General features: G+C 44.8%; 1 protein-coding gene, 1 long non-coding RNA gene and 1 other non-coding gene across 3 annotated transcripts; 2 read left to right on the top strand and 1 right to left on the bottom strand.

Moving 5' to 3' along the window:
* Window positions 1-111,519: 111,519 nt before the first annotated feature.
* LOC124794639 lies at window positions 111,520-112,856 on the bottom strand. Its single transcript, XR_007016592.1, has 3 exons — window positions 112,741-112,856; window positions 111,967-112,125; window positions 111,520-111,668 (listed from the first exon to the last, which is right to left on the bottom strand). It is a non-coding gene; the product is annotated as an uncharacterized LOC124794639 (long non-coding RNA).
* An 11,487-nt stretch (window positions 112,857-124,343) lies between these two features.
* LOC124794755 (fibroblast growth factor receptor 3-like) lies at window positions 124,344-561,618 on the top strand. The gene is made up of 24 exons (XM_047258371.1): window positions 124,344-124,594; window positions 387,761-387,877; window positions 505,016-505,199; window positions 511,393-511,682; window positions 512,872-513,059; window positions 513,620-513,743; window positions 513,969-514,172; window positions 515,199-515,384; window positions 515,559-515,740; window positions 520,160-520,286; window positions 522,659-522,846; window positions 527,518-527,641; window positions 528,599-528,802; window positions 530,065-530,253; window positions 534,477-534,649; window positions 541,638-541,764; window positions 543,214-543,352; window positions 543,460-543,586; window positions 544,649-544,892; window positions 545,252-545,556; window positions 546,255-546,448; window positions 552,757-552,897; window positions 552,981-553,086; window positions 557,909-561,618. The coding sequence occupies exons 1-24, from the start codon at window positions 124,588-124,590 to the stop codon at window positions 558,011-558,013; spliced, it is 3,975 nt and encodes a 1,324-aa protein (XP_047114327.1). The 5' UTR covers window positions 124,344-124,587; the 3' UTR covers window positions 558,014-561,618.
* Trnaa-cgc lies at window positions 395,388-395,460 on the top strand. The gene has a single exon. It is a non-coding gene; the product is annotated as a tRNA-Ala (tRNA).
* Window positions 561,619-576,716: the final 15,098 nt, after the last annotated feature.

Here is a 576,716-nt window from a genome sequence, read left to right as displayed (position 1 = left end):
TAGCGACCACCTCCATGAAGGAGCGTACTGAACATTACTGACACCTCGGTATTCGATCTGAACAAACTTTTTCGAAAATCACTAGTGTAGCAGAGTTAGGTTCGTCTGTAGGAGGCTCTTGTTTCCAAGGACGATGTCGCTAGACATCGTGTAGCGCCGTCAGTTGTCCTAGAGGTATCCGTTATAATCCTAAAGCTGAAAGCAATTATTGACGCCGGCTGACGATGGCATCAGAGCTGGTATCGTGTGCAGCTCTGTCACCAAATTGTGCGCCATCCACAGGTATTGCATGTACTTAAAGAAGTCTGTATCTTTTTATTGTGTACAAAAATTATTACTCTGTACTTTCTGGTAACTATTGTCAAAGAAATACCAGTTTCCAACTAATTCATTAACTGCGGAGATAACACTACTTACTAAACGAATTTTTCAGTATGCTAGCTATACTCATGCTCATAAATTACGGATAATGCTGATACATGGTGAAACAACGCTCTGGTGGGCGGTTTGCGGATTTCAATCACCTCGGGGTATGACCATACGGTGCATTTGACCTGCGGTCGTCTCACTGTGGCGTTGCCAGCAGTCCAGATACACAGATGTGTGTTGGTGTCAGAGTACGGTGCAGCGAGTAAGTGTGCAGACGTTTCCAAACGTGCTAATGGTGATTGTGTGTTGAAAATGGCTCAAAGAACACATATTGATGACGTTATGAGGGGTAGAATACTAGGGCGACTGGAGGTTGGTCAGACACAGCAGGTCGTAGCACGGGCCTTCGGGTGCCACAAAGTGTGATCTCAAGATTATGGCAACGATTCCAGCAGACAGGAAACGTGTCCAGGCGCTACAGTACGGCAGTACGGGACGTCCACAGTGTAGAACACCGCAAGAAGACCGATATCTCACCATCAGAGCCCGCAGACGGCCACAGAGTACTGCAGGTAGCCTTGCTCGGGACTTACCGCAGCCACTGGAACAGTTTTCTCTAAACATACAGTCTACAGACGACTAGACAGACATGGTTTATTCGCCCGGAGACCTGCAAGGTGCATTCCACTGATCACTGGTCACAGGAGAGCCTGTAAAGCCTGGTGTCAAGAACACAGTACATGGTCATTGGAACAGTGGTCCCAGGTTACGTTCACAGACGAGTCCAGATGTAGTGTAAACAGTGATTCTCACCGGGTTTTCATCTGGCGTGAACCAGGAGCCAGACACCAACCCCTTAATGTCCTTGAAAGGGACCAGTATGGAGGTCGTGGATTGATGGTGTGGGGTAGGATTATGATTTGTGCACATACACCCCTGGATGTCTTTGACAGAGGAACTGTAACAGGTCAGGTGTATCGGGACATCATTTTGCACCAGTATGTCCGCCTTTTCAGGGGTGCAGTGGGTTCCACCTTCCTCCTGATGGATGATAACGCACGGCCCCACCGAGCTGCCATCGTGGAGGAGTACCTTGAAACAGAAGATATCACGTGAATGGAGTGGCCTGCCTGTTCTCCAGGCCTAAACCCCATCGAGCATGTCTGCGATGCTCTCGGTCGACGTATCGCTGCACGTCTTCAAACCCCTACGACACTTAAGGAGATCCGTCAGGCACTGGTGCAAGAATGGGAGGCTACACCTCAGCAGCTGCCCGACCACTTGATCCAGAGTATGCCAACCCGTTGTGCGGCCTGTGTACGTGTTCATGGTGATCGTATCCCGTATTGATGTCAGGGTACACGCGCAGGAAACGGTGGCGTTTTGTAGCACATGTGTTTCTGGACGGTTTTCTCAACTTATCACCAATACCGCGGACTTTTAGATCTGTGTCGTGTGTTTTCCCTATGTGCCTATGCTATTAACGCTAGGTTTGTGTAGTGCCACGTTGTGTGGCACCACATTCTGCAATTATCCTTAATTTATGAGCATGAGTATAGGTGCTAATTACTAATTACGATGTTAGCCTGAAAAGTGACCTAAGTGACCTTGAGACAGGCGCCAAGTGGAACATGGAAGGTGACTTCGTCCTCTACACGCACCTGCAGACTGAATGCGTTGTGTTCATCCAGTGTGCTACGACCAGCAGAAAGATGGAGAAGTGTTGTAGTGCTAACGGGAGTTAAGCTACGTGCTCTTATCGAACGTTAACTGCTGAAAAACTGCCTCCCAACGTGATTCATTGTCGTTTAAAGGCTGTTTAGTGTGGCGATTCTGTTGCTAAGTCTACTGTAAATCGATGTGTAGGAAATTTACGTTGTTGCGAACCTCGAGAAACCATAATTGTTGGTGATACACGCACCGGTCGTACGATCGCTGCCACAGACGATAGTCATCGCAAAGTCGTCGACGAATGACCAGCGAATCACTCAAGAGCGTTTCGCAAACCATACTGGAACATCCAAGAAACGTGTCGGCTTTATTATTGAACAATTAGGATACCGCTACACCTGCCTACAACGTGTACCACGCCGCCTCACAGACGAGAAGAAACAGCATCGATTGGAATGCTGCGAGCAACTTTTGCAGCGCAACCATGACGGAGGGGTCGACTTCCTTTCGAATACTGTGACGAGGGACCAAACATTGGTCCTATCATTGCGACCTAGAAGAGAAAAGACAGAGCATTGAAAGTCGACATTTGTCTTCTCAAACGAAAAAGTTGAAAACACAAACACTCGCAAAAAATTATTGTGACAGTGTTTTGGGATGCTCGCCGATTTTCTGGTACAAGGGGCAACGACTAAGTCCTCTCAGTACATGGAGAGTACCGAGGCTGTCGTCCTGGATTCAGTGAGAAGTTGTAATAAGTTTTCAGTAACGGAATGAAGAAACTTGTTGCATGTTGGAAGAAATATGCTAGCCTTAACGATGAGTACGTTGAAAAATACATACATGATTTTGATGTTTAAAAATTGTATTTCAATGTAATTTTCGCCCCATCTTCCTAATTGTTTCTGTTCGCGTTCTACAAGCATGCATGCCTTATTTTTCGGACTACTGTCGTAAGATCTTAGTCCAAAGATGCTCCCAGTGTTACGGCCTCCGACTCTAGCATGTGGACGATTCAACACATTAATTTTCAAAAGTAAATTTATGTTGACTATTTAAGGGGCTCCGGAAAGGCTCAAAATCATGAAAAGTTCAATTTTTACTTTTTTGCGTTTTCTGAATCTGCAGACTATTACCTTTTAATAGATATATAATTTATTCCATTCCGAAGACTACAACTATTTTTAAATTTTTTTTGAAATGTGTTCTACATGGGCGTGACCCACTGTGGCGCTGTTAAACTGGTGTCAAATGGTGTTATTACTAACGTCCGTGTTCATCAGGTACATTTTAGTGATGTGAGATAAAGTATGTGTTGTGGCTAACCTGTGATGGTTCAATATACACTCCTGGAAATTGAAATAAGAACACCGTGAATTCATTGTCCCAGGAAGGGGAAACTTTATTGACACATTCCTGGGGTCAGATACATCACATGATCACGCTGACAGAACCACAGGCACATAGACACAGGCAACAGAGCATGCACAATGTCGGCACTAGTACAGTGTATATCCACCTTTCGCAGCAATGCAGGCTGCTATTCTCTCATGGAGACGATCGTAGAGATGCTGGATGTAGTCCTGTGGAACGGCTTGCCATGCCATTTCCACCTGGCGCCTCAGTTGGACCAGCGTTCGTGCTGGACGTGCAGACCGCGTGAGACGACGCTTCATCCAGTCCCAAACATGCTCAATGGGGGACAGATCCGGAGATCTTGCTGGCCAGGGTAGTTGACTTACACCTTCTAGAGCACGTTGGGTGGCACGGAATACATGCGGACGTGCATTGTCCTGTTGGAACAGCAAGTTCCCTTGCCGGTCTAGGAATGGTAGAACGATGGGTTCGATGACGGTTTGGATGTACCGTGCACTATTCAGTGTCCCTTCGACGATCACCAGTGGTGTACGGCCAGTGTAGGAGATCGCTCCCCACACCATGATGCCGGGTGTTGGCGCTGTGTGCCTCGGTCGTATGCAGTCCTGATTGTGGCGCTCACCTGCACGGCGCCAAACACGCTTACGACCATCATTGGCACCAAGGCAGAAGCGACTCTCATTGCTGAAGACGACACGTCTCCATTCGTCCCTCCATTCACGCCTGTCGCGACACCACTGGAGGCGGGCTGCACGATGTTGGGGCGTGAGCGGAAGACGGCCTAACGGTGTGCGGGACCGTAGCCCAGCTTCATGGAGACGGTTGCGAATGGTCCTCGCCTATACCCCAGGAGCAACAGTGTCCCTAATTTGCTGGGAAGTGGCGGTGCGGTCCCCTACGGCACTGCGTAGGATCCTACGGTCTTGGCGTGCATCCGTGCGTCGCTGCGGTCCGGTCCCAGGTCGAAGGGCACGTGCACCTTCCGCCGACCACTGGCGACAACATCGATGTACTGTGGAGACCTCACGCCCCACGTGTTGAGCAATTCGGCGGTACGTCCACCCGGCCTCCCGCATGCCCACTATACGCCCTCGCTCAAAGTCCGTCAACTGCACATACTGTTCACGTCCACGTTGTCGCGGCATGCTACCAGTGTTAAAGACTGCGATGGAGCTCCGTATGCCACGGCAAACTGGCTGACACTGACGGCGGCGGTGCACAAATGCTGCGCAGCTAGCGCCATTCGACGGCCAACACCGCGGTTCCTGGTGTGTCCGCTGTGCCGTGCGTGTGATCATTGCTTGTACAGCCCTCTCGCAGTGTCCGGAGCAAGTATGGTGGGTCTGACACACCGGTGTCAATGTGTTCTTTTTTCCATTTCCAGGAGTGTATATCGCTGGTGTGATTGTCGATTGTTTCATGTTTATTTACTCTGTCGTTATCTCGAAAATATTCGTAATTAATTCTGTTTCTTGAGTCTCTGTTTTGTTGAAGTATAATAATGAGTAAAAGTAAAGTTATTAGAAATCCTCTGAAGGCTTTTAAGAAAAGGAGAAATGTTGGAAAGCCAAAGGTATGTGTTATTACTGTAAACAATAAAGACGATAACCAAGTGAGTGAACCTAACCTCTCAAGTACACCTGCCCATAGCAGTCGAAGTGGGAAAGAAAATACTTCACAGAAGAAGCTTGGTTCAATGAGTGAAAACTATGAATGTTTTATGGGCGAATCGGATGTGAATGAAATGTTTGATATGTCGGTTCTCAAAGGAATTTTTTCAAACTGTGTAAGATGTATTCATTGTAGTGAAGTTGGTCTGGAACTCTCCATAATAAAGCACGTAGGACTTGCTAGTGAAATACAATTGAAATGTGGTAAGTATTCATACATGATCACCTTTTGGAACAGTGTTGCAGTAACTGCAACTGAAGAAAATGGTAGCAAAATCTACGAACACAACAACGAGCGATGCTTGCTTTAGACAAGGAACGCCTTCGGGCTGCAGACAGGGCTGTAAAGAGTCTAGAAATACAAGCAAGAGTAAACAGGAGGAGGAACAAGAGGAAGCTGGAGGAGGAGTTTGCAGAGGATGAAGATAATCCATCCTATGGACCTGGAATGCACTAAAATGTTAATCCAATCTTTGTCGCTCGATTCCCAAAACTTTTATTTTCTCATACTAATTACATGTTTTCTAAGGATCTTCCAAACATATTTGTTTCAAACTTTCAGTAAATGTTACACAGTACCTTCTGCATAATTTAACACAGCCTTTTTCCAAAAAACTGTATATTTTTGAATATATAAATAAATTGCAAAAAAATGTTGTGAATTTTCATTACAATTGGAAAAAAAATCATCTTTAATAACTGAACTAAAATTTTGTAAAATCCCTGTGTTAAGTTGTAGCCCATATTCCAATAAATAATCTGTAAAAAGTTCAACTTCCTACCTCAAATACTTTGTGAGGAAAGATGTAATTTATAAGCGTTATTTTAACATTGCAGGTATAGGGCGTTCCGGAGCCCCTTAATCAGATTATATACTGTACTTTATAATGTATAACTAGTTTTCCTCTATATCTTCCGAAAGATAGTCTTGCAGTGTGAAGAAATTGCTGCCTAAGAGTTTCCACGTATCTAGTCCTGATAATACGTTCAGGCCTCATCCCACCCCAACAAAAGAGGAAATCGAGAAGAAAATATACATGCAATAATTGCTAATAATTCGAGGAAAGGAGCTACAGACCTCAATCTAACCTCTCAGAAGGTAACAGGTTCTTTGAAACACTGTATGAGCAGTTCTGAAAATAATCGGCGCTCGTGTACCTGGTCTACTTGGTAAATAAGCTTTCCAACACTATAATATTAAACGATCCCACGGATCTTTTTTAAGTAAGCTCATAAACAATTATAGGTATCACCAACACACCACAAACGACTGTACCGTATAATATTCCTGTTGATGAAAGTTATACTTGACACTCGTACTCTAGCACGTTAATATTGACACCTCTTAACTCGTTACTCAAATAATAACAACGTTGCACTTGCATTAAATTATTTCAGTTAATTAACCCAAATTCTTAATTACAGCACTTAGGCATTCCAAAATATTTAAAAGGTTCTGCATTTAATCGTTTTTATGAATCAGTTGACGTCTCCGACCAAAGATGTGTTTGCTGCTAGTGAAATTAACAACAGTTGTTTACATCCTCTGATTTGCGTTACCTCTGGTAATAGAGTTTAAATGTAGTCTTTCGTACTAAATCAGAATTCTTTCGTAAGTAAATCTCTGCGCATTGATTCATAATTGGCAACTAAAATGTTTTTTAACTGGAACTCCAATGTTACCTTTCAAGAAATTAAGTAAATAGTAACCTTTGATAAAGTATTTCTCTGCTTTCTTTTTTAAAGGCTCGTCATTCATTTATTTATATTATATCACTGACTTGTGCGTGCTTGCTCTACTTCTCATAAGATAGATCACTAAACTTTCAAGCTTTGTTTATTTTTATTTTTTGTAGTTTCCTTTCCAAAGTTCAAATTTGGACTGTTCTCTTTCACTTTACTTAGAATAGTATGTAAAATGATAATACGGGGACTGGGTTTTAATTTTAACGAATCAGAGTTTATTTTAGCTCTTTAAAATGATCAGATCTTTACATACGCAGACGTTGACGTGAGCATGTGACCACAAATCTAAACCCCACACTGAACGAGATAGAAATTAAAAAAAAAGAAAGGAATAAAAAGAAAAGACCAGCATACTACGTGCAACATCTAAAGCCCTAGAATACATCGTCCATGAACAGCTGACGGATTACCTCAAAACTCAAAACACCCATAATAAATACCAGTCAGGCTTCTGAAAGCACCATAGTACAGCAACTGCACTAATCAAAGTAACTGATGACATTGAACATGCTATGGACAGACATGAAGCTACCATCCTAACACTGCTTGACTTTAGCAAGGTCTTTGATACAGTTGACTTTGATATATTACTAATTAAAATCAAACAGCTGAATTTCTCAAACAGGGCAATAAACTGGTTCGACAACTATCTCAAAAACAGAAATCAACAAGTCCTTTGTGGGTCTGAGAAGTCATCATGGAAAGATGTGCTCTCTGGAGTTCCCCAAGGCTCCATCCTTGGTCCATTACTCCTCTCACTGTACATTAACGATATTTCTTCAGTGATTCACTCCTGCAACTACCATCTATATGCCGACGACATCCAACTGTACATAAGTGCAAGCCCCAATAACATTGCTGGCACAGCGAGTATGAACGCAGATCTTTGCTCTGTTTCTCTATGGGCACAGAACCTAGGTCTGAAATTAAACCCCAAGAAATCCCAGGTCATTCTTATATTTCATCCAAAGTTAATCAGCCGGTACTTTCGCGAAACAGTCCCTCAAATACTCCTCAATAGTACCCAACTACCATACCAAAAAACAGTTAAAGACCGTGGAATAATCTTGAATGAACACCTAAACTGGGAAGAACAAACAGTCACAGCTTACCGGAAATCGCTCTCCTCCCTACATGCAATCCAAAAATTTAGAAAAATATTTCCAATCCATGTTAAACCAAAATTAGTCCAAACACTAGTCTTGCCTAATCTTTATTACTGTGATGTAGTTCAACACGATACAAATAGTGAAAATTCGAGATGCCTCGAGCTAGTGATGAATGCTTGCGTTAGATACGTGTGCAATATACGGTTGTATGGTCATATCAGTCCTTCATACTCCCAGCTAGGTTGTATACGCCCACATAGGGCACGCGATCTCCACACGATGTGCTTACTTCATCGATTTCTTAGTCACTGGTGCCCCCAATGCCTATCTTCTCACATTTAACACCTATCATCAATCCACAACCGCGATACCAGATCGGATACGTCTAGCATCTTGGCTGTACCTTTACATAACACATAATCTTTCTCCGTGTCATTCTCCATCTCAGCCATACGACTATGGAACGCGCTCCCCTGTGATTAGCGTCTTATCATAACCACTCAACATTCAAGGGGGAACTCAAAACTTACATATTAGGGACGGTATAGCCACCATTGTTGTGCCCCTCTCATCTCTTTCTTTCTCCTCTCCATCATAGCTTCGAATTTTACCATTCTATTTCTCTTCCTCTAACCTAGCTACCTCTTCTATATCTCTTTCACCCCATTATATCGTCTTATGTCTCTGCTCGATGTGAATAACTTACAATCTGCAAGAACCTAACGAGAAAATTCCCAACTAGCAATAGGACTGACATTCATAAAAGAAAAATATGTTTACTTTCATATACATAGTCATTACTATTATTATTATTCTTGATTGTTATAATTATTGTTTTGATTGTTATAATTATCCTTGTACTACTGTTATAATCTCTATCTTTTTTCTTTAACATTAGTACTGTGTAACACGTGGTATGTCGATAATGTTCTGTACAAACTGAAATTCGTTCAATCTGAGTATGCCTGGTTAGATGTAAGAGGGGGCCTGAAGGCCCTAATCTCGCCAGGTAAAATAAATGCATAAATAAATAAATAAATAAATAAATAAAATAAAAGACACAACATAAAACATACGCCCCACAACCACTTTGAAGCTCAGCTTAAAATCAGATTTTCAGAAAGTCAGCCACTTCGGGTGTCGGCTTCTTGCCTACTCATTACAAATCTATTTGATCTAATTGAATGTCACTCGTCCCGTACTAATAGAATAATGGTGACAGTTGGATTTTCCGTCTTCAAATGGTTCCGATAGGATAAGGGAATCTCTATAATTGTGTCACTAACAATGAGTACGGGATAATACACTGGTAATCACAGTTCAATCTCGGCTCCTACGATCAAGAAATACTCGAGAACTACGCTCGATTATTATATACTTCACTGTAGGCAACAAGTTACTACATCGTAGTGACACTATCCTCCACAAATAGCTAATACTCAACTACCTTAGAGTCTGCGTATCCCAAAATCTCCAAACTATGCGCAACACCCAAATCCTCTGGCGGGTGCAACAAACTATCACAGACAACGAGCCCAGACCTCCCCAGACACAACTGCTGACATTAGAACCTCTACTTACAGTCCCAACTACGACAAACAAACACCAGTCTTAAAACTAACACAGCGTACCGGCAACGCTACACTAAGCTCGGCACACAAAAGTCGCTTGACCGCAGGTCAAGTACAAAACAAAATTACGAGGAGCTAATTTCAAATAAAGTTCATCAAACAGTTCCACTTATTGTGCCCTAATATCGTTACTGCATTATCTAATCGTCATTTAAAAATCTAAATCCACTTGTTACCCAAGCTTCCGAGCCCTTTCCAACAAAATTCATGGAAAATCAAATGCCTTGATAGTAGATACCGAATTCTCCCAGCAAAGTATCGTTAGCGACACATGTAAGCTTGCCTTGGCCCACATGCAGTTAACACAACACTCGTCATACCGACTCAACCTCACGTAATCTTCGGCTCTTCGATAGTGACTAACTGCTGCTCTCCACAAAACCATAGCTGAACCATCAATCTATATAAACGTAGGGTGCTAACATTATTCTTTAACAATCAATGTATATTTTACTGTGGCTGTCGTTTCGTTGTATAGCAGCCAGGTCTCTTAGGATGTTCTCTGGCGCGCTTTGCCGCTGTCAGCCACCGCAGACGAACACTTGTACAGCTGGTTACAATATTGGTTTTTCCAGAACATATAAACACAAGGACTTAAGTTACAAGAAATAAAACATTTCTACATCCTTCATCTGCTTTAAAACATTTTCCTGATACGTTGAAACGACCGTGTTATTTACGTAACGACACGAAACCGTTCAAATTTTGATACTTTACAATCTCTCTCTGTAATGTGCATACGTATCAGAATATATGGCTATCCAAGTTGGCTAAATCCACACAAAGGATACTACGGTTTCACTTTTGCCCATGATCTTCCCTTATAGAAACGTCTAAGTCTCTAGCGTCATCTTCGTAAATGAGCCTAAAACTCAGCTCATTTATAGGTCTCTAGTACCTTTTCGTAAAACAGTAGGTCTATTATCCGAAAGAGAGGTTCTCTGCTAGCAGACGCCAGCAAGTAATTTGGGCGTCTTTTTCTGATTAGACATCTATATTGAAGCTGTGTTTTCTGTTGTCGGTTTCCTGGAATAACTAAATGGGCGTCTACTAAAGCTAATGTGAGCAGAACGGAGCAGCATAATTAGGACGTTACGTTTTCTAAATGCGAACGTCGACTTGTTAAAATTAGTTTCGGAGCGAAGGTCACAAAATCCCATTCAGCAGCTCGCTTTTAATGAGGAAACGCCGTCGTTAGAACTGTAGGAGAGAGCTAGGGCCTTCCAGAAGACGAGATACTGCCTTCCCCCGAGAGGCGTTCCGTGAATGACACGGCGGGACGCTTGGGTGAGACGGCGCAGGTAGCAGTCACAACAGAACGCCTTCACCCGTCCGTCCGGCCACGGAAATAGCCGTCATAATTGAGGACTCGGGGGAAATCAGACTCTAGGCTCTAGTTATAAGGGTGCGGAAGACAGCAGACAGTCCGACTCTTCCATTTTAAGGAGTCCATCGTCTTACGTGGCGGGAGGAGAATGACGATGAACCGTAAATTTACTTTCAAAATCTTTTCTTACAGAATTTACTTTATTTACTAGCGATTCATCAAGAACATTAATACATTTAATCACACTAGGTGAGCGTGGAAGTAGTTGCCAGGAAGTAACTCATGGAATATGAAATTACTTTTAACAAATGTGAATGTTATTCCTGAAAGCTTTTTCAAAAACACATTTAAAATTATAAGCAGAAAAGCACCCTCGAAATACCAAGTTACAATTTTATTTAGAGGCAGACAGATCAATATTAACAGAAGTAGCCTTCGGGCTGAGAAGCTTGCCTGCTCCCTTTCGACACGGCCGTAGTCATGACCGCTGACAACAACCTCTGAAGGAGTACACTGGTGCAAATCTGCAACACACCAGATTACTTTAAACTGAAAATTTTAACAACTCACACAAACACATGAACTCTGAACCCCGTAGGAGGGATGGAAATGGTACAAAACACTCACATTAAAACCATTACTTGCCAACGAAAGTGCAAATTGTTTTTAAAAGAAATGAAGATTTAAATAAAAACCCATGAAAAGCAGTCTTACATAAAATGTACAAACATGCTCTACATTACACATATACCGCCTCTCAAGATGATAGACAAGATAAAAACATATTTCAGGAATTTGGCCTTTACACCTTAAGCAATAAATTCGTTAACACCGAGTCCGACAAACATGGCAGAGGCAGCTATTAACGTATGGCAGTTTGACAGGGGGATTGCTGAACAACCCGAACCGCAGATTGCTCCAATCCACCCCTACTCCACAAGGGAAAAACGGACCACCCAATTCATAAATAACCACCTTCCCGCGGGTGGAAAAACGGAGAAGAATGGTCGGACGACCCCAAAACAAAGCGGCTGGTGACCTCACCAAGAAAACAAGTAGAATTCAACAAGTAAATGAAACAACATATCTCCAATCACTTAACTTCTAATAAACTGCGATTTCTGGCGAAGACCTGGCGCAGCACCCACAACGCTCTCCCGAACCGTCCGCTGCCAGCCGCTTCAGCGGACGCAGGAAGGCGCGCCGATCTCCCGTCTCACGGCATCACAGCTCGCACCAGGCAGGCCGATGTCGTGGGTTGACTCCTGCTGCTCTCGTGTCGGCCGCGAAGCCACTACCCCTCGCTATACGCCGCGGCCCACTGGACTCACGTGGCGACCTCACATGCGCCGACGCTCAAGAGGGACAAGTCATCTCGTGTCTCAGTGCGCGTCCGACCAACCGATCGATCCAACTGCCAATGACCGCTGTCCGAGCAACTCGAGCAGACTGGCGGCCTAACGCGCAGACTCAGATGCAGGAACTAAGCCCCGACCGGGCGACCACTCGTTGCGTTCTGTTGCTGACGGAACGGCAAGACTCATTTTCTGGCTTTAACCTGGAGCCGACCGCCCGAGAGTTTTCATCAATCTCTTGAGGTTTTCCGTTTTTAAAAGTCATATTTCCATAAAATATCGACATAGGATATCTCACACAATATTTCAAACACATTTGTAATCAAAATTATTCATTTATCAATAAAATATACAATGGAATACAAAAAGGAAGCCAAATACCCAAATGAAATATAAGAACATGTTTTCAGTTGCAATGTTTTGGTACTATATAATGTAATACTTAAGACTAGGATTATTCACTGTCTTAACTCGTCACAAGAAAAGCCAATTTTGCTTCGAAAAAAAAATTTTTGATTGGAAACGTCACAAACATTTCTGTCATATGAAAAATGCTGATCAGGCTGTATGCATTTCATTTTCGTTTTTGAGGCTGACAACAATTATTGCACGTAACTGTCATAGACAGACGTTTCTTCCACATTCACCGCATTCTCGCTTTGTTTTTATATTCTTTTTTGAGCCACACAAATAACATATTCCTCTCCTCGTAGGGGTTGATACAGCTGGATAAACTACGTTACTCTCTCTGTAATTTTCCAAAAATACTAACAAATCTTTTGATAAATGCTTCAATTTGGCTCTTTCTTTCAGGATTTCGCTCATCAGTTCCAAAGATAACGCATGTAAGAATTGTCTTCTCGTTTTTTCTTTCATATTACCTGTGTTGAATTGAAAAATGCGTAACGAATTTATTCCTGACAAGTTAAGTAAGCGGAAAAATATACATGCAGGCCACCTTTGTATTCTTCTTGATGTTGAAATTCTGGAGCACATGCACATTCACTAGAGAATTGGAAGAGTCTATAAAATCGAGGAATTATAGGGGAATTACAAAAAGAAATACTTACATTCCGAAGTAGAGTCTCGTAAGCACTCGCAAGGCGGTAACTGAGTTTTTGAAAGTGTCGTAAGCGCTTGCAAGGCGGTAAACTGACCGTGTTTTGTAAGTGCTGTAAGCGCTCGTAAGGCGGTAAACTGACCGCCGAACGTGTTCGGACCTATTTGAACTTGTCCTGAGAGGCAGAGAGGCGCGACTTGGGCGAACTTTGAGCAGCATCTGTCGGAAAAAGGTGCCACTAGAGAATACATGTCCCTCCCGCCGTCTCGTTACCTTTGTGGAGTAAGTATGGCGCGAAATTGCAAAAAGGCGGTCACCTCACCCCCCACGCGAGCGCGTGAAGGTTAAAGTTTGATCCAAACGACAGACATACTAGCACTCCGACGACAGACAGACACTAACTGCAGCACGAATGCAAACGAGAGACAGACCAGCAACTGGTGACACGAGACTGACATAGCCTCACTCCGACTGACCCCCTGTCGAGTATTTTTTTTCTTTATTGTTATTTTCAACACCTTGTACAAAGGTGGGCTGTTAGCGGGATAATACGCTGCTCTTCAGCCGAGAGTGATACAATATAAAACATAATGGAGCTACAGATGATACAAGACAAATTGCGGGTAAAAAACTGTAGACACTGAAAAACAATATACACGAAGCCGTTCACGCTGGACAAGAAAAAACACGGCGCACATAACACGGATGACTGCGACGGCACAGGTGAACAGTGGTGGCGTGACGGCGAAAGAACACTAAACACAAAACGAAGGCACACACATGAGACACTGATGGTACTGATCTCCGGCGCGCGAATGTCCACTGAGCATGTACGAGTCCGGGGGCATGCCAAGAGAGGAGAGGGGTGGAAAAAAAGAGGGGAGAGCAGAGATGCCAAGGGCAGGGGAGATAGGGGGGAGAAAGGGAGGAAGGGGGAGGGGAAGCCCGGGGGAAGAGGGGTGGAGGAAGGGGGCATGGGGGAGGGAAGGAGGGTGCCCAAAGGAAAAGACACAGGAAGTGGGAGGGGAGGATCAAAGTTGATAGGAGGGGTAGATGGAGGGGAGGAGGAAATCATCAGAGAGGGGGAGCTGGCGGAAGCCAGCTTGAGAGAGAGTAAGGAGGGTGGAGAGATGGAGAGCAGGTGGGATGTGGGAATACAGGCACGGCAGTGGGTGGGGGTGGGAGAGAATTGGGGACACAAGCGGGTGAGGAGGATCGAGTTTACGGGAGGTGTAGAGGATCCGTATCCTTTCAAGGAAAAGGAGGAGGTGGGGGAACGGAATGAGGTCGTACAGGATCCGCATAGGGGAGGGGAGACGGATGCGATAGGCGAGGTGGAGAGCATGGCGTTCAAGGATCTGAAGGGATTTGTAAAACGTAGGGGGGGCGGAGATCCAGGCAGGATGGGTGTAACAGAGGATAGGGGGGATGAGGGATTTATATGTGTGGAGGATGGTGGAGGGGTCCAGACCCCATGTACGGCCAGAAAGGAGCTTGAGGAGACGGAGTCGGGAGCATGCCTTGGCTTGGATTGTCCGGGGATGGGGGGTCCAGGAGAGGCGATGGTCGAGGGTGACGCCAAGGTACTTGAGGGCGGGGGTGAGGGCGATAGGACGGCCATTGATGGTTCGATAGAAATCGAGGAGTTGGAAGGAAGGAAGGGGTGGTTTTGCCTACAATGATCGCCAGGGTTTTGGAGGGATTGACCTTTGGCAACCACTGGTTGCACCAAGCGGTGAACCGGTCAAGATGGGATTGGAGAAGGTGTTGGGAATGCTGCAGGGTGGGGGCAAGGGCAAGGAAGGTGGTGTCATCGTCAAACTGGAGAAGGTGGATGGGGGGTGACGGCGGCGGCATGTCCGCCGTATACAAAAGGTACAGAAGGGGGGAGAGGACGGAGGCTTGGGACACACCGGAGGAGGGAAAAAAGGTGTAGGAATCCGTTCTATGGATGGTGACGTAGGAAGGACGGCGGGAGAGAAAGGAGCCGATCAGATGGACGTAGTTAATGGGAAGGGCGAGGGTTTGGAGCTTGAAGAGGAGACCGGAATGCCATATGTGGTCATATGCACTTTCGAGGTCCAGGGAGAGGAAGATTGCGGAGCGACGGGAATTAAGCTGTTCGGAAAGGAGATGAGTGAGGTGAAGATGAAGGTCGTCGGAAGAGAAGGACGGCCGAAAGCCACACTGGGTAACGGGAAGAAGGCGGTGCTGGTGGAAATGCTGGTGGATGCGTCGGGTGAGGATGGATTCCAGGACCTTGCTGAAGACCAAGGTAAGGCTGATGGGACGGTTGGAGGAGATGGTGTACGGTGGTTTGCTGGGTTTAAGGAACATCAGGATATGGGAGGTTTTCCACAGGTCAGGGTAGTAGCCGGTGGACAGGACTACATTGTAGAGCCTGGCCAGGGTGGAGAGGAAAGAGACAGGAGCTTCACAAAGGTGGTGGTAGGTGACACGGTCGTGACCAGGAGTGGTGTTGCGTTTTGTGCAGAATGTAGCAATGAGATCCTGTGTAGTGATAGGGGCATTGAGTTCCGTATGTGCCATGTTGTCCAAGTACTGGAAACCGGGTGCGAGGGGAGGGACAGAGGTGTCAGTTCGATCGCGGACACGAACATCCGGGAAGAGGGAGTAATCGAACTGGGGATCATCGGGGATGGAAAAGACATCAGAGAGGTAGGAAGCAAAGTGATTGGCCTTACTAAAGGTGTCAGGGAAGGGGTGATCATCATGGAGAAGAGGATAGTAGGGGGAGGGTTTAGTTGTTTACAGGTAGGGTAGCATTTAAGCGGGTGCATGTCTGTCGCCAGTCCCGGCGTTTCTTAGCCACGAGCAAGTTTTGGATGCGTCGCTGGAGTAGGCAGTGGCGTCGTAGTGTGTCCGGGTCACGCTTGTGGAGGAAGGCATGGTAGAGATGGCGGGATTCACGGAGGAGGAGGATGGCCTGTGGGCGTAAGGTAGGATGGTGGGGGTGGATGGCGACAGAAGGGACATGGGCCTCCACAGCCTCAGACAAGGTGTGCTGGAGAAAGGAGGCGGCATGGGTGACATCATCAGGGTGGTGGTAGGTGAAAGGGTGGCCTTCGACCTGGGTGGAGATGGTATACCGGTAGGCAGTCCAGTCGGCACAGGAATAGTCATGGACGTACTTCAGGGGAGGGTCATTACGAGGGTCGGGGCGGGGGCGACGACCGTCTGAAACGGTGAGGAGGACAGGGAGATGTTCACTACCAATGGGATCCAGGACATTCACCGCTATGCGGCCAAGGAGGTTGGCGGAGGAGAGGATGACATCAGGAGTGGAGTTGGATTCGGGGCGGGTGTGCTGGGGAATGGGGATGAGGTCGCCTTGGAGGGTGGAGAGGAACTGATGCCACCGCCGTAGCTGGGTGGCGGAACGACTATGGATGTTGAGGTCGGCGGCAATCACGTAGGAGGAGAAGGTACAATCGATGTGGGAGAGGAAGTCGAAAGGAATAGGGACGTTAGGGCGGACATAGATGGTGGCACAGGTGACAGTAAGGCCGGGGAAGAAGAGACTAAGGATCAGGTGTTCGGTGGGGTCGGGAAGGAGAGGTTGGAGCCGAACTGGGATCTGGTGGTGGTGACCAATGGCAACTCCGCCACGCACAATCGGGAGGGGATTATCGGAGCGATGGAGAAGGTAGGGCGAAGTGTGGATGGTGTGGTGGGGTTGGAGGAGGGTTTCATTGAGGAGGAAGGCATCCACGCAGTGGGTTGCAAGGGTGTGCATAAAGAGGTTCTTGTTGGTGGGAAGGGAACGGATGTTGTTGAACAGGATATGGTGCCGTCGTGCCATGACAGGGATATAGATGAGGATGTCGCGATGGGAGAAGGTGAAATGGGCCTGGTTGTGGGAGTAGGTGGCATACATTTTTAGATGGAAGACGGAATGGGCGGTGAGGGAGACCTGTTGGAGGATGTGAGGGCGCTGGAAAGGGTGGACGTTTTGCAGGACAATGGTAGGGGACCTGATGATGTCCTCAGCGGTGGGGGGCGGACGAAGGGAACTGCCAGGAGGGGTGGGGGCGTCCAGAGGGCGGACAGGGATGGTGAGTTCAGGAGTGGTCGGAGGGGGTCGGGCTTTACAATTTTGGGAGTAGGTGGGATGGGGGAGATTGCAGGTATTGCAGGAGGAAGGGGACTGAAGGTTAGGGCACTGCCGGAGGAAGTGCGCTTGCTTCCAATGTGGGCAGGTAGGGGCCTCGCAGCACTCAGCTATTGGGTGTGCATTGTAGTGCAGGCACCTCTGGCAGCGAAGGGATTGAGGAGGGGAATGGGAGGGGTCGACCTTATATCGCTAGTTGAAGAGGTGGGCACCCTCCTCGAGGAGACGGTCAATGGAGGGGGTGTCCTCGGAGAAAATCCACATAAGGCGGGTGGGGCCGGTGGAGTTAAAAATGCGGCGGACCGCCAGCACCTCAAGCGAGGGATGCGCCTCGAGCTCCGCCAACACCTCCTCCTCTGTGATCGTCGGACTAAGCCGAGTGATCACGGCGGTGAGGGTCGGAGGGTGACGCAGGGGTTTTGGTTGGCGGGTAGGAGATGGGGAAGGAGCAGGGGTGAGGCAGGCATTGGGGTGAAACTGGGTTATGGGGAGGTGGGAGAGGACGTCAGTATGGAGGGTGGGGCTGGGGGAGGAGATGAGAAATGAATCCTGTCTGGGAGTAAGGAGTGAGATGGGAGCACTTGGGAAGTGTTGGTGGAGGAGGAGGGAGAGGTTCCGGGCCTCAAGAAGGGAAGGATCGGGATGGGAGAGGAGGTATTTGTATAAAGAGGAGGGGAGGAGGAGGAGGAGGAGGCAGAGGGAGCAGGGCCAAGCGGGGACACATCCATAGCATCTTGGGGGGGGGGGGAAGGAGGATGGGGTGGGGCCTTGTTGGGAGTGGAGGAGGTGGGGGTGCCACTAGGGCATTTAAGGGCAGCGGAAGGGTGGGTGGTGATATGAGGGACGGGAGCTATAGGTAGGTGGTGGGAAGTGGCAGATCCCGGCGTGGACGCAGTAGTCGGCGCCGGAGATTGTGTCAGTGAAGGCGACGGCGACGGCGATGGCGGTGGAGGTGGCGGTGATGGAGAAGGCGATGGCGAGAGCTGAGCATGGGCAGTGGCCTGTCGGGCCACTACCCTAGCTGGAGCTGCAGTGACAGGCTGGGGGAGTGCGGCGAAGGGATCAGAGGTAGAGGAGTGGGAGGAAGAAGCTGGGGAGGGGGCGACAAAGATCGAGGGGAAAGGAGAGTTAGAAGGGGTGGAATGGAAAGAGGGGGACGCGACTGGGAGCACCATGTAATGGTGGTGGTGGCGGCGGAGGGTGAAGTATACACTATGGCAATGGTGGTAGTAGTGGCAGTGGTGGTGGGGGCTGACATGACGACAGGGAAGAACTAAAACAGTACAGGACGAAAAAGAGAGGGAAAAACCGGGGACGGACGAAGACGGACGAAGACGAGGACCAGAGTCCCACGCTGCTGGCGACGGCGACGGCTGGCAGGAATGCCGCAGCTGCTCCTGCCGCGGACGAGGCCGGGGCCGCTGCTGCTGCTGCTGCTGCTGCTGCCGCTGCTGCTGCTGCTGGCTGGACCGCTGCTGGCTGGTTGGCTGGACTGCTGCTGTCACTGCTGCTGCTCGGCTGGACCGCTGCTGCTCGGCTCGACCGCTGCTGCTAGCCTGGCTGGACGGCTGGACAGCTGGCACCTGCAACCCTAACGCTTCGATTAGTGCTGGAATGGCACAATCGAAGGGCGGTACTCGTAGCGAGGTACCACCGGAGATGCCCCTGCCGAGCTCATAGCGCCCCTTAAATACACGTGAACAGACAACCTTTCCGCTTTCCCACCAGAGGGAGACCCCAAAGCTGCGATTGCCACAGCGGCGCCACCGCCAGAAACGGAGGGCGACTGCTTCACACAACGCGCTGCGGCGCGCTCTTCAAAACAGCATTCTTTTTTACCACGTAAAGATGCTGTGATAGTTTATTACAAGGGGTTTCAAGCTACAAACCAAATTATTACGACTTCACTTGGGTATCCGTTTGTCTCCATTTTCGCAAAGGCCAGAAGATGAAAGCATACCACTCGTCGCAAACCTCACCTGCATCACTGACGACCCCCGAAGCAAGAGAAGAATTTTTTCTGTTGATAGCAGTCACCAGTTCTTCTGTTGATAGCAGTCACCAGTTTCAAAAGGACACACATCTCTCCCGCACTTGTGGCCGAAACTCTCGCCGTGTGCTCGCTGAAAGCCCAGAATGGCTTACTATGAAGGGCAACAAAACAGAGCGTAGAATATCGTCAACGAATCCCCGAGTTGTACGTGTGCCGTGGATGACAAACGAAGGGGTTCTGCACCAGACCATTGCTCCTGGTTGTCGGGCAATACGGCGGGCGACAATAAGGTTGGTACGCCAGCACTGTCCGACCCGCCTCCACACTCGCCTTCGCTGGCCATCGTTTGCTCAGTTGGAAGCAGGACTCAGCACTGAGGAGAGGACAGCACTACTGCAGTCAGCGAAATTCCAGGCCGAAGCCGTGCCTGCAGGCGCCCCGGAGAGCTGTGGGATATTGGCCTGACTGTCACCCGCCATACGGCCCGACAACCAGAAGTAGTTGTTGTGTAACGACGTAAGTTTTTTATAAATGATTTTCTTTTGACGTATGACCATGTGCAGACTTCGTCACCTACGTCAGTTACAACACACTTCAAAATTATTTATATTCTTTTATAAATTTTCTCAGAATGGCTCTTGAACGAAACTGTAAAACATCATTTGAGTCGTATGCACAGAATTACGTCACTCAGTCCAATTGGTTTGCGTAAACTTTTTCAATTTAGATGTCGTTTGTTTCTCCTCAGAAATTATATTAATGCACGTTATCTGATTTAATAAATATTAGGACCACATTGAATAAAATTTCGAGATTCAAACTCGCGATGAACGTTTTCAAAAATTAATAATCTTGTCAAATATATTATTAATTCATTCACATAATTCTTCATAAATAAATTCTCGGAATACGTATTTAAACTTTTGTAGCATCCACTAGTTTATTATCTTCCTACATATAGACGTGAACCTGAGCCTTGACAAGACAGAACTAACCATTTACAACATGATTAAACTTTCTATGACACCATTGTTGTACAAAATTACAAAATTTTCAGTTTTTAGAAGCACGACGCAACAACTCGGTTTCAGGATCTTCTGTTGCTCTTTGGCTGTCGACCCGCGACGTATAGTGGCTAGCAATTTTCTCTCTGGTCCCGGTAGTGAAGATGCTGTCTCCGTTCGTTGTGCCGCCCTCTCCGTACATGAAACATAAAAAATAAATACTAAAACTTTACACAATTCACAACCATTACAAACATTACAAAAATACATAAACAAAAACTAAATTAAACTTATATTCACCTGCAAACTGGGCTGACACTGGTGGATGGGGGACGCTTCAATTTCACGCCCCACTACATAGTGCTCAGGGTGCCATTTTTTCTTAGCAGCACCCCTTTGGTTGTCACCCACGACACCGTTACAGCACAGCGGAACGTCGACGATATTCTACGACCGTCGTGGCAAGCCACCCTGTGCTTACATTTCTGCAAGAATGTAAGAAAGTGCCCTCCCTCCCTCCCCCCCTCACAGAGAGAGTCTCTACTGCTCGTCTTCGTGCTTGCCAAACACTACTTTGGTCAAGAAGGTCGCCCGAAATCTCCGCACATGAGAACGTCTGCAGCATTATAGGGAGGACTCTCCAACCGTCTCGCGGAGTTTGAGGATATGAGGCGACAACTGGACACGATTTGGCACAAGAGGACATCCAACAACTCCATCAGTCAATGCCATGCCGGAAAAAAATGGAAAATGCCTGTAGTAGTTGGTGTCAGAGCTGCAGCTTTTTTAGACCGAAGTCAGCTGATAGGTATAACTGCTTAAAGGTAGTCCCTCTAACTAAGGGCTCACCTTCAGACGATTTCATGTTTCCAAGTAGCGAAGGAATTGCCATATTTCATCAAAATATAAGAGGTATTAGAGATAAAGTTATTGAACTGCTTGTAGATATTGACTTTGAAACTGTTGTAATAATTATTGGTAAAATAATTAAATAATTTGACAATTCAGAGCCTTCCCTCACCAGGACACAGATTAGCTCGCCGTTTTTCAAGGAGTTTCTTGCGGGATAGTGGGGTGGCCAAGAACGTAAAAAAACAATATTCCACTTGAGTCCATAGACCTATCACGGCACTGCACTAAACAGATATTTCAATCCAGAATGAGATTTTCACTCTGCAGCGGAGTGTGCGCTGACATGAAACTTCCTGGCAGACTAAAACTGTGTGCCGGACCGAGAGGAGGCGAGGTACTGGCGGAAGTACAGCTGTGAGGACGGAGCGTGAGTCGTGCTTGGGTAGCTCGGTTGGTAGAGGACTTGCCCGCGGAAGGCAAAGGTCCCGAGTTCGAGTTTCGGTCCGGCACACAGTTTTAATCTGCCAGGAAGTTTCAAATATTTCAATGTTGTGCACGGGCAGTTGAATTTAATGAAACTAAACTTCTAATTTTTGTTGTTTGTAAGTCCCCTGACTCTGACCTCAGAGCTTTCCTGCTCAAGCTACAGAGGATTCTTGGTTCACGTTATAGGAAGTACCAGAAATTACTTATATGTGGTGACTTCAATATTAATTTTGTATATGGTGGTGTAAGAAAAAGGATGATAGTTGTTGTTGTTGTTGTGGTCTTCAGTCCTGAGACTGGTTTGATGCAGCTCTCCATGCTACTCTATCCTGTGCAAGTTTCTTCATCTCCCAGTACCTACTGCAACCTACATCCTTCTGAATCTGCTCAGTGTATTCATCTCTTGGTCTCCCTCTACGATTTTTACCCTCCACGGATCCCTCCAATGCTAAATTTGTGATCCCTTGATGCCTCAAAACATGTCCTACCAACCGATCCCTTCTTCTAGTCAAGTTGAGCCACAAACTTCTCTTCTCCCCAATCCTATTCAATACCTCCTCATTAGTTACGTGATCTACCCACCTTATCTTCAGCATTCTTCTGTAGCACCACATTTCAAAAGCTTCTATTCTCTTCTTGTCCAAACTAGTTATCGTCCATGATGATAGTAGATCTCCTAAATTCAGATCATCTCATGAAGAATGTGTTTTTTCCAACTAGGGTGCAGGGAAACAGTAGCACAGCCATACACAATATTTTTATTCATTCTTTATTACTAGATGTGCATTCTGTTAATTAAAAGGGTGGATCACCTTTCAGACCATGATGCACAAATTTTAACACTAAAACGCTTTTGTACTCAAACAAATGTCACATATAATTGCAAACTACGTAGGAAAGTTAATCCAACGGCAATAGTGACTTTTTTAAAACTCGTCAAGGAACAAGAGTGGCAGGATGTTTACAGTGCTGGTAACACAGATGATAAATATAATGCTCTCCTTAACACATTTCTCATGCTCTTTGAGAGTTGTTTTGTCTAAGGCGCTGCAGTCATGAACTGTGCGGCTGGTGCCGGCGGAGGCTCGAGTCCTCCCTCTGTGTCAGCTTAGGGACTGATGACCTTAGCAGTTAAGTCCCATAAGATTTCACACACATTTGAACTTTTTTTTTTGAGAGTTGTTTTCCGTTATAACGCTCTAAACGGGATACTACCAGTTAAAGGCAGCCCGGGTGGCTGACTAGTGGGATAAGGATATCATGTAGAACAAAGTGGAAATTACATCACACTGTCAGAAGTAATCACAACCAAACTACAGTCGCCCATTACTAACAGTATTGCAAGGTGCTTAAAAACGTTATTAGGAAGGCAAACAGTATGTGGTGCGCAAATACAATATTTAATTCACAGGATAAAATTAAAACCATATGGTCAGTTGTGAAGGAAGCGTCTGGTCAGCAGTACAAGGTCGACGATATAAAGTCAATTCGTAGTAAAAATATGTCTGTTACTGATAAGTCATATATGTGTATAGTATTTAACATTCATTTTCTGAGCATTGCTGGTGAATTAAATAACAATTCAGTTGCTGCAGTGAATCATATAACTATATTGGAAAATGTCTTTCCGAGATTGATGTCTGGAATACTCCTCTGTGAAGAGGGAGATTGAGTCAATAATTAAATCGCTGAAGACTAAGAACTCTCATGGATATGATGAAGTGCCTAACAGAATATTAAAGTACTGTGCTGCACATGTTAGCCCTGTACTTAGCCATTTTTGTAATTTTTTCTTTAGGAATGGTCAGTTTCCTGAACGTTTAAAGTGCTCAGTAGTAAAGCCGCTTTATAAAAGGGGAGAAAGCGATAATGTAGACAATTTTAGACCTGTTACTATGCCACCAGCGCTTGGTAAAGTTGTTGAAAAGGCTGTGTATGTAAGGACAATTGATCATTTTATATCACATAATTTGCTATCAAATGTACAGTTTGTTTTAGAAGTCGTTAAACACCTGGAATGCTATATCCTCTTTTCTCTGTGAGGTAGTGGATGGGCTAAACAGAAGGTTTCGAAGCTGGTCATTTTTTGATTAAACTAAGGCGTTTGATTGTGTTGATCACATAACATTGCTTCAGAACTTGGACCATTACAGAATACAGGGGTAGCTCACAATTGGCTCACCTCTTACTTTAACAACAGACAGCGTTAAGAATGGCTGTGGTGTGGGCTCTGAGTAGGGTACTGTCAGATGGGGGGGGGGGGGGGGGTGCCCCAGGGATGTGTCGTTGCCACTGCTGTTCCTTATTTATATAAATGATATGCCCTCTCGCATTATCGCTAACTGTAAAATATTTCTGTTTGCTGATGACACTAGCTTGGTAGTGAAGGATGTTGTGTGCAACATTGGCTCGGTTTCAAACAGTGCAATCCATGATATAACTTAATGGCTTGTAGAAATAAACTAACGCTAAATCCCAGTGAGACTCAGTTTTTACAGTTTCTAACACACAATTCAACAAAACCTGACGTTTTAATTTCACAGAATGGGCTTAGACTAGTGAAATTGAACAGTTCAGATTGCTAGGTGTTCAGATAGATAGCAAACTATCTTGGAAAGCCCACGTTCAGGACCTTGTTGAAAGACTTAATGCTGCCATTTTTACAATTCGAACGGTATCTGAAGTAAGTCATCGTTCGACACGAAAATTAGTCTACTTTGCTTATTTTCATTCCCTTGTGTCGTATGGTGTTATATTTTGAGGTGACTCTTTCCATTCTAAAAGGATATTTTTGGCTCAGAAACGGGCGGTTCGGGAAATAAGTGGTGTGAGTTCCCGAACCTCTTGTCGACCCCTGTTCACCTGTCTCGGTATTTTGACATTGGCCTCTCAATATATATATTCTTTACTGATGTTTCTCTTTAACAATATCAGTTTATTCCCAAGAACAAGCAGATTTCACTCAATTAATACTCGACAGATACCCAACCTGCATTTGGATCGGACTTCCTTAACTCTTGCGCAGAAAGGTGTACAGTATACTGCTACATCCATTTTCAGTAAGCTACCACTCGAATTCAAAAATCTTAGCAGTAACCCACGCGCCTTCAAAAAGGCTCTGAGCACTATTGGACTTAACTGCTGTGGTCATCAGTCCCCTAGAACGTAGAACTACTTAAACCTAACTAACCTAATGACATCACACACATCCATGCCCGAGGCAGGATTCGAACCTGCGACCAGAATCTTCAGTCCTCTATTATTTATAGCAAGGAAAAATACGAAGACCAACTATGCAATGAACTTACAGCAATAGCTGGTTGTAGAAAGGACATATAGACACAAAAAAGAATGCAAAAAAATTCCTATACCGTACGGAATTCGGCGAATTACATTGAAACGTCTGTTTCCCTCCACAAACAAATAAAATCAAGGCACCATTTATCGTACAGGAAGGTGTACAGAAAAGAACCCAGACATGGAAATACTTATAGCAAAAAAGAAAGAAAGAAAGGAAGGAAGGAAGGAAGGCAGAAGCAATAAAAGTCAGTAATCGCGGTTCTTAGTCCACTAAACTCGTGAACAATAATAACTTCATTCCATTTCTCTAATTGCTGCCACGACGAAAATGGGTACGGAAACTATAATCATGGCAAATAAAAAAGACAGAGCAGTCGAAGAACCCATAAACGTCGCTAACCACAGTTCAGGGTCTCAAATAATAACAACTTCATTTCGTCGCTCTGATTGGTTCTGTAGCTACTTCTCGTTTCCACCAGTTTTCATAACGATGATGAAATTTAATTAAACTTAATGAAGTTTTAAAGTTTTGATAAAGCACGGGATTACTGAGCTAACGCAATTTATTTCACCTATCAATCAATCGATACCCACTGAATAATGTTCACCGTCTCGATTTAGCTTATTTTTCTCATTATGGGTCTGGTGACTTCTTACCTCATTTTTTCCTGTTATTGGACGATAGGTGAGCATGATGTCGGAACTTTTTTATGCTATTGTCAACTGACGTCCGGATGTGATCAACTGACTGGAAGCGACATGTAACTGATCATAAAACATAAAAGGCCATACGACGAATAAATGAGATCTACTTCTCAGCGCACAAAATGTTTTTCCTCAAATCACACTCTGAGGTGTCAGAGAGCTATGAGTGAAAGAAAGAAGCTAAAGATCACGAACAAACAAACTAAACACGAAATACTGTCAAAAACTAACAGAAATTAAATAGGGTAATTTGTTTAGCTGGATCACCAAATCTTCTTACGACAGTTTGTTCTGGCATTAGGTTATCTTGACATTACATAACTTATAAATAAAAATAGTCGCCTTTCGGTTTAACATTTAGAGACAAATGTGCTCTTGCCTTTCGCGTAATCAATTGGAGATAGCTTTTGACGATCGAACCTAAACACAAAACTGATTTACAAGATCTTTTAACAAAATTACCAAATGAGCGAAAATTAAAATGTACGGTTGGCTTAATTCATGAATGTCCCTAGATAACAACGGAATGTTATTGCACTAGGTCCTACTCGATAATTACGAAATGAAGGATTTGGAAAGAATAGGTTGGAGCCATCTTCTGTCGCCAGTTCTTGGGCAAAAACAGCACTTAAACACAGCCTGACTTAATTTTCCTGCACGAATTTTTGTGTAAGATATCATCGTTAGGTAGTCTTAGCAACGAGTGGAATGCCGTGCAAAGGTAATAATCACTTACTTGTTTGATTAAATCGAAGCTTTATATACACTTGTGTACAAAATTAAAGTGACAAACGGAAATTTTGCAAGGTACCGGTACGTTTAATCTGCCACAAAACAGTATAAACAGGAGATACTAAGACAGAAACAATGTAAAGAATTCAGAACGCAAGCAAATGCAACATGCATAAGTTAGACAAAAGTGTTCGTTTTTTCCAACTTAACGGATTTGCACACACGTTCCAACAATTGGTTAATGTGCTCATTATAGGATTTTACCACCTCTGGCTGCAATATAGACCTGACAACGACGGGGCATGCTGTGAATGATGTCATCTTGTTGAATCAATAACGCCCATTCCCTTTCAGAGCTCCTTGCAAGTCTTAGAGAGTGGCTGGTGGACGCTGAAGTGATGCAACCCGTCTCCCAAATGAATCCCTATGGGATTCAAATCCAGAGAGCGAGCAGGCCACGCCATGCGTACAATATCTTCCATTTCCAAGAAAACATCTATGAGGTGGAGGATTATCGTCCATCAATGCCACGTCTGGGACCACAGCTCCTCTCGATACCTGACAGCAGTCAAACCTTGCCGATTCATCAGCACTATTTCATGAAGAGGGGTTCGTGTGGTAAACATAATCCCTGCCCACATCATTAGCGATCCCCCTCGATCTCGGCCTCTTTCCACAATGTTTGGCTCCAGAGATCGTGTTCTGCGTTCCCCCCTGATGCGAGTCCGTCGATAATCACTCTCCAGACCAAATCTGGACCCATTTGTGAAAAAAAATTGGCCTAATATTCGACCGCCCAGGTAGCGCATGTTGACGGCTCCACTCTAGACGTTCCCTTCTGTGAAGACGCGTCAGAGGTACACACATATGCAGGTCTCCGACAATAGAGGCCACTCTGCCTATGCCTTCTGTGCACCGTTTGCCTCGGTACAACACGTCTCTGGGATGCTGTGAGGTCTGATGCCAGCTGCCGTGCAGGAATAGAGCGGCACCGTCGTGCTTTAACAGCCAAATAACGGTCCTTTGTTTCTGATGTCACATGTGGTCGGCCCTGCCCTCGGCTTTGGACGGTCTCCATGAACTGTCGCCTCATCCGAGAAACAACAGAACGATCCACATTAAGCCATCGGGCCAGATCAGTTTGCGACTATCCTGCTTCCATCCTTCCTTTGGCCCTCCACCGGAGAGATTCTGATAGGCATCTTTTCAGTGCCATACTGCACCGTCTGTGACTGTGTACACAGAGATTGTGGATGTGGGAGTACCTGGCAATCACTACCCCGTTTCAAATGGTTCAAATGGCTCTGAGCACTATAGGACTTAACATCTGAGGCCATCAGTGCCCTACACTTAGAACTACTTAAATCTAACTAACCTAAGGACATCACACACATCCATGCCCGAGGCAGGGTTCGAACCTGCGACCGTAGCAGCAGCGCGGTTCCGGACTGAAGCGCCTAGAACCGATCGGCCACCGCGGCCGACACTACCCCATTTGATGTGTGCCCTGACTTTATCGATGGGGTGGTTGTCCATTGACCGGAGTGCAGTCTTCCCTGCAGTACACGATCTACGGACATCTGTTGAGAATTTCTGTGGTTGTATCGTTAATTAGCCACAGGATGGAGAAAACAGTGGTTTGTTGCTTTTATTTAGGACACCAGTGTGTCTGTGCCAACAGAAAAGCCGCTAAGAGCATCTTGATGCAAACAGTTTCGTTCTTCTCATTAAAGTGCACTGCAGACTTGTAAATTACAACACCATGAAGGCAGAATGCAACGAATGTCAAATTCCCAAGAAGCGTTCCTAATGCTTGGATATGAAGATGATCAGCATTTCAGCGAAACCAAACACAATATGTAACAGTAAGGCCATCTACATTCTGTATACGAGGGTAAGTCAATTATTATCCTTAAAGTACTTATAAAATTTTATTTCAATCAAATAGGGAACTTACAAGAACATCATTTTTTGACATAGTCTCCTTGCGTTTCATTTCATTGCACTTGGTCCATCGTTGTACAAGCTTCCTGATGCTCTCATAAAAGAAGGTTCTCTGTTGAGCTGCGATCCAGGAATGCACTGCTTCTTTCACTGCTTCGTCCGAAGCACATCGACGGCCCCTTAATGCCTGTTTGAGTGGACCAAACAAGTGATAGTCAGAAGGGACAAGATCAGGACTATATGGAGGATGATCCAGTACTTCATATTTGAGTTTCTGAAGCGTTTTAGCAGTGTGGGCAGCAGTATGCGGACGGGCATTGTCGTGCAACAACACATCATCTTTTGACAGCAATCCTCGGCGTTTGCTTCGAATTGCAGGCTTCAGCCTGGCAGTAAGCGTCTCATTGTAACGTACACTGTTTATTCTTGTGCCCCTTTCCCCTTAATGTTCCGGTACTGGACCTTGTGCGTCCCAAAAAATCGTAAGCATCAGTTTTCCTGAAGACGGCTGGATCTTGAACTTTTTCTTGCACGACGAATTTGGATGTTTCCATTTCATACTCTGCCGTTTACTCTCCGGCTCGTAATGATGCATCCATGTTTCGTCACCAGTAATGATCCTGTCTAAGTTGTCCCCTTCGTTACCATAGCTATCCAAGCGCGTTTGTTTATGCAACTGTGTCAGTTGTTTTGGGACACATCTATGCACAAACTTTATGAAACCCAAGTCTGTTGTGGATGATTTCGTAGGCAGAACCGTGACTAATTTACAGACGATGTGCCACTTCGTCAATATTTAATCGTCTGTCTAAGACAATCATTTCACGTGAACGCTCAATGGTTTCTTCATTTGTGGCGATAAACGGTCGTCCAGCTCCTTCATTGAGCGTAAGGCCGGTATTACACTATCAAATTTCTTTGTCCAATATCTTTGTCAAAGATATTTGATAGTGTAATAGGGACTTTGTCAAATGTCGTCCAATATTTGATCAAATCTAGGGCCTCGCTGTATATTTGATCAAAGAAACCGCTTGTCTTCTGTTCACTGCAATGTGACATGTTACCACATGGAGCGCTAGCATCGCTGCAGCGTTCTGTCGTCTGTAGTGTTTTTATAACCATTGCCGGTAAATACAATTGGTGTGTGCCGACAACTACAAAACTAATAGAGATGTCTGAAGCTGATGAGGCGCTTTACAACGTGAGGCACCCTGAATACAAAAATAGATTAAGAAGATTGGAGACCTAACCTGACCTAACCTGACCTAACCTAACATAACCCTCTCCTGTAGCAAGGAATCGGAGTGTTATAGTGAGCCTGTCTTCTGAAGATGTAGCAGTTCTTAAGTGAATATTGTGCTTTGTGATAGGAGGATACACTTCATTGAGCACATACTCAAATGTATGCTCATCCATTCTTAAGTAATTGATGTACGACTTGACGTCTTCCACTGTAAGCTCACGTAACAAGTTTTGTTGAATGCTTTTATCGTGTCGTAAAACCCACGACTTCACCCAGATTAGATTAGTTTTTCGTTCCATAGATCCGTGCTGAGGAGATCCTCGTGGATGTGGAACATGTCGATTTTTTTTAAGCTGAAATAACAATACTAATAGTATGAATAAATACAATACATCATTTGTTTCTATTAAAAATTTCGCCAATGGAGTAGAAGGAGTTGGCCAGTAGTAAGTTTTTCAGGCTCCTTTTAAACTGATCTTTATTTCTAACTAAATTTTTTATGTTTCCTGGCAAATTATTGAAGATGAGTGTTCCTGAGTAGTGGACCCCTTTTTGAACTAAAGTAAGTGCTTTTAAGTCCTTGTGCAGATCATTTTTGTTCCTGGTATTGTATGTATGAACTGAGTTGTTTGTTGCAAAAACAGATATATTATATACGACAAATTTCATTAAGAAGTAAATATACTGAGAGGCAGTAGTTAGTATACCCAGTTCTTTGAAGAGGTTTCTGCAGGAGGTCCGTGAATTTACTCCACAAATAATACGTATTACACGCTTTTGGACCTTGAAAACTTTTGTTTGACTTCAAGATTTACCCCAAAATATGATCCCATATGACATTATGGAATGAAAGTATGCAAGCTTTTTCATTTTTATGTTGCCTATGTCTGCTAACACTCGAATTGCAAATACAGATTTGTTAAGGCCTTTCTGCAGTTCTGTGGTGTGCTCCTCCCAACTGAATTTATTATCAAGTTGTAATCCCAGGACTTTTAAGACTGTCAACCTCGTATGTATGGTTCCATTTTTTCCCAACACTTCTTTTCCGCATGTGCACACAATGCAACTGGAGTACGTAGAACTGCTGTGGTTAATAACAAGTTGTTGTCAGCCATCTTGAACTTTGACGAAAAATTTGATGACAGTGTAATACCCCTTGTAGCGCTACGTCAAAGATCTTTGTCAAATATATCGGACGGAATATTGGATCACATCTTTCATCAAATCTTTGACAAAGAAATTTGATAGTGTAATGTCGGCCTAACACTTGTGTGACCGATTTTTCAGTCCATTCGTAGATACTCCGTTGTGGCAAAACACTGTTCCCGTACTGTAACGAAAGTCTTTGATGAATTACGGCCGCTGATACGCCTTCCGACCACAAAAAACGAATCACCGAATGTTGCCGTTCTTTGGTGCAAATAGACAGCGAAGCAGCCATGATTGACAGCACGTCAGCGATAACTAAACCAACCTAGCAGCTTGAAAATTGCAAAGATATAACAACAAATAAACAAAGCATGCCTCGTCTATGTAAAACGACAGTACTACCAAAATAAACAGAAATATAACTAAATTGCGGATAATAATTGACTTACCCTCGTATGGAGAAAGATCATTCGACGAGTCTCTCACTCAGAAATGGTGTCTGAGTGCAACAGGCCCACGCGACTAACGCCAGAGAGGACAGACCCACTGTTCGATCGGACGTGCAGGATGTCACAGCCACGTCAAGTATCGGAAATCAGAAAACTGGGTTGTGTGCACCGAGACGGGACATTGTGTGACCACGCCCGCAGCACGACCGAGCGTCGGCACGGCCAACACCGTGGTGGCTTTCTTGAGCGGCAGCAGCACAGACTGCAGCGCCGGCGGCGATCGCCGCAACGACAACTCTGGATGCAGGAGGCGCACCACGTCCTATATTCATATGAGTCCCGATTCCGCGTACACGATAAGGACGGGCGCATCCTCGTCTGGACCCTCCGAGTAGAGCAAACGTTGCCACACTGCATTCGTCATCGTCAGACAGGCCGAGTACGGAGTGCCACTGGGTACACAGCATGCCACCTCTGGTTTGTGTAGTTGGTAAATGGGCAGCAGGCGTTACATTTATGACGTGTTTAGGCCTATGGGTGCTCCACTGTCTAAGAAATGTCCTTGAAGTTATCTTTCAAGAAGGCGCAAAAAAGCAAATTGCCTGCACTGTCCTACCTCGACACAGAGAGTGTTTCACTGTTGCCCCGGCTACCACGTTCTCCGACTGAATACAGGTGCTTGTGGTGTGGGGCGGCAGGTGGAAAATTTACTGTTGCATTTTATATAATGTTTTGTTTGTAGAAAAGATGCAATTCCCTGCCGTTTAACCATATGTGGGGCGGCAGGTGGAATTAAATGTTATTATTTAAATGTTCCTATAATTTATGCTGCTGTTTTTCCATTCTCAACATTGGCTCTCTAACTACAATATTGGCAACCAGAAAGTGATTAGCAAAACGTAAAGCCTGTAATTAGAATTCCTAGTGCCCACTTCATCTGAGAAATACACTTATAGCTACAACTTATAGCTCTGAGAAATTAGGAGATTGTCTGGGATTCATAATCAAAAACGATTTTGATTATAAATAGTTCAGTATATTCTGAAAGTCACAGATAAAAAAAAGAAGAATCCACACAATCTGACTAACAGAGCAGTTCAAATGCGCTGATGCGACTATAGCTGTCCAAATTAAATGTTTAAGTGAATGCTCGCCATAATTTGATGATAATGTTCATCAAACGCCACGCTAAATAATGGTAGAATGTCTGTCCCGCGACGGCACGTGAAAATACGACATACGCAAACTGAAGATCGATCATTAAAGTCAACCCAGAATTAACACTTCACTCGAAAATGATTTCATGGTTATGCGTATCCCGAGTAACTTAATACGGCATCCGAGGCTGTTTATAGCAATGATACCGACGCGACGCGACTCCCGACACAGATGGCGTGCTATTCACCGTCTGGAGAGAACTGGGACCTTGCTTCCTCGCGCAGCGTTCTTATATATAAAGCCGCTGTGCGGACGGCTAAGGGAACGCCTGATCAAATCGGCTCTCCCGACTAGCCGCTGGGCTAGTAATGCACCACATTAAGTTATTGAATAAATCATCGCTTCCTTTTCTGATGGCAGATGAATCTCTCAATTTAAATGCGCAATCAGCACACAGGTAAGTAATCATAATAAAAGTCTGACGTGGCTAAGTTAAATATTTTGGGCGAGAGAATTAATTTAATTACACTACACGCAGTAGACGAGCTCTGAACTTGCCCTTTGGAGATACGCTATCGCTATAGTTTTATAGTTATTCAAATGAAACTTGTCACATCTTTATGGTTATAGCGGATCTCCATTCTACTTAAATATAAACATCCTAGCCTTATTTATTAACCTACTTAATCTATCTTGATTCCTTAATTTTTAAGACAAAAACCAGAAAATAATGAATTTCCACTAAAATTTTAATTTGTGAAATCCAAAGTACTGTTTCTATCAAATTATTATGAAAAAGGAATCTAAATATAAATTTTTAAGTCTCTAGCTCTTTTCTGTTGCGCCAATGATTTTTACAGAAAAACGTCCAAATTTCGAAAATGGTTAAAGTTATCGAACTGATATTCAACACATATTAATTTAGTATTACTCCTGACATGCTAGAACCGTTTCAGGTTATTCGCTTGATTTTTAAAGTATTGCGCAACATTTATGACGTCAGAGCTAGTTACAGCGGACTGGCTGGCACACAATGGAAAGACTGATGTGAATTTTATAAGGCGTGAGTAGGCTGCTTCCCTACAGTGGGTTGCTGAGATACTGGCACGCCAGCACTCTCCAGCCACTACGGCCGACGATCTCTGGCGTAGCGTTAATACGAGATGGAATGACGTACTTCTGTCATCCAACCTTGGTTCGACTCGATGGCCAACTGGGTTAGAGAAGCGCTGATGCCAGACATGGCAAGTCTGTATTCTACATTTCGCACCCTCAGCACCTCCAAAACCCATACAAATTTAATCACGTATCCTTCCTGCTGTAATGTACAGGGTGACAATGATTGAACTACACGAAAGGAACGTAAATTAGTTACAAACTACGCCGTGCACACACTTTATTCAACATATAAATGCCACTACAGACATTCGGATTTAGGTTATGACATGTTCGATATGCCTGCCATCATTGGCGAAGATGTAGCGCAGAAGAATAGCGAAATTCTGCATGAACCGCTGAAGTCGATGAACTTCTGAATGGCTGTTTTCAGCTCAGCAATAGTTTTGGAGTTATTGCTGCCCACTTTGTCTTTAATATAGCCCCACAAGAAGGAGTGGCATGTGTTCAGATCTGATGAATATGGCGGCCAATCGAGGCCCATGCCAATGGCCTCTGGGTACACCAAAGCCAGAATACGGTCCCCAAAGTACTCCTCCAGGACATTAGACACTCTCCTGCTTCGATGAGGTCGAGGTCCGTCTTGCGTGAACCACATCCTGTCTCACTCAGGGTCAGTTTGGGTAATGGGGATGAAATCATCTTCCAAAACTTTCACGCACCGTTTGGTAGTCTCCGTGCCATCAAGGAAAATCGCAGTGATTATTCCGTGACTGGACATTGCTCACCACACAGTCACCCTTTGAGGGTGAAGAGACTTCTCGATCGCGAAATGCGGACCCTCGGTCCCCCAAATGCACCAACTGCTTATTGACGAACCCATCCAAACGGAAGTGGGCTTCGTCGCTAAAGCAAACCGTGCATGCGTATACTAATTCCCGTAATGCCACGTGGTCAACCGTTCAGCTTGAAAGTCCTATCGCAAACCGTTCAGAAGTTATGAATATTTTACTTCATATAGTTCAATAATTGTCACCCTGTATACGCACCATATGAGAAAGCTCCTTGTTTGCCATCCTTCATGGTTTTGCAATTGTAGTGGTCATCGACGAAGATGGAAGATTTGTTTTGCAATGTAAAAGTCTATCTACACATCTAAGTATCGGGTATACAATAGTAACCGAAAATGAAAGCAGTTAATCAGTTACATATCTGATGTTCCGCAGAATATTTAAATTATTGTAAATAGTGTCCACTAGATCTGATTCACGTTATGATGCAACTGCACTGTTTTTACTAGTGAAACGATTTGATTGATTTGGCAAATAGACTCAATACGAACTTGTTAGAGTAATTATCGGTTATTTGGCGGGCATGTAAATTAGAACCGCTGTTGGGAAGATGAACCAGGTAACATAGGCGTCCACAAGGGTCGGGGCCGTGGGCGCGGGGGTGGGGAGGGGGGGGGCATTTGCCTCCTGCTGCTCAAATCTGGGGACAGGCTATTTTTTCACTGAAGAATCCCCACTCAGTGTCTGCGACTCCACTAAACTGTATACTGAATATTGCCGAACGCGACGTAACGCACTACGGTTTTGGGAGTCATTACATTTCTTGCTTGTCTTTTTTGTGAGGCCGTTCACTGGACTTTGTACCGATTCCCTTACAAGGAGGCTGTTTTGTCGCTGTCCTGAAGTCAACGTGGATGCGAACCTTCTTAGAACGGGGCCGAAATGTCGTCCTCAGTCTCTTCTGTGGCACTCCCTCGTAACACCCGTATAGAGCAGTAGAAATTGACAGATCGAACACCCTGAGGCGGATTTACAGCGCAGCTTAAATACAGAATTAGTATTCGTGCCAGTCATCCATCCCATTACCATTAAAGAAAAAAACAGAAGGCGGGAAAACAATGCAGTAACGTTATCATATGAGAAGTTCTATAAACAAACGAAGTTGTATTTTTTTGTTTTTATGTTTTCTTTTAAGTTTATTTCCCACTTCTCCACTTCAGGAGTATCCTCTGTTGCTTATTTTTATTGATATTCAACAGTAAATAAACGAAAAATTTGGAGTTGGAATTAAAGTTCAGGGAGAAGAAATAGCCGGCCGCGGTGGCTGAGCGGTTCTAGGCGCTTCAGTCCGGAACCGCGCGACTGCTACGGTAGCAGGTTCGAATTCTGCCTCGGGCATGGATGTGTGTGCTGTCCTTAGGTTAGTTAGGTTTAAGTAGTTCTAAATTCTAGGGGACTGATGACCTCAACTGTTAAGTCCCATAGTGCTCAGAGCCATTTGAACCATTTTTTGAGAAGAAATAAAAACTTTGAGGTTTGCTGATGACAATGTAATTCTGTCAGAGACAGAAAAGGACTCGGAAGCGCAACTGAACCGAATAGACAGTGTTTTGAAAGGAGCATATAAGATGAAAATCAACAAAAGCAAAAAAATGGCTCTGAGCACTATGGGACTTAACTGCTGTGGTCATCAGTCCCCTAGAACTTAGAACTACTTAAACCTAACTAACCTAAGGACATCACACACATCCATGCCCGAGGCAGGATTCGAACCTGCGACCGTAGCAGTCCCGCGGTTCCGGACTGAGCGCCTAGAACCGCTACACCACCGCGGCCGGCCAACAAAAGCAAGACAAGGGTAATTCAATGCAGTCGAATTAAATCAGGTGATGCTGAGGGAATTAAATTAGAAAACTAGACACTTAAAGCTTTGCTGTTTTGGTAGCAAAATAACTGATGATGGCCAATGTAGAGAACATATAAAATGTAGACTGGCAATGGCAACAAAAGTGCTTTGTTAACATTAAATGTAGATTCAAGTGTTACGAAGTCTTTTCTGCAGGTATTTGTACGGAGTGTAGCCGTTTATGAAAGTGTAACGTGGACGATAAACAGCTGCAAAACCTGATGGTGATGAATTTCCCTTCACCTTCCAAAATTAATTATGGGCAGACCACCTTTTTAAGAACTTCTTGACGCAATAATTTACCAACAACCGTATGTGTTGTAGAAATTTATTTTATTTTATGAACTTCTGTGTGCCATCAGTTTCGGCATAACATTGATGACATCTTCAGGCCCCACTAGTCATAGTCGTGAAATCGCTAAAATTGTGAGCCATATGTTTGTGACTATTACAGCGCTATCTATTACAAAGCGAAAAAAGTCGTCCAACTAAAACATTCATATTTCTTTACGTACTACACGAACATGTTATAAAAAATGGGGGTTTCTATTTACAAATACGCAGTTGATATCCGTTTGACCTATGGCAGCGCCATGTAGCGGGCCAACCATAGCGCCATCTGGTTCCCCCTTCAAGCTAGACGAGTTTCGGTTTCGTTCTTTGTAGTTTTTTCGTTTGACGCTTATTTGGCCCGGTCACTATCAACGGACGACCCAGTATATAAAATCATTAAATGGAAACCAGCGTCACTTCCTTCTCAGTTATCACTCCTTGGCCTCCTAAGAGCGAACTCTCTCCTAGTGTTCAGTGATAACTGACTATTATTAAATCCCGTAATACGTGATCGGAACAGTGACTGCAAGTTGTTGACTTAACACCCAGAAAACCACACATTCATCGCCAGTGCAAAGAAGATGAGACAGGTGATCGTCCTGTATTCCACGAGTGTGAAATCAGCTTAATTACTCTGCCGGTGATATCGTTTATGGTCTCCTTGCGGGGGTTTCCTGGCCTACAAATTTCAAAAGATATAGTACGGAGAAAATGTGGGCGAAACCGTTTTGCCCATAAATTATTGCATACAGTCGAAATACTCGATCATCGGACCGGCAGACCCGCGTCGTCGAGGGCCTATGAACAGCGCACGGAGGCAATCAGAACTGTATACGAAGCCTATCGGATAACAGTTTACTGGAGAGAGGTGTTGGCGCGAACACTCAAAACTCTAACGAGGCGAAAAATTTGCTAATTTGAACGCTTTTCCCAAAGCACATATGTTCCGGTAAAGAAGTAGTCAAAAAATGGTTCAAATGGCTCTGAGCACTATGGGACTTAACATCTATGGTCATCAGTCCCCTAGAACTTAGAACTACTTAAACCTAACTAACCTAGGGACATCACACAACACCCAGTCATCACGAGGCAGAGAAAATCCCTGACCCCGCCGGGAATCGAACCCGGGAACCCGGGCGTGGGAAGCGAGAACGCTACCGCACGACCACGAGATGCGGGCAAAAAGAAGTAGTCGAAATTGCTAACGATGTGGTTACAGTTATATTTAACGACGGCTTCGTGGGACTCGCAAAGACAATAAATGTCATGCGCATTCAACTTGGCAGCGCGGCGTTCGAATTTAGCAGAAGGCCCAACGCGAATCGCCTTGTACGCTCGTTAACGGCCAGTAAAGATGTCAAATCTGCGGCCCGGGAGGAGGCGGTGCATGCGAACGACATTTACGAGATCGAGGAATGCGTATTAGATGCAACAGCTGTCGTAGACTGATGGTAAGTTCCAAAAAACCAACCGAAGCCCTTTCCAAAACGTTAAAGGCGATTTCCTAAAAGTCACTTTTTTGCTGGGTGTTTGGATTGCCGAAAAACGACTCGAGTAGCTATTTTTGTAGAGAATTGAACTGGCTGTGGTCGGAACCTCTGAAAGTTAAACAATTTTCAAATATAGATTTTTTATTTGCGTTTTAATGTTCAAACAAAGTCTATTTTTCTTACGTTTTTCAAATAGCCCCATTTCAAAGGTTCTGGCCATAGCTACACTCAAATATTTTAGTAATTTTTGGTCTGGTCTGTTTCAGACCACCCAGTTAACTGAAGCAGGTCAAGCCGCCTTCTGTTGCAGGGCGTGCATTACGGTCTTCGGCCCCATTTTGTTTAATAACCCCTTAATATGTTTGGCAAAAGAAAATTTAATATAGGTAAAAGATACACGAAAAAAGGCTGTAAGCATTTTGATTTCACCTCAAAAACTGTTGCAAATGAGGTAAAAATTGAACTTCTGCGAAAGAAAATCCCTGAGATGCTGCAACCTGTGCGGTGCAGACGCGCATGCCCTTACGCGTGGGTTGAATCGTCAGCACGAGAGCAGGGCTCCAAGATGTGGCGGCCTCTACACCGCTGCTACGCCGAGTAGATGTAGACTCTTTCACGTCCTGCCCGCATGGACTTCTCCGATGCAGACACTTTCGCGTCCTACCGGCCAGCGCTTCTCATGAGGCGCTCACTTATGCACTGCGAAAACGGTGCCAGTCGTCAATCGCAAAATTACGAACCACTGTGATTGGTCCAACTACGATGGTAGCCTCCACCAGACAATCCCTAAAAAAAAAAAAGTTTTTTCCGGTCTCCAATGAATACATGAAACCCTCCCCTGCTACAAGACTTTTTCATTTAACACCGCACTTCTCTACGCCAACTACACGTTCTCCCGCCGATGTCCACGGCCTCGCAATCGAGTTCGAGATATTCAGAGAGGACCATTACGACGCTAGAGTTTGTCTCCAGTCATGAGTTTCAGCTCGCAGATAAAACTCGAGTATACCACGGGCTTGCCAACAGTATACTACGAAGCTGACTACGTAGAATAAGAACGCCCAACCACTGAGAAACAATTATGCTAATTGTTTTTGAGAGACTAATCTGGTGATGTCATTGCTCCGAATTGATACATCAGGAAACTCCGACTCGACGAGTTACCTGTTAATACTACAAAAGGCAGCAGGATTATGCATGGCGAATTAAAGGAAGTGCATTTCTCACTGTGGCAAAATAAGAAAAAGGTGACTGGATAGTATATTGAAACACAATACTGGTACAAGCACATAAAACCACGTCGTTGAAAGGTAACGCAAAGGAAACCATTTACTGTAATGGAAAGACGAAAGCCGAATTGTGCTACAAAGTATTTTAGTGCTAACAAATGCAGTACGCGAAAGGTAACCCTCATTTGATTGTTTACAAAGGATTTAAAATACTAAGCATATTACAATAAGATCGTTCCTCATTTCGTTAGTTGATGTGGTGGTGGTGGTTAGCGTTTAACGTCCCGTCGACAACGAGGTCATTAGAGACGGAGCGCAAGCTCGGGTTCGGGAAGGATTGGGAAGGAAATCGGCCGTGCCCTTTCAAAGGAACCATCCCGGCATTTGCCTGAAACGATTTAGGGAAATCACGGAAAACCTAAATCAGGATGGCCGGAGACGGGATTGAACCGTCGTCCTCCCGAATGCGAGTCCAGTGTGCTAACCACTGCGCCACCTCGCTCGGTGTTCGTTAGTTGAGACAGTGACCATCGATGTTCACTCATGTTATTATACCAAATGCAAGTCGCTACCGAGTTTCGCACGTGATACCGATCTCATCACAAAGAAAAGTAGGTTTTCGTCGTAATTTCAAAAACCAGGCATAGCGGAAATTTATTCTGAATAAAGATGATCCAGAAGTAGTAAGATCTGCAAGAAGTGAAAGAGATACGGTGAATAAGCCGAAAGCGAGGAGCAAACCTACCCCAAGTACGTGAAACAGCTTATTGAAACCGCAGGTCAGCACCGTCTATCCGCAACTATAACCAGAACGCACACACCACATGAAAGGTGGTTCTCGGGGCGCCTTGCTTTTCAAACACGCTGCCTCAACTGGCATTTGGGTCTCGTGGCCTCTGAATGGCTCCCGCACGCCGAGCACTTTTGAGTCTCGCCAACACAGCGAGAGCCGGCCAGAGGAATGCAGCCCGACGCACTACGTTTCTCTGGCACGAAAACAAAAGACGAGCACGTGCGTGCTCTATCGAAAGAAGTAGTCTCGAGCAGACGACGTCTTCCATAGTTTACTGCATCCCACAGTTACAGAGGATTGAGTAGCTGCGATTTTACACTCAGCGTTGACGTTTTCAAGGTCTTTTCTTTTTTTTTTTTTTTTTTTTTTTTTTTTTAAGAATCAAACCGGTTACATCCAGATGTATCCAGAAATTCCACAACGAATTTGCTGTCAATAAAACACTATATGTCTGTATTGGTATATATTTCTACATTATTATTATTTTTTCATAAAAATTACCAACTTAAATCAGGTTGAGACATTTTACTATAAGCCCATAACGTTGCACAGCAAACCTATTACACTTTGAATGCCAACAATAATTTCTTCAAAAGTTTGCAAGTTTCTAGATTTTCATGCTCTGCCAACCATATAAAACCCCCATCACTTATTCTAACTACTACTTGCTTTACAAAAGCTGTAACATTTGTTTCGCGTGTTGCCTACACACTCTTTATTCTCTCCACCGTCACGATAATGTATTTACTGGGGTCTCCGCTGCTACCTAACCATATGCTGCGCCATATACACTATCAGTTTCTACCAGCGTCCGCAAGTAACTTCAGCACATTTTCCTAAACCTCGTAACAAAATATCTGTTTCATAGCGCGCACTAATATTCGAAATCTCTTCCTTCTGAGCAGCTCCGGATGCCTGCGACGGCACGCTCGGTGGTCATGTAAATAAATTCTGCGTATAGTGAGGGAATCGTGTCATAGTCTGAGCGTAGGATGGAGCGAACAGTTTCCCTTTCCCTGTCCGTCGAACTATATTCTTCTTTACTTATGGCTTTCTAATACTCACGCAAAAATAATAACTCCACTACCAGCTACATAGGACTATGCGGTGGTTGGTATCTGCCGTCACAACCTTTGCCGAACGGCAACGTTTAGACGCAGTGTGAAATATGGGTTCGACACAACGATTTACCGACCGTTGTCAGATTTTCCGACCTTCAACGATTTCTACACACCCACCACCGAATCCAAAAACTGACTGAAATTCACTTTGCTCAGTCGAACGAAAAAAAAACAACAAATCTGGGTGACGCCGCAACTGCAGAAGAGGAGGTGTCAGTTCGTCCGAGTAGCGTGTCCTTTCGTGCCACACGATTTTTGTTTCAGGTTAACAATATATGAATTATATTTTATTTTCTCTGGAGCGTAGAATTATTTTGTGTTAAGCGATTTTTGGTGTGAAGCCTTTTCGTGTTGAAGGTTTGTCACTGTATTCTACTCTGTTCTTGTATCAGCTTCCAGACATAATACTTTTTCACCTCGTTCTCCAATACACTTATCTTGGATTTATTTTGTTTTATTCAATTGAAATTGTCTATTTAATTTAAATTGGTGTGTAAGCTACACGGTTGTTTTACCAGATATTCATCTTCCCCTGTAATGCAGGTAATTCTTTGCCCATATTGTCCTCCTCTCCCACTTCATTCCGCCCCCCCCCCCTCCACCCTCTCACCTCCCCCCCCTCTCTGTCTCTGTCTCTCTCTCTCTCTCTCTTTCACACACACACAAACACATAAACATTCACACTGTTTTATTACACGTTTTGCATTTGTGTTTTCTTGTACGTTCCTTTGATATTTGTGTACCGTTTACCTTTAATAATTTCAAAATTTTGTACATGGCTGGAGCAGCAACCGAAGGATGAAATCTTCTTGAAGAAATAATAAACAGATAATCAGTTACAAAACTGTTATTCCTTCGAGAAGATTTCATCCTATGGTTCTGCTCCAGCCAGGTATAAAATTTTGAAATTTGTGCTTACACATGTTTCAAAGGCTGCTCCTATTTATATGGATATTTCTTTGCAAATTCTCGAAACATATTGTCCTTCTGAAGAAGACCTTTTTATAAACGTTGAAACAATGGTCAATGTGTTCAAATAACTTCCCATTTTGCAGTTGACTGGCTATTTACTATTTTTTAAAGAAGATTAAATAACGTCAACTATGTTTCAGTTGTACAGTAAACAGGACATGTGCTCCGTTTTGCTGCCTTACTCCTCATATGTGACATCTTTTTAAAGGTTGTTCGCCGATGCTCAATCCTCTTTCATGGTAATAGGCAGCTATACAGCTTGATGATGGCTTTGTGAGCTGTAAACCGATTAATTAAATAAATTACTACTGAATAACATTTTTGTGCTTTTTATGTGCAACAACGACAAATAGTCACTAGTAAAGTGAAAGTATAATCGTTTGTGTTTTAGATTGCAAATGTTTGTGAATGTGTCAATAGTTTTAATTTAGTATTGATTCGTTCCTTATTAGTACGTGGTTGAAGTATTATTAATGCATATTTCCATATTTCCAGAATGTTTCTAAAATGTTTGTTCATAAATGCATGCATATGTTGGTTATTTTTACCGCATAGCAATCAGCTCTTTGCTTATTACGTTCGACTCGTTCTCTGCTGAACTACTTTCGAAGCTTTCACTAATGCTACACACCACTGCCACAAAGATTGTCTATAATGCCTCATTCTTTACTAAGTTTACTGTACTACATTTCTTTTGCGTTTTTTTATTCTTTTGGATTTAAGTCATTTGTTGATTCAGCTATTGCAATTGTTATGTTGTTGTCTCCCCATCTTTCCGAGCATGCATTATAACGTAATAGATGTGATATCGGTAAATTCAGTAAGACTTTCTAGTTTATCTTTTCAATCTGCCCAAACTGTTCACACAATTTTTCGACACATCTGTAAGTACCCTATAAGCTCTATAGAAAAGAAATACAATACAGATTTTACAGCTCATCTTCATTGTAGGCCTACAACCAAATTAAATCAAGAAAACATAAATTCTAAAACAGACAAAATGCGTATTACATGTAAACAAACCTGTGAGCACTAACATCATAGAAATAGCCATATTAATTTCACTAACAAACGAAAAGACGAGTGAAGAACACGGCCTAATCAAATAAAGTATACGATTGTCAAAGCAACATAAACAACATATTCCCATAAATAATTACCAATAGTTACTGTAAGTGTTATTCTTAACCTATATGTTTCACATTTTTCTAGTTTTTAAAGTGACATTAACCTGCCTCAAAAGTGTATAAACTAAAACCAGAATAACAACTCCGGCCTGAACCTGGAAGTTTTACGAGGTTTTCGACATGTCAATGCAGACAACGCACTCGGTTGTCGGGGATGCACGAAAGCGGATGTGTGTTTAAGTATAGCTTGACAAACTGCTGTCGTCACGAATAATGTAAATGTTGTAATCAGTTGTGAAAGTGTATCAGAATCTACTGTTAAACCATCTGAGAATAATAACATCATGGCCAAGACTATTTATTTAAAGACAAACGTCAACTTAATCCCACCAGCAGAACCATTTTTACAACCTTGCACAAGAAGAAGAAGCAGCAGGGTTTGGAGACTACACTCAAAGTTCATCATAAAAAAGCTAAGTAGTATTTATTCAGTTACACCTTCTTCAATTTGTCAATAATTAGATACTGTAGGGTAGAAGACGAGTACTAGAATGGTACACAAAAGGTATTAGGACATGTGGATAAAGTGAACATTGTTCCCTTGTATTGCTGGAAGGGGATGTTCATTACAACGAACTGAAATATGTTGCAGAATTCTCAAAAGCTTCTATCGATTGTTCCCCCACCCTTAATTCTCCACGGATTTTATCTTTTCCTCTGCCCCGTGCTACTGCCTTGGCGTCACAAAAAGCTCTGTTCCCCCATGTACATATTCCTTTATAGTTCTATAATTTTTCTGTGTATGTTGTGAATTAAGTAATTAAAAGGACTATTTTGGTGTAGAGAGAGCCCAAAATAAATTTGGATATGTTTGAAGAAGTAAAATCAAGCGGTCATAGTACATGTAAGAAAAAGAGAATGCAAGTGGTTAAACCTAAATTCTAGGCCATGGGGCTAAAAAAAAAAAAAAAAACTCGTTAACGATGTGGATTTCATTAAAATTAGGGCTGTGGTGACTTGCTAGTACCGCTGGTCGCAAATGCCGCTCCACAAGGGTAGCAAATTCGTAAACAATGATGATGATGAAGTCACATACTCCTTGACAGAGCGTAGGGGAATGATGCGGGAGGCCCACACCGCCGTACTAGGCAAGGTCCTAGCGGAGGTGGTTTGCCGTTGCCTTCCTCCGACCGTAATGGGTATGGATGATGATAATGATGAAGACTACACAACAACAGCCAACCATCTCGAGGCAGGTGAAAATCCCTGACGCCGCCGGGAATCGAACCCGAGACTCCATGCTCGGGAAGCGTGAACGCTGCCGCGAGACAGCGAGCTGCGGACCGTAAACAACGAGACAGCTTATTATTCCGAATTGGCCCCAATGCCACCCACACTGGTCACAGAGGAACTGAGTTCTGGATTGGCCCGCTCTCTCCTTTTCGGTAGGAAATGAAAGATGAGTAGAAAAAGATTACAAGAAGGAGCGGTGAGAGGCGGGCCGCCATCGGATCAGAGGCGGGCCGCCATCGGATCAGAGGCAGGCCGCTCCGGCCGCGGGCTACGCTCCCCTAGTCAAAACGGAGGAGCTACTTGATTGAGAAGTAGTGGTTCCGTTCTCGTAAAGTGTCATATGGCCGGGAGAGCAAAGTGTTGACCACATGCTCCTCCACATCCGCATCCAGTGACGCCTGTGGGCTGAGGATGATACGGCGGCCGGTCGGTATAGTTGGGCCTGCAAGGCCTGTTCGGGCGGAGTTTAGTTTAATCCGACACTTAGGAATTCGCGCTAGTGTCGAGTGAACCTCAGATCATCGGCATAAGGCCGTGTTTCAGCGAACTGATCGACCTGTTAAATATCGATCGATGTTCGTCAGCGTTTAACAACTTTTACTAAAACTTATAGCCTGTTCAGTATGGCTATTGGGTGCCCGAGAAATAATTAAAACGGTACGTAACTGTTTGGAAGATACTACAAGTGGATTGTGTTTAGCTATGAATAAAAACTTGCGAATTTTAAGGACTTAACACACGCATTCGATTCGTCATTTGACTTCAGCCTCCTAGACTGTACCCTGGCTAACATATGTACTTGTCGGTCACCAGCATCAAGAGTATTTTATTTATGCATTTTAATAGGTGCAAGTGCACGTGTGTGTCGGTAGAAAGAATAGGAGATCAACCCCGAGCTACACGACAAGAGCCAGCGAGAACAAGCATCTGCAGCCCCATTTCCCATTCCGCCGACCGTCGCTATTGGGGACTCGTCCGGGATGTTTTTACCATTATGCAAATAGAAATGAATTAAACTGAAATGACCTAAACTGAGGTGGGGAGGTGAACTGTTCTGTTGAAAGAATCGCTAACATTACCAGTACGCAGCTGCAATAATTATTACCTAAAAAACGTATCTGAGCCCTGCTAACAACCAACTATGCAGTTTCGTGAACTTCGCTGTCTATCTGTGTTTGGTTTCCCGCCCTTGTTGCTGCTACGTCGTGGTTCTTCTTCCTTCTACGTGTGGCAGCAGTGATGTGTATCAATATTTGCGCCGTGTACCATCTTTGGTTTGGTGCATATAGTTTCCGGCTAGGGGGTCTGGAGGCAGTCGGTCGGTTGTTGCAGACAACTGAAGTTATCTCCGCGCGATGCAGTCAGCTGGATTCGTTGGCAGCCCCTGCGCAGTGTCGGAGCGTGTGTGGAGCTGTCCGATCGCTACGAGCTTCGTGGTTCACCAACCCAGGACATCAAAGTTGAGCAGTGGTTTCACGTATCCAAGCCACGTCCATTCATATTCTGGTGGTTCGTTTCGGTGGTTTGCCGTTGGAGAGGTTTTCCTGTGAGCAACACTGAGTATTTCAACTGTTGAAATTTAGCCGGCATGCGGTGCAATGAACTATTTTGGTTGAGTACAACTCGAGTGCACTAGTGGAATTTTCTGCCTTGTGGCCGTTAGTGTTCTGGTTACCTTCCCAGGCCACTGACGTAAATTCAGGCAGCGTCCTTTTGGGTGAAGTTAACTATATTACCGTGTTTCAAATTCAAGTGTAACAGAGGAATTTTTCTGCCTAGTGGCCGTTACTGTTCCGGTTACCTGCCCTGGCCACTAGCGTAATTGCAGGCAGCGACCTTTCCTCACCTCTTGTCGCTGTCCAACATGGTGTGTAATTTTGACAGCTAATACATACTCCATTGTGGATTATCACGTTGTTAACCTTTCTGTTTGAGTTCTCACGTACTGATTGATGGGAAGCAAGTCGTTGTGTCGGTCGGTCCGTGGCTGCCCCCTGGTTGTGTTCCGACGGATCAAGTGTAGTCAGGCTCACCACCTGTTTCGCCTAAGTGAACGAGGGCAGACCGACCTCCCTGGAGGCTTCTGACTGCCACCGGTGTTTAGTTATCTGTTTTTAGCTGCTTAAAATTTAAGACTTACGGTTACTTTTTTCTTAAAAGTTTTGCAAAATTAATTGTTTAATTTATCTTTCAAGTTTAAACATTGTGGCCTTCTGTCTTTAAAAGATTATGGTAATATATTTTAATATTTTGAAACTTAATTGTGGCCTCCAGCCATCGGTATTGCACCTTGGATATGTATGTTCTATCTGCTTTGCCTTAAGGCTTTCCACTTAGCCGTGATATGTTTTATTTATTTATTTTATGTGCCTTTTAATTGCATTTTTATCTTATTTGGTTTTGTAAGATTTCTTGTTTTTAAATATTCTGGCCTTCTGCCTTTAAAAGTGTGCTGTTGTTGTTGTGGTCTTCAGTCCTGAGACTGGTTTGATGCAGCTCTCCATGCTACTCTATCCTGTGCAAGCTTCTTCATCTCCCAGTACCTACTGCAACCTACATCCTTCTGAATCTGCTCAGTGTATTCATCTCTTGGTCTCCCTCTACGATTTTTACCCTCCACGCTGCCCTCAAATGCTAAATTTGTGATCCCTTGATGCCTCAAAATGTTCGCTACCACCCGGTCCCTTCTTCTTGTCAAGTTGTGCCACAAGCTCCTCTTCTCCCCAATTCCATTCAATACTTCCTCATTAATTATGTGGTCTACCCATCTAATCTTCAGCATTCTTCTGTAGCACCACATGTCGAAAGCTTCTATTCTCTTCTTGTCCATACTATTTATCGTCCATGTTTCACTTTCATACATGGCTACACTCCATACAAATACTTTCAGAAATGACTTCCTGACACTTAAATCTATACTCGATGTTAACCAATTCCTCTTCTTCAGAAACACTTTCCTTGCCATTGCCAGTCTACATTTTATATCCTCTCTACTTCGACCATCATCAGTTATTTTGCTCCCCAAACAGCAAAACTCCTTTACTACTTTAAGTGTCTCATTTCCTAATCTAATTCCCTCAGCATCACCCGACTTAATTAGACTACATTCCGTTACCCTCGTTTTGCTTTTGTTGATGTTGATCTTATATCCTCGTTTCAAGACACTGTCCATTCCGTTCAACTGCTCTTCCAAGTCCTTTGCTGTCTCTGACAGAATTACGATGTCATCGGCAAAACCTCAAAGTTTTTATTTCTTCTCCATGGATTTTAATACCTACTCCGAATTTTTCTTTTGTTTCCTTTACTGCTTGCTCAATATACAGATTGAATAACATCCGGGAGAGGCTACAACCCTGTCTCACTCCCTTCCCAACCACTGCTTCCCTTTCATGCCCCTCAACTCTTATAACTGCTATCTGGAGGTCGGTAATATGTGTATGGTAATACATTCTAAATTTCTGAAACTTAATTGTGGCCTTCAGCCTTTGGTATTGCACCTTGCATATGTTTGTTCTATCTACTTTGCTGTGATAATTTTTAAATTATTTTATTGCTGTATTAATGGGATTTTTATCTTGTTGATTTGTTAAGATTTCTTCTTTGGGGGCCTTCAGCCGTGAAAGATTTGCACTCGGTAAAGGTTCGGCTACGTGCCGCTTTGGTTGTAAAAGTGTTATTAAATTCATAGTATGAAAGCTTTCACGACCGGATGACATATCTTCTGGTAAACCTTCCGGGATGTAAGGTCGTGGTCCATGAAACTCTTCAGCTCCTAACGTTTCGTCCAGAGCTGCGCTGGACATCTTCAGAGGGGTGCTTCTCCTCCAGTGAGTCTTGCCGACTGACGGGTCGGACGTCTGAGAGCGATTTATATATCGTAGAAACTCTGGTCACGCCCACTTTCTACGATATATAAGTCGGCAAGACTCACCGGAGGAGAAATACCCTTCTGAAGATGTCCAGCGCAGCTCTGGACGAAACGTTAGGAGCTGAAGAGTTTCATGGACCACGACCTTACATCCCGGAAGGTTTATCAGAAGATATGTTATTAAATTACAATAAATTACAATTTGAAGGTGAAACTGACCCCAACCTTATTTGGCCCTTTCCACAATCCTAATTACCTGTTCTGCCCAGCGGGTTTAGCGGGTGTTTCAGTATCCATAATACAAATCCATTCTGTCTGTTCCATAAATACTGTGCCTGAAAGTCCTTCCATCAGATTAACAATTCCTAACAATTTTGTTCAGCAAAATGCTGCTCCAACATGCAATACACTAAAAGTTCTGCTAGCTTACACCAACACCCAGCTACCCTCGGGTGTACAAGTGAGGGAAAGATATACAAGTCCAGAGATACTACTGCACTCCCGTAAGTCGACTATTCCACAGATGGCACACGCAACTGCTTCGCTTTCCTAACACGAAATTTCCACTCATTCTGAAACTATCCTCAAATAAATTTCCAATCCACCTACAGGGCTATTACAAATGATTGAAGCGATTTCATAAATTCACTGTAGCTCCATTCATTGACATATGGTCACGACACACTACAGATTCGTAGAAAAACTCATAAAGTTTTGCTCGGCTGAAGCCGCACTTCAGGTTTCTGCCGCCAGAGCGCTCGAGAGCGCAGTGAGATTGGTTCAATTGGCTCTGAGCACTATGGGACTTAACATCTTAGGTGATCAGTCCCCTAGAACTTAGAACTACTTAAACCTAACTAACCTAAAGACATCACATACATCCATGCCCGAGGCAGGATTCGAACCTGCGACCGTAGCAGTCCCGCCGTTCCGGACTGCAGCGCCTAGAACCGCAAGACCACCGCGGCCGGCAGCAGTGAGATTAAATGGTGACAGGAGCCGAGAAAGCGTATGTCGTGCTTGAAATGCACTCACATCAGTCAGTCATAACAGTGCAACGACACTTCAGGACGAAGTTCAACAAAGATCCACCAACTGCTAACTCCATTCGGCGATGGTATGCGCAGTTTAAAGCTTCTGGATGCCTCTGTAAGGGGAAATCAATGGGTCGGCCTGCAGTGAGCGAGGAAACGGTTGAACGCGTGCGGGCAAGTTTCACGCGTGTATCTGGACATGCTGGAAAATTGGCTCATGCCACAACTGGAGACCGACAGCGCCGACTTCATCTTTCAACAGGATGGTGCTCCACCACACTTCCATCATGATGTTCGGCATTTCTTAAGGAAAACCGATGGATCGGTCGTGGTGGAGATCATGATCAGCAATTCATGTCATGGCCTCCACGCTCTCCCGACTTAACCCCATGCGATTTCTTTCTGTGGGGTTATGTGAAAGATTCAGTGTTTAAACCTCCTCTACCAAGCAACGTGCCAGAACTGCGAGTTCGCATCAACGATGCTTTCGAACTCATTGATGGGGACATGCTGCGCCGAGTGTGGGAGGAACTTGATTATCGGCTTGATGTCTGCCGAATCATTAAAGTGGCACATATCGAACATTTGTGAATGCCTAAAAAAACTTTTTGAGTTTTCGTATGTGTGTGCAAAGCATTGTGAAAATATCTCAAATAATAAAGTTATTGTAGAGCTGTGAAATCGCTTCAATCATTTGTAATAACCCTGTATATCTGGCCACCTTTCAGTATATCCACCTTTGGCGCGAATAACAGCGACGACGCATCGTGGCATGGAAGCAGTGAGGCCATAGTAGGTCGCTGGGGGCGACTGACACCACACCTGCACACACCAGTCACCTCATTCCGGAGAGGGGGCGATGAGCTCTGACGACACGCTCAGTCACATCCCACGTGTGTTCGACTGGGTTGAGATCTGGCGAGTTGGGCAGACAGCACACCAACAGGAACTCGTCTCTGTGTTCCTCGAACCATCCCATCGCACTCCTCGCCTTGCGTCACGGTGCGTTATCCTGCTGAAAAATGCCACTGCCGTTGGGAAACACGGACGTTATGAAAGAGTGAATGTGGTCTGCAACCAGTGTATGACACTCCTTCACCGTTATGGTGTCTTGTACAATCTTCAGTGGACCCACGGAGGCCCACATGAATGTTCCATAGGGCACAATGGAGCCGCCGCCAACTTGTCTCCGTCGTGCAGTGTAGGAGTCAAGGAGCTGTTCCCCTGGAAGACGACGGATTTGCGCCGTCCCGTTGGCATGATGAAGACGGTATCAGGGTTAATCAGACCATGTAACGCTCTGCCACTGAGGCGATGTCGATGGTCACGTGCCCATTTCAGCCGTAGTTGCTGATGTCGTTGTGTTGATATTGGCACATGCTTGGGTCGTCGGCTGTGGAGCCCCATCGTTAGCAGTGTCCGGTGCATTGTATTGTGAGACACTCTTGTACTTTGCCCAGCAATGAAGGCTGATGTTAGTTGCGCTACAGTTCGCCGCCTGTCCCTTTTTACCAATCTGCCCAGCCTACGACATTCGACGTCTATAATGAGGGGCGGCCTCCCAACCCCACGACGCCTGTACGTGGTTTCACTTTTGTTTCGCCACATGTTGAAGTTACTGACCGCTGCAATCGTAGAACTCCCGACAAATCGTGTTGTTTCCGAAATGCTCGTGCCGAACCTCCGGGCCATCACAGTCTGCTCTCGGTCAAACTCAGACCGATCGCCCGCCTTCCCCATTCTGCACACGGGCAGCGCATTTGCTGGTACTACATGCACAGTGGCAAGCAGTCATTCCTCGCCAGGTGACGATGCTATCGCCTGGCAGAGTTTGTATCGATAGTAGGTCGATGGACCCGTGGTCTAAGGGTAGCGTCTTTGATTCATAATCAAAACGTCTTCGGTCCCGGGTTCGATCCTCGCCAGTGCGTAAATTTTGATAAATAATCAGCATTGGCGGCCGAAGACTTCCGGCATAAGAAGTCAGCCTCATTCTGCCAACGGCCTTGTCAAAGAGGCCGGAGGAGCGGTTAGAGGTTCAGGGCACTCTCTTGTCCTAGGGGTGGGAAATTGCCCCTAAAGGCGGAAGAATCAGCAATGATCAAGGACATGAGGATGCAGAAGGCAATCGAAACCACTGCATTAAAGACACGTAACGTGTATCCACAGGACATGTGGCCTGTAATTGAAGAAGTGTCATGATGATCTCTCCATTGGCAAAAGATTCCGGAATAGTCCCCCTTTCGGATCTCCGGGAGGGGCCTGCCAAGGGGGAGGTTACCATGAGAAAAAGATTGAATAATCAACGAAAGGATAACGTTCTACGAGTCGGGGCGTGGAATGTCAGAAGCTTGAACGTGGTAGGGAAACTAGAAAATCTTAAAAGGGAAATGCAAAGGCTCAATCTAGATATAGTAGGGAACAGTGAAGTGAAGTGGAAGGAAGACAAGGATTTCTGGTCAGATGAGTATCGGGTAATATCAACAGCAGCAGAAAATGGTATAACAGGTGTAGGATTCGTTATGAATAGGAAGGTAGGGCAGAGGGTGTGTTACTGTGAACAGTTCAGTGACCGGGTTGTTCTAATCAGAATCGACAGCAGACCAACACCGACAACGATAGTTCAGGTATACATGCCGACGTCACAAGCTGAAGATGAACAGATACTGAAAGTGTATGAGGATATTGAAAGGGTAACGCAGTATGTAAAGGGGGACGAAAATCTAATAGTCATGGGCGACTGGAATGCAGTTGTAGGGGAAGGAGTACAAGAGAAGATTACAGGAGAATATGGGCTTGGGACAAGGAATGAAAGAGGAGAAAGACTAATTGAGTTCTGTAACAAGTTTCAGCTAGTAATAGCGAATACCCTGTTCAAGAATCACAAGAGGAGGAGGTATACTTGGAAAAGGCTGGGAGATACGGGAAGGTTTCAATTAGATTACATCACGGTCAGACAGAGATTCCGAAATCAGATACTGGACTGTAAGGCGTACCCAGATATAGACTCAGATCACAATATAGTAGTGATGAAGAGTAGGCTGAAGTTCAAGACATTAGTCAGGAAGAATCAATACGCAAAGAAGTGGGATACGGAAGTACTAAGTAATGACGAGATACGTTTGAAGTTCTCTAACGCTATAGATACAGCAATAAGGAATAGCGCAGTAGGCAGTACAGTTGAAGAGGAATGGACATCTCTTGAAAGCCTCTATGAGGGTGAAGATTTGTCTGATGTGATAGAAGAAGAAACAGGAGTCGATTTAGAAAAGATGTAGGTGATCCAGTATTAGAATCGGAATTTAAAAGAGCTTTGGAGGACTTACGGTCAAATAAGGCAGAAGGGATAGATAACATTCCATCAGAATTTCTAAAATCATTGGGGGAAGTGGCAACAAAACGACTATTCACGTTGGTGTGTAGAATATATGAGTCTGGCGACATACCATCTGTCTTTCGGAAAAGCACATCATCCACACAATTCCGAAGACGGCAAGAGCTGACAAGTGCGAGAATTATCGCACAATCAGCTTAACAGCTCATGCATCGAAGCTGCTTACAAGAATAATATACAGAAGAATGGAAAAGAAAATTGAGAATGCGCTAGGTGACGATCAGTTTGGCTTTAAGAAAAGTAAAGGGACGAGAGAGGCAATTCTGACGTTACGGCTAATAATGGAAGCAAGGCTAAAGAAAAGTCAAGACACTTTCATAGGATTTGTCGACCTGGAAAAAGCGTTTGACAATATAAAATGGTGCAAGCTGTTCGAGATTCTGAAAAAAGTAGGGGTAAGCCATAGGGAGAGACGGGTCATATACAATTTGTACAACAACCAAGATGGAATAATAAGAATGGACGATCAAGAACGAAGTGCTCGTATTAAGAAGGGTGTAAGACAAGGCTGTAGCTTTCGCCCCTACTCTTCAATCTGTACATCGAGGAAGCAATGATGGAAATAAAAGAAAGGTTCAGGAGTGGAATTAAAATACAAGGTGAAAGGATATCAATGATACGATTCACTGATGACATTGCTATCCTGAGTGAAAGTGAAGAAGAATTAAATGATCTGCTGAACGGAATGAACAGTCTAATGAGTACACAGTATGGTTTGAGAGTAAATCGGAGAAAGACGAAGGTAATGAGAAGTAGTAGAAATGAGAACAGCGAGAAACTTAACATCAGGATTGATGGTCACGAAGTCAATGAAGTTAAGGAATTCTGCTACCTAGGCAGTAGAATAACCAATGACGGACGGAGCAAGGAGGATATCAAAAGCAGAGTCGCTATGGCAAAAAAGGCATTTCTGGCCAAGAGAAGTCTACTAATATCAAATACCGGTCTTAGTTTGAGGAAGAAATTTCTGAGGATGTACGTCTGGATTACAGCATTGTATGGTAGCGAAACATGGACGGTGGGAAAACCGGAACAGAAGAGAATCGAAGCATTTGAGATGTGGTGCTATAGACGAATGTTGAATATTAGGTGGACTGATAATGTAAGGAATGAGGAGGTTCTATGCAGAATCGGAAAGGAAATGAATATGTGGAAAACACTAATAAGGCGAAGGGACAGGATGATAGGACATCTGCTAAGACATGAGGGTATGACTTCCATGGTACTGGAGGGAGCTGTAGAGGGCAAAAACTGTAGAGGAAGACAGAGATTGGAATACGTCAAGCAAATAATTGAGGACGTAGGTTGCAAGTGCTACTCTGAGATAAAGAGGTTAGCACAGGAAAGGAATTCGTGGCGGGCCGCATCAAACCAGTCAGTAGACTGATGACCAAAAGAAAAGGTCGGTGGGCAAACTTTTTCTGGCTGATCGGTGCACAAGTGTACCATCCAACACGGTAATAGGTACTTTATTATCACAGCAATGCTGTACAAACTCTTTTAGGATGTGTTTATAATAATCGTACTGATCGCTTTTCCTACTTTCTACAATAACGCAATATTTCAAAGCACCGGAAATCTTACGAATAAAAATTAATCGTTCTTTAAAAAAGGTTTATAGAAAAAATTTTAGTACTGCCGATATGGCTGATTGATATTTCGCTTGTTTGGTCGATTATTAGTAAAAAAATGAACACTGAAATACCGATATCCCTTTTAAAGGAAGTCGAAACGATCCATCTCCTCCACGTTAATTTTAGCAAATAGAAGGAACATTTTTTCTAAAACCAATAAACATATTGCTCTGAAATTTGGACTACATGTTCAGTGAGTATTTCTCTGCAAAGTTATATTGCCATGTTAAGAAATATTTATTGGTTTTTGTTTTACAATTTTTTTAAGCAGATACTTATTTTTTTCTCTAAAATTTTGCACTTTTTCTTCTATAACTCTTGAATCATATAATTTTTTTACAATTTGTTATAAAAATTAAGGGAAAGAAGTAAACAATATTGTGTATAAATTTCATTGATATACTGTTAGCAGTTTTTGAGAAAATGTTCCTCAAAGATGAAAATTTTAAAGTTACGGGAAATGGCTTCCGAAGTTTTTTAATACATTCCTGCCCCATATGATGGATTATCAGCTTCCTCTTCTTTTTCCAGTGTTAGTTTCCTTCTCACTGGTCTTTTCTTCCGTTTTGCCACATGTTGTAGACTTTTGTCTCTTCTTCCTGAACCTCTTAGTCTTTCTTCATCAATTAGACGGATTGTGGAAATGGTGTTGTGTCCTGGTTGGAAACCTAAACATTTGATAATTTTTCCTTCTGTATGTTGCCACTGCATCATACACTCCATAATGCAATGTTTTTATCTGTACAAACATTCTTTTGGGAATCCTAATCCAAATTAAATTATTAACACTTTCATTTGGATTTTGTGTTTTCCCATGTAAAAACTTTTCCAATAAACTTGGCTGTGATAAATCTCTCAATATGGGCTTAATTACATCATTTGGGAAACTGTTTTTATGGGCATATTCCTTTTCTGATTGGTACTTACACCATGAGTCATCCCCTGTGCATGTTGTGGGTGCTCGTTTGTTGATGCAGTATGAAAAAATAATGACCATATTGCTCTCCTCATATGTTCATTGCTACAAGTACGAGCAAAATTCGTCAAATACGCAAAATTGAACAGCTAAACAACACAAAGCAAACTCCACAAGTCAACACACACGGTATAGCGTTTATCTCTGTGACAAGAGACTGTTGATATCGGTAAACGCTCCTCCATTTAATCCTCAAATTAGTAGGTGAGTAAACCCGACTGATACCACTAGCCGTACAACGTTGGAAAACGAAACACTGTCTAATTCCGCAAAGATACCCTGCTGGCAGCCAGCGAGCGGCGCGTTCAGAGGTGACACACCAGGTCGCTACAACCGTTTACGCGGGGCGTCAACTTTGCAGCGATGAAAAACACACTTAGAATTCACTTAGAAGGGTGAAACTTGATTTGTTTTATTCAGAAAACTCCAAATAATTTTGTAATGAAAAAAACAAAAACGTTAATTTTGTCATTTTCATCGTTTCGGCTCGTCTTTAAGTGGTCGGCTTTTCCCTCCCCTAGGCTAGACCCGGTGGCTGCGTATGTGCGCGCTCCCTACAGCAGCCGGTAGCCGGGGCAGGTAGCACCTGCGCCGCGGCCCTCTCGCCGCCGCCGCAGTAATTTTAGACTTCTCGGATCTCTCTGGCGACTCGTCTTTTTTCTGACAGGGCGAGCCTCACAGAAACGTAGAAGCAGGGAGACTCGCCAGCAGAGTGGGCCGGGAAGGGGCGCCGTCGTAGCGAGGGTGGCGGACTTTCCGCCGCCTCCTCCTCCTCCTGCCGCTGCTGCTCCAGCAGCCGGGGAGATGCCGCACACTGCTTGCTAGACACAGCCAGTTGCTCGCGACACTGCTAAGCTCGCGCGCTCCACTACTGATGGCTACAATCGAACGAAAGAATCGACTCAGCGGACTGTTTGGCAACGATCGTCTCGTGATTTATATATCGACTGGACTACCCATTCATCCTTTTGAGTGAACCCCCTCTGAGAGCGCCACGAAATGAAAGCTATCGATTCAATCCACTACATTCGATTTATGCCTTTTCGTTTCGTATGATAGTACTTCAGTAGACGTAGATGTCGTAAATTGAAGTTCTGCGTGTATTATTTCAGCTGTGTTTTTTCTTTTTTTTTGGGGGGGGGGGCCTCCTTCCTCCCCTATAGCCCTACCTTTTCCTCTCCAAAAATGCCGCCATCCTCTAGTGTCGACGCAGCACGTAAAGCATGGTGATGTTAGTAGCAAGACTCATTGCCATAAACCGAAAATAAAAGCGCAGGCATACTCTGCTATGCCTCACGGGGCGACGACACACGGCTCAGAAATACACCTCTCTCTGCAGGTGTGAAGCAAGTGATGAGTTTAGAAACTAAAAAGGGAGAAATAAATAAAGACAGAAATGAAGGCAAATTAAAAACAGGGACGGCAGCACACACAAATGAAAACGAAACTGGCGAGATAATCCCATCGCCCATACTAATTAACGAAGTAATAATCCTCTAAGATAGATTACGTGTTTCCTAATTTTCCAATAATTTTTTCATACAAGGTTCACACAATTCCCATGTTACCAATTGCCATACTATCAGTATCATAGAACAGTCTACTCTAGTGATGCCCAGAAGGCCAATGTCAAATCTTGGGTATAGGCAAGTCAAGGGTAGTTTGAGAGTCCGAGTGACAAAGATCCAGGGGTAAACTCAGGCAATTCCTGGATGAGGTGCCTTAGTCAACCCGGAACACCTTTTGATAACCATGAACCTTGCAACTTTCAGAAATCTTGCAAAAGTAGTGGTATATTTCCGGTCAGATTCCGCCAGGCGATGCTGGCTCCATAGGTAGTCCATGAAAGAGACAGCATCGGTGAGGGGAGGGTGATAGATCGTGAAAATCGTGTGGCCCAAGAGCCACACCATTGCGTTACGTCGTGTTCGGGGGTTGGTCTGAATATCAGGTGTAAGCAACCAGTCGATTGACACATTGTCTGGTGTCGTCCCACCGATCAGCACTAATAGCACACGTGCAAGGTCCCACATTTCTGTGACGTGAGGGCATAAGAGACGATGCTCTCTGGTGTCTACGTCACCACATCGGCCGCAAGCAGCCGAGGGCCGTAGGCGGATGGCCGCCAGGCGATGATTAGTGGGTATTAAATTGTTTACGACACGATACCATAGCGCTGAAGCTTCCGAGGGAAGGGCTGGGTTGTTGATATTAGCCCAAGCTTGGTGCCAGATGACCGACGGTCGTCTGTCCTCCAATTTGTGTGGTGTGGGCTGCCATCGAGGTGCCTGGTAGGGGCGCTTCGACGTGCGTGCCTTGTCAGTGGCCACTGTTAGTACGTAACTTTGATTGAGGTAATAGTTCTTGACTGTCGTCATCGGTAACGGAATATGTGTCAAGCATGCTGGCGCACGCGCCGATTGTGTCGAAAAGAACAGCTGTTACCCCACCTGAATCAGTTTCACGCAAAGTGGCGATACGATGGACAGCACATTTGCGGGGAAAGTCATTGAATCCATATTTTGTCTTGCTGCCGGTACATTATTACTCACAATAATGTGCCAAGCGCGGTGTTATATGCTCCACTGCGGCAGTATACGCCTGCGAGTTACGGACCCTGGTCGGCAGCAAAGAGATACGCTTCACAAGCGCCGCCTGTGGCCAAGGCGTACAGACATTCGATTCGCTTATCGATGTATGTTCGGCGTAGGTCACAGCATGACTTCTCTGCAGTTTAATTATCCCAAGAGCCAGATTCCATGCTTTGTCCAAATTAAAATCATTATCATAGAGATAATGATTATAAGTTACTACCTACTCTAATTTCCGTAGCTTCCTTGAAGACTGAATTCTGAAAGGAAGATGTGGGGGTTAGAATCTTCACATCACTATAGTTCATGGAGTGCCCTGTATCAATACAATGTTCAGCCACATCTTACTTGTCTCGCTGTGATAGGCGTGTGTATCTTCGACGTTCCACACATCTCTCAATGAACGGTGCGTGTTGTTTGACCTGTGTATGACATATCTCATAACTACATGCCAGTAGCTGCCATCACCCTTCACAGACCACGGGTGTCCTTAAGATTTTAGTGCATACGGTGCACTGTATATCCGACAACGATAATTTGCAAGAAGAGCTCACATACCTCAAGGGCATTTTTAAAGCGAATGGATTGTCGCCGCAACAAATTAGTAGAGTATTCGATGTAAAACCAGAATGCAAGTATGTGATGAGGAAGAAGATAGTAATTCCTTCAGATCAAGTGCGTTTTTGCCCTGTGTGGGTGCTGTTTCCTCGAAGATAGGCCGCATTCTCGAGAAACACTGTGTTAACGTGATCTTCCAGCCTCCCACGAAGATTTCAGCCTTACTCGGCTCTGTAAAGGACGATTTATTGCTTTGTAAGGCGGGTGTGTATCAGATTCCTTGCGGAAATTGTGGGAAGTCACATACAGGTCAAAGAACACGCACCGCTCGTGAGAGATGTGTGGAACATCGAAGATACACACGCTTACCACAGCCAGACAAGTCAGCTGTGCAGCAACATTGTATTGATACAGGGCATTCCATGATCTACAGTGACGTGAAGATTCTAACATTCCCCTCTTCCTTTTGGGATTCTGTCCTCAAGGAAGCTACAGAGATTAGATTAGCTAATAATTTACTATATAGAGATAATGGTTTTAATTTGGGCAAAGCATGGCTCCGGCTCTCGGGATAACTAAATGCAGAGAAGTCTTCATGGTGTCATCGTCGCCGAGCTTTCATCGATAAGTAATCGAATGTCTGTAAGCCTTCGCCGCTGGCGGCGCGTGTGTAAGCTTCTCTCTTCGCTATCGACCAGCGACTCGCAGTCGAGTACCGCCACGGTGGCGCATATAATGCCGCGCATCGAGTTCTGTTTGCAGTGGTGCTGTTATTAGTCAGGGGGCGCACATAATGCGTGCGTAGAACAGAGAACTTTCGCCGTACTGCGCATGACGTCAGCGTCGAGAAACTCCGCTCAGTTCGCGCGCGCATTCTTATGTGTAGAAGCAAGTAAGTTTTGTGTTGTTGCTGTTTGTTATCGTGTTGAATCGAGTTTATTCTTTCTGCGGCACTAGTTTATTCCTTCTGCGGCACTAACATTAAAAATGCTACTATCTGTAGCGTACATTTTAAAGAAGACGATTATTTTCGGGATGTCCAAGCTGAATTAATGAAACTTCCGCCAAAGAAGATCTTAAAGCCGATTGCAGTTGCTTCATTGCACCTCATTAAAGCCACATCTGCAGCTGCTGTTGCTGCTTCGTCTTCTGTCCAAGAAAGAAATGACAGAAGGAAAGATCGTGAAACACGTAAACGTGCACTGTCACCGAAGAAAAAAAAGTGGATCAAAGCACAGAAACCGAAAAAGGCCGCATCGAGGACGAAATGAAGAGGCTTCATAAGGAATTATTGCTACAGACAGAAAAAATAAGCGTTTGATAACTGAAAACAACACGCTAGGAACGAGAAACAAATTACTGGCTCATGCATTAAGCAGACAGAAAAGCTATGCCAAAGCCATTCAGTATCAACGAAGTACTAAAGTGACAACTAAGGTACACTAAGCAAGCGGAAGCGTTGTCAATGATAGAAGGTGATCAACAAATGAGGGACATAGCTGGCCGAAACGGCCGTGCGGTTAAAGGCGCTGCAGTCTGGAACCGCAAGACCGCTACGGTCGCAGGTTCGAATCCTGCGTCGGGCATGGATGTTTGTGATGTCCTTAGGTTAGTTAGGTTTAACTAGTCCTAAGTTCTAGGGGACTAATGACCTCAGCAGTTGAGTCCCATAGTGCTCAGAGCCATTTGAACCAAATGAGTGACATTACACTACATGACTTAATTGTTCCACCTTTGATAGAAGATTCAGAGTGTTCTCTAGAAGGTCTCCGCTACGTCGCTGGATATATCGCCTCGAGGTGCGTCTCCATTGACAAATCACTTGGTCATCCTAGTGGTAAGACACTCGGGAAGTGTCGAATGACCATGCAAGTTCTGGGTGGATTGAGAAACTGTCTCGTGGTCGCTTAATCATCCCTTCAGATGAGTGGTTTGATGTTGTTAAGCAGTTAGAGGTGCTTTTTTTAAATTTTCATGGCAGCAGTCTGTGTAAAGACGGCAATGTGATCAGAAACCTGACGAGACTTTTAATTGGGAAGTTTCCAACTATTCCTCAAGACGTCATCACAGTGTACGCTAAAATCAGAACCTTCATCCGGGTAAGGCACTTCAACACATCTGCAAAGGCACAGAGGGCCAAACAGCAGCAGCAGAAAGCAGCACACAGGGGGAGAGCTTCTGCAGTCCCCTCCAGATCTGATTAAGGTATATAAATTCTTCTTAAAATCTTTGAATGTGAGTTCATTAAACCGCGCTTCTGTATCATTATGTGTAGTAATGACTCAATTAACTAGACGTACGGTTGCTGCTTAATACCTGCATGAAAAAGATGGTACACACATTGCCGACTGTGATGCACAAAATGTGTTTAGTAAACTGAAAGCTCTTATAATTGTTGCGTTTCCAGTACTATTAAAAATTGTAAAATATATAAAAAGGGACTGAAGCATACCAGATTGTTGTTATCTAACAAAAAATATGGTGTAATAGAATATCAATCGAGGGCTGCCACAAATCTGTAGTTTTTATTTTGTCATTACCAGAGAGACAATATAAGAGTTTCACAGTCCTAGCAGGAATTATCATTCAGTCTCTGTATTGGTAAGCTTCGATCGAATCCATAATTCATTATATTGTCCTTCACTTTTCGTAAAGTAATGTTAGTTTAAGCGCAATAGTGCCGTATGCGAACGTCTAGCGCTGCTGACGCTTCTCCACAGTGACGTCACACGGAAGTGCCCGATCGCTGCCGAACACATTGGCCCAAACTTCTATGTAGCAACCTTGGTTAACAGCAATGATGCATGAGTAATAAATTGCCTGAATATTGGTAGAACAAATGACTGGTGGCCATGCCCGTAAGTTGAAGAAGTATGCATTATGCCGCGAAAGGTTTAAAGCTCTATGGTTTCCCTTATTTGTGGTTGTGTTATCAATTGCCTAAGCGTTAGTAAAAGAAGTGATTGTGGAAGCCATGCCCGAATGTTGAGGAAGTATGCATTACGCCGCGAAAAGTTGAAAGTTCTATGGGTTCCCTTATTTGCCGGCCTGTGTGGCCGAGCGGTTCTAGGCGCTTCAGTCTGGACACGCGCGAACCCTACGGTCTCAGGTTCGAATCCTGCCTCGGGCATGTATGTGTGTGATGTCCTTAGGTTAGTTAGGTTTAAGTAGTTCTAAGTTCTAGGGGACTGATGACCTCAGATGTTGAGTCCGATAGTGCTCAGAGCCATTTGAACCCTTATTTGCACAGTATATTAATGCCACTGGACAGAGCACGGCGAGAAAATTGTTTTCTCGATTTGAGGAGGGGCGTTTTGAAGTTAGTGACTGCACAATTAGGGAGACCCTTCGGGGTTCGATTAAGATCGTTTAGACGCATTATTCCACAATGTTTCACGTCACTGTATTCGATAACTGACAAATGTGGAGAACTGTGATCATTCACCATCGTGGACATTTGCATGCAGTTTTGAAGGTTCAAATATCGGCTGCATGGATACCGCATGACCTAAGCCAAAATCACAAAAATTTGCGGGTAGCCATATGCGCATCTCTGCTTGCTCGTCATTAATTGGCTCGTGAACAACACCGATCATTCCTATTCTGTAACGCCACTGGTGACGAGAAACGGTGTCTTTGTGCTAACATAAGGAAAAGAAAGGAACGGTTGAGCCCAAACAAAGCAGCAACTACCCCTACAAAGACCTGCACACACCAAGAAAAGATAATTTTATGCTTCTGGTGACGCAGCGACGGTGTGGCGTACTACGAATTGCTTCCCCGAGGTGTAACCATCACCGCTGCCGTTTATTGTCAACAACTGAGACGTCTTACAGACGCAGTCCAAGAACAACGACCAGGAAGACCGTGTGAGGTGATGCTACGCCACGATAACGGCCGCCTGCATTCTCCTAGGAGTTGCTGAGAAGTCATTTCGCACCCACTTTATTCGCCGTATCTTGCACCCTCAGATTTTCACTTTTTCCGCTCTCTATCGAACAACCTCGAAGGAACTTCCTTTCCCCGAACGTGACTCGACGAGTTCTTTGCCTCAAAACCACGTTATTTCTACAGTCCCGGAATCGAAAAGTTACCCCAGCGTTGACAGACTGTTGAGAACATATTACTGTTAACTAAATTCTGTGATATGTGTGTCTGTTATGTTTGTTAAACTTATGGAAAATGTTACGAACTTAAGCACCAACGTAATAGTTTTGCAGTCTAACCGAATTACTCTATTTCTTTTGAACTGAAACCACTGTGTAGTTTTTCTGTCGGCTGAATCAGGTACTCGTTCTGTCAGCTGAAACCACTCTTTAACGTCGCAGTTAACTGAGCTACCGACTCATTCTTCTGAGTGATACCAGTCCTTTCACCATATAAAACTGATTCAGATGTCGCTGTGGATTGAGTTCTTCCAGACGCAATTAACACGAAACTAATTAATCCGATGTATCGATGGGAGGCACAATATCGAACATGAAAGTCGCCTTTCAAGTCTGCGAAGAAGAACATAACATTGGCAAATTTTAGCGATGGATTGCATTCCGTTTTAATGAAGAGGTTGCTGATGTCCATCAATTAAAAATCATTTCAGTCTAGCATTTGAACACTTATCCAACAATTTATTCGTGTGGAAGATTAATAAATTGTTGATAAAATTACGTTACTGTCTACGTACGTATAAATCATACCTATCCACACAAATCTGTTTAGACTTTGCAGCCTTTGAAAGCTTTCAGGTACAGTATTCCACTGGCATGAAGCAGTACTATTCATATTCACACAGTGGTACCTCAGTTTCACAGTTCAACCTTTCTCTGGGCATTAGTCTAAACACTCTGCAACCACGTTCGCCCTCTCCCACCAACCACCCACGGAGCGCTGGGGGAGATCACTGGATCTCGTAATCCTCGGGCCATTTAGTTCCGAGCGGAAGCATTCCATCGTTTCGGCATTGTTACAACATTATTGTTCGTTGGGCGCTCTTATTTCCTGTCAGCGCCATTATTGTCGTCCCAATATTTTCCTTTTGTTGGGGAACAATAAGTAGCTTTTAATTCAGTTTCCGTCCATGCGTGTGAATAGGCGTTTCCTTAGTACTGAAGCTCGTGATGGGATCAAAATGCCGAAACTAAAAGTGGCGTGCCAACCGAAGAAATGTTACTCTATAAAACCGATCCTCAAGATAAATTCAATGCGATATATTGTATCTCCAAATATGATTTATAGTCTTAAAGAACATTAATTAACGAAATTCAAATAAAAACGATGCGAAAAAATTTCACACAAAAACAATTTCAAACAGTAGGGCTGTATGCTTAAAAAGCAAGTGATAAAGTTCGTAGGCTTCCACGACCAGTGCCATTCTGGATAAAATAGTGTTGGGTACTAGGCCGCGTCATTGTAAAACACTGACGCAACTAAACCTGCCAACTTTTCGACCGAGCTGCTGCGGTCCTCTTTACTTGCGTTAGTGTTCCACAACGACGCTGCTTAATACCGAAAATTATTTCATTCAAAGTGATTAAGCCACAGAATAATCAAAAAGTCTTTTATGTATGATTTCTGTTCCAGTCACCTCACCATTAATCGAAAGGTAATTAGCGGTAATGGTTGCAAACCAGTGGAAAGAGATTGACAGACCTTCAAAAAATATAAGTAAAAAAGTAATTTTTCACATATTTAAACATAAATTTATGATCCAGCACCAGTTAATAACCTTTTAAAACCAACCAAAACCCCATGTTTAATTCCAGAAATACGAAAAAAATCACATTGAAATATGTACAAACAAAGATTTTGAAAATACATAATTTTTTGAAATATACATTTTTTATTCACCCCTTCTTGAAATAAGATACATTACTTGTCTCTAAAAACATTGGCAACTCTTGTCATGTTTCATATGTAACCGAAAAGGCTGAAAAAGTGTGTCCGTGAAATCATGTGAAGAGTGAATGGAGACATTCATATAACTGACGTAATTCTTAGAGGCTTCTGTCAGTCGAATATCTCACACTGACTGAAACCACTCAAACGCTGAGGATGGGTGATAAACATTCAAGTAGCTGACATGGCCACAGAGATTAGGGTCATTCGGTTATTTCGTTCAACTAGAAAAACCGAATGAACGAAAAAACAATCTTCTGACCAATCGATTGTTGAAACTGGATGCCCGTCCTATCACTACGCTTCAAATGAGGCTGCAGCTCACTGAACTATCAGCCGCTACTGCCGATGGGGGTCTGCATTTCCACTGACTAGCGTATGGTAATGCACATCTTTTTATGCTTCTTAGAAATGTTTAAACAAATATATACATAAAGAGCACAATAAAATATGCTACATAAGAAGCATAAAACATGCAGGCTATGGACAATACAATTAAATACAAACATCAAGATTATACACTCCTGGAAATGGAAAAAAGAACACATTGACACCCGTGTGTCAGACCCACCATACTTGCTCCGGACACTGCGAGAGGGCTGTACAAGCAATGATCACACGCACGGCACAGCGGACACACCAGGAACCGCGGTGTTGGCCGTCGAATGGCGCTAGCTGCGCAGCATTTGTGCACCGCCGCCGTCAGTGTCAGCCAGTGTGCCGTGGCATACGGAGCTCCATCGCAGTCTTTAACACTGGTAGCATGCCGCGACAGCGTGGACGTGAACCGCATGTGCAGTTGACGGACTTTGAGCGAGGGCGTATAGTGGGCATGCGGGAGGCCGGGTGGACGTACCGCCGAATTGCTCAACACGTGGGGCGTGAGGTCTCCACAGTACATCGATGTTGTCGCCAGTGGTCGGCGGAAGGTGCACGTGCCCGTCGACCTGGGACCGGACCGCAGCGACGCACGGATGCACGCCAAGACCGTAAGATCCTACGCAGTGCCGTAGGGGACCGCACCGCCACTTCCCAGCAAATTAGGGACACTGTTGATCCTGGGGTATCGGCGAGGACCATTCGCAACCGTCTCCATGAAGCTGGGCTACGGTCCCGCACACCGTTAGGCCGTCTTCCGCTCACGCCCCAACATCGTGCAGCCCGCCTCCAGTGGTGTCGCGACAGGCGTGAATGGAGGGACGAATGGAGACGTGTCGTCTTCAGCGATGAGAGTCGCTTCTGCCTTGGTGCCAATGATGGTCGTATGCGTGTTTGGCGCCGTGCAGGTGAGCGCCACAATCAGGACTGCATACGACCGAGGCACACAGGGCCAACACCCGGCATCATGATGTGGGGAGCGATCTCCTACACTGGCCGTACACCACTGGTGATCGTCGAGGGGACACTGAATAGTGCACGGTACATCCAAACCGTCATCGAACCCATCGTTCTACCATTCCTAGACCGGCAAGGGAACTTGCTGTTCCAACAGGACAATGCACGTCCGCATGTATCCCGTGCCACCCAACGTGCTCTAGAAGGTGTAAGTCAACTACCCTGGCCAGCAAGATCTCCGGATCTGTCCCCCATTGAGCATGTTTGGGACTGGATGAAGCGTCGTCTCACGCGGTCTGCACGTCCAGCACGAACGCTGGTCCAACTGAGGCGCCAGGTGGAAATGGCATGGCAAGCCGTTCCACAGGACTACATCCAGCATCTCTACGATCGTCTCCATGGGAGAATAGCAGCCTGCATTGCTGCGAAAGGTGGATATACACTGTACTAGTGCTGACATTGTGCATGCTCTGTTGCCTGTGACTATGTGCCTGTGGTTCTGTCAGTGTGATCATGTGATGTATCTGACCCCAGGAATGTGTCAATAAAGTTTCCCCTTCCTGGGACAATGAATTCACGGTGTTCTTATTTCAATTTCCAGGAGTGTATATGGTTAATACAGTTAAATACAAATATCAAGGTTATGTATAATGTCTTTTGCGACGTCTGTTGCCATCAGAAAATCACTGAACTTGCCCCTGTATGTTCTTCTGTCGCACTCTTGGACGATGTGGCGTATGGTCTTTCTGTTGGCTCCGCAGTCACAGTTGGAAGTTGGTGTTTTTCCCCACTTGTAAAGATTACCTGCACATCTCCCGTGATTTGTGCGTGTTCTATTAAGGGATGGTGTAATTCATATCCGGGCGGTCTCCCAGTGACGCAGGGGAGGGCTTGACAATGCTCAGGCCACACCTCTCACCATTGTTCCCTTCAGGTCTTTATTGCATTGAAGTTTGTACTTTGCAATTCCTTGGCTGTTATCATTGTTGGATGTCTAAACCGAAGTCTCTTCCTCTCCAGGTCAGGCATGTCGCAGTGTATAGGGAGCTGGGCGTTGTCGATTATCTTCCTATATTCCCAGAGAAGAGCATTCTTCCGACGTATGTCCGCAGGTGGTATGTGGCTCAGGATTGGTAGCCAATGTGTTGGGGTTGATATCGTGGTTCCGCTGACGACTTGCATTGTGCTATTCAGCTGCACGCCGACTTTTTTTGTGTGAACACTGTTCATCCAGACCGGAGCGGAGTACTCCGTCGCCGAGTAGACCAGTCCGAGTGCCGACGTGTGTAGCGCGTCATCCGAGGAGCCCCAAGCAGTGACGCAAAGCTTCTGAAGAATATTATTCCTCCTCTTTAGTTTGGCTACAATATTTTCCAGGTGTCGTTTATAAGTGAGCGCTCTATCCAAAGTGTCTCCAAGGTACTCTGGATGCTCATTAGATCGGAGCCGATTTCCCTCGAGACGAACGTCAAGTTGCTCGCTTGCTAATTTATTATTGACACAGATACATGTAGTTTCGGCTTTTGTAGGATTTGGCTCCAATCTCCATTTACGAAGGTATGTACGTAATGTCTCCAAGTCAGATGACAGGGTTGTTCCCATGACCTCAAAGTTCTTGTGTTGCCAACACCCAATCGTCTCCGTACCCAAACTTCCTGGAAGATTTGGAGGGCACATCGGCAATGTACAAGCCGAACAGCAGCGGAGCTAACACGGAGCCCTGTGGTAGGACGTTGTTCAGGGTTCTTTGGACGCTTATCTGTTCTCCTGTTACTACTTCGAATGTTCTGGCAGCAAGCACGGCATCTATAAGGCCGGTATTTTTCAGGCAAGGGATTGTTTGCATGAATTTGTACAATAATCCATGTCTCCAGACAGTGTCGTAGCTAGCAGTCATATCTATGAAAACAGCTGATGTTTTTCATTTTCTTTCGTAGCCAGCCTCTATGTAGGTAGTTAGTGACATCACCTGGTCTGTACAGCTGCGCGCAGGGCGGAACCCGGCTTGCTCCACGGGAACTGACTGCAGAATTTTGGTGGCAATGCGGTTATGGAGAAGTCTTTCGAGGAGTTTATAGACAGAGCTCAATAATGCGACTGGGCGGTAGCTCTTTAGTTCGTTTCTCGGCTTCTCTCATTTGCTGAGGAACTAAGCCGTGTGTTATAATACCTGTAAAGAATTCTGCTAACCATCTTTTCGCGTATTTTCCGCGTTTCAGAAGAAACTCCGGAAGGACTCCATCAAATTCAGGTGCTTTTCCCGATTTTATGTCTTTGAGAGCGCTCGTTATGTGTTCTGCCGAGATTGGACCAGAAAATTCCGTTTAGTCATCGCAGAGAGATTTTAATGTTGTGAACTCATGCTTAATCTGAGTGGTGCGAGCTCTACTGCGCGAAGTTTTAGAGGCGATACTATATGGGAGGCAATCTTCTTTGGATGTATCGGTGTTTCTTTGTGTACGCTCTTATTGCCGTCATTTAGTTTTCTTAAGAGGGACCATGCTTTTCTACTAGACGTTTTGTGGTCTAGTTCTCGAACGGTTTCCATCCCACGTTCTCGTCGAGCCACATCAAGATTGTGTAGTAGGTCGTCAGCAATTTCCTGGTCGTTGTTGTTGAGGAATGCCTAGTACTGATTTTCAGATTCTTTGTTCCATCCTGGGATATGTTGTTTACGGTACCCTCCAGGTATTGCCTTTTTTGTTGAGCTTATGACCGTTCCAACAAACCTCTTGTAGTTCTTCAGTTTAGAAGGTATCCATCCCAGGCACTTATCTAAGTTGTTAGAAAAAAATTCCCAGTTCGCTTTCTGGAAATTCCACCGCGAGCGAGGAAAGGAAGTGACCAGCGGAATAGTCATTCCAATTTCTATTAGAGCGGGTCGATGTTGGCTTTCTCAGCGGTATGTTTTCCTTGTCTGTGGTCACGAAGGATAGATTCGGGTTATATCCTCGTCTCCATGATGCCGAATAGAAGGAATCTCTATCCTCTGCGTCAAATACGAGGTGCATATTGTTGTCATCCGCCCAGTTTCCAAGTGCCTCACCACTGTCATTGTCCTGTTTGTATTTCTATTGGGTGTGATGACTGTTGTAGTCGCCTACACAGAGAGACGGGTGTTGCAGTAGTGGTGGGACTTGTGGTGGCCGTGAGACTGCAGAAGGTTTGTGCCTGTTGCTTAAGGTGTACCCTCCGATTTGGGTAACCACTTCGCGTATGCTGTTGTTGGTAGATGTTGCATACAACTGAGCGTTTTCGATATTGGATCTCACGTAAGTTGTCACACCATAAGCGTGGTGGTATGGTGCACCAACTAAGTCTAGCCGCATATCTTCCATCTTTTTCTTAGTTGTTCCTCGTTCTCAGTGAGTGACAGCGACGTCAGTGTAATCATCGTTTAGAACCGTTCACAGGTCATCAATTTTTGCCCTGCTTATTCCTTCTATATTTAGCTGGCAAATCCTGACGCAAGGTCCAAGTTTTCTCGTCAGGTGGCCAGCTGCCTTCCACCAGACAATCATATTAATTACATCGACCAAGTAAATTCACCAGAGTCACATCTCAATACTACTATTTCCGAAGTGTAGCGATGGCGGGGTGCGTTGTTGAATCATTCGGGTCAGCAGATAGATCAATCAAAGACGTTGTATTAATAATTGTGAGGCTAGATCGCTGTGCTCCTCAATAAATGCAGGTTACGTTTTGCTGTGCGCGTTTCATTTTCAGTAGAACAGTTACATATGGTTTTATATCCCCAGGTAGATTACTTATCTAAATGGATAGGGGAAGATAAATAATGTTACGCGGCTGCTGAGTGATGGGACAAGGGCAACAAGTTGGAAAAAATTCTTTTGTTACTCTGTCTGTTAAAAATCTGTTGCATTTTACAACTAGCAAAGAGTTTCCGAGATACTACCCAGTAGCACAGTATTGGGGGAATGGGGTTCACGGCGGAGCCACGTGGGTGCGGCGGAGACGGGCAGTGACGGTCTCAGAACAAGCTGCGTGACACGCACTACCAGCAGTCGTTTTCCCAAAACTTACGATAAATTCCTAATTGTAATATAGTCGAACTATATCCATTATAAACTGACGTGTTCATAGTTGTGCTTGGACAGGGCTAGCCGACAGGGGTGGCCGAGCGGTTCTAGGCGCTACAGTCTGGAACCGCGCGACCGCTACGGCCGCAGGTTCGAATCCTGTCTCGGGCATGGATGTGTGTGATGTCTTTAGGTTAATTAGGTTTAAGTAGTTCTAAGTTCTAGGGGACTGATGACCTCAGAAGTTAAGTCCCATAGTGCTCAGAGCCATTTTTTGGACACGGCTATTATTTTTCGTCATCAGTTACTCAAGCTGATACGAAAGATAGTTGGCTGGTTCATTCGGACGAGGGGACCAAACAGTGAGATCATCGAGAATGAGATTTTCACTCTGCAGCGGAGTGTGCGCTGATATGAAACTTCCTGGCAGATTAAAACTGTGTGCCGGACCGAGACTCGAACTAGGGACCTTCGCCTTTCGCGGGCAAGTGCTCTACCATCTGAGCTACCGAAGCACAACTCACCCCCGGTCTCACAGCTTTACTTCTGCCAGTACCTCGTCTCCTACCTTCCAAGCTTTACAGAAGCTCTCCTGCGATCCTTGCAGAACTAGCACTCCTGGTAGAGCACTTGCCCGCGAAAGGCAAAGGTCCCGAGTTCGAGTCTCGGTCCGGCACACAGTTTTGTTCTGCCAGGAAGTTTCATATCAGCCCACAATCCGCTGCAGAGTGAAAATCTCATTCTGGAAACATCCCCCGGCTGTGGCTAAGCCATGTCTCCGCAGTATCCTTTCTTTGAGGAGTGCTAGTTCTGCAAAGTTCGCAGGAGAGTTTCTGTAAAGTTTGGAAGGTAGGAGACGAGGTACTGGCAGAAGTAAAGCTGTGAGGACGGGGCGTAAGTCGTGCTTGGGTAGCTCAGATGGTAGAGCACTTGCCCGCGAAAGGCAAAGCTCCCGAGTTCGAGTCTCGGTCCGGCACACAGTTTTAATCTGCCAGGAAGTTTCAGTGAGATCATTGGTCCCATCGGATGAGGGAAGGATAGGAAAGGAAATCGGTAGTGCCCTTCCAAAGGAACTATCCCGACATTTACCTGAAGCGATTTAGTAGGAACGAGAAACGGTTATACTTATTTCTGTAACCGAATTATCACAGGTACTTTCCAAAATGTAATATGAGTCTGACTTTACAGGCATCACTTTCAACACTTTAATTTACGTGATACTCTATTTCAAGCGTAAAAAAACATATAAAAGTCACTTCAGCAGATTTCAATAAACGCAACAGCACTATCATAGAAACACTTACACGTGAAATGTAATGCCATTTCCCCGACAAAACGCTGAGTGCAGCCATAAGCGCAACACGAAGCAACCATGTTTTGCCAACATTCACATGACTTCAGCCCAGAGATGTTGGAGCCACGAAAACGACGTCAGGGCCAGTCTATTATATTTATGGTCGAAGCTACTGGCACACATACCATTGCGTCGGCTTCCATTCACCGGAGCCCACCTACGCCGAGGACTGCAACGGGCAAATGGACGCCGACACTGGCGCGCAGAGTGGCGAAATGTGAAGTTTTCAGACGAGTTCCATTTTAACTTGTTCTACAGTGATGGATGCATACACGTTCGAAGCTGCCATGGCGAACCCAGTCAGGCAGATTGTATTATTGAGCAGTACAGCAGAGAAGCGGCAAGTGTGATGCTTTGGGGAGCCATTGCCCATAACACATGATCTCGCCTCGTATGTTTGTGGGCAATATGAACAGCTATCACTACATCCATATTCAGAAAACTTCAAATACATAGGATTTTTTCCCTCAGTGGCGACTGATTACACTGGACAGTCATCTGTTAGCGTCTTACAGTAGACCACACGCCACATTATAAAGGACAAGTAATTAATTTTTTTCCATATCTTAAAATTAAGTGGAATGTACATTTCGTATATGAAACTAGAAGGGGAGAATAAATTAATGTAAGACGAGACTTTGCTGTGCACTGACTATAATAAAAACCTGTGAAATTGTATTTTAATGCTTTCTACAGGGCGAGGCAAATAAAAGTGGTCCAGAGAACAGAGTTCGTGGGTACAAGGAAACACAGCTCAGGAAAGGGAAATATAGTACTAACCTGACTATAGCAGATGTAAAATGACCAACATTCGTATCTTGGCACGTTAGCGCCTTGGTCAACAAGTTGCTGAAGGTAGATCGATGCTGGACTGCTAGAATTGCAACAGTCTCATACGAAATGTTCTGCTGCAGTTCTAGAAGACTATGGGGGTTGTTTCGGTACACCTTAGACTCGAGGGCTCCCCGTAAAAAGTAATCGCACACTGTCAGATCAGGTGACCTGGGTAGCCAGCTAGGACCACGAACAAATTGACCTCTGCTAACAACTGCGTCAGGCGTGAAGATTGTGTAAATGTGCTCCAAGGTTCGGCCGACTGTATGCGCAGTTGCTCCATCCTGTTGGAAGTAACTGAAAATCTTCTGCTTCTTCTTTAAAGCTGCCACAAGTGGTATCGAATCGTCCGGCCCACTTTTATTTGCCTCGCCTTGTAGATGCGAAAATAAAAATACATTTATGGCTGTTTCTACGTCTAAAGTCATTAACGCGCAGAATGTTCATGTTTGACATTTTAGCTTTCGTGATTCTGGGAGACTGCAGTACCACAAGCTATAAATAATTACACTGTCCCCACTTTCAGATAACTGAGCAAGCTCTTAGCGATAATATTTCTTTTAGAAAATTCAAATGATGAAACCAAGACCAAGTCGAACTTCATTTTAAGAGACTTTGCCTTAAATCATCTCATCTTAGCATGCCAAATTTTTTAAAAAAATTATCTCTGTCACGAATGTTTCTCCATTTCGATTTTTCTGTTTTAACAGAGAGAGTTACATCCAGGTAAATGAATTACTGTCGGTTCAGACCAGATTAAAATACGAGGAGTGCGTGCCTTTATTTTCGATCCGTGTTATTTTTCTTTCTTAGTGACTGATCCGCAGTGGCAAACGAATTGCAACTCTTCGACAGCTGAAATACAACGACGTAGATACGCGGATGCAGCCATCAGTTGTTCACTGCTAACCAGTCAAAGCCATCTTACAGAGAAATGACTTGAACGTTTTATTGGCATTGTTTTGACAGTACAGTGACTCATGAAGTTTCGAAGCACAAAAGAAATAGGACTTTGTAGACTCATTCTATGAATGCTGTCCAACATTTAGGAACTTTTGCCTTACATGAAGAACTAAAAAACTTTTCTGTAAAATGTTATTCGTATTACAAAAAAATGGTTCAAATGGCTCTGAGCACTATGGGACTTAACTTCTGAGGTCATCAGTCCCCTAGAACTTAAAACTACTTAAACCAAACTAACCTAAGGACATCACACACATCCATGCCCGAGGCGGGATTCGAACCTGCGACCGTAGCAATCGCGCTGTTCCAGACTGTAGCGCCTAGAACCGCCCGGCCACAGCGGCCGGCTATTCGTATTACATACGAACCATAGTATACACTAGTGTCTGCTGCAGAACATTCAAGAAAAATTTCAAAACATAGTAATCTTTTGTAGGAGAATAATAGCAGAAGATAAACTGTGTATGACGATAAAGAAAAACGAATCTTGTGGCACAAACAGATCGAAAAGCAAACATTCTTGAAATAATCTCATTCGGCTCACTGGCTGTTTTTCCATTAACAAGGAACTATGCATAGGTTTTGATATTAAAACATCTTTTAAGAAATACATATGGTGAAACCAAAGCCAATGGGATCTGCGTTGTAATGGACTGTTTCCTAGATCACGTAATCTTACTTTGCCCATTCCTTTTTTTCTTTTTTTCTTCTTCTCTTTAACATTCACTGAGGTGTTCCCATTTCGGTTTCACCATTTTAACTGAAATAATAATTAAAAGATTTAAGAAAAGGTAGCTCTTCGGTTCTCTATTACAAAATAGCTATCGAAATAAGTGGACTAAGTAAATGTGTATTTTACTAACAAATCTAAGAGGAAACTTTACCGGTATCTTTACAGTACTCGTAATTTTTCGCCACCGATTATGAAATGTGATGGAACTTATTTCTTTAGAAAATAATTAAACCCTGCAGTGAAATTTTTGATAAAATCAGACGGGAGACCTCTAACACAGAAAGTGAAGCGTGACTCCACCGGCTCGCGCCGGAAATATTAGCCATCCTGAATGTCGCCGGCCAGGCATGGCCCTGCTCTCGCCGTCCCATCGCGGCCCGGCCGCCCCTGCGAACACTGCCTAGGCCAGTGTTACACTATCAATTTTTCTTTGAGATAGTTTCTTTGTCAAATAAAATTTCATAGTATAATATAGAACTCTGTCAGAGCTAGGCCTTGTTCAAATTTTCTTTGATCAAATCTAGCGCCTCTCAGATTTGATCAAAGACAGTGTTCGTCCTCTGTTTACTGCATGGAGAAGTGTAACCGCTTGGAGCTCTAGCATCGCTGCAACTGTCTAATGTCCATCAACGCGTCTTCGATATTTGCTTGGTCCATCGCATCTACAACGAATTTGATAGATCCCCCTGCGGGTCCGGGGTAAGAATAGGCCCGAGGTATTCCTGCCTGTCGTAAGAGGCGACTAAAAGGAGTTTCAACCGTTTCGGCCTTCCATGTGATGGTCCCCCTTTGGGTTTGACCTCCATTTTTCAAAATTCTACAGAAGTACGAGCCTTTTGGGGACAGACGCCTTGCATGGTGTCTCACTGGTCCTCAGTGCACTACGGCCTTGGCACTCAGCATTGTAACGGCGTTGTAACCACACCCACTATTCCTCAAATTGGGCCTAAACGCCTGATGGGTTGCACAAGTTACGCCCATAGTGCGTCCCCATCCGCACCTACGATCATGATGGACTTTCCATGGCACCCGAAATCCAGCATGGTAGCCAGCCCGTTGTGGTGGGGTCGTCATGTACCCTCTAGGTTGTAGCCCCCTGACAACACAGGGATCGTACTGCCGATACCTGAGCTGCACCCTCCCCACGTCGGCCAAGGAGTAGATGCCCGTCTCCTTGGGGCATCAGGACTCCCGGCAACGGTCATCCTGCCAGGTGGCCATTGCTGAGGCTGGGTGGCGCCCGTGGGGAGAGCCCCTGGTCGGAGTGGGTGGTATCGGGGCGGACGTTTCGCAGATGAAACGTCAACATGTATCGGGTCGCTCTGCGGCCGAGTCTTTTAAAAAGAAAGGTACTGTCTCTGGTTCTGGTTCTCCTGCCCTTTCCCCCTTGGCCACTCCCTGGGAGGAAGGACAGGCCCGCCGTCTTGGGGCGAAGTACTTCCCCCGCTATTTAGTCTGTTCTCGGACCGATGGGGGGACGTTCGCCACCTCCAAGCCCATGTTCTTTGTCCAGCACATCGAGATCTTCGGAGAAATCGAGGCTCTTAGTAAAATGCGTTCAGGGTCCGTTCTTATAAAGACCACCTCCGCCACTCAGTCGGCGGCGCTCCAGGCGTGCGACCGACTAGGGGACATCCCAGTGTCCATTGTCCCACATCTGGCACTAAATAGGACACAGGGGGTTATTTTTCACCAGGACCTCCTGCTGCAATCTGATGAGGAGCTCAGGGCCAACCTGGAGCGCCAGGGCGTGCATTTCGTCTGGTGAGTCCAGCGCAGCCCCAAAGACCGTCGCATCGACACCGGGGCCTTTATCCTCACCTTCGAGGGGGACGTTATCCCGGAGAAGGTAAAGGTGATGTGCTACCGGTGCGACGTGCGACCTTACATCCTGCCTCCTATGCGCTTCTTTCGGTGTTTGCGCTTTGGGCACATGTCGTCACGGTGTGAGGCTGAGCCCCTTTGTGGCGATTGTGGACGTCCTCTTCGTGAGGAACGTACACGCACCCCACCACCTCGGTGTGTCAATTGTCCTGGCATCCACTCGCCTAGATCTTTAGACTGCCCGCATATCAGATGGAGAAGAAGAATTAAAAACTTTGGATCACCTCTCTTATTCTGAGGCCAGGAAGAAGTATGACCGCCTCCATCCCATGACGATGACAACATCGTTTGCCTCAGTCGTGTCCACTCCTTCCACAGTATCCTCACCCCTATCCTGTTCCCCCTCCACCTCCTCACCTCATCCAGGGTCTATGGCTCCGCCTCCCAAATCCCTCCCTTCCAAATCCTCCTCCCTCGCGGCCCCTGCCCCCTCTGCCCCAGGGGCCACCCTTCCTCCTCCTCCTCCCCTTCCGCCGCCTGAGAAGCGATCCTCTTCTCAGGCGTCCATCGGGGAAACATTCTGGACCTCGGCTTCCGAGGTCCAGCGTTCCAAAATGGACGCCGCGCGTGAGGACCTTCTTCGGGTCCAGCCCACCATCCCCGTGCCTCATCGGACTTCCCAGAAGGCCTCCAAGAAGAAGTCTTTACCCCCTCTCCACCCCGGCGCGTTTCGTCTGATGCTCCATCCGTGAGTCGCTGATCCCGGCCGTCCTCAGTTTCGCCAGGATGCTCTGCTGCCAGGCACTCAGCTGGTCTCTCGTCGGCGACTGATGCTGCCGCTCCTACGCAACCCGGGAAAGCGGCCGCAGCTGGCGACGACTCGATGGAACAGGATCCGCCTCCCGCCGGTTGTAGCGTTGTTACCTCGAAACCTGGCCCTCCGCGGCCGTCGAGGTGACCAGCTCTCCACCCGTTTCATTCCCCCTTTTTTCTGACTAGCGATGGCTTCGTTACATTGGAACATAAGAGGTATTTGATCTAATTGGGAGGAATTACAGCTGCTCCTCGGCCTGCACTGTCCGCTCGTCCTTGGTCTCCAGGAAACCAAGTTGCGCCCAACTGACCGTATTGCTTTTACCCACTATACCTCGGAGCGGTATGACCTCACCCCTGTGGACGGTATTCCAGCTCATGGTGGGGTCATGTTACTCGTTCGGGACGATGTCTATTACCATCCCATCCCATTGACCACCCCACTCCAAGCAATAGCTGTCCGTATTACTCTTTCTGCCTTTACTTTTTCCGATTGTACCATCTACACTCCATCGTCATCCACAGTTGGTCGGGCTGACATGATGTACCTGATTGTTCAGCTTCCTCCGCCGTTTTTATTGTTTGGCGACTTCAATGCCCATCATCCCCTTTGGGGCTCTCCTGCATCCTGTCAGAGAGGCTCCCTCTTGGCGGATGTCTTCAACCATCTCAATCTTGTCTGCCTCAATACTGGCGCCCCGACTTTCCTCTCACACTCTACTCATACCTACTCCCACTTGGACCTCTCGATCTGTTCTACCACTCTTGCCCGTCAGTTCGAGTGGTGTGTCCTTTCTGACACCTATTCGATCGACCACTTCCCCTGTGTCATTCGTCTCTGCACCACACCCCATCCTCATGTCCTTCGTGCTGGAACATACTGAAAGCTGACTGGGGACTTTACTCCTCCCTGGCGACCTTTCCGGACCACGATTTTCTCAGTTGTGACAGTCAGGTCGACTACCTCACGGCTGTTATCATCCATGCTGCCAAACGTTCCATTCCTCATACTACCTCTTCTTCACGTCGCGTTTCCATCCCCTGGTGGAATGAGGCTTGTAGAGACGCTATCCGCGCTCGACGACGTGCTTTACGCACCTTTCGCCGCCATCCTACGTTGGCGAATTGTATTGGATGCAAACGACTCCGAGCGCAATGCCATAGAGTCATCAAAGACAGCAAAAGAGCTTGTTGGGCCTCTTTCACCAGCTCCTTTAACAGTTTTACTCCCTCTTCTGTCGTCTGGGGTGGCCTGCGCCGGCTGTCGGGCATTAAGGCCCACTCCTCGGTACCTGGCCTGACTTCAGGTAATGAGGTCCTTGTTGATCCTGTGGATGTCTCCAGCGCCTTCGGCCGCTTTTTCGCGGAGGTTTCAAGCTCCGCCCATTACCACCCTGCCTTCCTTCCCAGGAAAGAGGCAGAAGAGGCTCGGCGACCTTCCTTCCACTCGCTGAATCTGGATCATTATAATGCCCCCTTTACTATGCGGGCACTCGAACGTGCACTTGCACTGTCCCGGTCCTCTGCTCTGGGGCCAGATGCCATTCACGTTCAGATGCTGGCACACCTTTCTCCGGCAGGCAAAAGCTTCCTTCTTCGTACCTACAATCGCGTCTGGACTGAAGGTCAAGTCCCCATGCGTTGGCGTGACGCCGTCGTTGTTCCTATACCCAAACCTGGGAAGGATAGACACCTTCCTTCTAGTTACCGCCCCATTTCTCTTACAAGCTGTGTCTGTAAGGTGATGGAGCGCATGGTTAACGCTCGGTTAGTTTGGATTCTTGAATCTCGACGGCTACTTACCAATGTTCACTGCGGCTTTCGTCGCCGCCGCTCCGCTGTCGACCACCTTGTGACCTTGTCGTCATTCATCATGAACAACTTTTTGCGAAAGCGCCAAACGGTAGCCGTGTTCTTCGATTTGGAGAAGGCATATGATACCTGTTGGAGAGGAGGTATCCTCCGCACTATGCACAGGTGGGGTCTACGCGGTCGCCTGCCCCTTTTTACTGATTCCTTTTTAACAGATCGAAAGTTTAGGGTACCTGTGGGTTCCGTATTGTCCGACGTCTTCCTCCAGGAGAACGGAGTGCCTCAGGGCTCCGTCTTGAGCGTAGCCCTTTTTGCCATAGCGATCAATCCAATTATGGATTGCATTCCACCTAATGTCTCAGGCTCTCTTTTTGTCGATGACTTCGCGATCTACTGCAGTGCCCAGAGAACATGCCTCCTGGAGAGCTGCCTTCAGCGTTGTCTCGACAGCCTATACTCATGGAGTGTGGCAAATGGCTTCCGGTTCTCTGAAGAGAAGACGGTTTGCATCAACTTTTGGCGATATAAAGCGTTCCTTCCGCCATCCTTACATCTCGGTCCCGTTGTTCTCCCATTCGTGGAAACAACTAAGTTTCTAGGGCTCACACTGGACAGGAAACTTTGTTGGTCTCCGCACGTCTCTTATTTGGCTGCTCGTTGTACACGTTCCCTTAATGTCCTCAGAGTTCTTAGTGGTTCATCTTGGGGAGCGGACCGAACTGTCCTGCTTCGCTTGTATCGGTCCATAGTCCGATCAAAGCTGGATTATGGGAGCCTCGTCTGCTCGGCCATCCCTCTTACGCCGTCTCAACTCCATCCACCATTGGGGGTTACGTCTTGCCTTGCGACCGGAGCATTCTACACTAGTGCCGTCGAGAGTCTTTATGCTGAAGCTGCCGAATTACCATTGACCTACCGGTGCGACTTACTGATTTGTCGGGATGCCTGCTGGCTGTTGTCAATGCTCGACCACCCCTCTTATCAGTCCTTCTTCGCCGATTCTCTCGACCGTCAGTATGGGTTGTATGTGTCTGCCCTGCTGCCCCCTGGAGTCCGCTTTCGTCGCCTGCTTCGACAATTGGATTTTGCCCTCCCTACCACCTTCAGAGAGGGTGAGAGCCCGACACCACCTTGGCTCCAGGCTCCGGTTCATATCTATCTCGACCTCAGCTCGCTCCCGAAGGAGGGTACTCCGGATGCAGTGTACTGCTCACGGTTTGTCGAACTTCGTGCTCGACTTGCCAGTCACTCCTTTATTTACACTGATGGCTCCAAAACTGACGATGGTGTCGGCTGTGCCTTTGTCGTCGGGGCCGGCACCTTTAAATACCGGCTCCTCGACCAGTGTTCCAGCTTTATGGCCGAGCTTTTTGCTCTCCATCTGGCCGTTCAGTATGCCCGCCGCCACCGCCATTCATCGTATGTACTCTGCTCTGATTCACTCAGTGCTCTTCAGAGCCTTGGAGCTCCATATCTGGTCCATCCCTTGCTGCAACGGATCCAGCAGTCCCTCCATTCTTCTGCTGCTGATGGCTCTCCTGTCAGCTTTCTGTGGGTTCCCGGCCATGTAGGAGTGCCTGGGAATGAGGCTGCTGATGCTCCAGCCAAAGCTGCAGTCCTCCGGCCTCGGCCAGCCTCCCATTGTGTCCCGTCCTCTGACATTAGTGGGGTTGTTTGTAAGAGGCTTGTGTCTTTGTGGTGAGATACTTGGTCATCACTTCAAGGAAACAGTGTGCTCCCTGCCGTCGTTGGATAAGCAGCTGCAGCAGCAAGTCGTATACTCCTAGCTCACTCATTTGTTACATAGTTTAATTCTTAATTTCTTTGCGTGTTTTTGGTACTTGCATTGTTTAATTCGTAAATTTCGGGCGTATTATAGTATTTGAGAGTTGTAGCATCGCGTTTTAGTACCTGAATAGTGTAAATTCGCGTAGTCGTTTGTCTTCTGTTTTTGTTTTGAACGGCCAGTGTCGGCTGGTCACAGTCAGTGTGCTCCCTGCCGCCGTTGGATAAGCAGCTGAGCAGCAAGTCGTATACTCTTAGCTCACTCATTTGTTACATGGTTTAATTCTTAATTTCTTTGCGTGTTTTTGGTACTTGCATTGTTTAATTCATAAATTTCGGGCGTATTATAGTATTTGAGAGTGTAGCATCGCGTTTTAGTACCTGAATAGTGTAAATTCGCGTAGTCTTCTTCCGCCGCCGAGCAGTGTCAGCAGCGCGCAAGTAGCAGCATTACTGCATTTACTAGGCAATCTTGTATTTTAATAACCGTTTAAATTTTGTCGATTTGTTTGCGCTCTCTGTAGATTAGTTCAGACGTTCTTTGCAAAACAGTTTTTAGCATGGATAGGGACTGCTACTGCTGTGTTCGGATGCAGGCTGAGTTGGCATCCCTTCGCTCCCAGCTTCAGGCAGTGTTGGCTTCGGTCACACAGCTTGAGGCTGTTGCCAGTGGGCATCACTGTGGGGGTCCGGATAAGGGTTTGTTGGGGACTGCCAGCTCGTCCCACGCTACCCCTGATCGGACTACGACTGTGGTTCCCCGGGATACTGCCCGCATTGAGGCTGATCCCTCTCCTGTGGTAGAGTGGGAGGTCGTCTCAAGGTGTGGCAGGGGGCGAAAGACATTCCGGAGGGCTGAACGGAAGGCCTCTCCAGTTTGTCTGACAAACCGGTTTCAGGCTCTGTCTCAGGCTGATACTGATCTTCGGCCTGACATGGCTGCTTGTCCTGTTCCAGAGGTTGCCCCTCAGTCTGCAAGATCCGGGCAGTCGCAGAGGGTGGGCTTACTGGTAGTTGGGAGCTCCAACGTCAGGCGCGTAATGGGGCCCCTTAGGGAAATGGCAGCAAGAGAGGGGAAGAAAACCAATGTGCACTCCGTGTGCATACCGGGGGGAGTCATTCCAGATGTGGAAAGGGTCCTTCCGGATGCCATGAAGGTACAGGGTGCACCCATCTGCAGGTGGTCGCTCATGTCGGCACCACTGATGTGTGTCGCTATGGATCGGAGGAAATCCTCTCTGGCTTCCGGCGGCTATCTGATTTGGTGAAGACTGCCAGTCTCGCTAGCGGGATGAAAGCAGAGCTCACCATCTGCAGCATCGTCGACAGGACTGACTGCGGACCTGTGGTACAGAGCCGAGTGGAGGGTCTGAATCAGAGGCTGAGACGGTTCTGCGACCGTGTGGGCTGCAGATTCCTCGACTTGCGCCATAGGGTGGTGGGGTTTCGGGTTCCGCTGGATAGGTCAGGAGTCCACTACACGCAACAAGCGGCTACACGGGTAGCAGGGCTTGTGTGGCGTGGGCTGGGCGGTTTTTTAGGTTAGATGGCCTTGGGCAAGTACAGAAAGGGCAACAGCCTCAACGGGTGCGGGGCAAAGTCAGGACATGCGGGGAGCAAGCAGCAATCGGTATTGTAATTGTCAACTGTCGAAGCTGCGTTGATAAAGTACCAGAACTTCAAGCGCTGATAGAAAGCACCGAAGCTGAAATCGTTATAGGTGCAGAAAGCTGGCTTAAGTCAGAGATAAATTCTGCCGAAATTTTTACAAAGGTACAGACGGTGTTTAGAAAGGATAGATTGCATGCAACCGGTGGTGGAGTGTTCGTCGCTGTTAGTAGTAGTTTATCCTGTAGTGAAGTAGAAGTGGATAGTTCCTGTGAATTATTATGGGTGGAGGTTACACTCAACAACCGAACTAGGTTAATAATTGGCTCCTTTTACCGACCTCCCGACTCAGCAGCATTAGTGGCAGAACAACTGAGAGAAAATTTGGAATACATTTCACATAAATTTTCTCAGCATGTTATAGTCTTAGGTGGAGATTTCAATTTACCAGATATAGACTAAGACACTCAGATGTTTAGGACGGTTGGTAGGGACAGAGCATCGAGTGACATTATACTGAGTGCACTATCCGAAAATTACCTCGAGCAATTAAACAGAGAACCGACTCGTGGAGATAACATCTTGGACCTACTGATAACAAACAGACCCGAACTTTTCGACTCTGTATGTACAGAACAGGGAATCAGTGATCATAAGTCCGTTGCAGCATCCCTGAATATGGAAGTTAATAGGAATATAAAAAAAGGGAGGAAGGTTTATCTGTTTAGCAAGAGTAATAGAAGGCAGATTTCAGACTACCTAACAGATGAAAACGAAAATTTCTATTCCGACACTGACAATGTTGAGTGTTTATGGAAAAAGTTCAAGGCAATCGTAAAATGCGTTTTAGACAGGTACGTGCCGAGTAAAACTGTGAGGGACGGGAAAAACCCACCGTGGTACAACAACAAAGTTAGGAAACTACTGCGTAAGCAAAGAGAGCTCCACACCAAGTTTAAACGCAGCCAAAACCTCTCAGACAAACAGAAGCTAAACGATGTCAAAGTTAGCGTAAGGAGGGCTATGCGTGAAGCGTTCAGTGAATTTGAAAGTAAAATTCTATGTACCGACTTGACAGAAAATCCTAGGAAGTTCTGGTCTTACGTTAAATCAGTAAGTGGCTCGAAACAGCATATCCAGACACTACGGGATGATGATGGCATTGAAACAGAGGATGACACGAGTAAAGCTGTAATACTAAACACCTTTTTCCAAAGCTGTTTCACAGAGGAAGACCGCACTGCAGTTCCTTCTCTAAATCCTCGCACAAACGAAAAAATGTCTGACATCGAAATAAGTGTCCAAGGAATAGAAAAGCAACTGGAATCACTCAATAGAGGAAAGTCCACTGGACCTGACGGGATACCAATTCGATTCTACACAGAGTACGCGAAAGAACTTGCCCCCTTCTAACAGCCGTGTACCGCAAGTCTCTAGAGGAACGGAGGGTTCCAAAAGATTGGAAAAGAGCACAGATAGTCCCAGTCTTCAAGAAGGGTCGTCGAGCAGATGCGCAAAACTATAGACCTATATCTCTTACGTCGATCTCTTGTAGAATTTTAGAACATGTTTTTTTGCTCGAGTATCATGTTGTTTTTGGAAACCCAGAATCTACTATGTAGGAATCAACATGGATTCCGGAAACAGCGATCGTGTGAGACCCAACTCGCTTTATTTGTTCATGAGACCCAGAAAATATTAGATACAGGCTCCCAGGTAGATGCTATTTTTCTTGACTTCCGGAAGGCGTTCGATACAGTTCCGCACTGTCGCCTGATAAACAAAGTAGGAGCCTACGGAATATCTGACCAGCTGTGTGGCTGGATTGAAGAGTTTTTAGCAAACAGAACACAGCATGTTGTTATCAATGGAGAGACGTCTACAGACGTTAAAGTAACCTCTGGCGTGCCACAGGGGAGTGTTATGGGACCATTGCTTTTCACAATATATATAAATGACCTAGTAGATAGTGTCGGAAGTTCCATGCGGCTTTTCGCGGATGATGCTGTAGTATACAGAGAAGTTGCAGCATTAGAAAATTGTAGCGAAATGCAGGAAGATCTGCAGCGGATAGGCACTTGGTGCAGGGAGTGGCAACTGACCCTTAACATAGACAAATGCAATGTATTGCGAATACATAGAAAGAAGGATCCTTTATTGTATGATTATATGATAGCGGAACAAACACTGGTAGCAGTTACTTCTGTAAAATATCTGGGAGTATGCATGCGGAACGATTTGAAGTGGAATGATCATACAAAATTAATTGTTGGTAAGGCGGGTACCAGGTTGAGATTCATTGGGAGAGTGCTTAGAAAATGTAGTCCATCAACAAAGGAGGTGGCTTACAAAACACTCGTTCGACCTATACTTGAGTATTGCTCATCAGTGTGGGATCCGTACCAGATCGGTTTGACGGAGGAGATAGAGAAGATCCAAAGAAGAGCGGCGCGTTTCGTCACAGGGTTATTTGGTAACCGTGATAGCGTTATGGAGATGTTTAATAAACTCAAGTGGCAGACTCTGCAAGAGAGGCGCTCTGCATCGCGGTGTAGCTTGCTCGCCAGGTTTCGAGAGGGTGCGTTTCTGGATGAGGTATCGAATATATTGCTTCCCCCTACTTATACCTCCCGAGGAGATCACAAAAGTAAAATTAGAGAGATTAGAGATTCAGACAGTCGTTCTTCCCGCGAACCATACGCGACTGGAACAGGAAAGGGAGGTAATGACAGTGGCACGTAAAGTGCCCTCCGCCACACACCGTTGGGTGACTTGCGGAGTATAAATGTAAATGTAGATGATACAAGCTCCGGGCAGTAAAACCGTTCCCAACTGCTTGGACAACCTCCTCCCGACCATCTCGGCGAGAAGAGGTTCTTCTGACCAGGTTGCGGATTGGGCATTGCTGGTTTAGCCACCGCTACCTGCTCTCCGGTGACCCAGCCCCGCAGTGCCCTTGTGGTCATGCATTAACAGTGCGCCATGTTTTATTGTCGTGTCCCCGTTTTAGTCAATCTCGTGTTGTCCTGTCTCTGCCATCTACTTTACAGGATATCTTAGCTGATGACGCTCGAGCAGCTGCTCGTGTTCTTCGTTTCATTACTTTGACTGGCATGTCCAAAGACATCTAACTCCTTCACTTATTTTATCTGCATCTTTGTAAGAACATTCTGGTGTCCCCCCCCCCCTTGAGTTTTACTAGATTCTATGTGCTCCAACAATTGTGACTGGGCGCTAATGACCTCAGTAGTTGAGCGCCCTTAAACCCCAAACAAAACAAAAAAAAACAAAAAAAAATTTGATAGAAATGTATGGACCAGATTAAGCACTGTATAACATGCGGCATCTCCAATACAAAAATAGAATAAGAAGAAGCGAGAGCTATAAAAATGTTGCGGAGGCCATTAACTGTGAAGTATGGCCCGGATAAACAGCCGAGGACATAAAGGGGGAAATCTACAGCTTTTGTAGAAATAAAAATATTTCTTCGAGGGTGTAGTATGTACTGAGTAATTATTTGCCTTCAGATATTTCCCCTTGAGTGTTTCATAAATAGGCTCTCACGTCCTTGATATTATTTTCGTCAATGTGCACTGCGGTATTCGAGTGCTTTACTGTAAACTAGCGCAGTTTTCTACTGCTGCAAGAAATCGCAGTGGTACGGAAAGCCTGCCTTTCGCGAGTATAGCATTTCTGAGGTGAGAGTTCTGCTTTGTAAAAATGAGGAGACACTTTCTTGAGCACGTATGGAACTATAGTCTTGTCTATTCGCAAGCAATTTTCACACAAATTTACGTCCTCGACTTGCTGGACCCTTTACAAATTTTGTTGTAAGCCTTTCTCGTTTCACCGTGAAACCCACGGCTTCACGGAAGTACGTTTCCTTTTCCTTTTCTTCTACTACTTTTCCAAATATAATGACAATGCAACTGCACTGCGCGCCACTGCAGAGCATAGTAATAAGTCTTCGTCGGCCATTATGAAGGAACATTTGATGACAGTGTAATACCACCTGTTTTGCAACACCAAAGATCTTTGTCGAAGAATATTTGATCAAATTTCTTCGTCAAAGAAAAATATCAGGCTAAGGGCAGACTGAGGACCACTTGACGTAAAGCTTACTATGAAGAACAGAACACTTGCTAGATTCTTAACGCTTACAGTGAGTATGTCAAGAATATTCCAGTATGTATATTTTATTTATCTCGCAGAACGAGTACGTATAATCATGACTTCTAAAAGAGATAAAATATTATATCAAGAGAATGTAACAACCATCAAATCAGCATGCTTGTAACGTCCTTCAGTTATATCATGGGCGCACGTGTTTGCTTCACTCGGAGAGTACTTGGACTAAAGCGTTAGAAAGAGTCTGAAACTTCTTAGCATTTTTTTGTTACTGTGATGAATTCTATTCGCTGACTGAGCCAGATATGATGGAAGTTGAAATTTGTGGAGTAGGCAGGGGGAGCAGTTTCAGCAATACATGGATCTGCAACGTCCAAGGACTGGCTGGTGGCTGATGTTGACTACATGGTGGGTTTCCGATTCCATTTACAAATCAAAAATGATTTTATCGACGCACGTTTCTGGTAGACTTCAATGTTCTTCTATTTGCATTCGACGACGCAAACCTTCTATGAATGACAGTAGCTCGCAAAATAACCAGAATGGCTTCAGCACATCAAAGGCCTCAGAATCATTCTTCTTCTTCCACACATTTTCATGGGAAGAACCATTTATGGCTTTTTCCTTTTTTCTGGTTTACCTTTATTGCGTCCAAGTTGTGCTTATTTGTCAGCAGCTGTAGTTACTAATTAGCTTCACTCTGTCTTTATAATCCACGGAATCAACAAGCCATAAAAACGAAAGTACCATATAACACAATTCAGATTCCATGCGTTCCTCGTTAGAAACTCGGCCAAAATGCTGAGGCAAAGGCAAGCTTGAATGCGTGCTAAAAACTGAATCTTTTACCTGCGGGACGCAATAAAACAAATCACCCAGCTAGATCTTTGGTGTGTCGTCATAAGCGGGTGACTGCGTGTGAGATCGCTCTCTAAGTTTTTATATATTTTTAGGTTTCAGATACATATTTTAACGGGTTTTGTGATAATATTTACTATATAAGTGACGTATTAGTGGTTTCTTCATTCACCTCCGCCTTTCTTGTGTTGTGACCTGATATTTGTGAGTGTTTCGTATCGAGCAACTTAACCTCTTGCCTGTGTTTACATTCCGCGCTGACCAATTGCAGCTGTAGCGGCGCATCGAAAGCTAAGTACTAATTAATTGTGGTGTCACCGCCAGACACCACACTTGCTAAGTGGTAGCTTTCAATCGGCCGCGGTCCATTAGTACATGTCGGACCCGCGTGTCGCTACTGTGTGATCGCAGACCGAGCGCCACGACAAGGCAGGTCTCGAGATACGGACTAGCACTCGCCCCAGTTGTACGGACGACGTAGCTAGCGACTATACTGACGAAGCCTCGCTCATTTGCAGAGCAGATAGTTAGAATAGCCTTCAGCTAAGTCAATGGCTACGACCTAGCAAGGCGCCATTAGTAACATTGCATGTATCTAAAGAGTCTCACTTGTATCGCCACAATCTCCAGATGTACCAAAAGGATGGATTAAAGTTAAGTAGTCCAGAAGCTACGTACTTTTCTTTATAGCATTCATTACGTATCCTGTTTCAGACCTCACGCCTTCCTGCTCTAGCTTAGCGCGTGCCTTTCAGCTTCCTCTCATTGTGTCTAGGCTGTCTTGTCTAGACACAACATTAATTGTTTGTGTATAGTGGTTTATTTAGGAACTTTAGTAGTCTTCAACCGGTGTTCTTGGTGTTTTCTGGTGAAATAATTTCAGAAGAACCTTTTGGGAACTGTTTTCAGCTTCGTTACTGTGTCATTAGACGTTTGATTTTCTTTCTGTATTAGTCTTTTGTTATATTCACATTTGTTGTTTATTAATACTGTTAATAATAGTCGTTACTTCCCTTGTAGAGTAAGTTTGTGATTATTGTAGTCAGGTTTTTAACATCTTCTTATTGTAGTAGCGAAACTTAGAAAAAGTAAAATTTTACCATGAGTGAGAAGTGTGGGCTTTGCCGTAGGTTCTTGAGTAGTGGATTGCGGTGTGAGACTTGTTCGAAGTATTTTCACTGGGGGGAATGCAGTGGGGAAGCCAGTGGGCATTCTGGTGAGATCCTCTCCTGGAACTGCAGGTTATGTAGCAAGAGTAAGTTGCTAGAGGAGCAGGAGCGTAAGATCTGTGCCCTTCAGGTGCAGTTGAAAAACGCACAGGAGGAGCTAAATAGGATGAGGAGGGAGAAGGGGGTTGGGGAATGGGAGCTGGCTGTTGGCAAGAGATCTGCTAGGAGAAGAAGATTTTCAGATAGTTTTACTATTGGTGTTTACGATAGATATGACCAACTGTCAGAGTCTAGTGGAGAGGAATCTCTAGTAGCTGTAGATGTAGGAAGTATGCCGCAGACCTCAGTAGTTACTGTGCCTAGAACAGTTGCAAAGTCGAAGAGGAAGAAGAAGGTTCTGCTGTTAGGTAGTTCTCATGGCAGAGGTGTAGGCCAGCAGTTGCAGGAAGTGCTGGGGAGTGAGTACCAGGTCACCAGCATTGTGAAGCCTAATGCAGGGTTGGCTCAGGTGACTGTTAACACAGGGGGGTTATGTAGGGATTTTACTAAAGAGGATCAGGTAGTGATTGTGGGTGGGGCTGGTAATAGAGTTGGTAGGGATGGGAACATAGATGTTGACCTGGAAAAGATAGCCACTCAGACTGGCAACACGAATGTGCATTTCGTGGAACTGTTTCAGCGTCACGATCGGCCTCATCTTAATACAGCCGTCAGGCTTAATAACATGAGACTTGGGGGTGCGCTGATGACAGAAAGCATGGGTCACATTTCAGTGGTGTCGGTGTAGTCTATCAGCAGTACGGGTTTCACTAGACATGGCCTGCACCTCAACAGGTATGGGAAGGGGAGGTTGGCAAAGCTTATAGGTGACAGCATAGGTGGGGTTGGTGGGATCACTCATGGGAAAATTCCTGCAGTAGTGGGTGTTAGAGCTGCACCTTTTTTAGATTGAAGTCAGCTGATAGGTATTCCTGCTTAAGGGAAGCCTCTCTAATAAGGAAATCACTTTTGACAAAGCTTAGGTATCCGAGTAATGAGGGAATTAGTATATTTCATCTAAATATACAAGGTATTAGAGATAAAGTTAGTGAACTGCTTATAGATGTTGACTCTGAAATTATTGTTATAACTGAACACTTCTTAAATAAGGAGCTAATTCAGAGGCTTCCTTTATCAGGATACAGGTTGGCTAGCAGCTTTTCGAGGAGCTCTTTGCGGTGTGGGGGAGTAGCCATGTATGTGAAAAACGGTATCCCATTTGAGTCAATTGATGTTTCAAAGTACTGCACTGAAAAGGTGTTTGAATGTTGTGCAGGTGTGGTTAAATTTAACGGAGCTAAACTTCTAACTGTTGTTATTGATAGATTCCCAGACTCCGATTTCACAACATTTTTGTTAAAGCTAGAGGAGGTTCTTGGTTCACTTTATAGGAAATACAAAAAGATAGTTATATGTGGTGACTTCAATATTAATTGTATAAGTGATTGTGCAAGGAAGAGGATGGTGGTAGACCTCTTTAATTCATATAATCTTATGCAAACCGTATTCTTTCCAACGAGAGTGCAAGGGCACAGTATAACAACCATAGACAACATTTTTGTTCATTCCTCATTACTAGAAGGGCATTCTGTTAGCAAAAAGGTGAATGGCCTTTCAGATCATGATGCACAAATTTTAACTTTAAAAGATTTTTGTGCTGCAACACGTGTTAAATATAGTCATCAGCTGTTCAGGAAAGCTGATCCAGTTGCTGTAGAGACCTTCGTAAACCGTATAAAGGAACAAGAGTGGCAAGATGTTTATAGCGCTGATACAGTAGACGATAAATATAATGCTTTTCTCAAGACTTTTCTCCTGCTCTTTGAAAGTTGCTTTCCGTTAGAACGTTTAAAACAGGGTACTAGCACAAGCAGGCAGCCTGGGTGGCTGACTAGAGGGATAAGAATATCTTGTAGAACAAAGTGGCAATTATATCAAAACGTTAGAAACAGTCAAAATCTAAATGCAGCAGCTCATTACAAACAGTATTGTAAGGTGCTTAAAAATGTTATTAGGAAGGCAAAAAGTAGGTGGTATGCAGATAGAATAGCTAAGTCTCAGGATAAAATTAAAACCATATGGTCAGTCGTAAAGGAAGTTGCTGGTCTGCAGAGACAGGTCGAGGATATAGAATCAGTGCGTAGTGGGAATGTCCGTGTTACTGATAAGTCGCATATATGTACAGTACTTAATAATCACTTTCTGAAAATAGCAGGTGAACTAAATAGAAACCTAGTCCCAACAGGGAATCATATAGTGCTCTTAGAAAAAAGTGTTCCGAGACTGTTACCTGAAATGCTCCTCCATGATACTGACAAGAGGGAGATTGAGTTAATAATTAAATCACTAAAGACCAAGAACTCTCATGGATATGACGGGGTATCTAGCAGAATACTGAAGTATTGTTCTATATATGTTAGCCCAGTTCTCAGCCATATCTGTAACTTTTCCTTTAGGAGTGGTCGGTTTCCTGACCGATTAAAGTACTCGATAGTGAAGCCACTTTATAAAAAGGGAGACATTGATAATGTTGACAATTTTAGACCTATTTCTATGCCATCGGTGTTTGCTAAAGTTATCGAGAAGGTTGTATATACAAGGTTACTGGAGCATTTAAATTCACATAATTTGCTGTCAAATGTTCAGTTGGTTTTAGAAATGGCTTAACAACAGAAAATGCTATATTCTCTTTTCTCTGTGAGGTTTTGGACGGATTAAATAAAAGGTTGCGAACGCTAGGTGTTTTCTTTGATTTAACGAAGGCTTTTGACTGTGTTGACCACAAAATATTACTGCAGAAGTTGGACCATTATGTAGTAAGGGGAGTAGCTTACAATTGGTGCGCCTCTTACTTTAAGAACAGAACGCAGAGGGTAATTCTCCGCAATATTGAGAGTGGTAGAGGTGTTCAGTCCCAATGGGGCACTGTTAAGTGGGGTGTTCCCCAAGGGTCGGTGCTGGGGCCACTGCTGTTTCTTATTTATATAAATGATATGCCTTCTAGTATTACAGGTGATTCAAAAATATTTCTGTTTGCTGATGACACCAGCTTGATAGTGAAGGATCTTGTGTGTAATATTGAAACAGTAACAAATAATGTAGTTCATGAAATAAGTTCGTGGCTTGTGGAAAATAATGTGATGCTAATCACAGTAAGACTCAGTTTTTACAGTTTCTAACTCCCAATTCAACAAGAACCGATATTTTGATCAGACAGAATAGGCATATTATAAGCGAGGCGGAACAGTTCAAGTTCCTAGGCGTTCGGATAGATAGTAAGCTGTTGTGGAAAGCCCACGTCCAGGATCTTGTTCAGAAGCTAAATGCTGCTTTATTTACCATTAGAACAGTATCTGAAATAAGTGACACTTCAACACGAAAAGTAGTCTACTTCGCATATTTTCATACGCTTATGTCGTATGGTATTATTTTTTGGGGTAATTTTTCTGATTCCAAAAGGGTATTTTTGGCTCAAAAACGGGCTGTTCGAGCTATATGTGGTGTAAGTTCGAGAACGTCTTGTCGACCCCTATTCAAAAATCTGGGAATTCTGACATTGCCCTCACAGTATATATTTTCTTTAATGTCGTTTGTTGTTAGCAATATTAGCCTATTCCCAAGAGTTAGCAGCTTTCACTCAGTTAATACTAGGCAGAAATCAAATCTGCATGTAGAATGCACTTCCTTGACTCTTGTGCAGAAAGGAGTGCAGTATTCCGCTGCATCCATTTTCAATAAGCTACCACAAGAACTCAAAAATCTTAGCAGTAGCCCAAACTCTTTTAAGTCTAAACTGAAGAGTTTCCTCATGGCTCACTCCTTCTATTCTGTCGAGGAGCTCCTGGAAGAGCTAAAAAATTAAGCGAATTCCAGTGTTACATTGTTGATTTTCTTCATTTAAACTTACGACTTGTCACCTGAATATGTTTTTTTTATATTTCATTTTATCTGTGTCTAATATCGTGTTATAATTTCATGTATTGACTCGTTCCATGACCATGGAGACTTCTCCTTAATTTGGTCCCACGGAACAATAAATAAATAAATCGTACAGAACTGCGAACGGGCGCACGACTGTTGCGACGTGTCTCCCCTGTGATACGGAGACACTGCGCCTGCGCACGAAGCAGAAGCATGCACGACTTTGCACTTGCGCGTGCGTCTGCTTGCGTCCTCGAGCAATTGCCGCATGCGCTTTGTGCGCACGAAAAGTCGTACAGATGTAAACGCACCGCCAGAGTCGTCGCACCAACATACAGCCGGACTCTATATGCGGCGATATTTCGCCGTATATGTTTAGTGAAAAACTGTTTTACTACAATTTATCTCATTATATCGTGAGTTTCCACATCCATGGCAACTGCGGTCAAGTACGAAAACAAAATACCGCTGATAGGTATCAAAATGATGGAGGTATAGCACCTTTCCCAGCCAAATATTACGTATGAAAAGGTTATGAGTAAAATAAATATTTTACGCATACAGTCACACACAAGGGGAAGTAGAATGAAATAGAAGAAATCGAAGTACTCGGGTCCTTCCATGGACGATGTAGGCTATATGTTCCTACGTTGTGATATTTTAGTGAACTGTCTTCGAGGAATAAGAAGAAGAGAATAAATTTTCCCATGCTTGTGTCTTCTTTTTCAATGTGAGCGCGAAGTAACGCTAAACAAATTATTGAACGTTTGACAGTCCATCATCAGGGTCTGAATGTAACATTTCCATTAACAGGTTTTCAACTGTATATTTCTCTCTCATTTTAAACCAATCCCTGGACCAGCGTCTTGATTTCCTCTTCTTCTTCAAAAACAGCGCCAGAGCTGGTATTGTTGTTCTTCTGGTCTTTAGCCCGAACAGTGGTTTCATGCAGCTCTCCATGTTACTTCAAATGCTTCATCTGCATTTGTAGCCATTCCCACTAGTGTCAAAATACAGCATACACGAAAAGCTTCTGCTTCAAAAGCAAGCTTTCTTGGTACGTGAACGAGTCTGTGTGACACATCCGTGGCTAGATAAGAGTGAACTCGACAGACAAATTAGCTCCTTTAGGAGGGCCTCAACAAGTTTTACAGAATTTTATTATCCATTATAAGAAAGTTAATATAATCGTCGGTTTCCAAGAGTAATACTTCCTTTACAAGATATTCAGGGGCAAATCGCTCATTTTAAGCCGTTCCCTGGACCGGAGTCTTCTTTTCTTCTTCTTCTTCTTCAAACACAGTGCCAAAGTCAATGCCAAAACTGCTTTGTCTGTCATTGTGGTCTATCTCACTACTATCAAAATATTTACGAAGAGCCGGCCGCGGTGGCTGAGCGATTCTAGGCGCTTCAGTCCGAAACCGCGCGACTGCTACGGTCGCAGGTTCGATTGTCCTTAGGTTAGTTAGGTTTAAGTAGTTCTAAGTTCTAGGGGACTGATGATATTAGATTTCATGTCCCATAGTGATCAGAGCCATTTATTTAGGAAGGCGGGAAACGACTGCTTCAAGGTAAGGTTTATCTGCAAACATTGCTGTAGCGCGTACGGGCTTGCTCGGCTAATCCGTGGGTAGATGAGAGCAATTTTGTCACACACGTTTGTTCGTTTACGGCGGTCTTAAGGGGTTGCGCTGACAGCTTTGGTATATCAGCACTTCAGCTCATCATCCGAATACGGGCGCTCTTTATAACTCCGAAATATCATACCGGTTTGATTTTAGAATCCGGCTGCAGCGCCGACTAGCGTACCACGAGTTACTACTCCGGGAACGACTGTGCAGTCGAGTATTTGTTAAGTTCTCAGGCCAATGTTCTGCAGAATATTACTGATGAGAAACGTTACACAAGTTCATAACTGATTCTTTAGTTGATTTCTAATTGTAATTCAGTCGCTGATCATACAGTCGTCTCCTGTCTACGTAACTGCATAACTGCATAAAATGTACACTGGGCATAACAAGTTACAAATTAGCTATTTGCGACACAAATGAATTACCTAGACAGCCATACAGACATCTTCTGTGTCAGTTTTTATACACAATGAGCAATGAACACTCCACGTTCTTTGTGTTATACTGCATGAGACAAAATATAAGTAGTGCGATGTGAAATGCTCTTCTGGATGTTAAAAAAGTAAGTATTTAGGTGCTGGACAAGACAAAAATGTCAGTGAGTACTTAAACAGATACAGCCAACGCATGTTCAACAAAAACTCTGAAATTATATTTTTATGTGATCTTGTATATATTTATAACAATTGCTATATGCAGTATTGTGTACCACATCTATATAGATACTCCGCAAGCCGCCGTAAGGTGCATGGCGGAGGGTACCCTGTATCACTACCAGTCATTTTCCCTCCTGTTCCACTCGCAAATAGAGCGAGGGAGAAACGACTGTCTATGTGCCTCCTACTGAGCCCTAATTTTTTGTATCTTATCTGCGTGGTCCTTACGCGCCATGTATTTTGGCGGTAATAGAATCGTTGGGCAGTCAGCTTCAAATGATGGTCCTCTAAATTTTTTCAATAGTGTTTCTCGAGAAGAACGTCGCCTTCCCTCCAGGGATTGTCATCTGAGTTTCTGAAGGATCTCCGTAACACTTACGTGTTTTTCGACCTGCCGGTAACAAATCTAGCAGCAACCCGCCTCTGAATTGCTTCTATGTCTTCCTTCAGTCCGACCTGGCGCGGATCCCAAGGACTCGAACAGCACTCAAGAATAGGTCGCACCAGGGTTCTACATGCGGTCTCCTTTGCAGGTGAACCACTCTTCCCTAAAATTCTCCCAATAAAGCGAAGTCGATCATTCGCTGGTTCCATCTCATATCACTTTGCAACTTAACGCCCAGATATTTAAATGACTTGACTGCGACAAGTAGGATACTAGTAATACCGTATCCGAACGTTAAAGGTTTGATCTTCCTACTCATCCGCGTTAACTTACATTTTTCTACATTTACAGCTAGCTGCCATTCATCACAGCAACCAGAAATTTTGTCTAAGCCCTCTTGTGCTTTCCTACAGCCACTCAAATTCGACACCTTACCGTACACCACGGCAGCAGATTGCTGCCCACCCTGTCCGCCAAATCATTTCTGTATACAGAGATCAACAGCGGTCCCATCCCACTTCCCTGGGGCTCTCCTGACGATACCCTTGTCCCTAATTAACACTCGACGTCGAGAACAACATACTGGGTTCTGTTACTTAAGAAGTCTTCGAGCCACTCACATATCTGTGAACTTATTCCATATGCTCGTACTTTCGCTGGCAGCCTGCAATGGGGCACGGTGTCAAATGCTTTCCGGAAATCTATGAATAATGGATCTGCGTGTTACCTTTCACCCATAGTTAGCAGTATATGATGTGAGAAAAGGGCAGTCTGAGTTTTGAACGAGCGATGCTTTCTGATTCGTGGGCATAAGTTTCTCAGTCTCAAGAAAGTTTATTCTATTCGGACTTACTTTTTTGCTTTTTCGTGTCCGGAAACCAGCTCACAATCTTTCAGCCCAGAGTAGGGCCACGTCCAAGGCTTCCTTCTTGTCCAGCCACGAATCGTCTGGGTTGCGCCTATAAGGGCAGTTTGGGTAGGCGAGCAGATGTTCCATACCCTGCACAGCGTCACAGTCACACTTACCATCAGTAGCTCCAAGAGCCCACCTGATCATATTTGTATTTACTGGGGCCACCACTGTCCTTATTCGGTTCAGTGTCCTCCGTGTCTTCCAGTCTGTGCTGAATCCGCTGGGCACTTCCTGCGCACGTGGCTGGTGGTTCTTCTGTTATCATGGCTAAGAATCTTTTACGGGACTTCGATTGCCCGGGTTTAGACTCACTGCCAAAAAGGGGATGCCGATGGTCAAGAGTTTGTCTGGGCCTCTCTGTGACTTCATGTGTTGTTCTCCTTGAGTTGGGGTTCGCAAACCCGGCAGCTCTATATAGTTCTGGTAGGAAAATGGGTTTCATGCATTCCGTTGTTAATCTACATGTTTCATTAAGACTTATGTCGACCTTCTTTGCGTGGGTTGATCTAGACCTGGGCAGGCATATTCGACTGTAAGCCTAAGGCTTGTGCGGTGGTTTTTAATGTGGAAGGTTTAGCACCCCATTTGCTGTTAGATAGCTTCCCTTTTTTGGCGCGTCTTTTCGCAATGGTACCTGTATGTCAGTTTTCTGTCGAGCACCACGCCCAGTTAAGTTGATCTGTCGGTATTGTCCAGTGTGGTATTCTTCCAAGAGACGTTAAGTTTACCGTTAGCTTGCCAGAATCGAAGGTGGAAGGCGCTGACTTGTGTTTTGGACTGGTTTGGCTTAATAAAGTTGTTTTTATAATACTCTGACATTTCTCTAAGAGCTTTCTCCAGCTTCTGGTCTGCATGCTGTAATTGCCAAGTCATCCACATACAGAAAATGAATATTTTGTACGCTTAGGCGTCGGTTGGTCGTTGGTGTACAGATTAAACAGGCAGGGCGCCAAAATGCTTCCTTGGGCCAGACCATTTTTCTGGTTTCTCCATCTGTTCTTTTTCCCATAGAGTACAACATAAGATTGTCTATTTTGTAATAGGGACTCGATAATCTTAACAAATTGATAGTCTGTTAGTTCATTATAGAGCAACAGCCTGCGCTTAATTGTATCATATGCAGAGCTAAGGTCGACCAGGGCTATCCCTGTTTTCTTTTTATTTTCGTATCCTTCGTCTATGTCTCCTGTTAAGCATGCAATTTGGCTAGTGAATGAGTTTCCAGGTCTAAAACCAGCTTGTTAAGGAATAATTTCATCTCAATAGAGTCTGTCACACGATTTAAAATTAGTCTCTCATACAGTTTGTAAAGACGACACAGGAGAGATACTGGGCTAATTTGGTGAATCAGGTGCCTTCCCGAGATTTAAGAGAGCCACTATCCTTGCCTTCCTCCACATCTTGGGAATCTTGCACGTTCTGCGACACTGGTTGAAAAGTCTCAGGATCCAGTTCTTTGTGCCTGGTCCAAAGCGTTTGATCTGCTCCGTGCACATGTCATCCACCCCAGCTGCTTTGCCGCGTTTGATACTGCTGAGACCCTCGTTGAATTCCCTCATTGTAAAGGGTGTTAAAGTCTATTAGTTTCTGATTCTAAAGTCCTGTTAATTTTTACTCTCTGTTGTTTTGTATCACTCTTTCCAATCAGGTGCAGTTGATGAGCCACTTGGTTAGGTGTTACGGCGGGAGACTGTTTGGGCCCATTTGGGTTTTCGTCAAGTTTTTTAATAAGATTTCGGGCTATTTTGGAGCTGTGTGTCATATCCATCCTCTCCAGGGTATCCATCCATTTTTTTTTTGCCGAGCTTCACTTAGCATTTGCATCAAAGCCGTACCACATGCTATTGTTTCTTGATTAAAGGTGTCCTTTCGGTATAATTCCTCGTAGTTTGCTAGGAGATGTCTGGAGTCATGTGTGAGACCTGGGATGTACTGCTGTCGACAGCCTCGTCGTATATGTTGTCTGGAGATTCTCTGTAGCATTCGCACAAATGCCTGGTAGTGCTCTGGGGTTGGGGCGAGGTTTCCTAAGGCTTCGTCCAGTTTCTCTGCGAAAGTTTCCCAACTGGCCTTTTTAAAATTAAATCTTCTGTGAAACGGTACTGTAGTGGTTTCGACTGCTGTAAACACCTGCATCCCTATTGGTCTATGCTGTGTTCGAGGTATAGGTTGATATACTACTTTAGTACAACAATCTACACCCATAGTACAGCAATCTTTTATGTTTGAACTGGTAATGCAGTTGTTCACGTTTCCATATTTTACTTGTGAAGGAGGGGGGAAGTTTTGGATCATGGAGGATACTGAGGTTTCTTGTTTCTATCCATTCCTCCAACAGGTGTCTCGTCTGTTTCACTATATCTCCAAGTGGTGCTGTGGCAGTTAAAATCTCCTACTATGAATTTGGTGTTCTGGTTTGTGGAGTTTTTTTGGCTAGGTGAAAGTAAATTTTTTCCTGGAGGTTTATACTCGGATGTTACTGTAAAGTTTCCAATTTCAGCTGTTAATATTTCGATATCATTGGCTGTAGATTTTCCAACAAAAGTCACTGTCATCTCAGGTCTAACGAATATGGAGGTGCCGTGTTTAGGATGTGGTGCTTCCACAGCTAGTCGCATTCCTTGTATTTCAGGTGCGTTTGCTTCTGCGGCTCTGTGGGTTTCTTGGATGCAAAACACATCCCATTTATGAGTCTGGCAAAGTTCCTATAAGATGTCTTGTTTGTTGTTTGTAAAATGGTTTAAATGGCTTTAAGCACTATGGGACTTAACTGCTGAGGTCATCAGTCCCCTATAACTTAGAACTACTTAAACCTAACTAACCTAAGGACATCACACACATCCATGCCCGTAGCGGTCGCGCGGTTCCAGACTGTAGCACTGATGACGTTGCTGTAGAATGTTCTCGCGGAAGCTTCTTCCTTGTCCCACATTCGAACTGAGAAGGATTCTGCAGCAAATAGAAGTTAGGGACATTGGTCTGTAATTTTGCGGGTCCGCACTTTTATCCTTCTTATATACTGGAGTCACCTGTGCCTTTTTCCAGTAACTTGAAACTTTGTGCTGGGAGAGAGCTTCACGAAAAATGCTATCTAGGTAGGAAGCCAATGCCGTTTTCGGGCACTTATTAACAAATACGAGGGTTAACTCCTGTGTAGATATTTCACCGCTAAATACAAGACGACAACAACTCCCGCTTCAAAATGAACACTGGTGAACATAAACTGAGAGCGATTTTTCTCCACTAAGTGTCCTGAACTAGCCTCACATTGAATTTTGTTAATAGGGGGACGCAGACACCGGTGTGTGCCTCACGAAGCACAGGACAATAAAGACGACTTGAGAAATCCCCGTAGTTTAGCATAATCCTTATTACATTTAAAACATTTTTTCTTATGTTAGTTCTGTTGAGGCAAAGATTTGGTGATACCATATCTTGAAATATTGTGTAATGACTTACCTTTTAACTATTTTCATATTTCGTCCGCAAGCCTCATCCAGATAACTGAACTGCAATAAGCAGATGACAAAGCTTCACCACCTCAGACAGCCGCAAAGTTGCAGTTGTTTATAAATTGTATCAGCAGTATATGCAAATAGTTTAGCCTGACCATCGTTATATCGGAAGCAAAGGTACTCGCACAACCAACTCCTGCAACTGCCTTTCCGGATTTGGTTGCTCTGTTTGGGGAAGGGTGCCAAACGGCGAGGTCTTCGGTTCCATTGGATTGGAGAAGGATGGGAAGGAAATCGGCCGTGCTTTTCCAAAAGAACCATCCCGGCATTTGCCTGAAGCGATTTAGGGAAATCATGGGAAACCTAAATCATGGTGGCGGACGCGAGTTTGACCTCTCGTCCTCCTGAATGCGAGTCCAGTGTGCTAACCACTATGCCACAAGCTCGGTCCTATTCCGGATTTCAGTACCTGTGTTTGCAGTACACCTTTGGAGCAAGTAGATCACTTTCTCTGTCTAGGAAATATATTATCAGCTAACTGTTCATCGGAAAAGAACGTGGAAAACACAATACTTTCTGATCACGTCGCTTCTACACGTCTCGGAAATCATCTTTTTGAAAGAAGACTTGACATTAAACAACAGATTGATAATTTTTCGAACAGTTGTTGTTTCTGCCCTACTCTATGGTTGCGAAACCTGCACGCTATAACCCCGTGATCTGAAGAAACTCAATTGCTTTCGCCAACAGAAGCTTCGATATATTAAGAGCATCAAATGGTATGACTTCACATTAAACAAAACTCTTCTAGCGAAGGCGTAGATGTGCCGTAGAGAAACCATCGATATTGGTCACCAACGCAAATGAATTGGGCGTCTCCAGAGGATGAAAAATTAGCCAAGCGCAAGTAGGTCTCGAGTACTAAAGGTTTCGTACAAACGTAGTCATTTATATGCACTGAAGAGGCAAAGAAACTGGTACACCATCCTAATATCGTGGAGGACTCCCTCGAACACGCAGAAGTGTCGCAACACGACGTGGCATTGACTCGACTAATGTCTGAAGTAGTGCTGGAGGGAACTGACACCATGAATCCTGCAGGGTTGTCCATAAGTCCGTAAGAGTACGATTGGGTGGCGATCTCTTCTAAACAGCACACTGCAAGGCATCCCAGATATGCTCAATAATTTTCATGTCTGGGGAGTCTGGTGGCCAGTTGAAGCGCTTAAACTCAGACGAGCGTTCCTAGAGCCACTCTGTAGCAATTCTGTACGTGTGGGGTGTCGCGTTGTCCTACTGGAATTGCCCAAGTCCCTAGGTATGCACAATGGACACGAATGGATGCAGATGATCGGACATGATGCTTACGTACGTGTCATCTGTCAGAGTCGTATCTATACGTATCAAGGGTCTCATATTACTCCAACTGCACACGCTCCACACCATTACAGAGCCTCCACCAGCTTTAAAGTCCCCTGCTGACATACAGTGTTCATGGATTCATGAGGTTGTCTCCATACCCGTACAAGACAATCCGCACGATACAATATGAAACGAGACTCGTTCGACCGGGCAGTGTGTTTCCAGTTATCAACAGTCCAATGTCGGTGTTGACGGGCCGAGGCGAGACGTAAAGCTTTGTGTCGTGCTGTCATCAAGGGTAAACGAGTGGGCCTTCGGCTCCGAAAGCCCATATCGACGAGGTTTCGTTGAATGGTTCGCACGGTGGCATTGCTGATGGCCCAGTGTTGAAATGTGCAGCAACTTGCGGAGGGCTGCACTTCTGTCACGCTGAACGATTCTCTTCAGTTGTCGTTGGTCCCGTTCTTGCAGGATCTCTTTCCAGCCACAGCGATGTCGGAGATTTGATCTTTTACCGGATTCCTGATATTCACGGTACACTCGTGAAATGGTCGTACTGGAAAATCCCCACTTCATCGCTACCTGTGTCTCATCGCTCGTGCGCCGACCATAACACCACATTCAAACTCACTTAAATCTTGATAACCTACCATTGTAGCAGCAGTAACCGATCTAACGACTGCGTCAGACACTTCTTGTCGTATATAGGCATTGCCGACCGCATCGCAGTATTCCGCCTGTTTACCTACCTCTGTATTTGAATACCCATGCATATACCTGTTTCTTTGCCGCTTGTGTGTATGTATGTAGTTCATCCATCCTGGGAACCGATAATATCAACAATTTTGCCTGTCATTGTTGTTGATACTGGTAAGATTTTGGTCCCGGCAATTCCGAGATCGTATCAAAATCTTTACAGTAGCTGCTCAGACTAGCCCGGATACACAAAAACGAACAGGCAAGGGACTTCATTTTATATACGAAGAGAGAGAAAATTTAATAAAACATTTTTATTTAGTTACTAAAACAAGACTAAAATTTAATGAGTGTTCAAATGACAAAAGATATTTTTATATGATATAATTACAGTTTAACAAGTTTCAGATTTTTTACTCTACTTGTACTGTGAAACCTTACTTCTTGTGAAGATTCATGATCCTAGGTCAACTGGAAGCACCCTAAAAGTCTTGATGAGTGAGTTTTCGAGTATCAAAATGTGTGACATAAATAGGCGTAGCTTTTGACCGCATTGACTTAGAGGCTTACACTTTTTACGTCGCCAAAAGACCACGGTAAATGACATAAATATGAACTTGATGTGCGGCATTGTTCCAGAGAAAAAGGGTGTTGACAGACTAACCGACAGACGGATAAAAAGTGACAGAAAATATTTTTTCGTCTTATACAATTACAATTTTCGTATTTTTTTCCTTTACTTATACTGTCAAACCTTGCTTCTGACCAAATTCCATTATTCTAGCTCAACGATAAGTACCTTATGATCAGTGAGTTTTCATCAAACTATCAGACATAAGTGACCGCATCTTTGAATGAAGTGACTTGGAAGATTAAAAATTTTACACTGGCAAGGGACCGTAGACCTTAATATGTGATATAAATTTGAACTTGATACGTCAACGCGCGAATGAGAGAAAGGATTCTTAACGGTCGGACAGACAGGAAAACAGACGGACGAACATCAAAGGGATTCCACAGGCTGTTTCCGGAAGAGCGTGCAAAAATGTAACAGGACAGGACTTTGAGAATGCTCCACTGAACAAGAACTTGAGGTAGGTCGTCGAGCAGATGAGCAAAACTATAGACCTATATCTCTGATGTCAATCTGTTGTAGAAATTTAGAACATGTTTTTTGCTCGAGTATCATGTCGTTTTTGGAAATCCAGAATCTACTATGTAGGAATCAACATGGATTCCGGAAACAGCGATCGTGTGAGACCCAACTCGCTTTATTTGTTCATGAGACCCAGAAAATATTAGATATAGGCTCCCAGGTAGATGCCATTTTCCTTGACTTCCGGAAGGCGTTCGATACAGTTCCGCACTGTCGCCTGATAAACGGAATATCAAACCAGCTGTGTGGCTGGATTGAAGAGTTTTTAGCAAACAGAACACAGCATGTTGTTCTCAATGGAGAGACGTCTGCAGACGTTAAGGTAACCTCTGGCGTGCCACAGGGGAGCGTTATGGGACCATTGCTTTTCACAATATATATAAATGACCTAGTAGATAGTGTCGGAAGTTCCATGCGGCTTTTCGCGGATGATGCTGTGGTGTACAGAGAAGTTGCTGCATTAGAAAATTGCAGCGAAATGCTTGGTGCATGGAGTGGCAACTGACCCTTAGCATAGACAAATGCAATGTACTGCGAATACATAGAAAGAAGGATCCTTTATTGTATGATTATACGATAGCGGAACAAACACTGGTAGCAGTTACTTCTGTAAAATATCTGGGAGTATGCGTGCGGAACGATTTGAAGTGGAATTATCGTATAAAATTAATTGCTGGTAAAGCGGGTGCCAGGTTGAGATTCATTGGGAGAGTCCTTAGAAAATGTAGTCCATCAACAAAGGAGGTGGCTTACAAAACACTCGTTCGACCTATACTTGAGTATTGCTCATCAGTGTGGGATCCGTACCAGATCGGGTTGACGGAGGAGATAGAGAAGATCCAAAGAAGAGCGGCGCGTTTCGTCACAGGGTTATTTCGTACCGTGATAGCGTTACGGAGATGTTTAGCAAACTCAAGTGGCAGACTCTGCAAGAGAGGCGCTCTGCTTCGCGGTGTAGATTGCTTGTCAGGTTTCGAGAGGGCGCGTTTTTGGATGAGGTATCGAATAAATTGCTTCCCCCTACTTATACCTCCCGAGGAGATCACGAATGTAAAATTAGAGAGATCCGAGCGCGCACGGAGGCTTTCAGACAGTCGTTCTTCCCGCGAACCATACGCGACTGGAACAGGAAAGGGAGGTAATGACAGTGGCACGTAAAGTGCCCTCCGCCACACACCGTTGGGTGGCTTGCGGAGTATAAATGTAGATGTAGATGTAGATGTAGGTACCTGGGGTCGGAGAAGCCAGCTTAAGGAGATATGGAAGCAAACTTGTCTACCGCTTTGTCTATCATTACTGTTTTCCAGCTTATTTACAACTAACATGGGTACAAGTTCACACGTACTGTGCTGTTTATTTACATGTACATTCCTTATTTCCCCGGCCATCCTGATTTAAGTTTTCCATGATTTCCCTAAATCGCTCCAGGCAAATGCCGGGATGGTTCCCTTGAAAGGGCACGGCCGACTTCCTTCCCCGTCCTTTCCTAATCCGATGAGAGCGATGACCTCGCTGTCTGGTCTCCACTCCCAAACATCCCAACCCCTTATTTCCCGCTAGGAAACAAGGAGGACAAGCCCGATTACTAGGAATTCATGATGCAGGTTTTGTTTACTTTACTTGTCCATAAGTTGGCTCTGTTGTATCTTATTTTCACTGTCCCATGACAGAATAGTGCTATGAATCAAGGTCGGACCCATTCATAACTCAGTGCTACTCAGAGACGTACGGTACTATACGACGGAGTAGTACCGGTACATTATTCCCTGGTCGCTGGATTGGAAGCGGAGGTCTTATTCCATGGCCTGCGATGTCACCTAACCTGAATCCTCTTGATTATTTCCTACGGGGGTATGTAAAGTCACTTGTGTAGGAGACCCCAGTGGATACAGAGATGGAGTTAGTTGCCAGAATTGTGGCTGTCTGTGATGCCATTCGAAACACACCAGGGATATTTGCCAGGGTGCGTCAGAAACTTTTTCTCCGATGTCATTCTTGCATTAAGGTTGATGACAGTCAGTTTCAGCACATTTTGTAAAGCACAGTACAAACCGTACGTTCGTCGTGTCAATGATGGTATTTGCAGTTATCTAATGTAAATAAAAAAGAACACAGTAATGTGATTTTATTCCTATTATCTCCTTAAGCTGGCTTTTCCGACCCAGGTTCGCTACCTCAAACTGTTCAGTGGTGCATTCTCTATGTCCTGTTATATTTTTGCACGCTCTTACGGAAACACCCAGTATAAGTGTTCCGTTTTTACACACTGAGCACGAAACCGTCAAAACGAGACTTTCTCGGTAATTTCTGAGTAGTGAAGTGAGCACAGGTAGGGGATCCCGTGGTGCTCCTCTGAAGGTATGTAAGAATCAATACAAGAAGATCCCGGAGAATCTAAACATTGACCCGAGTAATTGGTGCGCCATAGTAGAAGATCGTACCCATCCCCCCCCCCCCCTACTTCAGCTGCCGCTTTGCATTTGAAGAAGGACCGTGAAAAACTGGAAGGAAGGTCAGAGATGCAAGCTCCACCAGGCACGCCTTCTTCCGTCCGTTATGTGTAATCTATGTGGCCTCATGTTTCATGCCAGGTCTGCTGAGCCACCAGAGGGGTCTCGACACCCGACCTGCGAGGCAGTAAAGGAAAGACAGCACACAATGAAAACTCGGATACGAGTATGAACCGACGAAGGCGATGTTTCAGTCTTCTTTCCATCGCTGTTTACTGTACAGTGTAATGAAGTTATGAAAATCTGTAAGATGCGACGCCTTTTGCAGATATGCCTGTGTTAATATCGCATCTTTTTCAAGTACGACTGCTGTTTCATTGTATCTGGGTACATAGCCTGCACTGATCTGGGTCGTAACCTTCCCCATTTGCAAATGCACTGCCCTGTGGCGTCGGTGGTGAAATTGGTCACAAATATTCCCTGGTTTTTAGTTTCCTTTTCCTGCAACGCAGACATGGAATGGGTAACAACAGAAATTTGTTCACAACTGTGTCGTATATCCCATCCAGGAAAATCTCTCCTTGGCCACTTCTAGTTCCATTCCACAATTATGCAGCTAGTTAGTTATATGTAGCACAGATCATTAACGAGAAATATCGTAATTTGTGGACCGAGGTTCTGCACAGTCTGTTAAAATAATACATTTTTATACTTATTTACACATAGCTCTTTAGAGATCAGTATACTTAACTTTGCTCATGTACGCGTTTTATTCTCTTTGGCTAACAAATGAATAACACTTTTTATATAAGGTATTCAGAAGAAATTTGCTCAGTCCATTTTTTAATAGAGATTTGTTTTTCATTGGACATTTTGTAATGGAATTTGGTAAAATGTGTAAAAATTAACATTTGTTGATTTTTATTTCCTTATTTATTTATTGTCAATTTTGTTCAGAGCAATTGAAAGCGGATGCACAGGCAGCAATTAATTGAATCTCCGATATAAATAACTATAGAGGTTGTCTGTGATGCTGAATTATCGCTGCTACGGGAGAAAACAAAAGGAGGGAAGGTTAGTTGTTATTGGTAAGTACCACAAACGTCTGATCGTAGTAAGGAGCGCTCTATGTGTTGATAGTAACAGGACACAGTGTAATCAAGACATTAATCGTAGGGTTAATTTTTGTGACTAGGTCCATAAATTTAATAGACCGGTGCTAGATAAATTCGGTATGCAGACTGGGCCAATGTTACTAGGCATCGTAACCAATTGAAAATATTAAGCTAATCATGTTTGTTTGTAATAAATATAGAGACAAATACCAGAGTCCGTTGGTGCATTTTTTCAGATAATTATTGATACAGATACCAGAGTGCACTGCTATTAGATCAGACCTCTCTGACAGTGTTGATCTTAATTTGTTTTGAATACTTTTTTCTACTGAAAAAAGGGTTTTTGCTTTAAAAGCATGGTACAAAGGGCGATTATAATTTAATAATAAACTAATGCAACAGTGTAGGGAAACCTTTTGAGAAAAGTGGATTTACAGAGGATCGTCACAGGTGGTGACGTAGTGTGATGAAACAAAGCTTAGAAGTTATACAGAGCCCAAAAATCTCCTAGTAGCTTATCTCTCAAACAGTATATTTTCAGAAACTCTGTGCAAAGAATTTTACGTAAGCCCAAACTGAAACGCATTCGAAGACACTGGTTCTAATAAACGACTGAGTAAACAAGTGTGCTTAAGCGTTCCAGGTCGTCTGATGAAATGTATCAGCAAATATGGAAAACGATTAGTGAAAGAGTATTATAAATAATACTGTAGCTTCAGTAAAGTGTCCAGTTACATCGGAATTACAACTGTTCTGTATTCAATTAGGTTACGGTGTGATAGCTCCATTTTCGATATTTTTCGGGACACTTTGATTTTGATGTACTAGGAAACCATTTGCAACGACACAGCAGAATACTTTACTAAAACAGCGATTCCTTAAAATGTACAAATGTAGTATAAAATTAGGAAACAGCGTCGGCTCTACCTTCTTCTCGTCTAACAATTGCGACATACAGGGTGTTTCAAAAATGACCGGTATATTTGAAACGGCAATAAAAACTAAACGAGCAGCGATAGAAATACACCGTTTGTTGCAATATGCTTGGGACAACAGTACATTTTCAGGCAGACAAACTTTCGAAATTACAGTAGTTACAATTGTAAACAACAGATGGCGCTGCGGTCTGGGAAACTCTATAGTACGATATTTTCCACATATCCACCATGCGTAGCAATAATATGGCGTAGTCTCTGAATGAAATTACCCGAAACCTTTGACAACGTGTCTGGCGGAATGGCTTCACATGCAGATGAGATGTACTGCTTCAGATGTTCAATTGTTTCTGGATTCTGGCGGTACACCTGGTCTTTCAAGTGTCCCCACAGAAAGAAGTCACAGGGGTTCATGTCTGGCGAATAGGGAGGCCAATCCACGCCGCCTCCTGTATGTTTCGGATAGCCCAAAGCAATCACACGATCATCGAAATATTCATTCAGGAAATTAAAGACGTCGGCCGTGCGATGTGGCCGGGCACCATCTTGCATAAACCACGAGGTGTTCGCAGTGTCGTCTAAGGCAGTTTGTACCACCACAAATTCACGAAGAATGACCAGATAGCGTGATGCAGTAATCGTTTCGGATCTGAAAAATGGGCCAATGATTCCTTTGGAAGAAATGGCGGCCCAGACCAGTACTTTTTGAGGATGCAGGGACGATGGGAGTGCAACATGGGGCTTTTCGGTTCCCCATATGCGCCAGTTCTGTTTATTGACGAAGCCATCCAGGTAAAAATAAGCTTCGTCAGCAAACCAAATGCTGCCCACATGCATATCGCCGTCATCCATCCTGTGCACTATATCGTTAGCGAATGTCTCTCGTGCAGCAATGGTAGCGGCGCTGAGGGGTTGCCGCGTTTGAATTTTGTATGGATAGAGGTGTAAACTCTGGCGCATGTGACGATACGTGGACGTTGGCGTCATTTGGACCGCAGCTGCAACACGGCGGACGGAAACCCGAGGCCGCTGTTGGATCACCTGCTGCACTAGCTACGCGTTGCCCTCTGTGGTTGCCGTACGCGGTCGCCCTACCTTTCCAGCACGTTCATCCGTCACGTTCCCAGTCCGTTGAAATTTTTCAAACAGATCCTTTATTGTATCGCTTTTCGGTCCTTTGGTTACATTAAACCTCCGTTGAAAACTTCGTCTTGTTGCAACAACACTGTGTTCTAGGCGGTGGAATTCCAACACCAGAAAAATCCTCTGTTCTAAGGAATAAACCATGTTGTCTACAGCACACTTGCACGTTGTGAACAGCACACGCTTACAGCAGAAAGACGACGTACAGAATGGCGCACCCACATACTGCGTTGTCTTCTATATCTTTCACATCACTTGCAGCGCCATCTGTTGTTGAAAATTGTAACTACTGTAATTTCGAAAGTTTGTCCGCCTGAAAATGTACTGTTGTCCCAAGCATATTGCAACAAACGGTGTATTTCTATCGCTGCTCGTTTAGTTTTTATTGCCGTTTCAAATATACCGGTCATTTTTGAAACACCCTGTATGACCTGTGACTACCGTCGCAAACGAGTGAACGCGTCTACGATCCTCTCTTCAAATTTTTAAGCGGAGTTCACCCTACATAGCTATTTAACATTATTAACATGCCAGTGCAATACGTGTACAAAATCCACGGTACTTTTCAACAGAATCTGTTAAACCTGGCGACGCCACTACATTTAAAAACTTCAAAATGCTTACGGACAAAGCTTACGCTACAGCATAGCTACGTATCTTTTGGAAGTCTGCGTATGTTGGCGACGAAAATGCTGTCCTCCGCATTGAATACTCATTCCAGAAATGTTAATGCTCTATGCGATGAAACATTTACGCTGTATGAGCACACAGCTATTAAAGTAAAACACGGAAGTTAATTAGTGTTATATGGAATTAAATTGTACCACGAATAGAACATCAAACATCGTATGTTACTTACGCAGATTAATAAATGATACAAATTATTAGACGCTGTCTAGAAATACCACAACGTCAGAGCATCTACCAAACTTCACAGATACGTAACAAAATACGTAATAAAGTGCACCTACATCAAAAAACTTTTTGTTGCTAGTAAATGAAACCAATGAATCAACTAACAGTTTTCATATTATATTTCCTAGAACTTACGCGGTTCACGAAGACAACTGAAAGTTTTTCACATCAAGATGGCATCACTGAGAATTGACAACTGCAGTTAACAAGCTTGTTTCATTACCCATAAGAAATGCTGATGGATTTTATTTCTTGCCGTCGGACCGTAAGTGTTAATTCACGCCCATAATGAAAGTAATTAGTAGCGTATCTAGCATTAAACGTTGTCGCTGAATGTCAAGGCAGAGACGGTTGCTGTTTTTGTTAATAGTTTCAAAAGTAGTTATTATTTTTAACTGTTTCTAAGATACTCCTTGCACATTCCAAAGAATTTTTCGTAATTGTGTGCTCATAGAGTAGCAAATATTTATTCCGTACAGACTCATTCAAGATCTAAAAATCAAGCCTCAGAATTGTGCATCATTGACCAGTCGTAAGTTTCATTCTCTAACGCTGGAGTCGTAAACAGTTAAAGCAGTTAGTGTCATTTCAGTTGGGGACTTACAACCTCGACAAGCATTTTCTTCTGCTTTATGTAATTGCATGAGTGTAAATAAGACATATCTACGGATCGATATGATAACGTACTCGGCTTCCTAAACTCAGGTTGATTACCTGACCGCCCGCATCTCGTGGTCGTGCGGTAGCGTTCTCGCTTCCCACGCCCGGGTTCCCGGGTTCGATTCCCGGCGGGGTCAGGGATTTTCTCTGCCTCGTGATGGCTGGTTGTTGTGTGCTGTCCTTAGGTTAGTTAGGTTTAAGTAGTTCTAAGTTCTAGGGGACTGATGACCATCGATGTTAAGTCCCATAGTGCTCAGAGCCATTTGAACCATTTTTTTTGATCACCTGACATTTGTGTTGGCCTCGCATAACCTGCTGATGACTCTTAAATTTTTTAATAGTAATATCCGACCCAATAATAACAAAATGAAACAAAAGAAAGAGTTCCCCGTCCTGCAATCTCAGTTCATTATTATTTTACATCATTGACCAATTATTCGAAGAAAACAAGTACTTATTTACGCATACCTTTTTGGGGCGAAGTTACATTTTAACACTATTAGCGAAGGTATATTTTCTGCCTCCTAGTGTTGTAACTAGGAATATCATTACTCACTTTAATTATGGATAAATTAATTCTAAGATTTCAGAACGCACTAAATGTACCATGAAGTTTCAGTTAAAATTCCGTACTTTTATAACCACAAAGTATTATTTTTGTAACAAGTTTTGGACAGTGAAAAGTTACGTTCAAAGATAAAGTCATCCAATAATGTTATTCAGTAGTATATTAGTGACTAAAGACGAATAAACCGCATTAATTTAACGATATCTGAAAAAGATTTTATCCCTGGCACAATACATTAATATTCACACAGCTTGACATTTTCCAGTTTCATCAAACAGTCATTTTCAGAGTAGTATAAAACATGAAGGTGACAACTGATGGTTCACAACGAAAATAAGACCTGAATGTATTCATCTGAAAATGACCATTCAATATTGATGATACTGATCAACATGCATACATACCACTCTGACTGCATCCTACAATTAAAACAGTAAATAACTTTCTCATCCCCCGTACTTCTCCAATTTTTTATGTTTTTTGTCTTTTTTTGTAAATATATCAATCACAGGTGTCTGCAGCACGATTATATCAGCATATTTCATAAAACATAATGATTTACTTGACACCAGAACTTGCAGTGACACAATGTTTGTAAGCTGCAGTAGCTAACTGTTTAACACTCTCCGTAATAAGTTCCTTCCATTTCAAATGGCTAACTGTATGAAAACTTAGAAATGTACAACATTCTGCTTTATCTGTTAACTAGTGAACATTTAAATTCATTATTAGTATCTTACCCAGTGGTCTGTATAATCGAATATACTATGCCTCTCCTTAGTTGGGGCAGAAATAATTTGCTCATATCTATTCTAACAACCTACGAAAACTATTAACCACGTATTCTGTTGCTGAATGTATGTCGTGATTGACTGGAATAGTCGCGTTATCTGCAAAAAGTGCCGATAGTTCTAGTTTTCTGTTACCGCATATATTGTGTTTACGAATTTTCATAAGCTTTTCTTGGGAATTTTTTTGAGTGCCAACATATAAGGAGGAGGATTCAGCTGAAATTCCGTAGTAATCTGGCAGTTAAAACCTTGGACTCACACACGCACGTACACACTCAAGTTACACAAAAGAAAAATTATTGTATCGTGGTTTGTGGTTTGTAAGTCTAAGCCAAACTGTCGTCACATGCAATAACAAAAGTAACAATAATCACGTTGGATTGTAGGAAATCCTAAGACAAATTTATAGCTGCAGCCAGTAACTTGTCGGATGTAACTGTTTTTATTTTTCCCGCAACCATCGTCTCTCAAAATATATTTAGTATAATATCTTTTTATTTATTTGTGTACTTAATTTCAATTAAAAAACAGCGCTAGTGCACGTCAAAAGGTCCCACAGTCCAATAAACATTAATCATTCTCAACTTATAGCAACGGTACTTTTTCTCAGACTAAAAATTATTTTCGCATCCTTTTTACTAAATTAGTACTATCTATTTCATTCTGTAAGTTTTATGAGTTAAAAAATATGATAAAAAGATTCATCAAGTTTGAACAGGGAGCAACTTTCTCTGTTCAAACCATTTTCTTTATCAAAGTTTGCTGGTTAATATTTTTGATTGTAATGAAAAAGGAAAACGATAGAAAAACCTAATTTCAACATGCTTTAATTTTAACATATACTGAAATGACAAAATGTATCTGTGGAGCTCACCAAGCAGGGACTGCATAGACTGACATTTAAAGTCACGACGTCCATAGATGATTTCGAAAAAAGTCTCATTCTTGCTATCGTTACACTATTGTTATGACCAGACGAAACTACAATCGTCCAGCCATAAATGTGGGTTCTTTGATTGCTCTTGGAGATAGCTCCTTGGACTGCAACATACGAAATATTAGTTCGCTTTATTATACGAATGATAAAAAGATTTACTTAATTTAGTACAATGCTTTGCCACAGGAGTGGTTGATAGTTTGTAACTGTCATTAATTAATATAGCATCACTTGATACACTAATTAACAAACTGTTCTCTTGAACTACGATGTTCGACATTTAGAAAAGTACATTTCCATCTGAGACTTAAACAAATCCTTACTCCTACTCGATGATGTTGCGTGCACCAGCCGGGATCACAAAGTGAGACAGAGTGCTTCCATGCTGGGCTCTATACTGACCTCCGTGTGAGGTCGCTGCTGTGCTGAGAGAGGGGATGTGTCTTCAGGAGCATCTCCCATTTGTCGATGTAGAGTGCAGTAATACATCGCTAATATCTGTCATATCAATGCGCCATGCCGACTTTGGTGTGGTACCGCGATCTCTGGATGATACCACAACTATAACACAGAAAAATGATAGTGATATCAATTTAACAGCTGTTTACAACAGAATACTCAATAGACGGTCTTATTGACATTACCATTAAATTACCTCTAGCCGATCACACAGCAATAATCAGAAAGTGAGCTACATTTTACTGCAAAAATTTAAGAAAATCTCATGATATATATGCTTTTCTTAATAGGTACAATACATGCCCTTCTTCCAACTTTAAATATTTGACATTTACTTTTTCTTAATTTAAATACATTAGTTATACAGTTGCTTTTGTTTAACGAGCATTGCTCCATCAAAATTTTGATTTGAGAAGCAATATTGGAGCTTTCTGATGTCGAAACGTAGAATTAACGTGGCTTTGCTGCGCGAAGCTTTGAGGTGCTCATCTCTCTCGTGTGTGACTCCGTGTCACGCAGATGGAAGAAAAGAAAACAGGACTTCAGTATAATGCCATCTTACATATTAATCTATATTTTATAGAGAATCTAAAGAAATGAAAAATGCTTAGAATGCCTAGTACTACAGTTACATTTTCACAAGTTTTCAAACACTTCTCCTCATAGCTGTCTAAGGTGACACTCACTTAAGGAAATGGAGTCTTCCAAAACAGATACCTTGGGAATCAATGATGACGTGTTCACTGCCGTTAGTTACCGCTCTCAGAGTCCAGCCACGGGGACGAAGTCTGCAGCACGCGTCGACTCCAGCGGCGCTATTTCGAACGCATCCCACCGCAGCTGCAGCAGCATCTGCAGCTGCAGCGCCCCGGCCTGCCCTGTGCCACCGTCCACATTTATATCCCGCTGGCGGGCAGGTCACGTGGTCGGCGACAGCGCCGATCGCCTTCTGTTACAGCCAATCAGCCCAATTGAGTTGATCAAGCCGCTGCCAGGCTCGCCTATTCCCCGCCCAGCAGCAGGAGGACGTGGGAAGAAGAGATTTCACTGTCCAATACAGCGCCACGATTACGCTCGGAAGCTAGGGAACGACAACGTGGCACACCCTGTCTTGGACACAATCTAAATCACAGCAGCCATACTATTGAAACAAAGCATGTGTGGTATTTTGGCCCCACGCGTTTTGATGGTTGACACCACCAGCTTCAGATAAGGAATTACGTATTCATATTACTGGAGTTGGTGCAAACCACATACACTATTTCACAGTAGCAAGTGCAGAACTGGTTACAATTCGCATTTTGAGGTAAAGTAAACCCAGAGAAGATGCTGCATACTGCTGTTTGTTGTATGTGCTCTCCACTGTACGGCCGGCCGGGGTGGCCGAGCGGTTCTAGGCGCTACAGTCTGGAACCGCGCGACCGCTATGGTCGCAGGTTCGAATGCCTCGGGCATGGATGTGTGTGATGTCCTTAGGTTAGTTAGGTTTAAGTAGTTCTCAGTTCTAGGGGACTGATGACCTCAGAAGTTAAGTCCCATAGTGCTCAGAGCCATTTGAACCATTTTCCACTGTACGAGAGGTGTTACGCTCTAACAGTGTAGCACTTCAACCTTCACTGAAGACCATATACAACAGATATCCATATGCAGCTTCAAAATACGCTTTGAACTTGGCCTGCTGCTGTGGAAAGGTGTATGTGCTCTACACCAACACCAAGAATACGTATGGATAATTCTACTCCTGAAGATGATGGTCTGAGCCACTGAAACGAGTAGTGGTACGAAATAAACATGTGACAGATGCGGAAAAACTATTTTATTTATATTCAATTATCAGTCCCTCCTCATTACGATACCGTCCTTTATGAACAAAATAATTGATTCAGATGTCTGTCCGATGCTCTCGAACAAGAAATTCAGATTTTTCCATACACTTTTGAACCCTAGCATCTTCAGAGACCTGATATATATTTAAGACAGGATATTTTTTATATAGAGACATTGATAATGTACTTGTAGAAAGGCGCGCGACAGGTTGCTATCTCACCGCTGTGCGGGGCGTCTCCAGACACGTGTTCGGCTTGGAATCTCATTGAATGGAGTAGAATGTCCTTCGGTGATGAGTCCCGCTTCGAACTGAGCCCCGATGACCAACGAAGACGAGTGTGGAGACGCCCAGACGGCGGAGGCGTACCAACCTTATTTTCGTCCGTCACATGGCCTGACAACCGAGAACGATGGTCTAGGGCGTCATTTCTATTCATAACAGGACCCCCTTCAGTTGTCGTCCGGGGCACCCTTGGAGCACAGCGACACACAGACGGTATTATAGTCTCGTTTTGTTGCCCTTCGTGGCAAGCCCTCCTGGGCGTACATTTCAGCAAGATAATGCCCGTCCGAACACGGCAAGAGTTTCTACTCCTCGTCTTCCCGTTTGCCAACCCTATCTTGGCCTTCAAGGTCGCCGTTTGGAGCGTTGTGGGCAGGGCCCTCCAACAAACTTGGGATTTTGACGACCTAACGCTCTAGTTGGACAGAATTTAGCACGATATCCTTCCGGCGGACATTCAAGAACTTTATCAATCAATGCCAAGCCCAATAACTGTTTGCCCAAGGCGCAGAGGTGGGCCAACGTGTTATTGACTTGCTCAATTTATGAAGCTGTCTCTCTCTCTTGAATAAATCATCCATTTTTTTCTGAAATTGTAACCATTTGCTAGTCTGTATGACTAGCTATATGACTATATATATATAACTGTATAACTATAACTATAGCTATATAACTGTATGACTATAGAAGCTTTCGAAATGTGGTGCTACAGAAGAATGCTGAAGATTAGATGGGTAGATCACATAACTAATGAGGAAGTATTGAATAGGATTGGGGAGAAGAGAAGTTTGTGGCACAACTTGACCAGAAGAAGGGATCGGTTGGTAGGACATGTTCTGAGGCATCAAGGGATCACCAATTTAGTATTGGAGGGCAGCGTGGAGGGTAAAAATCGTAGGGGGAGACCAAGAGATGAATACACTAAGCAGATTCAGAAGGATGTAGGTTGCAGTAGGTACTGGGAGATGAAAAAGCTTGCACAGGATAGAGTAGCATGGAGAGCTGCATCAAACCAGTCTCAGGACTGAAGACCACAACAACAACAACATGTTATGCACACCTACTGATTTCCACTCCAACCGGATAATTCCTTCGTGATGCGTAGTTTTTTTTCGTAGAGTTCATGTAGATACGAAGAACATATATGTAAAATGTTAATAACGTTTGTTTTATTTAAAAATCATTAACAATATTCAGATAAAAAATTCTGAGGCATTATTTCTCAGCACGCACTCGTGTATAGAAATGTATGACTTATATCTCCATGGTGTCTGATTAACATCTCCATGGTCAAAACAGTAGTTACCTAGTGGCATGTGAAACACCACCCGCTGTTTGGCGAGCAGCAGTCGAGTTGGTACTTCACCACTGTCTGGGGGGTCTCTAGACACGTCTTCAGTCTAGAATCTAACTGAGTGGAGTAGAATCGTCTTCAGTGATGAGTTCCACTTCAAACAGAGCTCCGCTGACCAGCGACTTGTTCCATTTGTGAAGCTCTTTCTCTTGAATAAGTCATCCAATTATTTTGTAATTGTAAGCACTTGTATATCTGTACATTTACACCACATCTACCGAGTTCCGTCCCATTCGGATAATTACTTCGTGGTGTGTCGTTTTTTATGGCTTAGAGTGTATATATGGCCACTCGACCTGTGCCGTGTTGTCCATCTTTCCGAAAAGTGTCATATTTGAGGAGGCCGAACTTGTTCCTGGCCGTTAGCTACGTTTCGGCGATTCCTGCAGCATGAGTGTTATCTTGTAATGTGATCATCAGCACTGCACGCTTTGTCCTCAGTCCTCGTCCTTTTACGAAGAGGATGATGATGATGATGGTTGGTTTGTGGGGCGCTCAAGTGCGCGGTCATCAGCTCCCGTACAAAGTTCGAATTTTTTACTCAGGCCAGCCTCGCCACTGCCATGAATAATGATGAAATTACAAAGAGGAGGTGTAGACGTTGTGCATCAGCCATCGTGACAGTGCTTGGGGAGGGGGGGGGGGCTGTTTAGGGTGGGTTGGGGGGTTGGTTTGTTCTGTGTTGTGGTGTGTGATGCGTTTTGTTATGGTGTGTGTGGTTATGGATTCGTGTTTCAGAGTCAAGTGTACCCTTGTCGTTGTGTGTATTTTATTTCGTGTTTGCCTAACCTCAAAGTTTGTTTCCTGTATACCTTGTGGCTTTTGACTGCCTCTCTGCAGACTTGAAATAGGTCGAGCAGTACTGCGGCGACGACCCGTATGCGGTCTTCTTTGAGCACTACTTGGTGGCCGAGGTCGCGGTCTGGTGGAGACGTTGGCTGGTCTACGACCTTGATGGGGACGCTTGGCTCGACGGTTGTGGCCTCCTTAGGTTGTTCGGGGCATTTGTAGGAGAGGGCACTTGCCGCACTGTCCTTTTTTCTTTGTGTTTGGACAGCGAGATAGGTCGTGAGGCTCGCTGTACTTTGGACACTTGGTTTGTTGTGTACAGGTGAAAGTACCTAAAGCATTGTGCTGCTTGGTGGCGGAGGGGGTTCCTGCGGCTCCCGCGTTACCTGTTTCCCGGCAGTGTGTTATCACTCTGAACTTCTGTGTGTAGCCGCCAGGTTTTATTTGCTTCTAGGCCCTGTTCACGCAGTTGTTGGAGAGCTGAGACGTCCGTCGTGCCTTGGGGTATAGCTTTAAGTAGGAATCGCACTGAGGGATTATTAAGCATCTCCCCCTGATTTGGCACTCGTAAATGTCTCTAGGGACCCACATTTCCTGAGCGTTCCCATTATTTCTCTTTCCTCTCCCCTAATGTGTGCTGTTGTTCTCCTTAAGATTACTTTCAAGTGTTTTATGCTTGCTACGATTTCACTCTTGAGGTACTTTCATAGGTCCCCAGTTGGGATGGTTGGTGCTCTTCGGGACATTTTTTTAACTCGTATGCTATACGATGTATTTCCTGTTTGTTCATCTTCGGTGGGTGTACTTATGGATCTCCTTCTGTTTGACTGGAGTTAGGGGCTATCAGGTGCACTGTCCCTAGTGACGGCGGCGTAGCTCGAAGACAGTGAGGGAGCCTGTGTCCCCGTGACCGGTCATTTTGTTCGTAGTGTTGCCTACTGTGAGTAAAGTTGTACTGGAGGCTCTCGACACATGCTCGGTTGGCATCTTGCGTCGGCAGCTGCCTCGGCCTGAGCCCAGCCCTATCAGATACGTGCGAGGCTATCGCGGCGGTGCCACAGGCCCTGGCACGGAGATTTCCCTGCAGCGGAAGAAGTCAGAAGAGTTGTGTCGCACACACGACCTGCGACAATTTTGCTTTGCTTTTTTCCCCCCTCTGTAAGACTATCTTTTTTTTTTTTTTTACCCGGCGCTGGTAATTGTGCCTGTCTGAGCTGGTAACTGCGGGCTGTATTGAGGCTCGGCGCCGCCGCGATCTTCTTCCTCCTCTGGCCCGCCTTCCCGGCTGCTTTGACGAATCCCAGTGATCTCGCCGTTAACGGTCTCGCTGCTCACGCACGTCTGCTCTGCTGGACTGCTCCGCTCGGTACGCCCGTACAGATTTCTGCGGGCGTCGCATACATAGAACTGAGAGGTGGCTGTCTCGCCCCACCCTTCCTACAAGTGTTGGGTTTGCGACCTGTGGTGGGGTCGCGGACCGGCGTTGGGCTGTCTGTGTGTGCAGCCTCTCCCACACTCGCTAAGAGTCAACTGCTGGGTGCGTTCTTGGTGTATAGCTACTAGTGCAAGGTTCCGTGCCGAACTTACCAGGTAGCTCTCGTCCCTGCTGATGAGATTGCCGTGGAATCCTATCGCAATTGATACTTTAATGAAGCTATCCCCAAAACCCCTAGTTTGGCAGAACAATTTTGTTTTCTCAAATTCGAACGTGTGTCCCTCATTGGGGTTGTGTTCTGCCATTGCTGATTTATATTTGCGCCCTAGACGTACGTATCTAACGTATTCGATGCAGCGTTGTGAGTTGCTGCGTTGCATTTGCCCAACGCACTGGCGCCCACTCTCACACTGGATGATGTATGTACCGGGTAATTGCAACTGTAGTTGGTCCTTTATCAAGGAAATCAAGGTGGCCTTGATATGGTGCTCTTTCTGAGGATTCTCGCAATTTTTGCTGAGGGGAGGGGGCAATATAGGGGCCAAAGACGAGTTTCTCTTCCTCTTTCTGTGTCTCTTCCTGGAGGTTAGCTGTATCATTCGTCTAATCTGCGCTTCTCTGTACACATTATGGCGAAACACCTCTCTACGGTGTTGTAGTTCAGCTAGACGGCTGTCTTTGGCACAAATGGCTTTTGCCTTGTTTATTAGAGCCGTTAGAACAAAGTACCATTGCGCCGAGTGATGTCAGGTTGTTGCACGAAGGTACAGATCGGCATGGATATTCTTTCTGTAGCCTTCATATCCTAGGGTACCGTCTGTCCTTTTTTCTTGTTAGAATCTCCTAGAATGGAAGACATCCAGTCTGTTCTGCCGCCATCGTGAAAGAGCCTCTCTGCTATGTTCCCACACTATGACAGTATCATCCACATAATAAAAGATGTGTTTAGGTTTGAGCCGCGTACTTTTTAGTGGCATACAGTGGCGGCTTCCGGTGTAGGAGCACAAGAGCAGGCGAACACCCTAACTTTTGACATCTTGCGAATTTATTGGGTATTTTCTTTGAATGCTGTTAAAAGTAGTGTAGATGCAGTAATCTGAAAAACACAGCAGTAAATCTACCGTGCTGTGCTACATATAGCCTCTAGACTAGGTAAAACTTGGTATCAGGATCGCGAGCACACCTTCATTTGTGCACGTTTTACAGAGCTTTTGCGTACGCGCAAATGGTTTCATGTAATTGCCTTACAGGCCAAATACGTACGGATTTAATACACACCGTTGTACGGTGCATGCGTGCACTGCTAGCTAGCCCTTAACATTCAACTACAAGTTTACGTCAGTCGCACCAGGTGGTAGCACACTCGGGGGCAAGCGAGAGCCCATGGCTACTTCATCAACTTGTTCTAAGACCTCCCCACCACATTTACAGCAGGCTGTGCTGAGTACACGTTCAAACAGCTTGACTGTTTGTTGCTCAGAATCATCTGCTAAGAGTATTAAGGTGTCTTGAAGTGAGATGTCTGTTAAAAGAGATGTTATGTCGAAGCTCACCAGCAAATCACCGTTCTGCGGCAACATCTCCTTCAGCAAGGCCACAAATTCAGCCTAGTTCTCCACGTGATAACTGCAGTGACCAACTATGAGTTGGACGCTCCAGATGTGAGCGCATTAATTGTGTTCTCTACAGGGCGCAGTAGTACACCCGCCTTTCGAATTTTAGTTAGTCCATAAAAGCATGGAGCTGCTGGAGCCTTTGGACGGAGCTGCTTCGTTTTTTCTTTCGTCAGAGCTGACTCAGGAAAGGTACTGTTTTTGTGATCTTAAGTGTTTGGTCCTCCTTCACCTTCCTGTAGGCCGGATTCTGTAGCACAGTGCTTCTTTTCTGGCAGTAACCATCAATTCGCAGTAGAACTATCGCATTTACTTTCTTATCAGGTTAGATTACTGTCTTTCCATCTTCTCTTAGCACCCTAGTGCTCTACGTTCTGCTCTTGTCACATTCGGTATGGGAAGTCGGGATCTGTCGATGATGCTGCATGTTTCCCGCCTAATTTCCTCCACCTTTTCCACTGGTAGGTCACGGATTGCTTCTTCAACACCGCTGATAATGTGTTTCAGTATCGTGTTTGGAACAGGAGCGAAGTTCAGCCCTTTGGAGAGGGCTGAGGTTGTAGCGGCATCAGCGCCTTTCTGCGTCAGGCTTACTATAGTTATGGTATCATTGACACCAAGTGTCTTCATCTCAGGTCCCACCAGCCGCTCGACTTCCCCGCGCTGTCTGGCGCCGTCTTGGAATTTCGCTGTCGGCAACTGAGCTTCATTCTGCCCATCCCCAAGAATATGTTCATATGGCGCCAGCAATATATACAGGGCTATTACAAATGATTGAAGCGATTTCATAAATTCACTGTAGCTCCATTCATTGACATATGGTCACGACACACTACAGATACGTAGAAAAACTCATAAAGTTTTGTTCGGCTGAAGCCGCACTTCAGGTTTCTGCCGCCAGAGCGCTCGAGAGCGCAGTGAGACAAAATGGCGACAGGAGCCGAGAAAGCGTATGTCGTGCTTGAAATGCACTCACATCAGTCAATCATAACAGTGCAACGACACTTCAGGACGAAGTTCAACAAAGGTCCACCAACTGCTAACTCCATTCGGCGATGGTATGCGCAGTTTAAAGCTTCTGGATGCCTCTGTATGGGGAAATCAACGGGTCGGCCTGCAGTGAGCGAAGAAACGGTTGAACGCGTGCGGACAAGTTTCACGCGTAGCCGCGGAAGTCGACGAATAAAGCAAGCATGGAGCTAAACGTACCACAGCCGACGGTTTGGAAAATCTTACGGAAAAGGCTAAAGCAGAAGCATTTCTTAAACAGGAGACTGGAAAACCGATGGATCGGTCGTGGTGGAGGTCATGATCAGCAATTCATGTCATGGCCTCCACGCTCTCCCGACTTAACCCCATGCGATTTCTTTCTGTGGGGTTATGTGAAAGATTCAGTGTTTAAACCTCCTCTACCAAGAAACGTGCCAGAACTGCGAGCTCGCATCAACGATGCTTTCGAACTCATTGATGGGGACATGTTGCGCCGAGTGTGGGAGGAACTTGATTATCGGCTTGATGTCTGCCGAATCACTAAAGGGGGACATATCGAACATTTGTGAATGCCTAAAAAAACTTTTTGAGTTTTTGTATGTGTGTGCAAAGCATTGTGAAAATATCTCAAATAATAAAGTAATTGTAGAGCTGTGAAATCGCTTCAATCATTTGTAATAACCCTGTAGGTGGCATGCGAGTAGAGTCTGCATTGACATATGCCTCACCGACATCTGGCCCCAAAACACACAAGGACACCCCTTCCCCAGATGCACAACTTCAACGCAATAGTATTTTACCATTTGTCCGTACAATAGCTGAACCCATTTACATTTTGGCGCCGCAAGCGGAAGTGGGAAAATTTTCATTAAATTTTTTCCATATCGTTTCCCCCTTCTCCGACAATATTCCATTAAAATTTGACGTGATTCTGTGCAGCAGTTCTTCTTAATTGCAACTTTAATTATAATCACCCCGTATAGGCTGTGAGTGAGAACATTATGACCACCTGCTTAATAATTTGTCTGTTCGTCATTGAGTGAGATACATCACTCATTCAGCGTGGCAGGGATCCCACAGTTTGTTGGTAAGTTTGTGGAGGTATGTGGCAGTAGACCCGATAGCGACCCACATGGGACCAATAGGATTTACGTCAGGCGAATTTGGTCGCGGAGACATCAGCGTAAGTTCAGTAAAATGCTTCTCAAACCTCTATAGCATGGTTCAGGCTCCGAGACACAGACAATTATACTGCTGAAAGATGACATCGCCGACGGGGAAAACATTAAGCATGAAGGGATGCAAGTGGTTTGCAAATGCCATCATGTCTTCGGATACCACCACAGGTCCCATGCAAGCGGAGGAGAATGTCTCTCATAGCATAATACTGTTCCCGTCTGCATGCGTCCGTGGCGCGCTGCACATTTCGAGCCAGCGTTCACCTCCGTAAGGCGGAGTGGAGACAACCATCGACCAAGTGTAGCAAAAATGCGACCCACCCTCAGAGAGCCGACAAGTTTCCATCGATCCGTAGTCGAATCCCGCTGGTCTCGTGCCGGCTGCCATCGTAATTGATGAAGCCGTTGGATCAGCATCTGAACACGTAGGGGTGGTCTGCTGCGGAGCTAATGTTCAACAACGTACGATGAACGGTGTGCTCCGAAACACTTGTGCCTGCAACAGCATTGCGCTCTTTCGGTAGAGATGCCACAGATTACCACCTAACCTGCTTTACAGAACACACAAGTCTTCGAACCACACGTTCTCTGAGGAGTCGTGGATGTCCAAGCATTTAGAGTCCAGTGGTAGTTCCATTGTCCTTCTTCCTCTTTCCGCAGATACTCACGACAGTAGCACGTGAACATTCGACCGTATTCGCCGTTTTCGAGATACTCGTTCACAGTTCTGCGTGATAATAATCTGCGCTTTGTCAAAGTCGCTTATCTTATTTCCCCACTTGCAGCCTGTATCTTCGCTAAGGTGACCCCCGTCTGTGTCTGCTCCGCTTCATACTTTCGTTACCTCACCACGTGCCCCCAACGCCACCAGGCCGCATATGACATCGCGGTAGGCAGTGGTCATAATGTTTTGGCTTCTCACTGAATATGTCCCTGTACGTCTTGTAAAAATAAAATAAACACAAAATTGTTAAGGCTTTCGTGGCCACTTGTTGACAAACTGCCTATTGGCTTCTGTCTCGGGTTCTTCGGCCGACGTTCATCTAATGATTTTTCTGACGTTTCGCCGGCTCGAGTGGCTGGCATTGTCAAAGCTTCACCCTCCATTGCCGATGGTGAACTGGAGCCGAGCTCGCGGCCGCAGACTATATGTACCTGGCGCGCCAACGTCCGAGGGCTTCTCCGCGGTCATTTCCGGTGCGGTTCTCCTCTTGCTACTTGCGACGGTCGTTCGCTGCAGTACGGGAAGTCAGGATCCGTTGACCTTAAGGCTTTCCTCTTTCTTGTTCAAACTGTTCGCGTGTTTTTGTTTTTCTACAGCTTCTCTGAACAAGCGCGTGTGATAGTGCTTCTCTACAGCCAGAACTTCCGTGTCGGCGAATTTTATTACGTGGTCGGTCTCATTCAGTGCGTGCTCTGCCACGGCCGATTTCTCCACCTGCCCCAACCTGCAATGTCGCTTATGCTCTTTGATCCTGGTGTTAATTGATCGTCCAGTCATTCCGACATAAACTTTTCCGCATGTGCATGGTATACGATATATTCCCGACATTGCAAGTGGGTCTCTTTTCTCCTTCGCCGATCTAAGACACTCTTTGATCCTCCTTGTCGGTTTGAAAATCGTCTTTACGCCATGTTTGCGCAATATACGGCCGATTCTGTCCTTCACTCTGGGAATGTATGGCAGAAAGGCCGTACCCGACATTTCTTTTCCTGGTCGTATAGCGTAGGAGTAGGAGTAGGGCGCACGACAGCAAGGTCTTCTGCGCCCGCTCAGTAACAGATGGAGGACGGGTGTCAAGAAAATACTCAGAACGGGAAGATAAAACAGAACCGAACAGGTAACAAGCTCGGAAAAATATGTGCCTACCCACACCGAAACGTGGGACGAAGCATGTCGTCAGCAGTAAAACATGGACAACACAGGAAGAAAGTGGTAGAGGGAGCTAAAACAATGTAGCAGATGGAAGTGGCTGGCTGACCGCAAGGAAAGAAGGGAGAAGCCAGCCACTGTGCAATACACTCAAACCTCCAGCCTAAAAGTTTTGGCCAGAGTCCACACACATCACAAAACTTTAAAACCCTAGACACACGCGTCTCATCGTTAGCTAAAACACGGGGCAGATCCCCATCAACTTGTGCTTCTGCCCTTGCATCATGGTATAAAATGCAGTCTGTTAAAATGTGCTGGACAGAGGTGTGCACACCACAAGCATCACAAAACGGGGAATCCTCTCGCCGCAGATGTTATTAGATATTAGGAGGCTATCAGAATCTGCAGTGTGCAGTCGTAATATTTAATTTCAATAATTTCGTGGAGCCGTTTACACATATAGTTTCAGCCCATGGCTCTCTCAGTATTGTCTATCAGCCGCTGCATATTGCCTTCAGTCGCATCACTCAAGAGGGAGGTGTCAGTAACTAACCAGTAACGTCCGCTAACTGAATAGAAACTTTATGGCATAAGAACATCATTTTTTCATTCACGTGATGTTCGGTTGCACGTTTACCGCGATCCGCGCTATCGACCATACTGTACGATTCTCGGCACTGCCTGCCCTGCGCTGGATTTTGGTGCCGGTCGGCAGCAGTGATAGGAAGCGGCCGCGCGATTCGCAGCAGCGCCGTTTATCTGCAAGAAGCGAGCGGTCTCTGGAGTCCCTACCCCCGTCCCCGTCCAGAAATACGCACCCCGGCGCGCCCCCACCAGCGTCGCCCTTCGCGCCCAATCGGCGCGCGCGCTCGGCTGCCGCACCGCCGGCCGCTTCCCCCGCCGGCCGGCAGGAGCGCTGGCGTCGCGCCCCGCGGCCGGGACCCGCGGCCCCGCCGCGGCCGCAGTGTGTGCATTGTTGCGGAGCGGAGTGGTCGTGGCTGAGCTCGCGTACGCCGCTGGGACTGCTCGCTGACGGACCGGCGCGCGTCTGTGCGGGAGGGGGCGGACTGGCGTCTGCCGCTGCCGCTGCCGGCTAGCTTTGTGCGCGCGACGGACCTGTGACTGACTGCCGTGCGCTTGTAAACACTTGTGAACTGACGAAGAGACACAGAGTGCTGCTCGTGTGTGTATACTCTCGGTCGGCGGTGTCTGCGACCGTTTGATGTCTGGTGAGTGTTGACTCGTCTCCTCTTGCTACTCTACTTCTGCAGCTACACACGTGTTTGACTATTTTTACAGGCACCCTTTTTGTGCCCTGTCTTTATTCGTCTTCCTCTCATCCCTTTTCTATGTCTCCTTCGTGTTGGTAAACAAAACAATTGTTCATTTGGCGTTGCGTTGACAAGTGTGTCTACGCTTTATGCCGAGTATATAAAGAATACTAATTTTCTGAAAGAAGACGCATATCTCTTCTTTTCGTGTGGAAATTCAAGAATGTACCACTACATCAAAATTCTAGCTCGTACATAAACTTTTCAGAGCATTTTTAGGAAGTTGCAGTAAGCTCTGTCTGTTCCCACTACAACAATTATGAGTTTAAATTACGATGTTTTAAAAGAATACATTAATGCATCAATATAGAGCGTCATTAAAGACGTTGCATATAAAATGATGCAAGCGTTTTGAACTCAGCCGTGTTGCGAAAGAAGAAAAATACGTTTCGGTAGTGTCAATATAAACGAAAACTGCGCTAATATTAAAAGACAGACATATAAATATTCGTTATTTTACGTGCATCAGGTACTTCCCAATACCGCTATTTTCTGTGTATTATCCATTATCCTTTGGAAACTCCAGCACAGAGTCACAACTAAGAGATCGGAGCTCTTTTGTTTTTTAGATTTATTTTAGATCCAGACTTGTGAGTTGACTTCAAAGTAGGATATTTATGGAATGAGATATCGGCTGTTTCTCACTTCTGCTGTTCTAACAGTGCCATTGTTACTCGTTATCTCGATAAGAGTTTATACCTGACGTTTCCCTATGTTACATGGAGCCTTACTCGTATTTGGAACAGGGAGATTAAAGGCGTGCGCAACTGAAGTAGTTCTCTATTTCTAATTATCTAGATGTCAATGAAATTTCGAATGCCTACCCAGGTTGCTTAAATGGCATCTTTGTGTGAAATAATCGAGAGAGAGTGCGAGATCAGTAAGGAAATAAAATCAAAATATTCTTGGGGCAAGAATCGCCGCAGATTTAACTACTACTTCGCATACCGACAAGATGGGGTGCATCCACTACCGCTGCGTTAAATAAATGTTTTATATCAGGCTCGTCCTTAAAAAAATGAGATTTTCCACGTATAGGATACTCTTAGTCACCTTTTACAATTCATTTCCTAAGTTTTACACTGCGATAGCATAGACAGGGATTCGACAATAGTACACCTCGGTTTTGTAAAGTAATCTCTTCCATGCACCATTTCTACGTTACGTGCATCGTTCTAAAGAGAGCCTGTATACGAATCGAACTCGAGCCGCTTCTGAGGTACGGGTTGCGCGCTGGAATTTCATTCGGTAAACCACTTCCTCTGCAAAACGGTGCTGTCTCAAGGGACTCCCGTTTTAATAGTCTTACACTATAACTACTAGATCCTACAGAGGGAAACTCCTGCAGTTTAAAGGCACCGGACATATGTACTTGTACTTCAGACTTTACGTGCCTCCGGAATAACATGCTATGGAACGGGTACTAAAACACAAGATCTAACTACCGCGACTTGAAGAAGTGGGAACCCAGAAGTTTGTATCGATTTGAAAGGTCTGAGTTTAATTCACTGAGTACAGTGAGTATGAGCTTCGACCACATGTTGTAGGAAATCTCGTGAGTTTCAGTTTCCTTGCTTGGCCAATGCAAATAAAGCGCTGTGTATACCCAAGCATGATAATTTGTGTTAATGTTTGGACTGAACACTTTAAACACAGTTGACGCCAAGTATCCGTCCTTGAGAACATCATTACCGATCGTATTAAGGACCTCGCTAGGAACGTAACTTGTCAACTCGTTGTCGTTAATTATAGACGTATCGGTATCAAGTTTATTTTCTTCATACTAAAGACGAAGGTATGCTGTCACTAGGAAAGTAATTAAGTACGGAACAAAGTCTGGTTTCAATTTACGATATCCAGCAGTTAAATATAGTGAACAACTATGCTTCGAACTTCGTTCTGTGTAAATTTCCACTCTCTGCTTCTATAGGTCTGGTGCATTCACAGTGGAGAGCTGTTAAATTTTAGACAGTTTTATAAGTATATTTTTCTTTTCTAGCCTCCATCTGACAATGAAGATCTACTTCTGTCATCCTGGATTTAACATTTATTTGCATACGTAGCTGGATTTTCTTCCTGTCTCCAGGGTGGTTAGTTGAGATGGGAGGGGAAGTCTTGTACACCAAAGGCCTGCGAATCGTCTACGTAAAATTTATTATGTCTGTTTTCCTGTTCTGTGTGTTTGTGCGCTTCTTTTGTGAGGCGGAGCCGGAGTTTCCTCGGCATTTGTTTAGACGGTCACAGGTGAGCACTGTGTTTGGCTGGAGCGCTTCTTGTTCACTGTGCTCACTCAACTCCATAGCAATCGGAAGACGAGCGGTGTACATAGAAAATTACAACGTGTTGATTACTGACATTTAGCGATGCTATGGTAATTAAAAAATGGTTCAAATGGCTTCGAGCACTATGGGACTCAACTGCTGAGGTCATTAGTCCCCTAGAACTTAGAACTAGTTAAACCTAACTAACCTAAGGACATCACAAACATCCATGCCCGAGGCAGGATTCGAACCTGCGACCGTAGCGGTCTTGCGGTTCCAGACTGCAGCGCCTTTAACCGCACGGCCACTTCGGCCGGCTATGGTAATTAAGGGCAGGCATTTAGTGAGGAGTTTATCGTTGTTCTTTTGCAGTAAACAAGACTTTTGCTCTTTCGCACTAAACAAGAATTTTGCTTCCTTCAACTGGTCGAAAGATAGTGGCATATTTTGTCCACCAGTTGTTCTGAAGACACAGTGCTTCGCTTTGAAAGGGCGTACTGATGAGAAAAATAGTATCCACATACAGAAAAAGTGAACAATAGGAATACTAGTGGCTTCAGATAAGTACTGCACAAAAATAATCACTAACACATACACACACTTTTTGTGGATATGAAACCGATATGATCGTTGCACGAATGAGACAAGTCATTCTTTACAGTTGTATGTAAGACAGATTTTATTATAAAATGAATGGCTTTTTGGGTCGTCTCTTAGTTGAATACTCTGTATAACCCGACTTGCGACGGCATTAATGAAACTGTGCAAGCATCACGTATACGAATGGACTTGAAAAAGGAATTTGCACATTGTTATGCCAGGCCAAGTAACCTTTATTGAGTGCTGCGCTACCCTTCAAAGTGATGCAGATACGTGACATTATTCCTCAACATTGTCACCAAGTCTCTAGAAACGACAGTCGGAACAATATAACAGTCGTGAAATTCCTCGACGGCAGAAATTCTCTCCCTGGTCGCATTGTGTGAACGTCCTCTTCGCTGGAAAATCTGCGACTACTGCGAATCAGTTCGTCGACTGGCTGGACTGTGTCGCCTGTGATCGATGTCTTTGGCCTCCCTTCCCCCATCGGCATCGGCCACGTCTGTGTGGCCTTGCTATTTCACTACGGCGGAATGCAACATCGCATTTTTTCCAAATACGGCCAGAATTTCCCGGTGAATTTGTGTGCGATTTAGACCTTTTGCCCATAAGAGTCGTACTGTCCCGTGTATCTCAAATTTCGAGATCGTTTTCCAGCTGCCGCGCCAATTCGGTCCTACACTGTGATGTCTTCTGTGTACAGCAGCAGAAGTGTAACTGCAGGAAATCGAGAACATGTACTCGCTTTCCGATAATGTGCCACGCGACGACGTGTGTAACTTGCTACTTGAAGTCCTCTCGTACTTTTTAATGTGCAGCTTCAGATGTGTAGTGATCACGGAGTCGTCCGTGACTGATAGTCTCGAGAATCACTGGCCTTTAATTTAACTGTATTTTATAGCATAACGCGTTATCATACCCAAAAACAATTTACGTGTGTTGAAGTATTACGTTTATATCGGTAGTGATTCGATACTGTTTAACCTCTTCCCGTAAAGCATTGCATAGTCATAGACTACAACTGAATGTGATGAGGGGCGGTTGCCGAATGTAAGTGGCCCTTACAGAATTACTATTGTACGGAGTATCATACTGCATGCACGATTAACTCAAATAATTTCTGACTGATGGAATCCAGCGAGTAAGACTGGACGGTAACATTTAATAGAAACTAATCATCGTCAGCTGTGTCAAAGAAAAGCAGAATAGGAAGGCAAATGTTGACATTATACACAAATCAATAGCTTGAGAAAACACTCAGATGGTTCGATGGGGATGATTTTGTCTACAGGTAAGTACCATCACTGGGAGGTTGTTGGGAAATGCAGAGAGACGTAGACAGTATTCCTGTTTAGTGTGTAGACGAATACAGAATAACGCTCATATCCAGAAGGAAGCACCCGACATTATCCGATTATTAAGTGACTTATGCAAAATCAATACTGCGTAGGTTAACGAAAAAATTTAATTGTTTTGATATTTTCTGGAAAGGCTTCCCAGAAAGCACATACGAGACGCTATTGCTATCTAGGTACATACCTAGGAATAGTCCTCAGGAAATGCAATCCGAAAACAAAGGAAGTAGGTTACACTACACTTGTTCGCCCACTGCTTGAATACTGCTCACCGGTGTGGGATCCGTACCAGATAGGTTTGATAGAAGAGATAGAGAACATCCAACGGAGAGCAGCGCGCTTCGTTACAGGATCATTTAGTAATCGCGAAAGCGTTACGGAGATGATAGATAAACTCCAGTGGAAGACTCTGCAAGAGAGACGCTCAGTAGCTCGGTAAGGGCTTTTGTTGAAGTTTCGAGAACATATCTTCACCGAGGAGTCAAGCAGTATATTGCTGCCTCCGACGTATATCTCGCGAAGAGACCGTGAGGATAAAATCAGAGATTAGAGCCCACACAGAGGCGTACCGACAATTTTCCTTTCCACGGACAATAAGTGACGGAATAGAAGGGAGAACCGATAGAGGTACTCAAAGTACACTCCGCCATACACCGTCAGGTGGCTTGCGGAGTATGGATGTAGATGTACAGTATTGTTCCAGTGTTTGGAGTTCTATCCAACAGGCTAGAAGAACGCAGAGCTAGGAGCACAATAGGCCAGTTTGATCCATATGAAAACGCAGTAAAAATGCTCAATGAACTTAAATGAAGATCTTGGACAGAAAGGTGTCGTGCTCTTGCAGAATCGGTAGGACTTGCCACAATTTTGTTACCTCAAGACAGTACAGCGCATGCGGTTGTACAGAGACGACCACGAGGTTTCTTCATATAAGACAACCACTTACACCCGAGCTCCTGAATTATTTATTGCATATATTCAAACATGTCTTCCGCTACAGTTGCTGCCCTTTACGTCTAGTTCTAGTGTCACGGAAGTTATTCCATGGTTTTTTTAACATGTGCCCTATCATCCTAACTCCTTCTCTAACTAGTGTTTTCTACACACTACCTTCCTCGCCGATTGTGAAGAGAAATTTCTCATTTCTTATCGTTTCATTGTGCATAATTTTTAGCGTTCTTCCGTATCATCACATTGGAAACTCGTCAATTCCTCTTCCTTTCCTGCAGCCTCACAGTCCATTATCCACTTATACTCTGGAAAGCTCTGGGAAGTGGATGACACAGGGCACTTAGCGTGTTAGGTTTCTTCCTATTCCACCTGTGTATGGAACGCGGGGAGGAAGTAAGCCTAAGTGTCTCTGTGCTCTGTAATTAGCGTCATCTGGTCTTGTTGGTCCGTACGGAACAAGTGAGTGCGAATAGCTGTGTGTCAGTGTCTATGTAGAACGTGAAAATTCGCGTCGGACTGCTAAAGTTGGAGCTGCTTTCGTGTGAAACTTTGTAGTACTAACAGTGACTAACTTGCACCAGTAATAGTTTTGGCGGTAAATACGGACTTAATAGCCGTCTTAGAGTGAAATAAGCGTAAATATTTGAACTTTAAACCTTTTTACGCAACTTATTTAGGGTCTCTCAAGCCCGATATTTTTACGTAAGGATCCTGCCTCCGAGCTTGACTTAAGCGATCTTCGTTTGGTAGGTATTCAGTCGCTGTTTCGTCAGTGCTGCTTTTCATCGAATGAGTTAGCATCTACCAGCACAGAGTGAAGGGGATGGACAGTAAAGAAGCCTATCGACGTATGGGGACTGTAATGTCGGAGGTACGGAGAACGAAACCGCCCCGGCGCAATGTCCAAAATTCACTGTATGTTTCTTTGTTAAATCTCCAGCCACATTCATTCCACACTCGTTATGTAAATCACATTCTTACTGAAAAGCCTGAATTTCGATGAAGAAAATTACACATATCTGATGACTGTGATGAATCGTAGAAAAAAATTTCAAGTTCCCATGTTCGTTGGAAGTGGTCTAAGACAAAGAAGGATCTCGTCAGTTATTGAAAAGTAAACGGATGACGGAAAATTTGCTGCTTACTGTATTCACCTTTACCTGTGCTCTGACATCGATCTCAAGGCGTCCGCCAGTTTAGGCTTCTCAGAATTTTCGTGCCGTTCCCTCGAGAGCAAAATTGAGCTTCCATGGGATGCTGTGCTCCTGTGGTGCATTCCGAAAAGATTGCCTCCTCAAATTAAGACCTCTGTCTTATCTTACTCGACTTCTTTCGGCGAAGATGCTCTCCTCGCCTGTGTTACTCTGCTCTTTCCGTCATTCTCGCTTCGTCCATCACACACACTGCCAGCGTAACGAAGAGAACAGTGCGTTGCGAGTACAGGAGCAAAGTTCATTCCGCTATAAATGGCACAGCGGCTCGTGAAGAACAAACGTCGTGGTAGATTTTTCACTGCCCTGCGGCGACGCTGGCGGCGTGGCGTGGCCCGCGGCAGAGGCGGGGAAGAAGTATTCCATTAAGCGGGCTAAACCCACGCCGCACTGAGGAATATTTGAGCTACTTAGCGGGCCCTGGGGCCTGCGGCAGGAGGACGAATTCGCCGGACCGCGCTCTGGCCGCCGGTAGCCTGGTAGTCTGGTAGCCCCGAGCGCTCCCCTGGTAATCACAATGCGCGCCGCACGTGGGCTCCGCTCCTCCGCTTAATGGAGTTAAGTAGCTCAAACGGCCTGATGGAGGCGGCCGGCATCTGCTCCAGATACGCCCGCGGCCGCGTCTTCGGCCACCGCATACGCTCGAGCCCACATCGCTCTGCGCCCGTGTTGGGGGGCACAGTATAGCGCGCCTCCACACGTGTGACAAAACCGAAACGGCGGTCTCGCAGCGGATGTCAGAGCACGGGTGAAGGTGAAAACCTTAAGCAGCAAATTTTCCCTCACTCGTTTACTTTTTAATAACTGACGAGGCCCTTCTCTGTGCTAGACCATTGCCAACGAAAGCTAATATTTTCTTTTACGCTTCATCCCAGTCCTGAGCTATATGTAATTTTTTTCGTCGCAATTCTGGCTTTTCTGCCAAAATTTCGGTTACATAACGAGGGTGGAATAAATATGGCTGGAGGTCTAAGGAAGAAACGTACAGTGAATTTTGGATACTGCGGCGGAGCGGGTTCGTTCTCCGCAACTCCGACATCACAGCCCACATAACTCGATGCGCTTCTTGCTGTCCATCTCCTTGGCTCTGTGTTGGTAGTTGCTCAGTCGATGGATAGCAGCAATGACGAAACAGCGACGGCGTACCTACCAAACGAAGGTCGCATAAGTCAAGCTCCCAGGAAGCACACGTACGGAAAAATATCAGGCGTGCCGGACTCTTAAACAGCTTGCGTGAAAGGTTTAAAGTACAATTAATTAGGCTTTATTGCCTCTGAATGGCTATTGAGTCCGCACATACCGCGAAAACTATTATTGGTGCAAGTTAGTTCCTGTTATTACTACAAAGTTTTGCATGGAAGCCATCGGAACTTTACCAGTCCGACGCGAGTAATTTTCGCGTTTTACATTCACTGACTCACAGCTGTTCGCGAGTTACTGCATCAAGTCGTTCTGTTGTTTTATTAAAAAGAAATGTTCGCCACACTGTGTCAAGATTGTTCACAATAGACGTCTCGTAAAGTTTAAGTACAACAAAAAATTAACACGCAAATAACTGCCAAATTAAGTTACTCGGAATTCTCAAATCTTAAATAAAATGTTCTAAACTGTAATCGCTTCACAGTTCCAATACAAGAAGTGACAGAGCGTAAGATTATCGTCATCTTAGCCAAAATTTGTGCGGCTCGGTTTAACATGTTCTGCACTGTAAGACAGTTCCCGATTGCCTCCAACAGACACGGGACTGTAGCGCAAAGTCCAACACGAAGCGCGAGAACTGCTTAGTTCCTATTGGTTGACAATTTAGGCTTCCAATCTGAACAGCTCCGGCCTACAAATACTCCAGGTAATTCCGAAGTCATCGAGCAGAATTGCAGAACGTAATGAATAAAAGAAATTCTGATTTTTCGAAACCAAATTTAATTTCAGTAGATCAAATTACGAATTATTCCCAGAAATGAAGTACTAATTGATTTAAGACCGAACTTTTCTTTTGGCCGTTTTCATACAAAAGCATGCACGCTGGACATACGTCATATGACGCACGATTGCACAGGAACTTCCCACGCATACATTTTACATAGTTTTTAATAAAATAAAACATCACACGCTACACATTTCCTCCATACACTCTATCACTCTCTTCACAACACTCATACAACAAAACATAATTACTTAATAATTTTGGAATGATTACTTGTACGTCATCAAGCTGTTGTAACGAAAGCAAAGAAACTTCTAGAGAAACAACTCATATTGAGCGATGTGTTTGGTTATAATTTCAGATTATATTGTAAATAAACACGTTACGATCCCTAGCTCAGTTTTGTGATGCCAGAAAAGTTATTAAGGTTTTTTTGGGAAAATTGTGTATCTGCTACAGTATTGAAGATAATGCACTGAGATCCTTAAAGTACTGTTGTGGTGTCAGTACAAGACGATTAGTAGGGAGCGTGCGTAACGAAGTCGATCGCACGGCAGGCCAGCTACTGAGGGTAGCCAGCGCTCAGAGCTCCCTCAGCGCGTGCACGAGAAGGGGGTGGCTCTCCCTCGCTGCTGGGCTGCGTGGCGAGATCGCACACTCTGGCATCGTTTACTTCATAGGAGGGAATAAAGAAGCGGAATAATCTGGCCGTTCACCAGCAACAGTGAATATTTCAGGCGGTGGCAACTACAGGCTGATTCGGATAAAGTATTCCACATAGAATGTGCCGAATTTTTATTGGCTAAGGGATGCAGCTGTTGGAATACGACCCTAACGAACACTGTCCCAACGTGTTAAACAAAACAAACTGCTAAGCTCAAAGTTGACTTTACTAAACTTCACCTCCGACTTTGGAATTCCTCTGAAAAAACCACACGTAGCTCTTCTGACGCCGTCTTGGTGTTCTTTCATGAGTGCAGCACTGTTCGTAACGCAAACGATCGAGTCATCTTTTTCTTTGTAGGCTTCGCATTTCAACCATCCCCATAGCCAAAATCTTAACCAATTAAGGCCCTGGCGTTTTGGTGGCACAGAAACGTGACACATCACCTAAACGCAACATTTCCAGGAAGTTGCGTCGGCAGAAATCGTCACGTTTCTTGGTCATCAAAGGCCTCGAGCCTTGCCTTTACACATTTTTGCCTGTGTGTACGGCCAAAATGAGAAGTCTATAAGCAAACAGTAAACGCAAGAGACGAACTGGCCGTCCGGGTGAGGAACTGTACCGCCTCGATGAAAGGACGCCGAGAGGCTCCCGGAAGAGCTACATGTCGACTGTCTTAAATTGGAAAGCGCGTTCAAGTCACAAGTGGAATTTGAAAATCAGCTTTGCGTAACACCGTTTGCGAGTATTTATTTGGTTTGCCTTCTGTTGTCTCTCTGTAGCTAATAAAAACTGGAGTAATGCTTTATGGAATTTTTTTTCGAATTAGTCTCCTAAACTATTTGCGATTCCATCGCAAACGCCCTCCATAGGCTCAAGCGAGAGCATAGAACCAGTATCAAATGCTTTTGGGACACATAATATGTTGATGCATCACAACTTGTCACCGCAACAAAGATATATAACATGCGTAATGGCAAATACGTGGAAGAGATATATCAGAGGGGATGGACAAGGAATCGATTACTCTCCTTACATGAAGGAAGGAAGATTAGAGTTAAACATCGGAGCAGAAACACGAAGAAAGGACGGGGATGGAAATATCGGACGTATCCTTTCCAAAGTTCTACCACGGCACTTGTCTTAAGCGGTTTAGGAATATCACGAAAAGCTGAATCTGAATCGTGCGACAGGGATTCGAAACTTCGCCCCCCCCCCCCCCCCCCCCAGTTGCGTTACAGGGAGGAATGGTGTCTGACCTCGGGTTCAAGATGCACATTAACGGGACAAAGAGAACCAGGAGCACTGAGAAGAAGGTAGAACTTTCGGAACGCATGATGATAGGTTCAGTACGACAGTAACCTTCCGAAAGGATCCAAAAAAACGAAATAACATAGTAATAATCAAATGTTTCTCGATGGTAATAATAGCGGCGTAGGCTAGCCTTCCCAAAATGGTAAAAATGCAAAAAATGGCTCTGAGCACTATGGGACTTAACATCTGAGGTCATCAGTCCCCTGGAAGCTAGAATTACTTAAACCTAACTAACCCAAGCACATCACACACATCCATGCCCAAGGCAGGTTTCGAACCTGCGAACGTAGCGGTCGCGCGGTTCAGGACTGAAGCGCCTAGAACCGCTCGGCCACCGCGGCCGGCGGTACAAATTCACCAAACCGTAATAAATACCCTTAGTATCATTCTGTTTGTTATGTACAACGAGATTCAAAATTTCTGTCACAAACTTCCTCAGCTTGGAGTTGTAGTTGGATACGTAATATTCAAATAATAGGGCCATTCTGTCAGCCAAAATCGAACTAGCATTTGATGCAACTTTCTCCAGTTATGGTATTGTGCAGTTGCACTGGCTGACTCTTAGGTATACATTTCAGTTGCCTTGGATACTTGTGTTCAAATAATTATTATCATAATGAACAAGAGGAGACCAGTATTATCAAAGATCGTATCAAACGTAATATTTCACTTAATATCCGTAAACACGGTTATGCTTCCTTTCGATAATGGTCTTACGTAAATCACCTTAAATATAATTATAATCACTATATTTTCACTGTCTCTAGAAGTTCGAGTAAGTTGTTCGCCAAGCAATATTGGCGCCAGTTCCAAATTAGTTTCAGTTTATAGCAGACCATAAGGGTTACTCAGACGTATATTACACGATTTGTGTACATTACTGACTGTACTGCAACTTGTCATGTAGCCACATTAGGTTAACGATACAGAAAGTGTAACCGTAATATCCATGACTTTATGACTCGAAACGTATAACTACAAAAACTATCAGTGATCGGCATACTTTAATAAGTATAACATAAGAACGATTCGGAGCTATAGAAAACTCCTCGCAACTTCCAATGTCGCCCTATGCTGATCACTGCGTTTCTGTCCTGTTCGCAGGTTTCGCTCGATATTTTCACAGGTGCGCAACGAAAACTGCGCCGTTTGAAAACGGCCGCAGCGAAATATCGTGAGACGTAGCACTCTCCTTTGATCTTATAAATAACATCCAGTGAACAAGAATATTTGCTTTTGCAAAATATGTGTGATTATTTGAGGTAGCGGGCTATAAGTGTAACAGCGAAAACATTCTTACTTAGTCAGATGTTATTGAGCGGAATAAATGTCTTCCGCAGTCCATTCCGCCGTCTGTATCACAGAACCCATAATTTTATTCATACGGTTTCATAACATGTAGAAGTGCGACGTGTAGCAACCGCTCTCCCGAAATCAACAGCGAGTCATCACAAACTTTTTTGAATCAAGCTAGAGAAGCGTTGTTTACTGTGCGGTAAATGTTCAATTAATCTTGGTAGCATCTGTAAGAAAAACCAAAAATGCCTGGAATAAGTTCATTGTCCATCTACATCCGAATTTTTGTATTTATCACTGGTCTGCATCTAGAGATCTGTTTCCCGCCGGTTATGCTAGTAATACGTCATTTTCAGTATTGTCCAATCACGTGCTTCATGTCTAAATAAGTAGACGCGTTATTTTCGTAATGAGCGTAGCGCACACCCGAAAACTACAGTTCTGAAACAAATCTGTTCTAGGCGCTCAGTCCGGAACCGCGCGACTGCTACGGTTGCAGGTTCGAATCCTACCTCGGGCACGGATGTGTGTGATGTCCTTAGGTTAGTTAGGTTTAAGTAATTCTAGCTTCTAGGGGACTGATGACCACAGATGTTAAGTCACATAGTGCCATTTTTTTGAAACAAATCTTCCACTTTGACGCCAGAAGGTATTGCTGATTTGTATTAACTCAAATATATACATTTGTAAACAATAGATCACAGAAGATTGTAAACAATATTATTATTAGATGCACTACAGTGGAGTTCACTATTCATCGCTCACTGAAAATAATGCCGATAGAACAACAACGATTCACAGAAAACAATGAAATGACGCAGTGGTTAAGACACTGAATTCATACTTGGATGAGCAGCACCGGGGTGTAGTGGTTATGATGCTTAACTGTTGCATGGAGGGTGGTAAGTTGAAAACTCACCTGGACTATAAAATTTGCCTGCAGTTCGTGGTCTCGCGGTCGGGTTCTCGCTTCCCGAGCACGGGGTACCGGGTTCGATTCCCGACGGTGTTGGGGATTTTCACCTGCCTCGAGATGATTGGGTGTTTGTGTTGTCCTCATCGTTTCATCATCATCATGAAAGTGGCGGGATTGGACTGAGCGAGGGTTGGGAATTTGTACGGGCTCTGATTACCGCGCAGTTGAGCGCCCCACAAACCAAAGATCATCATCATCATATTTGGAAGGAGAGTTATTCAAATTCACCTCCGATCTTCCAAACATAGATTCCTCGTGGTTTCTCAAAAACGTTTAATCCGAATGCTGGAATATTTTGTTCGGATAGAGCACGGCCGTTGTCCTCCATCTGCAATCCTTATCGAGCTTCCGCTCCTTTCGTTTCGTCGTCGACGGCCAGTAATATCCTAACGCTACTTTCGTAATCGTAAGAACGTACGTTGCAATCCATAGTCGTTTCCCTAGAATTGCACTTACTACTTGTTTAAAAAATATTACCCTGAAAGAATTCACATTCAGTTAATTCAAAACGTCTGCAGAGTGTCTCGCAAAATGCGAGCACTGAGAGTGTTGACGGTGGACCACGCTAAGTTAGAAGGCCCTCTCTCTGCTAAGTGTGATGGGCGGGCTATGTGCCGGTATTAGGATTCGCCCTATTGCTCCTCTCTCACCATCTTCAACAATCAGCAACACAAACACAAAAAGACAACACTACGTCTTGCGCACACACACACACACACACACACACACACACACACACACACACACACGCACATTCCCGTACATAACACATGAAAAGGCGCCTAGAGCGTGAAAAATAGTAAAAAACCTTCCGAATTAAGCAGCTGAACCTTCAGGGGATATTCTAGCCAATATTACCGTACGACATTACACTTGCTGGTTTCATTTTCACACGACAACTGTCAGGTGGTCAATAGGCGTCACTGTGCAGACTTCGACGTAACGACATAATTCGGAAAATTTGGACTCAGCTTTCGGAGAAATTAGGGAGCTGTAGAAGATTGCTACGATGAAGGTAAACTGCCGACCTTTATTTTGTGACCGCGTCGAATAGTAAACTAATGTTCAACAACACTTGTTAACGGTACACTCTCCGATGTTTCACAAGCTGCGACATCGTGGCGAAAAAACACAGTGACCCGTATATCTAATAAGTTTCCTTTAATTTACGTCTATGCTCACAATCTTTTCTGTTTAACAGATTACCTAGTGGCTGCAGTGCATTAGGACTTTGTTTTTATGAGACAGATCTGATGATGGTCATTAAAGACCGAAACCGGTAATCTGTTAAACAGAAAAGATTGTGACCATAGACGCTGTGTGGCGTAGATGTTTAGGGCTTGGAGTCTTACCCCAGAGGTCTCGGGTTCCATTCCTCCTCCGGCACTTTTTTTCTTCTGTTTCATTTTCTTTTGTTATTCTACCAATCATTCAGAAAGTTTCCCAAACCTACATTATCTTTAACAAATTAGTTACATTATTGAATAAAAATTATTTTCTTTTTGTCCAACAAAACAATTCATGGCAATGGGTTTTCCATTTTTCACTGTCAACTATATACGGAGAATCATTGGATTTTTAATCAGAATAGCAAATTCGATTGGGAAACATTCAATTTTTATACATATAATAATTATAAACAAGAACCGCAGTGGTAATTATCGTAAAAACAAACAAAGCAATAATTTTTGCGACATCTTGCACAACATATAAAAGCGATTTTCTACAATCACAGGACGTTTGCAATAAATCTGTACAAAAATATGCCCCATTAACATTTACGAAAATATTTTGGGTTTCTGATAATTTTGAGGGAAACCAGGCATATTGAATCATGTCTCGGAATATTGGTGACGATAACTGATGGTGAATAAGAGAACGAATTTTTATACGATCTTCCCGGGAATTAATTTGACGATTCTCCTGTAACAATGCGCTGCAATTTTGCAAGCATCAGAAGGAAAAAAAAAGTGCCGGAGAAGGAATCGAACCCGAGACCTCTGGCGTAAGGGTCCGACCGCTAACCATTCTTTTTTCCAATTTTGTTCGTTGTTGATCGTTGCGTTTGGTCGTTGCGGACGTCACGATGACATCAGTTCAAGTTCGTTTAATGATCCTTCCACTCAGTTCTTTTATTACAGAGGCCAACCGGCTCTCTGACCGAACACGCTGAGCTACCGTGCCGGCTACCATATAGGCCAGACGGCGGCTCGGCAATGGACTAACATTTTATACTCATAAGGCACCTAAGAAACGTTGGATCGATTTTTCCCGGGATTTTCCGAGTAGTGCGTCCTAATAGTTTAACCACGTGAGGTGTTAGGGGTCCTCTTTTACCACACAAAATTTCGGACAAATCCCGGACCCCACGGTCGTGCCGTCTCCTTGTTAGTGACTCCGATGTACTTACATTCTTCTGCGTGTCTGAAAGTAATCCCACGTCAGGAATCACAAGTGAGGCACGTGCTCTGATGTACTGCCTGTGTGCCTTTATTTGAAGTAAGAAAGCAGGATTCTTGCTCTCCTGTGCTACTGAGGTCCTCAGACAGCCCCTGCTACAGCCTACAGCCTCCTGTACTGGGCGGCTCCTCCTCTCCCAGCGGCGGCTCCCCACGGCGGCGGCCGACGCCTGCGCCGGACGCTGGCCGGCATTGACATTCGTGGAGAGGCCCCACGCCCGCGCCTCGGCCGGAAACGGCTCCTCTGCTGGATGCGCCTTTGTGCGTGACCGCCATTGTGCCCGAGGCTCCTCTCTTGTTTCAAACTGCACATTATCCAAAGTCTCTCTTCCACCGTACGAAATGCGAAAGTAAACCCCTCGAATTTTCCGATTCCACTTTGTACCGCGATGAGACGCACATGAAATCACAGTTTAGTTGGAAATTTCTTACACGCCATCACACAGGAAGTTTCATCGAACATCGAGCAGATTTTAACGACCGGGATGGCTCAGCGGCCAGCACACTGGACTCGCATTTGGGAGGACGACGCTTCAAATCTAGATTTACGTCTTCCGTGGTTTCCCTAAAACGCTTAAGGCAAATGCTGGGATGGAGCCTTTGACACGGACAAGCCCGATTTCCTTGGCCAGCCTTCCCTAATCTGAGCTCGTTCTGTGTCTCTAATGAGTCGTTATTGACTGGACGTTAAACTCTAATCCTCCTTTCTTCCTTCTTTCATTCAGACCCTGATCTGACGTCCGTTGAAGCGTGGCGACTCAGCCCCTACCCATGGTTTCTGTTTCACGAAAATTTGTTTGAATTGACCTTCCTAATTAAAAAAACACGTAAAAGTTGAATAAGAATAGTGGAAAGGAAATTTCTTTATTAAGTGCATTTCAGTGGCTTATTCCCAAGAATAAGCAGGTTTCACTCAGTTAATACTCGGCAGAAAGCAAACCTGAATTTTGATCGGACTTCCTTAACTCTTGTGTAGAAAGGTGTGCAGTGTACTGCTGCATCCATTTTCAATAAGCTACCACAAGAATTCAAAAATTTTAGCTGTAATCCACGCTCTTTCAGATCGAAATCTGTTGAGGAGTTCCTAGAAAAATTAAGCTTATTCTTGTTGTATTGTTGACTGCGTTTACTTAAACTTATGGACTGACTTTTTTCGGGTTCATAAACAGTTTGTTTTTCTCTTTTATTACTTTTACGTCATAATTTCATGTACTGAGACGTTCCTTGACCATGGAGATTTGCTCCTCAATTTGGTACTACGGAACTTCGTGTGTAAGTAAAAATAAACTACTAAGGTCAATAGGCTTTTTCCTCGTGACGCAATGTAACTTATACGATGGTGATGAAAAAAGTATTAAGCATATACTTGTGCTAGGGACACTCAAACGAAAACCAGACAGATGGGAAAAAGTAAATAAACTGTTTATTATTTCAAAAGTATTCGTATCAGGGGAAAATGGATGCGTTTCGCTACTAAACGATGATGGTACCCAGGCGTACACCTCTTCGTCCGAAATAAATCAACAGCCACGAATGTCTTTCTTCAGGGCTCCAAAAACACGGAAATCTCATGGGGAGAGATCGGGACGGTATGGGGGATGTGTGAGGCCGTCCCAGCGAAACTTGTGCAGCGTACCTGAAACAGCTTCGGTAACATGTGGATTTCCCCACGCACATCCTCCATACAAATGGTCTCCCTGAAGAGCCCTGATGAATGACGTTCGCCGGCCGGGGTGGCCGAGCGGTTCCAGGCGCTACAGTCTGACACCGCGCGACCGCTACGGTCGCAGGTTCGAATCCTGCCTCGGGCATGGATGTGTGTGATGTCCTTAGGTTAGTTAGGTTTACGTAGTTCTAGGGGACTGATGACCTCAGAAGTTAAGTCCCATAGTTCTCAGAGCCATTTGAACCATTTTTGAAACACGTTTGTGGTCGTCGATTTGTTTCGGATGCTGAGGCATACGCCTGGATACCATCATGGTTCCGTAGGCAGCCACAGACATTTTTCCTTCTCGACAGTGTCTCACAGTGGGATAAATGTATTAATAGGTATGGCCATTGTTTTTGAAATAATGAACAGTTAACTTCCTTTTTTCCATCTGTTTCGTTTTCATTTGGCCTCCCCCTATATTATTTGTTGGTCTGTTGTGTTATCATGTAAGAACGGTAGTTCATCTAATGACGGAAGTTTATACGCCACAGACTGATCATACAGATAACCAAGTACCACATAAAGCTGACGGTAAATTTATTTGCCCTCATTTTTTTTCATTTTTGCAGATATTAGATACAAATGTAAAATATTTGCCGCGGTTTACTCATGTTGCGAAACGTTTCAGCTCGGTTACAGACAGCAACAGCGTGCCGCACAACATAAATGTGTAATTCAATTTTTCTCCAGCTGCTGGCTTGGAGCTTATCGGCCGCACGCAGAACTGCGACCCTGAATCTGCGCGATACGTCTGCGACAGAGGAGAGCGAAGCGACGGCTTACCCGCCAAAGTCTTGCCGCTGTCGCGTTTCTAGCGTTTTAGCTTTTTACGCGAGCCCCGCATCCGCTTCTTCGCGGCTCCGATCGCTGAGCGGCGCTCGTGGCTGGTTTTTGCACGTAGCGGCAACTCGACGCGTGTGGCCACCCGATAGCCGGCAAGACGGCGGAACGGAGATGGCCCATCGTTACGTGTGATCGACAGCCGCACTTCTTGCCAGAGGCGAGCTGCTGACGGCCGTAGGACTCTGCTGCTGCGCTCCCCCTAGGCCGTTATGGCGGGGCGAGGAGAGGACCAGAGCACACTTTATTGCAACGGAGCCGCCCGTAGACAAGGTCGTTTTGATTTCAGCAGCCTCAGCTTCGTGTGAATCAATGCCGTGTTTTCACATTTGGCGCCTGACGTCATCCGCCGTCTTCGCTCCGCCCGCTGCCGTGACAGACCATGAGTCTGCTGCTCGTCTCCAGAGTTACGAGACTTCGTGGCAGGTCGTAGGGCGAACTACGGCTGGAAGTCAGCAGCGCGAATTTTTCTGGTCCTCAGGTGCTAGAAAGGCGTCATTCATGAATTTTCAAACATAAACTTGTTTAGGTAAACACAGCTTCCGAACTGTTTGAAGCCTGTGAAAGGTTTCTTCACTGATATTCTAAATGTTACGTCCTTGGCCGAAGACAACCATCATGTGTCAGTCGTTCCTGCGTCGTCTGTTATAGGAGCGAAACATTTTAGCTCATCGAGGTAACACTTACGACGTACACGTACATAAATAATTTTCTGATAAAGTCAACGAAATTAAGTGAGAGAAATTGAGGGTTTCAGCAGTTCCATTCAAGTCAAAGAATACTGCTGTTTTAAAAAATGGTTCTGAGCACTATGGGACTTAACATCTGAGGTCATCAGTCGCCTAGAACTTAGAACTACTTAAACCTAACTAACCTAAGGACATCACACACATCCATGCCGGAGGCAGGGTTCGAACCTGCAACCGTAGCAGTTTCGCGGTTCCGGACTGAAGCGCCTAGAACCACTCGGACACTGAGCCGGCCCTGCTGTTTTCATCGGAGTAGAAAATGGTACATTATTTGCCTTTCTAAAGTCTTGGTTTGTAGCACCGCCTTTAGAAGAGGTGTAGGTATTTAGAAACAGGTACTTCAAAGAACATAAAACTAACCGCGCCTGTAAAGTAGTGCTGACGTAGCAATTAAAGTCAGTCGCAAGTAAAGAGAACGATGGTACAGGCCCATGTAGATTATATCGTTTATCTTTTTCCATTTGTTTTTCATTTTCTTCGACGTTTATATAAAATAAATATTTACTACCTCGTGCTACAATAAACATAAAATGCAGAAAAACTCAGCAAGACCTTATGTCCCAATATAAGACAGTTTCTTGTATCATGGTATTAAAATAAATATCAGGAGTACGGACATATTTAACAAATGATTCAAATGGCTCTGAGCACCATGGGACTTAACTTTTGAGCTCATCAGTCCCCTAGACTTTGGACTACTTAAACCTAACTAACCTAAGGACATCACACACATCCATGCCCGAGGCAGGATTCGAACCTGCGACCGTAGCAGTCGCGCATATTTAACAGCTTGAGACATATCGAACAGAGCACTAAATATTCTCAGTGGTCAGATATCCTTTGCCAAGTTCTTATTTGTTTTTTCTTGTAACTTCTGTCTCTGAAATTGATGCATATTGAACAGAATATTGAACACTCTCCGTGATTACACATCATTTTCTGAATTTGTATCTGTTTCTTCTTGTTACTTCTGTCTCTGAATTTTTCATTTGTGTCTCGTCTCTCATATCTTATTTGTCACCTTTTTTATACCACTGCTATAAGCGCGGCGCTCTGTCACGCCAAGGGGAGTGGGTTCGATTCCCGGCTGGGTCGGAGATTTTTTCCACTCAGGGACTGGATGTTGTGTTGTCCTCACTATCTTTCATCATCATCGGTGGAAGGCAACGGGAAACCACCACTGGAATCGCTTCCCTAGACGCTCATGCAAATGGATCAAATGGCTCTGAGCACTATGGGACTTAACTTCTGAGGTCACCAGTCCCCAAGAACTTAGAACTACTTAAACCTAACTAACCTAAGGACATCACACACATCCATGCCCAGGCAGGATTCGAACCTGCGACCGTAGCGGTCGCGCGGTTCCAGACTGTAGCGCCTAGAATCCCTAGGCCACTCCGGCCGGCACGCTCATGCAGAGGACCTCTCTGACGATGCTTCCCCCATGACAAGACGTGCCGTAAGGCAGAACACAAAGTTCAGTTTCACTCCTGTCTCTCTTCCTCTTTCTATTTTCCCGGTACCACCTAGCTTCTCTCTCTCTCTCTCTCTCTCTCTCTCTCTCTCTCTCTCTCTCTCTCTCTCTCTCTCTCTCTGTCTCTCATATAAACACACACACACGCACACTCTGTCTATCTCTCTCTGTCTCTCTGTTTCTCGTCTCTAGAGGTTTACTTTTAAAGGGAGGTCGTTGATATGGAGGATGCTACAAATAGTTTTGGTTAAATTGATGTCTCAACAATCGGAGTATCGTCGACACAAGACGGTCAACCAAAACCGTGAAATTTCTATTAACTAACTAACTCCGTACGAACAGGCCTTGAAGACCCAAAGATACCGCCTGTATTTATTTTATTGCCTAAATGTTGCCAAGATCTGAGTCTATCGAACCAATTGAGTTTGACATGTAGCTTTGTTAATGGATTGTGCTTATCGTTATAATGCTATTCATCAGAATATTGGTATATTTATTAGCAAAACGCAGGAATCACTAGAACAGAGTAACTCGCAGTACGCTAGCTTGCGAAACAGGAAGATGGGTCAGGCCCATATCGAATCCACGCTTCTCATTACCGATGTTGGACTGGTATACCGGCCAGCCTGAACGTGGTTTCTACACGGTTTCACACGATCTTTTAGGGAAATTCTAGGCTGGTCCCTAAATTTCGCCTCACAGAATACGATACTCGGGCAGTTTAAATGCGATAACACGGAGAATAAAGTCTACACGACTCAGAGACAGAGGTGCACAAGACTTCCCCCCCTTAAGTTATGTTGACGACTGTGGGGTCGGAACGGGGACCTGGCGACAAAGCTACAATAAACTCTGCTGACTTCTCAGACAGGGTGTACTGTACTAGGCGGCATAAACGCTAGGCAACAGAATAAGTTGATTAGCAAACTGAGAAACAGGCGGTAAGGTTCAATATTGTACTTTTTAAGAAACGATTGATGATTTGTTTGATGACAATAATCCTTCACTACGGCTAGTGCTATTGTAGAATGTTTGTCATTGGTTTCTTCCTTCCTGAGAAGGGTCCCTTCCAGCGATTTATAGGAGGAGAACTACTGTGCAGCATATAGTCCGAACGACTATAGGCCAGAAGTGAAAGTGATGGTAAGAGTCATAAAATATTTCTCGGACTAACAGCTGCTCAAACCTTGTACGGTTTGTTTATTAGTCCGACGTATATCCAACTTCCCTAATGAACTTAAATAGATGTGAGAAAGGTTTCGGGTTTCTGGCCGGCGTTTCAATGAACGTCACATGCTTCAGGTTTATCTAGCTGGGATGGTGTTGAACGTGTACAATGTCAACAGTGGCTGCGAGGAGCGGCGCTTTCACTCCGCTAGCCCTGGGGAATGGGAATCCGAGCTGCCGGTCTGCGTCGCGCCGTCCTCGCGTATGTCGGGATATGTGTCACGCGCCGCGCTTTGTAGCAGACGCCGCTACCAGACTACCAGACTACCAGAGTACCAGGCGGCGGCGAGTAGAAGGCCGCGCGGCAGCTAACGAGCGAGCAGCCGGCGCTGCTTTTTTATTCTGGCTCCATTCCACTTATTTATGTCGCGCCTCCTTCCGGCCTAACATACTGCAGCCGCTCATTAAGGCTGGAGCCGTCCCAGGTATCGGCAAGCGCGGAAACTCTGGTCTAGTGCGTGAGCGTGGGGCAGGCTCGTCTTGCGCCGCAGTGGCTGCGGCAGCATCCGAAACCTCTCCGGCACGGTAGATGCGGGCCTGACTCTTGAAAATCTATCTCGCCACCAAGTACTGCTGCATCTGCTCCATAGTTGCTGCACAGGAAGAAGGCAGTATAGACACACACACACACACACACACACACAAAGACATCTCAACATTTTGTAAAAAAAAAAAAAAAAAAAAAAAAAAAAAAAAAGATTGGTTATGCTCTATCGGCCTACATATAAAGTCTTATTTTCCTAGGCGTACGAAAAATAAAATGACGTATAGATAATGTTGAAAGGTACCGGAAAGTGATGAGACATCTACTTACAAATTATGTGTGATCTATTTACAAAGCTTACGCTAAGCATGTGTGGCTGACAAACGACAACTCCAAAGATCATGATACTTACTAATTAATATATAAAATGGTCACATCACGGCGATTTCGTGGTACTGATTCATCTGCACGAAAGACATTGATCACGAAATGCACGAAAAGTGTGAAAGCTTTTGGAACACTGTACTTAGTGCCGGCTTCCTGAAAGCTCTGTTTGGCGAGTGCCAACGACGAAATACTTTTCCTTCGACGTCGCAGGCGAACACGAACTACGAAGTCGCCCGTGTAGCTGCCTGTTCTGGTCAAAGCAAATTGCTGAAGGCCGTTCCTATAAACAAAAAACCTCAAGTTTAACTGTTGCGTAAACTGTCGACCTGGCAAAAAAATGGACGTGGAATTTTTGTCTGCAAATTATCTTTTTCTTCTGCAGACGACGTCTCCATAAGCGTCGAAAACTCACTCTGTGCACCTACATAAGTGTGGAAATTGAATGTAGTCGATAACATGCACTGTATCTTCGCTGCCTAAGTTCCTGTGTGTGGGATGGAGCCAAACTAGACCAACAAACTTCGGAAGTCTTAACGCTAAATAAAATTTTTAACTGCAGTTGGTACCAATTCACTGTGTGCTCCAGTCTGGAATTGTCACTACAGGGTGTAAAACAGGACTTTTGAACTTATTTTGTATGTGACATACCATTGGAGACCTTGTAACTGTAATTAACTAGCGCATAAACTATAAATAATATGTAGAGTAGTAAAATTTACGATTGTTTACTAACAATGTAACATCCCCCCCCTCCCATTTAGTGTTCTAGTGTTACCTTTGCCTATTTTCTATTTCGATGTAGCGGACACTTGATCTCTGGTGGCTGTTTACAGGATGATAATGTAATTATGATTTATTCGGCTTGTTATCCGAGTTATCTTTGTTTCTGTGAAAATACCATAACGACAATGAACACGTCCTTAATATGCAAGCACCAAAGAGTACAGTACAAACCACGCACGTACAAATACAGAAATACAATGATATTGTTGCTGTCTCTGCATTCCACCATTCCGCCGCTCTTCCCTTGCATTCAGTGACCCCATACACGCGAGGCAAAAGGCCAGTTACTTATGGACAAGCCTATCCATACTGCTTTTTTTGACTGCTTACGTAGAATTAGCGCTGCCGGAACAACAAGTCCTAGAAGGAAAAACGCAGAGCCGAACGCAAGTTTGAGGACGAACACTAAGGCCAGCATTTCTGTTGTCAACAGCAAGTTCGGCGAGTGACTCGAACAAGTTTGTTTCCAAACAAGACACATAGCACGTAGCGTGTGCATTTGCACTGTTTTCAGATATTTTCAGTGCAGATCGAATGCAATATGAATAGACTAACAAATCTCACGAAACGTAACGATCCTGTAACGGAAGCAACAGGTTCTTTGTATTGAAATAATCAGCACAAATTCCTGGAAAACCTCGGGTATTTTGCCGGTGGAGTCCAGATTGACCCTGCATGAGATGAAACAATGATTAGGCTTCGTTTACAGTCTCAGTGGGGCGCCCAGACGTGCTCGTAAGACCGCGTGTTGCCAGATACTGAAAGTGGTTAGCAGAAACTGATTAACGCCGCATCGGCCGACCGGCTGACAGCTGCCCGCGGCGCAGGAGTCGGCCGATGCGCGCCGATGCTATCGCGGCTATTTCGGCCGCAGGAACGGCGCAGCAGCAATCGCGGGCGCGGCGCATCTCGCGCTGACGTCACGGCACTACGGCCTCCTCTGGCACACACGTGCTGCACATTACGCTCTGGTAAACGCTCGCCGGTAGCAGACGCCGGCCGGAACGAAAATAACTGCAGACGAGATCGGTCGGCTCAACGTCACAGGTACAACTAGTCTGAATCATTAGCGGTGGCTGCGATAGGGACTGAGACCGCGCCACCTGCGAACTGGCGTGAGCTCTGAGGCACAGCGGAGAGCTGGGTGGGGATTGGGGTACCGCACCAGCACTCGTTGTTCATTTCAGCTGCAAGGCTCGGGTTGTAGCAACGAAACAGCTACTTAATGCACCATTAACATTTGCTGCAGGGTACACATGCAAGTGATTCAGCTGCCCCAACAAATAGGTTTTATGCAACCTGCAACGGCATCAAGAAACCACGTGCGCAGAATTTTATAGTGTCTCGATCGCTAAGAGCAAACTATTAGTTCTATAGAAAAAATGAACAGAACCTTTGTGTAGGAAATTTTAATGTAGTTAAATTTTGTTCAAGTATACCTTTTCCTTAGATGCTGTAGTTTTCGAAATATTCGAGAAACTCCCTTATTTTCTTGAATTACTCGAAAATTATGTCCTCTGTCGGAAACGTCTCCCAGTACAAAATTTGATTACATTAAATTTCCTACATAAAGGTCCTGTTCGTTTTTTTCTGTAGGACTAATAGTTTGCGCGTAGCGAGCGAGACAATATGAAAACTCGCTCTTGGTTTTTAAAGGCATTGCGGGTTGCATAAAAGCCATAGGTAAGGGCAGCTTAATCATCCCATATACAGGGTTATTACAAATGATTGAAGCGATTTCACAGCTCTACAATAACTTTACTATTTGAGATATTTTCACAATCCTTTGCACACACATACAAAAACTTAAAAAGTTTTTTTAGGCATTCACAAATGTTCGATATGTGCCCCTTTAGTGATTCGGCAGACATCAAGCCGATAATCAAGTTCCTCCCACTCTCGACGCAGCATGTCCCCATCAATGAGTTCGAAAGCATCGTTGATGCGAGCTCGCAGTTCTGGCACGTTTCTTGGTAGAGGAGGTTTAAACACTGAATCTTTCACATAACCTCACAGAAAGAAATCGCATGGGGTTAAGTCGGGAGAGCGTGGAGGCCATGACATGAATTGCTGATCATGATCTCCACCACGACCGATCCATCTGTTTTCCAATCTCCTGTTTAAGAAATGCCGAACATCATCATGGAAGTGCGCTGGAGCACCATCCTCTTGAAAGATGAAGTCGGTGCTGTCGGTCTCCAGTTGTGGCATGAGCCAATTTCCCAGCATTTCCAGATACACGTGTCCTGTAACGTTTTTTTCGCAGAAGAAAAAGGGGCCGTAATTAAACCGTGAGATTGCACAAAACACGTTAACTTTTGGTGAATTGCGAATTTGCTGCACGAATGCGTGAGGATTTTCTACCGCCCAGATTCGCACATTGTGTCTGCTCACTTCACCATTAAGAAAAAAATATTGCTTCATCACTGAAAACAAGTCTCGCACTGAACGCATCCTCTTCCATGAGCTGTTGCAACCGCGCCGAAAATTCAAACCGTCGGCTGTGGTACGTTTAGCCCCTGCTTGCTCTATTCGTCGACTTCCGCGGGCTACGCGTGAAACTTGCCCGCACGCGTTCAACCGTTTCCTCGCTCACTGCAGGCCGACCCGTTGATTTCCCCTTACAGAGGCATCCAGAAGCCTTAAACTGCGCATACCATCGCCGAATGGAGTTAGCAATTGGTGGATCTTTGTTGAACTTCGTCCTGAAGTGTCGTTGCACTGTTATGACTGACTGATGTGAGTGCATTTCAAGCACGACATACGCTTTCTCGGCTCCTGTCGTCATTTTGTCTCACTGCGCTCTCGAGCGCTCTGGCGGCAGAAACCTGAAGTGCGGCTTCAGCCGAACAAAACTTTATGAGTTTTTCTACGTATCTGTAGTGTGTCGTGACCATATGTCAATGAATGGAGCTACAGTGAATTTATGAAATCGCTTCAATCATTTGTAATAGCCTTGTAGTGTTGAATCACTGGTAAACAACAGATCGCTGTTAGTGGATTGCAAGCATGTGTTCACTGATACCACAAACAGTCTGGAAGAGGACTTTAGTGTTTAGCGTCCCGTCAGCAACAAGGTCATCAGAGACGGAGCACAAGGGTGGAGAAAGAAAGTGACTGTGCCCTTTCGAAGGAACCATCCTGGCATTTGCCTTAATAGACTTAGGGAAACCACGGAAAAAGTCACAATGACAGGATGCGGGTCTGAACAGACGTCCTCCAGAATGCGAGTCCAATGTGCTAACCGCCGCGCTACCCTGCTTGGTACAAATAGTCTGTTCAATTTTAGAAATGACAAAATTTTTCGCAGGTTCGAATCCTGCCTCGGGCATGGATATGTGTGATGTCCTTAGGTTGGTTAGGTTTAAGTAGTTCTAAGTCTAGGGAACTGATGACCTCAGATGTTAAGTCCCATAGTACTCGGAGCCATTTGAACCAAGCTCCAGAATCCTGACCGTTCATTGGTGAACACCCGTCAGAGACAATAGGAAAGTATGTGGACTATGTGACATGAGTGGCTCATTTAATGTAATGACGTCTTCACTGGCCAGTTACGTCATTACGACCTCAAGTCACCTTTTACACCAAACGTCATGTGTAATTACATATGGAGATACGGAGTATCAGTGGTACGGTAAAGTGTTGTTTCGTGATCAGATGGACCTCAGACAAACCATGCATGCCCTACCCGCCCCCCCTTCCCCCCCCCCCCCCCCCCCCCAACTCCCAAATTACTCCAGAAATTTGTAAGATTGTCTAGCTTCCTGACTGGATTGACCGCGTCTTCTTGTAACGTCATCCTTTAAGTGCCTTTTCAAGTGATGCTTCTCTAGTATGCCAGGAGAAGACAGTATCCTTTTGATTCCAAGGCACGTACTTTGCATGAGTCATGGAAACGTCTTTTAGACACACATCCAATGATCACGTTGATCATTTTGAAGCCGACATTCTCCAAAGAGGAATGTCACTAGTTTCTCACGTAGTTCTTAGCGTACGTCCAACTCTCAATCTATCCGCAAGTGCTACTTCATATGTTCGACGTCTGTGCGGCGTTGCCGGCCGGTGTGGCCGTGCGGTTCTAGGCGCTTCAGTCTGGAACCGCGTGACCGCTACGGTCGCAGGTTCGAATCCTGCCTCGGGCATGGATGTGTGTGATGTCCTCAGGTTAGTTAGGTTTAATTAGTTCTAAGTTCTAGGCGACTGATGACCTCAGCAGTTAAGTCGCATAGTGCTCAGAGCCATTTTTTTGTGCGGCGTTAAGAATATACAAGCAGAACAGACATCAGAATATTTCCATCGCAGACACGGTTATAGGTTGTACATCTTACTTGGGGCAGAAGGAACGTTAACTGGATGGTCTTGTCTGTACGAAAGTACGTGTAACAACTTAGTTTCGGTCAACTGACGGAGCTCAAAGCAGTCTATCTTCCTTGTGCTAATTCCTAGTCAGAATTTTTCCGCAGTACCCACTCATCAACACACACACACTCACACACGTACACGCACACACACACACACACACACACACACACACACACACAGGCGCGCGCGCGGAAACTCACATGTAGCGTGTTGCGTTCCTCTCCGCTGCACTCTTCCAAGAAAGCTATCTGGGAAGAGGCGCCACAGCCGCCAGCATAAAAAAAAATCACAGAGTTCTTGCGTAGACTTCTTTGGGGCTGCAAAGCGCCACGCTGAAGCCTTCTTCACTTACGAGTATATTACAGCACATACGAATGATGTTTGGAGTACTTCTTTTGACAACTACCGAGGTCTCTATTGTAGGCTTTCAATTATAAAAAGCTTACTAAACTCGATTCTGAAGTTACCTTTACCGTAATGAAATAAGAATGTGACACTCGCTATTTACTGAGATCTTATCTGACGATTATTGGTTCGGATACTGATATGACAACAAGCCTCCTATAATAAACTGTTTATCCGATTACAGAATGAGATTTTCACTCTGCAGCGGAGTGTGCGCTGATATGAAACTTCCTGGCAGATTAAAACTGTGTGCCCGACCGAGAGTCGAACTCGGGACCTTTGCCTTTCGCGGGCTCTACTGTTTATCCGATGCCTGAAGGCGCCGATGTTTCGGCTCCAGTACAACAACGGAAAATATAAGCGATATTTTCAGTGCGATCTCGGATCAGCCCCGAGGCGAAGAATGTACTAGATGTACTGTGAAAATTTTCCACACAAAGTAAGCAAACATTTATAACGAAACTGAAGAGCAGCTCCAGTCCCTGCGCAAATTTTGTCGTTGCAACAAACCACATCAACGTTGAGGGCGTCCGCTACAGTTGGGGATGCACCCAGCTTCCTCCAGTCGGCGCCTGAAGGTGACACCAGACGTATGTTCCCGAAACGTCACGGACACATTGCTAACTGACGCAGTTTGTGACGCGAGAGTATTTTGTTTGGCGTTTCAAGCCATTTAAGCGTCTGAGGCGGAATAATCTCGAAATTATATTCTGAAAAGACGGGAAAAAGCCTCAGATAACCACTGTTTCGCCCGAGTGTGTACTACGTACAGAAGTACTTGTACTTTTTATGTAATACCTGTTCGTCACGCAAATTGTCAACGCTGTTCTTACCAAATCGATAACGGAAATTAGCGAACTAGGTAAAACTTCTAAGTCGTGATAAAGCAACCTGTCGTCATCAGTGAAGATGTCAAATTTGACTCTGAAGATCTGTAATCTTCCATTACCGAAACATCGAGTTGTTTGGAGACGTCTTGTGCAGTTCGTAAATGTCATCGGTTCACAGCAACTTTGCACGTGAACGTATGGTGGAACGACCAAGTTCAGTAGACAATGATGGCGAGTGTTCATCCTTCCTAAGTGAATAATTTAGCAATGATTACGTTACACAGATTGTGTTCCCACATTGTCAAGATCGTCGAATATTTGCAAATGCAAACTAAGCAAAAGTAAAGACTCCGCTTCGTACTGCACAGACTAGAATCCTCAGAAATAACTTTATTTTAGCACAAAAGCTTAAAAGATCATTAGCTGAGAGATGCCCAAACAGAGCAGCGTTACGGGAAGGGAAGCGCCTCTCTGAACGGGGGGCATCGCGAGCAAGGGAAAAGTCCCAGCTGGCGCGCGATCTGGCAAGCTGCGGGCGGCTTCCCAGAAGGCGCTGCGCTGCGAACAGCAGCCGGGTCCATTTCAGAAGTTCCTGTTACTAACGCAGTCTCAGGAATAGCTCAACACGTATGACTGTTCCGGCGAAAGGGAATCTTTTCGAGGGAACGATAGGCTACATGTCGTTTGTAGGGAATGCTGCTATTCAGCTTTCTGTACTAAGTTCACTACAAAATATAATTTTCTACACGTCAGTTTCCTTTCATCTGTTCTCAAATCGTGCCGTTCATAATCATATTCCTACTAGTAAGCGAAAATTATGTGCGGTTTATTTGGCAAGTCTTTTCATTTCCGCGTAACTTCGTGCTTTCTGCAGTCCCGCCTCGACCTCCCTCTATATTTCTTACCTCCACACATCTCTAAGTTACCAAAATGATGATTCATCGGCAACTGTGAATGTTACCTGTTACACCGATGCCTTTAATCAATTTGCGCCATAAATTTCTTTCTCCCAAAATCGATTCAATACCTCTTCATAGTTATCCAGCCGGCACAGCTAATGTTTAGTATTGATTTACTTACATATACATTCTCCGAAAGGCACTATACGGTGCATTGCGGATGTTACTTTGTGCCTCTGCTGTTCTGCCTTTGCTTTTCCACTCGCAAGTGGGGCGAGGAGATCCAGTTGTTTACGTGCTTCCGTACGAACCTTGATTCATCGTATCTTGCCTTCGCAGTCCTTACACGAGATGTATGTTAGTGCCATTAGGATCATTCTGCTGTCTGTTGCAAATGTCGGTTTATAAACTTTAATAATAATGTTTCGCATACGAGTAGCTAATTCACTTGGAGGTGATAACCAGGTAAGTAGAATTATTAATTTCATACAATGATCGGCGCTAAGCAGTCACATGTTGTATTTGTTGGCCATTGCCAGTTAGAGACTCTTCCGATGTCCACTGACATGTTCAAGTGAATGAAATAGTACATAGTTGAGACGTAATAGGAAGTGATAGCATAGCGTTCTTTGTACGATAAGCCTTAAAACGTCTTACTTGTAGGATTTGTGCTGTACGAAAACTACGCAAGAGGCCAATATCGCCTGACAGTTATGCTACCGAGCACCTGTTTCGCCTTTGCGTTTGGCGGGTTGCGCGTCTCAGCATTACTAGGGGTAGCGATCGCGCCGATACTGTTCAGATCGCGACCCTGGTATATGAATGCCTGTAATGGCTGATGCAACTGGTTTCGGTTATACCGGTTTTGTTCATCTCCATTTCAGACTGATTGTTCGAACCGCTCAAAATAACCAGTTTCTGAAATACCCGATTTTCTGTTTTTTATTGCTGTTGTTTCCAGTAATAAATGTAGACATCGGTTCCTCAGACTTTGAGCATGTACGTTTCAGGACACGTAGAAACAAATTATCAACTAAAAGAGGTAAATAAAATGGAAGTTAGTCCGTCCCCCGCTTTTTTTGAAAAGTTATCGGGGTTGGGTACCACAAAAAATGAACAGTTTAGATAGCACAAAAAAATGTTTACAGGAATGAATGAAATGACTAATTCAAATTTTAATTACGAATTAATTCATTGCTGAATACTTAGTGTCCAATCTGTTCATAAATATTCGTTCTATAGTGTGTTGATCGGCAAATGGACTCCTTTCATCAGAAATAGTATCACTCAAAGACGATACTAATCCTTCAGAAGCTACAGAAGTTCCCACCAAAGATAAATATTTTAGGACTACAAATGACAAACGTGGCGTATGTCTTTTACTCTGCTTCGAAAGAAGGAAAGGATCACTGCTTCTGGGTAGTGAAGTATGCTGAAAGTTACGCTCTATTCCGTTCGGAAACGAAATTTCAGGCCCCACTAGCCCGCTCTTGGCTACTTCCTGATCATAAGATATGAAAAACGGTTTGCAGTTGTTGTGAACTCCTGCCTTTGAAATAAAGGTGAAAATACGCCGGTATCATCCAGGCAGTTATTTGTGACAGCTTTTCGTGGTTCATGTACATTTTTGGTTCAAATGGTTCAAATGGTTCAAATGGCTCTGAGCACTATGGGACTCAACATCTTGGGTCATAAGTCCCCTAGAACTTAGAACTACTTAAACCTAACTAACCTAAGGACATCACACACACCCATGCCCGAGGCAGGATTCGAACCTGCGACCGTAGCAGTCCCGCGGTTCCGGACTGCAGCGCCAGAACCGCTAGACCACCGCGGCCGGCATATACATTTTTCTAGACCATGGATCTGTGTAGAACTGCGCGGCAGGAGGTTCTGTAATAATTTCGCCCTTATGTCTTTAGAGCTACTTAGGAACCTTTCAGATAGAAATTTGGCTCCACTATGTTTTAGAATAGAGTTTTCTGAATGCATTTTCGAACATGGTCACTAGGGAAATAACAAGAGTTCGTGTAATGTACTCACCTCCATTAGACTTTGTGGCCTCATTGAAAAGCATTAAAATATCCAATAGTTCCGACAGCAGTTCAGTGCAGTTAAATACCTCCAGACTAGGGACGCCGCCAATCTGCAGTACAACCGACCCTTGGCGGCGGCAGCGAGAAACTGTCGTGTGGACAGGGTGCGGGCGAGTCTCGCACCGCACGGCAACAGCTGCGTTACTGTCCCACCAGTGCTGTGCCGATCCTTGTGTAATGCATTTATTGCTAGTTTATTTCCTACAGTAACTTAATGTTGCAAAGTAACGGAAATTTTACGAATAAACATTACTCGTTTTTTTTAAAAAAAAGTTTTATTTAAAATCCAAAAATTTTAGCACCACAGTTATGGCAAATTTAATAACATAGTTATTATTTTAAAAAAATTTAAGAACCTGTCATAAAAGTCAGCAAATACCAGAAAATACGTGTCATTCAGAAATAAGACAACGGTGTCGGTTTTAACTGGTCGGTTTTTCCCATCCATATTTTAGTTCTGCATTTTTTCTAATTTTTATATATTTTTGTGCTTTCTCAGTAAATGATTTTTGTTATAATACCATTCTACACTGAAGAGTCAAAGAAACTGGTACACCTGCCTAACAACGTGTAGGGCCCCCGTGAGCATGCAGAACTGCCACAGCACGACGTGGCAGGAAGTCGACAAATATCTGAAGCAGTGCTGGAGGGAATTGACACAATGAATCCTGTAGGGCTATCCATAAATCTGTAAGAGTGCGAGGGGGTGGAGATCTCTTCTGAACATCATGTTGCATGGCATCCCAGATGTGTTGTAATGTTCTTGTCTGGGGAGTTCGGTGGCCACCGGAAGTGTTTAAACTCAGAAGCCGCGCGGAGTAGCCGAGCGGTCTTAGGCACCTTTTCACGGTCCGCGCAGCTCCCCCCGTCGGAGGTTCGAGTCCTCCCTCGGGCATGGTTGTGTGTTGTCCATAGTGTAAGTTAGTTTAAGTTAGATTAAGTAGTTTGTAAGTTTAGGGACTGAAGACCTCAGCAGTTTGGTCCCATAAGACCTTACCACAGATTTCCAAACTTTAAACTCAGAGGAGTGTTCTTGGAGCCACTCTGTAGCAATTCAGGATGTGTGGGGTGTCGCATTGTCCTCCGGGAATTGCCCAAGACCGTTGGAGTTCACAACGGACATGAATGGATACAGATGCTCGGACAGGATGCTTGCGTACGTGTCACCTGTCAGAGTCGTGTCTAGACGTATCACTCCAACTCCACACGCCCCACACCATTACACAGCCTCCACCAGCTTGAATAATCCACTGCTGACATGCAGGGTCCATGGATTCATGAGGTTGTCTCCATTTCCGGAAATGTCCATCCGTTCGATACAATTTGAGACGAGACTTGTCCGACTAGGCAATATGTTTCCAGTCATCAACAGTGCAATGTCGGTATTGACGGGCCCAGGAGAGGCGAAAAGGTTTGTGCCGTGCAGTTATCAAGGGTACTCGAGTGGGCCTTCGGCTCCGGAAGCCCATGTCGATGACGTTTCGTTGAATGGTTCGCACGCTGACACTTGTTGATGGCCCAGCACTGAAATCTGCAGCAATTCGCGGAAGGGTTGCACTTCCGTGATGTTGAACGATTCTCTTCAGTCGTCGTTGGTCCCGTTCTTGCAGGATATTCTTGTGGCCGCAGCGATGTCGGAGGTTGGATGTGTTACCTGATTCCTGACATTCACGGTACACTCATGAAATGGTCGTACAGGGAGATCCCCACTTCATCGCTACCTCGCTTAAGCTGTGCCCCATCGCTCGTGCCCCAACTGTAACACCAAGTTCAAACTCACTTAAATCTTGATAACCTACCATCGTAGCAGCAGTAACCGATCTAACAACTGCGCCGGACACTTGTTCTCTTATATAGGCGTTACCGACCGCAGCGCCGTATTCTGCCTGTTTACATATATCTGTATTTGAATTCACATGCATATACCAGTTTCTTTGGCCCTTCAGTAATAAAATCAACTTTCTTGAAGACAGCAGGAGATACTTGAATTTTACTAGTTTTCACAACGGAGTATTTCTTTAATCGCAATTAACTAGAAAGTGTTAACGGTGTGCGCCAATTCGAGGTACGAGGGCAGTTCAATAAGTAATGCAACACATTTTTTTTCTCTGCCAATTTTGGTTGAAAAAACCGGAAATTTGTTGTGGAATATTTTCAAACATTCCCGCTTCGTCTCGTATAGTTTCATTGACTTCCGACAGGTGGCAGCGCTGTACGGAGCTGTTAAAATGGCGTCTGTAACGGATGTGCGTTACAAACAACGGGCAGTGATCGAGTTTCTTTTGGCGGAAAACCAGGGCATCTCAGATATTCATAGGCGCTTGCAGAATGTCTACGGTGATCTGGCAGTGGACAAAAGCACGGTGAGTCGTTGGACAAAGCGTGTGTCATCATCGCCGCAAGGTCAAGCAAGACTGACTGATCTCCCGCGTGCGGGCCGGCCGTGCACAGCTGTGACTCCTGCAATGGCGGAGCGTGCGAACACACTCGTTCGAGATGATCGACGGATCACCATCAAACAACTCAGTGCTCAACTTGACATCTCTGTTGGTAGTGCTGTCACAATTGTTCACCAGCTGGGATATTCAAAGGTTTGTTCCCGCTGGGTCCCTCGTTGTCTAACCGAACACCATAAAGAGCAAAGGAGAACCATCTGTGCGGAATTGCTTGCTCGTCATGTGGCTGAGGGTGACAATTTCTTGTCAAAGATTGTTACAGGCGATGAAACATGGGTTCATCACTTCGAACCTGAAACAAAACGGCAATCAATGGAGTGGCGCCACACCCACTCTCCTACCAAGGAAAAGTTTAAAGCCATACCCTCAGCCGGTAAAGTCATGGTTACAGTCTTCTGGGACGCTGAAGGGATTATTCTGTTCGATGTCCTTCCCCATGGTCAAACGGTCAACTCTGAAGTGTATTGTGCTACTCTTCATAAATTGAAGAAACGACTTCAGCGTGTTCGTAGGCACAAAAATCTGAACGAACTTCTCCTTCTTCATGACAACGCAAGACCTCACACAAGTCTTCGCACCCGAGAGGAGCTCACAAAACTTCAGTGGACTGTTCTTCCTCATGCACCCTACAGCCCCGATCTCGCACCGTCGGATTTCCATATGTTTGGCCTAATGAAGGACGCAATCCGTGGGAGGCACTACGCGGATGATGAAGAAGTTATTGATGCAGTGCGACGTTGGCTCCGACATCGACCAGTGGAATGGTACCGTGCAGGCATACAGGCCCTCATTTCAAGGTGGCGTAAGGCCCTAGCATTGAATGGAGATTACGTTGAAAAATAGTGTTGTGTAGCTAAAAGATTGGGGAATAACCTGGTGTATTTCAATGCTGAATAAAACAACCCCTGTTTCAGAAAAAAAATGAGTTGCATTACTTATTGAACTGCCCTCGTATGTTCAGAAAGGTAATGGTGGAAGACCGATGTGGTGCAGATATCGATCAACCATAACAGATGCCGAGATTGTGCCGGTAGTCCTGAAGCATAGGCTCTTTCCGGACGCCTGTATAACTCCTAATAATATTCGCTTCCTAGTTCCGTCATCTGGTGTAAAACCCGTTCGTAATTGTTAGCTACTCGTACAACTTCACGAAGACTATTTTTGCGTCACGAATGGCCTTTCTTCATCGAAAGCAAATATTCTTTAATTTGTCTTACTGCCTCAGTAAGACAGAATTTAAAAGAGGGCGGCCTTTTGTTGGCAGTAGTGGAAGAAAGTTGGATGTTTCCGTATGACAGCTAAGGCTGAAACGACATCGTTTCGGTTTTGCCACTTCCCGATTTGGCCGCACGAAGAGAATCGAGGCCACTGCGTCTGTGCCGCAGCCGTCGTAGCACTCGCGTGTGGAAACCCGCAGGATAACGGAGTCTGCAGATGAAAATACCCCGCTTTCCGGGCGAGTAAACAGCGGCGTTATTGCGGGCGGCGAGCGACGCTTCCCGCACCGGCCTGACTCACCCCCGCGGTTGTGACTGGCCGCAGCAGCAGCAGCCGCCGTATCCGCGAGGCCGGCCGTAACTCGCGCCGTGGCGGGCCGTTTGTTTTGGCCGGCGGCGAAATCCTGCGTGCGGCTGACACAGGCCAGCGGCCGGCCTCGGCCAAACCGAAATACCCGCACCCTCCATTCCCTTCCTCTCCCCGTCCCTTACCTTACCACACCTTCCTCCCGTTTGTTTGTCCAGGGGATCTGGACCTGGGGGCTTCCAGCATTCTGGTACCGCCGGTGACCGGTCCACCCGTGGGGGCGAACGCTGCAATACGGCAGCCCGACAGTTAATTCCGATACTTAGATACGCTACTTACAGAGCGATCACTGCTCCTATGAAACTACCTACTGCGCCAATAACTGTAAGTCTAGAATGAGATTTTCACTCTGCAGCGGAGTGTGCGCTCATATGAAACTGTGTGCCGGATCGAGACTCGAACTGAGGACCTTTACCTTTCGCGGGCAAGTGCTCTACCAATTGAGCTACCCAAGCACTTGCCCGCGAAAGGCATAGGTCCCGAGTTCGAGTCTCGGTCCGGCACACAGTTTTAATCTGCCCGGAAGTTTCAACTGTACGTCTACTTGCCCCTGTCAGAAGCTACCGCCCACGACTCTTCTGCCATGCACACAGCCTCAGCATTCCATCCAGCCGCAGCCGCTCCAATCAGAATCCCCTTAGTGGTCGCATAGTAATGCGCGTCTCGTGAATTGCAATGCCAAAGTCCAGTTTCCTGGTTTAAAAGCTAGATGTTCTGCCCACAGTAAACCTTTATTCTACGAGGGCAGTTCAATAAGTAACGCAACTCATTTTTTTTCTGAAACAGGGGTTGTTTTATTCGGCATTGAAATACACCAGGTTATTCCCCAATCTTTTAGCTACACAACACTATTTTTCAACGTAATCTCCATTCAATGCTAGGGCCTTACGCCACCTTGAAATGAGGGCCTGTATGCCTGCACGGTACCATTCCACTGGTCGATGTCGGAGCCAACGTCGCACTGCATCAATAACTTCTTCATCATCCGCGTAGTGCCTCCCACGGATTGCGTCCTTCATTGGGCCAAACATATGGAAATCCGACGGTGCGAGATCGGGGCTGTAGGGTGCATGAGGAAGAACAGTCCACTGAAGTTTTGTGAGCTCCTCTCGGGTGCGAAGACTTGTGTGAGGTCTTGTGTTGTCATGAAGAAGGAGAAGTTCGTTCAGATTTTTGTGCCTACGAACACGCTGAAGTCGTTTATTCAATTTCTGAAGAGTAGCACAATACACTTCAGAGTTGACCGTTTGACCATGGGGAAGGACATCGAACAGAATAACCCCTTCAGCGTCCCAGAAGACTGTAACCATGACTTTACCGGCTGAGGGTATGGCTTTAAACCTTTTCTTGGTAGGAGAGTGGGTGTGGCGCCACTCCATTGATTGCCGTTTTGTTTCAGGTTCGAAGTGATGAACCCATGTTTCATCGCCTGTAACAATCTTTGACTAGAAAATGTCACCCTCAGCCACATGACGAGCAAGCAATTCCGCACAGTTGGTTCTCCTTTGCTCTTTATGGTGTTTGGTTAGACAACGAGGGACCCAGCGGGAACAAACCTTTGAATATCCCAGCTGGTGAACAATTGTGACAGCACTACCAACAGAGATGTCAAGTTGAGCACTGAGTTGTTTGATGGTGATCCGTCGATCATCTCGAACGAGTGTGTTCGCACGCTCCGCCATTGCAGGAGCCACAGCTGTGCACGGCCGGCCCGCACGCGGGAGATCAGTCAGTCTTGCTTGACCTTGCGGCGATGATGACACACGCTTTGTCCAACGACTCACCGTGCTTTTGTCCACTGCCAGATCACCGTAGACATTCTGCAAGCGCCTATGAATATCTGAGATGCCCTGGTTTTCCGCCAAAAGAAACTCGATCACTGCCCGTTGTTTGTAACGCACATCCGTTACAGACGCCATTTTAACAGCTCCGTACAGCGCTGCCACCTGTCGGAAGTCAATGAAACTATACGAGACGAAGCGGGAATGTTTGAAAATATTCCGCAACAAATTTCCGGTTTTTTCAACCAAAATTGGCCGAGAAAAAAAATGTGTTGCATTACTTATTGAACTGCCCTCGTACATAGTCCTTTTTTTCTTTTTTTTAATAAATGGTTCAAATGGCTCTGAACACTATGGGACTTAACATCTGAGGTCATCAGTCCCCTAGAACTTAGAACTACTTAAATCCTACCTAACCTAAGGACGTCACACACATCCATGCCTGAGGCAGGATTCGAACCTGCGACCGTAGCGGTCGCGCGGTTCCAGACCGAAGCGCCTAGAACCGCTCGTCCACCCCGGCCGGCAATCTTTCTTCAACAACACTCCGAATTATTCAGTTTTGCTTTGGCCGCACCACGAAGAAATCGTGAGACGCGAAAGTATTACAGGTACGGTCATCGAACTTAAATGGAGACACCCGAAAGTAATCTAACGTTCTCGCGGAAGGAGAGTCGGCAGATTTAGAATATAGTTACTACTAATATGTCAGTCGCATGTCAGGTGCAAGGCTCTTAAGAACAACCTAGCAGATAATAGGATGGGTACAGAACGAGGGAGACCAACAGTTTGATCTCACTCGATGTGCGAAATGACTACTGAACGAAAGCTGTTGGTAGAATCCATTGAAAGCGTTTTTTGGCATATGCAAAACGGAACTACCGAAAAGATACGTATGTTAAACGGGATAGTATGTTAGTGGAGTTGACGCTGCGTGACGTCTGGCTCTCCCTTTTTCTGTCTGTCTCTCTCTCTCTCTTAGCTACAGTCTCGTGAGTGGAGAGTCAGTTGGAAGGGTTGCCGCTGTGTCGGATCGCTGGAGTGGTGGGAAACTCGAGCAAGCCGGCAGCGCCGACCACCGCCGTGACGGGCGCCACCTGCTGCGTCGCTCCCGGGTTTGCTTTGCTTTCGCGCCCGGCCAACACGATACTCCTTGTAGGCCGGGCCGGCCGCTGAGCCAGCTGGCTGCGCAGGCGGTGACAGCGGAAGCCGCTTCCTGACTGTCGCAGCGAACGACGCTGGCTGTCAGCGTCGCTCTGTCACCGAAACAGCTCCATTTACGTAGAACTGACTAATTTTCCCCTGACGTTCCATTATAATTATACTCAAAAGTGCAGTAACCTAGGAAGTAAAGCTGTAAACTCATACTCGCCAATAGCTAACATCAGAATCCGCATCTACAGCATTGATTTTGTTATAGATTTTCACTAAATTACTTATGGCAAACGGTGGAAAGCGTCCCGCAGTAAGGAAGCTATCACCTCCTGTTGTTACTCTTGTACATGTGTGTAAGCTGTTCTGCATCTGAACCGACCGAAGTGGCCGTGCGGTTCTAGGTGCTGCAGTCTGGAACCGCGAGACCACTAAGGTCGCAGGTTCGAATCCTCCCTCGGGCATGGATGTGTGTGATGTCCTTAGGTTAGTTAGGTTAAACTAGTTCTAAGTTCTAGGGGACTGATGACCACAGCAGTTAAGTCCCATAGTGCTCAGAGCCATTTGAACCATGGTTTTCTGCATCCGATAGTTAACAGCAACGTCGATAATACGTTAATGTCTCCCCACACATCGCGCTGGGTTCACCGGACGCCTCGCGTAGTACCATGACGTAAGCTTCCTTCTTCGGCTCCAAGCTCTCCAGAATACATCCTGGTATTCTCTGCAGGACACACACCTCTGTAACAATTGATAAGCTGGCGAACGTCTCAAGAGTCACCAAAATACAAGAAATTCTCGTAGGTAGTTTTTATCCTCCACCGTTCCCACATTATTAAAGTTTCTATCATTGCCTTATCCCATGTTCCACCACTTTCCTTTCTTCTAATAAACAATAAGCATTTACTTCTATCTCCAATCTGCGATTTTTTTGTCTTATTTCAGTTGCTATCTCTTCGTTTCCTACCTTACCTGTACGCTTATTTTCTTACTGGTTTGTATATCATCACATGTCTAGCGCCTCAAATTCATTGTTCTGTCCTCTCCCTACGTGTCACACATAAACGCATGCTGAGTTCCCGTAACCCACTTTGTCACTTCTATCGCCACCTTGCAAACTGGCCAGGTCAGCTTGTCCAGTATACGCTACTCGCTGTCAGGAACTTTGCAACAGCATCTCTGAGCGCCTACCTGCCCCATGGTTCACGGCAGGATGGTACTGCTCAGCAGCCGCTCAGAGCGGATGCTCCCAGACAGCTCGGAGGCGCCGTAGCGAACGGAATATTATCTCGGCCAGCCAAACAATGCAGCGAGTACACTTGTGCAGTTTGTAAAGTATTACAGAATGGAGCATTTTTATCTGACAAGTGTGGTGTCACCGCCAGACACCACACTTGCTAGGTGGTAGCCTTTAAATCGGCCGCGGTCCGTTAGTATACATCGGACCCGCGTGTCGCCACTATCAGTGATCCAGCACCGCCACACGGCAGGTCTAGTCTAGAGACTCCCTGGCACTCGCCCCAGTTGTACAGCCGACTTTGTTAGCGATGGTTCACTGACTACAGACGCTCTCATTTGCAGAGACGACAGTTTAGCATAGCCTTCAGCTACGTCATTTGCTACGACGTAGCAAGGCGCCATATTTAGTTACTGTGAATGTATTCTGAACAGATAATATTGTGAATCATGTACCGTCAAGAGCGACGCTCATCATTAATGGATTATAGTTAAGTATCAAACTAATTACGTCCGCTTTCTGAATTCTAATTCCTTCTCATGTTCCAGACCTCACGTCAGTATAGTCCTTCCCTCTTCACGCCAGCCTGCGTGAGCTAAAACGCGTGCATTTCGGCCTCCACTAGTAACACGGGGTTGGCTCTTCTGCCAACACAACAAGAAGTTGTGTGCCGTATGATCATTGAGTGGAAATAAGGGAAGAGCAGTGAGTCCTTCACACTATACTCAAAACTTAAGTGTACCAATGCAGGGTCAAAGGCCCGCAAGTGAACGTCGTACAGCGACCTACTAGACGGAAGTGATGAAACTGTGCAGAATTTCGGATGCGGCTGCACATCATTCGGGCGACGAAATTTGAAATTCTTTACATGCTCAAGTGCGCCGTTAGTATAACAGCTTTGACCATGGAAGGAACGAAGGTTAGGGTTTAGTGCTTCGTCGACGATTGGGCATTACCTACGGAGCGCAGACTCGGGTTTGGGAAGGAAATCGGTCCTCCCCATTTCCAGGCTACTGCCTCGAGCGATTTGAGGAAACCACGTGTAAGTAGGCTGTTTAGGTTTTTATATTGGTAACGCCACGTAGCGCTCTGTATGAAAATCACTGGCTGTGCTGTGTGCAGTCTGTGGCTGGTTCGCATTGTTGATGGAACTTGACTGACTCTGCTGTGGGTTTGCTCTGTTGTGGCCCATTACCTGACTGCACGTCAAGAGTCAGCACTGTCTTTCCGTTGGAAGGACAACACTACTTCTTCAAGACTGCATGGAAATCCAGTACTTCCGTGTGCATTTTCTTTTACTGCCCAGACTTTGAGAAAAAAAAAAACACTGCAATTTTACTGTGATGACTGATCAGGACTGTCTTTGTGGACTGTGAGAAAATTTTAGCTTTTGACCAACATTGTATCAATAAGTGTGTGCATTTGATTTCTTTGTTATTGTAATTATGAAAAACATTTTCAAATCTGCATTGGTCACTGCCCAAAACAATTTGTAAAATTTTTTGTGGGGAGCATGGGGGCTATGTAAGTAGGCTGTCTAGGTTTTTATATTGGTAACGCCATGTGGCGCTCTGTATGAAAATCACTGACTGTGCTGTGTGCAGTCTGTGGCTGGTTGGCGTTGTTGTTGGAATATTCGCCGTTGTAGTGGGCAGTTGGCTGTTAACAGCGCGTAGCGTTGCTCAGTTGGAGGTGAGCCGCCAGCAGTGGTGGATGTGGGGAAGTGAGATGGCGGATTTTTGAGAGCGGATGATCTGGACGTGTGTCCATCAGAAACAGTACATTTGTAAGAATGGATGTCATGAACTGCTGTATATCTTATGACTTTTGAACACTATTAAGGTAAATACATTGTTTGTTGTCTATCAAAATCTTTCATTTGCTAACTATGCCTATCAGTAGTTAGTGCCTTCAGTAGTTTGAATCTTTTATTTAGCTGGCAGTAGTGGCGCTCGCTGTATTGCAGTAGTTCGAGTAACGAAGATTTTTGTGAGGTAAGTGATTTGTGAAAGGTATAAGTGAATGTTAGTCAGGGCCATTCTTTTGTAGGGATTATTGAAAGTCAGATTGCGTTGCACTAAAATAATACTGTGTGTCAGTTTAGTGTTGATCAGAATAGGTAAAGAGCGAAATGTCTGAGTACGTTCAGTTTTGCTCAGCTGTTTGAAAATCAAATAATGTAAGAGATTTATCAGCACAGTAGTAATTCAATAATTTTTCTAAGGGGACGTTTCACACGGAGAACCTAGACCTGCGTGGCCGGACCGAACAGCCGTTCTCCCGACTGAGAATCCAGTGGCCCGCTACAGTGGCAGCTCGCTCGCGCAGCAGTAAGCAGGCATCAGAGAACAAAACCAATGTCCGTAGCGGAGGACGAGGCAGCGAGAGCGTCGCAACATCTGCCGCTGGCCGGGGCCTTGGCGGGGGCCGGCCTTAAAAGGTTAACAAATCGCCTTGCACAACGCGGCGCCGCGCCGCGCGACGCAACGCGACGCAACGCCCATTGTTTGCCCAACAGCCGGGCTGCACAGCTGCGACCGACCCAGCCGCCGCGCCGCGACGACTCCACACCAGCCACCTGACAGCAGACTGCGCACGGACAAACTTTAACCTCCTCCTTTGACGTTTCTGGAAAATATCACAGCACTGATCAAGTATCAGTTCTGGTCTTAAACTTTTTTTCCAAGAACACATTTTACCTAAAAGTAATCGTATGCCCCCATATAGCCGGCCGGTGTGGCCGAGCGGTTCTAGGCACTTCAGTCTGGAACCGCACGATCGCTACGGTCGCAGGTTCGAATCCTGCTTCGGGCATGGATGTGTGTCATGTTCTTAGGTTAGTTAGGTTTAAGTAGTTCTAAGTTCTAGGGGACTGATGACCTCAGATATTAAGTCGCATAGTGCTCAGAGTCATTTGAACCATTTTTGCCCCTATATAGACAAAAGACATCAACAGCAAGAGTATCATCGCAGACACACGCAAACCATACTACTTGCAAACGATGGTGGAGTCTTGGTTTCTGCATTATGCTGCGTAACATACACGCCATACCCAAGAAGACCAGAGAGGGCTATTTTACATCTCGGCCTATTCTACTGTTCTCTTCTTTTCAGCCATATTCCAGCAAGTTAGGACTGGTAGGTAGCAATATTTGGGACGCGAATATCGATTTAAATATTGCTTTACAACGAAAGGGAGCCACCCAAAACCTTTCGGTGATGTAGGTAAGTTTCGAACTGATTTTCATCTGTAGCCAGATCGAAATTGAAACTATTAGTCACTTACCTCAACTTCCTCATTTTGAGAAGACCGAAGTAACGATCTCTTTTACTTGCTAAAAAAATTCAACAGCGTATATCACACAAATATTTCTTTATTTAAGACAACCGGTTCGAAGGACTTTGCTTCCTTCCTTACTTACTTACTACGTTGCCCACACCGCAGACGGCCATTGGCCTCGCCAATCAACTTCCACCTTCAGCTGGTCCATTCGTACTCAGATCGTCTCTGATCCCGTCAGTCCATCACAGCCGCGGTCTTCCCGTAAGTCTGTTACCACTGATGCCTTCTTCTAGCAGTTGCCTGATCACCCGGCCTTCTACACACATTACATACCCGTAACACTTCACCCCCGTCTCTTTAATCACTACCATAATGTCTAGCAATTCGTACAATTCCTACAGTCCGCGGTTTTTCCTTTTTCTACAGTCGTCTCCAACCTTCAATGGTCCAAAAATCAGAAAAGCATTCTCAAATGTCATAAGTTTCCTTTCTGTCTTTTGGACCAGAGTCCAAGTCTATGCTCCGTGTAGGACTGCAAGTTGTATTACAGTCCTGGAGACACTACTCTTCGTGAATCTCAATATGAGTCGGGACTTGAGCAGCTTTGCAGATGCAAACCATGACCCGTTTCCTGCCTATATTCTTGCCGTTATTTCCTGGTCTGATTTGTCACTTCCACTGAGTATTGCCGCAAGCTGTTTCTACTCTTCCACACTTTCAAACGTTTTACCATCCACATCGAATGGTCTACCACCGTTCTCCCTGCTCATTACGAAGTATTTGGACTAATCCATATTCATCTTCATACTTGCTCTCATTGTGTCGTACATTTAGCACTCCTGCCATCTGATCCTGATTTTGTTCTTACTTTCCTATTAAAACTATATCATCCGCATAGGCCAGTATTTTCATCCTTCTATCCAGTTTAATTCCTATCTCTAGGCTTGTTATTTTCTTATTGCTCTTTCTCCTGCCAACTGGAGGTGGGTGGGGGCAGGGGCGGGGGAGAGGATTCAGTCTCCCTGCCAGACTCCAGTTCTCACCTCGAACTTCTCCGATATCCTTCCAGTCACTTTCGCCATCTACGTTGTTTCTTCTGTTCGTTTTATTAATTTTCTGGGAACTTGCGTCCTTGCCAGTTTTTGCCATATTGCTTACATGTTCAAACGATCGTATGCTTTTTGGAAGTCGCGTAAAAGTTCTTCGTATCGCCTGTTGTTTGATACTCTTCTGTTGTTGTTACCTTGCTGTTTATATGCACCCTTTATTACTCGAAGGGCTTGCCTTGGCTCTCCAGCTGCTTCCACTCACCCAACTTCGTAATTTCACATTGTTTGTTTGTCAGGTATAATGCTGGTCGCGTTTTCTTGTTAACCATGTATCTACACCTGTCTGAAAATGGAATAATCTCAGCCAGAATATGTGGCAATGATTAATATCAGTGATTTGTTCCGAAACGGTAGGAAAGAAACATTAGGTTCCGCCTCTTGTCGTCAGCAAAGTCATTACAGAGTACTAGGTCAGGTGGAGCAGGCATAGGATACGATAGCGGTTGCGTCCTTTTTCAAGGAAGCTTCCCGCCACTTGCCTGGTTGACTTGGTCTAAACTGGAGCTACTCTACGAATTAATGCGCTCACAAACCACTTATACCTCCCATACTGGAGCACTGCTCGTGGATATGGGATCCATATGACGTCCAGTGAGCAAGGGGCGTGGAAGGTATACAAAGGTGGAAGGTAGGCAAAAGTGGAAGATAACTTGAGGTATACCAAGTCGGTGCAAAGAATACTCGTAGTCTTTTTTCACAGATGTAATAGATACGCCGCAAAGTCTTAATTGGAGCCCACTAGAAGTATGGAACTGTTTTCCTCGTGAAAAATCCTTCAGACCCCCTTTAAATGTCAATGTACGGCACGGAACGGATATCCCACGGAATGGATTCAGCCGTCTGTCGGGAAGAGGGTTCTTCCTCCGCGCAGATTGGCCCCTTTCATTGCGGATACGTGCGAGTTGTATCTTATGTAACACCTCTCCTTCCTCTTTCCGGCCAAAAACTGGGTGTAAAAATTCCATCCACCACTGGGATTCGAACACCTCCGACTCGACCGTCATCGGACAGGCCTGCGCAAGCGACCTGGGCTATGGATATAGACGTAGATGAGGGGACAAAGAGATGCCGACTACAGATACACATAAATTAGCACTGCATAGGATACCTCGCGAACGAAGAGGCTGTATGAAGAAGGCAATCATTGTATAGAACGAGTATCACAAAACAAGCGAAAGCTGTTTGTTACAGAAAAAAAACTGCAAGATAATAACGGTGTAGAGTAATGAATCTCGTAACGAGGAAGTGCCGAAAGAATAAGAGGCGGTAGCAGAACTACCGCGGCAAGTAACCAGACGACATGCAACAACAAACAAATCTTAAGGTGAGATTAATTCAAGTCGATGACAAGGTCATTGTTGTGATTAGACGCGAGACGCGCCGGTTCCACATATTTGGGTTACGGTGAGTGCCGAGGTAAGCCGTGGCGATTCGCCGCGGCTGTTGATACGGGAACGACTCGCCGCAACCTGCCTCCTGGAGGCAGAGCTGGCGGCGGGGCCCGGGCGGCGCTGGCGAACAACGGCGCGGTCACCGCCTCATAATGGGGGCCGGCAATTAGCGTGTCGGCCGGGTGATAAATAAGGAGCGGGCGCGCGCGGCGCCGTAAATCAGGGCGAGCGCCGACTGATTAAAACCCTGACACCCACAGACACCCTGCCCCGGCGCGCGGGGTCGATGAACCGCGTGCGTGGAGCTTGCACCGAGTGACACTTGTACGGGGAGAGGAAATGTGTTGACATTTGCACCGAGCCCAGGACAACGCACGTAGTGGACAGGGGGTTCCAGAAGCAGAATACGCCGTCCTGTCCGCCGCTACTTGCGACGCATTCTATGCAAAGAAATGTGGAAATGTGGTAAGTTCCTATGGGACCAAACTGCTGAGGTTATCGGTCCCTAGGCTTACACACTACAGGGTTATTACAAATGATTGAAGCGATTTCACACCTCTACAATAACTTTATTATTTGAGATATTTTCACAATGCGTTGCACACACATACAAAAACTCAAAACGTTTTTTTAGGCATTCACAAATGTTCGATATGTGCCCCTTTAGTGATTCGGCAGACATCAAGCCGATAATCAAGTTCCTCCCACACTCGGCGCAGCATGTCCCCATCAATGAGTTCGAAAGCATCGTTGATGCGAGCTCGCAGTTCTGGCACGTTTCTTGGTAGAGGAGGTTTAGGCACTGCATCTTTCACATAACCCCACAGAAAGAAATCGCATGGGGTTAAGTCGGGAGAGCGTGGAGGCCATGACATGAATTGCTGATCATGATCTCCACCACGACCGATCCATCGGTTTTCCAATCTCCTGTTTAAGAAATGCCGAACATCATGATGGAAGTGCGGCGGAGCACCATCCTCTTGAAAGATGAAGTCGGCGCTGTCGGTCTCCAGTTGTGGCATGAGCCAATTTTCCAGCATGTCCAGATACACGTGTCGTTTTTTTTTCGCAGAAGAAAAAGGGGCCGTAAACTTTAAACCGTGAGATTGCACAAAACACGTTAACTTTTGGTGAATTGCGAAATTGCTGCACGAATGCGTGAGGATTCTCTACCGCCCAGATTCGCACATTGCGTCTGTTCACTTCACCATTAAGAAAAAATGTTGCTTCTTCACTGAAAACAAGTTTCGCACTGAACGCATGCTCTTCCATGAGCTGTTGCAACCGCGCCGAAAATTCAAAGCGCTTGACTTTGGCATCGGGTGTCAGGGCTTGTAGCAATTGTAAACGGTAAGGCTTCTGCTTTAGCCTTTTCCGTAAGATTTTCCAAACCGTCGGCTGTGGTACGTTTAGCTCCCTGCTTGCTTTATTCGTCGACTTCCGCGGGCTACGCGCGAAACATGCCCGCACGCGTTCAACCGTTTCTTCGCTCACTGCAGGCCGACCCGTTGATTTCCCCTTACAGAGGCATCCAGAAGCTTTAAGGGGCTCCGGAACGCCCTATACTTGCAATGTTAAAATAACGCCTATAAATTACATCTTTCCTCACAAAGTATTAGAGATAGGAAGTTGAACTTTTTACAGATTATTTATTGTAATATGGGCTACAACTTAACACAGGGATTTTACAAAATTTTAGTTCAGTTATTAAAGATGATTTTTTTCAATTGTAATGAAAATTCACAACATTTTTTTGCAATTTTTTATTTATATATTCAAAAATATACAGTTTTTTGGAAAAAGGCTGTGTTAAATTATGCAGAAGGTACTGTGTAACATTTACTGAAAGTATGAAACAAATATGTTTGGAAGATCCTTAGAAAACATGTAATTAGTATGAGAAAATAAAAGTTTTGGGAATCGAGCGACAAAGATTGGATTAACTTTTTAGTGCATTCCAGGTCCATAGGATGGATTATCTTCATCCTCTGCAAACTCCTCCTCCAGCTTCCTCTTGTTCCTCCTCCTGTTTACTCTTGTTTGTATTTCTAGACTCTTTACAGCCCTGTCTGCAGCCCAAAGGCGTTCCTTGTCTAAAGCAAGCATCGCTCGTTGTTGTGTTCGTAGATTTTGCTACCATTTTCTTCAGTTGCAGTTACTGCAACACTGTTCCAAAAGGTGGTCATGTATGAACACTTATCACATTTCAGTTGTATTTCACTAGCAAGTCCTACGTGCTTTATTATGGAGAGTTCCAGACCAACTTCACTACAATGAATACATCTTACACAGTTTGAAAAAATTCCTTTGAGAACCGACATATCAAATATTTCATTCGCATCCGATTCGCCCATAAAACATTCATAGTTTTCACTCATTGAACCAAGCTTCTTCTGTGTAGTATTTTCTTTCCCACTTTGACTGCTATGGGCAGGTGTACTTGAGAGGTTAGGTTCACTCACTTGGTTATCGTCTTTATTGTTTACAGTAATAACACATACCTTTGGCTTTCCAACATTTCTCCTTTTCTTAAAAGCCTTCAGAGGATTTCTAATAACTTTACTTTTACTCATTATTATACTTCAACAAAACAGAGACTCAAGAAACAGAATTAATTACGAATATTTTCGAGATAACGACAGAGTAAATAAACATGAAACAATCGACAATCACACCAGCGATATATAGTGAACCATCACAGGTTAGCCACAACACATACTTTATCTCACATCACTAAAATGTACCTGATGAACACGGACGTTAATAATAACACCATTTGACAGCAGTTTAACAGCGCCACAGTGGGTCACGCCCATGTAGAACACATTTCAAAAAAAATTTAAAAATAGTTGCAGTCTTCGGAATTGAATAAATTATACATCTATTAAAAGGTAATAGTCTGCAGATTCAGAAAACGCAAAAAAGTAAAAATTGAACTTTTCATGATTTTGAGCCTTTCCGGAGCCCCTTAAACTGCGCATACCATCGCCGAATGGAGTTAGCAGTTGGTGGATCTTTGTTGAACTTCGTCCTGAAGTGTCGTTGCACTGTTATGACTGACTGATGTGAGTGCATTTCAAGCACGACATACGCTTTCTCGGCTCCTGTCGCCATTTTGTCTCACTGCGCTCTCGAGCGCTCTGGCGGCAGAAACCTGAAGTGCGGCTTCAGCCGAACAAAACTTTGAGATTTTCTACGTATCTGTAGTGTGTCGTGACCATATGTCAATGAATGGAGCTACAGTGAATTTATGAAATAGCTTCAATCATTTGTAATAGCCCTGTACTTAACCTAACTTAAACTAGCCTTTGTTAAGGCCAACACACCATACCCAAGGGAGGACTCGAACCTCCGACGGGGGGAGCCGCGCGAGCCGTGGCAAGGCGCCGCAGACCGCACGGCTACCCCGCGCCTATGGAAGGCCAAAGCCCATTTCGTGCACAAAGTTCCCTGTCCTCGCACCAGTTCGTAGTGTGCGTGGCTTTCTCCCAGAGTTCAGTACGGCAGTTGACCTCTGACTGGCAAATAGTATCCCGTTTTTTAGTGCTGAGATAATGCAGTTCACCGAGACCACCAAAGGGAAGCCTTTACTGATTTACAACGGGCATCAGTATATAGTGAACTACACAGACGAACAAGAAGTGTCTTACCGGCGCTGTGTAAACTTTAAAAAGAATAAATGCAAAGAAAGAATATCCACAAAAAATAACACAGTTTTAGGGAAGGTAGCCACGTTTGTGTTCCAGATGAGGCAGCCAATGAAGAACGAAAATATTTTGTGAGCGCAAAGAATCGGGCAAAAGAAACAGACTCCACAGTTTGATGAGTTTAAGTTGAAGAAGAAGGGCAACTCTTCAATCGAGGCTACGACTTGGTAACATCGTTGCCATCACACAGAAGTGCGAAAGAATCGTTTCATCGAATTTGGGGAAAATATATGGGACCACACACGATTCCACGGATTCTGGTACAACACTCTTCCAAGAAAATGATTTATTAATGAATGATAGTAGGAATTTTTTACTTGCAGATGATAACTGGGAACCGAATGACAGAATACTGGTGTGTGTCAACGAAAAGGGAAAAGCTTGTTATCAAACTGCGAATCATTCTTTGTGAATGGAAGCGGTTCTAGGCGCTTCAGTCTGGAACAGCGGTGCTGCTACGGTCGCAGGTTCGAATCCTGCCTCGGGCATCGATGTGTGTGATGTCCTTAGGTTAGTTAGGTTTAAGTAGCTCTAAGTTCTAGGGGACTGATGACCTCAGATGTTAAGTCCCATAGTGCTCAGAGCCATTTGAAACATTTTGTGCATGGAAAGTTCAAGTCTTCGAGCAAGTAGTTATTTATACTCCACACCGGCCTTAAGAGTTCTTGGGAGGATACAAACACCATTCCAGTTGTTTAGGCTTCACTTCCAAATAAAAATCGAGAAACATATGAATATTTTTACAGCTATTAAAAGTAACGTGCCTGGATGAAACCCTACGTCTCTAATGATGAACTTCGAGACTGCCATCGCCCAAGCGCCTAACAGTTTGTTTCCTGGAACAGAGATTACTGATTGCAATTATCATTTTAAACAACGTTTGTGGAAACAAGTTCATTGTTGCGGTGTCGTTCCAGCCTATAAGGGAAATGAGGAAATACGCTGTCACATACGTTTGTGTTCTGCTCTAGCACATCTTCCCCCGGGAACGTTAGGTGATGGTTGGCTGTGTATTCAGGAGTTCACGCCTGAAAACCGAGATCTTCAGGACCATTATGACTATATGGAGGACCAGTGACTGGATAACGAACGTGTGCCAAGAGAGATGTGCGACTGCGGTGCAAGGTGTCGTCGCACTAACAACGCCTCAGAAAGAGCGAACAGAAGAATAAATACATCAATATCAAAAGTTCATTCGAACCTTTATTCAGTAGCGAAAAATCTTCGAGAAGATGCGGAGTACCACGGCCACCAGTTTTACCGACTAATTTTGAACTTTTATGGGAAAAGAAGATAAAAGTCAGCGATGAAGGCTGGCAAAACGATTGCACAGGCTCTGAAGAAACATCAAAATGACCATCACTGAAAATTTTGGAAATACTGGAAAGTAGTTTGAAACTTCCAAGATATGTGTAAAAATTAGTTTTGATAAAGAAATTTGTAAGTCTCACAATCAGTGCAGGGCGTAAAAACAGTGAACATTTGAAATGACGCGGTTCGTAAACCGACTCTGAGGACAACTATCGTCTGCCGGTCTCAGGTTCGAATCCTGCCTCGGGCATGGATGTCTGTGATGTCCTTAGGTTAGTTAGGTTTAAGTAGCTCTAAGTCTAGGGGACTGATGACCTCAGATGTTAAGTCCCATAGTGCTCAGAGCCATTTGAACCATTTGAACTATCGTCTAATACGGAGTAACTTCAGAAGCTGCCTTCTAACCCACCAATTCATATGGTTCTATGGTTCTTAATATGCAGCTCGGTAAATTCCGCTTTGCTACATTAGTACTGTCTGAAAGTCGCAAGTACGGCTAAAGCAATAGGCACATCTTAGGGCAATTATTTTCGAACTCCTTGAAGTCGTAGCTAAATGTAACGTCAACTGCTGAAACCGGATGCCATTTGATTATAGTTCAAGCGAGTTTCTGAATTAATATGTTATTTTCGTTGTGAGATTCACAATTGGTCTGAAAACCAAAAGACATTAAAAAGAAGAAGCAGCAGGAATGACGTACTGGTTTGCTCTCTCGCAGACAGTTTGATGTACCAGTTTTTCGCATCTTGAAGCGTTAGCAATTGACGTTACATTTAGCTACGACTTTAAGGGAGCTGGAAAAGAATTGCCCTAGGATATGCGTATTGCTTTACCGAACTGCATATTAAGAACCATACAAATTTATTGGTTAGAAGACAGCTTCTGAAGTTACTCCATACTAGGCGATAGTTGCCCTCAGAGTCTTTCGCGGATGCATGTTTCAACAAAATCTTCTCGGTTTACGAACCGCGTCATTTCAAATGAGACCCTCGAGCTTCAGAAAGCTGTCTCCGCCATCGTCATCAGGAGTTGGAATCAATGACTGCCAGGCCTGGCCCGGTTATCTACATACACATATGTAATGGCAGCGTGTGGAACCTTGCAGAGAGGGCCGGAGTGAAGCCGGCCGGGGTGGCCGAGCGGTTGTGGGCGCTACAGCCTGGGACCGTGCGACCGCTACGGTCGCAGGTTCGAATTCTGCCTCGTGCATGGATGTGGTTGATGTCCTTAGGTTACACTTAAAACTTCCGGGCTGATAGGCCGTGGTCGAAGTATAAAAAATGGTTCAAATGGCTCTGAGCACTATGGGACTTAACTTCTGTGGTCATCAGTCCCCTAGAACTACTTAAACCTAACCAACCGAAGGACATCACACACATCCATGCCCGAGGCATGATTCGAACCTGCGACCGTAGAAGTCGCGCGGTTCCGGACTGAGCGCCTTAACCGCGAGACCACCGCGGCCGGCGGTCGAAGTATAAAACTCTCTCCTGCAGCCTTATGTTGGTAGGACGGACAGTCATATTAAAAATTCAGCTCATTTCATTGACAAGTTAAAGGAAATGAGCGTGGGCCCGGATGATATCCTCGTTTTGACGTTGTGTCGTTATTTACCATGATTCCGGTAAATGAAGCTATCTTATGCATAGCGGATATTTTTCCTACCGACATTGTGGCATTATTCCTACACTGCCTCACCACAACCTACTTTCAATACAATAATAACTTTTATGAACAGATTGACGGGGTGGCTATGGGCAGTCCTCTCAGCCCTGCTGTGGCTAACTTATTTATGGAGACTTTTGAACAACGGGCGTTGCAGACTGCCAGTAAGAGACCAGCCAGATCGTATCGCTATGTCGATGACACGTACGTAGTATGGACACACGGAGCAGAGGAGTTGGATGCCTTCCTGGCACATTTAAACAGCATTAATCCGAAAATCCAATTCACTATGGAGACGGAAAGGAATGGGCAACTGAACTTCCTGGATGTGTCTGTGATTAAACGACGGGATGGAACGTTGGGCCGTAAGGTGTATAGAAAGCCCACACATACTAATCGTTATCTACACAAAGAATCAAACCACCATCCTAGAGAAAAAAGAGGTGTAATGAAAAGTTTGGTAGACACGGCGTACAAACTTTGTGAACCTGTTTATTTCAAAGATGAGATTGAGCATCTGCGGTCAACTTTCGTGAAGAATGGCTATTCTAGCAAGGATATAGATCGAGCACTTCGCTCTAGGCAGAGAATCAGGAGTAACGACGAACAACAGTCGACCAAGGGCAAAGTTTTTCTTCCTTTCATTAGTAAGGTCACAGACCGCATTGGGAAAGTTTTAGGCAGGTATGGGGTGGAAACGGTTTTCAGACCCACCAGGAAAATAAAAGAATTTTTAAGGTCGGCAAAAAATGCACGACACCCTTTGGCTACACCGGGGGTATATAAAATTCCTTGTAGTTGTGGACAGGTTTACATCGGTACCACAAAGAGACGTGTGAACACCCGTCTTGTTGAACATAAGAGGAATTGCCGCCTGGGTCACACGGATAAATCGGCCGTAGCGGAACATGTTTACCAGGAAGGTGATCATGAAATAAAATTCAGCGAGACGAGCGCCATATCAAAAACCTCGCATTATTATGCACGCTTGTATAGAGAGGCTATCGAGATTGATAAACACCGTAATAATTTTAACAGAAAAGACGAAGGTGTTAAACTGGATAAAATTTGGATGTCAGCGTTGCACCGCGAGCGTGACTATCCATTACTTTCAATCGAGAATGTTGGCATTACCAGAGACAATCTCATAGCTGACGCCACGTGATCGACTGTGGCGCCCTCTGTACTGTCTATATAATCAGCGCTTCGTCGAGTTCTCTTCGCAGTTCGCCGCTTTACCTCCGAGGATGTCTCCCGCAGTCGGAGACGAAATGTCAGGAGAGAGTTTTATACTTCGACCACGGCCTATCAGCCCGGAAGTTTTAAGTGAAGACAATACTGGCCGTGAAACCTTACATTGTATGTCCTTAGGTTAGTTAGGTTTAAGTAGTTCTAAGTTCTAGGGGAATGATTACCTCAGAAGTTAAGTCCCATAGTGCTCAGAGCCATTTGAACCAGGGCCGGAGTGGCGTATGTGGGGAAGGCATGTTGGCCAGCTTGCAACGGCTCCGTCTCGCCACGGGGCCGGGTGAGATCACACGGCGAGAGCGAAAGCAAAGAGGTAGGCGTGACGTTTGTAGGGACGCGGGAGCGGCAGGCAGTTTCTAGTGTGGCGCCGGTTGCTCGCGCCGTGTGACGTCACTCGGCCCCGCGGCTGGCCGGAACCGCTAGCCTAACTTGCTTTCCGCGCTTGCGCCATTGCGACCCGTTCTGGGAAGTTCCACACTCTGCCATTACATCTATGTAAGCAGAACACCGTGCCGGCTGCGTCCTGATGGCGATGGCGGAGACAGCTGTCGAAAGCTCGAGTGTTTTATTCGAAACGACGCGACTTATAAATCGAGAAGATTTTACTTTAGGCAACAGTTCTTCACTATAGTAAGCCTTTGGGTGACCAATGCCTGCTATTACGTGAAGGTACAAGTACCTCTTGCATGTTGGGATGAAGTATTTCCTACGTTGCAATCCAAGGACCTCTTGGTAGAATAAACTCCATTTTTCTGTCAACATACGTGTCAGAAACTCTTGCTAAAGTTGGTTATGTATAGAATGCGGCCACGCGGGATTAGCCGAGCGGTGTAAGGCGCTGCAGTCATGGACTGTGTGGCTGGTCCCGGCGGAGGTTCGAGTCCTCCCTCGGGCATGGGTGTGCGTGTTTGTCCTTAGGATAATTTAGGTCAAGTAGTGTGTGAGCTTAGGGAGTGATGACCTTAGCAGTCAAGTCCCATAAGATTTCACACACATTTGAACATTTTGTAGAATGCGTTTCAGTTCCGTCACGCTCCAAACCATCACTTCCAGTCGCCTCCAGGTAGGGATTTCGAACTTCAAAGGGGTCTGCAATGGATATAGGAAAGTTATGGACCAAGATATGGGAGGGGAATGAAGTAGAGTAGAACATCATGCGTCTATCCGTCGTCAATCCACATCTGTTGAAATGAACGTCCTCATTTTGAGAACTAAAATTTACGGAGAATCTTACAAATTGAATTTAAGAGGTAAAAGACTGCATAGATTCACTTAATAACAGCATAAAATTCTTCTGCTTTGTATAAACATAGGTTAATCAGTAGGTTCATCGAATACAAAAGTATGACAGCTCTCTCTATGTCAGCAAGAGCATCAAGTGGGTACCAAAAATGGTTGCGAGATGCAAATATTGGCATTTCGACATGCTTTTCGCCCGATATCTAGGAACGAGAAGCGCTTTTGGCTTGATGAGAAGTGATGGAACGCAGGCAGAGAGCGTGAAGGGCGAGGCGGCGGGACGGCGCCGGCGGCCTCGCCGGAGTCTGGCGACCGCGGGTCCGCCGCCGCCGCCACTGCCGCTGCCAGAGCCCCGCGGGCCGCTGCGTTGCGCAAGGGCGGGCGCCGCGGCGGGACGTGCGCGGGGTGCGCGCCGCGCCGCGCCGCGCCTGATTAGCGCCGCTTTAATTACAGATCGGGTGCCGGCTGCGCGCGCGCCGAATACCGCCGCTCTCTCCGGAATCAGCATACGCGGCCTCCCGGACTGGCGCCGTCGCTGGCTGCTGGGCGCGCGCGTCTGGCAGCCCTGGCGCACGCTGGCTGCACTCCGCTCTCTAGCACTCAGTTATTTCTCGTCAGTGGAAATTCTTCATTTAACCACCAGGGTAGCCGAGAGCGCTAATCCGCTGCTTCCTGGACTCGGCTAGGCGCGCCGGTCTCGGATCGAATCCTCCCGGCGGATTAACGAGGGTCGGTATGCCGGCCAGCCTGGGTGTGGTTTTTAGGCGGTTTTCCACATCCCTATAGGTGAATACCGGGCTGGTCCCCACGTTCCGCCTCAGTTACACTACTCAGACATTTGCAGACGTTCGCACTGATTCATTGCTTACACTCAACGCAGACAGTTAGGGATCACTACTCATACCCTGGGGGGTTTGGGGTGGCGGCAGGAAGGACATCCGGCAACCCTCTGGCACTAACACAGCCAAATCCGTAGTAACACAGCCGTTCCCGCGTTGAAGCGGGACAAAGGCCCCACGAAAGAGAGAGAGAGAGAGAGAGAGAGAGAGAGAGAGTGGAAATTCCTCATTTGTGTTTACGGAGTACGGTACGGCTCTCTCCATTAACGTTTAGTGCCTGCTGAGTACTTACCATGTCCTACTGCAGGATACAGCGCGCAACTGTATTGTAAAAATGTGCGTCTGTCACCAACACCAACTGCAGTTAGTGGAATCAGCTGTCTTTTGTATTGCTGTGAATCCAGAAACGACGTGAACATCGAAAGAAACAACAGGTTGATAACGAAACCAAGTATGTATAATCCATTGAAAAATATTAGCTAAACGTATCTGCTACGTGTGACAGTATTGGAGAAAGGTTTAAAATTGTGAAACTGGTATAGTAAGAGAAATTAAACTCTAATTTATCACATCGTTTGTAGACGTAACCTAATTTCTCACACCATTTGTAGACCTAACAATAATTCATATATATCTCATAAAAAATAGTACCTGTTGTCGAAAAATATAGTCTTCGGCACAGAACTTACGAAAACTGTCTAAAGCTACAACCTCGGAAAGATACAAAAGCGGCCGGCATCAGAGTTCACTGATAGATGTGGTAAAATCCTTACCGCCAGATAGCGGCCTTTCAATAACAAAATCCATCGGAACGAAAAAATTAAGATCTTAGCAAAGTGTTTCTGCTAACACACTATTCCTGTTTAGCATACTGCAGCAATGAGCTTCTTTCCACAGTAACAGGAATTCCTACTTTGAAGTAAGACACTTATCGATAATAATGAAGATAAGAACTCCTTGAAAGTCGATAGATACCTATTAAGAACATTATAAGAGCTATATGTGCCTGATAGCCGTCACACACACACACACACACACACACACACACACACATATATATATATATATATATATATATATATACTATACACGCATTTCAAATAGTTACAAACCTCCGGTACGGAGCTGAGCTAAAAGGTTTCCCTTGGTCACCGGACGACTGCCGGACGCGGATTCCTCGTTCCAGACACTCCCAGTTGGGATCGCCTCTTCGCCACTCGCATCTTGCCGGGTCATCTGCCTGACAAGAACAAAGTTCTGCAACCCCACTTCTCACGACTGGAGAACGAATGACGAAACTTAGCGCGATACATTGGAGCTTTCCTAAACCAGGTAAGGCGAATCCTTGGGCGTACTTTCAAAACGTTTGTGGCCAAATTCCTGCCGTATTTTTTGGGCAAATGATGTTGCGTTTCGTGTCTAGAGACCTCGACATCCGCGTTTTCTTAAACACTCTCCTCCCTTATTATCTTTCTGAGCGTAGGGCTATCTCGTTTTATTGCATCACAACATGCCTTCTGACGCTAAGACTCATGTCCATTCCACAACTTCGTCTGAAACGTTCCTGGTATCACCTATAACGAGGAACGTCAACACTTATTCCTAGTCCTGGTATTTGCTCTTTGTCACTTCAAAACTCACGTTCAGAGTATCTACGATGGGGCTAGTGTATTTATGATGGATATCCAGATAAGCGTCCAGCTTGTTCGTAAGTTATTTTATCTTGGAAAATATTCAAGGTCAGCAGGTAACATGTCTATTCTCTGCACAACACGATTCCTCCGGGTATTAGGCCCTAACTGTTGGGAAGACGCCGCAATAGAGCACTCTTTTTCTTAAATGTCTACGAACTTTTCTCGCTCGCACAGCACTTACTTCCAACCGACGGATGGTGCGCCCCACCCTTGGAACGTGAAGAGCTGTCCAGTTTCCGGAATGAAACGGCGTCCTTGTAACATAAGATGCGATGCCAGCGGTCGAGCATTAACATGCATTGCTCGGCGCAGCCGAAGTTGTGATTGCTTAATTAACGACCCGACGGGGAGACGCCGTATATAATTAGGAGCGTCTGCCGGGCGCGCAGCTGCGTCCACCTACTGAATAACAAATGCAATTAGAACGCGCCGGGCTATCTCAATCACATCGTGCTCTCCGTGTCGGTCTCTCTGCTGCCGTGTCTCCCTCCCCGTGGAATCCCGCCTCCCATACCCGCGTCTCCGGTCGGCTGTGGCGCTGTCCCGTTCCAGCTTTTGTGTGTTCAGCGTTTGTGACGAAGTGATTACGTGGAGGGAGCAGTAATAAACTGAGGCTCTCTATCTAGAGGGAAGCCTTTTCTGACCCCTGTCCACATCTTGGACGCAGCTCGTTCCGCACAGCTATCAACAACTCCAGCGAAATGTTGACCTGTAGTAGGTCAGCAGGAGTATCCGTGGTTAGGAGGGTCGTGACTCGCCGGTGGCGCGATCCCACAATAAAAGCGTTCTGTGGAGACATCATTCGGCTACTAACAGAACGATACAACTAGATGGCCACGACTAACAACATGTCGGTTTAAAGATTTACCCATTCGATTTGTTTGTCGAAGAGGACTCGACGGTTCCGATGCAGGGAAATGGGACAAAGAAGCGAATGAAGAGTGGGAGTTGACAAAAATACGAGAATGCGGTGCGCATAATGGCCGCTGTCGAAGACAGTGATGAGTATTCGTCATTTCTACAATACTGTACACCGCCACAGATCCATTTCTTTCTGTGATCCAGTCTTTCAGAACGATAACTGACATCTTTTGGTGGCTACAGCAAGACGATAATTAGACTAGAGGAATGGTCGCTTTGAGTCGTCCGTGCACAGCAGAAGAATGCATAATGGCTCGTTCTGCCCGCCGTTACCTTTTACAGTGTATCATCGCTATTGTGTACGAATTGCAGCACAAGCGATTCTGACTAATTTAAAATATGCTAACAGTTTCTCTAATGTGCTACACAGGAAAATAACGATTCTCAGAAACGTATATGAAGGTTACATCCTTCTGCGAAACACTTTAATTATCCATCTCAAGTCTTAGACCCTTAGGACTTATGCACAATGAACATACCGTTTCTTCGAACTTCATCACTTGTTTCGTGGATGCAGTAAGTGCGGACGGGATAACAAATCAGTGCTACTGGGAAAGGACAGATAGATACCTCTACAAACCTCTGGATCAAGAAACAGTCGTCTGTTGCTCCTCCGCTGCAATGAGAATAGGAGCGTGTGAAAGTGTAGGGAACGCTGGATGTGAAACTCAGGATTTGTACAATGACCACGGATTAGTGAGGACCGCGGTTCGCCGTCCAACCCTCCATATTTAGTGGTTTCCGCTAGTCATCGCAAATGGCGAATTCGGGTATGATTCTTTAGAAAAGCAAATCGGTGATTTCCTCCTGCATCTTTCATAATCTGAGGTTGCACCCCAATAACAATGTCGTCGACGGAACTTCAGATAGGATCTCCCTTCTGTTCAAAAATGGTTCAAGTGGCTCTGAGCACTATGGGACTCAACTGCTGAGGTCATTAGTCCCCTAGAACTTAGAACTAGTTAAACCTAACTAACCTAAGAACATCACAAACATCCATGCCCGAGGCAGGATTCGAACCTGCGACCGTAGCGGTCTTGCGGTTCCAGACTGCAGCCCCTTTAACCGCACGGCCACTTCGGCCGGCTCTCCCTTCTGTCCTACGCATGAAGTAGCTAAAATGTTTGGAGAGAGTATAACCTCTTTAGCGTCTTACAGAGACGTTCGAGGAACTTGAAAAACGTAAACGACTAGATTAGCGCCGGCTGTGGTGGCCGAGCGGTTCTAGGCGCTACAGTCTGGAACCGCGCGACTGCTACGGTCGCAGGTTCGAATCATGCCTCGGGCATGGATTTGTATGATGTCCTTAGGTTAGTTAGGCTTAAGTAGTTCTAAGTTCTAGAGGACTGGTGACCTGAGATGGTAAGTCCCATAGTGCTCAGAGCCATTTGAACCATTTGACTAGATTAGCTGAAATAGGATTTACAAGACAAATGAAAGACTCGTGTCAAAGACGAGGTGTTGCACAAGGTTAATTTGCGATAGAGAGTGATTCCAAGGCATTTAAACGCGTCATTGTGCTAAACATTGGGGTTTTGAGAGGTAATGTGAGAATATGGAAGGCGGTATGAATAGATGGGGTCTCTTCTAGGTATCAGCTGATCAACTTCGTTTTATTTTTAGTGTTTGTTTAGGTGTGTCTACAGCAGCCTCCAGTTTCGATATCCAAAATTTAGTCAGAAACTTGATCCATATTGAACAGATCTTTCCGCAGTGGGAAGAGCAGTGAGCGCTTTGCTGCCAGAACACCAGAAGATTTGCAGCTATTCGTTGATGTGATTCTACCAGCTGTTCCAGCTCTACCTTTGGAGGAGACCGCCTATTAAATATCGTGTATAGGGATAGTTTAGCGAGGTGGCGCAGCGGGCGGGCTGCGTTTACAGGGAATTAATAGGGAGTTTGTCATGTGGCGTGCGTAGCTGGCCGGAGAAAGCGCCCGCTGGTGGGTAGCCAGGACACGACCCGGCGCGCCGCGTCCCCTACACAGGCTGCGGCCTACCGTTCTACCATTTCCGTCTCTCTCTCTCTCTCTCTCTCTCTCTCTCTCTTTCTCTCTCTGTAACACACACACGGGGAATAACAGAACGTCGGAACGAGCACAGGAGTCGGCCGGAACAAATTCAAGCAGTCGACTAGCATTTCGTGACCGGCCAGGATGTAAGCGGCGTGTATCGCTTACAACAGGACGAGTTCCTGCCGCCAGCTCTGTCCGTACTCGTTTCTCCGGACAGATAATCGATTATACCGATAATTTAACGATAGGCGTCGTCCGAGTCTACATATTGCGATCGGTATCTGTTACCGTCGGAAGCACCCTGCTCCCTGATCGACTTTCTCGCTCGCATACCACCCCACCTGCCCAGCGAAGAAGGCCGTTGATTAAGATGCCTTCGGCCTTTGAAAGGGAAATCTCGTTTCATAACGCCGTGTGCTGGAAGTGCGTGCTCGGAAATTTATCGTAGCGTGCAAATCGTGTGAACACACAGGCGCGCTGGCGGCAGGTGCCGGCCCGAACGCAACACGGCTGCTTTGTGTCTCGTTTCCAGCAACATGCCCATCTGTTGCTCGCTACTGGTGTAAGCAGCGGCCAGAAAAACAAGAATAAGGACAACTCGATTGAATCATCAGTTATCACGAATAGCTGTGATTCTAAATAAACTCATTCGGACAAGAAAATGAACAGCCCAAGGTGATTTTCTTAGGAGGGAACAGCCGTTCCATTAATTAGATACACCTTTCCTCTACAAACAGCCACATCGTAGATTCTGGGCGTACGATCGCGTCTGCATACACACGCACTGACACGCGCTACCGCTGCGAATGGGTGACCACTTGTACGTTTCTGATTGTAGGCGCACGCTGAATGCGAAGAGAACTGTGTACAAATAAGAGGTATCTTCCTAGTGAATGTTGCACATACCATAGAAACAAAACATGTACTGATCAATATAATTTATTTGTTCGGCAGCCATAGCTGGACTTCTAGGGAGTTAAAACCGTGTGCTCGGCTGGTACCTCTTGTCTTTCTTTATTATATACCTTCGAAGGACTACCTCAGCAGCGACCTTTCGTCTAAGCAACAGTTAATATTTCGGGCAGCGTGAGCCAGTTTTGTAAAATATCCCGTGAAAAAGAAATCGACGCATTTTCTGCAAAATTAAACCAGATTATACGAAAATGATTTTGTTAATAAATGACGCAAAATCATGGCATCAGTCCCCGATCTTAGTAGTACTAATAAATAGAATGCTCCGTCTTGATAGCTTTTTCACTTCCGTAAATTGCTCAGCTTAACTCTCAGCATCGTCACTCAGCTAGAGATCCGAGAGCTTTCCATCAGTAGTAAGCGCCGGTATAAAGCCTATATTCAGACACACGAGAAGTGGTTTTACACAACGCATACTATTTTATCTTTATATATAAAAAGGAAACAGACCATTTTAAACGACTATCGATATAGTATCTCGTCAGATTATTACGAATGCAAACGTACGAAACATGCGAAAGCGTCCCTTGTAAGTCAGAAACGCAGCCTTAGCTACCAGATGGCGGCTGCGTGTTTTGATGGAACGCGTGTTGTTACCGGTAAGGTAAACGGTGATACATTTGCTAGCTGTGTTCTCGTTTATTTTGCAGGTAGCAGAAAACAGGACGTTGTAAATTTTACTGCATGTCACGCAATATCGTAATAAAACAACAGCGAGTTATAAATGCGATTTACATATGAGTGAGAGAAGTTAATAAGAACGAGAGAATTACTTTCTGGGAAGAAGTGCATTGGGTCTGTAGCATATTGGAACAGTGAGGTAGACAAGGACAAAAAATTAACATAGACATTTAAACAATAGAAATGCATACGACAACTGATAAAGCAATAAATAAGGTAGTGGCATTTACAGTACCTGTCTCAGCGATTTTCGGTAAACATTCTGAAACTTCCAGGCAGATTAAAACTGCGTGCCGGACCGAGACTCGAACTCGGGACCTTTGCCTTTCGCGGGCAAGTGCCCTACCATCTGAGCTACCCAAGCACGTCTCACGCCCCGACCTCACAGCTTTACTTCTGCCAGCCATGTCTCCGCAATATTCTTTCGGGAGTGCTAGTTCTGCAAGTTTCGCAGGAGAGCTTCTGTAAAATTTGGAAGGTAGGAGGCGAGGTACTGGCAGAAGTAAAGCTGTGAGGTCGGGGCGTGAGACGTGCGTGGGTAGCTCAGTTGGTAGAGCACTTGCCCGCGAAAGACAAAGGTCCCGAGTTGGAGTCTGGGTCCGGCACACAGTTTTAATCTGCCAGGAAGTTTCACATCAGCGCGAACTCCGCTGCAGAGCGAAAATCTCATTCAGGAAACATTCTGTTGTCTTGCAACAACCGCAGAATAAAACTGCTATTGAGTCACAGACCTGTTAAAATGTGGAACAGCTCTTACAGTGCATTTGGGCATTAGCGCAGATAAAAATTGATTTTAAGTAAATGTTCGACGAAGTTAACACAAGTTAAGCAACATATCCAATATCTTCGTAAAAGACTACATAGATGTTGTCCGTTGTTTCTTTATACACCGAGAAAATAGGCACACCGGACAAAAAATTAGTCAACACGAGGAGACATCAGACCACTTCTGGGTTTGATAATGGCCTCAGTGCGGAGGGGAATGGAGTTCACGAGTTTCTAAAAAGTATTCCACGTGCATCTGCAGCCGCTCGTTGATGATTAGATGTCACAGAGCCACCAAATTATTGATCAGTATGTTTTACCCGCTGTTCGAAATAGTTCTAGATATATTGTAAGGAATTTCAATCAGATGATTCAGCACGCCAGTCGAAATGGGACCATATGCCTGAATGTCCGTCGAACAAGGAACGTATGCGCGCGTACAACTCTTCTCATCTGTGTCCACAGTACACTCGTCGTGAAGAACATTTAATCACCGACAATGTTCGTGTTGGTTGTGACGTTATGATACGAGAAAGAGCCCCGAAATGTCGCACAACTTTCTGCGGCCTCAGCTACAATTTTCGCACACTGCGGGCTAAACTCATCATTCGCCCGTCGACGCACTCGATGACTTGGATCACGTGAATGAAGACGACCACACTACGCGCCTCCAGTCAGTTACTGTCCGGGACCTGTGTTGTTATGGACATGGCAGGCGTGAAGCTTCATGCGCTGGTCCATTGCTCATTTCGCTCGGAAACTGGTTGAGTTGGACCTTCATTCACTGACAGCAGCAGTTTTTATCGGATTTGAAACTGACTGCCATTGACAAACCGTGACATTCGTCTCCAGCCCCTACCGGTTACGATCTTTTTACGATCACTGTTCATATGGTGTGTTACAACGTTGTGGTTGGTGTACCATTCTCTGTAGACACCGTGGACGATCCGCGTTGGTACACCAACAAATCAGGCAACTCCATTCACCGTTTGATCACGGGCACATCCAAACTCCACATCTCCTTTGTGCCACTTAGTCACGTGTGCATGTCAAGCCGTCTCATCGCACCGATTCCGTACACCCGACCGTCACATGCACAGCATTTCACAGTCATTACTTACGTCAGTGGTGGATGGTTACATGACCACTTGCGGCGCGGCACGTTACTTTTCACCGCCCTGCCAGTGTCCAGCAATGTTCATTTGTCTAGCCAAAAGCTGTAGTAGAAAATACTAGACCACTACTGTCTACTGCAGGTCGCAACATATATAGAATTGTCCGGTAAACGGGATGTGGCCAGCTGCTGAAATAAAAGTTTTAACTTGGCAATGTAAATTTTCAGGTGTATTTTTACGATAAAGATCACAGTTAATACTGCCAAGTCCGTACTAAGTGTCTACGCAATGTAAAGCTCCCACGCACACCACAATCACACACGTAGCCAGTTAATGGTATTTACACCCGTTATCGAAGTTAATAGACTTCACCGGATCGTTTGGTTATGAAAATGCTCGCTCAAATGTTGTGCACTCTTCTCTACACGTAATACCTGTTCCAGTCTTAGATCGCACAACACGCCACGCGGTTTTAACTGTCAAAAGCAATAATTTTGATATTCCGTCCGAAATTCCACATGACTTCCACTATACCGTTCACTTAAATACACTTTGTACTACTTCGCGAACTTGTAATTAGCATTTTTCCGCGATTTTACAGTACTTTCGTCGGAGCTGCTTTCCATGAGATGTTATTAGTTCGAACCCTCAGCCCCCGACTTACTTAGATCACACCAAAGGCTTTGTTCCCAGCATAGATTGGCTCGAGACTGCATTTTTCTGATTGGCTGATATCACAAACAGCAAATCAGGTTGCAGTATTATCCCGCGCTAACCCGTGCTTTACTTCAATGGCCAATCATGGTAAAACATTTCTTTCTATGGCAATTGCTAAATAAATAAATTTAGAAAAGTATCAAATATAAAATTACTCCATCCGAAATTACCGATTAATTTGTGTTCTACTCACGATTTATTAGTACCATAAACTGACTGCACATTTAATTATAGTAAATCTCCTATATAGTTTAACTGGTACTTCGTGAATAAACAAAAGAATTTTCATTTACTTCTGTTCTTCTTCACTCATACAACACTCACGCTGCTAATTGCTACACATATAAAACAATTATAATGATGCAAATACATTAAATATTAGTCAAACATACCTTTACAACATTGTTTTGACTACGACTGCTAGCACTGTCCGTCAACTGCTGACCTCTGCCGCCTACTAGAACAACTACGTGCAGCTCTGTAACTCAGGTCCATGTCAGCTGGTGACATCTGTCGATGACTCACCCATCTAACTTTATCGTCCTAACAAGTGACAGGAGCGATGCGAATGCGCTACGCCTCACACTGAACACCAGTTTTGCACCATCTAGGCGACCGCTGAACTCTTTTCTAAGGCAGTAACTACTATTTTGTCTGTTGATCTTTCTAGTAAATAATGTGGAATGACGGTAGAGATGTTTGCTAGAGAGACTCCCCGCTGTTTCCCTCTGATGCCGTCCGGACGGCGTCGGTGTAGGCGCGCAGTGGGCAGGTGACGTCCGGGAGGTGAGCTGCGCTGGCAGGTAGCCGTCCGCCTCATTACGGATGCGCGCTGGCGGTGCGGTCTTGTTCCCGGAGCCCGCCTGCCGCTCGCCGGCGCTGTTACTCATCTACAACGCAGGCCATTACTAAATACACGTCACTGCGCCGCGGCCGACGCGTCCTTCTCGACGAGTCCTAAACGCGAGCCCGTCCACTGCAGTATAAACACGACACCGGCCGATCCCCGGCGGCGAAGCCGGGATCAGCGCTATCATTTTACGCTGCGAGGTGACAGGTGTCGCAGGAGAACGTTGTAAGGCGATTGAATTGAATGTCAGTCGTACGTTCCGAGGACACAGAATGTTGTCCGGTGGAAAGGATGACCAGTCAGGCACATAACGCAAAGCCTACACCGCGCGCACAGGAAACTGGATGTGATAACTCGTTATTATCTTGGCAGTGTCTCAAGAAGTAAATGTACAATGGAAATGAAGAAAACATGACAACTTTCGAAACTTGTTCTACGAAACACGCAGTTAACAATCGAGTCCTTCGTCTTCTGCGGCATTACTGATCATCGTGACGTAAAAATAAAACTGATTCTTATTTAAGGGGAAAAAGCACCAGAATTTAACTCTCTTAGGTTACAATATCTTATTGCAAGTCTTAAAAGATGCTGTTTACGGGATATATTGAACAGCTGTGTATAGTGGCTACATGTTTCTCTGTTTTAGACGGCCGGCTGGTGTGGCCGTGCGGTTCTAGGCGCTTCAGTCTGGAACCGCGTGACCGCCACGGTCGCAGGTCCGAATCCTGCCTCGGGCATGGATGTGTGTAATGTCCTTAGGTTAGTTAGGTTTAAGTAGTTCTAAGTTGTAGGGGATTGATAACCACAGATGTTAAGTCCCGTAGTGCTCAGAGCCATTTGAACCATTTGTTTTAGATCTTAACTGCAATTTTCTAAGTATGTGAAGTTAGTGTAACGTTATTAAGTACTGACGATTCTCAGACTATTGACACACAATTAATCATAATGCTAAGAGGTAACGTTACATTAAATTCGTCAGTGACAGCAGAGTTTACTATCTTTCTGTTATGTTTGCGAGCTAAACCTTGCGTACTAGCCCTAAACCCTGACTAGAAAATGATCGGGGAATCAGGAAGTGGTTAAGAATCGCTGTCAGCGCACTGCCATCAACTTTCAGAACAGAAGACCCAGTGTGGTAATACAGGGATCGTGTAGTACTTACACAGCTGTGGGGACTTGCCTTATCTAGTTCCCCTCACAAAGGATGTCTGCAGCAGTAGCCGAAAGGTCAGTTTTCGTCTGGCGCATTACATGACCCACACCGCCAGGACTACTTATTGAATAACCTGAGGTAAATAAAATCATGAGATAATGCTACGCACGTATACAGACGGCTGTAGTACCGTCTACACGAGCTATAAGAGGGGAGCGAAATTTGCAGAGCTGTCGTCTGTACTCAAGTGATACGTGTGTAAAGGTCTCCGGCGTCATTATGGTCACACGACGAAAATTAACAAACTTTGAACGTGGGATGGTAGTTGGAGCTAGACGCATGGAACACTCCATTTCGGAAACAGTTGAGAAATTCGATATTCCGAAACCCAGCATCAACACAGTGCCGAGAATACCAAATTTGAAGCGTTACCTCTCACCACGGGCTACGCAGTGAGCGACGGCCTTCACTTAACGACCGAGAGCAGCGGCGTTTGCGCAGAATTGTCAGTACTGACAGATAAGTAACACTGCGTGGAATAACCGCAGAAATGAATGTGGGAGGTACGACAGACGTACCCATCAAGAGAACGCGAAATTTGGCCTCGATGGGCCAAGGCAGGAGACGAAGGACGGGAATGCCTTTGATAACTGCATGACGTCGCCTACAGCTCCTCTCCTGGACTCGTGACCACATCCGTTGGACTCCAGACGACTTGACGGGCGCTGATGACCGCGCAGTTGGGCGCCCCACAAAGCAATCATCATCATCTAAACGACTGGAAAACCGTGACCTGGTCAGACGAATCGGTAAGAGTCGATGGTAAGGTTCGAGTGTGGTGCAGACCCCACGAAAGCATGGACCCAGGCTGTCAATAAGGCACTGTGCAAGTTGGCGATGGCTCCATATGGATGTGGGCTGTGTTTGCGTAGAATGGACTGGGTCCCCTGGTCAAACTGAACCGATCGTTGACTGGAAATGGCTGTGTTCGGCTGCTTGGACACCATTTGCAGCTGTTCGTGGACTTCTTGTTCTTAAATAACCATGTCATGTCACTGGGACACAGCTTTTCGTGATTGGTTTGAAGAACATTCCGGATAATTCGAGCGAGTGATTTGACCACCCAGATCGTCCGACATGAATCCCTTCGAACATTTATGGGACATGATCGAGACTTTATTTCGTGTACAACGTCCTGCACCGACAACACTTTCGCGAGTGTGAACGGCTGTAGAAGTAGCATGGCTCAATATTTCTGCAGGGGTCTTCCAACGTCTTCTTGAGTCCATTCCACGCCGAGTTGCTGCACTGTGCCAGGCATAAGAAGCTCTGACGCGATATTAGAAGGTATGTCATGACTTTTATCACCTCAGTGTATAGGAGATACCTAGCCAGTAAGAATACCCACGCAGGGCTAGAGCTACACTTTGACTAAAGTAACAGCCGGCAGAGGCTTGCCAGGAGAAGCATGGCGCAAGGGACAGTGAGGTGAGAGGAAGGACACACACACACTACCACACACACACACACACACACACACACACACACACACACACACACACACACATTTCGCCGACCCTACACTATAGCTGCCGTGGTCATCTCCACAGCCCTTCCCGCTGCCGACGAAGGCGGTGATCAAAGTCGATAAATACTAATGTTAGATGCGCGTGCAACTATGTAAACGAGCCAGCAGCAGCGCTCTCCACATCTTACATATGTGAATTATTCAATTTACATTCATCCTGTTACAAAGTTTAATGGTATAAAATCCGGATTTAAATAAAGGAAAACCTAGACATTTACATACAAAGCGTAACATACAATTTCTTGAGTGCGCCCGTTTGTTCTTTTGGATAGCTGTCTTGAACGCCAGGAAAAGAGGATTCTCCAGTCCGAATGTAACGGGTTGGATCTTTCCGTAATCTCTCAAATGGATACGGGTCGGGCACACGGCACCGGCTGCAGTTCGACTGATTTTCCCGTGACAACCGCTACTGTCCAACGGTGCAGAAAAGTTCTTGAAGTGCTGTGGAGGCAGCGCCTTAGACAAACAGTGTCAGCACGAGCAGGGAATGGCCAGTGAGAATGCCTACTTTCTGCTCCAAATTCTGACTGGGCTGTATGTTGAATAATATCGTGCTGCTGTCTGGAGGTCGCGAAGTAAAGTCGGCAGGCGCCTCTCGTGAGACCGAAGCGGCAAGGCGTGGGCCCTCTGGAACGGATTTGCGTTTTAAATTGGTGGTCGTTTCGAGGTTGTTAAGTTAGTGATCCTCCTTGGTCACATTACATTTTCATACGGACAGCTCACTCAGCTTTCGAAATAGGCTTCCCGTGCGCGGGCATCGACTTCTGCTTGAGTGCTTTCCTCTTTTCCTCGGCGAGCTTTGTGGATTAGCGAGCGTAGTCTTGTTCGGTCAAAGAGGCCTCAGAGCAGGGCGAGAAGACATTAGCCAGCTGGAGGCGGAGTTGTGTAACAGTGACGGACTCGGCTAAGGCTGATTCGTGCCAATAAATTTTTCGTTTGTTGTGCTAATTTGAGTGCGGTGCTTTTGCGAGACTTTTTCCTTTATTGGCACTAAAATAAATAAATTAAATGGCTCTGAGCACTATGGACTTAACTTCTGAGGTCACCAGTCCCCTGGAACTTAGAACTACTTAAACCTAACTAACCTAAGGACATCAGACACATCCATGCCCGAGACAGGATTCGAACCTGCGACCGTAGCGGTCGCGCGGTTCCAGACTGTAGCGCCTAGAACCCCTCGGCCACTCCGGCCGGCGGCATTGAAATGGTTTGCTGTTTTGTTGTGTTGGGGATGCTCAACGGCAGTTTCGAGTAGCGAGTTGAAGGTGGAGAAGCTGTCGCAGTCCAGCGGTCGCATCTCGGAATATTTCCTGAAAGTAGTCAAGTAGCTGAAAGACTTTTAATTATTGATTTTAGGATTGTGAGGTTTAACTCTGTCTCTCGGGTCGAAGCGAGTGTGACGATGCTTATTTATATTGATTTGGTAATTACCAGTGTCGACAATGAATCCGGGTCCGCCAGTAAAGGTTTCCGATTAAATCCGCGGATCAGCGCGTCGCGCCATTTCCCCAGCGCACCGCTCACCACCAAGAGTGCGTCCCTTCAGACTGCGACCGCGTTTCTCACTTCGCGCCACGCCACGGAAACTCATAGGTACGGAAATAATTAGCGTTTCGATAGAAGCACGAAGACGACCTGCTGTACCGTCACAGGAATCTGACAACGAGGTTCTGCGGAGCCGGTTCCATCTGCAACAATAAGTTGGCTGCTTTGGAACTTGCCTCTCCGATGACCCTGACATTGTAAACCGTGTATTACAAAGAAGCAGTACACCAGTTCCTTTCTACTGTCGTGTAATGTCACTGCGTAACCCCGTACACTTTTGCCGTTCACCATTGCGATAATGACGAAGAAGGAGAAGCGAGTTTTTTTTAGAGAGATCTCGCAGTCTGAGGTAAACAGAAGGGGCTAAAATAAGCCGCCTTCCGCTCTTTAACGGCGACGCGAGCGTAGCAGTGGCGTCCGAATAAATTTCGGCGAGGGACAGGTGCGCCGCGCGTCGGCTCGCGGCCAATGCGCGCGGCACCTGCCTGCCGGTCGCGGCGGCGTCCACACCCGGGCTCCGGGCCCTCTCTGCCTTCCGCGTCCGCCCGCGCCTCGGCGGCGGGGGCGGCGGGGGTGGCGGCGCGCTTCTGCAGCCGCGCGTGCTGGCGCTCCAGGGCACCGCACACAGCCTCTCGCGTTCGTAAGGGCCATTCATTCACAGGTAAATATGTTTTGGAAAATGATTCTGCCTCGGGCAAACATAGTTTTTCTCTCTCACCCATTCACGTTTCGATGAAATTTCACCATCGTCAGCAAGTAAAATTCAATCTGTTAATAGCATTTACTGTTTTTTCATGAAGCTGTCTGTCGTCTGCAGTACAGCTTGTACTTTGATACAGTTTGTCGTCCGCTGTTTATGTGGTTTCCACGTTATAATGACTTAATGAGAACTGTACTAGCAAATAAACACTGTGAGACTACTGCGATTGAATATTTCGTAAATAGTGACACAGTGAGTGTGAGTATGGTCTGGTGTTATTTTAAGTCAGAAACTTAAGTTTGCATGTGACTGTGGGAAAATTTCTGTTGTTACGGAGCACGCTATTCCGTATCTAAAGCCGGCCGCGGTGGCCGAGCGGTTCTAGGCGTTCAGTCCGGAACCGCGCGACTGCTACGGTCGCAAGTTCGAATCCTGCCTCGGGCATGGATGTGTGTGATGTCCTTAGGTTAGTTAGGTTTAAGTAGTTCTAAGTTCTAGGCGACCGACGGCATCAGATGGTAAGTCCCATAGTGCTCAGAGCCATTGGAACCATTTGAACCAATCCGTATCTAAATATCTGCTACATAAAAGGGCTTGCAATAAACGCTTGTGATAGTGGAACTGACTTCGTAAAACTATAAAAATACGAATTGAGTGCCTCGTAGAGAGCGGATTTGGCTAATCTTGGAAAGACTGAAGCGCTTCGCTAGGTATCACTGGAAGAAAAATATTGAGTAATAGTTGCTTCACGTAGCTAAAGGTAACTGTATGTAACTGTGACAGCGCTAGACAGTAAGGACTAATTTGGCTGTATAGTGGTGCTGGGGTATTGTGCAGTGGTCGCAAATGAGCGAATATGAGCCCCTCGACCATTTCTTCAGCCGACCGGGGTGGCCGAGCGGTTCTAGGCGCTACAGTCTGGAACCGCGCGACCGCTACGGTCGCAAGTTCGAATCCTGCCTTGGGCATCGATGTGTGTGATGTCCTTAGGTTAGTTAGATTTAAGTAGTTCTAAGTTCTAGGGGACTGATCACCTTAGAAGCTAAGTCCCAAAGTGCTCAGAGCCATTTGCACCATTTCTTTAAGATACCGAGAGATACACATACCTTCCGCCGCAGTGAAACTGCGTTTTAGGTCCAGTATTATATGAAGATCTGCAACTGAGGGATTTAAATACCTTTTTCGCTTATTTTCTAAGAACGAGAAGGGGATTTTCGGAATTGCGAACTGACAACCCTTCGATTAGCTGTGAGGATCGCATCCCATCAGCTGGCGTTCAGTGTAACTTCTAGTCTTTTGCCCCAGTCCGCCTTGTTAGTTGAGTGGAAGCCGGCACGGTAGCTCAGCGCCTTCGGTTTAGAGCGTTAGCTAAAAAAAAAAAAAAAAAAAAAAAAAAAAAAAAAAAAAAAAGTTAATAGATCATCGACGACGCCGCGCGGGATTAGCCGAGCGGTCCGGGGCGCTGCAGTCATGGACTGTGCGGGTGGTCGCGGCGGAGGTTAGAGTCCTCCCTCGGGCATGGGTGTGTGTTTTTGTCCTTAGGATAATTTAGGTTAAGTAGTGTGTAAGCTTAGGGACTGATGACCTTAGCAGTTAAGTCCCATAAGATTTCACACACATTTGAACATTTGAGCAGATCAACGACGAACTTCAATAAGCGTCATGGGACGTCCGCCCCGAACAAATACAACGAACAATAACGAACAGAATGAGATAAAAAAATAGTGGTAAGCTCGTCTGACTGCCATGCAGCAGGCACGGTTTCGATTCCCGCCTGAGGTAGAAATTTTCTCCGCACAGTGACTGCTTGTTGCCTTGTCCTTACCATCATTTCATGACGATCGACACGCAAGCTGAACACTGTAGTGTCAAGTGAAAAGACTTCCAATTCGGCGCCCTAACTTCCCCAGGTGGGAACTCCCAGCCATCAATGACAAACGATCATTTAATTTCGTGCCTGTTGGCCCAGTTATGAAAAGGCTTATCCTCCTTGGTATTTACAAGTGCTTTGGGTTAAAAAAAAAGAATAGAAAAAAGCCGGCAGCGTCGATTGGTCCTAGTAGTGATCCTTGAGGAACACCTGATGTTGTTTCTCTGCATCGCGTATTTGCCGTTCCATTCATTTACGTGCCGCCTAAGAGCACACACTGTATTTTCCCAATTCTGACATTAGAAAGTGCGAGTACTGTGGCATGCCAGACGTGACTAAAATCATTTAAAGCGTCGGCCGCGTGGCGACCACGTCGCTGCGTCGGAGAGAGCGGCGGCGGCGGCGGCGGCGGCCCGCTATAAAAACGGGCGACTTGGCAGGCGGGCAAGGCCGCAGCGCAGCCGCGAGTTAATTACGGGGAGTCGGCCGGTGACGGCCCTAATCTGCTTACTCAGCCGCCCGTAATGGACACGCGACTCCCAGATCGCTATCGGCGCGCCGCGGTCGCAGCTGCCCATTAAAGGCCGGCCGCGCGCCGCTCCACAGAGAATAACGCCTCATCACGGCGACAATCACTGCAACTGGGAAGACGCGTTCTCGTTCTTTACGAGAAATACTTCCCTACTGTGCAGTAGGAAGCTTCGTAAGACCGGCAACCCTCACCGGTTGTTACTTTATCCGCACACAGCTTCCTGAGGAATTTTAACGCAGCTGGTTGGGGGTCGCTCCACTGTACATAGGGGATCGTGGACGACACACTGAGCCTTTTGCCCGGCACGAGACATTGTCTCACTCTAACAGACACTCCAAAAGTCACACTGCGAGAGTAAGATCGTTTGGCTACTCGTTATGGTAGTCGGATGCGCAGAAACAGTTTCTCTCTCTCGGTACTAACAACTCCTTACCGTAATCGTTGTTTTCCTCATGCAACACTCAGCCGCGTCTCCGATAAGGCATACTGACCTGGAGGCCCTACACTCAGATGTCCCAGTTCCAATCTCGATAGCTTCAGTACTATTCATATCCCACGTTAAAACCACGAGAATAGAACAGATGAACTTTTTCTAGTCAGTAAGAAGTGCACCACACTCTTATGCAGTAAAGGCATACGACAGTGTTGATGATGCTTTCTTCCTCGAAGGGTATTTTACCTTCGGCGACCCTCTTGATTGCATAACAGTGGACTCTGTCACCGCCGGCCGAAGTGGCCGTGCGGTTAAAGGCGCTGTTGTCTGGAACCGCAAGACCGCTACGGTCGCAGGTTCGAATCCTGCCTCGGGCGTGGATGTTTGTGATGTCCTTAGGTTAGTTAGGTTTAACTAGTTCTAAGTTCTGGGGACTAATGACCTCAGCAGTTGAGTCCCATAGTGCTCAGAGCCATTTTTGGACTCTGTCACCGACATCAGCAACACAAACACAAATGAATAACGTACACGTGCTCATCAGTCACGAAACACATTAACACAAGCCCCAACACTCACAGTTTGCGATGAAAATGTAGATGTGAAAATGTGAAACTGTGCGTGACTTCCTGTCAGACGGTTGAGTTTTCTTCGGTGCACAGTGAATGTCCACACCCTGCTTGTTCATCATTTAAATCGCCGCACTGATGTTGAAGTGCTTCGTTCTCTTTGTAATTTAAAACTTCAGTGGATGTTCATTGCAAAATGAGCATATCTAACATTCCAGTTTTTCGTTTTCCTCGATATGTATGATTAAGCTAAATAATGTCCCTGAGTTTTACTTTCTTAGTGCATCACACTTGTGTCTATGTAATATTGTTAGCGGATGTCACCATGACACAAACATGAACATTACAGCCGTGTCAGCATTTTTCACAACAGACCTAGTCCACAGCGCGTGATCCAGTGGCTAGCGTTTCTGCCTCTGGATCACGGAGTCCTGGGTTCGATTCCCGGCCGGGTTGGGGATTTTATCTGCCCGGGGACTGGCCGTTTGTGTTGTCCTCATCATTTCATCATCTTTATTATCATTCGTGACAGTGGCTATATTGGACTGTGTAAACATTGGGACTTTCTACAGGCGCTGATGACCGTGCAGTTGAGCCTCACAAACAAAACATCATCATAACAATGGAATAGGTTTTCGCATGGATTCACTGAAATTTCTCATTTGTGAAATCGAGAGAAACGATAACCAGCCAGAGATGACAAGGAAAAGCAACTGGTGAATGTATTACTGTGAAATGTCACTAAAAGTAACGTATTGTCTCACAATGTCAGACCATCCATTTTATCGACTTTTCCGTCCTAAGAAATCCGTGACATGGCAAATCAATGTCACGAATTTTGTTTTGTAGGACCACTCATCCGGTTCAAAGTGGCAGACGAATGCAAGTTGGTAGGTGCATCGTCCCGCGTTCCCCATATTTCAAATGGAAGGCGAAAGATTTCAAAGTCAGCATTATCAGTCCTAGAGAAGATTTAAACATAGCCTAATTGCGAAATTAAATTTCATTTTAATGAGGGTCTTATTCTGTTAACTAAAAGTTAGTGTCTTTTCTGACGAAACAAACAGTAATGTGCAGACAACCTCGTATGTGGGCAATCACAGCTATGAGTATTCATCTTGGATATTAATAACCGCTGCAGCTTATTTTGGTCCTCTATTACTGGACCACTACCGGTTTCGTGGCGTTAAAGCCCCATCTTCAGGTGACATATGATTAAAACATTAGAGCGGAAAATCTCGGAATCTTTTTTCCCAGAATTCGTTGTCCGTCAACACAAAACACCGCTAAAAAACTGTATAGCAGGTTTTAATTTCAGACACACCGTCTTTTAGCGTCGTTTTGTGTTGACGGATAACGAATGCTGGGAAAAAATATTCCGAGCTTTCTCGCTCTAATGTTTTAATCATATGTCACCTGAATATATGGTTTAACTCCACGAAACCGGTAATTGTACATTGATAAAGGACCAAAACACGCAAGATGAAACAGTAACGTATCTCTGTTACATTAGAAAGGTTAGCTCTCAATATCGGGTTTCTCAAAACCAGGTAGCTGGTACTGCAGCAGTTTCCCACATTTGCTTAGTACAGTACCGCGTTAATAACCCGCCTGCGCTTCATAAACACAAGATACAATGTCAGAATAAGAGTAAAAGTGGAGCAGAATTCCTATGATTCATGGCAGACGGGAAACACGACTTCCCGTTTTATAAAAAATTGGAAATTTGTGGTAAGTTGCTATAGGACCAAACTGCTGAGGTCATCGGTCCCTAGGCTTACACACTGCGTAATCTGACTTAAACTAACTTGCGCTAAAGACAACACACACACACCCATGACCGAGGTAGGACCCGAATCTCCGGCGGGGGGAGCCGCGCGAACCGTGTCAGGGCTCGATTCAGAAAAATGATGCTTTTAGCGTTAGGAACGACATCCGGCAACAAAATAAAGACAAACGCCAGATCACGGATGGGTGATTGTCTACCATTAGCGGACTCCTACAAGGGAGACAAACGCTGGACGGACACGAGATAAGAATCAGAAGGGGAATGCTTCGCAGCGGTGTCCTCGCATCTGCACGCGGGATGAGCACCTTGTTTATCTCTTCGACACCAATGCAGGAGCGAGGCACGCGCGGCCTTGCGCGCTGCCACTGGGGAGGTCTGCCAACACCCGGGATTCCCGCGCCGGCCGCTCGTTAGAGATGCAGGCAGGCCAGTCTGCGCGGCGGCCTCCCCAGAATAATGCCACTCACTGGAATGGCCTGGCGTGGGCCGTGGGAACGCCAGAGGACCCTCCGGCTCAGCCGAGCGCAGCAGCTGAGGCTGGCGGAGGCGTGCCGACACCACCGTGTCTCGGCTGCGTCACGAAGCTTCTGACACAAATTTCCCACCGAGGCTACCGAAACCTCGAAGAATGCCAAACATTCCTTAGGTCTAATCCCTTCTTAAAAAGGTCACCTTGGTATCGTACTTACTAACAAAACCGAAGCCTAGTCAGGGCTCTCTTTACAGGCGACCAAACGGAAATAAACTGGGCAGCATTAAATGAGCTCGCTGCCCCCGATGACCACGCTGGTGACATCTTAACAGAACAGCAGGGATAGGTGGCAGTACGATGTAGCAGCCTGCCCTCGCGGCTAACCCGAGAGGGTCAGCCGGTGGAGCAGCGAATAAGAGAACACCCTGGCCGGCACAGACGTGCGACGTCTGGTATTTAGCTGCGACGGTCTTCTCCCTGCCACGACACTGGCCAGAAACCGTTTGAAATGCTTGTAACCGCGTTCCAGCGTGGATCGTGATCAGAAATAATTGTTCAGAAAAAAATTCGACACGTTGCGCCATTTCTGAGATATTTGGCACTGAAGTTCGCCAATCATGTCGTTGCGGGCCCAGATTCGAGCACTTGCAAGTGCTAAATTGCCGTAATACATAAACATCTCTCGGTCGTTTAATTACCACTTACTGAAATGCTCATTTCCAGTTAAAATGTGCCTCTTTCGGAAGTGATAAATTTAAGCTAGGTGAGCAAAAACTACATTTGTTCTCTTTGAGGAAACCAAGCGAAGAACGCGTTTGGCGACTCCGCCTCCGGCAGGCTGCCTGAATTTGCCGGCGCGGCGACGTGATTGGCCAACTTCAGTTCTAATAAATTTCTGAACTCTCTCTGTAGCGCAAATATTCGCCACATCTAGACGTGAGTTTTTAGGATTCTCTCTTGCTGGGAAACTCAGTTTGGTGACTCCCGTTGATAGCGGTATGTAGATGTTCCGGTAAATTCATGACTACTGCCTGTGTACCGCTTGTGACAACTTCCGTGGCATGGATTTTGTTGAGATACTATCGTCCTATAATTACTTTTTGCTGAAATATACTGTGTATGGAAATTCTTCGTTTTTCCAACTTTAAAAAGGTATTTCACACGTGGGAAGCTCAAAAGATAAATAGTTTCCTTACAACAGAGTCGTGTCTGTGACCTCACCGACCTAGACGGACCCAATTGTAAAATAATATTCGTTCTGAATGTCAAAAATTACTCTCAGTGAAGTTCTTGTGTTCAATGTCCAATTTAGAAACTTACAGTACACATTATTTACTTAAATTCTTCAGGTTTGTTTCCATCAGGAAATGCGTGCTCCACGGCCGTATTAATGACATCCAAGTTAGGAGAAAGAGCAGCACCGCTCGTAAATTTTTAATCTGTTTGATGCAGATCGATTTCATCTAATGTGTAACTATGTTCAGTGTACTTATGTCCAAGTCATGAAGTCTGATCGTAAATAAAATCATACCCTTGTTACACGTTGTCCTTACAGATAACAAAAAGTTTAACTGTGTGTTGCCGGCCGGAGTGGCCGTGTGGTTCTAGGCGCTACAGTCTGGAGCCGAGCGACCGCTACGGTCGCAGGTTCGAATCCTGCCTCGGGCATAGATGTGTGTGATGTTCTTAGGTTAGTTAGGTTTCATTAGTTCTAAGTTCTAGGCGACTGGTGACCTCTGAAGTTAAGTCGCATAGAGCCATTTGAACCATTTTGAACTGTTTGTTATCTGCAGTGGCAACGTGGTGCCATGTGCTATATTATTTAGAATAAGTCTCATGGCTTGGATATAATTGTTCTAAAGATAGCTATACAGAAGCTGAAATCGATCTGCATCAAATAGATTAAAAGTTTCCGACCGATGCTGCCCTTCCTCCTGCCTAGGATTAAATTACATTAATGTTAGTCTATTATAGAGACTTGCCACACTGCAATATTTTTTTTTATGTTTTTCACTCTTTTCGCAGTATGGCGGGATTTCTCAGCATTTTCTGGCTGGCTGGTACCTTTCTTTTAGTATGGAACCAATGACATGAAGTTTACACCGGCAGAGACTTCTGCTTCGCTCTACTGAGAACAATAGTTACTTTGCTGCAATATTACTCAGAACGAAAATGTATTGGGGCAAGCCATTTTCGCTTGCATGAAAATATCAGTCTGAAATCTAATGGTGGATATCACCAATATGAACGTAATGACGTAATGCAGTTCCAACGCGCCATTCTTGCGTGACTTCTACACAGAAGTGCACCTCTTTTTTAGAGTATTATGCGCGCATGTGCTCTGGCCTGTTACGTCACTGACCATGGTAGAAATTCCAAGCGGGTCCCTTCTTTCTAATTCAAATACTTCTCCGAAAGTCAAAACGTTCCGTTAAGCTACATCAGATATGTGTGTCTGTCTGAGCACAGTGGGAGAGGAAATTGTGCACATTTAAGTAGGAATGAAATGATTTTGTAAAACAAAGACATTAATTTTTTTTATTTTGAGATTATTTTCCGCCATGCCTATAAATATGCTCCCTGTATCTCTTGTCCTGATAATGAATCAAAATTTTCGAATTAGTACTGAGACAAACTTATATACACTAATGGAAATTGAAATAAGAACACCGTGAATTCATTGTCCCAGGAAGGGGAAACTTTATTGACACATTCCTGGGGTCAGATACATCACATGATCACACTGACAGAACCACAGGCACATAGACACAGGCAACAGAGCATGCACAATGTCGGCACTAGTACAGTGTATATCCACCTTTCGCAGCAATGCAGGCTGCTATTCTCCCATGGAGACGATTGTAGAGATGCTGGATGTAGTCCTGTGGAACGGCTTGCCATGCCATTTCCACCTGGCGCCTCAGTTGGACCAGCGTTCGTGCTGGACGTGCAGACCGCGTGAGACGACGCTTCATCCAGTCCCAATCATGCTCAATGGGGGACAGATCCGGAGATCTTGCTGGCCAGGGTAGTTGACTTACACCTTCTAGAGCACGTTGCGTGGCACGGGATACATGCGGACGTGCAATGTCCTGTTGGAACAGCAAGTTCCCTTGCCGGTCTAGGAATGGTAGAACGATGGGTTCGATGACGGTTTGGATGTACCGTGCACTATTCAGTGTCCCCTCGACGATCACCAGTGGTGTACGGCCAGTCTAGGAGATCGCTCCCCACACCATGATGCCGGGTGTTGGCCCTGTGTGCCTCGGTCGTATGCAGACCTGATTGTGGCGCTCACCTGCACGGCGCCAAACACGCATACGACCATCATTGGCACCAAGGCAGAAGCGACTCTCATCGCTGAAGACGACACGTCTCCATTCGTCCCTCCATTCACGCCTGTCGCGACACCACTGGAGGCGGGCTGCACGATGTTGGGGCGTGAGCGGAAGACGGCCTAACGGTGTGCGGGACCGTAGCCCAGCTTCATGGAGACGGTTGCGAATGGTCCTCGCCGATACCCCAGGAGCAACAGTGTCCCTAATTTGCTGGGAAGTGGCGGTGCGGTCCCCTACGGCACTGCGTAGGATCCTACGGTCTTGGCGTGCATCCGTGCGTCGCTGCGGTCCGGTCCCAGGTCGACGGGCACGTGCACCTTCCGCCGACCACTGACGACAACATCGATGTACTGTGGAGACCTCACGCCCCACGTGTTGAGCAATTCGGCGGTACGTCCACCCGGCCTCCCGCATGCCCACTATACGCCCTCGCTCAAAGTCCGTCAACTGCACATACGGTTCACGTCCACGCTGTCGCGGCATGCTACCAGTGTTAAAGACTGCGATGGAGCTCCGTATGCCACGGCAAACTGGCTGACACTGACGGCGGCGGTGCACAAATGCTGCGCAGCTAGCGCCATTCGACGGCCAACACCGCGGTTCCTGGTGTGTCCGCTGTGCCGTGCGTGTGATCATTGCTTGTACAGCCCTCTCGCAGTGTCCGGAGCAAGTATGGTGGGTCTGACACACCGGTGTCAATGTGTTCTTTTTTCCATTTCCAGGAGTGTAGATGTAATTTTTTTTTATTAAACATGTACAATGTGTTAAGCGCGAGCTCCTAGGCTCATTCACTCGAGTGAATGATTCCTCTATGTAGGACATTCAGACAGCGCCGGTGCCTCCGTTCTGTGGCGACGCCATCAGCCGTTGTCACACACACTCGTCAGCGGCCTTACCTGTGCCAACTGCGCAGCGCGCGACGCGAGCGGAGGATCTGCTCGGACTTGACGAAAGACTGAGCGATGACGGAATTTCCGTCGAAGCCAAACAAAACAGCGAGCCACATCCCAGGAGACCGGTGGCTGCTGGCGAAAGATAGCAGCCCCCACGTCGTTAACCAGTGGAAGAAAAAACATCGACGAATGTGATCACAGCCGTCTGAGAAGCCTTCTCTAGACATATCGTTTTCAAACATGATGTTCGGCTGTGCCAGCAGGAGAGTGTTTAGTAAAATATGGTAGCTCCGTTTTTAAACTATTTTCCTAGACGCAGCAATTTTTTTTCATTATTTATCTGTCACTAACGAAGCATACAAAATCTGTGTAACATTTGATTGGTTTTATTTGACGTACTAACTGCCTATATTTTTTGATTTAATGTACGAAAATAAATTGGAATTTGACATTCGAGGAGGAACGCTGTTTTATCTGTCGTCGTGGCAGCTGCGGTTTACAGCCGAGATTTATTTCGAACGCGCTAGTACCGTAAGAGTATGCATAACGTACGCCGGCCGGGGTGGCCAAGCGGTTAAAGGCGCTACAGTCTGGAACCGCGCGACCGCTACGGTCGCAGGTTCGAATCCTGCCTCGGGCATGGATGTGTGTGATGTCCTTAGGTTAGTTAGGTTTAAGTAGTTCTAAGTTCTAGGGGACTGATGACCTTAGAAGTTAAGTCTCGTAGTGCTCAGAGCCCTTTGAACCTTTTTTTTTTTTTTTTTTTTTTTGCATAACGTACACAGCCTAGCAGCTAGTTCCGTAGTCCCGTTTCAGCTGGAATTAAAGTAGTAAACATAGTAACCACACTGACTCGACTACAAAACTACATTTGAAGCTACCTAGAAAAAATTCAAGGTACGTGACGCAATTAGTAAGTCTGCAGCTGTTTTGCATAAGAAACAGAAACGGTGCGGCTACCGCCACTGCAGTAAAATACGTTTTTGTTCGTGTATTTCACAAGTAATAACTTATTAACAATTTTTAATGACAATAGTTTGTTAACATATTATACTATGAGCCTACCAGTGGAACTTTGATCGCACTAGGAACCTTGCGCGCAAACTTTTCCACATCCACAACGTGCGTTTTCAGGCCAAAGTCCTGAGAGACGGGGAGCGCCTATAACAGGTTGGTGCTGTAGCCAGCCATGCGAAAGCGCCTGACACTTTTGCACACGAACTCACCTCGCTCGTTAATACTGAAAGTTGCAACATTAATGCCAGAAAAAGTAGCCAACTGACACGAAAGAATCACATAAATTGAAAACAATATTAAACTTTGTTAGGACTCGTCACTAACTTTTACATGTTGTCCTTTTAGGAATGGACGACGTGATACTTACTACGCAATGAATAAATGACTTTCAGTGCTCGACGTATGCAAGTTGTGACTTATTACTCAACGATTCGAGAATTACCCCCCCACTTCTCCGCCAGGAGAAGAATTGTCTCACTTTTATAGCAGACGAAGAGAACATTTTCCGTAAAGAGTGCTGTACAGTACCAATGTATGTAAAAAACGGCGGCATGTAGCCACCAGAAGTTGTTGCAGTCTGTATTTATGCACAGGAAACCAGTTTTGCTCAAGGAACGATCTTTAAGTGACGAGTCAACTCCACGTCAAGTTCAAGGAACCGTCCTTGTCGTCAAATGCGCAATTGCTTTAAGTTGTGACATTATGCGTGTAGACGTTAAAGATGCTGCAACTAAAACATTTACGAATTTTATCTTTGTTTAAGTTGTTCGAATGTTAATCCGTAACTTGTAAATAGTAGTCTGTGAATAAATACGCATTACAGCAGCTTCTGTTGGTTTCGTGACGCTGCTCTTTTCGTAGGCTGGACCTAATCCTGGAAATGTTGAGTGAAAGTTCATGATTTATGCTAGAACGCCGCAGGTCTCTTTTACAAGTATACTGGTGCAAAATCTTTCGGAGGGGGGGGGGGGGGGGGTGCGGGATTAGCCGTGGGATCTTAGGCGCTGCAGTCATGGACTGTGCGGCTGGTCCCGGCGGAGGTTAGAGTCCTCCCTCGGGAGCCGGCCGGTGTGGCCGAGCGGTTCTAGGCGCTTCAGTCTGAAACCGCGCGACCGCTACGGTCGCAGGTTCGAATCCTACCTCGGACATGGATGTGTGTGGATGTCCTTAAGTTCTAGGGGACTGATGACCTCAGAAGTTAATTCCCATAGTGCTCAGAGCCATTTGAACCTCCCTCGGGCATGGGTGTGTGTGTTTGTCCTTAGGATAATTTAGGTTAAGTAGTGTGCAAGCTTAGGGACTGATGACCTTGGCAGTTATGTCCCACAAGATCTTACATACATATGGACATTTTGAGAGGCGGGGGGAAGACGAGGTATATAAAGGGCGTAAACGATATAAGCTGCCAAAATTATACAGACGGGACATCTCGGAGTGCTTTATAAAAATGTCTAATAAATGTCGTTGTATTACGTTCTTTATTTCTGTATTTCTAAAAGGCAGATATTTCGACGTGTGACAGTAGCCGCATTTCTGCTTACGTTGTCAGATAACGGGACACGATCTTGCTAGTGTATAACTGACATCGACCCGGCGGTCAGGGGAAGGTAACAGACGAACGACAGCAATGTAAACAATGGACGTGAACAACGACGCGGCGCAGCGGCTAGGTACTACCGAAACAAGCTCAGTAAACAGTCACAGGGTTGTTAACATCGTGTAATTAGTTCAATGTTCAAATGTGTGTGAAATCTTATGGGACTTAACTGCCAAGGTCATCAGTCCGTAAGCTTACACACTACTCTACCTAAACTACCCTGTGGACAAACACACACACCCACGCCCGAGGGAGGACTCGAACCTCCGCCGGGACCAGCCGCACAGTCCATGACTGCAGCGCCTTACACCGCTCGGCTATTCCCGCGCGGCTGTAATTAGTTATACGCAAACAGTGAATAACTACGACCAGATTTTTTCTCTTTTACAACATTATCTTATCGGTGGTCGTGGTAGTAAAGAAAAGCTAACATAAAATAAAATGTATTTCCCCTAGAATAAAAATAACCAATTAGCACGTAATTTGTTGTGCGTTCATTACAATCAACTGTTTCCTCTTTTTACAACAATAGCATAACGAAAATTAAATTCAGATTACTTTCCTTTCCTACAACAGTACCGTAATTATCAATTCCTTGCAGTATTGTGCAGATGATTGCAAAGCGTGCGTGCTTTCCGTACGCGACCACGAGAGGACACTTCCGAAGTGTGTGTACGGGCGAGGAGTGGAGGGAGGCGGGCTGCCGGGCAGTCAGTGGCCGCCGCTTTGAAGGTTTGACGTGTAGCAGGCGCGTCCATTTGGGACGGCGCTGGCGCCAGCGGTCCTCTGCAGGCTGAGTGCCCTGGCGCCAGTCACAGCCGCACGCGCCACTGGGTACCCTGCCCGCACCTTTTGTGCTCTCCTCGCCAGCACACGCACTCAGCGGTGGCCGGCGACTTCGCGTATTCCCTTTACAGTATGTTGGCGGTACATTTTCATGTCCTGGCCAACCGACTTACTCGAACGACTGTTTAGGGACTTGCTACGAGTAATTAACTTGAACACCGAGTCACGATCTAACTTTGTATTATTCTCGTTCAGAAACACAAGCATTGCCGCAGATGAAAGTTACGATGTGAGCCAGAAGGGCATGGACGAGATGTCTAGACATTAATATGTGTCGCGTCCACTCTCCGCCTTTATGGCGGTTTGAAGTCTGCTGGGGAATCTTTCAAAAAAATGGTTCAAATGGCTCTGAGCACTATGGGACTTAACTGCTGAGGTCATTAGTCCCCTAGAACTTAGAACTAGTTAAACCTAACTAACCTAAGGACATCACAAACATCCATGCCCGAGGCAGGATTCGAACCTGCGACCGTAGCGGTCTTGCGGTTCCAGACTGCAGCGCCTTTAACCGCACGGCCACTTCGGCCGGCGGGAATCTTTCAGTGAGGTGTCTGGATGTCTGCGGAGGAACAGGGCTCCATTCTCCCCGAAAAGGCGAAACCGGAGGAGGTAGTGATGATGTTAAAAGCTGCGATCTGATGCGAAGTCGTTGTTAAACTCATCCCAGAGGTGTTCCACTGGGTCCGTGTCGGGACTCTTGACAAGATAGTCCATTTCAGGAATGTTATTGTGCACAAAGAATTGCTTTGCAGAAGCTGCTTCATGATAGTATGCGTTGTCATGCTGATAAAAAGAATCATAATATCCGAACTGTTGCTCTACTGTACGCAGTATACAAAATACATTCAAGTCCTTCAGCATTTCATCAGCAAATACATTCTACAGGCAGTCGCCAAACCCGAACCCCTACATCGTGTTGCCATAGGTTATAGCCCGATTCGTCATTCCAGATAAGTCGTTTCCTGTCGTCCACTGCGCAGCAGCATCTTCGTTTACACCAACTGAAACGTCTCTCAGCTTTGACTACACAAATGTGTCGCTTACAGGAGATGCTCGAGCATCGCGCCCCGTTGTTTTTAACTCCTAGTCAATGTGCTAGTTGGAGAGCTACAACCACTTTGGGAGTTACAAGTGATCCGTTTCGCTGATTTCATGCGATTTCTATACAACCACCTTGGGCAATCATAGACGGCCCTGGTATGGGGACTGCCGGTCTTGGTTTTGCTATGGTTGTTCCTTCGCCTTTTCACTTCACAGTCACGTCACCAGCAGTCGAACTGGGTAACTTTAGAAGGAGAGCTCTCCTGCCGGCTTTACGACCGAGCGGTTCTAGGCGCTTCAGTCCGGAACCGCGCTGCTGCTACTGCTGTCGCAGGTTCGAATCCTGCCTCGGGCATCGATGTGTGTGATGTCTTTAGGTTAGTTAGGTTTAAGTAGTTCTAAGTCTAGGGGACTGATGACCTCAGATGTTAAGTCCCACAGTGGTTAGAGCCATTTGAACCATTTTTTGATTGATAAGGGGTGTTAAAAAGTCCAGAACTTGTCACATTAATCGCTTTGCCCGCCATACACGCGGATCCGTGCAGGGAAATCATTACGTAGTTAAAAAGATACCCACTACAGGTCTTAACTTTGTAGTGTGTTATCGAGAGCTTGCATGCATTTGAAAGCACAGTCAAGAGTTATTAAACTCGTCTGAAGTAGGTACTGGCTCCTCGCTGGGGACCGGCTGTCGTGTCACGTGCTGTGACGCACTCGCCGCGGCCTGTCTTTCTCGCGGATCTCGGTGTGTGTAGACTTCTGTATGGAATCTTCCTAAGAACTAGAGGGCAGCAGTGGGTGCCAGGTACAAGCGACGACCTTTCGCGTCACTGGGAGTGACGCAAGTGCCGGCTGCGGAAGGTAAGTGTCGACGGAGGCCGGCGGCCCGCCCGCGCTGGCCGGAAGGGCGTGTGGCGGCTGGCGGCGGCGGCGACTTCCGCCGGCCGCGCCGCGCCGTATCGCTGGCCGATGCCCGGCCGGCCGGCGCGGCGGTGTGCCCAGCCGCTGCGCAAACACACCGGCCTGCCGCCTTATCACGCCGCTGCCGCCCCTCGTCACTGGGGCCGGTCGCAGCCTCTTCGTCCACCACTCGACGCACGAATTTCTTACGCACTTTTCCTTCTGCATTTGACACGTTGAATACGTGAGCCTTAAGGGTAAGCCAATTTACAACTAACTGTCATTGAAGCCCATTTCACTAGCGTAGATTTGCAGTACCGTTTTGGAACATATACTGCATTCGAACATTATGAACCACCTCGAAGAAAGCGATTTATTGACACATAGTCAGCACGGATCCAGAAAATATCGTTCTTCTGAAACACAACTAGCTCTTTATACTCATGAAGTAATCAGTGCTATCGGCAGGGGATGCCAAATTGATTCCATATTTGTAGATTTTCAGAAGGCTTTCGACTACGTTCCTCAAAAGCGTCTGCTAACCAAACTGCGTGCCTATGGAGTATCGCCTGTGCGACTGGATTCGTGATTTCCTGTCAGAAAGGTCACAGTTCGTAGTAGTAGACGTAAAGTCATCGAGTAAAACAGAAGTAATATCCGGCGTTCGCCAAGGAAGATTTATAGGCCCTCTTTTGTTCCTGATCTACATTAACGACATAGGAGACAATCTGAGTAGCTGAGTAGCCCTCTTAGACTGTTTCCAGACGATGCTGTCATTTACCGTCTTGTAAAGTCATCAGATTACCAAAACCAATTTCAAAATGATTTAGATATCTGTATGGTGCAAAAAGCGGCGATTGATTCTCAGTAAAGAAAAGTGTGAAATTTTTCACATGAGTACCAAAAGAAATCCTCTAAATTTCGATTAAGCGGTAAGTCGCACAAATCTGAGGGCTGTAAATTCAAATAAATACTTAGGGACTACAATTACAAATAACCTAAATTGGAAGGATCATGTAGATAATCTTATGGGTAGAGCAAACCAAAGACTGTGATTCATTGGCATAACACTTAGAAGGTGCAACAGGTCTATTAAAGAGACTGCTTACACCACGCTTGTTCGCCCTATTCTGGAGTATTGCTGTGCGGTGTGGGATCCGCATCACGCGGGACTGACAGATAACATCGAAAGAATTCAAATAAGGGCAGCTCGTTTTGTATTATCGCAAAATAGGGAAATAGGGGAGATAGTGCCACAGACATGACACGTGAATGGGAGTGGCAGTCATTAAGACAAAGGCGTTTTTCATTGCGACGTGATCTTCTCATGAAATTTCAGTCACCAGTTTTCTCCTCCGATTGCGAAAACATTCTGTTGGCACCCACTTATATAGGGTGAAATGACCATCACGATAAAATAACATAAATCAGGCTTTGCACAGAAAAATTTAAGTGCTCGTTTTTCCCGCGGGCCGTTCGGGAGTGGAACAGTACAGAGACAGCTTGAAGGTGGTTCACTGTACACTCTGCCAGGCGCTTTACTGTGAATAGCAGAGTAAACAAATAGATGTCGTTTTGGATGGGAACTGTTGGCACGGAGCTTTTCTAAAGCGGTATCGCTTTTCTACAAAATAAATCTCTCTGTGCCGGCCGGAGTGGCCGTGCGGTTCTAGGCGCTACAGTCTGGAACCGAGCGACCCCTACGGTCGCAGGTTCGAATCCTGCCTCGGGCATGGATGTGTGTGATGTCCTTAGGTTAGTTAGGATTAATTAGTTCTAAGTTCTAGGCGACTGATGACCTCAGAAGTTAAGTCGCATAGTGCTCAGAGCCATTTGAACCACTTGAAATCTCTCTGTTTGTTGAAAGAATTAGGTATTTATTCGTGGAATGTGTTGCATATACCATCGAGTGAGGTGGTGCACTGGTAGGACAACACTGGACTCATATTTTGGAGGGCCGTGATTCGAATCCGCATCCTGCACTCCAGAATTAGGTTTTAGTGTGTGTTTTATTTCTTCATATTTTGCTGAACCGTGTAAGGCAAACACCAGAATACTGCTTATCAGAGGGCACGGACGATATCCTGTGCCAATCTTCTACATCTACATCTACACTCCGCGAGACAGCTGTCGGTGTATGGCGGAGGGTGTTTCTGGTACCATTAACTATGGAGCGTGGCAAGAATGATTATCGGTAAGCCTCTGTAATAGCTCTAATTTCTCGGATTTTATCGTCGTGGTCTTTTCGCGAGATGTATGTGGGAGGAATTAATATCTTGCCCCACTCTTCCAGTAAAGTCTCTTTCTAAATTTCAATAATAACCCTCTCCGCGATGGACAAGTCTCTCTTATAACGACTGCCACCGGAGAGTTTTGACCGTCTCGGCAACGCTCTCGCGCCGACTGAACGGTCCCGTGACCAAACGTGCCACTCTTAGTTGGATGTCCTAGCTCGTAAGGATCCCAGACTGATAAACAGCATTCACGAATCGGTCGAACAAGCGGCTTGTAAGCAATTTCTTTCCTGGATGAGCTACATCTTATAAGATTCTTCCCATGAATCTCCTTCTGGCACCTGGTTTTTCTACTATTATTATTAATGTCGCTCTGATTAGTGATATTTTACGGTAGATACTGTTTGCAGCAATTTGTGACTAATAGTGCAGTAGTTGGTTTCTTTCCCTGCGTATGCACAATATATTACATTTATTTACGTTCCGGGTCCAATGTCAGTGCCTGCACTGTTCATCAATCCTTTGTAGGTCCTTCTGCAAATCGATACTCTCTTCCGGTGTTGCTACTTCGTTATAGACAACCGCATCATCTGCGAACAGCTTTAAACACCTTCTGAGCCTTCCTACTAAATTATTCACACACACACACACACACACTGTAAACAGTAACGTTCCTATCAAACTTCCTTAGCGTAATTTGGAAATTAGCTTTGCATCGACCGATTTTGTTCCACTAAGAGCGATGTGCTGAGGTCTATTTGCAAGGAAATCTTGAATTCATTCGCAAATCTGGTCCGATACTTGGTAAGGTCGTATTGTCTTTACTAATCGTTAGTGCCGGGCGGTGCCAAATGCCTTCCTTCTCCAATGCAGGCTCTTGATGAATCTCTGACACCTCGTAGCAGAGGGACGTTAAATCCTAACACCTTCTCCTTTCCCGTTTTACATTACATCTCCTGCGTGGAATGTAAAAATTAATAACCAATTGCTAAGTGATTTAATAAGGCTATATTCTATATTTTAACCGGCAGTGTATATTATTCTTGTGCTCGCTACCATCTCGAAGAGTGACTACTTAAATTTTCACAGTGGTCTTATACACACTCGCTGTGAGCCCCTGTGCAACAGTACTCATTTCCAGGCAGCAGTCTCATTTACGCGTAGAATGACTGACGCGAGGTACTAAATTGCTGTCCTGTTCCCAGTTCTGGCTAGGTCACTGGAGATGGGGGAATGTAGGTCACGCTGCAAGAAGTCTCGTACAGAAAGATTCCTCGACTAGGGTAACAATGCGCACAGGTGTTACGTGTCATCACTTCTCGTCAAATCCATCGATTAGACAGGTCCCAACTGAGGTTTTCCCAGACTTTCGCATGTTAATGCGGGGAGCGTCTTTTTTCTTTTTAAATGAATCTTTGTTGTTTCTGATCTCTAACCGTCAGCTAAGGTGTTAACAGGCGTTTCCTGATGTGCATGTACATATACATGTGCCTTGCGCATCCTGATGTAGTTACTTCGGCGAACCTAACGAGTGGGAAGCGAGTCGTTTAGAGGCGTTAGATTGCAATGACAGCTGTGGGAAAACGACAGAGGAGGGGCGAATTTCAGTACCCGCAACTGGGCGTTGTGCCTACTGACTTTACAGTTAAACGAAATTATGGCACGTCAGACACCGATTTGTTCACACAATCCATCAGCCGGATCGCTAAATGGTATAGATCCCAGACATCGGCTTTGAGTCGCGGAATAATATTGGTGTGGCGTGTATCATCGTATGTGCACAAACAGAGACACACAACAGAACAATGACAGTATTTATTTTACTTCTGCACTATTCTTTGCAATGTAGATTGTGGTGACAGACTGCTCTGTAGCGTAGTCTGAGCTCTTCTTTGGGCTGAAACGCGACAGTTGTAAGATGGCTATTTTTGGATGATGTTATTGGATGTGTTAATATTTGTAAAGGAAAATGATATATTTGAAGAGTTGTGGTCAGGGAAACAGGTGTTAGGCAACAGTATCTCTGTCTGCGATGGAAGCACTGTGGAGTCGCAGAGTCTTTGACAGTCAACAGTGGAAAGCTGTGGTGCGCCGCAGCACACAGTGTACATTATACAGCGTAATGCGTGGATGCACTTTTGGTGCTATGTGAGTTGCAGATTTATTACGAGGAGGAATGCTGACTCAGAACAATGGTTGGATACCATACGGACATAAAAAAGTTTTGAAAAAAAGAACAAGATATTATTTGATGAGCCAAAAGTTTATTTTTATTTTTTTAGACTTGTATTGTTGGTCGATTTCACCCTCGTGACAGTCGTGTTTTTGATAATTATTCTGTTGATTGATCTTCTGAGTAATTTACTGTACCACGGAAGTTATTAGATTAAGTGAATTTTTATATCAGAGCCTGTAATTGTTTGCTTTGAAAAGTTCCTTCCTAGCTGAAATTTCAGTACTTAAAGGTTGAGTCATGTGTTTCATTGGCATTCTGTCTCAAGATTATGAACCCAGTTTCCCTGGAACAACTGTAGTTAGATTTTAGCAGTATTTGTTTAACTGGTGCGGAGTCTTGCTGTGTTGCTGTTTCTGCCAGTACTTCATTTTGCAGGTAAGATTCATAACACGTGATTGCTTCGTTTTCTTTGCGCAATGTAGGTTCTGTCAGTTTCTTTATTTTACCAGGGCCATATGTCAGTACACTGAAATTTTCGTGTGTTTCCCGTTACATTCTTATACAGGTCGATATTACAGTTTGGTTTCTTTTTTTTTTTCAGTTACGTTTCTTTGAAACAGTTCGCACTGACCAAGTCTACTGAGAATGAAATTATTGGTTTGCTTATTTCAAATGGTTCAAATGGCTCTGAGCACTATGGGACTTAACATCTGAGCTTAGAACTACTTAAACCTAACTAACCTTAGGACGTCACACACATCCATGCCCGAGGCAGGATTCGAACCTGCGACCGTAACGGTCGCGCGGTTGCAGACTGTAGCGCCTCGAACCGCTCGGCCACTCCGGCCGGCGTTTGCTTATTTATTTGCTTGTGAATGAGATCGGTTTTCACATACACACACACACACACACACACACACACACACACACACACACACACACACACACGCGCGCGCGCGCGTCCGCAGCTCGTGGTCTAGTCGCTAGCGTTGCTGCCTCTGGATCCCGGGGTCGTGGGTTCGATTCCTGGCCTGGTCGGGGATTTCTCTGCTCGGGGACTGGGTGTCTGACTCATCATCATCATCATCATCGTTCGTGACTGTGGAAAATATTAGACTGTGTAAAAATAGGTACTTAGCACCGGCGCTGATGATCGCGCAGTTGAGTCCCCACAAATCAAACATCATCATCACACACATACACACAGGATTATTTTCAGTTCCATAAAACTGATGTGGCTTTGAGCTCAGCAGCACACTTGGGTTGTCAGTTCACATTTCCAGGTTTGTATTTACGATAACACGCGCAAGTAAAGGTTACTCGCACAGTTTTGTCTATAAATAGCAGCGCGGCATCAGCAATTGTTGACAGTCTGGTTGGAGTGAAGCCAGCGAGTACAGATACGAACACAGCTCGCAGAACGTAAACAACAGCCGAAGCCACGCCACTAATCAGTCACGCCGAAGAAACTAGATTAAATTGAAAATGTACGTAAGTTAATGGCAAGTGGCCGTCGAAAGCGGCCGCACCACGAGCTCAGCAGCGTGCTGTTCTGCACCGACTCTCTGGTCTGAGGACGGCGCACACAGATGGCAGAGGCGAGCCGAGCCAGCTGCCGGGAAACGGCGCGCCGTCGCCAGCTCTGCGGAAGAATGCGCCGCCGGAAGCACGTGTGTGTGTGAGGGAGGCGGTGGCGCCCAGCAGCTCACAAGAGGAGCAGCGCGCCGCCGTCGTCGCGTTTCGAGCTGTCTAGAGTACCTCCTAGTGTAGTCTGTGCCATTTTCAGTCCCCACTCCCCTTTTTATACCTATTTTCATATTGTAGTTTCCGGGCAAAGTGGTAGCATTATCGTGTCTTCCACACACCCTAGTCGTTGTAATGAAATGCTGATATTCCGCCACAGTACCCGATTCTGTAGTGTTTCAAAGTTTTAAGGTGAGAGAAACATTAAATACTCCTCGCTTTTCATTCTCGGCACGTCTGAACCGGTAGCTCGGTGTCGGTGCGGCCGCCTCCCGCCGACGCCTCCGCCTCCGCCGGTGCTGCGCGCCTCGGGCAGCAGAGCGCGCGGGCGTCGCGTCACGCGACGGCGCGGCCAGACCTCGGCCAATCAAGCAATCAGCGCCGCCTTCCGCCGCCTCGCCACACACACACAACACAGTCTAGCGCTGACGAAGGCCAGCTGCCGTCTAGAACAAGAGCACAGTCCACTCCTGTACCCGATGTGGCAGAGTTCTGTGAGGCAAAGTATTTGATATACAAAGGGCAGTTCAGCATCAGATGTAAAAAGTGACAACGTGAATGAAAATTCATTAGTACCAGGGTACTCATACAGTTTTAAGTATCATCTGTAAAATCCATGACTTTCAGAAATACCCATTACAAACTTCCACGGCTTGTAGAGAGGGGTGAGTACATAAAATTCTGTACTAGAAAAAAATGGTTCAAATGGCTCTGAGCACTATGCGACTTAACTTCTGAGGTCATCAGTCACCTAGAACTTAGAACTAATTAAACCTAACTAACCTAATGACATCACACACACATCCATGCCCGAGGCAGGATTCGAACCTGCGACCGTAGCGGTCGCTCGGCTCCAGACTGTAGCGCCTAGAACCGCACGGCCACTTCGGCCGCCCCTGTACTGGAACCCACGTCTGAAAACGTACCGTTTTCGTGCTACAACCATTTGAAGCCATGTTGGTAACGCGACCACTTCTACGAGTAATTGATCAGGCGGGACCCAGTACATCACTCGTTTTTCAGTGATTAATAGCTAAATAGATTGCTTGTGTACTCCTTGATAGGTTCTCTTCAACGTAATGCAGTACGCCCTCTTCCAATTCCGGTATGCTGCGTCTCCTTGGAGCAACATAGTCACGCTTGCTGACAGTGAAAGTACCCTCTCTCGTAGCCTTTGCGTAACTGTGCGGAAAGGGTATGTGGTGGAGTCGGACGTCGTGGAGAACGATCTTCATAAAGGCGACGAACAGCTCTCACATTATCGTGAGCTTCGCCATTCAGAGCCACGTCGGTGTATTCTGCAAATGTGTGGTCAGCCATGTTGTTCTAACACTGGCAGACACGTGAATGAGCCTCAAGCAGGTCGGATAGGTAGGAAGGACGTCAAATAACATCAGCTGGTGACGTAACCGTCCACCACTATGAATACCCTGTTACATACCTGCCTAACAAACTTGTTTCCAAAGGGCTGTAGCACGGAAATGGCATGTTTCGGGACATACGTTCCTGTTCAAAGTATTTTGTACTCACTCTTATCGAAGCCGCGCGGTCTGGGGTGTCTTGTTACGGTTCGCGCGGGTGCCCCCCCTCCACCCCCCCCCCCCCCCCGCCTTCCCCGTCGGAGGAGGTTTGAGTCCTCCCTCGGCCATGGGAATTTCTGTTGTCCTTAGCGTATGTTAGTTTAAGTAGTGTGTAAGCTCAAATGGCTCTAAGCACTACGGGACTTAACATCTGAGGTCATCAGTCCCCTAGACTTAAAACTACTTAACCTAACTAACCTAAGGACATCACACACATCCATGCCTGAGGCAGGATTCGAACCTGCGACCGTAGCAGCAGCGTGGTTCCGGACTGAAGCGCCTAGAACCGCTCGTCCACAGCGGCCGGCTAGTGTGTAAGCTTAGGGACCCATGACCTCAGCAGTTTGGCCCTATAGAAAAAAAAGTAACAAGGAACTCTCCAATCTAACCGTCCCAGAAGTTTTTTTCAGAGCAATTAATATTTTGTTTATTTGCAGGTACATGTCTGCAGGCTCGGTACACATTCAAATCTCTGCTCCATAATATCGTATCACGCCGTTACGGAAGCCACAATAAAATGGCGAAAGGTATCAACCACTTTATAAATGGCTTCTCTGTCGGCATGCTACAATATTGTGACGTGGGGCTTCAATGTATTCCATGCCTCTGATAATGAGAACTTTATCAATGCACCTCATGGAAAGTATATCCAGAGCCACGTTTCGTGAAATCTCAAAATCATTTCAACACCGATGTCTTAGAAACTGAAAATGCTAGACGGATCTGAGTCCCAAAAGCTTCCAAACCGTTTTCCATTCAATACATGATGTTCTTTTTGTGTTACCAGCCAATGCATGATATTACAGAAAATTTGATAAGAAGTACTCTCATTTCTCTGAACGTTATCTTCCTGACAGCAGAAATCTTCAAAAAAATGATTCAAATGGCTCTGAGTACTATGGGACTTAACATCTTAGGTCTTCAGTCCCCTAGAACTTAGAACTACTTAAACCTAACTAACCTAAGGACATCACACCCATCCATGCCCGAGGCAGGATTCGAACCTGCGACCGTAGCAGTCCCGCGGTTCCGGACTGTAGCGCCTAGAACCGCACGGCCACCACGGCCGGCTCACAGAAATCTTCATGCGAGCTATCTCTCAGCTGAGCACATGGAAGGTAGCAAGAACTTATTACAAAATAGCAGCATTAACAAACTCTGTTTCTCTGTAGCTTTGAGATTTATTTTCTAAGGAACTGCGTTTCTTTACTTGCACCCTCCCCCATTTTAAGAAACTAATAAGTGGCCACAGCTCTCTGTTCCCCTCTCCTGCCTCCGATGCCGTCCCACGCCCCCACGTTTTTGTGATGCACAGTACTTGTAGATCGTTTAAATTCGCGACATGCTGCAGTACCTAGGCTTTCCGCTTTCATTGCACTACATAACCCACACGATTGCCTGAAGATGATCATATTTTCAGCGCAGCGGAACATGTCGTTCCTGGAACACTTTACGACTGTGGACCAAACTAGTAAAAAATAAGCAATGTTCAGTTCGCTTAACAGCTTCTTCGTCCTCAAACAAATCGTATGCAATAGCATGCACATTTTCACTTCACCGTCCCAACAAAACACACTGAGTATATATATAAAGGAGATATTAAATCGATACCACTAAAATTCGAAAGATTCCGTTCTTGTTCTTATTGTTAACGCGCCGAGATCGTTCACTGCAGCATGCATTTCCCTGGGGAAAAAATTACAGGGGCTAAATCCACTTACGGTGTATCGCGACTCTTGACGTTGCGTTCTGTTGCCGGCAATTCGTTATCGTTGTTCCTAGTCCATAAGATGATAGTATACGATAAGCAGTGAGACTCACTGAATGTAATGACTTGTTTCGGCGGAAGACACTAACTTATTACTTTTGTTATCTGCACGGAGAGCGCGAGATTTACGACTAGGTATTATGGATCACAAAACTAGTTACTAATTATCGTATTTATTCCTTGTATTGTATGTTTCTCGGAATATGACAGGATTTCCTGGGACATTGTTCTGCATTCCATTGCTATAAGTTGGTTGTGGGTTGGCGAAGTCAACCATTGTGAGTATAAGGAAATTGGTTGTAATAATGGACTGCTCTAAAGCGTAGCCTGATGATGATTTCAAAAATTTCACGGGGTATTTTCAGAATGTCCCAATTTCCGAGATGGTGGTGAGGCAGGAACTTGAGAGTACGGTTTAAATTTTACGGAATATTCAGTTTTATGTGACAGCATTCTGTACAATATATTCCAATATGCTGCCACGTAGTTTCATACGCTCGACATCATGATGAGGTTTATCGAACGCTGTTTTCTCACTGGTTTGGCCATCTTGTCTAATGGTCCATTCACGATTCGCCGTGTTCGCTTCCCATAATTCACCACACATACAGTTGCCAGCTGCAATGCAAAACGGGAAAGCCACAGTACACAAAGATTCGGCTACTTCACGAGAATCAGATTTACTCCCTCCAGTTGCTCCCCCTTTTTGAGCACCTTCATATTTCCATGCTTACTGTGGCCTGTCCGCCAGAAGCGATACCCAATGTTTCAGCTACTTTGCGATAATCATAGTTACTCGTGTCAGTTGCTCCCCCTTTTTGGCCACCTTCGCCTGTGTCAAATTTGGAGAAATTATGTACACCAAGGGGACACAATGAAACTAGGCAGCACTGTACGTGCGTGCAGCTGGAAAAACAATGTCTGAAAACACAGAGGTAGATGGGTTCATCTCCCCGCGTGGAATTCAGTTAGTATCTTTCACGTACGACCGTAATAATGTGCGAGTTCCAAGGAACGGAGTAAAAGAGTACTTGTGCTAAGCCTCAGTGGACACCTCTTAGTAGTATGATTTGTATTCGTGATTCCATTTTTCAGCCTCCAGAAAGTATCATCTGTGGCTGCTCAGCCTCACATTTAAGTTTAAACGGCTCTCATAATTATGATATTTTAGAACGCTGCCTTTTGCAGAATGTCAACATACCGGTTAACAGAGTACTAATTTGGCTTATAGTGGCAGGAAAAACAGTTACATCTGACGTAATGCAGACGGTACATGAGTTTAACACTTCCGTTACAAGTTGTAATTATTGCACATCTTGCTCCTAAAACAATAAGTCTGGCGAGCTGGAGGGAGAGTACTGGTATTCGCGAAAAGCTCGACACATATCTCCACCCGTCTGTCTGGTTTAGCTTCCTGGTGGTGTTCCTAGATCATTTTACACGAACACTGCAGTGGTTACTCGCTTCCTTTCCTCAATCCAATTTCTTATCCAACCAAGCTAGTGTATCCTCTCAAGTGGCGACGTCGCGTTTTGGAACTGTAACTCCCCTTCCCTACATTTCTAGATAATAAAGTAATATTATGAATCCCTGTGTGAGTACAACTTGTTTTATCTCTTACCAAAAAATACCAAAACTAAAATAAACACCGCCAATTAACGAGTATTATTTTGCACGCTATGTAGGACGTTCAGTGGCAGCTGGGCTATTTGCGCACTCGTGCGGCGGACCTTTCCGCACGTCCCAAGACTAGTATTTGTTTCCCGATATCAGCCGCCGTTACCCAGGCGAGCAGAAAGAGAAACGACGGGCATAACTCTTTCGGAAAATGCGCTGTTTGTTGAAATACACGTCAGAGCACTTTGTTTGACGGCGGGCACAATTTTAGCCGTCGGTGCTCCCTGGAACTGTGAAGCAAACCGCCGCGGCTCAGATCTGAGTGACTGCCTGCCAAACACGCGGCTCTGTAGATGGGCGCGGCAGCCGCGTATCACACGCACACCGGAATTTTCCACTGGTAGATACGAACAGCGGCGCACACGCACATGCACGACATTCCTTAGCTATTTAGCTACAAACACCCAAGCTCTGCACTAGGTCGCGCAGAAAAATCCATCTCTGACGTATGGTAAGGAATGGAATGAAACGACCTCACACAGTACTTGTATAACTTTGCGTGGGACACACACCTTCAAGTTACGTCTATGAATTGTCATGAAACATATACATTTTATACAGGGTGTTACAAAAAGGTACGGCCAAACTTTCAGGAAACATTCCTCAAACACAAATACAGAAAATATGTTATGTGGACATGTGTCCGGAAACGCTTAATTTCCATGTTAGAGCTCATTTTAGTTTCGTCAGTATGTACTGTACTTCCTCGATTCACCGCCATGATATCATACGGGATACTCTTCCTGTGCTGCTAGAACATGTGCCTTTACAAGTACGACACAATATGTGGTTCATGCACGATGGAGCTCCTGCACATTTCAGTCGAAGTTTTCGTACGCTTCTCAACAACAGATTCGGTGACCGATGGATTGGTAGAGGCGGACCAATTCCACGGCCTCCACGCTCTCCTGACCTCAACCCTCTTGACTTTCTTTTATGGGGGCATTTGAAAGCTCTTGTCTACGCAACCCCGGTACCAAATGTAGAGCCTCTTCGTGCTCGTATTGTGGACGGCTGTGACACAATACGCCATTCTCCAGGGCTGCATCAGCGCATCAGGGATTCCATGCGACGGAGGGTGGTGGATGCATGTATCCTCGCTAACGGAGGACATTTTGAACATTTCCTGTAACAAAGTGTTTGAAGTCACGCTGGTACGTTCTGTTGCTGTGTGTTTCCATTCCGTGATTAATGTGATTTGAAGAGAAGTAATAAAATGAGCTCTAACATGGAAAGTAAGCGTTTCCGGACACATGTCCACATAACATATTTTCTTTCTTTGTGTGTGAGGAATGTTTCCTGAAAGTTTGGCCGTACCTTTTTGTAACACTCTGTATAACATCGTAAAACACATGTGGCCATCGAAATTTTAAAGGAACGCCACCGTCAGACACAATGGCTTACAATGTAGAGGCATTCGGTAACAGGCCAAGGTGTATCTGCCTACTTTTTTCCGTGCAGATGATCTACGTGAAGCCTATACGTACACACGAAAAACGAATATTCTGTATCTTTTTGGCGAAGCGCTCTCCGCACAATACGGAGCTTTGTTCGGGTCTGTTGGACATACGAAATAAACACGGGATAAGACCAATTCACCCTGCTGACCTCTCGAAAAGCGCTGTTGAAGAAACTGACAGTAAAAAGACATACGAGTACGGAACTATGCAGGCTCGTGACTGCAGAATGGCTGTGCGCTCTTGTGTGCCTGCAATCCACGTGGCCGCTTGCCCAATGCCGGGCAATAAATTACGATTTGAGAGCCCATTTAACGGGCCAATACAGCCAGATGTAGGCGTGGGTGGCAGGCCGTGGAGATTATGCTGATGGCCCTTCAGCCTTCGGCGTCCTGATGCGTTGTGTGTTGCAAGTCTCTGCGAGAAGCAGGGGGAAGAGCTAACGACGCTGAAGAAAGGGCGGTGCGAGTTACGTCCGCGAGTGATTAAGGCACGACGTTACCACATCTTCCTTCTTGATATCTATGTAGGACAGGTGCCTGAACTGAGTAGTTAATAATTTAGTTCTCTCGCAGGCCTGCATTCTAAATTGAAGGCTATTTGCGCGCAGAAATATCAACGTCGCTATTTAGAGCGAGGGTAATACGTCAGAAGCACAGGGGTACTGCAGCGCTTGTCTACCGAAATTACCCTTGTGAGGAGGTATTACTGGCTAGACACGTATAATTTTAGTGCGTCTGTTGCTGCTAGTTTTCGTCGTTCACAGTCCCTGTCTGTAGACTGCGTGTGTGTTCATGTGGCTGTGTGTGTGTATGTGTGTTCAAATGGTTCAAATGGCTCTGAGCACTATGGGACTTAACTTCTGAGGTGATTAGTCCCCTAGAACTTAGAACTACTTAAACCTAACTAACCCAAGAACATCACACACATCCATGCCCGAAGCAGGATTGGAGACCGTAGCGGTCTCGCGGTTCCAGACTGTAGTGCCTAGAACCGCTCGGCCACTCAGGCCGGCCTGTGTATGTGTGTCTTTGTATTATTGAGTAAGTTTGACTGTCGAATACGCCATTAACTTTGCATCTGCTTTAACAATAGGGCGGAGGATGTTGTCCTTCACATTTCCAATTTTTTCACATGAATCCAGAAGCTCGATACTTTTTCCAGATGAAAACTTTGTCTTTTATTGGCTATACATTTTGTGTAATTTTCAAATTTATATGATACTGGCCAGTCTCGACTTTTTACTCATTAGAAACCTACCTATAAAACATGTGAAAACACGTATAGAATCAAACATGTAACGTATATGAGAAAACACCATTGGTAATGTTGTCAGTTTAAGACAGGTTCAAATGGCTCTGAGCACTATGGGACTCAACTGCGGAGGTCATTAGTCCCCTAGAACTTAGAACTAGTTAAACCTAACTAACCTAAGGACATCACAAACATCCATCCCCGAGGCAGGATTCGAACCTGCGACCGTAGCGGTCTTGCGGTTCCAGACTGCAGCGCCTTTAACCGCACGGCCACTTCGGCCGGCTTTAAGACAGGACACAGTTTATTACTCACATTCAGATAACCTTGTATGTAGCGCGTCGTAACACATGTAGCACGGGAATCGATCCACCAGCCAAGATGTGGAGCCAGTTGCAAAAACTAACGTGATATGTATGATATACGCACATAATGATTTTAAGACACCTGGGAGAACCACGTACGTATAACTTAAGTCTGTATTTAACAACAAAACACTGAAAATCCGTATCATTTCATGCACCAACGTCAAATTCATTCTCCTGGTCTGTTTCACATTCAGGCTGAACGACAAAACAAATGTTCCAACGTATTACAAAGGGGCATCTGTTTTGTACTTCAGTCTGCGTATGAGCCGAGCACGATAATTAGTTCGTTTGTGGTGCAAGAAATGATGTCGTTTGTCTTTTGTGCGTGGTTAAGTTATACTGTAATGTACGTGGTTCTCCTGGTTCCATTATAAAAACTCCGTCCCTTTTTGATACAGATCACGTTGATGTTAATAAATGTCTCCATATGTTGATCTATTTCCATGCTACAAGTGTCGTGACACATTACGTACAGCTTTTCTGAATGTGAATGCCAGGCTGTATGCTACGTCAAACTGACAACGTTGCTATTTCGTGTTTTTTTTTTTTTTTTTTTTTTTTTAACGGACGTTACATTTTTATTCTTCTGTATTTCGGTACGTTTCATAGGCAGTTTTATAATGACTACAACGTCGAACATGGCCAATAGCAGACACATTTTAAAAATGCTCGTAATACAGACAATAACGGAAATGCTTTCGTCTGAGAGACATTACACGGTTGTTCGTCCCATCTTCAGTGAATCTGTCACGGTGGTAAGACACTGCCTGATCAAAAGTGCGCGGACACCTGCTGCTGCAGCGGCCTTCGCCTCTGTGTCGGCTTCGTCTCTGCTGGCCGCACTTCCAGTGAAGGTTCTGAATGTCTGCTGAGGAGTGGCAGCCAGTAACCTGAGAAGGTGGTGATGTTTGACACTGGGGTCTGGATCGAAGTCGACGTTCTACCTCATCCCAAAGGTGTTCCACTGGGTTCACATAGGGACTCTTGTAACCTCCCCACAAAAAATAATAATAAAAATAAATATTATATTATGAATAATGATATGAATATGATTCTAATTTTAGTGTAACCTCAGAACAAATTGGTTCCCATTTATAATCTCCGTACAGAAATGCATTCACATTTAATGTACCCACAAAATTCTTTTCTCATTTAATGTAAGCTCGAAACAGAAAAATTCCTCAACCTCGTAATAAAAAATAGATTCAGTAACCTGGTAAATTTTGGACGACAGCAGTGGTGCGTCATGGGCCTGTAAGATCATTCTGAATAAAAAAAAGGAAAAATTCTTACCTCAATAAAAACGGCGAATGTATCTGCTCTTAATAAAATTTTTGTGGCACAGCTCTGTGCAATGCTGGCCGATAGATTTGTCATTTTATGAAAGGAAGCAACTGATTTTCCTTTTGCAACAGTAGGAATGATCATGGATTGGAGAAATTAGTAAATTCTTTAAATTGAAATGAATGCTTGTTAGAAATTACTTTATATGATAAAGATTATTATTAGGAGATTTTTAAAAGATTTACATGGGAGTTCACATAACATTACTAGATATGCGCGAGGCTGCTTTTTACCTTATGCAATAATACTCAGGCTCCGGCATCGCCGCACCGCGACCGGCCCAGCCAACATGATACACTATAGCATACTGCAGACAAGCGCAGACTAGCGCAGACAAGACCCAACTAACTGCTACAGCTACAGAGTACCTACTCAGTCAACACTGGTCTCTGGTGAGCGATTCTCTTATACCTTGCATATCGCAGGCAGCGCATGAGCAATACATCGAAATTACATCTGCTCGGACCTCTTACATAAAATTACATCTGCATTACATCTGCTCGGACCTCTTACATAAAATTACATCTGCTCGGACCTCTTACACTCTGCGTAGGAAAGTCTATTTCAGGAATGTTATCGTCCACGGAGAATTCCTCCATATACACTGCTTTATGATGTGGTCCATTGTCATGCTGATGCAAACAATCATCAGCTCCGAACTTTTCCTCTGGTGTACACAGTATGCCGTGCTGTAAAACTGTGGTCATATCCTTCCGTATTCAGCGTCTTACACGCAATAAGAGTACCACACCTTAAACGCGAAGAACATCGCCATACCATAACATAAACTCCTCCGCACTTCGCTGTTGTAGTAGACATGATGACAACAGGTAACTTTCTTCAGGAGTTGACCAAATCCAATGCCTCCCATCAGACTGTCACAATACGTAGCGTAAGTCATCACTGCAAACCACTGGACCACTGAACCCCATTATTTGTAACTGCTTCCGCACAGTCATTGTGCTAACTGGACTGCTGGTAGCAGTTTGGAACTCAGTGGTTGTTCCCTTCAGCCGATTTCATGCTATTTCTTTCGGCCATCCTGCACAGTGGTGTACGGTCCTTGTCCACCAGTACGTGAGGTCTGCCTGGTCTTGGTACTATCAAAGTCCTGAGCAGTCGTGCCTGACACATTCTACTGTTAATACTGACAACACGTTACTTCCCACGTCCTTTTATACTCGTGAGTCCGTCTCTGCTGTCATCTAGTGATGAATTCCGCGTTACGTAAGGGTGTCCGGACACTTTCGATGAGGCGGTGTTCCTTGCCTGCCACAGGAGCCCACGCACTGAGATCACAGGGTGTTGTGAATGTGACGCGACCCCGCAGGGCCCGTGGGCCGCTAAGCAGTACAGATGGGCTCCCTCTCCGCGCCTCTCCTCTCCTCTCCACTCCTCTGGACGACGGCGAGCGAATCACGGCCGCTTCCTGCCGCGACGCTTAATGGCCGCCTTCCTTCAGGAGGCGACGTCGCCTCAACTCGACGACCTCCTCCCGACACTCCGCTGCCAACTGCGCAGCCAAAACACCTCGCCAGTCTTCTTTCCGAATAGTAGAATGGACGATATAAAGATGTGTAGAACAAGGTACACGAGTAAAAGTTGGCTAACGGAATAACATCGCAGAAGAAAGGAGTAACGTTCCCGTGAGACGACGTTGCACGATGAACGTAATTCGTAGTGGTTTTCTTTATAGTACCTTTTCAGCATTCACATTAGTTGACTGGTGGAAGCGCGTGGGTGGGAGAGGGAGAGAGACATGATGATGATGATGATGATGATGATGATGTTTGGTTTGTGGGGCGTTCAACTGTGCAGTCATCAGCGCCTGTACAAAGTTCCAGTTTTGACACTGTCTAATTCTTCACTCAATCCAATCGACCAACTGTCACGCACGATGATGATGATGATGAAATGATAAGGACGACACAAACACCCAATCCCCTGGCTGAGAAAATCCCCGACCCGGCCGGGAATCGAACCCGGTGTTCCGTGATCCAGAGGCAGAAACGCTATATATATATATATATATATATATATATATATATATATATATATATATATATATATATGGGGTGGCAACGCAGGCGTTTAAACACCATGTTTCCCGATTTGGAGTCCTGTAGCGTAAACACTGCGTCACTTCCGATGGTCCCAGGAGGTAGGAGGGGTTCAGTTGACATAGTAACGGATGGAACCGTAAATAATGAACATTTATAATATGCCGCGGCAGTTCCCGATACGGAAGGATCGCTTAGTATTGGAAAGAGTTCTGGGCAATGAACTGTCTCTGGATTTTTGTGTGTTCTAACAATGGTACCTTGAGGATACGTCTCTTGACTCAACTCGATGTATTAATGGTTCAAATGACTCTGAGCACTATGGGACTTAACAGCTATGGTCATCAGTCCCCTAAAACTTAGAACTACTTAAACCTAAATAACCTAAGGACATCACACAACACCCAGTCATTACGAGGCAGAGGCAGAGAAAATCCCTGAACCCGCCGGGGATCGAACCCGGGAACCCGGGCGCGGGAAGCGAGAACGTTACCGCACGACCACGAGCTGCGGCCTCTATGTATTAATCTTTCAGAACTTTGCATCTACAGATCCGAACGACACACATTATAGTAGACGGTGTCTGTATACGGTGTGGATAGGCCGACAGACTGGTAGAACATGGGCGACGATCAGCAAACCATTTTGAGGATCGACCATTAAAAATGCTCTTTGACTTCGACTTTTAGTCGGTGTCGTTAACTTACATTGCGTCATATACCGCCGTGTACACTTCCGCAACTGATGTTCTGACAGAACTGCGCCGGCCTGTGTGGCCGAGCTGTTCTGGGCGCTACAGTCTGGAACCGAGCGACGGCTACGGTCGCAGGTTCGAATCCTGCCTCGGGCATGGATGTTTGTGATGTCCTTAGGTTAGTTAGGTTTAACTAGTTCTAAGTTCTAGGGGACTAATGGCCTCAGCAGTTGAGTCCCATAGTGCTCAGAGCCAGCCAGCCGATTTCCGGCGTTCTTTCATCCACATTTGATTCGACACATCGCACTTGCAAGAGCTAACAGCGCTGGAAATCGTCACTGGAGATGTTGCATAAATAAAAGAAGCGAAACGCATATGGCAATAAAGAAACTGCCTTCAGTTAGTGGCATAGACGGAACATACCTCCACGAATTTTGAAGCAACTAAAGAAAGACGCAAAGCAGAAAAAGAATGATGGTACGCGGTCTTAAGAAGGCGGGCTAGCGACGGGGCTGTTACTCAGCCTGGAGGGAAGACACTGCGAACGAGCCACCGCGGAGTAATGGAGGCATAATTGTGGCGGGCTGCACACACAGTGGGACGGGGGACTTTCAGCGCCAGCTGTTACTTTCGCTGCTGGCCCGAGTGTGCAAGCGCGCAGATGGCGGCGGCGGCAGTGGGTTATTAAAAGCCGGCCGGCCAGAGAGGCTGCCACGACTGGCTCAGCCGCTGCGTCCGCAGCCCGCCATTCCCAGAATTTTAGCGTCGCTCCTATAAATAGCGGCCCAAAACATGGCCACTAATAGCGGACTCTGTCGAAGGGAGAGCCGGAGAGAGAGAGAGGCTCCGCGCGAAAACTGCGGCCGGCCGCAGTAAACTGGCCCGCAGCAGGTGATAAACGGCCTAAGGGGAACGGGGTTGCGCCGTCTGCCAGGGACGGGACGGACTGCTAAGAGAGAAAAAAATGGTTCAAATGGCTCTGAGCACTATGGCACTATGGCACTCAACCTAACTAACCTAAGGACACCACACACATCCATGCCCGAGGCAGGATTCGAACCTGGGATCGTAGCGGTCGTGCGGTTCCAGACTGTAGTGCCTAGACCTAAGCGAGGAACACGCTCCCTTAGACTCACCAGTCTCTCCAGAACACAGAGTTTGGTAGCGATGCGAGATTGAGGAGAAGATCCGTGAATGATGTTTTGAACACTCGTGGGGGGATAATCTGCAAGGTAGGGGGATGAGTCAGATCCACAACTAATTTTTGCAGACAAATAACGGGCATTTTATCTGGTGCGTCGTCCAGGTTGGCACTCCTGAGTGGTTTTCCGTATACATTTTTTTGCTAATTTTCGTCACTTCACGACTCAGTTACCCAATTGATAAAAAGACCAAATAATTGATAAGAACACGATGAGGTTGCGGGGACCGTGTAATTTAGTCCCTTCACTGCTTCCTCAATTGCAGTTCGACGTTACTGGAAGGCAACACGGAGGAAGGATGCTGGTCTTTAGTTTTGAAAGTTGTCCTTCTAACCGGGCTTTGTCATTTAGTTTCAGTTCAATTGAATGAAAATCCGTCAGTTGTTCCAGAGGCTCAATCCAGGTGACAGTCAGAGGCGCTTCGTGATCAGCTAAATGTTTTAGGTTGAGAATACTTCCTGGATCTATAAAGGACATGTAGCAATTCGAATGGCAGACCCTACGTTTGAGAAGGCATGCAATACAGTTACGGAAATCAGAACCAGATTGGTTAAAACCAAATTAAAAACAGTTGATTATGTGCTGTGCGCTAACCAATGAGACTGTCATTTTCAGGCATTCATCACACGCTTACAAAATAGAGTAGAGAAGAAAAGAGCTTCTCATAAAATTCAAAGAATGTCGCATTCGTGAGAGAAAGAAGTATGTAAGTAGTGCGCGTTCTTGCGGACATGTCCGAAAGAACAGACATTACATACACATTATTCAGGCGAGGACGGCCAGTAATCTCTTCGGTGTGAATGCAAAGCAGACTCGAACTCTTCTGGGAATCGGCAATATGCCGCGAGTAACGGGGATAATAGGCAACGGGCACTACGTTAATAGTGTGTGGACAACTTGAGAATTTGGGTGTGGCGTGCTAGGCAGATCGCGTAGTTGCGCTGGCCGCTGTGTTCCCGGACGGGTCAGTGGTCAGAGCGCCTGCCTAGTAAGGCAGCCTACCTTGGTTTCGAAGTCCGGTCCGCCACAAATGTACAGCTTTCGTCATTGTTTTAAGTCTGTGTCCACTCGCAGGCATTGTCTGTAATTCCTTTGTGTGTTAAGACGAAGACGTGTTTGTGCCAGTATTGTCACTGGTAAAGTAATCTTTCATCATTGGTTTCGAAACATAAAACTGGCGTTTAGTTTTAGCGACATTTCACGACAGTGAGATAGGTGTATTAGCTGGGGGTTTAAAAGTTTTGCTGTATGCATTTTAGGAAGACAAGCTACGAGGCTGAGTCAGTACATAAGTCGCAAACTGGGGTAGAGACAACAGCGGCGCGTGTACCGGACTGAAATTTATTTTGCTTTTCACAATAGTCCCCCTGTAAACTTAAACACTTATCCCATCGTTCGACAAGTCCTTAAAAGCCTACAGCATGGAATCCTTGTGGCAACGTTCCCATCTAACCGGTGACCTCTCCGGGTGAAACAACTTTATTTGGCTCCTTAAACTGCTGCAACCCTGAACACCGGAGTGTCATGGGGCGTAGCGAACCACTCATAGGATGGAGAAACAATGTACCATCACCGCATGACAAAGACGGCCAGGACGCTCCTTGTTTGTGATTTTCTTTTCTTGTCCTTTGTTGCATTTCTGTAGCCAACGTAACACAACTTTGCATGAAATTCCTTTCTCACCATACACTAGACGAATTTCACTATGAACGTCCGCTGTGGATAGTCCCATGGTTCACAAAAGTCGTGTTGTTCTAGTCGGGCTCTCATGGCACACCTGCCGTCTCAGTATGACTGCAGACGATTAAGCGTTGGCCGCGGAATACCGTGTATCGGTTTCCTCCCAAGCAACATGCTGCCACCTTCTAGATGAGTATGGGTGCGAAATCGAAATTTAAAACGATTTGCGATATTCTAGCGTTTGTTTATTGACACGTCCGCGTAGTTTTGTTGGTGTTCGCTTTTGTATGTACCCAGGCGTGACGACGCCGCTAGACCAGGCGTGCGGGTAAGTCTACGGGCGGCAGATCGTCAAAACATCGAGTAGAGGCTGCTACGTGGAGAGCATAAGAAAAGTGGAGCACTTGCCCGCGAAAGGAAAAGGTCCCGAGTTCGAGTCTCGGTGCGGCACACAGTTTTAATCGGACAGGAAGTTTCAGGTAAACAGCTGGTCAGCAGGCCTGGTAGCTTTGCGCGCTACTCTACCGTGAGGCCCATGCCACCTCGTCTGTGTCCATACGCGTGTCCGCTGGAGCGGATACTAAGAGCGCTACCAAAGGTTCGGATTTTTCGTCGTCTACTGCACCTCCGGATGCCTCACTTATCAACTTCCTTTCTTCCCGAAACTCGCGCAGAGAAGATCTACCTTTTAACATTTTGCAGTACAGCAAGCGAATCTCTGCGTTACGAAAGCTCACCTGCGATGGCGTTTTTAAAGTAACGATTTTTAGTTGGTGCAGGAAAAAGAACTCATCTTGATTGACTGAGAGACCTGCAACGATTATACTGTAGCTGAAAAATAACTGTCGCATGAGACTCCGCCTTAACAATGGGTTGCGCCGTTTGTTATTTCCTTCTGTAGCAGCGTCCTACGGTAGTATACGCGAGTATTTCGAAGTTTTACTGGACTACAGACATGTACTTGTATACATGTAAACAATTAATTGAAAAAAATGGTTCAAATTGCTCTAAGCACTAGAGGACTTAATGTCTGAGGTCATCAGTCCCCTAGAACTTAGAACTACTTAAACCTAACTAACCTAAGGACATCACACACATCCATGCCCGAGGCAGGATTCGAACCTGCGACCGTAGCAGCAGTGCGGTTCCGGACTGAAGCGCCTAGAACCGCTCGGCCACAGCGGCCTGCAAACAATTAATTGCGTAACTTTTCGTCTTGATAGCTAAAAAATAGTTGCTAGACCACTTACAGGTTAGGTGTGAGGTGCTGAATGCCCCCTTAATGTCCTTTTCTTGCATTTTATTAGTTACGGATACCCGTTGCCTCGGAGAGGCGCGTATACGCTTACCCTCCGTGCACTTCTCCGTCCGAGCCGTGGAACTCCCCGCAAATGCATCAAGAAGTCTCGTGTAGTGGTATTGCCTTCGCGGGAAGATCGGACAGACGGCGAGCGACGTAGAGGCAGGGCGTGTTGCGTGTCTGCGGAAGCGCCGAGCAGCAGCGTCCGCACACGGCAGCCAGCAGCAGCAGCAACAGCAACAGCAACAACGGCGGTGTTTGTTGGCGCAGAACGGCGCAGCGCGCACGCCGGCCGTAAACTGGCCGCCCCGTAAACACCGCCGCCGCCTCCCTGACTCACTGGCCGGCGCGCACCGCACCGTGGCCGGCGTTTCCCTTCCAGCATTTTCGCTACAGCGGTGAGTTGACGCCGCGCAACCTACAAGCCCCCTGCTTGCCGAATACGAGGACTGCAGGTTCCGCTATTCGCCTTCTCCGACGCTCAAGAGCGAAGTTATTAGGGTGCTTCTCCTTCTTCCGGCCACCCCTAAACTACCGGGGTTTGAAAAGAAATGTGAACAGCACCTGATAATATGTATGGGGGACACTGACCTCCAAATCGGACTAAATCCTACAGAGGACTGACGCGTGTATGCCTTGAACACTGACCGGTGGGATTTCGCTCTATTCCTCGTGAAAAAATTTTATGCATGTGATGGAGGATGGTGACAGGACCATGAATGGTAAGTCACGAAAGACGTATGTCATTTCGGCTCACACGAACTCCGCAACTGTTACCTGTTCAGCACACTGACTCCGTGTATGGCCCAAAATTGCCTTTACCAACAGTACCTGGACGCGGTAACTTACAGCAGACCTACTTTGTCGCGTTCACTCACTGCAACAGATCAACAGGCGATATTGTAGGACTGTAGCAATGTTAAGTTACAGGGTGTGTGTATGTGTATGTGTATTGAACAGGGTATCTAAAACGACGGAGAGGCTTCGTCCCGCCGTAGCCCTCAGTTGTTCACAACAGGCCACAGCAGTCCACCCGCCCCACACCAAACCCAGTGTTATTGTGCGGTTCGGCCCCCAATAGACTCCCCCCCCCCTCCCCCCCCCCCCCCCCCCGGGGAACGTCTCATACCAGACGAGTGTGTTACCCCAAATGTTTGCGTGGTAGAGTAATTATGGCGTACGCGTACCTGGAGACGGTGTTTGCGCAGCAATCGCCGACATAGTGTAACTGAGACAGAATAGGGGAACGAGCCCGCATTCGCCGACGCAGAAAGCTGCAGAGTACTATTTTTATTACAAAATTTTAAAAAAGGGTAAATTATTTTCTGCAATATCCTTACTTAGACAAAAATGACGAAAATGTATTTAAAGAACATAAAACGTATAATAACGAGTTTCGGTTGCGAGGACATTAATTCCGAAGATATTTTTAAGCTAACGATAACACAAAAGCTTTGCACGAGAGGCACTAAAAAAAAGTGCGTACTGTCCATTTCACCATTTTGCCATTTCACAATTAGTTCTGGAAGCATACTTCTCTTTCTCTGGTATTGTTGTCAGATTTTGGTACGGAACTAGACCGGAGACTATTTCACCAAACGTAAGAGAGTTTATATTGTTCTCGAGTTACTCACAAAGGAGTAAATGTTAAGGATGAGCCTATTCAAACAAGGAGTTAAAACGAGAGTTCAGTCTTCCGGGTTGCACTTGTTCTCACATAAAGGGCGCAGAGAACTCTTCTCCCCAGATTTATGTAAGCACTGTGCTGCCTCAAGAACAAGTTGTGAAACTGGGATAGGAGGTTTAGAGGACCCTCCCTCTGTTTTTTTTCTGAATTTCAGAGTTCGTGAACGCCCCGATCTTCGCAACTTTTCAGAACACGGGCTTTGATTCGTCCCGAGGAGACGCCGCTGCTGTATGGTTGCAGTCTGCAGCTCTGCAGCCGTGTCCCAGCGCTGATCATTAAAGAAATCTTAGGCTCATCCCGAAAGCTCTGAAGAAAAAATGGACATTCGATTGCCCCTTCCGCTGCCTCACTTACTCCTTCTTCCCTATCTCTCATAGCGAACACATGCAGCTCCGTGCCCCACACAACTGGAAATACGTGAATTGAAACTTCCTCGTGATACATCGTATTGTTGTTTGGAACCGCGCGACCGCTACGGTCGCAGGTTCGAATCCTGCCTCGGGCATGGATGTGTGTGATGTCCTTAGGTTACTTAGGTTTAAGTAGTTCTAAGTTCTAGGGGACTGATGACCTCAGAAGTTAAGTCCCATAGTGCTCAGAGAGATTTGAACCATCCTATTGTTTTCCTGCAATATTATGACAACATTCTTCTTACCCCTGCTTATCTACGACACACAAACTATAGTGATGAAACTTAGAGAACGACATATATAGACGCCACAGGCAACCATTACGACTGCGCAAGTTGTGCAAGCACTTCTCATTCGACAAAGAATAAGACACAGTCCAATTACGTATGGCTTTCTGCAATGTTTCCAATGCATGATGATGCAGCCATCGTAAATGACTATATATTATGCTCTGACATCAGGTCAGAGATTAATTTACTAGTTAGTCTGTCGTCTATTTTACCACAGACTGGGACGGGTGTGAATTGCGAAATATCTGACTTTCTACCAAAGCCATTAGGGAAAAGGTTTTACTGTATTATTGGGATGGATAGCACATCCTGTTTCTCTCTTCCTCCCCTCTCCCTTCTTTTTTTGTGAGTGATCAGACGGCAAAATTTTTCAGAGTTACCTTTCAGCCTTTATTGTACAGTTCAGCATAATTTAAATTGAAGAAGCTGAAAATTTTGTGTTTTCATGACTCGGTCTGACTAGATAGGTGAATGTGATTGAAAATTTGAAAAAATAAGAGTAATTTAAGGTGAAAATATATTTTCTGCGTTTCAGTTTTAACTTACTTGACCACATTCTTCTCGGACTATTTTAGCATGGGCGCCAATAAATTCGCTTTTAAGCGCCGTAAATACGCACACACACACACACACACACACACACACACACACACATAGATACTGGCAGAATACAGTTGCTTGCAAACTATGAATGCTTTACAAAACGATTTGTGGATGTTACTTGAGCCACAGTGAAATAACGAGGACGACCAAAGATAAAGAGTGTAAGCTTCGATCGAACGAATGAGCTAGCGTACGTGTCGCGTAGTTGAGAGGCCTGCCCGTCATTTTTCCACTCACGGCTCCGTATTCGTGTCCTGTTTCAGTCATGTTGCGGCTCTGGGAAACATCTGCACCCGCGTTAAAATCTTACGGACTGCAAATGGGAGCAAACTATCCGGCGTGTTCCCGAGGGACCGCGGTAGCAGCACGTGGCAGGTCGGGACGCATGTCCCCAAAGCCCAACTGGGGCAGACGCGACTCTGTTAGGGCAGCAGCCGCCGCCGCCTTTCCAGCTCCTGGAGGTGAGCGGGCTGTTCGGCCCTGCCGGCGGGCACGCAGTCTATGCGCGTCTTGTAGCCAGGCAGTGCGCCGTGCGTAGCCGCGGTCAGGGCCACTGTCAGCTCGGTTTACTACGCTGTGGGCTTAAAGCCAGCTGCCAGCTGTGGCACCCACTACCAATGAGTGGCAGCTGACGTCGGCATCGTCACTCCGCGAGCCACTGTGCGCTACCAGTATTATCCATTTTCACTCCTACCCCAGTTGCGTTATGAGAGAAGGAAAATGACTAGACGTCTCTGTGCGTACACTAAAATCTCTCTTCCATTTTTCTCTTCATCTCTTATTGAGACACATCATGGCAGCAACATAATGATAGCATAGTCTTCTTAGAATACAAATACTCTAAATATACCCATTAGGTAATGATGGAAGCTGAAAAAATGAATTAAAATTTGTACTCATTTCTTCAGCTGTAGATAAAGATGGGACTCAACTGTCTCGAGGAAAATTACGCCCAATAAGGTTTGGCGACAACTGCGTCATCTTTTTTCCAAGGATTGCCACGTAAGTTCTCCGAGCACATGTATTACACTCCGGTATGGGCTGAACCGACCTGTTGTAGTCGTACCAACGCGCCTCTGAATTTGTTTACACTTTTTTTCTTGTCATGCCTACTCGCTAGCGACTTCGAATACTATACCAACTCTCTAGAGTTGGTCGTACTACCATACTGCACGCAAAAGAAGAAACGAGCGTATGGCATTGTTGATGGGGAGGCCCCATCCGGGGAAGTTCGGACGCCAAATGCAAGTCTTATTTCCGTCGACGCCACACTGGGTGATTTGGGCACCGGCCATGAGGACAACACGACACTCAGTCCCCGAGCGGAGAAAATCTCCACCCGGCCAGGAATCCAACCCCGGCCCGGTTGCATGGGAGGCGAGCACGTTACCACCCAGCTAAGCAGGCGGACATTGCACGAAACTTCCTTTACAGATCCTTTCATTTTCCGACTATCCTTCTTCCATTCGCCTTTCCTAATACTGATTCTACGTGATTTACTTCTTACTATTACCCCTAAATACTTACACAATTTGATGTTATGTTCACCACAAACGATATTGTGTGCCGCTCCGTCCGTTTCTTGTAGGCTTTATCTTTATCCACCTCAACACGAAGGTCGATCTTAACACTACTCTGATTTGCTAGTCATCCATTGGAGGTAGGGTGACAGTTATCTCCCCCAGCTGGAGAGCTATTTAATGTAATTACTTACTGAGGAACCTAAGGTCTACTGGGAATGTCTTCAGTATGGATCCACTCTCTAGAAGCATAAATCACAGGAGACGCGAGAAAATTTAATCTGAGACCCAATATAGCATGGTAGATAGAGCCCTTGGGTTACTTAACTTTTTATTTTTTTAACGTAGCGACGAACCATTACGAAGTTTAGTGAAGTCTGTAGCAGTGACTACGCAAGCGGAGGTAATGCGCTTCATAATCGCTACTGTCGAGAGAATTGCAACCAATCCTGGTGGGAAATTTGTAACATCTTCACGGTCGACGCTAGATATATACATGCCATATATTTATTTATATAAACCATCAAATCATGTTGATGCATTATGCGCAGGTCAAAATCACACTTCGTTCATGACAAGATTCAAATTTTCTCTCCATTCTTGGATTTCAAGCCATGTACATTTGGGAAATGTCTTTCGTACTTCTAGAACAATCTCTCTTGCCACTGCCATCTCTTACAGAAAATGAGAAGAGGAAGTACCTTGTGAACTCAGCAGGTTGGAAACACAAGATACTGTGGTATAGCAGCTGGCCGATACAACCTTCCTCTCTGGCAGCCTTTGATCACTGCTTCCTCGCCTTGGTTAGTATCGTTGTGCGAGCTGACTACACTATACCATAGCTCTGCCTGAAGGAAGGTTATCTGCCACATCTCCTAACAGAGCGCTGTAAAGTGTTGTAGATATCGATATCTGTTAAAATGCTACATTTCATTGTATTTCTGTCACATATCACTAACGAAATATTAGTTTCATGGTTATTTCTGAAGTAGTCAGGATATTTCATGCGAATAAAACATAGTTGGGAATTATCAACAGTAGATCACATGACTCTGGAATGAAAAGAGACGTATCTTCCCTTCAGCCTGAATACTCAAAAATAATTTTAAAATATCGCTTGGTAATTCAGCTCCGTATCTTTCTTTATTGATCTCTCTCTTAGTGGTATGACACCAGATATGTGGGAACGGTAATAGGCTTATATATTTATATTATCTACTGCTCAACATTCCGGGTAGAGTGAACTCATTATAAACAGTTTAGTATAGACACATTACTTTAAGATTTTACAAAGGCGGCAGCTGCTAACAACTTATTTGTCAGAAGAGAGGTTTAGATTTAACCTCCTGATAACATCAACACTGACACACATGCACAGAATACTTTGATAACGGATGATTACCTTAGTGACTGCAATTAAAAGATTAGGGATTAACGTAACGTCGAAGACGTGTGCATTATAAATTACATGACTGAAGTGGAAATGGTTCTACCGTACAACAGCAGTCTCAGTCTCTCAAGTGGTGTCCGAAAATAAATATTCTCCAAGTACGGACAATAGCCAGTATGAAGACTTGGTGACGCAAGTCCCTTCGTTGTGATTATGACACACCATCCCAGGCGGAGACGCGCTTGTAGGTCAGGGACGGGTGCCTCAAGGACGGCAGCGGCGGCGGCGGCGGCCTCTGCTCGGTGCCGGCCCACGCCGCCCACACGTGTCGCACACGTGTGTGCCGACCTCTAATTACCGACTGCGTCTCTTCCGTCCGCGTCGGCCGCGCCGTGTGAAAGACGGGGCTGGTGAGCGCGCCCCCCTGTCCGCAGCCAGCCACCGAGTTTCCTGGGACCCGCGCCCCAGGTGGACGCAGGGGCCCAGGGGGAATCGCACGCGGCACGCGCACGTAGCTGTACACCAGTACTCATCCAAAGCGACCTCGCGGAAAGATGCGGAAATACCTAGCGTTCCCTCCAACAGAGGAATGCGTGTCCTTGATTTTCATTCAACCTGGATTCACAGCTGTGATAACTTGTTGAAATGATTGCATTCCGCCTGAAAATGTCAGTTGTAATGTAGTACAACTTACTGGTACATCAACATTTATAGACAATACATTCGCCAAAAACCAGCTATGGAACACTATGCCACATTATTCTCTTGTACATATTGCACGGCAGGGTCACTCCAAAAGAAATGCACACTATTTTTTTTTTAAATCCATCTTTTATTCTACATGTTTGAAAGTTTTACAGTGTGTAGATACATCCTTTAGGAACAATATTTTCATTTCTCCACATAATTTCCATCCCTCCCAACTGCCTTACGCCATCTTGGAACCAACGCCTGTATACACGCACGGTAAAATTCTGGACCAACCTGTTGGAGCCACTGTTTGGCATGCACGTGAATTTGCATGATGCCACTCCATTGATTGCCTCTTCGTCTCTGGCGAAAAATGATGGAGCCTTGTTTCATCACCTGTCACAATTCTTCCAAGAAATTCATCTCCACCATTCTCGTACTGTTCCAGAAGTTCACTGCATACCGTTTTTCTTGTTTCTTTGTGAGCCACTGTCAACATCCTGGGAACCCACCTGGCAGAAACCTTTTTTAACGCCAATACTTTCAGTATTCTGCAAACACTTCCTTCCCCTATCCCAAAGTAGCGTGACAATTCGTCCACTGTGATGCGTCTGCCAGCAGACACCAATTCGTTAACTCTCTGCACATTGTCTGGAGAATGTGCAGTACGAGGCCTGCCGCTGCGAGGACAATCCTCAATATTGCCGTGCCCGCTTTCATCATGTAGCCTGATTGCCAACCGACTAACTGTACTGCGATCGACAGCAGCATCTCCATACACCTTTCTCAATCTCTTGTGGATGTTTCCCACTGTCTCGTTTTCACAGCACAGGAATTTTATGACAGCACGTTGCTTCTGACGAACGTCAAGTGTAGCAGCCATCTTGAAGACATGCTGTGACGGTGCCACTCACGGGAACAGGTTGAACTAAGTTTGAAAACAAGCGGGAAGGATGTATCCACACACTGTGAAACTTTCACGCATTCAGAATGAAAACTTTATTTTTACAAAAATAGTGTGCATTTCTTCTGGAGTGACCCTCGTAATTAAAGAGGGTCCACAGCCTTCGTACTCACGCTGCACGTGGTGTTAGCGATACAGGTTTTAATTACAGCTGCAACATTTGCACTCAAAAAGTGCAGTGGGTGTGGACACTCTTCAGATACCACTTGTTCTAGGGACTAGTTTGCTGCGAGGTGCCATCGCTGGTTGTGTTGTCCAGATACTTGAAAGTTGTACAATAGGACAACGAAAAAAGCAAAACTAACAGTTGCAGGCGCAATGCCATCATTTACAGAATGCCTATCTACTTTTGTTCGTTGAGGATTGTATATGGGAGTATATGACTGTACATAATAAAAGCGCTAATGATAATACACAGCAAACAGTCACAGAAATTCCTTGTATTTTTCCACTACCAGTTTCAAGAGAAACGCATCATTTGATGGGGTGCATACGCGTTCGCGCGTGTGGAGATACAAGTTAAAGATCTTCAGCATTTAATCTGGTGACGACATTATATTTCAATGCGCATTTACGTACCCGACAATATAGCATATGCAAGGTGACTTGACAAATTGCCGGCCGGGGTGACCGAGCGGTTCTAGGCGCTACAGTCCGGAACCGCGCGACGGCTACGGTCGCAGGTTCGAATCCTGCCTCGGTCATGGATGTGTGTGATGTCCTTAGGTTAGTTAGGTTTAAGTAGTTCTAAGTTCTAGGGGACTGATGACCTCAGAAGTTAAGTCCCATAGTGCTCAGAGCCATTTGAACCATTTGAACCTGGCAATTTTTCAGCAACCGCAAATTACAGTTCGGGAGTTAACGTGAGTTAACGTACTACCTTCCTCCCATGGTATGCTGTACGATCAGTACGAAAACAAAGGAAAGTGGGTTAACGATATTGCCGCCAATTAAACCGAACGGAGTGTTATTTGTTTTTAAGACCGCTTACGGCCATGAAAGAGACTTAGGGGCGCATGATGTGAAGGGATAGCAGTGTGATAGTGTGGGGCCACCAGAAAAGCTCCGGTGAAAAGTTGTTTGAGTTTGCCTTTTGGTGAAAGTCCCTTTATTTTACAGGCCGGTGCACGTGGCTTCACTGCTTCTTTGGATCCTGTTATAACATTCGTGTTTGAACAGGCAAAATATTTAAGCTTTTTTTTTTTTGTCTGTCTTGAAATTGTGCCTTCCTATCTTGTGTTAATCCTGTCACCGCTTCCGTCTTACGCATTCTGTCCTTTCTCGCGGAGGGGCATAATGAGGTCGTGAGACACAGCAGTTGTATTCGCGAGGAAGATGGAACAAATCCCAGACCGATGATCCAGATTTTGATCTCCCATGGTTTCTCGAAATCGTTTAAGGCAAATGCTGGGATGATTCATTTTGAAAAGTGGACGGCCGATTTGCTTCCCCACTGCAACCTTTTACTCCGCCTGTAATGACCTAGTCGTTGACAGGACGTGTACCCTTCCGTCCTTTCATTCTGACCTTTGTTGCCACTACAATGTTCCCCTAGCTACAATACTTTTCGCTTATTGGGGTTTTCGATGCGAAGCTAATCCTTTGTACTTGTTTAGCAGATGTCTCAGAGTTTTTTCTCTCCTCCTGGTAAGCGGTGGTTTATGGATTTCTCTCGAAGTCTATTGTATGCAGCACCGTTTCGATAGTATATACTTTATCTACTTTATTCACTGTAACGCCTGTCTTTTTCCCACATTTCAAATATTTCCTTTTTTGTTATTACACGGACGTCACAGACGTTTATACAGCGTATTTCACAATTCCTTTTACAGTCTTCCAGCGGCTATAGAGAGGACTTGGTAAATAAAGTTCCGATAGAGAGAACCTCTGTCCGGGCATGTAGCGTTTGAATATAAAATAGGTCTGAGGATCGGATCACTTTAAAATCTGCCGCTTTGCTGTACTATACGTCACGGTAAAGATGAACAACGTGTGCCCCGGATCGTCTCAGTCCATCACATACCATTTTCTTCAGAGTACAGAAACAGCTGGGGAAACTGGTGCATTCGCGAGTAGGAGGGATGACCGTGGTGCGCCTGGGTTGTATACCAGAGGTTTGTGCACCTCGTGTGTGGAAGCACGAGTAGCAGATACAACCCGTACAGCGAACAGCAGGTCACCACGGGCAGCACACAACTCAGACCTCACTGGCTACACTGTCTGCTTGCCGTGAAGAGGGAGATTTGGAACTTAACCTATCTTCACACTTCCCCATCAAAACTTTATCTACTATCTCTCCTCTACAACCCATAAGAGCCTGTAATAGGAATTTTGACAATCCTAAATATTGTTCGATATACGGCTGTCGTTGTATTTATTTTTTCGATGCTGGTTTCTACTAATTTTACGTACTAAGTAGCTGAAATATTGTGCGTAGGCTTACTGTGGTGGCGTGTGCACTCTTTTGGAATGGATTATCCTCAAGTAGAGTGGAGACTTTTATTCCTATACTCTTCCAATGATCTTGAAATATAAATGGAGCTTTTTTATTGGTAATTAAAAGCTCGATAATGACTACATGCCAAAATCAGCTAACAGTGTACGACAAGTAACTAATTTATTCCGAAATTCAGCAGTCGATGGACGCAAAACGGTTTTAACCTTTGAAAGAGAATGACAAATTCTGGTTTCAGTTATCACCAATAACATTGCCACTGGTTTTCCGTACTTCATCCGACGACTTCGCGTTTCTCTGCCAGTATTTGAATTTTGCAGCTTTTACTATCGCAGTCCGCACTATCGGAAGGGAAAACGCCGAACAGATGCCTCTAGCGTCTCAGTTGTGTGTCTGTATGTCGCATTCTTCAGTTAGCAACATCATTTCACAGAAAGAGAGGAACGGGAGAAATCAGGGAGACACTTTGCGGTGCCCCGTGTCCCGCCTCTTCCTGCTTGCCCTGGGCTGCAGCCACCCACCGTCGAGTGTCCGCCCCCGCCGCCGCCCCCGCGCCTCACAGCTGCCGGCCGGCCGCCTGCCTACAATATTGACTCTGTACACGGCGGGCCTCGGTCTCGGCCGCCTCTATCTTCCCCGCCTGTATCGCTCGGGCAGAGCCGGCGGCACCATAAACATTAGGCTCCACAAATAAAGCCCAATAAAAGTGGTTGCGCCCCAGCGGCAGCTGGCTGCCAGCTATTTTAATCTCTGTTATAATGTTTGTGTCCGGCCGCTGCGCGGGAACAAGAGCCTTCCGAACGACTCCTTTTCTTTTTTAATGAGTGTTTACACGTCTCGTGAAGCAGCTCAGAACCCTGATACACGCTCTTGGCGCGCTGCAACGATCACAGCGGCACTAGCTCTTTTATAATACTTTTATAAAAGTGTGGTTGAGCATGGGCAGCAGGTCTGTCAGACACTGCTTCCAGGATGGCAACACATTTGATCAGCATGGGTCAAAACTACGCCGTAACTCAGCTTCTGATCTTCGCTGTAACATTCGTAGAATCACTGACTTGATGGCGAGATTTTAGCTCTCATTCGAAAGGAGCGTGGTTTTAATCCCCTATCAGTAATTTGCGTGTAGTCCTTCCGTGGCTTACCTAAATCACTTAAAGCGAATGTCAAGTTTGTTCCTTTGAAAAGGCGTGCCTGATTCCTTCCTCTAAGCTTGTCCACTCCGAGCTCGTGTTCTGCTCTGATCATCTCCTCGTCGACGGTACCTTAGATCATAAACTACTCTCCTTCCTTCCTTTCACTAAGTTTCTTTGCAGTTTTTTTAAGTATACGCCACTATCCAATGCTTGATTCACAGTTTTCCTTCCGATTTTACCCCGTATGTCTCACTCTCCGAGACAACGTTCTTGCTTTGTTAGTCATATTGAAAATTGTGACTCTTCTACCCAGTCCATGAACAACTGAACAAAGAGCTGAATGTTTGGGACGATATACTACTGTCCAGGAAGAATGGGGTTTCAAAACTCTGCCATGTCATATTGACATAAGTTTTCCGCGATGTCGCTAAGCAATTTCAGGCGAATAATCCAATGCTTCCTTCAACACGACCAAGGCCTTCGTTAATCATATTTCTCCCTCATCGTTATAGTTACGCTGATGTTGTTGAACATTAAAGTCTGTAATTCCGCTTCCTTCACCGACTCAGATAAGGTGCTTTAAGTACGGTAATAAGTCCAATAACTGGCGAATTCCCTGTCATCTCTTATAGATGTGATCGAAGGAGCATATTGGATAACTAAGGATATCTTATGGATGTACGATGCAGATAATCTCCAAGCTTCACTTTCTCTCAAAACACCAAGTCTCTTCTGTACACTGACACTCTCGTACTGGCGACACAGTTCGCCTAATTTGAAGATATTCATTTCAGTCTGCAGGATGGGACTATAAGTCTCCAGGACTACTGCAGAAATGACTAGCTGACCCTCAGTACATCAGAGACACAAATGACTTCTTCGGTCTGCAAACTAACCATGTTCGAAGGAAAGTAAAGTGGATCCACTCTATCGGAAACAGTTGCCTGCCCTAAACCGATACTGATCCTCAAGAACTGCTGTGAGAGCTTGAAAAGGAAGATTCAGACGAGAAACAACTTGCTTTGTAAAATCGTGCAGATTTGAGATCTTATACTGTGCTGTTCGGCAGATTGACATTGCACTGAACAACGCATCAAGTATTATCATTGATGGTCTTACGCCCATCCAACTGTAAAAGACTTTATTTAGAATGGTTCAAATGGATTTAAGCACTATGCGACTTAACTTCTGACGTCATCAGTCGCCTAGAACTTAGAACTACTTAAACCCAACTAACCTAATGACAGCACACACATCCATGCCCGAGGCAGGATTCGAACCTGCGACTGTAGCAGCAGCGCCTAGAACCGCTCGTCCACAGCGGCCGGCTATTTAGAATAAAATGATAATTAAATCGACACCCTAGCTGCAAACAGGCGTTGATATACATCCTTGAGGACATGTTGAAAATGTGTGCCCCGCCGGGATTTAGAGACAGGAATTGCTCCATAAAACACCACAAGGGAAGTTTGAACTGATGTGGAATTTACGTCCATTTAACGAATAGATTAGCTGCAGGTCATGACTTCGGTGGAAATGGATGGTTCTCGACAACGCCCGAGAGGTTGTACAGTCAACAGAGTATGCACTTACGGACTTATGGGCAGCGCATCAAAATAAATAAGTGAATTTTGCTGGAGAAATTATTGTTACCTTTAAGCTTGTGAAATAAATGGATACCTCTACTTGTCCTCTGTTTTTCTCGTTCTTTCTTTCTCTGTGCCATTTATAATTTTGTTACTTTTTCTGTTTATCTTGATTCTTGCACCCGCATGTAGTTTTCTTTTAAGACAGATATTCTGAATAGTAACAGCAGTGCATCTTGTTCAAATATGTTCCAGACTCTCTTTTCCCTAGCGTTTAACCCATCGTACGGTGTCCGGTTTTTCATGATTTGATGAATTTGTTTATTACTTTACTTTGTGGTCGGATGCCCTTCTTTCCGCCAGTTAACCACCCATATGTGAATGTGTAAGCTCTGTTTTGCGTGCCATTATCTTTTAACTGTTCGTGTATCGTATACTCCGAGGCAAGTCGAGACGAGACCTACACTTTCTTAACAGAGCTAGGAAAATCATATCGCTCACAATTTTTTAAAAAATGTTGAAGACCATTTGCAAGTGAGCTGTTAGTTGAGAGCCGGCCGGCGTGGCCGAACGGTTCTAGCCGCTACAGTCAGGAACCGCGCGACCGCTACGGTCGCAAGTTCGAATCCTGCCTCGGGCATGGATGTGTGTGGTGTCTATAGATTAGTTAGGTTTAAGTAGTTCTAAGTTCTAGGGGACTGATGGCCTTAGAAGTTAAGTCCCATAGTGCTCAGAGCCATTTTTTTGTTAGTTGAGAAACGAGTGGAAAATTACTGCGGTTAAGATCGTCTGCGAGACAAAATACGGTCGCGAACACGTTCCGTTGCCTCTCTGCGAGACACGGAGTGGCTGCCTTCCTCAGTCCAGGAGTGATGATGGGAGCGAGGCCAGCCGCAGTCACCTGCTGTCGCAGGGCGCTGGAAGCTGTGGGGCGCTGGACGGAGGGCACAGCTCACAGCAGTAAGTACGGCGCGGGGCCGTTGCCCGGCCGGCAGCCGGCCTGTCGGCGCTAAAACGGTTTGTCGATACCCACTGCGGCTCTCCGGACAGAAGCGCTGAGTGCGTGCTGTGAGCGCGCACTGACCGCCGCTACCGGCCAGCCAGCCAGCCCGGCCGTATCAGATACGGGTGGGCTCTTAAGCCGAGCGCCGCGCCCGCCTGTCCGTCACTCACTCTGGGAGCAACGCCCCCGGCGTTCGGCCGCCTGCAGCCTCCATTACGACAGCGCCCACAGTAACACGCGTAAGCCACCAGCTAAATTTGTCTCGAGCCGTTTAGGTGCCGGGACAATTCTGTTTTGTCACCATTACTTAGATCCATTTCATGACGTACTTCACTTCTTCCAAATACGTCCCAATTTCATCCTTCCTGCGCGTTTACTATATCCAATGTACTCAGTAACCTTTACTATATATCTCAACGTTTATTTTTTCTGCTACTTTTTCCCTGATTTTGTACAAACAGGTGTCTTCATGAACCTCGTAACGCTGACACCAAAATGTCCCCTTAAACTCTTTCCTTCCGCTTCCTTCACCGTCAGATCTTTTGAGTTGTAGCTAATGCCCTAGACTTTAACTACCCTTCCTGCCTCCCAGCTGCAGGCCTTAGCACATGTCTCACCGCTTACTTCTTTCAGTGAAGGCTTCTTCATCAATTACTTATCTAGCATCTCCGTTCTATTATCGCCGCATTTCGTGATTCATCTACCCACCTAAATTTTCACATCCTCCTAGCGTTTCATATTTCAAACGCTTGACGTTCTGTACTTTTGCATTTTCCACACTATCTGCATTATACTCTTATACAAAGCAGTGCCCCTGACAAGCATATGAGTCAATTATGGATCAATGTTCTTCTCAGCAGATTTCTTGTATCGAAGAACATTTTTCGTAATAAGCGTTAGTTTTGTTCCAGTATCTTCTCGTGTGATCTTGACAGACAGCGAAGGTGTCTCGTCTCTTCCACTGTATCTTCTGCATTTGCGATGTTTACTAAATCCATACGGTAGTTATTGTACTTCTGAGCAACGTGACTTTGTATATGAGGTAAACAACAATATGATGCCGTGTGTGACAAACACGTCGGATGAAGCACTGAAAGACAGTACCTCATATTACGCAAAAGTCTTGCATACAGTATACGCATGTCCTATTAACTGACCTAAAACCACCTAAAACACGTCTTGTAAATAGAAATAAATCGCAATTTGTTGCTAACAACTTGTGGTTTTCACTGAAAGAGGGATGCCCCAAATATTTGTTTTTGAACATAATTTTGGACATTTACTTCCACTTATCGTAATTAGTTTGTATTCTCTAACACTAGTGTTCTCTTCCCCTTCGGAACCACTATTTTGCCTATACGTTATTTTCCTTTTATAAGACAGATAAATGTCCAAGGCCGAGAAGGCAGCGTCTTTCGTTTGGTCAACTCCGCTATCAGACATTACGAGAATCTGCTGGGCAGTGAAGAAAATGCGTCCCTATGACGCTGACGAGGCATCCTCCATGTGCCATACAGCGCACACTTAGTACCTTCATATGCATATTATTCTGAGAGAATAAAAAGTACTGCTCGGTGGAGAGTATCCAAGTGATAGCAAAGTATGACATATTATAAACAGGAGGGCTAACGCTAAAAATAAGACTCTCCCGGAAAATATCTATAAGGCTGACGCGGAAATGACCCTTGTTAATGAACAAGAGAAAACTGTCATCGCAGAAAATGCTGGAGACCGTGGTCTCGGAGCACCGATCGGTTGCTGTGCCGTTACGTGTCTGCACACGCACACCTCCCGCAAACCGTATCCCGAGTACATCGGTGCGACGTTGTGTTTGAATGAGAGGAGGAGGCGTGTTTACTGGCCAGTTGTATGCAACACAACACAACATGGCGCTCACGATAAAACGGCATGTGTACATTTCTGAGCATTTAAGCTAAAGGCAGTTCGTGGAAAACGAAATAGAAGAAAAAAACGTTTTTGCTGGAGTTCGGAGGCGTGTTTAGTGGCCAGTTGTATGCAACACAACATGGCGCTCACAATAAAACGGCATGTGTACATTTCTGAGCATTTAAGCTAAAGGCAGTTCGTGGAGGAAAACGTTTTTGCTGGAGTCCCTCAGCAGAGCTGACACAGGTGTCTCACAGTCTGACAAGGCAGCACCTTCTGTGATGCTCACTAACAAGGGCGGAACCCGTCTCGGTCTTACTGTAAATATTTTCCGGTGCAGTTTTGTTTTACCACCCCGTATTTTGTGGGAATAGTGAATGATTTTACATGTCACCCTCATAAGACTATTGGCACCCGGCTAATATTCTTACTTTTGTTATTAGCAAGATGTTTCAAGGAAAAGTGGCATTTCTGTCAACACCTGAGCTTCAAACCGAGCACAGAAACTTCCGAGCGTAGTTGTCTGCAGTTCCCGTCATCCAGCGTGGTGGCTAGGAGAACAGCGTCCGCCTCCACGCTAATCGCCGCGGCCACGGGCGCGCGTCCTCAGAGCCGGCAAACCGCGCGCCGGGCGGGCCGCTCGCTGCGGCTGTCGCAACGGCTTCCGGTGCCCTCGGCCAGCGAGGTGGCGCACTTCCAAAGCCAGAGCCTGCTTGTCCATCTCTGGTCGCCACCTTCCAAGTCTCGCCACGGGTAACCTCGTACACGGTTTTCGTGGTACTCTGAAATTGCCGTAGGCAGTTGCTGTGAGGTTGTCAGCAACATAAACTTCTTCTACCGTCACTCTACATCGGGATGTATTCGATCCCCATCACCTACCCTGTAGACATAATCAGAGAAAAAATTTATCCATAATCGACTGTTAAGGCTGGGACTGATTAATGACTGTTTTGATGCTGAGTCTTCCGTAGCACAGAGATAGCATTGTTGGTACTAGACCCTTACTTAGACTGGATGCAGAAAATGGTTCAAATGGCTCTGAGCACTATGGGACTTAACATCTGTGGTCATCAGTCCCCTAGAACTTAGAACTACTTAAACCTAACTAACCTAAGGACATCACACACATCCATGCCCGAGGCAGGATTCGAACCTGCGACCGTAGCAGTCGCGCGGTTTCGGACTGAGCGCCTGAACCGCTAGACCACCGCGGCCGGCTGGATGCAGAATGATTCATATATCGATTATTACTACGTTATCTACGTTAATATCCAGACAAACCAAGAAGACATAGCTACTTAAAGAATTACAATTCGAGGATAATTTTTGCGACGTGGATGAAGCTACTACAAAAGGTCTGCTTAAGAAAGAGAAACTCCGGAAAAGATTGTGTCCATGTTTTTGAGAGTAAGATCAGTTACACTTGCTGTCAGCGACACGTAAGATAAGAATATCTGCGGGTGTGTCTACAGGGATGGTTGGAGTTGATCCTGTGGACTACCTTTGTTACGAGCTTGCTTTATTGAAAAGTTTGACACATGCAACGTACTGTTTGCTGTGTACGATCTAAGAACCACAGGAAAAATTTCTCTACTTACATAGTACACGGCTCTCTGGATTCTGACACTATACATCAGCATCAGAGTTGGCAACAATAACGGCGAGTATCGCACTGAGGCCGCAGTATCTCTTGCCATCGATTTTTCGGACTGTCTCTCAGGCTTTTGGTAGGGCGAAAGAAACCTTTCAGGATTCCTTCTGATGCCCTCTTTCCTCGCGGAAATGTTTAATTTATTGTTAGTTTTCATCAGAAGCGAACACATAGCCAGCCGCGGTGGACGAGCGGTTCTAGGCGCTTCAGTCCGAAACCGCGCGACTGCTGCGGTCGCAGGTTCGAATCCTGCCTCGGGCGTGGATGTGTGTAATGTCCTTAGGTTAGGTAGGTTTAAGTCGTTCTAAGTTATAGGGGACTGATGACCTCAGATGTTAAGTCCCATAGTGCTCAGAGCCATTTGAACCATTTTTTCAGCGAAGACATATCCGACACTCAGAAAATGACTACAAATAACTGATAACCGCTCAGATAGTTGTTATTCTGACAGGCATGCGTGATATGCTGCAGGCAGGTTACTCAGCTCACTTGGTTCAGTTTCTATTCGAGCTCTGGTGGTACTCGTCAAGAAGTGTCGTGGCAATCAGAAACTTCCTGCGCCTGTTTACTGTCGGCAGAATCGAATGTTTGCTAACCAATTGTTGTTAAAGGATAATACACAGACAAGAAACTAATTGAGAGAAGAAATGAAAAGTGAAAATTTTTACGTTTCTCTTGATTGCCCCTCGGTACGATCACACCTATACAACACCAATCCCAACAGATCGTTTGGTTTGAAATTTGGTGGTAACAAAAGCCAACTCAGTTTCATAATAAATTTCTTCTATGTATATTCAATAAACGACAAGTTTTTTTTTCAATAAACAAGAAATAAATGAATAAAAACGCTAAATCTGAATTTCAGTTAGTTCCTGCTAGTTTACGACGAGTAAGAAAGGCGCAATAGGCGTTCATTATGACACGACATAAAAACCTCCTCCGTAAAAATTTACATAGGTATCGTCACGCACCGTAGGAAATTTTAAAACTCGCGCTACACTTGTTCCATCATTACCTAAAATAGAGCGAAACGACCCACTCACTGGTAGATACGCCCCACAGTCAACAAGTAAACCACAGCTAACTGAAACGTGGAAAACTGGATGCTGTGCATCGCTGACACGATTCATCCGTTGCCCCCCCCCCCCCTCCCAAACGCCAGGTATGGATTGCACACGTCGAGGGTCAGTGCTTTGTCCTTTCAGAGACTCGCCTCGATTGCGAAAAAAGCACCCAGTGTTAACCTAGGTTTCGGCTTTGATAACTACAACTTCTTCAGAACAATAAAACCCACAAGTGCCTAAGAAGACCTTTGCCAATGATTAAAAGAACACTATAGCTATACATTTATAAACGAAAAAAGGCAGTTTATGGCGGGCCATGGCCCATCGAACATAGGCCGGTGTGAGGTGGAGCGTACACCATTAAGTAGTGGAGATTAGTGTTTAACGTCCCGTCGACAACGAGGTCATTAGAGACGGAGCGCAAGCTCGGGGTGAGGGAAGGATGGTGAAGGAAATCGGCCGTGCCCTTTCAAAGGAACCATTCCGGCATTTGCCTGAAGCGATTTAGGGAAATCACGGAAAACCTAAATCAGGATGGCCGGAGACGGGATTGAACCGTCGTCCTCCCGAATGCGAGTCCAGTGTGCTAACCACTGCGCCACCTCGCTCGGTAGTTAAGTAGTGGTTTAGACTTTGTGCATATGTACTGTTTGTATTTTCCTTTTTTTTCGTTTATAATGTGTAGCTATGGTGTTCTTTTTATCATTGACAAAGGTCTTCTTAGGCACTTGTGGGTTTTATTGTTCTGAAGAAGGTGTAGTTATCTACGCCGAAACCTAGGTTAACACTAGGTGCATTTTTCGCAATCGAGGCGGGTTTCTAGTTTTTTAATATATTAACCAACGATTGCTGACGCGCTGCGATGTTGAAGGTTCTTTCAGAGACTGGTGGAAGTGGTTTGCGTTCGCATATGGGTTGAGATGGGAACATCGCGGCTGTGTTGAAATGGAATGTTAGTGTTTGATACCCATCAACGACTAGGTCACTGGTGACGGAACATAATGTGAGATTAGGGAAGGTTGTGTCCTTCCCAACGGTACCATCCCACGTTTTCCTTGAGCCTTTTAGGGCAATCATGGACAAGCTAAAACTGGATGTCCGGACAGGGATTTGAAGAGCCGTTCTCCCAAATACGACTGCCTAGTTTAGCCACTGCGACACCTCGCCCCGTCTTGGCTGCGTTATCACCAGTGAAGCACGCTAAATATTTTTATTTATTTATCCGTGTTCTTGTATGAGATTCTTTCTCGCGATCAAAGTACCGCCATTAGAACAGTGGGAGCGGTCCCAAGCCTAGAACGTGAGCGACAAAGCACGGACAGACATACAGTGTCCAGCACCGGGCTGGTCCCGCCACATCGAGGAGTTGGGCCGACATCTGGGAGAACGCGGCGCTGTGCGGCGGCGCGCGCCTACAGAGGAGTTTGACTTGGGCTCGCGTTTCAGTCGGACCGCCTCCAAAATATTTTGCCGCCTTGCGCTGCTGACGAGCCGCCAGTTCCCTGAACGCGCCGACGGCGGGACGCCAGCTGGAAGGCCGGTGGTCCTACCGTGTTACCAGATGTTGCATTATCGCCATCGTTACTTAGCTGGCAAAGCGAGGAGACGTGCATTCTGACCATCACATTCAGTCCAGGTTTACTGCCCTTGCAAGACTACCTGTTCGTTTCATTCGCAGAAACTCTACGTGACTGTCAATATACAGGGTTATTACAAATGATTGAAGCGATTTCACAGCTCTACAATAACTTTATTATTTGAGATATTTTCACAATGCTTTGCACACACATACAAAAACTCAAAAAGTTTTTTTAGGCATTCACAAATGTTCGATATGTGCCCCTTTAGCGATTCGGCAGACATCAAGCCGATAATCAAGTTCCTCCCACACTCGGCGCAACATGTCCCCATCAATGAGTTCGAAAGTATCGTTGATGCGAGTTCGCAGTTCTCGCACGTTTCTTGGTAGAGGAGATTTAAACACTGAATCTTTCACATAACCCCACAGAAAGAAATCGCGTGGGGTTATGTCGGGAGAGCGTGGAGGCCATGACATGAATTTCTGATCATGATCTCCACCACGACCGATCCATCGATTTTCCAATCTCCTGTTTAATAAATGCTGAACATCATGGTGGAAGTGCGGTGGAGCACCATCCTGTTGAAAGATGAAGTCGGCGCTGTCGGTCTTCAGTTGTGGCATGAGCCAATTTTCCAGCATGTCCAGATACACGTGCCCTGTAACGTTTTTTTCGCAGAAGAAAAAGGGGCCGTAAACTTTAAACCGTGAGATTGCACAAAACACGTTAACTTTTGGTGAATTGCGAATTTGCTGCACAAATGCGTGAGGATTCTCTACCGCCCAGATTCGCACATTGTGTCTGTTCACTTCACAGTTAAGAAAAAAATGTTGCTTCATCACTGAAAACAAGTTTCGCACTGAACGCATCCTCTTCCATGAGCTGTTGCAACCACGCCGAAAATTCAAAGCGTTTGACTTTGTCATCAGGTGTCAGGGCCTGTAGCAATTGTAAACGGTAAGGCTTCTGCTTTAGCCTTTTCCGTAAGATTTTCCAAACCGTCGGCTGTGGTACGTTTAGCTCCCTGCTTGCTTTATTCGTCGACTACCGCGGGCTACGCGTGAAACTTGCCCGCACGCGTTCAACCGTTTCTTCGCTCACTGTAGTCCGACCCGTTGATTTCCCCTTACACAGGCACCCAGAAGCTTTAAACTGCGCATACCATCGCCGAATGGAGTTAGCTGTTGGTGGATCTTTGTTGAACTTGGTCCTGAAGTGTCGTTGCACTGTTATGACTGACTGACGTGAGTGCATTTCAAGCACGACATACGCTTTCTCGGCTCCTGTCGCCATTTTGTCTCACTGCGCTCTCGAGCGCTCTGGCGGCAGAAACCTGAAGTGCGGCTTCAGCCGAACAAAACTTTATGAGTTTTCTACGTATCTGTAGTGTGTCGTGACCATATGTCAATGAATGGAGCTACAGTGAATTTATGAAATCGCTTCAATCATTTGTAATAGCACTGTAGTTCTGACAAGGAGTCCCCTCACGCCTTGAGGACTGGCGCGCCGGAAGCCGCCTCCGTAACGGGCCTGCGAACACAGGTGCTCTCTTATACCAAAATACTCAGTAAGTTTGAACAACATGTGAAAGTCCTCCGTGAAAATATGGCAGCAAGTTGGGCGTTTACACGCTGGGGTTTTAATTCAGTCTAATTCTATAATATGCCGGGTGATCAAAAAGTCAGTATAAATTTGAAAACTGAATAAATCACGGAATAATATGGATAGAGAGGTACAAATTGACACACATGCTTGGAATGACATGGGGTTTTATTATAACCCAAAAAATGCAAACGTTCAAAAAATGTCCGACAGATGGCGCTTCATCTGATCAGAATAGCAATAATTAGCATAACAAAGCAAGACAAAGCAAAGTTGATGTTCTTTAGAGGATATGCTCAATATGTCCACCATCGTTCCTCAACAATAGCTGTAGTCGAGGAATAATATTGTGAACAGCACTGTAAAGCATGTCCGGAGTTATGGTGAGGCATTGGCGTCGGATGTTGTTTTTCAGCATCCCTAGAGATGTCGGTCGATCACGATACGCTTGCGACTTCAGGTAACCCCAAAGCCAATAATCGCACGGACTGAGGTCTGGGGACCGGGGAGCCCAAGCATGACGAAAGTAGCGGCTGAGCACACGATCATCACCAAACGACACGCGCAAGAGATCTTTCACGCGTCTAGCAATACTTTGTCTTTCTTTTTGGTTCTAATAAAACCCCAAGTCATTCCAAGCATGTGTGTCAATTTTTTACCTCTCTACCTACATTATTCCGTGGTTTATTAAGTTTTCCAATATATACTGACTTTTTGATCACCCGGTATATTTAATTAAGACAACCCAAACACAGGCTTTACCTGCTCCGAAATTTATTTGTGCAGAAAAGATATTGAAAAGAGGAAATTATTTAAAATAATTTTTTTGAAAAACTTTTTATATTCTACCAGCACCTTCAATTCGCATCTGAAATGTTTAGATATGCTTGTGTCTACATACTTTGCTGTTTTCTGAGTCAAACTAAAATTAAAATTTGAATAGTGGAAAATAGTTTTACTCCTAGTGTTGTATTAATAAATGCTAGTCCTATTTTCAGACTGTGACTTCACAACAAGCTGCATAAGCGAGACAACTGTTCTTAGGCTGTTGTTAGTATTATAATCTACTAAAGAGTTACCTGCATGAAGTCCGCTACAGCAAGTCCTTGAAAAGAATTATTTTCTTCTATGTTTAGCAATGTCCCAAATAATATTTCCACGAGACGTCAGTGAATGCATATCTACAAAATAAGTCAATCCTCGCCAAACAACTGAACTCCTGAATATAGAAAATAGACGCAGACAACTGGGCCCTGTTGTGAAGCTGATGAAAGAACTTTCATTCGTTGCCATGCTTACGGGCTGAGTCACGTTACAAGACGGAGAACTCTTCTGCCACTGCCAGACAGCGGCTGCCCTGTCCCTGGCGTCGCACGCGTGTCAACGTGGTGTAGCGTGGCCGCTACTGGAGTACCTCTGTCGGAAGCCTCTGGTCCCGTTTTATCCACCGGAGAGGCCGTTTCCGTCGTCGTCTTGGCTGTATCTATACTGAATGCTGTCCCAGTTTCTGTTCTGTGCACGAGCATCTTTTCGCCAGTGTAAGATGACAAGTGCTCCATATGCACAGTGACACTTTTCTTTTTAAAAAAGTCGTTGTGTTTAATGCTGTGCTGGTAATAGCCGGCATGAGCGTCTCTGCATACACGCAAATATGTGATATGATACAGATATATGTTTTACGTAACTTTAACCTTATAATAATATACTACATCCGAATCAATGTACGTTCTCTCTATACAACAGCTGTTACTGAAATTATGTGGTTGTAACGACCGCAACTCTGGATGTGGTACAAAATGAAAGTTACTAATATGGCTCTGAGCACTATGGGACGTAACTGGTTCAAAATGGCTCTGAGCACTATGGGACTTATCTTCTGAGGTCATCAGTCCCCTAGAACTTAGAACTACTTAAACCTAACTAACCTAAGGACATCACACACGTCCATGCCCGAGGCAGGATTCGAACCTGCAACCGTAGCGGTCGCGCGGTTCCAGACTGTAGCGCCTATAACCACTCGGTCACTCCGGCCAGCGTTAATAATATTGTTTGCAACATAAAAGAAGAGGTCTTCTATTCTTTCTGTTCTTACATACGTCTGTGAACTCCTTATGGGAAAAAATTCAGCGACCATAATATTGGTAATACAGGTTTACAGAATAATTTTGTTAGGAAAATGGACCAAACATCTAAGCAGAGAAGAGTTGAGGCAATCGGCTACAACAGTACATGGAGTCGCTAGAAATAAGCCATGTTGGCCACTCAAAGGACGTTGGTCACATCAAACGGCACGCTGAAAGCGGCTACCTCCCTGGCGGATACACACTGTCGTCACATATTTCATCACGTCCTGTGTACTAAAGCCCGACACGCTTTAGCTTTGAAACGGAAGGAAAAAGTTTAGAAATCAAAGAAAAAAGCTTTCTTTTACGACGGCTGTTTCGTACGCCTGGGGATGAAGCCTGGAGAGCAAATACCGTCCAACAAGGAGGTAGACTATTGCATCAAGAAGCGAAGAAAACTAACCGGAAAAGCGAGGGAGGTTGTTCAGTCGCTAAGCCCCCCAGAGGAGTGGGTTTCCAATGCCAGAATGGCGATTAGGATTAAAAAAGGGTTTCCCGAATGACTTCCGGAGAATGTCTCGATTCTTTTTCTAACAACGCAAAACGAGATCCCTTCTCCCACTATTATCCTGTTCTATCTTACGTTCCGTTTCTAATTATGTGGATTGCTAAGGGCCGGCCGCTGTGGGCGAGCGGTTCTAGGCGGTTCAGTCCGGAACCGCACTGCTGCTACGGTCGCAGGTTCGAATCTTGCCTCGGGCATGGATGTGTGTGATGTCCTAAGGTTAGTTAGGTTTAAGTAGTTCTAGGGGAATGATGACCTCAGATGTTAATTGAACAATTTTTTGATTGCTAAGGGGCGTTAAAAAGTCCAAATCTTACATCCTGGCCAACATGGAGGTGAGACGCTGTGCAGTGCTTACAACGACTCTACAGATCTCTTCTTACTATCGCAAGTTACGAACTTATTGCACTGCTGTTGTTCCTCCCTTCCTCGAACGATGAGGTTAAGCTCGATTGTAGCATCATCTTTCAAGAGAGAGGGTCTGACGGCCTTGTCAAGCCTGTCCCGTTTTGGTTTCCCGCATCAGTGGTTAACAGCAGACACATTGGAACTGGTGTTCAAATGTTCGGATGTGCGTGAATTTCTAAGCGACCAAACTGCTGAGGTCACCCGTCCCTAGACTTCCACACTACTTAAACTAACTTATGCTAAGAGCAACACACACAGCCATGCCCGAGGGAGGACTCGAACACGGCGATCTGCAGCGAATTTACGCATGGTGCAGGGAATGGCAATTGAATCTCAATGTAGACAAGTGTAATGTGCTGCGAATACATAGAAAGAAAGATCCCTTATCATTTAGCTACAATATAGCAGGTCAGCAACTGGAAGCAGTTAATTCCATAAATTATCTGCGAGTAGGCATTAGGAGTGATTTAAAATGGAATGATCATATTAAGTTGATCGTCGGTAAAGCAGATGCCAGACTGAGATTCATTGGAAGAATCCTAAGGAAATGCAATCCGAAAACAAAGGAAGTAGGTTACAGTACGCTTGTTCGCCCACTGCTTGAATACTGCTCACCGGTGTGGGATCCATACCAGATAGGGTTGATAGAAGAGATAGAGAAGACCCAACGGAGAGCAGCGCGCTTCTTTACAGGATCATTTAGTAATCGCGAAAGCGTTATGGAGATGATAGGTAAACTCCAGTGGAAGACTCTGCAGGAGAGACGCTCAGTAGCTCGGTACGGGCTTTTGTCAAAGTTTCGAGAGCATACCTTCACCGAAGAGTCAAGCAGTATATTGCTCCCTCCTACGTGTATCTCGCGAAGAGACCAAGAGGATAAAATCAGATGCATTAGAGCCCTCACAGAGGCATACCGAGAATCCTTCTTTCCACGTACAATACGAGACTAGAATAGAAGGGAGAACCGATAGATGTACTCAAGGTACCCTCCGCCACACACCGTCGGGTGGCTTGCAGAGTATGGATGTAGATGTAGAACGTCAGGTGGCAGGGGCCGCGCAACCCGTTACATGGCGGCTCTAACCGCGCGATCACTCCGCGCGGCGATGAAGCTGACTGTTGTCCCGCACCCCGTGCAACTACATACAACGATTTGTCGCCTCTTTTCCTGGTTTTCGATCGCGATTGATTTCTGAAATCAAATGTTCAAATGTGTGTGAAATCTTACGGGACTTAACTGATAAGGTCATCAGTCCCTAAGCTTACACACTACTTTACCGAAATTACCCTAAGGACAAACACGTTCACCCATGCCCGAGGGAGGACTCGAACCTCCGCCGGGACCAGCCGCACAGTCCATGACTGCAGCGCCTTATACAGCTCGGCTAATCCCGCGCGGCTTGATTTCTGAACCCTGGTGTACAGGGAGAGTGGAGGGAGGCACTTGCGACTCAGTGGCCGTAGTGTGACTGCCTTAACTCGCTCTGCGGTGGTTTTCCCACGGTGCGGGGAGTGAGCGTGGCGTGGGCGGCACCGCAGAAGCAGCAGGGCAGGCCGCTGGCTGGCGGGCTGTGTCGCGGTTCGCGGCTTGGCACCTGCTCGCTCGCCAGCGGCCCTCCTGAATGGGCGCCTTGTGTGGGCCGTGGAGAGGAGAGAGCGGCGCGGGGCAGTGGCTGGGCCGGGCAACGCGGCGGAAACAGTGGGAAGGCGGTAACGGCAAAGCCCGTAGTGCCAGTGTTTTGGGAGGACATTTCGCCTTAGGCCGGAAGTGAGCAACAGGTAGCGGAAATGTTAAGGGGATTTTACTTACACAGTTCGAACATAATGAATTTCCTTGAGACATAGAAGTTGGTGTCCATGAATCAGCACGGCTTTAGAAAGCATCGCTCCTGGGAAACGCAACTCGCCCGTTTTTCACATGATACCTTGCGAACCATGGATGAAGGATATCAGACGGATGCCATATTGCTTGACTTCCGGAAAGCGTTTGACTCGGTGCCCCACTGCAGACTCCTAACTAAGGTACGAGCATATGGGATTGGTTCCCAAATATGTGAGTGGCTCAAAGACTTCTCAAGTAATAGAACCCAGTACGTTGTCCTCATCGGAGGTGAGGGTATCATCTGGAGTGCCCCAGTGAACTGTTGTAGGTCCGCTGTTCTTTTCTATCTACATAAATGATCTTTTGGATAGGGTGGACAGCAATGTGCGGCTGTTTGCTGATGATGCTGTGGTCTACGGGACGGTGTCGTCGTTGAGTGACTTAGGAGGATACAACTTGGACAGGATTTGTGATTGGTGTAAAGAATGGCAGCTAACTCTAAATATAGATAAATGTAAATTAATGCAGATGAATAGGAAAAAGAATCCCGTAATGTTTGAATACTCCATTAGTAGTGTAGCGCTTGACACAGTCACGTCGATTAAATGTTTGGGCGGAACATTGCAGAGCGATATGAAGTGGGACAAGCATGTAATGGCAGTTATGGGGAAGGCGGATAGTCGTCTTCGGTTCATTGGCAGAATTTTGGCAAGATGTGGTTCATCTGTAAAGGAGACCGCTTCTAAAACACTAATACGACCTATTCTTGAGTACTGGTCGAGCGTTTGGGATCCCTATCAGGTCGGACTGAGGGAGGATATAGAAGCAATTTAGCGGCGGGCTGCTAGATTTGTCACTGGTAGGTTTGATCATCACGCGAGTGTTGCGGATATGCTTCAGGAACTCGGGTGGGAGTCTCTGGAGGAAAGGAGGCGTTCTTTTCGTGAATCGCTACTGAGGAAATTTAGAGAACCAGCATTTGAGGCTGACTGCAGTACAATTTTACTGCCCAGGAGCAAATAAGCATTAATGATTTGCTCTTTTCACAATTAGCTGGAAATACTAACCAAGCTAAAAACATAGTTCTCCCGATAGTTATAATTATTGGTCCGCAAATGACATGAATACAGATGTAATGTTGTTCAGTAGGCAGTCCTCAGTCACCAAGACAAATATCTGCACTTATACCTGTTACACCCTATGCATAATACAGGGTGAGTCTTACTAACGTTTAATAAAACCCAAAATTAACGTGGCCGTAAATGTCGGGAAATACCCCAAAAGCGGATGGCAAATGTTGAACATGTTTCATCAGGTAACGTTATTCACCGGATCTGCACTGGGTGGGCTAGTTCATTCTACTCGCTGGTAGCGGGGAGACTACTACACGTCTGGATTTGTAACTGTAAGCCGACTGATCGTAGTCTTGTGTTACGACTTACGACTAGCGCGAGCCCTACACTAGCCTACCGGAGCCCCCCTACCGGCGAGGGTAGGACCGACAGGCGCAACCGCTGCACGTGCGGCGAGGTACGTCATCTGCTGACGTCACACGATCAAAATTTGTTTCCCACTTTTGGACTATTTTCCGATAATTGCAGCCCATTTGGCTCAAATTGGCTTACTTGTCTCAGCGTCATCTACATCGCTTTGGCTGCTTTTAAACGTTAATAAATATATATTTCCAGAATGAGATTTTCACTCTGCAGCGGAGTGTGCACTGATATGAAACTTCCTGGCAGATTAAAACTGTGTGCAGGACCGAGACTCGAACTCGGGACCTCGGTCCGCACACGGTTTTAATCTGCCAGGAAGTTTCATGTATTTCTGTTTCAGTCCCTCTGCCGCGTTTTACCAATGTATTCGACAAAAAACTGTGAGTCTTTTAGTTGGCAAGGGAGCTGTCATATGTGAGATGTAACAAGAAAAAGTGGACACAGGGATGATAATCTGTAGTGTGTCACCTAGAGCTGAGGAGATTGCAGCTAACAACAACTATTCTGCATACTAATCTATAGGTCAGCAACTCGGCCTTATTAAAATGTTTCACCACCACTCTTGAAATCCTACACGCGTCACTGTCAAACAACGGGGATTTTCAGGGCCCATGTTTGCTTGCTTGGTGTCGCCTCACTTTCGAATTTCATCGCGCGGTCTCAGTCAGAAGTTTCCGCCCGAAGTTTCGTCTCCGGCTGTGGCAGAGGTAGGTCTACCCACAGGCCAAAGAGTTGGTGCTCTGTTTCAACGACGTCTGCTGCGACCGAAAAAGTCTTTGAATGCCGGCCTAGCTACATGTGTGAGTAAAATGTTAGAAGTACTCTTCTTTCGACTCTAGACCTTTATCTTCACAGCCTTTGAAAATGCTTCTCATAGTAAGAGACGAAATATTACGCAGAGCCGGCCGGTGTGGCCGTGCGGTTTAGACGCTTCAGTCTGGAACCGCGTGACCGCTACAGTCGCAGGTTCTAATCCTGCCTCGGGCATGGATGTGTGTGATGTCCTTAGGTTAGTTAGGTTTAATTAGTTCTAAGTTCTAGGCGACTTATGACCTCAGAAGTTAAGTCGCATAGTGCTCAGAACCATTTTTTTATTACGCAGAGTGAGCTTCTCCTACGCTCCACTCCCCTAAAAAAACAAAACAGAGTAACAAAAAATAAACTGTATTACTGGTCGGTGGAAGCGTATAAGATGCCATTACCAACGAACAATGAGCGACCCTTCGCTGGAGGTAAGCTACCTTACGAGGTGGTGAGTTCTCAGGCTGCTACTGTTAGGTGGCCGGGTCTGGAGTTCGGCGCGCGGTGTTTGTAGAACGGGGCGCCCGACGCCGCCACGTCGCTGTTTGTTTACAAGGGAGGGGAGGCGAGCGATTTCTGGACACCGCCATGTTCTGCACTCACTGGCTGGATCGTTATACGCGCGGTTTGTGTGTGCGCGCGTGTGTTTAAAAACTTCTGGGAGGGAAAGATAGAGAAAAGCAAAAGCGAGCAAAAAAAATCTCTTCGCGAGAAACGGATTGACTGAGCTCAGGCGTTATTAATACCACGCGGAATCTTCCGTGAGCGAGGCGGCTGTTTCGCACGGTCGGGTAAGGACGCGGCTGCGTACACTGGACGGTATTTACTGCACTGTCGCCGCTCCTTTGTTTCGAACGGAGTGATAGGTCGATGGACAGGAAGCTTTCAAACTGGCCCTGTCGCTACAGTAAACTGTTCCTCTGAAACAATGCCACTCGTATGCCACGCAGAGAATGTCGAGGGCAGAGATGTTCCAGAGAAGCTACTTTTCCGTAAACTATGAGCATGCGCAGGAATATCGTCCTGGACGCTTCCAGATAGGCAGTCAGAGAGTTTTTTCTGTTTGCAGAACCGACCGAGACGGAGCAGTGGTCAGCACGCTGGACTCGCTTTCGGGAGGACGACGGCTCAAATCCCAGTCCGGCCACTGGCTTAGACTTTTCGTGATTTCCCTAAAGGGCTTAGCCGGGGTCGTTCATTTGCAAGGGCACCGCCGATTTCCTTCCCAATCCCTCCTTACCAAAACTTCTTCTAGTCTCGAGCGACCTCGTTGTCGCCGGTACGTTATACTCTAATTTTCCTTCATTCTTTATTTCTGTTTGTAATGCTTGCCCGCATGAAGTCCTTTAGTTTCCTTGTTTTAAAACAAACGTCATACAGATGTTAGTTACACAGTTCACCGCTATAACAAGTCATCTTATAGCATTTACGTAGTACTCTCTTCGTCCGTCATGTGTGATGAATTTACACCAAACATCATGAACGGGTTATAAGAACGAGAAATAAATCTTAGAAGTACCACAGATCTTGGAGGTTTGAGATCTTTGAGATGTTGGTTCTTTGTATACCACATGAAGACACCAATTAAATGAAAAATATTTTTTCCTGGAATCTGGGAATCTGCACATTTGATTCTAGTGTGATCTAAATGAGAATCTTAATCATTTGTTATTACCCAAGGGAGGTAACACAGACACATCATCTTTCGATGTAGTGCCCATTACGTATAAAGCACAAATTCTACCGCTTCGGAACTGCAACGAGACCTTCTTTTTCCGCACCGTGGGTTTCGCATCTTCATCGCTTCGCATGAAATTCGGTCGGGACAAGGTCTGTTGAAAATGGCTCAAATGGCTCTGAGCACTATGGGACTCAACTGCTGTGGTCATAAGTCCCCTAGAACTTAGAACTACTTAAGCCTAACTAACCTAAGGACAGCACACAACACCGAGCCATCACGAGGCAGAGAAAATCCCTGACCCCGCCGGGAATCGAACCCGGGAACCCGGGGGTGGGAAGCGAGAACGCTACCGCACGACCACGAGATGCGGGCAAGGTCTGTTGAGCAACGCACGTGTTCGAGTGTTAAAAAAAAAATGGTTCAAATGGCTCTGAGCACTATGGGACTTAACAGCTGTGGTCATCAGTCCCCTAGAACTTAGAACTACTTAAACCTATCTAACCTAAGGACATCACACACACCCATGCCCGAGGCAGGATTCGAACCTGCGACCGTAGCAGTCGCGCGGTTCCAGACTGCGCGCCTAGAACCGCGAGACCACCGCGGCCGGCTGTTCGAGTGTTCCAAACGTTCAAATTTCATATGCTGTTTTGTTGCTACGGTTGGACTGGCAGTATTGGGACGACTACTCGTATTGTCGAATTGCAACGAAACACTTGTCAGACGCCCTCATCGTCTACTCCTGATTACGGGGTGAAGGCGATTCTGTAGCAGATTTGGGTATGAATTGCTGAACACTGTACCCTTTCCATGTAATCGTGCAGAATTTCTCCTTTTACGTGCCAAAAGAGACTGAACATGACTTTGACTGCCGATGGTTGAGTGAGAAATTTGTTTTCGTTTTGGCGAAAACCTGTGGCACCACTCCAAACCCGATCTTAACGTTTCGTGTTGGTGGCAGTGCATCCAAGTTTCACTCCTGTAACAATCCTATCGAGAATTCCATTATCTTCATCCTAGAAACGACACAAAAGTTCCTTCGCAGGTGCCGACGCGACGATCAGTCAATTCAGTCGGCAACAGGCGTGGCACCCTACTTGCGGACACTTTGTTGAATCGCAGAACAACACCCAACAACGTTGCGTGCCGAACGAGCACAGATATAAAAAAAATCTGTCTATTTTCGTTGCAGAAATATGCCTATTTTCCTTCAGTACCTCTTCCACTGCGGCGACGGGGTACGCCTGGGTCATGTTCCGCAGACGTAATGGGGTCTATTAAAAGTTTATGCACCACTCGTACATTTGCTGTAGCAACACACGTAGGGAAACACTGCATTGTGCTTTAACGGCTTCACTACTCAAATAATGTGCGACGCATCGTGCTCCAACAGGGTGCAATTCGACAATGCGGCGGCCGCCTTTGCATTGACGTAGCTTTCTTTCCTGTGACGCAACACCAGGCTGTCGATTGCTGGACATTTGTCAAAAAATAAGAATAAGTACTGTCAACTATCAAATCGGCAGTACAACTATCAGCAATTTTATTGACCCTCAAAGGTTTTTATTCTTTAATCACTCTCGTAGGTTAAAGTGTTTACAACAAACAAGTAGCTTTGTGACGAATATAGTCGCTGTCACAGCATGTCCATGAAGGGAACTGGTAACAATGATAATTGACAATAAAAGTGGTGGAAGCATTTGGAACGAGATGCTGCAGTGGAGCGCAATAATCAAGAGAGCAGGTCCAATATGATCAAAGTAAGAGTACGAAGAAGTGAAATCTTATCATGAGTAGGACCAGCGTGGTTGGGTTGTACTGAGGCGTCGAAGACAATCGAAAGAGCAGAAAAAAAAGTTGCGCGGCTAGAGAGTGTACGGGGGGGCACTGAGAATGGCACAATGCAGAAAGAAATACGCGGGCGACAGTGCTAAGCCTTTCGATAATCTGATGTCGAAGAAAGAACAAGAGAGAGCTTCCGTACTGTTTGTTCAGGATTGAAAGGCGAGTCTGAGTAGGAAAAACTGTTTTTTAGAGCCGCGACCTGTCGCAAGATTTATTATAGCAAATGGGCGTTTCAAGATAAATAAGTTCGTATATCGGATAAATCTTTTGACCAGCGGTGGCTTAAGAAAGCAAACTTACTTGGCAACTTTTGTAGATTTCTGAATTTATTGTAGTCGAGCTTAACAAAGGAACCGCAGAAGTGGGGCGCCGAATCGAAGTAACACATACAAATCTTCGGGGAAACTAATTTCTTAAAGCAGTTAAACTTTTAGTGGCGCTAAAATTAATGAGAAAAGGAAAACAAACCTTTCTGCAGTCTTGTGTTGAGGAGGCTGTTGGATGAGAAAGAGTGTGTGTGTGTGTGTGTGTGTGTGTGTGTGTGTGTGTGTGCGTGTGCGTGTGGAGGGGGATGGCGGGCATCGCACCGCTTGTGGCATAATGTTAGCCGCGCTGTCCACGTCTCGTCGTAAATCTCGTCCGGTGTTGTAAAAGTCCGGCCGGGGAGCCAAGGAGAGGAAATAGGCTCCGCGCTCGTGGTTCGGAGGTCCGCAGTGAACAGGCGGAGAGGCCACGAACCTCCGGCCGCCACTGAGTTCTCGATTTTCTCTGACTCTGCGAGTGCCGACAGGTGTGCAAACATCGAACGGTGGATAAACATTCTCGTGCATTGTCAAAATGGTTCCGAAATCTGGCTGTTATGAAACTATAATTTTGTGTATTAACAATTCGTGCTACACGTTTTCCTTTATATGATGCGCGACTGTCATTGTGTGCAGCTATTAAGTGGTGGCTTGTGGAAAACAGCGTACGTTAGACTGTCTGGAAAAGTCGTCAGTGCAGGATAGCTACGAGCGAAAAATTGAAACGTTCGTTCATCCTGTCCTGTGAGCGAGTGCGTCGCCGCAGTGTGTCACACCGGAGGCAGCTGCCGAAAGCGACACCACTCGTGGCCGTCAGCGGCGCGCCAGGAAATTTGCGCTACTGATTGCTCCACGACCTTCTATTGGCGGACCCGGGGTAATATTTCTCCATGCTACACTATACAGTCACTCTAAAAAATTGCCGCCATCCTCGATTTGACCCGCGAGACAGGGTTAAACTTCACAAACCCAAAATCGTTCATTAGAAAAAGCCTTGTAGCTATCTAACTACTTCCAGGAACTACTCCGAGATCTGGAGACTGATCTGCGATAGGTTCACCTCTGAGAGTTCGTACACAGCCTCCAACTGGCCTACCACAGTTTGCACACAGTTAAAGACCACTACAGTTCAAAGTCCCTTGGGGAAGAGACACCTCAAAAGTCACCCTACTTCAAAAAATGGTTCAAATGCCTCTGAGCACTATGGGACTTAACATCCGAGGTCATCAGTCCCCTAGAACTTAGAACTACTTAAACCTAACCAACCTAAGGACATCACACACATCCATGCCCGAGGCAGGATTCGAACCTGCGACCGTAGCGGTCGCGCGGTTCCAGACTGAAGCGCCTTTAACCGCACGGCCACTCCGGCCGGCTCCAGCTAGTTAATGGATGCTCAGTGCGCTCTGAGGTCTACTGTTGCCGAGCGACTCCACGCTTAGTGATACGCAACGCTTGCCGAGTAAAAGATGATGCAGTTGTCTGTAAGGAAGTAGCAACGCCGAAAGATAGCATCGATCAGGAGTGACCTGCAGAGGATTGACGAATGGTGCCGCCTCTGGCAGTTGAACCTGAACGAAAATAAATGTAACATGTTGCGCATAAATGGGGAAAGACATCCGCTACTGTACAACACTGTTGATGATGAATTGCTGGAAACAGAATCTACCGTAAAATATCCAGGACTAGCTATTCAGAGCGTTCTTAAGTGGAGTGGCCACATAAAACAAATAGTAGGAAAAGCAGATACGAGACTGACATTCATGGGAAGAATCTTAAGGAAACTTGTTGGTTTGTTGGTTGTTTGGGGGAAGAGACCAAACAGCGAGTTCATCGGTCTCATCGGATTAGGGAAGGACGGGGAAGGAAGTCGACCGTGCCCTTTCAGAGGAACCATCCCGGCATTTGCCTAGAGCGATTTAGGGAAATCACGGAAAACCTAAATCAGGATGGCCGGACACGGGACTGAACCGTCGTCCTCCCGAATGCGAGTCCAGTGTGCTAACCACTGCGCCATCTCGCTCGGTTTAAGGAAGCGTAGTCATCCACAACAGAAGTGGCTTTCAAGTTGCTTGTTCGACCGAATGCTGAGTATCATTCGTCAGTCTGGGATTCTTACCAGGTAGGACTGACAGAACAGACAGAGAAGATCCAACGAAGAGCGGCGCGTTTCGTCACGGGATAGTTTAGTCGGCTCGAGAGCGTTACAGAGACACTCGAGTAACCGACGCCACTGGAGAGGTGTTGTGCATCACGGAATGGTTTATTATTGATATTTTGAGAGAGCACTCCCCGCATACCTCTGACGAAATGACCACGACGAGAAGATTCGAGATATCTTTAGGCTACTACAGAGATTTACTGAGAATCGTTCTTCCGACGCACTATTAGCGAGTGGAACAGGGAAGGATGGATCGGTTAATACTACCAGAAGTACCCTCCGCCACGTACCAGTAGGTGGCTTGCGGCAGTATGATGTAGATGTAGAATCAAGAAACTGCTTGAGCAGAATTTGACGGCTGCCCTTGGGGCCGTAATTTTCAACGCTATGTAAGATTTCCGTACCGAAAATGTGACATCATTGATCATAAAGGACCAACAGCTGTTAGCCACTTGCAGAACACAAACTGCGCTCCAGAGGGTCCACGAGGCTTTACCTCTGACTTAAGAGGACTACCGACAGACTTTTCGATTTCGCGAGCCCGAGACTGCTCCACGACATTATCCCAAAGGAAAGTTTGCCAGCCGGCCGCGGTGACCGAGCGGTTCTAGGCACTTCAGTCGGGAACCGCGCGACTGCTACGATCGCAGGTTCGAATCCTGCCGCGGGCATGGATGTGTGAGATGTCCTTAGGTTAGTTTGGTTTAAGTAGTTCTACGTTCTAGGGAACTGATGACCTCCGATGCTAAGTCCAACAGTGCTCAGAGCCATTTGAACCATTTTGAAAGTATGCCACCTTTCTAATGTTTATATAATAGTTACGTCGCCACCGATTAGATACACAAAAAATACGTCATGTGATGCTATGATCTACATTCATTGAAATATTAAATGGCTTCATGAAATTCAAAACGTTACTGAATTGGTTTGTATTTCTGTTTGAAACTTTTTAGTAAATTAAGTACATCTGAAGATGGCAACTACTTGTCGAAAGCGGTAATGTGAATATTTTTTGTATGCAGGGTGTTAGGGATATAAGTGCAGATATTGTGATCATTGGAATCTGAATATGTACCCACTCAGTGTGTCAGTTGTTTTTTCTCAGCTTCCTACAAATGGTTCAAATGGCTCTGAGCACTATGGGACTTAACAGCTGTGGTCATCAGTCCCCTAGAACTTAGAACTACTTAAACCTAACTAACCTAAGGACATCACACACATCCATGCCCGAGGCAGGATTCGAACCTGCGACCGTAACAGTCGCGCGGTTCCGGACTGCGCGCCTAGAACCGCGAGACCACCGCGGCCGGCTCAGCTTCCTACAGTCTTGCCACAAACACGTCACATAATTTACTACCTCATGTTTTCTGCACGGTTGTAATTCCGTTACTAAGAGTACTACGCCTATCAGTATAGACAACCGTTTTGCGTCCACACTTCAACACCTGACCTGTTGTTCGGAGGAAAATAAGCATTAATGGCCTGCTCTTGCCTCTTGTTATTGGGGTATTAACCAAACTAAAACCGTACTACTCCTGATAGCTATAATTGATAGTCTGCAAATGAAGTAAATACTGACTAATGTTGTTTAGTACATTATCCTCGGTCACCAATAAAAAAAATCTGCGTTACAGCCAAACATTCTGCATACAAGCGATTGTGTATAGGCGTTTCATCCAGTGACAGTCAGGTGCAGAATGCAGGCGTTCTCCTTGGCAATCTCCTGCTGCTGCTCATAGCGTTTGTGTAAAATGCGGCCTTCTGGCAGTACTTTGAGAACATTTAGTGCGACATATGATGGAAACACTGACCATCATGGGGAAAAGTCAGCAATGTAGGTCCTGGTCGCAGCCCATTTATGAGGACCGAGGAAAAAATGAGCTACCAACTCCAGGTTGAAAAAGCCTTCTTCCGCCGGATACTCGACAGCGTTTTTGACAATAGCCCGGGAAGGGCACGCAGTGACGCCAGGAAACCAGACGTTACTAAATCATGAAGTTTATCAGCAGCTGAGCTGAGGGTTGTACTGTTCACTGTCTCAAACCACTACGATCTAATCATTGTAACGTTTTATTCTGCACTTGTGAATACTGAATTGGTTATACGTAGCTTTTTAGCTCTCAGTCGGGATAATTTAACTCTGCCACAAAATCATTAGTTTGTGAAGCTGCCTTGAAGGACAACATGGGCTTCTAAACGATTGCGTTCCAGCCTCATCATTAGAGCAGTGGCTAAGTGAGGAAAGGGAATGGTTGTGCCATTATCGAGTAAGCATTGCAGATTTGACCGAAAATGGCTAAGGGAAGTCAAAGAGACGTAATATATTTTCCGGCAGTCGAATACTAGCCAGCCTCCAGTACATCCGTTATTTGAGACTAGCACAAAATTTGGACGTTCCCAACGGTAAACAAAAATTATGGCGAGTGTCAGACTATAAGTCAATACACATTCCCAGACCTATTTTCAGCTGGTGTTCCCTCACATCTTACCTGAAATTCGCAAGGTCTGCTCACGGTACAACGAAAGTCTCTTCAGTTGGGTGCGTTAAAAACCAACGACTTAAAACAAGTGACACCCATTCCTGTAGTAAGATCACTCTTTAAGCGTACTGTCAACTCCTTCCAAGTCTTGGTACTCATAGCGAGTCACAAACACGCTTCACATGTCACGAACGTATCAGACGCCTGTTTATGCCTTAATGCAAAGGAAGAGTGTTTGATATTGAAACAGTGTTGAAAAAATGTTCATGGAAGGCAGTGTCGCTCTTCTGGCGCGATTTTTTTATTTATATCTTTCTGTCACAATTATTCATTGTAATAGATATTTTATTCTTTGCCCGTAATTCTATTTTTTGTTGAACTGTTGGTTGGTCAGTCTTCATTATAATAGTGTACTGTACTTTGATCTGTAGTCACATCTTACGGTAAGCAGATAAAAAAAAGTCTCAGACTGCTGCCAATTAGTACCTAAATATTTACAGTATACTGATGAACTTCTTTTTTCTCATTTCAGGTGAGTAAAATCTGCTGACTATAAATTACGGTGCAACTCCACTTCCTGTTTGACGTGTAAGTACTTCCTGTGAATACTGCTCACAGCAGTCACCAGCACAACTTTTACTGTACTACATGAATCACTCGCGGAACATCATTTCAGGGCTGTGTGGATGGTGGCCGCACATGTATTAGCCAGATACGTGCGAAGTGACGCAGCTGGGTATCCACGAACATCGTCATCGGTGCCTGTACGCAGCGCACACGACCGAGTGCGAAAGGTCGGCTTCACGTTTGGTGGCGGTATGGACCGTTCGGCCATTCCGATTTAGGTATCCCCTTGTTTCTGTGTTTTGCGGTTCAATGTAGGGCCTCTTACTGCTCCCTCGGGTTAAGCTGGGAACGGGTACTCTCGAGAATTCCAGCGTCACCGTATATGGTGGGCTGAAATACACTGACTATATAGTGCGGACACTACTTCGCTACTTGCGGCACACACACAAACGGACTCGAGACCTGGTTTAGCATGCTATTCCAGTCTGCCCGGTTAGTTCATTTTCCCAATACTGAACTACAAAGTTGAATATGTTATTAAAGATAAAGGACGCTCAGTAGATTCAACTGTAAGATGGTTGTCGCAAGTATAAAAATCTCAAGTATGTTATGAAGATGTGGACATTTCAAGTAGCTCTTAAAATGAGCATCATATGCGAAGAATGTGAATATTTCTGAAGAAATCTCATTTTCATTCTTGACCAGAGCGCCAACACAAACAATATCTTGTATTTTTATTGAAATTATGCTTGATAGTGAAAACAATCAAAATAATTAGTAAATAAATGTTAAAACAAAGATGGAAACTAATGTTGTTATCGTACTTTGTCAAATGTCCTAAGTTAGGAAGTGAACTGGTGTTCGGCTAGACTGATACAAAGAAGTAGGTGAAAACACTGTTAGACGTCTTCAGCTGTCCGTACGTTTGGCTGCTCTACTCACCAGCAAACACAAAAAAGTACAGCACTACTGCAGCACAAAATGTGTATAAATAATTGATGGAGTCAGTAGTTACAGACACAGTGTGTGTCATATGTCCGTCACCACATGCTCCGTTTATATTTTCTCTAATTTTTAAATTTTATTTGGCCTTCACCATGAGTACACTATTGAGCGATCAAAAAGTCCAAAAAATTGAAAATATTTTTTAAACATAAAAATAAAATGGTTACTTTAAAATGATAAAACGATATTTCTTAGTATTAATCAAAACAGAAAATACTCTTAATTTCTAAAGACAGAAGTAATAACTACGCTGTTGTCGATAAAAATATTTACAAACAGGTTTGTAAAGTTGCTGCTCGTTGAGGTACTATCAGTTTTATAATCAACCACGAAAAATTGTGATTTCCTCATTCGTTGACGTGTGATAAGATTTTAAAATTGCCAACTGAAATAAATCTTATCAGACATCTAAGAACTGCCTTTTGCGTTCTTTGTTAGGAGACAAGTAATCCCTGTAGGGAAAGGTATCCTGTGTTTTCTCAGTACTGAGAGAAACTATTATCTATGATGCTGCAGCTTGGAACAAGCGAGGATTACATTATTAATATCTGCAACGTCTGGATTACTGCAGTCAAAGGTGTCTGAATTTCTTAGTTTTAAGAGATGCGAATGAGCAGGGAAGCTGCCGTGATTTAGCCTCATTGGAGTAACTGAAGAGATAGCTTCACGGTGTAGTGACGCGTTATGAAGCGAAGGAAAGCGAGGTTTGTGGAGCTAAGCTGATCCATAACACTTTATTTAAGTTGGCATTCCTTCTACCCACTGGGAGCTGACTCCCATTTTTACTTCACGCAAGAGGCCTGGGAATTGTAAGTGGATACCGTAGTAAGTCCCGGATGTGGAAGCTTCCTTGGCCAAATTATCTATCGCTTCACTGTACAGAGTGCCAAACTAAGTGAATGTATTTATTCCGTCGAGAACACTCAGTTGCTTGAAAGCCCTGTGTCTGGCATCACCAATAGCACTCGCGTCGTCTGCCCGTGCGGCGGCAGTAGCCGGTCTGAAGCGCCTTGTTGCAGGAGCACCCTTCCGAAACGTCGCCGCAGCCGAAAACCTGCCCCCCGCCACAAAAATAGACAAAAATACGACACCGTAAAGCGCAGCGCAGTCCCCGGCTGCCGGACCACCGGCGCCGCCACCGGCCCGTCGTGGGGTTGGGGTTGTGGCTGGGGTTGTTTTTGTGCGGCCATTGTGCACCCCCGGCACTTATTCATGCGCGAGGCCGCCGCTGCATTAATACGGGGCGGCGCGAGCGCCGCGCCCCGCATAGCTGGCGCCCAGTGGCGCGTGGGCGGCCGGCGCGAAGGGCGGCAGGGTCTCCAGGCTCCAGGCTCCAGGCCGCTCCACAGTCGGCCGCCGAGGCTCCGCTTAGCAAGAGAACGTGTCCAGTACAGCTAAACGTTGTGTTTAAAAATAAGTTATCTGCAAGGTCGGTGGAACGCTGCCGTTGCTTGCGCCTTTACTTGGAGTCGATAAAAGAAACGTATGAGCCCCATTCAGTACAGCGCAAGTACTCCACAAATCCAGCTTGTGGATTTCATCAGAGTAATGTAATGAATTTGATGGCTATAGTCTATTCCAGGTCTACCCGCCGGGGTAGCCGAGAGCGCTAACGCGGTGCTTCCTGGACTCGGGTAGGCGCGCTAGCCCCAGATCGAATCCGACCGATGGATTAACGACGAGGGCCTGGATGTGGTTTTTAGGCGGTTTTCCACATCCCGCTATGTGAAATACCGCGCTGCTCCCCACGTTCCGCCATAGTTACACGCGTCGCAGACATTTGAAACACGACCGCACTATTTCACGGTTTACGCTAGACGCAGACAGCTGGGGTACACTGATTCCGTCCTGGGGGGTACGGGCTGGCGGCAGGAAGGGCATCCGGCCACCCCTACCCTACACACTAACCTTGCCAAATCCGTCGTAACCACGCCGACACTGCGATCGCTGCGGGACTATGGCGTAAGCGAAAGAAAGAAAGAAAGTCTATTCCAGGTCTCTAATCCCGAATTCCAGTTGTGCCGTCACTCTTTGGACGAGGGCTATTCGGAAAGCGAGATGCGATCGATCGCAAGATGGAAAAGAACACTTTTATATTGCTTTTAGGGCGCAAAAATACTAGTGTTATACGCGCCCGTGTCGGAACTGTAGAACACGAAGGCAAAGAGAGGACTTAAAAACGGCTAAGCGTTAAGCCCAAACGACGGAAGAGGAGACAGCTAAAAACAGGGACGTGGAGAAAGGTCTATAAAATACGCCATAGAGAAACGGAGGTCCTGAAATGAAAATTAAATGGCCTCCGCCATATTACTGCGACGGATAAAAAGTGAAACGCGGTCGAGAGCCCGCTCGTCGTTCGCTAAAACGGCCGATAACTCACACGGCAAACACAAACGAGAACGTAAAAGGTTAGAAAAAGGGCATTCCGTCAGGAAATGGCGGACCGTCAAAGGTTGAGCGCAGTGAGTACAAAGTGGTGGTGGAGCACCACTTAAGAAATGGCGATCGCTAAAAAGACAATGCCCGATGCGCAGTCTAGTTAAAATGATCTCCACGCGGCAACAGGGCCGAGAGGAAACCGTCGAAGCCGCTGGGAGCGGCTTAACAACCCGCAGCTCGTTACTGCGAAGGGAGGACCAGTGGGGATGCCAAAGGGACACCACATGCTGACAGTCGGCAACACAGGGATCGCCGGAGGGAGTGTAAGAACTAGCGGACTGAGGTACGAGGACTACAGTCCCGGCAGGAGCGCCAGTAGCCTCGTTTCCTGTCAGACCGACGTCACCACGAGCCCACGTAAACATCACACTGGCTCCGTCGAGAGTGAGCAAGTTACAGCTTTCCTGAACCCGTTGCACCAAGGGATGGACGGTGTAAGGTCAGGTGATCTTGGAGGTCAGTTAATAGTGTGGTGTCACCGCCAGACACCACACTTGCTAGGTCGTAGCCTTTAAATCGGCTGCGGTCCGCTAGTATACGTCGGACCCGCGTTTCGCCACTGTCAGTGATAGCAGACCGAGCGCCACCACACGGCAGGCCTAGAGAGACGTACTAGCACTCGCCCCAGTTGTACAGCCGACGTTCATAGCAATGGTTCACTGACAAATACGCTCTCATTTGCCGAGACGATAGCATAGCCTTCAGCTACATTTGCTACGACCTAGCAAGGCGCCGTATTCAATTGATAATTAATCTTATGAAGCATGTACCGTAACGAGAGATGTTCTACAATTGTGGATTAAAGTTAAGTATTACATCATCTACTTACTTTATTTGCTACTATTAATTCCTTTAAATGTTCCAGACCTCGCGCCAGTGAGCGTGTAATTAAACGCGTGCACTTCGGCCTCCTCTAGAAACACAGTGTTGGCTCTTCTGCCAACACTACAAATAGCACCGCCACGGCCAATCCAGCGTTTGGGGTAGGTGCGGTGGAGATGGTTCCTCACACGTAAGGTAACATGTGGAGGTTCACCGTCATGTTAAAAGTATATTCGCTTGGCTGAAGGACTGTCTTCCAATAGCTGCACAAATGAATTTTCCAAAAAATGTACGTAGCTCTCTCTCGTCAGTTGCTGATTGGATCTATCAAAAGGTTACCGATCAAGCCGCACCAAACATTTATGGCAAAACGAACTTGGAAACTGCTATTCACTGAAGCGTATTTTCCCATGACCATCGATGGCTATTGCGTGTGTTGTTTGTTCCATGTCGTGAAAACTGGGCTTCGTCAGTGAATAGTATAGATCGAAGCAAATGACTATTCGGAATTACCCAGTGGCAGAACTGAAGTCGTTGGGCATTGTCGCCAACGTGGAGATTTTGGACACGCTGATTGGGAAATGGATACAGGTTTTCCGCATGTAATGTTTTCCATACATATGTCTGTGAGACATTCATACGCAAGGGACATTCTTCATAGGCTCGTACTGGGACTTGGCTCAACACTTGCGATAAGTTCTTCCTGTTATTGCAAAGTTTGTTGACGAGCACGCTCGGACGAAAAATGTCTACTTGCAAGAGAGCCTGTTGCACGCAAAGTGATGAACACTTTGATAGACACCCTGCGATCAGCTAATCGTCGAGTCGCAAAGCGCCTGTGGTATTCTTCTCTTGCAGCGGTAGCAGCACCGTCGCAGAAGCCATGAACATACACCATATCTGGGCATTCCTCATTATAGTGGACGTGTGGCATTCTTAGCAGAGCTTGTACGAACACAGTTAAATCTTACACTAGTCAGTTAACAGATGCGTCTCAGGTACACTACACAATGCGGCTAACACGGGACAATTGCGCAAACAGCGGGTGATTGTACTACGTACGTCACATGACCATAATATGTGGTAGGTTGCATAGCGGAAATATGGCATGTACCCGTGCATTGTTTGCAAGAAAATCACGGTACGGTCCAGTTGTATTGCGTATACGTTCACGCTGTGCATATAAATTTTGCAGAATTAAAGTTCCTTTCAATACCAATAACTCTCTAAGGAAGCATTTGCGGACCTATGTTCATATAACATTTTTTGTTCAGGAGTACTTGTACTATCACAGTTTAAAATATTGACCTTTCTCCCCCCCCCCCCTCTCCCCACCAAGCACCGTGCATATTCCTGCAGGTGTGTATGTTCTCAGTTTCTCGAAAACACGTGGGTAACGCTTCCTTCCTCGCTTTTGTGCAGTAATACGTAGGTCTTCTCCAGCTTCTGAAATAGTGTGGCCGGCCTGTTTCACATGTGTTGCCAGAGTGGAGTACGGGACTCGGCAGGCGCGAGCTCAGCTGAGGCGGCCCTCGTGCCGGCCGCACGCAGGAAGCTGAGTCGGCCGCGGAATCCGCGCCGGCGCTGGCGCTGGCGCCACGTGGCCCCCAGGCTGTGGCTAAGTAAGCCATGTCTCCGCGGTATCCTTTCTTCCAGGAGTGCCAGTTCTGCAAGGTTCGCAGGAGAGCTTCTGTGAAGTTTGGAAGGTAGGGGACAAGGTACTGGCAGAAGTAAAGCTGTGAGGAAGGGGGGTGGGTCGTGCTTGGGTAGCTCAGTGCTAGAGCACTTGCCCGCGAAAGGCAAAGGTCCCGAGTTCGAGTCTCGGTCCAGCACACAGTTTTAATCTGCCAGGAAGTTTCATACCAGCGCACACTCCGCTGCAGAGTGAAAATCTCATTCTGGCGATGGTTATTTGTGCTGTATGAGAATTCCAACCCTGTTCTCCACGTTGGAGGCCGTAACCCAACTTGCGGATAGCTATGGCAAGAGCAGCTCGTTCAAAAGGCAAAAGTCACGATTTGGACGTAGGTCCTTCGTACGGTCTTGTGTTTCTGTGAGTTTCAGAGCAAGATCCTGTTTGGCTTTCTGTGCTGTTTACACACTTGATACGGACTTTTTTTTTTTTATTGGGTGGCACAGATAGAACACGAATTTATCAGTGCATGTTGCGGCCCGACGTCAGTAGAATCGAGTGCTCTTGCCTTCACGGTCGCCCTGACCTTCTTTCGTTTTCCTAGAAGCCGGACGGCTATTCATCGCGCACAGTAGGTATCCTCTGGAAGTGATCCTGAATCGCCCCTCTCTGCAGTCACCCGGCACGAAGCAGCGCCGCCAGGGTGGACCCCTGCCTGACGGCACAGTGTCTTCTGCCACCCTCCAGCAGCCGGGCAGCCCGCGGCCGCCGCCCGCTGCCGTAGCTCAGGCTATCGACACGAGACAGCACAGCGGCGCCCCCGCTCGACACTAAATCTGCGCGGCTGCTGCTGTGGCTGCTGCCGCCGGTAAAAAACGCGGCCCGCCTTTGGGGCGTCGCGCCGTACGTCATCGGCGGTTCTCCCCGCTGACTATTCCTGTCTGCGCCACGCCCTCTGCACGCCGGTGTGGCAGCCGGCGCGGGGGCCGGCGTCTGATTGATAGTCCGGCCACCGGGCGGAAAGAAGCGCCGCTGCGGCAGATCTCTGTTGCGGCGCGTGGCAGCCGCGGTCGCTGTGCGTAAATCTCTCTCGCGGCTGCAAGTGCTGACAAAACCTGTTCCGCGTGGGCTACACCAAGCTCCTGTACCTGCAAACAAGCCCCGAAACCTGTGGATACTCGCATTGTCGCTGTAGCTGCACCTACACGTTGTCGTTGCAAAAGTAGCGCATTTCCGACGATGTCGGGTCGTTGAGATTTCGTCTCAGGCGCTGCAGTCATGGACTGTATGGCTGGTCCCGGCGGAGGTTCGAGTCCTGCCTCGGGCATGGGTGTGTGTGTCTGTCCTTAGGATAATTTAGGTTAAGTAGCGTGTAAGCTTAGGGACTGATGACCTTAGCAATTAAGTCCCATAAGATTTCACACACAGCTGAACATTTTTGAACGTTGAGACTGCCTCTGTGTATAGCTTACGACTCACAGAAAGAGGGAACAGTCGTTAAGTTGTAGTTGTCAGGGTTACATATCCTCTTAGTGAGGGACGATCTAAGGACGTTCAGAAATCTCGAGTAGCTTCAGAAATGTTCTACAGCCTGATTCCGAATCACAAAAATAACGAGAAAATTTTTTCTCTACTTGCCAACTTATTAGCCGGCCGGAGTGGGCGAGCGGTTCTAGGCGCTACAGTCGGGAACCGCACGATCGCTATGGTCGCAGGTTCGAATCCTGTCTCGGGCATGGATGTGTGTTATGTCCTTAGGTTAGCTAGGTTAAAGTAGTTCGAAGTTCTAGGGGACTGATGACCTCAGAAGTTAAGTCCCATAGTGCTCAGAGCCATTTGAACCATTTTGCCAACTTATTTGAAATTGCATAATAATCTCCACTACAAAAAATGTGACAATTTTACTACTTGAAATGATTTCATGCATAACAGTTGAAGTCATCGGTTTAATGCTGCCATTCCAAGTACCATTTCACAATACCTTTCCGGGCTATTGAGTTTCAGTTTTGCTCTATTCGCTAATTTTATGGTAAGATATGTTTATTTCCTGTAATTTAAACTCTAAAACGTTGTAATAGTAATAAATATGAAGCAAATTTGTTTTGTGGTATAACTTAAATGTGAATTACTGAAAAGATTCGACAAACTAGCTTCAGTACATGACTAGAAGATATATTCGCACTATACAGTACTTTTTAATGGAGTATGTGACACATCGCGGAACGTAATTTGTAAATGTAGAATTGTATCCAGTTTGAATTTAATATTATATTCTGTAAATGTCGCTGAAATACATTGCTAAATTTAACAACATTATTCTTTTGGGACTTTTAAGAGGAAGCGAAATGTACTAAGGTTCATAGACGCTGATACCGTTAACTATCGATTTTCACTAATTCTGCTGCAGCTTTCTTCAGGAAAGTACAGTAGCAGCGTGCGTTTCCATCAACAATTGTGAAAGACCAAGAAAAATCGAGACTTGCGGTATCGTCACACTATCTGAACATATATGTGGAATTTAAGTGAGTCTGTCCATCTCCCTCGCTCGCTCTCTCTCTCTCTCTCTCTCTCTCTCTCGCTCTCTCTCTTTCTCGTTTTCACTTCTGAAAAAGCTACACACGTAGTTGGTCTTATTTTTAAGATTCTGGTTCTGACCTTAGAAATTGTTGATAAAAACGTATTTATTGGATATACCGAAAAAAATTGGCTATCGTGTAACTCTAATATTTCGCTGCTGCTTCATAAATGTTCAAATGTGTGTGAAACCTTATGGGATTTAACTGCTAAGGTCATCAGTGCCTAAGCTTACACACTACGTAACCTAAACTATCGTAAGGACCTCCCGAGGGAGGACTCGAACCTCCACCGGGACCAGCCGCACAGTGCGTGACTGCAGCGCCTGACACCGATCGGCTAATACCGCGCGGCGCTGCTTCATAATCAGAAAACATCACGACTGCTTTTTAATTTCTTCTTCTCTATCTCCGCCTCTTCTTTTCCAATATTAGTTTAATTTCTTTTGCTAGCTATTGACCATTTTTGTCAACAGTACTCCGTGAGTTGTAAAAAGAGTAAAATCGAAAGCTTCTGGAACTTGCACATTTTCTTCAGTTATTCGAGAGAAATACTCGAAACGAACACGGCGTTGACTGAGTTTATAGCTTATGATATTTTTAAAGCCGGCCGAAGTGGCCGTGCGGTTAAAGGCGCTGCAGTCTGGAACCGCAAGACCGCTACGGTCGCAGGTTCGAATCCTGCCTCGGGCGTGGATGTTTGTGATGTCCTTAGGTTAGTTAGGTTTAACTAGTTCTAAGTTCTAGGGGACTAATGACCTCAGCAGTTGAGTCCCATAGTGCTCAGAGCCATTTGAACCATTTGAACCATATTTTTAAATGTTCGCATACAACGCTTCCGTAGGGATGCCACGGCAGTAAATGTCGATGTAGAACACCATAGCGCACTCTAACTGCCAGACTGCTACCGGAACGGTGCGATAAGTGGCGAACAAGTCCTTCCATTGGGCCTTTTAATTTTACCCGCTTAGCAAGAGCAGCTGGAAACCTACATAGCCGGCCGTTACGACAACAGCTGTCCGCGGCCAGTCAGCACCTCCGCCGGCGTTTTTGCGGCGCCGCAGTCGCAGAGCAGACGAGAGGCGGCCGTTCTGCGGCGCGTCGCGTCGCGTCGCGCCCGCCTGCGCCTCTGCAGAAAGACTCGGCGCGCTCGCTTTTTACGTCAGCAACCAGCAGGAGGAGCAGCCGCCCGCTGTCCCCCGGCCCGTTATGGGGGCGCGACGTGGCCGATCTGCAGGCGATACCAGTCGTTTTTTAAGGAACGCCAGGCCGGCCTCAGTTGTACGGGCGAGATAGCAGCGATAGCGGTGGCCGGTGCCTACGCTGAAGGATCCAGCGGCGCCGCACCTTCCATCTCTCCAACTCGTGGCACACATCACAGGGCAGACACTGATTGTCTGTCTACCTGCCGACTGAACACTGCGCATGTCGTCAACATCGAACCAAAATTTTCCCTTGCGGATGCATAACGCTGTTTGTTTACATTTAGAGCTAAGGCGTCACCTTTAATACTGTGCTTAGTAGCCCTTTTTCTTACATATCGTTGCTGCTACGTATGTAAGCTGCAATACGTCAAAGCAGGGAAAGCGAGGCCGACGATAAAGACAGGCCGCGGCGCCTACGTCACGAAGGTAGTCCTGCGCTCGCTCGCTCGCTCAAACCAGCAGACAAACTGCGCTTCTACACCTGTTAACTCGTAACTACGCGTGTCCGTACAAACGAAAACTTGAATTTCTACTGGAATCCGCTATTATGGAATCTTACTGTTATTGGTCCTATAATGATGGGAAGTCCCTGGGCGTACTTATAATTTGTTACCGCTGTACTGGCGTACAATAAAATCAAATCATGCTAAAATGACTGTCAGTTGCATAAGGCACCACTTCCAGCATGTAATGAGTACTCTTAATCAGAAGAGACTAAATGCTATAAACAAATCGTAATACTATTTATATCGAGTATTGATATTAAATTAAATTTTGGTGTAGAACTGTTAATCAGTAAGACTTCACAATAGCGGATTCCAGTGGAAGATGCAGTTCTCGTTAGTACTTACACGCCCAGCTGCGAGTTAACAGGTTTAGAAACGCATTTTGTCTGCTGAGCTGAGCGAGCGAGTTCAGGACTACCTTCGTGACGTACGCACCGCGGCCGGTCTTTCTTGTGGGCCTCGAAAAAATGGCTCTGAGCACTATGGGACATAACAGCTGTGGTCATCAGTCCCCTAGAACTTAGAACTACTGAAACCTAACTAACCTAAGGACATCACACACATCCATGCCAGAGGCAGGATTCGAACCTGCGACCATAGCAGCAGCGCGGCTCCAGACTGGAGCGCCTAGAACCGCACGACCACCGCGGCTGTGGGCCTCGAGGGAAAGTTACTTGTTGATTGGTCGATTCGGAGGAGGGGACCAAACAGTGAGGTCATCCATCCCATCAGATTACATAAGGATGTGGAAGGAAGTCGCTCGTGCCCTTTCACAGGAACCATCCTGGCATTTGCCTGAAGCGATTTAGGGGGATCACGGAAAATCTAAGTCACGATGACTGGGTAGGGATTTGAACTACAGTCCTCCGTAATGTGAGACCACTGTGCTAACCACTGCGCCAAATCGCTTGGTGAAAGTTACTTGTCACAAGCACACAGCACACTAGTCCTATTTTATTTATCACAACGGAATAGCCACTTCATCTTCTGAAAATATTGAGATGTACTGTAATAAAGAGTTAATATCACAGGGCTAATTTATGTGACTGTTTGGCCATGTATTAGTAGGGGGACTAAGCAGGAACTGGGCCACTTTGTTAGTGTGGGTTGCTTTCATCAGGGGCAAGTATGCATTCAGGGGCAAACCTGTTAAGTGCTTTTCCATGTCAACCTATTGTTCTCCTTTGACTGGTAGGAGAACAATAGGCTGACATGGAAAAGCACTTAACAGGTTTGCCCCTGAATGCATACCTGCCCCTGATGTAGGCAACCTGCACTAACAAAATGGCCCAGCTCCTGCTTAGTCCTACTACTTGTATTTAAGACACTAGTGCATAAATTCGCTATTAGTCCGTTGAATGTAACAAACATTTCGAGCAATTTCCATGCTGCTAGTAATATTTACCTACAACAACTCTGAATTGTACCGATCTCCAAATTTCAGTGCTTAATTCAGTCACAATAGCAAACTATTAGAAGTACTTATGTCATGGAGAAGAGTACATACAATTAATAATTCAGCTTCCGAAAACAAATCGCATTAAAAAAATAAAAACAGAAGAATTTGGCCCTAAAAATATTTCATTGTGTGATAAATCGCTAATTTGGTACATGTCAGAGCTCCAAATTCAGTCTTCTTTCGCAACACTTTCACCTCGATGCAGTAGGAATACATTTACACAATACCATCCATGCAGAATTTATTATAGCAGACAGTCGACAATCCGATGAAGTGTGTTGTAAAACCCCTAAAAGGAGCTGTGGCTATCCCTTACTTCCCACTATAAATTTTTTTTTAAAAAAGCGATCTGTGATTCTTGTATGCCCTTCCATTTTATTCCTCAGAGCTTTAAGCCAAGCTATTTCCAGAAATTGAGATAACGAATGCAAATTTTTAAAATACAAGTGAAACGGCTGTAATATGAATGGTACTTTTGAACGACATCTGTCTCTATCAGCGATGTAATGACATTCAGAACCCGCAGAGCGCTTTAGCAGCAAACCTCATTCGCAAAATAGTCACGTGACTCTTGGAGCCGATGTGACAAAAAATCTCTTCTGCGCATCTGAATGCTCACTCCATAGATATTCGTAACCTATGGTCCGTATTAAGTACTTGAACCTCGCCAAAACACAAATGTGACCCTTGTTTGAAATTCCGTGACAGGCTGCAACTGTGTGAGGGACCGACGTTCGAAGAGATATCCTTGACTTTTGAAGGTGACGTTCTTGCCAGTTAATCTGCCCAAGCGCACCTCACAGCGTGACTCAAGGTCTTCAGTCTACCAGCAAATACATTTTTTTTTTTTGCCATTATTCCGCTGTTGCAGGGCCCGCATTTAGCAATTCTCATTGATGTAGCACCTATATCTCTTTTCGGTTTCACAGCTTAATTGTAATTTAAGGGCAGTAACTTCTGTTTTGTGTTCAATTTGTCAGTTCTCTGAGACGGATACAGTAAAGCAGTCCGGTATTCATTCAAACAGCAGAATAAAACCATCCAAAACACACCGACGCCACCTATTTGATTGATCAACCCGCCCTTCTGATCCGATATATGTCTCGCTAGTCGTCATGTGTCAACGGTATAATCTCTATATGTGATAGTAAATAAGCGTAAAAAGAGCTGAAGATAACGAAAATAAATAAGAACAGAAAAAGAGAAGTATACATGTCTGAAATAAATTATTATCGTAATGTATGCTAGTAAGAAAACCACAGAGAATCTTTAAATGCGTTACAGTATCGCATGATAAAATCATAATATTATGAAATAGCGTTAATTTTTACTAATAACGGGACTAGTACACAGGCAACAAAAATTCACAATAAGTAGGGTCTAAGAAATATTGGAATTGGTAACTAGGATTAAGCTGTACTCCAGGGTCCATTAATCAGATCGCTTTTTCAGCAGGTGTATACACTAAAACGTAATCTAATAGGATTTCTGCACTTGTAATTGCTCTCTGAAACACTGCGAAGACGTTACTAATATTGGAATTGGTAGCTCGAATTGACCTATGTAGGTAAATTCTAGTTACCGATTCGAGTTTTTGATGCTTCACAGCGGTAGTTTTAGAGAACAAGTACATATATAAAAATACAATTACGTTTCAGAGCATACAGCTACCGCAAATATAGTTGACATATGTACCATGGAACGGTTGGAATCGGTATCTGGAATTCGCCTATATAGCTTAATTCTAGTTATCGATTGCAATAGTCATTGCCTTTTGTGGATTTAAGTTGGCTGTTTTCTAGCTTTTCTTTTAGAATTAATGTGTCGGTGTCTCCACATTTCGAGCTACTGTTTCGTATTCGTTGTCATTCATTTCATTTTCCCGTTTTTCTGCTGCATTTTAGTTTCTCCACGTTCAAAATTCCAACTTCCCAGCGCTTCTCCCGCTAGATACAGTAATTAATACAAAAATTAGCGCTATTTTATAATAGTATGACTTCACCATCACTTTACTGTAATGAAATTTAAATTACGGGAATAGTTCTTATCAGGCATGATTTTTTTTTATTGTTCTTATTTATTTTCGTCAACTGTAACTCGTTTCGACTTTATTCATGACTAAATAACTGCGTGAAATGTGACTGTAATTCTGTCACATACTACTTTTGTTTACGAGTATGATCCGTTGCTTTCATTTAAAAAAAATGGTTCAAATGGCTCTGAGCACTATGGGACTTAACTTCTGAGGTCATCAGTCCCCTAGTCCGCCCCAGTAGCTGAGTGGTCAGCGTGACGGATTGCCGTCCTCTGGGCCCGGGTTCGATTCCCGGCTGGGTCGGAGATTTTCTCCGCTCAGGGACTGGGTGTTGTGTTGTGTTCATCATCATTTCATCCCCATCCGGCGTGCAGGTCGCCCAATGTGGCGCCGAATGTAATAAGACCTGCGATATGGCGGCCGGACCTGCCCCGCGAGGGGCCTCCCGGCCAATGACGCCAAACGCTCATCATCATCATCATCAGTCCCCTAGAACTTAGAACTACTTAAACCTAACCAACCTAAGGACATCAGACACATCAATATCCACGGCAGGATTCGAACCTGCGACCGTATCGGCCGCGCGGTTCCAGGCTGTAGCGCCTAGAACCGCTCGGCCACTCTGGTCAACCGTTGCTTTCATAGATTGCTTTAGGTATGACGTCATTGCTCAAAGCCGACGAGTGGAATCTGACACTAGAATTTGTCGAAAGAAGCATCAATACCGGGCTTATATAAAAAAGGGCTACTTGTTGTCTAGTGAACATGGATAGAACGGCAGAAGCAGATCACGCACTGGGACTAGAGAACAACCAAATTAGCTACCGCGATACTACTTTTCAAGGTCCTATCATCTCCGTCTAGAATGTACAAAGACGCCACAGAAATTCGAAAGCACGAATACAAGTTTAGGAGAAAAGAAAGAGAATTTAAATTGGACAAGCTGTCTTTTCAAGCAGCTTATTTGGTCGGCTCTCGAAAACAAATAAGTCGAGTGTTAGTAGTCGGGGGAGGCGTTGTGTGCTGAATAATCGTCACCTCCTTAGAGGCGCGCCGCTTCCTGGGTGGCCGGAACTGCCCCGCGACGCAGCCAGCACACGTGGCCGCTGCCGCCGGCTGCGGGCCTTCCAGGAGGATCAGCCCGCACTCAGCCTCTCCAGGATTCCTCGCCGTCCTCCAGCTGCACACTCGCGCCTTCCAGATGCGCCGCGCCGGCATGTGCTGCTCGCGGAATTTCCCGAGCAGCTGCCGGCTCCCTGCCACGTCACGAGCACGCCGGTTTCTGCAGCTCTGTGTCGCCTAGCAACGCACCCTCACCCACTCTGGCACGTCCTTTGTTTAAATAACAAGACGCACGTTCTGTACACAGATAAATGCCTTTCCATTTCATTTACATGTTTTCCGTCTAACTTTCGTTCTCTCAAGTATTCTCTAGTTACTAACGTAAACAGTGCACGTAGTACCTAGGGCAATAGCTCCGTATTCTGGTGATTCGAGGCACATGTTCCAGACCATTTGTTTTCACTTTTGCGTTTCTTGAACTTTCCTGCATCACTTCACGCCGTATGCTGAGGTGGTTCCTGCTCCTCTTGTTGCCCAAATTTGCTGTTTTCTACCTCTGTTGACCTCAACTTCCGTGAAACGTTAAATTGCCACTCATCCATCTTTCTCTCCTGACAATACCCGTTTGATCATTATTTTACTTTTTTGCGTTCATGACTCGTCAAGTTTTACCAGTATACTAAGCATCTCTCATGAGATGAGGTTTCTATGCATTAACCTTCGCTACCTGTCGTTAGGTTTCACATATTTCGTTCGATTGTCTCTACCGAGTAATTAATCACAAAGCGTGATAGTGATAGCGGGACACTGTTGTAGCTCGCCAGAGCGTCGAGGAAACATCACGGCAGTGTCAGTTGCAACACACGTTTTACTTAGTGATCATATCTGTCATTACGTGGACGAGATAAAACGCTGGACAGTTGTAATAAAGTTAACACAATAAATATGTACACAAGGCAGTGCAAGAAACTGAGCCACTGATCACAGTAGGATTGTTTGGCCTTCGTTAAGGCTTGTCTTAAATTCCGGAAAATATCTTCATCCTGTAAGTATCTGGAGAGGATGTTGACCAGGAGACCTCCAAACAGATGCCTCATATCAAATTAGATATATTACTGAGCATTTAAAAATGGAGAAGTCACTAGTTTTGGGGTATTTCCAATAAATTGTGTTGTCACTTTTAAAGCGCGGACTGCATTTTAATGCCGGCGGATGTGGCCGAGCGGTTCTAGGGGCTTCAGTCTGGAACCGCGCGACCGCTACGGTTACAGGTTCGAATCCTGCCTCGGGCATCGATGTGTGTGATGTCCTTAGGTTAGTTAGGTTTAAGTAGTTCTAAGTTGTAGGGTACTGATGAGCTCAGATGTTAAGTCCCATAGTGCTCAGAGACATTTGAACCATTTTTAGCATTTTAATCTTTCCAAAACTTTAACTTACCATTTTTACTCGCTTTAGTACTATACTAGAGCATCTAGCACTTCCTCATTTGCAAATAATTCATGTGGCCACAATCGTTTGACTTTAACAAGGGACAGTGGAGCAGTCTTAAGTAGTGATTCAACAGCCTGGATCAAACAAAAAGCGACTCTGGCTTCTCACAGTGTCAAGTACCTAAACTAGCTAAATTCACGAAGCCAAACACGATTTTTTTCAGCCTAATAAACGTCTCCACATTTAGTTCTATGCTTCCCTTACTTTTTGATGAAGGTTTCTCGGGTCTCCAGCCGGGTGGTAGCGTTGATATCTCGCGGCGTTTCGGGAAGTCTCATACTACCCATCTTCGCCAGAAGATGGGTAGTATGACACTTCCCGAAACGTCGCGAGATATCAACGCTACCACCCGGCTGGAGACCCGAGAAACCTTCATTAATAGTTTACGCCGGGGAACCCTACAGTCACATATACTTTCCTTACTTGCAGGTTAGCACAGCTTACCTCATACTAAGACGACATGTATGTAACTCACCCCTTTTTCGGAAAGTATAGACTAATGGAAACTGCGGAGAGATGAGAGCTGTAAAACGCTAGCAGGCCAGAGTGTGTGCCTTTGGCTGGCTGCGACCACGTCCGGCCTGTGTGTGCGCAGACGTCGCCGCCCGTTTATCTGCTGTGTGTGTGAGCGCTGCTGCTGGCACAGACACCGCCGCTATCGCCCCTGCCCAATGTCCGACCGGCCGTGGTTGCGTCTCTCTGCGCGGCTACATGTCCGCCTAGATTATTCTAATCACGTCTCTGTTTCACCGACAGCAGCAAGGCGAGTAAGAACACTGCTGCAGGGTTCAGGTGCACTCGTACAGCGCATGCTTTTGCGTATCAGTTCCAACGTTTGAATCACGGCACTTCGAATTACACACAGCCGGTCGGTGTGACCGAACGGTTCTAGGCGCTTCAGTCTGGAACCGCGCGACCGCTACGGTCGCAGGTACGAATCCTGCCTCCGGCATGGATGTGTGTGATGTCCTCAGGTTAGTTAGGTTTAAGTACTTCTAAGTTCTAGGGGACTGATGACCTCAGAAGTTAAGTCCCATAGTGCTCAGAGCCATTTGAACCATTTGATTAGTTGCTAATTTCGTTTAGATAATATTTAGTATGTGCTACAATATACTTGATGGTTGAGTGTGTAACAGGCTATAAATCGAAAGGTTCAAAATCTTACATCCGTGTGGTCCTGAGGTACTCTGTGGCACACGATACATTTCAACAGCGGCAGCGTTCTACACTTGTCAAAAATGCGAAGCTGCAATGTTACTCTGAACAGATGTTGAAGCGCGGAACCCCACTACGACCGACTGCCGGTAATTCTTTACATTTGTGAGTAAAGAAACGCAGTACAGTCTCCAACTGGATGGTGCGTAATAAATCAATTCAAATGGTTCAAATGGCTCTGAGCACTATGGCACTTAACATCTGAGGTCATCAGTTCCCTAGACTTATAACTACTTAAACCTAACTAACTTAAGGACATCACACACAACGATGCCCGAGTGCAGGATTCGAACCTGCGACCGTAGCAGCAGCGCGGTTCCACACTAAAGTGCCTAGAACCGCTCGGTCACAACGGTCGGCTGGACACCGGGGCTTAGATTTGCTTGGGTGGGTGGCGCCTATATTAACATTTCGCGGCCAGAAATGTACCTGAAGAACCATCAGCTTACACTCCCTTTTGCTTTTGCATACAGTGAGACGACCAGAAATCTTACATGTTTTTCTCGCCAGCTATTTCACTATTTACAAAGTATCCGAAAATTTGTGAATTATCCAAATGAATAATTGTTTTATAGGCTCTAAGTAAATGGCCACCAATTTCACCTTCATTAGACAGACATGTTGGAGTTGCGATCATTAGGGACTGACTACTATATCGATTTCTAAATATATGGAAATTCTGTCTTTAATCTGGAATATGATAACGAGGCCACAAGAGAGAGGTTACAAAACAATGTGTCCATAGTTTCGCAACTAACTCAACGACGTACCCCGCATCAAAAAGCATAAAAATTTCAACAGGGCGAGGTGGTGCAGTGGTTAGCACACTGGACTCGCATTCGGGAGTTCAAACCCGCTTTCGGCCGTCCTGACTTAGGTTTTCCGTGATGTCTGTAAATCGCTTCAGGCAAATACCAAGAGGGTTCCTTCGAAACAGCACGGCCGACTTCCTTCCCTAATCCGATGGTACCGATGACCTCGCTGTTTGGTCCCTTCCCCCGAATCAAGCAAGCAAGCATAGTCATTTCATACATTGATGAGTCTCTGACACTGGTTAAGAAGACTGTTCATCTTAATCATCTGGAATGTGGTGATAAAAGCAGTAGTTCACCGCCACATCGGTGGAGCGATTCAATAGTCATCATTTACACTCTAAGGGGCATATTCCGTACTTATGTAGCAACACGAGAAAAGTTCGTGTTTAGGTGATTATGCTGAACAGCGCTGAGTAAACGGTGAGCAAAGACTCTACGAAGACGAGAGGGAGAGTACTGGCCTGAGAAAGTGATCAGGGGCAACGCAGAGGATTTAGACTGGCACCGCTGTTACGACCGCCGACCAGAGAGCGCAGCGGAAACCAGATGTGAGCGGGGCGGATGGTACGCTCTGATAGAGGCGCATCCTCCCCCTCCCCCTTCCTCCCTCCCTCCCTCCCTCCCCCTCCCGCCACCTCCTCCGTCCAGTGGTCGTCCCCTCTGGTACAGCGGCCTCTTAATTGCCTTCTTTCCGACCGGCGAGTCTTAATGGCGACGCGCCACGATGCCAATCGCGCTTCCTTCCGCCGCCCCCGCCTGCAGCCATCGACAGCGATCCGTCTCAGGGCTTTAGAGCTGTCACTTGTGGGCCGCTGTAGGACCCGCGTGACACGACGCAGTTCACTAATACGCGCAGAACAGCTTCTCATCAGTGCTGAAAAAAGCCGACTCACTGGTCCCACATCCTGGTGAACACCTATGGAACACGACAAAGGTGGCTTCACCAACGAAGAGAGGGTCCGAGATAGCACTTTACCTTCAGTATCTTTATCTGCTCGTTGTAGACGAATATGCTGCTACTATGCTGCAGTCTTTGTTGCCGAACTGCGGAACACTTCGAACCTGCGCTTATCTTCATTTCCCGAATGTTTCAAGAGAATTGTCTCTGCGCTTTTTGTCCGCAGCTCGTGGTCGTGCGGTAGCGTTCTCGCTTCCCACGCCCGGGTTCCCGGGTTCGATTCCCGGCGCGGTCAGGGATTTTCTCTGCCTCGTGATGACTGGGTGTTGTGTGCTGTCCTTGGGTTAGTTAGGTTTAAGTAGTTCTAAGTTCTAGGGGACTGATGACCATAGATGTTAAGTCCCGTAGTGCTCAGAGCCATTTGAACCATCTGCGCTTTTTTGTGTCCACATAAATCACTGACTGTTTGTTACGTAGCTTTTCGTCATTATATCGACTAGTATGACTCGATCTTGCGTATCCTGCGTGTCTTCTTTAAGTCCAGCTAAACCGTTCTCAAAAGCATGCACTGTTTTACACTTTCTAATCTTAGCCTGCTCCTGCAGATTTCTAGCCTCGTGCTTATTTTAATGGTAACTTAACTATTCCCAATACCTTGCCTACAACTTCGATACCCTAAGCCATATTCTACCAAATATAGAAATGTTTTGCTTATACTATTTTCCTGAGCTGGTATTTCTGCTAACTGATCATTTTTTTATTTTAGCTGCTCACTGTTTAAGTGAGATATAACTAATGAAAGTTCAGATGGAATAAAAACTCTGAGTTTTGAAAAACAAGCTCGAAATTGACAGCACTACCTCCTGAGATCGCAGTACACAATCTTACGTACACCTTATAGGTTAAAATATATGCCCTCTCGTCGTTTTCACGTGACCGAAGATGGACGTCGTCAGGGCTACCGGAAAGGCTGCGCCGACTTATTCCGCTATCTCTCATACTATCACCAATCCTAATACACACCTCATAAGTAGAGACAGATGCGATATGGGTGCCACAAATTCCATCTGCTGCCACGAGCTGTCGTTTTCAAACATTACATCCGCAAACACTCTTGAACCCTGTTAAAAGTGTCGTGCTAGAGTCTGCGTTAGCCAGGGTAAGCCCAAGGCTCGTTTCCTATCTGATGTGTGTGACCTGCAGAAAAAAAGGAGAGGTGTAAACCGTGGTCGTAGAAGACGAGAGTGAAGGCCACGTTAGTATTGCCGTACACGAGAAAATTCAACGTACTTAGCAGCTGAAAGTAGGTAATCAAACATTTATACGTGATTAAAAGTTGAAGTATGTGAATAGAGTGTGTGGGGTGGAATATTAACTACATTAGTATCAAACGTCACATGAAAAGCGCGATTTTTTTGTTATTTCCTTTGTTGTGAGAAGTACAGACCGTCGCAGAACTTCGTTCATTTCATCCAAATGAACTATTAGGCTGTAAGTAGTGCAGATGTGAAATGGGACGAGCACATGAGAACTGTGATAGTGACGGCGAATGGTCGACTTTGGTTTAATGGGAGAATTTTGGGAATTATGGTTCATTTGTAAGGGACTAGCGTAACAAATTTTTGAGTACTTTTGGAGTTTTTGGGATCCGCACCAGGTCGGGTTAATGGAAGACATGAACGAAATTCAGAGGTGGACTGTTAGATTCGTTGCCGGTACCTTCGAACAACACGTAAGTGTTACGGAGAGTCTTCGGGAACTTAAATAGGAATCCTTGGAGGAAATGCGACGTTCTTTTCGAGAAACACTATTACGAAAATTTTGAGAACAGGCATTTGAAGCTGACTGCAGAAGCATTCTACTGCAGCCAATGTGCAATTTGCTTCAGGATCACCAATATATGGAAAATTGGGGAACGTGCGGAGGCGTATAGACAGTCGTCTTTGCCGGCCGGGGTGGCCGAGCGGTTCTAGGCACTTCAGTCTGGAACCATACGATCGCTACGGTCGCAGGTTCGAATCCTGCCTCGGGCATGGATGTGTGTGATGTCCTTAGGTTAGTTAGGTTTAAGTAGTTCTAAGTTCTCGGGGACTGACGACCTCAGATGTTAAGTCTCATAGTGCTCAGAGCCATTTGAACCATTTTTGAACAGTCGTCTTTCCCTCGCTCTGTTTGCGAGTGGAACTGGAAGAGCAATGACTAGTACATCTACATCTACATCCATACTCCGCAAGCCACCTGACGGTGTGTGGCGGTGGGTACCCTGAGTACCTCTATCGGTTCTCCCTTCTATTCCAGTCTCGTATTGTTCGTGGAAAGAAGGATTGTCGGTATGCTTCTGTGTGGGCTCTAATCTCTCTGATTTTATCCTCATGGTCTCTTCGCGAGATATACGTAGGAGGGAGCAATATACTGCTTGACTCCTCGGTGAAGGTATGTTCTCGAAACTTTATCAAAAGCCCTTACCGAGCTACTGAGCGTCTCTTCTGCAGAGTCTTCCACTGGAGTTTATCTATCATCTCCGTAACGCTTTCGCGATTACTAAATGATCCGGTAACGAAGCGCACTGCTCTCTGTTGGATTTTCTCTATCTCTTCTATCAACCCTATCTGGTACGGATCCCACACTGCTGAGCAGTATTCAAGCAGTGGGCGAATCCTTTGTTTTCGGATTGCATTTCCTTAGGATTCTTCCAATGAATCTCAGTCTGGCATCTGCCTTACCAACAATCAACTTTATATGATAATTCCATTTTAAATCACTCCTAATGCGTACTCCCAGATAATTTATGGAATTAACTGCTTCCAGTTGCTGAACTAATTTGTAGCTAAATGATAAGGGATCTATCTTTCTATGTATTCGCAGCACATTACACCTGTCTACATTGAGATTCAATTGCCATTCCCTGCACCATGCGTCAATTCGCTGGAGATCCTCCTGCATTTCAGTACAATTTTCCATTGTTACAACCTCTCGATACACCACAGCATCATCTGCAAAAAGCCTCAGTGAACTTCCGATGTCATCCATCAGGTCATTTATGTATATTGTGAATAGCAACGGTCCTATGACACTCCCCTGCGGCACACCTGAAATCACTCTCACTTGACTTCTCTCCATTGAGAATGACATGCTGCATTCTGTTATCTAGGAACTCCTCAATCCAATCACACGATTGGTCTGATAGTCCATATGCTCTTACTTTTTTCATTAAACGACTGTGGGGAACTGTATCGAACGCCTTGCAGAAGTCAAGAAACACGGCATCTACCTGGGAACCTGTGTCTATGGCCCTCTGAGTCTCATGGACGAATAGCGCGAACTGGGTTTCACACGACCGTCTTTTTCGAAACGTATTCTGATTCCTACAGCGTAGATTTCTAGTCTCCAGAAAAGTCATTGTACTCGAACATAATACATGTTCCAAAATTCTACAACTGATCGACGTTAGAGATATAGGTCTATAGTTTTGCACATCTGTTCGACGTCCCTTCATGAAAACGGGGATGACCTGTGCCTTTTCCAATCCTTTGGAACGCTACGCTCTTCTAGAGACCTACGGTACACTGCTGCAAGAAGGGGGGCAAGTTCCTTCGCGTACTCTGTGTAAAATCGAACTGGTATCCCATCAGGTCCAGCGGCCTTTCCTCTTTTGAACGATTTTAATTGTTTCTCTATCCCTCTGTCGTCTATTTCGATATCTACCATTCTGTCATCTGTGCGACAATCTAGAGAAGGAACTACAGTGCAGTCTTCCTCTGTGAAACAGCTTTGGAAAAAGACATTTAGTAGTGGTACAGGGTACTGCCTACCAAGTACCCGTCGGTGGCTTGCGGAGTATATACCTACATGTAGATGTAGAACTTTTTGGAGATTTCCGGCTTTGGCATTCCCATGAGGACCATGCATATCTTCTCGGAAACTTTGGGCAGAACTTGGAGATCGAGCTACTAAATGTTATTGAGTGCCGATTGTGCTATGGAAAAATTAAAATGTGAGTGTGTGTGTGTGAGTGTGTGTTTGTGTGCGTGTAACAATGTATGGTACGGATACTGAACGGACACCTGTTTCCTGTCGCAATGTGGCCGCGCGAGTTCCGCTAACCACTGTGCGCTCTCGTTTCGGCGCTTCGCGGAGCGCGTGGGCGCGCAGGGCCCTGCGGTGTTTCTGTGCCGCGTGGCCGTGCTGCGGCGCGTCAGAGTATCAAGCGGTGCCGCGCCGCAGATTGGGTTCCCGAAACCGCGGCGCTCTGCCGCGTGACTCAGCCGCGTCACCTGACCGCCCGGCCGCGCCGGCCGCTCCCGCCCCGCACGCCTGCTCGTATTTAAAAACCAGCTGCGGCACCGGGCGGTAATTTATGGCGGCTCCCCGTGGCTGTCAGAAGGGCGAGGCGGCCCGTTTAAAAAAAATCTGGCTTCTGCTCTCCATCCTGTCACCAACTACATCTGTACTCTGTGTGGGGTGTGCTGGGCAGGGTGCTTCGATTCGCAAGTCGTCATTTAGCGAGATCATGTGTTCGACAACATGGTACGTCGCTAGAATTTTCTCGTAACGCATGCTCTCTGAATGTCAGCAGTAAATCTTTGCACTCATAGGCAACGTCTGCAAGCCCCCGAGTTATCCCAGAGTTCAGTCCTGTAGAACAAAAATGTTCTAAAACGTGCACAGCGACTGGTCGTCACCACTTTGAACGCCTGCCTTGAGGTCCAGTTGTTCGGGTGGCTACAATTAAATTACACCTACTCACGGAGGTCCAGTATGGGCTGTAATTATCGCATGGCAGCGAAACTAGGTAGATACGCTGATGCGTCAATGAGGAATCGATTCACGTTGGGACAAAAATTAGTTCGAATTATTTTGGCCATCAGGTGCAGATCTGGCACTTTGAATAGAAGAAAGACGGTTAGAAATGTTTCCATACCTAATGGATTAGGAAAGATACGTGGACGGGAACTGTCAAACAAGTGCGAAAGGCATAATGTTGACTTTATTATTGCCGGCCAGAGTGGCCGAGCGGTTCTAGGCGCTACAGTCTGGAGCCGCGCGACTGCTACGGTCGCAGGTTCGAATCCTGCCTCGAACACGGTTGTGTGTGATGTCCTTAGGTTAGCTAGGTTTAAGTAGTTCTAAGTTCTAGGGGACTCATGACCTGAGTAGTTAAGTCCCATAGTGCTCAGAGCCATTTGAAACATTTGAAACATTGATGACGTAAAAAATGGTTCAAATGGCTCTGAGCACTATGGGACTTAACATCTGAGGTCAACAGTCCCCTAGAACTTAGAACTACTTAAACCTAACTAACCTAAGGACATCACACAAATCCAAGCCCGAGGCAGGATTCGAACCTGCGACCGTAGCGGTCGCGCGGTTCCAGACTGAAGCGCCTAGGACCGCTCGGCCACACCGGCCGGCTTATTTTAAGTGCAGATGTTTTTTCTGACGACTGAGGACAGTGCACTGAAGAAAATTGTAGGAATATTGACTTCATCTGCAGCATACCGCTATGTTGCGTGTTTTGTAATCGCAATCACGAACGTGCAGAATTCAAAGTGATTTGCACTTGTAAGCTGAACAACCTGATTTTACCTTAAGGTCACGCGGTTTACATGCACTGATAGCATGCACATTCGTAAGGCGCAGTAGTTGGACTGTAGGAATGATGGAAGTTTATAACACGCTCTCGTCATAAGTTTTATTTCGGCCAGTTACTCAGAAGTTCACGGTAAACAGTTGTACAGCCGCTCCGTTCATTAAGACTGACGGGGAGCACTAGCCGAGTGTAAACGCTCGCTGCGCCGACATGGAAATCGCGCAATCGCTGCGGTGTCGTGGTCTGTGTCCGGAGGCGGGCGGCCGCGTCGGCGCCAGCACTGTTTGCCCACCGACCGTCCGAAGTGCAGCGGCGGCAGCAGCAGCAGCAGCAGCAGCAGCACGTAGCCTACCCACGTGGGAGAGCCGGCACAGTGGGTCGCAGGATCCCAGGCGCGTCTCGCGAAGCCCTCGTGCATTGTGCTCGTTACTGGTGACAAAGCCGACGGCGTTAAAGTCCACAGCGACTGCCGTGCCACCGAGTCTGTTTTAAGGAAAGCGGACGAGGTTCACAATGACTGCGCGTGATTTCCGTCAGTGTTGTGCCACACACGGGCGTCGTCTGCACTGTGCTGTACGTTATCCGACATTGCTGTAGACACTGTGACAATTGCATCCGTTTTTCTCTAAGGGTGGCCACCAATATTTCCAGGTAAGTGTAAAATAGCCATTCACATCGAAAGAAATCTCAAAACGAGAACTCAGCTACTTCAAAAAATCTCATTCGAAAAAGACTTTTTTGACAAGTTGGTTACAATGTAGATTGCTCTCGTGTTAGGGCGAGGTCATCATGTTTATAGAACTAGACAGTGGAATGCTCGTGCGAAAATTAATCTGGCATCAAGGAAGTGGCTAATCTGCTTTATCTCAGTGAGTGTTTCGACATTTTTTCAATAAAAGACTGATTTAGGAAATGAAAGGAATCCTGTACATCTAATTTTGGATTACAGAACTTTAAAATTGGACTTAACCATGGCGAATAAAATTTATACTCATAATTTGTACTACAGCTAAAATACAAGGGTTGCCCAGAAAGTAATGCACCGCATTTTTTTTTTCTCAGCCGAAAACAATGCTACAAATGCGAAGCGTTACGTATGTGTTATTTGAAGTCTCCTGTGTGAGCGCAACAGGTTTCCGTCACTTCCGACAGATAGCGTTGCTGCAGGGCAGTTTCAAAATGGCATCTTTTGGTGATGTACGCTACAAACAACGTGCTGTTAGTCGCTGGGCACGGAGGGTGAGGTCCTATCAGAAGGCGATTCGGTGGAGCTCCACAATTTGCAGAGGTCGGGGAGACCATCCACGGCTGTCATACCATGTTTCAGCAAGGTGATGTTGTCATTCGCGAGGACAGACGCATTACGACTGTAGAAGACATTTTGAGAACGATGAGGAGGTGATTCACAAAGTGAAGCACTGGCTCCGCCAGCAGGAAAAGGATTGTTACCGACAGGTCAAACACGCCCTTGTTTCGCGCTGGAGGAAGGCTGTACAACTGGATGGAGATTATGTGGAAAAATAGGGTGTGTAGATAAAACGTCATTTTTACGTGTGTGTAATTCTCAATATGTTCAATAAAGAATTATTGAAGGAGAAAAATGAGGTGCATTACTTTCTGGGCAGTCCTCGTAAAATAAAATGTGAGCTAGAAGTGACTACTTCGCAGCAGGTAGTCAATTCACACCGTTATGCTTCAGTCGCTCTTGTCACAAGCGAAAAGTTTTTCTTTCGGTACTGGTACTGAAGTGTCTTCCACTCAAAGGTTGGGAGGTCTACGTTCAATCAGTTCTAGCCGGTATCACCATCATCACTGTCGCAACACTATCTCACTTGGACAAGCTTGAGTCAAGAAATCGGCCGTGGTCTTGTCTGGAGAGAGCGTTCCAGCATTCACCTGAATTTATCTGAGAGACGAAGGTGCACTTAAATGACGGTGGCCAGTGTGAGGTTCGAACCGTACACCTACAGGTAAAGTCTCCTAACAGCTGTGACGCCTTCTGCCCTTTATGTGTAGCAAGGACAGACATAGGTTAAATTCCGAGTTTTCTTTACTTTCGCGAAAATGTAACTTTGTGGTGACGCTCATATGCAGTTAACTTTGATGATGACACCGCCCCTAGCGTTTCTGTCACTAGCGTCGATATGCGTCAACCTCTGCTCTAGAAAGTTGTTACAAAATTACATTTGCTCGTGGTGAAAATGAGTGCGTCTTTCGTAATCACCATTGTCTTATTCCCATACAACGAAGAGTACAACAATGTTAGAAATTCATGGATGATGGACTGACAAACAAGAATGGCAGAGTTGTTTTCGATCTTCAGGGCCTTATCGAGGAATTTTGTTTTGAGTTGTTTTGTGGTAAGTGTCTTCAGATATTAATTGTATTAAATACTGTTCAAATAATCGCTTTGTAAACAGGACGTTCCAGGAATTCGATATATCTGGAAGAAGCTGAGCTTTCTTTAAGATTTCGACCATTGCGTTCTGCGCTTTTAAGTGCAAGTCTTTCCACTGGTACTTCCTATTGCATCATATCGGAGAATACCGCCTTCATCACTTTCGATGACGTTTAGGTCGACTATCAAAAACCGCAATGACTGTCAAATGGTATACGGTCAGAGACACATTTATAGGACTTATTTCCAACACTTGTCAGTTACTGCGAGCATTTACTAAACTTTTTTTCCTCAGAACGCGGCCACAGCAATACAAGATTTTTGTAGTAATGTGCCTGCTTTACAATTTCCATATTAGCCAGAAGTAATTGCCTGCGCTTTCTGCCAACTCTGGTATGTGGTGGGCTTCTTTCAGGAGGTGCTCATATTGAAATGAAACCCGAGGTTAACAAGCTGACCTCAGAAGGAACTCTACTTCGAAGTCTGCCTTCCGCACAACACGTCTGTTCTTTTACTCCCGCTACGGGTTAATTGGAAATCTCGCGGCGCTTCTGTTTTGAAACCCAGAAGGTTAAAAGCTGCCTGTACGTGCAGCTGAAACGAACCATTCGACTTCCTCATACTGTTTGCTCTATTTTTAACGACATAAGCGGCGTTCATCGAGTGCGACCTTCTGTATTAAAACGAAAGGCAAATGAAGAAATTGTACAGTGAAAATTCACTGAAAGATGCCGAAGTATAGTGATAAAGGCACGATTCGTAGCAATTCGAATTTTGAAGACATCTATCGAGGACAAATCGATCTAATTTAAGTCATCCCTACAAAATTTAAAAAAATGAAAATGAAATGAGGTACAACACCTTTCAACAATTGTTGTAAGCTGTAAAACTGAAAACGGTCAGGAAGCAACGATATGGTGCCTAAAGTTACAGCTTATCTCGGTAATGTTAACATTTAATAAAAATCTGCCTGTACGTGTATTTCGATGTCAGTCTGTTCGCATGTTACATGTTGGATGTTTTTTGACCACTGACGTATATCCTAGAGTTCAACGGCGAGTGATGGAGCGTAAAATAGTACCGTTAACGAGGACGCAGTATGTAACGGCTGTGTTTCATGTACTCACTGTTTGAGTACGTATGGTGAATTTTATTTTATGGAACCTGTTGAGCACGGAACTGAGAGCGAAATGTCAAAACCCCCAGGAACTACACCACACCAAAAAGGTGTTACACAGGCAACGTTTCATACAGATGGTTTTGAACAGTAAAAGTATGTAGAAACTGTTAGTAATAAGATCTGTATAGAAACAAATCACATCACGAGTTTCAGAACGTAGGAGGCGATTTCATTTCACACCGTGGACTTCAAAATAATAATTTCGCAGGAATTCTACTAGATTTACTTCCTTTTTCACGTTCACATTGCGTTGTTCAATGCGATTGCAAGCTTTGTTCAGCTGCACGTTTTAATTATGAGATGAAATGATAAGAAACACGAACACCAAATACGCGAGCGAAGAAAATCTGCGACTCGGCCTCACATCCGCAAGTACCTCGTCTGGTACCTTCGAAACTTCACAGATATTCTGCAGCACACCCGCTCCTAAAAGGAAGGATACTGCGGAAACATGGCTTAGCGACAGCGCAAAGCAGCAAGTTTCAAATCACAACACGCTCCGCTGGAGAGCGGAAATTTATTCTAAAAACGACGACCTTCGCTGTCCTTCATTCATCCTTAGTACGGCACAGTTCGGTCGTAGAAGTATTTAACCGTCCATCCACTGAGGTAAACAATTTAATATACAGGGTGTAACAGGTATCAGTGAGGATATTTCTATTGGTGATTGAAGACGGGGTACTAAACAACATTATACTTGCAGACTAATAGTTATAGCCATTACAGGTCATTGGTTTTTAGGTTCGTTTGTACCTCCAAGTACATGTGGCAAGCGTGAGCCATTAATGTTTATTCTCCCGTGAGCAGCAGGTCAGGTGTTGAGGTGTGGACACACGGACGCAAAACGGTTAGTTTAGATTCATAGGCGTGGTGCAGTACGACTGAGCAGAAAGCATCAGCTCGTAATAGAACTACAAATTTCAGGTGGTGGTATCTTCTGCGCTCTTTCAATTGGTAAGAAAAGATGTGACCCGGACAGAAGTTTATATCGGCTGCTTCCTTGTTCTCCGCTCACCGGCGTTAACACGGGCTCTGAAGAAAGTGAACGTATCAGATTACAGTCGCTTCGGAATCCAGGCCGAGGTGACAGATGTCGCCGTCCCTGCAGCGCGTCCGGCGCCCGGCGTTGACACCTCAAGTACACGCGCGGCGCGAGGCGGCCGCACTCTCCAGTTTAATTCCGTGCCCATACTTGGCGGGGCGCCTCCTTTGTGCCGTCGGCCACGGAGCCGGATTTCCAAAGCCGCTATCTCTCTCGGATCTCACCGGCGCTACGTGCGTACAGCGCGACGCGGCTCTACACGCCTGCGACACGCGGGCGACGGCCACAGCTTAGGTTCACGCAGCTGCCCACAGTCCGCCAGCAAGCCACACACACTGCTCCACGCTCGACGCCTAACAGGCGATTACTTCTCCACTTCCATATACGACGCAAACTCATTACGAGAGTGGTATTTGATATACAGCTTGCTACACAGCTATTCGTCCAAATTTACACTGAAGACAGTAGAAAACAGGATAACCTTATATGGAATAGCGACTTAAGTCCCGGTGTCTGGTGTTGGAGTCAGCCATTACTTTTCACTTTGCTATTCGGTTGGAGTGACTGCGTAACTAGGCACTCACGGATAATATGTGACGCAAATGGTCGGAGGGGGGGTGCTTATTGTCACCACAGAAGAATAAACTCTCCAATCAGTTGGGTAAAAATCGATTTACAAGTATAGGACACAACAAGTGTTTCAGATAAGCCATGCGTAGGACATGCTATTGTGTGGGGAGTTCTACAGGGTGAGGTAAATACAGTGTTAATGGGTGTAAGCGCAGATATTTCTCTTGGTGACTGGCGACTGTGTGCTAAACAACATTACATCGGCATTTCCATCATTTGCAGACTAATAATTACAGCGATTACAAATCGAACGTTTCTAGATTGGTTAGTACCTCCAAGTACACGTGGCAAGGCCAAGTTCAAAAATGGTTCAAATGGCTCTGAGCACTATGGGACTCAACGGCTGAGGTCATTAGTCCCCTAGAACTTAGAACTAGTTAAACCTAACTAACCTAAGGACATCACAAACATCCATGCCCGAGGCAGGATTCGAACCTGCGACCGTAGCGGTCTTGCGGTTCCAGACTGCAGCGCCTTTAACCGCACGGCCACTTCGGCCGGCCAAGGCCAAGTCATTAATGCTTATTCCCCCCCTCCTGTGCAGCAGATCATGTATTGAAATGTGGACGCGTGGATGCAAAACGGACAGTCTATATTGACAGGCGTCGTCCACTTAGTGGGCCAGTACGACTGTGGAGAAAACATCAGATCGCCAGCCTGTGTGGCCGAGCAGTTCTAGGCGCTTCAGTCTGGAACCGCGCGACCGCTACGGTCGCAGGTTCAAATCCTGGCTCGGGCATGAATGTGTGTCATGCCCTTAGGTTAGTTAGGTTTAAGTAAGTTTCAGGTTTAAGTAATTCTAAGTTCTAGGGGACTGATGACCTCAGATGTTAAGTCCCATAGTGCTCAGAGCCATTTGAAAACATCAGATCCTGAAGTTTGTGACGTGTTTCTGGGAAGACTGTTCAATGCAGAGAAAAAGCAACCACCACGCTCATGTGGTTACATGTTAAGGTACCACATATAAAGACATCTGTACTTATAGGCGTTACATCCGGCATGTAAAACCGATCCAGAACAAATTTCATACACCTTAAGCTCTGCAACCGAATGTGCATCATCTGTAGCACATGCACACAAATGTGCTGCTTCTCTCCCACGTGTATGTTGGATTGTCTACCCTAAGATGCATGAAATACACTCCTGGAAATGGAAAAAAGAACACATTGACACCGGTGTGTCAGACCCACCATACTTGCTCCGGACACTGCGAGAGGGCTGTACAAGCAATGATCACACGCACGGCACAGCGGACACACCAGGAACCGCGGTGTTGGCCGTCGAATGGCGCTAGCTGCGCAGTATTTGTGCACCGCCGCCGTCAGTGTCAGCCAGTTTGCCGTGGCAATACGGGGCTCCATCGCAGTCTTTAACACTGGTAGCATGCCGCGACAGCGTGGACGTTAACCGTATGTGCAGTTGACGGACTTTGAGCGAGGGCGTATAGTGGGCATGCGGGAGGCCGGGTGGACGTACCGCCGAATTGCTCAACACGTGGGGCCTGAGGTCTCCACAGTACACCGATGTTGTCGCCAGTGGTCGGCGGAAGGTGCACGTGCCCGTCGACCTGGGACCGGACCGCAGCGACGCACGGATGCACGCCAAGACCGTAGGATCCTACGCAGTGCCGTAGGGGACCGCACCGCCACTTCCCAGCAAATTAGGGACACTGTTGCTCCTGGGGTATCGGCGAGGACCATTCGCAACCGTCTCCATGAAGCTGGGCTACGGTCCCGCACACCGTTAGGCCGTCTTCCGCTCACGCCCCAACATCGTGCAGCCCGCCTCCAGTGGTGTCGCGACAGGTGTGAATGGAGGGACGAATGGAGACGTGTCGTCTTCAGCGATGAGAGTCGCTTCTGCCTTGGTGCCAATGATGGTCGTATGCGTGTTTGGCGCCGTGCAGGTGAGCGCCACAATCAGGACTGCATACGACCGAGGCACACAGGGCCAACACCCAGCATCATGGTGTGGGGAGCGATCTCCTACACTGGCCGTACACCACTGGTGATCGTCGAGGGGACACTGAATAGTGCACGGTACATCCAAACCGTCATCGAACCCATCGTTCTACCATTCCTAGGCCGGCAAGGGAACTTGCTGTTTCAACAGGACAATGCACGTCCACATGTATCCCGTGCCACCCAACGTGCTCTAGAAGGTGTAAGTCAACTACCCTGGCCAGCAAGATCTCCGGATCTGTCCCCCATTGAGCATGTTTGGGACTGGATGAAGCGTCGTCTCACGCGGTCTGCACGTCCAGCACGAACGCTGGTCCAACTGAGGCGCCAGGTGGAAATGGCATGGCAAGCCGTTCCACAGGACTACATCCAGCATCTCTACGATCGTCTCCATGGGAGAATAGCAGCCTGCATTGCTGCGAAAGGTGGATATACACTGTACTAGTGCCGACATTGTGCATGCTCTGTTGCCTGTGTCTATGTGCCTGTGGTTCTGTCAGTGTGATCATGTGATGTATCTGACCCCAGGAATGTGTCAATAAAGTTTCCCCTTCCTGGGACAATGAATTCACGGTGTTCTTATTTCAATTTCCAGGAGTGTATTTTCCGGGCCAGTTTTATATATTTAGCCTGCCTGTAAATATGCAGCAGTATTAATCTTTACACAGCTAGCTCGTCACTGCACTGAGAGCACATGAATACCGCTCCACTCTTGTTGTTTACACGTTGATTACTACAACAGATTTTCCAGCAAATTACATTTTTACCAGCAGCAAAGTATTAGATTCTTCCACCTTCTACACAACACCAGAAAAGTACATGAATCCATACAGATTCTACAACTGACACTTCAGTCTTTATTAAGCATTAGCATTCCTTACTTCAATCGCTAGAAGCGGAGCCGCTACGGGTTCACTTTCAGTCTGCCTGGCCCCTTTTTCTCAGGAGAGAGTAGAGGTACCAAATTAAAATGTATGTCACATACAAAGATCTAAGGTGCATTGGCCGTGTGAAAAATTTAAGCCGTAAGTCCGTGTAACCAAAAATACGACGATTTATGCCACACAAATTGATACTCGCATACTCACATATCTAGTCCTATAGATGAACAATGCACATACATGTCGGTCCTGGAAGTCTAGTGGTAAAGCGCGTGCCTGGAAACAGAGGTCGCAGGATTGAATCGCAGTCGCTCCACGAATTTTTCAGTCTTCGTTTTAGTGTAGCTATCTCTACTCAACAATGTCAGGAGTCGCCAGAAGCGTGATTCGGATTCCACTTTAAGCTGTATGTCTGCTTCCCCAGTTGGACAACTGGTATAGGTTAGGGATACGCAAGTCGCCGAAGTGGCGTCTAGGCCGTAGGGCCAAAGGAAAGTATTATTATTATTACGATATTATTATTAATATGGTTATTAAATTTGTACATAACTGTTATATTTATACATAAGTTGTCCGGAACCCTCAAAGCAGAAGTCCTCCTCGCACTTGTCCAGTTTTTTCTTCATAGTAGCTCCTCAGTTTCTCCAGACAAATTCTGAAACGGCTCCTTGAAAAAATCACCGCTGCTTCCTCCATCCATCACTCTCCAACTGAGGTAGACGTTGGCGAGACGTAAAAGGACAATCCATCATCTTAAATTTTATCAAATAGCGATTAGTTTCCAATGACAGCGGTCATCAGAGACTGAAAGCCATCTTTCACTACTTTTTATTTTTCTTCCACGTTTCTGCAATGGAGTCTCTAACCACGTGCTCCTTCTACGGATAGAAGCCCTTTTGCAAGTGCGAATCGTAATATTTCCCGTTTTTTTGGGGAGCCTTCTCAGTGTAAACCAGTTAGTCAGAAGTCAATTAGGGTCGCGGCTAACGCCATGCGTTCCTCCCAGAACGCTTCCGACGGTTCTCAGATATAAGAAGAGATTTCAACAAATGGAGGGAACCCGAGTGGCCGAGCGGAGCGCCAGTTTATTACGCTCTTCCTCAGGCCTATCATTTGATTCGCTCTGACCGTTTGTGGGGCGCTAAGTGGCTCCGCGCACAGTGGCGTGCAAGAACTCCATTACCGGCCACTGCGAGGGGTGGCCGCGGACCTCGGTTTTTTGCTCCAGCCGCGGAATGGCTGCTGGAGCCACAGAGGCAGAGCGAGCGGTCAGACACGAGGCTCTCTGCCTCCGGCGATGAGGCAGGGAGGGGAGCCGAGTCCGTCAGCCGCAGCCTCCCTCCTCACTAGTGTACAACACAAGCACCAAATTCTTTATTTTAAATTGGGATTATTTGCGCAACAAGTAAAACTCCTAATCTCTACATTTGCTACCCAGTCATCAGACAGAGATATGGTTGACCGATTTATATCAGGGCACCTATGCCCCAGCAGTTTAACACCCTAAGATCATAATCAATCAATTAATCGAGCTATGCCTTAGATTACTAGTCATAAAAGGTTACGCTGCAGTTGCTCCGTGCGAAAAAACACGAAAAACAACAAAAAATATTGTATACACGTCAACAGAACCATTCTTTTGTTGGCTATAAACTTAGAAAATATTATGTTCCTATTAGCATTTTTTAAAAGTATTCTGAGTAAGACAGAAAGGACACCTATTTTCTGGGTGATAAAACAGAAATATAAGTAACGTCTCAAAAATAATGATCGACTGGCTAGTCAAAGCGACGATCTATAATGGTGATTAGCGCCTGCCCCACTAAAATACCGTGTGCGAATAGCCTCAGTACCTCATACTGTCTTTGGATTTCCTGAGAAAATAATTTCATCAGGGTATGAGCTGCTGTCATAGATCGATCCCCCAGTGCAAATGAGCGTAATGCGGCTGTTTATGAAACTGCAGCTTGCACGGAAAAAATTGACAGTTCCAATAAGAACTGTGTTCTAAAGCAGCAAACTTCATAAATGCTTTATGAGATGTTGCGGCCATTCTTAATGCACTCAGAAACTGACATTAATCTTTCCAGAATGAGATTTTCACTCTGCAGCAGAGTGTGCCCTGATATGAAACTTCCTGGCAGATTAAAACTGTGTGCCGGACCGAGACTCCAACTCGGGACCTTTGCCTTTCGCGGGCAAGTGCTCTGCCATCTGAGCTACCCAAGCACGACTCATTCCCCGTTGTCACAGCTTTACCTCTGCCAGTACCTCGTCTCCTACCTTCCAAACTTTACAGAAGCTCTCCTGCGAATCTTGTTGTGAAACAGATACAAGCCCATCACAGTCCATAATCGATTCTGACGACTGCATTATGCAGAAAATACTGGAAAGAAATATCAGAATAACCTTCCAGTAGCCCTTATTTCCCATTCAGTGAGTATCAACTGTTCCCATACCTGACGAAATGGCTTTTTCTTCAAGATTTTGTGGAGAAAAGTATTTCTGGTCTGGCATGACTGAAATGTCTGACGATAAAGTAAATTCTTCTTAGATGAGCAGAGAAGCTTCTTCCATAGTACTTAACGTGCTTGGATTAACGGTGACTAAGATTACTGTAACGCCTTCCAAGTTTTCGCTGGGTAGTACAGCGATTTGCCTTTGATGCGATCCGAGCTTGTAACTGCTCTGTCAAAGCGTCCTCTAAAGAAAGGCCAAGTGAAACTCTGGTGTCAGAGCCAAACGCACAGTGAGTGAAACTCTGGAGTGCCTGGGCGAGCGAGTCTTCTGCCGCCAAATTGCGATGCTTGGGGCGGCGGAACGCGACTGGAGCACGTGTTCAAATGCTTCAAATGGTTCTGAGCACTATGGGACTTAACTTCTGAGGTCATCAGTCCCTTAGAACTCAAAACTACTTAAACCTAACTAACCTAAGGACATCACAAACATCCATGCCCGAGGCAGGATTCGAACCTGCGACCGTAGCCGTCGCGCGGTTCGAGACTGAAGCGCCTAGATCCGCTCGGCCAGAACGGCCGGCGAGCACGTGTTGCTGCCTGCTGGGTGTACGCGGCGGGTACTCTGCCGCGGCGGCGCGCTTTACGAGCAGTCTTACACCCAAGCAGCCAGCCACCCGGTCCCATCCACACAGAGTGCTGTCCGTCCCACCACCACCACCACAACCACCACCACTCCCACACGAGTTGCTCACTCTCCTTCTCAGCTGCGGCGGCTTACCGCACCTGCACCAGACAGCACCCCTTCCTCATACGAAAGCACCACATGAACATGATGTGCAGAGTCAACCAACCCACGCACAGTCAAGCATAGGTTTGTATTGCACACTGTCGGAAAAATAGTTAGTACACCTTGAAAGAAGACGTCGATTTTGATCCGATGAAGCCATATACTAAATGGGCATAGTAGATGTACTGGTAATGGTTTGAGCATCGTCCGCCAGCAGGTAGCGTAGTTCCTTACCTACCACCGCGCCATCTGTGTCTACCATTTAATAGGCAATCTCACAGCCATAAGGCTCGGTGCGGTGCAAACTAGTGAAGCAAGCAGGCAACCGTGCCACAGGGACGCGCTCGTGCTTCGTACAGCCAACTGACCGAGTTGGAATGGTGTCAAATTGTGGCCTTCCGAGTGGAGGGATGGTCCTTTCGGAGAACTGCCACGTAAGTTGGATGTACTGCATCAGCTCTGCGCAACGATGTCGGTATCGGTGCTCACACACCTAGAAGAGATTCCGGACACCCACGCAGCACAGACACCCACCAGGATCGTCGTATTGTAAGGACAGCAGTGGCAGATCGTACAGCTACCACAGCACAGGTAAGAGAGCTTGTGAGTGCAGACGTGTCAACACGAACTGTAGCGAACCGGTTACTATGAGTGGTACTGCGGGCAGCCACAGCACTATCCCGTCTTCCACTGACGCCACAGCATCGACGTGCGCGGCTCGACACGTACCGTCGGAGGACCACTTGGAAGATGGGACGGCACGTTGTGGTCTCCAGCAGGTGATGGTCGCTCGCGTGTACTACGTAAACCTGGTGAGCGCTGCCACGTAGAGTGCAGCCGTCCGAGACAGACTGACCCCCTCCCAGGCCTTATGGTCCGGGGTGCGATACCTTACAGCTCTCGTTCAGCTTAGGTGTTTCTGGAGAGGACGCTGATCGGCACTCGGTGCGTCCAGAATGTTGGCAGACCTGTTCTTTTGCGGCCCTTGCGACAGGAAGATAACGTGTCGTTCCGACAAGATAACGCTCGCCCACACACTGGACGTGAAACTCAACGTGCCCTGCAAGACGTGCAGCAACTTCCGTGGCGAGCACGATCTCAGAACTTGTCTCCAATCGAACACATGTGAGATACGATGGGACGACAGATTCGTGCGACTCGTCAACCAACAACTTATACAGAACTATCTGAAGAGGTCAAGTAGGCGTGGCCTAACGTATCCCTGGACAGTAATTGCCTTCTGTATGGTCGACTGGATACCAGAGGCAGCGCACGCTCTGCCGCCCGTGAAAGCTACATCACGTATTAATATTGGTACTTCAGCACGGGTCGATGCCTGGTACCTCAAAACCACTTGTGTTGTTGATCTGTGAATGTAATCACGTCGTGTTCTTCACATGCACTGCGGCAACAATAAACCTCGAGTGAAATGGAAGCCTCTAAAAGGATGTACTAACTCCTTTCCAGTAGTGTATTACGAGCAGCACTTTGTTTCTGCATGTAAGGTAGTATAAGCTTTCAATAAAGTTAACATATGACTCCATGCACTACTACACAGCTTTATTTGTTCGAAATAAAAATTCAAATGGCTCTAAGCACTGAGGTGAGTACATAAAATTCTGTACTAGAAAAAAATGGTTCAAATGGCTTTAAGCACTATGCGACTTAACTGCTGTGGTCATCAGTCCCCTAGAACTTAGAACTACTTAAAACTAACTAACCTAAGGACATCACGCACATCCATGCCCGAGGCAGGATTCGAACCTGCGCCCCTAGCAGCAGCGTGGTTCCGGACTGAAGCGCCTAGAACTGCTCGGCCACCGCGGCCGGCCGTTCGAAATACATAAGGCGAAAAACGTAATGTTCATGGAACCTGTACGCTGCCACCTGAACATAGGTTTACACACTATTCACTGGTAAATAAGTCCTTGCTTTATTAGAATTCCGATCTTGGATCACGATGTTGATATGTAGTCAGGTAATAAGAATCTTCAGTCCTGAAAAAATATAAGCACATAGAGTTGGCCTAATTTACAAACGGTGTATACAAACGTAAAGCTGTAAAACACCATAAATAGCTGGATACGTAACACATACCTGAGTAGAACCGTGTTGCATTATAGATGTCGCGCTATTATTACATGTGATGGTGCACTCAAAATTATTAGCCATTTTGGCTTCGTCAAGCAAATAAAAATGTGGTATGTGAAGATTACCACTGAAGCTTAGATTCTGCACGTGAAGAGAGACGCAGCAGCAGTGCAGTAGGTAATCCTTACTATTACGGTGAAAATGGTACGTTGTTTGTTCTTTTGAGGAACCTGTATTTTCTGACGTTTCGCTTTTCTATTTCGGCGGAATGTATTACATTTCTGTCCGTTACTTTGCCTTTTTCAGAAGTGCTTGCAAACTAAGTACTTCGTGTGCAATGTACTCATTTCATATCGAGCTATGATCCAGCTAAAACGTAATTTTTTTACATTCTTCCAACCCACTGATTGGTGCGTCATTCGTAAAGTGGCAAATTCCGACAAGGTGCAAAGCCCACAGCTGAGCTATCACCGTGTTGAATTCAGCTTGAGGTATTACAGTACACTCAGCTTCCCGACGGCAACTGAGGAGCCAATTGGATGACAACTGGCAGCTCTGAAAGTTCGGGAAGCTGATGGCTGCTGGGAGGGTGGTGTGCTAACCCCAGGGCATCCATACCGCAGCCCAAATGGCGCCTCAGAGATCGACACGGCGGACGGTCAGCAAGGCGTGCTCCTCTGGGCCTGACGGTGGACTGACTGCTCGGCCAGACCTCCAGCTTCAGGAGGAGAGACGCCGGTTGGGGCCGGCCAGGTGGGCGGCGGCGCGGCCCGCCACAGCCAGACTCCCACGCCCCGCCACTGCCGGAGCCCGCCGCAGACGCAGGCAACGCGGCAGCGGCAGATGGCCGGAGCCGCAGTATCTGCGCTTATCTGGCGCGCTGGCCGCGCCCGCTCCCGGACCAGCTTTTTTAGCGGCGGCTTCTGGTAGCAGCGTGGGACACGCCGCAGCCGTTCCCGAGGCTTCCCGAAGCTCACCTGCTGCTCTGCTCTGCCCTGTCCCGTTCACTGCCTTACACGGCATCGCTGACGTTTAAGGGGACCTGCCAGCGTGTGTGGAGTCGGCGAGTCCGGATTAATTGGTATAAGGGGCCAATTGGTACATAGCTTTCATTTCCTGCGACCGTAGAGCTGTCATCGTGCTAGTTGGGAGTGTAGGTAAAGAGGTAGCACCCGCCGTAACTTCAGTCTGCTTGGAAAGTCATCGTTTGTCTGGCTGATAAGTAAACTTTTTGACTATAATTCTTCCTTTAATCTGATGAACACGTCGCTCGAAGGCGTTTATGGGTGCTCAGAATCCTCTGCGGCCGTAGCTCAAATTGGGGCGCTCCTTACGAAGCAGTAGTTAACAGTGGCTGCATGCCTTGTATGGAACTGTCTGGTTTCCATTTTGTTTTCGATAGCCCTTTGGGGCTAGTTGGCATCTTTAGGTACAGGGTCAGTTGGCATAGCTGTAACAACGGGGCGCATCGAACAAAACCAACAGGGAATGCCCACAGTCTCAAGAGCCTCCTGATCCCCTGAATGCATTTAAATTAGCTTGTTATGATGAACTACAATCCCCATAAGTACCCTTGGGACATTGTCGAAACCGACGCCAACGACATTCGTCTGTCCACTATGGTCAGAAATGGAAAAACCCGGAGGTGGCCGAATGAGGATGATTCGGTTTGATACCACCAATGGAAAATTTTGCGAAAATTCAACCCCCCTGTTCAAATAAACGACCGTCCAGCTCCTACCACTAGTGGGTTATATACAAATCGAGCTAATTCTATTTTAATAACTACAGGTAGCTATAATAATAAGCAGAACTTATTTTTCTTGAAGAATTCATTGTTTGTCCATATATTTAAATTCATACTGTTGTTTATACATTGAAGCAGAACTTATTTTTCTTGAATAATTCATTGTTTCTCCATATCTTTAAGTTCATACTGTTGTTTATACATTGAAGCAGAATTTATTTTTGTTTATGTATTATTGCTTCAAGAACAAATTGTGTTTTGGTTCAAATCAAATGGCTCTGAGCACTATGGAACTTAACTTCTGAGGCCATCAGTCCCCTAGAACTTAGAACTACTTAAACCTAACTAACCTAAGGACATCACACACATCCATGCCCGAGGCAGGATTCGAAACTGCGACCATAGCAGAAGCGTGGTTCCGGACTCAAGCGCCTACAGCCGCTCGGCACAGTGACTATCACTATCCACCAGAGTGGAGGAGCTTTAGCGTTACAGGCGAATCCTTACAGTGCGTCGATTGGTGTATTTGCACTGTTGTATTTTCTCGGAAATACATTTCCTCCGAGCGCCCATACGCCGTGACTGCGACAAAGATCTCACAGGGAGCGTTTGTACCGTAACTGGAGCCGCGTGACGGAGCTGTCACACACGCACGCCCGCAGCGCCGCTGACCGGAAAGGAAAGCGGAGGAGAGCAGCCTTTTACCAGCGGCAACGCGCGGCGCGGCGCGGCGGGGTGCTTGCTTGGGTGGTAACGTAAACAAAGCGCGCCGCGTAAACAGGGCCGGGCCTAGCTCAACACGTGTTCCTCGGAGGCCCACGTGGCCGCCCAACGGACGATATTCCGTGCCGGCGTCAACAGCCGCGCAGCCTCCTCTCGGCTTATTGGGCTGGGGGAGAGGGCCACGCACACTCGCGAGTAGTGCAACGACTTCCCGGCGCTGCTGGGCCGTGGACGCCGAAGCTGAGTTTCACTTTGGGTCTCGGACAACAGACTTGTTCCAGAGCAGCTCCTGGCACTGTCGGAACCTCCCTCCCGTTTTCCCAACTTCCACAGTGGACCCGTGATAGTTTTCGAAGGCAGGCATCCGCGGCTAATACCACTGATGGAAACTTCTCAGACTGTCGTGTTGATGCACTGCTTTGTCTCAGGATATAGCACGTCCACCGGAGTTATTGGCTAGAGGACCATAGTGGTTGGTTAGCGATCCGCTGGAAACCCTTTCCTTGCTCTTGCACATTGACGCCTCGTCATCAAGACTTCTGAATTTAGTGCAGTCGGCTGTTAAGATTGGTTGTTTGTTCTGGGGGAAGGGTGGGGGGGGGGCCAAACAGCGAGGTCATCGGTCCCATAGAATTAGGGAAGGATGGTGAAGGAAGTCGGCCGTGCTCTCTCAAAGAAACCCTTCCGGAATTTGCTGAAGCGATTTAGGGAAATCACGGAAAACCTAAATCAGTGATATGACACAAATGAGCGTTAGTGACCTCGGGCATGGGTGTGCTTGGGAAACTGTAAGACCTCGTCTTTAATACAGCGACGCATAGGGCGGATAATTTGTGTTGTCACTTAGTCATCGACCGGACAGCTCACCACCAGCTCCTTCATCATCACGACCCATATCCATCAACCACCATCTCTGAAGACATGTGTTTGGCTTGCTTAATGCTCCGTCGGGAACGGAGATGCACTGTCTAAGATAAGTGTTTCTACTACATCCTGTCACTACACCACAAGATGACGAGTAGGAAACTTGAAAATTTCCTAAAGCGATGCTAGTACAAAGTTAATAATCCGATATTTCACCAGACTGGCGCTGATATAAAAAAGGAAGGAACAAAGAGCAAAGAAAAATCCAGTCACAATTTAAGCGTTTTTTCCACAATAAAGTATTTGATGTAGCAGCGGAATGTGTGCTTAGTTGACCTTCTCCTGGATGGATGTCAACTATAGATTTCTATAAAACCAGTCTGAGAAAGATCTGTAATGTGTGTCAAGGACAGCTGTTTGTGGTAATATAAAATTTCCTTGGTCCAAGATCCCTTAAAAACTGCAATTTTCACGTTATGAGTTTCGGAACTTGATTGTTATCTTCAAATGTGACTAATTCACTAACTGTTGCTCAAGATATGTGACAGCTGTTAGTGAAGTAATCACATCTGGAGATGGCAAACAAGTGCTGAAACCGGTAATGTGAACATCTTAATTTTTAAACGATCTTGGACGTAATAAATTATTATATTAACGCCTTAAACTTCCGTTTGACAATATGGCAATTTTTAAAGAATCTGTCTGTGGAATGTCCGTGATTGTAATTCTGTGATATTGACAGCTAAGTTCAGTGGACTGAAAGTATCGTCAGGCATTTCTTTGCTGTTTTTATTGCATTATCAGTACTACAGAATACGAAAACATTTCGTAGCATATAAAAGTTTTCAGTCGGCGCTTCTCGCAGGTCTCGAATATTGAAGAAAATACATTTTTTAATCGTTTAATGCCAAAGCTGCTGTTTGTTTCCGCGCTGACTAGTTTCAGGCTTTGCCCATTTTCGCGAGCTACTTATTTTGTGTATAGATTATATTCGTTGTGGACAGTTCTGTTTATGTCATGACATATGTATCTCAGACATCCATTGTCCAGCATGATGTGACACATGCGACAAGGATATTTTATGAACAGTGGAGAATTTGTTGTCATTGGACTACACTGTGTGACACGCTGACTTTTTATAAAGAGCACATCATGCTGGATAATGAGGACAGATTTGAGTGTGATGACATAAACAGAACTGTCCACACCAAATATATCCTATATACAAAATACGTGGCTTGTGAAAATGGATAAAGCTCGAAACAATTGAGCCAGGAAATAAATAGCGGGCTTTGTGTTAAACATTTAAAATAATAACTTTTCTTCAATTTTCGTAGCGTACTACATAGCATATCACAACCATTGACCTTATACCTCCGAAAGTGAGATTTAGTCTGTAGTGAATGTGTGAAACACACACAATCACTACTGCACTTGTCGCACCCGTCTTAATGCCTTTCATTTCTTCCTCCACGGTAGCTTAACGAGTATCCCAGACAAGCTACTGAGAATAGGTTCCACATGATTTTTATGTGTACTCCGTTGATGCTCAATCAAGTTTCACCCTGTAAGTAGGCTGTTTAGGTTTTTATGTTGGTAACGCCATAGTTATTTTCGTACAGAGCGCTACGTGGCGTTACCAACACAAGAAGCTAAACAGCCTACTTACAACCCATCCTAAAAGTGATGTACGCATTCTAGCACAACTTAGTGTCATATATGTAACCAACGTGATAGAATATGTTGGCTAGAATAAAAGCAGGCATACATAGCAAGTTTTTCACAAGTCATGTACCTGATTTCACTCATCAAAACTATACTCTGTAGATAACGGTAAAGTAACTGGTAAAGAGTAATTTTACATTGTGCGAAGTGTTATCATTTCCCATTGTTCTACTCACAGATGGAGCGTGGAAACGATGTCTTATAAACATACTTTCAGTTCCTGGTGTTAGGATTATTATGTCTTGTGAGATTTACAACAAGAGAAATTATAAGCATTCGTAGATTTTACTCCGAAAATACGTCATTTTCAAAGTAAATTTAAGCGAGGTACAGGCTTTCTTTTTCCTCAAGTGTCTACCATTTTGGATTATAGGCCTACGGTATTTATACTGCTGTCTCCCAGTAGTCAAGCACTCTAGTGACTATCTGCAGTACCCTTTCGGTATACGCTCCATGTGCTCCTTAAGGACAGGCAAGTATAAAATTGTACAGTACTCCAAGATAATGTCGTAAAAATGTTTGGTAGGCAGTATTTCGTACGAGAATCGTAGTTGTTTAGTATCCTACCGAAGAACAGAAGCTTGCAATTACATATATTGAACCAAAGAGCTCCTTGTCGTTCATTGGCACGTAAGGTGATCTGCCACTCATGACACCAATCTAAATTTGGCTAGGTGGTGCCTAATTGTCTTCTATATTCAGACACAGAAGGCGCACAGGACTTCTTCTTTACGTTCAGTGACGACTGCAGTACTGATCCAACCACAAAGGTAAAATAAAATAAATTCTCCAAATCATGAAAACGGCGCACCCCTTTCGACAGGAGAAACGTTAGGGTAGAGACAGAGAGAGAGAGAGAGAGAGGGCGGAAGGGGGGGGAGGGGGCAGGAAACGACAGAGAAAGAGGGGGGTACCTAATTGCCTTGGAGTTAGTCGTGCGACAGAGGAGAATTAATGAGCCGCCGTCGCATCGAGCGGTCGTGACGCTGTTGTAAAGCGTCGGGAGCTCGGATGGTTCACTCAGCGGAGAACGCCCTGGAATCTCTAACGGGACCGGCAGCGCGGCGTAATTCGTCGCAGTGTGCAGTGAGGGCAGGGCAGCACGCACAGACCGGACTCCCACACCCTTTTCTTCCCCCTCCTCCCCTCCTCCTCCACCCGCCCCCCCCCCCCCCCCGCCTTCATTAATAATACCCCCGACGCAGCCGGTGGCGGCGGGTGGCGCATTAATTCTCTGTATCATCTCTCGGCGGGTGATTATTTCCCTTCGGCCTGCCCGGACACGCAAATAGATCCTCGCCTGCGCCGCTGAGTTATGAGCGCGAGATGCAGGCCCTCATGCTCGGAATGCGAGATCTCGCCGAGTAATTATAGTAGCCACGGACAAGCGGGCCAGCGTTGCTCCAGGCCGGCCTAGCCGTGCGTCCATGGGAGTCCACCACCAGCTCACGGGACAGCTGCAACAACGACTCTCGCGTTCCAGACTGCCCTCCGTGGAAATTTCTTGCGGATGCCTAGAAAAGGTTACGTCATTTCACTTTCTCAAGGTAATGGTACCTCCTCCCCCCCCTCCTCACCCTCCCCCCTTCCAGAGTAATGAAAAAAACTCACTCATATGCCGCTAGGCTCAACTCTGCCCCTTGCAGTCAAAGTAAAAGAAGAAATCGGAATCCAGAGAGTGAGAAAAACTGCAGTTGTTAAGCCAAAGGAATATTGTTGCTGCGTTCGGAGTCTTTATTAAACATGAGTGACCACAGACATCGAACTAATTCAGAGACGACGTGTTAGGATCGTAACAGGTAGGTTTAGCCGATAAGAAAGGGCAACTGAAGTGCTCAGAGAACTAAACCTTTCGGGGGAAAAGCAATGCATTCCTCACGAAACCCTGCTAGGAAATTTTACAGAATCTGTATTCAAAGAAGATTGTTCGACCATTATGCAGGCACCGCCGTTATCTCGCATCGAGGATCATCATAGTGCACGTCAATACACATACAGAGCCATTTTTACTTCTCTCAGCATCTGAACGGAATAGCGAAGAAGAGCGGCAGTACTAGCACGATGCACCCTCCACCATGCACTATACAGGTTGATTCAGCTAACCCTACTTGTGGGTTTTATGCAACCCACAACGCCTTCAAAAAACACGAGCGAGACTTTTATTATTTTCGAAAATAACGCTCAAGTGGCTAAAATCGTGACTTTGCGATTAGTAAGGTGTGTGCAGAGTCTATGTGTGTATGTGTGTCGAGCTGTCAGCAGTGCATATTATTAGTCATACAGAAAAAATGAACTGGACCTTTTGTACGAAATTTAATGTAGTTTTGTTCTTGGATACCTTTTCACTGGAGGCCACAGTTTTCGAGCTACTCAAGAAAATGCGTTTGAAGGTCACTTTTGTAGGTTTTTCTTGAATAGTTCGGAAAGTAAGGCCTCTAGCGAACTCCGAAGCTAATTACTTTAAATTTCCTACAAAAAGATTCTGCTCATTTTTCCGTAGGACTAATAGCTTGCATGTAGTGAGTGAGAGTATATGAAAATCTTGTGCGTGGTATTTGAAGGCGTTGCGGGTTGCATAAAGCCCATAAACAGTGGGAGAATAAACACGCTGTATACCGTGTGTTTGTAGGTGGAGAACAACTCCCATTCTGGTGGATCCGCAAAATTATATCTGCTGTGGTCTCAGTGAATCATTCTAGCCTATGTTTTCTTCAACAGGGATCCATCCGATCCTGCTTGTTAAATCGAAGCTCTAATGAACTCCGTGATGGCGACACCTCATGATCTAACATTTTTTTTCGTTTCAAACGAAAGTTTCGAATTGTAGAACTTCGCATCTTGCCTCAATACTGCGCTTCGAAAACTGTTTTGAACACGGGGATTTAACGAAATCATATTATATGGCGAACCAGTGTCACTGGCCCTTCCCATAGTTTCCTCATCAACGCTGCACAGGTACAGTTGCCGAAGAACGTCTGTACAAATCTGTGTCTTTCGCATAAAGCTTGAAATGGTCAAGTTGTGATGTATGCGGGTTAATTGCTCAGTAAAATTTTTATTCGCCTTGGTGGTGTATTGTAAGTCTATTACTAAGCAACCATCTCCGAACCAGGAACTCAATAACAGTTGCTGGTTGCCTACCTAATGGCTTCAAGGGGCAACAAAAACCTAACTTTCAGTATTTCGCCGAATCATTGACCGAATTTAAAAATTTAAAATGTTGCCGTAACCTACTCATCAAGATGCGTATTCTTGTGTTAAGGGCTTAAGAGAAGTAATAAATTACAAACTATGTTGATGTCTTGAGGCACCGTAACTCACGGCGCGCAAATTATCCATACTATATTCATCTAGTATTTGAAAATTATATCACTTAGGTACCTCCGAAAAACCATACACGTAGTTTGTAACCTTTACGAAACATCTTCTCGTGGTGAGTCCTCAGAAAGAGATGAAAGTAAAAGAATTTATTGCCTACTACATTTTCGCTGTTCTTGCAGTAAAACTTCAGCATATGACATGACTTTGCAATTTATTACTTCTTAGAAGGGAAACTCCCCAGCTCCCCCAGCTAACCCACCTCAGATTTAGTGGTAAAATGGCCTAGTGGATAGATTGTCAAAAACTGAACACAGGTGAAGCATGGAAACAAGAAGAGAGTATACTGAACTGTGACAAAAGAAGCAAAACAGAAACAGTGAACGGTCCAAGCTCAAGATGTGCAACATCGAGCGAACTGCAAGAACCAAGGCGTCGTGGTCGTGTAGTCACGATATTGGACTGCAAAGCGGGAGATCCGTGTTCAGATCACCAAAGTGTTCCATTTTGTTTCACCAATTTATGAACTGACCGTCCGGCCACTGACGTGTCTGTTCACCTTCTGTAGTCTTGACAACTGTCATAGTATACATTGGTTATAGAATATGAGTGACGCGGTAAGACTATATTACCGTAGCAAGTAAATGTGATGAATAGCGACAGCAGGCGAGATGCCGCATACAGCTCTGACAGAAATGAAAACAACAAAGAAACGGATGTGAACTATGTTACAACAAAGGAATTGAAGAGTCAAAACTTCCAAAATGGGACGTAAGAGTCGTAACATGTGGTACTTGTGTAGAACAAATAACATCGTATGTACGTCTGGAGGTTCCTGCGTCACACGGACGTGACACCACGACACAGACACAAATTTGAATACGGAGAGTAGACACGTCAGTGACCAGACAGACAGTTCATAATTTTGTGAAAATAAATAAATAAATGAATGTGGTGCGAGGGAAGTTCGAACGTGGATCTTCCCTTCGCAGTCCAACACCGTGACCACGTAACCACGGCGTCATGGCTATTCACATTCGCTCAATCTTGAGCTTGGATCGTTCACTGTTTCTATTTTCCTTCCTTTATCACAGTTCAGCACGCGTTCTTCCTGTTTTCAAGCTTGATGTTTGTTCAGTTCTTGACGCGCTGTCCATTGAACAATATTACTAATAAACCTGAGATGGTGGGATGGGGAGTTTCCCTTGTTAGTACTGACTCTATTCACAGCACGTTTAGCAGACAGTATCCACATATACCACTGAAAGTACCTGCAAAATTACATCATTGTACGATACACAGCTCAGGAAATACGACGTGATAAACGCTGAGATATGTGAATATCAAGATTTTGCTTAAAATGTAGCGCAAATTACCCAGGCTATATTCACCCAGTGTTTCGTAATGAAAGTGCTTCGTGGCTTCCAACAGACGTTAAGAGCAATTTCAAAACTTGTCTAAACCTTTTCTCCCGGAGGTGCCTAACATCAAATATATAACACATTAACTCATTCGTTAAGTGAGTCTAAGGCGCTGCAGTCATGGACTGTGCGGCTGGTCCCGACGGAGGTTCTAGTCCTCCCTCGGGCATGGGTGTGTGTGTTTGTCCTTAGGATAATTTAGGTTAAGTACTGTGTAAGCCTAGGGACTGATGACCTAAGCAGTTAAGCCCCACAAGATTTCACACACATTTGAACATTTTTTCGTTAAGTGAGCAGACGTTTAATGCAGTTTTATACAGGGTGGTCCGATTCTGTAGAGAATCGGGGATGGTAATTATAACTGGTGATCGAGGCAAATCAGTTCTGTGTTGATGAATTGCTCTACGTTCAGCATCACTCGCCTAAGACTGGACAACATCTGAACGTAAGGACAGAATGTTTTACTTGCCTTTTAAGATACTAGAACGGCGTATGTGCATGAGGAGCACCATAATCCGAAATATATGTTGAGGAGTTGTATGGTGGTGGGTTGTTCTGGGGAGAAATCGTTAGCTATAATTTCCGCATTAAACCGACGTCGCTGGAACAAACGTCCTTCGTCACAGAGTATTACGTTTTCTTCCAGAGGCCGCTCCTCCTCCGTGTTGTGTTTAGCACGCAGCCCGCGCTACCGCCACATTGTCTGCCCACCTACCGCGCGGCAGCTGCCCGTATCCCCCAGCTTGCCCCCTCCCACAATTACGGGCACCGCCTGGGGCCCTGATTGGCCACGCTCTCTGGTGGGCGCGCAGCGTCGCACACCGTGTCGCTTAATTGCCTCCGTCAGGGATGCCCCCGGACCCGCGTTACGGTCCCGGCCTGGCTTGGCCCAGTAAAGAGCCTCACCATGCCGTACGGGTATTTCAACAGTCGCACAGTGTCACATCAAGTTCCGTGAGTACTAATTTCATTGGTCACAGAAGCGTACAGCATACGTTACAAAAAGAGCAAAAAGATAAAGACAAGAGGACAAAAGGAAATGAAAGGATAAGACTCACTGACAAGCGCTGTTTGTCGCTAAATAATCTTGAAGATTGGTGAGGAGTGTCACTCCAGCAATGTTATTTCGCGTGTATTCGAGCTCTTACTGAAGGTCATAACCGCCTCGATCAGTCAAACACTAAAGCAGAGGATATATTGGAGATGACACAGATTTTAACATTTAAATACGTAGTATGAAGTTAGCTGTATAAATAACTACGACTGAAAATGGGAAAAACAGTTTGTTTTAATAGTGTTTACTTACACTTTCACATTAAGTTTAAACTACTTTTTAAACGGAATGTACACTTGTGAGTAAGCAGACACCTTCGATCCTTATTTCTATATATTAGACTTACTTTCAATGTGTCCTGATTACCAGTCTCAGGTAGCAAATAAGATGTCCCTCCTAATAAGAGTCGTCATGCGCATTTTCCCTACGTGTTTCGGCATATATTTCTAGTTTATAAATTCTTCCAATCCGTATGTGGCATACAGCAAACTAGTGTTTAACAGTATTAGTTAAAAACAGTCTCGGTTGCAATTTTACTTTTTTATTTTTCAACGACGCGTTTCGCCTTATTTAGGCATCTTCAGGTTATCTTTTCTAGATGTACGCGAGACGCACAAAGATCTGCCCCTCGCGGCCATCTAGAAAAGATAACCTGAAGATGCCTAAATAAGGCGAAACGCCTCGTTGAAAAATAAAAAAGTAAAATTGCAACCAAGACTATTTTTTAACCAATATTTCTAGTTTAGTTTTTGTAAACGTGTAACTGGAGTCAGCCCAAGCACCCTCTGCTCATCGCGTCCTTCATTCGACGTCTATTGTCGACGGAAAGCTTCGGTTTGTCTCCTGGTTTTTAAAGCGACATTTTACGTGCCCATTCGCTTGAGTTCAGCGCTTTATTGGCTGAAAATTTTATGTCTTGTTGCTAACTGGTTGAGACGAGTGTTCGTAGGTCTGTTTTTCGCCCTACCGAATGGAATAAGTGGACTGCAAGACTGGGATTTCGCCGTTTCTGAAATCGGTAAGCAGATGCCGAGTCTTAAACGGCCACGAGCCGGCAGCCGATGTCAGCCTCTTAGGTGCCCGGGACACCGCGGCTGGCCGCCGTCGCCGTGTGCCCTGTTTCCGGGCCGCAGCTTCCCGCCAAATCTGCCCGCCGGCCGCACATGTTGCTCTGGAATGCGCGGCCGGGGCCCAGGGGGAGTGTCTCCGGCGTAGTCGGGGCGCTGCACGGCATCCGTCACTCGGCCGGCATTGTCCCGGCGCCCGTCTTCCCACTGCCAGCTGCCCCAGCTAGGTCGCAGATTCGGCAACTCTGGACGGTGCCTATCCATTAAGGCAGCCGGCTTCTGTGAAGGCTGCACCAGCTTCCAGACTCCTCACTTAGTCGGCCGTTTTCATTACCCAAGTACTACAACACAAACATGAAGAATCCTTTTTTGTTACTAACTGAGGAGAGCCCCCGTAGATGTTAGAAGCAGCTCCTCCATTAGCTTTAAAACTACTGGTTCTTACTGTAGGTATAACAAGAAATTAAGACCCCCTCTTCAGCGGTTCCAACTAAATCCAGTTCTGAGGTATAGTTCCAAATAACTCCCGGGAGCCGGAACTAAAACGGAAAAAAATTAGCAGTCGAGGAACTGTTGTCTACTACGAAGCCTAACTTCTCGGCGTAACACAGTCTTCTCCGATAGCACGTCGACGCGAGCTTAAGTAATGGACTGTAAGCATTGGTACCTGGGTTGGGTTGTTTTGGGGAAGGAGACCAGACAGCGAGGTCATCGGTCTCATCGGATTAGGGAAGGATGGGGAAGGAAATCGGCCGTGCCCTTTCAAAGGAACCATCCCGGCATTTGCCTGGAGCGATTTAGGGAAATCACGGAAAACCTAAATCAGGATGGCCGGACGCGGGATTGAACCGTCGTCCTCCCGAATGCGAGTCCAGTCATTGGTCCCTGGGTTGGATTCAGTAGTCACCCCCACTATTCACTCGTGACCGGATGGAGGTATGATTGTATGCTGATGCCTGAAGAGCTACCGTTAGGCCGTAGCTATCGGTGCGCCTCTTGGCGGCCCGGGTTTATACTTGAAGTTCCCGCGTAACTGCTCCGGAGTGCGCGAGCGTCACCAGTTTTATTCGCGTATCCGAACTGCCGTGAGGATTACGGCTGTAGGCCCGTGGCACCATAGCAAAACCAACTTAAACCAAATCCCTCAAAGACACAAGCGTGTGCTCCTTGTTTCAAAAACAGCGAAGCTAGTCGTAAATTAAAGATAGTATAGTCACGTAAGTTTGCAGAGTAATATTTCAGAGCTAGATCAGAAATGTAAGGACTATGGTATGAAGATTAGCATCTCCAAAACGAAAGTAATGTCAGTGGGAAAGAAATATAAACGGATTGAGTGCCAAATAGGAGGAACAAAGTTAGAACAGGTGGACGGTTTCAAGTACTTAGGATGCATATTCTCACAGGATGGCAACATAGTGAAAGAACTGGAAGCGAGGTGTAGTAAGGCTAATGCAGTGAGCGCTCAGCTACGATCTACTCTCTTCTGCAAGAAGGAAGTCAGTACCAAGACTAAGTTATCTGTGCACCGTTCAATCTTTCGACCAACTTTGTTGTATGGGAGCGAAAGCTGGGTGGATTCAGGTTACCTTATCAACAAGATTGAGGTTACGGATATGAAAGTAGCTAGGATGATTGCAGGTACTAGTAGATGGGAACAATGGCAGGAGGGTGTCCACAATGAGGAAATCAAAGAAAAACTGGGAATGAACTCTATAGATGTAGCAGTCAGGGCGAACAGGCTTAGATGGTGGGGTCATGTTACACGCATGGGAGAAGCAAGGTTACCCAAGAGACTCATGGGTTCAGCAGTAGAGGGTAGGAGGAGTCGGGGCAGACCAAGGAGAAGGTACCTGGATTCGGTTAAGAATGATTTTGAAGTAATAGGTTTAACATCAGAAGAGGCACCAATGTTAGCACTGAAAAGGGGTCATGGAGTAATTTTATAAGGGGGGCTATGCTCCAGACTGAACGCTGAAAGGCATAATCAGTCTTAAATGATGATGATGATGATAGTCACGTGTCGAACTGGAACACTGTGAGACCCCAAAATATATAGGAGTGATATTTGATGGATCTCTTACTTTCAAGAGGCTCTGCATGAACTGCAAGTCGATAGTTACCATCACTCTTCTACTGAAATTGGCCGGATAACTGTGGAGTAGTCAAACTAAAATTCTACGAACTTCTGCAATGATACTACGCTACTCAGAAGCAGAGTATGCATGTCCTGTTTGGTATAATTCAACACATGTCAAACACGGGGATATCACTCTCAATGATACCTACCGAGTCACAACAAGTTGCTCGAAGTCCACTTAAGTCGAATGGCTTTATCACCTTGCAGAGTTAGCACCACCTCCTGCTCGAAGATAAATATCTGCAAATGAGGAAAGAAAGAAAGTAGAACACGAGAGAAGGCATCCTCTGTATCGAAACGAACCGCACCCGCAACGGCTGAAGTCAAGGAGGAATTGCCTCAGAACATCGACGGCACTTAAAACCACTGCTGATAAAAGCTAGGTTGCGACTGTGGAGGGCTACGACCTATTCCCCCCCCCCCCCCCCCCCCCCGGCTGGAAAAGAACAGACGGAACTCTGGATTTGGCATATCAAAGGTGATTTTGGCAAGAGGAGGATACTATGTTAAAGATCATATTCAGTGTGACTATCGAGAAGACGAGACTGTTCGTCATATGCTTCGTTGCTGACTGTGTCCTGCCTCCTGCACAGAAGATGAACTTCATCAGGGAATAGAAAATGCATTGGAAATGGCCAAGTTTTGTGCAAAAATAATACAGCCATAACTGTGTATAATATCACTCAAAGAAATAAAAAACATGTCGACATGCCCTTCGTTGAAAGATCAGCTAAATTATCCTGTGCCAATAATTTCGACGGGAAAAGTCTTTAATAATTTTCTCGTATATATATGGTGTTCTGCAGCTTACAAATATGTATATATATTAAGGACACGAAGAGAGTTATCGAGTCCTACGCGCTATCGCATGCCAACAGATAGTGTCCAACAAGAATGACAATTCAGCGAATGTGCAAAAAATCCTTATGAGAAGGGCACTGGAATAAAACAAAGAGGGTAAAGAGCAAGCCTACAACAAGCGAAGTAAACGAAGTAGATGTTCTGGTAGCTGTTGCAGATAATGCATAAGTTAGCTCCACAGAAGTTACAGATGCCTCTAGAATAAGTCACCACAATGTTGTTCACATTTGGCAGGTACAGTTTCGCGCTCTTACCGAGTGTACAATTAGTTGTAGTTCAATTTCAGAAAGGAAACAGACGCATGGCTGCTACACGTACGTTTAGAATGTGCCAAACCTCTAAAAGTGATTTGATCACTGATGAAAATTTTGAATACAAAAATTCATGAGTAACAAAAAAAAGCATTGGAAGAAAACAAACGACGGATGGAGCAGTGAGTTTCAAATGTAAAAGCAACTGAGGGAGAGGCAAAAAACAACGAAAAGTGTCTCGAACCTAGTAGATACCGTCCTACGGCTATTCTCGTCTACGGTTTGAAAATCTTACTGGAAAAAACGAATGAAGAACAGTTCAAAGGTTTGTGTTAGGAATGGACATTGTAGTAGTGATATGTAGATATTTCAATAGGTACAAACAGAAAAACAAAGAAACGATGACATTTATTCTGCGTACAAGCTAGAATAATATTTAGAAATTGGGAACTGACTAATTTTTTATGATCAACCTGCTTCACTTCAGTAAAGAACGGGGCAATGGATTCGTGAATACATTACTGCTTTGACAATATAGGGCAGAACGACGCCTGCGTTCAGAGACGAGGGAAGCAACGGCCGTGTGCGTTGCGGGTTGCGTTGCGCACGGCAGCAGGCGATCTGGAGTAGCCGAGTGCGTAGCGGAAGCGGAAGGACAATACTGACACTTCTAAGGGAAAACGGCGCACATTAGCAACAGGCCAGCAACTCGTATTGATATCAAAACTGCCGAAATCTGCCGAAGTACAAGTGTCGTCGGTGCAGGTGTTCCAACATATTCTCACTATAGTTGGAACTGACTTCTTTCATAGATGTTTTTCTTCCGTATCCAAGTTGATGTTAGTAGTTGCCTGTTGCTGAACTAACTGTTAATTACGATAGCCCTCATCTTCACCAAAATTAACTAATAAAAGCTATTTACAGCAAACATTAATTACATTTTCCTTGTTACCAACGCTCTGAGGAACGAAAGTAAATTAGGAAATTGTTTACGGAAAAGTATTCGTATTCCTGCGGAGATGCCGGAAATCTAATTCAGTGCTGTCAAGCGTCGTAACTGGCAGAACTTGATCACTTCAAGTATTTTAATCACTGCGAGAAGTCTTTTAAAAAATTACCCGTGGCAATGGCAGTTTGGAAAGGGAAGAACGCGGCACGTAAGTTAAACTGGCAATCGGAATGAAGTTAGGAGAGAGAAACAATCCATTCAGAATAACATTTTTTCAAACTTTTCCCATAGAACGGATAATAATGTAGAAGGCCAGCTATAGTAAACGATTTTTATGTCTCCTTGCGATAGAGCTTAATCACGTTACGTTCCATTAGGAATGTGGAATGCACTCAACGATTGTGATATGACTTTATATTCGAACAAAGGAAAGAAACAGGAAAGACAAAATTGACTTTCGCCCATCGACAGCGTGATCATTTAAGAAAAAGTACCACATCGTGCAAGAAAATCAAGGCAAATAAAACCTGCCATGTCTTTTCAAACGATCGATCCCATTATTCACAATGATCTATTTAGAGCAACCAATGAAGACTAAAATACTGATGACTGGACGAGGACTGATCTCGAATGTGAGTCTGATATCTTGACTAAAATATAGCGAAATTTTTTTAAACAAATATTGAAAATGAAAAATGTATAGATTTTGGTATCTCTCCGACAGTAAGGCTGTTAGAAATGAATAGTATAGCCTTTTTAGATACTAAGAAGCCATGAGTAAGGGTCACACTTTCACCACAAATGAGATAGGCTCTATTTCACCCCGGCCTTACTCTGAGGACCATATCACGTAGATGTTAGAGATGGGGGAAGCAGGTCAGTTGTAGGGGTCAGTACCACATTTGAAACCATCGCGACCAGTTCTGTTAGCACTGTGAGGTGGTCATGTCATTTCGGTTTTTGTATGTTATCGATGTGCGCGTCAGAGAGAGAGCTAGTTACGTTACTGTTAAACAATCTTTCATCTTGTCCTGACACAGTCTTTGTCTCTGCTCAGTCTGATACATTCTACTGTGTGGTAGGTGGTGGACGCATTCAGTAGTGCTGTGTTGACTCGTCATGGTATCTATTAGATGAAGAAAGATTTATTGTAAAGGACAGCAAGGATAAATATAATGTACGTACTGGAATGCGAAAAGGATATAAAGTTTGAATAATGTTATTATTTTTTAAGAGAAAAAGTCTGGGAAGACTGCAGCACTGCGCAACTAGTTAACTTGCACAGAGCTGAGAGGAAGATCACCCCACTGGCCTGAGTCATGCATTAATATGTTAACTGATTAAGCTGTTTGGTTGTTATAGAAATTCTCTGTTAACACTGTACCCTTTTTAAATCATTGTTCACTTTGTAAGCAAAATATTGTTCAGACCAATGCTATGTGTGAAGACCACGCGAAATCTTACTCTGTCTTTTTCAACATACATTCATTCTCAAATCGTCGTCTTGGATATCATTTCACAGGAGTAGTTACTCTCCCCACTCACTGTTTATCACTGCACATTGGCACATGCAACAGTTTGAATATTTATTTGGAAACAGAAATTTAGCTTAGCCGCTCCCTGTTTGCTGTTGTGCTCTAGAGAAATCTGCAATGATGTTATCAAGACGCTAGGTAAGTGTAAATTTTGATTAGGACCAGACAATCGTTTTCCTTCAGTTGCGCATTTAATACAGAGACAAGATGCATTCAGATCAGTTACAGTTCAGTTCAAATTCGGTTCTTTTTGGTCAAAGGTTAGCACACGAGTTTAAGTTGGTAACAGTTTGCGGGAAAATAGTTTTGGTTATATGTAGGCTTTTATGGAGTGGTAGGTAAAGTTGGGCTAATTTTCAGGCAGTTGGGAGGCTGCAGCACAACAGACGGGCATCGCGCTGAGAGGTCCTGTGACCAGTCAACATTACTGCGACACTGTACTCCTTCCACATGTGCGCCATTTGAGGAGTGCGTCCGGCCCTGACAATGCGCGGCCGCATCGAATATCGCAGATGAAGGAGCTGCTGGAACAAGATATTCGGCGAAAGCACTGGCTTGTCCGTTCCCTCGACTTAAATCCCATCGAGCACATGCGGTGTGCGTTGGGTGATGTATCGCAGCACGTCCAAGTGCACCAATGACGATCAGCCGCCTTCGTGGAGGAATGGAGCGCCAACCACAAGAAATGCTTACCAACGCGATGGCCAGCGTAGGAGCTCGTTGCAGAGCATGTATTGCCATCCCTAGTGATCAGAGATACGATTAAGAACGATGCCTCTGTTTTGTAGTCTCCAAGGAGACTATCGTAAGTAGCAGCGACTTCAGTGTGTCTTTCAATGGTTCAAATGGCTCTGAGCACTATGGGACTTAACATCTGAGGTCATCAGTCCCCTACAACTTAGAACTACTAAAACCTAATTAACCTAAGGACATCACACGCATCCATGCCCGAGGCAGGATTCGAACCTGCGACCGTAGTGGTTGCGCGGTTCCAGACTGAAGCGCCCAGAACCGCTCGGCCACACCTGCCGGCTTTCAATAAAAGTGTCATTTCTGTTTCTCTTGTTGCCTATTTTTCTGAGTTGCCTTCTGAACTATACTGTAGTAGTTCATGGAGCTATGTTACTTGGTAGTGACAGCATGCGAAAGTTTACTTTCGTCCTTAAGTTTTGCAAACCAGTGTCTTATGCTCTCAGCTCGCATCAGTTGTCTTGCCAGTTCGCCATCCGAGGTCTGGTGCGAGGCAAAAGCAGCCATCTGATCTGGGTGGAAGAATGCTGGGTGTCTATTTCTGCGGCGCGTCTGTCTGCCAGGTACTCGCCAGCCCCTAAAAGCCGTCGTAAACAGAGCGCCGGGGTGTTTCGGCAGCCCTGAGGACCTCGCTAACGGCGCGCCGCTGACTGACGTAATGACCTGTCGAGGCGCGCCACGCTCCGCTTTATTTCCGGAGTGCTGGCTTGTTTGTCTGCCCGCGCACGCCCCGCTTGTCCGGTTCCTAGCCACGCCACCTTGTCCTCTTCCACGCCACAACTTGCGCCTCCGTATCCAACCATTTGTAAACAATGGAGCCGGACGTGAGTGCGGGACCACCTGTCGTGACGCGGCGCGGCTGTTGCCCAGCTGCGCGCCTTCGCTCGAGGAGCTACCCACACTTCTCCGTGGCAGCCTCACACCTCTGCACCCTCTGCTCGTTATTTTGAGGATTCAAGTAGTTAAAACTTTTGCCGTATCTGAGGTTAACAAAAATCTGCCATGCGCCTTCCGTCACATGGACGTGTAATCACTATTCCAGTAAGTTTATTTTAATTTGACGAATTTATAATGCAGCCTATGGAGAAGGTGTGCCTCCCATAGAAGAAAAAAAGTGGCGTACTTACAAGGGAACCTCCCCATCGCACCCCCCTCAGATTTAGTTATAAATTGGCACAGTGGATAGACCTTGAAAAACTGAATACAGATCAATCGAAAAAACAGGAAGAAGTTGTGTGGAACTATAAAAAAATTATGAAAATATATAAACTGAGTAGTCCATGCGCAAGATAGGCAACATCTAGGGGAACGCGAGCTCAGGAGCGCCGTGGTGCCGTGGTTAGCGTGAGCAGCTCCTCAACGAGAGGTCTCTTCTCTCGAGTGAAACGTTTAATTTTTTATTTTCAGTTTATGTGACAAACTCTTATGTTTTCATCACTTTTTTGAGAGTGATTATCACATCCACAAGAAAACCTAAATCGGGCAAGGTAGAAGGATCTTTTTACCCGTTTCGCCAAGTGTACAAGTTAGGTGGGTCGACAACATATTCCTGTCATGTGACGCACATGCCGTCACCAGTGTCGTATAGAATATACCAGACGTGTTTTCCTGTGGAGGAATCGGTTGACCTATGACCTTGCGATCAAATGTTTTCGGTTCCCATTGGAGAGGCACGTCCTTTCGTCTACGAATCGCACGGTTTTTCGGTGCGGTCGCAAAACACATACAATAAACTTATTACAGTGAACAGAGACATCAATGAACGAACGGACAGATCATAACTTTGCGAAAATAAAGAAAGTAAACTTTTCAGTCGAGGGAAAACTTGAACCCAGGACCTCTCTTCTAGGCGAGCAGTCCGGAACCGCGCAACTTCTACGGTCGCAGGTTCGAATCCTGCCTCGGGCATGGATGTGTGTGATGTCCTTAGTTTAGTTAGGTTTAAGTAGTTCTAAGTTCTAGGGGACTGATGACCACAGATGTTAAGTCCCATAGTGCTCAGAACCATTTGAACCATTTTTTTGAACCTCTCGTTTCGCACCTGCTCACGCTAACCACGGGACCTCGGCGTTTCTGAGCTCAGATGAGCCTTGATGTTGCCTATCCTGCGCATGGACTACTCAGTTTGTACATTTTGCTTATTTTTTCATAGTTCCACACAACTTCTTCCTGTCTTCTCGATTGATCTGTGTTCAGGTTTTCAAGGTCTATCCACTGTGCCAACTTATAACTAAATCTGAGGGGGTGCGATGGGGAGGTTCCCTTGTTAGGCCCGTAGAACAACGTAACTAAATACAGAAACCGTTTCGCTACGTCCTAGGCGCACTTAAAAAGGGACGATCATGTCTCCAATGTGACGGCGTACCGTTCTCTTGATAAATCATCTTCACTCTGCCGGTAATTCTTGAAGCGCATCTTTCAGATTCCGAAACAGAGAAGACGTACAAACCAAACTGCCCAATCAGTATCCCTGCCCGGACATTTGCCGTTCGTCACTTCTGGAAAGCATAAATAGGCACAGCACGAGCATTCTCCCGGATGAAGGAGATCCTCTACGGACACCCCGAGACGCGTGGGCGTGTGGGCCGGAGCCGATCGTGACTGCGGATCCTGCTGGTCGCTCGCGGAAAACAATGGCGCCGGCGATGTGAGATACCCCCACCGGAGGCAGTCTTTGTCCGCCGGACCTCTCCCGACCCCGTGCGCGCAGTGTCCTTCGGCGTTCGTCTCCTAAGATACTGCAATCTCTTTCCAGAATCTGAAAAATAGCCGCGAAGTTTGCAAAGTAGTCGTCCTGTATTTCGTTCTCCCAGGCCCTTCTGTGACAGCGCTCCCGTGTCACGTGCTCTATGCAGCACAGCGTTCAAGCTATTATCCTCATCGTATCCGAACCGTGAACGTTTTGGAGGAAGCTCTACACCGGTTACTAACAAAACAGCTACGAGCACCTGGTTAAAACTTTTTGGCCGTGCAGTGAAATATCTTCCTTAGGACGGACGAAAGACATTTGTTTATCGACGTAAGTTGCTCTTAGCAAGTCAACTCTGTTCGACATTTTTTCCTTTGAATTACTTTCATCTCCGAAGTGCGATTCTAGACTGTCTACAAAATGCCCATCTAAACTGGTTGGAAAGTTTTTCAGGCACTAATTTTGTTGTGACTTGGCAAGACAGCCAAGTCACAATGAGAGGAAGCCGAAAGGCACGCGCTTAAGCTCACGTAGGCTGGCGTGAGGTCTGGAACAAGGTAAAGTAATTATCCTATAAAGAAAGGAACGTAGTTCTTGGAATACTTAACATTAATCCACAATTGTAGAACATCGCTCTTGATGATACATGCTTCACATAATAAATATCAACCGAATACGGCGCCTTGCTAGGTCGTAGCAAATGACGTAGCTGAAGGCTATGCTAACTATCGTCTCCGCAAATGAGAGCGTATTTGTCAGTGTAGCGTCGCTAGCAAAGTCGGCTGTACAACTGGGGCGAGTGGTAGTAAGTCTCTCTAGACCTCCGTGTGGTGGCGCTCGGTCTGCAATCACTGACAGTGGCGACACGCGGATCCGACGGATACTAATGGACCGCGGCCGATTTAAAGGCTACCACCTAGCAAGTGTGGTGTCTGGCGGTGACACCACAAATTTCGTTAGATGGGGAACAGAATAATTCGAGTTACCAGACTGTGACAGCACTTTTGTACGCACTACACTGTCCTGACGGAAAGAGGATATGTTTTTCTCTGCAATGTGGACATCTTGTCGGTTTTTTTTATCGATTTGGTATGTACAACTTTCGTAAGAAAATGTTCAAATGTGTGTGAATTACTGAGGGAGCAAACTGCTGAGGTCATCAGTTCGTAGACTTACGCACTACTTAAACTAACTTATGCTAAGAACAACACACACCCATGCCCGAGAGAGGACTCGAACCTCCTGTCGGAAGGGCCGCGCAATCCGTGACATTGCGTCTCAAACCGCACGGCCACCAACTTTCGTAAGATTCGCTATGCCCTTCGTGAGCTGACTATAAAAATAATCCCTTTTGAAATTCTGAAAACAACATAGACTTTCTGGGACATGAAATCGAGTTCCCCTTATTTGATGGGTATCCACCAGGTTCTACCCAGAGCTTTGACTGTTGTTCCGTTTTTGTCGTGAAGTCTCAACCACAGCAGCAAGTCGACGCACAGTTTGGTTCGTTTCAAAACTGTTCAGACATTACTGAGAAATTTAGTTTTTGTTGTTAGTTTTTACTGAGTAGTCGACAACTATGTCACCCACAAATCTGTCTCACAGTTCACTTGTCCCATAAAATGTGCCGTACCGTTTCTTCCTTCTAATGTCGTATGGTGGTCAGCTATTTCACACTCATCCAAACCCATATTTTGGCCTTTCTGAGTGTTTTAATTTGTGGACGAAGTTTTGGGAGATGGTGCTCCTGGACCACATTCGAGAGAAATACGATCATGTTTGAATTTAGTCACCCAGTTCTTACATAACGGTACATCAGACACATACTTTATATGCACAGCTGCTGGCGGCAGACCGACCGTGGAATTATCCAAAAGTGCGGCACAGACGTTGAATACTGTGAGAGCACGACACACGCAATCTCTGTGGTTTCCGACAAACGGATCGAAACGAAGCTTTCAGCAACCAAAAAGTCTGTTTTTAACTATATAAACTTGTTTTCACGAAGTAATTTGTTTCTAAATTTGAGGTTTTACAGGCGGGAGGGTTATTGGACTTTTAGCGTGACTGTAGACTGTATTCAGAATAACCCAGAAATAGCGACTAAAGTACTAAGTGTATTCGCGACGCATCTATTGACTGTATGAACTGCATACCTGCCCTAAATCTAATGCAGCTCTACTGCGCTTAATTTGTGGAGATGTGAATGGTACGCCGAGTTCGGCTGGTCTCACATTGTAATGGATTACCATAGTCTCCAGAACGAGATTTTCACTCTGCAGCGGAGTGTGCGCTGATATGAAACTTCATAGCAGATTAAAACTGTGTGCCGGACCGAGACTCGAACTCGGGACCTTTGCCTTTCGCGGGCATGAAGTTTCACATCAGCGCACACTCCGCTGCAGAGTGAAAATCTCGTTCTGGAAACATCCCCTAGGGTGCGGCTAAGCCATGTCTCCGCAATATCCTTTCTTTCAGGAGTTCTAGTCCTGCACGGTTCGCAGGAGAGCTTCTGTAAAGTTTGGAAAGTAGGAGACGAGGTACTGGCAGAAGTGAAGCTGTGAGGACGGGACGTGAGTCGTGATTGGGTAGCTCAGTTGGTAGAGCACTTGCCCGCGAAAGGCTAAGGTCCCGAGTTCGAGTCTCGGTCCGGCATACAGTTTTAATCTGCCAGGAAGTTTCGGATTACCATAGTATTTTTCGTTTTTTAATAATTTGAGAGATGGCCTTCATCAGATTGGCGTGCGAGAAATCGTTAATCTGACTGTAGGAATTTTGATGCAGCTTTTCTTGTTATGTACTTTTCCTCTATTCCATTTAGCGTCCAGCCCACGGATAAGTCATAGGAACAAGTTGAGCAGTAGTGCCAACCGCAGCGGGCCGCCCCCTCGCTGCGAGGCTCGGTCCCCCCACAGACGGCGGCCTTGGCATTCGCCTGCCCGATACGTATCTCGGCTCCTCCTCCGCTGCCGCTCGCATCCCACAGTGGCCGCCACTGGTTCTTGTAGCACCCTGGTGCGCGGCGCCCACGCCCGCAAGCCTTCATAAATTTCGCTACTGTTTCTGCACCCGTGTACAAAGGCTCCGCCTTAATAAAACTACCGTGCCGAGAACGGGTTATCTACGTGTGTCGGACGTCGACACTACAGGGAATAAGTCTAGCGATCCAGATAAACACTGTGCAGCAATGCTTTTACTGCGGCAGTACTGAGCGTCGCAAGGCATTGATAAAACATTATCTAGTGCAATGAGATAACTCCAGCTCTCCATCACTTTTAAGAACTTTCTATCGTCTACAGCTGTCTCTTTCCCTGATGATATGTTTCTTTTCTTTTGTTTAGCTGTAATGTTTACGTTTGTAACATTTACAAAAAATATAGCAGGGGTATTTTTTTTAAATGGCACACCGCCGTTTGAATGTATTGTTCTTTATTTAATTACGACCTAAGTTTAGGCATTTTACACCATTTTCAAGTGATTGAGTTTATGTCATCAAAATATATTGCAGGACATCAAGCTCAAACTTGGCCATAAGAAAAATACTGACTCCCCACGAAATGCCAGATGTAAAATCATCATCATCATTTTGTGGAGAGCCAATATTTTTCTTAATTTATGGCCAATTTTGAGCTTCATGTCCTGCATTATTTGTTAATGACATAAACTACATCACTTGAAAATGGCATGAAAGGCCGAAACTTAGGTCGTAATTAAGTAAAGAACAATACAGTCAAAAATCTCTGTGTTCATTTAAAAATTGTAGCACAGCTTGTTGGTATATTTAAGTTTAATAGCATTAACCACACCTATTGAAATCAAGTGCCTCTATTCAATATGTTAACAAGATAAAGGCACTGCGCCAAAGTGAAAGTAGTTGATAAGCCGTAACCTATGAGAGGAGAGCAATATCTGCGTCACCGTAGCTCTCTTTCCCATACTGTCCTGAGGATTGACATCATCTCCGCCAGTGTAGCTGCTATGAGAACATTCTAAGAACATTCATTCCAGATTTGATCCATTATAAATGGTTTTTGAAAGCCTGCGACTGCAGAAACAATAGGTTTGTTTATTAATAAATAAATCTTCTGCTACCAGTCACGATTTTTCTTTGTTTTACTTTTCGCACGACGCGTTTCGAGAAATAATTCCCATTTTCAAGTGCGTTTCTAAATTTCGCCACTAACTTCACAAAAAGAATTGATATCCAACTAAACATTCCCGTGTTTCTTATATATTGTAGTAAAAGTCAACGAAATGAAGCAGGCTCAAACACACACTGAGAACATCAAAATAAATGGCTTAATACACACAAAAAACGCACTTGAAAATGGGAATTATTTCTCGAAACGCGTAGTGCGAAAAGTAAAATAAAGAAAAATCGTGACTGGTAGCAGAAGATTTATTTATTTATAAACAAACCTATTCATTCCAGAGATACAAGCTTTGATTTATTTTTATGGCGAAGCGCGGTATTGTACGCCTCTGCGGAACGGAAGATGTTTTCGCGCATCGTCTACTCGTGCAGTTATTCGTAAAGTTGCCAACCGTCGAACAATGAAACAATTTCATCACAACAGCGAAGTTTTTACTAGACAGTAATGTCAGTCTTAGACCGAAATGTAGTAATCATAATCTCATTGTATATTTTAAATAAACAACCATTTTTATTCTCACAGTTTACGCTTAAAACCTCATCGCATTGTGCGCGTAAGTGATTGCATGTTACACGGACTGATAAAGGCAATCAAAAGGTAGTAACAGTTTCAGAAACGAGGCCAAGGGAACGCGAAACGGCTAGGCAAGGTTCAGGGAAAACATCTTTCACCCTGTACACTCCTTTAATTTACACACTTTATTGAAACAACACCCAAAATTTTTCAATCAGAAAACATCTCGGGTGTTTTAAGAAATATGAAAACAAAGCTTAAAAGATTTAAATAAAAAGTGCGTAACGTAAGCTGCAGACCTACTCAAGCGGAAAAAACAATTTAAGATTCTCTCCAAAAATGTGCTTTCAGCTCAACTTTGCAAATATGTATCAAATTCTGTAAGATATTAAACTCTCAGTGAGTTCAGAATGTTTAACAAAATCTTACATTTTCCTATCAGCTAAATAAGGAACAGGAATTTTTTTAAAAAAACAAAAAAGAGAAACAACCATTTAAGAGGCTTTGAAGGCAAGCTTCCAGTTATGAGCAATTGCTTTAAAATATTAAACTCTCAGTGATTCCATCATACTTAATAAAATCTTACAGTTTCTTTCAGTTACAGAAACAACAGGAAAATTCTTAAATTATTACTTATTTAAGAATAAACAACCATTTGATAGACAGCTCAGAACTGTGCTTTCAACTCAAATTTGCAAATGCGTATAAATTTCTATTTCGTAACTGTTGATTCTGTGAGCCTTTTGCAGAGCCCTCGTCCCTCCGTTGTCGCAGGTCCGGACGTCCTCCCGCCCCGTCAGCAGACGGGCGTCGTATTCTGCGAGGTGTGGCCCTCACGCTGGCAAAACCAGAACACAATGAAGGCGTGTATCAACTATCGGTTCCATACCACTTGTCCTGAAGTAGTTTTAATAAATACTCAAAGTGAAATGATGGACGCTATTGGATTATTTCACTTTGAGTATTTATTAAAACTGCTTCAGGACAAGTGGTATAGAATGATGGACGCTATTGGATTAACTCCCTCTCCATGAACCATGGACCTTGCCGTTAGTGGCGAGGCTTGCGTGCCTCAGCGATACAGATAGCGTACCGTAGGTGCAACCACAACGGAGGGGTATCTGTTGAGAGGCTAGACAAACGTGTGGTTCCTGAAGAGGGGCAGCAGCCTTTTCAGTAGTTGCAGGGGCAATAGTCTGGATGATTGACTGGTCTGGCCTTGCAACACTAACCAAAACGGCGTTGCTGTGCTGGTACTGCGAACGGCTGAAAGCAAGGGGAAACTACAGCCGTAATTTTTCCCGAGGGTATGCAGCTTTACTGTATGATTAAATGATGATGGCGTCCTCTTGGGTAAAATATTCCGGAGGTAAAATAGTCCCCCATTCGGATCTCCGGGCGGGTACTACTCAAGAGGATGTCGTTATCAGGAGAAAGAAAACTGGCGTTCTACGGATCGGAGCGTGGAATGTCAGATCCCTTAATCGGGCAGGTAGGTTAGAAAATTTAAAAAGGGAAATGGATAGGTTAAAGTTAGATATAGTGGGAGTTAGTGAAGTTCGGTGGCAGGAGGAACAAGACTTCTGGTCAGGTGACTACAGGGTTATAAACACAAAATCAAATAGGGGTAATGCAGGAGTAGGTTTAATAATGAATAGGAAAATATGAATGCGGGTAAGCTACTACAAACAGCATAGTGAACGCATTATTGTCGCCAAGATAGATACGAAGCCCAGACCTACTACAGTAGTACAAGTTTATATGCCAACTACGTCTGCAGATGACGAAGAAATTGAAGGAATGTATGATGAAATAAAAGAAATTATTCAGATAGTGAAGGGAGACGAAAATTTAATAGTCATGTGCGACAGGAATTCGAGTGTGGGAAAAGGGAGAGAAGGAAACGTAGTAGGTGAATATGAATTGGGGCTAAGAAATGAAAGAGGAAGCCACCTGGTAGAATTTTGCACAGAGCACAACTTAATTATAGCTAACACTTGGTTTAAGAATCATGATAGAAGGTTGTATACATGGAAGAACCCTGGAGATACTAAAGGGTATCAGATAGATTATATAATGGTAAGACAGAGATTTAGGAACCAGGTTTTAAACTGTAAGACATTTCCAGGGGCAGATGTGGACTCTGACCACAATCTATTGGTTATGAACTGTAGATTAAAACTGAATAAACTGCAAAAAGGTGGGAATTTAAGGAGATGGGAACTGGATAAACTGAAAGAACCAGAGGTTGTACAGAGTTTCATGGAGAGCATAAGGGAACAATTGACAGGAATGGGGGAAAGAAATACAGTAGAAGAAGAATGGGTAGTTTTGAGGGATGAAGTAGTGAAGGCAGCAGAGGATCAAGTAGGTAAAAAGACGAGGGCTAGTAGAAATCCTTGGGTAACAGAAGAAATATTGAATTTAATTGATGAAAGGAGAAAATATAAAAATGCAGTAAATGAAGCAGGCAAAAAGGAATACAAACGTCTCAAAAATGAGATCGACAGGAAGTACAAAATGGCTAAGCAGGGATGGCTAGAGGACAAATGTAAGGATGTAGAGGCTTATCTCACTAGGGGTAAGGTAGATACTCCCTACAGGAAAATTAAAGAGACCTTTTGAGATACGAGAACCACTTGTATGAACATCAAGAGCTCAGATGGAAACCCAGTTCCAAGCAAAGAAGGGAAAGCAGAAAGGTGGAAGGAGTATATAGAGGGTCTATACAAGGGCGATGTACTTCAGGACAATATTATGGAAATGGGAGAGGATGTAGATGAAGATGAAATGGGAGATACGATACTGCATGAAGAGTTTGACAGAGCACTGAAAGACCTGAGTCGAAACAAGGCCCCCGGAGTAGACAACATTCCATTGGAACTACTGACAGCCTTGGGAGAGCCAGTCCTGACAAAACTCTACCATCTGGTGAGCAAGATGTACACTCCTGGAAATTGAAATAAGAACACCGTGAATTCATTGTCCCAGGAAGGGGAAACTTTATTGACACATTCCTGGGGTCAGATGCATCACATGATCACACTGACAGAACCACAGGCACATAGACACAGGCAACACAGCATGCACAATGTCGGCACTAGTACAGTGTATATCCACCTTTCGCAGCAATGCAGGCTGCTATTCTCCCATGGAGACGATCGTAGAGATGCTGGATGTAGTCCTGTGGTACGGATTGCCATGCCATTTCCAACTGGCGCCTCAGTTGGACCAGCGTTCGTGCTGGACGTGCAGACCGCGTGAGACGACGCTTCATCCAGTCCCAAACATGCTCAATGGGGGACAGATCCGGAGATCTTGCTGGCCAGGGTAATTGACTTACACCTTCTAGAGCACGTTGGGTGGCACGGGATACATGCGGACGTGCATTGTCCTGTTGGAACAGCAAGTTCCCTTGCCGGTCTAGGAATGGTAGAACGATGGGTTCGATGACGGTTTGGATGTACCGTGCACTATTCAGTGTCCCCTCGACGATCACCAGTGGTGTACGGCCAGTGTAGGAGATCGCTCCCCACACCATGATGCCGGGTGTTGGCCCTGTGTGCCTCGGTCGTATGCAGTCCTCATTGTGGCGCTCACCTGCACGGCGCCAAACACGCATACGACCATCATTGGCACCAAGGCAGAAGCGACTCTCATCGCTGAAGACGACACGTCTCCATTCGTCCTTCCATTCACGCCTGTCGCGACACCACTGGAGGCGGGCTGCACGATTTTGGGGCGTGAGCGGAAGACGGCCTAACGGTGTGCGGGACCGTAGCCCAGCTTCATGGAGACGGTTGCGAATGGTCGTCGCCGATACCCCAGGAGCAACAGTGTCCCTAATTTGCTGGGAAGTGGCGGTGCGGTCCCCTACGGCACTGCGTAGGATCCTACGCTCTTGGCGTGCATCCGTGCGTCGCTGCGGTCCGGTCCCAGGTCGACGGGCACGTGCACCTTCCGCCGACCACTGGCGACAACATCGATGTACTGTGGAGACCTCACGCCCCACGTGTTGAGCAATTCGGCGGTACGTCCACCCGGCCTCCCGCATGCCCACTATACGCCCTCGCTCAAAGTCCGTCAACTGCACATACGGTTCACGTCCACGCTGTCGCGGCATGCTACCAGTGTTAAAGACTGCGATGGAGCTCCGTATGCCACGGCAAACTGGCTGACACTGACGGCGGCGGTGCACAAATGCTGCGCAGCTAGCGCCATTCGACGGCCAACACCGCGGTTCCTGGTGTGTCCGCTGTGCCGTACGTGTGATCATTGCTTGTACAGCCCTCTCGCAGTGTCCGGAGCAAGTATGGTGGGTCTGACACACCGGTGTCAATGTGTTCTTTTTTCCATTTCCAGGAGTGTATGAAACAGGCGAAATACCCTTAGACTTCAAGAAGAATATAATAATTCCAATCCCAAAGAAAGCAGGTGTTGACAGATGTGAAAATTACCGAACAATCAGTTTAATAAGTCACAGCTGCAAAATACTAACACGAATTCTTTACAGACGAACGGAAAAACTAGTAGAAGCCGAACTCGGGGAAGTTCAGTTTGGATTCCGTAGAAATACTGGAACGCGTTAGGCAATACTGACCTTACGACTTATCTTAGACGAAAGATTAAGGAAAGGCAAACCTACGTTTCTAGCATTTGTAGACTTAGAGAAAGCGTTTGACAATGTTGACTGGAATACTCTCTTTCAAATTCTAAAGGTGGCAGGGGTAAAATACAGGGAGCGAAAGGCTATTTACAATTTGTACAGAAACCAGATGGCAGTTATAAGAGTCGAGGGACATGAAAGGGAAGCAGTGGTTGGGAAGGGAGTGAGACAGGGTTGTAGCCTCTCCCTGATGTTATTTATCCTGTATATTGAGCAAGCAGTGAAGGAAACAAAAGAAAAATTCGGAGTAGGTATTAAAGTCCATGGAGAAGAAATAAAAACTTTGAGGTTCGCCGATGACATTGTATTTCTGTCAGAGACAGCAAAGGACTTGGAAGAGCAGTTGAATGGAATGGACAGTGTCTTGAAAGGAGGATATAAGATGAACATCAACAAAAGCAAAACGAGGATAATGGAATGTAGTCGAATTAAGTCGGGTGATGCTGAGGGAATTAGATTAGGAAATGAGACACTTAAAGTAGTAAAGGAGTTTTGCTATTTGGGGAGCAAAATAACTGATGATGGTCGAAGTAGAGAGGATATAAAATGTAGACTAGCAATGGCAAGGAAAGCGTTTCTGAAGAAGAGAAATTTGTTAACATCGAGTATAGATTTAGGTGTCAGGAAGTCATTTCTGAAAGTATTTGTATGGAGTGTAACCATGTATGGAAGTGAAACATGGACGATAAATAGTTTGGACTAGAAGAGAATAGAAGCTTTCGAAATGTGGTGCTACAGAAGAATGCTGAAGATTAGATGCGTAGATCACATAACTAATGAGGAAGTATTGAATAGGATTGGGGAGAAGAGAAGTTTGCGGCACAACTTGACCAGAACAAGGGATCGGTTGGTAGGACATGTTCTGAGGCATCAAGGGATCACCAATTTAGTATTGGAGGGCAGCGTGGAGGGTAAAAATCGTAGAGGGAGACCAAGAGATGAATACACTAAGCAGATTCAGAAGGATGTAGCTCGCAGTAGGTACTGGGAGATGAAGAAGCTTGCACAGGATAGAGTACCATGGAGAGCTGCATCAAATCAGTCTCAGGACTGAAGACCACAACAACAACAACAACAACAACATTGGATTAACTATTAGGTAATTGTACAATTAGTAATGACGCGTATTTTCATGTAAACATATAATTATAATAGTATCTTTTATGTGATACAGATAACGGCGTACACTATCGACAGGGGATCTCAAGTTGATTTCGTATTTCTAGATTTCCGGAAAGCTTTTGACACCGTTCTCACAAGCTACTTCTAATCAAGCTGCGGGCCTATGGGGTATCGTCTCAGTTGTGCGACTGGATCCGTGATTTCCTGTCAGGAAGGTCGCAGTTCGTAGTAATAGACGGCAAATCATCGAGTAAAATTGAAGCGATATCAGGTGTTCCCCAGGGAAGCGTCCTGGGACCTCTGCTGTTCCTGATCTATATAAATGACCTGAGTGACAATCCGAGCAGTTCTCTTAGGTTGTTCGCAGGTGATGCTGTAATTTATCGTCTAATAAGATCAACCGAAGACCAGGATCAGTTGCAAAGCGATTTAGAAAAGATTGCTGTATGGTGTGGCAGGTGGCAATTGACGCTAAATAACGAAAAGTGTGAGGTGAGCCACACGAGTTCCAAAAGAAATCCGTTGGAATTCGATTACTCGATAAATAGTACAGTTCTCAAGGCTGTCAATTCAACTAAGTACCTGGGTGTTAAAATTTTGAACAACTTCAGTTGGAAAGACCACATAGATAATACTGTGGGGAAGGCGAGCCAAAGGTTGCGTTTCATTGGCAGGACACTTAGAAGATGCAACAAGTCCGCTAAAGAGACAGCTTACACTACACTCGTTCGTCCTCTGTTAGAATATTGCTGCGTGGTGTGGGATCCTTACCAGGTGGGATTGACGGAGGACATCGAAAGGGTGCAGAAAGGGCAGTTCGTTTTGTATTATCACGTAATAGGGGAGAGAGTGTGGCAGATATGACACGCGAGTTGGGATGGAAGTCATTAAAGCAAAGACGTTTTTCGTCGCGGCGAGATCTATTTACGAAATTTCAGTCACCAACTTTCTCTTCCGAATGCGAAAATATTTTCTTGAGCCCAACCTACATAGGTAGGAATGACCATCAAAATAAAATAAAAGAAATCAGAGCTCGGACAGAAAGGTTTAGGTGTTCGTTTTTCCCGCGCGCTGTTCGGGAGTGGAATGGTAGAGAGATAGTATGAGTGTGGTTCGATGAACCCTCTGCCAAGCACTTAAATGTGAATTGCAGAGTAACCATGTAGATGTAGATGTAGACATAACTTCGTGGTAACCACCGAAGACTTAGCACAGATTGGCTAGGTCTTACCTGCTGGTCCAGGTACCACTCAAGTTCCCTATCACTGTGCCATCTCGCACATTGGTAACCCGTAATATCAACGTCATGAACGCCACTTGTGTCTGCGTGATCATACTATACTGTTATTTTATTCAAATACTTATTTATTTTAATGTTTCAGATTTCGAGGTAGAATGGGATAGGAATGATGATGGAAATAGGATCACATTTGAGGAAGTGGAAAAAATGGTCAATAGATTGCAGTGCAATAAAGCGGCTGGGGTGGATGAAATTAAGTCGGAACTCATCAAATACAGTGGAGTGTCAGGTCTTAAATGGCTACACAGGATAATTGAAATGGCGTGGGAGTCGGGACAGGTTCCATCAGACTGGACAAAAGCAGTAATCACACCAATCTTTAAACATGGAAACAGAAAATATTGTAACAACTACAGAGGTATCTCTTTAATCAGCGTTGTGGGTAACATCTTCTCAGGTATTGTTGAAAGGAAAGTGCGAGTATTAGTTGAGGACCAATTGGATGAAAATCAGTGTGGGTTTAGGCCTCTTAGAGGTTGTCAGGACCAGATCCTTAGCTTACGGCAAATAATGGAGAAGTGTTATGAGTGGAACAGGGAATTGTATCTATGCTTTATAGATCTAGAAAAGGCATATGACCAGGTTCCTAGGAGGAAGTTATTGTCTGTTCTACAAGATTATGGAATAGGAGGCCAACTTTTGCAAGCAATTAAAGGTCTTTACATGGATAGTCAGGCAGCAGTTAGAGTTGACGGTAAATTGAGTTCATGGTTCAGAGTAGTTTCAGGGGTAAGACAAGGCTGCAACCTGTCTCCACTGTTGTTCATATTATTTATGGATCATATGTTGAAAACAATAGACTGGCTAGGTGAGATTAAGATATGTGAACACAAAATAAGCAGTCTTGCATATGCGGATGACTTAGTTGTGATGGCAGATTCGATTGAAAGTTTGCAAAGTAATATTTCAGAGCTAAATCAGTAATGTAAGGACTATGGTATGAAGATTAGCATCTCCAAAACGAAAGTAATGTCAGTGGGAAAGAAATATTAACGGATTGAGTGCCAAATAGGAGGAACAAAGTTAGAACAGGTGGACGGTTTCAAGTACTTAGGATGCATATTCTCACAGGATGGCAACATAGTGAAAGAACTGGAAGCGAGGTGTAGCAAGGCTAATGCAGTGAGCGCTCAGCTACGATCTACTCTCTTCTGCAAGAAGGAAGTCAGTACCAAGACTAAGTTATCTGTGCACCGTTCAATCTTTCGACCAACTTTGTTGTATGGGAGCGAAAGCTGAGTGGATTCAGGTTACCTTATCAACAAGGTTGAGGTTACGGATATGAAAGTAGCTAGGAAGATTGCAGGTACTAGTAGATGGGAACAATGGCAGGAGGGTGTCCACAATGAGGAAATCAAAGAAAAACTGGGAATGAACTCTATAGATGTAGCAGTCAGGGCGAACAGGCTTAGATGGTGGGGTCATGTTACACGCATGGGAGAAGCAAGGTTACCCAAGAGACTCATGGGTTCAGCAGTAGAGGGTAGGAGGAGTCGGGGCAGACCGAGGAGAAGTAATAGGTTTAACATCAGAAGAGGCACCAATGTTAGCACTGAATAGGGGATCATGGAGGAACTGTATAAGGGGAGCTATGCTCCAGACTGAACGCTGAAAGGCATAATCAGTCTTAAATGATGATGATGATGATTTATTTTAATGTATCCTTTGCAGATCGGGTGTCCGTTCGTGTGTCGACACAGGTGACACGTAATTTTCGTATGAGCACTGCGGTAAGCACACTTATGGCGACTGGAGATCCTCGATAAAGAGAGACTGGTGTTTTGTTCTCGTACCAAGAAGGGAACAGCAGCGTTTCGTGTTGCACCGGCGGCGCCACGCGCTGTGGGAACCGTTCGTGGGTCCTCGGGCGGCGGCGGTCGGTAACGGAGAGCCCCGCTGTGGTGTTTCCCCCGTGACAGCGAACAGCCGCCCTCAGTCGCCACCCGCGCCTCCTCCCATCGGTTTCGAAACAGGAGGCGCGCCCGGCCGGCCGGGGAAATTTTAACGAACTCACAAACTGCCGTGTTTATTTGAACTGCGCGGGTGCTTGAGTACGGCCCGCGGCAGCCGGCGACAAGCCGGCAGTCGATATCTCTCGCGTCGAATCGATTGTGCTGCGTATAACGAGAAAGCCGCTTGACAGATTTAGGCCCTTCAGTACCTACGTCAGAGACACGCAAACGTATCTGTTTCTCTCTCTGTTATCTAGAAGACACTGGAGAAAGAGTGAGAGAAAGCGCAGTTTCATGTCGAACTGAGACAAGTTATGCCTGTTTTTCCGAAGAATGTGTCCGAAGGAGAGACCGCGTCGTCATTAGCAGTTACTTGACGTGAATATAAGTGTAAGGGAAGAGAGGACGGGACACGTCAAAAAAAAAAAAAAAAAAAGGTCTGGTCTCGACGTGCTTATGGCGTTCCCTCACGTGACATGAATAGTACGCAAGAAGCTGGGAATGAACCAGAGGTTATCGTCACGCACTGTGCTTGTCGACGATCAGGAACAAGTTTATGTTTTATATAATTAAAATAACGATAGGGGCCGCCGGCCGCGGTGGCCGTGCGGTTCCAGGCGCTTCAGTCCGGAACCGTGAGACTGCTACGGTCGCAGGTTCGAATCCTACCTCGGGCATGGATATGTGTGATGTCCTTAGGTTAGTTAGGTTTAAGTAGTTCTAAGTTCCAGGGGACTGATGACCTCAGATGTTAAGTCCCATAGTGCTCAGAGCCATTTGATTTGAATAACGATAGCCAGTCAAATTTTTGTGCATAACTCATATTAGTGTCTTTAGATGACCGCTCATATTCAGATGATTGAAACGCGTTTATTCTTGACCAGCTCGCTCCTTACAGTTGTCACAATGTATCACAGTGCGACTGTAAATATTAATCTCGGCAAATTTTATGTACAAAAAGCTACAAAAAACAAATACACTTAGTCTTCGTCTGTCCATCTTTGTTGAAGAAGTTAGTTGGGACGTCCGCTGGTCAGTTTGAAATGAACAGTAGTATACCATAAGCCGACCATTTTCAACTTTTTACTAAGCCACCGGTTTAGATGTTACACTACATCGTCATTAGGCCCTTGACAATAATACATCGGATAAAATCCGGTTGCTTGTAGTCATTGTAGGAGCCACTATAAGATGACCGGTGCCAGCAGATCTCTGAAATAAACGACGTGGTCGCTTCGTTTATATCAGAGAGCTTCGGACATTGGTTACGTTATTATGTCTCCTACAGTGGCTACAAGCGATTGGATTTTATCCCATCTACTTTCTTCAAGTGGCGTGATGACGATACAATGTGACATCTGAGCCGGTGGCTTAACAAGGTGTTCGTAATTTACGGCTGAAAGTGTACAGCGGTTGATTCAAATATACGCTAAAAGTAATCTACACGTCGGACAGAGAGAAGAAATGGTAGTCAGTACGCCCATTTCTACATAGAAAAATGCATCCGAGTACTTTTGTTGTGTGTGCCACCATGTTTGCGACTTGTTTTGTACAGATCCCAAGCGCTAAGTCTTATGTTGTCACGTAGTAAAGAGTACAGCAATAAGTCGCAAATAAAGTCCAGGTTTCGGTCACTGTGTAAGAATCTTCAGTGCTAAAAGACATATAAAGCACAACTACAATAAGGTAGAGGGGAGCGTACTGAAAAGAAATGCCTCTTTATGTGAAAACTCTTAAAGCCCTATAACAAAGTACCGAGTCGCACCGTAATTGCAGAATGTGTTTTGTTACTTTAACTCGCCTCTGTGCTTTTAGGTTCATAAAATGGTACGAGCACACTGTCGGTAGCAGTAGCAGTAAAGTACGTTCAACAGAGGTTAATCGTCTGCCCAATGATGTGTAGAGCTTTTTCTCCATGCCTACTAATTTTGTAGTCATGAACATTTACAGAACTGAAAGACAGACGCTTTCGAGAAGACGACATTCCCTGATGTCCTTGAGAGAGAGAGCCATGATAATACTATTACGCTTGTTGTGCAAGATGTATGAGACATGCGAAAAACCCTCAGACTTCGAAAAGTATGTAATAATTCCAGTTCCAAAGACACCAGGTGCTGACAGGTGTAAACATTATCGAACGTAAGTCATGGTTGTAAAATCGTGACACTGACACTAATTATTTATAGAAGATTGGAAATAATGGTGGAAGTCGACATCGAGAAAGAACAGTTTTGATTACGGCGAAGTATAGGAACATGCAACGTAATACTGAGGTCACAACATTTCTTAGGATAAAGGTTAAAGAAACGCAAACCTGCGTTCATAGCATTTTTAGTTCTAAAGAAAGCTTTTGACAGTGTTGACTGGAATACTCTCTTTGAAATTCTGAAGATAGGAGGAGTAAAATACATGGGGGAAAGGCTGTTTATAAATTGTATAGAAACCAAACGGCAGTTATAACAGTCGGGGTGCATGGGGGGGAAAAAGTGGCTGAGAAGGGCGTGAGGCAAGGCTGTAGCTTATCCACGATGTCAATCAGTGTGCACAATGAGCGAGAAGTAAGCGAAACGGCGGATAAATTTGCGAAGGGGGTTAAAGTTCAGAGAGAAGAAATAAATAAGTTGAGGTTTAGGCGGCAAAATAACAAATCTTAAGGGACTTAACTGGTTCAAATGGCTCTGAGCATTATGGGACTCAACTGCTGTGGTCATAAGTCCCCTAGAACTTAGAACTACTTAAACCTAACTAACCTAAGGACATCACACAACACGCAGTCATCACGAGGCAGAGAAAATCCCTGACCCCGCCGGGAATCGAACCAGGGAACCCGGGCGTGGGAAGCGAGAACGCTACCGCACGACCACGAGCTGCGGACTAAGGGACTTAACTGCTAAGGTCATCAGTCCCTGAGCTTACACACTACTTAACCTAAATTATCCTAAGGACGAACACACACAACCGTGCCCGAGGGAGGAATCGAACCTCCGGCGGGACCAGCCGCACAGTCCATGAGTGCAGCACCCGAGACCGCTCGGCTAATCCCACGCGGCGGCAAAATAACAGGTGATGGACGAAGTAGAGAGGTTGTATAAGGTACACTGGCTATAGCAAGAAAATAATTTCCGAAAAAGATGAATTTTGTAACATATAATGTAAATTTAAGTGTTACAAGATTTCTGGAGGTACTTGGGTGTAATGGAACCTTGTATGGAAGTTGAACGTAGAAGATAAGCAGTTCAGACGAGAAGGGCACTGAAGGTTTTGAAATGTGGTTCTACAGGTTAATGCTAAAGATTAGATGGGTACATCTAGTAGCTAATGAGGAGGTAGAGAATCCAACTGGGGAAAAAAAAGGAATTTATGTCACAATTCAACTATAAGAAAGACTGCTTGATGGAATAGATTTTCAGGCACCATAAGTATGGCAATGGACAGAAGTGTGGAGGATAGGAAATGCAGAGGTAGACAAAGACAATAAATACAGTAAACAGAATAAGGTTCAGATGAATGTAGTTGTCGTAGTTAGGCAGAGATGCAGATGCTCGCACAGGACTGCCCAGCGTGGGAGCTGCATCGAGCAAGTCATCGAACGTGAGCGTTTAAGGCTTACCGATTTCGGTAAATATCTGCTTTAGAGAAGTGTCTGCCTCGTAACGCTTCTAAAACTGCCGAGGAGAGCCGGACGTCACACCGCGAAGCGTTCGCGGCACCGCGCGGTCCAACTCGCGGAATTGCTGCAGCAAGCTGGCGGCCGAGGTTTTTTGCTGTGCTGCCGGGAGCTGTGTGGCGGCGGCGGCGGCATCTAGCAGCAGCTTAGCAGCTTCTGCTGCAGATGGGAAAGAGCGATAGCGCGGTTCCCCACTCGCCGAGCCCCGCCGCGACGTTCTGCTGGCCTCGCCGCACCTTCTGCAGATGCCGGGAAAGCATCCGCGTGCCGCACTCCACTACAGAGAGCTATCGGCAAGCCCATTCTTAACTAGGCTCTTCGCTATTAAAATATACACACTCATCCAAAAAGACATTTCTTCCGGAAATGAAACTCCGAATCATCGCAAACAAACGAAAACAATGAGCTGAGGGCGGTTCTCCAGGGTTATTAGCGCCAGTTCTCGTAGGAGAGACAGAACTGTTCAGCTGGCAAAGTGATCCACACGAGTGTGAATTAATTTTCAGCTTGTTTCCAAAAGGTTCATCTGATATCTCAAAAGTATACCTTGTTCGTGAGTGAAAATACAAAATTTGGGATACATTTTACCTTACGCGTAGAAACCAAAAGTTTTTCTTGGCGCTGGATGCACATTGTCGGTTCGTGTCGTTGCCAGTACTTTTGCATCCGCATCCTTAGAGGTTTCGCTAGCTCACAAACCTTTCATTGCCCGACTAGTCGTTGCAACATCCCCTCGCTTCTAAACTGATACTGTTATTACTCAGCTTAGCCGCGAGTCCGTAGAGGGTGGTATATGTGACGTACACTATAACTGGACAGCATTTCCACCTGGAATTTGCGAGTGTAAGTCGGACCTTCCTTGATCCGCCTTGGTGGGTCGTGTCGTCGGATTTCCTCCTACCTGTGCGCGGTGCAGCTCCCGTAAATGTCGTCCCGTGCAGGTTCTTCATTGGCGCATTGGATGTCTCTGTCGGTGGAAGCTAATTATCTGAAATTGCTGTCGATCAACTTTGAGGTATCTATTTACTAGAAATTAACATTCAAAATGCCGTAGTATCACTTTTAGTCCTATTAGATCAATAATGAAACGCTCATGTCACAAACTACTCGTAACCGAGAGCATGGCTACTATCGAACAAGACAGGAAGACCTCTTAACGCCGACTCCCGACTTTGGCGCGCAGTCCGTATCTCTTACTAGTTTCGTCACAGTTCGTGGATTTCCGATCAAGTTCGTACTTACTAAGATATGCATTTGGTAATGAACGGGTGTGAATTTTAACGAGGCAAAATTATGAGAAATAGCTTTAAACATCCAGAGGCTCCTCCTAGTATTCATAAATCACTTTAATTATTAAATGTAAATAAACAAAATCGGTGACTTTGGTGCTAAGATGGCGGTACTTCACGTCATGCGTATTTCCGAGGTTGACGCTTGTTGCTACGGCCCAGCGCCGAGCCCCACCCCACTACGCGCCACATACGGTCGCTTCGTCACCTAGCCAGCCAGCGTGGGAAATTCTCTGCGATTCATGGCCGGCTACGGACTACAGCACTTCCTAACTATCGTGAATACATCATTTGAGAGACAATTATTAAAACTGGTAAAAATGTCTTCCTCACGTAAGAGGCACCTTACATTGCCCGCGAAAGGCAAAGGTCCCGAGTTCGAGTCTCGGTCGGGCACACAGTTTTAATCTGCCAGGAAGTTTCACCTTACATCGTGTTGCCAGTTTCCAATTAAAAACGGAAACCAAAAAAATGGTTTTCCGATGTAATATCGACAAATTTCATTTGCATGTATTGGTTAAAACACTTAAGAAATTGTGCAGTAGACTCGGTGTGAGTAGATCCCGGACAGTTTCTGTACGGCTTCGCGTGTCAGTGGCGCGATTTTGTTAACTTCTCTATGGCAACGCATCGTCATAGCTCTATAGACGGCTACTGTTTCTGCCTACAGCCGTTTGCGCTTCGCACGTGAAAGCTGTCAAAAGCAGTCGGGGATTTCTTTAAGTTGACTAGACTGCTGGAGTGTCTTAGTAGTAAAGAATAAGTGTACTAAAACTTCACGCACTATGCACCCTTTTTTTCACGCATCTCATGACATCATATCTCTCGAACTGTGTGTCGTACAATGATATGTGTAGGTACATTCAGCGGCATATGTGGATACTGTATGCGAAATATGGTGCGAATACAATTAATAACAAACAAGTAATAAATGTAGCGTCAGGCATGACGCGGCAGCTTTTCACGTACATCACTGTTTAGGACCACATGTATTCCGAACCTTATTTAGGTCTACAACTTTGCTTCCGCCGTTTTTTCTCGAAGTTCGGGGCTTTATTGTGAAAAACTTACAAAACGATTATGATTCATAGTATTTCCCATCGCTGGCCACTACATTCTCCCATCTTTCGGATAGCATACGAATCCCGTGGCGGAAGAACTGGGCGTCTTTTGTGGGTATCCATGAATCGATTCAATTTCGCACTTGTTCATATGATCGGAAGTGCTGGTCAGCCAGACTGTATGCCACTGATCGGAAAAGGTGGTAGTCAGAGAGAGCAACATATGGAGAATGCGGAGGGAGGGATAGGACTTATCATTTCAACGTTTCCATATATATCTTGACGGGTTTTACGACATGGGGTCGAGCAATGACCTGCTGCAAAATTACCTTTGTGTGTCTATCGCTGTATTGTGGCCGTCTGTGTTTCAGTGCTGGGCTCAAACGCATCAATTGCTTTCGATAATAATGTCCTCTGACTGTCTTCGTCTGTTTCAGTAGCTACAAAAACGTTCTGTCTTCCACCGCCATACCGGTCTTCGACATCAAAATGACCGTTCTTAAGGCGTTGAAAACATTCTCTGCACGTTCTTCCACTAATAGGTCCCTCACCATTGGTTTTACCTTGCTTTCAAGGGCCACAGCCGCAGATTTCTTCATGTTAAAGCAGAAAATTAAGACTTCCCGCAAATGGCGAGAAATGGGTACGTAAGTTGACGTACTTAATCGAGAATAACCTTATGATGCAATCACAAATCGATTAATATTTCTATGGCATTATCTTTACAGATGCCTAAGCTTATTGTATTACACCTATGAACAACCACCGGAACCCCACTTGCCGCTACTGCCGTCTATTGCAAAACGGCGGAAGCAAAGTTCCAATAATGTGTATGGATGTAGGCTTTCATCTATTTTATCGGTATTAGGCCGGGGTCCAAGGCATAACTCTCTGCTTGCGTTTCGTCTCATAAAGCTGGAGACATCATGAGAGGGTATTAAGACACAGGTAGTAGTTTCAAACTGAAAAACACCTCGACAAGTCGAGCCGCGCGGGGTAGCCGTGCCGTCTACGGCGTCTTGTCACGGTTCCTGCGGCTTTCCCCCCCCCCCCCCCCCACCCACCCACCCACCCACCCCTTCCCCCGCCCTTGGAGGTTCAAGTCCACCTTCGGTCATGGCAGGTTTTGTGTGTTGCCCTTAGCGTCAGTTAGTTTAAGTTAGGTTCAGTACTGTTATTTAGCACTAAAGCCCACCACTTCCCTTATTTCAATCCATCTTCTTTTCTGTTAACGTAGTTTTGGTATTTCTGAATCTCTAAGGTCTCTCTGTTATCCTAGTATGGAAGTGATTTGATCTTGATAAAATCATAGTATGAGAGAAACGAATTTGGTTATTTCACGGTCTCAATGTACTGCTGATTTACCTGTCACTCAGACATCAACTGATCTTGTGCTCCTTAACCCACGTGTTGATGCTTCTTATTATAGTTGCTATGTCCAGGGCAAGGGAATTTTATATACTCGTGCTGTGGCGAATGGAGGGCTTGAGTACTGTAGAGCGTTGCACGTTAAGCATAGAAATGTGGCTTGGTCCAAGACGTAATGCCTCTAAAATAAGATTTTGGAGTTGTTCCTTAGCCTTTTCGAAGACAGTCAATGAACACAGTTCCTTTCGCGCTCCTAAACACAGACGAAGAACCGACTTCAGTCCACTGTTTCAATTGTTGTTTTGTCTTTTCTGTGTAGTTTCATCCACTGCAACATACTGAGACAGGAAATCACTTTTACTTTTACCAAAATGCGCGAGGCGGTGTCCGGGAACTGTGCAAATTCTCTCTATGATCCGCCGTGGGAAGGCGCGGGATCTATCTTCCACAAAACTTCCCCATGTGGAATTTTTCATGCAAAATATATCTGATACGTTGTTTTTCACCTTTCGCAATATGGTGTATCCCATACGCTGAACATAACACCTTTTCGACGTTTATATTGTAGGCTAGTTACACTTTTGGAGCGTCCCTCAGGTGGATTGCTTTGGACACTTCAGTTCCCTCGTTTTTTCAAGGTGCAAACTTTTTTCAAGGTGCAAACTGCAAGAGAAAGGTCGCCATCCACATTCTTCAACCCCGAGTGCATTTCGATTGGCTTCAAGCCTTTTTTTTTCGAAAAAAATATAGAGGTGTATGGCAATCGATTTTCTCCGTTTCCGAGAATTCACGCACAGCGCCTATTTCGGACACCCGCCTGTAGCCAACTATTTGCTATTTCACATGGAGCACGGTGAATGCCGTGCCAGTCTCGGGGGAGAAACAACCGCACGTAGCGCTGCTATCTATGAGCGAGGCCCGGACCTTCTCAGACCGACTTCGTGCGATACGCAGTGTTTCGCGTGCCCGTGCCACGTGCTAATGAGACTCCGTCGAGAACGGAGTGGGAGGGGCGAGCTGTCGGCCCTGATTTTGGCGGCGGCCGACGCGAGAGGACGGCAGGGCGGGATGCGGACAGATGGCGCCGGCGGCGGCCGCTGAAAGCCGGCGTTTATCTGCAGGCGGCCGTCATCAATCTGGCCCTCCGGGCTGCGCCGTTCCTCCGCGGGGAGGAGGAAGACGTGGCGGGTCCAGGGGGCTCCAGCCTGCCGGGCCCGCGCTTGCGACAGACGCGAAGGGCCTCCGCCATCCCACGGTGTAAACACTCTGGACTGCTCTGACCGCGCGCTGAGACACCACTGTAGTTCCGCCTCACAGCCAGAACCGTTGCTGCGCTGCTGTCCGTAAGTTACACTACTGGCGATTAAAATTGCTACACCACGGAGATGACGTGCTACAGACGCGAAATTTAACCGACAGCAAGAAGATGCTGCGATATGCAAACGATTAGCTTTTCAGAGCATTCACGCAAGGTTGGCGCCGGTGGCGACACCTACAACGTGCTGACATGAGGAGAGTTTCCAGCCGATTTCTCATACACAAACAGCAGTTGACCGCCGTTGCCTTGTGAAACGTTGTTGTGATGCCTCGTGTAAGCAGGAGAAATGCGTACCATCACGTTTCCGACTTTGATAAAGGTCGGATTGAAGCCTATCGCGATTGCGGTTTATCGTATCGCGACATTGCTGCTCGCGTCGGTCGAGATCCACTGACTGTTGGTAGAATATGGAATCGGTGGGTTCAGGTGGGTAATACGGAACGCCGTGCTGGATCCCATCGGCCTCGTATCACTAGCAGTCGAGATGACAGGCATCTTATCCGTATGGCTGTAACGGATCGTGCAGCCACGTCTCGATCCCTGAGTCAACAGATGGGGACGTTTTCAAGACGACAACCATCTGCACGAACATTTCGACGACGTTTGCAGCAGCATCGACTGTCAGCTCGGAGACCGTGGCTGCGGTTACTCTTGACGCTCCATCACAGACAGGAGCGCCTGCGACGGTGTACTCAACGACGAACCTGGGTGCACGAATGGCAAAACGTCGTTTTTTCGGATGAATTCAGGTTCTGTTTACAGCATCATGATGGTCCCATCCGTGTTTGGCGACATCGCGGTGAACGCACATTGGAAGCATGTATTCGTCATCACCATACTGGCGTATCACCCGGCGTGATGGTATGGGGTGCCATTGCTTACACGTCTCGGTCACCTCTTGTTCGCATTGACGGCACTTTGAACAGTGGACGTTACATTTCAGATGTGTTACGATCCGTGGCTCTACACTTCATTCGACCCCTGCGGAACCCTACATTTCAGCAGGATAATGCACGACCGCATGTTCCAGGTCGTGTACGGCCCTTTCTGGATACAGAAAATGTTCGACTGCTGCCCAGGCCAGCACATTCTCCAGATCTCTCACCAACTGAAAACGTTTGGTCAATGGTGGCCGAGCAACTGGCTCGTCACAATACGCCAGTCTCTACTCTTGATGAACTGTCGTATCGTGTTGAAGCTGCATGGGCATTTGTACCTGTACACGCCATCCAAGCTCTGACTCAATGCCCAGGCGTATCGAGGCCGTTATTACGGCCAGAGGTGGTTGTTCTGGGTACTGATTTCTCAGAATCTATCCACCCGAATTGCGTGAAAATGTAATCATATGTCAGTTCTAATATAATATATTTGTCCAATGAATACTCGCTTATCATCTGCATTTCTTCTTGGTGTAGCAATTTTAATGGCCAGTAGTAACATTTGCAACTCGAAAAGCTGCGCGTTCACTATGACGAAGCTTGGTATGAAACATGAACATAAATTTTTTACATATTTTCCGCAAGCCATGTAACGATATGTGGCGGAAGGTGGCTGTTTATCACTGTGCCTCCACTCTCCCGCAGTTACTGCTCCTGTCGCGACTGGTGTGGCACAAAAACGACTGTTTGTGTGACCTCGAACCCCTAAAATTTTACCCATATGGTCTTTTCGCGATACAGACTTCAAGGGGTTGCAGAGAATGTCTGGAGCAATAAATCGAGGAAAGGAACCGCGTCCTGAAACTTCATACAACGATGCTACAGCGCGGTGAAGTTGCAGGTGCCACGCTTGCCACTAGTCCACCCCTTCGGCAGCAAACGTAACTTTGTACGCTGACGGACCGTAGGCGAAACGTCTCGCAATGTTGTTAGTCATTTAGTGATCGCGACTGATGTCCGTGATCCCTGTTCTTGGAGAAAAGCAGCTAGCTTCTGCGTAGCCTCATATGAATGTGAGGCTCCGTTCCCTCAGTGGATGACGATTTCGGACACGATTGTCTATCTGCAGTTTGTTTCTCTCCTAGAACCCTCTGAAATCTCTAATGTCTTTCGATATAAAGGACGCCGGCCGCTGTGGCCGAGCGGTTCTAGGCGCTTCAGTCCAGAACCGCTCAGCTGCTACGGTCGCAGGTTCGAGTCCTGCCTCGGCCATGGATGTGTGTGATGTCCTTAGGTTAGTTAGGTTTAAGTAGTTCTAAGTCTAGGGGACTGATGACCTCAGATGTTAAGTCCCATAGTGCTTAGAGCCATTTGAACCATTTGATATAAAGGAGAAAAATAAACAACTGGTGAAAATGCATGTCCGAAACCGTCATCCACCAACACACCGCCTGGATCAGTGAAAAACAAAGAACATTGCAAGACGTTCTGCCTACTGTCCGTCCAAGTACGAAGTCACGTTTGCTGCCAAACAGGTGGCCTATCGGCAGGCGCCAGAGCCTATAACTTAGACGCTCTGTAGCGTCGTTGTATGACGTTTCCGGACGCAGGTTCCTATCCTCGATATGTTTCTTGAGACACCCTCTACAACCTCTTGATGTTTGTTACAACATTTCTGGGACACTCTGTATGTGGAAGGAAAGCAATATTTTTTTGACTCTTCTCAGAACGTACATTGTAGGAATTTTAACAGCAAATCTCGCGCTGATCCACAAAAGTTGTCTTGTACTGTGTGCCACTGGAGTGGGAGGAGCAGATTTAGCTTTCTAGGATCAATTTTGACTCTGTAACGGATTGTGAGCTCATTTGAAACTTTCTGAACGATTAAATTTGTGTACCGAACCAGAACTAGAAACTGAGACCTTCGCCTTTCGCGAGGAAGTGTGCTATCAATTTAGTTATCTATTCATCATTCACGACACTGCTTCACAGTCTTCTCGGTAGAGAGAAAGTCTCGGAAAGTATGCAGGAGAGCTTCTGTGGAGTTGGAAACGTAGGAGATGAGTTACTGGCGCGCGTAAAGCTGCGGGTTTTGAGTCATACCTGAATGGTTCAGTCGGTAGAACACTGGCCTGCGAAAGGTAAACATTCCGGGTTCGAGTCTCGGTACAGCCGCACTCTTAATCTGCTAGAGACTTTTTCATCTTTAACTTTGATTTTCATCTTACATCATGAAAAAGCTTGAAATGAACATTTTTAAACTTGTAGCTGGGTAAATTTTGTTTCATCTAGAAGGTGAGAGTGCAAATTGGATATGTGTGGTATAGCAAAAGGAACATCAATAACGAACGTAATTCTGTGACCAGTAATGCCTTATGTGCTGTAATCTACTGGAGTGTAAATTACGGTGTTTACGAAATCCACGTTTGCTCCCAGCGTCACAAGTGTCAATGAAAAAGGCTCCCCAGATATTAAACTACCCATATTACATTAGGTCACAAGAGCAAACTAAAAATGCATGTAATTCAGTCGGGTGGCTATCGACAACATTCGTCCTCCATAGGAACTCTGCGTTTACGATCATTACCATCTTGTAGCATCAAATCATCACCTGTTGCATCAGCCTAATCAAGTACATATGTATCAGGAACGCCATATTCATAGAATCACACAGCGCTATTCGAAGTGGAAAACTCCAATTTGAGAGTTCACCAGAAGATATGGGCACCAGAACAGACACACACACACACACACACACACACACACACACACACACACACACACACACGCGCGCGCGCGCGCGCGCGTGCATTGCTGGTAACACATGTTTGATGAATAAAAGTGAAACCAACTATAAATTGGTGTTTCAAGCGAAGTGGTGCATTGGTAAGACAACCGACTCGCATTCTAAGTGCCGCGATTATTTATCAAGCATGTTACCAGCACTGCGCGCGCGTTGGTGCGGATATCTTCTGGTGAACTCTCAAATCCGGTTTTAGATTTTGCGTGGTTTCCCTAAATCGCCGAAGGGAAATGCCAGGATGACCGGCTGGAAAGATCACGGCCGCTTTGCCTCCCTATCGCTGTCCGGTCCAATCCAAGTTTGTGTTGTGGCTCAATGACCTCATCATCGATAGGACATTAAATCCCAACCCGCCGTCCTTCCGGTGTAAATAAGATACTGCCGACATCATTTCTACGAACTACGCGAGGAGTGGTGGACAGTTCAGATATGATTGGTCGCTTAGTTTACCTAACACACTCACGAAACTTTCAGAGGTCAGAGGTCAAACTGTAACTGTGAAGTGATAACCTTTAATGGATTAAAAGATCTAATTATGAATTTAGTTTATTTGTCGACGAATGTTCTGTTCGTCTTAGCATATTAAACCACTGAAAGCGGGCAATGTGAAACTAGAATATATAAAGTGATACCTATCGGAGGATGTAGTTTTCAATCCGGAACCAGCTTAAATATAGATGCAGAGAAAGTTTGTGACTTCTTATTATCTGTTCTTCTTTCGCTACTGCCTTTATCCCGCATGGTGCACAGGGTCGGCAGTGTTGAGTACGGATTTGGCATGGTTAATATTAAGGGGTGGCCGGATGCCCTTCCTGCCACCATCTCATACCCCCTGGGATGGAATTAGTGTACCCCAGCTGTCTGCATCTAGTGTAAATCGTGAAACAGTGTGAATGTGTTTCAAATGTGGGGACCATCCCAGTATTCACCTAGTAGGATGTGGAAAACCGCCTAAAAACCACATCCAGGCTGGCCGGGACACCGGCCGTCGTCGTTAATCAGCCGGGCGGATTCGATCCGGGTCTGGCGCGCCTACCCGAGTTCAGGAAGCAGGGCGTTAGCGCTCTTAGCTACCCTGGCGGGTCCTTAGGGACTTCTTATTATCTAAAGTAAAAATTCTGGTCAAAGGAAGTCAGAGGTTTTAACACATTTGTCTGGGAGGAACTGGCACTCAGCTTTCCTTTTATTTGACTTGCCCGTAACACCATCACTGCACCACTCTGAGGTCAAAAGCACAAGCGGAATACATTGCTCCCGCAGCTGGAGATAAAATTCCTTTCTCGAAATTACGAGCCGGCTCCGAACGTCTATTTCAGCGTCGCGATAAGCGCCCGCCGGTAAAATATGGATCGACGTCGCGTTTATGGGGAGGCTAACTGCCGCTGTCCCCGCGCTAGTGGTCGTCATTTGTCCGCGCGGGCGACACGCATTGTCTACGCACCTCGCGTCACGACCTTGTTAGCGGCATTGTCGGTCTTTTTGTGAGGCTTGTAAAAGGCTGCACAGATAGCATCGGACAGGGGCGGCCTGCGGTAGCGGCCGGCATTACAACGGATTAGACGGTGGGCGGACCGCGGAGGCAAAAAGCGGAGCACCTCGGGCAAAAACAAGCACGCCGCCCCGACCACAGCGGCGGGGTACAGGTCAGGCTGGCCGCCCACGCCACGTCCCAGGAATCCGTCCGAGCCAGGGCGGCGGCGACGGCGGGTTCCAGTTCTGGAGGCGCGTCGCCCGTAGGTAACATGTGACTCGAGCAATTGCCGACCAAACGTACTAGTCGGGCACGAGTAACTTCGCAGTTTTTTGGTCAGTGTTTACTACTGTGTTCATTTATACGAGTAGAACATTGTCATGAAAGTAATATGAAAACCCTTGTCACGCTAAATAATTAAACGAACACGTATTTACAAAGCACACTGTAAAGGCACAGCCTCCTCCAGCATTACTTTTCCTCAACAGTAGCAGTCGATACTAATAATATTTTTAGAATTTTGGACCGATCAATATTGTCTCAGCTGTTTTTCTGAAAAATTTCGTATAACTTCATACACGATCTAATATTTCAAGCTAAAATTTATGAAAGGGAATTGCTTTATTTTCGCTGTTGCAGTCGATATGTACTATATGTACTAGCTCTGGATGCACAATCAAAATTATTTTTTTAGAAACATTTGAAATTAGGAAATATTTGGCACACTTAAAATTTCTATTATTAATTAAGCAATCTAGTACTGTTTATTATGTTATTTCTGGATTCATTTACGAAATAACAATCGAACTAATAGAAATGTATTTGTCAAGAAAAATTGTAAATTCTTTGGAGTATTGTTATTACCGCAGAGTGAAGGAGTAGTAAGCATGCTTATGATGTGATCGGGCGTATTTTTGGTATTTGTGCGCATCTCCCATACCTCCTGACCGCCCGAGCACTCTTGCTCGGTCGCTGACGAAAGCTTCACGCTGCCAACGTCTGTCTGCCACTGTTCATCTCTTCTCGTGGGATCAGTCAAGATTATTAACGCACTGGAATCCTAGTCAGAAAAATGACGTTCAAATCCCTGTCTGTCCGTCCGGATATAGGTCTTCCTTAGATATCCTAAATCAGTCTAATATGCGTCGATTGTGCCTTCAGAGCCGGCCGGAGTGGCCGTGCGGTTATAGGCGCTACAGTCTGGAACCGCGTGACCGCTACGGCGCAGGTTCGAATTCTGCCTCGGGCATGGATGTGTGTGATTTCCTTAGGTTAGTTAGGTTTAAGTAGTTCTAAGTTCTAGGGGACTGATGACCACAGTAGTTAAGTCCCAATGTACTCAGAGCCATTTGAACCAGAACAACAGAGACCATTTCTTGCCATGGTTATATAAACTCTGTGTTTCATAATACCAATGTGCAAAGACAGTAATCCCTTCACTTCTGAAACACGAAGTGAGTTCCTATTGTGGTGGTTTTATGGGACAGAAACTGTAATACAATCCTTCCAAGCGATCTGTGAATGGATAGAGCTTTTAAGTAAGCAGATAGAGCCTATCTCGTACCTGTAAATTTATGACTACCGTATACATTTCCGAGGACCCACATTGTGTGAGACGTTCAGACAGTTTGAATCTTCTGTTTTGCTGCCGGAAGCAACAAGAACCCAAGTAAAGGCTCAGCGGCACACAACAGAGGGAAGGAAAGGGACGCCATAACTATCTAGAGGGTAATATATGCGGACCGAGTCTTCTCTGCCCTCCCCCCTTCCTTCCCCACATCCCTCCCCCACCACCACCACCACCACCACCACCACCAGAGGACCCGACCGAACTCCCTGCGAAGGGTTGTTTGTCTCCAGTTTACAAGATCCAAACTGATGGCTTACACCCTTTCTTTGCTTTTCGCTGGTGGGTCTCGACTTCAGCTTTCCGACGGCCTAATATGTCAAGAAAGTGCAGCGCGAATGTTGTCAGTTCACAAGATGCAATGCAGTGCTAAGAGCTGAACAAATCAGCCATCCACACGTACCGCAACGGCCAACGCGGGACGGAGTAACAACTGTACGGCGACATCACGCGCTGACGGCCACATCTTTCATCCCATGGAGAAAGTCGTTGGTATATCGAAATAAAAATGTCCAAATAAAGAAGAATAGAATGTCTTAAAATGATGAAGTGTTATAAAACTGTTAGTATTAGTTATCTCATCACCAAACGCGTGTTTTGTAAAAATTCCTGCGCAAATATTCCTCAGTAATCTAGAAACTGTTAGTGGACAGAAAATTCTTTATTTTGTTCTAAAGCTGCACTTTTCCACTTTTGTATGCTGTAGAGAGCTGTTGAATATATGTGTGCCCATTAGTCCAGTTTCCTTCTGTATTACTGTTAAACTCTCGTGTGTTTGAAAATGGTTCAAATGGCTCTGACAAGGGAACCTCCCCATCACACCCCCCTCAGATTTAGTTATAAGTTGGCACAGTGGATAGGCCTTGATAAACTGAACACAGATCAATTGAGAAAACAGGAAGAAGCTGTGTGGAACTGTGAAAAAAATAAGCAAAATATACAAACTGAGTAGTCCATGGGCGACATAGGCAACATCATGGACATTGTGAGCTCACGAGCGCTGTGGTCCCGTGGTAGCGTGAGCAGCTGCGGAGCGGGAGGTCCTTGGTTCAAGTCTTCCCTCGAGTGAGAATTTTACCTTCTTTATTTTTGCATAGTTATTATCTGTCCGTTCGTTCATTGACGTCTCTGTTCACTGTAATAAGTTTAGTGTCTGTGTATTGCGACCGCATCGCAAAACCGTGCGATTGGTAGACGAAAGGACGTGCCTCTCCAATAGGAACTGAAAACATTTGATCGCAAGGTCATAGGGTAACCGATTCCTCCACAGGAAAACACGTCTGATATATTCTATACGACACTGGTGACTGCATGTGCGTCACATGACAGGAATATGTTGTCGACCCACCTAACTTGTACACTTGGCGAATGGGTAAAAAGATTCATCTACCTTGCCCGATTTAGATTTTCTTGTGGATGTGATAATCACTCCCAAAAAAGTGTGAAAACATAATAATTTGTCACATAAACTGAAAATAAAAAATTAAACTTTTCACTCGCTGGTAGATTTGAACCAAGGACCTTTCGTTCCGCAGCTGCTCACGTTAGCACGAGACCACGGCGCCCCCGCGCTTACATTCTCCTTGATTTTGCTTATGTTGCACATGGACTACTAAGTTTTTATATTTTGCTTATTTTTTCATAGTTCCACACAACTTCTTCCTGTTTTCTCAATTGATCTGTGTTCAGTTTTTCAAGGCCTATCCACTGTGCCAACTTATAACTAAATCTGAGGGGGGTGCGATGGGGAGGTTCCCTTGTGAGCACTATGGGACTTAACATCTATGGTCATCAGCCCCCTATAACTTAGAACTACTTAAACCTAACTAACCTAAGGACATCACACAGCATCCAGTCATCACGAGGCAGAGAAAATCCCTGACCCCGCCGGGAATCGAACCCGGGAACCCGGGCGTGGGAAGCGACAACGCTACCGCACGACCACGAGCTGCGGACTCGTGTGTTTGACACATTGCTTGTGGTGCTGATATTATTCCTTTTGTTGTTATTATTGTCGTCCTTGTATAAACCTTTGTATAAATGTCTAAAGCAGTCCGATGACGGCCGTGAAAGAAATAATAGTAAAATTTATTGTCCAGTTTCTTGGTGTGGCCATTGTCTGCAGCTAGTATAAAATTTTTTTAAAAATGAAACAGCGATATTTGATTGTATTGTTGTTTATTTAATTACGACCCAGATTTCGGCCTCTTGTGCCATTTTCAAGTGATTGAATTTATGTCGTAAACGTACAGTCAAATGACGGCGAGTTCATTTAAAAATCATTGTATGATTATTCGTTTTGTAGATTCAAACGCTTTTTTCTTGCTGCAGTCTAATATTATACATGTTCCAGACACGTTTTGTATTTTACGTTAAGGCACATTCAATAGATTTAATAGTTATTCGTTTGTCGTGCCAAAATCTGCTTTTCATCTCCTCTGGTCATAGGTCAGAGGTCGTACCGTAAGGAATGTAAAAGGCGCAACGCGTCGAGAACGGCAATAAATATCAGATTGCAGCAAGAGAAAGGCGTTTGAATCTATAAGACGAATATTATTATTTGAGAGTTGTTGGTAACGACACCCGACATTAATTTACTTTTATTTATTTCATTTTTATATCATTGGACCTCTGTATAAATGACGCAGAATCATTAATATACCCATAATACGAAACAGACAATACTACATAGCGTTCCAAATTGGTCATTGTACGATATTCTGATCATCGGATATATTTCGAGTAACAGACTTCTGTATACTGTAACTCAAATTTAAAGAATTCCCTGTTTTGTAACCGATCTGCACCGTACGCAACCAATTTTAAATTACAGATTCGACTGCTCTGATATGATCTATCACTCGTAGCTGCATAAGTCGGGATTCCATAAGGTTTCCATGTGTTGTCAGCGTCCGGTTGAAGACGAATGAAAATTTCGAGTAACATTAAGTGTTTTCAGCTGATGAATTCTGAGTCTGTTAAAGAACATTCTTACACAGATAACACTTCGTCATCTGACTGAGACGACGGCGTGTGTGGGTTTTACTCACCAGCAAGTACCATCGTTATCGCCGCTAACGTACGCTTAGTACTGTTACCTGGAACTTCTGACGAGAAGTAACTACGAAGTAAAGAGTAAATTTGCCGTGGAAGGCCTTTATACTTTCTTTTCTTCACAGAGGAGTCATTACCAAACGTCGTACCACGTAAGAATGGCTGGTCCGTCGCAATTATACAGACACAACGTGGAGGCGCAGTTAACGTAAAACACATCTCTGACGTACGTACTGTGACGTATGGCGGTCTCTCTACTGCGGGGGAAGACGCCTCGCCTTTCACGCCAACCTTCATTCTTTGATTTCTATTTCTGCAGACAGAGAAACTGAAAGTTGATTTACGAGCCAGAGAGTAATGAATTCTACCTTGCCATGACGATGCGAAAACGAGCGTAGTTGTTTGTCGCGTAATGGGCTAGAGCTCGTAATAAATTCCTTAAGAGACTGCGCGCGAAACCATTAGGCGATGTCCGGTATTTCTTTTGCCTCTCGTCTCAACAGGAAATTGCGTCAATATTTCTTCTCGGCTTTAGGGAGACAATATTGGTTTCCAAAAGAGTTAATGGCGAGTAGAACGTCTTGCACAATTCGCGGACCGCTAAATGGTGACCTTTTAACATTGCTCACGTACGCAAAAATGCTAAATATACCCGGATAAGCCCAGTCTTGTAACAAGAAATTTGATTAATGGAATGTCTTTATGCATTTTTGGGAACTGCTGTTTGAGTTAATGTACGGTCACGCGTGCAGTCACATTAAATTAAACACTAATGTCTCACGTTCTGGAAGAAAATGGACATTGGTAATACAGGCAAAACATCCGTCATTGTTTACGACCCCTCAAGCTCTCGTGCTCGTCTTGAGAAGCCTCTCTTTTAAGAGGCCCTGCAATCATTGCTGACGCCGCGGAATGCTTGGCTTATTTTTCATCCACCGATATTTTTTCAGCCCCCTCTGAAGCTACAAACAAGCCTCTATCCGAAGGCGTCGCCTGCCCAAAGTCACTCGCAACCGAATTTGGCAGTCTAACTGCCATAAAAGTCCCCTTTCTGATAAAGGTACGTGCTCCAAGTGCCCCGTGTTCAAATGCTTTACCGAGTGCCGAATGTAGAGTAAATCCGCTTATGTCCTGCTGACATCGGGAGTATACCGGTTGCCACGCAGTTCCGAACGACTACCCTGCCGGCGGAAGCCATGTGTCGAATCAGTGATTACGTCTGCCGCTACACATTTAGAACGCGCCAAGTTGCTCTCCGACTTGAAATCCGGATCTAATAATAACTCCTTCGACAGTCTGTTCCTGTCGATATGGAAAAGATAGAACGATGTCGAATACTTGTGCAAATCGTTTATTTATTTATTTATTTATTCTTTTTTTCCCTCCTCTGCGGTGGAGATTTGGGGAATCAAACGGCGATTTACCAGTTCTCACGAAACGTTGTCTTAACACATCCTGCGGGCAAATAAAGGACGCTGACCTAGCGCAGTTTTCACTCAGACGTGATAAAAGCCACCTGTGGAACCTTCCCGAGTTCGTGCAGCTTGCGAGTACTTTGAATTGTGTAGCAGAAGTGATCCGGGTCCTTGGGTAGTTGCAGACAATTGCTATTTGTCACAGGTGACTGAGATGGAATGTTCCGGAATGAAAACAAGGTCCTTGATATTCAAGGAGCGTCAGCTCACATTTAACGCAGTGTCATTTGCCGTGCTGGTGTAACGTCGTTACGTAGCACAAAGACGGCAGTCACGGTCGATTGTAGCCCATCGACTGTGGGTACAGTCTGACGAGTCGAGGGCAGATGCAGGCGCCGCCGAGCGCCAGCCACACACACACTCTGCGGTTCACGTGGAGAGTGAATAAAGCGGCCGAAGACAGGGGGCGCGTGTTGCTCTTGGGCCGCGTTACAAAAGGAACCAGAGACAATAAACGCCGCGCTTCAAAGCACTGGGCCGCCCCGCCGCCTGGTGCGCGCTCTGTCGGCCACGCCGGGAAGCTCGGCCGCAGCGTCTCCTTAAACTTGTTGCCGACTTCTGCGTCTCCGTAGCGAAGCTCCTGCGTCCGAGTAGGACGTTATGGTAGTGAAACCACTCAAACGTTTACAAACGAAGATGTCGAACGCAACTAACGAAAATGTCACAAAGACCATAAGTAAACTATATGGAGGACATGGCGACCGGCTAGTAATTAACCTCGTTTTCTCCTCCCCAGTCCGCAGCTCGTGGTCGTGCGGTAGCGTTCTCGCTTCCCCGCTTCCCGCGCCCGGGTTCCCGGGTTCGAGTCCCGGCGGGGTCAGGGATTTTCTATGCCTCGTGATGACTGGGTGTTGTGTGCTGTCCTTAGGTTAGTTAGGTTTAAGTAGTTCTAAGTTCTAGGGGACTGATGACCATAGATGTTAAGTCCCATAGTGCTCAGAGCCATTTGAACCATTCTCCTCCCCAAATCTTATTAACGCCAAGTTTCTCCTTTCTTCTTCTTGTTAATAATGCGGAAGTGATCCGGATCCCTGGGTAGTTCGAAGGTTACAGACAATTGCTATTTGTCGCAGGTGACTTATTCTGATCGACTAGTATTCTAATACACAAGATACTTCCATGGAACCGCCAAAGTTTCTCGGAAGCTTTAAGTACTGATTAGGAAATTAAAGTTTTATCGTTTTTAACCCGTAGGTGCCTTGGTTAGAATGAAAATTTGAAGGTGCGAGGTGTGATACTAGGGCGATTAACGTCATTTTCTTCTCTGGTAACTGGTTCCATATGTGAAAAAAAAAAGTTTTATAGATGCCACGTCAGAAGATTGTATGATTTGGTGTGATGATTATTTCTTAACAACAAAATCACAGCCAGTTAAGTACTCGGGTGTTCATACCAGTTTATTACAAGTGGTGTATGCCGTATTAAATGGTTCAAACGGCTCTAAGCACTATGGGAGTTAACATCTGACGTCATCAGTCCCCCAGACTTAGAACTACTTAAACGTAACTAACCTAAGGACATCACACAGCCGCGCGGGATTAGCCGAGCGGTCTTAGGCGCTGCAGTCATGGACTGTGGGGCTGATCCCGGCGGAGGTTGGAGTCCTCCCTCGGGCATGGATGTGTGTGTTTGTCCTTAGGATAATTTAAGTTAAGTAGAGTGTAAGCTTAGGGACTGGTGACATTAGCAGTTAAGTCCCATAAGATTTCACACACATTTGAACATTTTTGACGTCACACACAAGCATGCCCGAGGCAGGTTTCGAACCTGCGACCGTAGCAGCAGCGCGGTTCCGGACTGAAGCGCGTAGAACCGCTCGGCCACAGAAGCCGTACGCCGTATTAGATCCTCAGTATGTTAAGTATTAACATCTGCTAAAAAACCGTAGAGACGTGTATTGAGTACACGCTTTTCAATCTGTCTGGGTCGTTTTGAAAACAAGATGCTCATATGAAATTTGGGAACACTGTCGTGGTAGGGAATGGAAGATCAGGATAAACATAACATAGAGGGGATGTACTATATAAACCGCTGATGGTCTGAACATTTTTTGTAAAAGACAAGTATTACCAACAAATAAGCTGATGGAAATATTTAATTGTGATCGGAGGTGAATTATATGTTTCTTTTCCGTGGCATAATCGGTGTTAACTCTTATCAATGTACACTATCTATCTGACAATGATCTAAAAACAAGAATATTATTCTAATATTTACCAGTTTAGTACCTGGTAAGTGTTGGACAGTAAGCAATCTTCCCATACTGCTTCGGCCATCCTCACCATGTCATCCGTTGATAAAATACTTTTTTTTGTATTAAAAGTCATTAGTTCCTTAAATTAGCAGAAGAAGCAATCACGAATTTAATACTCGAATATTCCACACGAAATGTTTCCAGGAACGGGAATATTTCTTTAAACTTCCTCCTTTGAGAATTCTGCGTGTGCTTTTGTTTAATTCACTCCGTGTAAATACACGACATTGAGTTGTGACTTTTGCATCGAACGCTGAGGCGTTCGTAAGTGGTGCAAGCGAGTTATCTGACAATGATACAGCGATCCGTCATAGCATATGACCAATGGTTAGGTGTGTTTCCAAACCAAAGTCGTGACAGTTGAGATTTATAACGCGGAGCATATAAATTTATGAGAAATATTTACTGCTCTACAAATACGCCGATACTTTCGAGTCTCGTCGTAAATTTTACAGCTTCCATACATAGCGGTACGATTCGTTCAGAATGGAGCGGTTAGGGCGTAATTGTAGGAGCCATTACTCTCCCGCAGGTAAATCATTAAGGCGGCCATAAAGAGCAATTATTATTTTGTCAGCACGGCGATGGCTGTGACGTCACGTGTCCCCCCCCCCCCCCCCCCCCGCACAGCATGTACTGCAGGTGCGCAACTCGCAGGCGCTGTCCCTGGCCGCAGAGACTAGACTCGAGTCGGCCGCTCGTTACGACCGGCGGCGCAATTTGTCTCGCAGCTCAACAAATCAATTTCACGCGCCCCAAAGTGGCTGCGCTCTGGAATTGCCGCCGCCGAATAAATCAGGAGGCGCTTTTTTTCTCTTCTTTTTGGCCGCCCGCTGATGGATGGCGTGCTACGAGCACCCTGCCCGCTCTGACCCCGTTTCCCCTACGCGGTGCGCCGCCGGGCCGATAACTTTCCCGGTCCGGGTAACGGTACCAGGTACCAGGTAACAGGTAGCGGGGCGGTGAGGTGGCTTCCCCGGAAAGGGAAGCAGTCGTCGCCAGTCGCCAGCTCCCGCCGTTTATCAGATGAGGGCTCTCCGCCAAGTCGCAGCCGCCCGTGTCGAAACTCCGTCCGCAGAGCCCTCGAGCCGTGAAGGCCGACTTTCCAAAACGACCTGGCAGTCAAAACTGTCGATGACCAACTGACAGGGTTAAACCAACGAAATTCTGCTCCATTCCAGCCCCCACCCCTCCTCCTTCTCTGCGCACAGGGTTAGCCAGTAAAACGGGCAGATTGGAGATGGCCTTGACAGCTGGAATGTGAGTGGTGGGGGTAATAGTGGCCGGCTCTGTTGTACCTGCATGTCCCGCCATTTAGTTGCGATGGATCGTTGGACGGGTGGACATCGCGGCTACGCGGTTAAAGCGTATTATACGAATGGTGAGAGTTTGGTGAAAACGCGACGTGCTTTCCGACGCCATTTCAACACTCCGCGCAACAGGCCTGTTCCCTCGGATAACGCAATTCGTTCGTGGATGAACAACCCTGATCTGCCAAACAACATGCTCTACGTCTTGGAATAAGTAACACTACGGTGACAAGAATTCTTCGTCAAGATTTACATTTTCACCCATACAAAATAGAGACTGTGCAATCTCTGAAACCATCTACATCTACATTTATACTCCGCAAGCCACCCAACGGTGTGTGGTGGAGGGCACTTTACGTGCCACTGTCATTACCTCCCTTTCCTGTTCCAGTCGGGAGGTATAAGTAGGGGGAAGCAATATATTCGATACCTCATCCAGAAACGCACCCTCTCGAAACCTGGCGAGCAAGCTACACCGCGATGCAGAGCGCCTCTCTTGCAGAGTCTGCCACTTGAGTTTGTTAAACATCTCCGTAACGCTATCACTCTTACCAAATAACCCTGTGACGAAACGCGCCGCTCTTCTTTGGATCTTCTCTATCTCCTCCGTCAACCCGATCTGGTACGGATCCCACACTGATGAGCAATACTCAAGTATAGGTCGAAAGAGTGTTTTGTAAGCCACCTCCTTTGTTGATGGACTACATTTTCTAAGGACTCTCCCAATGAATCTCAACCTGGTACCCGCCTTACCAACAACTAATTTTATATGATCATTCTACTTCAAATCGTTCCGCACGCATACTCCCAGATATTTTACAGAACTAACTGCTACCAGTGTTTGTTCCGCTAAAATATAACCATACAATAAAGGATCCTTCAAAAAAATGGTTCAAATGGCTCTGAGCACTATGGGACTTAACTACTGTGGTCATCAGTCCCCTAGAACTTAGAACTACTTAAACCTAACTAACCTAAAGACATCACACACATCCATGCCCGAGGCAGGATTCGAACCTGCGACCGTAGCAGTCGCGCGGTTCCGGACTGCGCCCCTAGAACCGCTAGACCACCGCGGCCGGCCGAACCTTCTTTCTATGTATTCGCAATACATTACATTTGTCTACGTTAAGGGTCAGTTGCCACGCCCTGCACCAAGTGCCTATCCGCTGCAGATCTTCCTGCATTTCGCTACAATTTTCTAATGCTGCAACTTCTCTGTAAACTACAGCATCATCCGCGAAAAGCCGCATGGAACTTCCGACACTATCTACTAGGTCATTTATATATATTGTGAAAAGCAATGGTCCCATAACACTCCCCTGTGGCACGCCAGAGGTTACTTTAACGTCTGTAGACGTCTCTCCATTGATAACAACATGCTGTGTTCTGTTTGCTAAAAACTCTTCAATCCAGCCACACAGCTGGTCTGATATTCCGTAGGCTCTTACTTTGTTTATCAGGCGACAGTGCGGAACTGTATCGAACGCCTTCCGGAAGTCAAGAAAAATAGCATCTACCTGGGAGCCTGTATCTAATATTTTCTGGGTCTCATGAGCAAATAAAGCGAGTTGGGTCTCACACGATCGCTGGTTCCGGAATCCATGTTGATTCCTACATAGTAGATTCTGGGTTTCCAAAAACGACATGATACTCGAGCAAAAAACATGTTCTAAAATTCTACAACAGATCGACGTCAGAGATATAGGTCTATAGTTTTGCGCATCTGCTCGACGACCCTTCTTGAAGACTGAGACTACCTGTGCTCTTTTACAATCATTTGGAACCTTCCGTTCCTCTAGAGACTTGCGGTACACGGCTGTTAGAAGGGGGGCAAGTTCTTTCGCGTACTCTGTGTAGAATCGAATTGGTATCCCGTCAGGCCCAGTGGACTTTCCTCTGTTGAGTGATTCCAGTTGCTTTTCTATTCCTTGGACACTTATTTCGATGTCAGCCATTTCTTCGTTTGTGCGAGGATTTAGAGAAGGAACTGCAGTGCGGTCTTCCTCTGTGAAACAGCTTTGGAAAAAGGTGTTTAGTATTTCAGCTTTACGAGTGTCATCCTCTGTTTCAATGCCATCATCATCCCGGAGTGTCTGGATATGCTGTTTCGAGCCACTTACTGATTTAACGTAAGACCAGAACTTCCGAGGATTTTCTGTCAAGTCGGTACATAGAATTTTACTTTCGAATTCACTGAACGCTTGACGCATAGCCCTCCTTACGTTAACTTTGACATCGTTTAGCTTCTGTTTTTCTGAGAGGTTTTGGCTGCGTTTAAACTTGGAGTGAAGTTCTCTTTGTTTTCGCAGTAGTTTCCTAACTTTGTTGTACCACGGTGGGTTTTTCCCGTCCCTCACAGTTTTACTCGGCACGTACCTGTCTAAAACGCATTTTACGATTGCCTTGAACTTTTTCCATAAACACTCAACATTGTCAGAGTCGGAACAGAAATTATCGTTTTGATCTGTTAGGTAGTCTGAAATCTCCCTTCTATTACTCTTGCTAAACAGATAAACCTTCCTCCCTTTTTTTATATTCCTATTAAGTTCCATATTCAGGGATGCTGCAACGTCCTTATGATCACTGATTCCCTGTTCGGGTCTGTTTGTTATCAGTAGGTCCAAGATGTTATCTCCACGAGTCGGTTCTCTGTTTAATTGCTCGAGGTAATTTTCGGATAGTGCACTCAGTATAATGTCACTCGATGCTCTGTCCCTACCACCCGTCCTAAACATCTGAGTGTCCCAGTCTATATCTGGTAAATTGAAATCTCCACCTAAGACTATAACATGATGAGAAAATTTATGTGAAATGTATTCCAATTTTTCTCTCAGTTGTTCTGCCACTAATGCTGCTGAGTCGGGAGGTCGGGAAAAGGAGCCAATTATTAACCTAGCTCGGTTGTTGAGTGTAACCTCCACCCATAATAATTCACAGGAACTATCCACTTCTACTTCACTAAAGGATAAACTACTACTAACAGCGACGAACACTCCACCGCCGGTTGCATGCAATCTATCCTTTCTAAACACCGTCTGTACCTTTGTAAAAATTTCGGCAGAATTCGTCTCTGGCTTCAGCCAGCTTTCTGTACCTATAACGATTTCAGCTTCGGTGCTTTCTATCAGCGCTTGAAGTTCCGGTACTTGACCAACGCAGCTTCGACAGTTTACAATTACAATACCGACTGCTGCTTGATCCCCGCATGTCCTGACTTTGCCCCGCACCCGTTGAGGCTGTTGCCCTTTCTGTACTTGCCCAAGGCCATCTAACCTAAAAAACCGCCCAGCCCACGCCACACAACCCCTGCTACCCGTTCAGCCGCTTGTTGCGTGTAGTGGACTCCTGACCTATCCAGCGGAACCCGAAACCCCACCACCCTATGGCGCAAGTCGAGGAATCTGCAGCCCACACGGTCGCAGAACCGTCTCAGCCTCTGATTCAGACCCTCCACTCGGCTCTGTACCAAAGGTCCGCAGTCAGTCCTGTCGACGATGCTGCAGATGGTGAGCTCTGCTTTCATCCCGCTAGCGAGACTGGCAGTCTTCACCAAATCAGATAGCCGCCGGAAGCCAGAGAGGATTTCCTCCGATCCAAAGCGACACGCTTCATTGGTGCCGACATGAGCGACCACCTGCAGATGGGTGCACCCTGTACCCTTCATGGCATCCGGAAGGACCCTTTCCACATCTGGAGTGACTCCCCCCGGTATGCACACGGAGTATACATTGGTTTTCTTCCCCTCTCTTGCTGCCATATCACTAAGGGGCCCCATTACGCGCCTGACGTTGGAGCTCCCAACTACCAGTAAGCCCACCCTCTGCGACCGCCCGGATCTTGCAGACTGAGGGGCAACCTCTGCAACAGGACAAGCAGCCATGTCAGGCCGAAGATCAGTATCAGCCTGAGACAGAGCCTGAAACCGGTTCGTCAGACAAACTGGAGAGGCCTTCCGTTCAGCCCTCCAGAATGTCTTTCGGCCCCTGCCACACCTTGAGACGACCTCCCACTGTACCACAGGTGAGGGATCAGCCTCAATGCGGGCAGTATCCCGAGCAACCACAGTCGTAGTCCGATCGGGGGATGCGTGGAACGAGCTGGCCGTCCCCGACAAACCCCCATCCGGACCCCCACAGTGATGCCCATTGGCAACAGCCTCAAGCTGTGTGACCAAAGCCAACACTGCCTGAAGCTGGGAGCGAAGGGATACCAACTCAGCCTGCATCCGAACACAGCAGTTGCAGTCCCTATCCATGCTAAAAACTGTTGTGCAAAGAACGTCTGAACTAATCTACAGCCGGCTGGTGCGGCCGTGCGGTTAAAGGCGCTTCAGTCTGGAACCGCGTGACCGCTACGGTCGCAGGTTCGAATCCTGCTTCGGGCATGGATGTGTGTGATGTCCTTAGGTTAGTTAGGTTTAAGTAGTTCTAAGTTCTAGGGGACTGATGACCACAGAAGTTAAGTCCCATAGTGCTCAGAGCCATTTGAACCATTTTTGAACTAATCTACAGAGAGCGCAAAAATCGACACAAAATTTAAACGGTTATTAAAATACAAGATTGCCTAGTAAATGCAGTAATGCTGCTACTTACGCACTGCTGACACACTGCTCGGCGGCGGAAGGAGACTACGCGATTTTACACTATTCAGGTACTAAAACGCGATGCTACAACCCTCAAATACTATAATACGCCCGAAATTTATGAATTAAACAATGCAAGTACCAAAAACACGCAAAGAAATTGAGAATTAAATTGACTATCAGAAACGATTACAATTTTGTGAGTACCAGAAGAAAAAATGGTTCAAATGGCTCTGAGCACTATGGGACCGAACATCTGAGGTCATCAGTCCCCTAGAACTTAGAAGTACTTAAATCTAACTAACCTATGGACATCACACACATCCATGCTCGAGGTAGGATTCGAACCTGCGACGGTAGCGGTCGCGCCTCTCCAGACTGAAGCGCCTAGAACCGCACGGCCACTCCGGCCGGCCTTTCACGACAAATATTGTTGCCCTTCCCCGCAGTACACTCTTGCATTACAGAATTTGAAGACTCGTGGCTCGAACAAAATTTACACGTGTTTGTGGAGCGGAAACCTCGCTTACATTGGCGTGGAGCGAGGGTTCTTTTCTGGGAGTAAGAGGGGGTGGAGAGGGGGGGGGGGGGCAGAACGAGAGTAACATTTTGTTATGCTCCCTCATCCCGCAAATATACGTTAACGTGATCCTCACGCGCAACATGCGAAGATGTTATTAACTGTAGCAGTAAATATGTAACATGTCTTAATATAGTAGTAATGTTCTTAAATCGGTGGGTAGTAGACTCCTGTAACCATAACTTCCCAGAAATTGCAGTTCAGAAATGTGTAGGACTTCAGTTTGAAAAGCATACGTCTGAAAAATTGGAATTTGTATTGTTGTATTGGACATTTAATACTATTCAACTCAGAAGATTATGTCGATGTCTAATACCTAGTGACTGATACATACTGAACAAAATAATAATGTTGGGAGGTATCGTATAATGCCAACGGTATCTTCGAAGTGGTAACAACGGTTCACGTCAAATCACTGTCGGCGCTTGGATGGGTACTTACTATTGGCAACTAAAAAGGAAAGTCCACCTGAGTTTGCCAAAACTCCAAAAGACAAATAGCACTGTAGTTTCACGTGTGTGGAGGGGGGGGGGGGGGGGGGGGGGGAGAGTAGGTGTGGGAGTGTGTTTGTGGATGGGTGGGTGGGAGTGTAGCAGAGTTTGTGTGAGTCAATGTAAATTAGTCAGAAAACAAGTGAGTGGAGTCGAGTCAGGGAAGAGGGGAGGGGAGGGGGAACGATGGTTTGAGATTGAGGATGGAAGAAGACTGATTATAAGAAAGCAACTGAAAGATGGTTGTGGTGGGTGGAAACTGAATGATGTATAATAAATTTCTTTTATTTATTGTCTATGGACACAAACTTGTACTGGTAGGTCCTGAGAGAACCGGCTTCGGTTAGCAGTGACCATCTTCAGATCTGTTTATTAGAAAAATGAAAGAAATTTATTCTACATTTTCGGGTCACTATTCCAATGGCGACCGTGGCCAACTTGTGAGTGATATATGAACAAATACATACGCTGTTAGTGACATGTCCTCTGATGGGGCCGCGCGGGATTAGCCGAGCGGTCTTGGGCGCTGCAGTCATGGACTGTGCGGCTGGTCCCGCCGGAGGTTCGCGTCCTTCATCAGGTGTGTGTTTGTCGTTAGGATAATTTAGGGTAAGTAGTGTGTAAGCTTAGGGACTGATGACCTTAGTAGATAAGTCCCATAAGATTTCAGACACATATTCCTCTGATGGAGGGGGAGGGGGTGTGCACCGTGAACCCCCTCCCACAGCCCTCGGATCGCCGGCTCCGGCCCTCGCAGCAGGCGGGAAGTGCGGAAGAGAGTGCGGGAAGTGGCTGACTGCAGGCGGCAGACGCGCGGACTCGGTCAGTGTGCTGCGGTGGCGGCGTTACGTAAGGCGCAGCGGTGCGAATGTTTACCTGGCGGGGCGCGGCGCGGAACCGGTCCTCCTTGACCGACAGACGCCGAGTGAGGCTGGCTGCGGCTGGCTGTGGCTGCGACCTGCCCCAACCGCCGACCGGACCAGTCGCAGGCGCAGCCGCCGGCCACCCGCAGCCTCTCTGCGCACGCGCACTGGCGACGCTACGGCACACGTCATTTTGCCTCTAGTGCTGACGCATGCCTCCTAATACTCTTTAATATACACTACTGGCCATTAAAATTGCTACACCAACAAGAAATGCAGATGATAAACGGGTATTCATTCGACAAATATATTATACTAGATCTGATATGTGATTACATTTTCACTTAATTTGGGTGCATAGATCCTGAGAAATCAGTATCCAGAACAACCACCTCTGGCCGTAATAACGGCCTTGATACGCCGGGGCATTGAGTCAGAGCTTGGATGGCGTGTACAGGTACAGCTGCCCATGCAGCTTCAACACGATACCACAGTTCATCAAGAGTAGTGACTGGCGTATTGCGACGAGCCAGTTCCTCGGTCACCATTGGCCACACGTTCTCAGTTGGTGAGACATTTGGAGAATCTGCTGGCCAGGGCAGCAGTCTAACATTTTCTGTATCCAGAAAGGCCCGTACAGGACCTGCAACATTCGATCGTGCATTGTCCTTCTGAAATGTAGGGTTTCGCAGGGATCGAATGAAGGGTAGAGCCACGTGTCGTAACACATCTGAAATGTAACGTCCACTGTTCAAAGTGCCGTCAATTCGAACAAGAGGTGACCGAGATGTGTAACCAATGACTCCCCGTACCATCACGCCGGGTGATACGCCTGTATGGCGATGACGAATACACGCTTCCAATGTGCGTTCACCGCGATGTCGCCAAACACGGATGCGACGATCATGATGCTGTAGACAGAACCTCGATTCATCCGCAAAAATGACGTTTTGCCATTCGTGCACCCAGGTTCGTCGTTGAGTACACCATCGCAGGCGCTCCTGTCTGTGACGCAGCGTCAAGGGTAACCGCAGCCGCGGTCTCCGAGCTGATAGTCCGTGCTGCTGCAAACGTCGTCGAACTGTTTGTGCATATGGTTGTTGTCTTGCAAACGTCGCGATCTGTTGACTCAGGGATCGAGACGTGGCTGCACGATCCGTTACAGCTATGCGGATAAGGTGCCTGTCATCTCAACTGCTAGTGATACGAGGCCATTGGGATTCAGCACGGCGTTCCGTATTACCCTCCTGAACCCACCGATTCCATATTGCTGCTAACAGTCATTGGATCTCGACCAAAGGGAGCAGCAATGTCGCGATACGATAAATCGTAATCGAGATCTTTATCAGAGTCGGAAACGTGATGGTACGCATTTCTCCTCCTTCCACGAGGCATCACAACAACGTTTCACCAGTCAACATCGATCAACTGCTGTTTGTGTATGAGAAATCGGTTAGAAACTTTCCTCGTGTCAGCACGTTGTAGGTGTCGCCACCGGCGCCAACCTTGTGTGAATACTCTGAAAGCTAATCATTTGCATCTCACAAAAAAATAGTTCAAATGGCTCCGAGCACTATGGGACTTAACGTCTGAGGTCATCAGTCCCCTATAACTAGAACTACTTAAACCTAACTAATCTAAGGACTTGACACACATCCATGCCCGAGGCACGATTCGAACCTGCGACCGTAGCAGTCCCGCGGATCCAAACTGACGCGCCTAGAACTGCTCGGCCACTCTGGCCGGCTGCATATCACAGCATCTTCTTCCTGTCCGTTAAATTTCGCATCTGTAACACGTCATCTTCATGGTGTAGCAATTTTAATGGTCAGTAGTGTAGTTAAGACCAGGATGAATGGAAAAGTAGGTAAGTACGTAGGAGAAGACCACTTCGGATTTAGGGAAGCCACACGAACGGGAGGAATAATTTTGACCTTCGCATGCAATTGTAGAGTAGTGTGGTTATGAATGGAAGCACTTATCGTACGTTCATTGACTCAGAAAAAGCTTTTGACAGCATTAACTGGGAGCTAATCTTTACAATTATGAGAAAGATAGGACAGGACTGGAAGAGTACAAGAACGATTAATGAACTATATAAAGATCAGTAAGGCAGTGGTGACGGCAGGATTAGAAAAGAAGTTAGACAAGGATGTCCCCTATGTCTTTTTTTATTTAATGTCTTCTTTGAGGAAGCCATTCAGATTATGAAGGAGACCAGTACTGGTGTGTAAACCAATGGTGAAAAGCCAAATTGTATCAGATTTGTTGATGACGTAAGAGTTGCACACTCCGCAAAAAAAAACGAATTGAATGCTGCGAGTCCTATAACAAACTATGGCAATTAAAACTGAACAGACGAAAACGAAAGTTGAGGTAGTACGGGAAAACGTCGGAGAAATTAGAAACAATACAAAATTGATGACGGCAGAATCGACCAGGTGATGCTATTTTTTTACCTTAGTGGCATTATCACAGAGGACAATAGATGCTTAATGGAAGTGAAGAGAGGAGTGCGTCGGGAAAACTGCCATTTATGACTAAAGAAAATATTTAAACCAGCAAACACATATTACAGGTGTCCGTAAATCATTCTCATGAATTACATCGCTCTATGGAAGTGAACGTTGGACTCTGGGGTAAAATAGAAAGGGATCGACTTTAAGCTTGTTTATGGAAATGACGGTATGGCATTGTTGGCCGGGAGGCCCCATGCGGGGGAGTTCGGCCGCCGCATTGCGAGTCCTTTTTAGTTGACGCCACTTCCGCGACGTGCGGGTCAATGACGATGGACACACAACACCCAGTCCCGTGCCGGGAATCGAACCCGGGCCCCTGCGTGGTAGGCGGAAACGCTACCGCTACGCTACGGAGTCGGACTTTAAGCTTCTGAAATGTCGATATAGCGGAAGCCGGCCCGGCGGAAAGAAAAACCAACCTAGAAGTCTTGAGGAAAGTCGACGAAGAGAAATATTATTAAAGGAAATGTAGAAGAGAAAATTTGTTGCACTTACCAACAGACACAATAGTTATTAACATTCTTGGAAGGAAAGTGCTGGGAAAAAAGGAGGAGGAGGAGGACGGCCTACGATGAAGTACTTGGAAGTCGTCGAGAAGACGACAGGAAGCGAAAAGACAGAACTGAAGCGACCTGCCAATGACGCACTACAGAGGTTGCATCGCAAAGGCGCCAACCTTTATAACACGCATGTACTTGCGTAAGACTTCATCTAACAAGCCATTGTCGTCCAAGGTGGACAGGTGAGCAGCGTTTGCACGCTGGCCTTCAAGATCACCTCACGTCAATCATCTGGATTTCTCTGTCTGGCGGCATCTCCGAAGTAAAGTGTGCAGCACTTCGATATTGCACCGGCTTATCGAGATTCTCGAAATGACTTGAGATCTTCGAAATAATTCTCAGCTCCTTGGAGAGACGGGTACTGTACTCCACCCAGATGCGCCGACGACACGTGGAACTCCTGCTGTAACAGCAACGAAAGTACAGTATACTGTGACGTGTAGTGCTGCGCTGCAGTGCTGTCCTGCTTTTGCTGAGACAAGCCGTGTGTCAAATTTAAGCCCAACTTCATATGGACTTGATTTTAAAAAGTTTAAATTTCACATACACTTCTACTAAGTAGGACAATATTTGATACTGAAGTCAGTGGCGGGTCTTGACTTCACATTCGCAGTTATCTCGCTCACGGCTCGGTTTCCGATCCGTCTGTAATGGAAATGTTCTACTACGACATATTCAGTTCACGTTATTTATTGTCATGCGCTCTTTGCAGCCCGTTTGTCACACTGTTCTACCCTATTCCGAAGCGTATCACGCCTATGTGCAGTTACTGTTAGACGAATGTCGACGTTAATGAGAGTGTTCAGGATGCAATCTCCTATTCCAGTCTGCATACTTCAAGAGTTTAGCCTAGGTATGTACCGCACTAAATTGAAGTAACTGGAGTGATGTTGCAACCCCTTCTGAAAAACGTTCCTCATTATCTTACAGATTCTGTAAACATCCACAAAATTCGAGCGGGAAACAGTGAACACTGCTCCAGAATTATGAGACGGCGAATGTGCGGTCTGCAAAGCCAGCCTACAAAAGACGTTCGCTTATACGTTTTCCTCCGCTCTTCCTCAATGAGTCATTGCCGCGCAAGAGACTGTTTGTCCCCCGTCTTTCAATATCTCTGAACTTTTCCTACTGATCCGGCCGTTGTGGCCGAGCGGTTCTAGGCGCTACAGTCTGGAACCGCCCGACCGCTACGGTCGCAGGTTCGAATCCTGCCTCGGGCATGGATGTGTGTGATGTCGTTAGGTTAGTTAGGTTTAAGTAGTTCTAAGTGTTAGGGGACTTATGACCTCAGATGTCCCATAGTGCTCAGAGCCATTTTTTTCCTACTGACAGCCGCAACAATACGTCTGTCATGAAACACTCCCATTTTCAGGACTCACACGTAACGGGTAGTCATCAATCCCCGAATTAGCAGTTAGTAGCCCAGTGTCGTCTCGAGCCATTGTTGCCATTCTTCGTCCAGCCTAAGACGGTAGCTCCGTGTACGCCATCTGTCAGCCGATTACGAGGTCGCACTAAGTGATGACAACGAAAGACGTCCCCCTCCCCCCGCCCCCCCCCCCCAAAAAAGAATAGATTCCTCCGCGGGAACAAAAAAATCTTTGGGGAACAAAGCGCCGTACAGGTGGACATATCACTTACATTCAGAATTTGTAATGGCTATTGAGTGGTAGCAAGTGTTTCACAGAGCAGCTTGTTGTGAAACCTCAAAATCATCTCACCGTTACGCAATATTCTCCTTGGAACCCTATTCGAGCGTGATCTCAAGGACTCATACTGTAGTTTAGGGAAACCTCGTAAAACTTAAATCGTCGTTCCACAATGGCACATGATCCTCGATGCTCCTGGATGTGTCTTAAGCACTGCGCCCTCGCGTTCGGTGGCACATACTGGTTCTTGTTAGCTATTGGAACAGCATCACTTTCTCTTCTTACGGCGGCTGAATCTGTGAGGAGCGTACGATGTCACGCGACAGATGAACTGCAGACGGTGTCGTTCTTGTAGTCCCCGTCGCGGTTTGAAAGACTTTAATGTTCGAAGTTTATCGCCGACTCAGCGCCCTCCTACACGGAAGTCTAGGGCATTACTGGAGAGGTGGCGCAGCTGTTGACACGGCGCGGGAAACTATTCGTGAACACACGATAAACAACCTCAGACAAGGATACGGAAACGTTCAGCTGAGCGAGTGTAGTCAATGTAAAGATACGGAGTGTTCGCAGACTAGGCGTGTCCTCTGATTGGCGGGCCACGCCCCAGCTGCTGCCGCTCGTGTGCGCACAGTGGATTTGCGGCCGTACGGCTGTGTGGCGGAGCGCGGTGTAGGGTGCGGCCGGTGCTGCATTCGGCGCACATCGGCCGTTGTGAGGCGGCGGGCGTACATGCAGATGCGCGCCGCCATGAATAGTGGATGGCGCGACGGTCGCTACACGTGCTGCCAGCCGCTACACCTGCGGCCAGCCGCTGTCTTCACCGCCACCTCTACCTGCACTACACCACCCGCGAAAAACTACTGAATGAGGACCGTCGGCTCTGTGGAGAAGAACGCTAGGCCCAGCTGTTCAGAGCACTAACAGGGGAACGGCGTTCCGAGATGTAACTACCGGAAGATAGGTACTAACATTTCTCGGTACTTTCCACCTTGTGCAAAACGCTGTTCCTTTTTTCCACCCAGACATGTTTCGACACATATGTGTCATCATCTGTGGGTCAAATTTATTTCTGTACAGTATAATACAAATTTTATAATCGTTTATCTACCGTACGCCTAAAAATTGTAACATGTGTATTTTTTATATACATCTAGATCTACATGATTACTCTGCAATCATGTAGATGATTCCCAGAGTGTTTATCGAACCACTTTTAAATTACTTCTCCACTGTTCCACAGTCGAACAGCGTGCGGGAAAAACGAACGCTTAAATCTTTCCGCGTGAGTTCTGATTTGTCTCTTTTTATTATGGTGATCATATTAGAACAAATAAGCCCTCGTTCACAAATATTAAGTCAAAATTGACCATGTTTCGACGCTACTATGAGCGTCGTTTGCAGAATTAAACTAACTGTTCTAAAACATAATAGGTATATAAGACATTGATTCAAATGGCTCTGAGCACTATGGGACTTAACATCTATGGTCATCAGTCCCCTAGAACTTAGAACTACTTAAACCTAACTAACCTAAGGACAGCACACAACACCCAGCCATCACGAGGCAGAGAAAATCCCTGACCCCGCCGGGAATCGAAACCGGGAACCCGGGCGTGGGAAGCGAGAACGCTACCGCACGACCATATAAGACATTAATGAACTAAAGTGTATACTGACTGGAAAGAGATGTAATACTTAAAAGTCACATTCCAAAAAAATCTTAGCCGGAAAGGTGACGTCATGATAAGTTGTAAATAAGATAAGACGAGGAGCCGCTAAGGGCTGCTCGCACCTGAGTCAACACGGGTTGCAACCTTTCCGGCTAAGATTTTTTTGGAATGTGACTTGTAAGTACTACGTCTCTTTTCAGTCAGTACACCCTTTAGTTTATTAATGTCTTATATACCTATTATGTTTTAGAACAGTTAATTTAATTCTGAAAACGACGCTCATAATAGCGTCGAAACCTGGGCAATTCTGACTTAATATTTGTGACCCAGGGTTTATTTGTTCTAATATAATTCTGTCACGGTCATTGAACCTTAGCAGCTATGTTAAAAATTATAGTTATCGTTTCTCCCTATATAGGTATGCGCCAACGAAGTATTTTCACACTCTGAGGAGAAAGCTAGTGATTGAAATTCCATGAGAAAGTCCTGCCGCAGCGAAATACGTATTTGTTCTAATGACTACCACCCCAAATCCTGTATCATTTCTCTGGTACTATCTCCCCTATTTCGCGATAATACAAAACGAGCTGCTGTCCTTTGAACTTTTTCAGTGTCCCCGTCAATTCTAACTGATACGGATCGCACACCGCACAGCAATACTGCGCAAGAGGACCGACAAGCGAAGTTTAAGCAGTCTCTATAGTAAAAAATAGTTCAAATGGCTCTGAGCACTATACGACTTAACTTCTGAGGTCATCAGTCGCTTAGAACTAATTAAACCTAACTAACCTAAGGACATCACACACACCCATGCCCGAGGCAGGATTCGAACCTGTGACCGTAGCGGTCGCTCGGTTCCAGACTGCAGCGCCTAGAACCGCACGGCCACTCCGGCCGGCAGTCTCTATAGTAGATCTGTTGCATCGTCTAAGTGTTGTGCCATTATTAGCTTTGGTTTGCTTCCCTCACAAAACTATCTATGCGATCGTTCCAATTTAAATCATTCGTAATTGTAATCCCTAACTACTTAGTCGAGGTTTTTGGCCAGTTTTCGGTAGTTCACCTGAAAATTACACAGCTAGCGAAAATTTTTACAGATCGGTTTTCGTGCCCTTTTTAGTCACTTTGGTAGCATGTCTTCGGCAAACTAGTCATGAAGAAAATTTGTGCATTTTTGAAGCCTACTTTTTATCGTTGGTGGTATATATATGTTACTGTACTTACATTTTTCCTCCTGTTATGTATTTTTTGTGGATATCTTCTTCCACAGCTCTTGATTACCTGTTTTCACTCCATTTTTGTGTAATCTCACTATCACATTTACTTCACAATATTTTCCTTTACCACGAAATGTCATTTGAGCAGAGACTCCTGCCTCCATTTTCATTGAGAGGTGCTGTGTTGTCGCTGCTCACTTGTTTATCGTTGCCTTGGGTTTAATGTGGTGCTGATTTTGTACGTTTGGCGAAAACTATTGTCGTGTCTCTGCTGGAGGACAACTTGTGCCGTGTTGTGTGTGTGTGTGTGTGTGTGTGTGTGTGTGTCTGTGTGTGTGTGTGTGTTTGTCGAAAAATTAGAGAGGAAGTGTCTTTTTACATCTCATTGAATGTTCGTAAGAGTTGCGAAAGACGGTCAGTCATAAAGTTGTAAGTGCGCCAATAATTTTATGTTTGTTTGCAAGTGATTGTCTGCAGTCCTAGTACACACAGAAATCCCCACGCTCCAGTATCGTAGCACGTCGCTACAGGAACCAAAACGAAACGGCACACCCCTTGATAAAGATAAATACCGCGCGGTAAATCGCTTTCCGCATTTGAACTGCAACAGCCCACTCTGAGCTGGTGGAAATGTGCGGCATAATGCTACTTCATGTGTGGAGAAATCGGTTCCAGGGTGGTCAGACAAGTGTGATTGACGGATACGAAGTGACAGATCATTATTCCGTGGAGAACTCGTAATCGCAAGAAAAGTACAAGCCCTGGAGTTCGAAGACCAGAGGATCGCAATCGAGCTGATACTTTAAAAAGGTGAAGTCAGTCGTGGATCAGCTTTCAACCTCTCGCCCGACAATAAGCCCCCAAACCGAGGCAGCAGCGGAACTGTCGCAGCAGTGATAGGCCAGTACAGAGGACGCCTTTAGCTGTCCAATCACTGTGGACGAGTGCTGGCCGTAGCCCTGTGACGCAAAGCGAGCAGTGGGAAACACAGTGGAGAGAGCTGGAGACCTGACCATCACCGGACAAGGCGATGCTGAGAGTTTTACGGGACTGCTACGGTGTGGAGCTAACACATTATGCTCGTAAGTGGTAAGTTTTGCGGACACGTACTACCGAAATCCGATGAAGTTGCGGCAGGTTGTCAAGGCGAACTGTCGTGGGAAACTGTCCGACAGTGTTCTTTAGTTCTGTTCTGCACGTGACAGTCACACATGCCCCTTCTTTACACTATCAAACTGTGCCGCAACCCCTGTATTCTCTTAGATATCCCGTCCAGTGGCTTCTTCTTCTTTCCTCAGGTTAAGGAACCAGTGCTTAACAGCCATTTCCATAATGACGGTAAGGTGTGCAAGGCGGAAACAGTGAAGGAAGGAAGGTTAGTGTTTAACGTCACGTCGATGACGATGTCATTAGTGACGGAGAACAGACTTGGTTTAGGGAAGGACTGCGAAGGAACTCGGCCATGCCCTGGTCAGAAGAATCATCCTGCCATTTGCCTCAAGCGATTGAAGGGAAATCCTAATTGCGGATGACCAGATAAAGACCGTCGTCCTCCAGAATGCGAGTTCAGTGAGCTAACCACTTCGTCACTTCGCTCGGAGTGAAGGTTAAACGTTTAATTGTTTCATTTATCGTCATCGAGTATATGTCCCTCATTCTTATGCCAATTCGCCGTACTTCAAAGTATATCACATGGGTGTCCTGTTACCTGGTATCCTCCCTGCCTTAAGAGTCTCTTCTATATACACTGATGAGCCAAAGAAACTGGTACACCTGCCTAATATCGTGTAGCACCCTCCTCCCCCCCCCCCCCCCTCCTCGACCACGCAGAAGTGCCGCAACACGACATGGCATGGGCTCGGCTAATGTCTGAAGTGCTGCTAGAGGGAACTGACACGGTGAAGCTGTCCATAAATCTGTAAGAGTACGACGGGGTGGAGATCTCTTCTGAACCGCACGTTGCAAGGCATCCCAGATACGCTCAATAATGTTCATGTCTGGCGAGTCTGGTGGCCAGCGGAAGTGTTTAAACTCAGAAGGGTGTTCCTCGAGCCACTCTGTAGCAATTCTGGACGTGTGGGGCGTCACTTTGTCCTACTGGAATGCCCAAGTCCGTCGGAATGTACAATGGACACGAATGGATGCAGGTAATCAGACAGGATGATTTTGTACCTGTCACCTGTCAGCGTCGTATCTAGATGTATCAGGGGTCTCATATCACGCCTACTGCACACGCCCCACACCATTACAGAGCCTCCACCAGCTTGAACAGTCCCCTGCTAACATGCAGGGTTCGTGGATTCATGAGGTTGTCTCCATACCGTCCATCTGCTCGATACAGTTCAAAACGAGACTCGTCCGACCAGGAAATATGTTTCCTATCATCAACAGTCTAATGTCGTTGTTGATGGGCACAGGCGAGGTGTAAAGCTTTGTGTCGTGCAGTCATCAAGGGTACGCGAGTTTGCCTTCGGCTCCAAAAGCCCATATCGATGATTTTTTATTAAATGGTACGCACGTTGACACTTTATGATGGCCCAGCATTGAAATCTGCATCAATCTGCGAAAGGGTTGCACTTCTGTCACGTTAAGCGATTCTCTTCAGTCGTCGTTTGCTCCCGTGCTTGTACGGTCTTTTTCCGGCCGCAGCGATGTCGGAGATTTGATGTTTTGCCGGATTCCCTATATCCACGGTACACTCGTGGAATGGTCGTACGGGAAAATCCCCACTTCATCGCTGCCTCGCAGATGCTGTGTCCCATCGCTCGTGTGCCGACTGTAACACCACGTTCAAACTCACTTAAATCTTGATAACCTGCCATTGTAGCAGGAGTAACCAAACTAACAACTGCGCCAGACAATTGTTGTCTTACGTAGTCGTTGTCGACTTCAGCGCCGCGTTCTGCCCGTTTACGTATGTCTGTATTTGAACACGCTTGCCTATACTAGTTTCTTTGCCGCTTCAATATTTATGCATATTTATATATATATCCAAGTTTGGTGGCGTAATTGTACAGCCATGTCCCAAACAGTTTGAGACAGCGTCCTCTCAAGAAATTTCTTTCCATTAATTTACTACACTGCGGAGTCTGTAAACATTCTCAAAATTTAAACCAGGGAAAGCCAACGTTATACTGATGTTTCTAAGACTGTGAACAGGGATTTGCAAGGCCACCATAAGAAAGATATCTACTTATACGTGTGTGTTAGTACTGCTGACTGTTCACCGTGTGATTACTTTTATAGCTTCACACATAATACCATAGCATTATGGACGACCGTCATTGGTGGAATTAACACTATACTGCGTAAATCATATTACCCACAAATATATATACGGGCTGTATCACTTCTGGTTTTTCCCCATTTGTTGACCCAATAAAGAAGCAATATGGTAGCACCGTCCTTAATATATCTAGAGTGTTTCCAGCAAAGTAGACGGCAGCACGCGATCCCGTCATCACCAGGTGCAAGTGGACCGGATGAGGACCAACTCTTAAGTTACGCAAGCAGTGTTTACTTTTTGCAACCCTCGACTCACTATAACCTGTTCTGGCTTGCAAACAAGACCTCTGCTATCTAGGAAGGTTACGAGCTAGATCACACATCGATGTGATGTAACGTGTTTACAAGAGAAGGTTTTCTCCGTGTCGATAAATTTTATACCATTTCCTGTTGGCACGATATAGTGGCTGTTACAGTAACATATCCAAAGATGTCCCCAGCGCTTCTGGGCTTTGAACTAATGAAAAATTTATAAAATGGGTTATGCAGAAAATAAGCTCCACCCACTGACAGAAAAAAGGACATATATCGAGAATTGTGAAGCGAATGTGTAACCGATGCATTGAGTTATTTATCTATGCGATTGTTGTCACTTGTCAGTCGCTCGTCGTATCGACTGTGATGAAGTTTTTGGGCGCACAGAATGTATCGTCGGTAGTAAAAATAAAAACTCAACTTCTGTTTAGTGTACAGTTCGAGTGCCCTTCTAGAGTATACTGCAAATTGTGGTTCCGTAAGACTCAAAAGAACTAAGCAGCAACAGTCATAACAGCTGCTTTGAAGATCTGCGTCCAAACTATACTAATAGGGCGTTGTTGATCGACACAGTTTACTGGTGGTTATGGAAACGCAAGTGATGAGTAGTGGACGGCTGTTTCTTTCCGATTACGGCGTCGTAGATTCGCCGCTCTAGTGCGTGCTCGAGAATCGTAATTTTATGGTTTTCCGCAACAGTTACCCCTCTCCTGTAACTGAAACGAACCGCATGGAACATGTGCGGGATACTCAGTACGGGTGTCTCGCTGATCCATGAGAACGCACGCCCTCACACGGTCGCATGCTCGATCTCTGTAAGCGTCGCAGTGAGGCGTTTGACCATCCATCTTACAGTTCTGATCTTGCTGTTGGTATGTTCCGTCTTTCCTGTCACCTGAGGAACGTCTTGGAGTCAGCACGTTTACAGTCGCGAAAAGGTGCAGACAGATACCTTAACGCTCACTCCACGCCGCCGACTCCTACGCCACTGGAACATTAAAGATGATCGCAAGGTATAAAGAGTAGTTCAGAACCGGTCTTGAGGAGGTTAACAATTGCTAACAAACATTATCATGCGAATATGGTTTCATTCTTTGTAAGGCTATAAAGGAACTTCCTTTCTGGATGATATTAGTAATGATATGAGTTAATGATATGACATAAGTTACAATACAAAATCAACGAAAGTGAAACAAGGTCTATGGAATGTAGCAGAATTAAATCAGGCGACGCTGAAATAATTATATGAGGAAATAAGGCACTAAAAGAAGAAGTTTTGGTGTTTGGACAGTAAATAAAATAATTTTAAGTGTTGGGAAGTCTATTTTGAAGTTCCAGAGCGAAACTATGATCATAAAGTGTTCAGACAGATGTAGGATGTAAGCTTCTAAATTTTGGTGCAACAAAAGGATGCTTGAGATTAAATGAGTACGCCGGGTAAATAATGAGCAGGTACTGAATCGGATTGGGGAGGCAATAAATTTGTGGCACAATTAAAAGAAGATAGGACACATTCTGAGGCATCATGGAATTAGATTAGTTATAGAAGGAATTGTGGGAGATAAATGTTGTAGAGGGAGACAAACGCTAGAGTACAGAAAACAGGCTCAGCTGGATGTAGGCTGCAGTAGCCGTTCAGAGGCTTGCACAGGGTGGAATGTCATGCTGAGCTGCATCAAACCAGTCTTCGAACTGAAGACTGCAACAGCAATAACAACAACGACAACAACAAAAACAACAACAACATGACATGAAATAAACATCGTGTACTACCCGACCAGGACGATACTGCACTTGGACTCTCGCGGCCGTTATCGGAAACACGTGGCGACGTTAAAATACACAAATACAGTGATGACCAAGGAAAACACATCGCACTGTGAATGATTTCAAAACAGTTGTTCTTACACTGTCAAGTGGTTCAGCTTATACTCGTGACAAACCGATCGAAGCGCCCAACTTCCACATGCAATACAACAATTCTCATGAATCCGGAACAGGCAAATTCTGCATTTTCTTACAAGTGGAACGAATGACTGTACTCAATCAAAGAAGTGCCGTTAGAAGAGAGTGTGGCTACTTTTGAAAATGGAGCGACAGCTCTAGGCTGCAGTGCACGGCTAGCCCCGCTGTCGTTTGTTTTCACTTGTGGGCCGTCCCGTGTCGGCGGTGTTGGTCTACCTCTGGTATTTCGACAGCATCGCACCTCTCTGGGCTGTCACGTCCCTTGCAGAACTGTCTAGTGGACCAAATTAGCTGGCTGACGACTTAAGTCTCCGCCATTTGAAATAGTCCGCCAGGAAATATACTTACAAATTCAACAATATTGTCATTGGCAAACAATAAAGATATATTTGTGTTCACACGATAGCAGACTTTAACAAAATCCTAATTTTTCCTGGTTTCTAAACCGTACTCATTGGGAACATTAGTGGCGGGTTAAAACTACATCTCGGCAAAGATTTTCAGTCAGCCCGTGCGAGAGAGCTGTTACAGGGTGTTTAAGGTATGACGTGAGGCTGCAGGGCTGGCTGCGTTGGCCACATACGCTCCAGCCCATTCCTTGGACTGGGCAGTGGCATAACTGTTTTAGCACACTGCGGGTAGGCGAATCAGGAGCGACCTCGGAAAGAAATGCGAAAAAATCGTATCGCTATTTCCGCCATTATTAGTTCCCAATTCCTTAAGGTTCAGGTGGTCACAGGCTGTTTTTCCTATGCAGACTGGAGCGTCACTAGCGTTAACTCACAGAACTGTTCTCAAAATCAAACTGAAACCTTACAGAGGAGACCGAGCGAGGTGGCGCAGTGGTTAGACACTGGACTCGCATTCGGAAGGACGACGGTTCAATCCCGCGTCCGGCCATCCTGATTTAGGTTTTCCGTGATTTCTCTAAACCAGTCCAGGCAAATGCCGGGATGGTTCCTCTGAAAGGGCACGGCCGACTTCCTTCCCCATCCTTCCCTAATCCGATGAGACCGATGACCACGCTGTCTGGTCTCCTTCCCCAAACCAACCAACCAACCTTACAGAGGGGGGAGAGAGAGAGAGAGAGAGAGAGAGAGAGAGAGAGAGAGAGATTCAAATCTCCTTCAGAGTCTGCAGGCTAACCCTAATCATTGTAAAGAATGGGACATGACCAGTTTCTTGCACCATCCATGTCCTACCCGAGTGAATCGGTTTAAACCTTAACATACCGTCTTTCCTTATTAATTTTCCTACTTTCTTTCTTCGTGAGCCATTTAAAATAATGTTTTGTAATTATAGTAGGAATTGAAAGACAGCATAGCGGTGAGCCTAACATGTTCCACTTTGGTGTGTGCAGGGCACCGTGACGGTGACAGCGCCATGGCGTCGACGTTGGGGCGATTAGCGCTGGCGTGCCTGCTGTTGCTCGCGACGGCGGTACAAGCGCGTCCCGCCACCAGATACATCCTGCTCGGTAAGTACGCACTTCCAACACTGTAGTCTGTTTTGTAACTATTCTCACGTACTGGTTCTCTGAATTTACTCAAAAACTTATCTCCCGAAAAACATCGCATATCTTCCAAAGACAACACTTGTTTCGCTTCCGTTAGCATCTCCGTAACACTACCTTATGGACTGCCCCGTTTCAACACTAGTTACGACTGTCTTCACAGACGCTGACTTCAAGTCAATATAAATTAACATCGAGTTACGATTTGTTTCAAAATGGCATGAGAAATATAAAATAGTGACAGCAGCAAAATACACTCCTGGAAATTGAAATAAGAACACCGTGAATTCATTGTCCCAGGAAGGGGAAACTTTATTGACACATTCCTGGGGTCAGATACATCACATGATCACACTGACAGAACCACAGGCACATAGACACAGGCAACAGAGCATGCACAATGTCGGCACTAGTACAGTGTATATCCACCTTTCGCAGCAATGCAGGCTGCTATTCTCCCATGGAGACGATCGTAGAGATGCTGGATGTAGTCCTGTGGAACGGCTTGCCATGCCATTTCCACCTGGCGCCTCAGTTGGACCAGCGTTCGTGCTGGACGTGCAGACCGCGTGAGACGACGCTTCATCCAGTCCCAAACATGCTCAGTGGGGGACAGATCCGGAGATCTTGCTGGCCAGGGTAGTTGACTTACACCTTCTAGAGCACGTTGGGTGGCACGGGATACATGCGGACGTGCATTGTCCTGTTGGAACAGCAAGTTCCCTTGCCTGTCTAGGAATGGTAGAACGATGGGTTCGATGACGGTTTGGATGTACCGTGCACTATTCAGTGTCCCCTCGACGATCACCAGTGGTGTACGGCCAGTGTAGGAGATCGCTCCCCACACCATGATGCCGGGTTTTGGCCCTGTGTGCCTCGGTCGTATGCAGTCCTGATTGTGGCGCTCACCTGCACGGCGCCAAACACGCATACGACCATCATTGGCACCAAGGCAGAAGTGACTCTCATCGCTGAAGACGACACGCCTCCATTCGTCCCTCCATTCACGCCTGTCGCGACACCACTGGAGGCGGGCTGCACGATGTTGGGGCGTGAGCGGAAGACGGCCTAACGGTGTGCGGGACCGTAGCCCAGCTTCATGGAGACGGTTGCGAATGGTCCTCGCCGATACCCCAGGAGCAACAGTGTCCCTAATTTTCTGGGAAGTGGCGGTGCGGTCCCCTACGGCACTGCGTAGGATCCTACGGTCTTGGCGTGCATCTGTGCGTCGCTGCGGTCCGGTCCCAGGTCGACGGGCACGTGCACCTTCCGCCGACCACTGGCGACAACATCGATGTACTGTGGAGACCTCACGTCCCACGTGTTGAGCAATTCGGCGGTACGTCCACCCGGCCTCCCGCATGCCCACTATACGCCCTCGCTCAAAGTCCGTCAACTGCACATACGGTTCACGTCCACGCTGTCGCGGCATGTTACCAGTGTTAAAGACTGCGATGGAGCTCCGTATGCCACGGCAAACTGGCTGACACTGACGGCGGCGGTGCACAAATGCTGCGCAGCTAGCGCCATTCGACGGCCAACACCGCCGTTCCTGGTGTGTCCGCTGTGCCGTGCGTGTGATCATTGCTTGTACAGCCCTCTCGCAGTGTCCGGAGCAAGTATGGTGGGTCTGACACACCGGTGTCAATGTGTTCTTTTTTCCATTTCCAGGAGTGTACCTGTTACATTACGTGCTACGAATACGCCACTTACGAGGTACCTAAGTCACGTTGTGGCATCGCTACTTTGCAAACAGAGATCACGGGTTCCTATTCCAGTACGGACATGTTAGTATATTTCAAATGAACCGAAACTACGTCGAAATTTATTTTCCAGAGTTAAATACACTGTCCGGTCACATTAACGTGACCATCTTTCAAAAGCCTGATAATCACCTTTTCCAGCGCGCACCGTTCCAGGACGTGCAGCCTGGCGGGATTAGTCGAGCGGTCTCGGGCGCTGCAGTCATGGACTGTGCGGCTGGTCCCGGCGGATGTTCGAGTCCTTCCTCGTGCATGGGTGTGTGTGTCCGTTCAGTAGTGTGTAAGCTTAGGGACTGATGACCTTAGCAGTTAAGTCCCATAAGATTTCAAACACATTTGAACATTTTTAAGACGTGCAGGAAGAGAGTCAGTGAGTTTCTGGATGGACCGACAGGGATGTGGAGCCCCGCCGACTCCAGGGCCGCGACCACCTGTGCTGGGTTACTCGGTTGAGCAGCCAAAGGCGCGTTCAGAGAGATCGAGGTGGTCCCACGGATTTTCGATTGGATTTAAATCCGTTGAGTTTGATGGCCAGGAAAGTACGTTAAACTGGCCTTGGTTTTCTTCGAACTGCGCACGCACAGTGCGAACTGTGGGACACGTTCCATTGTCCTGTTGGTAGATGCCACCGTGCCGAGGAGAAACAAACTGAAGTTAATAAAGTTAAAATCTTCTGGCTTATTAGGCCGCGTCATGTTTCTTCTAAAATGATCGACGTCTCGACCCCTCTGCTGGGATCTTCCTCAGGATCTTCTGGTATCCACTAGTGTTAGAACACTCAGTGTTCTAGTGTTCTAGCAGTAGTGGACACCAGAAGATCCTGAGGAAGATCCCAGCAGAGGGGCTGAAAAGTCGATCATTTTAGAAGAAACATGACGCGGCCTAATAACCCAGAAGATTTTAACTTCAGTGACAACGGCCACGATAGCCTGCAGACTTACACGAGAAATAAACTGCTCGTGCGGGTGGACTGGTCCCCAAGGATAGATGCGTACTTGCGTTGCTCCACTCTACCTTCCGGAATGACGAGATCACCCAGAGATTGCTACGAAAACATTCCACAGACCACAATACTTCCTACTCCGGCCTGGCCCGTACCGACGACTGTGGCAGGGTGTCTGCTTTCAGACGTTTCACGCCGCACGCGCCCAACGGCCGTCTGTCAATTGAGGCGTAAAACGTGGTTCAAAATGGTTCAAAAAATGGTTCAAATGGCTCTGAGCACTATGGGACTTAACATCTATGGTCATCAGTCCCCTAGAACTTAGAACTACTTAAACCTAGCTAACCTAAGGACAGCACACAACACCCAGTCATCGCGAGGCAGAGAAAATACCTGACCCCGCCGGCAATCGAACCCGGGAACCCGGGCGTGTGAAGCGAGAATGCTACCGCACGACCACGAGCTGCGGACGTAAAACGTGATTCATCTCTTTTGCCGCCTGTCGCCACACAGCGGATGTCCACTTCTACATCTACATCCATACTCCGCAAGCCACCTGACGGTGTGTGGCGGAGGGTACCTTGAGTACGGTTCTCCCTTCTGTTCCAGTCTCGTATTGTTCGTGGAAAGAAAGATTGTCGCTATGCCTCTGTGTGGGCTCTAATCTCTCTGATTTTATCCTCATGGTCTCTTCGCGACATATACATAGGAGGGAGCAATATACTGCTTGACTCCTCGGTGAAGGTATGTTCTCGAAACTTCAAAAGCCCGTACCGAGCTACTGAGCGTCTCTCCTGCAGACTCTTCCACTGGAGTTTATCTATCATCTCCGTAACGGTTTCGCGATTACTAAATAATCCTGTAACGAAGCGCGCTGCTCTCCGTTGGATCTTCTCTATCTCTTCTATCAACCCTATCTGGTACGGATCCCACACCAGTGACCAGTATTCAAGATGTGGGCGAACAAGTGTACTGTAACCTACTTCCTTTGTTTTCGGACTGCATTTCCTTAGGATTGTTCCAGTGAATCTCAGTCTGGCATCTGCTTTACCGACGATTAATTTTATATGGTCATTCCATTTTAAATCACTCCTAATGCATACTCCCAGATAATTTATGGAATTAACTGCTTCCAGTTGCTAACTTGCTATATTGTAGCTAAATGACAAGGGATCTTTCTTTCTGTGTATTCGCAGCACATTACACTTGTCTACATTGAGATACAATTGACATTCCCTGCACCATGCATCAATTCGCTGCAGATCCTCCTGCATTTCAGTACAATTTTCCATTGTTACAACCTCTCGATATACCACAGCACCATTCGCAAAAAGCCTCAGTGAACTTCCGATGTCATCCAGAAGGTCATTTACGTATATTGTGAATAGCAACGGTCCTACGACACTCTCCTTCGGCACACCTGAAATCACTCTTACTTCGGAAGACTTCTCTCCATTGAGAATGACATGCTGCGTTCTGTTATCTAGGAACTCTTCAATCCAATCACACAATTGGTCTGATAGTCCATATGCTCAGTATACTTGCGGTACTGGACTCCAAATTCCAAGCTTCGTCGCCAAAGAATAGCAGTCAGCGTTGAGTGCGTGTGAGCCAGGCTTCTGCAGCGGCGGCTCATACACAGCAGCGTTGATGGGCCACTGTTAGTAGCCCCCCAGTTCATCTGGACCGTCAGTTGCTCAGCAGCTGCAGTTCGCTCGTACACGTATCAGCAGCCGTCGTTTACCCCTGTCACCTGTGGCCCACGGTGCATGGCGTCATTTTGTCATGCACGGTATACTTTAACCACGGCGGCATGAACAGTCTACAAACTTAGCCGTTTCCAAAATGCTTCCACCCTTGGCCCGAAAGCCATAGATCATGCCCTTTTGGACGCAGATAAATCGGTCCGCTTCCGCATTACTACAAGGACTGCACTTTTGCCGTGTTCCCTCCGCACGCTTTATATACCCTCCACTGCTAGTGCTGCCAGCTGTCGTCTGTCAGGGGTTCCTGCATGTTGACGTCGAACACAGACGGTGGTCACATTATTCTGACTGGTCTGAGTTTTTCTGCGAAGTGCAACATAGAACTGTGAACCAGGTTATCGATTTGAACGCACCATTGTTTTAGTAGACATGGCCGCATTGCCGGCCGCGGTGGTCGTGCGGTTCTAGGCGCTCCAGTCCGGAGCCGCGCTGCTGCTACGGTCGCAGGTTCGAATCCTGCCTCGGGCATGGATGTGTGTGATGACCTTAGGTTAGTTAGGTTTAATTAGTTCTGAGTTCTAGGGGACTGATGACCACAGCAGTTGAGTCCCATAGTGCTCAGAGCCGTTTGAACCATGGCCGCATTGCCTCGAAATATCAACAAGATCCGAAAGCCAGTAATTTTCAGTTTGTTAACTTCAGTGTACCCCTTAGGGCTTAGATGGTGCGAAAGCTTACTATCTCTCTACCTGTAAAGCAGATATTATTTCTATAGTGTTCCTCTTTCAGAAAGCACTCAAGAACAAATGGTAATAATTGTAAATTACTGAGAATAGTTTGTCGTACTCCCAATGAATTGACATTAAAGAACAGAAACATAGTAGAGAGTGTATAACAAGAAAACTGTTGTTGAGATAGATGTCTTAGACAACGGATGATAGATCGAAAGACGCGCTAAATTGGTATCGAGCGACATGAATTATCGCCATTCTTCATTTAACGTTGCGCTGGATTATCGTTTCGTACTCTGTAATATGAAACCACCACAGAAAATTATTGAAAAACGACATAATTCGTGACTGGATTACCTCAAGAACAACCGAAGATCTTGATTCATAACAGGAAACGCTATTTAATGTTTACACTTAAGTATAATTTTTGAAACATCAAAATCTGCCGAATAGAATGTTCTCCAAAGCCCACGTGTCACAAGACTTTATCTGTCTAAATCGGAAATGTAATAACCTATATTATTTTCAGAATTATTTCATTGGGGATGTTAGTGGTTTATTACAGTTACGTGGTTTGCAATGGGAAAACAGGGCAGGCGAACACTTCTGTTAAAGTCTCGTAAGTACTACTACATCATTTCTAAATTCCTTGCGTTAGCTAATAGAAATCAGGAAATTCGGTAAGTTTTATAATAACTAGAGAAACGAGAGGGAATTTTTCGAACATTCAACAGCTTCTATTTATGAACTTTCTTGTCCACTAGCCACTGGACATGGCTGCTAGTCATATTCGATATGTATAACTATCCAAGTCAACTCTCTTTCGATATGTTTGTAGTTGAAATAGCGGCAGATAAACATTTTTCGTAATTAATTTGTACAAGAAAATGTTCAAATGTGTGTGAAATCTTATGGGGCTTAACTGCTAAGATCAGTCCCTAAGCTTACACACTACTTAACCTAAATTATCCTAAGGACACACACACACACACCCATGCCCGAGGGAGGACTCGAACCTCCACCGGGACCAGCCGCACAGTCCATGACTGCAGCACCCAAGACCGCTCGGCTAATTCCACGCGGCTAATTTGTACGAAACGAAGTGACCCGTAATGCGCACTTTACAATATTTTTGCAACTAGGACCAAAAACAGATATTTTACCGACTATTTCTGTTGACTCTGCTAGTTTTTTTTTTTTTTTTTACGTGTATCATTCGGTAATTCTGGTTGTGTTTTAAGAGCGTTGGTTATCTTCTTCGGTATTATTAAGATCTCTGTCACTTTAGCCAATCAAAGGTAGTTGCCGCGCCCGTTACCACCTGGCACTACAAGGAACATCATTTGTCAAATATGGTCAGAAACGAGTAAACAGTGACAAAGATGGGACGAAGCACGAGAGGGGATTAGCGGGCTGTAGTACCCATCCGTGGCCGCGCTGACTCGTTTTACGATCGCCGGTCTCGCTCGCAGTTACCTTCCCAAAGGGAACATCAAAGCTACCGTTTATAGTCGACCTTGCATTCTCACACGCTTGAAGGAGACAGTAGGACGATGTGTTGCAATAGAGGGCTGGCGCTGATCGCTGCGCAGCGAGATGTTAACAACGCTCTTTCCTGTGCGTCGCGAGGAGTTTACAGTGGCGTACCAGCCGTGTTGTCAACACCGAGGGGATACTGGACTGCTTATGACTAGGGACATTGCATGCCGTCCATTAGAAGGTAACCGTGATGTCACACCAGCAACTAACGTACAGAGTGCGGTACACATTACAAGAGTAAACAAAGAACAGTGTCTCGTATGCGAGGCAATGATTTCTATTAGCGGACACCAAGGCTGAATTAATTGCGCAAAGCAGAGCGTGTAGGAAGCACTTTATCTGCCTGGCTGCCTACCCGTTAGATCCAAGGCGATGAGCGCGTGACAGATGTTTCACATTAACTTTGTGCTGTTGCAATAGCCAGTGGTTCAGTCACGGCTGTATAGACACAAACTAAATATGTGGTTAAATAGTGGAAAAAAGAACTTTATCCATAGTGGATGCTGTCGAACTCCGTGACTAATAAAAGATTATTTATTCGTCACAAGACCGGCCTCCTCAGGTGTTTATACATTCGTGTACATGTTTATATTGCTGCATAGTGCTGTTTCAGTACAAAAGAAATTACTTGCTGGTGACTATACAGATACAAGTGGTACAATTGTAAATGGCAAGGCAGCATATGTCGAAAATATATTTGTACTTACATAAAGATGAAGTATCCTTATTATAATTATGCTGTGGTGACAGTTTTGCCACTCAGTTGCACATTTGGCACCATTTTTACGACCGAGCGAGGTGGTGCAGTGGTTAGCACACTGGACTCGCATTCGGGAGGACGACGGTTCAATCCCGTCTCCGGCCATCCTGATTTAGGTTTTCCGTGATTTCCCTAAATCGTTTCAGGCAAATGCCGGGATGGTTCCTTTGAAAGGGCACGGCCGATTTCCTTCCCAATCCTTCCCTAACCCGAGCTTGCGCTCCGTCTCTAATGACCTCGTTGTCGACGGGACGTTAAACACTAACCACCACCACCATTTTTACGTCCTAGTTTCACTTTTTTTTTTAAGTTAGCTGCATATTTCACTATTGTGTCGTGAACTCGTGATTTACAATGTGTTTACGATCAAACACGTACGTTATGGTCAAAGAACAGGTGGTGCAAAGATGTTGCTCATACAGAAACATGTAGGTTATGGTCAAATAAGTTAGACGTGGGAAATGCAAAGATGTCGCACACATACAAATTGAGAAAAGAATTTCGTAATTTATAATAACTTTTTAAGTTACCATTTTTGAAAAAGCTACTATAAATTGAGAAAACAATTTCGCAATTTATAATAGCTCTTTAAGTTTCGACATGTGCAACACCTTGCACGTCCCATGTCTATGGTCTTTGACCATAACCTACATGTTTCTGTATCAGCAACATCTTAGCACCACCTGTGTCTGAGTACTTTGACCATAACGTACATGTTTGGATGCAAACACCGTGTAAATCACGAGTTCACGACACAGTAGTGAAATATGCAGCTAAAATTTAAAAAGGTGAAACATGGACATAAAAATGGTAACAAATGTGCAACTGAGTGGAAATTATAATAAGGATACTTTATCTTTGTGTATGTACAGATATATTCTCGACAAATGCTGATTTGCCACTTACAGTTGTTCCACTAGTATCTGTTTAGTCAGCAGCAAATAATTTTCTTTGTATTCAGACAGTGATCTCCAGCAATATAAACATGTACATGAATGTATAAGGCAACGACCTTGCCGCTGTGGATATACCGGTTCCCCTGCGATCACCGAAGTTAAGCGATGTCGCGCGTGGTCGGCACTTTGATGGGTGACCGTCCAGGCCGCCATGCGCTGTGGCCATTTTCCGGGGTGCACTCAGCCTCGTGATGCGAATTGAGGAGCTACTCGACCGAATAGTAGCGGCTTCGGTCAAGAATACCATCTTACGACCGGGAGAGCGGTGTGCTGACCCCACCCCCCTCCTATCCGCATCCTCCTCGGAGGATGACACGGCGGTCGGATGGTCCCGGTAGACCACTCGTGGCCTCAAGGCGGAGTGCTACATGAATGTATAAACACCTGAGGATGGGCACAAGCCCAAAACCGGTCGTGTGACGAATAAATAATCTTTTATTGTGACTGACAGCGGAAATTTTTCTACACCCTAGAGAGAAGAACGTTACGTCGACGACAATATCATTACAGAGTGAGCACAAACTCGGATTGAAGATGCGGAACAATAATTTCTGATGTCCTGCGAAAAAGACCATCCCGGCTTTCACAGCCAACTATTTGTGGAAACCACGGAAAAATCAAGTCCGGATGGCCAGAGGCGTGTTTGAACAGCTGCCCTCCAAGAACGCGAGTCGAGTGTCGCACAGCTGAGCCAGCTCGCGCTGTGTGAAGATTAGAACAGGAAGGCGCATCGTGTCCATTCGATCTGAGGCTGGCGTAGCTGAGAGGTTCGCAGATTTCAGTAGTGAATATATGGAAAGGTAGGAACAATCCTAGCACATACAAAACTTCGTGTTGACAACAGCTTTACTACAAAGGAATTCGTCGCTTCCCATTGCTTTTGAGGACTGTAGAAAACGCTTCATCTATGGTCATTATTGCTGCTGACGGAAATAAGAGTGAGAATGTGCAGTGCACCCCTTAACGAGAATCCAATCGTTTACCTTTCTGATATCTTTCGTATTATTAAAAAGTTTCGTAGCGCCAAAACATCATTCACGGGAATGCAGTCGTTACACTAACCACAAAACGTATTTTTGTATTATTTCTTTATACTAATGTATATTCTGCCTTTGACAAGTCGAACAAGTATTTCTCATTTTAATGACGTTCGAGGCATCGACTTATGGGATGTCTATGAACGCGTAAAAATTGGAACGTGAATCGAAAGGTTTTAGGGCATTCCATCGGTGCACTGTCTTGTAAAAAGTTCAGAGAGAAATATTTTGTGTACCTCAGTGCGTGTATTAGTAACTATGCAGAACTGTGTTACTAGCTTCTTGGCGTTATATTGTTTCTGCTTTGCCCTTATCTTTAGTCATCTCTTCCAGCTTACAATTCCCTTTCACCGGTGCATGTACATTTAGTAAATCACAATTTAACCCTATAAGAGAACGGAAACTTTTTTTAATGAAACGAAGAATCGCTTCTTTAGAGTAATCTCTGCTTTTGTCAGTCAGCAATCTCAGTTTCCACGGGAATCTTTGAAATGGGATAACAGCATGATTACACGGTAGCGTGCGGCGATTTAACGGTAGACAGCTTTCGCAGCCGTTTCACATCTCTCAGAGAAGGCGTTTTCACTACTTAATGCCAGCCTTCAGGGGAAGAAAGGCCGTCAGCATCCCCTCCGCTCAAGCGATACACGACTGGAAATTGCAGGGGGTCGGTGGCAGCGGGGGTAATTCTCGCTACCTGCCGGGGTGGCGCGGGGGCAATCATCCCCACACGCGCGACCCCTGCACGTCGAGGACGGGGTGTCACGTAGTGCAGGGGCGGCGGGCTTAACCTGCAGGGGACGCGCGTGCGACAGTACTCTGCCGGAGAAGAAACTGGGAGTGTGCATACAGTGAGCCATGTGGTGCAGTTGTTAACATACGGATTTTCTCCAGACATTGCAGAAAAATTGGCACTGCTCTTGCTTCTGCGTACTATTAACACACTATAACGACAAGAAGGTTTGCCGGAATTTGAAAATAGCTGTTGTCGTGTTGTCTATAAGGAAACAAAAGCAAATTTACGAATGCCAGAATTTAGGCGGATTAAACATGAATTAAGGCTGTCTACTGACTTGGACTAGAATGCAATGCTCTCAGACTACTCAGAGCCATTTTTGCAGATCTGCATGGCCATAGAGTACCTGGGTGGTTAGGGTGGACTTCAATGAAAAGTACGCAAAGGAGCTATTTAGCTTTCTGCGGTATATCTATTGTTAAGTAATTGACATGCATGCTGTATGACACAGGGGTTTCCACAAGGAGACAGCATCGACTTAAGCACTGTAGTAACTAATGTTGTAAGTGGTGAAAATGCCTTTACAAATGAACTGGACCAAAACTTGAAGTTTGAAACGCAGGCAAACATGTCACAGTAAGAAAAAAACCTTACTCGTTGAAGTACACCAAGAGTTTTTAGCATCAGATGGCTGATGTACAACGGACATAAAATGCAACACGGCTGAATCGACAAAAGAAGAAAAACCGGGTGACACCACATACTCTGTTCGTGCCAGATAGCGCCAAAGGTGCCACTGAGCTTAACGTCTCCGCCCAACTATAAAGTCTGCGGCTGCAACGTACCGCGTCGTCACTTTATGAGACCCTGCGAAGAGGTTTAGGATTCAGCGCAGGATATAAGCGCCCAGACTGCTTACCAAAAGTGATACGTCAACTCTGAAATGCAGAAGGAAGTACGGACTTTTATGATATCATCTAGAAACCAGATGCTAACGTCAAAACTTCGTCCGGTTGCATTACTGTAGGTCATTAATCTTGGACGCGGCAACATATTTTAGTAGAACGGGTGGTTACTATGAGAAAAGTGTCGTGCCCCCGCGCATGTGGTGCTGACCACGGAATGTAAACATTTAGTTTTACGTTAGTCGTCTCTCCATTGTGTTTAAGAAATGATTATATTTGATTAGGTATTTCAGTTTGTTGGAGGTACAAAGATAATCAAAATCCTAGGGATTCGATCCATGGTTTTTACAGAGGCTAATGCCAAAGAGAGTCTGAGCTATGGCAATGCTTTGTGTACGAGAAAAACACAAAGTCGCGGTGGAGTTAGTGATGTAAGTTAACCTGTAAATCACCCAATATCCTCTTGGAACTGCAGGTTCTCAAGCCGGAGGAAGACATACAAGTACTATTTCATGTGTACTCAGTAAATCAATGCGTTATGCATACCAGTCTTCCACATGATTGTCGCAACTATGAGTAGTCAATATCCTAATGCCTTCTACCCATTCCGTGTATCCAGTAACGATAATAGATTGCAAAATTACAAAATTAAAGATTTTCATTGTCCCCACTAGTATGTGTAAAAGATGTCTCAAACGCACGCCACTGTGACGCTGTCTGTGCCGGAACTAACAGGAACGAATCACTGCGGGGGAAGATAATTTGCTCGCCAGACCTACGCCAGAACGTGAGGTGAGCTGGTGTACGGTGCCGTTGTCGCCGATGTCGTGCACTGAGACTTTGGTGCTACTGCCAGGCACTCAGTTGTGTATTGCAGGGCCCTCACTTAGATGTAGATAATAACCTACGACATGAAACTACTTGCCTGACATATCATTTAGGTCGGAAGAAGGACTCTCAAAAATCTCCTTCAATAGGTTATAGCCAAAAGGGCTGTCAACGTGTTTAGTAATGACTGCGAGATTATTTCTCTCAGTATTCCCTGCCTAATGGAACTACGGTGTTGCACATTTCACATTTTAAATACTTTACTGTCTGTGACTGTCTTAAGAATCTGCGTCACTTGCCACCTTACGTGTTACATGTACGTCCATCTTTTTAACGATGGTTGCTGAACTCGGCTGTTCGATACAGAATGTCAAATTCAACACCTTTCTGCCGTGAGTTTTCTACCTTATTTTATCCGACAACCAGTTTCAGCGTTTTACTATGCCATCTTCGGTCGGCAGGTGGTGGTTGAAGTGGTCACTGCAACAAATATCTACTAATACCAGTGTTTCTGGCCCCTGTTTTGATCACAAGCGAGGTAGATTATTCCTACACGTCGATCAGGGGCCTGAAGATGGCGTAGTAAAAAGCTGAAACTGGTTGCCCAATAGAATAAGGTTGAAAACTGACGGCTGAAAGGCGTTTAATTCGACGTCCTTTACGTGTTATAGTTTCTAAAGATCTGCAAGAAGAACGATCGTTGGTAAGCCTCTGCGGTCGTCTTTCCGGAAGGAGAAAGGAATGTACTGGCTGACTGTTCTAGGAACGTACGCTGTCAGAATTTTAACAGTAGATCACAGCGTGATGCAGAACACCTCTCTTGCAGCGCCTGCCACTGCAGATGGCTGAGAATCTCCGTGACGATATCGCGCTTAATAAATGAACCTGTAACGAAACGCGCTGCTCTCCTTTGAATCTTCTCTATTTCCTGTATCAATCCTATCTGGGTCCGCAGCTCGTGGTCGTGCGGTAGCGTTCTCGCTTCCCGCGCCCGGGTTCCCGGTTTCGATTCCCGGCGGGGTCAGGGATTTTCTCTGCCTCGTAATGACTGTGTGATGTCCTTAGGTTAGGTTTAAGTAGTTCTAAGTTCTAGGGGACTGATGACCATAGATTTTAAGTCCGATAGCGCTCAGAGCCAGCCAATCCTATCTGGTGCGGATCGCAAAGTGAGGAACGATATTGAGATGTTGGTCTAACAGGATTTTGTAAGGCAACTCATTTGTGGGTCGAGAACATTAGGATTCTTTCAATGAATGTTAATCTAGTATCTGTCTTACCTTTCAAAAAAATGGTCCAAATGGCTCTGAGCAGTGTGGGACTTAACATCTATGGTCATCAGTCCCCTAGAACTTAGAACTACTTAAACCTAACTAACCTAAAGACAGCACACAACACCCAGTCATCGCGAGACAGAGAGAATCCCTGACCCCGCCGGGAATCGAATCCGGGAACCTGGGCGTGGGAAGCGAGAACGCTACCGCACGACCACGAGCTGCGGACGTGTCTTACCTTTCTTTTATGTAATCGTTCCCCTATAAATCGCTCTGTATTCATATTCCTAGATTTTTTATGGATGTGACTGCTACCAGTGATTGTTCTGCAACCGTCTGATCATACAGTAAGGGGTCTTCCTTCCTATTTGTACGCAATACGTTACACTTGCTTACGGTGAGGCACAACATCCAATCCCTACACTAGGCGTCGATCATCTGCAGGGTTTTAACTGCTCGAGGAAATAAGGCGGGACACTTCCGGTGCTGAACTACACGAGAGCTCGAGTACCGTCCGCGGCGCGAGCCGGCTGCTCCCGATGACCGCCGCAGGTGACTCGCCACGCCACGTCCAGTTTGTGGGCGTGGCGGCGCGGCGCGGCCACCGGGCGGGTGTCGGATTGCGGGCACTTCCTGCCTGCCCGGGCGTTGCGATTCCCGCCGGGGAGCCCCCGTGCGAGGCTGGTCTTTTCTCCGCCGCCGCCTCCCGTGCTCCCCTCGCTTTTTTGTATCTCTGTCTTTTGCCAGGGAGGCGTGGGACGAGATTAGGGCGCCTTGGCAGGTAAGAGGCCTGCAGCAGCACAAGCAGCAGCAGCAGGCGCGCTGAATCCCGCGGGGATCTTCTCGCCCAGGGCGCAGGCAGCGTTGCCGTCCCTGCCGCCTTAATTCTATTACGCCGCTGCTGCTCCGCTGGGGAAAAAATATGTGAAGTAGGGAGCCACGTGAGGAAAGACAGGAACGCGGAGTGAAAGACTAAAGGCGACGTCATCATCGGCTGCTTCACCTGTTCTCCATCCTTTACTGGGTACTTCATGAGGGGGGGGGGGGGGAACCTTTTGTTTCACCCACATCCACATAGATATTCTACTAGTCACAGTATAGTGCATGGTACAGGGCACCTTATACCAATACTAATCACTTCCTTTCTTGTTCCGCTTGCAAATGGAGTGAGGGAAAAATGTCTATCTACAATGAAGAGCCAAAGAAATTGGTACACCTGGCAAATACGGTGTAGGACCCCCGCGAACACGCAGAAGTGCCGCAACACGACGTGACATGGACTCGACTAATGTCTGAAGTAGTGCTGGAGGGAATTGACAGGGCTGCCCATAAATCCCTAAGAGTACAAAGGGATGAAGATCTCTTTTGAAGAGCACGTTGCAAGGCATCCCACATATGCTCAATAATGCCCAGCGAAAGTGTTCAAACTCAGATGACTGTTCCTGGAGCCACTCTCTAGCAATTGTGGATGGGTGTCGCATTGTCCTGCTGGAATTGCCCAAGTCCGTGGGAATTCACAATGGATATGAATGGATGTAGGTAAACAGACACGATGTTTACGTACGTGTCACCTGTCAGAGTCATATCTAGACGTGTCAGGAGTCCCATATCACTCCGACTGCACTCGCCCCACACCATTACAGAGCCTCCACCAGTTTGAATAGCACGCTGCTGACATGCAGGGTCCATGGATTCATCAGGTAGTCTCCACATCCGTACACGTCCATCAGCTCGATACAATTTGAAATGAGACTCGTCCGACCAGGCAACATGTTTCCAGTCATCAACAGTCCAATGACGGTGTTGATGAGCCCAGGCGAGGCGTAAAGCTTTTTGTCGTGCAGCCATCAAGGGTACACGAGTGGGCCTTCGTCTCCGGAAGGCGGTACCGATTATGTTTCGTTGAATGGTTCGCACGCTGACACTTGCTGATAGCGCCGGCCGGTGTGGCCGAGCGGTTCTAGGCGCTTCAGTCTGGAACCGCGCTGTTGCCACGGTCGCAGGTTCGAATCCTGCCTCCGGCATGGATGTGTGTGATGTCCTTTGGTTGGTTAGGCTTAAGTACTTCTAAGTCCTAGGGGACTGATGACCTCAGATGTTAAGTCCCATAGTGCTCACAGCCATTTGAACTATTTTGAACTTGTTGATGGCCCAGCATTGAAATCGGCACTCATTGGTGGAAGGCTTGCATTTCTGTCACGATGAACGAATGTCTTCAGTCGTCGTTGGTCCCGTTTTTGCAGGATCTTTTTCCGGCCGCAGCGACCTCGGAGGTTTGATGTTTTAGTGGATTCCTGATATTGGCTCGTGAAGTGCTCGTACGGGAAAATCCCCACTTCATCGCTACCTCGGATGTACTGTGTCCCATCTCTCGTGCGCCGACTATAACACCACGTTCAAACTCACTTAAATCTTGATAACGTGCCATTGTAGCAGCAGTAATCGATCTATCAATTGCGCCAGACACTTGTTGTCCTATATAGGCGTTGCCGACCGCAGCGCAGTATTCTGCCTGTTTACATATCTCTGTATTTAAATACGCATATCTGTACCACTTTCTTTGTCTCTTCAGTGTATATGCCTCCATATGAGACCTAATTTCTCTTGCCTTGTCTTCGCGATCTTTACGCGACATGTGCAGTGGCGGTGGTAGAATTAACTGCAGAAAGCCGCAAATGCCTGTTCTCTAAATTTTCTCAATAGTGTTTCGCGAAAAGAATGTCATCTTCCCTCCAGGCATTCCCACTTGAGCTCCCGAAGAATATCCGTAACACTTGCACGCTGATCGAATCTACCGGTTCCAAAGTCTAGCACTTCGCCTCCTCTTCATTCCTTCGATGTTTTCCTGTAATCCGACCTCGCGGGGATCCCAAACAGTCCAACAGTACTGAAGTACTGAAGGACTACATCGAGCAGACTAGTTTGATGGAGCTCTCCACGGTACCTCATCCCGTACATGGCTTTTCATCTCGGCGTAACTACCGTATCCCAGATGCACTTCAACCTGGCCATGCCTTGGTCTCCCTCTACAACTCTTACAACCCCCACCCTAGCCCCTTTCCAAACACACACATATTTTCGTCACCTGCCAACTTAGCTATTTCGTGATGTCTAAGGGTGTGTCCTATGAACCTATCATTTCTTTTAGCCAAGTTGTCCCATACACTTCTCTTTTCTCCATTTAGAATTCAGTACCACTTCATTAATTACTCTAATTGCACACCTAATACTCAGCAGTCTCCTGCAGGCACCACTTTTCAATAATTTTAATGTCCGCAGCTCGTGGTCGTGCGGTAGCGTTCTCGCTTCCCGCGCCCGGGTTCCCGGGTTCGATTCCCGGCGGAGTCAGGGATTTTCTCTGCCTCGTGATGACTGGGTGTTGTGTGATGTCCTTAGGTTAGTTAGCTTTAAGTAGTTCTAAGTTCTAGGGGACTGATGACCATAGATGTTAAGTCCCATAGTGCTCAGAGCCAATAATTTTAATCCCATCACAAAAACCGCTTCCTACCACTTCAATTTATACTCGATGCAAACAAAGTTCTGTTTTTTGGAAACGTTTTCTATGCATCGCAGTTTGCAGTTTGTGTACTTCTTACTTCTACCAACGTCAGCTATTTTGCTACGCAGATAGTGATAAACTCAGCAACTACTTTACTGTCTCATACCCTAGTCTATTTCCCTCTCCATCGCCTGATTTAATTCGGCTACACTCTGCTTCATTTATTTTTCTTTTGTTCACGTTTATCATGCGATCTCTTTTCAAGATTCTATCGAATCCATTCAATGTATCTTCCAAGCCTCTGACAGAACTGCTATGTTATCGGCAAACCTCAAAGGTTACGTATTTTCTCCTTGAACAATGATATAGGGGATGGGCTGTAATCATATTTTCTCCTCTTCATGCCTTTCAACCCCTATAAACTTCTACAAATGAATGGTTCTGATTTCGCTGTAGAAATCCTGTTCCCCTTGTGTCTTGATGAATTCAGAATTCCTCCAGTCAACATTACCAAAAGGTTCAGACTTGCAAATACCTGCAGAGAATTTTATTTTATCTCTTTCGCAAATAATGACGTGTGTATATCTTAATCTTATCTGATTTTTTCCTTTTTTTCGCAGTAGCATGTCAGTCACCAACTACTGACAATTTTCTTTTTACTACCCTTCAATAATACATAAATTATCAACCCTTCTTTTGACCTCCACGTTTCTGGCTCCACTCGTCAACTCGCGAACAGTTGGCAAACTGGCAGAAACACTGCATTCTTCGATACGAAAACTAGTTACCAATCATTTCTGCAGCTCCTGTGTATCGCTTGCTCTAACGCTGCCAGCAGTGAACGGAATGTTTGTGTACAGCTTGTGAGTACCGTCGTATCTCTAACACACCAGAGCTCATCACGTGGCGTATGTTATAAATAGTACACTTTACAGCTAGACTTATTCGTTCAGTAGTAAGATATAATGCCGATTGCGCTATCCCTGCTGTAACTTTTAACGCTCTCCTGGCGCACAAACAAAGAGGACTGGCAGTGAGAGGTAGTTGAAACCAGAGAGTAGGTAGGTAGGCATCTTACTTTAGAGTAGGGACCGAAGTGCTCTGTTTTACGAGGCTGCCGCGAGAGCAGTAAACCCGGAGGGGCGTGTAGCCTCGGCCATCCATCACGTCGGTAACGAACCCGGCCCAGCGAGGAGGGCGCACCAGCCGCCACTTAAAACACACGGCCGTTCCTCGAAGATCTCCGCTGCTGCCCGTATTGTTACCGGGAAGGGGACGCGGCTGTGCACGGCACCACGTAACCGTACACCTCTCCCCGTTATAGATCCGTGGACGTTCCCTGCCATGCGTCAATATCCTACAATCCAAGTTGTTTACGTACTTTATTATAATGGTGCAGTTAGTGCGTTAAGGCTAATTTTTGCTTTTAATCAGGTACCAGACCTGGGATTCCGGTTGGGATGAAAAGTATTACGAAGGGCGTTCAGTAGGTAGTGCGACTCATTTTTTTTTCTCAGCCCGTTTCTGTTAAATAAACGCGGATTTTTTAGTGGTACATCGCTGAATGTACCCGCTTCAGCCGCTATTGTTTCATAAACCTCCGATAGATAACGGCGCTATACGTATACACTATGTGATCAAAAGTGTCCGAACACCTGGCTCAAAATTATTTTACAAGTTCGTGGTGCCCTCCATCGGTAATGCTGGAATTCAGTATGGTGTTGGCCCACCCTTAACCTTGATGACAGCTTCCACTTTCGCAGCCATACTTTCAATCAGGTGCTGGAAGGTTTCTTGGGGAATGGCAGCCATTCTTCAAATCAAATTGCTCCAAGCACTAGACTTAGAACTACTGAAACCTAACTAACCTAAGGATATCACACACATCCATGCCCGAGGCAGGATTCGAACCTGCGACCGAAGCAGCAGCGGGGGTCCCGACTGAAGCGCCTAGAACCGCTCGGTCACAGCTTGACGGAGTACTGCACTGAGGAGAGGTATCGAAGTCGTTCGGTGAGTCCTGGGACGAAGTCGGCGTTCCAAAACATCCCAAAGGTGTTCTATAAGGTTCAGTTCAGGACTCTCTGCAGGCCAGTCCATTACAGGGATGTTATTGTCGAGTAATCGCTCCGCCACAGGCTGTGCATTATGAACAGGTGCTCGATCGTGTTGAAAGATGTAGTCGTCATCCTCGCATCCTCGAATTGCTCTTCAACAGTGGGAAGCAAGAAGGTGCTTAAAACACAAATGTAGGCCTGTGCTGTGCTAGTGCCACGCAAAACAACAAGAGGTGCAAGCCCCCTCCATGAAAAACATGATCACACCATAACACCACCGCCTCCGAATTTTACTGTTGGAAGCACACACGCTGGCAGATGACGTTCACCAGGCATTCGCCACACCCACACCCTGCCATCCTATCGCCACACTGTGTACCGTGATTCGTCACTCCACACAACGTTTTCCCACTGTTCAATCGTCCAATGTTTACGCTCCTTACACCAAGCGAAACGTTGTTTGGCATTAACCGGCGTGATGTGTGGCTTATGAGTAGCCTCTCGACCATGAAATCCAAGTTTTCTACCTCCCGCCTAACTGTCATAGTACTTGCAGTGGATCCTGATGCATTTTGGAATTCCTGTGTGATGGTCTGGTTAAATGTCTGCCTATTACTCATTACGACCCTCTTCAACTATCGGCGGTCTCTGTCAGTCAACAGAATAGGTCGGTCTGTACGCTTTTGTGCTGTACGTATCCCTTCACAATTCCACTTCACTATCACATCCCTCAGAGAACAGCAGCTGCATTTTTACCCACTTTGCTTTACAAATATAGCGGAAGCGTATGTTGGAATGCTTAATTTCCTTGGACGGTATCAGAATGCGCTTACAGGAAACAAACAAGTCATCCTTGGTATCTTTTGGGGGCTCTTCTATTCCAGCGTTCTCGGCGACTGGGTACGTACTAGGAGTGTTGACATTTTTAAACATACTCGTATCAGGAATCCGATATATCGATATTTAAAAAATGTCATTATCCGCTGTCGACACGACGAAGAAATTATAGATATATCGATATGGAGATGAGGAAAATGTCGACGTGAAAAGAAACACATTATAGCAATGTATCGGCACGGGACATTACTTCTTTCATATCGATATTGTAATGAGTGTTTCAGAACTCTCCATTACACAATACAATATAGTCAACTTAACGCTATTCTCTGCATTGTGTAAGCACTCAGTTATCGATAGTAACAATCTGAGGACGAAACATGGGAGCGCAATTAAAGCATAGTTGAGAGACGAGGTCCGTCTGCAAGAGAGGAAGTAGCAGTGTCGGTCGAGAGCTCGGAGACAGAAGGCGTGTCACACTGCCCTCCCGTCTGTAATGGCAGGTCTGGCCTGATTTCATTTATATTGCCAGGAGAGATTTAAATGGCTCAACTACGCTTGAAGATGGAATTCGAGGTAAGCATAGCGCAAAAGCAATTGCAGAGTTAGGCTCGTGATTGGTAGTCCGAGTTTGCAATAATCCCAAGTTTTGCTCGTCAGTGAAAGAAGCCTCCTTATCCTCCAAATAATAATAATTATCGTCCACATCTAAATAATATGCTGTGGTTACTAAATGTTTATGTAACTATGAAATTCAAATAATTTGTTAATCTCGCACTCAGCCATTATTGACACATATGTCATTGTCATTATTAATACTTGTTCATGAAGATTCTGAAGCTTTAAATAGACTTAATTAACGAAATCCCTTCTCAAAAGTTATGTAGTAGTTAACAGGACTCAAGCAAACTCCTTTTTATTAAATACATTCTTATTAACAATATGCTGCTGCTGCATGCTGCTGCGCACTGCTGTAATCCACGTGGAAAAAGGCAGTCATCTAAAGAGGTTAGGGCAGAACTTAGGGCCAAAACAGAGATACTAACACACCACAACATTTCATGTACTCTAGTCCAGTAAATTCCGATGCACAAGACAGATTCTGTATCACTTGTAAATTCTTGTTCAAAAACGCTGTCAGATAGCTTATCCAAATGTTAGTTTTAAGTTTTTCATGTAACAATATATTGAGGGCTTAAATGACAGTGAACCTGACACTTATAGAACACGCCCACAGTTTTATGCAGGTTAGATTCCGTTTACTGATATCTCAGGTTGCTTATCGAGTCCAGTTTCACAGACGAGCATAGGCAATATTGGCTGTAGCTACGTTGCATATTTGTTGCATATACGCTACAATATGTCGTAGGAAGAAACGTCGCCGAAATAGATCGATATGTTTTGTAAAAATATCGACACATCGATATTTCATCAGGAGACCTAGTACGTAGGGCCAGCAGGTGCCGCCCTCAGGGTGAAGGGCCGCCCCCACACCTGCCGCGCCACCCCCCCGTTGGCAGGCCGGCCACCTTCCCACGGCGGGGGGCGTCGGGTTGGCAGGTGTGGGCCATCCACCACCCCCGCGTCTCTCCCACAACAGGAGCCATCTTCCTGGACGAGCGAGATCTTATCGAAGACTTCTAAAACTCTGCCCGGGGAGAATTCAGCGAATTTACTGTTCCCACCAAGAAACATGGCTCTGAGGAAAATAGACCAATTACGGGAGTGTTCCAAAATATTTGCTGTGTAAAATGGAAGTACGTTGTCAATAATAATCTCAATATAAGCTTCTCAGGATATTCTGCGGACTACCAAGCTTTTAAATAAGAAATAACTTTTTAAAAAAAACCTTTTAATTACTTCTCCACTTATCCCCCTCAGTCATGACTTCAAATTTTGTGAATGAAAAGTTAATAATGGTAGTCGGTGCATTGTTCTGGCACAAAATAAGGCCAAAATTTAAAAAACTGGTGTGATTCACCAAAATTTTATTACATGTTCAGTGTGAGTACTATTTATGTCGTAAAATGACAAAAATATGTGCAATACTCAGAAAACTACATAGCAGACGCCTAAAAATTATCAAAAAAGTTCCACTGGAATTTCAGATTATAGTTCGCTGTCGAATGTATGTCGAGCGCTACATCAAAAGAAATATATTTATCTATTTAACCTGATGTAAATAAACAAATAAATAAATACAGGGTGAATATCAATAAAACCGCCAAAATGCAGGGGCAGGTCCCTGACTGGAAATGGAGGAAAGCAGGTCCTATGAACACGTGTCCGGAAATGCATCATTGCCGTGTGTTTCTTTTGTGTTGAAAAAATGGTTCAAATAGCTCTGAGCACTATGGGACTTAACATCTATGGTCATCAGTCCCCTAGAACTTAGAACTACCTAAACCTAACTAACCTAAGGACATCGCACAACACCCAGCCATCACGAGGCAGAGAAAATCCCTGACCCCGCCGGGAATCGAACCCGGGAACCCGGGCGCGGGAAGCGGGAACGCTACCGCACGACCACGAGCTGCGGACTTTTGTGTTGCAGCCTGTGTGATCGGCGCAACGTTCTGTAAGCAGCGGAATGGCGCGGTATTCATGTCGGTAACAAGCACAGCTGTGCCAAAACACGTGCCCTCAGAGACACCAGCCACATCACAGAGCATTTCAAGCCCTTTTTGGGCGTTTGTGTGACCGTGGGTCCTGTGCGTACACCAGATTTTGAGGACCGGGCACTACAGCATATTGAGACGAACCCTAGTACAAGCTCCATATCTGGTGTACGCAAAGTCCGCCGCCTCCCTGCTCTTTCGTCTTTCTGATCACACAGACGCCCACAAAAGGCCTGAAATGTTGTGTGATGTGGTTGGTGTCTGTGAGTGTACTTGTTTTGGTATAGTCGTGTTGCCTCTCGATCGTTTCCATCCGCTTGGCCGTACACAAACACCATCTCGGATTGTTCGAGACATGAACACCGGACCATTCTGCTCATGGAGGCAAGAATAGAGGGAGACGCCGTGACGTCACAGCTGCGAAGCCATGTGAAGCCGAGGGTAGCCATCTCAATCCGACCAAAACATTGCTGCTGTAAGCTTGTGCGCATAGGCTTGTCGCTCGCTTTTGGAAGGATTTTGCGCTATTATGGTGACTTGTGTGGTGTTCGGATGTACGAATCGTTCTGATTGTGATGCGAAATCGAAGGGAATAACATTTCATGTGTAAGTTGTCTCGTTAAGTGTGATTTTACAACTTCATTGTGGATGAACGTGTGCTACATCGGTACTTGTACTATAGCGTGTTTTTCTCCTGTATAATGATTTTAGATTTCCTAAAAATGAAAGTCGGAAAGCTCTGTGGGAGAATGCCGTGAGGAGGAAGAATTGGCGTGCGTCTAAATGGAGCACTATATGTTCTCAGCATTTCCGAAAAGAGGACATAGACCGAACTTCCCTTTCAACAGTAAGGCTCCGAGAAAATGCTGTACCATCAGTTTTCCCTACACGCCCAAAACATTTGCAAAAGGTATGTTAATTCAAAGAATTAAATCCTTAGTTTTCAAGTTCACGTTTCAGTATAATACGTGCGTATCGTCGATAATCGAAGTGTTGAGTAACTCACTTTGTCTTCATCATGTACCAAATTAAAAGCTAACACTACATTAACTGGCGTAAAGTATAGGCCTAAACAGGGCACTGTGTAGATTTGCCATTCTATGTACCGTATTTCAGTAAATATTGGTGGTAATGAACAGTGTTTCCCAGTAGTGTAACGTAACTGAAATATCCCAGTACGTACTACAAACAAGATGTATTTATGGGGGTTTGGAGGGAGGGTATAGCTAACTTAGTTTTCAGGTTCTATTATTTAGTTTGTGATACACGTTTATTACTGAATTAACAAAATTGTATCGTTTAAATTGAAGGCTAGCTATTCGTAATATTACATTAAAAACTATTTTTAATCCGAAGAAATGCGGAATTTCGCCTTTACGAGATTTTATTTTAAACAAAAACTTTGAAACAACCAATCTGATGACGTTACATGCGTACATGGTGCAATTAGCGACTGTAATGCACGCAGCGCTACAGCACACTGGCAATGTTTTGGTCAGAGTGTCATGGCAGCGAGCCACGCCCCCATGGCTTCAAGACGCAGTACGGCTGGGATACGTAGCGCCATCTCCCCTTATTCTTACCTCCATGATTCTGCCGCTTACAGTACGCTGCACCAATCACACAGCCTGCAACACACAAGGAACACACGGCACGGGACCAAAGAAACTTCCATTCGTCAGCGCGCATCTACCGTGGCAACGATGCTTTTCCGCACTCATGTTCAAAGGACCTTTTTTCGTCCATTTCCAGTCAGGAATCCGTCCCTACAGTTTGCCGGTCTTATTAAAGTTCGCCCTCTCCATGCAGCGCTGGGTCTACATTCGACAACGATCTAAACTTTGACATTCCAGCGGAATTTTTTTGTAATATATCGCTGTATTACTGTGATGAAACCACTTATTCGATAGAATACGCTATCTTAGCGTATTACAAGCGTATTCTAAACACATTCTACTTCAAAATTACTCAAAAGCAAAGAGAAATTACTCGAAGAAATGCCGACATTGCTATGAAACACTTTCTTCAAGCAGATGCTACGACCTAGCGGTAACATGTAGAAACGAAAACAAGTGATGCACTGGAAGCACACGGTGTAAAGAATGTGCTACAATCGTGCACAGCGAGCTTAGCTTATTCCCTGTGATAGAAAAAGTAGATGTTGTATGTAGCGTACATGCCAGGTAAGGGCTGATGGGTCTAGAGCGATGGAGGATTTTGGATAGCTGAAAACGGAGTCTGTTGTTTTCCTTTGCGATGATTATTATCCGGCTGTAGTTAATAGGAAGAGTAAAGAGCAGGTAGCAGCAGATATGAACAAAATAGAGATGCAACTTTACGACTACAGTCACATTCGATGTCTCGCAAATGGTAGATGCAGGTGAACAGATGGCCGTCTTCCTAGACTTCCGACAGGCGTTAGTCGCTGTCCCACATTGCCTACTACTAAACAAGACAGCATAGTGCCGAGTAGCTTCCCAGATATGAGCCTGACTCCAAGCATTTTCCACAAATAGAACCCAGAACGTTATCGTGGACGCCGAGTGTTCAGCAGAAACGAAACTAACGGGGGTTGTGCCCCAAAGAAACTTAATAGATCTGTACTGCATTCTGCGGACGTAAACCATCTGTTATATAGGATTAGCGTAACAATCTGGTTATTCACTGACGGTTCTATAGTCTACAGGAAAGAACCGTCGTAGGAGAATCGCAATGAAAGGCAGGAAGACGCGCAGAAAATTCCTGCATATAATAATGAATGGTTGCTCTATTCAAATGTGAATAAAAGCGAAACTGACGACCGTTCTTCCAAAGCTCGCTTTCTGCAAGAATATCCAAAATGAGTTTTTTATGGCATATATTATTTGAGATAGGCCCGTTTCTGACTCAGAAAACAGTATTTTTTTTTTTTAAACCGAATTACTTCCAAGGTTAGAAGTTACCAAATGCTCTTCGTAACTCCAAAACTCGCTTTTTGCCATAAAATAGATATACTGGCCTTCTGCAGCTAATTTTTGATTTTAATAACGCGATTTTCAATGTTCTGGTTGATAATATTTGCAGAAATAACAATACGGCCTCGTGGAATTTGCCTTCTGTCCACTTGCATGACTGTCGGGTTATTGTCAGTTGCAAAACTGCCTGCCTGAGACGACAAAGGTGTTGTATGTATTCTTTGTTCGTATTCTTTTATTTTTCAATAAGAACACTCTGAACCTGTAATAGAAATTGAAAGGGGAAGGGAAAGCAGAAGAGTGTCGTATAAGAGAACCAGTGGAAGACATCGTGAAGAACGAAGTGCGTGGCCATTGGTTGCCAGAAGTGGTCACCTTTCGAACGACTGTACGTCCATGATAGGGTTAATGGTCTATTATGCTGCTGGCTTAACCTGGATGATAAGCACTTGACAATATTTCTGATTAACATTTCATTCAGCAGTTGAAATGGATTGGCGATTCATAAGTAGCATTTAAAAGTAATTGAATTTTATTTGACTACATTTCAGATTTTCGAATCCTCCTACATATGAATGCACTACAACTTCAAGGCTCAGTTTTCTGTTAGATATACTCATCGTGGGGAGTCACCAGTACTAGAGATCTTCAAGAAAGGACAGACATCCTTGAGAGCCATGCATGCAGCCCAAAAGTTTGAAAGCGAATCATGTAAGCAAAGAAAAGAGTCGAGGTATGGCAAAGTTGGCGAAGTTTATTAAAATACCCAGTGATGCCAGAGAGTTCTATTAGGACGTACTGAAGGATAATAGTGCTGTGAATAGCGCAAATATAAGTGTTGTGATGGAAAAATGTAGATGTTAGGAAAACATAAACACTGGACTGTAGCCGCGCGGGATTAGCCGAGCGGTCTTGGGCGCTCCAGACATGGACTGTGCGGCTGATCCCGGCGGAGGTTCGAGTCCTCCCTCGGGCATGGGTGTGTGTGTTTGTCCTTAGGATAATTTAGGTTAAGTAGTGTGTAAGCTTAGGGACTGGTGACCTTAGCAGTTAAGTCCCATAGGATTTGACACTCATTTGAACATTTGAGCTGGACTGTAAACATGTTAACTGGACTAGTTTAAAATTTTTAAATGTTTGTCTTAATGTAATTACCGCAGTCAACATCAGTAACAGGTAAAAAGTAATGTGTAACATACTTGTTTACTGTGTTTCATTGGTAAACGGATGATAAGAATGAACGTTGTACGTCAACATGTTATGCAGAAAGCTTTGAAATAGCTTGATTTTTTATGGTCGTTTTTAAACATATGTATGTAGATTGTTCTTTTGATTTATGGATGTGTCAGTTACTGTTTATAAATTAGTACGTGATATGTGAGGTTTGCAAAATTTTCATAGTTATACATATTGCTAAGCAGTCTTTTGCGTATTCTGAAGTATAGAAATTAAACGGTCCTCAGTTATGTCCTTGATAAAGATGAAAGAACCCGATTGTATCCGACTAAATAGTTTCACATTTGGAATAATTGTTCTAAATCGCAGTCGCGCTGAAACTGAACTAATGCTAATAGCGCGGCACTCACGCACCTCGCCACAGAGTCAGGTAAGAACAGATCCTTCGTTCTTCCACCTTCCACGCGTGTCGGCTTGGGAAGTCAGTCAGCAGCGGACTGGTGCTGCGGCGGTCGCCAGCTTCTTCCGCCAGCCGGCAGCTCGGCGTGCTCTTTGGATTCCGAGAGTTCTTCCCAGAGTTTCTCCTTGTCCGCCCCCTTCCCAGGTCCCCCTGCATGTCTTCCCATGCCGCACCTGTCCGGCTGCCGAGCTATTTCCCGACAGCGCGCGTTACTCAGTGGCTGGCTTCCTTCCTCCGAAGCGCCGCGCAGGCCGGCTCCCCTTTATCTGCGGCGCGGGGTCACGGGCCCCATCCCTCTCGCCTCTGCACTGACCACGCTCTGCACTCGGCCCGATAACGGAGCACTAGAAGTTATGTACCGCTGGACAATGCCCTCTAGAGTGAGCCATCTATAACGTGGGGGCCGGCGCATCTGACAGGGCACTAAGCCGAGTCTCGTGTTCGGGAGCAGCGCAGTTCACCTGATCTATGCATTTTTTTAAAAATTCAGTATTGATCGTATTTAGTGGATTTATGACACTTAACGGGTTTCGACTCTGAGTTATCATCAAAACAAATATCTTGTATGCCATGTTGTCGATCAGTCGATTTCAGAAACCACTAGACGACAAGTTGACGTGTTACTTTCGTAACAAGATACTTGTACTGATGATGTTTTGTTGGAGTAGAAACGTCGTCAACCGTCGTGTATACCTAAAATTCAGTTTACACGATTAGGAGTAAAACTGCATTTCTTAAATTGGATCGCCTCCTCCAATTTTATAATGTCAGTTTCATTGGCTTTAAAAATTGCTCGTGCTCCTCAGAATTAAGAGCTATGGTAAAGATCACACAGTCTGCCTATGTTTCAGTAAAAATATAACGTGTTGTTTAACCGGTGGCGAGTATCGTGGGAAGACATAGCTTTGAAGAAACGAAATATTGGAAATAAAACGTAATGCAAACTACCTGGCCTTCTATTTACTGCCAATTCCAAATCTTCCACAACTCTCTAACCGTGCGAAATGACAAGCAATTGTTCAACCTGCTGAAATGAATATTAGGGAATGTGGGCTACTGACTCCTGCGCAAATGAAGAGTCTCGATTCCGTAGAGGAAACTGATAACAAAGACATCCTACGAACCATTTTCTAAGCGGAAAGACAAAATCACCTTCATACCCATTTGTTACGATGTGTCACCTTTGTATCAGTATCGCTGATTTAACTGTGACGAGAGGTAGTACAGTGTGTCACAGATGGGAGAGCGAAACCGGATCACCGTCAACAAAGCCACGTGTCCTCACTCTCAGACATATGCCATTGTCTCGAAGTCTAGTCATCCGGAACCTTAAAGCCTCCACTTCTCCTTCGCTTTCCGAATGGATACTGGCTACAAAAATATCTCCCACCACGAGGATTCGAAACATTCTGTTACGATGGAGACTTAGTGGGCTGGTCTGGAGGGATTGGTACTTCACCCAGAACACCGCCTTCCATACCTCCCCCCCCCCCCCCCCCCCGCAACGGCAACCGCATTCAAATTATGCCTGCATTACACCCAAACGGAAAACGCTGATTATTTCCGGCTTACCAGTGGTCGCACTAACAAGGGGAGGCCGCCAATTGTGAAATTCAGATTCGATTCACACTGCGCATAATAAAAGCTCATGGCCAGATGTATAATGTGGCAAAGCACCAAGATGCACTTCTCAGCCGTTGTCGAGAAAATCGACAGTTAAAAGAAACCGTTGCGGTGAAATAGTCTCTACGATTAACAATTTTCTACAGCGTCGTGGCGCAGCGGTAAGCGCTCGGGTTCGTAATCCGAAGGTCGCCGGATCGAATCTCGCGCCATGCAACTTTTTTTTTGTTATTAGTTTTTTGTAATTCAAATATATATATATATATATATATATATATATATATATATATATATATATATATATAACTATTAATGAATTGGTTATGCATGTTGGTGAAGGCGGATCGTTCTCCAATTGTACCGCCTCCATTTTTCCGTTTTTTTAACAGGGTGTACCAAAGCTCTCCCGTTCGCACTGATTTTCGACGATGTTATAAGTTGCGCTAGGGACCGCATCTACCTTCTTTCGAAGTTAGCACGCAACTACGCTGTTATGCGGCGGCTCGTTTCGGCCCATTCAACATCTGTCCTTCAAGTGTAACGAGCGAGTAACGGAGTTTATATTTCATACCTGCCACAGCAAATTTGTGTTTGTGGTGTCTCTATTCTAATTCGAACGTTTGACTTACGCTATACGTATTCGTTTCGGAATATCGTTCCTACGTCTTCCGTTAACTATACGTGGTTAACATTATGAAGATAATTAATAAAATTTGTGAAATGCAACTTTGTTTGCGGAAAACATAATGATGTTCGAAGTCGCCAGTTTTTCCACGACAAACGACTTTCAACAACTTATTATATGCATAATTGTTGCAATTGATTGCCGGGAATTATATATATGTGAATTACTACGAACCCGAGCGCTTACCGCTGCGCCACGACGCTGTAGAAAATTACTAATCGTAGAGAGTATTTCACCGCAACGGTTGCTTTTAACTGTCGATTTTCTCGACAACGGCTGAGAAGTGCATCTTGGTGCTTTGCCACATTACACGTCTGGCCATGAGCTTTTATTATGCGCAGTATGAATCGAATCTGAATTTCACAATTGGCGGCCTCCCCTTGTAAGCCAGAATCACAAAGATTTCCAGTGATTGGTAGGAAGACAAGAAAGAGAAGCGGCACAATTTACTGAGAGTCGTTGATAGAACCGTAGATGGTGCCTCCTTGCTTCCATTAAATCTTATGTACCAATGTGTAACCACCGAAATGGACTCTACTCGTAATCGGTACCCAACGTATAACATCGCTTGGAAACCGAAAAACGCACACAGTTCGAAAAGCATGGTAATCCAATGGCGATTTTAGTACCTTCCTAAAATGAGTACGCCGGCTGGAGGTGAAACCGTGCCAGGACTGAAATGGTGATCGGAAACAGATGTGAGAGATTTCCACTCGCTCCATCTTGATGAACCTGAGATGGCACGCCGTCTTTCTGTAGGAGTAGCACATTAAACGAAGCAGTGTCTCACAACACAGTGGGCGTCAGTGTCGCCTGTACCGCATCTGGAAGCGCCCGCTGGCGACTAAATATAAGCCCGATCGACAGTCGATCGCAGCTGTGGCGGCCATCTGCGGGCCCCGCCTGAATGTTGACGCTGCCCCGTAATGCTAGCCGCGCCTGGCCGGCACCAGCCAGCACACGTGACGGCGGCGGCGGCGCGCCTGCAGCTCAGCCCGCCAGTCTAAACGCTCCCCGTCCCGTCCTGCGGACACAGAACGGGTTTCCCGCGAAAGACTGCCCACTGCCGCCTGCTGGCAAAATAAGCTGCCCGCGTCGCGTCACAGCCTCGGAGCGGAAATACTGCCACCTCCAATATACCTCGCGTCATTTAGCTATTGCTGCATGTTGTCCGCAGTGTGTCAGAGAAGTAAGGAGACTGACATTTTTATATCTCAAAGTTATAGTTTTGTCAAACAACAATATTGTCCCTTTCAAAGTTGTTCCTTTCATCAGATATACAGGGTGAATCAAAAAGAATCATCCCAGTTTGCACGTCTATATTTCTGAAACTAGTAAACATGTACAGTGAATTTTGTTTCCTGACGAACGGGAAACTCAAAAAGTTTTTTTTCATACCTTCCCACAGGTGTTCACTATGACCCCCTTGAGATGTACGGCATATGATAATGCGGAATTCAAATTGTTCCCACACTGCAGCAATCGTGACTTACAGCTTCCACAGCTGTTGTTACGTGATGTCTCAGTTCATTCATTGTTGTTAGTAACAGAACCAAGTAAACAGAGTCTTTTATAAACCTCCACAACAGATAATCACATACAGTCTGGTTCAGTGACGTTGGAGGTCAGTAATGTAAGCATGAATCGTTTGGTCCAATGCGAACGATATATCGTTCACTAACCCTTTGATTTAAAAATTTCCGCACTTCCAGACGCTAGTGTGGCGGTGACCCATCATGTTGGTAAATTAAGTCGTTCGAATCAGTCTCCAACTGCTGGAAAAGAAAATTCTCAAGCATATCGAGGTATGTGCTTCCTGTAACAGTGTTTTCCGCAAATAAAAATGGACCGTACACCTCTTCCCGTGAAACTGCACAAAACACATTATATTTTGGAAAGTCCCTCTCATGTTCTACAACTTCATATGGTTGTTCCGTACCTCATATTCTCACATTATGACGATTCACCTTTCCATTTAAATGGAAAATGTAGCCTTGTCACTGAACAGAAAACGTGGAAGAAAAGGCTTCCACTGGTAGAGCCTTTAACATGTCGGTCGCAGTCTTTTGAATGTTCTCCAGCTCCCAAAATTATGTCATTTTTTGTCAAGAACGAAATAATAGAATTCCACACGTTGTTGTTTGTCACCTTCACGAAGAGCTTGCAGTAGGTGAATTTTGTTTGGTTTCATGTGTAAACGTACACGCAACACACGCCAGATGGATATCGCGTGCATGTTGAGCTGTCGAGCTTCACGGCGAAAGGATTTCTGCGGACTCCTTTGTGAAACTGTGGCGGGGATGCGTTCGACGTCTGTGTCAGACACTCGGGGACTGCCCGGCGATTTCCCTATACACAAACAACCTGTTTCTCGGAATTGTTCGTGCCATCTGTGTTGTAGAAGGATCCACACCATACTTGGCACAAAAGTCACGCTGAACAGTTATTACTGACCAGCACATTGCAAAACGTAGAACACGAAACGCTTTCTGTGCTCCAGACACCAAATTTACTAGAACTCAAGCGGGCGCACAGTGTTGCTATCTAGCGGGAAGCATGTACAACTAGAGAATTAGTTCTTTCCAACAGTACATGATTTTTTTTCTTAATCGGATGATTCTTTCTGATACAGCCTGTACACCGGCAGAGCCGTCGTTCCCAGCCTTGGTAGCAGTGCCGAAACTTTTCCTCTGCTAGGGCCTTTAACATGTCGGTCACAGTCTTTTGATTCTCCTGATTCCCAAAATTATGTCATTTTAAGACATTTTTCAATTTCGGAGAAACAGAAAAATCACAAACACTCAGATCAGGTGATTACAGTGGCTGTGGAACAACAGGAAGGCCTTTTGAGTTCAAAAATTGCGTGACGGAAGTGGCCGTGTGACATGGGGCGTTGTCATTGTGCAGCATCCACATGTGGCAGTTTGTGGTGAGTTCCAGTGGAACCAAACTTTTGAGGTCATCGGTCACTAGGCTTACGCACTACTTGATCAAACTGAAACTACCTTACGCTAAGGACAGCACACACACCCACGCCCAAGGGAGGACTCGAACTTCCGACAGGGGGAGCGGCGCAAACCGTGGCCACGCGCCCCAGACCACGCGGCTACCCCGCGCGGCCATCCACTTGTCTACAATGTCCTGCCTCACTAGATTCACCATTTTACTGAGACTTTCAAGGACGTCTTTATAAAAAACTTGGTTGACAGTTTGTGCTGAAGGAATAAATTCTTTACACACGATACCCTTACTGACCAAAAAGCAATAAGCATTGTTTTGATCTTTGTTTGCTCATTCGAGGTTTTTCTTTCTGTCGAGAAGATGTCTGACTTTGCTGCTTTGTCTCAGGATAGCGCTAAAAACAACCAGGACTCTTCACCTGTGATCACACGAGTGAAGGATTCGTGGTCGTTGGCAATCCCCTCAAGAAGATCAATGCACACGTTTCTTCGATTGTTCTCCTGCTCAGTACTGGGGATTTTCCGCACCACTTCGGCACAGACCTTTCGCATGTGAAAATCTCCGGGCAAAATTTGATGTACGGTGAAGGTGTTTAAGTGTAGCAGGCCCCCCTTCATCACTGTTGTTAAACGGACTGAGCATCTGGGAGGGATGATCACAGCGGTCTACACAAGCAGAACAACACAGCATTGCCAGATCGCTCGCAGGGTTGTCAGCCTCGTTACTTTTCTAACGCCTCGTACCAGGCGTACCTCTTTCTGATTCCGTCTATTACACTAGTCAGACTAAGAACAAAAACATGCCAACATGTATTTGACCTCTTAAATACAAAGACATATTTCATTGTTATTATTTTAATCTTGTGAACTCCAAGAGAAAATCGAATCTCTGAGATGATGGACATAACAGATCCAGAATACGATTTTCGTACTGAAAAATCGATAGTGAAGTACACTTTCAGTCCCGTGAACGTCAGTGCCAATTATTGGATAAGTTACCAAGTACGCAGCTGGTTAAGAATTCGGACATTCTGCGTTACTATTAAATAATAATTCTATATAAGACAATTTTTTGCATTTCATATGCAAAGTAGCTCCCAGTATGGTGTGAATACCGTCATGAAGTGTGGTTTATTTCTAGTTCCGAGAGCTTACGTTCCGAGAAGAATCAATAAATATATTGCTTCCCTCTACGTGTACTTTGCGAAAAGACCACGAAGGTAAAGTTAGAGATCGAACCCACAAGGAGATTTATCAGCAATCGTTCTTCCCGCCATCCATTCGCCACTGGAACAGGAAAACGGGGCCAAGTTACAGTGGTACAAAAAGTACCCTCCACCACACACCGCACTGTAGCTTGCTCAGTACAGGTGTAGATTTAAATGTATATGAGGTAGAACTGTGGAAACTGTGCAGACTGAGAACTAAATTTACGTAACGTATCACAGAATAACGAAATTAGTAATGGTCGAGGAAACTAATTAGCACAAGCGTCTCTTACTTGGGAGTGGGTGGGAGGAGGAGAGAAATGAGGTTCAGAATAACTCGACCAGACTTCCTCGTTTTCTGCAACTTGAGAACGGCAGGTTAACGCCAACTCTGGGTCATAATATTAACAACACCGTAAGCAGTTTCTTTCGTCATTCTTATCAAACTAAGACCTGTTCTGTCCTTAATGACATCGAACGACGGCGGCCCGTAAAATAATAGCACGAGAAAAGAGTAAAGAAGAGAATATGTGGAGGAAGAAAAACAGAACTGCTACCGTCATTTCTGCATTAAGTAGCGATGTAATAAATTGCTTGGGTAGCAACGTGTAGTACCAAATTCTTGAGGGTGAACTATAAAGTCCCAATGAAAAGAATCTTCGAAGGCGTGTGGCATAAACTGTTGCAAAAATCAATATGACTTTTAAGGGCTGTGAAGAGACTTCTTCCGAAATGGTTCCGCATAGTAGGTTAAATGAGAAGATCATACGTATTGCACTACCAATAGCAGACGTCTTGTGAGAATTTTCTTTTCTGTTCTGTGGTGTTTCTCGCCTCCAAACTGCTCTTCCCTACACGTAACCATCTTACACCCTGCGACAATCGAATGAGATAACATCTGTCTGTGTTTTGCCAACGAATCACGTGTCACGAACAAGATAGATTGAAAGTAACTCACAGTTGCGTTCGTTCTTAAATACTGTCGTAACCTTGGGTAGACGATCGAAGTATGTTATCGAGATCAGTCGTTTTCAGGATATTACAACAGTTTTATTCATACCTTATAGGAGCGTCACGTATGGCTTACATCAGTAAAGACTGCATATTGTGGTGCAATGGTACCACTTTTGTAGTGAAGGAAAGTCTGGAAACTTTAAGCAGCAAGGCGTATATTTTTCAGTTCATTAATGTGAAGACACGAGAACTTCTATTTGTGTTTGACCAGATACGTGAACACCTGTAACACTTCGATGCCAGTGTCTTACCGTCGACTGAAGCTTGAGCCTAGTTCCTCCCAGTTGACCCACGGAAGGGTCCCGTGCGGCAAGTGGTCGCCGCCGTTGCCGCTGCTGCTGCTGCTCGGGTTTCAAGCAGTGCCCCAGCCGGCTACACTCTAACTCAAACGACAAATCACCCTCGGCCACTTAAACCGCCTCCTGCTGATGCCTCGGGAAACACGAACCCGCCTCGGACAGGGCAGCTTGTTAAACAGGCACACCACGCGACTGAGACGCCGTACTGGCGGATCTCACGCAAGACGCCAGCAGTTTACACTCCTTCGGACATCTGTCATGTTTTGTGCAGCCCCAACCAGAATTCCTTGTCTAAGCTTTGTTAAGTGAGTAGGGGAGATTGTGAACAGTCTAAGGCGCTACAGTCATGGACTGTGCGGCTGGTCCCGGCGGAGGTTCGAGTCCTCCCTCGGGTATGGGTGAACGTGTTTGTCCTTAGGGTAATTTCGGTAAAGTAGTGTGTAAGCTTAGGGACTGATGACCTTAGCAGTTAAGTCCCATAAGATTTCACACACATTTGAACATTTTGAGATTTTGAATATTGTTGTTAGACAGGGCAGTTTGTTACATTGACGTCTATATTTATACTCCGCAAGCCACTTCACGGTGTGTGTCGGAGGATACTTTGTGTATCAATGTTGTTCCCTCGTTTTTTATTCCCTTCGGAGACGGTTTGCGAGAAGGGTGGCTGCTGGTAAGCCTTCGTGTGTGCTCGAATCTCTCTACTTTTATCTTCGGGGTTACATGCGAATTTTGAATTAACCACTGGTAGCAACACACTCCCTTTCCAGTAGATGGTAACACCTGATAGTACAGTTCTCCTACCAAATGCTGAAGGCCGAGCTGTCACTATCAGGGAATTAGGGATACCGCTAGAGGAAACATTGTCTCTCTGTCTGTAACTTTTTTTTTCTCAGAGCATTTTTTAACAGCAACACAATCTTTTTATACATATCAGTGCAATTAGCGCATCACGTGAAAGTCACAAAGTCAGGTGGGTGGCAAAATGTTTAAAATTTGTCTACAATTGAAAATTGATGCTTGCCTGTAACTGAATATAAAATTCGTTACAATTTCGTTGAGACTATCTGTTGCGATGTAACAACCTGCCCCATGTCATGTGCAATTCTTATTATGTGTTTTCCTTGTAAAGGCAACATGAGAAATTGCAAATGAAGACAAGCAGAGGCACAACGCCAAACAGCATACAACGAAGTAGCAGAAAACAACAAGTCAGATAAAAATAATTTTTACAAACAATACAGACTTTTCTCTAATTCTGATAAAAACTTACATGTAAGAGAAAAACAACTATAAATAATGCAAAACTATAAAATTTTTGATCAACGCTTAATAGGCTAAACCATGTTTAACAATCCTCATTGAGGGATGAACTGCTAGATAGCACATTGTTGCGTGACTGGAAATAATATCGAGTCAGTGATATTCCTGACAGATCAGCATATTAGGAAAAAATGCTGTGTTTCTATAAAATGGTGCTGCACTATAAGGAATTTCGCATTAAGAATCTGTAAAACCTCCTTGTATAAAATTTACTGATGAAACTCCCTGTACAAGTAACCACTGACAGAATGCCCTCACTGCGACGATGTTTTCTTCTCCATCTTCTGTCTTCTTTCAGAAAATAACACAATCATGTTCTGATATTGCTATGGGATGAGACTGAATCCTACCTCAGAAAGTAAGAAAGATTAGGGTTTTGCGTCCCGTAGGCGAGGAAGTCATCCGAGACAGAACATAAACAATGGTTGGGAAGCGTTTTAGAGAGAAACCGGCCGTGTTCTTTCGAAGAAATCATCCTGTAGTTTTCCTTGACTGATTTATGGAAATCAGGGAAATGCTATATCCGGGTAGTTGGATGGAGATTTGAAACACAGTTCTCTCAAAACCGGGTCCAGTGACTTACCTCTGCGCTGCCTCAATCGAGAAACGCCTAAACGAGTATCACAAAGTCCCCAGACAGCCAGCAGTTGACAGACTCTGAAACCGTAAACTGTGAAGTTTCTGATGCACATCTCGTAATGTAAAACCAAGACGCAGACCACAATTGTTCCAGCAAACTGTACACTGCTGAGACCGTCGGTCCCCAGGCTTACACAATACTTAATCTAACTCAAACTAACTTATGCTAAGGACAACACACACACGCCCATGGCCGAGGGAGGACTCGAACCTCCGACGGAGGGAGCTGCGCGAACCGTGGCAAGGCGCCCAAGACAGCGCGGCTGCCCCGAGCGGCAATGTTATTTCAAAAGTCCTCCGTTCAGTGAGAATCTATGACTATTTCCGTGTTCAGAAATTTAAAATCGTGTGTTTCAAAAAAAGCAATGTTACCAGGCTATAAGACTTCGTAAGGTTATGAAATGGAACAATCCCATAGGCTCGATGGTGTAGAGATATGAAATGAAACGATCACATATTCTCAGTCATAGATAAAAGTGGTGACGGACTTTGGTTCATTGGTAGGTCACTGATAAACTGCAATTAGCCTACTAAAAATGGGGACTGCTTATAAAACACTATAGAACTGCACAGGTGTTTGTGTCTTACACCAAATAGGAGCAACAGGGCTTGTGAACACACACAGAAAAAACAGCAGACGTGTTGCAGTTTTGTTTGACTCGTGGGAGAGTGTCACAGAGATGTTGAAGAAACTGAACTGACAGACTCTTGAAGATAAACGCCATCTATCCCGCAAAAGCATAATTACAAAATTTCAGGCACCAATATTAACCTTCAGTGAGGAATCTAGGAATCTTAAAGCACGCATAGGAAGACAAGATCAGTCCAGCTACAGCGCTCACACTTACCCTTCCTGCAATTCATACGTGAGTGGAAGTGGAAGTAATCATAATATGTGGTAAAATGCGAAATACCAGACACTTCATAGTGGTTTTCAGAGTTTAGATGTCGATTTGGGTGTAAACGACTACTCCAGTACGCATTTATTTTTATGTACATAATAAAAGCATACAACCTAGTAACTTGGAGAAGTGCTTTTAAGAGTCCTCGTCCACAAATGCGGGGCCAGGGGTGTCCAGCTGCCACGCGCATAAACCAGGTTCGATTGTCGCCTCTGAAAAGGATTTCTGTTTGGTGGCAGAATTGGATGCGGGCCTATTCACGCTCGTGAATTCGCTTCAAGAGCTACTTGTATGAGAAGTAGCGGCTTCAGTTTGAGAAAGAAGGCATTAGCGGCCGGGAGGCGGGTGTGCTGAACACGCAACCCTCAGCAGTGACGTGGCGCTGGCGCCACTGCCGGAGGACGACACAGTGGTCGGTCGGAAATGCGTCGCCCAAGAAGGCTGATTGTATTTAAATACTATAATGAAGAAGTGGCGCTGTTTATCTGGTGTAAACACATTTAAAGAGGCTGACTGTCTGCCATAATAAATAGAGACTAAAGTTATACGGGTAATAATATGTCGTGAGTACTGTTGGAGCGTTTGGGATCCCCATCAGATCAGAATAAAGGAACATAATGAAACAGTTCAGATGTTCACGGTCGGTTCGGACAGTATGCGAGCTTCCTTTCGACGAAAGAACATTATCTTCGTGGCCGAGCGATTCTAGCGCCTCATTCCGGAACCGCGAGATCGCTACAGTCGCAGGTTCGAATACTGCCTCGGGCATGGATGTGCGTGATGTCCTTAATTTAGTTAGGTTTAAGTAGTTCTAAGTTCTAGGGGACTGATGACCTCAGTTGTTAAGTTCCATAGTGCTCAGAGCCATTTGCACCATTATCTTCCCTGAAACGCTGCTGAGGAGTGTTAGAGAGCCATAATTGGCGGAATACTGTACAACGGATACACGACACCCTACGTTCATCTCGCGTAAGGACAATGAAGACAAAATAAGGGAAATTCTGATTCGTACATTCAGGCAATTATGCACTGTGCAAGAGAATTAAAGGGACAGTTTTTCGAAACCTCGTAATTCCCAACCATTGCGACGCTTAAGTTTGAAATTTGGCTCAAAGGTGCGTACAATCTATAACACTATACTCTAACAGAAGAAATAGTCCTGTTCCGGGAAAAGTCACGTATAACAGTATTATATGCGGAATTGGGTATGTAGTATGCGCGTCATAAACGTGCCTATTTTCCACACCTGTCGTATGAAGTTACATCTTTTACCTCATTTGACCGTGATGCGTGACTAATAGGTTTGGAAATCAGACTATTTGTTCTGTTCCTTAGAGTTTTATAGCTGTTAGAAAGAAACGCAGTAAAAATGTAATAATACCGAACCCAGGACCTTTCTGTAACAAGTTCATTAAGTGGTTTGTCTAATGGATTTACGGTAGCCAGGCTATCTAGGCAAAGCAATGGTTGAGTTTCACAAAAGCAGAAGAAGTAAATTTGGCTTACTTTTCTGCTGTTCCCTAACATGAGTTCACAAATAAATGTATCTTTTCAGGATATGGTTCTGCGAAAGACGCAGAAATCTTTTAGCTACTACATCCAGACATATATAGTTTTGATTTAGAAAACCCATGAATTTTTAATCATCACTATGTGCTAAAGAAGGGGGACTTCTATGTCTGCATTTCTGTATAATCAACAAATTAAATACACATATTTGAATTTATCAAGATACTTTGTTTATACCTTCCTCTTAAAAAACGATCTGTGAAAAGTAAAAGGTAGGGTGTGCTCACTCTACATTGTCATTCAGTGTTTTTATGCAGTCATAGTTCAGGTTTACTGAGCCACGTTGGCAACTTTCTTTTTATAACTCTTTCTACTTTACTGAATTTTATTTATAACTGAAAGAATTTTACCTTTACTTTACTCAGAACTTAAATTTAGCCGGCCGAAGTGGCCGTGCGGTTAAAGGCGCTGCAGTCTGGAACCGCAAGACCGCTACGGTCGCAGGTTCGAATCGTGCCTCGGGCATGGACGTTTGTGATGTCCTTAGGTTAGTTAGATTTAACTAGTTCTAAGTTCTAGGGGACTAATGACCTCAACAGTTGAGTCCCATAGTGCTCAGAGCCATTTGAACCATTTGAACTTAAATTTGCTAAACCTCATGCGGTTTTTTTATATGAGTGGCCGGGCAAAGGGAGCTTATGCTTTCCAGCGCTCCTGCTTTGCGTCTTCCAATGCCGTGAGGGGGGGATGGAGGGAATGGTTGCGACACTGACACATTTCTGAATAAAACAGCAAAGCGCTCCTCTAAGAACCCCCCCCCCCCTTTCCCAGTTGGCAAAAGACTCGGTGGCACCCGCTGCCTTTACTGAGAATGGCTGCACCTGTCCAGACAGAACCCGTGACAAAGTCCTAGGTGATCGCTAACCGGCAACCCTTCCGACACTCTTCAATTCTAGATGACCCACTATTGAGCGCAAGAGCAGCAGCGTAGCGTCGAAAGAGTAGCATCGTTGCCTGCCTGCAGGCGCCTGGGACTTTCATCATAGATTCTGTCTTATAAAGGTACATTTTTGAGGTGCTCAGCAAAGGCGGATCAGTGGCCTCGAGGCTATTGCCGATATGGGGGTCGTCTTAGAAGAACCTTTATTCACGCACGTGTCAATGTCATACCCCTCTATACTTGTGCCGCCAGAGGGCGCGAAATAGGAGGGATGGAAAAGCGTAAGCACCCTTTACCGCTTCGAGTCACGTTCAGATTTCGTCGAATGGTGTTGACGGTTCTAATGCTTCGAAATTGTACGTGAGAGCAAAAATGCGGTCGCGCTGGTCTGCAGAGAGGTCAGATTACGTTTAAGGGGGATGCAGCGCCACAGTGTCCGTAGGGAAGGGCTGACACGTCCGAGGATGTCAGCAGTGTGAAAGGCAGTCAAGGAAGTCTCCCTGCAGCTCACTGCACTGCGACAGTGGTTTCATTGAGGTCCTCCAAGCCACCCCCTGAGTCCTGAGCAGCGTTGTGTCTGGAATGTTTTCCTCGGCCCCTCGCAAGAAAACCGAATGATCTGAACGCTGTGCATCGCAGTTCTAACCTCCATCGCACAGACATCAAAAGAAGGGGCGAAATGTGGGCAGGAGGGGCTGTGACGACCCTCCCATCAAGTGACGCGACAGCGGTGGCGTTGACGAGAACAGTGGTGAAACTTGGTGCCAATGTGACATCACTAACCCACCATACACGTCACATTAACTTCTGAGCTGTGGCTTTCTTTCCGCATACGTCGACACCTTGCCTTTGAAGCGTCGCCGAGTCTGAGGGTGACGTCGCTGGGCATCACGCTTTTGCACCGTTACAGAGGAAGCTTTTACGCACTTTCGAGTCAAATTTCCAACTTAAGCGTCGCAGTGGGTGGCTATTGTGGGGTTTAGAAAAGCTGATCCTTTAATTTTGTTGCGCAGTGTATTTCCCTCGCTACATTTGTGAGTGGATCGGGAAAGAGAGTGACTATCACTAATACAATGTACATTCCGCCATGCTCTGCACAGTGATTGAGTGGAGTGCGAGTAGGTATACAGAAGTAGAAATACTATTATTTGTTGCGGATAAGATGGCTACTGGAAAGAGGATCTTCCAGTCCCCCCGTTTACTAGTCCATCGTGTTATCTCTTACCGCTTGGTAGTCCTATGTTGGTTCACTGTTTTTAACGCCCTTATTGGCTTAAAAACGTTACTAATCCAACTACAGAAAATGGGTACCTTCCCATTTTTAAATGAAAATAGTAGCTTCGGAATTTTTTAGTGCCTACGCATATGAAACTGGAAATTTGTGAGGCTCTGTATGGCGAGTATTTGTGTGAGTGAGTGCACGCTGGGGACTTCAGGGGTCTGAACAGAAGGCGATCAGCTCTGCTAGAGGCAAGACGGGGGGACGTCTCATGAGGCAGAGCTGTGCTGCTGCTGCTGCCTGGGTGCGTAACCTGAGTACTGACTGCCACCCCTCCCTCCCCCCCCCCCCCCACCCACGTGGAACAACACACAGAGAGAGGGCGCCGTCCCGGGGAGAAGCGTGGCGAACCGTAATAGCGGCGTGCGACCCTGCCCCCATCTCCCGGTGGGGCCGTCTTTTGTTACGGCAGCACTCGACAACAAGTTTATTGAAATCACTCTCCCTGCCTCCCCCTCCCCCTCTCCCCTCGCTTAATAGGCTGTCACGTCACATTAATTTCCGTCTCTCCTGCAGCTTCTCGGCTATGTGGCGACCATTATCTTGTTAAACTGCCGAGCAATGTCTGGGCTGTCTATTAACTTTACAAGGTTTCTCCTCGGTTTTTCTCGCTTCTTAACTCCTCTGCACGTACCTTTCGCTGAAAAAGTCCGAAACCCATTGGTTACTAGGTGGCACTTCTGAAGAATTCTTTTAATCTTGTGCGGAAACGAGGAATACAGGCAGCAGTGGAAAAAAGCTGTACACTATACGACAACAAAGATCCTATAGAAGACGTAAGTTTCCGTTGCATCACTAGCTTTCCAGTGCATCATTGGAGCAAGCAGATATAATTGAACTGAAATGTAAATGCTATATCATGGTCGGCCGGTGTGGCCGAGCGGTTCTAGGCGCTACAGTCTGGAACCGCGCGACCGCAACGGTCTCCGGTTCGAATCCTGCCTCGGGCATGGCTGTGTGTGATGTCCTTAGGTTAGTTAGGTTTAACTACTTCTAAGTTCTAGGGGACTGATGACCTCAGAAGTTAAGTCCCGTAGTGCTCAGAGCCATTTGAACCATCTTGCTATATCGTGGTAGACAGTTACTGTTTATAGTAGGCCTACATATAAATAAGCTAGAGGAAAAAGTCGGTGGATCCATAACGCTGATCGCGGATGCTGTTGCTATGTATCGAGAAATGCAAGAAGACCAAAAGAGATTGACGTTGGGTGCACAGATTGGCAGTTGATCATAAACATGAACATATATAACGGTCTGAGCATATATAGGCGACAGTCACAGGAAGGGCAGATGTCAGATTGATTGGAACAATCGTCATGAAGCGTAGTCCATCGACGAAAGCGATAACTCACACATCCTCGTTCAATCTATACTTGAGTACTGCTTCTCAGTCTGAGGCCGTCACCAAGTAGAAATGATAGAGGATACTGAGAGGATCGGAACACGAGTAGCGTTTCCGTGGCGGGTTCGTTTTGTAAAGGTGAAATAAACGTTGAGGTGCTTTTCCAGCTCCAGTGGCAGGCCATAAGGGAGAGAGGTTCCGGATCGCTGTGTGATTCACTGTTGAAATTCCGAGAGCGTACTGGAACCAAACCATTGCTTCCTCTTACTTGTATCTCGCGCGAAGACCATGCGGTAAAACAGCGAGACTCGAACTCACATGGCGGCGTACCAACAGGTATTCTTCCTGCCCACGGTTACTGAGTGGAACTCGAAAGCGGGAGTAGGAGTTGCACACGAGGTACCCTCCGCCACACAACATAAGGCGGCTTTTGGAGAACAAAAGTAGGTATAAATAATGTACATCTAGAGTGGCACAGATAGGACAGTAATCGCTGTACCAGTATCGTTGCATATATTCTGATGTATGCAGTGTGTCCTAAATTCCGTTGGAGCCTGATCTACTTAGCAGATATCACAACGATGTTACCTTTAGACTCCTGCGATAGAAGACACATCTAAATCCTTATTAATGTGCTAGTACTTAAAAAAATAAAACAGCATCACTGGTCTCACATGATCTTACAGGTGCCAAAGTAGAAACAGCTAAAAGTTTAAAGGGATAACAGCATGAAAAGTGGAAAATCTGGCGTTTTGATTATTCCCTGTCAGTACTAAAGATAAACTTAAAACTCTTTTTTTTTCCTTACAGTATCAACACAATCTGTATTTTCACGTCAGCGTTATTTGGCCGTTTAGTTTGGCCTCTCTAGGCACTGTATGGGAACAAAAAACTCTGAAATCCGCCGGATCACGTGTACGCGTCGTGACAGCGACACGAACCGGCTGACACGCCGTAGTCCTAAGTCCTGCATTACAGCCGCTGAGAGAGCGCGTCCGTCACAGTGTCAAAAGCGGACCGGAGCAGGCGACGCTAAGCTGGATCAGGCAACGCGCGGGGAAAACGTGCGTCGAGTCAAGGGCTGGCTGCAGCTTAAGGCGGTCCGAGGCGCTACGCGTGAGTAATAATTTGAGTATGATTTATTCGGCTTGTTGCCCCAGTTACCTTCGTTTCTATGAAAACATTTTTACAATAGTGACATACGCAATCACCGTAACACGGAAGACTCTTGGGAGCCAGTGTATAGACGCGAAAGTACTGTGATGATTTTGCCGTCGCTACAGGAACAGCGCGGCGTAGCGTGCTTCTCCACCTCTTCTGTTACATTCAGGGGACCCATACACCACATGCAACTCCTCTCCAGTAAACCTACGTATACACCCGTGTATCACTCTCAGCAGTCAACTGATATCGCCTGAGAATAAAGCGAGACAGAACCGAGTGGCACCGAAGACAATCTTAAGGACGAAGAGTAAAGTGCGTCTTACTGCTGCCAACAGCAAGTACGGCGAGTGATCAGAACAAGCTTGTTTCCAAACAAGACTTGGAATGTGCACCGTAGACATTTCAGATAAGAAATCGAACGAAATGCAACTACTATGCTGTGACGGGTTGGGGTTGGGTTGTTTGGGGGAAGAGACCAAACAGCGAGGTCATCGGTCTCATCGGATTAGGGAAGGACGGGGAAGGAAGTCGGCCGTGCCCTTTCGAAGGAACCATCCCGGTATTTGCCTGGAGCGATTTAGAGAAATCGCGGAAAACCTAAATCAGGATGGCCGGACGATTGATTGAACCGTCGTCCTCCCGAATGCGAGTCCAGTGTTGCTGTGACGCCCCACCGGCTAGCAAGGGACGCTTACACTGAAACACTCGGAAGAGTATCATTGAACAACTTCCGAAATTTCCTCTTTGCGGTTCGGGTTCATCCTGTAGACCGTTGTTGCGTGCACAACTGATCTCCAACATCTTTGCTGTTTTACATTTCTGCTATAGCGCGAACAGTTTGTCGTGGCACCACTTCTAATACACACAACAAAACAGGATTCTGTATCAGTTATTTCTTCGACAGGTGTGTATCATTGTAGAGACCACTTGCAAAGAGATGACTTTTGCGGATGGATGTGGAAACGAAAGAGGTGGGAAGGACTGAAATCAGAGCCCGTACATAGCATAATTGCGCTGTCCAGTCACATTAACGCGACCACCTGTCAAAAGCCTGGATAACCGCCTTTCGCAGCGCAGTCTGCAGCGAGATGCGCAGGAGGAGAGTCAGTGAAGTTCTGGAAGGGACCGACAGGGATGTGGGCGTCATTACGACTCCAGTGCCCTTGCCAGCTGCGCCAGATTTCTCGGTTGAAGTTCCATTGCGCGAACAGCCAGACCGAGGTGTCCCCACAGATTCTCAGTTGGGTTTAAATCCGGGCAGTCTGATGGCCAGGAGAGTAGGGTACCGTAAAGTCATCCTGGTGCTTCTCGAACTACGCACGTACTGTACGAACTGTTTGACATGTTCCATTGTCCTGCTGAAAGATGCCATCGTACCAAGGAAAAACACACTGCTTGTAGAGGTCTACAATAGTCCCCAAGGATAGATGCATACTCCTGTTGATCGATCGGGCCTTCAGAATGACTAAACCGCTGGGGTAATGCCACGTAAATGTTCACCAGATCATATCGCTCCATCAGCCGGCCTGGACACTTCCGAAAATTGTAGCAGGGTGTTTGCTTTCTGTCCAGCTGCGCATAAAACGTGATTCATTTGATAGGGTCGCCCGTCGCCACTCAGTGAACGTGCGTGAGAACCCCAGCCTTCGTCGCAGTCAGCACTGGCGCATGAACCAGGCACCTGTTGCGGGATCCCATAAGCAGCAACGTTCGCTGAACGGTAGTTGAAGAAAAAATATTCGTACTCCTCGGTTCATCTTGGCGATCAGTTGCTCAATACTCGCACGTGTGTTCGCTCGTTTACATCACGGCGGCCGACGTTCAGCCCTGTCATATATGGCATCTGTGGCCCGTGGCGCACCACAGTTTTTGATAGCATCTCCGGCCGTAGTGGCCAAGCGGTTCTAGCCGCTTCAGTCTGGAAACGCACTGCTGCTATGGTCGCAGGATCAAATCCTGCCTCCGTCATGGATCCGTGAGATGTCCTTAGGATAGTTAGGCTTAAGTAGTTCTAAGTTCTAGGGGACTGATGACCTCAGATGTTAAGTCCCATAGTACTCAGAGCCATTTGAACCATTTTTTTGATTGCATCATTTTGCCATACCCGGTATGCTTCAACCATGGCGGCCCACGAACAGTTTAAGAACTTAGGCATTTCGGGAATGCTTCCACCCTTGGCCCGAAAGCCAATGAGTATGACCTGTTGACCGTCAAATTAATACCTACGTTTCCGCATTGCGACCGCTCCAATGTTTTCCGCGTCCGCCCAACATGTTTTGTATACCCTCCACCGCCACTGCTGCCATCTGTCGTCTGTGAGCGGTCATTGCACGTTGACTCTGAACATAGGTGGTGGTGACATTAACGTGACCGGACCGTGGATTTGGTAGACAAACAAGGATCGCACGAGTCTAAAGTTCAAATGCGATCACAACTAACGCACGTGCTTTACAGAGAAATACGGTTTTTGTTTGCCAAATGTATGCGCTCAATTCCACAGCCTTAATTTATGCAAAATACATTACTCGCCAATCCACAGTAAAAGATCCTTTGTGGAAGCAACCTTCAGACGACTAAGCCCTTCACTGTCACTTACTTTCTGCCATAGTGTTAGACTAGCGAGGTATTACCATAGGCTCTCTGTCGACCATCGAAACTGGGATGGATCAAGACTCTGAGAACATCATCTCTGAAACTGTATGAGTCCGAGTTCGGTTCCCAGTCGAACACAAAGGTTTTATCTGTCAAGAAGTTTGAGTTTGAAGACTATTCAAGAATGCTCCTGTTCCCGGATTCATCACTTAGGTGCTTGAAACATTCTAAGTAGGCTATCCCGGGAGAATCTACGTCTACCTTCATGTTTTTACCAGTTCAGCTCCTTCAGTGTCTCCGTAACACTTTTCTATTGCTCAAACAAACTTGTGGCCATTTGTGATGCCCTTCTCTGTATATGTTGAGTATCCTCTGTTAGTCCTCTTCGGTACGGGTCCTACACGTCTGAGCAGTTTCCTGGGACGGGTGCCACGAGTAGGTATAAGCAGTCACCACCGAGCGAGGTGGTGCAGTGGCTAGCACAATGGACTCGCATTCAGAAGGTCGACGGTTCAGACCCGCGTCCGGCCATGCTGATTTAGCTTTTCCGTGATTTACCTAAATCGCTTCAGGCAAATGCTGGGATGCGAAAGGACACGGCCGACGTCCTTCCCCATCCTGCGTTAATCCAGTGGGACCGATGACCTCGCTGTTTGGTCCCCCTCGCCCAAATCATCCGATCAACCTAAGCAATCACCGTTCCTGACTGCACTTTCCTATAGTTCCGCCAATGAACCTAAGTGCGCCACCTGCATTATACCTATTCAGCGATAGTTTCACTTCACATTCCATAATCTCAAATGGTTCAAATGGCTCTGAGGACTATGGGACTTAACTTCTGAGGTCATCAGTCCCCTAGAACTTAGAACTACTTAAGCCTAACTAACCTAAGGGCATCACACACATCCATGCCCGGGGCAGGATTCGAATCTGCTACCTTAGCGGTCGCGCGGTTCCAGACTGTAGCGCCTAGAGCCGCTCGGCCACAGCGGTCGGCTCCATAATCGCACACCTTGGTACTTGAATAAGTTCGCCGACTCCAGCTGTGACTCGTTTATACGTTACTGATAGGATACTACGCTCTTTCGTTTTTGCGAAGTCCACAGTTATACATTTCTGAACATTTAAAGCAAGTTCCCAATCTGCGCACCACTTTGAATTCTTACCAGGATGCGACTGAATATTTGTGAGGTATTTTCAGACAATGTTTCATTGCAGATAACCGCGTCACATGCGAAAAGTCTGAGATTGCTGTTTACGTTGTCTGTGAGGTCGTTAATATACAGCACGAACAGCCAGGGTCGTAAAACTCTTTTCTGGGGCACACCCGAAGTTACTCCTAAATCTGCCCATGACTCTACATCCGAGATAATATGCTCCATTCTCCCCGCCAAAAAATCATCTGTGCAGTCTGCTGTCTCTCTTTATTAAAGATGACCAATAACGCAAGCGCCTCGCCGGGCAATCGAGCGCCGCGTGCCCCGCCCCGCACCGTGCCTCGACTACTTTGCCTCGGGATGAGGACGCCCGACTGCGGCTGCGCCCGTGTCCCGGCGGCCCTTTTTGTCGCGGCTGGCTGGGAATATTGGTGGCCTGTGGCTTGTGGGCTGTGTACACAGCGGCGCCGTCAGTCAGCCGCTGCCTCAGTCAGTCAGTCAGTGTGGCGGCCTGAAGTAAACACTGGCCGCGCCGCGCCGCGCCGCGCAGGCGGGGGTTGTTGAACCCGGAGCGCGGCCGCGGCCTGCCTCAAGCGCCGCTGCGGGCGCACCGCCCGCCTCGTGCCACTGCACCACCACTGCTGGTGTTTACCAACTAACGGGTATCCCATGTACCGACGTTTGAAATGTGTCTTCACTGCTCTCGATACATCTAAGACGACTGTCGAATCATCGCTGTGACGACGGAAAATATATCGAAGTATTGGCCAAAAAAATATCGGGTGCACATTGTAAATATACTGCCACTTTCAGAGCTGTGTATTTAGGTATTGATTTACTATCACACTACTGGCCATTAAAATTGCTACGCCAAGGAGAAATGCAGATGATAAACGGCTATTCATTGGACAAATATATTATACAAGATCTGACATGTGATTACATTTTCACGCAATTTGGGTGCATAGATCATGAGAAATCAGTACCCAGAACAACTACCTCTGGCCGTAATAACGGCCTCGATACGCCTAGGCATTGAATCAAACAGAGTTTAGATGGCGTGTACAGGTACAGCTGCCCATGCAGCTTTAACACGATACCACAGTTCATCAAGAGTAGTGACTGGCGTATTGTGACGAGCTAGTTGCTCGGCCATCATTGACCAGACGTTTTCAGTTGGTGAGAGATCTGGAGAATGTGCTGGCCAGGCCAGCAGTCGCACATTTCCTGTATCCAGAAAGGCCCGTACAGGACCTGCAACATGCGGTCGTGCATTATCTTGCTGAAATGTAGGGTTTCGCAGGGATCGAATGAAGGGTAGAGCCACGGGTCGTAACACATCTGAAATATAACGTCCACTGTTCAAAGTGCCGTCAATCCGAACAAGAGGTGACCGAGACGTGTAACCAATGGCACCCCATACCATCACGCCGGGTGATACGCCAGTATGGCGATGACGAATACACGCTTCCAATGTGTGTTCACCGCGATGTCGCCAAACACGGATGCGACCATCATGATGCTGTAAACGGAACCTGGATTCATCCGAAAAAATGACGTTTTGCCATTCGTGCACGCAGGTTCTTCGTCGAGTACCCCATTGCAGGCGCTCCTGTCTGTGATGCAGCATCACGGGTAACCGCAGCCATGGTCTCCGAGCTGATAGTCCGTGCTGCAGCAAACGTCGTCGAACTGTTCGTGCAGGTGGTTGTTGTCTTGCAAACGTCCCCATCTGTTTACTCAGGGATCGGGACTTGGCTGCACGATCCGTTACAGCCATACGGATAAGATGCCTGTCATCTCGAATGCTAGTGATACGAGGCCGTTGGGATCCAACACGGCGTTCCGTATTACCCTCCTGAACCCAAAGATTCAATATTCTGCTAACAGTCATTGAACCTCGACCAACGCAGGCAGCAATGTCGCGATACGATAAGCTGCAATCGTGATAGGCTACAATCCGATCTTTATCAAAGTCGGAAACGTGATGGCACGCATTTCTACTCCTTACACGAGGCATCACAACAACGTTTCACCAGACAACGCCTGTCAAATGCTGTTTGTGTATGAGATCGGTTGGAAGCTTTCCTCATGTCTTTGTAGGTGTCGCCACCGACGCCAACCTTGTGTGAATGCTCAGAAAAGCTAATCATTTGCATATCACAGCATCTTCTTCCTGTCGGTTAAATTTCGCGTCTGTAGCACGTCATCTTCGTGGTGTAGCAATTTTAATGGCCAGTAGTGTAGATAGTCTGTGCATCAACAAGCTAGTTGCCTGCTTACCCCGTTATAGAAAGAACTGAAAGGAAAACGGTGCACGTTCACGCTTGGTAAAGATCAATCCTGTCATTTAGATTTTTGTTCATGATTTTTAGCAACCGTTTCTGAAGAAAGCCGATGCGAAGAAACAGCACACTAGTTGGGTTAAAAATTGTTTTTTAACGCTGTGCAGTGCTATTTCTTCACATTGGGTATCTTGTTGTTCCAGTCACACCGTAACCCCCCCCCCTCCCCAACCCCCACCCTCCAGTGCACCTGAACTTCTTCTTTGTGCCATCTATACTTGCTTCACACAGTCAAAGAGAAACAATGGACGTGATGAAAGCTCAAAAAGTAGTAAGACTCCTTCACACAGTCAAAGTAAAATTATGTTCTACTACAATTTCGAAAGAAGAACTTAAGAAATTTATCGAAAACTGCGAAAAAATATAACATAAAATAAAAATATCCGCACCTGATATTGCTATTTCGATATCGATATATCGGTGAAAAGTTTATCCTGGATAACTATATAATATATTGGGAAATATCGATTTATCGATATTTTATCAACAGCCGTAGACTGCACTCAGAGCAGGCAGCACCTCAAAGACTACTTTGCCAGAAGCGCTCTCTGTCAGTAGGTCGTGTGGTGGCTGTTGTGGTCTTCAGTCCGAAGACTCGTTCTATGCAGCTCTCCGTGCTACTCAATCCCATGCAAGCTCCTTCATCTCGTAATAACTACTGCAAGCTATATCCTTCTGAATCTGCTTAGCGTATTCATCTCTTGGTCTCCCTCTACTGTTTTTACCCCCACGCTTCCCTCGAATACCAAGTCGACGATTCTTTGACGCCTTAGGGTACGTCATAACAATTTGACCCCTTCTTTCAGTCGATTTGTTCCATCATCTTCTGTTTTCCCCAGTCGGTTGAATACCTCCTCATTTTTTATTCGATCTGCCCATCTAATCCGCAACACTCTTCTTTGCACTAAATTCCAGAAACTTCTATACTCTTTTTGTCTGAACCGTCTATCGTCCACGTTTTACTTTTGTACAAGACAAATACCTTCAGAAAACATTTACCAGCACTTAAATTTATATGGGCTGTTAGCAAACTCCCTTTTCCAGAAATTCTTTTCCTGCCATTGCCAGTCTGCATTTCATATCCTATCTACTTCGACCATTATGAGATATTTTACTGCCCAAACAGCAAAAAATCATCTACTACTTTTAGTGTATCGTTTCCTAGTATATATCGCTCAGTATCATCCAACTTAATTCAGATGCATCCATTATCCTTGTTTTACCTTTGTTGATGTTCATTTTATACCCTCCTTTCAAGACGTTGTCCATTTCATCATCTGGTCATCCAAGTCCTGTTCTTTCTCTCACAGAATGAGAATGTCACTGGAAAACCTTGAAGTTTTATTTCATGTTCCTGAATCTTAATCCTAAATTTCTTCTTGCTTTCCCTTACTGCCTACTCAATTGCTCAACGTACAGATTTTTCTGAAGCTGCTTTTAACAATAATCGAACTCTATTGAAAACTCATGGGAACATAGTCTATATTTTCGTTGCCAGGTACGTGAAGTAGGAGTTTAAAACAATTTTCTTGAAGTGCTGTCTAGTATGTCTGTGGGCGAGCCTGGTATTACGAATCCACAGTTTTACAACAATTTTGTACCTTCTCCGTGGTTCTGATTCTATTTCCGGAGGGTGAATTCTCAGGTCAGAACAGGACAAAACCGTGTCATCTTCTGCGGAATCATGCATTCTTCACCACAGCGATCAGCCTTTGGCCTTCGGAGTAATTTATTCACCTGTATACCACTCAAGAATAATGCATTGCGATGAAACTTCACTCCCAAGAAAAAATTAAGAGTATAGGTTCAGCAATAGTCATCGGATAACGATATCTTCGATTTTTTCGCTCGGTGACGTGCAGAAGAAATCAGAAATATTGGACTGACTACGCTGAGCTCCATCATTCAACTTCTGTCCCATTGTGCGCTTCAGCATTCCACTTCTGTCCCAGTGGACTTACAAATGAATGACGGAAACAAGATCCTCTGTTATTTGTCTAATGAATTCGTAATTTCGTTGCCGTATCGAGTATTATCTCAATTAAGTTGGGGTTGGGTTGGGTTGTTTGGTGAAGGAGACCAGATAGCGAGGTCATCGGTCTCATCGGATTAGGGAAGGACGTCGGCCGTGCCCTTTCAGAGGAACCATCCCGGCATTTGCCTGGAGTGATTTAGGGAAATCACGGAAAGCCTAAATCAGGATGGCCGGACGCGGGATTGAACCGTCGTCCTCCCGAATGCGAGTCCAGCGTCTAGCCACTGCGCCACCTCGCTCGGTCCTCAATTAAGTATTGCCGCCTTTGTAGAGAAGTATATTCAATTAGCACTCCGGGCAGTCGTAGCTTTGCAGATCGTTGGCTTGAGTCATAAACAGTTTGCGAACTTTTTCTTGGTTTTTAACAGTGAACTGGTCGGGTGCCTCATTATAGTATGCGGCCACTGGGGCATTAACTGAGGTAGAACTGGGACATTAACTGAGGTAGAAGGTGGTCCTCAGTCGTAGATAGTTTGTATAAGGTTATTTGTATCTTACAAATTTAAACATGGCTGTGAGAAAGCCACCGTACAAGAATATGATAGATATAAAACAGCCACCCGGTTGCAACAAAATTTTACTTCCTCTAGGTTTCGACACCGACTGTGGATACCTTCATCAGAAAATCCACTATTAGCTAAAAAGGTTTTAAAAAAAAACATTAACTTGAAAAAAAATGAGGAGACAGTTTTTATTCCGAACAGATTTATAAGAAGACTGACGAATAAATTTAAGAGCAATTATGCTCTTGTCACATAAAATACTTCATTGAGAAGTTAATATTAAAAACGCATACAATTAAAGACACTGGAACTAACACAAAGCTGGTAACTGCTAGTAAAATTATAGCTACGTGGCGTAGCACAGTACACGCCGCTAAAGGCTGGAAGAGGTAACAGTCACTGAACTGTGCGTATCTCCTGTGGGAATTGTATTACAGTTTCAGTCCACACAAAAGACGCAAAACATATTATTACCACATACTAAGTTGCAGTGGCCCGGGAGGATCCTATGTCAATAGGATAAGTTTTCTAGTTATTGTTTTTTTTCCTTTAAAATATCGATGCATTGGAGCTATTAGTAAGTATAGCAACCACCCTGGATTTTCTACGAATATAAAAAGTTGAAAATCGTTAAGAATCATACGTTTTCTCAGTGAATTTTCGATGACGAATTTAGATAGCCTCAAAAATTTTGCACTGCAAGGGACTAATAAATTATGATTTGTAAAGTAATATCTACGTATAATTTAACACAATGTGCTCTGAAACAAATCCCCTGTAACATCTGGATATACGCCGTAAACCGCGCTGCTGAAGTCAACAGCCTGTACCAAGTCCTGGCGTCTCCGTCTGCTTTCTCCGCTAGGCACTTCTTGGCGCAATCAGCTCTCTGACCCCCAATCTGCTGCCACAAAACGTGGAGGTCGCTGGAGGTCACGACATACATGTCACGTAGCATCGATTCCCTTTGAAGGGGAGAAACTTTCGCTGAAAACCAACCCGATTATCAGCCGTATACGGCCACCGTAATCTATTCGTTCATTGCGTATTATAAATCACACGTGGAGAAGTTGCTGTGTAAAGGCGAGACTAAAGAGCACCCAAAACAGGTACTAAACTGAAGTGATGATTTAAAACCAAGTTACCTTTGAGATTGGACGTAGTGGGTTGATGTTAGTCAAGAATGCCTTCAAGGCGACAAAGACACCGTTATCAGCACCTCACTGAGTTTGAACGAGGTCGTGTAATAGGACTGCGAGAAGTGGATGTTCCTTCTGCGATACTGCAGAAAGACTTGGCAGGAATGTAACCACTGTACATGAACTGTGGCTACGGTGGCAAAAAGACCGGACTCCGGACGGCCACGTGGCACTACCGATAGGGAAGACCATCGTGTTCGGCATCGCACTGCATCTGCAGTAGCAATTTGAGCAGCAGTTGGCACTACCGTGACACAAGGAACTGTTACAAATAGGTTACTTCAAGGATAACTCCGAGCCAGACGCACAGTAGCGTGCATTCCACCGACCCCAGACGACAGCTATTTGGTGACTTCAATGGTGTCAGGCGAGAGCACATTGGAGGGCAGGATGGATGCCTCTGATGAGAGCTGGTTTTGGTGCCAGTGATGGTCGTGTGTTGTTTGGAAGGAGGTCAGTCGAGGCCCTGGGATCAACCTGTCTGCATGTTAGCCACGCAGGACCTGCACCTGGAGCTATGGTCAGGGGTGCGGTTTCGTATAACAGCACGAGCACTCTTGTGATTATGTCACGTAGTCTGACCCCCAGTTTGTGCGTCTGCCCGGTCATTCGACCTGTTGTGTTGCCAATCACGAACAGCATTTCAGGGGGTGTTTTCCAGCAGGATAACGCTCACCGACATATCCCTGTTGTAATCCAACATTCCCTACACACTGTCGAAGTGTTGCCTTGGCCTGCGCGATCACCAGATCTGTTCGCAACCAGACACGCAGGGGACATCAAAGGACGACAACTTCAGCAGCGTCTACAACCAACATTAACCGTACGTGTATTGACGGACCAAGTGCAACAGGCATGATACTCCATCCCGCAAACTGGCATCCAGCACTTGTACAACACAATTCATGCAGATTTGCATGTTCGCAATCAACATTATGGCGTCTACACCGGTTATTAACGTACCAGCATTTCAAGTTTGCAATGGCTTATCTCGCGCTTAGATAAACCTGTGACTTCGAATTTGTTTCAGTGAAAATGCCTTCACAGCAGTGAAGAATATGCAACAACCAAAACACCAAGGCAGAACACAGAGTCTCAGACGAGACGCCGCTGTACTGTCACGTGGTCGCTGAACGGAGCGTCTCTCTGCTGCACTCAATTGACTGAACCTACAGACAAGGTGCATATCGGCCAACTATTCAACAGTAAACCTGTCCACACACCTTTGTACCACCGTTATCGTAATGTAACACAGATACTACTACAACGCCGCGCCAACACAAGGTTGGCAGCCCTTCGTCTGCCGAGCACAGTGCACTCTAGCGAGCTGTGCAGCTCGACGGAACTGGAGTGTGCCTCGTTGACTTCTTAGCTAGATTTCAACCTAGGCAGACGCACTTTAATAATCGGCCGTCAGCCAGCTCTGTAATGTTTGCATTGATTCTCTGAGGAGGGCCCATCAGGCTTAGTCCCTGATAATATCTTGTATTAGTTCATGGTATTCCATGTTACGAGATTGTCAGTTCATAGCTGCAGCTGCAGTCCTACAAACTACTGAAGATGATAATCCTTCTCTCTAACAGTGTGCCGTACCGCATATTATTGCAACCTGGACTCCTTAAACTCCTATCAACTTGGCCTCCTACTTATTTGCATTTAGTAACGAGCTGAAAACACCAACGCGTTTTGCGCCTCTAAACAGTGAGACACAATAGTAACCTGTTGTGGGGAAATCTGTTTAGTCGGTGCCAAGAGCAGGCAAACACGAAACGGTGGGGGTCTATTATCTTCGGCAGTTCAAACGTACGGCGCACGATGGTAGCCCTTAGGGAAAGGGCAGCAAGGGACAGGAAAGGACATGAGGTGCGCTCATCCTGTATGCCTGGGGGCCTTATTAAACATGCTGAACAGGCTAATCCGGCAGCCATTGACGGAACTGGGTGGAATCAACTGCAGATTGTGGCGCACTTTGGAACAAATGATGGCTTTCGGGCGGGATTCGTGGCCACAGTTGGCTCATTCCGGCTACTGGCAGAGAAGGTTGAGAAGACCAGCCTTGGGCATGGAGTTTCAACGAAGCTCACAGTTTGCAGCATTGTCCCCTGGACTGATAGGGCCCAGTTGATTCTGAGTCGAATGTAAGGACTGAACCAGAGACTTAGCAGGTTCTGTGACAAGCTAGGCTGCGACTTCCTGGACTTGAACCATAGGGTTGAGAACTGTAGGGCCGGCCGGAGTGGCCGTGCGGTTCTAGGCGCTACAGTCTGGAGCCGAGCGACCGCTACGGTCGCATGTTCGAATCCTGTCTCGGACATGGATGTGTGTGATGTCCTTAGGTTAGTTAGGTTTAATTAGTTCTAAGTTCTAGGCGACTGATGACCTCAGAAGTTAAGTCGCACAGTGCTCAGAGCCATTTGAACCATTTGAGCCAGAACTGTAGGGTCCAACTAAATGGGTCAGGTGTGCACTACACATCACAGACTGACAGTGTGTGGGGTGCAGAAAAGGGTTTTTTAGATTAGGTAACTGTCCATCCAGTCCAGATGACGATAGCTGTAGGAAACCCAGAAGAAATCTGGCACAGGGCGCGCAGTGCACTGGGGTGGGTATGGCTCGACATCCCCATCGGTGCCTTGCAGATCCTCAATGACTCTCTTCTTGCACGTCTCGCAACGCCCCGCGCTACAAAAGGTGCATATCCAGAGTTTTGACATGTGGTGGTGACATTAATATGACTGGACAGTGCGTATTACACGGGATTGTGGACCGCGAGTCATCGATCAGCGACTCCTTCGCGCGACCGGCGGTTGCCGCGGCCTTCCTGCCAGTGCTGTTAATCGCAGGTGTTGCCGACACAGAGATGGCGGTAGACAAAGGAACACGGGGGGCTGGCGGACACGCCCTGTCGGCGGCAGCGGCAGCTGTGCGATGAGCCAAGGACGGCCGCGGCGTTCCTGCAGCAGGGCAACAGACGCCTGTCCCGGCTGTCCAGCTCAGGCGGACACGCCCACGCCGCCGCCGCGCTCGCATTCCGCCGCACCGAATGCCCGGCCGGCCCTTTCAGACGTCAGGGGGGAACACTTTAGTGCTGCGTCCACTCTGCTCCGAGTGAGGGTCCTCCTCCTGCTCTCCGCAGCCCTGGCATCTGCTACCGTCGTGAAATCTAAAAAAAACGACACCAAGGAAAGGAAAGAAACAACGTGAGAGCGAAGTCGCGTAAGACGGCGCACGGTTGTAAGCGGACCGCGTCTACCGAAGGGCCAGCGTTGTGGGGTTTACGGTCTGAGCGCGCGTGCGGTGGGCAAGTGTAAGCCGAGTCAGCCAGTGACGAGCGCTCGAGTGGAGGTAACCAGAGTATGGAACGGAGCACTTACATTCAGTAGTAGTAAAGGTTAGAAGTGAATTTCTACGGTAGGTAAGAAGTGCAAATGAGATATGGGAAAGGATACTGATTAAAAATTCAGGGAGAAGTATAGTAATAGAAAGTAATTAAGGAACCTGACTTTGGGTTTAAACAAGTACCTGCAACGTGAAAAACAGTAACTATCCCATTCAAGTTTTCGTCTAAACGTGAGTAATTTTTATGGGAAGGCATTAACCAAAGTAAAATGGAAATGCCGTGTGGCTAGGGCCTCCCGTCGGGTAGACCGTTCGCCTGGTGCAAGTCTTTCAAGTTGACGCCACTTTGGCGACTTGCTTGTGGCTGGGGATGAAATGATGATGATACGGGCAACACAACACCCAGTCCCTGAGCGGAGAAAATCTCCGACCCAGCCTGGAATAGAACCCGGGCCGTTAGGTGTGACATTCCGTCGCGCTGACCACTCAGCTACCAGGGGTGGACACTAACCAAAGTGAAAATAGTATTGTAAAGCAATGAGTGCGAAGTGAAGCTTATTAGGGTTGGAATTATGTCACCTGAGCAGTCGCTTTAACGACAAGTGTCCTTCTTAATTACTGAAAACAAATGAGGCAGATCCTACCATCTACCAGTACCAAAAGGAACAATCCCTCAAATTGTATTAAAAGACCGAAAGAGCGAACTGGGATTGGTAATGTTCACGCAGTATCGGCTGTACGTCTTCGATTGTTTACCTGTACGTCGCTGATTCACCACCAACTGATTTCCGATCATCTCTCATCAAATCGAAATAAAGCAGACTCGGGGTGCAAGAGCGCACAGTCTGATCTCTCGTACTGAGTTGTTGTTTTTTTCTCATACATACACATTCTGATTGGATAATCTGTCACTTCGCTGTCTAACATGATGTATCGTAGTTTGTCATTGTGTTCTTTCCGTACATCTTTTTAGACTCAAGAAAAGTTTTCCGAGGATGCGACCACGTCGTCATATTGCAGGCCAGGAGCTAATGATTTGTGACGGCCTCACAACCCTGGTGGTTCCCGTTGCTGCGGCGTCATAGCCTTAGTTACGTTATCTCAAACAATACAGCTATCCTCCGAGCGTCGAAATCTAGCGTTTTTATTACTATTAATAATTCCTTTATCCAAATGATTATTTTACTATATATGGGATTTGTGAGGTTCATACAACCAAAAGGTAAGTCGTATATACAGAAACGATTATACCCACCTGTTTAATGGCGAGAACACTGCACAAGAGATGCGTTCAAAAACAAATAGGACGTATCTCTTTCAAGCAGTCGAGTCAGCATTCAACACAGCACGAGTGTGGTGTCGCAGTGGTTAGCACACTAGGCTCGCATTCGAGAGGACGACGGTTCAAACCCGCGTCCGGCCATCCTGATTTAGGTTTTCCGTGATTTCCCTGAATCGCTTCAGGCAAATGCCGGGATGTTTCCTTTGAAAGGTCACGGCCGACTCCCTTCCCCATCCTTCCCTAATCAGTGGGGCCGATGACCTCTCTGTTTGGTTCCCTCCCCGGAATCAATCAACCAAGGGACCAATTGAACACAGTAACGAAGTGTCATCTCGTGTAAGCCGCGCTCGCACCGAAACACTCAAAACAGCGAATAACTAAACTTCCCGAAGCGAGTTAAAGTATAGAATGTTATCGAGAATTTCAACATATTACGAATACTGAACCAGCTGTAATCTCTCTAGACTGCAAAATTATCTTCTTGTAACGTTTCGTACGTTGTAGTTTAGCTTCTGTCTCAGTCATATGTTCTCTGACTACTTTGTATTAATAGGAGCACGACGAGACAGGTGCATCCTCTCTTAGAAAATTCTTCGGTACTAGACGCTAAATGCCTATCAAATACTAACCTGCATCTACATACACAGTCCGCAAGCCTGCTTATGGTGCATGGCGAAGGGTTCCCTGTGCCAGTATTAGTCAGTTCCTTTTCTGTTCCACTCGCAAATAAAGGAAAGACGCATGCGTACAATACCTGTTTCTCTTATATTGTCTTCGTGGTCCTTATGCAGAGTGTACGTTTGGCGGCAATAGATTCGTTCAGGAGTCTGATGAAAATCTCGGTTCTCTAAATTTTATCAGTAACGTTTCGCGAAAAGAACGTAATCTTCCCTCCTGAGATTCCCAGCTGAGTCCACAAGGAGTCACCGTAATACTTGCATTTTGATCGAGTCTACCGGTAACAAATCTAGTTGCACTTCGAATAGTTTCCATGTCTACCTTCAGTGCGACCTGGTGGGGAACCCAAGCACTGGTGCACTACTCAAGAATCGGTCGCACTAGTGTTCTTTGTAGTTGAGCTACACTTCGCTAAAATTCTCCGAATAAACCAAAGTCGACCATTCGCTTACCAGCCACCGTGCTTACGTGCTCGTTCCATTCCACGTCGCGCTGCAAGCTTACAACGTTATTTAATCAAGGTGACCGTCTCTTTGTGCACCAGCTGTTATTGATGGGCTATGTTTCACGACAAATTGACACAAGCTTCCCGCCAGATCGCCATGCAATGATATGGCAGTTTACACTCTGAGGTGGCGCTAAGATTATATGTTTTTATTCGGCGAGGGTAGAATTACAGCTTCATCAAGTCTTTAGCAATGCACAGTCGTCCAATAATCTGCAGTGATACCTTAAAGCACGACGAGGCGTGTAAGATTTAGCCTCCTTGTGGACAGACAGGGCCGCAGCTGCGCCGGACTACAAAGCGTGTATTGTTTGGAGGGAGTCACGAGGGCAGGTCCCGTGGAGATCTCCGTGAGTCGATAGTGACGCGCGGGCGGAGACGCAGACGTAGACGGCGTCATTAGGGGCGGTTAGCGCCGTGTTTGTCAATTAGCGGCCAGTGACGGATGGCCCGGGCCCGATCTCCGCCGCTGATGCGAAACCCGCGCCGCTGCCATCACGACCCTAGCTGGCAGAGCGATTTGTTTACCTGCGGCACGCAGCACGATGTCCCGAGGCGCGCCGATAGCTCAGCCTTATCTGCCGGGGCGACGGACTGCGCCCTGGCTGAAACGAATGCCGCATTCCGGGCCGCCGCTCTTCTGTTTCAGTGATTTGCTGTACCTTAGCTCAAGAGACACTTACAGAGGGAAGGCCAGTAAAGAGCAACTCTCCGACGCATTTCCGAGCCTCACAAATTCGTTACTGCACATCCGCTTGTTATGACGCTGCTGATATTGTAAGGACATGTGAGGAGTCATTAGAAGGAGAAGAAACAGTTCCAGTTTCGAAAGGCGACGTTGACAGTCGGCTGAGTCAAAACTGCCGTCTAATGTCCTCTTTGGGAGAGAAGAGGTAGTAGTCGGTTGGCAAGCCTGCGTTCTGAAGAACAGAAGTTTAGCAGGGTTTTAGTTGGTAGTAATTAGACCCTACGGAATGAGGAGGTTCTCCGCCGAATCGTCGAAAAAAGGAACCTATGGGAAAAAAAGTGAAAAGAAGGAGGGACAGAATGATAGGACATGGATTAAGGTACCAGGGAGTAATCTCCATGGTGCTTCAGGAAACAGTAGCGGATATAAAATGTTCGGGAAAACGTAGATTAGAATACATCCAGCAAATGATTTAGTGCTTGTCTGAGATGAAGAGATTTGTGCAGAAAACGAATTCGTGACAGGTCCCATCGAACCAGTCACAAGACTGATGACTCAAAGAAACCAGCGCTCTCTCTCCCTATCCTCCCACGCATATTTCGAATAGATCTCTAAATGTTTGTCAATATTTCAGTTTCAAGGCCCTGCGCTACAATTGTGCGAAAACGGAATTATGCATATTACTGTTCCTAATGGAAGAAAAAAATGTGAAGCGCACTGAGTCCATAATTGGACAGCTTCATTCAAACACATCTGGTGATCGGCAGGATGGTTCCTTAAACAATACAACAGTGAACCTCTTTCATCGTTGTCTTGTCCGATCCTCAGTTCTTCGCGAATGACGTCGACATCCAGGAGACCTTACACCCTCATACTTCCATCAACGTTCAAAGATACGTTCCATTCAGCAAACATTGCCTAAGTCGTTCTCAGTGCCGTTTCAATCATCTACTTTACGATGCATTTCTATAGAGACAACTGTTCCTCCAGCAACCGTCTGACGATGCTTTTCGTGTCTGATAAATCGTTCATGCATACTGAGAACACGAGCTGTTATGTTAACGCTTCTTTGCGGCAAGACCTATCTAAGTAATAGAGTCTACTCTGTCAAATACAGATTCATCGAACGAGAAAGAAACTTCGAATGATCGTATGTTGATTATCAGTCGTCAGTGTGTTACGCTGTGAATCTCTCCCGGAAATTTAGAGAGTCACAATCTACCTGTCGGCCGGCGAGCAGTGTTAGCGAGAGTTATATTTACTTATTTATTTGTTTCCGTTTACAAGTGACCTGCCACCATATTACTAAGACCGGTCGTACTTTTACAATACGAAATTTTACATGACAGAATATGATACTTATTTGTTGTTTCAGATTTTTAATAACGATTAATAATACTGCAGCTTTAATAACTTACAAACTTAAAAGTAAGTAAGAAACGAAAATCTTAAAATTAGCGATTTATGAGTGGAAGTTAGGAATTTATGAAGACAGAGAAGAGGTTATGGCATATTATAACTATTACAGCGTAAGTCAAGCGCCGCAACGCCAGTCGGAAACGCTAGAGCCGTGAAGAAGTCGTCAGCCAGTTGCACGCTGACCGACCCCTCTCCAGGACGAAAACGCGACGGCGGCGACCTCTGCGCGAAGAGAACATAAGTGCCGCGCCGACTGGTCGCGGCCGAGTTCTACAGAAGCGTCAAGACCAGCGAGAATGGACAGAAGCATCCACTGTATTACTTCACTTGTATTGGAATCGTTATGCTGATGGACATTGATTGTATTGCATGCCACCCTTTGCTTGCAACACATCTGTGTATTTCTCAAAGTTAAGTATTGTCATTTATTTTCTGTAATAAAATTCATTAATACGATTTGCTTGAACTGTTGTCTAGCGATCCAAGAAAGCAGGTTTCATAGCTATCTCATATCTGACGAGTAGGCAGGACACAACAAAAGCTTTAAGAAATATTATGAATTCGGAAATTTTTTTCTAAAATAAACAAGATTCTTGCATTTAAGATTGATAGATAAAAGATAATAAACATTTGTAAAATTAATAAAATTTTGGAAAATACAATTATAAACGATAGTCATACTTTTAGGAAGAATAACAACAGAAAATAGGAAAGATGGTACCGGAAGAATGCCCCTTCACCAAGTGTGTGTGACGGTGAGTACCAACCAAAGCTCTTCATCTAATCTAACATCTATTCTACGTTTGAAACTTCCTGGCAGATTAAAACTACGTGCCGGACCGAGACTCGAACTCGGGTCCTTTGCCTTTCGCGGGAAAGTGCTCTACCAACTTTTTTTTTTTTTTTTTTTTTTTTTTTTTTTTTTTTTTTTTTTTTTTTTTTTTTTTTGTTCGTTGAGATTGGTCTGGTGGTCTGGGCGGACATCACAAGACATCTGTTCAAGTTGATAGTTGACTCAGTTTTTTTATTACAGAGAGCATGCAGCCCTCTGACCGAACACCCTGAGCTACCGTGCCGGCATCAAGTGAGCTATCCAAGCATGACTCACGCCCCGTCCTCACAGCTTTACTTCTGCCAGTATCTCGTCTCCTACCTTCCAAACTTTACAGAAGCTCTCCTGCGAACCTTGCTGAACTAGCACTCCTGAAAGAAAGGATATTGCGGGGACATGGTTTAGCCACAGCCTGGGGGATGTTTCCAGAATGAGAATTTCACCATACAGGCAATATTCTAGATTTCCTAGCAACTAAACCTCAGCCTCTTAAATACCTCTCAATTTTTTAAGGTTGTTGTGTTATTTATTTAGGATATTTCTTCATTTTCATTTACGGTCGTGTCGGGATCAGTGTCATCACCAGATTCCATGTCGGAATCAGTGCTGTTTTCCACCCTGTGGATTCTTTCCTGTCTGTGCATATACGAGGGCAGTTCAATAAGTAATGCAACACATTTTTTTTCTCGGCCAATTTTGGTTGAAAAAACCGGAAATTTCTTGTGTAATATTTTCAAACATTCCCGCTTCGTCGCGTATAGTTTCATTGACTTCCGACAGGTGGCAGCGCTGTACGGAGCTGTTAAAATGGCGTCTGTAACGGATGTGCGTTGCAAACAATGGGCAGTGATCGAGTTTCTTGTGGCGGAAAACCAGGGCATCTCAGATATTCATAGGCGCTTGCAGAATGTCTACGGTGATCTGGCAGTGGACAAAAGCACGGTGAGTCGTTGGGCAAAGCGTGTGTCATCATCGCCGCAAGGTCAAGCAAGACTGTCTGATCTCCCGCGTGCGGGCCGGCCGTGCACAGCTGTGACTCTTGCAATGGCGGAGCGTGCGAACACACTCGTTCGATATTATCGACGGATCACCATCAAACAACTCAGTGCTCAACTTGACATCTCTGTTGGTAGTGCTGTCACAATTGTTCACCAGTTGGGATATTCAAAGGTTTGTTCCCACTGGGTCCCTCGTTGTCTAACCGAACACCATAAAGAGCAAAGGAGAACCATTTGTGCGGAATTGCTTGCTCGTCATGTGGCTGAGGGTGACAATTTCTTGTCAAAGATTGTTACAGGCGATGAAACATGGGTTCATCACTTCGAACCTGAAACAAAACGGCAATCAATGGAGTGGCGCCACACCCACTCCCCTACCAAGAAAAAGTTTAAAGCCATACCCTCAGCCGGTAAAGTCATGGTTACAGTCTTCTGGGACGCTGAAGGGGTTATTCTGTTCGATGTCCTTCCCCATGGTCAAACGATCAACTCTGAAGTGTATTGTGCTACTCTTCAGAAATTGAAGAAACGACTTCAGCGTGTTCGTAGGCACAAAAATCTGAACGAACTTCTCCTTCTTCATGACAATGCAAGACCTCACACAAGTCTTCTCACCCGAGAGGAGCTCACAAAACTTCAGTGGACTGTTCTTCCTCATGCACCCTACAGCCCCGATCTCGCACCGTCGGATTTCCATATGTTTGGCCCAATGAAGGACGCAATCCGTGGGAGGCACTACGCGGATGATGATGAAGTTATTGATGCAGTACGACGTTGGCTCCGACATCGACCAGTGGAATGGTACCGTGCAGGCATACAGGCCCTCATTTCAAGGTGGCGTAAGGCCGTAGCATTGAATGGAGATCACGTTGAAAAATAGTGTTGTGTAGCTAAAAGTTTGGGGAATAACCTGGTGTATTTCAATGCTGAATAAAACAACCCCTGTTTCAGAAAAAAAAATGTGTTGTATTACTTATTGAACTGCCCTCGTAGTCTCGTTGTCTGGCTCGGACATACTCTCTACACGAGAACACGTTAAAGGTCTGTTCCACGTAGCGGCTCGTCACACAGGCTGAGACCAGTGGAGGTGTACGTAGCTGGGTGAGACGAGCGAAGCCGTGTACAGGCAGAGGAGAGAGGAGGCGTGATTTGGGCTGCGGGGTGGTCCGCCCCCAGGGATCAGCGGCAGCGGCCACCCGGCCCGGCGCGGCGCTCATGTCTGATGAAGTCATCGCCCGCGCTGGCCGCCGCGCCGCGATAACCGCTGAGTGCTGCGGCTGCGGCCTTCCACAAGGATTTATGGCCGGCCGGGTCTGGCGCCGCTGCCCGCCACCCAGCACCCAGCTCCCGGAGGCGCCGTCTTCCTCGCTCCGGAGTCTCGCTTAACACTGCCCGGCCCACTGCTGATACCTGCAGGAGCGTCGCGGGCTGCTGCCAGGTGCCAGCACTGTGGCGAGGTCAGCAGTTACGTTCTTAGAATATGTAGTCCGTAAGCAGCGCAGCACATCTGCCATAATGAAGGTAACAAATGATCTGAAGCTCCCCAACAGGCAACTATCGTGTGCTTCTTGGACTTCAGAAAAAAGCCTTTGACACTGTCGACTTCGACATTTTACTTGTAAAACTTACCAGCCTAAATTTCCCACCAACTGTCCAGTGCGATGCTGTCTTGACGTCTCGTCAGCAATGCGGCATCTCCGGCACCAGAAAGTCACAATCGATTCACGCAGAATCGGGCGTTCCTCAGGGTTCGGTATTAGGTCCCACAGTCTTTCCATTGTATTTACGTGATGTGTCATCAGTCTTGTCCTATTGCAAATATCACATGTTCGCTGATGGCGTCCAATTGTATCTAAGTGAAAAATCAATAAACCTGAAGACACCCATCGATAATCTCAGTATCGATCTATGTGCGCTATGAAAATGGGCGCAAGATATCGGGTTAAGGCTCAACGTAACCAAAAACCACACGGCACTGGTTCCTCATTGTAGGCTCATTAGCCCGAAATATCTTAAATCTATACCATCTTTAACCCTAAATGGGACAAATATCACATTCAGTAAAGAGTCTAGGAGTGACAATAGATGAAAATCTAAATTGGACTGGGCACGTAACTGCAAAGTGCATGAAGGTTTCAGTACTCTTCACGTTCTACAAAAATATAAAAACCTATTCGTGCTTGACGTGAAAAAGAAACCTGTGCAAACACTTATACTTCCAACCATTGATTACATTAATGTTATCCTGCTAGGTCTTTCTCAGGAAAGCTCATGGCGCCTTGAAATGGTTATAAATACCTGTGTTCGCTATATCTGTTGTGTTCATATTTCACAAGCAAATGCACAGCTATCATGCGTGCGTGAAGAAAAGCGCAGAACTTTCCATACCCTCCCTTTCAGGTGAATAGTCAAACCTAGATAAACTTGACATTTCTGTCCATGCCAGGTTACATTAAACGAGAATTTTCCGTGATATTTACTGGGTAAAGCCAGACCACGCTAAAAGTAGTGCAATGACACAATAAAAGCGTCAGGACAAGCATAGCTGGGGCAAGACGGTTTACATATACTAGCTACCGCGCAGATTTTATGACCATAGCTCCATAGCGATGCGTTTCCACAAGATTTTAGAGTGTTTAGAGGAGACAAGAGGAATCAGTCTTTGTTTTGTGACAAAGATGTCACAAGTGCACCGTTTCCCCGTTATCGGACCGTCACGGTTTTGGCGCTAGTGACGTTCAGAGATGGATGTTCAGACTGGCATGTAGGGAGTATTATCTTAGAGGTATTGCTGAAGATGTTTTCATTAATGCACAATTAGCATCTAAGTGCTAATGATTGTCTAATACGCTCAAAATCACGCGGTGTTTGAGTAATAATGGCTGCAGGTGCAGCGAAATGGACGACCGGGAGTTCTGGAGTGTGTGTCGGTGTCTCGTACACCAAACACTTCACCCATCGCCACAAAAAGAAACTGACAGTAAGTCACCAAACAGAACAATATTTATGCGACAGAGCTAGTGTAGTGGCTCCGAATATTATTGCCGAGGCGTGCACGTAAGAAGGCGGCGCGCGATGCGTTCTGCGCAGAGAGAGAGGGAGAGAGAGAGAGAGAGAGAGAGAGAGAGGGAGAGGGGCGGAGAATACTCTTCGAGGTCGTCGGCGTGCTTCCTGCCTCTGGCCCATACCACACGGTCCAGCCGTCTCCTGCCTGGTAACCGGCAACTCCGGGGCAATCCCTGCACCGGGCCACCTGTTCCGCTTCTGACTCTGCTTAGCAGAACTTGCATTCTGGGTAAACGATCGCTGTCGCGAGCATCAGGTGGTAGTCTGCTCTTTGCCACTGAGCATCGCACTAAGATCTCCCTTCTGACGTGCTCCCCATTACAGCGCCGAAACGTTGGTGGACCCCTAGCGCTGCACATGTGAAATTCTTGTCACATCAAAAAGTGTTTCTTTTTATCTCCTTTAAACACTAAGATTCTACGGGGCGATTGGGCTGCCGTTAGCGGTGTCGTTGTATGCAACCCGCACTACATCTGTATCAGGAACGGTATTCCGACAGGAGACAGCCACGGAACTGATATACAAGGTGACAATTATTGAACTATATGAAATAAAATCGGCAATTTCGGAACGGTTTGCTCTAGGATGTTCAAACTGCACAGTTAGCCTCGGGGCGTGATGGGAATTAGTAATGTGAAGACGGTTTGGTGTAGCAAAGAAGCCCACTTTCGTTCGGATGTATTCGTCAACAAGCAAAATTGGCGCATTTGGGGGACTGAAAATCCGCATTTCGCGATCGAGAAGTCTCTTCATCCTCAATGGGTGACTGTGTGGTGTGCAGTGTCCAGTCACGGAATACTCGGTGCGATATTCCTTTGTGTCACCGTGACTAGCGAACGGTACGTGAAGGTTTTGGAAGAAGATTTCATCCCTATTATCCAAAGTCCCCTGATTTCGACAAGATGCGGTTCATCTCCACCCCAGCGAAGCAGGAGAGTGTTTGATGTCCTGGAGGAGCACTTTCGGGACCGCATTCTGGCTCTGGGGTACCCGGAGACCCCTGGCATGAGTCTCGATTGGCTACCATATTTTTCGGATGAGAACATATGCGACTTATTTCTGTGGGGCTTATCAAAGAAACGATGTACAGCAATAACTCCAAAACCATTGCTAAGCTGAAAACAGCCATTCAGGAGGTCATCGACAGCATCGATGTCCCCACACTTCAGTGGGTCATGCAGAATTGCGCTGTTCGTCTGCCGCACATCATCACCAATGATGGCTGGCATATCGAACATGTAATAACCAAAGTCCGAATATATGTAGTGACGTTCACATGTTGGATAAAGTGTGTGCACGCCGTATTTTGTAACTGATTTACATTTTTTTTAATAGGTCAATAATTATCAGTTTCAGAACTTTAACTGACTGACGGTAAACGGAATCATGCTATAAAAAATACTACTGATTTTTGACCGTGAGTTAAACGGTATTTTTGGACCAAGATATATCTTATTTCAGCCAAACTTATCCAAGTGTCTCCACTATTTCTTTGTGTAATTAGCTGTGTAGTCATACATGTTTTGGATGTCTTTGTAAGTTTCTTACCTTTATAGTACTTAATCTTTCGTAAATGGCTCAGAAACGTTGCCTTGTACAGTGTATTTCACCATCGGAAACAACGAAATCAACAGAAGATGTGAAAATGGGAAGCGCAGTAGTAACAACTTTCCGGTATATAGCCCAATGAATCGCCGCGTTAATGTGCTAAAGTATTTTCATAAACAAAAGTTGTACAAAAGGCCTAAATGTCTTCGTAAATTTTACCAGTTATTCTGCGACGTTTTGTTAATGCACCTCACATCTCCAGAGCAAACCGGCCAATGACATTGTTCTGTCATGCGGGACTGCATAAAACGACATCGGTAGGGGCCACTGAATCGCAGATTATAGGCGCGTGCAGTTCGGGGTGGAGTCGATGTGGAAGAGCGGCACCGTCATCAACAAGAGTAGGCAAGCAGCGTGCCGCCTCCTGGATACCCGGCACATGCTGAACGTGTGTCCCCACCAGTGCTTACGCGAAGAAGCGGCCGCGCCGTGTAGCCGTCTGCGGTACCGGCCTGCTTTCTTTAGCGTCGGCCGGGCTTTTTTTGCGGCGGCGCGCTGGTGGTTTTCGGCGTGCGCATGCGTGGCCGCTTCTTCCGCCACGCACACGCAGCGGCGGCGGTCCGGCGCGCCTGCGCCTCTCTGCCACAGCGCCCAGTGTTCCAGTGTTTACGCGGGCCGGGGTGAGCGGCCGCGCTAACACGTGCGCCGCAGCTTGCTCGCCCGCCTGCAGCCGTGCCGGGCCGCCAAAAGCGCGGCCGCGGGCGCGCCCCGCCCCGCCCCGCCACGCTGCAGCGCCGCCGCTTCCGGGCCAGCTGCGAGCCGCTTTAAAGCGCGCCCGTCTCCGCAGTGCAGACGCACTGATACGATGACGGGCACAGACCATCACCGTGAAGGACTTTTCGCTCCGATAGCGCTAGAAACTGAATGTTTGGACACTGAATACAAACAAGCTGCCACCATACAGGACGTACATGGAGATATTTCTAATGGTGACGGAGGGCGGTGTATTGAACAACGTCACATCAGTAGTTACACCATTTGTTGACCAATAATTATAGTTATTAGAAGTGGTATGTTTTTAGATTGGTTAGTACTTCCTAGTACGCGTGACAAGAGCAAGCCATTAATACTTGTTTTCCCCTGGGCACCAGGTCAGCTGTTGAAGTGTGAGCTCGTGGTCGCAAAACGGTTAGTCTATACTGACAGGCGTAGTCCACTTACTGGTGCAGTTACGGCCAAACAAAAAACATAAAGTGGTAAACTTTGTGATTTGTTTGTGGGGACACTGTTCGACACATAGAAAAAAACAACCACCACACTGGTGTGTGTGTAATGATTCAAATGGCTCTAAGCACTATGGGACTTGACATCTGAGGTCATCAGTCCCCCAGACTGCGGCGGAGGTTCGAGTCCTCCCTCGGGCATGGGTAAGTCTGTTTGTCCTGAGGATAATTTAGGATAAGTTGTGTGTAAGGTTAGGGACTGATGACCTTAGCAGTTAAGTCCCATAAGATTTCACACACATTTGAACGTTTTTCACAAAACGTCGCATAACTACTGGTAAAGTTTACGAAGACATTTAGGCCTATTGTAGAAATTTTGTTTAGGAAAATACTTTTGCGCATTAACGCGGAGAGACACACATTAATCTTTTCATTGGGCTATATACCGGAAAGTTGTTACTACCACGCTTCCCATTTTCATATCTTCTGTTAATTTCGTTGTTTTCGATGGTGGAATAGACTGTACAAGGCAACTTTTCTGACCCATTTACGAAAGAATAGGTACTATAAAAGGAAGAAACTTACAAAGACATCCAAAACACGTATGACTACACAGCTAATTACATAAAGAAAGAGTGGAGAGACTTGGATAAGTTTGGCAGAAGTAAGATATATCTTGGTCCAAAAGTATCGGTTAACTGATTGCCAAAAATCAGTAGTATTTTTTACAGCATGATTTCGTTTACCATCAGTTAAAATGGTTCAAATGACTCTGAGTTCTATGGGACTTAGAGCCTAACTAACCTAAGGACATCACACACATCCATGCCCGAGGCAGGATTCGAACCTGCGACCATAGCAGCAGCGCGCTTCCGAACTGAAGCGCCTAGAACAGCTCGGCCACAGCGGCCGGCATTGGTGTGTCTACATCTTAGCTCACTACATATAAAATACCTGCACTTGTACCCATTGCACCCTTCGTAAACCACCTCGTGATAAGAAAATGAAAACACAATGCAAGTAAGCCGTGATCCCATTTATTATACGCGCAATGGGCCCATTGCACGCTGCGTAAAGTACCTCGTGATATGAATATGAAAACACGGTGCAAGTAAGCTTTAATCTATTCATTATACGTGCAATGGGCTTATTTGAGCCGTAGGTCATTTTCAAACGTTTATCTTAAGCTTCACCCTTCTTTTGACATTCTAATACATCACTGCTACATGTGGACAGGTATTTCTGTGCGTACGTGGCTCAAGAACAGCAATAGTGTACATGATCACGTCCATTAGCCACCGCTAGACGTAATCATGTACACTATAGTGACCTTCCAAAAGTTATGGGATAGCGATATGGGCATATACATATGGCGGTTGTATCTGTTACACGGTGTATAAAAGGGCAGTGTATTTGCGGAGCTGTCATTTGCCCTCGTGTGACTCATGTGAAAATGTGTCCCACATGATTCTGGCCGCACGACGGCAATTAACAGGCTTCCAACGCGGAATGGTAGTTGGAGCGAGACGCGTGACACATTCCAGTCCGGAAACCGTTAAGGAATTCGATATTCCGAGATCCACAATGTCAAGAGAGTGCCGAGAATAACAAATCTCAGACGTTACTTCCCACTATCTACAACGCAGTAGCCGACGGACTTTTCGCTTAACGACCGAGAACAGCGGCGTTTGCGTAGTGTTGACAGTGCTAACAGATAAGCACCAGTGTGTTAAATAACCGCAGAAATCAATGTGGGGCGGCCGTTAGGACAGGCGGCGAAATGTGGCGTTAATAGGCAGACGACCGGCGGAAGTGTCTCTGCTAACAGCACGACGTAGTCTGCAGCCCCTCTGCTGGGCTCGTGTCCATACCGGTTGGGCCCTAGAAGAGTGGGAAACCGTGGCCTGCTCAAATGAGTCCCGGTTTCAGTTGGTAAGAGTTGATGGTAGGGTTCCGGTGCGATACAGACCCCACGAAGCCGTGGACCCAAGTCAACAAAGCACTGTACAATCTGGCGGTGGCTCCACAGTGGTGTGGATTGTGTTTACATGACATTGGCTGAAATGGTTCAAATGGCTCTGAGCACTATGGGACTTAACTTCTGAGGTCATCAGTCCCCTAGAACTTAGAACTACTTAAACCTAACTAGCCTAAGGACATCACACACATCCATGTCCGAGGCAGGATTCGAACTTGCGACCGTAGCGGTCTCGCGGTTCCAGACTGTAGCGCCTAGAACCGCTCGGCCACTCCGACCGGCCGACATTGGCTGCGTCCTCTGGTCCAACTGAACCGATAACTGACCATTTGGACCATTTGTGGACTTCATGTTCCCAAACAACGGTCGAATTTTCATGGATGACAATGGATGATGTTACCGAACCACAACTGTTCGTGACTGGCATGAAGAACATTCTGAACAATTTGAACGAATTATTTGGCCACCCAGATCGCCCGACATGAATCCCATAGAACAAATATTGAACAGAATCCAGAAATCAGTTGGTGCACAAAATCCTGCGCCGGCAACGCTTTCGCAGTCATGGACGGCAATAGGCAACGTGGCTCAACATTTCTGCGGACGACTTGTTGAGACCACGCCACGTCGAGTTACTGCACTACAGTAGGCAAAAGGAGGTGCGACACGGTATTAGGAGGTACCCCGTGACCCTTGTCACCTCAGTGTATTGTTCTGTTCTTGTGCCACGTACGCGCAGAAAGACCTCACATTTAGCACATTTTCTTGAAAATCTTGTGAATAGTCTAACTGCGAATTCTATCATGAGTGCCCTTCATGGCCTTGGAATAAAATAGCTGTCTCATATTAGGAATCTCTCTCGCTCGAGTTCGACGTTGGACTTGAGTGTGGGTCTTAAATATTTGGTTGGTTGGTTGGTTTGGGGAAGGAGACCAGACAGCGAGGTCATCGGTCTCATCGGATTAGGGAAGGACGGGGAAGGAAGTCGGCCGTGCCCTTTGAAAGGAACCATCCCGGCATTTGCCTGGAGCGATTTAGGGAAATCACGGAAAACCTAAATCAGGATGGCCGGACGCGGGATTGAACCGTCGTCCTCCCGAATGCGAGTCCAGTGTCTAACCACTGCGCCACCTCGCTCGGGCTTAAATATTTCTCTTCAAGCCGACGACACACAGTCTAGAAGGAGATGTGTCGGGAGCAAAATGCATGATAATTATTCTGGCGATTGGTTATCGCATATGATGAACCTCGCGCTTACTGCCGTTTCGTCTTTCTTGCCTCCTAGAATTAGGTAGCATCACCCGAAAGGTTAGCTTGAACAAGACAGTATTTTACTGGCTGTGGGCGTAAAACGGGTGCTATGCCGTTGCCTTCTTCGGACTTTTGAACTGTATTTACCAGTCAATTATAGGGGGATCTACGCTTTTAAGTGATATCTGAACCACGGTGAATTTCGGCGTTTTTCGCGTGATGACATGGCTAGATCTGAAGAAAAACTTGTAGAATTCTTCAAACTCTTGAACCATTGAAGGCACACTAACCAGTGTCACATAGACGTTGTACTACTTCACACGGTAGTTCGTCGTCCCATGCAGTATCGTCGTGACGTAATGTGTTTCCCTGGGTCTCGACGATGCCTTCACTTTTGGACGAGAATGTACATTGAGAGGCAAAGATACGGGTTGTGAGACCTACTAAACATCCGCAATTGCCTAATTTGAGGCAGAAACGTTTTCGCCACTGCGGTGAATAAAGTTCCGCAAATAGCAGAGCTATTAGAGGTGGTTGAGATGCAAATAACACGGCAAGCAGAAGCATGCACAAAGCACTCGGTCACTAGCCAATTACCGCAGACTTTAGGGCGGTACTGCACCATGGCATTACGGGAATGACGCGGGTAGACGGAACAATTTACGTAAGCGACAGCCGTGGGCGTCGTAGTTGCTGGCCGTGACAGGGGAGGGGAGGGGGGGGGGGGGAGTATTGCTGCGTGTTGCGAGAAGGCCGGTGTGGGTGCTGGATGCTGGGTGCGCTAGCGACGAACCCATTTTGCCGTGAGGGGTCGAGCACGTCACCGCCGCGTGCCCAGTGTGTACAGCCAGAGGACACGAGTGGTGAGAAACTTCGATCAGCTATTCTTTCTGCCAATGACAAGTCTGGTTTTACCACTTCCTCCACGCCTTCAAGCTTTTGTGCCAGTTTACTGATCCATTACGTAAATGTAGTCCCAGCGCGCCTTTATTAACAACTCGGAAACTTCGCGACACTGTACACGTGCCACGGAGGATTAAGAAAACTTTTCGTACACAGAACTTGACCTTACTATCAGAGAAAGTCGAGTGTATGCGGAGGCGTCCTGTCAGTGGTTTCTCCCGTGTACAACGTCTGATTGGAGGACGCACACAGGGAAGTGATCTCGGTATATTGTGCAATTGATGTGTGTTCTCAAACGTTATTACGTTAATTTTATACGCAGAAACAGGGTTCCAAAACCGCAGCTCCGATTCGTGAGGATTTTTTTGATCCCCAACAACCGAGTGTTGCTTGGTAGCCAAATGATTAAGCGTCAGAGTGCACGATCCCGATTTCCATCCTCAGTTCGTCACTTACAGCTTATTTCGCCTCTGCGATAACTTTTAGAAGCGAACGATACCGAGTTCCACCGCCATTCGGAAGCCGTGCTAAACTCCAAATCCCCCTATAAACGACCACATAAGGGAGTTAGTTGTGAATCCTCAACTGCTCACTTTTGCGTCGAACGGTAATTTGCGTTTAACGGGCTGTCTTAGAGATTTCTCTGTTTCATAAGTCTGTGAATTTTCATAGACCGAATATCGAATAAAAAGGGAACGGAACGTGGCACATTTCGTTGCAGTATTTGGCGCTGCTAGTAACGTCCTAATTGCAGTCAGAGTATACATCTACATCTACATCTACATCTACATGGATACTAGGCTAATCACTCTGAAGTGCCTGGCTGAGGGTTCATCGAACCACCTTTACAATAATTCTGCATTATTCCAATCTCGAGCAGCACTCGGAAAAAACGAACACTTGTATCTTTCCGTACAGGCTCTGATTTCCCTTAGTTTATTATGATGCTTGTTTCTCCCTATGTAGGCCAGCGTCGACAAAATATTTTCGCATTTGGAGGCAAAAGTAGGTGATTGAAATTCTGTGAGAAGATTTCGCCGCAACGAAAAACGCCTTTGTTTTAATAATGTCCACCCCAAATCCTGTATCATGTCAGTGACACTCTCTCCCCTATTTCGCGATAATACAAAACGTGCTCCCCTTCTTTGAACTTTCTAGATGTACTCCGTTCATCGTATCTGGTAAGGATCCCAGACTTCGCAGCAGTACTCCAAAAGAGGACAGATGGGGGTAGTGTAGGTAGTCTCTTTAGTAGATGTGTTACATTTTTTAAGTATTCTGCCAATAAAACGCAGTCTTTGGTTTACCTTCCCCACAACATTTTCTGTATGTTCCTTCCAATGTAAGTTGTTCATAATTGTAATTCCTAGGTATTTAGTTGAATTTATGACCTTTAGATATGACTGATTTATCGTATAACCGAAGTGTAACGGATTCCTTTTAGCACTCATGTGGATAACCCCACACTTTTCGTTATTTAGCGTCAATTGCCAATTTTCACACCATACAAATATCTTTTCTGAATCGTTTGGCAATTTGTTTTGATCCCTTGATGACTGTGTAAATGGAATTATATAGAAGACGTGACTATTACATGAGTTACGTCAGGTTTATTATCATTACTTTCTTTTTAGGCAGCCGTTAAGATGACACAGTTCCAGATTCTTTCGTGAAACGTCAAAAAGTGCTAGTTGCAGGTACTGTGAAGCTTATAATGACAACACCTGCCATCGAATGGACCTTTCCGGAAAAAAAGCCGATAGCTTAAAAGACACGCAGAACCCGAATTATTATAAGCACGCAGCAATCTTCGACAACAGTACACGCCCAGAATGAGAGTTTCACTCCGCAGTAGAGGGTGCGCCGTTGTGTGATATTGTTGTAGATTAAAAGTGTGTGTCTGACCAAGAAGAGAACCCAGGAATAGCTGCACTCTACCAGAACTACGGTTCGGTAGCTTCGGTACAGTATCTAAACAACGTAGCAAATGGTAGGATTAGCGATAGTACTAGTAGCATTGGCAGGGGAAGAAACATAACTGAATGTATACGGGAGCCGACGACTTCTCTTTGTTTTTTGTTTCATTGTTTTTCACGTAATTAGGACCACGCCTCGCTCAATGTTAGTCCATTGTGTATTTTATATCCTTTCAAAATATAAATTGCATTTTATAAGCAATAAAAATTAATTCTTCGCATAATTTCTGCGCTTTTATGTAACCAAAGCAATTACTTTTGATGCAAGTGCAGTTTACATGCACAAACATACAAAATATATATATAATTGTTATTGTCATTTTGTAGTCAGTAGAAAGTCCTCCATCATGATCAGAGGCAAAAGTTCATTGTTATTATTGATAACTGTGGGAGTTGGTTATAATCACAGAAACATGATCTGTACAAGCTCCACAATGTATTGAAGTGATGTTTGATATTTTTCTGTTTTGTGCTTTCTTTTTAATTTTACATTTTTGAAGCAAATTGCATTTTCTAGCGCTGCATAATAATTCCGTAATGCTTTTCTTTATTTCTGCTGCAATATCCCTCTGTTTCACGTAACAAATCAACAATTTTCGAATAAAACCTGTATTAAACATTGACAATTTGAGTTTTCCTATAAATACTATTCATCATAATGTAACAGCCAGGATTTTCCACAGATTTCGCAGCTCTTTATGTATCCTCACGGTTCACCGCTTCCGGTTTTGGGGGAATCTATGAAGACGCTGATCGCATACGCAAATTAAGCGACCGGAATGGGGTAACGCCCGATAGGTATGCAACACAGCTAACGCGCAAGTAACACGGTTACAGTCTTAACTGACCAGGGATACCAGGGAAACTGCAGCAGCCCACAGTTACTTCTGACAGTCTGTGGTGGCCTACGGTAGTTTGAGAACTCTAGTCCCTCGCGGGCAGAGCTCTTATAGACTAAGCTATCCTGCCGCATCTCTTAATCCCTCTACACATCTTCAGTTCTACCTTACCTTTCACGTTCTTTCCTGACCGATACGAGCATCGTTCGTGAAAGGAAAGAGTCTGATATCGAGTCCAGGTGCAGCACTCAGTTTTAATCTGTCGGCAACCTTTCGATATTACATACTTTTAAAGAACTGAAAATCGCAGAAATCACCCCCCCCTCCCCCCCCCCCCCCCTTGCCCCTCAGCTTCCCTCCAACAGCAAGTTGAACATTCATAGACGGCTCAAAATGTGTACTATCAACCGATCCCTTCTTTTAGTCACGTTTTCCGGTAAATTTGTTTCCTCCCCAATCCACCCACATAATTTACAGCGTTCTTCTGTAGCAACACATTTCTGTATTCTCTTTGTTATACGAACTACTTATCGTCAATATTTCACTTCCGTAGAAGGCTACACGCCAGACAACTACCTTTAGATTAGGCTGCCTAACGCTTCGATTTATATTCCTTGTTAAGAAATTCTTCCTTTCCAGAAATGTTTTATTCGTTGTAGCCAGTCTGCATTTTACATCCTCTCTACTTCGGCCATCATCTGGGTGTTCAAAAATGGCTCTGAGCACTATGGGACTCAACTGCTGAGGTCATTAGTCCCCTAGAACTTAGAACTAGTTAAACCTAACTAACCTAAGGACATCACAAACATCCATGCCCGAGGCAGGATTCGAACCTGCGACCGGAGCGGTCTTGCGGTTCCAGACTGCAGCGCCTTTAACCGCACGGCCACTTCGGCCGGCATCATCTGGGTGTCCAAATAACAAAAGTCATCTACTATTTTTAGTGTCTCATTTCCTAATCTAATTGCCTCAGCATCGCCTGATGTAATTTGGGTGCATTCCATTACCATCGTTTTACTTCTGTCGATATTAATATTTCAACTTCTTTTCGAGATACTATCAATTCCACTCAGTACTTCTTCCAACTCCTTTGCTATGTCTGACAAAATTACAATGTCATCAACAAACCTGAAAGTTTTTATTTTTTCGCCCTGAACTTTAATTCCATCCGATTTTTTTTTTCTTTGGGGTCCTCTACTGCTTGCTCGATGTGCAGACTGAATAACGCGGAGGACAGGCTACAACCCTGTCGCACTTCCGACTCAACTACTGCTCCCGTTTCGTTTCCTTCTATTTTTATAACTGCAGTCTGGTTTCTGTGCAAGCTGTATACAAACTTTCGTTCCTTCTATTTTATCCTAACTACTTTCAAAATCTCAAAGAGTGTATTCCAATCAACATTGTCAAGAGATTTCTACGTACACTTCGGCGGCGCGGTCCTTTCCGTCCCTTTACGACGGACCTGCACCTACCTGTGAACTTTGTCTCAGCAGATCATCAGTAGGGAAGCCGAGTGAAACCTACTGTACTTCAACGTGAACCTGCCATTTAAGTCACTAATCTACGTTTCGGGAGAAAGTTTTCACACAAAGGAAATGTTGTAAATTTTGTCCTCAATTAACATATTCTGAAACTTAGGTAACAAGTATCACTCCCAAGCCCGTGCTAGTCTTAACACAGTCACTCATAATCCCTTTCAGTCACGTTAGCAAGTTTATGGTGTTGCATTTCCCGAAAACGCAATAGCTACAAAAATACTGATTGTTTTTGTTTGAGAATGCTCGCCAAATATTAGGTCTGTCGGTATCAAATGCAGTCACAGTTTTTAGCCACCGACCTGCTCAATACGCCACGCGGAATATATGTCTTTTCTCGTCACAAAATTCACTTAAAAATTCCGAAATTTCTACACGCCCATCGGAATAATTATGCCGTCACTTTACCACACTTTTGATGTATGAAACACCGTTAGATCCGGCAACTTACCGTTTCCATCGGAACTACTACTACACACGTCCGAACTGTCTCATGGCTAGGCTCCGACTCTTCTCTAGAATACTCTAGGTCTTCTCTACCAGCAGAGAAAGGCGCGCGAAGAATATTGCTTTACCATTGGTCCGTTGAGTAAACAGCCAATAGCAAAACAACATTCTCCCACGTCAATCCGCGCTTTTCATCAATAACCAATCGCAAAATAGTAAACCTAACGACTGCACTTTTTACCGACGTAATTATCTAATATGCTGAAGTTTTGTTTATGCATAAAGTTATTTACTATTGTTCTTTATACCTGAATTAACTTTCCTTTTACCATAAACTTACTTTGCAAATCTATTCTACAAAAATCCCCTTTGTCCATATCCATACTTCTTCGAAATGTTCCCACACTAAATCCTACTACATAACTCGTTAAACAATTATCTTCATATTAAACTTAAACCCCACTCACGCATCATTCATACTGCTAAAACACTTTTATAACATTTTACCTACACAAAAAAGACAAAATAACACTTTATGAAAATACTAGAATAGTTTATGAGAAACATTCTATTACTTTAGTGCACTCTAGTGGGCACAATCGAAACTAAAATCACAGTCCCCCTATCCAATATTGTCCTCTATCGGCTGATACATAAACTACATGCGGGTCCAGTCTCGAGTCACCATCTGTCACTATCCAGCTCTGAGACCCATCTCCCACTTAACTGCCTCCATGGCAGGATCGGTATACGGCGCTACGCCCAAACACGTTAGTTTGCCTTTGTTCAACCTAAGACCTGAGTTAAGTCGCAGGGCCAGTATTACCCCGCGTCTCTACATTTCTATGGAAACATAACTGATCTTGTCCGATATCGGCTTCCACCAGTTTCTTCATCCTTCTGTAAATAATTCAAGTCGTCACTGCCAAGCATGACTTGTTAAAGTGACGACAGTCAGTAATATTCACACCTGAGAGCACTTGCTGTCTTAGCAATTGGAATTATTATCTTCTTTCTGAAGTCTGAGGGTATTTCTCCTGCATCATGTATCCTCTACAACAGGTGGAGGAGTTTTGTCATGGATCGCTCTCCCAGGGGTGTCACATGGAAGTATAGTACGACAGTCCTGTTATCTGTCTTTTGTGGCCGGCCGAAGTGGCCGTGCGGTTAAAGGCGCTGCAGTCTGGAACCGCAAGACTGCTACGGTCGCAGGTTCGAATCCTGCCTCGGGCATGGATGTTTGTGGTGTCCTTAGGTTAGTTAGGTTTAACTAGTTCTAAGTTCTAGGGGACTAATGACCTCAGCAGTTGAGTCCCATAGTGCTCCGAGCCATTTTGTCTTTTGTGGTGGGCGGAGAAACTGGGGTATCCAGCGATTAATGATGATGTGAGGAGCTGCTTGCTGCACAGCACTGATTCGGTTGCCGTAGCGAACGGCGACGCCGTCGAGAACTCACCCTTGTTAGGGCCCGCGACGTGAAAGCGTGCCAGCGCTTCCGGCTCTGCCCTTGGCGTGCCGGCACGAGCCGTCGCGACGCCGTAGCGGGCGGCGGCGGCTCGGCGCGTGCGCAGACCGCTCCGCATACTGACGCGCATGCGCCGAGGAATGCTCAGCTCCCTCCCTCCCTCCCCTCATGACGCACGTCCCATCACCGTCGCTAAACTTGTACTCTGGGAATTACCTGCCATAGCGCGGTGGGCTCTCTTCAAAAACTGTGTAGCCGCGTGTGTAAAACACGAGGACCATCGGTGCCTTCAGTCTGTATATTCACAAGTTATCACCAGCTCTCTTTCAGATTTAAAAAGAAAAATGTAGTTATTACGAGAGTCACAATAAATTAATGTACACTACTGGCCATTAAAATTGCTACACCACGAAGATGACGTGCTACAGACGCGAAATTTAACCGACAGGAAGAAGATGCTGTGATATGAAAATGATTAGCTTTTCAGAGCATTCACACAAGGTTGGCGCCGGTGGCGACACCTACAACGTGCTGACATGAGGAAAGTTTCCAACCGATTTCTCATACACAAACAGCAGTTGACCGGCGTTGCCTGGTGAAACGTTGTTGTGATGCCTCGTGTGAGGAGGAGAAATGCGTACCATCACGTTTCCGACTTTGATAAAGGTCGGATTGTAGCCTATCGTGATTACGGTTTCTCGTATCGCGACATTGCTGCTCGCGATGGTCGACATCCAATGACTGTTAGCAGAATATGGAATCGGTGGGTTCAGCTGTTAAGTCCCATAGTGCTGAGAGCCATTTGAACCATAACAGATTGTGCTGATAAACAAATACAGATCGTTTGATTACATAATTATAATCTATTCTTGTTGAGTGGAATTGAGGGAACAGTATTTTTGGGAGTGCGAAGAGTAAAGTGGCTATTAATGTCATGAACAGCAGGTGTATTGAGTGAATGGGACAAGTTCGTTTGTAGACAAGACACACAGCACATACCATCAAGATTTGGACTGTTGTGCAAATATTCTTAGAGGAATGCAGACAGAAATGTTAATGGGTGTAACATACTCGCCGCCACTGTGGAGTCTTGTACCGTGGAAGCATGGGAGAGGATGTGGTTAATGGTGGCCAGTATCCTCTTTTTACAACACAAATGCACACGTTGTTTAATGTTGTTGTTGTGGTCTTCAGTCCTGAGACTCGTTTGATGCAGCTCTCCATGCTACTCTGTCCTGTGCAAGCTTCTTCATCTCCCAGTACCTACTGCAAGCTACATCTTTCTGAATCTGCTTAGTGTATTCATCTCTTGGTCTCCCGCTACGATTTTTACCCTCTACGCTGCCCTCCAATGCTAAATTGGTGATCCCTTGATGCCTCAGAACATGCCATACCAACCGGTCCCTTCTTCTTGTCAAGTTGTGCCACAAACTCCTATTCTCCGCAATTCTATTCAATACCTGCTCATTAGTTATGTGATCTAGCCATCTAATCTTCAGCATTCTTCTGTAACACCACATTTCGAAAGCTTCTATTCTCTTCTTGTCCAAACTATTTATCGTCCACGTCTCACGCTACACTCCATACAAATACTTTCAGAAACGACTTCCTAACACTTAAATCTATACTCGATGTTAACAAATTTCTCTTCTTCAGAAACGTTTTCCTGTTTAATACGGTTATTTATTTACATGAACAGACAGCTGATACTCAACTTTTATATGGTCCATGTGTCGTGGTACGAGCTCGTCCGTAATAGTCCTCTTACAGGCGCTATCGATAATCTTCCTATGACAACTAATCTGGTCGCTACATACTGCCGTAGTCTGCGATGTGAACTGACAGACGCCAAACTGGAGTGTGAGTCAGTGCCTAAGTGACTGAGGGACGCCGTCCTGTCAGCAGCAGCGGCCTAAATACTTGTGGTCGAGAGGGCGTTGGCGGCGCGTTACTTGCGACTCTGTCTTTGGCCTTTCTCGAGATAGGCGCGCTCGATCGAGCGCCTACTATCGACCTTCGAGCTAAATCTTTGCCGACCGGTGTGCTGGCGACAGTTTACGCCAGGACAATGAGAAATATAAATAAATCGAAATGCAGTTACTCTGTCACGAGCCACCGCACAACACGGATCCCTTATACCAAAATACTCTCAAAGTATCGCCGAAGAGCACCCTAAATTTTGTCGGGGTGTCCGCGGTCCCCTGTATATGGACGTGGTGGTGCCCTTCGTTAGCCTCCTGTGGGAATTCCTGAAGACAATCCTGATAGTCGGATCAAAATATACCGTCGAGGAAAAAGAAGCTGAATATGATGCAAAGAGACTACGCGGGAGTCTCCGTGATGCGGACACGGCGGCAGTGAAGTGCAGAGGCGGACGGCGGCGACGGCGTGGGCGCCACGCGGGCTGAGAGCCGTCCAGACAGCCGGCGGCGCGCGCCACTGTACGTGCCTGTCTGCCGGCGGAGCGAGGCGCGCCCGTCTTGCCGGCTCTTTGAAGTCGGCGTCGGCGGCGGCGTCGCGGCGGCTGCGGCGGCGTCGCGTCTCACACAGCCAAGGCGTCGCCGACCGCTGCCGTCACTCCTGCCGACCCGTTTACGTCGCTCTTACTGCGTAATCCCGTCTCTCACAGACCCATAACTCACGTCGCGTGTATCGAGTAAAGCAGTCCTTCCCCCGTGATACAGTCTCTTCTTTCTCAGCACACGTTCACACGAAGCCTGTAATTTAATGCATTTTCGAGCGATTTACACTGCTGGCTACTAAAATTGCAGCACTAGAAATGGTAGGAAATAGTAAAATTTTACTAACTGCGCATTTTTGCACCCATTTTAGCCTTTATTTTTTTATTACATGTTGTTGTTGTTGTGGTGGTCTTCAGTCCTGAGACTGGTTTGATGCAGCTCTCCATGGTACTCTATCCTGTGCAAGATTCTTAATCTCCCAGTACTTACTGCAACCTACATCCTTCTGAATCTGCTTAGTGAATTCATCTCTTGGTCTCCCCCTACGATTTTTACCCTCCACACTGCCCTCCAATACTAAATTGGTGATCCCTTGATGCCTCAGAACATGTCCTACCAACCGATCCCTTCTACTGGTCAAGTTGTGCCACAAACTTCTCTTCTCCCCAATCCTATTCAATACTTCCTCATTAGTTATGTGATCTACCCATCTAATCTTCAGCATTCTTTTAATACGTACGTGCATACGCACACAATAAACTTTCTTAAAGAATAGGTGCTACATTCACAAAGGAAATATTTTTTGTACTCTATCCAATAGTTAAATTTGAAAACTGCGCCTGTTACACATCGAACCGAGTTTTCGCAATACATTAGGACTCCTGTTCCAGGTAAGCAGAAACAAAACAGATCAACTTTCAGCACTACCGAAACCCATAGTCGGTCCACAAGGAGCAGAGGAAATTGCCAATGTACAACAATTTAAAAGTAAATTACCGATTAAGTACTTTAAGTGGGTAATATTCAGACACAGCCAGCGGCGCGCTGTCTCTAGGTGTGTTGGTGTTTGGAAATGTACCCCACTGTCAGCATTCCACGATTCTGCATGAGATTCAATAATATGTTTACTAAACTGCGCTTCACGCCACTGGACAACTTTAATGACCCAGTGGGAACCACGCCTTTAGCGGCGAGCTTTTGGCAGCCACAGTCGGTATTAATGATTACCTTGCAGCAGCTGGCAGCATCCTCACTTTCCTGCTCCACCTGCTGTGATGGTGTGGTCCCGTAACTCGTGCTCAGGCGGGGTGCTCGTTTTGTATTCAAGCGTCCGCTGTAACTAAACGACAGTAAACGGTTCAAATGGCTCTGAGCACTATGGGACTTAACATCCATGGTCATCAGTCCCCTAGAACTTAGAACTACTTAAACCTAACCAACCTAAGGACGTCACACAACACCTAGTCATCACGAGGCAGAGAAAATCCCTGACCCCGCCGGGAATCGAACCCGAGAACCCGGGCTTGGGAAGTGAGAACGCTACCGCATGACCACGAGCTGCGGACATAAACGACAGTATCTCCCATCGATTACGTACACTAAATCGCTTCTATCTGCACTAAATAAATAAATAAATAATAAAGAAGAACATTCTTCTCTGCTCTCTGTGCGGAGGACTGAGGAAACATTTGCGTGATTTCCCATCACAGGATGTAGCAAACTTTTCGCTTCGCCAGGTTGCATTTGGCACTATGAGCGAGGAGAATATTTAAAAGTGGGACGTACTTTTTCTGTCTTTTTTGTGGCACTTATGTTACTCCGGGACAAACTCATAGCGGCTGTGGCTGAGTGTTCTCGGTTGATTAACTGCCACGCGAAGGACCCGGCTTCGGTTCCTGGTCCTCACAAGGATCTTTCCTCGGTGTGAGGAGCAGAACGGCATCTGCTGAACGTTTTGAAGCCCGCTGACGAGCTGCCTGAGGGACTAGCAGTGGCCTCGACTGGGGAAACCCGCCGTGAGCGGCCGGAAGGGCGGTGTGCCAGCCACAAGCTTCTTCTGCCCCCTCTCCAACCCCCTCGCACCGTCCACACTGATCTCCAGTGACGTCGCTGACGGAAGATGCCACAGTGTTCTGTCGGCAGCGCCTGTTGCATGACGTCTACATCTACATTTATACTCCGCAAGCCACCCAACGGCGTATGGCGAAGGGCATTTTACGTGCCACTGTCATTACCTCCCTTTCCTGTTCCAGTCGCGTATGGTTCGCGGGAAGAACGACTGTCTGAAAGCCACGTGCGCGCTCTGATCTCTCTGATTTTACATTCGTGATCTCCTGGGGAGGTATAAATAGGGGGAAGCAATATATTCGATACCTCATCCAGAAACGCACCCTCTTGAAGCTTGGCGAGCAAGCTACACCGCGATGCAGAGCGCCTCTCTTGCAGAGTCTGCCACTTGTGTTTGTTAAACATCTCTGTAACGCTATCATGGTTACCAAATAACCCTGTGACGAAACGCGCCGCTCTTCTTTGGATCTTCTCTATCTCCTCTGTCAACCCGACCTGGCACGCATCCCACACTGATGAGCAATACTCAAGTATAGGTCGAACGAGTGTTTTGTAAGCCACCTCCTTTGTTGATGGACTACATTTTCTAAGGACTCTCCCAACGAACCTCAACCTGGCGCCTGCCTTACCAACAATTAATTTTATATGATCATTCCACTTCAAATCGTTCCGTACGCATACTCCCAGATATTTTACAGAAGTAACTGCTACCAGTGTTTGTTCCGCTATGATATAATCATACAGTAAAGGCTCCTTCTTCCAATGTATTCGCAATACATTACATTTGTCTATGTTAAGGGTCAGTTGCCACGCCTATCCGCTGCAGATGTTCCTGCATTTCACTGCAATTTTCTAATGCTGCAACTTCTCTGTATACTACAGCATCATCCGCGAAAAGCCGCGTGGAACTTCCGACACTATCTACTAAATCATTTCTCGTCTGTTCGTGAAGTTAGGATATTACCACATTTTCAAGGAGACAGCTCTTCATCAACTGCAGGCATTCGTTAATCCGTTTTTTAATCTGTCATGTCGTGTAATATAAAAGCGAGAGATAATTATATGCCTTTAATGCCGAGCTAATGGTGTCGTTTCATAAAATATAGAAGCTAATAAAATTATAACCTCATCACTGTGAATCACGCTGTTCTCGGAGCGGAGGCGAACAGCGAGAGAGATTTCCCCCCGGTGAGACAAGTGGCTTTCGGAAGCGACCTGCCACTGGTACAAAAAGTTAACTGCAGTCGCCCGGTGCTCGACAATTGTCTGGCGGGGACGGAAAAAGCGGTCTGGGCGGGCGCCCAATCTGGACGCTAAGTGGGCTGCCGGGCTGGGACGGGTGTCAGCAGTCGAGGGGGGGGGGGGGGGGGGGGGGAGGAGGCAGCGGCAAGTAGCAAGGCAGGCGGCGCTCCCTGTGCAGAGTCAGCCGGTGGTACACGTCCGTTACTGCAATAAGCAGACGTCCGTGTCAGTAACTACAGTCTGCACAACGGTTCCGGTAGAGAGTCGTCTCCAGAATCTAATAAAGATATGATAGGACACCAGCTGTAGCGTATCATACGCTTGTGCAATGACGTAATTTCCGAACGGAAAGGAACAGAAGCAGCTTATCACGTCAAAACGTATAAGTAACATACCAGTATCGTCTGCAACTGCCAACGGAGTTGTGCAGAAGATAGCAGCGTCATTGTGAGTTAATAGTAAACATGGTCGGTAGGGCACGCTACATCCTGTGTCAGTGTACAGTTATTCTATATTTGTAACTAAGCCACTGAAAGGGCGGAGTAACATCACAGCATCAAGAAATAATCCTTTGCATTAGTTATAAAAAGCGCAAAACAAACCAAAGTCTTAGTAGGTAAAGCCCTGTTAAGAAAATTCTCTAAAATAATCTTTTGTACGTTTCTTCCATTTTATTCTCTCAAAGGTAGTACGGAGTATTCGAATTGGACCCACAGTAGAGTCAACTTCTTTTCAGGCAAACACAAGGTGAGGTGGAAGTGAGGTATAAAAGTTTCAATTAGCAAAACTAAGGAGAACATTTCCGGTTTCGAGATTTGCCTTGTAAACGAGGGAAACGTCCCAAAAACCTGATGTGCACCAGGGGATTGGAGCAGCATTGATTTCCCTCACATTTGCATCGATTGCCAGTCTAAACATATCTCGATGCCTTTGTATGTGTGCTAGCAACCGATTCCTCCTTCAGGTCAAATTGCGGCATAAATTTCTTCTCTTCTCGAGTATATTTAATATGTCCTCCTTAGTAACTCGATCTTCCCATCTAATATCTAGGAGTATTGTGAAGCAGCACAATTGAAAAGCTTCCCTTTGTGTATATAGGACGACTTATCGATAAGTAAGGGAAATAAATCAAACGATAAAAAAAATTGCTGAAAGTTATCGAAAAGTTAAGTAGCCCCTGCATTTCTTAACGCAAAACAATATTTGCAGAGCTGTCGCTACTTTTCTGTGACCCACAAACGACACATTGGAAGAACTTACAGGTCACGAAATCATGTGAAAAATGATTACATTATAAGAATTTCATGAAGCGGTTCAGCTTAGTGGACGTTGGTCTCAAAATGCACGAAAAGTTCCTGTAGTGAACGAAGCGGAAGAAGGTTGTATCTTTGAAACCCCGCATTTCCTGTGGGCTGGGGACTGACAGCACAGTCAGACTTCAGCTGCACAGTTTATTCGGGACTCGAAACACGATTTCCCGCTTTACACGAGCGATCGCCTTAACCAGTTTTTTTCATGAAAAAAAACTGAAACTGAGGAGTGCACATGTGGCCTCAAATTGGAGAGGGGGGAGGGGGGGGGGCTAGCTGTTCAGAGTGGATTGACAGAACTTAACATGTAGTTATAGACGTAGCAAAAGAAAAAAAAGTTTGTGAGTGAGATAGGCATGAAACGAAATCGAAGGGTGCAATCGATACCACCAGTCATCGGCGCTGCATTGTGCGCTGGACTGGAAACAAAGACAGCCGAAGATTTTTGCCCATTTAAGACGGAAAATAAAAAGGGGCACATACCGCAGCAAAGGGTCATGACGAAACTCTCCCACCGCTTGATCACGCAGGTGTGACTTCCCGTAGTGACTAAGATGCATACAAGTCCGGTTACCGTGTATATCTAAAGCGTCGACCCAAACTTCCGTACATCAGCGAGTGCGCACTTCCTGCACTCGCACAGCTGCTGCTGTGATTCCCGCTCAGGGAGTGACTTGGTTATTACTGTCGCAGCCTGTCTGGGCACTCATGCACATCTGAAGGACGTAGCATAGTAGGCCTGCATCGTAAAACGCAGACACTGCAAATAGTCATCTGGGCATGACTGGGAGCGCTAATTGGTGAATATCGTCCAGCAAGTGTAGCACATGTGTCGTCGTATGTGTCCGCTGCGTACCAGCGACACGGGGCAGGGGGTCTCCTGTGCGACTCCTCGTTCCAGTGTCTGTCTGCGGCCACTTGCTCTGGCCGCAGTCGGTTCCAGAGGCAGTTCCTATGCACAACAAACTTCGACGTTAATACACTACCGGCCATTAAAATTGCTACACCACGAAGATGACGTGCTACAGACGCTAAATTTAACCGACAGAAAGAAGATGCTGTGATATGCAATTGATTAGCCTTTCAGAGCATTCACACAAGGTTGGCACCGGTGGCGACACCTACAATGTGCTGACATGAGGAAAGTTTCCAACCGATTTCTCATACACAAACAGCAGTTGACCGGCGTTGCCCGATGAAACGTTGTTGTGAATGCGTACCATCACGTTTCCGACTTTGATAAAGGTCGGATTGTAGCCTATCGCGATTGCGGTTTACCGTATCGCGACATTGCTGCTCGTGTTGGTCGAGATCCAATGACTGTTAGCAGAATATGGAATCGGGGGGTTCAGGAGGGTAATACAGAACGCCGTGCCAGATCCCAAAGGCCTCGCATCACTAGAAGTGGAGATGACAGGCATCTTATCCGCATGGCGTCTTATCCGCATGGCGTCTCGATCCCTGAGTCAACAGACGGGGACGTTTGAAAGATAACAACCATCTGCACGAGGTTTGCAGCAGCATGGACTATCAGCTCGGAGACCATGGCTGCGGTTACCCTTGACGCTGCATCACAGACAGGAGCGCCTGCGATGGTGTACTCGACGACGAACCTGGCTGCACGAACGGCAAAATGTCATTTTTTCGGATGAATCCAGGTTCTCATTACAGCATCATGATGGTCGCATTCGTGTTTGGCGACATCGCGGTGAACGCACATTGGAAGCGTGTATTCGTCATTGCCATACTGCCGTATCACCCGGCGTGATGGTATTGGGTGCCACTGGTTACACGTCTCGGTCATTTCTTGACGGCACTTTGAACAGTGGACGTTACATTTCAGATGTGTTACGACCCGCGGCTCTACCCTTCATTCGATCCCTGCGAAATCCTACATTTCAGCAGGATAATGCACGACCGCATGTTGCAGGTCCTGTACGGGCCTTTCTGGATACAGAAAGTGTTTTGCTGCCCTGGCCAGCACATTCTCCAGATCTCTCACCAACTGAAAACGTCTAGTCAGTGGTGGCCGAGCAACTACCTCGTCACAATACGCCAGTCACTACTGTTGATGAACTGTGGTATCGTGTTGAAGCTGCATGGGCAGCTGTACCCGTACACGCCATCCAAGCTCTGTTTGACTCAATGCTCAGGCGTATGAATGTGCGTGAAAATGTACTCACATGTCAGTTCTAGTATAATATATTTGTCCAATGAATACGCGTTTAAGATCAGCATTTCTTCTTGGTGTAGCAATTTTAATGGCCAGTAGTGTAACTGATGGAACTGAATATAAAACACGGTTGTGAAAGTGAAATTTTCGTCTGCAGACTACGTGTACCTTCTGGAGGGAACATTTCTGAAAGCCTAGCCTGTTTACGGAAACACAGAAAAATCTTTAGCATAACTATGCCGCACACTCTACGTCGGTTGGGGACTTACAGCTTAGTCGGTTGCAGCGCACGCCGAGCAGACGGACAGAGGGAGAGAGCAGAGAGGTGTAGGGTGGGGGCGGCTGGCCGCCCTGGCCGGAGCCCCTGGTGGGGAGCGGAGGAGGGCTGAGAGGCCGCGTCTTTGTGCGGCCCAGATGGCACGGCCCGATACGGTAATGGCGCGTGGCCGGCCAGATGAGGGCGCGCTCTGTGCCGCACCGGCTCAATTAACAGAGGGCGCCGGCGTAGCCGCTGGGCTCTGGGCCGCCCATTAAGTCGCCCAGCCGCACGCCGGCCGCGCTAATCCCCACCGAGCGGGCCGCTGTCCCTAAGTGGTGCCGAGGCTGCGGCTCAGTTCAGACGCCTAGTCGTGTCCGCTCACAATACTGGACACTCTCTATCTCAGAATTAAATTTCTTTCTTGAGAAAACAACTGAGAAATTGTGCATTCCTAGAGCTCAGCTCGAGAGCTGCCTGTTCCAGTAATTACCCACGATACAGTCAGGGATTTGTCAGCCAAACATCAGTCGGTCTGGCAGTGGGGCGGAGCGAGAACCCAGTTAGGAATGTTTCTCAACGTCTGCGACGGGGTTTCAAAATGGTTTAAATGACTCTGAGCACTATGGAATTTAACATGTGTGGTCATCAGTCCCCTAGAACTTAGAATTACTTAAACCTAACTAACCTAAGGACATCACACACATCCATGCCCGAGACAGGATTCGAACCTGTGACCGTAGCGGTCACGCGGTTCCAGACTGAAGCGGCTAGAACCGCACGGCCACACCGGCCGGCTGTGACGGGGTTTCCAGTTCCGTCAACTGCCTTACAACCAGAGGAAACCACTTAAAAGAGGGATGGCATCGATTAAGATATGCAGATGGAATGGGGAGGTACATAAGAAAATAGGAGACAAATGAATCACAAGAATTCTCACACTGCAGAGGTAGTCGGTAGAGATAGGTCGTGGGTAAACAGTGCTCGACAAATGTTGCGACAGATTGTGAGAGTTATTTATTTCAAGTTTCTGCTACCAGTCACTTTTTATTTTATGCTTAATCGAACATAATGCAACGTGTTTCGAACATGTTCTGTTCATCTTCAGGCCTTTATACATACATACATATATACATACATATAGAGAAATGTTACTTAAAAATAAAGAGTCTTAAACTAGATTAATCTAGAACTCTTTGTCCATTCTTTTTTACTGTAGCTCCTGGTATGGCATTTTCCTTGTAAGGAAGAAAACCAGCAGAAGACATCACTGACTTCGATTTCTAGCCATAAAGTGCCCCCCTCCTTCCCCCGAAATGCCACACCAGCAACTACAGTAAAAAAGAATGGACAAAGACTTCTAGATTAATCTAGTTTAAGACTGTTTATTTTTAAGTAACATTTCCCTATATGTATGTCCAAATGGCTCTGAGCACTATGGGACTTAACTGCTGAGGTCATCAGTCCCCTAGAACTTAGAACTACTTAAACCTGACTAACCTAAGGACAGCACACACATTCATGCCCAAGGCAGGATTGGAACCTGCGACCGTAGCGGTCGCGCGCTTCCAGACAGTAGCGCCTAGAACCGCTCGGCCACTACGGCCGGCTATGTATGTATGTATAAACGCCTGAAGATGAACAGAACATGTTCGAAACGCGTTGCATTATGTTAGATTAAGCATAAAATAAAAAGTTACTGGTAGCAGAAACTTGAAATAAATAATTATCCCACACAGTCACGGTGCACAAACATAGCCATTATGGCTGAAAATAATTAAGATTGTGAGAGGCTGTAGAGGGTGTCTTGAGAAACAAATGGAGGACAGGACCCCGTGTCAGTAAACGTCATACAACGGCGCCACAGATCGTCGAAGTTATAGGCAAATACGCATTCTACGAGGCCACTCCTTCGGTAGCAAACGTGACGTTGTACGCTAGCCACAAACCGTAGGCGGAACGTCTCGCAAGGTTGTTTGTTATTCGATGAACGCGACTGATTGCTGAGTAGAAAGGCCTTGTTTCCTATGAAAGCGGTGCTCTGCGCGTAGCTGGACGACGGTTTCGGACACGGTTTCCATCCGCAGTTTATTTTTCTTCTGTAACCCTCTAAAATCTCCTACGCTTTTCGGTTTACAGGACAAAAATAAACTGCAAGTGGAAAACCGTGTGCGAATTCGTCGTCCGGCGAGGCAACAGCGCATCGCATTCATAGAAGACAAGGCCTTTCTACGCAGCAGCTTGCTCCATCTTCTGCAGTGGCGATCTTGGGAATCAGTCGCTATCACTGAATGACTAGCAACACTGCGAGGCGGTCCACCTATATTCCGTCAGAGTACAAAGTCACATTCGCTGCCGAAGGGGCGGTCTAGTGACAGAAGCCGGTACCTATAACTTCGACGCTCTGTGGTGTTGTTGGATGACGTATGCGGACATGGTTTCCTGTCCTAGATTTGTTCCTCAAGACTCGCTCTACAGCCTCTCCAAGTTTGTTGCAACATGTGTGGGGCCCCCCTGCAGATGGACTAACTGATAGGAAATGTATAAGAGTCTCAAATGTGTGCAGGTACAAGAGGAGAACAAGAGTTTTCAAGATAAACTAGTGGATTGCAAAATTAATTGCTCATATTTAATTTGACTACGAAATAATTCAGCTAATTCATTTGCATTCTATCACCTATAGCAAAATCATTGACTGAATTTTCTTCTACGTTCAATGAACCGTTTGTAGTGTACTACATATGCTATACCAGTGATCGAGGCGAGACTAGCTCAACTGTCACAAAACGGTAAAGTCGCATCTTTATAAAAATTTCCACTCCTAAGACGTAAATAGCCGATAGAAGACAAGGGTTCCAGCCGGCCGCTGTGGCCGAGCGGTTCTAGCCGCTTCAGTCTGGAACCGCGCGACCGCTACGGTCGCAGGTTCGAATCCTGCCTCGGGCATGGATGTGTGTGATATCCTTAGGTTAGTTAGGTTTAACTAGTTCTAAGTTCTAGGCGACTGATGACCTCAGAAGTTAAGTCGCGTAGTGCTCAGAGCCATTTGAACCATTTTTGAACAAGGGTTCCTGTACGACAGACAGAATATCTTGAATAACGGCACACTTGTCCTTTCCCGTCTCTGGCAGAATTGCAATGTCATCGGAGGGCCATAAAGTTTCTATACATCCTCCTTGAACTTTAATTCCGTTTCGAAATTTCGCCTTCGTCCCCTTCACTGCTTCGTCAGTGCACAGACTCAATAACGCTGGAGTCCGCATACTACTCTGTCTCACTCCCTTCTCAACTACCATTTCCCTTTCATGTACTCCGAACATTGTACTGCAGTTTTGCTTGCGCACGAGTTAGACGTAACATGTCTGATGTCTGCAGCCTCTGTTTCGCAATGCCGACGCGCAGAATGCGATAACTCTTCGTCACATCGGTCAGAGCACGCCGCCTTACGAGGCCGGAATGCTGCCGCCGTAATACGACACTTAGAGGTCGTGCGAGGAACGCTACTGCCCGGCAGCGGTTTATTTAGGAGTGCGCGCCGTATTTATTTAGGAGATTTGTCCGGCAGCGCCGACTGCCTGCCGACCGGGCGGCCGCGGCTGCGGCGGGCGGCGGGCGCAGACTGCGCTATTTATTTGTGTGTTGAGGCGCGATGCCCGCGTGATGAAAAGCCCTATACCCCCCCCCCCTTCCCCTCCCCGCACACACAGACAGTGAGTGAGTGACGGGCGGCGCGTCGCTCTCCGCTGTCCGCCTCGCCACCGCCTCAGCTCTGTGTCCGTCAGCGGTGTCTCCCCCGGGAGCCGGCCGCTGGTTCTTCTGCGGCGAGGCGCGGTGGGAAGTCTCTGCTGACCAGACTCCAACACTCTCCGGACAAATCAGTCAGCCTGCGGTTCTCAAAGCAAGCCGGTCACATGATTATAGACCTCATATTGCCGGAGCCAATCTGTTGTAGAACTTTTCTTTTCTTTGTGAGACCTGAGTTTCTCCTGGCGTATACAACTTTCAAATAACTTCCGGGAATTCAGCCAGGTAACACTTTCAGCGACCACCGATATTTCGGCCGGAGAACACCTCGCCATTTTCAAGGCAAACTGCAACGGACAGGTGGCGTACATACAAATTTAATACCTCGGTTCTCGGACAGAAGCAGGAAAGATAACACACACACACACACACACACACACACACACACTGAACACTAGTGCCACCAAAGATGACCAAAGTCAGAGCTATCGATAGTGAGACTATGAATTCGCAGGTGAGGCAGCATTGACTCTGTTCCTCTGCTTTTTGACAAGGGAGAAAGCCGGATACCAAACAGAGTTTAAATAGAAACCTCCATCCCTGTTAACGAGGTTGCTGGCTAATTTAATCTCAACTGCCTCCCTAATAACACTGTCCCAATAGCTGGACGTGCATGCCAATATCTCGGTGTTATTATATAACATGGGGTGACCAGTATCCAAGCAATGTTCGGCAATAGCAGATCTATTTGGCTGCTGTAATCGTGTGTGCCGTTTATGCTCAGTACATCTGTCCTCCACGGTCCTGATAGTTTGACAAGTATATGCCATGCCGCAGCTACAAGGAATACGATATACACCCGCCTTATGCAGTCCAAGATCATCCTTGGATACTGGTCACCCCATGTTATATAATAACACCGAGATATTGGCATGCACGTCCAGCTATTGGGACAGTGTTATTAGGGAGGCAGTTGAGATTAAATTAGCCAGCAACATCGTTAACAGGGATGGAGGTTTCTGTTTAAACTCTGTTTGGAATCCGGCTCTCTCCCTTGTCAAAAAACAGAGGAACAGAGTCAATGCTGCCTCACCTGCGAATTCATAGTCTCACTATCGATAGCTCTGACTTTGGTCATCTTTGGTGGCACTAGTGTTCAGTGTGTGTGTGTGTGTGTGTGTTATCTTTCCTGCTTCGGTCCGAGAACTGAGGTATTACATTTGCATGTACGCCGCCTGTCCGTTGCAGTTTGCCTTGAAAATGGCGAGGTGTTCTCCCGCCGAAATATCGGCGGTCGCTGAAAGTGTTACCTGGCTGAATTCCCGGAAGTTATTTGAAAATTTTTTTTTCTTGTTTTGAACGAAAATCTTCTTGATAAAAATCAACATGGATTACACAAACCGAGATCTTGCGAAACTCAGCTCGCTCTGTTCGTTCGCGTGATCCGAAGACATCGGCGATTCAGGAAGGAGTTTCATGCACTATCGTTTACTGAAAAAACATGAGCTCGCCGAGTATCGGACCAGTTTTGCGACAGGATTCAAGACTTCCATACAGACAGAACACAACACGTCGCTCCTTATGCAACAAAATGAACAGATGGAAAGCTAACTTCAAGAGTATCCAACGCAGAATGATACGACAGTCACTGTATACATTTATATCTAATAGTGAATAGTGCCGGAAGCTGCCTGATACTCGTCCCAGACGATGAGGTAGTGAATCGCAGGGATGCTTTCAGAGGGTCGATGATTGGTGCAGCGTCTGACAGTTGACCCTGAATGTAAACAAACGTATCGTATTGTGCGTAAATAGGCGAAGAACTCGACTAGTCTTCCATTTCACTGTTGGCGACGTATCACTCCAAACAGTAAATACCTTAAAATATTTCAGAGTGACTATCGAGAGCGAGCTACAGCGCAGTGAGCATCTAAAATAAACTGTAGGAAAAGTAGATGCCAGGCTGTCATGTACTGGAAGAATCTTAAGCAAATGTAACACCTCCACAAACGAAGTTGCTCACAAAACACATCGTCATCAATCGGGATTAATATGAGAGCTACACAATGTCCAAACAAGAGCGTCGTGTTTCCTCGCTAATTACGTCACTTTAGTTATCTGTGCACATGTGACATATAATGAAGTTTCACGTGAATCTCACAGGAGTCTGTAACTTATATGATCCCAATATTGTTTAAAAGCCGAGCTGAGACCCAAACAAGACACCAAAAAGCTGAAGTGGCATTAGCATGTGATGGATGATATGTACATTTCTCTAGGTAATACTTAGCGTATAATGTTGTATGTGTCTGTGAATGTGTAATACTCACCTCTGCAATGTTACCAACAGTCCTTTCACGCGTCTTAATATCAATATAAACTTTTACTGGAACATGGTCATCTATGTTATCTTGACCCAAAATCTAAAATGTGCTGTTTTACTGATAAAGCCGAACAAATGTTTTTTCGTTCCGACATTACACCTACTTTGCACAGCCGAGATGCTTTAATGTAGAAAACTCTTTCGATGTTTCATCTGACGGTAAACAAACAACAGACTTAGGAAGATGGAAAGAAAGAGGTAGTTCAGATAGAAAAAGACAATGACAAGAACGGCGTCCTTGACAGTAAGCAGCAGTTTCTGACAGCAGCTGTAGCATCTTGTGTGTGTGTGTGTGTGTGTGTGTGTGTGTGTGTGTGTGTGTGTGTGTGAGAGAGAGAGAGAGAGAGAGTATTCGAGATCAGATACGTTATGCGTTTTACTGACAGATAACTCTGTTCTCTCGACTTCGTTAGAGTAACACAGCTGTCACGAAAGAGTGAGAGGTCCAGGGTGGCCCCTGGCTGGTATGCAACCCTTTGATCCATACTGTGATGCATATTGCGTGTAACAAACCTACCAGGCGCAACTGTGACGTCGAACTTTATTGAAATCGATTGACACTGACAGAGCGAGACATGGCTCTTCACTTTTTGTCGGCTAAGATATTTTTAAGACCTCTGTTATTACACCGTATTACGTCGCTGCGAGTGGTACACTGTTCCTTGTAGGGTCGTTGGACAATCCGCTACGATTCAGCAACAAATCAGGCAACTTTATTTACGACGTGGTCATTGGCACGTCCATACACGATAGCTCTTTGAGGTCATTATTGTCACGTCTCGCCGTGGACTAGACTTGCTGCGCTCATTCACTAGGACCCACTTTCACAATCACACGGCATGACTGCCATAATTTACGTAGTGGTGGAGAGTCTGTTACCAGATCTACAGTACATTATTAATGGAGTTCGAAAGCGACTACTGTTCTTTTGTCTGGTAAACTTAAGCTTACAATGAAAGGCGTGAGGTGTGTTACCTGTCTTTTTTATGTCTACCCCGTTTAGTGCTAATTTACGTAACGTGTACCTCACATCGGAATTGGAAACCTAACCAGTTTGCTCCTGTTTATGTGTATGTTGTCTGCAGCGTCAGTTGAACACTTTTTTTCCGTTTGTCATTTGCTCCCCACCGCCTCCCTCACAGGCACTAGTTACCTTTCCTTGGATTATTGGTGAGAACTTTATAAATAAATCTAAGTCAGGTGTTTGGACTCTGCGCAGCGTGGGATTAACCGAGCAGTCTAGGGCGCTGCAGTCATGGACTGTGCGGCTGGTCCCGGCGGAGGTTCGAGTCCTCCCTCGGGCATGGGTGTGTGTATTTGTCCTTGGGGTAATTTAGGTTAAGTTGTGTGTAAGCTTAGGGACTGATGACCTTCGTAGTTAAGTACCATAAGATTTCACACACATTGAACATTTCATTTGTTTGGACTCTGCAACTCACTCCAACCGCCATCTAGTGGCAGCTTCCAAACTGGGCGGGTCAGACCGTCCAGTATAATCTGCTCCCTGTCGGGAGACCTTGTAACCCACGTGCAGAAGTGGATGTGCTTGCAGGTAAGATTAGCGCCGTTTTAAGGCCGAGCAGGTAGCTTCGAGACCCCGCAGCGGACGGGCGTGCAAGTGATAACGGAAACGGGCATTTAAAAAAAAAAAATGTAGCTCTTAGGCATTTCGCTGCGGTATTAATAACTTTGTCAATCTTATTTCAGTGCTAAAAATTAGCAGAAGAAACAGTTTCAATTTAAGATAATTCCTAAAATCTTTAAAAGCTTTTATTGGAAGCAGAAATAACTAGACAAATAGCTTCAATAAAAATGTGCTATCTATTAGTCTGAATCAAAAAATGGAAACGTAAAGTTTCTTTTCTTCTAGTTTGATAAAGGACCTTAACAATTCTATAATTTACTAATTATTTCACTTTCTATCGGAAAAAGTGGGACGGAAATACTCGTACAAAATACATGATACAATATAATACTGACGTTTTAAACAAAATACACTGTTGAGCCGCGTAAGTCATCGTTAGATGTGAAGAACTCATCCGTAAGCAGTTCAGTTTCTGATAACTTGCCACAAAAGTTGTTTACAACTGATGAACATGATCAGTATTTTTATACACGCAACTGGAAACGAAAACACAAAATTTTGCGTTACTGAAGTCATGTGAGGCCAAAACATGGGACGGAAATTGTGAGTGGTAACATGTTTACGTAATATTGTATCTCTTGTTAAGGTAAGTCTTGGGTGAAATATTGAGCCCAATCAAATGGCGACTTGATCGAAAAGTTTACGTTTCTACTAACTAGGACAGTATTTGGTACTGAAGTCAGTGGCGGCTCGCAGCCCCAATTTCTCAGGTAATTCATTAACAGCTCGTTTGGGGGCCCAGGGGCCGGCCGCGGTGGCCGTGCGGCTCTGGCGATGCAGTCTGGAACCGCGGGACTGCTACGGTCGCAGGTTCGAATCCTGCCTCGGGCATGGATGTGTGTGATGTCCTTAGGTTAGTTAGGTTTAAGTAGTTCTAAGTTCTAGGGGACTTATGACCTAAGATGTTGAGTCCCATAGTGCTCAGAGCCATTTGAACCATTTTTTTGGGGGCCCGGCTTGCTGGATCGTTTTTGCTTCCGTTATTGTATACTTTTAGCCGTCTCAGTTATCGCTACTAATTGAGATGCACAAAGTATACAAATTTAGCATTTGGGCGCTCCCATCAGTTTGGCTCCCCAAGCGGCCGCTCGACTCTCTTGGGCCTTAAACCGAGCTTGGATGTGTGGCTGGCGTATAGGTTGGGGGGGGGGGGGAGAGAAGGAGGCGAGGGAGGGAGAGAGAGAGAAACAGGGCTACAACAGAGTCAGCAGTCGTCACACCACGATTCGATGGCGAGTCATGCGGCATGAGGCTGGCTGCAGTACAGGTTGCCCTAAATGCGATATCGAGTGCAGTCGGTCGCTCGCCTCGACAATGCACAAGCGAGCGATTGGCCAAGCAGCTTCAGTCAGTATTACGAACACCACTGCGTCTGGAAGTTGTGCTATGGAAAGTGAACTGCTGTGTTTAGGAGCAGTAACAGTTGATTACTGTGTCCCACGAATACTTGAAAAAAATTAGAATAAACGAGAATTGTAATTTATTAAACTAGTTTTGAAAAGCTTTTCTTGGGAACTGTAGGTCGCTTTATATAATAGATTACATTTTACACTGACGCCAAGTGGGATGTGCACATCTCTCCAGTGTCCTAATACAACTTGTTTTCCGTTTTTTAGTCCTCAATTCCTTTTTTATGCATTATTCCTGCAGTTCAGCTGCAATTTGTTTCCAGTCTTGTAGCGTCTATAGAGATTTGTCAGTAGCAGCACAATTGGTTACCATAGCTCTTGTTATAAATTGTATGAGGGAGAGTTACAATATACGAAATGACAAGGCACTTGAGTGTATGTGTAGAATAGATTTGCCCTTAAAATTTAAATTAAGATGTCCTCCATAACGTTACAGTACGTATGTCAGTCTGTTCATAAGTTAAAACTTTAATAATACGTGAAATCACTTCACAAATAACTGAAAATCATCATACTGTGCTCATCGTATCGCGGCTATTATTACGGACTTCTCATCAACTCTGCTTCCAGATACAATCTCCCCCCTCCTTCCTAATTCCATCTGTTGTCCACATTAGACTTTTATGAAGATTTGAGAAGAGCGAAGATTACAATAAACTTTCTAGTTTACTTAGCTTTTCATGTAGAGTTGGCTCCAGTTCTTCTTGTCTAGGGGTCTGATTCTTGGAGCTGAAAATGTCACATTTTAGGTACTGACGGTTGGATTGATCTAAATAATTTTGAAGATTGTTGTTACAGAATTTGTGTTTTTTTCGTAAATCCGTTTTCTCGCAGTTTAGTATATCATACAGTGTTTTTATTTTTCACATTAACAATGCCGAAATAACATTGTTCGCTCAGATATACAAAAATACGTCAGATCACATCAGAGGCATGCTTACGACTCTCTCGCTCTGCGGAAATAATCATATTCCAAAGGGTTTACAAATTTTCTTAACATATGAATTTCTAATAGTTTATGTTACATTATTACTTTCGATTATTATTTCATAAATGTATCAAGAAATAAACATAGTAACCAGTACAGTATTGCGTAATTAATAACAGAAATTTTAAGTGTGCCAATAGTTCCTAATTTCTAATGTTTCTAAAAAAATAGTTTTAACTGTACATTCAGAACTAGTACTTATCGATTATAACATTGAAATTAAAACATTGTATAAAGTAATCCATTTTCATAAATTTTAACTTGAAATGTAACATACTGTGTGAAAAATTGTTTGAAAGTTTTCAGAAAATCAACTGACATAACACTGACCTGCCCAAAATTCGAAAAATAATAGTGGTATCGACAACTACTGTTAAGGAAAAGTAATGCTAGAGGAGGATGTCCCGTTACATAGAACACAAGCTTCAAAATGCTAATCACTGCGAAATGGGAAGGTGCATTTTGTATTAGCTCTTAATGTATATGGCAACTCTGGGGTCGACTTCGCTTCAGAGGATAGTTAGTGGTACCTGAATAACTATAAAATCTAACTGAAGTTCTTACTCAACGTGAGCGCAGCGAAACAAAGAAAAAGTCTACAACTGCGCTCAACCAGAGAGACAAGTGCAGCCATATTGCCACACATCGCCTGTAATCAGCCAGGCAGCCACGTTGCAAGAACAAATCGCACGCGGCCCATCAGACTGCGTGGGGATTCCCTGCCATCAGAGATGGGTCGCTGCGATTTGCCCACACACGTGCGATCTACGAAGTGGTCGGTCGCCCGTGTGTGTGGCCCTTAAGAATCAAGTGTCTTAAGATGACTGGTCCGTCGGGTATTTAAAGGCTTCATACGGCAACGAAAAACCTATATCGCTCGTTGTTTGCTTACGTGTTGGTTCACGCGCGCAAGCTGAGAACGGTAAAAAAGAGAGAGGCGAGAGAGAGGAGGGCGCAGAGCAGCGTTTACACGTGTGCGGGGCGCGCGGCCATGTGGCGACCGCGTGTCCAAACTTCCGCGCTGGCGTCGTCAGAAGGCGGCCATTGTCCGCGACCGCCGCCCGCCGACGGACGCTTCCTTCGGCGCGCGTCAACACGGCCGGCCCGCCCCCTGCACGCGTCCGCACGTGGCGTCGCAGCGGCGGAGGTGCGCGCGCAACTAGTTACCTCGCCCAGTTCCGACACCGCCTGTCCGCGGGCAGTCTGCGGAGACGGGGGCAGGGGGAGTAGTGCGTGTACTGAGGACGTTGCGAACCAGTTGTCAAGCGTGTGATGTATTTACTACAACAAATTTAGGGGCTGCGTTGTCTCATTATCAAGTGCTACAAAACAAGGAAACAAATCAATACATTCCAGTACTACACACGCTGACAACTACACTACTGGCCATGAAAATTGCTACACCAAGAAGAAATGCAAATCATAAATGGGTATTCATTGGACAAATATATTATACTAGAACTGGCATGTGATTACATTTTCACTTAATTTGGGTGCACAGATCCTGAGAAATCAGTACGCAGAACAACCACCTCTGCCCGTAATAACGGCCTTTATACGCCTGGGTATTGAGTCAAACAGAGTTTGGATGGCGTGTACAGGTACAGCTGTCCATGCAGCTTCAACACGATGCCACAGTTCTTCAAGAGTAGTGACTGGCATATTGTGATGAGCAAGGTGCTCGGCCACCATTGACCAGACGTTTTCAATTGGTGAGAGATCTCGAGAATGTGCTGGCCAGAGCAGCTGTCGAACATTTTCTTTATCCAGAAAGGCCCGTACAGGACCAGCAACATGCGGTCGTGCATTATCCTGCTGAAATGTAGGGTTTCGCAGGGATCGAATGAAGGGTAGAGCCACGGGTCGTAACACATCTGAATTGTAACGTCCACTGTTCAAAGTGCCGTCAGTCCGAACAAGAGGTCACCGAGACGTGTAACCAATGGCACCCCATACCATCGCGCCGTGTGATACGCCAGTATGGCGATGACGGATACACGCTTCCAATGTGCGTTCACCGCGATGTCGCCAAACACGGATGCGACCATCATGATTCTGTTAACAGAACCTGGATTCATCCGAAAAAACGACGTTTTGCCATTCGTGTTCCCAGGTTCGTCGTTGAGTACACCATCGCAGGCGCTCCTGTCTGTGATGTAGCGTCAGGGGTAACCGCAGCCATGGCCTCCGAGCTGTTGGTCCATGCTGCTGCAAACGTCGTCGAACTGTTCGTGTAGATGGTTGTTGTCTTGCAAACGTCCCCATCTGTTGACTCAGGGATCGAGACGTGGCTGCACGATCCGTTACAGCCGTGCGGATAAGATGCCTGTTATCTCGAGTCTGCTAGTGATACGAGGCCGTTGGGATCCAGCACGGCGTTCCGTATTACCCTGCTGAACCCACCGATTCCATATTCTGCTAACAGTCATTGGATCTCGACCAACGCGAGCAGCAATGTCGCGATACGATAAACCGCAATCACGATAGGCTACAACGCGACCTTTATTAAAGTCGGAAACGTGATGGTACGCATTTCTCCTCCTTACACGAGGCATCACAACAACGTTTTACCAGGCAACGCCTGTCAACTGCTGTTTTTGTATGAGAAATCTGTGTGAATCCTCTGTAAAGCTAATCATTTGCATATCACAGCATCTTCTTTCTGTCTGTTAAATTTCGCGTCCGTAGCACGTCATCTTCGTGGTGTAACAATTTTAATGGCCAGTAGTGTAATTTATAAACTGAAATAGCTTTTTAAGACATAACAGTTTCACAATAGGATGAAAATATGTAACTTTATATCGCAGCTGTGTACCAATTAGGAGATCATAAAAATAACAAAACGAATTAAATGATACCACACTGCGACAGTAAACGAAGAGACCGATACCCATACCGTTGAAAGCGTTACGCAGTGCCCCGCCTCACCGTTTCTCTCTCTCTCTCTCTCTCTCTCCATCTCTCGCTGTGTGTGTGTATGTGTGTGTGTGTGTGTTCGTGCGAGAGAGAGAAAGAGAGAGAGAGAGAATATCGCTAGAGCTACGTGTTAAGTTTTGTTTACTGAGAGGCTATAATCCAGTCGAAAATGGCAGCAAAATAAAAACAGTTGTGATGCCAGTCTCGTGTGGCTCGCTTTTGGGAAGCAGGTGTGAGGCAGTGATAGCCAGGTGTGACGTAATGAATTAAAAGCGTGCGGCTAGGAGCAGCAGGTGGACGGAGAGCCGGCAGCGGGACAATAGCGCTGGGCCGCCGCCAGCAGCTGATGAACGGCGCATTAGCGCGCCGCGAAACAAGGCGGCGGGCGGGATGGCAGGCAGTCCACACAAAGGGCCGCTGCTGCTGCTGCAGCCGTCTCTGTCCAGAGGCCCGCGCGACGCGCCTCGCCCGTGACCAGACGCAGCGCTGGTCAGCACCTAGCGTGCCACCAACACTCCCAAAGTATTAGCCCCGCCACAGCACTCATCTGCAGCCGTCACGACAGTGCGACGGCGGCCGGAGATTGACTACAGAGGAAGATAGCTGGCGGATAAGGAGGGATCGAGGAATACTGAAGGCGGCGTTACGCACATACACTACTAGTTTTGGCAGCTCAGAAGTGTTGTTTCCCACCTCCAGCACATTGAGCATGTCCATCGCTCGAGGTATACCTATGGTACGGCAGCCGTTTCCTTCGCAAATACAGTTTTACAGCGAACGAAAATAAAATCAGGAAGGGAGTTTGAAGTAGGAGGGGAAAGAAAATGAAGAAGAAGAAGAAGGGAATAGATTGGAGATCATCAAAGAAGAGAACATAAGGAGTTTCAGATTCGACTGTGACAAGGCAACAAGTCCACACGAGACCTACCTCTCCCTAGTACTCTGGCGCTCGTTTATTGTTTTCGGCTACTATATGGAGCTACTCTCGATATGCCGCGCCGGCCAATGCTGCGAAAGCGTCAAGAGAATATTTTTGCGTTTACTGTGTCGTTTGTTACTGCTTTGCATTGCTCGGCAATGAGACAATGCAAAAGGAAACACCCACTGGCTGCAGACTCGTTGACTTGATTGACAGACTCACTGTTGGATATCACATTAAATGTGCTGCAGGTACGATCTCACAATGCGATCATTAATTTTCGCAGCTCTGCATCTAAAATCTCCAGACCGACCGTGCCCTACCGCGTAGTCCCACCGGCATTGCTCAGGACGTGTAGACTGTTAACCGTCTCCGCAATGCTCTCATTCGTTTCTTCGCGACCTCCGTGAACCTCAGGCTTTTATTGACCACTTGCAGCATGGCGCTGCAACTGATAATGGAACGCGGTGTCCTGGGACCAACTATTAATCAGACTGCACTTGTTCGCTTTCTCCAAGCTTGTAGCTTCGAAAAGAAAGAATGTCTTTCCAGTCTGTCAATAGACTGAGCCAAAGTGCAAACATATTGGTTAATGTGCACCTTCGTGTCGTATAATCGTCACCCCATACGTTCAATTACATCGATTTCCTCTTTCTAAAAGATGAATAATCCTGGCACTTCGCTGCTTAAGTGTGTCGTTGCTGTCCACATTATATGGATTTTTTCAGTTATTCAGTTGTGAAAGTCTAGTGTAGTATCAGAGGTTTCATTCCCCTCGTTCTTTCGTTGTCACATATGTGACAATGGATTACCAAACCTCTGAATATACTGTAAATCAGTTTTGCTACTTTCCCTCCTATATGACAACTGTCTACTTCTATACCGATAATCTGCTCACCACTATGAAATGCACGCAATCGTACCAGTTATCACAGCTTCTTCCCCTTCCATCTGCGTACGAAGCGTGGGGAGAATGACGCTTTAAGTCCCTCTATCCCCACTGTAGGTAGTTTAATCTTCACTTTACGGTCCCTATCACAGCGAAACATAGAACACTGTAGCATAATTCTCGGTTCCTCACATAAAGGTTGTTCTTGAAACTTGGTAAGTAGGCTTACGCGGAAAAGTTGGCGTCTACCTTCAGGCGTTTGCCAGTTCAGTTCCTTCAGCATCTCTGAGACGCGACCTGTGACCACTCGTACTGCCCATGTATACTTCAATATCCCTTCTCAGTCCTTTTTGGTATGTATGCTACAGTCTTAAGCTTGTGATTAGTTAAATGACGCAGTGCAGGAAGCAATACGTCTATTTAACATTGTTCCAATATCAGCTACATTCTCTGTTACAGAGAGCAATATCCCAAACGTAATAGCTGCCGCGGCAGGTGTGGTCACATTACTGTGACCACCTGCGAGAAGCCTGAATAACGACGTTTCCCAGTGTGCGAGACGAGCAGGAAGAGAGTCAGTGAGGTTCTGGAAGATGTGGATCCATGCCGACTCCAGTGCCGTGGGCGAACGGCCCCAACGTGGTGGTCCCACAGATTGTTGATCGGGTCCTTTGGCCAGGGGAGAACGATGCTCTTCGAAGCAAGCACACGCACACTGCGAGCTGCGCGACACATTGGACGGTCCTGCTGGTAGATGCCATCGTGCTGAGAAAAACAATGTGGGGATCAGCATGGTCCCCGAGGATAGATGCGTACTTGTGCTGGTCCACTGTGCTTCCCAGAATGACGAGATCACTCAGGCCTGGACCCTTCCGACGATTGTTGCAGGGCGTTTCGTTTCAGACGTTTCACGACGTACACGCCAACGGCCGTCTGTCCGATGGTGCGTAAAACGCAATTCGTCTGAAAAGGCGACCTATCGGCACTCAGTGGACGTCCAGTAGCTGTACTGGCGTGCAAATTCCAGCCTTGTTCGTCGACGAACAGCACGGGTGCCTGCTGCGAAGGCCCATACACAGCAACGCTCGCTAAAAGGTGCGCTGAGGAGCCACTTGGTTCATCCAGGTGGTCTGTTGCCCAACATCTGCACGCCTATTCCCCCACACGCCTCTCCGCAGTCGCCGTTCGCCCCTGTCGCATATGTTGGTGCACGACAGCTGCCTCGGCGCCGATTTTGGACAGCGCCGTTTTGCCATGCACCGTATATTTTAACCGCGGCAACAAACGAACTGCTTACAAATTTGTCCGTTCCGGAAATGCTTCCACCCTTGGCCCGGAAGCCGATGATCAACCCCTTTTGGACGTCAGATAACTCGCTCCGCTTCCGCATTACAACAACTGCACTGTTTGCCGCGTCCCCCCGACATGCTTTATATGCCCTCCACTGCTAGTGCTGCCACCAGCCGTTGTCAGTGGTTACTGGACGTCGACGTCGAACATGGACGATGGTCACGCTAATGTGAACGGTCGGCGGAGTAGAAGACGACAGAGAGGCAACCCAGTGACTGGAGTGAAGCAAATTGAACAAGCCTCCGCCACGTACAGTGTAGGTAAAAGAAAGGGGCACGGTACAACGTAATGTGCAAGAAAATTACACAATAACTTTGAACTGTTAGCATTTGCAATTTTACGCAGAAACAATATTGCCTCTGAGTATAGCGCACTAACACTGTATATACATTCTCTCTCGACCGCAGAATGCCTACACAAAGCATGACTACTAATAGTACGGCGTGGCACCGCAGGGAGAGTTAAATTATGTGCCACAGCTTCTGTGTGTATATTCTTTCTCTCTGGGCCAGACAGAGTTCCTTCTCCTTGTGCTGTTGATGATAAACGCTTCGCCAAGCAACGTTTCTTAAGTCATCTCTCTCCTGACTGCCCACCACGAATTCCCCTCCTTTGGCAACGTTTTCATCTCAGAGTAGCACTTGCAAACATACGCCCTCAATTATTTGATGGATGTATTCCAGTCTGTCTTCCCTCACACTTTTGTCCTCTATAGCTGGCTCTGCTACCATGGAAGCTACTCAGTAAGTTGCCGTGCATTCATCAACTGGCCGGTGTCGGTAGTGTATCTGTAAACGGCTGTAAATATTTGCGACGGTCTGGTTTTCTGCCGAAAGAAATTAAATGGCTGCTCTCTGCTCGGAACGTACGTCAGTTCCAAACGCCATTTTGAAGACGCTGCCATATTCCGTGGGATCACTGGAATGTGTATCTGATGACGCGGAAATGTTTAAATACGGCGTAAAAAATATTAAAAGTTTTTCGACCCCAGAATTGGCTGAGAAAAAAAGTGTTTACTCATTGAATACCCCTCCGTATCTTCTACGCGAAGATCTTTTGACAACGCGTGACCTCAGCGTGGCGTGAAGTTGAATGCGATGCTACATTTTATGAACTGAAAACAACGGCCGCACGGTCAGAGCCAGTAGTAGCGTGAAACTACTTGCCGGCTGTGTCTGCGCCAGTGAGTAAACACGCCTGAGAACGGGCGGCACCTGGCCCAAAGGCCGGCCAGATGCGGCGCGGCGTTCGCCAGGAATAGCCGCGGCCGGCCGCCCTTCCTCACCCTGACGGGGCGCCCAGGAGCGCGTGACGTCACCTCCAGTGACACAGTGGACGGCGCGCCGGCCGTTCATACTGGGCGTAATCGACGTACTCCCTAATGCGGCCAACGAGTCTTCAGTTACTGAACTAGTAGGTATATGTATGGAATCCAGATACTGTAAAAAATTTGAACCTGTGTTCACAATTCAGTTCCAAGTCGTCTGCAATATCTCGTGGAGTGAGCACGTGTGATGTCTGTTGGCTCATGAAACGTAACCGATATCATCGTTCACTTATCACTATATTTCTGTTCTGCACTTTGTTTAAACCGTTTGAAAATGGTTTCTCAAACAAGGACAAGGCTGGTTTCCTTTCCCACCTCTGTCAAATCCCGAATCGTCTTAAGGTCTTCGACGCCGATGGAACCTTAATCCCTAAACTTCCGTTGCTTTATCTGCTGATGATACGTGAGTTGGATGCGACATAAATAGACGTCCCCGCCGGCCGGTGTGGCCGTGCGGTTCTAGGCGCTTCAGTCTGGAACCTCGTGACAAAAATGGTTCAAATGGCTCTAAGCACTATGGGACTTAACAGCTATGGTCGTCAGTCCCCTAAACTTAGAACTACTTAAACCTAACTAACCTAAGGACATCACACACATCCATGCCCGAGGCAGGATTCAAACCTGCGACCGTAGCAGCAGCGCGGCTAACCTCGTGACCGCTACGGTCGCAGGTTCGAATCCTGCCTCAGGCATGGATGTGTGTGATGTCCTTAGATTAGTTAGGTTTAAGTAGTTCTAAGTTCTGGGGGACTGATGATCACAGATGTTAAGTCCCATAGTGCTCAGAGCCATTTGAACCATAGACGTCCCCCCGTATGTTACCTGAGTCGCCACCCGTGTTTACCATGTTTGTTTACCTACTCACCCAGAACCACACAAATACTGCGCTGAATAGAGCCACATACAGCTATTTTGGCAAAATACAATCTGCTGAGTAAATCTAATCGCAGTACTTTAGTACTACCCCGGAAACCCAGACGTTTCACGACTAATGTCTCGATGGAAGGTAATATCCAATATCCATCTCATAGCACCCGTCTAAATGCGTTGCGTATCATTTTATATCGTTACTCTCATAACACCAGTAAGGAGTTATTTAATTCCACGTGGTATTTCTCCTACTTTTCTCTTGCATCCCCACAGAAAGTTCCGGCAGAGTTAAATTAAAATATTGTTTTGCATGTTTCCATCAGAAGCGGTGAAGTTCAACTGAGACTTTTTTATCTTGTACTTAAACGACCATAAGGCAGCCACACTGTTTCCTAAGTGGCGAGGGAATTTATCCATAATCCTCTTGACAACTTTGGGGAGTATCCTCAATTCTCGCCTCGCGAAACTGATCCTTTTCTCGTACCTGCGACGGCTTCATTAAGACACAACCGTTACTCTGATAGAATCGCGGTTAGTGTAGCTTTTCAAACGTAATCATGCAGTCAGTAATACCAACAAGTACTTGGTGTACCAGATAATAAAACACATAGAAGAACTATATCGTCCCAACAAGGAAGTTATCGTGTAATGAGTGGGAGGGGACTATTGTACGAGATGAAATTAAATTTCCGACTTTCTTGGCACGTGTGTTGCCCACCATGGACCAGAGACAGAATACCATGTTCCTTACACAGATATTGTCCGACATGTGCGGCGGCCAATCTAAGCCTTACGAAATCGCAGATATCATCTATCGCGCCAACATAGGGGAAGATGTTATATAGTTACACCTCTGCATAACCGTGGCACTCCATTGGCACTTACAATAGAAAGTACGTAGTTCCAATGTTTGGCCTCCGCTTTATCCATGGAAGGTTGAGACTGCACTTCTGTGGTCCACAGCGAATTGAGACACCCCTCAGTGTTTATGGCGCGGAGGACGACGCCAATCACGTAATTTCCGGCTCGCTGCCATCTGCTACGACGTGCGACAACCAATTTACTGCAATGCCTAGTGCTCCGTGGACAACAAATATCTGTTACAGCTAAGAAGCTTCGTGTAACAAATGGTGCGTCCATATACAGGCTTGAAAGTCTTTTCGGGTTTGCTGCCGGATCCTAAAATCAACTTGACTCGATATTTCGGCGATCCAACTGTTCGCCATCTTCAGGAAATGCTGCTTCTGCTGATGAGTCCCGCTGAGAACTGACGCAAGATTGCAATTCGACGTCCTATATAGGCCACCGTTCAGTACACGGCGCATGCGCCGCCCATCACGGTTTCTGACTTCCAAAACAGGGAGGTGGCGCCGCCCTTAGTGAAACACTGCTGGCAACGATATATCGCAATCAAGGCCGCATCGAAGAACGTTCAGTTTTGATGCGAGATAATACAGGATTCCACGTTTTGCTAAGAGGAAACCCATTGTCCCTGTTGATTAAATTATCAGCCAACCTAATTTCGATCGCCTCTTTATACACACTATTCCAAAAACCGGAAATGTTGGCAATTATATCAGTTTCCTCAAATTTCATTTTATGTCTCTCATTCAGGCAGTGTTCTGCTACGGCCGATTTTTCCGGCTGTTGTAGCCTCGTGTGACGGCGATGTTCCACACACCTGTCATTCACTGTGCGAATAGAGCGGCCAACGTAAGCTTTCCCACATTGACACGGGATTTTGTACACCCCGGGTTTCTTAAGTCCCAAATCATCCTTCACAGAGCCGAGCAGAGCCCTAATCTTAGAGGGTGGACGGAACACACTCTTAATGTTAAAACTCCTTAAAATTCGTCCAATTTTAAACGATAAGCCTCCAGCATAAGGAAGAAAGGCCACAGATCTATGTTCCTCTTCGGACACCTCCGGAGACGGTCCAAATTCCATAGCCCGACGAATCTGTTTCTCGGTGTATCCATTTTCCTTAAAAACAGTCATCAAATGCTCAAGTTCTTGGGTTAAGCTGTCTGCGTCGGAAATGGCATATGCTCTCCGTACCAAAGTCCTAAGGACGCCACTACGTTGGTGTGGTGGATGACAACTCTTAGGGTGCAGATACAAATCTGTATGTGTCGGCTTTCGGTGAACGCTGTGTCCCAAAGTTCCATCTGGTTTTTTATAAACCATAACGTCTAAAAATGGAAGCATCCCATCATTTTCAACCTCCATAGTAAATTTGATACGGGGATGAAGACAGTTGAAGTGGTCCAAAAACCTGTTAAGAGCATCACGTCCATGCGGCCATACGAAGAAGGTATCGTCCACGTATCTCCAGAAGCACGTTGGTTGCAAAGCTGATCAGAAAGTCGTGTCCCATACAACAAAGAGGGCGAACAAAAAGTCACGTTGCATATAACAAACAGGGTAAACCATCTACAAACTTTCAGAGGTGGTAGTATGGACAAAAACAACAAAAATATCTAGTAAACATGGGCTCTAAAACGCATTCCTTAAGAGTTATGAGGACTTGCTGATGTTCGCTACTGTGAAACATCTCTTCTACTGAACAGGAGCTCACAGCTCTTAAGGTATTCACTTTAAAGTCCTTGTTTATTGGTCTCTTTTTTCTTGTTTTGGTCCATATTGCCATCTCTGAAAATACGGAAAGCAAAGAGCTTTCAGTAGAAGAGATTTGTTTCACAGTATCTAAGATGAGGAAGTGCTCGTGGGTCTAAGATACGTGTTTTAGAACACATGTTTACTTGACATTTTTCTCTTGCTTTGTCGATGCTGTCACCTCTGAAAGCTTTCTGGTGCAGTTTTGGTCCTATGGCACACTACATTTGAAACTGTATGAACGTATATTCAACTTCTTAGCGACTGGGAAAATTACGACTGAATTAAATTAAAATCTTTAGATTCGAGTCTCAGAACTAGGTCTTATCGATTGAATATTAGGGTACACGTGTGTGTGTGTGTGTGTGTGTGTGTGTGTGTGTGTGTGTGTGTGTGTGTGAAGGGAGGGGGGGGGGAGAGAGAGAGTTGTTCCGTAATTTCTAGAATATCGTTTATCTGATGCTGATTGACGGGATAATGTCCGGAGACCGCAGTGAACTTACTTTCAAAAGATTGGGAGCTACATTTCGTCGGACCACAATCTCATTTGGCCCTGGAAGTACCTCGTGACACGACACCGAGTACTGTAGTACTCCTTATCTCTTTCCCCCGCCAAGCTAAACGACCGTGGCATCCTTTCTGGCGGTATAATCCGAGAGCCCAGCCTCTGGCCTGCTTGCTGGCGGTTCCGCGCGCAGGGCGAACGCTCGCAGTTCCGGAGCGGCCGGCGGGACACCTGCGGCCGGCGAGCGGCGACAGAATTAGAGGAAGAATCCGGCTGGCAGCGCGCCCGAGCTCCGCTCCAGCCGGCGCGGCCGCCCTCTGCGCTGCGTCTGGAGTCCGGCCCGTGAGTGGGGCTGCGTCGGCGCCCGCACAATTCGTTACCTTTTTTCGATAATTGCACTCCAGGAGAAGATTTCCTAGGAATATCCCATCAGTACTCCTGCCATGTAGCTGCGACGTTGCAGACGGAAGTGATGCTCCCTCGGTAACCGCAGCACGTGTAGAGTTCAGAAATTGCAAAAGGAAATCTAGAAATAGACGTCTTATCCACGACCTTTTCGTGGCGGACAGACCACTGATTCAGACGGAGGGGGTAAATGATCTCCACAACTACCCGGCATTCCTTTGATGTGCTTCAAGAAAACCAATGTACATCTAAAACCAGTTGGGTGCATTCTTGCCGAATACAAGTCCAAAGCTGAGAGGATGTTGTTAGCATTGCTCCTGGTCCTTTGAAAACTGTAGTGTCACTTTCCTTCTGGCCGCTACAACGGCACAAAATTTATGAAATGAGAACATGTTCTGCTTTCGACTGTAATCATCACTTACTGCCACTGTCGGCCAATTGGGGTGATTTTCTAGGGGTAGCTCATGTGCACGAGTACAAGTCAACGATGTACCCAGCCATCAACAAACGGCGGGAAAACTTAAAATTTACGACAAGCACGCTTGACTACTTGTCGTAAGTTTTACGTTTGCTCGTCATGTGCTAGTGGCTGGATACCACACTGACTCCTACGCAAGCAGTACAGCCAACGCTTCAAAACAGCAAATTGCTGAAATTGGCCAATACTGAAAAAAAAAGCAATGATTAGAGTGGAAAGTGGAAAGTGTGATCATTTCACAAAACTGTAAAGAGTTCGCGGGTGACACATTTGTGTAACATAATCATGAAACTGTTCAAAATGCGCAAATGCCTTAAGATGATTAAGTGCAAATACTATCAGCTGAGCCTCGACGTAATCAGTTAGGAGGTAATGCATGCAAAAACGTAGAAATACTCGCCGTTGTCGTGCCACGGAGTGACATGGAACATCACTGGAGGCAGTCGCAACCGTTAAATATGAAGGACAGTCCGTCTGCAGGTAGAGTACTGTTGTATTTACGGACACAGACGGCATCAGCGTCTGTCGCACGAAACATTCTGCCTCGTGCAGTAGCTGGTCATACAAAGTACGCTTTCAGTGTGTGGCATTTGTACAGTGATGCGCAAAAGTTGAAAAACAACACTACGATCATTTCCGAGAGGAGATGCATGCCATATCTAGGATATGCGATGGACAAGCAGTACTCAGCCGTGAAACAATTTACACAATACATAGACAAGTGGGTCTCGTATACCGTGTGTAACATACCTCGAGCTAAAGTTAATGTCAGAGTTGGCCTCCGACTAGCAATGAGCAATGGCGTTAAAGAATAGCAACGACCCCCCACGCAAGGGGTTTCATAACGGAACGCGCTAAATGGTGTAATGTGGATTCAGCTGAATAAGGTCAACAAGCCAGGAGGTAATCGGAGCTCGTGAGAGGCAACGTATGCAACTTGCATCCACTCCATCCTCAATCGCAGAGATGTTGGTCTAGCAAGGGAACTTATATGGAGCTCTTAGTGCGAGATAGACGTTGCAGATGGTCCGTTAGCAGCGCACACGAGGGGTAATCGTAAATTTTTAATTACTTTCTCGGAAAAAGATGAAGCTACCGAATTAATTTACTGTTTGTTTGCAGGGAAATATCTGCAGCTGCGGAACACCTGGGCTGTGGCGTTTTGCTTTGGCACCTCTACCGTCTTGCCACACTACTGTGGCGCAGACATTTCAGTGTGTACCGCAACTGCAGGTATTTTCCTGCAAACAATAAACTTACTACACAGCTTCAGTTTTTCCGAAACGGTAATTAAAACGTAATTGTCGTATAGGCTGAAATGGCAGAAAAAGCTCCGCGGAGGGTCAGTGCCGCGTTCTCGGCCCAGCACGGGTTTCAAACCGTCACCGCCTCTTTGTTTGGTCGGCTCCCCACGCACGATATACTCGCAATTACTGTGCCGTCTAGCCAACAAGTTGCCCTTACTCAGCCCACGAGAAACGCGAGCGCGTGTGGGGCGGCTCTCGGAGGCTTCCGCTGAACACCATAGGGTGCGAGGTCGTCGTACGCCGAGAGCTTGCGACACGATCGGTGGCCGCGGATTCATATATATGAGTCCTCTTAAAGCGTCCCGGAGCCATCTGCTTGTCGTGGCGTGGGCGGTGAGGGAGTGCCCTGGCAGTGCGCCGCGACGCCGCCTCCGCCTCCTCAATGGGACGACCGGCACGAGAAGCACCACCGCCGCCGCCGCCGCCCCCGCCACCACCTCTTTCAGGCCGGCTCATGAATGGCGGACTGATGCACCAGCTGTTCACCTCACTTCACACTGCAGCCTCACCATATCATGTCGCTACATCAGCTATAGCATATCTAAACACATTGCTATCTCTTGTTTCTTTCATCAAATACACTTTTAATTTCAATTTAAAATACAACCACAAAGTATTATGCATATTATTTATCATCATTGCCTAAGCTAGCAACAAGTTTAACCAAAACTGTGTATATACATTTCTACTTATTACATTTTTTTTTTCGTTTTATCCTTTTGTAAAATTTTCAACAACAAAATGTACTAGTAATAAAACTGAATTCGTATGATATAACATGTAAAGACACGCAATGTACGACCTGCTATATATAACAACAAGCAGAAGGTCTTTACTTGAGAAATAAATAAATAAAATAAATATGTAAACAATGTACGTGGATGGCGAGCCAGAGGACGGATGGCCCTCCGCGTATAGCCGATTGCCTGCTGGATTTCATTGCGTCACTTCAGAGTACCAGAGACTGACGTGACCTGCAGCGCGGGAGCGTGAATGACAATTAGCAAACAGGGTCAAGAGTGCACAATTTAAATTGGGAACCATTTTCGTTCCAATCGGTGGTCAATGTCTCTTACTGCTCAATCGTCATCTAGAGACATTGCAGCTAGTGTCAGTATGTAACCGCGCGACCGCTACGGTCGCAGGTTCGAATCCTGCCTCGACCATGGATGTGTGTGATGTCATTAGGTTAGTTAGGTTTAAGTAATTCTAAGTTCTAGGGGACTGATGACCTCAGATGTTAAGTCCCATAGTGCTCAGAGCCATTTGAATTTCGAGGAGGATCAACCTCGAAAACGAGTAGTTTACGTAAGAACTGGCAACATCTGCCATCGCAGATCTTAGTCTAGCTACTTGAAAATGACCTAAGGTCAGTATAGTGCAGTAATACCAAAACAAACTAAGAATTAACCGTTGCACGTGGCAAGAGCCATTCAAAACATTTTTAGCTACTATAGGATTAGGCGACTAAAACTGTATCTGGAAAACTACAAATCTGATTAAAAAAAGGTTCTTCGTGCCTCAATGGGACATCCAATCACACCTACTCCACCCCTATCCCAGCTCCAGAGGACGAGAGGGGGTCAAGTCTGATTTCTAATTCGAATTCTCCGGAAAAAATACGTAATGCCTTTGTACTTAACATTTTTTGTCTCTGCGTCGTAGATGGCCCTGTAATCGTCAAAAATCAGAATGGGATGAAAACAATCGAAGAATGATAATACCTCATCAAATACAGATCAAATGAGAATCCCAGGAGGCTATAAAGGCAGTTATTGTAAAAAAGTTTAGTGAGATAGGGGTTTTTATAGTACAAATACATTAGTTCTCAGCATATCACACGAGATTCAGAAATTTCAAAAAGAAGTGCTCTGCGCTCACTGTATGAACACAGATTCCATCCACTTCACTCGTCGTTGCATGGAGAACTACACAGAACGACTTTCGAAACCGCCTGACTTATGCTAGTGGATACAACTACTACTGGCCTATGACGATTTTGTTTCACATTTATTTTCCTCTGATGAATCAGTTTTACCAATTGTTGCCAACTGAATCGGCATAATATGCATTATTGGTGAGTGGAGGAAAAAAATTACACCAATAATGTGGACAAACAAATGTGTTATTGTCTAGAGAATCAAGTTTTATGGTATAAAATACCGGTTCGTTATTAAAAATGTTAGAGTAACTGCCTTCATAACCGCCTAATCTGATGTATATTTCTTGAGATATTATCATTTTTCAACTCTTATTAATCAGTTTTGATTTTTATCGATTACAACGCCATCTATCACGCAACGAAAAACCTGCTAAACACACAAAAGTTACGTACTCTTTCCAGAAGAATCCGAATCCGCAACAAAAATAAGGGTTGTTGTTGTTGTTGTTGTTGTGTTCTTCAGTCCAGAGACTGGTTTGACGTAGCTCTCCATGCTACTCTATCCTGTGCAAACTTCTTCATCTCCGAATAACTACTACAACCTACATCCTTCTGAATCTGTTTAGTGTATTCATGCCTTGGTCCCTCTCTACTATTTTCACCCTCCGCGTTTCTCTCCAATACTAAACTGGTGATCCCTTGATGCCTCAGAACATGTCCTACCAACCGATCTCTTCCTCTAGTCATGTTGCGCCACAAATTCCCCTTCTCCCCAATTCTGTTCAGTACCTCCTCATTAGTTACGTGATCTACCCATCTAATCTTCAGCATTCTTCTGCAGCACCACATTTTGAAAACCTATGGTCGCTTCTTGTCTAAACTATTGATCGTCCATGTTTCACTTCCATACATGGCTACACTCCATACAAATACTTTCAGAAAAGTCTTCCTGACACTTAAATCTATACTCGGTGTTAGCAAATTTCTGTTCTTCAGGAACTGTTTCCTTGCCATTACCAGTCTACATTTTATGTCGTCTCTACTTCGAACATCATCAGTTATTTTGCTCCCCAAATAGCAAAATTCGTCTACTACTTTAAGTGTCTCATTTCCTAATCTAATTACCTGAGCATCACCCGACTTAATTCGACTGCATTCCATTATTCTCGTTTTGCTTTTGTTGATGTTCATCTTATATCCTCCTTTCGCCGGCCGCAGTGGCCGAGTGGTTCTAGGCGCTACAGTCTGGAACCGCGTGACCGCTACGGTCGCAGGTTCGAATCCTGCCTCGGGCATGGATGTGTGTGATGTCCTTAGGTTAGTTAGGTTTAAGTAGTTCTGAGTTCTAGGGGACTGATGACCACAGCTGTTAAGTCCCATAGTGCTCAGAGACATTTTTATTTCCTCTCCATGGATTTTAATACCTACTCCGAATTTTTCTTTTGTTTTACCGCTTGCTCAATATAGGGATTGAATAATATCGGGGATAGGCTACAACGCTGTCTCACTCCCTTCTCAACCATTGCTGCCCTTTCGTGCCCCGCGACTTTTATAACAGCGATTTGGTTTCTGTACAAATTGTAGACAGCCTTTCTCTCTCTCTATTTGACCCCTACGACCTTCAGAATTTGAAAGAGAGTATTCCAGTGAACATTGTGAACAGCTTTCTCTAGGTCTACAAATGCTAGAAACGTACGCTTGCCTTTCGTTAACCTATCTTCTAAGATAACCGTACGTTCGGTATTGCCTCATGTATTCCTACATTTCTACGGAATGCAAACTGATCTTCCCGGAGGTCGACTTCTATCAGTTTTTCCATTCGTCTGTAAAGAATTCGCGTTAGTATTTTGCAGCTGTGACTTATTAAACTGATAGTTCGGTAATTTTCACATCTGTCAACACCTGCTTTCTTTGTGATTGGAATTATTATATTCTTCTTGAAGTCCGAGGGAATTTCGCCTGTCTCATACATCTTGCTCACCAGATGGTAGCGTTTTGTCAGGAGTGGCTCTCCCAAGGCTGTCAGTAGTTCTAATGGAATGTCGTCTACTACCGGGGCCTTGTTTATACTTAGGTCTTTCAGTGCTCTGAGTGTTACTATTTCAAAGTTCACTCCCCGTCCCGCTCTCCTGGGGGGTGGGGCACGGGGGGGGGGGGGCGAGTTTGGTGTCATTATATGTCCTCCATAGAGAGGAACTACTTTTATTACAACGTTTTTTAATCCGATTTGTGGTTTTCCAATTATTTCCGATAACAGTTTTAAATACCTCACCCTCTACACAAGAAAGCTGAAGAAGAAACTACTTCGTTATTGAATCTTGTGGAACTCGTTCGAGCATGTTCCCCAAGCAGAAAATGCTACTTCCCCTACATAAAACTGGCCGTGCTCCTCACAGCGGTTCCATTACTAGTCGCTTCGCAGTTTTTTTATTTGCTTTCTTTTCGTGCAGCTAGAAGTGGGTCCTGCAGCCAGCTCGCTCTCCTGTGTTGCAGGGTCGGAGCACGCGGCGGTGAGCGTGCAGCTGGGAGACACGGTGCGCCTCGAGTGCTCCCACCACCACCAGCAGCAGCAGCAGCACCAGCAGCAGACCCTGCCGCAGCCCGCGGCGCCGCTGTGGTTCCGCGACGGCCGCCGCCTGCACACGGCGCTGCCGCGGCTCACCATTGCCAGGCACTGGTGAGCCCAGCCCGCCTCTCTTCCTCCTTCCTGTGTTTACGCTTTTTGTCCGCGCGCGGCCTACATACGCCGTGTTTAAATCCTCGCCGCTGTTTACCTCCGCCCATTTAAATGCCGCAGAAAAAACTCCTCTAACTTATAACGACACGCGCCTACGCCATCAGGTGGCTCACTTCCTGTCGGAAGCTACCGCCTCTCTTTAAACTACACAACGCATACTTACGCGTATCGCCGAAGGAAAAACGATACCGCGTAACTGACTTTTACGATCTAATTTCGGTCAGTTGGCTTATTTGACTCGACGAACCTGCGAAAGCGATGCGGAAAGCATACCGTGTCAGTCAAAGGAGGTGAAATAAAATCGGACAAGTGCGAACAGGACTCGCTCGCTGAGGATTGCGTACAAACGAAATTACGTATACAGACAGATCACATTTACGTTTCTATAAGAGAGTTTGCTAGTATTGCATTTACTAAGAACCTTAATTTTTTATACACCGCCAAGGGACCCTTGTCCTTAGAATTTGCCGTTAATTTCAGCTAGGTACCTCGACACGTTCGTGAGAAAAAGGCGTCTTAACAGACGACAAACGGCAGCGGCGCGGCGCGCTGCCGCACCGTCTAGTGTGGCGTGCCTTGTTTCGTCGCGGCCAAATGCCAAAATGTATCACATATTTACCCGAGACTGCAAGGAGATGCGGCTTTCATTACGGCGTTGAAAACATTTCTTACGCAGCAATATAAGTCGTAAGATGCACCAAACGTAAACTTGTCGGCGAGTACATTTTACACTGCAAATTTTTCAAAATTGTGCTGTCGTAGTTTACTTTCAACTATCGCAATAACTATAGGCAAAAATGAAAAGAAAACCAGTTCATTATCAAGTTGTGATGCGTGACTGTAAGATACGGAAAGATACTCTTTTTTTAGTTCCTTTAAAATCGAATGAGAAGATTGCATACCGGAGAACACGCGCGATTACCAAAACAGTGGTTTTGCAAATCAAACTGCCTTTTCCTGCTGCTAGTCACTTTATTTATCCCATACGCGCCGGCCGAAGTGGCCGTGCGGTTAAAGGCGCTGCAGTCTGGAACCGCAAGACCGCTACGGTCGCAGGTTCGAATCCTGCCTCGGGCATGGATGTTTGTGATGTCCTTAGGTTAGTTAGGTTTAACTAGTTCTACGTTCTAGGGGACTAATGACCTCAGCAGTTGAGTCCCATAGTGCTCAGAGCCATTTGAACCATTTTATCCCATACGCGTTTCGCCTTCTCCTGTTTTAAGGCATCATCAGTGCGACCTATACCGATACAGTTTTGTTAGTTATAGATTATCAAACAGTTCACTTCGCGATTTTTTGTAAAAAAAAGTAATTACTTACGATGTGTGAACTGTTTGATAATCTACAACTAACAAAACTGTATCGTTATAGATCCCACTGATGATGCCTTAAAACAGGAGAAGGCGAAACACGTATGGGATAAATAAAGTGACTAGCAGCAGTAAAAGGCCGTTTGATTTGCAAAACAAGTGTTTATATGCTTGCTGCGGAGGATGGCCACACAAGCAAACTTGTTACCAAAACAATCGTTTTTATTTTTTTCACGCGGAAAGTAAAATCTCTGCTGAGAAAATAACTCCAGGGACGGATTTAGCTTTATTTAATCTACATGAAAGAGTTCTTTTAGGCAGATCGAATGACTCGAAATTTCACTCCCCGCGTATCGTACGATACGAGCTGCGTGGCGCGACCGGCACTCCTCGCTGCGCCGGGCGGTACCAGAGAGACAAGCATCGGTGTCGTACTGCTGTCGTCCCAGTGTGGACCAGCTGATTCCATCACTGTACTCATCTGAATTTCCCCGATTGTCGTCCGAAGTCTACACGTTCGGGTGATGAGGTTGCCTACACCTTGGCCGCGCTCATTGTGGAGTATAGATTTGAAAAGATCGGCCGACTTCGGCTCATGTCGGTCGTCGGCGCAATCCACCACTGTGACCGCAGCCTAGGGTTCTGCTTTTACCGACTGAGGTACGAAACCCTAAAAAAGATTTGAACGGCGGTTAGTTGAACAATGAATGACCGCCTAACTGCAGCGTTGGAAGCTTTCATATCTGTGGGGCTGTCCTGTACGGAGACTGTGGCTAAATAAAGGAAGACCTGCAGAGCATCGACAGCTAGCAGTCGCCCTCGAGAACAGACCGCCGGCCGGAGTGGCCGAGCCGTTAAATGCGCTACAGTCTGGAACCGCGCGACCGCTACGGTCGCAGGTTCGAATCCTGCCTCGGGCATGGATGTGTGTGATGTCCCTAGGTTAGTTAGGTTTAAGTAGTTCTAAGTTCTAGGGGACTGATGACCACAGCAGTTAAGTCCCATAGTGCTCAGAGCCATTTGAACCATTTTTTGAGAACAGACCTCAACTTTCATTCGCGTCTCACCAGAAAGCAACGATTCCTTTCCCGATCAAAAGATCATCTTGTGAAACGCTGTCCGTTCCTATCACCTGAAGCCCTGACCCAGAAACTGCTAACACGGATACGTAAGCAAAAGCAAAACCAATGCACTGCAGCAGCGCGCTCTTTTGAATTCGTGCAGAAATGGAGCCAGTTATGACCGACGTCTACGTACACAATCCTCAAGCCACCGTACAGTGCATGACAGAGGGTAAATTGTACTGCTACTAGTCACTCCCCTTCCAGTTGCACTAGCAAATGGAATGACGGAAAAATATCTATCGATATCCTTTCGGACGAGCGCATATGTTACTGGCAGTGCGGTCGCTCTACAGTGCTTCGCTAATATCACTTCTGTAAACTTTCTCAGTAGTACTTCCAGAAAATAAGGTTGTCTTCCTTCCAGAGACTCCCATTTGAGTTTATGGAACATTACCGTAATATTCTGGTGTTGATCGAACCTACCAGTAACTAATATAGCATTCAAATAACTTCCGGGAATTCAGCCAGGTAACACTTTCAGCGACCGCCGATATTTCGGCGGGAGAACACCCCGCCATTTCAAGGCAAACTGCAACGGACAGGCGGCGTACATGCAAATTTAATACCTCGGTTCTGGGACAGAAGCAGGAAAGATAACACACACACACACACACACACACACACACACACACACTGAACTCTAGTGCCACCAAAGATGACCAAAGTCAGAGCTATCGATAGTGAGACTATGAATTCGCAGGTGAGGCAGCATTGACTCTGTTCCTCTGTTCTTTGACAAGGGAGAGAGCCGGATTCCAAACAGAGTTTAAACAGAAACCTCCATCCCTGTTAACGAGGTTGCTCGCTAATTTAATCTCAACTGCTTCCCTAATGACACTGTCCCAATAGCTGGACGTGCATGCCAATATCTCGGTGTTATTATATAACATGGGGTGACCAGTATCCAAGCAATGTTCGGCAATAGCAGATCTATTTGGCTGCTGTAATCGTGTGTGCCGTTTATGCTCAGTACATCTGTCCTCCACGGTCCTGATAGTTTGACAAGTATATGCCATGCCGCAGCTACAAGGAATACGATATACACCCGCCTTACGCAGTCCAAGATCATCCTTAACGGAACCCAAAAGCACTTTAATTGTAGATGGAGGTCGGAAAACACATTTCACATCGTATTTCCGTAAAATACGACCGATCTTATTGGACGTGTTTCCTACGTAAGGCAAAAAGGCAGTAGACTTAGGTGTTGACTCAGAATTATCATCAATCACCCGATGTACAGTTGGTCGATAGCGCAACGCACGTTCAATCTGTCTATCACTATGACCATTTTGACGAAATGTAACTTCAAGATGGGACAGTTCAGCTGGCAAAGTCTCAGCGTCAGAAACGACATGTGCCCTGTGTACCAAGGTACGAAGTACCCCTTCACTAATATAGCAGCACACCTCTGAGGTTCTTCGCTGTATTCCTTTAAGCCGATCTAGTGGGAATCTCAGTTACTCGAGCAGTACTGTAGAGGAGCTACACTTCGAATAGGTTTCTGCCTGTAAACCGAGGTCGACCATTTGCGTTTCATAGCACCAATCTTATGTGCTCGTTCCGTGCCGTATCACTTTCCAACGTAACGGATAGTCATTTAAACACAGTGAGTTTGTCAATCAGCTCACCGCTGATACTGTATTGCAACACCAAAGGGTTGTTTTCCCTAATCATCTGCATTAACTTATACAAGGTGATTTTTTCCACCGTGTATAAACTCTACATTGATCGATGAGAGGATATGGAACAAAAAAGGTCTAATGAACTTATGCCCGGAAATGCATAGTTTCCATGCTAGAGTCCATTGATTCAGTCATACATTGCTACAGAGACTGCGGTCAGACACGTCTAACACAGCCACAGCTCCAGTATGTGTTGAAAATGGTTCCCATGTGCCTCAACACATGCACGTCCGTGCCGTAGCATGTTCTGCCTCAAGCGTTCACATCGGCGTGGCTGCATTCGACCAGTGTCAAAGGCAGCATAAATATTCTGCTCCAGTGTCTCCACATCTGGAGTGGGCTCTGCATACACGATACTTCTGAGATGGCCCCATAACAACAAATCGCACAGCAGGCCACGCAACTGGACCCCCTCGTCCGACCCACCCACCAAGTAAGACAGGACTCAGATGCGTCTGGACGTTAACGGCGAAGTGGGCTCGAGCAACCATCACGTAGCAGCCACATAACCCTGCAAATCATCAATGGCACTTCTTCCAGCAGGGGAGGCAAAGTCACCCGCAAGAAACGCCAATATTCCCGGCCTGTTAGGCGACGTGGAAGAATGACTGCTCCCAAAATACTGTCGCCAATTATTCCGGCCCACACATTCCCCCTGCACCGATGTTGATGATTCGCTGTCACCGTACCATGGGGGTTCTTCATATATCCCACAGATGACTGTTACAAAAGTTGAAGATACCACTCCGCATAAAGGTGGCCTCATCTGCGAATAGCATGCATGACACAAATCCCGGAATCGTGGTTGCCTGGTGAAGAAACCAATGACAAAACTGCTGCAGATGTGGAAAGTCTATTACTAGTAACCCTTCTACACGCTGTGAATGATAAGGGTAGTAACAGTTCTCATGGAGAATGTTCCACACGTCCGGCTCACACTGTACTGGTGGGCCAACTGCCTGCTACAGTGTTAATCACATTTTCCTCCAAGTCCAGAGTCCGAACATTTCCTGCTTCCTGAAACCATCCTGTCTCAGACAAATGGCGAAACACTTTTGAAGACATTGAACGCTGTGGTTGTCGTCGGCGGGGATAGGTATCCTGATACAACCTTACTGCCGCCCGTTGCCATTTGCCTTTGCGTAAGTAAACACCACGTCGGCAAGCTCTCAATTCGAATACGGGAACACTGTGTACAACGCTGTATCAGATCCACTATAAGGTGAGTCAGCCAGAGAACTGAATAGGACACGACATTGCCAACTACTATGGCAGGAGAGGTCGCTAGGACATCACGTATGAGGAACAGTACCATCGTCTAGGAGGAAATCACGCATACTGCATGGTACAGCGCGTATTAGACTGCAGTCTCTGTAACAATGTATGACTGAATAAATGGTCTCGAGCCTGGAATGAATAAATGGTCTCGAGCCTGGAAACCATGCATTTCCTGACGTAAGTTCATTAGACCTGAAATTGGGTCGGTTCGCCTGGGTTTTCCTTTTTAAAGGAACAGTTCAAAATGGATTTAAGCGTTTCAGCTTTTGCTTTGCTACTCTCACTTTCAGTTCCTGACTCTTTCGCTAGAGACTGAATACTAGCTTTGGTGCCTCTAATAGCCTTTACGCACGACAAGAATTTCTTAGGATTTTATGAAAGATAATTAGACAATATTGTGGTACGGCAGTCGCCTAAGGCTTCACCCATTGCCCTCTTGACAGTCAAACGTGTTTCGTTCTATCTCTAGCACTACGCTTCGTTTTACTTCTATTATGGAGCAGACTCTGTTTCTTTAGAAGTTTGTTTACAGTGACTGTATACCATGGATGAGCAATTCCATTATGAACTGTTCTACTGGGTACAATTTCTTACTGTACTCATCGTTTCTATGGTAAGAATGCATTTTTAAAGGCCAACAATTATTTTGTGAGAAAACAAACAGTTGCCTTGCCTAGAAAATATTCCTCAAAGTCGTATGTTAATACTTATACTAATCAAGCAAACGTTTTTGTTTCAGGCTAAACATAAAATCCGTGAAGTGTAGTGATGCTGCAAAGTACAGCTGCTATCTCGAAGCGGACAATGGAAGATTATGGCAAAACATTACGGTAGCAGTCAACGATATGAACTGCCAAAAAGCTGTAAATACAAAGCGAGCGTCCCTAAATCAAGAGAGCTCCACAAGCAAAGCTGACTTGATGCCTGTCGAGGGCTCAGGGAGCATTCTCGGTGCAAGTGGCATGGGAACTCAGCACGGGACCCCAGCCGAATCCGTGGACTATGTTTCAGATGAAGATGCTGTAGAAGGTACGTGACTCCATGGATTTAGAAACAAATTATTCATTTACCCCTTTATGTGCAGTAACAGACACGTATCATGTACCACTTAAAAAAAAAAAAGTGTCACCTTACCGTTTATTTCCCTCAGTTAGGGACCACTTGCAACCTCTACTTCGCACCAAATGAGTCTTATGTACCCATTTTGTTTGGTTTGAAGATCATTGCTTTCTGAATCTCTCCAGTCACGTCCTTTTACCTTTTCCTCAGCTTGAACTTCCATTTTTTCACAAAAAAATGTTAAAACTTGATGATTTGGACAAATAAATTACTACGCATAAATCTTCGAACGTCATAAAACACTACCATCCAAAGTTAGTACTTCGACAGCATTCGTGCTACCTCTGTATTAGGCCCAGAACTTTCTCCATATGGCGATCTTGTCCAAAATATGAAATATTCTACTAACCATGACAGACAGAATCTTTTATTTTGTGTAAGAATTTTTCATAAATACATTTTGAACATCTTTCTAGTTTCCTTAACCCATTCTTTAGATTGTTCTGGGACACTGAGTATTTTTATTATGAACAGAAATGCTGTTTTACATTATGCATTTGAGCTTTCGACACAACTACAGGCAGTCATAATGACATTCTTCACAATACTCTAGCACATGTTTGTACGCTGTTTGGGAAAGCATGTAGCCATGCAACTCAGTGAAAGTGTGCTATGTGACACCAGCAAGAAAACTGTTGTGGAAGAACTGATTCAAGAACCTTCATAATTCACTTGTTTACTGTGACACTTCCTCTTCAGTCTTCCAAAATATCTTCATGAAATTATTGTTTTTCTTCTGTTAAAGTTATTGCTTTTTCTGAGACAAAGCTTTCTTTTTGCATTTAGAATTTTTGTAGCATGCACTTGAGCACCTACACCTGATTCTTACTTTACTTGTAAAAATGATCATTTCCTCTAACATCTATAAAAGTGGAAAGTTCATAATGCAAGAATCGCTAGATGTCTTGATGCTTTTTATTTTCTGAGGCACTGGTGCAATGTCTACATTATATAATGTATTTATAGTAAGAATATGAGGAAATTATGGATGATAGACACAACACTGCATGCAAGAGATATATGTTTCATGATAATTGATATTAATTTTACTAATTCAGTTATGGTTAGCTACTAAATACAGATATTTATTTCTGTGCAGGTAGCTTTATCCATGCTGAGGTACCTTTGAGGATGCAAAAGACAAAGGTTGCTATTATAGGAAGTTCACCTGTTCTTGACTGTGGTGTTCCAGAGGAAGCTGAAAGTAATATTACTTGGATAAAACATGATACAAATGAAATTCCTAGCATTGATCTGGACAATATCCCTGATGAATATGTTATCAAGGTAAGTAACAAACCTTTTAAAAATACTGTCACAATCCACTAACTAGAATCCATTTGTCAAACTATTTCTCTTGGCATTTACTTCTCTTTTGTATAGTTTCTGAAATTTTCAAAACATGGTGCTCTCATACATATACTTTTTGTTTGTGCTAAAATTGTTGTTTACTGCATATTTGTCTCTTTATTTACATTAGTTTCCAAGTTTTAGTTTTGGCTCTCAAGTGAACATACGCAAACTTTTTAACAACAAAAACACAGAATGAATTATATGAATCTTGCAGCAATTGTTATTTGACACACTGTCTTTGAGTTGAAACACTGACTGGGAGGTAGATCTACTTTTACGCAATAAGTAAATACTCAACGTATGACTACACCAACTTATTAACACAGGCATTTGTTTTGCATCTACTGTTTCTGTCACTCAGTGTGGTGATCAGAACATGGATTATTACATTCTACCATATGCTCTGCAAGTAGTATGTTTTCATGACTTCTTTTTACTGTCAAAAATTTCTCATTAAAGTAATTCATACATTTATTCACTGTATATCATTGCAGTTTGGCCCACATCAGCTACTAGAGCTTCAGGATATCAATGTGGATGATGCTGGCTGGTACACATGTATAGCTTGCTCACTGCACTGTCAAGCAGTTACAACAATTTGGCTCCAATTAGATCATGGTATGTATTCTGCATAATTTGTTGGCATTGTATTATTGTTTTTAATTTTATGTTAATAAAAAACATAGTAATAAAAATACAAAGACTAGAATAATAGCTTGGCAATAATACATCCATATATTTCATGGTAGTCTAACATTTTAAGGCATTCAGAATTGCATAAAATTTGCTTGCCACCTATAAAACTTTTTTCTCTTGTGTGAAGGTGATCATATTGTGTTTCAGCTATGTCACTTATTGCTGATTCAGAAGTGGACACATCTGTGGATACCAATATATCTCTACAAGATATAGATGTGTCAGAAGAGCAGAAACTTTATGGTTCTACAACATATTTAAAATCACCAGTGTTCTCAAAACCAAACAAAATGCATCCTCTAAACATAAAGGCAGCAGGCAGTTCTCTCAATCTGAAATGTCAAGCAGATGGTATAGTCCCTGATATTAACTTTCATCCACAATTTGTCTTGTTATTTAAATACTTCCTCACATATCTTGAACTATCTACATTTTTCAGCCGTCTGTCTGTCATAATATAGTATTTATAACCATTAAATGCATAGTTATGTTAATGCTTTAGTAACACTGAGAATAAAATGCCATGAAGAACCTAATTAGTTATGTCACTTGACTGCTGATCTACGGGAATTAAATGTAAGAAGTTGGATGTACAACCTATATGAACTGTAATAACACAGTGAGAATGAAATTTTATACCAGTATTTTATACTATCTGCAACTAATTACAGGTTTCCATAACCACTTTCCTGTTGACTTTTTCTGTTAGACTATGCCATGGATTACAAACTTACAACCACAGAGAGTTGTAGTGATGAACAATGTAACAGAAATCAAAATAATTATAACATGTGCAATGAATCTGAGACACACACAGTTCTTCTGTGTGTTTTTTCTTTCAGTACTTACCAAGCTAGTTGGCAACTGTCAATAACCAAAAATAAATAATTATGTTTTAATTCACATATTAAATACAAATTATTTTTATGATAACTGAAACTAGACTGAGGCATCCGATATGTTGTTGCTGTGATTGTCTCCCACTTTTGGAATTGAACTTTCAGTCTTCTGAAAAATTGCAAAATTAATAAATGATGGAAAGGTTGAAATAAAGTAACTAAGAATTCCAAATCAAAGCAACAGCTGAAATCAAGTCAGTCTTGAACTGTATTTGGTCGGAGGCTAGAGAAATTGTACCAGACGGCATCAGCCTCTTGTAACACAAAATGGCATAAACACTTGTTGATAGGAAGTAATATAACTGCATGACAAGATGTGCAGAAGAATCAGAAACATGTTGTTCTCTAATTTAACTATGAGAAGGGAAAGAAACTGATTTCCATAATCTTATCTACATAGCTTTGTTAAGTTATGTATAATACTGGTCTTGAAGTCAATTTCAGTTTCACTAAGAATGTCTTTTTCATGTGTTTCTAGGAGATCCAACTCCAAACATCACATGGTATAAAGATGGAGGGAGTTTAGATCTCAACTTGGAGGTGACATATAAACGATGGTCCATTAATCTTGAGAAGTTGCAGGCTTCTGATTCTGGAAATTACACTTGTATTGTCTGCAATGTAAATGGATGCATAAATTTCACCCATATAGTGGAAGTTATTGGTATGAGGATGTGTCTGTTTCAAAATATTGTTTTTTTTTTCCTATTGAATAAATGTGAAGAACTATTTATAAGTTTAACAAAGTTAACTGCATCTATGATTGTAAGTGACATTTCAGTTATAAAAATAGCTAGATTGTTTCTCATTTTGTAAGTGTTTTCTTAATAAATTTTAGACAAACACTCTGGGAGGCAGTTTCCTCACTACATCAAGAACATAACAGCTGCTGTAAATACAACAACTGAACTGAAATGCGTCCCTGTCATGGATAACCAAGCACACATTCTGTGGCAACGTGTAGCCAGTTGTCCAAGCAGTAATACTGATAGTGCTTCAGAGTCAGTGTTTCCACCACAGGTAAGCTATCTGAATTGTTGTACACAATATTACAAGAAAAAAACAGTACTCTTCTTGAAAATAATAGGTGGAACGATAAAAAATCTTCTCGCCAAGCAGCAGCAGGAGAAAACATATAAAAGTTAACAAAATGTGCAAGAGAGGTAACGAAATGTGCAAGCTTTTGTAGACAGTGGCTCCTTCCTCTGGCAGAAGGGTTGAAGAAGAAGGAAGAGGGATGAAGGAAAGGGACTGAAGAGTTTTATGAAATGAGGAGAATTGTGGAAAAGTCACCCAGAATGCTGGATCGGGGGACACTTACCAGGAAGAATGAGAAGGAAAGACTGATTGTTGGGGACTATACCCCATAATATTTGAAACCTGAGAACTGAAAGGTTGAATATAGGGTATAAATCAAGACAGAGCTTACTAACAAAACATTGTGCAAGAGTTAATAAAGCTAAGTGCCTCACACATGCTAGAGATGAGGGTGGGAAAAATAGACCAGCCAGAAAATAAACGGGACCAAAGGAAGGAATGGTTATTGAGAGAAAATGCAGAGACTGAAGGAATCAACATAAATTAAGGCCAAGTGGGAGGTGAGAACCAAAGACATGTTGTAACACCAGTTTCCACCTGCAGAGTTCTGGGAAACTGGCATCAAGAGGAAGAATCCAGATGGCGTGTGTGGTGAAAAACACAGTGAGGCCACAACTATCATGCTGTAGGGCATGCTCTGCAACGGGATATTGTGTGTTGTCAGTACACATGCTCTGTCCATGTCCACTCATCCTAACTGATACCACGGTGGTGGTCATACCAATGTAGAAGACCAAACAGAGATTGCATAATAGCTAGCATACAATATGTGATGCTTCACAGGTGATCCCCCTTTGATAGTATACATTTTGCCAGTTATGGAGCTGGCAGTAGGATGCATAGGGCAAGCCTACAACAGGGAAAGTCACAGCGATAGGAGGGTAGGGAATTTAATTGGGAGTGTGTAGTTGGAGATTCCAAGAACTTTAACAGGTCAACCTCACCATGAGTGCATATGGCAAAGATGTCATCAATGTATCTACAGCAAACCAGGGACTGAAGGCTTATGGATCCCAGGAAAGCCCCTCCAAAGCAATCCATGAAAAGGTTGGCATAGGCAGGAGCTATCCTAGTTCCCATGGACTCATCCCTGATTTGTTTGTAAGTCTGATCCTCAAACATAAGTTGTCTGTAAGCATAAAGATGATTAAGGTGAGCAGGAAGGGTGTCATAGATTTGGAATCTGGTGGGCACTGGTTGAGATAATGTTCAGCAGCAGAACTAACATGTACATGGTGGATGTTGGTATAGACGGAGGTGGCATCAGTAGTGACAATCAAGGTTTGTGGTGGAGGAGGGTCGGGCATAGATTTCAGACAATCTAGGAAATCTTTATGTGGCCATCCTTGTAGTAGATGGTTACAAGTACTTCGACTGTTCATTATGACATGAAAATTAAAACACCTGCAGCCACATCTTCTGCATTTAATTTATTTATGAAACCAGTCTCAGTGTTAATTACACCATCTCCAGGCCCCATGACTGATGTAAATTGGGAGGAATCCAATTCAAGTGCAGTCACAACACGAGCCAATATTAAATAACTAGTGCCCATAGATATGTTTTGCATTGATTTCTATTATGACTGCACGCAAGACTGGATTCCTTCCAATTTATGTTGGTAAAGAAGCCTGAAGATGGTGTGACGGAACACTGAAACTGGCTGCATAAATAAATTAACTGAAAAAGGCATGGCTCCAGGTGTTTTAATTGTCATTTCAATTTAGAAAACAGTTAGTGTCTTTAATATAGGTACTTCTACTATAGGTTGCAGTTTTTGATCAACTAAGGCAGATATATGTTCGGTTGGTGCTTTGATGCCAGCAACAATGAGACAGCCAGGGTGGCTGAGTTCATGGATCTTAGAAAGAAGATAGTAAGTGAGAGTGCCTGGTTTTGGGAGGAGTAAGAAGTTCTAGGATCACAGGGATGGGATCTTGATGGCAGAAGGTGTATGTCAAGGTGTCAGACAGTTGGCCAGACCTTCACTTACATACTCCCATCTGTCAAGAACTACAATGGTAGATACCTTGTCTGTTGGGGGAATAATAATGGAGTTATCAGTTTTTAGGGAATAAAGAGCCTATAGATCTGCAGAGGACAGGTTAGGGTCATGCTGTAGGGACCTGAATGGGATTGTAGAGCAATGCAGGCTGTTAGGAATTCTTGAAAGGCTTGCAAGTGGTGATTATGAGGTAATGATGGTGGATCAAGTTGGGATCATGGTTGAAACTGTTTAAGGCAGGGTTCAGTGTCAAGTCTGCTGTTGGAAACGTTTTGGAACTGAGTTTCCCAGTGATATTTCCAGTTGATGTTACATATGAAGGGAAGTAGGTCCTTCACCAAAGCAGCACCCTTGGATAACACAGATAATTCAGATGGGGAGAGTGCCTTAAGTAGAAGGTTGAGAACACTGTAGTGTTGTGGCTGGTTCTTGTGATCATGAGTTACCACTGCTCTGGGAGGCAGTGGTGAAATCTGGATATATGAAGAAGGTTAGCCAAACTCAGTTTGTAAGGGAGGAGTGGTAGTAGATGGGATGGCTGTTTAGGAAGCTGGAGAGGAACAGGAAGAGAAATAATACTGTTGAGGTACTTTAAGTGAAAATAGGATAGCTTTTTCAGTTGAGCTCTTGGCTGTTGTTGCAGTTTGAACTTGACTTGGTGGATGATACCATCCAAGGAAACATGAGAGGCAGACAACTGCAGGGTTTTGTAGGAGAGAAGTCTGATGTAGTGGATATTGGCAGATGAGGGATATAGGTTACAGATTAGCCAGGTAAGTGCAAGAGATTGCTGTATTTGAAACTGTAAAAGAGGCTGGTATAGAGTAGCATTCCATCCAGAAACAGGGACGTACAATCCTTTGGGGGGTACCTCCCAGAAAGAAGCAGGTGTCAAGAGACAGAATATGAGGATCAGTGCACATATATGCCTTTCAGCCCTTCTGCCAGAAGAAGTTGCCACTGTCTCCAGAAGCTTGCACATTTAGTTAATTACAATGTGTTTTCTGCTGCTGCTGTGTGAATAGATTTTTTTGTCTACCCAATTACATTATATTTTCAAAAAAATGTTTTTGCTGAGATAATACTCTTCTTGAGATAAATATGTTATAGCACAGATTTTCTTTATATTGTTGCTGGAAATTATTATTAGTTTTTAAGAGAAAATTAACAATGTTTGCTGGTAACTTTGGTCTAATTGTTTTTAAATTTTCCTTTTTCACTGTGAAGTGAACAGTTGAGTTTAAAATCATATGTAATCATTTCTTTTTATTCTTTTGTTAAACTGTAGTAAAGAACAATGAGACACTTTCAAACTTATAATTTCTCATATATAATCAATAACAAAATGTATAAGTAACATGAATAAGAGTTTTTCTTTTTTCTTTGTGCTTCAAAGGACAAAGCGACCTGTAAGTACCATTCATTGGCAATCTGTAAAAGTGATTTCCAGTTGTGCATACAGAGCATATATCTTATGTCAAACCAGAGTTAGTGCTCTTCAGTTAAAATAAGACAGTTATTATAAAAAATTTAAAAAAGTTGAAAAGAGACGCTGAAATTCTGAGTGGAACACATCAGTACTAAGCTAACATGACTGTGTGATGAATTATAATATCTGTGTTCCTTAATTAGACTGGACTTTTCAATAAGCAGTTCCCAGGCATCTGATATACAGTAAGGATAAATCTATTCATAGAAAAATATTCCACACTGAAATGTTAATCCAATAATGGGAGATGATAATATCCTTTACCAATCTACATGAAGGAGAAACTCTAAATCATAAATATAAATGTGTCTCACAAGCTTGTTTGTGTGTCCACCATCTGCAGCAAGCAGAGAAGGAGGTTTTATTTACAAAGCAAGTATAAATGAGTCTGAATATTTTGGAGTTACGCTCCATTATCCAAATGGTGTAGAGGAGAAATGCTTAGAGTTTTGATCTCTGAAGTTACGTAGGTGAGGCACAAAGAATCCCAAGCCAAGAGCATCACAATACTAAGATGGTTATTAAAAAAATAATATTTGTTTGCCTTTACATGTGTTTACACTGCTTCCCAGGTTAATAGGCAATGTTTTATCAAGCTTCCTTTTGTAAAACATTTAATGTGTGTATTGTGGCGTATAGGACTGTGCAATATAAGCATATAGAGTAGTTTAAATCTGCCATAGTGCAACATTTCTTTATGAGTTTAAAACACAAACGCTCAAGGAATATTTTTATTAGAAAATGTTCTTTTTATTTGCATTTTTGAAATAGACAGTTCCTGTATTAAGATAGAGAATTAAAACATAAGACAAAGTAGTGAGGTTGTTAATGTATCAATGGTTTTTAGCCTAGGGGCAGCCAACATCTGCTGATTATTCCAAACATAACACACAACAGTGAGGGCTGGTATGAGTGCATCACAACCATCAAAACTGGAAGCATTTTTACCTGTGTCTACCTACAAGTGATTGACGGTAAGCAGTCTGTAGATTATTTTGGCAAATTAACTAACACAGTATAACCAAACTAATAAATATGAAAATGAACTCCAAGACAAAAAAAGTGATGTGCCATGAAGAAATTATACAAATGGCACGGAAATCAGTAGATGTGATGTACATGCACAAACAGACAAATGTTTACAATTTCAGAAAAAATAGATGATTTATTCAAGAAGAAGAGTTTCACAAATGGAGAAAATCACTAACACATTGGTCTGTTCCTAGCCCTTGTGCAAGCAGTTATTCAGCTTGGCATTGATTGACAGAGTTATTGGATGTCCTCCTAAGGGATATGATGTCAAATCCTGTCCAAATGGCATGTTAGATTGTCAAAATCCTAAGCTGGCTGTAAGGCCCTGCTCATAATACTCCAAATATTCTCAATTGTGGAGTGATCCAGTGAGATTACTGGTCAAGCTAGGATTTGGCAAGTGACAGTAGACATTCTCGCCATGTGCGGGTGGGAATTATCTTGCAGAAATGTAAGCCCAAAATGGCTTTCTATGAAGAGCAACTAAACAGGGTGTAGAATATCTTTGACATCTATCCTGTGTTGTAAGGGTGCTGCAGATGACAACTGAACAAGTCCTGTTGTTGGGCTGCACGGTGGGTGACAGTGAGGCTGGTATCCCACTACTGCCCAGGGCACCTCGAGACACATTTCCATTGGTCGCAGGGCTCAACTCAGTGTGGGACTCACCACTGAAGACAATTCTGTTCCAGTCAAGTAGTTTATAGGTCAAAGACATCCCTGGAGAAGCCCCGAATGGTAGTAGAATACCAACCTGACTGTCGCCCACCGTATGCTCTGACAACCAGGAGTGACCGTCTGGGGTGCCATTTCTTTTCACAGCAAGACCCCTTTGGTTGTTATCTGCAGCACCCTTTAAGCACAGTGGTATGTCAAAAACATTCTACACCTTGTTTTGTTGCCCTTCGTGGCAAGCTGTCCCAGGCTCACATGTAGCGAGATAATTTCTACTGCTCACCTTTGTGCTTGCCAAAGTGTACCTTGGCCAGAAAGATCACCATATCTCTCCTCAACTGAGAATGTTTGGAGCATTATTGACAGGGCCCTCCAACCATCTTGATGTTTTGACCACGTAATGAGCTAATTGGAAATAATTTGGTATGATATCCCTCAGGAGGATATCCAACTATTCTATCAATCAGTGACAAGCTGAATAACTGCTTCCCTAACAGGTAGAAATGGATCAATATGTTATTGACTTGATCAATTTGTTAAGCTTTTTGTCTTGAATATAACATCCAATTTTTCTGAAATTGTAATCATGTGTTTTGCTGCAATTGTACATCATATCTACCAATTTCTGTCCCATTCAGATAATTCCAGCCTCACAGTTGTCATTTTCCTTGTCTTAAGAGTCTAATTTGTTTGACAAGGACAAATTTTAATCACACTGCATAATACTCATATTGTACCATAGTTGAAGTACACACACACAAGATGAACATTAAATCTTGAGCCATGGAGTAGTAAATTCCTCCTTCAAGTGAGAACAATATGGAGGGTAGACAGAAGCAAGATTTTGTATTTTTAATCTCAAGGAGGAAGAATTTTTTTTATATTTTTCACATTGTTTACTATTCCTTTCTCACTTCCTCTCATCAGATGACTCTCACCTCTTCTATTCTAATCTGCCATTATTTACTTTTTTCCACTAAGTCAGCTTTTGTTCTTTTCCTCCTTTTCTGACATTCATATTTCATCTGTGCTGCATCATTCCATATATTCTACTTCCTTCCTGTAATATGTACTCTCTTGATTTTGATTTATGAGTAACTTATCATTGTTTTACAGTCATCCAATTCATTTGTTATTTTGTTTTCTTCTTTATTATCCAAGAAACATCTTTTGATGCAAAATTTCAAATTTCATGTTCACGTTTTCATACATTTGTCTGTACTGAAGTCAAAAAATGTTACTTCTTGCTCACCCAATAATTTTGCTTCTGATGTATGATTAACTTGTAGAGAAATGAGATAAATCAGGAAGCCTGTGCTAATTATCATTTCCTTTGAGATAGAACTGCTGGCAAGAAATTACCTACATAAGGCAAAATATCAGAATAGTTGATACAGAACTACTAGTTTCTTCCTAGGTGAGGAGAGATGGACAGCCTGGGCAAGGTTAAAGAGAAAGGGTCACTCATACTCTAGCATTAGAGACCCACCTGTTGTGAGGACAAGGAAAGGCACAGTTTTTTTTATCAAATCTTCCTGTTGATGCGATAATCATATCCTTTCTGTTCCCAAAAGTCTACACCTCTTTTACATACATTTATTCTTAGTATACTGATTTGTTCCTTACATTTTATTTTCAGAACATTTTACCTATACTGGTAAGACAGCTCAGGTAGAAAGAAAGAAGGTTGCTGTCGTTGGGAGTTCTCCGACACTCACCTGTGATGTCCCACCTGGACCTGACGTTCATGTTCGCTGGATAAAGCACAATACCAGAAGACTGCCTTTCAAAGATTTAAATAATATACCTTCTCAGTACATTGTTTCAGTAAGTAAATAACTTATTTTGATCCAAGGCTTCTCAAAAATGCTCATCCGTATAAATTCTGTCAAGTACACGATTTCTACATAGTAAGTTACAATTAATCGTAGTAATTTGCTTTGGCTATTGAAACCACACAGATATGAATGAAGTTTGTCATAATGATGCTTGTGCATGTACGAGGTTGTTGTTGTTGTTGTGGTCTTCAGTCCTGAGACTGGTTTGATGCAGCTCTCCATGCTACTCTATCCTGTGCAAGCTTTTTCATCTCCCAGTACCTACTGCAACCTACATCCTTCTGAATCTGCTTAGTGTATTCATCTCTTGGTCTCCCTCTATGATTTTTACCCTCCACGCTGCCCTACAATACTAAATTGGTGATCCCTTGATGCCTCAGAACATGTCCTACCAACCGATCCCTTCTTCTGGTCAAGTTGTGCCACAAACTTCTCTTCTCCCCAATCCTATTCAATACTTCCTCATTAGTTACGTGATCTACCCATCTAATCTTCAGCATTCTTCTGTAGCACCACATTTCGAAAGCTTCTATTCTCTTCTTGTCCAAACTATTTATCGTCCATGTTTCACTTCCATACATGGCTACACTCCATACGAATACTTTCAGAAATGACTTCCTGACACTTAAATCAATACTGGATGTTAACAAATTTCTCTTCTTCAGAAACGCTTTCCTTGCCATTGCCAGCCTACATTTTATATCCTCTCTACCTCGACCATCATCAGCTATTTTGCTCCCCAAATAGCAAAACTCCTTTACTACTTTAAGTGCCTCATTTCCTAATCTAATTCCCTCAGCATCACCCGACTTAATTAGATTACATTCCATTATCCTTGTTTTGCTTTTGTTGATGTTCATCTTATATCCTCCTTTCAAGACACTGTCCATTCCATTCAACTGCTCTTCCAAGTCCTTTGCTGTCTCTGACAGAATTACAATGTCATCGGCGAACCTCAAAGTTTTTATTTCTTCTCCATGAATTTTAATACCTACTCCGAATTTTTCTTTTGTTTCCTTTACTGCTTGCTCAATATACAGATATACAACATCGGGGAGAGGCTACAACCCTGTCTTACTCCCTTCCCAACCACTGCTTCCCTTTCATGTCCCTCGACTCTTATAACTGCCATCTGGTTTCTGTACAAATTGTAAATAGCCTTTCGCTCCCTGTATTTTACCCCTGCCACCTTTAGAATTTGAAAGAGAGTATTCCAGTCAACATTGTCAAAAGCTTTCTCTAAGTCTACAAATGCTAGAAACATAGGTTTGCCTTTCCTTAATCTTTCTTCTAAGATAAGTCGTAAGGTCAGTATTGCCTCACGTGTTCCAGTGTTTCTACGGAATCCAAACTGATCTTCCCCGAGGTTGGCCTCTACCAGTTTTTCCATTCATCTGTAAAGAATTCGTGTTAGTATTTTGCAGCTGTGACTTATTAAGCTGATAGTTCGGTAATTTTCACATCTGTCAACACCTGCTTTCTTTGGGATTGGAATTATTATATTCTTCTTGAAGTCTGAGGGTATTTCGCCTGTTTCATACATCTTGCTCACCAGATGGTAGAGTTTTGTCAGGACTGGCTCTCCCACGGCTGCCAGTAGTTCCAATGGAATATTGTCTACTCCGGGGGCCTTGTTTCGACTCAGGTCTTTCAGTGCTCTGTCAAACTCTTCACGCAGTATCATATCTTCCATTTCATCTTCATCTACATCCTCTTCCATTTCCATAATATTGTCCTCAAGTACATCGCCCTTGTATAGGCCCTCTATATACTCCTTCCACCTTTCTGCTTTCCCTTCTTTGCTTAGAACTGGGTTTCCATCTGAGCTCTTGATATTCATACAAGTCGTTCTCTTATCTCCAAAGGTCTCTTTAATTTTCCTGTAGGCAGTATCTATCTTACCCCTAGTGAGACAAGCCTCTACATCCTTACATTTGTCCTCTAGCCATCCCTGCTTAGCCATTTTGCACTTCCTGTCGATCTCATTTTTGAGACGTTTGTATTCCTTTTTGCCTGTTTCACTTACTGCATTTTTATATTTCCTCCTTTCATCAATTAAATTCAATATTTCTTCTGTTACCCAAGGATTTCTACTAGCCCTCGTCTTTTTACCTACTTGATCCTCTGCTGCCTTCACTACTTCATCCCTCAAAGCTACCCATTCTTCTTCTACTGTATTTATTTCCCCCATTCCTGTCAATTGCTCCCTTATGCTCTCCCTGAATCTCCGTACAACCTCCGGTTCTTTTAGTTTATCCAGGTCCCATCTCCTTAAATTCCCACCTTTTTGCAGCTTCTTCAGTTTTAATCTACAAGTCATAACCAATAGATTGTGGTCAGAGTCCACATCTGCCCCTGGAAATGTCTTGCAATTTAAAACCTGGTTCCTAAATCTCTGTCTTACCATTATATAATCTATCTGATACCTTTTAGTATCTCCAGGGTTCTTCCATGTACGAGGTACATTCAGAAAATAACCGAACTTTACTTTCCTAAACTTCATTTTTAATTTTATAGATCAATAGCCCTTGTCACCCTAAAAGCACCCCGCCCCCCATTTCATGAAGCAGTTCTCGATAGCTTCATTTGAGATGGTCTTTAAGGTCTGAGATGAATTTGCTTTGATAGTACACATGGTTCACTTTTTCACTTTAAGGAAATAATTCAAAATGCACAATTCCATTAAAGTCAAAAAAGCAGTGAGCATTGCTATGACATGGGATTGAACCCGATGGAGAACTTCTGTCTTAATGTAGCTGTAAACTGAGCTTTTGTCTCCCATCATGATCCTCTGGATAAATGTTTCTTCATTGTCTTGTTCAAGGAGTTTCCGACAACCATCCACTCCATTTTTTTTTTTTTTTTTTTTTTTTTTTTCTGTTGTCCTGTCATCAAACGAGGAACAAATATTACTGCAATGTTCAATTCTTGCATCAAAATTCCATGACATGATATGAAGATAGTAACTATTCTCACAAGAACAGATACCATTGATGACTGTGTAGCTTCTCTAGAATAAATGATAATTAATTGAAACCCTCAGCTGCCGACAGGTGTTGTTGACATACCTTGTTGGGCAGCTGAAAATGTGTGCCCCGACTGGGACTCAAACCTGGGATCTCCTGCTTACATGGCAGATGCTCTATCCATCTGAGCCACCAAGGACACAGATGATTAGTGCGACTGCAGGGACTTATCCCTTGCATGCTTCTCATGAGACCCACATTCCCAACTGTCCACAATCTACATACGTAATGTTCCTAATAGATACTTCACCCATCCACTCGTTACTCATGCCCACTTCAGTTGACGATTCCCCTAAGAGTTCGGGAAACCTGGGCGCACTCGCATCTGTGTCCTCGGTGGCTCAGATGGATGGAGCATCTGCCATGTAAGCCTGTAAGCAGGAGATCCCAGATTTGAGTCCCAGTCAGGGCACACATTTTCAGCTGTCCCCATCAAGGTATGTCAACAACACCTGTCGGCAGCTGAGGGTTTCAATTAATTATCATTTATCCCTGACACAACCAATTTGAGATGCTAAGCTCTTCTCTAACAGTCAATTGGCAATTTACATGCAATAGATTGTTGATTTTTTTGAAAGTGTAAGTTATCAATTGCAGAGGAAGGCCTCCTTAGTCCAGAATATTGGCAATTTTCATGCACTAGATTGTTGATTTTTCTGAATCTGTGAGTCATCAATTGAAGTGGGCAACCTCCTTGGTTGAGAATCATCTTCAGTTCACTGATAACTGCTTTTAATTCATGAAAACCATTTGTAATATTGCACACAACCCACAGCATCATCTCCATAAGCTTGTTCAGAAGTTGATACGTTTCTGCAAAGTTTTGCCTATTTTCATGCATAATTTTACATATCATCATTGCTCCAGAAAACTGCCCATTTCAAAAATCACCACAAACATGTTTAAACATGTTACACTCAAATAAAAATATCATGAAAACTAAATGAGATATTCACACTCTAAAAACATGTGGTTAGGTAGAAGGTAATGCACAAGGCACTGCTGCAAACTGCATACCACTAAATATCTCCATTAGCACATAATTCAAAATGTTTGGGTATTTTCAAAACAGATCTTGTATTTTCAAAAATCTGTTTTCATTTTATGATGGCTGCCATTGTGATTTGATTTTCTGTTTTCTGCATAATTTTTTATTATGTTACTATTTACATTGACACAAAACTCAAATTCAAAGTTCCTGCAATTAGATGTACAATGATCTTATGACATCATGTGAGTGTACTCTTCTGCCTTACTTTTTCCTGTCTTGTCTCTTTGTCATTGATGTTTGTGGTAAAATTGCCATACTGGTGAGATATGATCTCAAGGCAATTAATTCAGTCATTTGATAATTTCAACCTGTTGTTTTAAAACTGTCTGCTGCTAACTTTCATGACATTGTGTGCTTTCTGTAATTCCTCCAAAGCAACATTCATATTTCATAATGTGTATTAAAATGTACTTTGATCTATACCACTCAGCCATTACCAGTGTAGTAAGAAGTGTTACATCATCTCTTCATATATTTACTTACATGATGAACTTCAGAAATGAGCAGAGCTACCTTTTTTGAATGGTCTCTTGATCTCTCACATTTAATGAATATTTAGATGTTTCAAAATATTTTGTTGCAGTCTGATAAAAGTGGCCAGTTGTTGCTCCAGCGTATAAGCTTGGATCATGCTGGATGGTACACGTGTTTGGTATGCAACAGACAGTGCACTTTCTCTGGTACCACATGGCTTCAAGTCAACCCAGGTAATGTGAAAAGTACAATCAAAATTAAAGAAGTACTGTATTTTAGACAACATTAAAATTCATAAATTAATTAAGTTTACAAGATAGCAGGGATTTGCGACTCATACTTTTACAAGAGGAAAGTTGCCCCTCATCATATAGCATAGATTCTGAGTCACAGATAGGCACAACGAAAAGACTGTGTGTGTGTGTGTGTGTGTGTGTCATCTATTTCTGACAAAGGCCTTACTGGTCAAAAGATTTATTTGTGACCGCCATTTTGTTGTACCTATCTGCGACTCAGTATCTCTGCTATATGGTGAGTGGCAACTTTCCTTTTCATAATATTGTTAAATTTCGTCCTGGGTTTTCCATTGTTTGATACTTTTAGAAGATGTTTCTAGTATTATTTTGAAGAAGACTTAATTTCAGTACTCATCATTCTCCACTTTCTCTCTCTCCTGGAGCAAAATATTTCATGATTTTTTTATATACAAATGAACTGGAAATATTTGCCAGCATTCATAAATAAATAATGAATAATTTCACTATGATAATAAACTATGTATATGAGAACTAAATATACAGTTTATGTCAAAAATTTATGTCATTTATTATGATTCAGTAAATGTTAATAGTTTCAATAGATGTCTGTGATTTTACATTTTCCTTATGTACGGTGATTTTGAAATGTTCTCAATTATTGAACCTGGTGATATCATCTATATGGTGCAATATTTGAATACAAATGCTGTGCAGTAAGAGATAATCAGTGGTCTGCCCCACTTGAGGATGGTAAAAATTCAACTTCTTGTGATATAACACCATCTGGACAAAAATTCCTGCTTAAATGCCAAAGAATAGTTCAAGCATGTTTTAAGAGCTGAATCACAATAGTTAAGAACTTTACCATTGATTTTTATACACAAGTCCTGGACATCTAAAATCAAAATAAAATCAAAAGAATTTTACTTCCAGCTTTATCTCAACTGGGAGCTGCAGAAGCAGATGATTCTCATGATGTTGATGGGCCTGACAGAGAGACTGATCTTCTGTCTAAGCCAGGTTCTGTAAATGCTACAGGGGATTTAAAACCACCAACTTTTGTAAAACCTAACACTATGCATCCTGTAATCATGAAGCCTGCTGGAAACACTTTGCGTCTCAAATGTCAAGCTGATGGTGAGCTAGATTTATGTATTTATTAACATATACTGTAGAATTCACAAGTAAAATAAAATATTACAAATGGAATGATATCTATATTACTATTCTGTGCACATTTTCCCTTGCTCTGTTTGTATATCAAACACAATTGCTTTGCAAGCTTTCTTGGGGAAGTTGCATATATGATATCCCAAAACGATTTAACATCCTCAATTTTTTCATTCATTCACACGTCCTGTTCTGTAAATCCTATTATGAAAGAGAAGTTGTTGGATGATTAGTGTTACATATTAACAGACATGAGCAAACACTCTAAGCCACTTCTGTAAAGCATACTAACAACAAAATTTGGCTATTGCTGATCTCCTCGCATTGGTAACTATGAGAACTATTTCTAAGGTATTTTATATATGTACGTATTAGGAGAAAAGTAGCAATTAAAAAAGGCCCACTGTACCTCCCCTCACATTATGCAGCTGCTGCTTTTATCTGATACTAACGCATTATCAACTCTCTGTCTGTGTACTGGCAAAGACGAATCATGTTTAATACAAATGGAATTTACACTCCTTAGTCCAAATATCCTCATAAATTACAGAAAGTTTGGCTAATAAGGTACTCCTGTACCTTGTTTTTAGATACCTGAGGTTTTTCAATTTGCTAGAAATCTGATACCATTTGTTAGAAAAAGTAACTGGGGAGTATCATCATGATTAGTATACGATTTCAAGAAGTACAGCCTCAGAATTTTTTTTAAATACCCCACCATACTTTTGGCAATATAAGGAAATGAAGACTGCCACTCAGTGCAGAGATGGTATGTTGAGCTGCAGACAGGCACAATGAAAAAGAGTTACAATTTAGCTTTCAGCCAAACCTTACTTCTGAAAAGAAAACACACATTTATTCATTCAATGCATTCTGGTCCAAGCTGCCAGAGATGGTGGTCACGTGTGCATGAAGTGTGCTTGCTTGTGCGAATGAATGTATGTGTTTTCTTCTCTGAAGAAGGATTTGGCCAAAAGCTAAGTCATAAAAGTCTTTTCATTGTGCTTGTCTGAAACTCAACATGACATTTTCACAGTGAATAGTAATCTATACTTTTCCTTATATTGTTTCCACTATATCTTTAACTATTGCAGCCCCAAGAAACTTAAATAATATTTTTAATTTTCTTCTTGCAAATTATCTGAACATTGAGTTTTATAGACAACATTGTCATTTTGTTACATTTAATGACATTTACAAAAGTATTACCAATGTCTGTTTTTGTGCAGGAAATCCAAGTCCAAATATTACTTGGTACAAAAATGGTGTGACCCCAGAACGCCATTTAGGTGTTATATCATATAGGCGATGGTCAATGAATTTAGAAGATCTGACAACTTTTGATTCTGGCAATTACAGTTGTGTTGTCTGCAATGAACTGGAGTGTATCAACCACACATTTAAAGTGGATGTTATTGGTATGTGGACAGTTTCCTTATCTAAAAAGTTTTTTTAAACATTTATTGCACTTATATGTTGATCAGCATATATGACAACTTAAAACTGTAAATTGGGACTTGGACTTAAATCTCTGCATCTTGCAGGCAGTTCACCATGAATTATACACATCCTGAAGTCTATGAGGTGTCAACATACAGTGCAATTATTGGCACTTTTTGAAAAACAGTTTTACCTTGTCACTAATGTTGATCATTGTGTACATGCCAAAGAAGTCACCCTGATGTGTTTTTCAATTAATATGAGCCACGCAATGAATGATTGATTGACATAGTTAGGAAATTAGTTATTCAATTAAAATGGAAAGGGGGACTGTTATGACATGCAAACCACAAAAGCAAGCTGATGTAAAGTAGAGATATAATACTTTCACATAAATATTAAAAATGGACAGTCAAGTGTTGAAAGACTGCCCTGTGACATTCCTAGTTAATATAGGATTTTTATTACTTAAATTTATATTTTTTCACCTCATCTACAAAATGGCAACAAAAGAGGCACATAATACATGTTTCTTTTACCAATTTATAAACTATACAAAATAAACACTAATATGATTCACTAGGTACAAATATAATATTTATTTAAAGCAATTCCAGTAGCTGTCCAGTTATTATTCTTGGATGGTGCTACTGTTTATAGGGTATTGATCTTCCTTTAGAACTACTCACAATCATCAGGAGACTTTGTGGAAGATTCACATTAGGTGCAGCTACAGTAGCTCTCTTTAGTAACAGGTAAATGAGAAGTAATAAAAGTAGGTAAAATATATTGTTTCAGTACAATAATTAATCACTTAAGTCAATGATGTCATTTAAATTTTTCATTAGTGCTAATAACTGGTACAATGAGATGTGACCTCTGCCATGCGTTTCGCATTGGTTTGCAGTTTGTAGATGTAGCAAATGGGAAAGGCAAGTAAGAGACTTTGGGTTATGGCAAATGGCAAGACTCATTGCAATTTTAGCCCTGATGTAGAAAATAGTGAAAGAAACATGAGCACTACTACTACGTGAATAACGTTCACTGTCCGGGAGTGACATCGGGTCAGACTGAGTAGATAAATTTGAAAAAGTTCAATGAACAAATTTAAAAAGGACAAAGTAACATTTCATGATTTGTGAAAAATATACACATCTTGTACAAATGTTTTATTGGTATGCTCAATTAACTAGAATGAGAAACTGTACGGGGTAGGCACTATGTAGCATGCAACGGCCTGCTAGAAAGTGTTCATGTGTTCTTTGCAAATATCCTAAAAACATATTACTGGCCCATTCTTGCATGCTGCGAACTATCTCTAATAACCCTAAAGCCCACAGGACATTAAACCCTAATCCGTTCCTTTATACTGTGAAGGGACCACAGTGATAATATTAGGTGCAGTATGTCACATATTTCTGTCCTTGCAATTTCCATAAATAGAATTTGAATACAAGCCAATGTGAGGCACAAGCAAATATGAAGCACCCTGTGTGACTTGTTGCATATTAGAATGAGGGACATTAATCTAGATGTAGATACAGAAAGAGCAATTTTCAACTTCACACTTCACATCTATGCAAAAAGTATGGCTATGGGCACTGCTATCTACTATCTCTGTGTAACATTACATGTTACAAACTCCCAGTGCCATGGAAAAATGATAGTTTATTATTTTGTGCGTGGCCTCTTTAAAACAACGAAAACAAAGTGTACCCCAAATTTGATACAAATGGAAGTTTTATGTTACTAAAAGAATAATATTGATCTTGCATTTTTCATTACCATGTTGCCAATTGGGGTTATGATCTCTTCACACCCCATATTTCTAGATTTTTGCTTTGTGGGGCATAAATATGATTTTAAAAAAACTTCCATGCATATGACTTTTAATTTTGATTATGATTTAATGAAAATAATTTGGGTTGAATTTACACAGAATTCAAACACTCTCAGACACTCCTTATCACTCTTTAATGCTGTCTCGATATTTTAATGCTATCTGGGATTGTTAATAATAAAATTTTGACTTATTTTCAAATGTTAAGATTATTTATTTCAAATAGACTACAAAGGTTTTACTAATCATGGTTTCTCAAAGATCAGATCTTACTAAAAAGATAACTAGTTTTTTAAATTTATTTGCTAACATGTATGGCATAAAACAATATTGGATAGTTTCATGTAGTTTGTTTGTTTTTGTACAAATGTTCATATAAATAGATAGTATGGTGCTTACATAGTAGGCAAATAGATCTGTTGCACAATTGACTAATAACATCATTGTATTGTACACATTGTATTGTATTGTGTAACATCATTGTGTTATATTCAAAGGTAACATAATGAACAGCATTTAACACAAATAAATAAAAACATGAGGCAGGGTACTTACAAATGTAACAAAATGAGGCTCAAGTGATCTATTTGGTATGGTATTGAATACTTCAATATATGAATCTCAATGCGTTACATTGATCTGCTAGCAGCCATGTGCTCATTTTTTGTAGTAACTGTTCTCTTTACATTTACCTGCAGAATATACGTAATGCCAGTGCATATTATTTTCCATCCAAGCCACTGTTTCACAGAGAGATCAATGAATGGCACACATCCTGCATGATAGGCACACAACATCCCTTACAGCAACTGTTCACTGTTAAAATGAAAATATTGTTTTGAATTGTAATCTGAAGTTTAAAAACCCTTATTTTCTGTCTTTTTTAAAAGCATTATTTAGTAGCACCACAATTTTTTATTTTTGTTGCTTACTGCATATACCTGAATAGGTTAATAAGTTTGTTGAAATAATTTAAGACAGTTTAAAACAACAACATCTGTGCAAACTGCTTCATTTTTGTATAGTATATTTTTCACCTTGCTTTTGATATTCAGCAAATTTCAAGTTCTTTTTCTTAATTTTTAAATCTCATTGCAATTGAATGAACTCAGACTCTGTGTTATTGTGATAGCCCTTTGAACAAACCCTTCAGTGGGACTCTTTGTGGTGCTGTGTCCAGATATAAAATTAAGAGAAATGAAGAACAGCTGTAGCAGTTGCATGTTGAATGTACAACAATGTGAAATTTGGTTTAAATCCCGTGTTGACCACTCTGATAACCTATCCCATGCATTTCACAATCACAGGTGTGTCACCTATATTTACCCTGATGATAAGATTACATTAGCTGCTTTCACATATGATCATCTACTGAAAAGGTGTGAACTTGCAGACATTTTTATCCAAATGTTACTTTAAGAGTCTGAAGTAAAGTTTAGCATAGTATTTCTAAAATATTTATCTTGTCAATTGACAATGAGACAATGAATCTAAAGTAGTGACCCCCTGTCAACATTTCCTTTCCTTGCTAACACAAATATCTGTGAGGGAGGGAAAAATACTTGGAACAGTAGAAAGATACTGCTTAAAAATGAAAGAATTTTAAATTTTCTATTATTTGGAGATTACAGTGTGGCAAATGTCCCCTTTTATATCATACTACCAACACACATGATCTTGAACAAGTTAGAAGAAGGTGTGTATTTACACCTGAGAGCATATTTTAGTTACAGAGTGAATGTATTTTGGATTTGCATACATTTTCATCAAGTGTAAGTTTAAAATATAATAAAAATAGATATTCTGAATATGATCTACTGCATGATAATTCCTTTGTCAGAACGGTATCCACACAGACCTTATATACACAGCGCCGAAAATAAGACAGCTGTTGTGAACACTACTGCTGAGTTAACATGTACTACAGTCTCAGACCTTGAACCACATATCCAGTGGCTACGTGTTGAATCTTGTCCAAGTGGTGATATTGATGATGCAGATGATATTCCCAATGCAACACTTCTTCCTCAGGTAAGAATTGGATGTGATTTTTTAAATTGAGGAAGTCTTGCTTTCTTTTTCAGGAACCTGGTGGTTGGGTGTGGTGGCAGGCAGATGTCAAATTTTTATCCATTTTTAAAAGCAACATGATGAAAAATCTATAACAGTGCTGAATACAGTTTACAAAAATTATGAAGCACAGTTTCACTTTCCATTTTCTTTCATTGTACCTTAACAACAAAAACTTGATTCGAGCACTTTTATGGATTTATTCGAGCACTTTTATGGATTTTTATGTCAGTTCTTTTATGGTTTTGTACACATTTTCAGCTGATAATTTAAAACACTCTATTTTTCTAGAGCGAGTGCATCACAGGCCAATATTCACAGAAGCTCCTGAGAACTCCACCTTGGTTTTGGGTGCCACAGCTTCATTTAACTGCAAAGTCCTGTCTGATCTTCATCCTCATGTTGCCTGGTATAAGGGCTATTACATGGACTTTAATGAAACAGAGTCTAGTAACACGGTGAAGGTATACTTAAGTGTTTATTCTCTGGATGCTGTGGGCTATCTGATGCATGAGCATGACAAGTTACTAACTTTCTTTTAATAACATCTTGTAATTTGTACGTAATATGTCAATAAGAAGTGAGTTGAATTTTGTTTTAGTTTTATTTGCAAGAGCGTGGATACTGCTTCTTAGTCACTAAATCTATGCTGTAAAACTATCTGTACTTATATATTTTTGTATTGTTACTAGAAATGTACTAAAACTGTAACTAATTTATTGTTACAAGGTGTACAACTTTGCTTCCACCGTTTGCCGATAGTGGTCAAAAGAAAGAGATTGCAGACATCAGGCAGTTAGCTCAGACCTCAGTCAACATAACCTCATTCAAACATGAGTCAATTTGTGTCTGCATCATAAAGTTGTTCTTGATTGAAAATGTCAGTTTATGAGCCTAATTCTCATCGTTTGCAGGAGGTGTTACAGTTTTGTTTCAATATGAAGAAAACAGCAGCTGAGTCTCATCGACTGCTCTCAAGTACGTGTGCTAAGGATGCTATTAGTGAAAGAATGTGTCGTGAGTGGTTTCAACACTTCAAGAATCGTGATTTTAACATCTTAGACCGGCGTAGTGGTGGAAGTGAGAATGTTTTTGAAGATGCAGAATTGGGGACAATGCTGAGTGAAGACTCGTATCAAACTCAAGAAGAATTGGCATGATTAGTAGGAGTGACACAGCAAGCCATTTCAAAATGTCTCAAGGATATGGTCATGATTCCGAAAGAAGGAAATTGGGGCCCGTGTGAGCTGAAATCAAGAGACGTTTATTGGCATTTGTGTGTTTGTGAACAGTTGCTTCAGAGGCAAAAACGAACGGGATTTCTGCATCTCATTGTGGCTGGGGATGAAAAATGGGTTCATTACAATAACCCTAAACATAAAAAATCATGGGGATAACCTGGCCATGCTTCCACATTGACGGCCAAATCTAATATTCAGGGCTCCAAGATCATGCTCTGCATTTGGTGGGACCAGCTCAGTGTTGTGTACTGTGAGGTGTTAAAACAAAATGAAACAATCACAGGTGCTCATGACTGAATGCAATTAATGTGTTTGAGCAGAGCATTAAGAGACAAATGGCTGCAATACAGTGAGAGGCACGATAAATTGATTTTGCAGCATGACAACGCTCGACCCCATGTTACAAAAGGGGTCAAAACGTACATGGAAACGTTAAAATGGGATGTCCTATCCTACCCGCCATATTCTCCAGACATTGCTCCCTCTGACTATCACCTGTTTAAATCAGTGGTGCATTGCCTGGCTGACCAACACTTCCGATCTCATGAAGAAGTCACAAATTGGATCAATTCATGGATCACTTCAAAAGATGAACAATTTTTTCGACGTGGGATTCATATACTGCCCAAAGATGGCAGGAAGTAGAGGCCAGTGATGGAAAATACTTTGAATGATACATGTGTAACCAATTTGTTTCATTAAAGCCACAAGTGTTGGGGGAAAATGGAAGAAGCAAAGTTGTACACCTTTTACATTCTATCTAAATTATAGCACTCTCTTGAGTTACAAATATATCATGAAATAACAACTATTTTCAATAAATAATTAAAATTGTAGGGAAGTATAAATGGTTGTAGCAAGTAAGAGGCAAAGATTGCCAGCCTTGCACGTCCACAGATGTACATAATTTTTTTGCTTATATCTTGGTAGCATCCTGTTAATGTATTAGTTGTTACCCAGAATGTTACTCATAAATCTGAACTGGTGATCATTGCAGATTAAGGAGCCGTACATGAAAATTGAAAGCCACATTTTACAGTTTCTCTGCCATGTTGCAACAAATTGAATCACAGTACCATTGTCTCTTCTTCATTTGTTGTTATGATCTAATTGACCAAATGCTTGGTCCATGCCTCTCCATGTTTTCCACATTATGGCTGTACTTACCAGTTCTTCTTCTTTTCTGTCAGCTTCATCTTTGACATTGTCAGTGTTGGCTTTCAATCTTTTCTGGGGACTACATCATTTCTTGATGCCATCCTGTATTGCCCTGACTATCTATAGGTACATTTTGCTTTCTCTTATTCTCATTATTTGTCAAAATTTAATTGTTTTTTGTTAAGATGTCATTTTTCCTGGATTCATCTTGATATCTTTAAACAACATGAGCTGTTTCAAACCACGAATGAAGGGCAATAAGCAGATTCCACTCTCCTAGATTTCTGTAAACTGTTAACAAAGGTACGAGCATACGGCATAGGTTCCCATGTACGTGAGTGGCTCAAAGACTTCTTAAGTAACAGAACCCAGTATGTTGTTCTTGATGGGAAGTGTTCATCAGAGACAAGGGTATCGTCAGGAGTGCCCCAGGGAAATGTGATATGACCTCTGCCATTTCCTATATACATAAATGATGTGGCAGACAGGGTAAGCCACTGTCTGGAGCTGTTTGCTGATGAAGCTGTGGTGTATGGGAAGGTGTTAGTCATTTAGTGACTGTAGGAGGATACATGATGACTTACACAAAGTTTAAAGTTGATGCGATGAATGGCAGCCACCTATAAATGTAGAAATATGTTAATTAATGCAGATGAGAAGAGAAAAAAAACCATACTGTTTCAGTACAGCATTAGTAGTGTTCAACTTAACACAATCATGATGATTATCTAAGTGTAACATTGCAAAGCAATATGAGATAGAATGAGCATGTGTGGACTGTAGCATGGAAGGCAAATGGTCAACTTCGGTTTGTCGGGAGAATTTTGGGAATGTGTGGTTCATCTGTAAAGGGGTCTGCATATAGGACACTAGTGCGATCCACTTTTGAGTGCTGTTTGAGTGTTTGGGATCCTTGCCCGGTCCAACTAACAGAAAACATCATAGCAGTTCAGATGCAGGCTGTTAGATTTGTTACTGGTAGGTTTAAACAACATGCCTTTCTTCCAAATATGCTCTGTCTACAGTCTGCTAAGATAGCAAGGACCAGCATTCTACATTTCCCTGTGATGTGACATTCAAAACATTTCATTTCTCATTTCTACACAATTATTACACTCTCTCTACAATACATTCTTTGCTCCTGTAACCCCCTGGCCTCAACCTTTGCTAGTCCCGGCTCTCCCCCTTCCTTGCTCCCACTCCAGCACTGCAAATGCCTACTACCCCACCAATGTATATACTAGTCTTTCCCCCATCTCTGCTTCCCTCCCCCTCTCCTCCTGCCCCTCAGTACAGCCTCTCAACACTGCACCTAGACTTTGTCCAAAAGCTTAATTATTTTAGCAGTCTTTCTCATTGTGCCTTCTGCGGCTCAGCGCCTCCTCTATGTTATGAGTAGAAATCTATCCTATCCATACTATTGTTATTTCATACTGAGCTTTCCATTGTTTAATTATTACACCTCACATGTTTTTCTCAGTTATTTATTATGTTTTACATGTGAGTGAATAACAGAATTCAGTTTTGACAAACAGTCTAAGTAGGTCTTTATATCCTGCCTTTGTAACAAATAGGTGAAGGTATTTGGGTAACTGGCCTTGGTGTTTTTCATTCATATATTTTGACTTTGCAACAGTAATTGGTACTTTATACTGATATCTTAATGTGAGTCTCTTAATTTTTAAAGTGTTATGGTGTAGGTGTTGTCTTCTGCTCAATGTTTAACAGACAGTGTAGTGGGTCAACTATAAAGCTTTCTTTCATGTAGCATTGATTTGTCAAAGAATGGTATTAACAGAATACTTCATGTGTGAAACACTGGTGAAGGCAGCATTATTAAGTTCCAACCATGTTTTACTAATTCCTGGAGTTCCATTGGCATTAAAATCTTTATACACTTAATGTCTCATATTATCACTGTTGTAAGGCATTTCCTTCGTGTAACTTTATGGTTGATACTCAAGACGCAATTACAGCAGCTGTAAATCTGTATAGCTGGCAAAGCAAACTAGCAGAATATGTGATATAATTAGGAGCACTTAATGAAATATATTTGGTGTTGATTTGACTTGCATTGTAATTTTCAATTATTTTGGATTCATGTAAGTATAACTTTATAGTTGATTATATTTATAATAACAGCATGTTAAAAATGAGAATGATGATGCACTTGCCTAAATTATCTAACTGCTAAGTTTTTGCTTTGTTTTTATATTTGCAGTTTTAAGCACCAGTTACAGATTTTCTAGAAATTGTAGATGGGGCACTATGATACTTTTAGCATTCTCATTTTTATTATAATTAAATAGATATACAGGGTTATTACAAATGATTGAAGCGATTTCACAGCTCTACAATAACTTTATTATTTGAGATATTTTCACAATGCTCTGCACACACATACAAAAACTCAAAAAGTTTTTTTAGGCATTCACAAATGTTCGATATGTGCCCCTTTAGTGATTCGGCAGACATCAAGCCGATAATCAAGTTCCTCCCACACTCGGCGCAGCATGTCCCCATCAATGAGTTCGAAAGCATCGTTGATGCGAGCTCGCAGTTCTGGCACATTTCTTGGTAGAGGAGGTTTAAACACTGAATCTTTCACATAACCCCACAGAAAGAAATCGCATGGGGTTAAGTCGGGAGAGCATGGAGGCCATGACATGAATTGCTGATCATGATCTCCACCATAACTGATCCATCGGTTTTCCAATCTCCTGTTTAAGAAATGCCGAACATCATGATGGAAGTGCGGTGGAGCACCATCCTGTTGGAAGATGAAGTTGGCGCTGTCAGTCTCCAGTTGTGGCATGAGCCAATTTTGCAGCATGTCCAGATACACGTGTCCTGTAACGTTTTTTTCGCAGAAGAGAAAGGGGCCGTAAACTTTAAACCGTGAGATTGCACAAAACACGTTAACTATTGGTGATTTGCGAATTTGCTGCACGAATGCGTGAGGATTCTCTACCGCCCAGATTTGCACATTGTGTCTGTTCCATTAAGAAAAAATGTTGCTTCATCACTGAAAACAAGTTTCGCACTGAACGCATCCTCTTCCATGAGATGTTGCAACCGCGCCGAAAATTCAAAGCGTTTGACTTTGTCATCGGGTGTCAGGGCTTGTAGCAATTGTAAACGGTAAGGCTTCTGCTTTAGCCTTTTCCGTAAGATTTTCCAAACTGTCGGCTGTGGTACGTTTAGCTCCCTGCTTGCTTTATTCGTCGACTTCCGCGGGCTATGCGTGAAACTTGCCCACACGCGTTCAACCATTTCTTCGCTCACTGCAGGCCGACCCGTTGATTTCCCCTTACAGAGGCATCCAGAAGCTTTAAACTGTGCATACCATCGCCGAATGGAGTTAGCAGTTGGTGGATCTTTGTTGAACTTCGTCCTGAAGTGTCGTTGCACTGTTATGACTGACTGATGTGAGTGCATTTCTAGCACGACGTACGTTTTGTCGGCTCCTGTCACCATTTTGTCTCACTGCGCTCTCGAGCGCTCTGGCGGCAGAAACCTGAAGTGCGGCTTCAGCCGAACAAAACTTTATGAGTTTTTCTATGTATCTGTAGTACTGTGTCGTGACCATATGTCAATGAATGGAGCTACAGTGAATTTATGAAGTCGCTTCAAATCATTTGTAATAGCCCTGTATACTTGGTCTGTAGTGTGGTGTTGTTAATGTAGTGCCAAACAATGTGGGATCTGCACCTAGAAGCATGACAGTAGCCACAAATTTTGTTAATACATTAAAAAAACTACTTATATGATTAAATGTGGACCATAAAGGTAATAATTCATTTCATTCTCAAATGGAATTGCTCCACTAGTTTTATTAGTTGGTGGTCTGATGAGAATTCATAAATCTGAAGGGCAATAATTAAATCTTATCCATCATATTATAAAACCATGTAATGATAAAGAAATTCTGTAGATCATGCAGCCCATGAACAAACACATTCAGTACCAGATGTGTTGCATCTAAACCAATAAGATAAAGTTGAAGGACATTGGGTTATTCAATGGTTGTAAGGAAAGCTAATCCATTATCAACAGAGATGTATAAGAGTGAATGGATACTGACCAAAGCCACTTTGGGAAAGGCTCTACCACTCAGTAATCAAATACAGGACTGATTCATGCATAGCCTGAAATAGAGAGTTGTAAACACTACAAGAGCATTTGCGAGTAAGGTGCAGAACTGGGAAGAGTTGCTGAATTGATGAACTGAGTTGTGGTTATTGTTGCAGTCTTGAGTCCAAAGGCTGGTTTCATGCAGCTCCTATACAAATTTTTTCAACTCACACAACATAACTACTGCAGCCTACATCAGCTTGAACATGTTGGTAGCAGGCAAGCCATGGTGACATCTCCCTCCCCCAACCCCCTGCCCAACCAAATTTGCAGTAAGTAGCAATCTATCTTTTCCTGCATTGTTGATCTATGAGCTACTGGTCTTGATGGCAGCTCTTCTGAGTCTGGGAAGGATGATCTGCTTCTTCAAAAGGCAGGAATCTATATACTTCCTTACCAGTATGGTAAATTTTGTACAGAACAAATCACACACACTGTACAAGTATGGTGCATTGGGCACCAGTGGTACACCTGCCTCTTACAGCGTAATGAATTTGCAGTGGCTGAACATTGTTTTTTCACTTGCCTTTTCATAGGTTATGAAAAAGTTGTGAAAGTGGCCATAGCAGCATCTTATTGAGATTCAGAGGTCAAAGAAGCTGAGGAAATACAACTGGCAGACAACCATCTCAATCAAGACAAGAGTTTTCATCTTGACAGCTGATGCAAACCTCTTTTCAGCATTACTCGCAAGTGCAATATAGAGTGTAAACTCATTGAGAAGTGAATGGAGCAGTGCAAGATGTGTCACTAACTGCTTTATGCAATATTCTTAACTGCTTACTTTTACTGAATAAATGTTTTATTTACTTTAGCTGCATTGCCTTAGACTATAATTCTGTAAGTCAATAGTGAGATCAGTCAGATATTTTATTATACACTAAATGTCATTACATAATTAAGCAGTGACTGATTACAGCCAGAAGATGATCCTCAGACACTGGTTCTTCATAATGTCACATATGATGATGAAGGATGGTACACATGTATAGCAGCAAATAGCTTGGGAACCACTTATGCAAGTGCATACCTGAAAGTTGTTGATGGTGAGTCAGAAACTTCCCATTGTTCAATGGATACATTATAATTAAGGATTACTGGTTAGTACTTAGCTTCATATTCATACATCTGTTTCTCTTTCTACAAAGCACATGGACATATATAAAAGTACTTTTGAACACCTTACTAATGTCAGAGTATTATTTGCTTCCTTGAATAGTAAAGAGGTGTAGGTTGGGGACCCACCTATTGTGAAGATGAGGTTAGATGATGATGAAGGGGGGAACATCGAAGAGATTACCCCCCAACCCCCCTCCAAGTCTCTGTATACAACAATCCACTCTCCTCCTGAAGAACGCAAACTATAATTTCAAAAGCTACTATAGTGTCATGTACATTCATATGTGTCTATCAGCAGTACTTATGTGTCTTCTGTGCCATATTTATGTGAACATGAAATTCTATTTCATTACATATATTTAACTGGAATATTTCTTACTTTAGTAAAAACAACCAAGATCTTCCAATAAATTTTCAGCTTTTGGCTTTTGTGTCTATTCGTAATGTTGTGATGTGGCTATCTGTTCAGTAGCTGTCACCCTAGTATGACTGTGCCAGTACAACTACACAAATAAATTATCCAATTCCAGTAACTGCATTTACTGCAAAAGAAATGTAGAACTCTGTTATATCTGAAAGCTAATAACATTTCCTCGAATGGTTAGCTTCCAACAACTAAGTACGTAACCTGACTTTTTTTAATTTTTTATTTTTTTTCAATTAAGGGGAGGGGGGAGGTGAGAGTCATTCGTCTTCTGACTGGTTTGATGCGGCCCGCCATGAATTCCTCTCTGTCCCTTCTGCTTATCAGTGTTTTCCACATATTCCTTTCCTCTCCGATTCTGTACGGAACATCTTCATTCCTACCTTATGTCTCCACCTAATTTTCAACATTCACCTGTAGAACCACATCTCAAATGTTTTGGTTCACTTCTGTTCCAATTTTCACACAGTCCATGGTTCACTACCATATAATGCTGTGCTCCAGATGTACATTCACAGAAATTTCTTCCTCAAATCAAGGCCTATGTTTGATACTAATAGACTTCTCTTGGCCAGAAATGCCCTTTTTGTCAGTGCTAGACTGCTTTTGATGTCCTTATTGCTCTGTCCATCATTGGTTATTTTGCTGCTTAGGTAGCAGAATACCTTAACTTCATCTACATCATAACCATCAATCCTGATGTTCAGTTTCTCGCTGTTCTCATTCCTGCTGTCCGCAGCTTGTGGTCTAGTGGTTAGCATTGCTACCTCTGGATCATGGGGTCCCGGGTTTGATCCCCGGCTGGGTTAGGGATTTTCTCTGCCTGGGGTCTGGGTGTTAGTGTTGTGCTCATCATTCCATCATAATTTATGTAAGTGGCTAGATTGGACTGTGTACAGATTGGGAATACAAATACAAAAATATTAAGTTTTTTGATATACATGTTTTCCAGCTCTGGAAGTCAATGACCCAACCATCACCATCACTCAGCGTCCACATCCAATGTTAGTCAACACGCTTGTCGGTGTTTTATGTGCTATATTTTTTGTTGGAATGTTTTCAATGGTATGCATCTTCAAGAAGCTCAACAGGTAAGATCTATCATGACACACATTCCTATGGCATTTTCAATAAGATTTTATACACTTTAAATGATGAACTGAACATGAAGTCTCAAATTCCTCTGTTTCTTTTTCAGGGAGAAGAAACAAAAACTGCAAGCTATTGAAATTGCTGCAAGAGCTGCTGTGGTAACACAATGGACTAAGAAAGTTATTGTTGAAAAACAGCAGTTATCAAATGCACAGAACACACAGGAACCCCTGGTAAATTTCTTACATTTTCAAATGAAACAATGTAGCATTATGTTTAAGCTATATCCTCCTTTCCTACAAACTAAGGGTGGGACTTAACTGTTGTAAATATGTGGAGAGAATTTAAGAAAAAAGTACTTGAATTGTAGTCATATATGATATTTACCGTTTTGAACTAAAACCTAAACCTTGCAAGAAAGAGTTTTTATTATTTTTTTTAATGCATCAGGCATTTTGAAGTAAGCATATCAAGCTCATTTTTTAAATATTATTACATTAAAAAACATATATTTTGCTTTCTCACAAAATCAAGTACAAACAAGTGAATGTTTTTATCATTTTATACAGAACTTCTAAATTTTTAATTTCCATCTTTTCTGTTTTTCTCTTTGAATACAAACATGAAAGCTTCCTTCACCTCTGAGAATCTTTATGTATAACTTGATTTTGATTTCTTGTTCACCACGACTCATCTACTAATTGAAATCTTACTATATAGAAGAATTAGCCCCAATATTTTAAGAACTGTGATACCTTTTCTTCACTACCTCTCCAACCCATCATGTTAACAACTGCATAAACATTACAGTAGATGATTCCTCTAAAACTTGATACAAAACATCATTGTTAAAAGTTTCATTTTAAAGTTGATTCCTGCTTAGTATTTGATATTCTTTTTAGTTAGTGGTACATAAAAATCAAAATCACTGTCCTCAAATATTGTAAGTTATTAATTGCATTTGGAACAACACAGACATCAAGGTCATCACTGGAACTATATTTAGTGATTTCCTAAGTTAATAATTTTCCTTTAGCTGTAATAGAATTTCTATCATTACATCATTTTTTTCATATTACACTTTTAATGCCACCTAGATTTCATGGTACAATGCACTGTGGAAGTTAATGAAAAATGTCTCATTCCTTCCCTCCTTCATACCTGACAACTTACGGTACCAAAAAAAATTGTAATTATGATGACATGCCTTATGTGATTATCATAAAATCTTACTTTAGTTTTTGACTAGAAGTGCAAACTCAGTTCCATTGTATTGTTACAATTTTCTTCTGCAGCTAATGCCAATTGTGAAAATAGAGAAGCAAAAGTCACATGGTCAGACAAACACATCCTCTGGTTCTGACTTAATGATATCTGAGTACGAACTTCCTTTGGATTCTGAGTGGGAATTTCCAAGGGAACTACTTACTCTTGGTAAATCATTGGGTGAAGGTGCTTTTGGAAAAGTAGTCAAAGCTGAGGCACAAGGAATTGTAAAACATGGAGTCAGTACTATTGTAGCAGTTAAAATGTTAAAAGGTATGTTATAAAACACTTTATTTTATATTTGTTATGTTAAATGAATTAATGAATAAGTTTATTCAGTTGTATGTGCCATAGTGTCTATATTTGAAAGGCAAATGAGTACAGAATAAGATCATAAAATGAAATATATTGAAATGCAAAATGTCATGGTTAGTTTGTCATAGATGAATTTCAATAGGTAACAGTGATGTGACACACTTATTTACTATGTCAGCAGATCTAAAAATTAAGATTTGAGACAGAAGATTCAGTTCCATATATTTAATGAAAGTACTTTTATTGGTGCTTGGGTCTATTTAGTATACCATGACATAAAGCAGTGCCAGACTCATTAAGTTGGATTAATTTTTCAGAGGGGCACACTGATGCTGAGATGATGGATTTAGTGTCAGAAATGGAAATGATGAAGATGATTGGCAAGCATATTAACATCATTAACTTGTTAGGTTGTTGCACTCAAGATGGTCCATTATATGTAGTTGTGGAATATGCCCCACATGGCAATCTTCGAGATTTCTTACGACAACGAAGACCATCCTCTGGATATGAACCAGCTATTGGTACTGACCTCAAAGAGAAAAACACACTGACTCAAAAAGATCTTGTTTCATTTGCATACCAAGTTGCAAGAGGAATGGAGTATCTAGCATCAAGAAGGGTGAGCTGCAAAATTTGTTTTCCTCATGAGCATTACTTAAAAAGGAAACTGTTAAAGTTTATTTACAATAAAACATGTGTATAATTAAATTTGTCAATGGGTGTAAATACTTCTTTTGTGGGGCTCACATTTATATGTTTATTTGTAAGTAAAACTTAAGATAACTCTTTTCATGATTCCCATAGGATTCAAGTATTCTCACACAAGAGTTGAAAACACAAAATGTGTAAGATGATTTTTAAATTCCTTAATGAGCATCAAATGTTACCAAATATTAAATGAACTGCAGTTTATACTATGAAACAGCAGCAAAGCATAAACATTTCACTTACTTGCCTGCATGGGTTTCTTCCCCATTTGCACTAAGCTTTAGATACAGATAAAACATGAGAAGTGTATAATCTCAGATTTTCCTATCAAATAATTTGATCTCAGTACGTCTTCCTCATCAAAAGGATTTTTGGTCTGGGCTTTGTGAAATTAATAATGAAGCAAGTTACTGAAGTGACAATTTTTACTGGGAACTGTTGCATTGTCAATTCTGAAATTAGGAACCAGATTTTTGAGATAATATAAAGTATCTCCAATTTTAAATAGTTTTTAGATACAACATATTATGAATGCAAAATAAGTACTTTGTGAAGTGATTGATTTACAACAACCCTAAAATACATACCAAAACCAAAATCTATTTTCAGTGCATCCATAGGGATCTAGCAGCAAGAAATGTTCTTGTAAGTGATGAATATATTCTCAAAATTGCTGATTTTGGTCTGGCAAGAGATATACACTGTCATGACTACTACCGTAAAACTACTGATGGAAGGTTACCTGTGAAATGGATGGCACCTGAGGCCTTATTCCATAGGGTATACACAACTCAGTCTGATGTGTGAGTATTATTTCATGTTTTTTTTTTTTTTCATTATTAAAATGATTCATATGGCTTCCAAGCGAAGTAGTTTAAGAAAGAGCAAAGCATCAACTCTGTATTCATTTTATGCCTTGTAATTCACTTTTTTTAATGCACAACTTAGCTGTCATTGATTATTCAAAGACATGTCTCCTTTTTAAATACAGATATAAATCTACATTGTTACAGAATGGATATGATTAATTATGAAGTTCATGTGTGATCAAATTTACTTATAATATGGCTAAAATGAACAGGAATGCAAGGTTAGAACTGAGATGGAGGGAGGCATGAGAGATAGAGAGATAGGAAAATAAACTGCACTTGAAGATAAATGTATCTGTCATAATGTTTAAATAATACAGTAAAATTATAAAGATGCACTGGTTAATCACAATTATTTATGAGAAAATAAACCAGAAAATCAATTTTATTAGTAAACTGGCATATAGTTTAAACTGTCTGATAATATACACAACTGTCTCTTGTGCTCTACATTGAAAATTTCTAATCAGTTTTTAGTTTTCCATATTTAACCACTTCAAAACAAATCATAAAAATATTTCATTAACAATAAAAGGAAAAATAGATTCCTACTCACTGTTAAGATGACACATTGAGTCGCGTACAGGCACAATGAAAGGACACTAACCCATTAGTTTTCAGATAAGAAGCCTTTGTCAGAAAAGAAAAAACATATACATTCATTCTCATCAGCAAGTACACTTCATGTCCTCATGATTGCCATCTCTGGCAGCTCAGACTGGAAGCCAGAGATGGTGGTCATGTGTACATGAGGTGTGCTTGCTTGTGTGAATATATATTTATAATAGAGGGAAACATTCCATGTGACTTACCAAAGGAAAGTGCTGGCAGGTCGACAGACACACAAACGAACACAAACATACACACAAAAAAAGGACGGGTATACACTCGTGCACACACACACATATCCATCCACACATATACAGACACAAGCAGACATATTTAAAGACCATATTTAAATATGTCTGCTTGTGTCTGTATATGTGTGGATGGATATGTGTGTGTGTCGACAGACACACAAACATACACACAAAATTCAAGCTTTCGCAACAAACTGTTGCCTCATCAGGAAAGAGGGAAGGAGAGGGAAAGACGAAAGGAAGTGGGTTTTAAGGGAGAGGGTAAGGAGTCATTCCAATCCCAGGAGTGGAAAGACTTACCTTAGAGGGAAAAAAGGACAGGTATACACTTGCACACACACACACATATCCACAGGCACATATACAGACACTTGCAGATGGATATGTGTGTGTGTGCAGTTCATAATCGATAAATTATAGCCAGGATCCACATCTGCCTCCAGAAATCTCTTACAGCATAAAATATAGTTTTGAAATTTATGTCTTATATTTAAATAATTAATCTGAAAGTTTCCAATTTACATGGGTCTCTTCCACATACACAGCTTTCTTTCATGATTCTTAAACCAAATGTTAGTGATGATAAAATTATGCTCTGTGCAAATTTCTACAGTCCAAAGACTGACTTGATACCACTCTCTGTACTACTCTATCCTGTGCAAGCCTCTTCATTTCTGAATAACTACTGCAACATATATCCTTCTGAATCTGGCTGTATTTGTCTCTTGGTCTCCCTCTATAATTCTTACCCCCACACTTTCTATCCCATACTAAATTGGTGATCCCTTGATGTCTCAGTATGTGTCCTAACAACTGACCCCATTTTCTAGTCAGATTGTGCCACAAATTTCTTCTCTCCCAGTTGTATTCTGTACCTCTTCATTAGCTATGAGATCTATTCAACAAATCTTCAGCATTCTTCTGTTGATCTTCAGCATTCTTCTGTTGCACCACATTTTAAGAGCTTCTATCCTCTTCTTCTCTAAACTATTTACCATACATGTTTCCATACATGGCTACACTCCATACACATACTTTCAGAAAAGATTTCCTAACACTTACATCTACTATGTTAACAAATTTCTTTTCTTCATAAATGTTTTCCTTGCCATTTCCAGTCTACATTTTATATCCTCTCTAGGTTGGCCATCATCATTTGTTATGCTGCCAAAAAAGCAAAACTCACCTAGTTCTTTAAATGTCATTTCATAATCAAAGTCCCTCAGCATTATCTGATTTACCTTGACTACATTCCATTACCCTTGTTCTGCTTTTATCGATGTTCATCTTATATCCTCCTGTCAAGACAGTGTCCACACCATTCAACTGATTTTTCAAGTTCTTTGCTGTCTCTGACAGAATAACAGTGTAATCAGCAAATCTCAAAGTTTTTATTTCTTCTCCCTGAACTTTAATTTCTATTCCAAATCATTCTTTTGTTTCCTTTACTATTTGCTCAATGTGCACATTGAATAACATTGGCGATATGCTACAGTCCTGTCTCACTCCCTTCTCAACTACTGCTTCCCTTTCATGCCCCTCAACTCTTATAATTGCCTTCTGCTTACTGTACAGGTTGTGACTAGCCTTTTGCTCCCTGTATTTTGCCCCTGTTACCTTCAAAATTTCAAAGAGAGTATTCCACTAAACACTGTCAAATGCTTTCTCTAAGTCTACAAATCCTATAAATGCATGTTTGATTTTCCTTAACCTTTCTTCTAAGATAAGTTGTGAGACCGGTATTACCTCGTGACTTTCTATGTTTCTCCGGAATCCAAATTGATCTTCCTCGAGGTCAGTTTCTACCAGTTTTTCTCTTCATGTTAGTATTTTGCAGCCATGACTTACTTCGCACTTGTAGGCACCTGCTTTCATTGGAATTTGAATTATTACATTCTCCTTGAAGTCTGAGGGTATTTCACCAGTTTCACACATCTTGCACACTATATGGTGGTGTTTTGTCACAGCTGGCTCTCCCAAGTCTGTCAGTAGTTCTGATGGGATGCCATCTACTCCTGCAGCCTTGTTTTGACTTACATCTTTCAGTGCTGATTCAAATTCTTCTCACAGTATTATACCTCCCATCTCATCTTCATGTAAGTCCCTTTCATCACACACCGTATGGTGGCTTGCAGAGTATCTATGTAGATGTAAGTCCTCTTCCATTTCTATAATATTGCCTTCAAGTTCAACTCCCTTGTGTAGACCCTCTACGTACTCCTTCATCATTCAGCTTCCCTTCTTTGCTTAGGATTACTTTTCCATCTGAGCTCTTCATATTCATACATCTGTTTCTCTTTCTACAAAGCCCTCTTTATAATTTTCCTGTAGCCGGTATCTATCTTTCCCCTAGTGAAATACACTTCTAAATCCTTACATTTGCCCTCTAACCATTCCTGCTTAGCCGGTCTGCACTTCCTGTCAATCCTATTTTTTAGATATTTGTATTCCCTTTTGCTTGATTCATTCGCTGCATTTTTATATTTCCTCCTTTCAACAGTTAAATTCAGTACTTCCAGTCTTATTCAAGGATTTCTACTAGACCTTTTCTTTTATCTATTTGATCCTTGCTGCCTTTGCTATTTCATTTCCAAGCTACCCATTCATCTTCTACCATATTTCTTTCCCCTGTTCTAATTAATCTTTGCTTAATGCTCACTCTGAATCTTTCAACAACTTCTGCTTCTTTCAGCCTCTTTAAGACCCATCTCCTTAATTTCCCATATTTTTGCAATTTCTTTAGTTGTAATCTACAGTTCATAACCAAAAAATTGTGGTTAGATTCCACATCTACCTCTGGAAATGTCTTACAGTTTAAAATCTGGTTCTGAAACCTCATTCCCATCATTATATAATCAATTTTAAACATTCCAGTGTCTCCAGGTCTCTTCCATGCATACAACATTCATGATTCTTAAACCAAGTGTTCATTATGATTAAATTATGCTCTATGCAAAATTCTACTGGGCAGCTTCCTCTTTCATTAATTTCCCCCATCAATAGTCATCTAATACTTTTCGTTCTCTTCCTTTTCCTATTATCAAATGCCATCCCCCATCATAATTAAATTTTTGTCACCCTTAACTATTTGAATAATTTCTTTTGACTCATCTACATTTCTTCAATCTCTTCATCATCTGTAGAGTTAGTTATTAAACAAACTTGGTGGGTGTTGGCTTTGTATCTGTCTTGGTCACAATAATGCATTCACTGTGCTGTTCATAGTAGCTTACCCACATTCCTATTTCCTTAACTTATTTATTACAAAACCTACTCCTGAATTACCACTATTTGGTTTTGTATTTATAGCCCTCTCTTCACCTGATCAGGGGACCTGTTCCTCCTGCCACTGAACTTCACTACATCCCACTGCATCCCACTTAAACCTTTCCATTTCCAATTTTGAATTTTCTATCCTGCCTGCATTATTAAAAGATGAAACAGTCCACACTCCAGTCCATAGAATGCCAGTTTTGTTTCTCCTGATGATGACATCCTCCTGAGTAGCCCTGCCTGGAGATCTGAATGGGAGGCTATTTTAGCTCTGGAATATTTTATCCAAGAAAATGCCTCCATCATTTAACTATTCAGTAGAATTGTATACATTCTTTCAATCTCTTCATCAACTGTGAAAATAGATGGTATATAAAACTGTACTAGTGTGGTGGGTGTTGGTTTCATGCCTATCTTGGCTGTCATAATGTCTTTGCCATGCTGTTCATTGTATCTTACCCTATTATTATTTTATTCACTATTAGATCCAAACCTGTGTTACCACTATTTTATTTTGTGCTACTAACCCTGTACTGACCTGACCAGAAGTGTGTCCCTTCTGCCACCAAACTTCACTAATTCCCACTAGAACTGTTGATATTTTTAAAAATATGGGGAATCTGATATATTTATATTAAAAATATATCATTATCACCTCTCAATATATCGAAAAAAAGTATCAGTATACTGGTGAAAAAAATATTGACTTACCTGCCTATAAAAATATTGGGTGCATTTTGTAAATATATTGCTGGTTTTAGAGCTCTGTATTTACACATTGATTTATTGTTAGATATTCTATAAACCAACAAGCTAGCTGCCTGCTGATCCCCCTTAGAGCAAGAACTGAAAGGAAAACGATGCCTGTTCATGCTTGGCAATAACCATTTTGCTAACAATGGTAAATTATGTAAGTGGCACAATAAAATGTGTCTAATGGGTCCATCATTGTGTTTCATCGCATAATGGATTTGTCCAGAACACTTCACTTCATTTCAACTTCCTGTTTTTTCATTTCTGCAGATGCCAGTGACTTAACACTTGTAGTATCAATATTGCGTGGTGAAGCTAAACATTGCAGTTTCTGAAACTTCCTGGCAGATCAAAACTGTGTGCTATACCAAGACTTGAACTTGAGACCTTTGCCTGTGAGGATGGATCATGAGTTGTGTTTGGGTAGCTTAGTTGTTAGAGCATTTTCCCACCAAGGCAAAGTCCCAAGTTCAAGTCTCAGACTGGCACACAGTTTTAATCTGCCAGGAAGTTTCATATCAGCACACACTCCACCACAGAGTGAAAAGTTCATTCTGTTGTAGTTTCTGTTGGTAGCACCAAGTGCTGATTCCAACAGTATTTCCCCTCACACATCTCCACCCACTGCAAAGACCAATATTGCCATTTAGATTTTTGTTCATCATTTTCAGCAACTGTTTTTGAAGAATGTTGATGTGAAGAAATAGCATACTAGTTGTGTTAAAAATTGTTTTTTAGTCCAATTGGTGTGCTGTTTCTTCACATTGGAAATCTTATCATTCCATTCACCCCCCCCCACCCCCCACGCCCTGCCCCAGTGCAATCGGAATTGTTCTTTTGTCCACATATACTTCCTTCACACAGAGAAATACTTGATGTGATGAAAGCTCAAAAAGTAGTAAGACTCCTTCACACAATGAAAGTAAAATTATGTACCACTACAATTTCAAAAGAACAACTTCAAAAATTTTCTAACTATTGTGAAAAAATTTAATATAAAATAAAAATATCAGCATTCAATATTCCTGTTTTGATATTGATATATTGGGAGAAAAACTATTGCTGACATATATTGATATATTTTGAAAAAAGTATTGAAATATTAATATTTTATCAACAGCCCTAATTCCCATTACATCTAAATTCATCCTATCCACTTCCTTTTTAAAATCTGTAACCTACCTATGCTATTAAGGACAACTAAACATTTCTTAAACATCTAAACAAATTCCTAACATCAAACAGAGATGCACAATGTATGCTCTGATAATAATAAGTATTGTTGTTATTAATGTGATTATTAAAATTTTTACAAAGAAGTATGATTAAAATATAAATTCTGTTATTTTACCTAAGGTGGTCATATGGTATACTGTTATGGGAGATAATGACTCTTGGGGGAACTCCATATCCTTCAGTTCCCAGTGTTGAGAAACTTTTTCAACTATTGAGAAGTGGCCACAGAATGGAGAAGCCACCATGCTGTTCCCTGGAAATGTAAGACTCGCCTTTTAGGTATTTGAGAATTCTATTTTCTCCTTCTACAGAAGGCCATATGACTAAATTGTTTCTCATTACAGATACATGCTAATGAGGGATTGCTGGAACTATCAGCCAAATGAAAGACCCATGTTCAGTGAACTGGTTGAAGATTTGGACAGAATACTCACAATTACAGCAAATGAGGTAGTGTATTGTAATAACGGAAATTTTGAAACTACTGAGCAACAATGAGGTGGATGGTGCATGCTCAAGGTCTGTTGTATTTAATATATATGTATGAAACCCTGTAGTTACACTGCGTGCAACATTTTTGGCCATGACTAGGTGTTCTGGCATGATTTTACAAGAATTTAATGCAGTCCAAAGTTTGTACAAGAAATTCTGTTTGTGTAAGAAACTGACCAAACAAATGGGTAGGCTTCTAAGAAATGCTTTCTCTGCTGTTCATTTATAATGAGAGTGAGTTGTTGTTGAATTTTGTTAAATTTATGAGTGAAATTGAGAAGCTTCTTCTAACACACTGCTTGTGCAACAAGTTTTCAAAGAAGACTGGTATTTGACTGTATGCATGCCATGAAGGGATAAATAGTTTTTGGTCTCGGACATGAAATTACTTGCAATTACATTACATGTTACCCTTTATGCTGCTCATTGTTTTAAGGACCAGCTATGACAAAGCATAAAAAGACCATATTATTTTACATTCAGTAGGATATCATCAATAACAGTGACTGTAGTTTGCAAAGTGTTTTTGTTCCCAATTAAGTTGAGAGACAGTAGTGCAGTGTAGAGCTGTTTGCCCTTGATGGAGTGATACTTATGATAATAAAGTAAAAAATAACACTACTGAGTGAGAGCAGCATACATAATGTCTTGGTGTGAAGGAAATGCAAACTAGATGACAAATTAAGATTGTAATAGGATATTAGTTGACTAATTAAGATGATGTAGGCAACAGTAACCATCCCATTCAGGCAACAGTAACCATCTCATCTAGGCAACAGGAACCATCCCAAGATATTAAAGCACTGAACTTTGAAATGTAATTTTTATCTGGAAGCCCAATAACTAACTGAGTTACCAAAGCTGGAACTGAGAATTACTGATTAAATAAAACACAATTGAAAGAAAGAACTACAAGAACAAAAAATAACCAAGTGATATTAAAAATAGATAAGAGTTGATTATAAGATATCACTGTAAGAAAGATGAGAAAAAGTTATTGACAGAGAGCATAGCCAAAGCGTTCCCAAAACTTATGATAGCAGTAGTATAAGGCCAAATATTTTTTGCAACCATGAAGTCACAAGAATATTTATCTCAGTTAACATGAATATAAGAGGTATTTAGCAAACATCTGCATATAAATTTCAAACACAGTGATTTTAGAGAAAAGCATACCAATAACTCCAAGGACTGCATTTCAGATAATGCCAACTGCAGTTATTTTGCTCTCTGCAGGGAGGCAATAGATAGATACTGAATTCCAAAGCATGTTGTTACAAAAAGGTAACAACAGAGATATTCATGTACAAGAGGAAACAAATATGGAGAACAGCATTAGAGATTGTAACTTCTCACTTCATTTTTGGCTCAAATAAAAAAATTACTTTGAGCACATTTTTATTAAATAATAAAGAAATTGTTAGTACTATACACATTGTCATGAGAAAATGAGAGGGACCATTCTTCTGCCTGTTGGTTAAATTTTGTGTCTGTAGCACGTCATCTTTGTGGTGTAGCAATTTTAATGGCCAGTAGTTTACATTAACAATGGAAAGAATATAAGGTAACAACTCACTGTATAGTTGAGGTGTAGAGTTATTTATAGGCACATAAACAAGGGCAAGAAAACTGCTAGTTTCTGGACAAATCTTTTGCCAGAGTGTCCCAGTTGACTGAACTGTGCTGGAAGTGCAACATGACTAAGACAAGGAGGTTGTGCCACATGGAGTGGTAGAGGGTTGCAACTGCCCTCAGGCTACAGACAAAAGTTTGATAGTCAGATTTTTCCTAAGCTCTGAAATTCAAACCTAAATTATAGGGACATTTGCAAAACGATTATTTATATAATTTGGTATACGGTAATTCACACATTATTTTTTTCTTCCCTGATTGTGGTTTTACAATTTCCATAATGATTTTGATTTGTTCCCAGACTGTCTCACTAAGCTATCATTTCAAAAAAAAAAAGATTGCATTAACTATTAACTGTCCACATACTTTCCTAGAACTTTTTACACGTTGTGTAAATGGAGTTACTGTATCTGTTTCCCTTGGAGAATTGAAGCTTTTCGAAGTAATGCTGCCATTTTTAATAGTTTTTGTGATTCATGTAATGGGTTTAATGATTTAACAAGACTGAGTTCATTGAAACACATATTTCAAAGTTAACAAAGAGGGCAAGAAAAAGTAATTCAATCATTTTTGGCACTTGTTTCATGAGAGAATCTACAACAAGCAAACATCGATTTGTTTCTAAAATCCTACAACTTTCATTAGAAAATTCTCTTTTGTAACGCAGATATTCTTCTTTCTTTGAGATGTTGCAGGAATTATGAGGATGAGAGCATTAATGATCAGACATTCACAAATCTGTTTTATGCATTTCAATTACCATGGTACTTACATTTGAAACCACATTATCTATGTGCACATTTTGTTCTATAGTTATTCTTAAAGGAGCATTTCTATAAGGAAACACATGAAAAAGGCCATTATTTCAAAACTTGTATTTTGATGGAGTTACATTCATAACTTATATTGAAGTCTTAACAGATAATAGCTGTGATTTTATTGGACAGCATGCAACAACGCATTTTATTTATTAATGTATATTTTCATATCCCTACCAGGTGATCAACGTATTGTTATGACTGTCACGTTTCCCTGTTGTCCATTGTATTTGAACAGTATGTGCTGTAAAATGTTTTTCCGAACTCAATGTGTCTGGTTCATACTTTTTTTTTTATATATTTTATGCCTAATATTATACAGACTTCCATCATTGACAGACTCTCTAAGTATTGAACAGCCATATACGTAATACATTTTCAATAGCTCTCAAATAATGATTGTGAGATCTAATTATATATTGGGAAAACAATTTTCTCTGTCATGCACAAATTAGTATTTCTCTTAGATGTGGTCCTTTCTAATTTTCCATATATGTCTTCAGGAAGCAGACCAAGTATTTTACATGTGTTTTACCAGTGATTATTATTCTTGGGTTAACATCTTTGGGCTTGAATATTTGATTTCTTCTGACAGCAGAGATTATCTTTCTCCAAATCCTCTCCCAGTTTTCCCTTCATGCATGTGTGTGAGCACGTCAGGTAACAGTTTGGTAAAGTGTTGAAGAAATGTTTAATTATTAGAAAGTTTAGCAAAACTGCATCCCCTTTATGAGTGAGTACATCATTTTTGAGTAAATAGTTTAACAGTAATGTACCTCTAATGAAAGCAGCAGCTTTCAGTTGTTGTAGAATAAGTAACATTTTATGATATGGTTCACATTTTTAGTATTATTCATGATTCATAAGAGGTTATAATAAGCGTTTTAAGCGTAGGTGAGATTTTTGTCACCACAGACATATCTCTGATATTCTAAAGCTATTATTCAGTGAAGGAAGAAGTTTGTACGTCACTCAGAATGCTGTTTCAAGGTGTGCAAAATTCAAAAATCAAATGGTGTGTAGATATTGCTGAAAGGAATTAAAACGATATTCACAATTTTCATGTAAACTAATATTTACTGAGCTATATCTGCTTTTTTGTAGCTCACAAAGGAGAAGTTGAAAGACATAAAACTAACCAATTCATGCATTATGATCACATTACAAAGATTTCATGGAGCTGTTTCATCTAAACGAAGCACAAGGCTGAAAAAATGCACTGAAAGTTAAAGTAATGAATTAACTGAGTGCTCCATTGGTTCATAGTAAAATATTTTGCGCATTATGAATCAAAACCACACAACACTTATGTAATAAACTAATTACCTGTTTTTTGGCTGTTCTGCCATTGTAAGGGCTGACCCCATCTGTACTTTGTAAAATGTTTTTAAAGCAAGTTTTTACGTATGCATTCAGCAGAGAAATGCCAAAGTAGTCTATTGTGATAGCTGATTTAACAATATGAATTAAGAAGAACAGCAAAACACAAAGAATAATTAATCAGTATTCCAGCAGCTACTGAGTATGGCCGCTTCATGGCAATAGCAGACTCACAGTGTACCCCCGACCAGAATACGATAGGAGACAAACTGAACAAGGAGGATGTGGCAAACAAATGTTTACAAAACTTTCAGTTTATTTTTTATTTTTTAGCTACTAAATTACTGATGTTGACAGCAAGCAATGGTACTAATTTAGCCCACAACAATTTCACTCTCAAGATATTTATGAAAAAAAAATGATTATTTTACTGTTTTTGCAAAATGTCTAGAACATGATAACAGTACCAAGCAGTAGTGATACTGCAGCCACTTGGTTTGGTTTTGACGAGTCAACAACAACAGATATACCTAAATAAGTAATCAGTTGGTGGCCACATCTTCCTTGTTCAACTTTCCGCATCTCATGTCATGTGCCAGACAATCTGCAGAAGCTTTCTTTTTAAGAAACCCTCCTAGCAAAATGTGAAGTCAAAATAAAACAAAATTACCGTAAATGTTTTTGAACCTCTTGATCAAACTCTGTTTCTACCCATCATAATAATACCTCCTAATTTGATGAAATTTCATCAAGGTAGAAGTGATAATGTTATTCAGATTTTCACCAAGAACACAGAAATTAAATTAAACCATGATCTCAGTTTATATTGCAAAAATTAAAGGTAAATGTCCTAATCCTGTAGCAATTCCTATTTAAAATAACTCAGTTAATAGAATTTTTTGCATTATCATAAAAGAACATATTGGTAGGTAAGGATACTGTTCATAAAAATGAATAAAAGCAAATTACAAGCTAGAAGCGGGTAATTAAAACATCAAATTTTCTTTTAGGAATACCTTGATCTTGGGCTGCCACAACTAGACACCCCACCATCGAGTCAAGAATCTTGTCAAGAATCAAGTGATGATGAAGAAAAGTTTCCCAGTCTTTTGTGATTAACTACTTCAGATGATATGTGTGATGCTCAAAGCAACTACTGCAAGTGAAAAGTCCCAGAGACTTAAAGCTTCAGTTATGTGCCTGAATAAACATGTAAATTTATTTATTGACTGTTATGCTGTGAAGTGAAAAAATGAAAGGAAGAAGCACATTATGTATTTGTTATGTGTGTGTGTGTGTGTGTGTGTGTGTGTGTGTGTGTGTGTGTGTGTGTGTGTGTGACAGAAGGTGGAGGGGGAGAGAGAGAGAGAGAGAGATAGAGAGAGAGAGAACGAATATTGAGAAGTACAGATATTTTTTTTACATTTTGTGCTGAAGTTATTGAACTTATTTTGTTTTGTGTTATTGATTGAATGTGCTCACTGTGGTGAAAAACTTTCTGTATTTGAATTCACAGTGGAGCTTAAATGTGTTGTATGCATCACTAATGATGTTGCCACAAAAGACTGAGAAGAACGCGATGACAAACATTATCTAAATGGAACAGAAGATTCATTTAACAACACAAAAATGTACATTTGTGAAACTACTGCAGCATAAAAGTGAAAGTGAAATTTTCATTACTAGTCGTTTATTATTTAATAAGTGCAACTCCATGACACTTGCAGCTAGACAGTGAGAGAAATGATCATTGTAGAAAGAGGAACTAATGGGCTGGCAGTGTCACTGAGTGGAGAAATTCACTCAATATTAATGTTAAATAGTTTCACCAATGAAACTGCCTTATCAGTATATAATAATGAAAGTACAAAGCATAACCTCTAATTAACATTGCTACAAGTAATAATAAAAATTTATTTTTAGGTTGTAACAAAACAATTAGGGCATTACTTGTTGTAATTTTTTGTAAATCTGTGTTCCTCTTAGCTGTTAGTCTCTTTGTACATATAGAGTTTCATAGTTATACAATACATTGTTGTTACCAGAAATTATCATGAAGCAATTGTTCTGTTTACATTTAAGTTTTCAACAGATCTCGGGCTCAATGAATATATATCTTTATACCCAAGCAATTACATATTACTAGCTATAATATTCTGCCTGCAGACTTTCCCTTTGGTTTTTCAAAGAGGGGACAGTGGGGATCCCATGGTATAAAGTCCACTTAGAAGTATGAGGACAACTGAAAGTAAATTGGCAGCTTCACCTGATATGTAATGCTGCTAACAACAGAAATAAGTCTTGAGTTTTATACTTTATATCAATTATTCACTATGGTTAAGAAAAATTAGCAGAAAAGGGTGCAGAGCTACTGGATGTACAAGCTGAAAATGCATCTCTGAGTCGAATTCATGGATAATGCCTATAACTGATCACACAGTGCGCTCTGTTCACTCATTTTCAAACATGTTAAAAACACACAACAACAAAGAAAACACTGTGCTCAACAGTGTCACTGTCACTGTTAGAGTTCTATTCAAACAATAAGATTGCCAGAGCTGAAGAAAAAAACTATTTTTCTGGCTCTTGTTCCTGTGGATGCTGGACTGTCCAGTTTAGTGCCAAAGAACGACTGTGAAGATAATATACACCCTACAATGTATTTGATCAAATTAGTTCATGTTTATGAATTATTGGAAATCTTCTGCTGATATAAGCACAAATAACTGCCTTACCTGATAGTCACCTTACAACTTCATTGTCATTTGTTATTGTAATTAACCAGATGAGTGGGGGACAGTGGTTATGTCTTAACATACCACTACAAGATGACCTGTTAAAATATATATTCCAAATTTTATATTACAAAAATATGCTATTATATTAACTAAAAAGTTGTTCATTTTCTTAATTTTGTAATCAATAGATTATTTGGCATAACATCACCAAAAGAATAATATCAAAACTTCATCTCATCACACTTAGACAGGATTTTCAGTTACTGAGCAGCTTTTAAAATTTAAGAACACTATAATGTTTAAACAGACATACAAAAGTATGAATATATCCATTACCTACCAATAAACCTATGTTTGTTTTGTTGTAAACATAAACCTACCACAAGACTTTTTCTTTTTACAAAATAGTGATTTTAAAATTATTCACCATTATCTCTTGCACTGTTGAAAATAACAACATATATTGTGCAGTTGACTTCAAACTTCCGAAAAGGAGGTCACACTTAAGAATATTGCAGCATTATTAAGTTATTAAATCCAGCTTTTCATTTCTTGAATAATAAATGATAATTTGAAAAAATGCAACATGAGTAACTAAAAAAGAGACATTCATATACAAATACTGCTGCTGCTTCAGTTGCTTAGTAACTCTGAAATTACTTCATTAAATCTTTTGATATAATCTGTAGTGCTAAATTTAGTGAAGTCCATTGACCTTCATCTGTTATTAAAAACTTCTAAAATGTTGTCTTTAATCCATAGTTTAATGCAAGAGGTAGTTCCTAACACTTAAACATTAGAAAAAAAATAGGCCTATGTTATTTTCACGTGTCAAAACAGGAAATTGTAATGTGGAAGTGCACTTGTGATATTGTTACTATTACAATGTGCTTGTCTCAGTCATATAAAGTGGAGTAGGGTGTGATGAGGAACATGTACATGTTCTTGTTGTAATATCTTTTCTGTTTAATTTCACATTATTTTTCTTTTCATTCATAAATCTGTCCAAAGAGATCTGCAGCATGTTTACTTCTGTCATATCAGTTTTAATTCTGTCCCATTTATCTGATGTTTCAATGCAGCTAAACACTATACTTCATACATAACCTCATGTAAAATATTTCATTATTCAAGTAAATTATCCAACTATTAAACTTGTTTTCATTAATCACTTTAAACTGTTATGAAGGAGAAAATGGCATATATTTGGCAGTACCAAATAAATGCATCTGTTGGCTGTCTGTACACAAGGAATGATGCTTGCATTTCACAGTTTTAATTATGGGCATTTCACCATTACTTTTTGTTATAAGTATTAGGCTGTTAGGGAACAAGTCACCTTGTACAATGTAAGGTAGTCAGAAATTTGGCTCAGGAATGTTCAGCACTAAAAAATGATCAACAGAGTGAATTTCTGCATTGCTCTTGCAAATCTGGAGCCCTACTATTACATTAGAAACATAGTGCCTAATGGAGGAGCTGCTAGTTACAGATTTTAACTTAAAACTGACAATAATGTTATTAAGTGAATGTAATATTCAGTATTATTTAGTTTCTTTTAAGTTATTCAAATCCACGAAGGCATTTCTACTGTTGGTCAGAAGGGCAGCTATATCAATAATTCATATTCTTTCTCTAGCTATAACATTATATAGAAAATTGTTAATAAAATGTATCAACTTTACTCAAACTACCTTTATTGGGTTGAACATATTTTACACTGAAACATATTTGTGTGAGCTGTTCTACACCAATATCTATCTAATTTTTAAAACTAATTACTTGGATTTCTCAAATCAAAACTGGATCTGAAATTTTGGGCCAAAGTGTCATAGACTCTTTAAAGTTTATCCAGTGTTCTGCATTTATAGCGAGTTATACTGAAACAGTTTTGGATTATATACACGTCAAATGAGATATAACCAAGTTTGTATAGAATTTTCAATTATGTACATAAAACAATAAAGAACTGTTTTAATAAATGTTACTAATAGTGTTGTTACTGAACTGGTATCAGATGTTAAAAATTGCAGAACTTCTCCCAAAAACATTGCAGCTGCAGCAATGAGTCAGCATACTCATGGTATTTAAAAAGTATTTCATTATGAAATAAAGTATCTGCTTCCAAACTTCACTGCAGCTACTGGAGTGAGCCTCCAAAAGAAATGTAAACAACAGGAATACTATGTCTGTAAGTATGAAGGGTTTTGTACCCATTATCAAACAGTATAAAACTTTGGTCTGCTGCATTGCTCTGTTTCCACTAAAAATGTCAGAAATTTTCAGTAACACTGTTGGTGTTTTCTTCAGGTGCCAGCTTCAGAGTTCTTACATACAATATCATAAAGTCCTTGCAAGATCCTCATAAGGAGCATGTTGTCATTATCTTATCATTTTAACAACCCTTTTTTTATTTTAATGAGAATTCATCTCCTCTGTTTTGTTATATGGTTGCAAGAGAGATGGAACACAATAAATTTCAGGCTTTTTAAAATGAATGGAACTTCAAAAAAATTACATGGGTCAAAGTAGTATTCATAAAATATTATGTTGGGTATTGAAAAGGCGTGTGTAAAGAACACAGTTATTGAACTAAAAATGTTTAGTACGAGAAGAAGAACAAATAGAATAATACATCATCAAAAGTTATCCATAACAGTGACAGTAAAATTGCGACTATAAATGAGAAGCCTAAAACTATTCCATCTATGTTAGAAGGATAGAAAACATGATAAAGTATGCAGATGAACAACATGCATTTAATAAAGAGAAGGGGAAGTTCAAAGTACACAGCAGAACAACATGCATTTAATAAAGAGAAGAGAAAGCTTCAACTTGAGAGCCTACCCAACATCACTGAAAATACGACAGATCACAGTTAAGTATAATCCTTCATGACAGTGGTCTCAAGCTAAATCAGCCTACAATTGCCTGATTACCTATAGGCAAATTCTGTGTTTATGAAATTGTTCATGAATATATAAAACAATATACAGAAAAGACATGGAGCAAAACTAAATAAAGAAACAAGAAACACTTATTGCCAACTTTTATGATATTGTCAATGTTCAAACATTAATAAGAATGTACACAGCTGATCAATTTTAGTAACATGTATTTACTAGGTAGTCCAGCAGAAGTCCACGCAACTCATAGACCAACACTGACGCAGTCAGATTTCAACTGAAAACAAATCTGGTTACCTGCATTATGGGTCTTCAATCATAAATGCATACAGCATGTCACTGCAAACAAATCATATATACATATACAGGGTGGTCCATTGATAGTGACCTGGCCAAATATCTCACAAAATAAGCATCAAATGAAAAAACTACAAAGAACGAAAGTCATCTAGCTTGAAGGGGGAGACCAGATGACGATATGGTTGCCCCACTAGATGGTGCTGCCATAGGTCAAACAGGTATCAACTGCATTTTTTTAAATAGGAACCACCATTTTTTATGTAGTACATAAGGAAATATGAATGTTTTACTTGGACCACTTTTTTCACTTTGTGACAGATGGCGCTGTAGTAGTCACAAACATATAAGTACGTGGTATCACATAACATTCCGCCAGTGCGGATGGTATTTTCTTCATGATACATTACCCATGTTAAAATAGACCGTTTACCAATTTCGGAAAAGGTCAATATCATGTTGATGTATGGCTATTGTGATCAAAATGCCCAACAGGAGTGTGCTATGTATGCTGCTTGGTATCCTGGATGACATCATCCAAGTGTCCGGACCATACGCCGGATAGTTAAGTTATTCAAGGAAACAGGAAGTGTTCAGCCACATGTGAAACGTCAACCATGACTTGCAACAAATGAAGATGCCCAAGTAGGTGTTTTAGCTGCTGTCGCGGCTAATCCGCACATCAGTAGCAGACAAATTGCGCGAGAATCTGGAATCTCAAAAACGTCGGTGCTGAGAATGCTACATCAACATCGATTGCACACGTACCATATTTCTATGCACCAGGAATTGCATGGTGAGGATTCTGAATGTTGTATACAGTTCTGCCACTGGGCACAAGAGAAATTATGGGACAATGACAGATTTTTTGCACGCGTTCTATTTAGCGAGGAAGCGTCATTCACCAACAGCAATAACGTAAACCAGCATAATATGCACTACTGGGCAATGGAAAATCCACGATGGCTGCAACAAGTGGAACATCAGCGACCTTGGAGGGTTAATCTATGGCATGGCATTATGAGAGGAAGGATGGTAGGCCCCCATTTTATTGATGGCAATCTAAATGGTGCAATGTATGCTGATTTCCTACGTAATGTTCTACCGATGTTACTACAAGATGTATCACTGCATGACAGAATGGCGATGTACTTCCAACATGATGGATGTCCGGCACATAGCTCACGCGCGGTTGAAGCGGTATTGAATAGCATATTTCATTACAGGTGGATTGGTCATTGAAGCACCTTACCATGGCCCGCACGTTCACCGGATCTGACGTCCCTGGATTTCTTTCTGACGGGAAAGTTGAAGGATATTTGCTGTCGTGATCCACCGACAACACCTGACAACATGCGTCAGCGCATTGTCAATGCATGTGCGAACATTACGGAAGGCAAACTACTCGCTGTTGAGAGGAGTGTCGTTACATGTATTGCCAAATGCATTGAGGTTGATGGACATCATTTTGAGCATTCATTGCATTAATGTGGTATTTACAGGTAATCACGCTGTAACAGCATGCGTTCTCAGAAATGATAAGTTCACAAAGGTACATGTATCACATTGGAACAACCGAAATAAAATGTTGAAACGTATCTATGTTCTGTATTTTAATTTAAAAAGCCTAACTGTTATCAACTGTTCATCTAAAATTGTGAGCCATATGTTTGTGACTATTACAGAGCCATCTATCACAAAGTGAAAAAAGTGGTCCAAGTAAAACATTCTAATTTCTTTACATACTACACAAATATGTAATAAAAAATGGGGGTTCCTTTTTAAATAAAAGCAGTTGATATCCGTTTGACCTATGACAGCACCATCTAGCGGTCCAACCATAGTGCCATCTGGTTTCCCCCATCAAGCTTATTTCATGAGATATTTGGCCCGGTCATGATCAATGGACCATATATCTCTGTGTGTGTGTGTTCAGTAAACTAGATTAGATAAAAAAATCAGGAACTTGAAACTTTCAGCACAGCACAGAAGCATATAGAGGATTCATGGCTCAAGTTTAAAAGAACAGTAGACCACAGAACAGATGTAAAGTTCATAATGGGTAGGACACACCGTGGTATACAGTCACTGTAAAGAAACTTCTAAGGAAACAGATATTACTGCATAATAGGTGTAAAACAAAGTGAAGGACTACAGATAGAGAGATGCTAGATGAAATGTGTTTGGCTGTCAAGAGAGCAATGTGTGATGCCTTCAGTGACTACTGTAGCAGAATACTGTCAAGTGACCTTTCACAAAACTCAAAGAAATTCTGGTCGTATGTATAGGCTGTTAGTGGCACCAACGTTAGTGTCCAATCCCTAGAGAATGAGACAGGAACTGAAATTGAGTGTAGATAAACAACTGAAATGCTTAACTCCATTTCCAAATGTTCCTCTACAAAGAAAAACCCAGGAGAACTGTGCCAATTTAACCTCTTACCACTGAAAAGGCGAATGAAATAAATATTAGCGTCTGTGTTGTTGAGAAAGAGCTGAAACCATTAAAATTAAAGAAAGCTCCAGAGCCCAATGGGAATCCTATCAGATTCTACACTGAATTTGTGGCTGAGTTAATCCCTCTTACAAATATAATCTATTGTAGATTCCTCGAGCAAAAAACCGTGCCCAGTTATTGGAAAAAGGCAAAGGTTACACCCGACTACCAGAAGAGCAGTAGAAGTGACCCACATAACTACCATCCAATATCCATTACGTGGATTTAGTGCACAATGACAGAACATATTCTGAGCTCAAACATAATGAGTTATCTTGAACAGAATGACATCCTCAGTGCCAACTAGCATGGATTCCGAAAACATCGATCATGTAAAACCCAACTTGTCGTTTTCTGCATTCAATTGGGTGTGAAATCTTATGGGACTTATCTGCTAAGGTTATCAGTCCCTAAGCTTACACACTACTTACCTAAATTATCCTAAGGACAAACACACCCACCCATGCCCGAGGGAGGACTTGAACCTCCGCCGGGACCAGCCGCACTGTCCATGACTGCAGCGCCTTAGACTGCTCGGATAATCCCGCGCTGCTTCCCTTTTCTCACTTGACATACTGAAAACTTTGCATCAAGGCAGTCACGAAGATACAGTATTTGTGCACTTTATAAAACGAAAAAATGTAGTGTCCTATGACTACATCAGTGAGCCAGTGTTTAGTGAGTCACTGTTGGAATCGGCCAACTCATAGAAATGCCCGGCTGTAACACTCTGTAGGGGTATGAAATGGAATGATCATATAGGCTCAGTTGCAGGTGAAGCGGGTGGTAGACTTTGGTTTATTGGTAGAATACTGAGGAAGTGCAATCAGTCTACAAAGGAGATAGCTTCCAAGTCACTCATGCGACCGGTTTAGAATATTGCTCAAGTGTGTGAGCTCCATACCAAATAGAACTAACAGGGGATATTTAACGCATGCAGAGAAGTGCGACACAAATGGTCACAGATTTGTTTGACCTGTGGGAGCATACTGAAAGAATTAATGTAGTAGACTCCTGAAGATAGACGTAAACTATCTCAAGAAAGTCTATTAACATAGTTTCAAGAACCGGCTTTAAATGATGACTCTAGGAATATATTACAACCCACTACGTATCGCTCACAGAGCGACTGTGAGGATAAGGTTATAATAATTACTGCATGCACAGAAGCGTTTAAAGAATCATTCTTCCCATGCTCCACAAATGAATGGAGTGGGAAGTAACCCTAATAACTGGTACAATGGGAGGTAGCCTCTGCCATGCACCTCACAGTGGTTTGCAGAGTACAGATGTAGATGTAGGTTAGCATGAACTGGCTATTAATAAAGGGGACGCGGTCAGCAGGAGAGACGAGTGTTAGTGGGAGATGGAAGAGTATGTTGGCAACGAGCGCGGCGTGAAGACAGGTGTCCGACTGCCGCACGCGAGGGATCTGGCCTCTGGTGTATGTGGTTTAGAAGACGGCGTCTGGCAGGCAGAGCTGAGTTGTTGAAGCGATCCATCACTGTTTCAGGTAGTAAGTGAGTTCAGAGTAATGGTAGCTATGACCGAGCATGACAGCCTACGATGAGCAGACACAGAGTGATTATATGAGTGCTACGCACCTCTTGCTGTCAGGTCGGAATAAGGACCCCAGTTGACACCATTTTTGTGAGTAAGGTTGTCTTTGTAATCCTGAAGACACCGTCGGGTCCTTTCCTTGGATTGCCTCCTGCTCTACCCAGTGTTTTAATGCGAGGTAGTGCTGTGAACCATTTACTTGTTGTTAATCCAATTTTTCAAAAGTGGGCTACCGCCTGAGAATTTTATTTTGTGTTCTTTTAAATGAGCTAGGGCGCATAAGAACTAATTATTTGCAAGTATTTGAATAACATATTTAACTGTGTTTGAGTGGGCTAGTGCCTGTGAGCTGTTTTCTTGTTGCTAATCTAATTTTGAAGAATGGTCCACTACCCAAGATTTCAAATAACTTTCATTTATTCTGTGTGGTTTTTTTTTAATGAGCTAGTGCTCATGGAAATTAATTGTTGGCAAATGGGTAACAGCCCGGTATTTAAATAACAAATCTATGTTTGACTCAGGTAGTGCCTGTGAACTATTTTCTTGTTGCTAATTTAATTTTCAAGAGTGGTCTACCATCCGATATTTTGAGTAACTTCTATTTATACTGTGTTTTTAAATGAGCCAGTGCTTGTAGGAAATAACTGTTTGAACATGAGAAAAAGCCTGATACTTGAAATATAAAATTAAAACCATTTATGTGTGGGCTAGTGCCCGTAAAGCATTTGAAATTTGCCAGTGCACATTTTGAAAGCAGGTTCCTGCCCAAAATTTTGAGTCACTAGCATTTATCCTGTATTGTTTGCTTAAATGAACTAGTGGTCATATATGGTTTATTTCGTCACTGCTGTTTCATAAGCACTTTAATCCATAAATCCATTTAGTATTTTCAAATGACCAAGCGGCTGTTACATAATTCATATCGTAAAGGTCATTGTGTATTTTCAGATCAGTAGGCTATCAATCCACCAAGATCCTTAGCAAATTATATTGCTCACTAACAAATTGAGTATACCTTGATTGTTAAATAAATGTTTTAACTAGAAAATGTCCAGTGGCTTTCCACTCCTAGATTCGTGTGTACAAATCTACCATCTCCAAGGTATCATCGCACCCTTATTCTTCGTGGTCTCAAAGGAGGAGGGCTTTCAAATGACGGTTGCCCAGAGCATGGTTGCGATATACTTGTTACTGAGCAAGATAAGAAAGTAGTGGTTAAGCTAAGTAATTAGTGGTATCTTAGTATTTCAGTGGACAACTACTAGTAAGTTTATGTGGTTGTAGGAGTTACCACAAGACCCTGAAGTGCGCTTCAACTGAGTTACTTGAGGGGTTTCCGAGCGTGGCAGTGTAGTAGAGTTGTGCCAGCAGCTGCGTGGGGGTTTAAGCAATCCAGTCAACATCACACCACAGTCAGTGGGTGAGGTGAATGCTACATGCACCACCTGTTCCTTCTTTCTGGGCATAGCCTAGGAGGGTGTGGAGTTGTCGGAAGGCATTACACCCTCCTGAGCTCAGACATTGAGATTACACGATCCGGTAGATCACGTGTCAAAGAGAGTAGGTGGTCTCTATATGGTAGATAAAGACCAGATAGAGGCTTCATCAATACAGATCCTTCATGAGGAGATTATTTTCCTGTTTCTTGAAGATTTCCCAGAGTAGTGAATATTCTATGAGGTTTCGGGATTGCAGCCGGATCATGTTGACTTCTTGCCACAATATTTCGGCTGGCAACTGTTCAGCCATCTTCAGGTGTCTGCCACTGGAGACTCTTTTCCCCATGGTGTAGAGCAGTCTAACTGCCTTGGTGGCAGAGTAATGTTTTACTATCTTGCAATAATGGAATTATTAACTGGTAAAATTAGTCAAGCAGCAGTCGTAGCTATCAAAAATGAATTCGCCGCCTGGGCCATCGCTAGTGTGAAGCTCGAGAGGTGATTGGAAGAATTAGAGAAGGAGAGTGAGCAGCTGGGAAAAAAACCAACAAAGACATGGGCTGGAGACACAAACTACTAAAGACACAATTTCCAAAGTGTCTAAAAGACAGGACACGGCGGGCTTCCTGAGACCCCTGGCAGGTCAAGACATTAAAAAGGTGCAGGAGATTTTCACAACAACTGTAAACCCTGCAAAAGACAAAATCAAAGTAAACAAAGTAAAGGTGACTAAAAATGTAGTTACAGTGGATGTCACCACGGAGGAGGACCGAAATAAAATCCATATCACACAAAATTAAACAAAGTAATAAAATGTGAACCGCCCCAAAAGCAGAATCCAATGGTAATTCTTTATGATGACTCTGTTAAACTTAAATAAAATGATATTTATGAGACAATTAGCCAACAGAGCTTTGAGGATATGAATTTAAAAACGAGTTTAAGCTGCATTTTAAAATCGGACCCCGGGAATGGGATGTCGTACATCACATTGCCGAGGTCTCGGGGAATATGTGGCGCAGGCTCACCTCTATGGGTAGAATATACATGGGCTTTCATGCCATCAATGTGAGGGACTACCTAGTAGTTCCCCTGTACCACAATTGCAGTGATTTGGATCATGTTCACAAACACTGCAAACGGAAGCCGGCTTGCTCCAGGTGTGGGTCTGAAGACCATGCAGGGAAAAACTGTGGCAGAGCTGGGATACGTATCCCCTGCACGCGAAGGGCCAAGAAAAGCTGCAACACCACGGGAAGAGACTGCCCTACCTACAAGCTCATTGCCAGAACTGATTATGGCTGAAGCTATACCTGTACACAAAAAGACTACGATAAAGTCCCCGTGCAAAAGGTTGAGAGATGCACTGAGAGCCAGCAGATTCAGGGAATTCATGCAAAAGTTCACCAAGACGCAAACTGAAAGAGTGGTAATGAAAGATGGATGTATGCAAAAGGACCCTTGTGGTCAGAAGGATGCTTCCTCTCCTTTAAGTCAGGGACTAAGGTCGCCTGAAGATCATGAACGACAGAAAGGGCATGTTTTGGTAGGGAGTCTTCCGATGACAAGGCACAGTGACATGGTCAACAAAGAGCGAGTGCAGGTCAATGTCGTGAGCAGCACTACTTTGCCTATAGATCCATCTTTACAGAAAGGTTTGGGTGTGGAAACCATAAGGGTATACCCAAACCTAGAGCATGCTATGCAATTAACGTGCCTGGAGGAGCCAGCTGTCCTCACTACAGCTCTGAGACATGTGGTGCATGTTGACCATGTGTACGGTAGGGACATCACCTTCTCAGTGGTGGAGGTTGGGGATAGGATACAGCTTAAGACAATTAATCTCCCCACTGAATTCAGGGCCCTGCGAGACTTCGTCAAAAAAGTTTTTGAAAGACGAAATGAAAAATTTGATTTAGCTGAGTTGTACAGTCAATGCGTTATTACAGATGGGAGGATAGCGCATGATTGGAGTAAGAACTGGCCAGAATCACACATACGAACATACTTTCCACAAGCACAATACACATAGGACAAATAAATGCGCACAACAGTGAACTAGTAATGCAGGAACTCCAAAGAGTGGTGGAGGAGAAGAGTCTGGACGTGCTCTGTCTGCAGGAGCTATACTCCCAAGCTGGGCAGATCCCCTTCACAGCAGCCAACTGGCAGGTAATCCACAGTAAAGTGGAACCAAGAGTTGCAGTCATGATCACAAATAGGGCGCTGAGAGCTACGGTTCTAGCACAGTTTTCTGATGACCACTGCAATGTCATGGAGCTACAGTCACCTATTGGAGTGCTGTACCTTATAAATATGTACTTCCAGTATGGTAGAGCAATTGATGAATTCCTAGACAAATTAACTCAGGTGGCCACGGCGTTGTGGGGGCGCAGATTTGTCGTCACAGCAGATATAAACGCGAAGTCTCTCCTATGGTTCAGTGGCACCCGAGATGACAGAGGAGAAAAAGCTGAAGAGACTATCATGGCATTGCAATTAATGGTCGCCAATAAACAAGGACACCTCCCTATCTACACAGGTGGTGGGTGTGAGGGCACAAATATTGACGTTACCTTGGTAATGCCTAATCTCGTAACCAAGGTAGCAGACTGGACCATCTGGGACCAAATCACTACCAGCGACCACAATCTAATAACGTTCTCATTGGGAGATAGAGAGTGCCAGTGGGACATGGTGTGGGAAATACAGTTCAACTACAACAGGACTGATTGGCAGAGCTTGGCAAGGGAGTGTGACATACCAACATTGCCAGAAGGTGACGAGAACGTGGAAGAATACGCCAAGGAGCTGGTGAAAGCAGTCATCAGGGCGGTGAAGGCAGCTGTACCAACCAGGAGGAGAGACCCATTGTGACTTCCGCGTCACCATGCTCAGCCGAACTGGGACAGATGCGCCAGTCAGTAAGCATGGCGAGGAAGTACTACCAGCAAAGTGTCGTCTGGGAAGAAAAGCAACGTTGGTTGCATATTTACAGGGAGGCTAAAGAACAGTTTCAACAGGAGCTAAGTGCAGTTAGGTTGAAGAGTTGGGAAAAATATATTCGAAACCAACTGGCTACAGACCCATTGGGTATCCCTTAAAAGTTAGTACGAGAAAATATAAGATCACCAATGGTGTTGTCTACCATCAGGGCCGGGGGCTGGATGACAGAAACTTGGCAGGAGACTGCCGAGGTCCTACTCCGGGTCCTGTTGCCTGACAACAGAGAAGAAGATGATTCAGAAGAAGAATGACGAATCAGAAGAGAAGACCAACAAGGCTATGGAAATAATAGTACGGTTTATCCCTTCTCTGAAGAGGAGGTTGGTGCCCAAATAAAGGCCCTGAAGAAGGGCAAAGCTCCGTGCCCAGACAGCATCACAGTGGGGTTGGTGCAATTCCTGGCCCCCCAACTGGTGACGCCTCTCACTAAGTTATACAATGAGTGCGTAAGGCTCAAAAAATTCCCCTCCATTTGGAAGAAGGCAAATGTCGTACTAATTAATAAAGATCCAGATAAAGACCCAAAATAAGCAAAATCATACAGGCCTATTTGCTTACTGGGCCTGCTGGGGAAACTTTTTGAGAGGTTGCCAGCAGACAGACTGGCAGCACACCGCGTATTGTGTGGGATGAGTGACAAGCAGTTCAGCTCTCGATTGGGGAGATCAGCGTCTAATGTAATCACACTGGCCGCAAAGGTCTGTGGCTCAGCTCTGCACAAGTACATCGTCGGCATCATGGTGGATATCAGTGGCACCTTTGACAACCTGTGGTGGCCTTCGTTTTTCTCCTGCTTGCGGGAAAAGGAGCTATTGTGAAGAAAGGGAGGTCTGGCTACAGTTCCCTAGCGGGAAAATCAGTACAAAGATAACAAAGGGTTGTCCACAGGGCTATGTCCTGGGGCCACTCTTTTGGGACATAAAAATGGAACCCCTCTTGGAAAACTTAAAGAACAGTAATGATGTGTTGGAGCTCATAGCCTAATCAGATGACCTCCTCCTGCTGGTCGGCGGTCGTAGCCGCAAAGAGCCGAAAATCGAAGGGCTATATCCATCCTGACTACATTGTGCCGTACAGCAAAAATGACCATAGCACCTAGCAAGTCCACGTACTTACTACTAAAGGGACAACTTGCAAGAAACCCAACAGTAAGAATAAACGGCTTACCAGTTCTTCGGCACCTTGAGGTCCGATATCTAGGTGGAGTCGTCGACGAGAGGTGGGACTGTACATTACATATTGACACTGTAACGCAAAGTTCCCTGGAAACACTCAATAACTTGATTGGGATCGAGCACAAACGTTTCCACTTGACACCAGATTTAATAGAACTATACCACAATAGTATTCTAACCTCGATTGTAGGATACAGGTCAGGAGTCTGGGCACACAGGCTCACAAGGGTCACGCCCACCATGGCCGTAAGAAGAGTGCGGCGAAATATGCTCCTGCGATCTGTAGGGGCATACAGGACAACGCCGGGGGGAGCTCTGCTTGTACTCATAGACTCTTGATATAAAAATCAGAGAACAGGCAGCATGGTACTAGGTGAAAAAACAGAAACGGACAAAATAGTTGAAATCATGGGGTTCATGTAGGGTATAAGTCTGGAATTGAAAGAAGGGGAGAGGAGTTATGGAAGGAACAATGGGATAACGATGAAACGGGTCGAAGAACACACGAGTTGCTGCCCAATATCAACGAGCGTTTACAGCTCAAATACTTCAAGCCATCAAGAGGACTGCTGCACTTTCTTACCAGACATGGACCCTACCTGGCATACCTATTCCGATTTGGGAAGCGAACTACACCAATGCGTGACTGTGCTGCCGTACAAGACACCCTGGGTGTATGAGTGCGCTCTCTTCGACAACATAGCAGCACAATTAAGACAATAACTTCCAAATCACGACACGTGCCACCTGCTCAAGCAAGAGGACCACTTTCAAATCCTAAATAAACTCGCTAACGAAATATCGAGTAAAGTTCTAAAAGAGTTTCAAAGAAACAATCAATAATAAATAAAACCCGATTCAGACTGCGTGCACCTGTCCTGTTTCGCCGGGATGTGGACTTGGCCAGCCGCTTCACGGCTGGGATCCGCCAGGTCTCGGACGGGAGGGGGAGGTTGTACATTTCAACTGACTATGACATGCACCAGATATGACAGTAGAAATTAGAATTACATGTAGGATAAGATCAGATAACCCCACTAGAATAGAACTGCAGTGATTCCAACATTATGGGCCAGCCTGGTGCCAGGGGCATGCCCACTGGGATTAGCTCAGTGGGCACGGCCGATAACGTAGGTTTGTAAGATGCTGCAGGTAGTGTAGACTAGTTAAGTACAGACAAAGTAGCATATAAAGAAGATACACCAGTAGTGAAGTAATCCTAAGCAACATAGCAATAAAAGAAACATGCAGCATAAGACCGCAGTAGAACTAGTAATGCCCATAGTGGAAACAGAAGTAGTACTAACACTCCTATAGTGACAAATAAGATAAGCTGCAGTATTTGTAACACAAATAAAAATTAGGACCCACTAATGTATTTACGTGGTGGGTTAAGCATGTATCATGTAGTTTCTGAATAAATAATTTTAAAAAAATAATGGGATCACAATGATATCACTGTACTGCACGTTGAAGGTGTTGCATTGGGCTTGCAGTCCCATATCAGCTTCCGACAGTGTAAGGTCAAGGTTTCTGATAAGATGTGACACAACTATAAACACAATTAGAATATGGTCACACCAAGGGTTGTGCAGAATAAGTAACCATATTAAAATACACATTACTAGTGGCCATCGTGGGGCACTGAACCCGAGTCCTCGAGGATGATAAAGAGGAACAGGGTGGTGGTGCCAATGGCAGGGAATCGCGGTGTCTATGTGTTGCAAACTGCTGACCGTGTCGCACAGGGCACCTACTTTGTTATAGAGGTGCCTGGCCTTCTCTTGAATTGACATTTTTAAAGGGACCATGTTGGCCTCCTCGTGTAGAGTAGCAATGCTCGTGAGTGGAGGGGCATGCACACTCCACTGAAGCATCTTATTCTGCAGGAACTCGAAGGTCTGCATCCAGGAGACATCAACTGTGGCCCACGCAGAGAAGCCCCAGGTGAGGTAAAGGTGGACAACCGTCCGGTACAATTAGAGCTTGATATCTAAGGTCAGTTCCCTGCTATTGAAGAGTGGGTACAATGCTTTTATCAGCTTCTGCCCCATTTGAGTGACGCATTCCGCACGTCGATGGAAGAGCAGTTTTTTATTCATCCAGACACCTACAAATTTGGTATCTGGAGACCATGGGACTCGGACGTCTGCAATAGTGATGTTGTGGCGTAGGAGAGGACGCCGTTTGGTGAAGTAGACTGGCGTAGGTTTGGCAGCATGACGGGCAATCTTTTTTCTACGACACCAGGTGACTGTTGCGTCCACCTATCTCTGGAGACGAGTAATGAGCTGGCCAGTGTTGCGACCAATCGTATAGAGCGCCTTATCATCGGTGTATTGTAGTGAGGGATGACTGGCATATCACAAACATTATCAGGAGACAACACAGAGCCTTGAGGGGTACGCATCGACATGTAACATATGCTCGAGCGTTTTCCTTACTGAATGATCAAGAAGGTTCTATCACGGAGGAAATCATCCACAATTGTGATATAGATGTTTCGGATGGTTGTCTGTGTCAGCATTTTTTACACGAAATTGTTGTGCCAAATCCTGTCGTAAGTGTTTTGCAAGTCCAGGAAAACCGCTAGCGTCGACATGGTGGAGTTAAAGCCATTGCAGATGTGTTCTGTGATCCTAGAAATTATAGTTAGGTGACAGGACGGATCGTCTCAGCTGCTGCCTGAGGCTGGTAAGTCGGGTGCAGGATCAAAGATTCTAGGAAATTCGCCATGGCATTCTGAAGGCTAATGGGCCTATTTTTGGTAAGGACCATAGGATCCTTCGAGGGTTTGGCGATGGCAATCAGTTCTGCCTGCTTCCACTGTGGGAGGAAAAAGGGCAGTTGTGAAAACAGCGGTTCATAATGTTGGCGAACAAGACCAGTGGTTTGCGCGGGAGCCTACAAAAGTTTGCGTTTAAGATGCCGTCCAAGCCGGGAGGTGACTGCCCATACTTCCGTTAGGTAATGTGAGGGGCAGTAAGAGGTGGTCGTTGTCTTACAGTGGTAATGGCCTCGTCATTAGAACTTTGGCACAGTGAGCACATGTTGTTTCTGATGGAGACAGCCTTACAAAGGATCTACAGTCGGTGTTCAAAGATAATGGTTATTCTCGACATCAGATTAGTAAAGAGCTAAACAGGAAGAAATGTGGCCACCCACAATATCAAGGAAAGAAAAGGAGCTGTTCAAGTGCAGGGCGTCCCTTCCATACGTCGGCAACGTTTCGTCTGAAGTAGGAAGGATCAAAGGAAACATCAAATTGACGTAATCTTCTGGCCAATGGCGAAATTAGTGCTCTTCTTAGTTCGGTAAAGGACGATCTGGATCTGGAACTGCGGCAGACCGGAATTTACAAAATTCCTAGCCAGTGTGGCAAAGCTTTCATAGGTCAGAAGATACGTGCGGTACAAGAAAGGTGCGTTGAACATGAGCGCCACACTCGCCTTTCACAGCCCATTATGTCAGCCGTAGCTGAGCATTGTGTTTGTCACCATAGGACATTCTAAGGATTATTCTGCCACAAAAATCTTGGCCACGGCGAGATCCTTTTGGAATTGAATGATTAAAGAATGTGTGGAAATACGTCTCGCATAAGATCTCATAAATCGTGACAGCGGCTTTCCGCTGGACAAGGCTTGGGACCGAGTTATCTCTTTAATTTCTTCTGAGAGAAAACACTTTATTCACGACGACACTTTCTTTTAGCGCCTCGACCACGTGTTCCGACAGAGGGCGGACATGTAGTTTCACCTTTAAGCATACGCCAGGGCACCACAGATGGAAGGGTATTTGAGGAGGGCGCATATTTCGATAGAGGACGCTATTGTTACGGTCGCCAATGCGCATGCACCTACGAGACAATTAGTGCTATAAAGACCATGAACTAGCATTCTTCAGTGGCGTAGATCTGAAGTTGGCTGAGCGGTTGCCAGCCTAAATATTGTGGCAAGAAGTTAACATGACGCGGCTGCAATCCTGAAACCTCTTAGGAGATTATTTATGTGTAAAGGCTTTCGTATGATCTTAAGTGGCAGGAAGGTACTGAGGTGGGGGAAAATCCGAGAGGGGAAGATTCGGAAAGACAGTTAAAACCATTTGGTCAATTTGGTAAGCTCCCCAGCCCCCTTGCTGATTATCCATAGCGTTCAGAGTCTGTCAGTAAATGATAAGCAGCTCATTAAAGTGGTTTTGTGGC

Source organism: Schistocerca piceifrons, chromosome 4 (genome assembly GCF_021461385.2).
Source record: "Schistocerca piceifrons isolate TAMUIC-IGC-003096 chromosome 4, iqSchPice1.1, whole genome shotgun sequence".
Classification (NCBI taxonomy): Eukaryota; Metazoa; Arthropoda; class Insecta; order Orthoptera; family Acrididae; genus Schistocerca; species Schistocerca piceifrons.
Note: the sequence above shows the minus strand (reverse complement) of the source record. Positions and strands in the feature narration are given on the sequence as shown.

Bases quoted from the DNA above. Each gene is read 5' to 3' on its own strand.
- LOC124794755 (XM_047258371.1), top strand. The intron at 520,287-522,658 runs GTAAGCAGTCTG...TTTTATTTTCAG, and splicing joins CTACCTACAAGTGATTGACG to AACATTTTACCTATACTGGT. The intron at 544,893-545,251 runs GTATGTTATAAA...TTAATTTTTCAG, and splicing joins AGCAGTTAAAATGTTAAAAG to AGGGGCACACTGATGCTGAG.